The sequence below is a fragment of the Phaenicophaeus curvirostris genome, chromosome 3 (genome assembly GCF_032191515.1).
Source record: "Phaenicophaeus curvirostris isolate KB17595 chromosome 3, BPBGC_Pcur_1.0, whole genome shotgun sequence".
In the NCBI taxonomy this organism is placed as follows: domain Eukaryota; kingdom Metazoa; phylum Chordata; class Aves; order Cuculiformes; family Cuculidae; genus Phaenicophaeus; species Phaenicophaeus curvirostris.
In genome coordinates this window covers 96,832,017-97,408,732 of record NC_091394.1, presented here as the reverse complement: position 1 = coordinate 97,408,732, position 576,716 = coordinate 96,832,017, and the positions used below count along the sequence as shown (strand labels likewise).

The window sequence follows — 576,716 nt, the reverse complement described above, 5'->3', positions numbered from 1 at the left end:
CAGCTATCTGCTCCTGTCTAAAAGGATGAAAAGAACACTTAATTTTCCTTTATTCTTTCCCCCTGTCCGGGGAAACTCTTCCTCGCTCTGTTATGCTCCAGCATTACTAATCCAATGCTAATGCTAGAAAGAGCAGTAGTCTTCTTATCTCACATTTCAGGTCAGTAATGGCTTGTTGACAAAGTCTTTTTGGGCAGAATATGTAGCAGATGCACTACCCTAGGAATCAGCACAAAGCAGTACAATGTATTCATGACTACTCACCCATTCTCCTTTCCCTTCTTCCTGAATATTGATTACATTATAGATTTCCTGCATCCAATTTTACCACCGGTGATGATAAAACCTGCTACTATTCCTTTGGTTATTAGGTAGCGCTAAGTAGAGGCGTGGATACACCTCTGTTAGGAGGTGTCTGCCTATTATACTGCATAAGAGCAATGAAGCTGGTGAAGGGACTGGAGAACGAGTCTTATGAGGAGCAGCTGAAGGAGCTGGAGTTGTTTAGCCTGGAGAAGAGAAGGCTGAGGGGAGACCTTATTGCTCTCTCCAACTACCTGAAAGAAGGTTGTGGAGAGAAAGGAGCTGGTCCCTTCTCCCAGGTGACAAGGGACAGGACAAGAAGGAATGGCCTCAAGCTTTGCCCAGGGAGGTTCAGGCTTGACATCAGGAAAAAATTTTTCACATAAATGGTCATTGGGCACTTGAACAGGCTGCCCAGGGAGGTGGTTGAGTCACCATCCCTGGAGATGTTTAAAGGACGGGTGGATGAGGTGCTGAGGGGGATGGTTTAGTGATTGATAGGAATGGTTAGACTCAATGATCCAGTGGGTCCTTTCCAACCTAGTGATTCTATGATTCTAGGATTCTACAACCTATGCACAGATTGCTAAAATAAGATATGATAAGAAAGGCAGTCGAGCAAAGGACATTTGCTAGACTGCATTGGATTAGACCTCAATCCATCCAAACCAAGGTGTCACTGGAAGCCAATGTTATTTTAGACATCCTTTCCTTAAGCATGGGAAGTGCTTATATTTAAGTGCCTGAAATCAAGAAGGAGATTCTGCTGCCATATGTGCTTTGCTTTCCTTCTTTAGCAAATATAGATAATAAGTTCTCAGAGTCTTCACTCAGACCCCCACAGACCTAGAAATAAAGGAAAAGGGCAGATTTTTTATTCCTTCTCTCTCTTCTCTTAGAAGAGGTGTACAAGCTGCAAAAACAAACTTCTTCAAAATGTGGAGCCAGATTTGTGAGTTATACAGCAACACGCCAGCTAGATCTGCAGTTGTTTCAGATAAACAATTTGGAATGGAAAACTAGATCCATAAGTGAGAAAAAAATTATAGCTCCTACTTTATAGTGGTTTTTAGGAAATTGCAGAATGGTTGCCACTTTCTCTATTGACTGTCAGTATGTAACCTTGGAAAAATCATGTAATAGACCTGCATATTTCTTGCCCATCCTTTCTTTATGCCCTCTCTCTCTCTTCTCTTCCTTATTTGCAAATGCTTGGGCATACTGATAGCCTTTGGTAATGCCTATGGACAATGTTTAACATAAGTCCCTTTTTTATTTTCCCTAGTTCTAGTTGCTATTTAATTTTATGATGGTCAATTGCAGCACTGCAGTGATTTCCACTGAAGATTTGAGTCAACACAAAGGAATGTGACCACTCCTATGACATCGAACAAGGGTTGTTCTCACTCAAAAGCAATTTTTACAGTGGAAAAAATCAATATGACGTAGAAATGTATGCCTACAGGAATGATGGAGAGGGGCTCTTTGTCAGGGAGTGCAGTAGTAGGATGAAGATAAAGGTTTTCAGCTGAAAGTGGGAGATTTAGATCAGGTATTTGGAAGAAGTTCTTTCCTGTGAGAGTGGTGAGGCACTAGACCAGGTTGCCCAGAGAAGGCATGGATGCTCCATCCCTGGAGGGGTTCAAGACGAGATTGGATGGGGCTTTGAGCAACCTGACCCAGTGGAAGGTGTCCCTGTCCATGACAGGGGTGTTGGAACTGGATGGTATTTAAAGTCCCTTCCAACCCAAACGATTCTATGTTTCTATGAAGGTCTGTCTCCTTGTCAGACACAAGTGACACTTGGGCAGATGGTTATTTGTATGACTACATGCATACACAAAATTATTGCCTAAGTTTGTTTCCTGAGGAAAGCAGACTAGAAAAGAATTTCTTGATGCCTCACATAGCTTTGAACCATCAGTCTTAAGACTTCAGGAGACAGGACTTTCACTGGAGAATCACAAAGATTCTTTAATGTTACCTAAAGTTCATTATTGGGGATTTATTTTTCATTGACCAGGTGGTAGAAAGAGCTCATCTATATACTAGTATTAATGGTGAAGATTAGATATAAGCTAAAGTTAAAAGAAGAAAAGGGTGCGTTGAAAGAAACCTCTGCTGGAAATTAAATATCCTATCATCTCTGGAAATGATATCCATTAAATCCCTGGGCAAGATAGTGGACAGAACAATAAAAATACCAATCTTTACATTCTTGCGGGCTTGATGCAATCAGGAAATCCATCAGAGGATCTGCTTTCTCATCTCCTGCTGTCTTTTTGCACATAAAAGGTCGTATTTCTCCTGGCTGGTGTTACATCATGCCCAGCATCCCTGTGCCTGAAGATCATGAAATGAAACCTCGGAGTGTTTTTCCTTCTTGCTGGCTAATACACTGCAGTTTTGCTAATTGGTCTTGTTTGTTGGTAGTAGGCTGGTTTGTTTAAAGGTTTTGTCGGATGTGTCCTTTTAAGTAATTAATTGCCAGGTTTTTGGATGAGATTATATGTTTGGTTGATTTTTTGTTGATGTTTATCAGGCTGCTGCATTTCCTTCTCACGTGGCCTTACTGTCTGTCATCAGTTAACTTTCTCATGAGATATTTTCACTTAAATTGCTTAGGAAAGCTAGGACTAGGGGATACATAATTAGGAAAACACACAAAAAAAATCAGAGTTTGACATGAATAAACATAGCTCAGCAGCTATACTAGTTGAGAGAAATAAATTATCACAGAATCACAGAATAACCAGGTTGGAAGAGACCCACCGGATCATCGAGTCCAACCGTTCCTATCAAACACTAAACCATATCCCTCAGCACCTCGTCCACCCGTGCCTTAAACACCTCCAGGGAAGGTGACTCAACCACCTCCCTGGGCAGCCTGTTCCAGTGCCCAATGACCCTTTCTGTGAAGAATTTTTTCCTAATGTCCAGCCTAAACCTCCCCTGGCGGAGCTTGAGGCCATTCCCTCTTGTCCTGTCCCCTGTCACTTGGGAGAAGAGGCCAGCACCCTCTGCTCTACAACCTCCTTTCAGGTAGTTGTAGAGAGCAATGAGGTCACCCCTGAGCCTCCTCTTCTCCAGGCTAAACAACCCCAGCTCTCTTAACCGCTCCTCATAAGGCCTGTTCTCCAGCCCCTTCACCAGCTTGGTTGCTCTTCTCTGGACTCGCTCCAGAGCCTCAACATCCTTCATTATGAGCACACCTGCTACCTCAATTGAGATGCAGGAAAAATTTCACACTGTGAGTAAGGAAACTCACAAAGAAGTTGCAAAGAGGTTGGTTTGACATATGATCTGGGAGGCCACCAACTCCACCACTGACAGAAACAAGCTATTAGGTTGAAAAGGCTGATTATCTTCTTCCTGGCATCTCTGTATTGGAAGGACAACACTCAAGTAATCAAGTGTTGAAATAAATAAGCAAGCAGCTTTTGCATGCAGATTGCTGGAATCCAGACAGAAGATAGTGTATTACTGCCTTCTCTTGATATGTGATTGCATTTCTTTCTAGCATCTAATCTAAATTTACCCTCTTTCTTTTTCTTCATCTATTTTATTTTTTCTTTTTATAGTGGACTAAGCAAAACATTAGAGAGAAGGAGGGATGATACCTCAACCCCCACATGCATCTGGTGCTCTGAGCAGCCACTAGACTCCTCTCTTAGGTCCTTTGAATATTCCCTAACAACTCTGTTAGCTGAGCATGGTGAAACAACAAAACAGCTCACACAAAACTGCTCCCAAGTTCAAGTCAACCCTTGGATGGCCAGAAAATGTGAACAGACACTGTCATAGATAACCCTCATCACTGGGTCCTGATCTTTGGTAGAAATCCACAAGCACTGTCGAATCTAATCACTTCAGAAGATTTAGTAGTTTAGTTTATGTGAGCTGCACAGTGCTGCTCTTTAGTGAACACTCTTGTGAGTCTTATTTTGTAAAAACTGAGGGTTTGAATGCTTCATTACACTGATTCTGCCTCCAGCAGTATGGGCAAACCTCACAAGTTAGGATGCTTCACTGACATTGCTTAAACTGCATGGACAACTCATGTCTACCATGCCAGTGTCCATGTATAGGATGAATGCAACTTCCAAATCACATTTTTGTTCCTCCTACTGAAAAGACCATAGGAATTCAAGCTTTACTGTGCTGCCTTTGGCTTCCATAGATCAAGAAATCAAGAAATAAATATTACAAATGTGAAAAACTGCATTATACTCCTGAGTAAAAATGAAACAAGGAGACTGTAGACATGTAGGTAACTTAATTGTGAACAAGATCCCACTTTTACTCTGGAATCACCAGAGTTATGTGCCTTTAACAGGAATAAATCACCATCATAATTTTTCGCCTATAATATTCGCTTGTAGGCAGCAAAATACAGGGCATCAAAGGGCTGAATATGCCATGAAAGCCCCAGTATTGTCTCCTACTGAGGAATAACATAACCAGAAGGAGAAGGGAGCAGAGAGGTCAGTTCTGGTTTACTTTGCTGCTCCCCATCTTGAGTCAGGACAGATTCATTCCAGATGGGATCCATCCAAGAGTACTGAGGGAGCTGGTGGATGTGCTTGCAAAACCCTTTTCCATAATCTTCCAGCAGTCCTGGATGACTGAGGAAGTTTCAGTTGACTGGAGGCTGGCTGATGATGTGCCCATCTACAAGGAGGATCAGAGGGAGGACCCTGGAAGCTACAGGCCTGTCAGTCTGACCTCAGTGTTGGGAAAAGTCATGGAACAGGTGATCTTGAGTGCTATCATGGAGCACATGCAAAAGAACCAGGTTATCAGACACAGTCAACAAGGTTTCATGAAAGGCAGGTCCTGCCAAACAACCCTGATCACCTTCTATGACAAAGTGACTCACCTACTGGACAAGGGAAAGGCTGTGGATGTGGTCTTCCTGGACTTCAGTAAAGCCTTTGACAGAGTTAAAGCTGTTTGGGGGGTGGTGGATCATGCAGATAGAGGTACAGCAAGATGGTACGTCATCAGGATATCAAACTAAAGATGCAGAGGTAAAGGAATTGGAAAGAACACAAATCTTCTTGCTGTGACATATAAAGACCTAACTGTTGGCCCTCAGGAAAACACTATCATTAGGAAAGGATACATTGTTAAGAATGATTTATTTCCATTTAGTCCTTTCATTTTCAGCTCAGAAATCTGGACCCAGACACCACAGAGAGAAAGAGGACATGGATGTCTGGATGGAATAAATTCACTAATTCCTGGGCTCCTATTTCATGACAACTTTTCATTTCACCGCCAGCCCAGGAGGGCTGCAAATTGATGCCAGAGGAAACTGTTTCTGTTTGCCACCTCTTGAAACCAATATAGAATGCTGATAATAAGAATCATCATTTGATGGTGCTGAGTATCTGTCAGCTATTTCCCTCCAAGGAAGAAGAGCAGATTGAGACATACTATGAATTTTATGCCATAGTCTCCACACTGATGTTTAGTGTGGCACAGACCACTGAGGGGACAGTCTGGTTGCTGATGATGCAATTTTGTCTTTCACCGTGAACTCCAGATGTGTAAGAGGATGACATTTTCCTTTCTTAGGCTCACTCCACTTCCTCTCATTCCTGATATGTTTCCAATCAGCTTTAAAAACTTCTGGAGTTCATCAAAAGACACCTGCCTCTGATGTATTCTCCAGGAGAAGAAATGCTCAGGTGGTTATATTGACATTTAAGAGAGGGAACAATCTCTCAGTACCCTACCCATGGTGCTTCAGTTCACATTTGAGCATTCCCAGGAGTGGATTGATACAGAAAAATGCGCTCATAGGAAACATTTTCATACAGGAGGGGTCAAAGCCTACTGCTGTAGCCCTCAGCCTTGGTGAGCAGTATGACCGAATGTGTTCTGCCTGGAGATGTAGAGGCTGAGAGGAAGATTATGTCTGGAAATTGTTCTGCACCAGAGGGAATGAATCATTCTGTATAAGTTTAAGACTTGGTAGATCTTTGTACTCAATTCCAGAGGATTATTTACCTCACCAGATCATTACAGACTTTCTTCAGAGTGACTTTAAAATATCTCTGGGGACATTGTTTTACTGTGTCTCCAGAGAGAATCCTTTTGGCTGACTGTTAAAAGGTTCTTGATACTACCCAGATATGGGAACTTTGCACGGATAAAACCAGTACTTCAGTCATTTTTTAAGAATCCAAGATATAAGCCCTGTAATAATTGTGTGATAGCTGCACTTTTTGTGCATATCAACATGTGCTATCAGTGCACGTGAGTCCTGTCGGCAGTTTGGCACTGCAGACATGAGCCCCTTTGTGCCCCTCTTCCAGTTCTAGCTAGGGTATGTATCCTTGAGGAGCAAAGATTAAGGAGAGAAAGGGATAGCTTAATATGAAAAAGATTTGTCCAATACCTAGGTAAATATCTTGAGATTTAAACCAGTCAAGCTCTATTTCTTTCCAGAAGCAATTTCTCTAAGTTGAAGTCAAGAATCTATTAATTAGAGGTTCAGCATAAAATTCTGAAATATTGATCAGACACCTTTTCTACAACTACAGTGAGCTGAAGTGGCTGGCATGAGTACTAAGCAAGGCCTGACTTCACATGTTGGTCAACATGGAGCTGACCTTCTTGTTTGATTCATAACCTTACCTCGTCTTTACTCAGCCACATAGATCAAAACTTCTTTTGACTATCCTTGGGGCAACAGATGAGTTAACTATGTGCTTCAAGTGAGAAATAAAGCATTGAAAAGGGTTTGGGACTTTTTCAGGCAGTGATAAAGCTACAAACATGGTGACTATCAGTAGAAATCTCATCTGGAATGACAAGATGGTCAGCTTTATGAATTAACCTATTCAACTGACGGACACTTCATACAACATCACTCTTTGAAAAGCCTACATGTGAGTGTCAAAAGGCTTTTGCAAGTCTCTTCTAAAACTGATCCAAAGACATTTCTGTAGAAGGCAACGAAATCTTCCAAAAGTCAATGTTTTCAGAGTCAAATTTTGTCCCATGGACCTATTAGACTACTGGAAGTCTTCCAGTGACTAAAACGCAAGCAAGCTACTTCAGAGTTAAATACTTTGATATGAATCAAAGCCTAAAAAACAGCGTTCCTACCTTGCTAAAGCATACTTACCAAGTCATTCCACAGGCTACTGGCACTGGATGACAAACAAAACAAAGGCAGATAAAGAATGCACTGGCTGTAATAAAATGGATCACTGACACTGGAAAAGCTTACAGACTTAGTAATATCTTTGCTCAGCTACTGAAAAACGGGAAAACACAAGCAGATAAGCCACTAGCAGTTAGTTAAGTTTTTTTCCTAGACGGAAGACCAAGGCTGGGTAAACAGCAACAGAAGGTTTACTCTTAAGGACCAATGGATTATGACCCCATCTCTCAATAGGATGTAACAGTGAAAAGATTATCAGGTGCACTAATGAAGTATGAAAGCCTACAGTGTATTTCTCTGGTCAGGAACTGGCATTCAGCATATACATCTGTTTCGTTAGTCTCAATATTAATTTTGGCCAGTACTGGTGCAATAACAATTCATGCAGGTTTAATAGACACACCTCATTATTTTTGCATTGTGAGCTGTCATGAAGTGGAACTGCTTCCGAGAAACTTCAGGCTTCAGCTTGTAAAGAACCACAGGCTCATAATAATGACCCATCGCAGGGCTTGGGTTTAGGTCTGCTCTTCTTAGTTCTTCACAATTTACTTTCTCAATTCTTGCTTTCAAGTATAAGTCAAATGCAGGTGATGGGCACAGGGGTCAAGTGCACTGCTTTGCTAAATAATTCAGGTTAACAATGATGTTCATTAGCATAGGACTAGTCATTCAGCACTTTTGGAAGGAAAAAATGAGAAGAAGAAATATAAGGCTGAATTCTCAACCTTAATTTCCCACCCCTGTTCCCGAAAGAGCTGCTTGAGCACCCAATCTGCTAAGGGTGGACTAGCTGTTTGCAAACAAATGTTAGTAATGTTTGTTTCTGAGTTTCTGAAAGATACTGCAGGCACACCAGCTGACCCTCAAGACTGCTTTGCTTGGGAAAGTCCTATACATTGTAGGTGTTGAAGGATAGCTTTAATCTGAAGAGTCTTTACAGGAGCTACATGTTTTCCTCAGGGTATCTTAAGTAACAATCCAGTATGGTTTCATTAGGACTCCTACATAAGAAAACAGAACAAGAGAAGGAGATTCCAGAGGAAGTCTTTCCAAGTAAACGTGTAATGGTAAAATGACTGTACATTTCTCTAATTGATTGTATGACCATCATGATTGGACCTGTTGAAACAGGTCAAGACAAAGGTCACAAAAATTATTAAAGGTCTGGCACATATCCACTGTGAAGAGAAGCTGAGACATTGGGAATTGTGCATCTTGGACAAGACTCTGAGGAGACCCTATTGTGGCCTTTCAGTACTTAAAGAGGGCTTATGAATGGGGAAAAAACTTTTTAGCAGGGCTTGTGGAAACAGGACAAGATGTAATGTTTTTAAATTAAAACAAGAAAAGTTTAGATATTAGGAAGAAATTTTTCCCACTGAGGGTGGTAAAACTCTGGCACAGGTTGCCCAGAGAGGTGGTAGATGCCCCATCCCTGGGAACATTTCAGGTAAGGTTGGATGGGTGTCTGAGAAACCTGATCAAGTTGGAGATGTCCCACCTCACTGCAGGGGAGTTGGACTAGATGGTCTTCACGGCTCCTTCCAATCCAAACCTTTCAATGATTCTATGATGCTAAAAAACCAAAGTACAATGGTGTATTAAAAAGACCTGGATCAATATGACACTGTTTGAGGCAGTTAATTTCTGCTGAATGCATCTGTCACATATAAAAGAGAAATCCTGAACATAGATTAGATAGAGCTACCCAGAGACTGAGTTTTTATCTTAACACCCAAGGAGGTGTTTTTCAGACACTTTTACGCAAGCAACATTTTGACTTGCAAGCAACTTGGTAAGTTTGTGAAGTGGCACAGGATGAATCCAAATGACATCATGGATATATGGCTGAAAGTTGATGCCAGCAACATGTCTTCTCAGATTTTATTTCCTAGGTTATCTGAGGGCAATGCCCCAGTGTTCTTTCCTTTGCTGTTACAGACATTTATCAATTGTGGTCAAAAATCATTGGGATAAGGAGGCTGTTTCCCTCCTGGATGTCCAAAAAATCCTCATTTTGTTACTGAAAGGTTAAATACTTTAATTCATTTGACTGCCTGTATGAATATAATTGTTCACTGTATGTGTGCGTATACAGAATATCTGGAAGGATATATGGAAGCATGCAATATAATATACAGTAGGACCCAGGGGAGTGAAAGAAAACTGCCAGAAATTAAAAACATGTTCACTTGAATAATTTTCTACTAAAACTACTTAAATAATTTTCTACTAAAACTACTTATGAAGTTAAGTCCTCATTCAATCAATACATTACTTGACTTCACGTTAAATGATGACACCTTTTTTTCCATGTGGTGCTAAGTCTAATTAAAAGGAATTAATCATGAGAGTGACAAATATTAAGTTAACTGCAGAATTACTTAATTTGGCATTTGTTAGATAACTCAGACATGGCAAGAGTTTTAAGCAAACTGGCAAATTCAGCGGAAGTAATGTCTTGGCTTCAAAATTCTTTCTTAAAATTAAGTCATTTGTTACTAGGGGCATTCTTTTCTTTTTCTCAAATAGCTTCTTTTTCTGTACTTTCTGTTATAAAGGAATTGTATAATAATGAGTAATAAAATCTGTCATTCTTGTGAGTAATGCATTGTAATTAGAAGAAGTAAAAGTAAAGTAAGTACAATGGTGTGTGGTGTGCAGGGCTGGGGGTGTATTGTTGCATTCAAAGGTTTTTATATTAATAACAACGCTCAGCTTTGAACTTGTGAAGGTACTGCTTCAATTAGCATCAAAAGATGCAGAGGTTTATCTGTACTCTCAATTCCACATGCTGCCACAGCTGTATGAATCTTTCACACAGGGAGCGTCGCAATGAACCCAAATCTCCCATCACTAACACTGCAAACATGAGAGCTTTGTGAAGAAAACGCTATCAGCTGCTAAACCTCTGACTGCCTTTGTATTCCAGACGCTAGATGGCTGAGTTCCTCTCTCAAACGTTCATGTATGCTGGGTCACACTCTGCAACAGGCACCAGTGGGATTTGCTGTTTCCCTCTTCAGGACTGGCAGTTCCCTGGAATCAACCTTGCTGCTCCTATTGTGCTTCTTTTGCTGCAGAAGCCCATGAAGATAACAGCTCATTGGTCTGGAGAGATTTTGTTTGAAATATTTCAGGTCCCATGAACTTTGATCAAACCCAAGGATATATTTCAAGGAGTGGCAAACAGTGTGTCTTAATAGAATCATAGAATCATAGATTCACCAGGTTGGAAGAGACCCACCGGATCAGCGAGTCCAATCATTCCCATCAAACACTAAACCATGCCCCTTAGCACCTCGTGCACCCCTGCCTTAAACACCTCCAGGGAAGGTGACCCAACCACCTCCCTGGGCACCCTGTTCCAGTGCCCAATGACCCTTTCTGTGAAGAATTTTTTCCTAATGTCCAGCCCAAATCTCCCCTGGCAGAGCTTGAGGCTATTCCCTCTCGTCCTGTCCCCTGTCACTTGGGAGAAGAGGCCAGCACCCTCCTCTCCACAACCTCCTTTCAGGTAGTCGTAGAGAGCAATGAGGTCTCCCCTCAGCCTCCTCTTCTCCAGGCTAAACAACCCCAGCTCTCTCAGCCGCTCCTCGTAAGACCTGCTCTCCAGCCCCCTCACCAGCTTTGTTGCTCTTCTTTGGACTCGCTCCAGAGCCTCAACATCCTTCTTGTGGTGAGGGGCCCAGAACTGAACACAGGATTCGAGGAGCAGTCTCACCAGTGCTGAGTACAGAGGGAGAAGAACCTCCCTGGACCTGCTGGTCACGCCGTTTCTGATCCAAGCCAAGATGCCATTGGCCTTCTTGGCCACCTGGGCACACTGCTGGCTCATGTTCAGTCGCTGTCAACCAACACCCCCAGGTCCCTCTCCTCCAGGCAGCTTTCTAGACAGACTTCTCCTAGTCTGTAGCACTGCATAGGGTTGTTGTGCCCCAAGTGCAGGACCCGGCATTTGGTCTTGTTAAACCTCATGCCATTGGTCTCAGCCCATGGTCCAGCCTGCTCAGATCCCTTTGCAGAGCCTCCCGACCCTCCAGCAGATCAACACTTCCACCCAGCTTAGTGTCGTCCGCAAACTTGCTAAGGGTGCACTCGATGCCTTCATCCAGATCATTGATGAAGACATTGAACAGGGCTGGACCCAGCACTGAGCCCTGGGGAACCCCACTTGTCACTGGCCTCCAGCTGGATTTCACACCATTTCCCACCACTCTCTGGGCCCGGCCATCCAACCAGTTTTCCACCCAGGAGAGTGTGCGCCTGTCCAGCCCAGAGGCTGACAGTTTCCGAAGCAGAATGCTGTGAGAAACTGTGTCAAAGGATTTACTCAAGTCCAGGAAGATACATCCACAGCCTTTCCCTCATCCAGCAGCCGAGTCACTTCGTCATAGAAGGCGATCAGGTTAGTCTGGCAAGACCTGCCTTTTGTGAACCCATGTTGACTGGGCCTGATCACCCAGTTCTCTTGCATGTGCTTCATGATAGCACTCAAGATCACCTGCTCCATGACTTTCCCTGGCACTGAGGTCAGACTGACAGGCCTGTAGTTCCCTGGGTCCTCCCTGCAACCCTTCCTGTAGATGGGCACAACATCAGCCAGCCTCCAGTCCAGTGGGACTTCCCCAGTCTTCCAGGACTGTTGGAAGATGATGGAAAGGGGTTTGGCCATCATATCCGCCAGCTCCTTCAATACCCTTGGATGAATCCCATCCGACCCCATAGACTTGTGAGTGTCTAGTCGGGCTAGCAAGACTCTGACCACCTCCTCTTGGATCACAGGAGCCTCATTATGCTCCTCTAGCTCCTGGGTTTGTACACAGACGGAACGACTTTCTTTACAATTAAAGACTGAGGCAAAGAAGGCATTAAGTACCTCAGCCTTTTCCTCATCCCCTGGCACTGTTGTTCCTTCTGTGTCCAATAGGGACTGTATGGTCTCCCTAGCCCTCCTTTTATTATTTATATATTTATAGAAGGATTTTTTGTTATCTTTCACAGACTTGGCCAATCTGATTTCTAGCTGAGCCTTAGCCCTTCTGATTTTTTCTCTACACAATCTCACTTCCCTCCTGTAGTCCACCCAAGAGGCCTGTCCCCTCTTCCAGAGCCCATAAATGTTTCTCTTCTTCTTGTTTCTTCTTCTTCTGAGCCATGGACACTTTCTTTTACATTACGTGAGTCTTTGGCTGGGTTTATCCAGACTCAGGCATTTTAGCTCTTGTACCTTCTCTGGCTCTGAAGCAGATGGCTATGATGGGGCTGCCTCAGAGCTGGGAATTTTGGAAGATGGATATTTCCCAGCCTTGGGCAGTGAGTTGGAGGATCTGTCCCAGAGCTGGGTGTGCTGGGAGACACCTGCAGCTGCTCACTTAAATTAGCATTCTCATTAACTAGCATTTAATGGGCTTGCTAATTGCTAGCTAGTAATGAAATGCACAAGAGTGTCAAGTTTGTTGAGCAGCTTCTGGGATTTTGGAACTTCCAGTTCCACGGAAATGTAGATGCTTTTGCTTTCTTCCACATTTAAACGAAGAACATCTCTTTCAAATAGACCAATAAATACTAAATCCTTATTTTCAACTGACTGTCCTGTTTATTCCTGCCTTAGAAATTCCAGGGAACATTGCATCTGCCACCTCCACCTTTAAATTATCCTGAAACGTAATCCTGTCTGACTTTAGGGCTAAATTCAACTAACTTCAATTTCCAGGTTTTTGATTCAGGAATACTTCTGTTTTACAAGACTCAAACCTACCAAAGTTGCCCTTCTTAATGTAGTGCAGTGATAGGACAAGGAGTAATGGCTTCAAGCTAAAAGAGGGGAAATTCAGATTAGACATGAAGAAATATTTTACTGTGAGTGTGGTGAGGCACAGGCTGCTCAGAGAAGTCATGGATGCCTGACCCCTGGAGGTTTTCAAGGCCAGGTTGGATGGGGCTTTGAGCAACCTGATGCAGTGGGAGTTGCCCCTCCCAAAGGAAGAGGGTTGGAACTGGATGACATTTAAGGTCTCCTCCAACCCAAACCATTCTATGACTTTTCTAAGAATTTGGGGTATATCTGTCTGAATGATTTCTAAGACCTATTCAGCTTCCTAACCATTTCATTTTCCCTGATGTTTCAGCTAGCTGTCTTCAGTGTATTTTTGCTACTCATTGTGGTGTTTTATACCTTTGTAACTTGTCCTCTTTACTATCTGTCCCAGAATCATTCTTACATTGTATGCCGGCTTTCACTAAACAAATAAATCAACAAAAAGTAGCATTTATATATCAGTGATAAAAACCATTAAATTATGTTTGCTGAAAATCTATTTTTAGGTTCATTGCAGCAAAAAATGCAATTCACTGAAAATCCTTCCCTCCACATTGGAAATAACATTTTACATACTGAGACAGTTTTTAATTTATGTAGGACGTGTCTTTTTGTTTCTTTATATGGGAGCAGCTTCAAGGCAGAAGGAACATGGTTACAATCTAGTGAAACCAAAGTAGGTTATATCATCGTGACATTCTTTATCAACCAGACATGAAACCTCCTCAAAAAAATAACAGTTTTCTTTGACAAGACCTACTTTCCAGGGAACAATGTCATCTAGTGCTGTAGTGATATTTTTAACTTGGATTTTTTTTTGATTAACTTCAGAGTTAACAGTAATTTTGTTTGCTAAGGATCAGTCTTTACAGCACAGCATTTAACTCCAGTGACCACAAGCATTCTAGTCCTTTCAGAGGTCTCTAGTTTTCCAAGATGTGTTAAAATTAAGGCAATCTATCCCAGAACAGTTTCCAACACTCAGTAGATTTTCTAAGAAGCTGAAGTATCAACTTGCATGCAGCAGTAGTTGTCAAGCATTTCATTGCAACATCTGTGGTCTCAGTAGAATGGACAGCGGGATTTAGGGCGCCCTCAGCAAATTTGCCAAAGACACCAAGTTGTGTAGTGCTGTCAACATGCTGGAGGGAAGAAAAGCCATCCAGAGGGATCTTGATAGGCTTGAGAGGTTGATGTGAACCTCATGGAGTTCAACAGGGCCAAGTGTAAGGCCCTACACCTGAGTGAGAGCAATTCTAAGCACAAATACAGGCTGGACAGAGAATGGATTGAGAGCAGCCCCAAAGAGAAGGACTTGGGGGTGCTGGTGGATGAGAAGTTCAACATGAGTTGGCAATGTGTGCTTGCAGCCCAGAAAACTAGCCATATCCTAGGCTGCATCAGAAGAATTGTGACAAGCAAGGCAAGGGAGAGGATTCTGCCCACCTACGCTGCTTTCATGAGATCTCACTTGGAGTCTTGTGATGATTTTAGGAGCACAGGAAGGACATGATTCCATTGGGGCAATTTTAGAGGAGGCCACGATGATGATCAGAGAGCTGGAGCACCTCCCATGTGAGGACAGGCTGAGAGTGTTGGCCTCATTTAGCAAAGAGAAGGCTGTGGGAGGATCTTAGAGCAGCTTTCCAGTACTTAAAGGGTGCCTCCAGGAAAGCGGTGGAGGGCCTTTTTATCAGGGACTGCAGTGATTAGATTAGGGGCAAAGTTTTTAAGCTGAAAAAGAGGAGATGTAGATTAAATATTAGGAAGAAACTTTTTCCTGTGAGGGTGGTGAGGCACTGGAGAAGTCATGGATGCCCCATTCCTGAACGCGTTCAAAGCCAGGATGAATAATCACAGAATCACAGAATCACCAGGTTGGAAGAAACCCACCAGATCATCGAGTCCAACCATTCCTATCAAACACTAAACCATATCCCTCAGCACCTCGTCCACCCGTGCCTTAAACATCTCCAGGGAAGGTGACTCAACCACCTCCCTGGGCAGCCTGTTCCAGTGACCAATGACCCTTTCTGTAAAGAATTTTTTCCTAACGTCCAGCCTAAACCTCCCCTGGTGGAGCTTGAGGCCATTCCCTCTTGTCCTGTCCCCTGTCACTTGGGAGAAGAGGCCAGCACCCTCCTCTCCACAACCTCCTTTCAGGTAGTTATAGAGAGCAATGAGGTCTCCCATCAGCCTCCTCTTCTCCAGGCTAAACAATGCCCCGGTCAAATTGATCTAGTAGAAGGTTTCCCTGCCCATGGCAGTGAAGTTGGAACAGCTGGATGATCTTTAAGGTCTCTAACAACCCAAACAATTCTATGACTCTGTGATTTTTTGAGATGTTTATAGGTCAGCTTAGATCTATTGGGATATTTACTATCATGATGGGACACGTTAATATGGGTGCATTGGGAGTTTTGCAAAACTCACTGTGTGCACAGATGATATATTTTGGCTGTAGGCCTGAGGATCACAAACAATGGGAGACTTTTGCTGTATTACTTTGCTGTGTTATAGCCCTTCTTCATCTACATAGAGGAATTTATGGCTGCATTTTGTCAGACCGAGTGTGTGTCCAGGTATTATTCTGTCTCAGACCCACACATCATGGCTAGTAAAATGTAAAAGTTAAAAATATGCTGTTATTTCCATGATGTGCTCTCTGTAGAGGGTGAAGAAATGCTGCAGCAAGAATACTTGGAAGGACTCTGCAAAATCCAAAGAGCACAGTTATTTTCTGCTCCAGCATGCCCAGGATCCAGAAGACCGAGTGAAGCTTTACTCTTGTGCCCCCTTCCACCTCTGTTGCTTTGGCATGTGCAGAGAGAGATGAAATGTTCTTATTGGCACACTGGACCTCTGAATTCCTTAATTTGTTTGCCCTTTCTGCAGCAGTACCTCCACTTGGTAAATAATCTGGGAAGGGGAGAAATGAAAGGAGTGAGGTAAAGCAAAGTTATTATGAACCTGTTGCAATGTATGAAGGAACTAAAATGTGAGATGGGAGAAGAAAAAGAATGTTCCAGGGGTATATTTTGTGGGTGTCAGGTTGAATAAGTCACAAATAATCTGTTATCTTAAGAGCTACCAGACACTGATTCAAACAGAAACTTAAAAAAACAGCTCTCCAGGTATTATAGGCAGCAGCTTTTGGTGTTTTACTGCATCTGTAGTACTGAAAATTGAGTTGAGCCCATGCATTGGCAGTGAATTTGCTGCTAGACATTTAATATTTTGTTTTATTTATATTATTATTGGACTTCAGAGTTCTCTGTTCTGACTATGCTAGCATAGACTGGCTTGGACAGATTTACGTAAGAATGTTGCCGCTAAACATGAGGCCTAGGAAGGCCACATTAACACATACCAGCTTGTGGTGAACATCTACACTCTTTACACATAGATAAATATGGATTTAGTCCAAGATCTGAAGAGAAATCTTTCAATACTTAAAGGAGGCTGATAAGAAAGATGGGGAAAAAATTTTTAGCAGGGCTTGTAGCAACAGTACAACGGCTAGTGGTTTTAAACTAAAAGAGGAGAGGTTTAGACTAGACATTAGGAAGAAGACCTGATCTAGTTGAAGACATCCCTGCTCACTGCAGGGGTGTTGGATTAGAGGACCTTCAAGGTCCCTTCCAAGCCAAACCATTCTATGATTCTATGACTGGATTTTTAGCCTGGAGAAGAGGAGGCTGAGGGGGGACCTCATTGCTCTCTATAACTACCTGAAAGGAGGTTGTAGAGAGGAGGGTGCTGGCCTCTTCTCCCAAGTGACAGGGGACAGGACAAGAGGGAATGGCCTCAAGCTCCACCAGGGGAGGTTTAGGCTGGACATTAGGAAAAAAATCTTCACAGAAAGGGTCATTGGGCACTGGAACAGGCTGCCCAGGGAGGTGGTTGAGTCACCTTCCCTGGAGGTGTTTAAGGCACAGGTGGACGAGGTGCTAAGGGGCATGGTTTAGTGTTTGATAGGAATGGTTGGACTCGATGATCCGGTGGGTCTCTTCCAACCTGGTTATTCTATGATTCTATGACTGCATGTTGCAGGAGTCTGTATTGTTCCTTATGAGCCCTATTTTACACTTCTCACTTTATGCCTACCACTGGCTATTTCCATGACATTTTCTTCTCTAATGACACCATTTTCTACTTTGGTGACAGATTTCCAGCCATCAGCAAAAGTTTCTACTAAGTATGCATGTCAACACAGACACAGACATAAATCAGATTTAACCTCAAGCTTTTAAATGTAGTCCTTTCTCCACTCCCCTCAGTATTTGGCCAGGGCTGAACTTCATTTTCACTTGCTCAGGAGCTCAGAGCTGGGTATGTTCCCATACCTTATGCACTAACACCTAACACTAAAGACTTTGGTTGTTTAGGAAAACCCTTGCTCAAGTTTGGGAACATGATTTGACAACCTGAAGTAAGATGTAGAGGGATTGTGGCATTCATAGTCCCGAGGTCCTTTTCATTGAATGTAGAATTATTGAACCCTGAAGCAGGGAAAACAGAACAGATGGGTTTATTTTCAGATCTATAATGCCATGGTTCATACTGCATATTTCATCTAGGTCTCCGGGGTGGTTATATTTGCTAATAAAATGTAGGTTTGGGTGGATGAAGAATAGCTTGTACACTTGCTAGCACAAAGGAAGATTATTCTTTTTGACTGTGGTAGGTACCACAAGACGCCACGGGTCTACCCTGCAGCAAGAAAGACATTTGGGAAAAAGCTTCCTAATGCTGTGAAATGGTGAAATAGTTTCCCCAGGAACTGCAGGCTCAGTCATTGAAAGCCTTTGAGAGCTGGTTAGACTGACATCTTTCAGGAATGAGGAAGGCCATGTGAACAAGCAAGAAGAGATAAGTAGCTTCATAATTTTTTACTTTCAGTTTTAGCCCGCCTTCATATGAAAACTGATCTGCAAAATAGACTTGCATCTCTGTTGTCATATATTAGGGCTGAACAAAGAGATTAGATCATCACCAATTAAATCCTTCAAGGTTAAGTTGAATGTGTAAGGTGCCGTTGAGTACAAAAAGGTTTTGAGTTTTCTATAGTTTTGTAACACACGAGAGGCACAAATTTTGTTTTCTGTTTTGCAGTACAACACAGAGGTAACACTTTTGGATATAAAAACCTTCTACCCAAGTTAGGGGAAGAAAAAATTTCTTCCCCTCCAAAATAAGTACTTTCAGGCTCGTGAAGACCAAACAACTCCATCCACAGACAGTCCTCAAGAATCCATTTTCCATTAATGAATCCTGTTCTTGGCTATATTCAAATAAATTTTAATATGCAAACAAACCCCTTCCCACCTTCTCAGATGAGATTCTGACATTACCTAGTTCGTCTGTGAAATGTGGATATGTTTTTCTCCCTCGCGTGGTGTATGTATAGCGAGTACTCTGCTTAGAAAGGAAGCAGAAATAGAGGTGTGCATGCATGCCTGTAAATCTACTTTTAGAAGGCAGAAATCCCAGTTCTTTTAAGCACCTCCAAGTCCACTCCATAAATCTCTGCTGGGAATTTTATCTCCTCAGAACACAACTTTTGAAATTATGCATGTATTGAGGAACTTGCTGAAAATGTGGGGCAACCCAGCATTATTTTAAAATGTCTTCTTCGTACCTTACTGACTTGCCATCATATTTTCTGCAGCTTTCACATCATGCTAGCTGACCAGACATTTATTAAGGACTGTGTGGAGAATACTGAAAAGAACCTCTAACCACTCTGAATATAGATGCTTGAGGAAGCAATAGGCTTGTGGATCATTTCAGAAGGGGGATACTTCATCAGAGTGTGTATAAAACATAAACTCCATTCAGATCCTGTGTCTCCTTTTCTGATAAACACATATTGCAACACAGATATTAACACCCTTAAAGTGAAAGCTGTGTGGAAAATGGATTTTTTATTTTTCTTGATGTTTGCAAAATTTTTGGGGAAAAAAAGCCAGCCCAATAGCATATTTTAGAGAAAGTCTGATCAAACAATGGTTTTCTCTGGTAAACTGAAAAGTAGGTAATGATTTCACTCAAAAGGAATGTTCCACTTCAGTGATCAGATTTTGATTGCTGTTAAAAAATACTTCTGATGGAAAAATATCATTTCCAATCAGAAAATCAGAATATTTTAATTTTAAATGACATGCCTTATCTCTTACAGATTTTGTACTTTCTGTTAAGATTTTTTTGTTCATCTGTCTGGGACCAAATAATTTGTGAGACTAACGCAAATTCAGGAATAATAGTGAATTTATCAAGCAGGCACTTTTCATTTGTTCTCAGCACAACTATTTAGTCTTAACGGAATCTTTTAGTGGGAAGAGTGCCCCTGGGCTGCATCCTTACACTAAGTGCTCTTTAGAGCTGTGACCTCCACATCAATCTGTCTGGTATATCGTATTGGGACTTTAGGATATTCTATGTTAGAAATAAAAAGAAGAAAAAAAGTCTCTACTAATTGCCATTAAAGTATGCCTTAGTTAAATTTCTTAAGATGTTAAATTGAACTGTAGAATGAATATCTATACTCTGCCCTTAGTTAGCTGGTGAATGAGAAGATCAACATGAGCTGGAAATGTAGGCATGAAACCCAGAAAGCCAACCATATCCTGGGCTGCATCAGAAGTGGGACCAACAGAATGAGGGAAGTGATTCTGCTCTTCTACTTTGCTTCCGTGAAACATCACCTGGAGCCATGTGTTCAGTTCTGAAGTCCTCAGCACAGGAAAGACATAGATCTATTAGAACAGGTCCAGAGGAGGGACACAACAATAATCACAGAACTGGAGCATCTCCTCTATAAGGACAGGCTGATAGAGTTCATGGAATCAGAGAATCATAGAATAGTTAGGGGTGAAAGAGACCTTAAAGATCATCTAATTCCAAACCCTCTGCCATGGACAGGGACATCCTACTATATCAGGCTGCCCAAAGCTCCATACAGCCTGGATTTGAATACCTCCAGGGACGGGGCATCCAGAACCACCCCGGGCAACCTGTTCCAGCGTTTCACCACTCTCATGGTGAAGAAACGCTTCCTTATATCAAGCCTAAATCTGCCCCTCTCCAGTTTATACCTTTTCCCCGTAGTCCTGTCACTCCAAGCTTTTGTGAATTGTCCCTCTCCAACTTTCTTGTAGGCTCCTTTCAGGTACTGGAAGGTCTCTATAAGGTCTCCTTGGAGCCTTTTCTTCTCCAGGCTGAACAAGCCAAATTCTCTCAGCCTGTCCTCATATGGAAGGTTCTCTAGGCCTCTGAACATCTTTGTAACCCATCTCTGTACCTGTTCCAACAGTTCCGTATCCTTCTTCTGTTGGGGATTCCAGAACTGGACACAGTACTCCAGATGAGATCTCACAAAAGAGGAATAGAGGGACAGAATCACTTCCCTTGACCTACTGGCCACGTTTCTTTTGGTGCAGCCCAGGATATGGTTGGCCTTCTGGGCTGCAAGCACACATTGCCAGCTCATGTCGAGCTTCTCATTGAGCAGCACCCGCAAGTCCTTCTCCACAGGGCAGCTCTCCACCATGTCATCCCCCATCGTGTACTGAAAATGGGGATTGCCCCAACCCAGGTGTAGGACCTTGCCCTTGGCTTTGTTGAACCTCCTGAAGTTCTCAGAGGCCCGTTCTTCAGCCTGTCCAGGTCATCCAGAGGGACCAGTGTGGCAACAACACCACTCAGATGCCACTGTGGCAACTACGCCACTCAGCTTGGTGTCATCTGCAAAGTTGCTGAGGGTGCACTCAATCTCACTGTCAATATCGTTGATGAATAACATATTAAACAGCAATGGTCCCAGTACAGACCCCTGAGGGACACCACTAGTCATGGATCTCCATCTGGAGAGCCATTGACCAGTACTCTTTAAACGCGACCATCCAAACAGTTTGTTATCCACCATGTCATCTACCCATCAAATCTATATCTCCCCAATTTAGAGAGCAGGATGTTGTGGGGGACCGTGTCAAAGGCTTTATGGAAGTCTAGATAGATCACATCCGTTGGTTTGCCTATGTCCACTGCTGTGGTTTCCCCATCATGGAAAGCCACTAAGTTGGTCACACAGGATTTGCCCCTGGTGAAGTCGTGCTGGCTGCCATTAATCACCTCCATGCCCTCCGTGTGCTTTAGCAGAGCTTCTAGGAGGATCTGTTCCATGATCTTTCCAGGCACAGAGGTGAGGGTGACAGGTCGGTAGTTCCCAGGGTTGTCTTTTCCACCCTTTTTAAAAATAGGCACAGCATTTCCCTTCTTCCAGTCAGGGACTTCTCCAGGGACTCTCTTCCAGGGACTTCTCCTTTTCAAATATCATGGGGAGTTGCTTGGCAACCACATCTGCCAGTTCCCTCAGGACTCTGGGATGCATCTCATCAAGTCCCATAGACTTATAAATATTCAGGTTCCTCAGGTGATCACAAACTTGATCCTTCTCTACAGTGGGAGGGGCTTTAGCCCTGGTCACCATCTTGCTGTCCCATGACCCAGGAGAGATAAGGAGAGCAGTTATCAGTGAAGACTGAGGCAAAAAAAATGTTAAGTAACCCAGCCTTCTCCTTGGCTGTTGATACGAGGTCACCATTCCCAACCATCAGTAGGGATACGTTCTCTTTAACATTCCTCTTTTGATTGATGTACCTGTAGAAGCCCTTCTGGTTAGTCTTTACTTCCCTTGCCAAGTTCAGCTCCAGTTGTGCCTTGGCCTTCCTGACTTCATCCCTACACAGCCGGGCAGAGTTGGGGTTGGTCGGCCTGAAGAAGACAAAGCTCTGGGGAGACCTTAGAACAGTCTTCCAGTATTTAAAAGGGGCTACAGGAAAGCTGGGAAGGGACTCTTTGTCTGGGAGTGCAGAGATAGGATAAAGGAGAATGGTTTTAAGTTGAAAGAGGGGAGATTTAGATGAGATATTAGGAAGAAATTTTTTCCTGTGAGGGTAGAGAGACATTGGCACAGTTTACTCAGAGAAGTCACAGATGCCTCATCCCTGAATGTGTCCAAGGCCAAGTTGGATGATGCATTGAGCACCCTGACCCAGTGGAAGGTGTCCCTGCCCATGGCAGGGGGTTGGAAACTGGATGGTCTTTAAGGTCCCTGCTAACCCAGCCCATTCTGTGATTCTATGATTCTATAAACCACAGGGGGGAGATATGGAAACATAGCTAGGACTGTGTTTTGTGCTTAGAAGATGTCTCAAGGATAATGTATACTCAAACCATAGTCCAAAGGTACACTATGGCTCCTGAAGGTCTCTCTGACTCAGATTTAAGCCAGGAGGTTCAATTCATGGTAGCAGGAAGGCTACCTTGTCATGAACTCCAGCATTAGGACCCTGAATAAACAGTCTCTACTCCCATTTGCTGCAGCTAAAATCTGCAGTGAAACCTAGTTCTTGCAGCTGCTTGTCTTTCATACATTGACTTTCTATTTAAACGTGTCCTTAGCTCTATCTGAATCAAATGAGGTAATGCCAAATAAAGGTTATTTGGATTTTCTCCTAAATGCAAATCATCTTCTATTTCGGTTTTAATAAAGACCCTGTAATCTGAATTAGAGGCTGATTGAATTAAACCCTCATAACAAGCAGAAAGGGCACATCAAGTTGAAGAAACAGCTTTCAAATTGCCTTGCTGAAACCCTTGGAGCTCTCTTTTTTTCAACCCCACGAAAAAAATATGCCCATGAGAGAAATAATGACTATTGCTCTTTCTTGCTAGATTTGTAGGACCTCTTCTGGACAAAGAGGACTTCTCCAGAAGCAGACTGTCTCCCGTGATTTTAGTGTCCGCAAATGTGTCTGGACTTTAACAGGTCAGCTTATATCACCTGATTTCTGTCCTGGAAAAGGGAAGGAAGTCAGTCATGGCAATTATTTGCTGGCACCTGCCTGGCATGAGCTTTGATTGCTGAACATCTGTAAGTGAAGGTAGTGGTGAAGATGTCTCCAGATCACTAATTCCTAGGAGAAGAGGTACATTGAAAACACTCTTCAGCTGTCTACATGAAATCATCCAACTAGATGGTGTTTATCATGTGTTGATAATCTGAATTCCCTCTTCAGTTAGCAGAAAGGTGTGGCTCTGTGGGGTGATCAACACTTCCCTAGCTATGAAGTCTATTTGCATGTTCTAGGTGCCAGTCCTCTCCCATCAAAAGCAATAGCTCACTGGTTAAAGCACCCACGGGACCTTTGTTGCCCGAAATGGAGGAGTTGCTAGATTTTTGGTTATTTCCAGAAAAAACTTAGACTTAGACCCCCCTTATCACTCACAAGAACTTGTCCATCTTGAATGGGCTAATTCATGCCATGACTTTAATTTCTTTGTGCCTCGGGATTCCCAACAACTAGATAAGGGAGTGGTTCTTGGGAAGGTACGTGATGCTCATTACAGACTCACTAGCCTGTGGGGGAAAAGATATCTAGAAGAGGATAGGACTTGGGTGAAGTAGGCAGATAGGAAAGACCTAGTACCAAAGCTGAAGATGGGTCTTGAACTGCAATCAGCCAAGATATGCCTCCTTTTTTTTCAGGAGTGTTATGACCAATAAATCCTGAAAGCTTCTCATTCGGTAATGAACTCTTATTTGGCTTTATGGCTGTGTGTACTACAGTTCAGTATCTGGGCTCAACTGACTGTGGCAGATAATAGAAAAGAAGATGCATAGGTGCAGATGGTCATGTTAGGCATTTGCATGTCCTTAGTTTTATAGCCGGCTATCAAACAGACAACAATGGTGGGACATTGCAGGCATTACCCTCTGGTCAAGAGTTTCAAGTACTTCAGACTTGGCAGTAGTTTATGACATCCAGCTGGAACTTCTCAGGCCAGGGAGGGTTTCACTCCAGTCCTGCCTTAGTTTGAGTCCAGCCTATACAGCAAAATGGTCTGGTGTTGTGAAATAAATGGGGAGTGTGGACACTTTTCTGTCTTTAGGAAGGACCATGACTTCTCTGTTTTCTTGGTTCTTTGTATCAGTCATACTCTTGGACAGAAGAAACTCAAGTAATTGCAATTAGTAAATTACAGACAGTTGGGTTGGGAATCACTAAGTTGGAAAAGACTTCCAGGATCATCAAGTCCAACCTCATCTCACCTTAGAGAACTCTACCTGATTTGGTTAAATTCAGTTCCCTTTATAATAGAATTCTCAAAACATAGAATGATTTGGGCTGGAAGGGACCATCAAAGGTCATCCAGTCCAATCCTCCTGCAATAAGCAGGGACACCTTCCACCAGATCAGGATGCTCAGAGCTCTGTCCAACCTGGCCTTGAATGTTCCCAGGGGTGGCAGGAAAGGGGCATCTATAATGTCTCTGTGAAACCTCTTCCAGAGTTTTAATACCCTTATCATAATCATCTTCCTTATAGCTAGTCTGAATCTCCTGTTTTTTAGTTTAAAACAATCTCTATCACTGCAGACCCTGCTAAAAAGTTCATGGCTTTCTTCCCAGCTCCCTTAAGTTCTGAAAGGCTGCAATAAGGTCTCCCCAGAGCTTTCTCTTCTCCAGGCTAAACAAATCCAGCACTCTTAGCCTTTCCACACAGGACAGGTGTTCCAGCCCTCTGAAGGAATCAGATCAGAGAAATTTTGAGGGTGTGATTCCTGTAACCTACATCAGGTACCTGCTGCAGGAAATGATAAATTCTGCCCTTAGCACCATGGCATCTCTCCCCACCAGTAACTGAGCAAGGAGCTGACAATGACTAACACAGGTGGAAATCCACTTTGGGTAAGAGCAGAGCTGAGATTGCTCTGCTTGGAGTTATCTTAGAATTGGGGATATGGGAGAGTATGGTCCAGAATTACTCAAGAGTGGTGTACCTGAGTTAGCTTGGTCAAGGATGCGTTCATCCTATGGCTACTGCTTTAGGAGAGCTCAAATGTCTCAAAGAGCTCTATCTCAGAGGCCAGCTAATGGAACTACAAACTGGGAAGGTGAGTCTACAGTCTTGTACTGCGCCGGATGCATTTACCAGCCAGGTCTCCAGACCTGGGCTCTCGTCCTCCAGACGAGAGGTCTGTTTCACCACTAGGGTTTAACCAAATTAACCTGTGGGATTCCTGTTGCATTAGTGCCTTTCTAAATGCACCAGTGAAAGTGTTAACCGATGGAAAAGATATCTCCCATTGTAATGCAGGCAGCTGGCATGCTGGGAATCATAGAGTCATAGAATGGGCACTTCTAGGGAGGGGTCATCCATGTCCCTGGGCAACCTGGGCCAGTGCCTCACCATCCTCATCATGAAGAATTTCTTCCTAATGTCTAATCAAAGTCTTCCCCCTTCTGATTTAAAAACATTCCCCTTTGTCCTATCATTACAGGTCCTTGAAACCCCCCCACTCCCCACCTCCAGCTTTCTTGCAGGCCCCCTTTAGATACTGGAATCATAACCTTCTCTGTATTTTGACACTGCAATGTTCTTGCCCCAGAATGAGCTGAAGAAATAGTTTAGGTGGGAACTGGAAGAAATCCTTGCTCCAGTTTCTTTCCCAGCTCTCAGTTCTACAGACTCCTCTCTTGTTTCTTGTCCTAACGCACGGGGTATAATTAGACAACCCCAGAGCTAACAGTGTCTGCTAGACTTGCTGCAGATGCCGAGGGAAACACTTGTCAATCAGCCACCAGGAAGGCTGCCCTTGCAAAGCAGAGTGGTGTGCCATGACCTACATCGTATGCACCCACCTACACTGTGTGTGGGCTGCGTCTTCTCCTGGGGGAAGCCCAGCAGCTGTGTGTGGGTATTATTCCAATTAGTTTTCACATTGTCAGTGTGAGTGCGATACAGAGACATGCTGGCATGTCCTGCATGACAGCATTCTGCCAATAAAAGAGACTCCCCCTACTACAGGGAAAATATCACCTATCTGCAAATCTGTCCACAGCTTTGTGTCATTCCATGAAAAGAGTAATTTTTTATTTTAGAAATACATATCAGCTTCTAAACGTGTATCTATATCCCTCTTTCCATACAATACTTGGCTGGCATTTTTCAAACCCAGCCACTCTAGCTACAGAGGAGTTTTTATTTTTTAATGCCTATGTGTCATTAGCTAACAGCCTGTATCCTTATATCTTAGGGAGGAAAAAGCTCCTAGATGAAACTTCAGTCCCTTTCTCACAGACTTAGTCAGCAGAAGATTATTTCTGTGTTGCTGGAAGGCAAGTGAAGCAGAAGAGTGGACTCGCACTTCCCACCTCACCCAGAAGGAATGGTGAATGCTCCACTGAGTTCACAGCATCATCCCATGGTGTGGTGGGTCATACTCAGAACTGCAGGACCAACACCTGTGTGAGGATGTGGCCTGAAACCCCAAAGTAAGTTGTTCAGAGTTTGTGGGTTTCACCCTTAAGCTTCACCATCCAGGGGAGATGCTGGTGCCCGTCCATGTGGACTCACAAGTCTTCTGGCCTTAGTGTCCTAATGTACACAACTAGAATCATAGAATGGTTTGCATTGGAAGGAACCTTACAGATCATCCAGTTCCAATCCTGCTACCGTGGGCAGGGACACCTCCCACTAGATCAGACTGCTCAAGACAACATTCAAACTGACCTTGAATACATCCATGTAGGGGGCATCCACAACTTGCCTGGGCAACCTGTTCCGATGTCTTACCACCCTCATCATGAAAAATTTCTTCCTAATGTCTGATCTAATCTTCCCCTCCTCCAATTTAAAGCCATTTCCCCTTGTCCTGTCACTCTACACCCTTGTAAAAAGTTCCTCCACAGCTTTCCTGTAGCCCCTTCAGGTACTGGAAGGATGGAATAAGGTCTCACTGAAGCCTTCTCCTCTCCAGGCTAAGCAACCTCATCTCTCTCAGCCTGTCCTCATGGTAGAGGTGCTCCAGCCCTCAGATCATCTTCATTACCCTCCTCTGGACCCATTTGAACACTTCAACAACCCCCTGCTACTCACTTTCAGTTGCATTAGGATGGTAGGAATTAGGGGGTTTGTGCATTCTGGAGAGATGTTTAAAAGGAAAAAAAAAAAAAAAAACAACAGAAAAAGCTGACTAAATCCAACCAGGCTATATATTTGCAGGCAACATTCTGCAATTAGATGGGGACTGGTACTAAAGATTGTGAGAACAGAGTGAAATACAGCAGCAAAAGGAGTTAGTGCTACGGAGAGGAGCAGATGGGGGAAGACTCAGCAAACATAGTTTGTGAGTTTTGGGAGGTGATCATTCTTCCCTCTGTCCTTTTAGCCATCAGGAGTTGGGGGGGGCGGTGTGGTGGTGGTGGAACTGGATGAGTTTTAAGGTCCCTTCCAACACAATCCATTCTATGATTCCATGAAATAACAAAGAAATCCTTTGCTTCATAGCCTTAAACTTAGATTCCTCTTCTCAGGTGTGGGAATCCTCAGCACAGACATTTTCCTGTTTCTTTGGGGATGAGGTGAGGCTCTGAATTCCCATGAGATACAAACACACCTTTTATCACCAGCACCAGGGCATTTCAATAAGGACAGCTCTCAGTCAGACCCATGGGTATTAAAGTAGGCATGAAATAAGTCAGGGAGCAAGGCGAAAGACAAAGATTATTCACTGATTTAGCTATGGCTATTTGCTTAGTAGCTCTCAGAGATACTGGGCTGTGGTTAAAACCCTGGTGTCTCCCCCTCACATTGCTCTTGGGTTAACTACTGATCATGAAATAATTGCTGTGTAGGAAAAAGCTGTTGATGTGTCAGGAGGTCTGACCAGTCTCCTGCAAACCTCAGGTGGCTCAGATATTCAGCATCCCCAAAAGGACTCAAGATTAGACTTCCCAGAGCTATAGGTAGGTTGATGGGGGCTTCTCCCCCACATTTCACCCCTCCAAAAATGCTGTACCCTGCTAGGTTAAAATACCTTTTGAATGTCAGATGAGTAGAAGCTGGCGGGTGGCTTTACTTCACTTCTCTGGGACATTTCTGACTCCTCAGTGTCTCCTGACTCACAGGCAGTGCCTAGGGGGACTATACCACCCACCTCCTCAGTGGGAGAAGGCAGGTGGGCAAGGCAGAGCCCCAACCCTGCGGGGAGAGAGATGCTTTTTGCCATGACTCATCTGTGTGCTGCCTTTGGAAGGAGAGGCAGCAGCTTCAGTGAGTGGGAGTAACTCTGCTATTTTCTGTTTACAGGTTTTTCTCACTGTCTTTTCCCACCTGGGGGACAACGGTTTGGAAAGCCAGAGTGCAGTGATTTTGCTGCTAAAACATTTTTTTCCTGATGAAGATTGAAAGTTTGGTGCCTGCCTGGGAAACTGGAGAAGGAGAAAAGGGGATTGAAAACCTTATTTTTGGATGGGTGGGGTATGCATAGGATACTCTTATTTTACATCCTAGCATCCAGCCTGTCCAAAAGGTTTATTGCCACTTGAGAAATATGGGGTGAAGGGGAAGCGAACAAGGTTTCTTTGCCCTCAGGTCTTGGATGGATGTTTGATCCCAAACACCACAGCCAGCATCAGTCCTGCCACATAGGACACACATAAGCTACCATGCATATGTTTGGGTCAATTCCTCTCCCCCTCAAACCTGTCAATCTTCCCATCAAACTCAGTTGTCACTATGGTCCATTTCACGCTGGATGCATTAGCAATGGTGAATCAATTGCAAGGCTTGGGGCTAGGTTATTAGTGCCATTATCTTGTTTACTGCTTTTGGATTTCCCTGGCTTTAAAGCAATGCCCTTCTAACACCCTAGTAAAAGAGAACTTTAATTATTCCCATGTCTCATATGTCAAAATGGTGATGGGGAGATGGATCCACTAAGGGTGTTCCTTCTGCCAGGCTTATGCTGTCTGTGGGGCTTGATCTTGTTTGTGTTCTCAGGGAATACCCTCAAATCTTTGCTTCTGAGCTGAGGGAAGCCAAGTAAAGCCAGAAGGTCATAGAATGGTTTACATTGGAAGGGACCTTAAATATCATCCAGTTCCAACTGCTCTGCAAAGAACAGGGACACCTGCCACTCGATCAGGTGTCCATAGCCTGGTTGCTCATAGCCTCATCAGGTTGCTCATAGCCTCATCCAACATAGTCTTGAACACTACCAGGGATTGGGCACCCACGACTTCTTTGAGAAACCTGTTCCAGTGCCTCACCATCCTCACAGTCAAAAATTTCTCCCTACTGTCTCATCTAAATCTCCCCTCTTCCGGCTTAAAACCATTCCCCCTTGTCCTATCTTTGCTCTCCCTGATAAAGAGCCCCTCCCTAGCTTTCCTCTAGGCCCCTTTAAGTACTGGAAGGCTACTATAAGGTCTTCCCAGAGCCTTCTCTTCTCTTGGCTGAAGAAGCCCAACTCCATCAGCCCATCCTCATATGAGAGGTGGCCCAGATCCAGTAAAGGGTGTCAACCCTTGATGACATTCATTGCCTGAATTCTCAAATCCATCCTCTCTTTACATGCAGCAGGTAGCTTTTTCCAAATGCCTTGAATGAGAGCCCTCTCCACGTGTCCTCTGAAACAGCCCTTGCGCAAGGGCCACTCATGGAGCTGGAGCTGGTTTAATGAGCATTAGCATAATGAAAAAACAGACACCTCGTTCTTTCCACATTTGGGGACTGTGATTAAAAGTTAAGTTGTTAAGCAATAACATTTAGATTAGGGAACAGATCTTATTTTGTCCCCAATCTTTACATGTAAGCAGAGATATACCCTCCAATCAATTCCAGCCGCCTTTCTACTTAAGACAATTGAAGATAAAGAAAATTATGTGTGACTAGGTGCATACTGTGAAGCAAAACTTTTATTTATTTAAGAGACAGTGATGAGCTACATCTGTTATACAATCATATAGAAGATAGCAAGATTGCTGTACTTTGGAATAAAAAAGTGTCAGCATTTGGAGAGATGAGGGATTATTGGAGGTAATTTATGTAGTTTAGAGTGATTTAAGTCTACTTAAACAATTGTACATCAAAGTACCATATATGGCGTAATAGTCCAAGAACACTGAAAAGTTTTCGATTCTGTTTTCAATGCCAGCTTCCCAGCTGGTGTTCCACCAGAGAAACCCAGGGGAGATTTGTTATTTGTGGAGAGAGGTTGCTCCTGGCCTGAGTTTTTTGTGACGTCTGCTCTCTCTTCTTCTGTTGTGTGGTCAGTCACTCACCCTGTGATGTTTCCTCCAGGGGTCTGAGTGGGCTTTGCACAATCAGATGAGTCATTGGACCAGCTGGTTTCACCAATCATCCCAGCTCAGCTCCTTCACATGTCTGCTCAGCAGTCTTTATTTTTAGTCCTTCATTGCCTAAAGTTTTTCCTGTGGGGTGGAAGTCAGGGCAGACTGCATTTAACAGGGTAGAGGTAAGGGGAGCTGGGAAGAGATGTTCAGGAAGACACGCTGCTGTTTCAAGGCATCCATGCCTATTAGCCCGAGGGTGACCTGACTGTTCGAGGTGCTTTGGAAGATGAAGGGTAGCTAAAGAGCTACTTCTCAAACTGAGTGCTTCTCAGGTATGAGTGCTTTCTAGACTCAAATGTTTGAGGGCTTTCACCTGCTAGAGCAGAGAATTCTTTTACTGATGGGGGAACTGAGGCACAGGGGAAATGATGGTTTTTGTTTTTCTTGTACTAGTTTCACTGAGCTGCTACTCAGCAACTCTGGGAAAAATGCAGCAAATAACAACCTAGCTCCATAAAACATTTTTACTTAGTTTAATCATCTGGAACATCACAGATTTCTATTGAAGGGGCAGGAGTTTCCCTCCCAAAAGTCTGCATCCAGAAAGAGAGAGAGAATTGTTACACTGAAGCTTTGATTTTGAAACAGTCCCTTCTCTACATGCAGATTCATTTCAGGTAGGGCATAGAAGTTAAGGTATGGAAGCAGAGTGGAAAGGATGAAGTAAGGAGTGAGTAGGCTGTGAGCCGAAGAGCCTCAAAATGTGCAAGTTCAAGCAAGTGTCAGCAGGATCTCCCAAGGAATGGGGAGGGGGCTGAACAGCTTCAGGTTAGGGGAGAGGGTTACAGAGAAATCAGACTCTAATGACCCTGCTGAGAGTGACTAATGTTGTGATTGCAGCAGAAGCAGGTGACACCTGCTAGTATCATCCTGCCTGAAAGGCAGTGAGGGTTCAGGGGAATTAAAAGGAGATACTGACTTACAAATGATGTCCCTGACACAGATTCCTCCTTTCTTCTAGCAGAGGTTCTTGAAGGAACTTAACTTCAGACGTGGTTGTTGTTTGTTATATTGGAACTTTTTGGAGACACAGGGTTAAACAGCCAGCTTTTTGGGCAGAAAGAAGAGCATGTTTCCTCTGCTTCAAACTCCAGTAATGATCCCAGCATCTGATAAAAACAAACAAGCAAACAAAAACCCCAGCTCTCTACCCTCCACTTGTCTTGTGGAGTCCCATTCACAGCACCATACATTCACCTTCTCCGCCCAAGCTTGTTCATACAGTAAGGTCTGTGGACAGCATGTAGATAGAAGGTGCTTAGTTCACCTTCCTCAGCACCACACAGCTCCCAGGCTGGAGGAAAGAGCTAGAGGAAAGTACTCATCGAGGAAAATTCTGACTGCAGGCTACCTATGTGACAATAAAGACCCTTGAACTGTCCTCTTCACATAACCATCCTGCACCCTCACTTCCATGGTCAATATGGCACAGGTGGTTTGGTTTTAGGGGTTTGAATACTCCTGGATTCACTACAAAGCAAAGCGCTAAAGATAAAAAGGGCCTAGCAAGCTTAAGTGAGAGCTAGACCTGCCTTCCCATGATTCTCACACAACTTATTGTCACTCTTCCATGGCATGCTGTGGATCAGACTTTTATTGCCCAACTCCTCAAGGTGCTTCTCCAAAGCCCTGAACATCATGGCTTGGATCCACAGACTTCCCAGCCACAATACTGCTCCAGATGAACTCCTTTCTGGTTGCTGGAACTTTTGGGGTCAACGTAAGGGATGTGAAAATAGAAGTCCCTGTAAATCCCCTGAGCTCAGAGGGCAATTACTGGTGACCAGCCACTTGTGCAGACAGTGTTCAAAGTTTTGTGTAGGAATGAGTTCAGCTGCAGAGTCATCATTAACAGCAGATATTAGCTCCTTGCAGGAATTAATGATGCGAGCCTGCTTAATTGCAAGTTTCTCCCCTTTAACCTAAATGTTAATCCCTTCTTCAACCATGAAATTGCACTTTGTTTTTGTGGACTGCCATCTTGGCTCTAATGGTGTCGTTTCAACTCAGGGAGATACTGAAAGTAGAATTAGATTCTCCCATATCTTCATTTGTTCCCCCTCCCTAAGAACAGCAGAAACAATGCTTCAGCACTGCATAACATAGTCTGCTTCAGTGGTTTTTGATACTTATAAGTACTCCCAGCCCTTGTGAGACTTTTCATAGAATCATAGAATAGTTTGGGTTGGAAAGGAACTTAAAGACCATTCAGTTCCACTCCCCATGCTAAGGGCAGGGGCACCTTCCACTGGATCAGGTTGCTCAAAGCCTCATCCAACCTGGCCTTGAACACCTCCAGGGATGGAGCATCTATGATTTCTCCAGGAAATCTCTTCCAGTGCCTCACCACCCTCACAATGAAAAATTTCCTCCTAATATCTAGTCTAAATCTCCTCCCTCGTCCTATCACTACATGCCCTTGGGAAAAGTCCGTTCACAGCTTTCCTGGAACCCCTTTGAGTACTGGAAGGCTCCCCGGAGCCTTCTGTTTTCCAGGCTGAACAGCCCTAACTCTCTCAGCCTGTCTTCATATGGGAGGTTCTCCAGCCCTTGGATCATCCTTGTTGCCTCCTCTGGACTCACTCTAACAGATCTGAGTTAGCAAGAATCATCATACCAGCAAGAAATGAAAAAGAAACTTGGAAGTGTCTTTTCAGCATCAGAGAAACTGAAATAAGGAAAGTCTGTCTGAGATATCTTAAAGTTTGTGATTCATCGATGGCAGAGCTGAGATGAAATCTGAGAAAGACCAAGACCTTGCTTTAACTCCTGTTAACACACACAGGCAAAATGATGGCAGCAGGGTTGTTGCTGTGAGTTTGACTGTTGTGAGCTGTAGGTGCCACGAAGATAACATAGTCAGGAAACAAAATAATCTCTTGAGACTAGGGCAGATTTCAGAGCTCATTCCTGCCTACTCTCGTGTTAATTTATGATGCAATGTGACTGCAGGGGGGTGCCATGTGGGACCTTTGGTCAGGCACTGCTTTTATGATGCTGTCGCATATTTTGCAGAGCCACAATTTGATTCCAGATGCTGCTGAGCTACACTAGAGTGTGGAGGTAGCAACACAGAGAGCCTGTCTCACCTCTCATTTGCAAAATGTGTAGCTAAGCAGAAAACCCAGAGAGTCCTGGTCCCTCCCTGAGAGCCCTTCATTCCCTCTTGTTTTATGCTTGGCTAAAAATCTGTGATAATTTCCTCTCCTAATAGACTCTGAGCATCAAGAAGGTAAAAAACAATGTTTCAGGGATTGCTGAGAGTGGATTTAAGCTGGAAATTGAATGATTTTCCCAGGGTGGTCTGATGCATGTGGCTTAGACATTGGGGAAAAGGGAATAGACTGACGGAGAGATGGTCGTAAAGCCGCAGAAAAGAGAGACTTACATCAGAGCTACTGATTTCCATCTCTACGTCACCTAGCAACACTCCAATTAAGGGCTTAACTTCCGAGAAATTGATTCCCTGGGAATTTTCCCATTAGGTGGCACCACTGGCATTGAGAAGGCTTTCCTGCACTCTGACTCCTTCATACCAGACAGACCTAAATACTAATGCATACCTCCCCCCTGCAAGAAAAAAAAAACTAAAATACTCAGGAAGAGCTGAAATGTGAATGGGATTTATGCAGACCTGGAAGTGACAGGGGCTATTAGTTTTAATTAAATTTGCAGACCCACTTTTGATAGGACCCAGCCTATCTTTGCAAAGAGTAGAGCACAGATTCTGGAAAATCCTACATAAACTGGCATTTCTGGGCAGAAGAGTGTTATGGCTTCATTAAAACTGTGTAAAAGATGAGCTGGTCCTTGGGACAGGCTGAAAGAGTTGGGTTTGTTCAGCCTGGAGAACAGAAGGCTCTAGGGAGACTTTAAAGCAGCCTTCTAGTACCTAAAGGTAGCCTACAGGAATGATGAGCAGTGGCTCTTTATTAAGGAGTTCAGTAATAGGGCAAAGGGTAGTGGTTTTAAGCTGAAAGAGTGGAAATTTAGATGAGCTACTAGGAAGAAATTTTTCACTGTGAGGGTGGTGAGGCACTGGAAAAGATTGCCCAGAGAAGTCGTGGATGTCCCATCCCTGGAGGTGTTGAAGGCCAGATGGGATGAGGCTTTGAGCAACCTGAGGCAGTGGAAGGTGTCCCTGTCCATGACAGTGTGGTCGTAACTGGATCCTTAAAGCCCTTTTCAACCCCAGCCCTTGTGTGATTCTATTATTCTATGTCCTCACCTAGCCTTCCAGGAATTTGGTAATCATCATCAGTACTGGCTATGTTGAATAGCTCACAGGTCTTAAGGGAAGAGCAGAACAGTGCTCTTTCAACACAATTAAAGGCACCAATGTTTCAAAATAGATGGAGATTTAAAGAAAAAATAAACCTGTAGTTGAAACTCCAGATATCAGCAAGCCTTCAAAGCAAAGTTTTACGTGCAAGCAAACACTTATGATGGACTCTGCAATAATCATCTAACAAATCAGCTGGCTACACAATACTTTTTCTCACTTCCTTCAGCATACAAATGAGGAAAAATATACCAGAAAGAGTTTTCTGTTCCTGCAGGCTGTGTCTGTAACATCCTTAGTCACTGAGCTCAAGAAATTGCTCATGTAAGCATCTTCTCTAGGTAAACATAACCAGACCTGCACCAAACATACAGCGTTGTTTGCGGATGACTGGGGAGGGGAAAGAGATGCAGATTCCTGTTATCTTAAAGATTTTCTCCTTATCCTCTTTCATGAACAATTTGATGGACATACTGAAGCTGATCCCCAAATACCTTCCCCTTGTTATGGATCCTGAAGTCCAGGTAGAGGTTAGAGAGAGCCAATAGATTAGATAATAGAGATGGACAATTTCCACTTCAGGGCTGAGACCCAATCACTCTTCTGTGGCTCCAAATCCTTCATCAGTACTGTAGGTTCTTCTTATATCAGCATCTCTACCAGAAACAACTTGTGACAGAAGAATCATTTTTTAGGCTGGGTTGCTTTGTGGCCATGGTCTTTAGTGATGCCCTGCTTCTATTACATGAACCATAGAGACACCATGGAGATCTCAAGGGCTGGGTCCAGCATGTTTCTAAGAGACAATTTGTAAGTGGAAATGCACAAGAAGCAGATACTCTGTAGCAGGGCTAAGCTGTCCAAAAGGTCCTCACTTCATAAACACAGAGATGCTGAGGCCCTCAGCCATGCATCACCATTGGGATCCAGGAGTGGAAGTGGTTTTGCAGAAAGGAAACACATGTAGGGTACAACCCTTATGGCTGGAAATAGCTTAATGTGAAAGCCTTAGATATCAGCAACAGTTATCTAACAAACCTCCGTGAGGAAATATCAGCTGCTGTCGAGCTGAACGTTCAAATCCAGATTAAATGTATTTTTGACACGTTTCGCTACCAATTTTTTAACAGTCATGGAAAACTTACTGTGCCTTTCAGATATGTATTTTGGGGAGATGTGAATTTGGAGCTGGTGAAATATGGTAGATGGTCTGTACTGGGAGAGAAAGTTTTCTGTTTGCAGAATAAGCTGGTGGGCTGGGCAAACATCTCCCATATCACTGCATGAAATTGCCTGGCTCCCATTCCCTAGCTGGAGAGAGACAGATTGATGTGAAAACAGTAGCCAAGTTCCACGAATAACTCCAGATCCTTCAGTGGGCTCTGAAAGGATATTAAAAATGTCTGTTCTGTGTTAATGCTCTTGAATGGTCCTTGAATCAAGGTTGCTGTTTAATACCAGATTTTAGCTGGGTTTTATGATAACAGACCTAGGTCTTCAGGTACAGCAAAGTTCCCCACTTACCTTATGTCTTATGAACACACTCGATCCTCTCCCTGCGGAGAAGGGGTTGAGATGTCACAGTCCTTGCTTTGGTATTTTGGATATGTCAGACCAATTTGGAAATGCCATCACCACAGTCTCTTTGATGCTATTGTTTGGTTTATTGACAAGGAAGCAGACACCTCTGTGTTCCACCCAGTTCTTATCTCTACTCTGCAATTAACAGCATGTGCTGTGGAGCAAGGAACATCTGTGGCAACCCAGACAAATCTAACCCTGTGGAAGAAAAAAGCATTAGGCAACACAGCCAGCATCCAAGCCTGACACCATAAACAGCACTAAAAAGAAAGAGGGTTTGAGGTATGGTAGAAAATTACCTCTTCAATATCAGAAGCACAGAGTGAGCAGCCTGTGTTTGTCCCTTTTATTCTTGTTCCATTCACAGACATCTTATCACATCAATCTGTCTTTCTTTTCATCCTCCATCACCGTTGTCACTTCATATTCACCTTTCTCACCTGTAGCTGTGTATCTCTAAAGATCCAGCTCCATCTCTTAATTTTACTTTCAAGGATTTATGAGTGACAGATCCATTCTCTAATCTTAGGGCAACTGTATGCGCCTCTCAGCCCTTCAGGAACACTTGTCTTGTTTCCCTGCTCCACTTCTCTGCTTCCAGAGAGTGAGGAACAAAGCTGATGAAGAGACTGCATAACAAATCTAATGAGAATCAGCTGAGGGAGCTGGGATTGTTCAGCCTAGAGAAAAGGAGACTGAGAGGAGAGCTCTTCACTGTCTATAACTATCTGAAAGGAGGTTGTAGAGAGGTGGTGTTGATCACAAATGATAGGAGATAGGAGTAGAGGGAATGGTTTCAAACTGCACCATGGGAGGTTCAGATTGGACATCAGGAAAAATTTCTTCATCAAAAAAGTTATGGGGCACTTGAACAGGCTGCCCAGGGGGGTGGTTGAGTCCCCATCCCCAGAGGTATTTAAAAGATGGGTAGATGAAGTGCTTAAGGACATGGTTTAGTAGTGGTAGTAGTGAACAGGTATGGTTGAGCTTGATGATCTCAAAGGTCTTTTCCAACCTAGTGATTCTATGATCCTTCAAAGTCATGCTATTAGTAAAGTCATACACATATATAGAGGTGGTGTACACTAGCAAGGAGCCTGTACTGGTGCAGATCATTAGACTATTGCTTTTGAGCCTAGACTGTCTGTGTCCTATTCCTAGAGACAACTTCTTTGACTTACAAGTCAACTAACTTTGTCTGAAAAGGCTGAAAGGTAATCACGTTGCACTTCATGAAAAAAAGCACTCCAGCAGGGCTGAAGTAGCTCAGCTGGGAGAGCGTTAGACTGAAGATCTAAAGGTCCCTGGTTCAATCCCGGGCTTCAGCAGTGTTTTCCTGTGGGTTTTTTTGTGCCTCGTGCTGGACTTTCCAGTACAAGAGAGATATGGACATACAGAAGAGATTTCAGATGAAGACTGGGAAGATGAGGAAGGAACTAGAAAATCCATTGTGTGAAGAGAGCATGAGAAACCTGGGACAGGTTTCCCTGAGAGGCTGTGGAGTCTCCACTGTTAAAATATTCAAAAGCCACCTGGAAGTGTTCCTGGGCGACTGGCTGCAGGTGGCCCTGCTGGAATGGTGGTTGGTCCAGGTGACCTCCAGAGGTTCCTTCCAACCATTCTGTGTGTAGAGGAGAAAGACACAGCTTTATGTCTACAGCAGGGAAAAGCAAGGCTAATGGCATCCTCACGTCTTTCCATTAGCGGTTGCCGCCTGGCCAAATAGTCAACAAACAACTGTGATTAAGATTAAAGTATCAGAAGAACCAGACCTACATAGATATAAAAGCAGGTTTCTGCATTCCTATGCTTACAGAACCATTAATTGAGTTATACTTTTTTTTTTTCTGTTATCTTTCAGACAAGCTAATAGCTCCATGGACAGAAACCGCTTCAAAATTATCTCATCATCTGCTCTGAAATCCTGGTGTCTATCATCAGTTGCAAGATCTGCAAAGCTACGTCACGCGCAAAGCCCCCAAATAAACTTCCGTTCTCATTTAAGACACCATCTGTGTCCCATTTCTGCAGTGCTTGGCAGAGATCTCTTCCCTTCTATGGTATTTTTTCCCCCTCGCTGAGCTGCATCTTTCTTTGGAGGTGGGAAAGGCAGCGGGTGGAATGGATGCCAGCTCTGTGCAAGCAGAGATCACTTTGCTGTGACAGTGCCCTTGGATTGCAGTGTGCTTTTCTTGTTCAGCCTTGGTCAAGTGGTCCTGTAGCAGACTCATGGGCAGCCTCACAGAAGAGCTAGGGCCAACACTAGGTCACGGTTGGCTACAAGAAAGGGAAGAGTCTTCACTGGGATGTTGCCTGTTAATGAGGGCAAGAACAATGAGGTGAAGAAAAGCCAAACTGGGGACATCATGGACAAGACTAAAAGCTACTGGAGGGTGTCCAGAGGAGGCCACAAAGCTGATGAAGGGTTAAGAGGGGAAGCCATATGAAGAATGGCTAAAAATGACTTTGTTCAGCCTGGAGACTGAAGGGAGACCTCATTGACGTCTACTGCTTCCGCACAGGGGAAAGAGGAGGAGCAGACACTGGTCTCTTCTCTCTGGTGATCAATGATACGACCAAGAGAATGGCATGAATATGTGCGAGGCGATTGTTACAATGGAAATTAGGAAAACTTTCTTCACTTAGAGGGTGGTGGATCACTAGAACAGGTCCCCAGGGAAGTAGTTATGGTCCCAAATCTGACAACATTCAAGAAGTTTTTGGTTAATGCCCTCAGACATATCGTATGAATGTTGGGATTGTCCTATAGAGGGACAGGAATTGGACCTGATGATCCTTGTAGGTCCCTTCAAGCTAAAGACATTCTATGATTCTAAGTTCAAATGCACTGTGAAACCTAATTGCTCTGAGTCCCTTTACTGGGTAATTTATGGAGTTCATAGCCTTGTCTTCCTACTATGCAATTAAATAAAGCTTTATTGCATAATTCATACATCTGTGACCCACAACGAAGCATAAATAATCTTAGTCTTAGCCACCTTCCATAAATAAATTGTGAAGCCTGTCATGCCACTATCAATAGGCTTAAGTTCAGCTGAATGATCTGTGCCAGATGCAATGCCTCAGTTTCCCTAGCTGTAGCAGCAACACCTGCCTTCCCTCCCTTTCCCTTCCCTTCCCTAACTGTGCTAAGAGTTAATTTTCAGGTGACAGTACTCTGTGTTCTCAGCTTGTTTTTGTGTGTTATCCCAGCACGTGTCCCCGCGGATGATGCTGTATTACTCATACACCTCTCAAGTCCTCATCTTCTCTAATTCCTTTTATTTGCAAGAACTACAAACAGTCATGCTATCCAGGAAAACACAAGTTTCATAATGTTGGCATCAACGTCACTGAGCTGTGCTCAGGAGAATGTTCCTTAGGAAGTTCCTATGACTTTCAAGTGAATTTACTTCAGGCTGGAACGGAAAGGGGGAGGAGGGAGAGACAGGGAAGTAGAGGACAGCTCATCTCAGAACAACAGTGAAAGATGATGTAAATAATGTGGAATTAGTGTAGGAAAGTGATTGATGAACTGGAGATAATGTAAGAGACTACAATAGCCTGGGTCACCATTCATAGAGTCATGGGATGATTTGGGTTGGAAGGGACATTAAAGATCATCCAGTTCCAACACCCCTGCCATGGGCAGGGACACCTTCCACTATACCAGGCTACTCAAGGCCCTATCCAACCTGTCCTTGAACACTTCCAGGGAGGGGGCATCCACAACTTCCCTGGGCAACCAGTGCCACTGCCTCACTTCCTTCACCATGAAAAATTTCTTCCTAATGTCTAATTTAACTCTTCTCTCTTCCAATGTAAAGCCACTCCCCTTCATTCCATCACTACATGCACTTGTGAAAAGTCCCTTCCCAGCTTTCTCATAAACCCCCTTTAGGTATAGGAAGGCTGCTATAAGGTCTCCTCAGAGCCTTCTCTTCTCCAGGCAGAACAACACCAACTCTCTCAGCCTGTCCTTAGAGTAGAGGTGCTCCAGCTCTCTGATCATCTTTATAGCCCTCCTCTGGGCCTCTTCTAACAGTTCCATATTCTTCCTCTGTTGTGGATTCCAGAACTGGACACAATAATCAAGGTGGGGTCTCTAAAGAGCAAAGTAGAGGGGGAGAATCACCTCTCTCGACCTGCTGGCCACTCTTCTTTTGATGCAGCCCTGGATATAATTAGCAATAATGAAGGATCTGGGGAACTAGAGGAGGTTGGAAGATAGACTAACATGGGGTGTTACTGTCTATGAGTTTTTTCATCCTAGAAAAGACTATCATGCTGACTCACTGACATCAGCTCACGACCATGGCAGATAGTGACTGGGGATAGAGGTGTGGGTTACATCAAGGGATCTGCTGTGGCCAGCAAAAGCAGGGAAGTGATTGTGGTCCTGTACTTGGCACTGGCGAGGCTGCACCTTGAATATCATATTCAGTTTTGGGTCCCTCATTAACAAGAAGGACACTGAGTTGCTGGAGCATGTCCAGAGGAGGGAAATGAAGCTGGTGAAGGGTCTAGAGCACAAGTCTTATGAGAAATGGCTGAAGGAACTGGATTATTTAGCCTGGAGAAGAGGAGGGTTGTAGGAATCAGTGATAGCAAGGTAGGCCTGTTGGATACTTTTGACTTGGGGTCCTTGAACTGACCTTGGCTTGTAAGAGCAGGAAGCTGAACAAAGAGGTGAACCTCAGAGATGCAAGTCAGGGTGGAGACAGCATTTAGGGGCAGCGTGTGGGGTTTTGGAGGTTAACCAACCAAATGTTGCTGCTGGTGAATGCAAGCACGTGGACAATAGGCCTGGGCCAGTCAGCTTGCTATGAGAAGTACGTGGACAGATGAGAAAAGGTATATAAACCTGTAAGTTCCAACAATAAAGGTCTCCGCTTTTACATCTATCTGGAGTCTTTCTCGTCGTTTCATTCCCACAGAGGGTGAGGGGTGATATTATCACCCTCTACAGCAGCCTGAATCGAGGTTGTAGTGAGGTGGGTATTGGTCTCTTCTTCCAAGTAACAAGTGATAGGATGAGAGGAAATGGCTCCAGAAGAGGTTTAGCTTGGTTATTGGGTCACAAAGAGAGAAGGTTGGCAGTGTTGGGTAAGGCCACAAGTCCACCAAACCCTGAGTCAGTCAGAAGAGGGTGGTTTGAGAAATCCTCTAATAGGGAACAAAGGAATCTTTCCTTTGGTTATCCCAGCTCTCAATGTTGAGATGCTGGGACATCTTCAGCTGCCAGTTGCCTTGATGGTTCTATTTTAAATAGCCCTGATGCATCTGACCATGAGGGTTTTATCTAAAGCACTTAAAACTCTGTTGTGATAATTTGGATAATTGTTGGCTGGTGGGATCTGTTACTGCTTGCAGATACTTCTGATGCCCTTGCTCATTTTGGTGAAAGAAGAGGCCATCACACAGAAGCAGAGGCAACATAGAGGTGGCCCCAATCCAATCTCCAGCAAGCTGAATTGATTTACAGCCTGCTTTTTTCCTTTCCTGTATGCACACAGCAACCTACATTCACTCAAAACCTAGTTATGTGCATGGTCACTGGACAAGCTGTGCATGTGCAGTTGGTCCCATTTCAGACCAGCTTGAGGAAAGGTTCCTTAAAGGTGAGCAGTTTTGTGAAAAGACATGGCAGGAAGGCAAAAGATCACTAATCTCATTTCCAGCTTTTCTTCAACTATAAATTGGATTGTCCCCCATACCTTCCCAACTCTTCTTCTGTCCATCACAATAGTTACAGCAAATTTCAGGCTGAATGGAGAATGGATTAAGAGTAGCCCTGAAGAGAACAACTTGGGGTGTTGGTGAATGACACTCTCAACATGAGCCAGCAATCCATACTTGCAGCCCAGAAAGCCAATTGTATCCTGGGCTGTATCAGAACGAGTATAACCAGGAGGATGAGGGAAGGGATTCTCCCCTTCTAATCTGTTCTCATGAGGCCTCACCTGAACTCGTGCATTCAGTTCTGGATTCCCCAGCACAGGAAGGACATAGACCTTTTAGAGCAAGTCCAGAAGAGGTCACAAAGATGATCCGAGGGCTGGAGCACCTCCCATACAAGGACAGGCTAACAGAGTTAGGCTTGTTCAGCCTAGAGAAGAGGGAGCTCCTGGGACATCCTCTAGTAGCCCTCCAGTACTTAGAGGGGGGCTACAGAAAAGTTAGGGAGGGGCTCTTGGTCAGGCAGTGCAATGACAGGACAAAGGGGAACAGTTTTAAGCTGTAAGAGAGGAGATTTAGATTAGGTATTAGGAAGTATTTTTTTCTTGTGAGAGTAGTGAGGCACTGGACCAGGTTGCCAAGAGATGTTATGGATGCTCCATCCCTGGAGGTGTTCAAGACCAGGTTGAATGAGGCTTTGAGCAACCAGGTCCAGCGGAAAGTGTCCCCGCCTATGGCAGGAGGGTTGGAACTGGATGATCTTTCAGGTCCCTTAGAACACGAACAATTCTGTTATTCTATGAACAATAAGATGGGCTGGCAGAAGTGGCTACCACGGAGTGGGTGGACATGAGAGGGAAGTAATGGTCTGAAGGAGTGACAGCAGAAACCCTCCAGCAAGGAACAGGAATAACTAGTAACACATTTCAGAGCACTGACTTGCTCTCTGCCTGTGCAGTCCACTCCCTCAGATCTTCTGGATCTGCCAGCTCTAGGCTGAGTACACCCACCTGTGGACAGGAGCCAGCCTGAAAGGCAGTGAGGGAAAAGTTCACCTGGAGGGGAAAGCAAGCTCTCCTCAGAGGAGGTGAGAAGATGTTGGGAGATCCTGCAAAATACCATGACTACATTTTAAGAAGAACCTGATCTGAGAGTACGTAAGAGAGGAGGAGAAGGGGGACAGGGAAGGGTCAAAGAGGTGTGTTGACATCCTTGATCATGTGGTATAGAGGGGAATGGAACATCCAGAAAATTTAGCTCATTTAGATTAATGAATCTTTTGCATATTCCTCAGGAAATCTTTCTTCCACATATGCAAACACTGCTTGACTTGGTTACATTGTGTAAGTCCATCTATTTATCTAGACAGCTTCCAGCTCTGGAACGGGATAAATATGCAGTACTGCCAGGGGATTAACGCTATAGATGGCTATGGGCATATTTGCAGGTGTTGAGATGCTTGCGGTGTTTTGCCTCCTTCTCCTGATGTCTCCTGTCTCATTTTTTTGTCTTATGTATATTTGAACTGCTCCAAAAGGATACATTTGATCCACCTGGGGAAGTCATGGCTCACCTCTTGGCTGAGGTTCTCATTGGCCATTTCAAGGGTCATATAATAAAATCGTAGAATCATGGAATAGTTTGAGTTGGAAGGGACCTTAAAGATCATGCAATTCCAACCCCCTGCCATGGGCAGGGACACCTTCCGCTAGTTCAGGCTGCTCAAGGCTCCATGAAACCTGGCTTTGAACACTGAGTCTGGCGCTTGATTTCCACATGTGTTGACTGGATTCCTTAACAGCACACGCACACTTTGTTTCTAGAGGTACAGTCTCTTGTTGTCTGATACCACTTCCCAGGAAAAACATCTTTGGGAGGGTCCTAGCATGAGCTCTAGGCTCCTGCTGTACTGTGTCACTCTGTTTCCCTTGTTGGACACCAACTCAGGAACCTTTACAAGGCTGCCAGGAAGGAAGATTTTTTATATTGCCACTTCTCAGGTAGCCACAACCAAGAAGACTTGAGGAAAGAAAATGTCCCTTGTCTTCTTGGGTGACCATGTACTATCCATGAATTTAGTAAGGATTTGGTCCTAAGCTAGAAATAAATTCTTTCTCTGCACTGTTGCTGACTCAATGTCTGGTGCTGGTCAGGATCAAGGGAGATGAAAGCTTAGTTTTTGAAGTTCAGGTCCTGCAGTGATTTAAATTCCAGAGAGGTATCAGAGGCTCAGGGTTTATATTTCCTAGATGCCAAGACTCTTACCTAAAGGTGCTGTAGGTACAATTATGCAGATTTTACAAGCCAAGTGCACAGAGATTTGAGCTGAGCCGCAAGAGCTGTGTGTCTGTGAACTGTGGTCTGTAACAAATACAAGGTAATTTGTGTTGTCTACATTGTGTGTGGGTACCTCACATGTGCTCCAGAAATGCCAAGCAGCTGAGAGGTGTTAATCTACTTGGTGGAGAATGCCAACTGCCTCTCCAAACCCTAAGCTAACAGATATTTCCCCGGGGAAGAGCACTGAAACTGCAAAGGAGTTAATTTTTATGTCTACTGACTATACTGAGAGGTTGAGGAAAAAAAGGGAGCTCTTAATTTAGAAATTTCAGTTAAGTGTTTAAAGCTAGAGGTGACAATCTAAGACCAAAAACCTCCTGGGCTGAAAGAAATTTGCACCCTTAGTGGCTTTGCAAGCCTCCTAGTCTCAGTTTTACTTACATATAGCGTTTTATTTTTTTTCATTGGTTCCAACATAGGGAGCTTGTGTGGCAAATCTGTAGCCAAGGTAATGTCTCAACTCTGCTTTTGCAATCTATCACTGTAGCTGTAAAACTAACCTCCCTCAAGCAACAGGCAATCCAGCACATCTGTGGCCACCCATCACGATCTTTGATGGGGTGGCTTTAAAATCAGCAGGCAACTGTACTGCCTCTCATGCAGTCCGAGTAAAGAAAAGCTGCTGCCGTTTTCTATGCTAATTTTATGGTTTTCAAAAGCCCATTTCACTTCTCCTCCTCCTTCGTATACTTCTCTCTCTCTCTCGCTCCTCCTGTGGAGGTGCCAAAGCCTCCTCTGTCAATTTGAGAGAACTTCTGCTTGAAAACTAGAGCAGAGAATCACCCACGTAACCAGGCTGGCATGAAAATATCGGAGGCAGAGACACTGACTCAAAACGACTCAAGGAGTTTCCCCGTGTCAGGGGGAACGAAATGGAAGCTAGGAATTGACTCCACCAAAACCCATGGGGGATAAAAGACCTGACCAGCATCTTCTGACTATGGCCAGTGAAATTTCTTGTTAGGAAGGAATTTTTACATCTGTTTCTGCTGTTGGTTCATTTTAAATTTTATGTGTTTTTTTCTTGCCTGTGACTTGCAGTGCTCCCAGCTCTGCTTTTTTTGGGGGGTGGGGTTTTTTTTTCCCCTGAAAAAACCTCATCAGAGCAGGCTTTCTTCTAGACATTTCCATGATGGATTATAGGATGTAGTTGAATTTCTGCAAAGCAAAGTAAAAGAGAAGTTTCCAACCCATGTGGTGTAAGTCAAGTAGCTTAAAAAGATGATCTAAGTGTAGTTTAAAGCCTTACATACTATCTAGTAATTAAAATCACTCCTGTACTGGATTATCATCCATTTTACATTAACTACATTCCCGAACCTACAGTGCTGAGGATGTTTTCTGTACTACAGATGTTTTTTGGGAACCGAGCTGAAATCCACCCACCCTTCTGCATGGACTATACAGCTTTCCCCAGTCTGTTACCTTCTGCATGCTGCCAAAGCCTAACAGAAGACTATTTACTCTTGCACCACACTGGTGTGGCCAGAAGGAGCAGGAAGGCAACTATGCTCCTGTACTTGGTGCTGCTGAGGACATGCCTTGAGTAGTGGGTTCACTTTGGGGCCCATCACTTCAAAAAAGACATTGAGCTCCTTAAGCATGTCCAGAGCAGGACAGCAAGCCTGGTGAAGAGGCTGGAGAACAAGCCTTAAGAGGAGTGGCTGAGGAAACTGGGATTGTTTAGCCTGGAGAAAAGGAGTCTGAGGGGAGACCACCTTAGTGTCTACAACTTCCTGAGAGAAGGTTGTGGCCAGGTGTTTGCTGACCTCTTCTCCAAAGTAACAAGTGATAGGATGAGAGGAAATGGTTTCCAGTGGTGCCAGGGGAGGTTTAGGTTGGGTATTAGGAAAAGTTTATTTTCTGAAAGAGCGTTGAAGCATTAGAAGAAGCTGCCCAGGGAAGTGGTGGAGTCACTATCCGCAGAAATGTTTGAAAACTGCGTAGATGTGGCACTTCAGGACATGGCTTAGTAGACACAGCAATATTGTGTTGATGGTTGTACTTTATGATCTTGGAGATCTTTTCCAACATCAACGATTCTGATCCTATGAATTGCACCCTAGGCAGGGAACTGAAAATCTCTATATCTCATAAACAGCAGCAGGAGCTTCACATTCCTTTTTCTCTGGGCTTTTCTGAACACAATTTGCATATTTAAATAGCCTACTTCCACCTGGAATGAGCAGTGCCTCACGTTCTCTCCTTTTCCTCCAATAGCACTCTGCAGCTATTCAAATAAAGGATAGCCAGTTGCCCCAAAAGTTAAAAGCCCAAATAACAACCTAAGTTGCATTTAATTAATTGGCTATGGATACTAAAGCCAAGACCCTCAAAGCTATTTTTTCTGTCTATTTACTTTAGTACCTCTGAGGAACTGAGCTGGATCCAAACAGAATTTTCTTATTCTCCAGTTTTAGCATTCAGTGTTCAGAACAGTCCCTGAGCAGTTGCTGTGTTTGAAAGAGGATTTTTTTGCCTTTTTCCTTTTTTATTTTTTTATATATTTTTTATGACTCATGACCAAGCCCCATTATAGGACACTGTTCACACAAAATCTCTAAAATTTTCCAGAAGTTTGTAGGACGACCTGAATTGGAGCATAGCCCTAGTCCTCATATCAGCCACTTAAAGACCAACACTGTGTAAGTCAAATGTACCGTCATGTTCACCAGGTGAACCAGGACCCTGTGCCTTTCAGAATCCAAGCAGGTCTCACTGCTTAAGGCAGGCAGGGATGGATTTTCAGATTGCATCTGGATCAGGGAAATCCCAAGCACAATTACAGTCAGGTCAGAGTAGCACTAAAGAGAAGGACTTGAGGGTGCTGGTGGACGAGAAACTCAATATGAGCCAGCAACATGTACTCGTAGCCCAGAAAGCCAACCATATCCTGGGCTGCATCAAAAGAAATGTGACAGAAGGTCAAGGGAGGGGATTCTCTCCCATGCTCTCATGAGACCACCTGGAGTACTGCATTAATTTCTAGAGTCTTCATCACAGAAAAGACATAGACTTGTTGGAGTGAATCCAGAAGAGGCTGCAAAGATGATCCAAGGCCTGGATCACCTCTTCTATGAGGACAGGCTGAGAAAGTTGGGCTTGTTCAGCCTGGAGAAGAGAAGGATCTGGGAAAATCTTCTAGTAGTCTTCCAGTACTTAAAGGAGGCCTATAGGAAAGCTAAGGAGGGGCACAGTATTCAGGGAGTGTAGGGGTAGGATAAGGGGTAATGATTTTAATTTTAAAGAGGGTATATTAAGTTTAGATATTAGGAAGAAATCATTTACTCTGGAGGAGCTGAGGCACTGCACCAAGCTGCCCAGAGAAGTTGTGGAAGCCTTACCCCTGTAGATGGTCAAGGCCAGGCTAGATGAGACTATGAGCAACCTGGGAAGGTGTCCCTGCTGATGGCAGAGGAGTTGGAACTGCAGGATCCTTACAGTCTCTTCCAACACAAATTATTCTATGATTCTATTATTTAAACTCAGTTTTTGGAAAAACTGACTCTTCAGCTGAGCTCTTAGGAACAGCTGGGCTCGCCTATGGATGGTGAAGGGTGATGTCTCAGGTCATGGACTGCTGACTAAGGCTCCTTGGGGCAGAACTTCTCCTCAGCAATAAAGCTCGTGGTTACCCTAGACTCCCCCTGAAGTCAAAGGGGATAGCTGGTGCCTTAGAGCATGTTTCAGACTTCATCTGCCAAGACATTAGAGGCCAACCTCATTGATTCACATGTGATGAGAAAAAGCAGGGCTGAATATGTGCAGAATAATCTGCTGTCAGAGGGTCCAGATGACAGCTGCTATCAGTCACTGATTCAAAGCCTGCAGGATGCATCTCTTACTGCAGGAATTGGTGGTCTTCATCACAGTCTGGACTAGACAGGTGCATAGAAGTGTGTGTTACCTTTACGACCACACACAATGTGTTTGTTCATGGCACAGTGCTGCTACACCTCCAGGAGTTCTGCACTGCAGCATAAACCCAGCCTTAATGTCTTTATGCCTGGAGTAATAATCACAGGATTATTGCTCCCATGGCATGCAAATAATAATCCTTTCTTTTCCTCAACTTGTAGCTGCCATGTAATTTAGAAAATTAATCTTCAGGGCTGACATTTTCTTTTATTGCCTGTATGCGCTGTATGTCTTTATCTGTAGGGCTGTCTTTCTCTGTCAGATATGGGAGGACTTTGAGTACTTTGGCCAATTTTCTGATAGGTGAAACAGAGGCAAGAATAAAAGTAGTGCTCTCTCTTCAAGCTATCCATTGGCAGAGCAAGGCATGAAGTAGAAATGCAGTCTTATGAGCCTATATGTTACAGTAGGTCCTACAAGAACGTAAAAAGAAAGCAATAGCAGAAGCACTCCATGGGGATGCAAACTATCACAAAACCAACAAGTAAATTAGAGAAGGCGATGCTGGGAATGTGCACTCCTCATGACCTTTTCATCAGGACACGATACTGGCACTGCAGCAATGATTCACAGTGACTGCAAATCAGAGGTCTGAGGGTCTCCTGTCTGACCCCATAAACCAAAACCAAGCAAGCATTGCTTGGATTAAATTAAATTAAATTGGAGAGAGAAATATTTAAATTAGACATTAGGAAGAAATTCTTCATGATGAGGGTGGTGAGGCACTGGAACAGATTGCCCAGGGAAGTTGTGGATGCCCCATCCCTGGAAGTGTTCAGGGCCAGGCTGGATGGTGCTTTGAGGAGCCTGGTCCAGTGGGAGGTGTCCCTGCCCATGGCAGAGGGGTCAAAACTGGATGATCTTTGATGTCCTTTCCAAACCAAACCGTTCTATGACTCTGTGATTCCAAGCACAGCACATGCAGTAACACCTGGTGTGATTGCACTCAGTAGTTTCTGTGGGAACTTTCCCAGGTGTAGGAACAGCCCCAGTCAAGCTCCTACAGTGACTACATGCCTTGCAGTCCATCCCCATCTCCAGCCCCTTCCCCACAAGGAAAAGGACCTCTTGCTGAGTATTTCCTAAAAACTTAGCTGGCTGATTATTCATTGCAGCGTTCCCACATCTCAGCAGCAGTGATAGAGTTCTGGTGCTGTGTGGTCAGGATGGGTGGATGGGTGCAGACCAACCCATGCCAGTGCTTTCAGTGGGCAAGGTGTCACAAGGATGGGGGAGAAGAGGAGCAGCAGCAAATCAGGACTGAAGATGTTAAGAGGCAGAAATCACTAGAAAAAGCAGAAAATCAAAGATAAAGGGCACTGACAGAGCTGTGAGCTTTTGTAGGGGAGAGCTGTGGTTTGGAATTGTGCTGTGCAGGGGCTTGAGAAGAGGCAATTATCAGGGTCCAGCATGTGCTGATTTATCAATGTGGGGGCCCCAGTGCCAGAGGGACATGAGCTGCGGTGAGAGGAGGGAGCTGCATGTGTGTGGGCTGGTTGAAGGTGCTGGCAGGGCAGCCGCCCCTGCACTGCCTGCCACCCACCAGCGTTATTCATCCTGCACCTTCCTTCATTATTCATCCTGCACTCCCGTGAGCAAGCACCACCGAGCACAGGGCTGCTTTTAACCCTTCTTTGAGCCAAGCACAGGGAAAATTAGAAACTTTGAGCACTGAGGCTTGAGTCAAAGCTTTTTAATCCAGGAGGGGACTAGGCCAACAGGAGAAGCAGGCATATGAGCTGCTGTCATCGCTTCTGGCAGCTCTGCGCTATGGTCTCTAGAGATTTCTTGACGTCCTGCAGTGTGAACAGGAGGCCCTTGTTGTTAGCACCAGTACAAGCCTTTTCTTTGCCTTCCACAGCTCTGGATCAGGCTGCAAAGCAATTTCATTGTAGCTATCTTCTTCTGCTGGGCTGTAGTTGTGTTAGGGGAGAGCAAGCCCAGTAGCACCTCTACAACTGTGTCAGGTCAGACCACACATCCTCCTATGCTACCCATGAGCAGATACCCAGTGAGGAGTGAGAACAGGGCAAATGCACAGGATCATAGAATCAAAGAAGTATAGAATCATAAAATGTTTTGGATTGAAATGGGTAGTAAAGATCATCCAGTTCGAGCCCTCTTCAATGGGCAGGGACACCTCCCACTGGATCAGGTTACTCAAAACCCCATCCAAACCCATCCTTGTGCACTTCCAGGAGCGGGGCACCCATGGCTTCTCTGGGTCAATAGATCCATTATTTTCAAACTACCTCTTGGGAATGGTTCTCATCCTCTGCTACCTCCTGAGCTATGACTTGGCAATGCCTGGGAAGATATGAGTTGCCACATTCATGCACTGCGGAGCAGCACTGGGCAGTGCTGAGGCCCAAGCACTGGCCTTATTTAGATTTCCCACACACTTATTAAACTACAAATCTAGCACTAGGTCAAAATATTGTTTAGCAGGGCTGCTTGAACACTAAGCCTGTGCCATCTCACTGCTCTTTGAGTCATTATCTGGTCATCTGATGTCTGATTTTCTTCTGCCCTTAGGGCTCAAGGCTGCATTTCTCTGGTGCGGTAGATGAGGTCAGAGCAGTTCTGCACAGACATAAAGTGTTCTTAAATTTGAGGACAATGCCTGGGATGCACACACACAACTGCTTGAGGTCTGTTTTCATAACAAAATAAGGCCCGTAGGCCCAATCTGATATAATTTAATCCTGCACATGGACCATACAAGGAACTCTGGCCTACTCTCATCCAGGCTGGGGACCAGGAATCTCTTGCCTAATTTATATTCAGAGAGAAGTAGAAGGCCATTTTCTACCTGGTGTATCCTTGAGCCAGAAGATCCTTTCTGAGTGCATCAGGGAGACTACAGAAAAGATGGGGAGAGCGTTTTTCTTAGGGAGTGTAGTGATAGGTTGAGGGTTAATGGTTTTAAGCTGAAGAAGGGGACATTTAGATTAGATATAGTAGAGAGGTTGGAATTGGATGTTCTTTAAGGTCCCTTCCAGCCCAAACCATTCTATGATTCGATGATTCGACGACACTAAGCTGGGTGGAAGTGTCGATCTGCGGGAGGGTAGGGAGGCTCTGCAAAGGGATCTGAACTGGCTGGACCATGGGCTGAGACCAATGGCATGAGGTTTAACAAGGCCAAATGCCGGGTCCTGCACTTGGGGCACAACAACCCTATGCAGTGCTACAGACTAGGAGAAGTCTGTCTAGAAAGCTGCCTGGAGGAGAGGGACCTGGGGGTGTTGGTTGACAGCGACTGAACATGAGCCAGCAGTGGCCCAGGTGGCCAAGAAGGCCAATGGCATCTTGGCTTGTATCAGAAACGGCGTGACCAGCAGGTCCAGGGAGGTTATTCTCCCTCTGTACTCGGCACTGGTGAGACCGCTCCTTGAATCCTGTGTTCAGTTCTGGGCCCCTCACTACAAGAAGGATGTTGAGGCTCTGGAACGAGTCCAGAGAAGAGCAACAAAGCTGGTGAAAGGGCTGGAGAACAGGCCTTATGAGGAGCGGCTGAGAGAGCTGGGGTTGTTTAGCCTGGAGAAGAGGAGGCTGATGGGAGACCTCATTGCTCTCTACAACTACCTGAAAGGACGTTGTAGAGAGGAGGGTGCTGACCTCTTCTCCCAAGTGACACGGGACAGGACAAGAGGGAATGGCCTCAGGCTCCACCAGCGGAGATTTAGGCTAGATGTTAGGAAAAAATTCTTTACAGAAAGGGTCATTGGGCACTGGAACAGGCTGCCCAGGGAGGTGGTTGAGTCACATTCCCTGGAGGTGTTTAAGGCATGGGTGGATGAGGTGCTAAGGGGCATGGTTTAGTGTTTGATAGGAATGTTTGGACTCAATGATCTGGTGGGTCTCTTCCAACCTGGTTATTCTATGATTCTATGATTCTATAATTCTAAGTCTGCCAAGGACTATACTGGGTGAGTGGCTGTTACACTTGTTAAGCTAAGCAGGAAGGCAATGCATGTTCTGGGCCTGTCTGCTAATGGGTAGCGGCTGTTGATGGAGGTATTTGCCCAGGGGAACCTGTGGTATCTCTTCAAGACACAGAGAAGATCACGTTGTCATTGAATTACGAACAAGTTGTTATCCATGTCCTGATCAAAGAAGTCATGTTCTGGAAGCGCTGTAGGATCTGATAGGGTTATGTTCTTAAAGAACACCACCAAAAAGACAGGGAGGTAGAAGAGGTCTCTGTCTTGTTAGGGAGACTGGATGAGTCTTGGGGTTGATTTTTCAGGTATGGATAGTTAAAGGTTCACTGTTTTAATTTGTTTTTTGAAGAACTACTTATTCAGGTCTTGCCTCTGTTGTTTGCCTGAAGGTCCACAGATCAGGAATTAGTCAGAAACTAATAGATGGAGGACAAAAGAGAAAACACAAGTAAGTTGTAAAACTCTTCAGGGTGCCTTCCCATTGGATACTATTGTCTTAAAAAGGCCAGTGCAGGAGTAGAAAAGGTTCAGAAAATAACAGAAAAGCTTATAAGAGATCAGGAGTGGTTTCCGTATGAGCAACAAGTGACATACTGGAACTGTTCAGCCGGGAAAAATATGAATTTTAAGGAGAGTTGCTTAAAGGCCAGTTGTGATTCAGACTAAAATTACTCTTTTTGATAGGGTATTTTTCCCTTCCCAAATCACAGTTTTGATTTCCTGTGTGGCCTCATAAACCAGTGGGTCAACACTTCTGCTTTTTTATGGGGCACTCCGTGATGCAGGAACAGGTAGCTCAAGACTGAGGTGGCCAAACCCCTCCTTATATCACTGTTTCTGCTGCAGCCCTTGAATTGTAAATCTCTGTCCCTGTTTAATAGACTCTGAATGGCTGAAGTTGGAAGGGACCTCTGGAGGTCATCTGGACCAGCTCCTTGCTCAAGCCAGGCTGCCTACAGCCAGTTGCCCAGGACCATGCCCGTGCAGCTTTTGAATATCTACAAAGATTAAGACTCCACAGCCTTTCTGGTTGTGTGCCAGTGCTCAGTCACTTGCACAGTAAAAAGCATTTCCTGATTTTCAAAGCGAAGTTCCTGTGCTGTGTTTTGTGCCCATTACCTCTTGTCCTGTCATTGGGAACCACTGAAAAGGGACTGGCTACCTCCTCTTTTGCACCTTTCCTTCAGGTATTAATGTACATTGATATTCTCCAGTCTTTCCTCATAGGATAGATGCTTCAATCCCTTCGCCATCTTCAAGGCCGCTCGCTGGACTCTCTTCTGTGTGTCCATGACTGTCTTGTACTGAGGAACCCTCTACTGGGCACAGAAAAACAGGAAAACACTGCTGAAGCCCGGGATTGAACCAGGGACCTTTAGATCTTCAGTCTAACGCTCTCCCAGCTGAGCTACTTCAGCCCTGCTGTAGCATGCAGTTCCACAAAACATTTTGGAATATAATTATCTTTTAGACTTTCACCACTCAAACTGTGGACATTGATGGACACTTGACTTTTGTCCTGACAGTGGGCACCACTGAAAAGAGCTTAACTCTGTCTTCTTTAAACCCTTCCTTCTGGTCTCTGTATGCATTGATGAGATCACTCTGAGCCTTCTCTTCACCAGGTTTTCCATGGGATGCCACTCAAATCTGCTCTTCTGTGATCCCACCTTGAGACCTGTGTCCACTTCTAGAATCCACAACATAAGAAGTATATGGATTTGTTGGGATGGGTCCAGAGGAGGGCTACAAAGATGACCTGAGGGCTTGAGCACCGCCCATACAAGGACAGGCTAGGAGAGTTGGGGTTGGTCAGCGTAGAGGAGAGAAGGCTCTAGGGAGATTTATAGCAGCCTTCCAGGACCTGAAGGGGGCTATAGGAAAGCTGGGGAGGGACTGTTTACAAGGACATATAGTAATAGGACGAGGGGGAATAGCTTTAAACTGGAAGGGGGAAGATTCAGGCTAGACATCAGGATGAAATTCTTTCTGATGAGGGTGGTGAGGCAGTGGTACAGGTTGCCCAGTTACACCTTCTTTCACCAAGCCTGGCCCAGTTCAGCCTAGTTTGGCCTATTTTGTCCCAGTTAGGCCCATTTTAGCCCATTTTAGCCCACTTTGGCTCACTTTGGCCCAGTTCAACACCCAGTTATGCCCACTTTGGCCCTTTTTGGACAAGTTCAGCCCACTTTGGCCCTGTTTGGCCCAGTTTAGCTCACTGTGGTCCTGTTTGGCTCACTTTTCCCCTGCTTGGCCCATTTTGGCCCAGTTTAAAACATTTCAGCCCAGCTTAGCCCATTTTGGCCCAGCTGAACCTAGTTCAGCCTACTTTGGCTAAGTTTAACCCACTTTGCCCCACTTCAGCCCTGTTTGGTCCAGTTTGGAACAGTTTTGCCCATATTGGCCCAGTGTGATCCACTTTGGCCCCATTTAGTCCAGTTTCACCTAGATAGGCCCACTTTGGCCCAGTTCAGCCCAGTTTGGCCTGCTTTGGCCCCATTTGGCCCAGTTTTGCCCACTTTTGCCCAGTTTAGCCTTGGTCGCCCCACTTTGGTCCACTTTGGTCCAGTTTGGCTACCCCAGATGACCCACCATGCCTACTCCAGAGGACTGTAGACTTTTTCTGCACCCTATCTCACATCTTTCAGCCCTGTGAGGATCACTTGAATGCTCTTGGGCTTCTTAAAAAGCACCAGGCACTTGGGGAAGCAAAACATGCCTTTCTAGGTCAGATCAGTGGTCTGTCTAGTGCAGTTTTCTGTCTTTGAAAACGGCATAGGGATTTGCTCCCTATGAGATCGTGTGAGCATGGCTACAGTTCATTCCCCTCGTGCCATATTCAAGGAGCTGGAATGAACACCTCCAACTGGCCATTCAGCATCCATGCCCGGATCCATCACTAATGTTTAAGCTTGGTCCAAGCATCAACTATCAGAGACCAATAAGGTCAATACTTTGCAAAAATCTCCAAACAACAATGACTGTGCTGCATAAACACACAAAATAGGAATAGTCTTACAGACAGATTTTCACTACTTAAAGCCTTCCAAACAGGTTTTCTTGGAGGCTGGACTAAGATGTCACTCCATAGAGCTCATCATACATGCCCTGATGGCTCGAAGTGCATCACAGAATCATAGAATCATAGAATAACCAGGTTGGAAGAGACCCACCGGATCATCGAGTCCAACCATTCCTATCAAACACTAAACCATGCCCCTTAGCACCTCGTCCACCCGTGCCTTAAACACCTCCAGGGAAGGTGACTCAACCACCTGTTGAGTCTGGAACCTGGGCACTGGAACCGCCTGTTCCAGTGCCCAATGACCCTTTCTGTGAAGAATTTTTTCCTGATGTCCAGCCTAAATCTCCCCTGGCGAAGCTTGAGGCCATTCCCTCTTGTCCCGTGCGTGACAAGCGTGAATACGTGACAAGCAGCCATCTGCAGGTTTCTGCCTAGGAAAGGGAGACCTGCCAGGCCAGCTTGTGTGGAAGCCTGGCTTGCTTGTGGCTTAGCTTTGCCTTTCCAGCTGTCCCATTTTTGTTTCACCAGCTTTTTCCTTGTCAAGGAAAGTGATTGTAGAAACCAAAGCAGTTCTGTTTCTCACCAGCTTTCCTAAGACAGGAAGAAATGATCCCCACATGAGAACTGTGGTATTTTACAACCCACTCTGCCTTGCTGGAAATACTTGAGCTTCATCTGGGTACAAAATTCCTAGTGAAAGATGAGCTACATTACCACTTTGCAAATGCTAGCAGAACTGGTAGAAAAGGGTGAAGCGAAGGGCCTGATAAAGAACAAGCTTTGAAGGAAGTGCTACATTGCAGCTAAATTAAATATCTGAGAAGTTGACTTGCTGGGAAGTTGGCAAAACATCATAACCGAAAGTCTATGAGCAAAGTCATCAGAAGGAAGACTTGTGTTGCCAGTTTAGCATGTCACATGGAAGAAGTTGGAAGTTTATTCTTTCCCTCGTGGAAAGAAAGAAATTGAACCTGTCCTTCTGGCTCACTTTAGACTCAGGGCTGGAGTCCCATCAACAGCTCTTCTATGGGGAGTGAATGAATTGGAAGAAGTGAAGTTGGGGTGACTACTCTGGCTGCCTTGTGAGCAAAACTGCAGCTTTTAGCAGATGCTGCATTTTGGCCAGAGGTCTGGACACCTCTCCATACCACGCACATCTGTCTCACTGCTGAAAATTTGTGAAACCTCCTCCGACAGCCTATCTACTGTCATGAAAAAGACAGCCACCATGATCTCTTGCTGGGAAAAATATCCTGTCCCCATTACACTTATTTTCTTCAATGAAACTTTCCCCATTTCCATCTCTGTTCCCATTTTGCCCCTCTATGTCAGAAAAATTCTAACGTGTAGCCTTGTACTTCAACTTCTGGTGTTTTCCTTAGGTCACTTGCATGTCCTTTGCACCAAGGTGGTCTATAGAGTGAGAGGTTTCCTGCTGTCCTCTCTCACCCATTCTCATTCCTGCTGAGAAAACTCCTATTTCATTCACATCTTGAACACTGTCTGTTTTGTTTTGGTGACCCCTTCCCACAAAGGATGTGGAAAAAAACAAAGCAGTTGAAAGAAGTAACAAAGTCACTTCTGCACAGGGAATGGCTGTTTAAATCACGTTTATTTGATCTGAAAAAAAAATGAAGGGTGAAAGAAGGATATTGTAGGATGTAGATAGATGTTATTAGAGGTTGATTGGTTATTGTCTCTTCTGTTGCATGACCTAAAGGTTATTGGTTGAAATGAGCAAGTGCCAAGCTCAGAACAAATTAAAAGGAGACATTTCTTCACACAATAACTTGTTTTCTGTGCAACTCCCTGCTGTACAGTATTATAGACCCCAAAACATACAGATATTCAAAAGATGTCTGGGCAGATTAATAGAAGGGAAAAAACCTCCATGAAGAGCATGTAAATATGAAACTACCGGCTTTTGTTCATGCAGTGCCTGAGCCCCAAATCTCTTTAGATTAGGGGAGAATCTAGTGATATAACACTATATTCCTATTCTGTTATTATGCTCTCCTATAAGCATTAACTCATGGACAATGTTTTAGACTGGCTTTTGAACTAGATGTTCTTCTATACACCTTCTCTGGCACCTCCCTACACTCATACTCTGGCTTCTTGAGATATCAGGAAAGTGTCAGCCTGTTAAACCCCTTTGGCATAGTGGGCAGAGGTGTGCTGGAGGTATCATTTCGTGCCATCAAACAACTGTTTGATCTACCACTCCCACACAGGTATTTGAGGCTTCGGCCACGTCAAACATATGACAAGAGATACTTCTATTTTCACTTTCCCTCTTCCCATTATTCCTGTTTTCTTGTCACTCAAGCCTGATCTGCCAGTGCTTTTTATAATATACATCTGACATAAACCAGATGCAGCTTTCTGAAGTTTTTGCATTATATCCATGTAGAAAGCTACCACTGATTGCTTATCTTTATAGCAAATGTGTCTGGCCATGTCAAGAAGCATGAAACTGGCCTTTGTGAACCAGTGTGGGCGCATCACCCCTTGCTGAGTGCGTTTTTTTTTTAATACAGGTCAATGCATCAACCAGATGGAGGTGCAGAGACGTGACCTTTTCTACGCAATTCAGCATGTCACATTTGTCATAAAACTTAGTTTTCATTGCAAACTGGCTCCAAACTATGCTACTGATGGGATTTTGGCCTATTTCTCCACTCTTAATCCAGCATTCTGCATCAAGGGGGTGACAGACAACCGCAGGGTCGAGATGCTCTTTCTTGTCACATAATGACTTGGCTCTGATGTGTCAAATAAAGCACATATTCCTCCTTTTGGTTTCTTGAAATTTTTCTGTCTCATTACACTGAGTGGGCTTCTGGTTTCCTTGAGAAGCATTTTTAGTGATTATCTCTGTTTTGCTGTAGCTATTTTCTCTTCTTTCTGTATTATTTTTTTCCAGACTTTTCTGAAAATGATCTCATTAAAAACACGGAACTCCTGTTTCTGAAAAAGGTTCTTTGGGGTTTGCAAAGGTCTCCCAGCAGGATGGTTGCTTGTCTCTGTTTTCCCTGCAGTTCCACAGACCCCCAAGTGAGCCCATTAGTGAAAATTGGCTGCTTAAAAAAATTTTACGAAATATGCAAGAACAGCAACTATAGCTCTGAAATGTAAGGCTCCAGTAGGCAACAAACTATGTTTGCAACTTCATCTTTGATAGCAGTTTAATGTGGTAGGGAAAGAATGAGGTAATGATACAAAGGGGACTGTGGATGCTTGCTACCTACAGCAATAGCCAAGAGGGGATGTACTAAAGAGGATGGAATATGGGACCTGAGATAACTCAATTGTTATTCTGGAGAAATAAATGCGTTTTGAAAAACAGAGTTAATGAAGCCTGGATGCCAAACTATGCCTGTTACATAGCCCTTTCCTTCTCCCTCCTTAAGTCTGATGCCTAAAAATTGTTGAGATTGTTATCTCATCTTTTGCTGGGGGGGCCACTAGGAGCAGCTCCCATATGAAGACAGGCTGAGAGAGTTGGGCTTGCTTAGTGTAGACAAGAGAAGGCTCTGGGACTTGTAGACAAGAGAAGCCTTCCAGGACTTAAAGGGGGCCTACAAGAAAGCTGAGGAGGGGGAGTACAGGGATAAGATGAGGGATATTAGTTTTAAACTGAAAGAGGGGGAATTAGATTAGGTATCAGGAAGAGCTTTATACCATGAGGATCGGGAGGCCGTGGCCCAGGTCACCCAGAGAAGTTGTGGCTGCCTCAACCCTGGAGGTGTTCAAGGCCAGGTTGGATGAGGCTTTGAGCAACCTGTCTAGTGGAAGGTGTCCCTGCACATGGCAGGGGACTGGAACTGGATGATCTGTAAGGTCTCTTCCAATGCAAACCAGTCTATGATTCTTTAAAATTTTCATTTATGGTTCAGCTCTTAGGAATCCAGGCTGTGAATAGCAGTGCTGCTATCCTTATGTACAGTATCCCCGTACTCAAAGGGGGTGCAGCTTGTGGTCCTGCTGCTACCTAAGAGAAATTATGTGGATATAGGTGAAGATCTGCAGTCTTCCTTATAGTGAAATAACCACACGCAAGAACTTATATACCCAGACCTAGTATTTAAATTCTCTCCAAGTCTGAATCACTCTTTTCTGGGGAAACTCTTTTAGTATTTGCTCTAGTTACTCTGTTACACAAAGAGAGAAACCTGTGAGATCTTGAATGTATTACAGAGTAATCAGACAATTTGGAAAAGTAGAGGTCTGTATTCATCAAGTTTTTGTTTCCAGTCAGACAAAGAGAGGTATTTGAGGCTGAAATTTCTGAGCTTTGTGAGGGTAGCTCAGCTTCTCTGCAGAAAAAAGAGGCAATGATCACATCCTTGGTTGTGTCCTACATGGAGATTTCCACCTAAAATAATTTTGTGCGGATTACTGAATATTTCAATCCTGCAGTTATGCTCAGCATAGAAATCCTGTTGTTTTTCCCAGTCTTAATAACATCTGAAGATCCCTCTCTGCCTCCACAAACTCACAGCACACCATGCTTTCCTCAGATCTTGCTTTCAAGAGGGATCACCCACTGCCACTTCAACCCATCAAAATTCCATTTTCAAAAGGATAAAACAAATGCATTTGGGAGTCACTTCTTCAATAATTGTCAACAGGTCAGAGCAATAAAATGGGTATAGAGGAGGCAGGAAAATAGTACCAAGAAAACCCTTGTGAAAATGACAGGTGGGTGAAAATGTGTGGGGGTGTGTAGGTATATTCGTAAGATAATAATACACAAACCAGGTGTCATACTATCTTATTAGCAATCCAGTTGTTGTTGGCAAATAGACTTTGGTGAGATTCCCTAAGAGATTTCCCAGAAACTCATAAAATTAGTAGTAAACAAACTTTCTTGGTGGTCGGGAAATATTTTCTGACACTGCCTATCATCCCAGCCGCCTTCTGAAGTTTTTCTCTCTTTTGTGAATCACAGAATCATAGAATCGTTTGGTTGGAAAAGACCTTTGAGACCATTGAGTCCAACCATATCTATCCAATACTAAACCATATCCCTGAGCACCTCATCTACCCATCTTTTAAATACCTCCAGAGATGGTGACTCAACCACTTCCCTGGGCAGCCTCATCCAATGCTTGACAACCATTTCAGTGAAGAAATTTTTCCTGATGCAATATAATCCTGGTGTAACTTGAGGCCATTTCCTCTCATCCCATCATTTGTTACCTGGGAGAAAAGACCAGCATCCACCTTGCTACGATCAATTTTCAAGGAGTTGTAGAGGATGATAAGGTCTCCTCTCAGCCTCCTTTTCTCCAGGGTGAACAATCCCAGTTCCCTAAGCTGCTCCTCATAAGATTTGTGCTCCAGGAAAGCATACAGAAGTTATTGAGAGGAAATTTAGGGAACAAAGGATCAATAATAAAATGAGCATGGGCAGAATGAACAGTCATCGTCTTCACTTTGAAAAACATAAGAATGATTGCTTGGACAGTGATGGCATCTTTATGAATAAATGGGTTTGTTACTTAACGCTGGTGAATCATGCTGTCAGGCAAAAGGATGAGACAGCTGCCAAATTTGATGCTGGGAAGGAATTTTCTCTCCCAGAAGAGATTGGCAGGGAATTTACAAAGCTGACGGGTCAATAATAAGGGCTGGTTATTATTCTGATGAATATGTGGACAGGCAGGGGGAACATCTCAGAGCAGAGTAGGGATATCATGTTCCTAACTCGTGGTACCAAGCATGCTCCAAATACCAGCGCACAATTCTTTAGTTATCTTTTTCTCACACAGATCCTGTAGACCTGTAGTCCACAAAGAGATGACTTTGATGGACTAGGTCAATAAAACTACTCTCCTGTTTCCTATGGATAAACACTAGGAAAATGGGTCTTCATATATTCTTTCATATCATCTAAATTACAGGTTGAGCAGAGAATGGGTTGAGAGTAGCCTTGAAGAAAGGGACTTGAGGGTAGTGGTGGAAAAGCAGCTCAATGTGCGCCAAAAATGTGCACTTGCAGCCCAGAAAGCTAATTGTATCCTGGGCTGCATCAAAAGAAGTGTGACCAGCAGGCTGAGGGAGGGGATTCTGCCCCTCTACCCTGCTCTGGTGAGACCTCATGTGGAGTCCTGCATTCAGTTCTGGAGTCCTCAGCACAGGAAGGACCTCCAGAGGAGGTCCACAAAGTTGATCTGAGGGCTGAAGCACCTCCCATCTGAGGATAGGCTGAGAGTTGGCATTGTTCAGCCTAGAAAAGAGAAAGCCGCTGGGAGATGTTAGATCAGCCTTCTAATACTTAAAGGGAAAGTGTCCCTGTCCATGTCAGGGGGGTTGGAACTGGATGATCTTTAAGGTCCCTTCCAATCCAACCTATTCTATGGTTCTGCAATCTATTTCGTGCGTGATTCTAAATAAAACCTAACTGAAGCTGCATGAGTGTTAGCTGCTGGGTGGTGTTTGGGTTAGAGTTTTTATTCTTATGTTTTTAAAGAATGTCTAAAGAACATGTTCCAGCTGCCTGGAAGGAAAGAGCCAGAAAGAGAAAAAGAACAAAGGAAAACAGTGCAGATATTTAATGGAGATAATTTTAGCTGTTCTAAATGCCACAGGCAGTCTGCACAAATATTTGGAGAGAGGAGATGAAGAAGAAAGAAGGAAAAAGTTCTGTGCTAGTCATTTAATCCCCAAATCAAGGGGATGAAGTTGTCTTTTTAGAAACTGCACAGCCCCATTCCTGGAACTCTTGAGTCTCTGACAGACTTCTTAGTTCTCCTCTAGCAGGACACAATGCAAATTCATCCAGACCTAGCAGGTTCTGATGGGGAAACCCTCTGTTTATGTGGCAGAGCAGACATAAGGCATTCTCAGGGTGAGTGAACATGGGTGGCCGGCCTCGTTGATGTGCATCCAGATCCCTTTTTGCTCTGGACCCTTGTATCCTAGTTGAACACCTGAGAAGGCACTTTATGGTCAGGAGAAGGCTTGGTCATTTCTTGTGGGATCCTTATGCTTTGCATGCGGCTTTAGCACTGACATAGTGTTACTTTTCTTCTGAGATATGGGGTGCATGGCCTGGGGTGTATATTTTGAGCTATACCTTGGATGGATGTTTGATCAGTTATCCAGAATGGTAAAGCTGCTGCAGAAGATGCTGAGCTAGTTAGCTGTGTGGAGGCTGGAACTCTTCAGATGTGAAGAAATCGCAGTTCATGTCCTAGTTAAAAGAAAGATGTTGTGAACATGATTGTCTGCAACTCTTGGGAAGGGCATCCTATCTCATGACTATTCTGGATAATGATGGCCTCCTTGTTAATCATGTAAGTGATAAACACGCTTTTAAGTTCCCCGGAGTCTCTAACTAAAGCTGCGGGTGGAGGTTGGTGCTCAGTTACCTTCCTGCATAACACCTGGCAGAAACATTTGTGAGATTGAGTTGCCCTCAAAAGATTTGACACAGCAGAAACATGGTGCAGAACCATGATATACAGAATTTGGAGACAGAGTTGGAGGATTTTGGAGAGCAAGTGGTGCATGAAGAAGCAGGGGTCTGTATGTGTTTACTGTGGGGATCATATAACTCTGAATCTCAGGAGTTTCCCCTCCTTCACAAACTCCCTGAGCGCTAGAATGATGGAATGGTTTGGGAAGGGACCTTAGAGATCATCCAGTTCCAAACTCTTGCCATGGGCAGGGACACCTTCCACTGGATTCAGTTGCTCAAAGCCTCATCCAAACTGGCCTTGAGCACTTCCAGGGATCATAGAATCATAGAATCATAGAATAACCAGGTTGGAAGAGACCCACCGGATCATCGAGTCCAACCATTCCTATCAAACACTAAACCATGCCCCTTAGCACCTCATCCACCCGTGCCTTAAACACCTCCAGGGAAGGTGACTCAACCACCTCCCTGGGCAGCCTGTTCCAGTGCTCAATGACCCTTTCTGTGAAGAATTCTTTCCTAATGTCCAGCCTAAACCTCCCCTGGCGGAGCTTGAGGCCATTCCCTCTTGTCCTGTCCCCTGTCACTTGGGAGAAGAGGCCAGCACCCTCCTCTCTACAACCTCCTTTCAGGTAGTTATAGAGAGCAATGAGGTCTCCCCTCACTGGGATGTGGCATCGACTACTTCTCTGGGCAACCTGTGCCAGTGCCTCACCATCCCCACAGTAAATCACAATATTCTGTGATTCTGTAAGACATTTCTTCCTAATATCTCATCTCAGTCTCCTCTCTTTCACCTTAAAACCTTTAACTCTTGTCCTATAGCTGCACTCCTTAATTAAGAGCCCCTCTCCAACTTTTCTGTACCCTCCTCTCAGTACTGGAAAGCTTCTCTAAGGTCTCCCTGGAGCCTTCTGTTCTTTAGGCTGAACAACCCCAACTCTCTCACTAACATCACTGATTCTGAGAAAAAAAGCACTGCAGTTCCTGGGGAGGAGGAAAGATGACTGCAAGCCTGCCATGGGCAGGCATGGGGAGCCATGCCTACAGCATCCCTGTTTTAGCAACACCCCGGGGGTGCTACCCTCGCCCATTTTCACCCCTGCAAAGCCCACCTGACATGCTGTCTCCATTCCCTGTTTGCAGGCAGGTGATGGGAAGGTAGCAGCCTGCAGCAGCTCTGATCTCTGGCACACATGCTGCTCATCCCTTTTGTCTTCCCCTCTCCCACTCATCCCTTCTCCCCCACACACCCACCCACGTCGCTGTCTCACTCTGGGATGGCTCAGGATGCTTCAGATAGCCGCGGGGATGGATACTAACCTCTACCAGGTTTCTTGTTAAGGAACCCGTTAATATGGAGCTGTTGCCTTTCCCTCCCCTTCCTCCTCACAGCCAACCCTGACTGCTGCAAAACAGAAAATGGGGGTGTGACGTGAGAAATCCAGGGCACCGCATCCTCCCCCGCAGTGTGGGCTGGGGTTTCTTTGAGAGGGTCGATGGAGAGGCCACCATCTGTGTCAAGCAGAGAGAAACAGCTGCAACAGGCAGAGAAGCATTAGCTCGATTGGCTGGAAGCCCCTGCATCTACCCTCTGATCCTTCTCTCCCTCTGTTGCCACATTCCTGTGAGGACCCATGGAAACCTAAAGCCCATTATACTAGGAGGGAACTGCCACTGCCTCCCCAGCATCCTCTGTTTGGCAGCACTGCCTATCCCATCCCCATAGCCCTACAGCAGGGCTGCCTCTCCCCAGGTCATAGCTGAGGGAAATTAAAACATCCTTAGGGACCTTTCACTAAAATAAGTCTGGCTACAGTGGCTACAATTGCAGCAACTGAATATCTTTTCCCCTTTCTTAATTGCACTCCATCCCACTCCCCCTATTCTCAGTCTTGGACTTGCTAGTATTAGACAGAACCATGAGGAAAAATCTTTCCTTTTCAGCAGTTTTCTATCTAAATGGGATGAGCCTTCCTGAGAGACAATCACCACAAAGGGAAAGTAGATTGAATTCTCACAATCACATGGGGAGACACTAACAAGGAAAAGACTTGTCTCAGAAGCATGCCTTTTATTCCTCTGTCCTTAAAGGCTGCCTCCTTCTCTGTCCTTGTCCTCCTCATCCTGTCTCAGAGCAAGCTGCAACTCATATGGGACCTGCAGCCCCTGCCCCATGGACCTTCTAGATCTCCAGCTCTGAATAGGAACTGCACAGACACGTTCTCCTATTTGTTGCATCAAATACCCATCTTTCTCAATGCAGAAATGTAAAGCCTTTGCAGTGAGTATTTTGCTCCCATGGACCCGGGGATCTTCAGCCTGAGACCACCAAGCAGTTGTGTTCAGTGTGGGGATTGAGCTGTGCCATTGTTATTTTTGGGAAGGAAATGCTGTCCTGGACAGTTTTACACAGCAGCTCACTCCCCAGCTCCTGCTAACCCTGATCTAATATGTCTTTCAGTGATGTTTGGGGGCTCATTCATTTGGAAAGAACTCAGTACAGCCTGGTCTTCCCACTTTCCTCTGTTTCCCCTGAGTTTCCCTACAGTCCCTTATTATCCATCTCTCATTTAAAGGGACTTAAATAATAGAAATGTAAAAGCTGGTAGAATTAGACTGGGATGTGCATGCACTGAATGAGGTCTCTTCCCTTCAGAAGTGACCTAACATTACCCTTTCTGTTATTAGTGATGCAGGCTCCCTGCTACCACACGAGGCAGCTGCTCTGTTGTTGTCTTGAGCCAGACACAAGTCCTGCACTGACTCTAGCTGTGGCTCCCCGCAGCTAAGAAAGATTAGCAATAGAAAACAAGGATGCTTAGGGGAAATCCTTTGTTAACAGCAATGCCCAGAAGAGAAGAAAATAAGAGAAATAGCTTAAGAGAAGGAGAGGCAAATGGAAAAAATGGGGAAAAAGTAAATCAAGTAACTATTGAATGGTACAAATGCTAAAAACAAGTGAGTGTTGGCCTAGCTATGGTTTCACGGTGATGATGGATGAGAGCTGGCTGAGCTAGCTGAGAACTGACAGATGTCAGTGTAGAGAGCTCTAGAGACATGGATTTGGCTAGCAGCCACAGACTCATGTCCCATTATAACCATGGAAAAGCCCTGTGTCCATGCGGTGCCCTTTGCAATGCCTTAGCAGAGCCCACTGCAAGGAGACAGATACACCTTCCTGTTAAGAGGGAGGTAGAAAATCCTGCTCCCCACCACTGAAGGTGGATGTTCATGATCCATGGGAAGGAAACCCCTGTCTAAACACTACAAGAAAGAAGCAAATAAACAAAAAATATCAACTAAATGAGTTACAATAATGCATTTAGTGTTTCCTTTACTTTTAGAAATGTCTCAGCACAGAGAAGACCTGGATTAAAATACTAGTGCCAAGTTAGGCAGATGATGGCATTGAACCTGCCTGGGGTGTTATCTAAAACCACTTATATAGCCAAATCCTAGACAGGCTGGGTTAAGCTAGTTTGAAAATACTTTGGGATTTCAATCTGAATGAGGGCAAATAAAGCATTTAGGCAGTGTTCTTCAAGCGTGTGCTTGAAGAAAGAAAAACTACCCAACTATGGTAGCGTGGAGAAGAGAAGGCTCTTGGGAGACCTTAAAGCAGCCTTCCAGTACTTAAATGGAACCTAGAGGAAAGCTGCGGAGGCGCTCTTTATCAGGGACTGCAGTGACAGGACAAGGGCCAATGGTTTTAAGGAGGAAGAGAGGAGATTTAGATTAGACGGTAGTGAGGCATTGGACCAGGATGCCCAGAGAAGTTGTGGGTGCCCCATCCCTGCAGGTGTTCAAGACCAGGTTGAATGAGCCCATGAGCAACCAGATCAAGTGGAAAGTATTCCTGCCCATGGCAGGGGAGCTGGAACTGGATGATCTCTAAGGTCCCTTCCAAGTCAAACCATTCTGATTATGAATCTGGAGTTCTTAAGCCAGGTTAGGGGCATCAGCCAGACTGAAGCTAACGGGGAATTTGAGAGGTTAGCCTGAAGAGGTCTAAACAAACACAGCTTTTGTTGCTATTGCACATCTTGGTGGACACCTACAATACAATGTAGAAAGAGGTATCTGGACCTTCTTTGAGCACTCCTTAGCTTCTTCTGCTTTTCCCCTCAAGGGGATAGAGCAGGTGGCACTCAGAGGAGGGGTAGGGCTATGCAATTTGGTGGAGATAAGGGGCTGCTATTGATTCTCTGTTGAACTAGATCTGGCTGCTAACAACATCATCAAGATAGCATTTTCTGTTATGGCAACAGGAACCTCCCAAAAGCCATTCTGGCTTCAATAATGGAAAACCAGGCTCCTAGTTCCCTTAGTCACCTTCCCATATGCTCTAGTCCAGAAGGAAAAAAAAAACACAAAGCCTTGTAGGTGCTGAGAAAGCCTTAACACATGGCATCATCCATGGCAACATGATATCTCTGAGGAGTAGAGGTAAGACAAGGGGCAATCTGAGCCACTCTCTCCTCATCGTGTGAGTAGCTGATACTCCCAAAGTCACGTGGCTGCACAGCTTCCCCTGAATCACCACATGATCAAGGGTATGGTTTGATGGCTTGGCAATCCACCAAAAGAAAGGACAATGTCCCATTTTCACTGTGAGGCTGTGATCTCCCAGTATTCCTCTAACATCCCCATTGCACCTCGTCTCACCAGGGAGGTATTAACATGAAACCCAGACAGAACTGGTAAAGCAGAAGCAGGGCTGGAGGGAAGGGTGGGAATGGCTCCATGGACCACAAGTAAACCTTAAATCAGCATGGGCACATCATCCTGGCAGACAGCAAGGAGCACAGCTCTCCTGGACCAGTACGACTCTGCTATCCAAGTCACACCAGGAGCTGTGCACTTCACAGCCACTCCACCGCTTTCCTTTATTTAGCAGACCTGTGATTTTCAGTGTTTACTGCTGAGGATGAGTAAAAAAAAAACCAAAATGCATAAACTTGTACTAGAATATTTAGGGGGCACCCTAGATGGAGGCAGATGGGGGAAGAGTCAAGTGTGTGGCCAAATATGGGCCAGATTCAGCTCTCAGCAGTGTGTGGCATAAAGGCAGAAATAATTTCATGAGCCTGGCAGAAATTGGATCCTTTGACATGGGGCTTGCTTGTTTTTCTAGCAACAATTACACTCTGCCAGCTTCTCAGTGATGTTCATGGGAGGAAAATGAAGTTCATTTGGAGATGTCTTTCTATTTGCGTGGGCTTCATGTAGGTCATAACTCCCAACACCAGAGTTCAGGTTATTGCTGTGAAAAATGCTGATATTTCCTTTGACTTTCTTGATCTAGCCCCAGGCAGGCTTGAGGAAGCAAATGCAGCACAAGAAGGCATTTGTTAACATTTCCTCTGCCCAATGAGGATGAGAAAATAACAAACATCCCATTAAATAAAGAGAGAAAAAGAACCTACAAAGTAGAGAAGATATTTTTAGTCTGAAAACAAAGCACTCTATCTTCCCAACACAGTAGGGCTTTTCAGATGAAAAGAAAAGAGAATTTGCAGGCTCCTCCGCACAAGGAGTGACATTAATAATAATAATTATAGTTATTATTATTAGGATTATTGTTAATATTGATAGCAAGCCACTCTCAACGTCCTGCCTGCTTCCCCACCCTCCCAGCACGTGATGTGTGGGCCCCAGCCGTGGAGGACAATAGGTGGCCAGGGACAATGCAGCCATTGACGTTGAACCATGTTTTTAATGTGAAACTCTGCATTGTGAGTGCTAGCTTCAATGAAATAAACTGTTCCGGTGCTGGAGATGGATGAATAGAGACGTATGGTGTAAATTAAAAGTGTTATTCTTTTCCTTCCCCCCTTTTCTTTAATGTAACAAAAACCCCAGTACCTTGGTTTCTCTTAATTTTATTCCCTTCTTAAGGGTTTTGCTAACAACCAAATGACTGGTCAGCTTTGCCTGGTAACCTACAGGAGAACTGATAGGGATCGAACAGGGCATGGAGGCAGAGGGAAAGAACCACAGTTTATTTTTTTTTCTCTCTCTTTTCTTTTTTCTTGTAGAAGGAGGAGTCAATTCTGCAAGTGATAATTCTAGAACAACAAATATAGGATAAGACAGAAAAACCCTTGTTCACCTGTAGAAAAAAAATTAATTCTTGCTAGAGTATGGGATTAATTTTAAACCAGCTTTCAGACTTCTAACTTAAAACATTTCCTAGAGTCCTTGGTGAAAGACTGGGTCCTCCAGGCAGTGATTCAGAGAAGGAACACAATGCACATCACAATGTGTAACTGGGGAGGGACCCTGATGTCGCAGTAGGGTAATACAGCATCTAGCAGAGCTCTTCTGAGCGTAAGTTACTATAAGACAGAAGAACTAGGCTGCACCATAAACCTTCCTAAGCCCTAGAATCTCCCCTTTCTTGCTTACCTATCAGGTTCATCTGGCTCACAGCTTTGGCCCCTCTCTGGGAAGTGGCATGTCTTGCCATAAGGTAGACCAAAAATCTCATCCAGATGAGGTGGCAAAAGTATGTCATCTGAAAAAAAAGCCTGAAACCCCATTAAGTTTGCTTTAAGATGAAGTGCAGAGAAAGCCTTCATCCTGAATGGCTGCAAGGGGTGAGTGCCACCAGGCTCTGGGTACATCGTGTCTCCGGCAAAGCACTGTTGTGACAACACTGGGGAAGGTGCCAGTGCTGGCTGTGACTCAACGTCCCTTTCATTGGGTCCCTTTCCCAACAGTAGGGTTTTCTGTTGCTGCTTGCTGCCACGCACTCCTTTTGCCTGCCTGTAATTAGTCTGTTGACTTTTCTATTTCTTCCTCCTCTTTTTTTTTTTTGACTCTGATCTTAATCTGCTGTGGTTTACAACAGTTCAGGAAGCTGTAGAGAGACACCATCCCTGCTGAGCTATGAGATGTGACTTATGCTGTTTTCTCTCCCATCCCATTTTCTCTTGCTCAGCTGTTTCTGAGGAAAATACCCCTGGTCACTGTTCACCCTTTTTCTTCCCCTTGCATACTCATTTATTGTCTTACTTTCTTCTCTTCTTTCCTCTTTCTTGTCTTTCTCATATGGTCACCCAGAGGACCAAACACCCTACAGTCTCCTCTGTCCATTCTGTTGCCAGATCCCCTGAGGCTGGGCAGATGATTTCCACTGGACTGTCTCTGGCTGTCTCTGTGTGAAGCCCTGGGATGAAGATGCTGTGGCAATCAGAGCTTCCTCCTTAGCCTGACCCAGTCCATAACCTCTGCCCTTCCATGCCCGTCTGTCTCTCTGTGCTTGGAAACTGTCTGTCTGCCTAAAATTGCCTTTCCCTGTCAGCTCCCAGCACTCTGTCTCCCTCCTTCCTTTGCTTCCGGCTCCCCTCTCTCCTCCTCCTCTACCCACACACCTTACTTTAATTAGAAATACAATGAAAATGCTTATCACTGTGTCTTAATCAGTAAGTCATTCCCCAGCAGGTCCAGAAGGAAAACCCCCATTCCTCCTTGCCTCTTCTCTCTCCCCGACCACCTCCACAGAAGAACAGTGCATAGATTAGGAGGAGGGCTCAGTGGAAATGTTGCTGAATGAGGTGAACGAAGAGATCTGGATGAGCTGGGGGAAAGGGACAATAGAAATCCTATGATCTTCAGCAAGGACAAATGTTGTGCCTGGGAAGAAAGAGTTCCTGGCAGCAACTGACTGCTCAGGGCTTAGAAATGGATCTGGGATTGGTGGGGGACAGCAGGTTGAGCAAGATCCAGTGGTGTGTTTTGGCACCAAAAAAGGCATTCTAGGCTGTGAGAGCATGGGTAAAGCCAGGAGATCAATAGAAGTGATTATCCCCCTCAACTCAGGACATATTAGACCTTATTTATCTGCTGTAATCAAGTTTGTGCCCTTCAGAACAAGACATTGATCAGCTGGAAAGAATTCATCATGGGCCACTGAGATGGTCAGGGTTACAGCACTTTCCTGGTGCCTGGTGTGGGACCAGAGATTGTCCATCCTGGAGAAGTGATGGCTTCAGGAGGACATAACAGCAGTTTTCGTGGGGAGGTTATCAAGGAAACAGAGCCAGGCTGGCTGGTAAGAGGACAAGAGATCAGTCATAACTTAAAAAAAGATGCTCAGTCTGGGTATAAGGAAAAAGGTTTTCCGTCTGATCAGTCATGCAGTGGAGCAGGTCGACCGAAGAGGGTTGTGCAGTCCTGGGGTTTTAAATACCTGAAACCTGACCCAGCTTGTCTGACCCAGTAGCTGACCCAATTTAAAGTAGGTGGATGAGCTAGAAACCTTCTGTGGTCCCTTCTAGCCTTAATAATCCTGAGTTCCTATGACCAGACCTTAGTACTAAATGTGGTCATTCAGATTCCAACGAATCCCTACACACTGAAAAGTAAGGAAGGAGGAAAGAGAAGTAGCATGGGCTGGAAAGAGACTGGTGGATAAGGTTTTACAGCTAGCTCATCCCATACTCTAGTACTTGATGGGACAAGGTGAGGTTGAAATCAGGTGACCTTGTAAAGTTAAATCCAGTTTATAACCTGTCCCTATCCACTGGTAATCTCTTATGGGCCAGTTCTGGGGATCCTGGATGAAAACCTTTCAAGAGAATATCTTTGTGCTGATACATAGATACATAGATTTCTGTGTCTCTCTCAATTAATGGGATCTCTTACTGGCAACATCAGTGAGGTGAAATCTCTGCAGCACAGAGATTGCAACATAAAAGGCTCCAAATCTTTCCCAAACTCTCAGATGATTGGCATTTGACCCTTTCCAAACACAAACACAGATGTACAAAAATCTCATGCTCAGGAAAGCTAGGTGAAAGTGGATAAGTAAGGCAGGCAGAGGGAATCGGTCTCTGCCAGTTGTATCACAATAATGATATGTGTATGGGATAAGGTGGCATTGGGTGGGTCTGCTGGATTAGGAAGCCTGCATTTAAACCCTCAAGCTTTGGTCCCCTTCTCCACTGACTGGCATGCCCCACTTTCATCCAAACCATGCAGCCCTTCTATGTCAGCTGGCTGCTGCCCGAAATAACCCTCCTATTTCTCCTGGGAGCCATGTCTTTGCCAAAATTCCATCACTTCTTAGGGAGGAGATGTGTGCCTTCCTGCAGCACATGGAAATGGTGGGGAAAGGGAGACCTGACCCCTGTCCCTAACACCCTTCAGCTTAACCACTGCTGGTTTTCTCCAAAGTGACTCTGTCTTCATCAAATGCATGAAGTCACTGAGACCTTTCAGCAGGACCTTACTGAAAGACCAGCTGACTCCTCTGGATTTTGCTCTAACCAGGCTGGCTACAGTCCCACCAGAAAACACTTGGCCAGAAGCCACGGTCATACAAGAAGCAAGCACTCATTATAAGCCTCCCTTGCACACTGCCCACCACCCTGAGCGGAGGCAAGGAACCTCCCCGCTAGCAACAGGCATAACCCCCCCTTTTTAGATGATATTCATGAATCAGCATCCCACTACCTCCGGCTGTTGTCACTGGAAGGGGATGAGAAGCCCCGGATGTCCTCAGCACCTCTCTGAGGGTGTTCCGGCGGGGAACTCTCTAGGATTAGGGAATCCTTTTTCTCTAGCTTATGTAAGACCCGGGGACTCCTTTTATGGTTGGCTTTTCCTGCTTTGTTCAGAGCAAAGAACAAATGTAGCTTCATCTGCACTTGTGGGCTGGCTAAACTGATTAAGCATCTGATTCAAGCTAAGTACGGAACAGGCTTTTGACGGGCGGATTTAATTTGGTGTAAAACCCAGGATGCCATCCCCCTCCCTTTCCGAATATTCCCAAGATAGCGGTTGGTCTGGTGCAATGAAGCTGTGGGGGTGACTCCAACTCACCAATACTTCAGAATGTCCAGAGTGTTCCAGTTTGCACTAAAGTGGCTACTTTGAGAGCTTTCCCTTCTCCTTCTCCCCTTCTCTTTTATTCTCATTTTTCTCTCCCTTTTTATTTTCCCTCCTGATTTGCAACCGTTTCCAAGCATTTATATTAGGAGTGAGCTCACTGTGTGTGTGTGTGCGTGTGCGTCTGGGTGTGCAAGCATGTGAGGGTGTGCGGGGGGCGTGTGGGTGTCTGTCTTGGTGTGACACAGTGAATTTCTCCTCATTTCCCCCTCGCTAAGTCCTGCCAGGGGAAGCATGCTAATGATGACCTTGCTGAGTAAATAGTTGTGGAATGAATAAGTGTTTTTCCTGCAAGCTGAAAGGCGGAAGGTGCGATTACTCATCCATCTACCCAACTGTCTCCAGCACCTTTCAAGTGCTTCTCGCGTCGAGTCTGGGGGCGTACGCGAGGGGGTGGGAAGCGAGGGGAGGCTGCCAAGATCTGGGTTGCCACAGACACCGGCCTCGCTTTTCCTCCAATGAAAGCTGAGCTGAGAGTGCGAGAGGAGGCAGGGCACCACCCACATGTTGAGCTGTGTGGAGTATAAGTAGATGGAAGAGCCTGGACTAGTGGCAGTTCAGACAGGGAAGAGAAGCAGCTCTTTGCATCTCTAGTGAAAACCGTTTTGACTGGCCAAGTTTACCAGAGAAGAAATCACCAGGATTTTTGCAGCAGCTTCCAGCTTCTGTGTGCATCTCTGTGTTTCTTCAGTGGAGACTTTCTGCAGTTCGAGATCCTCAGCTTCGGATGAGCCGATATCTGGCACGTGTGCGGGGCTGGACATCTTAGCCAACTCCTTCTCCTTGCTCCTGGATGATCCTGCTTCTCTCTGGGACACACTGAGCACGTGAGACCAACATTTCCAGCCGGGAACCAGGAGAAACTTGCCTACAACTCTCTCTGGGATCCACAGGGACCGAACAGCTCACTCTGCGGTGATATCTGATTTGGTTGTGTTTGTGTTGAAAAGTCTTTTGAGGGGAGGGGTAGAAGTTTCTGTGTGTCTTTTGAGAAGTGTTGTAGTGGGGTTTTTGAGAGCCAGCTCTAGCACCAGGGCTTACAACTCGGTTTTCTGTAGTTGACACTTACACGGTCGGAGTCATGCAGTTGGACAATGTCACCAATGCTGGCATCCACTCCTACCAGGGGCACCGTGGAGTTGTCAACAAGCCCAATGTGATCTTGCAGATAGGGAAATGTAGGGCAGAAATGTTGGAGCATGTCAGGAGGACCCACCGGCACCTCCTGTCTGAAGTCTCCAAGCAGGTGGAGCGCGAGCTGAAAGGCTTGCAGAAATCAGTGGGGAAGTTAGAGAATAACTTAGAGGACCATGTCCCAACTGATAACCAGAGATGGAAGAAGTCTATCAAGGCCTGCCTGGCCAGGTGCCAGGAGACCATTGCCCATCTGGAGAGGTGGGTCAAGAGAGAGATGAATGTTTGGAAGGAGGTCTTTTTCCGCCTGGAGAAGTGGGCAGACCGTCTGGAGTCCATGGGAGGAAAATATTGCCCTGGGGACCATGGGAAGCAGACTGTGTCCGTTGGGGTGGGAGGCCCAGAGATCAGGCCAAGTGAGGGGGAGATTTATGACTATGCTCTTGATATGAGCCAAATGTATGCTCTGACCCCTCCGCCTGGGGAGGTGCCCAGCATCCCCCAGGCCCATGATTCCTACCAGTGGGTCTCTGTGTCAGAGGATGCTCCAGCCTCCCCAGTGGAGACCCAGGTCTTTGAGGATCCCCGGGAGTTCTTGAGCCACTTGGAGGAATACTTAAAGCAGGTGGGTGGAACAGAGGAGTACTGGCTCTCTCAGATCCAAAACCACATGAACGGCCCAGCTAAAAAGTGGTGGGAATATAAGCAGGACTCTGTCAAGAACTGGGTTGAGTTCAAGAAGGAGTTCCTGCAGTACAGTGAGGGGACTCTGACTAGGGACGCTATCAAAAGGGAGCTGGATTTGCCCCAGAAAGAGGGGGAGCCCCTGGATCAATTCCTTTGGCGCAAGAGAGACTTGTACCAGACCCTCTATGTTGATGCAGATGAGGAGGAAATTATCCAGTATGTGGTAGGCACCCTCCAGCCCAAACTGAAGCGCTTCTTGAGTTACCCTTTGCCCAAGACCTTAGAGCAGCTGATCCAAAGAGGGAAGGAAGTCCAAGGTAACATGGACCACTCTGAGGATCCCAGCCCACAGAGGACCCCTGAGATTCAGTCAGGGGATTCTGTGGAGACTGTGCCTCCCTCAAGCACTGTCAGTCCTGTGCCGAGCAACGGGACTCAACCTGAGCCCCCCAGCCCACCAGCGACTGTCATATGAGCCAGGCCAAAGGAGGCAGCAGTCTGGGTTATTTGAAAGGGAGAAGGGGGCATATTTAGGAAGCTTCTCCTTGGAGAGAGGTTCTGGCTGAGACGAGGCATGAGGTGTGCTCAGTCCAACAGCCCATAGCAGAGGAATTAACTTTGCTTGTGGGGGGAGGGAGGTGATGGGGGAGAGGCACCTTAAGATGTTGTTGCCCACCTCACCTGACCCTTGCAGTACGGTGGTGCTTGAGATCCTTCTTGCACCACTGTGGGGAATGGACAATTTTATGAGATCCCTGACAAGAAACTAAAGACAATTCCCAACTTCAGAGGCAGCCGTTTAACACTGGCGGCTTTCAAGGACTTGAGTGCAGCAATTGGCTGAGGGTTCCTACCCATCTGGATCTCTCCTTCTCTCTTATCTGAAGAGGTGCCTCTGTCCTGAGGAGACATCTTTCTTTTGACCCTTGCCCATTTCTGATTTACCACTGGGTTTCTGTTCAGTTGGCAATCTCCTGTTTGTGCTTGCTCCAAAGGATTAAATATTTTTTTAATGTTTCTTTTTTTGAAGAAATCCTATGACTTCAGGAACCTAAATCTTTAAGAAACTGGATTATTTTTAGTGTTTTTCATTTTACTGCACCCAACACCTGCTTTAATGTTTTTCCTCTAAAGAGGCTTTTACTGGTTTATTTCTTGTCTTAGTTTCTGCTCTTTACAATCAAGGCCACTGCAGTGCAGAGGCAAATTTCACCCTTTCTCTGCACATTATGCTGTGCATTTACCAGGAAACAGAGTTTCAAATTATATTATATTCTGAGCTCGTTTAATAAAGGGGCAGTCTGCTTCCTTTCAGAGAGGAATCACCAGAGCTAATTTGAGAGGGTCGGGGGAGGTAAGGGAAATAAATTCTTGTTCTTTGAATGAAACAAACAAACACAGCCTAAATCCAGAGCAAAATATCCCCAGAGCAGCAAATCGAGTCCATGCTGATGTGTGGAGACAATAGAAGCTTTTGCCATGTAAAAGCAAAAAGAAGTGAAGAGCTGTGTGTCCCAGCACAGTTTCAGCCTGCACATTACAACAAAGAATTTCTGCTCACACAGACAGACTTAAAATGCTCTTGGAAAGCCTGACACCCCTGTCCTGGAGCACCTGAGGACAGAGTGCTGTCTATTCACAAGGAACTTTCTTCTTGCTATGGATGGAGATGGACTTGGACTCTGTGACATTTTCCATGTTAGGACAGTAATGCTCAGAGATCACCGTGCTTTTGCTAACATCTGATGATAGGGCTTTGAGATGAAACTGCTGTAAAACATATGCAGGAAGTTTGGCTCTTCAAAGCTTCTTGAGGCTGGACACATCTTGAGCATCATCTGCATTCACCAAGAGACCAAATGAACAAAACTTCTGCAAGAGATGCAGCAACAAGAATGCCCCTTGGATGCTCCTGGCACTACTACAGCAGTGACAGTTGGCACCGATGGCTTAGAAGAGCTTTGGCGTGCCTCCTTCCGAGAAGCTGAAGGTAAGGCAACTCTCTGATATTGTCCTGCCTGCACTCCTCAGACCTAAGTTAACCATAGGCCATCCAGTAACAAACTTGCACTGGGGAAAAAGAAATCAGAAATGGGACATGAAGCATTTTGAGTGACAGATTAAGGTTAGGAGAAAAGGGAAGGGAGAGTCAGACAAAAGGAAATAAAGGAGAGTGAGTGGGAAAAGCTGATTAATTTGAGGAGGAAATGGGAAGTTTCTTCAATAGCCCAGCCCAAGCACCTGCCTTGTGAATCTCTGGGCTTGTGTCTCCAGCTGTGATAACACAGCACGAGACCATACACAGTGCAAAGGAGATTCATAGCTGCTCTGCACCCTGGCTAGAAATGAGTCAGTCTCAGGAATGGTGGGGGCTCTCCTCTCGCTTGTTCAGAGTGAGTTAGTTTGGCAGTGGTTGTAGAGAGAACGGAGCATTTCTCACTAATGACCTGGAATGAGTGGTGGGGGAGTGGGTGTCATAGCTGAGGATGAGCTGGCCATGCATTACAAGCATTATCTTCTCTTGCTTACAGTGACTCACTCAGATCCTCCTCTGAGAAGGAATCACTTTGCTGTGCTCAGGAATTGGAAGGAAAGCCAAAGGGAAAAATCTTCAAAAATAAGGATTCAAAATCAGACCTACTGTCAGGATCCCCAGCCACCAACTGCTGGATCCACTGTGTGAAGGAAAGACTGGTACAGGTAATTACCTCTCATCTTGCCCTTGTGGGCCATTCTCAGCCTCCCCAATGTCTTGGCCAAAGATATTGAACAACCCAGGTGGATGTAGCTGCTGGTCTTGAGACCTCAGCCACAATGGTTGCAAGAGTCTGGCACCACCAGATAGGTGGGATTTCAGCTTCTTAACGTTGGAACCCAAGCACCAGCCCCAAAGATTAATGTTGCTGGTGACAGTGAGCATCATGCCTTGCTTTCTGCTGGACCATTGGCAAATATGTAGACACCAAAAACTAGTGTGGCCCCCAAGCTGAAGACACCTAGCAGGCACAGCTTAAAATAACCCCATCTCCTAAGACATCCCAAGTACTCCCCACTTTGGATATAGAACCATAGAATGGTTTGGATTGGAAGGGCCTTTTAATGATCCTTGAGCTCCAATCCCCTGCCATGGACAGGGACACCTTCCACTAGGCCAGGTTGCTGAAAGCCTCATCCAGCCTGGCACCCAACACCTCCAGCCATGGGGCAGCCATGAGGTCTCTGGGCAAACTGATTCAATGTCTCACCACCCACACAGTAAAAAATTTCTTCCTAATATCTAAACTGAATCTCCTATCTTTCAGCTTAAAACTGTTCCCCTTCACCCCATCCCTGCACTTCCTGATATACAGCCCCTCCCTGTCTTTCCTGTAGGCCTCCTTTAAGAACTGGAAGAAAATATCTATAACCTGAATGCTACACTTTTTTTTCTTGTACAGATCTCTTTCCTGCTGTTGCTGAATTTCCTGCTTTGTGTCCAAAAGTCCTGCTTTCCAAGGGGAGAAACAAGTGTTGCAGGGAAGACAGAGGGCAAATCGCACACCAAAGAGCCTCTCAAGCAGTACAAGTCTGTTTTCAAGGTGCTGAGAACCAGAATGAAAGAAGGAAGTCACTTCCAACTGGATGAAGAAAAATTTAAAGTGGTCTAGGTGCTCCAAGCACAGAAGAAAGTATGGAGAATGGAAACAAACCAAGAGACAGGACAGAAGAACCAAGTCTGGGCTTTGGGGACAGCAAGGATGCCAGGCTTGTATTGACTGTCTGTTGAGATGATACCATACCTCTGCAGTCTGGGGCCACTGGGACTCACCTAAAGACATCTTCACTAGATTATCAGTACAAAAACTTCCTTGATTAACTTTTCCAAATGACTGACCCTATCTAGGCTATGAACCCTCCATGCTGTTGATGCTGTAACTCATTTCTCCTGAGTTGGGGGTAGCTTCATTTCATGCGGGTATCAGTTTTCAAACCTCAAAGGGCTCTGGAGGTTCGGAGAAGCATCCTGCGGTCCAGATGCTTGTCTGAACTGCTTGAGCCTGCACAACTGGGCCAGCTGTCTTGCCAGAAAGGAGAGTCTTGTGAGACAGCAGGCGCTTCCTGGATCTGCATGGGCCAGAGTTACTGCAAGAACTGCAGTCCTTGTTCTGGCTTTGGCGTGACTGTTTCCATCCAGACCCAGGGAGCACAAAAGACAAAAAGACAAGAACTCAAGTGAGTTGAACAAGACAGTTTTGGTTCACATCTCAGCTGAAGAGGTCCTTTTGGTTCCTCTTTCTTCCAGAGCCAACTGTCCCGGGTATGCGAGTTTGTGTGTCAGCGCGCGTGGATGTTTGTTGAGCAATCAAATCCACTTAATCAAATTCTGTGCTGTATTTTTTTTTGTACTTGAACTAAATGAATGGGACCTAATGTGCATTTCAGCAACATTCAACAAAAATGTCCAGGACTGGAAGATTATGTAGAACCATGTAAAGGCAGAATTCACAGGAATAATTTCAAAATTAAAATGATGTTTGATTTTGAGGTGCTTAATTTCCACAGTCCCTTTCAAGGGACATGACTGCCTCAATGGGCATTTTATTTTGCCATAGACTTTCCTGCCTCTTTAATGAATTTTAATGAATTTGGTCCTGAGATTTGTACATTTTAAGCTGACTTTTTGGAGTGTGCAGAACTGAATCTCCTGGATTGATTTTATTTCAATTATCACTCCTAGCAAAATGGAGCTTTACTTGTAGCACCCTGGTTTATATTAGCAACCTCTCCAGGAGTGACTGGTAGTTTATTTTCCTGGGGCAGTGTCACATGAATGAAGAAGTGTGTATGTGTTGTGTCTGTGAAACTTTAGCAGATTTCAACCACTGGATTTTTTTCCTTAGGCAATTTTACATTTGACTCTAACAAAACTACTTTAGAGTTTTTATTTTTACTAGAGATATAATTAATTCAAACAACCTTGTACAAAAGGCAAATGCATTGAATCACTACAGGTTATAGGGGCTGAAGCCAAAAGGTCTTTGTAAACTGACATCAGTTGCTCTAGGTCTGACTGTATCAGGCAGTTTATTCCTCATGTGTCATGTTGGATTTACAAGATCACACCAAGCCACTAGAACCTGTCAACAGAATAGTTCTAGATTTTATTTGCTATTGTAGCAAAGTATTTTGTAGATTTATACAATAAAACTTTGACATTTCTGCTTCAATTACTTTGTGCTTTTCTTTCTGGTCTTCCTTGGTTCTTGGGAAACTAAAGTAGCCATTAACATTTGTAGATAAGGTCTTAACAGCCATTTGGGCTTATTTGACTCATGAAATTTTCCTTCTCGGAAAAAGCAGATGATTGACATGAAAAAGAAATGTACTGGGCCTTTGGAGAAGGAGAGGGGTGGTGATACAGAAAACCTGGAGGTGTTTTAAGGGGGCTATTCAGCATCTGAGATTGAGCCAAATGTGGTCTATGAGGCTAGGAGAAATGGTCCCTTGTGGAACTGAGAATTGTGCAGGGGTCTTGTTGAGTACAAATGAGGAAAAGTCCACTAAAACAGAAGACAATCACATTCCCACCAATCCTTGAGAAGTAATAAGCCTTTTAGAGCTGAGGCAAGTCATGGGAAGGTGAAGAAATCGTTAATCCTGAATCAGCTCTACTTGATATCCAAAGACATAAGGCAGAACCATAGAATCATTAAAACTGGAAAAGACCTCAAAGATCATCCAGTCCAACCATCAGCCCAATACCACTGTGCTCGCTAAACCACGGCCTGAAGTGCCACATCTCCACGTGATGAAGAAGAGGCAACACTCAGCAGCACAGAGACCCAAGAGCTACTATAAAGCTGGTGCTTCACTACCTGATACACTCCCTTACAGCAGGGTTATTCTCCATTCCTTGGGTTCATCACCTCTTGGGTTCATAAAACACCTCTGGGTCATCGGGGCTGGAGGAGAGGGTATTGAGTTTTCAATTGAAATCAGCAGTTTTGCAATAGGCTGGACTCAAAGATCTGCCCCCAAAGACCTTCAGTCTATGGGGACAGAGGGCTCTTCTCTGTTGCTTCTGCAAATCCCTCTTTTTCTGAAAAAGTTTTGCATTCAGGTGAGTTTAGCTCCTATTCCTCTCTCTGTGCCTCATCTCTCCTCAACAAGGAAGTTATTAGGACTAACAATCTGGGGTGCGATTCAGCGGGTATTTTGCACTTGTGTTGGTCACTAGGAGATATAAACAGCCTCATATCTTCCACAGCAGGCACTACATGTGCATTGCCAAATGGGTCACTCAGATTTCCCTTTCAAGCTTAGGTTGGAAATGCAGAACTTGGTCTGATGGTCAAAGACATCTAAAGGACAGCTGGTAACCCTTGTGTCATCACCTCTTTACAGATCATTCAACCACAAGCTCTTATCAAGAGAGAGAGGAACCCTGAAGATGCAATTTGGGTCCATAGTTGAGCCCTGTCTTTGTGTCCCCAACTACTGTCATCAGTAAAGAGGTGAAAAAGAAGCATGAGGGGCCAGACCAGCAAAAAAGATGTAGCAGACATCATCCCATCCAGGGGCAGTACGAGAGAAACTGGGCAGGAGAGCAGGGTTAATCTTTGCATGGTCTGTGGTTATGGCTGAAGGTCTCAGTCTCCAGCAAGGACCAACCCAGTGCCTTGCAGAGTGAAAACCAAGAGCTGCTCAGCTGGAGGTGCTGAGCTCTTCCAGTAGAGGGGGGCAGAACTCCACTGTATGCTGTGGGAATTAAAATTAAAATATACTCTCAAGAGAAAAATCTGTCCTTGTCATTATCCATCCCACACAGCCCAGTCCTACAGCTTCTGTGATACGAGATCAGTGGTTTCTCCAGTGGAGGAGGTCGGAGAGCAAGGAGAAAATAGGCAAATGAGAGGTCAATGTGGAGAGATGAGGAGGACTGATGATCAAGTTAAAGTAGAGGGTGTTGGACAGGATGGAGATGACCTTCTGAGGGAAGTGGGAAATATAAATGAGGCTGGAAAACGCCTGACTGTGATGGATAAACTCAGAAGATTTCCTGTTTTGTTCCAGAGCCTTCTGGATCTGAATCTAACAATTGTTATTTACTTTCTTTCTGACAATTCCAACAGAGTCAATGGGCCTGCAACTTCACTTGATAAAGAAATGTCTTTTTGCTCCTCCTGGCTCTATCAGTAGGGAGTCACCTGGGATAGATAGAATCCATATAATGGATCAACTGCCTCAAACTAGTTGAAACACCTTCCAAAATCAAAGTGGGAACAACCTCTGTGTTTGCTGGGGTATGATCCAAAATACAAAGATATTCACAAGCATCCTTTGTCTAGTGGGGAAAGCAGGTGGGCTCAAGCACTAAGAGAATTGAGGAAAAAAAACATTAATTCACATTTAACTTGATAATTTGCTTATTCAGGACAGCTTGAAAGAAGCTCTAAATGATAAGATGGACCTATACAGTATTGCACTCATGCATGAAATAGTTGTTCTCTTTTTTTCCACCCTCCTGTCTATCTCCCCTTTTTTTAATCAAAGTGATTGCACCGGTCAGTCATGTAAATCATATTTATTGACTTTTCAGGCAGGCATGTGTTTGTGCACAGTCTAACTGCTCCCTTGGAGCCACTTCTTCCAGCAAAGCAACGTGTAATTAGGGAGGTTGTGAAACTTTCATTATTGACACAATCAGTTGTAATAGCTCCACTTATCCTGTCAATATGATGCTCTGGAGAGTTCTGGGTGCTCACTCTACTCATGGAGCATGATATTATCTTAGACTTGTTCCCACAGATCCTAACTCATACCAAGTATGAATTGCAGGCAGATTTTACAGTTAAAGGGATCATGCAATGTCAACGTGTTTTTCCATCTCCCCCACATTGAATATTTATTAACCTTTAACCTGTTAACTTGTCTCATGCAAGAAAAGAGAATCCCGAAGTCTGATATGGAGTGGTGGAATAGAGGACAGTTTTTTCATCACTCCTACATAGGGTCAGACTGAATGTGCTCGAACAATACTAGATAAAAGAATTGAAACGCAAGCCATAAGTACCTAGAAAATCAGACCATTTAATCCTGAAGTTTACAGAAACACTTACTGTATAAAATTTCTTTTTTTTCCTAAGGGAATAGAAGCCTGACATTTCCAAACTAAACTTTTTGACTTTTTTGTTTCTAAAAACCATCTCTTAAAAACTAACTTCAACTTTAAAAAAACACACAAAAAAAAAAAGAAGAGAAAGGTTATAAAACTCAAAAGAAAAAATGGAGTGAACTATTTCAGGAGTCAGAAACATGTTGAGTTGATGCAAGAAGAAATCTCTCTTTTCAGCTTTGATTTAATTCTTGTAGATATTAGATGACTTTATTTTCTAACTTGATCTTGCCCCATATTATCCTCTCCTGATTGGATTATTCAACTAAATTAACCCCATTGTTTCCCTCCTTGTAAAAAATACACCCTTTTGCTACTATGCTGCACAATTATCGAATCATAGAATGGTTAAGGTTGGAAGGGACCTTAAAAATCATCCAGTTCCAACCTCCCTACCATGGGCAGGGACGCCTCTGACTGCATCAGGTTGCTCAATGCCTAGTCACTTCTGTTACAGAGTATCTTATTGTCATTGAAATGCTGTGAATCCCTTCTTTAATGAAAATGAAGTTATTTTCCCAGCAGGGCTGAGGAGTAATTCTTCTTTGTAAGCAGGATTACAGAGTCTATGTCGCACACTGGAAAAAAATACAAATCTGCTCATTGGAGGTCCCAAATTCTCTGCCAATTTTGACACCAGCAGAAGTCAAACTTAAGGTTAGCAACTTAAAAGCTGCCCTCAGCTTAGGCAGCAATATTATTATGGTACTTGAGGCAGTCTATGCTGATGTTCAGTTATAGCCTGCCCTGGAGTTCAGGGTCTGCTTGTGTTTTCTTCATCTCAAAGTAGAAACAAAGGGAACAAGAAAAATGGGAGATTCAAAGAGGCCCTGGACCCAGTCAACATGGGTTCACAAAAGGCAGGTCTTGCCAAACTAACCTGATTGCCTTCTATGACAAAGTGACTCGGCTGCTGGATGAGGGAAAGGCTGTGGATGTGGTCTTCCTGGACTTCAGTAAAGCCTTTGACACAGTTTCTCACAGCATTCTGCTTCGGAAACTGTCAGCCTCTGGTCTGGACAGGCGCACACTCTCCTGGGTGGAAAACTGGTTGGATGGCCGGGCCCAGAGAGTGGTGGTAAATGGTGTGAAATCCAGCTGGAGGCCAGTGACAAGTGGGGTTCCCAGGGCTCAGTGCTGGGTCCAGCCCTGTTCAATGTCTTTATCAATGACCTGGATGAAGGCATCGAGTGCACCCTGAGCAAGTTTGCAGACAACACTAAGCTGGGTGGAAGTGTCGATCTGCTGGAGGGTGGGGAGGCTCTGCAAAGGGATCTAAAAAGGCTGGACCGCTGGGCTGAGTCCAATGGCATGAGGTTTAACAAGGCCAAATGCCGGGTCCTGCACTTGGGGCATAACAACCCTATGCATTGCTACAGACTAGGAGAAGTCTGTCTAGAAAGCTGCCTGGAGGAGAGGGACCTGGGGGTGTTGGTTGACAGCGACTGAACATGAGCCAGCAGTGTGCCCAGGTGGCCAAGAAGGCCAATGGCATCTTGGCTTGTATCTGAAACGGTGTGACCAGCAGGTCCAGGGAGGTTATCCTCCCTCTGTACTCGGCACTGGTGAGACGGCTCCTCGAATCCTGTGTTCAGTTCTGGGCCCCTCACCACAAGAAGGATGTTGAGGCTCTGGAGCGAGTCCAGAGAAGAGCAACAAAGCTGGTGAGGGGGCTGGAGAACAGGTCTTACGAGGAATGGCTGAGAGAGCTGGGGTGGTTTAGCCTGGAGAAGAGGAGGCTGAGGGGTGACCTCATTGCTCTCTATAACTACCTGAAAGGAGGTTGTAGAGAGGAGGGTGCTGGCCTCTTCTCCCAAGTGACAGGGGACAGGACAAGAGGGAATGGCCTCAAGCTCCGCCAGGGGAGGTTTAGGCTGGACATTAGGAAAAAATTCTTCACAGAAAGGGTCATTGGGCGCTGGAACGTGCTACCCAGGGAGGTGGTTGATTCACCTTCCCTGGAGGTGTTTAAGGCACGGGTGGATGAGGTGCTGGGGGGCATGGTTTAGTGTTTGATAGGAATGGTTGGACTCGGTGATCCGGTGGGTCTCTTCCAACCTGGTTATTCTATGATTCTATGATTCCATGAAAAGTGTTGAGCTATGCTGGCTAAAAACATGCAGAGTGAAATGGGGCCTAGAAGCAATAAAAAGAATCATGAAGAGTCTGTTTGGTAATATTATTTTTTTTTTTACCCAGTCAGCTCACTCAGAGATGTCTCTTCTGCTATAGGACATACTTAGTGCCTAATGGCCAAAACCAGCATCAAGCAGAAGTCATGAGACCAGAATTCAGGTCCATTCCCCACCCGATAAATGAGTGACTTCACTCAATGGACCCAATTAATCTCCAGCCCTGCAATATATTCAGGGTACAGAAAAAAACCAAGTTGTTTGGCCCTTTCCACACTATCATGGCTTATTTCTACTTATTTCTACTTTTATGGAATATCCTTCCATAACTTCCCACAGCTCATGAAGTCATTGCTTAAGGCAGGTTCCCTCCCAATTCTGATTATCAGAAGCAATGTAGCACTTGTTTTTCCTTCCTACTCAGCCTTTTCTCCAACAATCAGAGTGCAAAGTAGCCATTTGTCTGCAATTTTACCTGGTTGCTGAAAACAAGGTGTGATCACAGACTACGAAGCTGTCAAGCCAGCACTGTTTCCAAGGCATGAGAAAAGCTTGGGGGAAAAAAAAAAAAAGAAAAATTCTATTTTTTAAAATAAATAGATTAAGGAAACCCTGAAAAGCTCAGCCCACTGCTACGAGGGACTTTAATAAACATTCAGAGCTTGTTTCTATGACGCTGAGGCTCCATGGCTCAGAAGGTACAAACTGTCAATCAGGATTTTTCGCTGCTGGAAGCAGGGACCCAAGTCTCTATGGAAACGAGACGGAGGTGATGGTGCCTATGAAGAGGTTTTCTGCATAGATTCCTATCCTGGCAGTTAACATTTGCTGAAAATATTAATACAACAGTGGCTCTGGAATAAATAAAAAATGTTTTAGCTTCCCCAAACCGCAGACCCCGACCATGTTGCCTCCTCTCCCTCCTCCTCTCCCCTCTAGCCTCAGTCAATGAACTACACTTTTCACTGGTTTTACTGACTTATCACCATATTGTAAATTATAACATTATCGATGTAGGCAAAAAAAAATAATCCAATGAGCTTCCCTCCACAGAATATGTCAGGATAAAACAAGGGTTCGCAGCCCTTCAGAGTGGGTTTAAACAGAGATGTCCAAGCAGAGGGGATGCTTTGGGAATAGATAGGATCCCCCAGTGCAGCATATGTATTTGTGGGGGAACATGATAAAGAAGTCTTCCTACTACAAGGAATATCACATCCTGACTGTATCCAACACTGACATCTTTGAAACAAAGCCTCAAATTTAGGCAAGTGATCTCAGGACCCTCCAGCATCTCATCTTGAGCATCCTCCAGAGCATTCCTCTCACAGCTCCTTTGTTGCTGCTTTGCTTTCCTTGCCGCCAGCCAGCCAGGAAACAAAGCAGCCAGAGCTGCTCTGTGGGTGGGTGGTTTCCCTTTCTCTTTTGTTGCTCAGTTGCTTGTTCTTGGGCTAGAGAAAAATAGAAATTGGTGGGTTATTCAACGTCTTGACTGGATCTGAGGAGCTGAAGGGAATTTTCCACTGCAAGAAGTTCATGAGTTGTTCTGTGCCTGCCATTCTGGAGTCTGGGATCTGATATGGAGTTTGGCTGCCCATGGGGTTGAAAATTAGAGACAAATCTTCTTTGAAGATTAAAAAGCTCTGATGCAGTAAATATGTTTAGGGCATGAATGTGGAGCGCTAAGGGGGCACAAGCAGGAGATAGTGAAGGGTCAAACGTCAGACTTAATACGTTTAATAGATATAAAAAGCAGTGTGACGTGGCTGTGACTACCATGTGGTGAAGCTGGAGACGAGTATCCAGTAGGACCTTGGCTCTGCTCCTCACAGATACAGTAAGTCCCTACCAAAACTGACTGCTGGGGTAGTGGTTTAATAAATGTCACTGCAGGAGACGCTGAGAATGGTGTCAACTATGAATCCTGCTGAATTTTTATCCTGAAACACAATGAGTCATAGCCTGTCTCCTGCTAAAACCTGGCAAAGATTTTCCTGTAGCTTTCTCCATGCTATGAAAAGGGAAGTGGCCACTTACCGATTTGCTGTGTTATCTTCTGTAAGATTGCCAGATGTTTTGCTCTACTGTGTCCAGTGGCATTGTGGAGAGAATTCTGGGAAATCTGCTTTACCTGTTGGGGGATCATGCAGTCACAAAGAGCAGCTGAATTGTATTGTCTACCTACTTCACAGAATCATTGAATTGTTTGCTTTAAAAAGGACATTAAAAATCATCCAGTTCCAATCCCCTTGCCATGGGCAGGGGCACATTCCACGAGACCACATTGCGGAAAGCCTCATCCAACCTGGCCTTCTTTGACATGCTGCAACTCACAGACGATGTTCTACACCATTTTTCAAACTCTTCTAGTGGTGGAGACTTGACAATTTCTCCAACAAATTTAGCTCAGGGCTTTTTTACCAAGGGCTGGAGAGAAAGGGACAGACCTTTACTTTTTGCAGAAGCCTTTTCTGTACTGAAAGGCTCTTACCAGATAGGGTCATGCTGCTGAGAGGGTTGGGGTTGTTCAAATCAAAGAAGACAATGCTCCAAGGAGACCTTACTGCAGCCTTTCAACATTTAAAGGGAGCTGATAAGAAAAAAGGGAAAATAATTTTTCTTAGGGCCTGTTCCAATAGGACAAGGGGTAATGGTTTTAAACTAATAGAGGATGGATTCAGACTAGATATAAGGAAGATTTTTTATGATGAGGATGGTGAAACACTGTCCCAGGTTGCCCAGAGAGACCTCGTTGAAGACATCCCTGCTTACTGCAGAGATATTTGACTAGATAACCTTTAAAACTGACTACCAAACCAAACAATACTATGATTCTATGTCACCCCTCTGGGTGTAGTTTCAGAATACAGGAAATTTTGTGCTAGGATTGGTACAAAAACTCTCCACATTCCATCCCATGACAGACACTCTCTCTTTCAGACCCAGGAAGCTCACTTTGACTGCTTCCCTATTCATTCATACAATTGTCCCTGGCACTATGTTTTAAGTAGGGTTCATGCTGTGAAATATTTTCTTCATACAGATTTTATTTATTCATTAACCATACTTTCTGCACCGGGACATTGCACGCCTTTCTTGTCTAGTCTGTCCTCCCACTCATCAGTCTTCTTTTACACCCAGTAATGTCCTCCTCTGAATTACATAAATGTCTCAACTCCACTGAGACCTGCTCTAGGTCTTCTCAACAGGTCATTAGCCAGAGAGAGCAGCTGCTGTGGGATTGTAGCTTTTTGCTAGTATATCTGGCAGCATCAGCCAAATTTTTGAAGAGTATTCAACTCTACCCTACAATCAGATCCCTCTGTTGTACTAGTTAGCACCACTCTTGAAATAAAATGGACCTCTGAGAGTAAGCTTCTCCCTTTCTAAGGCTGAATTTGAATCATACAATGAATCATAGAATTGGAAGACAGTTTGGGTTGCAAGGGACCTTAAAGATCATCCAGTTCTAACTCCCCTGCTATGGGCAGGGGCACTTCCCACTAGATCAGGGTGCTTAAGGCCCCATCCAGCCTGGCATTGAACACTTCTAGGGAGGGGACATCCACAGTTTCCCTGGGCAACCTGTTCCTGTGTTTCACCACCCTCATAGTGAAGATTTTATTCCTAATGTCTAACCTAAATCTCCCCTTCCAATTTAAAGGCATTCCTCCTCATCCTATCACTCCATGCTCTTGGAAAAAGTCCCTTCCCAGCTTTCCTGTAGCCCCTCTTCAGGAACTGGAAAGCTGCTATAAGGTCTGTCCATAGCTTTGTCTTCTGGCTGAACAATCCTAACTCTCTCAGTCCAACCTCATAGCAGAGGTACTCCAGCCCTCTGACAATCTTTGTAGCCTTCCTCTGGACCCATTCCAGTAGTCCCATATCCTTCTTATGCTGGGGATTCCAGAACTGGACATAATATCCCAGGTGAGGTCTCAAGAGAATGGAGTAAAGGGGCAGAATCCCCTCCCTTGCCCTGCTGGCAATGCTTCTTTTGATGCAGCCCAGGATATGGTTGGCCTTCTTGGCTGTGAGCTTGCTTTGCTGTCTCATGCCATTTCACAGGAGGAATCAGGCTACTGCAGAGGATCTACACTGAAGAAACTTTCCCAGCTTCCACCTGTTTCTGTTCTTTGCATAATTCAAGCATATTCTCCTTTCTGGACACTAAAACTGGGTTTTCTACAGGTGAATTTTTTAATAACAATGCTAGAAGTTTTCTCATAGAGGCAAGCTCAAACGTTTGCTAGGGAATTATATATACCCCAAGGCATTCAAAATAACACAGAGGCCGACTTATCCCTCAGGCAGGACACTGCTGGAAGTGTAAGGGACATGAATGGGTTGAAGATCTAATCAGTTCTGAGTGCTTCTATAGCTGTTGTTGCTAAGGAGACTGCATCCTTAGCATCTGCATGATGAGTACTCCCCTACCATTAACTTTTTTAGAAATCAGGCTCCCAGGTACTAAGTGATGGGAAGAAAGAAAGACCAAACCAGAACTCTAAAAGGGGAAATACCTTTATGTACTCCAAAAAGCAAACAAACCCAGTCTTTTCACATGCTTTTGATATAAGCAGGCATTTCCACACCAGTGTGATTGTCATGTGATGGAATCTCTGAGTCATGATACAGGGTGAGGATGATGAAGAGGGATGCTGGATCACTTTCTTCTACCTGCAATCAATATATAGGTCAGTAGCAGAGCCTCTCATCCTCCAGCTGGAGTTCATGTCTTTTCTGCTCTTCTCAGTAATAGATCTCAGCCCTGATCTATTCAGGGAGCTAAGGAGGAGGAAACGTCTCTAAACATTTACCCTCCACCCCAAGGCCACAAACACATCAACAGAAAGATTCGTGCTGTGTGAAACAGCATTTGAATCAAGGCTCTGCTCTTTCATACCCCTAAAGAAGATATGATAACCCCTGTGCTATGCATATGTGATTGACTATACCAGCTCAGGACTCAGTAGAGATGGAAAACAGGTATGGCTGTGCCAGATGTAGGAGATAAAGCAACATGACTCTAGAGAAGTTGTTGAGGAATTCAAACCTGAAATGGCACCTTAAGATGCTTTCAGATCTTGGAGAACCCATTTCTGTCAGAAGTCTTCCCAAAAGGGTCCCAGCCCTGGAGTCCAACTGATTTTCTTTTCCTGCTCTACTGTTTTTACTAAACTTTATGTCAGCTTAGGAATCTTCTAGAAAAACAGCTATCCTGTTTAATAGTTTATTCCCCAGATTGTTTTCCACTTAGCTGGAATGATGTGCTGAGCGTTTTAAAATGTCTCTAAATGAGTGAGTCCAAAGTTGCCCTTGGAAAAGAGCACTTTGGACTCTAATGTGTGTATTTATCTTTTCTTTGCTTTTGGATTTTTCAAAGGAAAACAATTCATTGTTTTGCAGCTTCAGCCTGCCTGGGTTCCTAGTTCTAATCAAACACATCCATTCTTTCATCTCTAATTCTCAGCAATACTGGTCTAATTTGCATTTTGCCCTTTCTCTGTAATGACAGAGTAAAACCATTTTCTCCTTATTTCCCTGACTTTATCCCCTATTATTAGAGCTGTCATGATGACTCAGTTCTAGATAAGGATTTTTATCTGAGAAACCCAGGTTGCCCACCAGTCCCTGAACTGCTGAGTGGCCTGTTTGATCTGATGTGAGATTCTGCTTTGACGACCTGTTAATCACACACCTTTCCCAATGGGGATCCACTGGGATAGTTTTCAGATTGGGAAAATGATGCTGAGAAGACTCCACACACACTGACTGCTCATGTACTGTTCACAGTGATGCTGAAAATATTTGTTTGTGTTCAAATTGCAAGCACCCAGGCTGGCAACCTGTTGTCCACTTCAAACCCTCCTCACCCTCAACCTGCTCTTTTCTAAATGAGGTGCTCTGGGAAGTTAGAATACCCTAGAAGTGACTGGTTTATTCTGGTTTTACCACAAAACTGAAATCAACCTATTTGACTTTCACTATGGTAGCAGCCAAAAAAAGCAAAGAGTACTAAAATAGGGGTGGCAGGATGGGTTAGGATTTGGCCATGATGATAATTTGCTGTGTTTGAATTTGTTTTGATTGCTCTCATTAGCAAAGCTTAATCCTGTTTATGACACTAGAATGTTTTTATCTCCTAAGATAAACATGTCTTCAGCAGCTTACATGGGGGTTGAGTACCAGACAGCATCTCCCTTTAGCTGAGATCCTTAATATATTGACTGCAAGCACCTGGTGGAAAGGGAATCTTCATGGATAGGTTATTGATAGGTGACTGCAACAATCCCAGCAGTAAAAGGGAGTGAGATGGGCAGGCTGCTGTGGGCTGCATGGCTCTGAAAAGCCATGTTCAGAAGCTTCTGATGGTTCACTTCATCCCACAACTATTTAAATTATTCAGCTGCCCCAGGCCAACTCTACTGTCAGCATGGAAACTTAAAGCTAAAAGGTGGACTTGCGATGAAGCCACAGTGGAACAACTTGGGAGGAACTGCGTGTAGCAAGAGGACCATTGGTTTCTCCCCTCTCACCCTGCATAGAAGGAAAGGGGAAAGAATAGTTTGAAAACTCATAGAAAGAGGCTGAAATTTTTCTAGACATTAATCAGTTAATGCAAATTAGAAATCTTGGTTTTCTCTCTGGACAACAGAAAGAGAAAGGCATAACCCAAGGGCTTTTTTTTTTTTTTACTTCATGTCTTCACTTAAGGATGCAGTGCATTTTGAAAGGTATCAAATTCTCTAAACCTGGCTGAGAGAAATCCCTTGCTTAGAGTTACAAATCCCTCTCTTTCTTTTCCTACCTTCGTGTATTCAGACTGAGATCTCCTCTCTCTCTCTATATATATATATATGTATCTTGAATGTGATAGCTTTCCTGTAACAAACAATACTCTATTTCATGTACTTTCGATGAATACAGGACAGTCACCGGACTGACTTCTCAGACGCTGGATAAGATAAGGTCAACTGGTGGCACTTGGGCACCCAAAACAGGAGAGTCTTTGTGATGTTGCACCACAAATACCTAATATCCACTCCCAGACGTGTGGAACTGTGGAATGGAAGGTGACTGCAAGCAAATCACTCTCACTCTGTATGTCTGCTTCTCCAGTGTAAATGGATGTATTCCTTGCCCGGCAAAACCAATACAGCTGAGGCTGCAACATGACAACTGCCTGGTGGAGAGAAGGCTCTGGGGAGATCTTACAGCTGCTTCCCAGTATTTAGAGAGGGCTACAGGGAAAATGGGGAAGGGCTCTTCATCAGTGGGTGCAGGGATAGGATTAGGGGTAATAGTCTTAAGCTGAAAGGGAGGAGATTTAGGTGAGATATTGGGAAGAAATGTTTTCCTGTGAGGGTGGTAAGGCACTGGACCAAGGTTGCCCAGAGAAGTCGTGGTTGTCCCATCCCTGGAGGTGTTCGAGACCATGTTGGATGAGGCTCTGAGCAACCCGATCCAGTGGGAGGTGTCCCTGCCCATGGCAGGGGTCTTGGAACTGAATGATCTTTATGGTTTCTTCCAACCCAAGCTTTTCCATGACTCTCTGATTCTGTGGCAAACACCTACTTTTGACAGTGATTAAGAATTGCCTAGTATAGTCTAAAACTTTCCTCCTTATTCCCTTAAAACAGCCCAACCCAACTACCCTGCTCGGACTTTTATGTCCTATTAATAAAATCTTCCTGAATAATATTGCAGGCTGTAGGCCTCCCGTTTTGTCTCTGAGGCATTCTTTGCTGCAGGGGGCTTTTATTTGTCTGTTCCTCTGAAGCTCACCGTCTGCTGCCTGTTCCCATCTCACTCTGCTCTCTCTGCTTGACATATGTGAAGTTTGAATACTTTCCCCCACAGAAACTTCCTGCTTTCTGCAGTCTTTAAAAATAAATCATGCCAGGCAAGAGTCATGATTAATGGCCTCATGCAAAGACAGAGCATCAGCCAGTAATCTGTTACCCAGCTTGTCTGCTCCTTACAGTTCTTCTTTTCTCTGTGTGTGTATTGCCTTTTTCTGGTTTCTTTCTCAGATGGCTTCAGCAGTCTAGTGTTATACTCTGAAGCTATTCTTGCCCTCCCCCTGGGACAGATGGAGCTTATCACAATGATAAAGAAGAAAACAGGTGACATTAGTTTAGCTCAGTTAATGAAAAAAACTTCTCTGGACTTAATTGGGTGGCATGTGGAACATACCCGGCAGGGAAAAAAAGGAAAGAGGCCAGGATGCTCTTTCTAGTGGGGGGAAAGGGTCTCTTACACCAGTCTTAGAAACTCTAACTACTGTCTCTGTTCCCTTCAGAGCTGTTCACCAAAAAAAGGTAGATGCCAAAACCAGGCAGGGGGAGCCCCGTGAATTCTGTCATGTTGGGAACTCCCTAGCAAAAAGCATCAGAGCAGTAACCACAGATATTAAACAATGTCATCTGACAGCCTTGGACATCATCGGGCCAAGACCCAACATTTCTTGTTTGTCTCCCAGTTTTGCCTTGTTCTCAGTGAGGCAGGAGAAAGAGCAGTGTAGGAGCAGATGGAGCTGCAGAGGCAACAGGCAAATCTTCTCTGAGCATGAGGCCACATATGGGCCACCACAGCAAGAGCTGAACAGAGTTCCTGAAGAGGTTGTCTCCTTCCCTAGCTCTGTTGCCATGGTGCTCTGAGACCTTGGGGAAACTGCTTTCTTCCCCAGGTCTCCATTTCCTCCCTGTAGAGCAGAGAGGGTCTTTGCCACCCAATCCAGCAAAACCTTGATTTTTTACTGAGCTGTGAGATAGTCCTGTAACACCAAGAGAAGCAACGCTCTCCCTCTCCATAAGTGGAAGGACAGTCACAGACAGCAAAAGTGGTTAATTTCTATGATAAGGAAAAGTAAAGAAAATTCCTGGCTGTAGAAAACAACAAGAAGAAGGAGTTTTGCTGTCCTTGAGTGTGACCCAGAACCATTCAACTTCATGTCTAGCACTGGCTTTTTTAGTGCAGCTTTATCCACCAGTGCCTTGTTCAAAGGAATAATTGCTATCTGAGGATAATCAGGGAAAGTGTAAAGTCCTTGGCTGGCCATGTATTTGTTCTGGTGTTTCTCTCCAACAAAGAAAACCAGTATGAAAAGGGAAAAAGGCAAAGAAAAAAAAAACCCAACCCAACAAAAATAGACTTGGACCTCATTAGAAATGTTACCTAAAAGCAGAGAAGTGACTTGCCGGTGAGCAGAAAGCCAGTGAGAAGACAGCCAGTGAGCAAGCAGAAAGCAAGCAGAGCTCAGTATGCAATACCTGAAGAGCTCCCATTGTTTTTAATGTGATTTTGGTAGAAAGGAAAAGAAAGATAAGGAAAAATCTCCTATCTTGTCTCTCATGCTTACTTATCCCCTCTGCAGAAAAATAAAATTGCAACACAAGTCCATGCCACAGCCTAGATGTACCTGATTCTGACTGCAGACATGTATTGAATCAGAAGGCAATTTAACATGTGTATATATATATATAACCCTGTTCAGCCATGGTTGCCAGGTTCAGCTGGATATTGGTATGGATAACACAACATCAAAGGGATCATGTTTTGAAAACATATTTTAATCTAATGGGTGGGTAAAAAAAGGACAGTGGAGCTCTGAATTTAAACAGTGGCCATGAGGTGCAAACTCACAGAATCATAAACTGGTTTTGATTGGAAGGGACTTTAAAGATCACCCAGTTCCAATCCCCCTGACATGGGCAGGGACACCTTCCACTGGATCAGGTTGCTCAAAGCCTCCTCCACCCTGACCCTGAACAACTCCAGGGATGGGGGAGCCATGACTTCTCTGAGTGACCTGGGCCAGGGCCTCACCACCCTCATGGTGGAAAGGCTCTTCACAATATCTAATCTAAACCTCCTCTGTTTTGCCTTAAAACCCTTTCCCCTCATCTTATCCTTGCACTACCTGATAAAAAGCCCCTCTGCAGCTTTCCTGTAAGCCCCTTTATGTACTAGAAGGCTTCTCTAGGATCTCCTTGATGTCTTTTCTTCTCCAGGCTGAACAATCCCATTTCTCCCAGCCTGTCCTCATATGGGAGGTTTTCCGATCCTCTGGTTATTTTTGTTGCCTTCTCTGGATCCAAGAGATCCACATCCTTCCTGTGATGAGGATTCCAGAACTGAATGCAGGGCTCCGAGTGGGGTCTCATGAGAGCAGAGTAGCAAGGCTGAATCCTCTCCCTCAACCTGCTGGTCACGCTGCTTTGGATGCAGTCTAGCACAGAGTTGTTGGTCAGAATGTTCTTTTTGGGTTGAATCCTAAATCAAAATTGACCTAGCTGTTGTTGCTTTCTGAGTGTTTTTTCTTAGTTTTCCTCAATCTCATAGATATATATCCTCTTTCAGCTACATTCCAGAAAGTGCATAGTGAAAAGACACTTGATATTGAATCAAATTGTGTTGAATGCAATTGATATTCATACTTTTGAAACTGGTTTTGGTTTCTGTAAATTGTAGGAAAATGTGCTTAAGGGTAAGGTTTTTATTCAAGGAAATGAAGAGTGAGAATCTGGACCTGGAATTCTGTAGTGCAGGGTTTTCTTGAGGAGGAAGCACAGTCAACATTTAAGTGAACTGATGAGATAAATACGAACAGGAATAGTACGCTCTGTTCCAGTCTGGATATAGAAATTCTTGAGGAAAGAAAAATACATGTTGTGCTAATAATTTGTATGTCAGTACCCAACACACACTTCCAGCTGGCATCTTATGCATATGGAGAGATAGGAATCGTTTGGTAGAAGAATAGTTGGTAAAGTAAATTGTTATTATTGTGGACTTCTTAAATATGTCAGATCTCAGAAAAAAAAGAGGGTTTATAAAAAAATTGCACAATATTTCCAGCCTGAAGTTCAAATTTTTTCTGATTATTTTTCTTGAGCGTGTAATGCTCCATCATTTTATGCCTATTTTAACTAGCAAGCTTGCTATAAATTCATTTATAAAAGCAGGTTTTATTTTACATTAGGCATGTCATTGTCATTAGATCTTCATATGGTATTTTTTGCTTCAAATGGAGGAATGAATGTGAGCTCAGCTGCCAGTTACACAGGAGTCCCTGATCCATGGCTTTCCTTGCAAAAATATCCTGTGCTGACTCTAGTGAGTCAATTCAGTTGCTACCTATAACCTTCTTGACTGGTAAATGCAAAACAACACAAAATCCTTGGTATTTTAAATGGTATTCGACAGCTGAATCAACTATTTTTTCTCCACTGACTGTAATGGAACATTTGTGAAAATATACAGACAGAGTTTACTGCAGCTGTAAAAACAACAAAAAAATACCTAATGAACCAATCAACCAAAAAAACCCCACAAAACAACTCAAACCAAAACAAGAGTTTACTTTCATTTTTGAATCATAGAATCATAGATTGGTTTGGATTGGAAGAGACCTCAAAGATCATTCAGTTCCAAATCTCCTGCCATGGATCAGGTTTCTCACCTTGAACACTTCCAGGGATGGGGTATCCATGACTTCTCTTGGCAACCTGTGCCAGTGCCTCACCACCCTCACAATGAAAAAATTTCTTCCTTGTATTTAATCTAAATCTCCCCCCTTTCAGCTTAAAACCATTAACCCTCATACTATATGTGCTCTCCCCAATAAAGAGCCTCTCCTCAGCTTTCCTATAGACTCCCTTTAAGTATTGGAAGGCTTCTCTAAGACCTCCCTGGAGCCTTCTCTTCTCCAGGCTGAACAATCCCAAATCTCTCAAACTGTCCTCATTTGGGAGGCACTCCAGCCCTCTGATCAACTTCATGGCCTCATCTGGATTTGTTCTAACCATATATTTCCTGTGTTGAGGACTCCAGAACTGAATGCAGGACTCCATGTAAGGTCTCAAATTGTTCAGAGTTTTGGGAATAAAGAGGTTGATTTGACTCATCTGCGTTAGCAGAGAACTTGGCAAAGTGTAGGGTGATTTTGAAGTGGTTTATTCAAAAGACTATTGCAGATCAGGGGCTTTGTATATGAACAATTTTTATCCAGCTTAAGGGAAGTGCAAAGCTGAAAAGTTTTGCTGACTTCATAACAGCCTTTCCTAACTTTTGCAAACTTTGTCCTGACCTACTTCATGATACAGGTTATTAAATCCTCCCAAAAGTTCCTATATCTACCCAACAGAGAGTGCTTCTTTTATTAATTATCTTTGGAAATACACCCAGCCTTTTCAGAAAGACATAGCTGATAGAAAAGATATTCTATTCCCATGGTTATTTATCCTAATAACTTATGCTCATACCATATTTTTAGTCTGCTTATTTCTATCCCTGGCTTCCAGGCCCTGGATTTGGATCCATCTTTATATCACAAACGAAAGACCTCCTCACCCCACTGAGCCCTACGAGCTCCCTCTGTTCCTCTTGCAACCTGTCTTACTTAAGATCAGTTTAGCCTTACCTTATTGAAAATCAACCCTCCTTTCAACACCTCCTAAGGCAAAATAGAGTGCAAAGTTTTTGGGGAAACCTACTGGCTGCATATCTAACTTAAATCTAATTAGAAGTTGTAGGAGTTGTACTTGGATACCTCAGCTTGTGCATCCTGTTTCGAATGGAGGAATGCTGATGAGTAAAAGACGATGTCACTGATGAGCTGTATCCCTCCCAGAATAAATGAGATGTGAAGGAAGCTCTCCTGGTTGCTTCACAGACCAAGTGCTGCACGGCTTGACTCTTTCTGAACTTTGTTTTTTAATTGCATTATGTGATCACTGTCAGCTCTGGGCATCCCAGGTGTGCTCAGCTGAAAGATAGCTCTTCCCTAGAGCTGCTCGCCTCTGTAATAGCTGTGCCACCTCTCATTAGCGCCTTCCCAAAGGTAATCCAAACAGACACTGCCATCCTGGTGCAGCCCAACATGGGTCATTTCCATAAAACACCAGAATTCATTATGAATGAGCACTGGAGAAATCCATAGCAGGAGTAAGATAGAGAAGTAAGTGGAGAGAGACTTTAAAGCACACCTCATGCATCTATAATACAATTGCTTGCCAAAGGGAATGACAACTTTGATATGATTTTTCTTTTTTATTTCCTTGCTTTGGTCTGTCCCAGACCCTAAGCCTAGTAGAGTACCTTCCATAGGCTCTGAAATGAAGGTGAAAGTAAATTGTAACTCAGTCATGGGGCTGCAAAGATGTAGGGCTTGGCAGCTGAGACGGCACCATGCTTTGACATTCCTCTGGACTTTCCAGACTGAAAACATGAATTTTAAAAGGGAGAAAGGGACAGTTAGCCATAGCTGCTTGTGGAGGGGGTAATTTTCTTTCCAGTTGTAGCCAAGTCTGAGTGCAAATTGCCTGTGATGCTATTAAGAAGTGATAAAGAGAAAATTATATCTGTATATAATCTAAGAGATCTTGTGGATACTTCTGTATTCTTTAAACTTAAATACTGGACAATTCCAAGGAAACCTCTTCTGCTCTGGAGAGGCAAAACTAGCTAAGCACCTCCCCTGTGAGGAAAGGCTGAGAGAGCTAGGGTTGTTGAGCCCAGAGAAGAGAAGGTCCAGGGAGACCTTCTAGCAGCCTTCCTGTACTTGAAAGGAGCTACAGGAAAGCTGGAGAAGGTCACTTTATCAGGGAGGGCAGGTATAGGATGAGGGGTAACAGTTTAAAGCTGAAAGAGGGGAGATTCAGATTTAGGTGAGATATTTGGAGTTTTACTGTGAGGGTGGTGATGCACTGGAACAGAGTGCCCAGAGAAGTTGTGGATGCCCCATCCCTGGAGGTATTTGAAACCAGGTTGGATGAGGCTAAGAGCAGCGTGAACCAGTGGGAGGTGTCCCTGCTCATGGTAGGGGGGTTGGAACTGGATGGGCTTCAGGGTCCCTTTCAACTCAAACTATTTTATGATTCTAGGATTGTAAGAAAATTATATCTGTATGCAATCTAATAGATCCTGTGGATAATTCTGTATTCTTCAGACTTACTTTTGGAGAATTTCAAGGAAGTCTGCCTACTCTGGGTTTGTGAGGATCCAAAACTAATCAGGTCAACCCAATAAATAAAGATGTAAAATTTTAAGTTTTACTAGGGTCACATCGTATCACAGGGTCTTCTGACACAGATTTATCCCCAGGTGAGATTCCCTTGCACTACATTAGATAAATTTGTAACTGTTTTGCTGTGTAATTTGGCTCTGGATTCAATGATGTTAAATGTGTACAGGGTGTAGGCTTTCCTTAGCTTGCAGAACAGTAGTGGAGTTATTCTTATGCAGCAAGTGAGTGTCTGGGGATATTTTAAAGTTTCTGTTTGGCCTAAAAATGGACCTATTTACCAAGCAGCTCTGAAAGGAACTTATCAGGAAGGAACATCCCAAGCAATTAACATAGCTATGTCTCATTAAAATGTGCCTCTTGAATGCAATAAAAAGGAGCCTCAGCCTTACCAGCCAGGCAAGGGGATTGTTCAGGTGTTAGCAGTACTTACTGCCCACACCAAGCTCATGCTCAAAGCTCCAGCAATCATTACAAAATTCCCTCTTCCAGTCATCCTTCCCAAGTCTAGTGCCTGTTTGTTATTCCTGACTTGCCCATTGGGAAACCAATATTCAGAGCAATTTCTCTGTCTTTGTGCCAAGAAGATTGAAAAAAGTCTCTAAGAAGAGCAATGAAGCTGGTGAAGGGGCTGGAGATCAAGTCTTAGGAGGAACGGCTGAGGCAACTCGGGTTGTTTAGCCTAGAGAAAAGGAGGCTGAGGGGAAACTTTATCACTGTCTACAGACATAGAATCATGGAATAGTTTGGGTTGGAAGGGACCTTAAAGATTATCTAGTTCCAACCTCCCTGCCATAGGCAGGGACACGTCCCACTAGATCAGGCTGCCCAAGGCCCCATCCAACCTGGCCTTGAACACCTCCAGAGATGGGTGATCCACAACTTCCCTGGGCAACTTTTTCCAGTGTCTCACCACTTGAAAGGCGAAGAATTTCTTCCTAATGTCTAGTCTAAATCTGCCCCTCTCCAGTTTATACCCATTGTCCCTAGTCCTATTACTACAAGCCTTTGTGAACAGTCCTTCCTCTGCTTTCCTGCAGGCTCCCTTCAGGTACTGGAAGGTCACTATAAGACCTCCTTGGAGCCTTCTCTTCTCCAGGCTGAACAACTCCAATTCTCTCAGCCTATCCTCTTATAGAAGGTGCTCCAGATCTCTGATCATCTTTGTAGCCCTCCTCTGGACCCATTCCAACAATCACACACAGGACTCCAGATGAGGTCTCACAAAAGAGGAATAGAGGGACAGAATCACCTCCTTCAACCTGCTGGCCATGGTTCTTTTGATGCAGCCCAGGATGCTGTTGGCCTTCTGGACTACGAGCACACATTGCTGGCTCATGTTGAGCTTCTCATTGACAAGCACCCCCAAGTCTTTCTCTGCAGGGCAGCTCTCAATCACATCATCCCCCAACCTATATCGATATAGGGGATTGCCCCTACCCAGGTGTAGGACCTTGCACTTGGCCTTGTTGAGCCTCATGAGGTTCTCAGAGGCCCATTTCTCCAGCCTGTCCAGGTCCCTCTGGATGACATCCCATCCTTTCAGTGTGGCAACTGCACCACTCAGCTTGGTGTCATCGGCAAAGTTGCTGAGGGTGCACTCAATCTCGTTGTTAATATAATTGATGAAGATATTAAACAGCACTGGTCCCAGTATGGATCATCTACATGGAGGTCATAGAGAAATGGGTGTTGGTCTCTTCTCCCAGGTAACAATTTATGAAGGGGAATGGCCTCAAGTTGCACCAGGGGAGGCTCAGCCTGGACATTAGGAAAAATTTCTTCACTGAAAGGGTTCTCAGACACTAGAACAGTCTACCCAGGGAGGTGGTTGATTCCCCATCCCTAAAGGTGTGTAGATGAAGTGTTTAGGGATTTGATTTAGTAGTGGACAGGTATGGTGGGGCTGGATGATGTCCATGGTCTTTTCCAACCTAGTTATTCTATGATTCTATTCTATGATTCTAAGTGCCTACCCCAAAGGAACATAATTTTTCCACGTTTAGGGACTTCTTTGTTTCACCTGAGTGGAAAATATTTACTGGGAAGAAGAAAGGCAGCCTTGGATGGATTTCACACCTTGGGAACAGGCAGCAAAACAGTCATCTGTCACTTAGTAACTATGTGGACTACAGCAAATGGTGTCACACTCAGGTTCAGCACCAGTGAAAGGAGAAGAATATTTGATTCCTCTCTAATACATGTAAAGAAATGCACTATAGACCTCTACTGCTCAGCTAGCCCCCTTAACAGAAGAAGAAACCCAGGCATTGAAAGATGTGATTCATCTCTTGTTGTTTAGCTGGCTACTTTAGGATAAGAGGAATTGCCCTCTAGAAGTGCCTGTTGATTGCAAAGGGAGTGCAGGGTGACTGTCACAGATGGCTCCGTTTGTCTGACAAATCTCTCTAAAACTGCTTCATTCCATGTGTACGCGGAGCCCAGCACAACAGGGGCTCAGTCAGTGCTAAATGTTACTGTAATATCTATAATAATAAAGAGAAGCTGCTGTGGGTTGCAAGCTGCGTATTTGGCTTCCCTGTGTCTCTGTTATCTCAATGATATGGCTGTTCCTGTTTGCATTCCCCTCATTTACCACTGAAGCAGCCTTCACAGAAAGCTTGGGAGAATGCACAACGTGAACTGCACACAAAAGAAGGGCATGGTTTAGAGCCTGCATTGGACAAGTTCATGAGGGCTTTGTAGGACTTCTTCAGAGCAGGTGGGCATTACCATACTCTCTTTCCAAAGGTTTTTGTCCATAGCAGACATCAGCATGAAACATGTTTCTGGATACAGAGATCTTATCCATGGATAATATATTGGATTCACTACTCAATGCTGCTGAGGAGCCAAGCTTGTCTGGAGTGCTGCGTTCACTTCTGGAGTCCTGTGTTCAGTTCTGGAGTCCTCAGCACAGGAAAGACATGGATCTGTTAGAGATAGTCCAGAGGACGCAAAGATGATCAGGGTCCTGGAGCACCTCCCACACAAGGACATGAGAGACAGAAAAGAATACGAGACAGCTGGACTTTTTAACCTAGAGAAGAGAAGTCTCTAGGAAGATCTTATAGCAGCCTCCCACTACCTAAAGGGGGCCTACAGGAGCTGGGAGGTGCTCCATATTGGGGAGTGCAGGGACAGGATGACAGAGAACATTTTTAAGCTGAATGAAGGGAGATTCAGATGAGATATTAACAAGATTTTTTTTACTGTGAGAGTGGTGAGGCACTTGCCCAGGTTGCCTAGAGAAGTCCTGGATGACCCATCCCTGGAGGTGTTCAAGGCCAGGCTGGATGAGTCTTTGAGCAACCTGATCCAGTGGAAGGTGTCCCTGTCCATGGCAGGGGTGTTGGGACTAGATGGTATTTAAGGTCCCTTCCAACACAAGTCATTCTATTCTTCTATAATGAGTTTTTGCACCTCGGCTTTGAATGATTAGAAGAGTTCTTGATGATTCTGCCCTAAATCTTTGCATTGAATTGGTGTGGTGCATTTTTCTGTAGGGTCCTATCTGGAAGTCTTCACTTTAAAGAGCATCCCTGAGTAAGCACTTCTGCCTAACCTATACAATTGTTTTAGTTCAAGGTAAATTAGAGTCAGTTTTATGACTAACTCTCTTGCTGTAAGTAACTTCATTCTCTGAAAAATAACTCCATGGTTTTTAGAGACAGTGTTCTTCTCTAAAATGACAACACAGGGCATTGGTATGCCAAAAGGACAATGCTTATACTTAACCAAGGCCATCTTCAAGCTAGTGGAAAAAGAGCCACACCTGTGAGGAGGGGTGAATGGGGCAGGTGACCCTAAACTGACCAACAGAATATTCCATCCTATATACATCTCACTCAGTATAAACCTGAAAGATCACAGAGTTCTCGCTCTCTTCTGGGATGGATGATGTCCAGTGTGGACCTCGTTTTCTTGGTTACTCCTGATCTCTGATCCGTGTGTCCCTGAATCCAGTTCCCGAGTCCAGCTCCCTCCTAGCCATAGACCTATCCCCTCATGTCTGCTTTACAGCATTTGTAGTGACATATAGTCACCGAGGGATGGGGTGGAGGTGCAATCTTATATATCTGTTTATATTTTATTAATTTCTAATTATTTTTCATTGTTATCATTATAATTTCATTAAAGCTGTAGTTCTAGTTTCCAACCCATAAATATTTTTCCTCTCCTTTCCCTGCAGGATTGGGAGGGGGAAGGGATTTTGGTGGCTCAGATGCATGGATTTAACTGCCAAGTTTGGCCAGGTGGGGCTAAACCATGGCAACCAATAACAGGTATTGCCAGACCAAAACTCCTCTCTTTTGCTGGCTTGTGCCTTTGAAAGCCCTTCTTGGAATATTGTTTATTTACATGCAACTGTGCAGTTTAACTGTGGCACTGCCATTACCTCTCTGCTGTGCTAGGGGATTCACTTCATGGCATAGAGCAGGTTCTCTGTGCCAAGTTACCTCATTTCAGCTCTCCCTCTGCTCCCTGATCATGTGTGTGATCTGAACTTTATTGAACGAGTCTTTCTGCACCTATTATCACCGCTCCCAACACACTCCTTATGAATATGCATATGCTCAGTGACTGCTCACAAACTATAAAGCAAGACTACAATGCTAGCCAGCAGCTGCTGCTGAGCTGTATCACAGCCTTCATCTATAATTACACCTATAGATGGGTTGTGTCAGAAGCAACTCTCACGCAAATTAAGCCATTTCTGATTTTTCACTTGTAAATTGAGATTTTGCTTACCGTTGCAACAGTATTTCGGCCTTAATATTACTCTCCTTAAAAAAGTGATGAATAACAAGTTGCCTGTTGCAACCTACACATCACAGCAATAATACCACAAAATATAAACAATGCAGCAAGGCATGGGGCAGCCGTCTGCAATGAAATGATGTCCTAAGTCTGCAGCTGCAATACTGCTGGGCTAAATCAGTAATCAATTAATTTGCTAACCTTCTGCACTCAGAAATGATAAGATTAGAAAGCAAATGAAAGAAATATTGACTCCAGCTTTCATTTGTTAAGACTGAATGGTTCAAAACAAGGTCTGTATCCCAAGCCTAGACTGCCTTCTAAAAATCAAAGATTCACTGAATCATAGAATGTTTTTGGTTGGAAGGGACCTTAAAGCCCATACAGTTCCAACACCTGCCCATGGCAGGAACACCTTCAACTGGATCAGGTTGCTCAAGGCCACATCCAACCTGGCCCTGAACACCTCCAGGGATGGGGCATCCATGACTTCCCTTGGCAACCTGTGTTAGTGCCTCACTACTCTCACAGTAAAAAAAATTCTTCCTAATATCTAATCTATATCTCCCTTCCTTCAGCTTAAAACTATTCCCCCTTGTCCTGTCCCTGCACTCCTTGAATAAGAACACCTTCCCAGCTTTCCTGCATGCCCTCTTTAAGTACTGTCTGGCTGCTGCTTCTTGACATTTTCTCTTCTTTAGGCTAGACCGCCCTAACTGTCTCAGTCTGTCCTCATATGGGAGGTGCTCCAGAACTCGGATTATCTTTGTATCCCTCCTCTGGACTCTCTCTAACAGATCCATATTGTTCTTGTGTTGAGGACTCCAGAACTGAATGCAGGGCTCTAGGCAAAGTCTCACAAGAGTGGAGCATAGGGTTAGAATCGCCTCTCTCAATCTGCTGGTTACACTTTGGATGAAGCCCAGGGTACAGTAGGCTCTTTCAGCTGCAAGGGCACATTGCTGGTTTATGTTGAGCTTATCTACCCACATCCCCAAGTCCTTCTCTTCAAGGCTACTCTTGATCTTTCAACCAATTTGTTATCATTCACTGACTATGTGAAATAACATGCTAGGAAAGGACATAGAGAGTGTTACATCGACTGCCTTGGATGTCACGGTATAAAGAACAACTCTCCAAACACCTGTCTGACTGAGAATTAGCTTTGTGTCCAGGGGCAGTGTAGTAGACTTTGCGTTCCTGCACTAATACATGAAAATCTTCACCTCTATTCTGTTATTTACTCAATTGAACTACTTGCTTGTACTCCAGCTTGTTTTGTTTATTTGCTTCTTTTTTTTTTTTTTTTCTGAATTCTCAAGGTATAAGAAAGGCTTTTAAAATAAAAGGAAAAGTTAAAAGACTTAAAACAATTTCATGCCTGGTTTGACAGTGAGTCATCAGGTGCTCCACCATAACTTAACAGTCCAAATTTGACTGCACTCAGGTATAAACTCTATTTGTGCTTGAATCAGATCCAGGTATGCAATAAAATAAAATAACTTAAACTATCTTCAAGGTGTTTCAGTTTAAATGAACCTCACAAAACCATCCATGCCAGCCCAGCTGACAGATGGCAATTCAACAGTACATTGGATGACATCCCACTAGTACTAATTTTAATGCCTGAGAGGCAAAGAATGTTATCACAGAATCACAGAATAACCAAATCCTTTATCACTGATATTCACCTTGAAGATATATTTCTGATCTCATCATATCTGTCTGCTACTCTCCCTCCAGTTCCTTCCCCTTTCCTCAGTCCTTCACTTTTCAGGAAAAGGAGTATTATCCTCGCTGACTCCCTGGTTCTGCTGCTAACGTTACCCTCTCCTTGACGCGCACTCCACTTGCTGTTCATTTTCAGTTACTGTCCTCATCCGCCCTCTCAAGCCTTTGACCCTCATTAGCCCAGGAAATCACATCAGTACATTTATTAGGGTTTCATCTCTTCTCCCTGCCTGCATCTTCAAAAAATAAGAGATGGAAGAAAAAAAGGGTTTTCAAATGGGTATTTCTCACTATGTGGGCTGAGGTCTGTTACTTCAAGCATCCAAGATTAGTTTATTGCTTAATGAGGTACCTAACGAAATGTAGATTCCTTTTTTAGCTCTTTGAGTCTCTCTCATTTGATTTCTTTTCCATGTTTTTTTTCTTTAGCATTTTCTTGATTATAAATGCAGCAACAGATACATGAAATAGAGTGGGAAAGGGCATTTGTGTGCATTGCCTTTAGTCTGAGGGGATTTAATGTTAGGATAAATGCTATAGACACCCTCTGTCATCCATGCAGACAGGGCAGAAGCACTCTTGTTCTAAGCTGAGTGTTCCTGATAGTGAGTCGAATAGCTCTCTCACAGTACATTCCTCTCATCATTGACAATGGAAAGACCATGGATGATTTCTGTAGACCAGTCACTGAATCTGTAGATTAAGGAAATAACGTATGGTAGCTAATAGGAAATTAGATTTACTTTATCTCACAGATCTGGATGTCTAGCCACAGGCTAACGTCAAAAATGAAAACCCAAGAGATAGCATAGATATTCCTGCTGGAACACTACATTTATAAATAAGCAATGCCATCATATGCAGTAAGTTTATTTTCTAGGCCTTCACATCCTAAAACAATCTGTAACACCTAAGAAAACCTCATAAAATCAATCATAGAATCATAGAATCACAAGGTTGGAAAAGACCTTTGAGATCATCAGACCCAACCCAACCCGTCCAATACCAAATCATATCTCTAAGCACTTTATCTACCTGTCTTTTAAATACCTCCAGGGATGGTGACTCAACAACTTCCCTGGGCAGCCTCTGCCAGTGCCTGAGAACCCTTTCAGGTAAGAAATTTTTCCTAATGTTCAATCTGAACCTTCCCTGGCACAACTTGGGGCCGCTCCCTCTTGTCCTATCACCTATCACTTGGGAGAAGAGATCAAAACCCACCTCACTACAACCTCCTTTCAGTAATAAGGTCTCCTCTCAGCCTTCTCCCAGTTCCCTCAGCCACTCATCATAAGACTTGTTCTCCAGCCCCTTCACCAGCAGTGTTGCCCTCCCTTGGACATGCTCCAGGACCTCAATACCTTTCTTGTAATGAGGGCCCAAACCGAACATAGTATTCAAGGTGTGACTTCTAGAAGAACATTGCCCTTGGTGGCTCAGGACAACATTTTATCTTCCAGTGTACCTGTCACAGCCTTCAAAGAAGGCAGATCACAACTGCAGCCAACCACAACAGCTGTTATGATAGTCCATTTCTGACTTACCTAGGAGTATAAACATAAGTCCTTGGCCACGCAACCATTTAATTAGTGCAAAGCGTATGCGCTGTCTCATGCTGCACATGGTGAAAGGCTCTTTTTGCCTTTTGCCCGTATGAACACTTCTGCTCTGTGTACCCTGCACTAGTAGAGAATGTTTCTTGTGAAGCATCTCCCAACCCTGACTTGTTTCCTTTTACAGCCTTTTCCAGTCCTTACAGCCCTCCCTTTGAGCACCTCTCCTTTCTGGTTATGAAATGCCTGCTATTGTCTTCTATACCTTGAAAAACAACTCAAGACCTGAGGGGTCTCTTGGCACCCAGTGCTGTTAGAAAAGCATTTCTAAATGCAAATTTAGACCCATCTTGGGTCTCTCCCTGCTGGAAAAAGCAGTCAGATCTCAGTATTCCTCTTCTATCCATGACAAACCCCCGAGCATTTTTCACGTCTTTGATGTTGGGGAATGAGAACTGGGAAGAGGGGATGGGGATAAGATTTTCCCCATCCCCACAGTTTTATTTATGAACTGGCAAAGCTTCTTTCTTACTGGCCAGAAGATATGCAACTGGGAACCATGGATATCTTGAAGGAATTAATCAGATCATGTCTTTTCCCATCCTAGATCTGCTCTTGCTGCATCTTCCTTTGACCTCCCAGATCCTCCCTGTTTAGTTGGGGTTACACTTGGCCTTTCTCTGCTCCCTGTAGTGACACTGATGGAAAGCAGGACTGAGCTGTGTGTTTTGTTTTCAGCTTTTCCTGGAAAGAATATGAAATACTGAGTTTCAGCTCAGCAGTTATGTCCAGACTTACCTTTCTTTCTCCGTTCATGTCTACAGCTTTACGTTGATAGAGGGTTGGTGTCTCTAGACTGTCCTTGACAGCAAGAGATATAGTCTATTTGGCTGAAGAACCACATAGGACAAGGCCTGAGCGTGGGAAAAGCTTCTTTGATCATGAAAATTCTTGGACAATTGATAAAATGAGAATGATCATCTCTCTGGACCTCAGAGCATTTTGGGAAGATCAAAGTGTCCTTTTCCCTTGCTTCTTCCCTCCTCATCTGAAGTGATGACCTTATTAATCCTCATTTAACTTGAGAGGAAACTAAGGCAGTTATTAATTAAAGGGCAAGATAAAAAATAACACATAACACATACCTGTCTAAAGACCCAAGTAAGAAGAATTTAGACATCTATATTCAAGAATCTTTTCTAAAAAGGCTTATTTAACTTGTCTGCAAGCTTGAAATGTCTTGATACTTAGGTTCTAGTGTTTACAGTTCATTATTCACCTAATCCTGGGTTAATGAGAAGTGAAAGCAGCAACCATATTAGATGGGACCCAGATGAAATGGCCTTGTAGTGCTAATCACTTTAAGTTTCATGAGGCATTTGAGCCTTCTGAGGGATGGCACTGAGGAGCAGCAGTGACTGCACAGTCATATTTCATGTGACCAGCTGATAGAGACAAAAATTAAGTGACTCCCCTTCTGGTTTTCCCAAGACCTTTGTTTTCACAGAAATTCTGCTGTCTGGTGGGAAAAAAAACCAACTTCTTTCAGGATCATTTGTACCCGAAGGGAGTTCAAACTGACAAACTTTAGTCTCGATTTGTAATGCTTGTTTTATTTATCTTAGTTGCAAAAAACAAAATGGAAAGAAAATGTCATTTCTGAGTGAAAGGCTTCTTTTTCCTCTTGTGGCATTAAAAGGTCATAACCTAACTCAGCCTTATACACATAGCAACCAAAACAGCTCTCTAAAACCATTTGCCTAACTAAAAAGGGAGTTTTCAGATGGATTAGAGTCATAGGTTCACCTGCTTGGAGACAGACAGTCCCACAGCCCTGCTGGCAAGCAAGAAGTCTTAGGCAAAAGCCTCTACCTCATTGCTCTGGGAACTGTTGGAGTGTCTGACACACACCAGTCTGTTGCCAACTCTTCCATTTCTCCTTTTTCCACATATTTTCAGTTGCCACCACATAGAGACCGCTTGTGAAAAGGTTGGCAGGTAGGTGACAGTTAACTGCAGGAATTAGGTCATCTTATGCTGTAAGCAAGAAACCAGGAGAAAAACTTACATGTTTTTACAGGCAAGAAGAGTATAACTTGAAATACATACAGGAAAAGCCTGTGAGAACTGTCAGAGCTAAGAGCTTCTTTTAATAGAAAAGACTAGAAGAGCCTGGCTGGAACTGAAAGCTGAGTAGGAGTATGCCTGGTCTACAGACTCTTCCTCTAGACAAGCAGCAGGGAGGAGGAAGAGTTATTTTAGCTGCAGGATAAAGCTGGCACCAGGACAAAGAGCTAAAAACTAGTTTCAAATGAAAGTTGGCTGGAAATGCAAACATTTCTAAGCATTAAAGCCAAAAGAGGTTTTGGAATAGCCTGCCAAAGCACCCAGCAGGTTTGGCATGGTATGTGATCCACATTTGAGAAGGACTATGAAAAAGCCATGGAGTTCAAGGAGCAGAAGACTATGTCTAGTCATACATCTGTCTGAGTAAGACGTCCAAGCCAAATCTCTCTGGAAACGCACTGGAGGAATCAAGGATTTGGGAATTCTCTCTGATATTGTTCTACTCTCTTCTTTTTCAGGCTCCTGTTCCACAATGACATGAATCCTTCCTCAGAGTGGCTGCATTTCATGTTGGGAGGGTATATGTGAAAGCTAAGAATTTCCTTTGCAATATGTCCAGGAGATGGGAAAATACGAATAGGGCATTATCTTCAACGTATAAACATTGGGAGTCCACCATTTCCCCATTCATAAGCTCATTTGTGTTTACAGGAAATAAATTTTGCAGAAGTGTTTTCACCCTTTCTTATTAGGATTTTTATCATGTGGCTTTTTCATCTTTTCTTTTTTAAATGCAATATAAAGTCCATTCATAAATTTTAAGAATGTTATCAGCAATGACAGCAATAAACCCCTTTTATTTATGTAAGGCCTAGGTAAACATTTTCCTGCTGCTCAGAAGCACAGCGGGTATTTCTCTTTGGGGAGTATCAAGTAGGTCTCAGCACAGTTTCTAATCTAACTAGCAAACTTGAACCAATTCTGCAAACAGAACAGTTTTAAAGATCCCTCAATGTAAAAAAAAAAAAAAAAAAGAAAAAAGGAAAATAGAGGTTGTAGAGAGGTGGGTGTTGTTCTTTTCTCCCAAGTAACAAGTGATAGGACAAGAAGAAATTGCCTCAAGTTGTGTCAGGGGAGATTTAGATTAGATATTATGAAAAAAGTCTTTACTGAAAGAGTGGTGAAGCACTGGAAGAGGCTACCCAAGGGAGTGGTAGAGTCTCCATTTCTGGAGGTGTTCAAAAATGTGTAGACATGGTACTTTGAGACATGGTTTAGTAGGCATGTTGGTGTTGTGTGGATGGTTGGACTTGATGATCTTGGAGGTCTTTTCAAACTTTAACGATTCTGTTATTCTAAAAGTGACTCTGCATGCTGGACCTGCATCACCCCAGAAACCAATAGTCCACTCTGAGGAAGGTGGAGATGGCCTGTTTCCATAGGTAAATTGGCTTTTTAATCACGGTGATGAATTTTTCAATTCATCAGATTGGTTGTGTAAGGCTCTGCAGGAGCTGAAAAAGCAAAATCTGGGCTGCTAAAAGATAGGGTGGAAGGAGGGAGAGTCGCTGTGTGAAAAACCTGAATAATTTGGTTGTCAGTGTCTCTTGTACAAAGGCTGCATCTGCTACTGTTATTCAAAAAGATGTCTAGAGGGGAGGAAGAAAATTTATAATCCTAAATCTACTTGCTTTTTATTGAGGGAAAAACAAAACTTATGGATAGGGTCTTTCATCACCCAAAGTTTTGTGTTCATTATCATGAAACAGGGGAAGGAAAAAGGCAAATAAATGCTTTGTTTGTTCTTTCTATTTGCCCAGAGAGGTGATAGATGCCCCAATCCTGGAAATGTTCAAGGTCAGGTTGGATAGAGCTCTGAGCAACCTGATCTAGTTGAAGATGTCACTGTTTACTGCTAGATGATTGGACTAGATGACCTGTAATGGTCCCTTCCAATACAAATAATAACATTGTGTATTTGTGAAACTAAAATCTAAATGACAAGCATTAATAGGAACAAAATAGTAAAGAAAACAAAATCAGTGTTACTTCCACTCTCTGTTTATATAGATCCCTGAGATCTAGAATAGAAATCTGTGTTAACCCTTGCTGTAAATTTAAGTACAGAGCATTGAACATGAATGAAGACTTAGATACAATTCACTCTATGCACAATGACAAGTCTCTGTGGTAAGCTATTCATGCTAAGCAAAACCAGCCTCAACATAAATGCACTACCAATGCAATGACACCCTACATATTCCCTCTGCCTTGCCTCACAGGACTTGCACCAATTGCTAATTCAAAAGATTGTCTAGAAATAGGTTCAATTCAGAAGTCTCATTAGTATTTAAAAAGATGTCTGTCATCTCTGACAAGGTCGAAGTGCATAAATCACATGGAAGGTCAGCCTTTCCACATGGAAGCTTTAAATATTGAGTGCGCCGACATGCAAATACACACACAAGACAGTGCATGTGCACATAGGAGAAGATATCTAGTGGAAATTGTCCCTGCCCATGGCAGAGGCTTGGAACTAGATGCTCATTAACACCCCTTCCAATCCAAACCATTCTATGGTTCTATGATTTCTAACCCTCCAAAATTGCTTTTGGGGAGATTCTCATATTCACAAAGATGTTCAGATATTCTTCCCCACACACAGACGTAAACATACCTGGAGCTGTATGAAAGCACCATCATCACTGACATGTACAAAGACATGTTTTCATGAAACCATAGGCAGGAAAACCCCTGTGTGCATCTACACACATACACACATGCTAACAACTGCGCAGATCCACAAGATGGACTTCATTCCATGCTACTCCAGCACCAACATGCTCTACAAAATCCAAGGACTAGCTTTTCTCTCAATTGTACAAGTGAGGAACCACACTGGAACAACCAATGCTGCTACATGGAGAACTGTTTAGCAAGCTCAAGTGGGGAATTGGGGTCCTGATGACCACATCATTAAAATTCCCTAGGACCAGCACCAAGAAAAACTCAAGTATTTTATCGTAACAGAGACTACAGGAAAAAGCAATGCTGAATGGAAAATGGTCACAACATTTCTTTATTGTTTTCATAGAACTTTTTAGGGTTTCTTCAGAACTGGAACCTTTTCCAGATGAAACATAAATCTTCGAGGACTTTTGTAGAAGAATGAAAAATGTCAAGTGATGGTTTGGGATTGGAGTGAAGGGGAAAGAGGGCTGTTTGTTTTGTTTATTAAAAAAGACAAATCCCCTGAAAGGAGACATTTCTCATAGAAATACCACTTTTTTTTCAAAACCAGACAAAGAAGTAATTTTTTTTTTCTGAGATAAATTTTAAGATCAACCTGAAACTGGGTTTGAACTGCAAGTGCAAGACATACCTGAGCCCTTGGAGGTTCACTGACCCACCTAGGAGAAACTTTAACACCACAGACTGAAGTTATGCTTTGCTTAGTCTGTTGGCTTTTGCACAGCTCACCCTGACTCATAAGCCAGCATTGCTGCTGTCCAGCTGTGCAACCCATGAGCCCCTTACAACTGCTGTAGCCCCATAAGCCCCATAAAACTGCCCACTAGAGGAGAGAAGGCAACAGTTTCTGTATGTGCAAGCTCTTCTCCTGCAATATGATGCCAACCTGATACACAGCCTCTCCTGTCTATGGCTGCAGCACACAGGATGCTCTTGTGATTTTAAAAATGCGTATGGTTTTATACTTAAAACTTTGCTCTGCTTCTAGAAATGGGGAAAGATTCTTTCCCTCCTGGGGGTTATCCCCATCTCCTCATCTCTGTGTCTCCACAGCTCCTTCATGTTTACCTTCTTCTAGAGGACGGGAGCGCAGAACCACATGCTTTAACACTGGCCTGATAACACGTGGCTTCCACTGCCAGTTTACTGGATATAGCAGTCTCTGATATAAGAGAGGAACTTGCCATTCAAACTGTGAGCCTCAGAGATCCTACTCAACCTTCTCCTCAGAGCAGAAACCAGCCTGACCTGCTCTGAGATGTTTATTTCACAGAATCAGAGAATTGTTTAGGTTGGAAAAGACCTTATAGATCATCAAGCCCAAATCATGAGACGAGAGACTGAAGTTAAAAGTTGGTGCAGCTTATTGATTTCTAATGTGACCAATGTGGAGTTTACTCAGTTTTACTTAGCTGGAACATCAGAAATGGACATTATTCTCTTTTCATCACAAAAAAGACCCATTTTATAAATGGTTGTCACTATCCTTCCTGATTTGCTTTGAAACCAAACCTTTCTATGACTCTATAAATACAATTGGATGCAATGCAGATTGTTACAAAGCGATATAACCTCGCATATTATATTATTATATATTTATTTATAATTATATATTATTATAAGATGCAATACACAGTATAATATCTATTTCTGTTTAAACTTAATGAAAATGACACGTTTCCCAGTTCCTACATTGTGTTGCTGGAATTTCCCTTACTTGTATAAGAAGAAATAGCAACGTTAAAAAGTACTTCAAGGCTATGGAAAATAGCTCATGGGGACCTATGAAATTGATGACCATTGAATTATAGAATCATTGAATGGTTTTGGTTGGAAGGGTCCTTAAAGATCATCCAGTTCCAACCGCCCTGACATGGGCGGGGGCACCTCCCACTAGACCAGACTGATCAAGACCCCATCTAGCGTGGCCTTGAACACTTCCAGGGAGGGGGCATCCACAACTTCCCTGGGCAACCTATGCCAATATCTCACCACCCTCATTGTAAGGAAATACCACTTTACTAATGTGCAGCTCTGGATGTGACTGTCTTCCAGGCATCACACAGATTCTTTGATGTGCTGTCAACACCCTCCACTTCTTGATCATATGGAAGATGATTTAGGTACCTCCATGCCCCCTTAACTCTGAAAATGCAAAGGATATCCAGAAAAGTTGACAGGGTATATTTGCTTAGGATAAAATGTCAGAGAGAAAGGTATATAAAATAAATAGCAGAAATTACGGAGGAAGACACATCTTGTAAGGACAGGAACGGATTTGTCTTCTGGCTCCTAATTAGTATTTGAAAAATCTCTGTTTTAATGAAGTGCAGTCAACTTGAAATGTCGCCTGTGAACATTGCCATTTAAGACACAATCTTTCTGGTGAGAATTATTATGGGACATTAATGTGAAGTGTCTAAAATCACAATGGAACTGAAATTGTCTAATTGAAAACTGAAGAGAGAGAAGGAGTTTTCTGAATGTTGAAAGTATTAAAAACATGTTGAATACCTAAGCAAGATACAAAGAGGAAAAATAAGGAAGAAGCAATTAGAATTGAGTTTAGATTTAACAGGTAGCATGAATGATCATAAAAAAAAATAAAATTCTGAATTCCTTTGAACGCCCAGTCCACATTGTCAAAAATTATCTGGAGATGAGACATGAGCAAATTCCCCAGCCTGCAACAAATGTTCTACAGGCTATGTTAGCTGCTTACCCACCACCATTTGTAGTTCAAAACCTTACAAACATCCCCGCCAGTATTTAAGTAAAGGAGGACACTCAGGTGTGCCATCAGTGGGGAGACATAATAAAAGTAGGAGTTGATAATAGAGTCATTATATAAAAGCCTTTTGTTGGGACAAATGGTACAGTCCAGATTGCAGGTCCATAGGTGATACTCAGGAAATAAGAGACTTTGCATCCAAGGAGATAAGGTTGGAAGTTATCACAGTCTTTTCATCAGGAAGGCTAATGAAGCAAAGGAATTGATTGCTGAAAGGGTAAGAAGTGCAAAACACATCCTACACAAGCAGAACAGTATGGACCCAAGTGGAGATAACCACACCTAAAGACAAAGACTTCAAAAACTGATGTAAGGAAATCCTTCATTTCTGTAAATTTTATTGTCAAGTTCTGGCTTCACTTTTCCTTGGACTTCAATTACTCTCACTCTTCCAAAATAATTTTCCATGCCGTGCCACTAAGAAAGTTGAGAGATTGAATTCCCTCTTTCCCAGTGAAGAGCTGATAGGTGCAGAATGTCATACTGACACACTCATCAAATGTGATTTTTTTTTATAGACTCATAGAACCATTGAGGTTGGAAAAGACCTCTAAGACGATCAAGTCCAGCTGTCAGTCCAACACCACCATGCTTGCTAAATCATGTCCCAAAGTGTCATGTCTACAAGCTTTTTGAACATCACCAGGGAAGGAGACTCTGCCACTTTCCTAGGCAGCCTGTTCCAATGCTTCACCACTTTTATAGTAAAGAAATTCTCCCTAATATCCAATCAAAACCTCCCCCAGGCCAACTTGACTACATTTCTTCTCATCCTATTACTTGTTACGTGGGAGAAGAGACCAACACTCACCTCACTACAACCTTCTTTTCTTTATCCAGGGGCTTTGGATTATGCATTTTCTCCTCAGGCTATTCTTGTTCACGCAGACAAAACCAGTCCAAAGTCACTGTGTGCGTGTACAACACATGTGAAAGCAGACCAATCAGAGGGGTATAGCACAGCTAAAATGCTATTTTTGGCTCTCTCAGCCTAAGAAATAAATAATCTGTATTTGGAAAATATTAAGAAGGTGGCGTTCTATTAAAGAATGATAAGTGCTTGTTGTAGATAAAATATTTTAGGTTGGCTTGTCCACCATCAGCAAGATTTCTATCGCCTGCTCTGTTTCACTGTCAAGGGTGTTAGCATTTCCTATATATTTGTACTTAAAAATTTTTGACAGTTGGGGCTAACTGCCTTCAGATCACTCTGAAATTCTCCTTTGATGGTAACTAGAAAAAAACACAATGTTTTTAAGCAACAATTATTTTGCATTTCTCACTTTCTTGAAATCTGGCATATCTTTCTGTAAGGTGTTGAGAAGAAACTTATTTATGTTTTGGTGTTCTTTTTTTTAATAACAGTGGAAAAAAGCATCATGGTTCAGAGAATGTAATTTCTTGTATATTGAGTTTGTTCCAAAGAATCATTTAACCTGAATTTTTCAGCTTGTATGCACATCTATTTGTATCCTTCTGTTCCATTTTGGAGTCTACTGGGAGAAATCTGTGCTAATACTGATTGCACCATGGCAATTTCCTATTCTGGGAATTCACTGAAATGACTTGTAATGCTGTAATAGTACTAAACGTGTTGCTCTTATCCCACAAAACAAGAGAAACACCTGCAAGCAGGTGGGATTCCCTGTTTACCATAGTGTTTATTAGCTGGCACATTTCCTAGACTGTCTATGTTTAATTCAAGCTGTTCTGCTTCGATTCGCTGGCATAAAAAGCATGACCATAAAACATTAAGCCACTAACAGAAAAATAGATGTTCCTTTTCCATAAGCCATCACTCTTGTACACACATCTTTGGGTGCACCAAGTGCTGTGAGATCAACCAAATACATGCAGAGTTGGTAAACCAAGAGGTCTTGAGGTACAGTGGTTACCATGGGCATATGTTTTACCCTGCTGTACAGACAGCCAGAATTGCCACTCGGTGATAGCACCCCAACAGTGTCAACAGTATACAAAGAAGAAGAAACAGAACTGGAATCACTAAAAGCAGCAACCTTCTGTAAACACTGGATTTCTTTTCTTTGTAGGAAGGACACAGCAAGTCTCTGAAGGTACCATCCTTCTTAGTCTTTTGTGCAAAACAACTAGTTGGATCTTTTGGTTTGTTGTCATAGACCAATGAAGGAGTAAAAAGAAGCTTGACTAGAAACCCTGCTGCTTATTTTGACAGGGGACATGGTTAGAGACATGCAAAACTATGAAGGCATAAGAAACAAATACTTCTGTGGAGATGCTATATCTTGTTACCTGTTGTGGGAATTAGTTTTGGATATGGCCTTTCATTCTCAAAATAATGTACTGTTAGACTTTTAAAATCCTGATTTTTCTTTCTTGAATTTAGAAGATGCTACAAGCTTAGCAAATGTAGCTCTTTGAACACTATTTGTGCAGCTCCACAGATAATTTTGTGTGTCTTCAATATAGGGAGGTGCATGTGAAGGCAGATGCTGACCTTTGATCATTGTCCTAGAAAACAGCTCCTTTTCTTTTAACATCAGTTCAGCAGTTTTCAGTATTTTTGTATTGCAACAAAGCTGCATTTGAGAGGCCTTAGGAGAATCCTCTTTCCTTCCACTGGAACAGGTTCCTCAGAGAAGTTGTGAATGGCTCATCCTTAGAGGTGTTAAAGACAAGGTTGGATGAGGTTATGAGCAGCCTGATCTGGTGGTAGGTGTCCCTGACCATGGCAGGAGTGTTGGAACTGGATGATCATTAAAGCCTCTTCTAACTCAGACCATTTCTGCTTGTTCTTGACTTTTCCACCTGGACAGGTCTCTCTTGTTTTTCCTGGTTCCAGTGTACAGATGGAAGTAGAAGGCTCCTTTAACAGAGTGTTCAGCAGAATTTTAGTCAAAGAAACTGGTATTCTTGCAGCTCCTCTGCCAAAAACTTTCTAGGAAGCATAAGCACTGCAAACAAAGAAACACAAGAACTGCTCTTTCACACCAGGGACTCACAACAACTCTTAAAATAACAGCCAACTAATTTTTCAGAACAAATTTTGCATAGTGTCGCAAAACCTAAAAATGAGTCTCAGTTGTAACTATCCACATACTGGTTTATATACCCACTGTTTTGACTTCTTCACTGTTATGTAGATGGAGTACCAGCCTTTCTCCTCAATGATGGGTTTTCTTGCAACAATTTCCCAAGTACCATTTAACGATTTAGCAGAATACCTGATGGTTGACACAATACAGATGGGACAACAGTGATCTACCAAATATCCAGAGCTATAAACCCCCTACTGCTACATTTATAAACGTGCATTATCTTCAATATGCAGTTATGCCTCTTCTAGGACTTCTAAAAAGAAACTAGAGTCTTGTTTTCATCTTAGGAACCTGTCTATAGAAGAAAATATGGTTCTTAGTCATCCATTAAATAGAACCAAGATTAGTGGTCAGAACTTTTCACTCTTATCCTTTGACTGGCAGATGATAAAAAAGGACTTGTTATCCTTATTAGAAGAGTTAAATGATCTTACTCACATTTTTGTTAGTTATTAAGGAGGAAAAGGGAGTGGTATCATGAATATTGGAGTTAATGAAGCTTATTTCTCTACAGACTTGAGAGTCTGAAGCATGTGGAAACAAAACTTCTCAGAACCTTTGAGATCTCTGCTTTTTTTACCAGATTGGTTTTATTTCAGTTTAAGGAAGCAAAAGGGTCTCTCCTTTGCTTCTCCCATTTACAAATGTTGTAGATTTTCTGCTTTCACAAAATATCTTGCCCAGTTACTGCACTTACAGAACTTCTATCAAGGACCATTAACACCTTTGGCTTAGAAAGTCCCTGAACTTAAGATTGTTGGATACTGGTCATTCCTGGTTTTGCCCAGTGCTCATGTTTCTACCTGGAAATCTGTATTTACTCACTTGAGACAGGATACTGCACCTCAATTAACCCAGTATTATGACTTTTTTTTGTTCTGTAGTACCCAGACCCTGGATGGCATGTTTGAGAGACATATGCGATAATATATGATACTATTATCATATATAATAACAATGATGCAAGGTGCATGTATAATATTCACATGTAAACCTACAAGCACATTCAGTTTAAGTCCTGAGACATTTCCCAACAGGCAGTAAAAGACAACTCACTTTCTCATGCTCTAATTTATTCTGATGCCTTACTCCTTTTCACCTCCATTCATCAAGGCTTGAATGGGATACCAGCTTTAATAGATGCTAATTACCAATATAAACCATCCACCATGCAAATCAATAGCAGAATAATACTACAAAAAAACCTGTCATAATAACAGTTGGGTCCGATGATTGAAAGGGGGGAAATGCAGTTGGGATCTTAATACTGGAGTGCAATTAACAAAGAAAGGAGGAATGATTATTTTCCTCATGTGAATTATAAGCAATTAAGCAGGGCATATAATAAACCTTGGAACTGAAATCACTTTGGCTTTCTCGTATAAGCTCCTTTGCTCCACACTGTGTTTCAAGGGTTGCATTAGCTGGAACACAGTTGGGTGTATTTATTGTCAGCACTTGCTTAATTATGTGCTTGAATAGGAAAGCCCAGCCCTGACAAGCACAGATTTACTACAAGGAGAACTGGAAATAGGAGACACATTCTGTATTCAACTCATGGCCATCATTTCAGTGGGTGCAGATGTCTTGCTTTTGCTTGGAGGATTGGTATGTGGTAATTGGACAAGGAATGGCAATTAGGACATGCAGGAAGTGATTCGTTTGGATAGCACCATGGCCTGCCAAGGGAAAAGGTCTCAAGGCAGAGAGGCTTGAGCAGACCATATGAATTGGCTGGCAAATTGATTCAAACAGCACTGTAAACACTTAAAATTTATAACACTTTCTCCCTCCCATATACTTCCTGCTCGTGAGACTGGAAGTAGTGCCATGCATTTGAAAAATGTGGAATTATTCCAATTAACAAGTAATAGGGTAAGAGGAAATGGCCTCAAGTTGCACCAGGAGAGTTTTACATTGGATATTGAGAAAAATTCCTTTCTTGGAAGAGTAGTGAAGTGTTGGAACCGGCTGCCTAGGGATGTGATGGAGTCTCTTTCCCTGTTGTTAGAACAACATGTAGAACTCCAACAATAAACTCCTTCCCTACATGTTAGAAAAATATGTAGACATGACACTCCATGACATGATTTAGTAGGCATGGGGGTGCTGGGCTGATAGTTGGACTGGATGATCTTAGAGGTCCACCCTCTAACGACAGCATGGTTGTGTGACTTCCCAGGAAGAAAAGGATTCCATCTGAAGATCCTATGAGATTACACCAGCGTATGACCATATGATGCAATAGCATATGTGTAGCCTTTCCTCTGACCAGATATATATGCACAACATGAGGAAAACAACTGCCTTTTGTTTTGAGGTGATGTGTATGTTTGGTGGTGGTGGGATGGTGGAGTAGTTTGAGTTGCTCCTACCACAGGCTGATGCAGAGAGTGATGTAAATCAAACCTGGCCTCAATCTAAGTCCCATTCCATGGCTGGGGAAGACTGCTGGGAAAATGGCAGGGAACATGCTATAGCAGAGATTAATTTTTCATAAAGTTGGACTGGGCTCAAAGGGAAGAGGTTGGCAAAGCCTGTCTCAGAGCAGAGGACTGAGAAAACAGAAGCATTTGCAGTCCTGGGATTTTCTGTAGAGTCAACAGGAATGGAACTGAAAAGTTGGAGAAAACGTTGTTTAGGAGCCAGGTTCATCTTGAAATGTTTCACAATAGCTGTGTTTGTGTATAGGAGTGATTACACACTCTCAGCATCAGATGCATTTAACTGCTTCCTGGATGACCATCATTTGGGAAGAGTACTGTTAACTCCTCTGTGGTTTAAAGAGGTTTTCACTGTCTTCAGGGAAGCACGACAAGATCTGGCAACTACAAGCATCTGACTATCTGAGGAACACCTTCTCGGGTATTACCTCAATCATAGATTCATAGTATGGTTTGGATTGGAATGATCCTGAAAGATCATCCAGTTTCAACCCTCCTGTCATGGGCTGGGACACCTCCCACTGGATCAAGTTGCTCATGGTCTCATGCAACCTGGTCTTGAACATCTCCAGTGACAGGGGCATCCACAACTTCTCTAAACAACCTATTCCAATGTTTTCATTTTAAGGTGAGCATGTTCATATGTATGTTAAATACATAATTTTAAGTAAGAAAACCAGACCATTAATTGAACTTAAACTGGACACAAAGCTGTCTGGAAGTCTTTTGGTCAAGAGGGGATACTTTTTTTAGTGTACATTGACTTCAAAGTGCTGGCCATGCTGCATAAATCAACTGCCGACTTCCTTCTGTCTTCTGGAATACCAGAAAACTCTCATGAATCCAAACATTAAAGCAAATCAGAAAAGGAACAACTTTTTCTGTGGACTATTTCAAGGTGGTGTCCATTTAAAGTACGTTGGAACAAGTCCATGCTTCAGTCAGTCTGTCTACTGATTGATCTACTTATGCAGCTATTTTTCCTCCAGAAAGCCTTCTGGAACATTTTGCATCCGCTTAGGAGGAGGGAGCCTCACACCTCATATCAGCATAAAAGAAATATCCTTCCTCTTACACAGTCTTCTGCAACCAAGATTTGGCAAGTATATATTCATTTCCTATAAAAGTCCCTGTGAAAAGCATCAGTTCCCTAGGCATGTGTGTGTGTGAATATGAATATATATATGTGCATCTACATGTGTATATACATACAAACACAGAGACACATATATATATATCTCTCTCACAAGAAAGACATTGAGGTCCTGGAGCGTGTCCAGAGATGGGCAACAAAACTGGTGAAGGGATTGGAGAACAAGTCTTAATGAGGAGCATCAGAGGGAACTGGGGTTGTTTAGCCCAGAGAAGAGGAGGCTGAGGGAAGAATTTATCCCTACCTGAAAGGAGGTTGTAGGGAGGTGGGTGTTGGTCTCATTGCCCAAGTGATAGGTGATAGGACAAGAAGGAAAGTCTCAAGCTGCACCAGTGGAGGTTCAGATTGGACATTAGGGAAAAACTTCTTCACTGAAAGGGTTATCAAGCACTAGCAGAGGCTGCCCAGATAGGTAATTGAATCCCCATCCCTGGAGGTATTTAAAAGACTGGTAGGTACAGTGCTCAGGGATATGATTTAGTAGTAAACAGGTACAATAGGACTCAATGATCTCAAACCTAGGGATTCCATGATTCTATGATTCTATTAATGTTGCTCTTGGGAGCTCAGCCAATTTTTTATCTGCCATTAACTCCCTGACATTTATCCTTCATCATCCTGGTTTTGAGGCGTCTCTTAAACAGATTCAGTGTGTCCAAAAGAGCTCTTGGAATCCTCCTGCATTCCAGGAACCCAGGCATGAGAGTGGGTTCTTGACACATGCCTTTTACTATATCATTCTTTTTATTAAAAACAAGTCTACAGATGGCATTGCTTTCCAAGGCAGCCACTGAAAGCCAGAACTATATTTTTTTATCATCTATTTTTTAAAAATATGATGAATTATGATCAGATATTCTGAAAAAAAAAACCCAAAACCTAGATGTTTCTGGAAGAGACCAGAGTTCTCCACAAAAAAAGAAAGTGTTTAAAAAGACCGTTATATAATATGAACGTCTACAGTGGAATACATTAAACTCTAAAGCAATTCATGCTATACTTCCTTTCACTTCCCACTGCTCCTAATAATACTCTTTGTTCCACTCTAAACCAATTTTTCTCATTCTTTGTTGCTTTTACATTTTGCAAATGCTTGTAGACAGTTCTGGTCCCATTAGTCATAGATTAGACAAATTATGCATATTGTTTCCTTTTAATCTTGTCTCCCTTTTGACTTTTAAAATACTTCTAGTTGTTCTACACCATCCCCTGCAGTTTACCAGTATTTGCCTGGTATTTTGATGCACAGAATTAGCACGATTACACAGTGGGAGTCAGGTGACACTGCTACACTCAGTCCTTTCTGTTCAGCAGCAGTTTTGGGAGAAGAACCTCATTGTTGGTTGCACCAGAACATATGATTTTGAGAAAGCTGTTGAAAATAGATCTCTTAATTAGAGGAAAGGCTTGGGACATAAGTGATTCCTGGCAAAAGGTCGATGTTTGAGTGCAGACGTGTGCAATGGAGGGATCAATGGATTGAACTGGCTTCTCTTGGAAACCAGGTAGGTGCAGTGTTTCATCAGATAAGAAAGCAGGGACAATTACAATATTCCTGGGGTACTGAGATATCGAGACAGCACATTTTTGTACTGCAGTTGAGCTTGGGCTCTTGCAAATAGCCAATAGTCTTTCCTTCCACAAAGTAATGTCTTTGGTTCAAAGGAAGAATCAATCAATCAATCAATCAATATCTCTCTCTCTCTCTATCTATCTATCTATCAATCTAAACTCCTGATATCAGCTCTGTATTCTTTTTTTCCTCTCTTCACCTCTGCAGAAAAAGTCCTTTGGTAATGCTGTCCAGTGGGAGGTACACATCTGAGACTACACAAAGTGCTGCTGCTTTGTATTTATTAAGGAAGTAAAAATGGGATGAGTCATCTGATCCAGATTCCTTTCCTTTCTACACAAATTGGTTTCCAGCAGCAGTGAGTACCTTTGCCTGCTGGACTTCTCCCTTTGTCTGGCAGGCACAGTGATCTCAAGAACTTGCTACTGTTTTTTACCATGAATGGTGAAAGAAATCCAGGACTTGGGGTTTGATTGTAATGGTGATAAGCTGTGGTCAAAAAAAGGGGCTTGTGAACTAGTCTAAAAGCCATTACTTTTCACCTGAGATATAGCAGCTGGCCAAGTGAACACTGGTCATCTTTTAAATGGGAAAGAAAAACCTTCAGTGTAGTTTAAACCACCTACTTGTACTTCTCTTTCTAACAGACTGAGTGTACACATGGCCACCTTTCATATTTAGCCGAGCCAGGTAAATGTATTGTCCAAAATGTGGATTTGTTACCTGGTGTGCAATACGCCGATAACTACATCACCAACAGAGACATTGTTTTATTCAGGTTTGTGCAAATCCTGGGTGCTTGAAGGTTTTCCTCAAATAAAGCACACATTAGGGGGTTTGTTGCATTCATTTATCACGTGATCACATATTTACATGTAATTATAATAAATACCAAGTCATTCCTTGCACCTTCTTCACATGCTACAAGTGGGTTTTTAGGGGTGTCTGGTGGTTGGCACCCCAGAAATTATCTGCCAAATTCATCTATCAGCCACCTGTTTTCAACCTCCTCCCAAATTTTTGCTTGGTATTTCAAAATCACTGGCTTGAAACTTCTTATTTTATTCAAGTTCCCAGCTCCTTGCTCAAAAGCCACGTTGATAAATTGCATTATTTTTTCCAAAAGCTTACAGCTGAGTAAATTTCAACTAAAAGTACATATTCCCATCACACAAAAATTCCAAAAGACAGTCATTAACCAGGACCTATTTTGTGTAAACTTTCTGCCTGTCTGATGATCCTAACATATTCTTAAGATAGTTCTACCAACAAATGGCTTTAATGTTTCCATTGCTCTGATCGTACCTAGACAAAGTGAAGTGACTCATCTCACTCATCTAGCAGAAAAACATTAAATTGTTTTAATACTCTGGTTTTTTTCTGGCAGTTAAGTGAGCTAAATCAGATCACCAAGGAGACCAGAGAGCACCGTTGCTGGTTCAAAAGAGCCCAAAAGAGCAAAAGAAGGAAGCGGAGGGATGTAGAAGGTTGCAGGACGTTCTTTTGGGCACCAAGACCTGATAAATTATCTCAAATCACCTCATCTAACAGAACCCAAAGGGAAGTGGCAGTTGCCAGAGAGTTACTCCCTGAGATAGGAGCATAACATTTACGTAATAGCAAAACACTAACACCATGGTGCTGTATGAAAGTTTATCAATAAAAGACATAATTCAAAAGAATTTGCAGCATAAAAGTTATGAACTCAAAGGTACATTAAAAAAAATAATTTAAAAAGACTGTTTTGAGTTTCATTGTTGGACTTGCCACATTTTTGCCTTGCCTTGTTTAGGTTTGAAGAGGATTTCTTCCTGGGTGCTTCATTCTCCTGCGTATCATAAAATCATAGAATGGTTTGAGTTGGAAGGGGCCTTAAAGACCACCCAGTTCCAACAACCCTGCCATGGGCAGGGGCGCTTCCCACTGGATCAGGTTGCTCTAAGCCTCATCCAACCTGGTCTTGACCACCTCCAGGGATAGGGCATCCACAACTTCTCTGGCAGTGCCTCACCACCCTCACAATGAATAATTTCTTCCTAGTATCTAATCTAAATCTCCCCTCTTTCAGTCTAAAACCATTACCCTTCATCCTGTCCCTGCACTCCCTGATAAAGAGCCATTCCCCAGCTTTCCTGTAGCCCCTTTAAGTACTGGAAGGCGGCTTTAAGGTCTTCCTGAAGCTTTCTCTTATCTAGGTTGAACAAGCCCAAATCTCTTTCAGCCTTTCTTCGTTCTCCTGCATATCACTAGGTGTGATATGAGGCTAGCAAGTTGTCTTCCACTGACTCTGTCCTTCAAGTGTGTGAAGCACTTCCTTGGGCAGACAGAGCTCTCCTCAGCAGTTCATCTGGTTAGCAAAGAACAGTTATGAATTGGCTGTATGAACTGAGTGATCAAGCCCGTGGTGAGAGCTTTGCAAGACTGGCATAAGGCTGGCAGTTCTCTGCTCACTTACCCATCAGTAAGTGGCACAATAGAGTAACAATTAAGTTAGCATGGGCTTAACCAGTGCGATACTACAAACAGAGAGAATGAAGGGGGAAAAATAAAGAGAGTCACACACAAAAAAAAAAAAAAGAGATGCAATCATTTCTGGCATTTTCTCTTACCTCTGCCACCTCTTTTTCTTTTTCTTTTTCTTTTTCTTTTTCTTTTTCTTTTTCTTTTTCTTTTTCTTTTTCTTTTTCTTTTTCTTTTTCTTTTTCTTTTTCTTTTTCTTTTTCTTTTTCTTTTTCTTTTTCTTTTTCTTTTTCTTTTTCTTTTTCTTTTTCTTTCTTTTTCTTTTTCTTTTTCTTCTTCTTCTTCTTTTTCTTTTTCTTTTTCTTTTTCTTTTTCTTTTTCTTTTTCTTTTTCTTTTTCTTTTTCTTTTTCTTTTTCTTTTTCTTCTTCTTTTTCTTCTTCTTTTTCTTTTTCTTCTTCTTTTTCTTCTTCTTTTTCTTTTTCTTCTTCTTTTTCTTCTTCTTTTTCTTTTTCTTCTTCTTTTTCTTTTTCTTTTTTTCTTTTTCTTCTTCTTTTTCTTCTTCTTCTTCTTCTTCTTTTTTTCTTTTTCTTCTTCTTCTTCTTTTTCATTTTCCTTTTCTTTTTCTTGCCCCCAAAATGTATCTCACTGAGAAAAAGACATGTAAAACAATTTCTCCCCTTTATGCATCATGTTTCAAGGGTATTCAGTGGTGACAAGCTATGGCATGGTCCGAGTTACTGGTGAGGATCTTCATGAGCTGGTGCAAGGAGAGCTAATATTTAGACAAAGGAAACCAAGGCAGAGGGTAAGAGGGCTACTAAGTAACTACAGCCGCACTGACGATCTCAGCCCAAATGCAGAGGCCCATGAGAGCCAAAAAAAAAATGACTTGATGTTCTAAGGAGTTCTAGGGGTGTGGCTAAAGGTTTGGAGGAAGACCTTATGTCCTGATATAGCCTGGGGCCTTTCTCATCTCTCACCTGATGAGTTTTATACAGATAAATTAAATGTAAACACACACCCCCCCATTCTAGATGAACTATAGTTATGCTATTATAAATACCATTACAGAGGAACATTTCAGCATCTTTATGCTACTAAATGTTTCCCTCGTCCTTCCAAACTAGTAAAAACCTGTTCAGGGTGTCACTGAATCACAGAATCACAGAATTGTTTAGATTGGAAAAGACCTTGAAGACTGAGCCTGACCAAATACTTCACATGGACGAGATTCTGCCCGTGTTCCTGCCTGAATAAAAGCTGTTACAGATTTGCAGTTCATGTGGTCCTGAACCCTGGCTAATAGGCCATGTTGAGAGACTGAGATTTGATGAAGATCAGCACTGCAAGTGCACAACCTCATGCTTTTGATAGATCCAAAGAACTGTTTTGTCACTGTCCATCACCAGGACATGGCCTTAGTGGCATAATCCATTTTTATGAGAGACAAACAGAATGGAATTGAGTACCAACCTACAACCAAACTGATGTTTTTCCTGCCTTTTATTAGCTTAAAGACAGAGATGAAGGAAAAGAGCAAGAGGGCAAGTCAGGGGCCCTGGATGTTGACTTGAAAGGTATGCCGGTCAACCTCTATGCGTTTTTTGAGGACTGGTGGCATCTGGATGTGGGTGGACACTGCTGACTAAGAAAGGTGTTTCGCAGAACTCCTACTGGTGAGGAATGAGCTGCACGAGTCTCACAGTAGCAAATACAATGCCAAGGAGTTTCCATTGGGTAATCTCTCTACATTTGAATTGCTTTGTGTAACAATAAACAGCCGGCATAAAACAACCTGCCAACTTCCCATCAACGCTGTGTCCTTTTAAAGCATTACTCCTTTCTTTTTTTTTAGCAGATTCACAAGCTCCCAGGCAGGATCGTGTAGCAGGTTTGAAATCAATAAGGCATTTGCCATTTCTCTCTCACCTTGCCCGCCTTTGGATTGGCATAGATCCACAGCTCAGGTTTTACGCCTACGAATTTCTCTTGCTCAATCGCAGAAAGTAAATGCTACTTCGGCTCATCCTAGGAGTAAAGTTCCAAACTCAGAAGGAGACTTTAGAGGTTAGGGGCAGCCACCATCCACCAAGAGAAAGAGCAGAGCCATATTACAAGGTCAGCCACTGTGGAGGAGAGATGCTTCACGAAGGGCACTGATTCAAAAGGACATCTCCAGTGTCATATATACCACATTAACCAGCATAAGAATTAGGACATGTTCTCATCCTGTGTCCAGCAAGAGGGATCTTACAGCATGAGATGCCATAGACCTCATCTTCCATATGAGATCCACGGTGACTGAAGCTCATCAGGAGGCAGAAGCTGACTAGGGTTCTCTTTTGATGACTGGGACTTTGCAAATCTAAGGGCATCTCAGTGCAACATGTGCCTGTTGTTCCCTGTCTTCTGCATGTGACTCCTTGGGAAAAGAGAGCCTCCAGCCTTTTTGTAGCTGCCCGTTATGTACTGGAACACTGAAGAGCTCCTCCCCGAGCCTCCTCCAGAGTGATGAGACCTAATTCCTTCAGTCTTTTCTTATACGGCAAGTTCTCCGGCTCTTTGATCATCTTCATGGCCCTCCTTTGGACTCTCTCAAGACTGTCCATGTTTTTCCTGAATTGTGGGGACCATAACTGGGCACAGTACACGAGGTTCAGCCTGACAAGAGCTGAGTAGAGTGTTCATATCTGTCTTTGCTTGTTACATCCCTGCAGATGCAGCCTTTGTTGCTGCAGCAACTTACTGCTGACTACTGTTCAGCTCTCTAGGACCTCCATGTCCCTTTTAGGAAGGCTGCTCATCAGCCACACAGACCCCAGCCTGTTCTGGACTCTTTGTTTATGTCATCCCAGATACAGGACCTTGAACTTGTTCATTAAACTTCATGAAGTTCTAGCTTGCTCGCTCTTCTAACTTATCCAGGTCTCTCTGTAAGCTGGCTCTCCCTTCTGACATATCCACATTCAACTCATACTCCATCTGCTAGGCAGTGATATGTGACTCTGATTAGTTAATGCTTATTAACAGAGGGACTTTCTTTCAGAATGTTCCCCTATTTTTTCATTCATTATTTGGGGGTGGGGAAGTGTGTGTGTGTGTGTGTTTGTGTATTTATTTAATTTTATAAGGCATGGAGGGCTTTAAGTGTTTGCCAGGAGATGCAATTAAGTCAAAGGCACTTGCTCATAGGCCTCCAAAGTCTTATCTGTGGGGGAGGACAGGTGAGAAGTTAGTTGGGCACAGCCTGTTGTGTTGGACAGGATCTTTAAATCACAGCCTTGTGCAAACAACTGTGGAAGAGAAGCTTCCCTTTGCAATAAAGAGCTTTTTTAACTACATGTCTCTACCAGAGATAGAAGCACCAGCGGTACCTGTCTACACTGCAGCCCATCCAGACATGACCAGGGTGCTGTGCTGCTGCTGCAACACACCCAGAAAAGGAGCAGGGGACAGCACTGTGACTGGCTTGTCTGTCTGCAAGCGTTGCTGCCCTCTCCTGGCTCCAAAGCAGATAAAACCAGAGTAAATTGACTCAGGAAGGACGAGGACAGCAGCAGGGTGTGCAGGGGTGCAGGGCCGGTGGGAGATGCACAGCCCCTAATGGGCTGCCTGCTGATGCTCACCCAAAATCATAGAAGCCGCTGGGCTCCTGTCAACCAGCTCGTGCTTCCTGGTAGTTTTGCCACTCTTCAAGGATGTCAGGATCTCTCTGTAGAGGTGTCCCAGGCTCTTCGAGATGGGGCAACATGAGCCACTGATGATTCCTCATAAAGATTTTGCACAGCTGTCAAGCTGTGAGTCTTCCTAATGACTTCACAAGCATGTAGAAAGACATTTAAAGGCTTGCTTCTTTAGGCAATCACTCTCTGCCTTAGGACATGTCTGTTCTCCTCTCTGGGCTTCTCTTCCTCTGTTGGTGAATCTCTAAAACTTCAGGCCAAGGTCTGTAAGACTAAGCAAAACAAACTGGCATCTGTTCCCTGACCTTGAAGCAAAGTGTCTTAACAGGAATTTTGTCCATATGGGCAAACTCTCACCCTCCTTTTCACTCTCAAACAAGGGGTTCACATCCTTAGCACCTCCTGAGACTTGTTTTAAGTCACAAACTAGGCCAGAACATAATTAGAGAGTGGTTGGCAGGGAAAAACCTTCACAAAACATCCTAAGGGATTTGCTTCCAGAGACGGAAGAAGAAATGTGGAAGTCTTATTTGAGTCTGACAAGTTGTTGGCTCAGAAAAATCATCCATTTTCTGAACAGTTAACGTGAGTCTGTAGGTGCTTGCTCTCCAACTCACGTGGCATCATGTGTGGAAGAGGATCTTTCCAGCCAAGTGACCTTGTCTAAGGGAACAAAGTTACCTGGTGCATTGTTGTGCAGCAATACAGTGTAAGGAAGAGGGGGTGAAAACATCCCCTCAATTGTGACAGGTTATCCCTGGGCAGTGTGCCCCTCATGTCAGTGTAGTGATGTCCAAATCTTCATAAAGTTGACTTTCACATTAACAAAACTCACCTACATGGAAGGCAACTTGATTAACTCCATCTTGGAAACCCCTCTGATGAAAACTAAAGAGCAGAAAACCTCTCTCTTTCTCTTTATAAGGAAAGAAATAAAACTAACAATTGGAAATAAACAACCAGCTACACTAAAAATCATTTTATCTTAAGTCAGGCAACTAATGCAAAGTAGCCTACACACACTTGACCCACCTGAGAGAAGATCAGTAGGAAGAGAAGACAGCTATTTAAAAAAGAAGACAGGCAAGTGGATAAGTGATAGCTAATCATACAAAGAATAAAAGAAAAATGAAAGGACGGTTCTTAAAAAATAAGAAAAGCATCCAAAACCTAAAGAATGCTTAGACTCTGAAGACCTTTGCAGATGAAACTGTTTAGAACCTGCAACTCTTGATCTGAGTATGAATCACATCCCTAGCCTGCAGACTTAATAAATTTTCTCTCTGAGTCAAGTGTGCCTTTCCAAGAAGGTTTCTTCACCAAACCCAAGAATGTTTTTTCTTCCATCACACTTTCTTCTTCAAGCAACTTGTAAATGAGAGGAGCAAATTTCTTCCTGCAGCATAGAGAAGGGATGTAGATCTGTCCACATATAACAGTGGGTCGGTTGAAGCCAAATCCACCTCTCTTGGGGTTTGCTCAACACCAACACACAGAAAATGCCAAGTTCTTCTGTTCCTGGCAGCACAGCCAACAATCGTGATTCCTTAGAGCTCAAAATAGGCCGATCCTGGCAGCAGCTGATGCTTTTGCTCACAGTTCCCAACTGAGTGGGCTACCTACCGAAAGCAGATGGCCAGGGAGGAACTCCAGCAATTCTCTGCAAAACTGCTAAAAGTCCCATTCTCCCAATGCACTGAGAGCTCATGATTTCATGACACCTAGTGGGCAAACCAGGCAAAGTGATCTGTGTGGAAACCCATCCTTTAAAACACACCAAATAATCTGGACCCAAAGAAAAGCAGACATGGGTTTAAAAGGGTATTTCCATACAGATGACCCTCCCCACAAAAAAAGATTTTTCGCTCTTGAAGAATTTACAGCCTTATTAGTCAGCCCAGGTGGAGACAGGTAATGATTTTGATATTATGGAGAGGGTAGGTGATTTGAGAAAGAACACAATACTCAGCCCAAGCCTTCAACACTCTGCCCTGCCCCTTGGTTTGAAGAAAAACTGAGCACTCTGAACATTGGTCATGGATCTGTTAGATGTTTGAGACATATTAGATGTTAGATCTATTAGGTATTCAGGACATAGATCTGATAGACCAAGTCAAGAGGAGGGCCACAAGGGTGATCTGAGGGCTGAAGCACCTCCCATACGAGGACAGGCTGAAGACATGAGGTTGTTCAGCCTAGAGAAGAGAAGGCTCAAGGGAGACCTTAGAGCAGCTTTCCTGTACTTAAAGAGGACCTTAAGCAAGCTGGGGAGGGAGTCTTATCAGAGAGTGCAGGGATAGGATGAGAGGGAATGTTTTTAAGCTGAAAGCAGGGACATTTAGATAACATATTAGGAAGAATTCTTTTCCTATGAGGGTGGTGAGGCACTAGATCAGGTTGCCCAGAGAAGCTGTGGATGACCCATCCCTGGAGGTGTTCAAGGCCAAGTTGTATAAGGCTTTGAACAACTTGATCCAGTGGGAGGTGTCCCTGCCTATGGCAGGGGGTTTAGAACTGGGTGATCTTTAAGGTCTCTTGCAAACCATTCTATGATTCTACAATTCTATGGTTCTATGATTCTATGAACAAGACCATCACCCACAAATGCAAAAGAAAGTAGGAACTTTCCTAAGAAGGACTTATGGACTAACTGGAGAGAAAAAACCAAGATTGTTAACTTACAGGCAAAAGGGGACACTGGAACACGCCACCAAAATGTGGAATGTCCCTACACCCTACATACAGCCAGGGGAGGTTCAGGCTGAAAATTAAGAAAAAAAAAAACATGGAAAGGGTCATTGGGCACTGGAACAGGCTGCCCAGGGAGGTGGTTGAGTCACCTTCCCTGGAGGTGTTTAAGGGACTGGTTGATGAGGTGCTGAGGGGCATGGTTTAGTGTTTGGTAGGAATGGTTGGACTCGATGGTCCAGTGGGTCTTTTCCAACCTGGTGATTCTATGATTCTATGATACATCTGGTTTTAGAAGTAGGCAACAATGAATTCATTTCATTTGCCCACTCATGGGGCTGTAAATCCTTTTAGATTTATCTGCCCGCCCTAGCTTAGAGAATTTCCTTAGTATGGAGTACCTTGTTTCCTAAAAGTGCCTAATTCTTGCAGTTTCCTTAAAAAAACCCACAAATCAACATCTAGTCATTCAAGACCAGGTTGGATGGAGCTTTGAGCAACCTGATCTAGTGGGGCGTGTCCCTGCCCAAGACAGGGTGTTGGAACTGGATGACCTTTAAGGTCCTTTCCAACCCAAACCATTCTATGATTCTGTGATTTATTTGGATACCCATGTCAACATCTGGGTAGGTGAAATCTGTATCAATGGACCAGAGCACCCAGACCTACCTGTTTAAGATCTCTGCAAGATTTAGAGTAGGCCCATGCTATCTTTTATTGCTTACTGAAATCACTAGATGGTAAAGAAGATAATTAAATGCAAGGTGAATCTTGGTGGGCTGTAATCCTCGGGTGCTTTGCAGTGGGGTGGAATGGGAGAGCCCAACCCTGATGTTGCTGATTGAGTCTTATTTTCAGCAGAGTAAATCAGCAGTTTTGAAGACTTCTGAAGACATGAAGGATGAAAGCAATAAGAAAGTAATGCAACAACACAAGAAATATCCAGTTTCATTCTTCAAGGAACCCACTGTGAGAGCATCACATCCTGGTCTTTCTCTTTTCTGTCTTCTTTTATCTCTCTGAGTATCCCTAAATACCCTCTCTCCCTTTCCAGTGGCTTTAATATACAAACACCCTCTTTGCTTTCCTGCTCAGAGAATTAGTTACTTACCCATACTTTCTACCCATCGTCAAAGATTTTCAGCAAACCACTAATTGAAAGAGTCCCAGGAGCTCTTGTTTGCTTTCTGAGATCACCTCATTGATTGCTTCTGTGTTGCCTTGCTTTCTGAATCTGGCTGTGCTTTCCCAGAGCCTGTCCTGTTGCAGGTTTCCTGAGTTGTGGATGACAAGCAAAAGAATTAAAAAATAACTTTCTCCCATGAACCAAACACAAATTAGGCAGCTGAGCAAACAGAAATGCTCACTGGTCCAGTGGAGAGTGGATTTGTAGTCTAAATTACTGTAGAATAAAATCATCATCCCCATACTGTTCTCTAATTTAAACATTATCCCATGTTCTTTTTCCCTTTCTTGTTTGACTAATTCAGTTGCCTTTGGTCTAAGGGCAAGGAAATCTCATTTGCATATTTTAGATGACATTGATTACAAGTCCTTGTGCTTCAAGCCTTGATACACCTGCACTGCCTAGGAGTCTCCATCTGGCTGCAGTCCTGATTCCTCAGAGGGTCGTTAATTATTGAGCCTATTGAACTATACCTGAAAATGATGAGCTCGGGAGTGAGCAATGTCTCCCTAGGGGTACAGCTGGTAGGAGTGGAAGCGTAACAGGAAGGGGATGAACGACACTGCAGCAACCTCAGTTTAGGAGAAGATGTGACTGTAACAGGGACAGAGCAAGTGTCCTAATAGATTACTAGGGCCTATTGAAGTGCCCTAATCTTGTTCCACACTACCTGTTCTACAAAGGCCAGTCACTGGATTTGAGGCTCCAGTTTATGTCTCTTCTTCGCTTTGTGTGCAATCATCATGGTAGAGGGCTGATAAATCCCCTGCGCAACATGCCTTGAGCATTCCCCAGGCCTTCAACACAGGAAATACATGGCTATACTAGAGAGAGTCCAGAGGAGGGACACTAAGATGGTCAGAGGGCTGGAGCATCTCCCATATGTCAACAGGCTGATAGTTGGGGTTGTTCAACCTAGAGAAGAGAAGGCATCAAGAAGACCTTGCAGCAGACTTCCAGTCCTTAAAAGAGGCCTACAGGAAAACTGTGAAGGGACTGTTTATCAGAGAGTGCAGACACAGGATGAAGGGGAATGGTTTTAAGCTGAAAGAAGGCAGATTTAGATTAGATATTAGGGAGAAATTCTTAACTGTGAGGGTGGTGAGGCACTGGCACATGTTGCCCAGAGAAGTCATGGATGCTTCATTCCTGGAGGAGTTCAAGGCCATGCTGGATGAGGCTTTGAGCAACCTAATCAATGGAAGGTGCCCCTGCCCATAGCAGGGAAGATGGAACTGGGTGATCTATAAGTTCCCTTTCTACCCAAACCATTCTATGATACTATGATTCTGCTGAACTGATGGGTGAAATGTAGAATGTTATTTGTCCTATAAATTGGACCAAGGCAAATATTCTGAATCTTTGTAATGCAAGCAGGAAGTGTCCTCAGTAATTTCATATGCGTTGTTGATGGCCTCATGCTCTGTTTCAGATGTGGTGTCCTACATTACAGTGCTGATGACCATTTGCTGACATAATGTATCATGCTCACCCAAATAACAAGTGATATGACAAGAAGAAATGGCCTCAGGCTGCAGGCTGCACCAGGAAGGGTTTAGATTGAATATCAGGAAAAATTTCTTTTCTGAAAGTGTAGCAAAGCATTGGAGAGGCTGCTCAGGGAAGTGGTGGAGTCATCCCTGGAGATGCTGAAAAGCCATATAGATGTGATGCTTCAGGATGTGATTTAGTAGGCATGGTTTTGTTGTGATGATGGTTGAACTTGATGATCTTAGAGGTCTTTTCCAATCTTAAGGATTCTATGAATTTATATTATGTCAGCAATCACCTCTTTTGTTATATCCATCCAAAACTCCTGAAGAATTTGCCCAGTGAGAAACAAACTGTCTTGCTCTTTTTCCTGCAGAGCAGGTTGCTATCCTTAGGTGTGTATTGTCTAGGGTCCACTGTAAAGTTAGGAATGGTCTTGAGAGTGCATTTAAGCCTCACTATAATGTTTTTAATTTTTACCCACATATCTGGGAGTTGACCATGAAGTTCCTCAGGTTCAGAAGTTACATCTGGACTGATTTATTGAAAATTACCAGCTCTGTTCTCCAGTTATAAGGACCACTGGCACAGAATGGCCCTATGTTAAACCTGTTTTCCAAAAAAAAATCAGGGCAGTGCTGTGAAAAATTCCTTCACCTATATCATACCCTGTAATTTTCTAGGAGAATATTAGCTCATAAGGGCAAAAAAACCTTATGAAATAGGCCACCGCAGCAGTATAATAGGGCAGAAAATTGAATTCTACACTTTGGGATGAACACCTGAACTCTGCTTATGAGGCATAGCTTGGGATGAACAAGCTTGCAGTCTGCTCGGCTCTGCTTGTTTCATCCATACCTTATGAAAAACTTGGACACATTTTGTGGTACTGACAAGTATTCAAGCTCTCCCCTTTCTGAGGAGCTCCCTGGCCCTGATTATTAAATGCTCCAGTCAATGCTGGTGCAGAGTGGATGGATCTGGACCTTGGTCTGGACCTGTACCAAACCTGACTCAATGTGTCATTATGGATCTGGTGATGGATTTCCTTTCCTTAGGAAACCATCCTTATCTGCAAAGCTCACTTTCAGAGCCTTGTTCAATGCCATTTGGAAGATAGACCAAGATAGATGGAAGGCATCTTAAGAGGTCATCTGGTCAATCCCCAAGCAACACAGGATCTGTTCTTTCTGTGCCCCACACTCATCATTATTAGAAAGTTTTTTTCTGGAGTTATAGAGCTGGGATTTTGGTGTCAATGACTTCTGCCAAATCTCCTCCAGAAGACAACAGGAGGCAGGACTTGCTCTGCATCAGCCCTTTGACATGGACAGTGAGCTCTGGATGTTATTTATGGAGATGAGTTGTAGCAGTGCAGGGAAGGCTGATGGGCATTTATATGGATGTCTGTGAGTAGCAGTTAAATTTAAAGTTTCTCTGTGTTTTATTTATGGCATATTTCCAGATGCCATGCATAGAAATCATTTTCTTAATAAATAATACAAATAAACAGACATCCAAGTGCCTTGTGCTCGCAGCCTAGACAAACACAATGAGTGACAGCCTGCCAGAAAGCTGGAGGCTTTTAAGTAGTTTGGTTCTTGAGACTTTCCATGAGCCAGTACAGCAATGAGTGGCTAAAGGATAGGCAATACTTCTTTCAGCTGTATCTCTCTCTTTTCAGAGACCCTTCAAGTACCACAGGGGCCAGTGAATGCACATTATTCTCAATGCTAGAAGATGTGGTTCCAGTCTTCAAGTTAACCTTGGGAAAGTTAATCAGGTACAAAACCCTAGGAGTTTTTAATATATATTTCCGTTAAACTCCCAGGGCTTTCTATCATCATTGCAGAAAGGGTCTATTAAGACAGTTAGTTGGCCTGATCATAGGTTCCTGGTGCTATTTTAGGTGACTCAAAGTGTCTGGTGTAGGTTGTAGGAGGGAAAGGGTCTTGATTTCATTAGCTGTCCTATTGACCAGCAATATGTATGTGTATTAAAGATCCTTGTTTGAATAAAATTTCAGTAAATGCTGGTGCCTGGACAAATGAATCACATTCAGTGGATTTTAGACACTTATCTCATCCTAAGTTAGACATACACTCTGTCAGGTGATTTATGCCCCATGCAGTTTGTTGATTTAATTGTTTAACTATAACGGGAATGAGGATCATTAGCCAAATGGAGACAACTAACTTACAGAAACCCAAAGTTCATAGAATTATAGAATCACAGAATGGTTTGGGTTGGAGGGGCCATTAAATATCATCCAATTCCAACCCTTATGCCATGGACTTGGACATCTCCCACTGGATTAGGCTATATAATGTTATAAAGATGAATCTCACTCTTCGTCTGAGCCTCAGTTTCTACCAATAACAAAAGATTTTTAACACTTTCTTATCTTGTAAAATGCCAGGGTATCCAAAGACTTGGAGAATGAGATTGACATGTGATAGCTTTCTCGTGTGATCGCTCCATGGATAGAAATAACTAGTACAGCGAATATCATAAAATCACAGAATTGTTTGGGTTGGAAGGGACCTTAAAGATCATTTTGTTCCAAGATCCATGCCATGGGCAGGGGGAAATATCCTTGGTCTGGTTATAATTTGGCAGACAGACATTTCTTCTTCTTCACATACTTTGGGTGGAGTTTCAGAGGAGAGGTTTTCTTCCCTTCCTTTCCCGTCAGAGAAGACATTGTTTCTCAATCCATATGGATGAAGAAAGAGTCATTATCTTAGAATCATAGAATCCTGGAATGGTTTGTCTTGGAAAGGACCTAAGGTCTTAGGAGCAGAGTGACAACAGCAAATGGATAATAAACATTTTTACATAAGCTGTTCCAGCTATTGTTGTAGAGAAATCATTCCAGGAGACAGCAATAACAAGAGCAAACTAATTTTGTAATTTTCATAAATGCATGTCATAGATCCCTAAATCAAAGCACATGTCAGCACTTGGATGGGGTGAATTTAAATGCTTCTGTGGAGTGGGGAAGGAGTACAGGACAGAATAAGAAGAGATAAATTTCTGAGGAAGCCCTGGAAAAATGAACATCACTGAGAGAGAGGAGTAGAAAGAATGGAGAAATAGAGCATGGGTCTCTTCTTTAATATTTAATGTCTACTGTGTGAGCTTTCTGCCTCCAGTTGAGCTAAAAGTCCCAAATATTGAAGTGCACTTCAGTGCAGCCAGTGGATGTTATGTCCAAAATTCAGTATTCACTGGCTGTAAAGTAAGCTTTTGGTGACTGGTTCAGATGGAGACCTCCACATAAAACTTCAGAATAATTTAGGTTGAACACAACCTTTTGAGGTGTCTGGTCCAAACACCTGTTCCAAACAGGGCCAAGCAGTTCAGGTTACCCAATGATTTTTCCAGTCAAGTTTTGAATGACTCCAAGTACGGAGACTCTATGGTCTCTCTGGACAAACTGCTGCAGTGTTTGACTATCCTGAATGTGAAGCGTTTTTTCCCCCTTCCCAAATCTGAATCTTTCTGGACAGAGCTTCAATTTGATGCCTCATGTTTATTTGCTCTGTGGAGGATCGTTGAGATCCATCTTCTCTCCACCTTCCCCTTAGATAGTTTCAGTTAGAGTAATAGGATCTCCTTTCGCCTTCTGTCTGAACAAGCCTTCCTTTCTCAGTTTCCCATTATAGATCAGAGAATGATAGAATCACAGAATGGTTTGGGTTGGAAAAGGACCTTAAAGACCATCCAGGTCCACCCCCCTGCCATGGGCAGGGGCACCTCCCACTGGACTAGGCTGCTCAAAGCCACATCCAATCTGGCCTTGAACACTTCCAGGCAGGGGGCAGCCACAGCTTCCTTGGGCAACTTGGGCCAGGGCCTCACCACCCTCAGCATGAAGAGTTTCTTCCTAAATCTAAATTTTCCCCTTCTAATTTAAAGCCATTCCCCCTCATCCTATCACCCTATGCCGTTGTAAAAAGTTCCTCCCCAGCTTTCTTGTAACCCCCTTTCAGGTACTGGAAGGTCGCTATAAGATGTCCCTGGAGACTTCTCTTCTTGAGGCTGAACATCCCCAACTGTCTCATCCTGTCCTCATAGCAGAGGTGTCCAGCCCTCTGATCATCTTCATAGCCCTCCTCTGGACCTGTTCCAACAGATCCTGTGGTCCTGCTCCCCCAGTCATCTTGGTGGATGCACACTAGCATGCCAGTGTCTTTTTTGAACTAGAGAGCCCCAGACAGGGCACATTGACGGTGTTTTGCACTCAGTACATAAGTAGCAGTAGGTTAGTAATGTGTCTGATACTTTGCAGAGTTCCTCATATTGACTAAGGACTGCAATAATAGAAATTATGACCAATTACTGGTGTCATCCCTGCCCTTCTGCCACTTCTCTACTGCTTGCCAATGAACAGCAGCTTCTGTTGATAGTGTCACCAGAAAGGCCAAATACCTTTTTAAACATAAGTGTTTATGATAATTAATTTGATGTTGGTGTTGCTAGTCACTTTAATACAAGTTTATTACCACTTGGCCCCTCTGATATAAGTTAAAACCTGGATGAATTGAAACTAATGTATGGTCTAAGTACGATTCATCATCAATCAGCAGAAGCCTCGGGATGTGTCAGAAGCTGTTTTCTTCACACTAAGAAAGAGAGAGAAGAGAAAGTTCATACTTTAAACTTCCACTTCAGTGTACTTAAGAGCTGGATTAGAAAGAAAGAAAGAAGTATTTTCTTTCTCAGCTTGAAGCTTGAATGAAGAACAATATAACTTGATTACCTATTTGAAGGTACAGCCCACTGAGTTATTCAGTAATCAAGAGTCATTTGCTGGTTTTGCTTCACTTTCATATATACATGCTTATAGATGTAGATGTGTGTGTGTGTATGTTGCCTTAAATCAATCTAGTGCTTGAAGGAGTTGTCAAAGCTTTGGCTGTGCTCAGTTTCCAAGCTATCATATTCAAGAGGTAGGAGCCTAACTTCACTAATGTCAATCAACGCTTCTGCAGTGGCTTCAAAGGAGCAGGCGTCTGCTCGAGTATGCACTCAGGGAAGAAGAAATCTGTGTATATTCCCCAGTGGGACAGAAGTGGGCACATTCATGTTGCTCTTTCAAGCCCTCTGAGGTATCCAGGCTGCTTGTTTATCCCAAGCTTGGCTAACTCCCGTCTGAAACAACTGGTCTGGGAGAACCCACTCTGTTTTTCAGACAGCCCCTCTGCCAAACTCCCCTTTTCCAACCAGTGAAGGGTGAAAGCCTTCCTCTCTGGGTGATTAAAAACCACAGAGAATCAAGAAAAATCAGTGACAAAATGAAAGGTGAAGCTGAAGGAAGAAGTTACTGATACTGAGATGTTTCTTCTATTAACTGTTTGTATGCTATCAATCTATGTCTTGAGGGGGAAAATAGTCAAATCAGTCCCTGGGCTTGTCCTTCCTTGATACTGAGATCAGAGCATCTCACCTTCTACTTTTTCCTATGGAATGACCCTAGGGGTGAAGGGAAGACTGCTTTCTCCAATTCAGAGCCACGGTGTCCATGAGACAAGAGCACTTCAACAACTACCCTTTGGGTCAGGCACTGATTGCATGGACAGTGTCTGTGCCAGCCTGCATCTAATCCTGACTCTGATTTAAGCATACTGCAATTTTAGGTGAGAAGCTCAATATAAGCTGGCAAAGCTTGCAGCCCAGAAAGCCAACCACATCCTGGGCTGCATCCAAAAAGCGTGGCCAACAGGTCAAGGGAGGTAATTCTTCTATGTTGTTAAGCCTCTGGAGCAGGAATACAAAACGTTTAATATCCAGCAAGACGTGGGCCTGAGAAGAATAAACATCTCTGGCAGAAACAAGAAGAAATGAAAACCATAACAATGATCACAAAGAGGTTGGAATCAGAAAAACATACCACAGAAGTTTTTATGAGGGACTTGGGGGAGCGACTTTGAATTTTTAGTAAGGTATAAATATGACCTTGTTACAATAAACTAGGTCTTATCTTGAAACAGAAGAGTCCATTCATGTTAATATGCCACACCTTCCAACTCAAATCATTCTGTGATTCTATGAAGATCAGCATGAAACACTTCACAGTTTGTCTATCTAATCCTAAACCAGGTGATAAAATCACCTAGAGCTGTGAGAAACGTATCTCAAGGGTGCTGACATCAGGTCTGCACCCCTGACTTAGATGTGCTGAGGTGGGAAGTCTCATCACTGTGAATAAAGACTTAGTCTGATGGGGCTGAACAGCTTCCAGCACCAGATCACATGGAGACGTATGCTCAGTATTACACTTATGCTCTATGTATCCCATGTAGAACAAAATACTGTATTCCCACTTCTTGGTTTTCCCTCCTAGGTAGACTGAAGTATCTTCACCAAAAGGGTTGTCAGGCACCAGAACAGGCTGCCCAGGGAGGTGGTTGAGTCCCCGTCCCTGGAGGTATTTAAAAGACGGGTAGATTAAGTGCTTATGCATATGGTTTAGTGGACAGGTATTGCTGAACTTGATGATCTCCAAGGTCATTTCCAGCCTAATGTTTCTCTGATTTTATGGTCTTCTGCCAGCAGTTTAGGAAAGTTTTAGAAAACACTCCAAGGGATGAGGTTTGAGTGAGAAAGAGTATCTATGAAGATGAAAGGTCCTGTGTACTAAGGAACCATCACTTTGCTGTAATGCAGTGGAAATAGCTTTTCTTGACACCGTCTGCATTGGCTACCAAGGGTAAAGGCTTGAAATAGAGTCTGGAATTACTTGTGCTTATATATTCAAGCCACACCTATGAAAAATTACTTCTTAGAGACTCATCAAACTGTACTGTTTGTCTTCTCCAACCGGCCAGCTGACTGAGAGCAGTTGTTAGACCTCAGATTCTTCTCAGGCAGCCTCTATAAACATTTTAGTTTTATTTGCTGTTTATAAATTATATCAAAATGCATCAGGCACTTGTGGTTGTGAAATACCGGCAACTGCTACATGTAATAAATAACTGAGCATGGGATGAAAACACATATATACATTTTAAAGTGCACCTGAGGCATATTATAGTCATTGCATAATATGTTCTGACTTAATAAGAAGATGCATTTTGCGTAAAGACAGTGTTTAAACTGGCTTTCACTGACTGATTTATTAAATGTAAATGTTTACACATCCAGTTTATGTCCAGGGGCTAGCATGAATAAAGTCAAAACAACCTTCTAGGGAGGATACATTTCACTGGGTGATGTAAAATCCTCCTCCCACTTCCAGTGATGTAAAGCTGAAACATTTCTCCTGACCGTGCTAGAATTCCAGCAAGTTGTCTTTGATATCAGAATGCAAGCAAAATTGGCGCATGTAAGCTCAAAATGCACAGTTCTTTTTATTTCACAGACAAAATAATTAGATGTTTGAACAGCTACACAGAGAGATGATAGGTTCCCTATCATTTGATTTAGTCAGGATGTAATGACCTAAAACCCCCAAAAATGAAAAAAAAAGAAATGCTATGTGGCTGTAAAATCAGACATTATGGGCATGATTATGATTCTGTAGATATTTAGATGCTTAGGCTAGCAGGTTGAGGAAGTCTGCCCCTCTACCCTCCTCTCATGAGATCCCACCTGGAGCCCTGTGTCCAGTTCTGGAATACCCAACATAGGAAGGACACAGAACTGTTCAAATGGGTCCAGAGGAGGGCTATGAAGATGGTCAGAGGGCTGGGCACCTCTGCGATGAGGACAGGCTGAGAGAGTTGGGGTTGTTCAGCCTCAAGAAGAGAAGCCTCCAGGGACATCTTATAGCGACCTTCCAGTACCTGAAAGGGGGTTACAAGAAAGCTGGGGAGGGACTTTTCACAAGAGCATGGAGTGATAGGATGAGGGGGAATGGTTTTAAATTGGAGGGGGGGAGATTTATATTAGACATCAGAAAGAATTTCTTCACAATGAGGGTGATGAGACATTGGAACAGGTTGCTCAGAGCAGTTGTGGATGTTTCCTCCGTGGAAGCATTCAAGGTCAGATTGGATGGGGCCTTGAGTGACCTGGTCCAGTGGGAGGTGTCCCTACCCATGGCAGGGGGGTTGGAACTGGATGAACTTTAAGGTCCCTTCCAGCCCAAACCATTCTATGATTTATTGTATGATTCTATAGATTATGTGTATATATAGAGAGGAAAACAGAGAGACAATTCTCAGAGGATTAAATGGGATTGTATTAATTATTGTTTCTAACCTTGAAATCTTAGACTCTAGGGTGGACAAAGGACCTAATACTGCCCTGCTTTCATGGCAAAGACTTCTTCTACGTTTAGTTCTTCTATGGGCTTGCAAATGGATGGAGTCCACAGCCCTCTGGAGCAATTTCCACTGATTCTGACAGAGTTTAAACTCAACTCAGTTTCACTAAGTGGGAATTCATAAGATCATAGAAACATAGAATTGTTTGGTTGGAATACACCTTTGAGATCTTCAAGTCCAACCATACCTCTCCACTACTAAACAATATCCCTGAGCACCCTGAGCACTTCATCTGCCCATCTCTTAAATACTTCCAGGGACACTGACTCAACCATCTCCCTGGACAGCCCATTCCAGTGCCTGAGAACCCTTTCAGTTCTTCCTGATATCTAATTTGAACCCTCCTCCCCCACCCCCCAGTGCAAGACCATTGAGACCATTTCCTCTTGTCCTATTACTTGTTAACTGGGAGGAGAGATCAACACCCATTTTACTACAACCTCCTTTCTGGTAGTTGTAGACAGTAATGAGGTCTCCCCTCAGCCTCCTTTTCTCTAGGCTAAACAACCCTAGTTTCCTCAGCCGCTCCTCATAGGACTTGTTCTCCAGCCCTTTCACCAGCTTCATTGCCTTCTCTGAACACACTCTAACACCCCCATGTCCTCCTTTTAGTGAGGGGTAAAAAACTGAACACAGGATTTTAGGTGTGGCCTCACCAATGTTGAGTACAGGGGAAGGATGACTTCCCTGGTCCTGTTGGTCACATTGGTTCTAATACAGGGCAGGAATCCAGAATAAGTTCACTTTGCTTTTCTACTGCTCTCTTTAAATTTATGTGCCAGTCTATGTTTTTTGAACACATACTAGTACTTCCATACTTATATGATGACTTTCACTACTAGATCTCAGATTACTATACAGTTATGAATTAAGGTCTCCTCCGAGGTATCATTAGCTCTGCAGTGTTCCTCATCTTTATCTGTTAAACTGGTACAAATCTCACGTACTTGACAAAATCTGATGTTAAAGATAAACTGGTGGATGTTAATTAGAATCCACATGACCACAAATTCATCGGCCCTTATCCAAATCTCTTTATTTTTAATTATTTCTTTTAATTATTATCTAACACCTAATAATTGTTTTACATTCCTGTGATATTGCTATTATTAGATGAACTGATAAAACAGGCATCTCCATGAAATTTAAATTGCAGAATTGCTTGAGGTAATGATAGAATCATTAATGTTGGAAAAGATAGCTAAGGCCATCAAGTCCAGCTATCAGGCCAACACCACCAGGCCTACTAAACCATGTCCTGAAGCACCACATCTACACATTTTTTGAAGACCTCCTGGGATCAAGACTCCACCACTTCCCTCAGCAGCCTCTTCCAATGCTTTGCTACATTTTCAGTAAAGATATTTTTCCTAATATCCAATCTAAACTTCCCCTGGAGCAGCTTGAGCTCATGTTCTCTTTTCCTTATACTTGTTATTTGGGAGACCAACACTCACCTTGCTACAGCCTCCTTTAAGGGAGCTGTGGAGAGCAGTAAGAGCTCACCTCAGCCTCCTTTTCACCAGGCTAAACAACCCCAATTCCCTCAGACGTTTCTTATGAGACGTGCTCCAGCCCCTTCACCAGCTTTGTTGTGTCTTCTGGACACACTCCAGCACCTACCTACCCTTTCACGTAGGGAAGGGGCCAAAACTGAGCACAGTGTTCAAGGTTGAGCCTCACCAGCACCAAGTACGGGGTCATAATTTCTCCACTGTTTTTCCCTGTTTTCTGGGGGAACGACAATTCCATCATAATTTTTCTTTCTCTGAATGCTCAATTAATTTAAAACTCCTCACTTTGTCACATTATTATTCAAAATTTTTAGGAAAGTTGCATTGTCAGAATTTCCAGCTGGGTAAAAACCATTTAGATACCCCCTTCCCTCTGTGCATGAATCCTATTCTTACCCTGCATAGTGTAGTATATTTCATTGTGGTTTATTATTATTTTACCCTTTTACTATTTTTTAAACATAAAACTCTGATTCATCAGAATTGTGAGGGATATTCAGCAGAAACAGGGATAGCTACTTTAAAGAAATGCCAGGAAAGATCCTAAAGAGAATTGATTTCTTGCTGCATAGGTCTCCAAGGTCACAGCACTGCCTTGAAGAAGAGGCAGACGAGCACTGGATGGAGCAATAGATAAAAGCTTGAGAACTGTCACAGTGCACAAAGATATCAGAGGCAGCTTAAACCAGCCATGCAGCACAAAGCTAACAGTATCTGCAAAATCCCACAAGAAGGATAAATTAGCTCATGCTTCATTCCATCCTGGCTCAGTTAATACTCTGATACTTGAGTTAATGAATTTAAAATAAACTTGAATACATCTTGAATGCTCTGGGATTTGTGGACCTGGTTCCACTTTTTAGCTCTCTGAAAGACAGCCTGTGCAACCAAGCACCTCTCTGTGTTTCAATTTTCCCCCTGTAAATGGGTATACTGGCACTTTTTTCAATAAAGCACTGTGAGAATAAACTGTATATTGGCAGGACACTCGCGTACTCAATAAAGAGCAGATATTGCCTCAAGATAAACAGGAAAGCAAGTAGTTTCATAAATGAATCAGTGACATAGATCAACCAAGCCGTATTGGAGAAACTGATGTTGTACTCAGTTGTTAGCCAGTTCACAAACTGGATATTTGCTCTGTGTTCTTATGAGCTTTCTTAAGCCTTCAGCAATGCCCAAATGTTTGGAAATATCTATGGACTCTGAAAGAGTAGTGACACCCTTCTGTCCTTCTCTCTTACCCCTCCAGTGACTATATGGGGATTAGAAGTGATGAATGGTGCTCACAGGTAGTGGTCAATAGACTGCAAGTATTAAAAAAAACAAAGTGAAACTTCTTGGAAGAGGAGACACGAAGAGGAAAAAAAAACCAACAAGAAATCATTTTAACTCATTTACATTCTTCTACACACATATACATAAGCCACTTGTCCTTAAAAGCTGTTCAGCATGCAAGACACAAAGATGTTTGCATCCAACTGCTCTGCCCATGACAATGCAGAGGTCAAGGGACATAAGTCTTAGCACACAGTTCTCACCTCCTGGGTCCCTCTTAGGTAGATGACCACACGTTGGCTTAAATATGCCTTTTTTGTCCCTCACAGGATGTGAGAGGCATCAGGATCCAGATCATGAAGATTTACTCACTTCCAAAGAAGCTGCAGATTTAACGCCAGGATCTAAAAGATTTAATAACCTAGTTGTCACCAACACTTACCATCCTCATAGCCCCTCTCCTGGTCTTTGCTCTTTCTGTTGCCTCTGCACCTGCTCTTTCCAATCATTCTCTATTCAGATCAGCATCAGCATTTCTATCACAATTCACTATAGAAACACAGCAAGTAATTTTAGTTTTGCTAAAGTCCAATTTGTCCTATCAGAGATACAGGAGGAGAAGAAGAAAGAAGTACATGGATTCTCTTTATAAGCTCTTTTATGTCCTTTTTGAGGTGGCATATGAACAAAAAGTGACAGAAAGAACCCAGTTTCTCTAGGACTCAACCTGCATGATCTCCTTTCTCAAACTAAACTCCCCTTTCTGGGTTGAGAATGGACAACCTTGCTGAGAGATGTGTAACACCACTTTAACCCCATCCCTTTATCTGCTATTCCATTTAGCCCACCCAAGCATTGTTTGAAGATGGGTAAGAGAAGCAAAGGGACAGCAGCCTTTTCATCATGGTGCTGCTGAAGAGATAAAGTTGCGGCATCAGCAGCTGTCACAGACTTAGAGAATGGATGGGGTTGGCAGAGACCTCTGGAGCTTATCTTGTCCAGCTGCCCTGTTCGGACTGGGCCATCCAGGCAGGTTGTCCAGGGCAACGTGCAAATAGCAGTTGAATATCTCCAACACTAGAGTGTTGCACCCAGTCATGACCTGGGCAGGACTACCAGAGAGAAAAGAAAGGAAGCGCAGAGCTTGTAAGGTTTTCTAAATTACCTCTTGGAGAATACTCTTTGACCTGATGTTTCCCTGTTATATCACAGCCTGAGTTGTTTACCCTGCAGAGAGCCATTTTCTCCAACGCCTTTGGTGGAACAACAGACTACGAACTAAATGCTGCCTTCACACTGGGAAAACCTTCATCTTTAAACAAAGGGTTAAGGTTCTGAGCACTGAAATTGGAATTAAGCTCTTATTCCAGGAGCCTTGGCACAGAAGCACAAAACATCAGCATCATATTTAAAGGCAAGCTGTGATGGAGCAGAAGATCCATAGGCAAATGCTTCAAATCAAAACCAAAGGATATGCATGTAACACCAAAAGAACAAAGAGAAACAGAAGCAGTCTGATAACAGAAAATAAAAAAGGACAAAACAGAACAGAACACAAGAAACAACACCTAAGGCATCTGTAGTGTTGCTCTAAGCTGGTATCAAAACATATTTCGTCCCATTAGCCTGTTGACAGAATCCGTACTGACTTGCTGAGACAGATCAGTGTTTGAGTTAACAGTGCCAATTAGCTACTGTTTACAGCCTGCCTGGACACAGATCTGTCTGGAAGGAAAACAGACCTGGTGGGTGCTAGTGACGCAAAGTGCCCTGGTTTTCAAATGCCTGGCATTTGCACAGAGGGAAGCTATCTCAGTTGTGCTCATTTTTGCTGAGACCGCTGTCAATTTACAATTAAAAAGAAGGATTTCATTGAGCTTGCAGTAATTTGAAGCTCCACAGGCAGGACAGCCAAGAAGCCTGAACTACAGAGAACTTTTTCACTTAGACAACAGGAAAGCAGGTACCATCCTCCTCTCCATAACGCCCACCTACATGCTGCATTGTAGACAGACCATGGTGTGTGTCAGATATTTCCAGGAATGAAATGGGACTCTTTGATCTCTGAAAGGCACAACATCTGCAGGAATGATGCTATGTCAATAAGTCATTATCAGCATTACTTCTTCAGGCATCATTCGTTGTCTCAAATGCCCACAGCCCAGCCTGTGTGGTTCTATTTAGACAAAATGTGATAACACAAATCCTGTTAATTTCTTGTATTGGGAGGGTGCCTTGGATTCCCTGTGTCCAATCAACTTGCCATGGAGTGTGCTACGTAGAAGCAAAAAGAGAAGAATCATAGAACAGTTTGGATTGGAAGGGACCATGAAGGTCACTTAGTCCAACCCCCCCTGCAGTGAGCCGGGACATCTTCAACCAGACCAGGTTGCTCAGAGCCCCATCCAACATGACCTTGAATGTTTTCAGAGATGGGGCATCTATCACCTCTCTGGGCAACCTGGGACGGTGTTTCACCACCCTCTAGACCTGCTTCAACAGGTCAATTTCTTTCCTGTTCTGAGGGCTTCAGAGCTGGACATAGTACTCAAGAAGATGGTTGTTGTGTCAGTGGCATGAATTGCCTGCATAGTACCACCCAGTCTCTGGTGTGTCTGAAGTGCCACAGAAAAGGAAAGTAAAAGCAAGAGCCCTCAGCAGATTATATTAGGACACCCAAACCTTTCCCAGTACCTTCTCTGACAGATATGCCAATCTTTTTTTTCCATGTTGTGTCCCTCAAAACCATAATTTGCAAAGTGACCTCGTATCATTCTACACCATCATCATTGGAGTATGGATTTCCCATATGTCATCTCCTGCTTCCATTATAGCAACTGGAGATTCTACAGGGCCACTCTGAGTGTCTCAGGAATCATAGAATCATAGAATCACCAGGTTGGAAAAGACCCATTGGATTATCGAGTCCAACCATCGAGTCCCTCCTTCTCCTCCTGTTTCCCTGTAAGAGACCCGGGGTCCTCTACTCATGCTGGTTCAGGAAATTCTACCCCTGCCCATGCCCCTGTGAGTCTGAATTCAGTTCAAATTCGCTTCAGTACTCCCCTGAGGGCTGGAGTCCAGCTAAAGGCCTGAAAAGAAAGGGAACTCCTGTTTCAACGTACAATGTCTAGTATGAGTCACCTTGCTTCCAGAGGCCTGTTGTGGACACCCTGCAGAGACCTCTTATTTACCAGCTATACAACAAGCAAAGGAATAGTTTGAGAAAAAAGATCTTGGGGAGGAAAGGTCTTGTTCCAGTCTCTCCAGTCTTTATGACAGTAACTAAATAATTTATCTTTCTTAGTTACCCACATTTTTCACCAAGAATGAGAACAAAGATTTAGTCCTGACCTCCAAAATGATGTTCTAGCAGTTCCTTTCAGGCTGCATGAGTGACTTCCCTCTAATTCATTTTTTTCCTGTGTTTTGTGGAAATATGCTGCAAGCCCTTCAGGTTTTGAGTGCATGGATCCATGCCTGTTGTTACTTCTGAATACACAGCCAAACCTCAGAAGAGATTGTCATCTCCTTGAAAGAGGGGCAAGAGCCAGCACCACCTGCCACCCCTATCACACATAGAAAATCAACACTTGCTGAGTTGTGGGTCTTTAGATTAGTGCTGCAGCTCAATCATTCCCCTGTTTTCGCTCTTTCTCTCTCAGGCTTGAATAAATTTGTTTTCATCCACTTCTCCTTGCTTATCTGTAGAGCTGTCTCATGAAACTGCTCAAAGACAAAAATCAAGAGGTTGCGTGCACAGTGAATTGTGCTTCTTAAAGAAATGGAGCGATAACGTAGAAACAGGGAAGGGAAAATTCTTAACAGTTAGGTTTGTTATGGTTTATAAGAGAAAAAATTGCAAACTGAATTTTCTGATACATCGACTGTGTTGGACTATTCATATGCTGCTAGTGAACAATAAAGGGAGGAGACACCATGAGGTGGGTTGGACCTCAACCCAATAATTAAAATTATTTAATAATTACCTTACATAGAATATTATGTTCTGTACTGGAGTCCTCAGCAGAGGAAGGACATAGATATGTTAGACTGAGTCCAGGGGAGGCAAGAGACGATCAGAGCACTGGAGCGCCTCCCATAGGAGGACAAGCTGAGAGATTTGGATTTGTTTAGCCTAGAAGATTGTGGGGAGACCTTTCAGCACCTTTCTAGTACTTAAAGGAGGCCTACAGGAAAGCTGAGGAGGGGCTATTTATCAGGGAGTGCAGGGCTAGGACTAAGGGGTAACAGTTTTAAGCTGAAAGAGGGGAGATGTAGTCTAGATATAAGAAGAAATCTTTTACTGTGAGAGTGGTGAGGCACTAGCACAGGTTGCCCAGAGAAGTTGTGGAAGCCCCATCCCTGGAGGTGCTCAAGGTCAGGCTGGACGAGGCTTTGAGCAACCTGATGCAGTGGGAGGTGTCCCTGCCTATGGCAATTGTTGGAACTGGATGTGCTTTAAGGACCCTTCCAATCCAAACCATTCTATGATCCTATGAATTTTCCACTAACTTCAGGGTTGATCAAGAACTGATAGAGACCAGAAGAAATTCCTGCCTACATTCCCTGCACACAAAGCCACCAAATATCCCATGTCTTCTGCCTTCAGGTAATCAGCTGCTGCCCAACATTAAGCAAAAGAGAGCTAGCCAGAGATTAAAGCGGAAGTAGAAGGCTCTCTCAGGCTCTGGTGATGCTTCTGATTTTCTCAAAAGAGTGAAATCCAAGTATGATGGCCTGGGAACAATTGCATCTGCCAGTAAAGCTGATTCTTGGCTGCCTTTCCTGTTCAGAGATTCCTCCTTCCCAGTTCTCCTGATAATTATGCCCTGCACAAGTATCCCACTGTCAGTGTGTTATTTGTTCGTTTTACACTACCTGCCTATCTCCTTTTGTTTTCCTTTCCCAGTTTCCACTGTATCTCTTCCCCTTGTTTGTCCTCAGCAGCTTGTGTTTGAATTAAATCTCTTTTATTTGCTCTCTGGAGGAGGGAAGCTGTTCAAGCTCCATTTGCCTTACAGCAGAGGCATAACAAGGTGGGATGTGCTAGGCCAGTGGTACTTCATCCATCAGCACTATTAACTTAGAAGCAGAATAATTTATTTTTTTTTTATTCTTCCCATGTTTCCTCCTCATGATACAACTGATTCTTTGAATTTCTGTACATCACCAACTCAACTTTTACATATTGCCCCTCCTTCCACCAATATTTTGCAGCCCCCATAGAAGATATTTTTATTTTAATTATTATTGGGGCCCTAGCATAACTTCTAAGATGACTGAATATCAAAATTATTTTACACACGCTGTTTCCATGAGCAGCTGCGAGCAAGGGCTTATAGGAAAATTCACTAGGAGCCTTGCTTAATCCCAAATCATACAGCCTTTCACATGGTCTCACTTGGAGGGGCACACCTACCAATATATCCACACGTTGGCGTGCAAGCAGGTCCACAAAGCACATGCAAGCAAGGTGATAAACACATGCAGAAGGGGATATGAACGTGCAATGCAATGGCACAAAAAGCCAAGACCCCTTTGTGAAGTATTCAGGCGTAGCTGTGGAGGTGAGAAGTGGGAAAGAGCTGTGATGTGTGCTGAAAAAGCTACTCAGGCAAATCCTAACACTGTACCAGGATGAGAAACCTTTTCTCCTACTCACTGCATTTCCACTAGAGGGCTGGAAAAGCAGACCTCAATCTACACATAGGAACCTCATTTATTCCATGTGCTCCTGCAGTTATGCAAACAAACTCTTCTTTTAATTAGAAAACCTCCAGTATTTTAAGTATCTCCTTCCTTCATTTTCTAAAATGTCAGCCAGAAACCTTTGCTATGTGTGTCCAAGATGGCATTGCAGATAGAATTTAAATGACATGAAGCAGAGGCTCTGGCATATTGGAAAAAGAAAACAAAAAAAAAACCCAAAAAAACCAGTGTCTCATGGGCCAGAAACAAAGTAACATCTTTCTTATTTTAGACACATCTATCATTCTGTCCATCCATGCAGCTATCCACTCATCTATCCATGTCCTTTGATGCTCTTATTCTATCAATTTATGTATTAATATTCCTAATTATTTAAACAAAATTAGTTCCTACCATCTGTTTGTCTGCCTGCTCGTTCCGCTGGGATTTGACTCCAAAGCTGGTGTTGCTGTTGTTCCCCTACCGAGCTTTCTGCATAAAAAACAGCTTTTGGGTACATTTGAAGCTTTTTTTTTTTTTTTTACTATTATGTATTTGAGGAATGTTGCACATAAACAAGTCTTTCTGAGTAGCTTTGGCCACCTCTTTGAATGTAAATGGATTTGAAGTGATGTTTTGGCTCCAGGCTGGTTCTATGTCTAACGTTAACTTTGAAGACAAGGAAGGCTGTTTCTCTCCAAGGGGTTTTGGAGAAGATATCACCAGGAGCTACTCAGAGACTATATTTCTGAGCAGCCAAAGGGAAATGGGAGCAACGAGTGCTCTCATACTGTATTTCCTCATTCAGGGTTAAAAGAGTATCTTTATGAGGGCTACTCTCTTCCCATTAAACTGAGCTGTACTGAGAGAAACCCTGTTTACCAGCAAGAAATAAAGAAGCATTGCTAATGAATTGTTCCTCTATGATTCCTATTCCCTTAAGCCTTGCAGTTAATTATGATATTAACTGTTACTGTTATATTATGCTGACATTTATAGTACTCCAAAATTGGCACAATGAGCAAAATGGGAGAATTAAACACAGAGAAGCAAACTAGTGATGCTTGGGCAAGGAGCGGGGATCAACCTTTGCTGACAAGAGAGGCTGGATGAACTTTTTCTCTATTTGCCTATGATGTACTGCATGTCAGGACTGGCAGGTTTTAAGCAGAACTGATCTCCTAGTGGAAGAAAAGGGTAGAGAAGAAGGAGATGCCATTTACATTTAAAAAAAAAAAAAAGATGTTTTAACTGAGTAAATCTATGAGCAAGCACTAAATATTCCTATTTAGGAATCACACAGCTCAAACTGACCTGTAAGAAATGCAGACTACTTTGCATTTCCCCCCCTTTCTAAGCAATTAATTTGATGAACAGGAACAAAGTGGCAAAGAAAAACCTTTAATAGAGGAAATAGTAATAAAAATCCTCCTGAAGCTTTTGAAATATTATGACATGAATTTCAATTTAGCTGCTCACTTGCAAACTCTCTGCTGGTGAAATGTGCCTGCAAATCCTGGCAGGGGTGCCTGGTTCTCACCTGGTACTGGCAGATGGCAGAGGAATACGGTTTGCCAATTTTGGATGTCAAGGCAGTGTAACCACACCTCTTCCTCACTAACTATGAGGCATGGTCTGTTGGGGAAAGTGGGTACTGTTCAGGTGATGGAAGCAGTACGCAGCTCCAAAACCAACATCCATGGCTATAATTTGCACAGTAGGTAGTTGAAGACTCCCTCTCAACTGATCCCTTCTGCAATAAAAGGCAATTTTCTTGTCCTCATGCAACCATTGCATCCCCCCCAAAGCCTTCTCTATTCACAAACAGCAGGTCCAGGGGGAAAACTTCCCTTGTTGTCTCATTCACAGACTGAGTGAGGAAGATGTCTTCCACACACTCCAGGAACTTTGTAGACTGCTTCCTCTCTGCTGTATTTTACTTCCAGCAGACATCCGGTAAAGTCTCCCACAAGGACAAGAGCTAGCGATCATGATACTTCTTCCAGTTGTTTGTAGAAGAGCTCGTCAGCTTCTTCTTCTTGTCTAGATGGTCTATAACAGACTGACATCACAACATCTGCCTCCTTGTAGGCATCTCTGATTTTTACCCACACTCTATCCTGTCATCATCATAATCAAGCTCAGTGGTATCAAAGCACTCTCTAACATAGAGGGCTACCCCACCACCTCTCCTACCTTTCATGTCCTGTCTGAAGAGTTTACATCCCATCATAGCAGCACTCCAGTTATACGAGTCACACAATCACTAGGTTGGAAAAGGGTCATCGAGTCCAACCACAAGTCATCCCACCACATTTCCATGATGGCACGTATGGTACAAACAGTGAACAGTCTTGCATCAAGCGGGTAGAAAATACTATCTTTGCAAGAGATCATGCATGTGAAAGGAAGATGGAAATCTTGGTTGCAGTATGTGGTTTTGGAAGACTAGCTAAGACAAAGTAATTAATAGATTAACTAAATAATTAACAAAACAGTTAATTAGCTGGCATACAAAAGCAGCCCCATCATCAGGAGATAGATCACCTGTCTAGCTGCTCTCTGAATTAGAGTTGGAGACTTCATCACTGCTGGTCAAGGGTGTCTCTAGAGGATTCAAAGCTCTTTCCACTCTGAGCGCAGGAAGACCCAGCCCCAGAATACAGACAGACAGAGGTCATTGAAGATACATATGTCCCCCATACACCATTTTCCTTGTTTCTAAGGCAGGGAAACAGGTGAAGAAATCAATATACAGCATCTTGGGGGTTGAAAGTTAAAGCTGTGCCTCTGCATCTCTCCTGCCTTTCTTGCCTTTCCTTTCTGTTGTGGTTTTGCCCTTCTGTGGGAAGAAAGTAAGTAAAAGAGAAAAAAGGAAGTTCCATACTTTACATTTTTACCCCTAGTTTTCATTTGTTCAAGGACTGCTCACTTTCCTTTGTCACATTTTCCACCTATGTAAAAAGGAATCTTTGTGTTTCCATCCGTTCCTTCACAGTTCCCTCCTTGATGTGTAAGAGATAAGAAGTTTGATTAATTCTCATTGCTTCCAATGAATTTCTAACTGAGGTCCAAGTCTCACAAAAGCAAATTTGGACGGGGAGACACCTGGGAGAAGTCCACCTCACCTTTTATCCAGTTGCCTGGAACACAATTAAGGATAGTGCTTTTATGTGGATACTCTTAAAGCCTCCATCAACCATGGGAAATTCAGCAGCCCTGTATGACAGCATCCTGAAAGGTGCACCGAAGACAGTGGATGGAGGTGGGTTCAGTCTACTGAAGATACTCAGGGAAGTATTTATAGGGGTTTGATGTAGTAATGTGTGATATATATCACTATATTCCAGCACATCCGTGGTGCTGTTGCCTTCAGCTCCTTATTTATCATAGAATCATCATAGAATGGTTTTAGTTGAAAGGGACCTCAAATATCATTCAGCTCCCTTGCCATGGGAAAGGACACCTTCCACTGGATCGGTTTGCTCAAAGCCTCATCCAGTCTGGCCTTGAACACCACAAGGTACGGGGCATCCACAACTTCCTTGGACAACCTGGGTCAGGGCCTTACCATCTTCACAGCAAAAAAAAATTTCTTCTTAATATCGAATCTAAATCTCCCCTCTTTCAGCTTAAAACAGTTCCCCTGTTGTCTAGCTGCTTCCAGATTGCTGCCTTCTCTGATGACTTCCCTTTAGACTTTTTTTTGCTCTTCTTGCCTCCCTGTCTTTGCTTCAGTGGAAATACTATTCACTATCCCATTAAATTCAATGCAACTTAATTCAGGTCTGTTTTCAGTGGTTCTTCATTCAGCTTGCCCTAATTCAATCTATTCAGACTAACTGAAACACAGTTAACTGCAATTCTGGGAATTTCATTAAAAATAATTTGCTGCAGAGAAAATAAATAGTATTTGCTCAAAACAAACAGTAATCGATGCAATGTGATTTGGTTAAATGCAATTGCATTCAACAGAGGAAATTAAATCAAAGCTATGCAGTATATTGCAATTAAAATTCATCCCTGAAAATCAGGTCAAAGTTCAATTAGTGCCAGAGAGGTTTTATTTAGCTTTCTTGAATATATTTCTGTTTAGGACAAATTAGTAGCCCTGTATATACTTCTCTCTAATACTGCCATTAATTCATCATTTTCCTTACACATATTGCTGTTGAGAGAGTCATTTTACATGTGTTGATCCATGAGGTTACTTCCAGCCCCATGTTCTTATGTTTTATGATGCTTTCTGGCTTGACAGCCTGTTGCCTGAAATTGTTTTCCTGAGCTGCTGTGTACAGGGCAGGACAAAATCAGATTCAGTGGTGATTAGGGCTTGCCAAATCCAGCCTGAATGTTGAGGTCTGTGAAGATCTTGATGCTGCCAGTTTTGCTGGCCAAATATTCAGAGCTGCGCTCCACCACCTCTCTCTACTCCCTCCTCTTGAAGAACCGAGGTGAGTATGAAAGGAATGTTACTTGAGCATTTTGAAAATGAATCTGGGTTGATATTAGTCCCCCATGAGTAAAGCATCCTGCCTCAGAGAGTTTCAGCTCGATCACTGCAAACACAGAGAAATGTCTCTCCTGATGCTTGTGCATGTGAATTCACTTATAGAAAGCATTGCTCATGCCCCTGCTTGCTAGAGAATATAACACATCTGATGTGTACTTGCACTGTTTCAGGTCCCAGCTGGTGCACCTCCGGAGATATTAGCCTGGAGTCTCTTTGTCAGCAGATTTAAGAAAGACTCATTTAACTTACACAGAAGTTTCCTTGTGAATAGTTTGCCTTATCTTAAATTACATACGGAAAATAATACAATGTGAACTGCCTAGAAAAGCTTATTTCTCCCCACTGACTCAGAAGACTAGTTAAGATGTTAGATTAAAGTTGCACAAAATGAATTGTATTCTGAATTCGTATTTCTCTTTATGTTCCCATTTGTGCTGGTTGAAAGGTGAAGTTCTTGTTCTCTCCAAAATTTATATATATACATATGCTTTCTCCTCTAACTGGACCATACTTTGAAAAGTTAATTCAGAAACACAATAATGGCCTGAAAGAAACATCACCGTTCTATAATAAGTGTTTTATGTGATTAATGTAATATTATGTACCACTAAAACAAAATGGGAACATCTGAATACCCCAAAGGAACAACAGTTCCATCTGAAATTGTTTCTTTAAAAAAGTCACTAAAAATCATTGAAAATAAAGTGGTGCTGCAAAACACTTCAATATTGATGAAAGAACAATTTCAGACGGCAATTCCTCAAATCAAATTTTCTTCAAGTAGCTCCACTTACAGTGCATTGGTGGAGCAACAGCACAAAAACATCTTTACTGAGTGTTGTAAGATAGACTATTCTTTTAGAGACATCTGCCTCTCTTCATGGCAATAGGGGAGAAAAGAATCAAGTGAGTGGTGACAGTACTGTGCAAATGCCTTCTTAATTTGCAAGACATTGAAAGAGCCAAAAAGAAGATAAATCATAGAATCATAAAATTGTTTGGTTGGAAAATACCTTTGAAATAGTCACTGAGTCCAACCATACTTGTCCAATATAAAACAATATCCCTGAGCACTTCATCTACCCATCTCTTAAATACCTCCAGGGATGGTGACTCAACCATCTCCTTGGACAGCCCATTCCCGTGCCCGAGAAGCCTTTCAGTGAAGAAATTCTTCCTGATATCTAGTCTGAACCTCCACTGGCACAACTTGAGGGCAATTCCTCTCATCCTATCACTCTTTACTTTGGAGAAGAGACCAACACCCACATCACCACAACCTCCTTTCAAGGAGCTGTAGATTGTGATAAGGTTTACCCTCATACTCCTTTTCTCCAGTTCAAACAGCCTCAGTTCCCTCAGCTGCTCCTCGTAAGACTTGTGCTTCAGACCTTTAACCAGTTTCATTGTCCTTCTCTGGACATGCTCCAGTGCCTCAATGTCCTTAAACACTTACTTGTATTTTTTTCATGCTTAGATGGAATAAACTAAAAGGGCAAAATAGAGTACATAATTAGGAGTGGAACTGATGAGGTTTCATTTCTCTCTGGTTTCTGTGATTCCTACAAGCCGGTTAAACTCTGTCCCATTAGCTCAAGAGATAATCATCTGCACAGAACAGTAGGAAAGAATAGCATGGTGAAAGACAGCTACTCTGTGGTGTGAATTTCACAGCCTTACCCTCAAAATTAAAACAATAATTGCAAGGGTTGGTGATTCTGGAAAGGCAGCACTGTCTTCTTGTTGTCTCTCCCTTCTTCCTGGAGAGACTGTGCACAGTCAGATGATAGTAGATGTCAGACAAGACAATAGTGACCCATAGGAAATATTCTTGCAAGAACAAAGCTGTTGTAACAGGAAGGTTTTTGAGCTGGTTATGAGAAAAGGCTCTGGGGATGTAAACCAACTTGACTACCCTAGCATTAATGGGATTGAGGCAGTTCTAAAGTCCTCAGCACAAGAAGGATATTAGTTTGTTAGTGCGTCCAGAGGAGGCCACAAAGGTGGTCAGAGAGATGGATCAGCTTCCCTATAAGGACAGGCTGCGGGAGCTGGAGTTGTTCAGACTAGAGAAGAGAAGGCTCCATGGAGAACATTTGACAGCCTTCCACTACTGAAAGGGGGCTGCGGGAAAGATGGAGAGGGGCTCTTTATCAGGGATTGCAAGAATAGGAAGATGGGTGATGATTTTATGCCATAAGAGAGGAGATGAAGATGAGATATTAGAAAGACAGTTTTTACTGTGAGTGTAGTGAGACACTGGTACAGGTTGCCCAGAGAAGTCATGGATGCTTCATCCCTGGAGAAGTTCAGCGTCAGGATGGAGGAGGCTTTGAGTGACCTGATTCTGTGGAAGGTTGGAGGTTTGGAACTGAGTGATCTTTAAGGTCCCTGCCAATTCAAACCGCTCTGTGATTCTCTAATTACATTATTCTCCCGTAGGCAAATAGCTCCTTGAACTCCTGGCATATAAAAATGAGACAACCTTTGGAGTAGATAGCTTTAGGGAAAAGCAAACAAAGTGACCACTGAAAGTTACAAAGGCCTGGACATCCCACACTCTCCCCTCACTCCTCTGCATTGCTTTTCTCTCAGCTATTTACTCCTATAGTGAGACACTGGGGAGGCCAAGTGGGACCACTCTGTGGGAAGGTGGGAATCAGCAGGAATAGGCATGGACACAGAAGAAAGGACAGAGTTTGGGGAATATTTTTTCAGGAAGGTGTGGAGGGAGAGTTGTATGCACACAAAAGGGTCTGTTTTCAGTAAAATTTTAAAAGGAAAATTATATAACCAGGGAAAGCTCTAGAAGAAAGTGACTTCAGCTCTGGTTTTGATTAAGAGATGAATTTCGTGATGACTCAGATGGAAAAGAAAATCACAAATTATCCCTGCAGTTTGTTTGTTTCCTTTAGTTTTGCTTCCACTGTGCAGTGATACATGTTCTTTGTTTACTTTCTTCCTCTTTTTTTCCCACTCCTGAATGAAAATTTACAATGCTAGGACTTGGATTAAACTCCATAGTGTGTTTTTCAGAAAATGGAGAGGTAGGAAAATAAAAGGATTTCTTGATACCCTTTTCACAAAGGTTTCAAAAACTTACTTACATTTTTGCAGAATTCTGGAATCCTTTGCATTGCAGGTTTTTAATTGGGCTTTGAGCTTACCACATCTAAATCAAATACTGAAAAAAAGAAATATAAAGAGCTCCAGCTTCCTAGAGTTACTCAGTAAATAGACGCTGTAAAAAGCAGCTCTGGGTCAGACTGTACTCATTAGTTTTGCAAATTAGTGATCTCAGCATTATGCCATCCAAAATGAAATAAGGTTAGAATGTGCTGGTTTAATGAGATTCTCATGTGCTAGGAGAAGTATTTTCCATGGAGAGTTTCAAAACACAATGACAATTAGATAGACTCAGATTTCCTCCAACCAAATTGGGCAAATTAACAGGGTTTTGAAGGTCTGTGTAAAATCTTTTGTCTGAATACTACATTTGTTAAGGCGTGGGGAAATGTTCCTTACTGATGGAGACTCCCCCCACACACACCTTGTGGGATCACATCAACATTGTAAATTGCATTCATTCCTCCTCATCCCTGAATCTCACATTTTGTTTGGCGTGACACACATTATCAATGTAACTCATTTTCTGTTAGAATGCTATTAACATTTGACTGCTTACAATAAGCTGTGCTGTATTGAGTGACGTGTAGGTACAAAAAGGATTAATATGGTAGAGAGACAGCTCTCAGGAAACTTCAACTGGACTTCTGTGTTCAGTTCTGCAGCCTTCAGCTCAGGAAGTACATGGATCTGATAGAGCAAGTCCAGAGGAGGAGACAAAGATGATCAGAGCACCTCCCATAAGAGTACAGGCTGAGGGAGTTGGGATTGTTCAGCATGGAGAACAGAAGGCTCTGTGGAGACCTTGTAGCAGCCCTGCAGTACTGAAAGGGGCTACGAGAGTGTTGGGGAGGGGCTCTTTATTAGGAAGTGCAGGGATAGGATGAGAGGTAATGGCTTTAAGCTGAAAGAGGGGAGATTTAGATTAGATATTTGGAAGAATTTTTTTAGTGTGAGGGTGATGAGGCACTGGCACAGGTTGCCCAGAGTCATGGCTGCCCCATCCCTGGAGGTGTTGAAGGCCAGGGAGAGAAAAAAAATGGGCTGTGAATAATCTAATCTTTCTTTTACATCTGCTTGCACCTCTGTCAGAGCAGGCAGTGCTTAATCATGTCACTGATTGGTTGATGTGGGTGGAAGGAGTAAGCTATGTGTGAAAATGCAGGACTTCATGGATTTTCTCCTTCATAGGTTGCCCAGAGAAGTTGTGGAAGCCCCATCCCTGGAGATAATCAAGGACAGGTTGGATGAGGTTTTGAGGAACCTGATCTGGTGGAAGATCTCCCAGCTCATGGAAGGGAGGTTGGAACTGGGGGATCCTTAAGGTCCCTTCCAACCCAAAGTATTCTATGCTTCTATGACTCACCTAGGTGCAATGCAGCCCCATGATGACTTTTCCAGATAATTTGTCCAAAATCACCTGCAAAGATATTGGATAGTTCAATATTTTCTTTTTAGCTTATTCTTCAATGTGTACAAGACATGATCCTATCCTATTCTATCCAACAGTAAGCAACACATGTGTTTCGTATTTTCTCCTGTCTTAGATTAGAGACAGCTAGTCCTTTGCTTTTTTTTTTTTTTTTTTTTTCTCATGTGAGCTCCTGGCAGAGATTCATCCACTTCCTTTCATTCCTCCTCCTGTATTAATATTTTTATTCCTAGACTTGTTTTTAAACTCTTTCCAGTATCCTAGCTATTGCTTCTTTCCACAAGCTGGATGCCGAAGTCAGCACAGGGATGATTTTCACTGCTTGTTCTTATTTCAGTTATGAAATACAACCATTTTGGAAAACCATTAAACATCCCTAAATCTCTAACTACAGCATAGGCACTTCTAGCATTCTTTTTGTCAACATCCAGCAATGTCAATGAAACTTCAACACCAGAGGAGAGTAATTGTGACCAGCAGGTTGTGGGAGGCAATTCTGCCTCTCTGTTCCACGCTTGTGAGACTCCACCTCGAGTCCTGTGTCCAGATCTGGGATCTCCAGCATAAGAAGGATATAGAGCTGTTTGAATGGGTCCAGAGAAGGGTTACAAAGATGATCAGAGGGCTGGCGCACCTCTGCTGTGGGGTCAGGCTGAGAGAGTTTGGGTTGTTCAGCCTGGAGAAGGCAAGGCTCTGGAGAGACCTTATAGCAACTTTCAAGTACCTGAAGAGGGCCTACAAAAAAGCTGGGGGCGGGGAGGCGTGTAGTAATAGTACGAAGGGGAATGGCTTTAAAGTGGAAGGGAGGAGATTTAGATTAGACATTAAGAAGATGATGAGGGTGGTGAGACATAGGTACAGGTTGCCCAGGGATGTTGTGGATGCCCGCTCCCCAGAAGTGTTCAAGGCCAGGTTGGATGGAGCCTTGAGCAGCCTGGTCAAGTGGGAGGTGTCCCTGCACATGGCATGGAGGTTGGAAGTGGATAATCTTTAAGGTCTCTTCCAACGCATACCATTCTATGATTCCGTGATTCAATGATTCCATGAGTTCATATATGTATTGCATAGTAGCACCACTGTTCTAGGAGTTTGCTCAGTTTACCTCACATGGTCTTCTACGTAAAACCAGCCAGAACTTACTGTCTTTTGAGGACTAGAACTCATGATGAGATCTAGGAGGTAAAATTTTGAGAACAACCTTCTGCTCCAGGTGTACATCATCCATGCAGCATATCCCTCATCCTTGCTCTGGGGTCTGGTGGTTCGCATATCCCAGAATATTTCTCCTTGAGTTCTCATTTCCATTGGATGTACACATAGAGACTACCCTGGATCAGTGCTATAACGACAAACTGCAGGTGCACATCCATAATTTAGTGATTTATCCACTCAACACTGCTAGCAGGAGACTGTTGGATCTAGTTAGACCACTCATCCAAAATCCTTGTGATGAAGTAGCAGGGCCTCACAGGGGCTGGGATGCAAGAGGGGCAGTGGTTTAAAGGGCAACTGTACTGTTAAAATTCTCATTATGTTTTCACCGTCTTTAATATAGAAAAGGCTGTGTCAGAAATGTAATGTCTCTTCAGGCAGCTTGCAGCCTTATGTGGTAGTAAAAAGAGCATCCTCAGGAGGAGAAGGCAATAACATCTTTATCTGTTCATAGAATCACAGAATCACAAAATCATTTAGGTTGGAAAAGACCTTTAAAATCATTGAGTCCAACCATAAACCTAAAACTGCCAAGCTTACCACTAAGTCATGTCTTTTGAATACCTCCATGGATGGTGACTCAACCACTTCTCTAGGCAACCTGTTCCAGTGCTTGACAACCCTTTCAGTGAAGAAATTCTTCTTAATATCTAGTCTAAACTTCCCCTGGTGCAACTTGAGGTCATTTCCTCTGATTCTATCATTTGTTACTTGGGAGAAGAAACCAATACCAACCTCCTTTCAGGGAGTTATGCCTTTCAGGGAGTTATGGAGAGTGATAAGTTTTCCTCTCAGCCTCCTTTTCTCCAAACTAAACAACTCCAGTTCTCACAGCTAGTCATAACACTTGTGCTTCAGTTGCTTCACCAGCTTCACTGCCCCTCTTTGGACACACTGCAGCACCTCAATGTCTTTCTTGTACACATTAAGGGTTACTGCTGAAGGATAAGTAGTGCTAAATAGGAAATTCCTTTCAAGCACATCTTGAGAGAGCAAGTCAACGAATATTTGCTTTCAAACCTGAAAAAGCCTTTCTGAGAATCTTGCCTGACCTACATAGTTCAGAGGATTAAATTTTGCCTCAGCAATATCCAGAAGCTAGCCCAGATATTTCTGCTTAAACTACACAGAAAATTTTTTCCTTTTTTTCTTTTTTTTTTTTTAATAAAGATTATTGGATAATCTTTCCCTAAAGAAGCTAAGTGATGGGAGAAGTTATCACATCCACTGGTCATCTGTTCTGAAGGCTGATTTAACTTAACTATTAAAGATGTGCACCTTGACTTCAGTTCTAATTTTACTGACCTAAATTTCCAGCCACTGGAACTTGATATGCCCTTTTTTTTTTTTTTCTGAACTCATGAGCAAATTTGATAAGTAATTAGAATCTGTAATGTGGTCATTGGCTCAGCTCTGCTTCACTTCCCTAAAGAAATCAAGCTTCTAATTGTCTGTTACTGAAGGGCTTATCTTTAACTTCAGACCAATCACACATCATATCTCTGAGCTATTCCCCACCACACCTTGAAGGGTAGACGCCAAACTCAACAGAGTTCTTAAAAAATAAGTATTTATATCTCATTTGGTAGTACAAAGAGAAATCATGGTCAAACATTTTGCTTTTGGCTTCAGCTTGAGACAAAAGAGGATAAAAGAAAAAGATTCAAATTTTTATGCTGTTGTATAAAGGAAGAAAAATGTATTTTTTTCTACATTCATGATGGGTAGTATCGATTCATAGAATCACAGAATCATAGAATGGTTTTGGTTGGAAGGGACCTTAAAGCCCATCTAGTTCCAACCCTACATGGAGAGCCATGTAGTTAAACTTCAACATGGAAGATTTGAGATAAGAAAATCTTTCTATTCTCAGGGAAGTGAAACCACAGGATGAATTTTCTGGGAAGAGTATCTCCTTCATCTGCAAAATCAAAAGCAGCTCAGACAGATATCTGCTGGGACGGGAGGCCTTGAGCCTATTCTTGTGCTGGTGTATGGAGTAAATCACTACTTCAGCTGATCTACCAATAAAAACATAACATTCCTCTAAAATTATCTCCAAGAGAAGAGAGAAATGACAGTCCTCTAAAAAGATTTCAGCAGGAGACTTCTTGGCATTTGTGGGGAGTGTGTTTCTTGGCAGGGTACACACCAAAGGTTGAGTAAGGGATAAGCCAAAGAAAAAGACACTCAATTACTGGCAGCTTGATTTTTGTGAATCTTCACTCGGAAATAACCAAAGCAAAAATAAACCCTAAAGTAATTGAAACTGCTAATGTTGTGTTTTGGTAATTTACTGATCTGAAGTGACTTTGGGCATCCTAGTATGCTCATTCGGGTGGATGAGGTGGGTGTTTGTCTCTTCTCCCAAGAGAGTAGTGAGAGGAAGAGAGGAAATGGCCCCACGTTGCAGCAGGGGATGTTTAGATTAGATATTAGCTAAAAATTCTTTATAGGAAGAGAGGTGAAGATTTGGAAGATTCTGCTCAGGGAAGTGGTGGAGTCACCATCCCTGGAGGTTTTAAAACAAACCATGTAGACATGTCACCTGGGAACATGGTTTAGTTGGTTGTGTTTGACTGATGCTGGACTTGATGATATCAGAGGTCTTTTCCAACCTTAATGATTCTATGATTCTATGATTCTATGATTCTATGATTCTATGATTCTATGATTCTATGATTCTATGATTCTATGAAGTGCTGTACCCAGTAATGCATGGGTTTGGCTCCTCCAGCCTTTTCACAGTGTGCCAGAGATGTCATAGATGGACTTTTCACAAGCTACATGCCTACTGTCATGTTTGTTAAGCACTGAAACACAAGGCAAGACAGGGGTCTCGCTACAGTGAGAGCTGAAGAAGAGACTGAAAAAGGAGAATTACAAAAAGAAATAGGATGCTGGAGGCAGAGTGTTACTGAAGACAAATTACTGTGGGACAAACCTGCTGCCTAAGGCCTGGCAGTGATCACAGGCTGGTGTGGAAAGGTAGTCCCTAGGAAAATCTTGTTTTCCCTGCACAAATGAATGGTGTGTTTTCACCCCAGCTAAAGGCACATCCTCCAAGATGCTCTGTACAAGCTGGCTTCATGACCAACATACAAAACACAGACTGCCAATTACACTCGAGCTTTGTCCTCTGCCCTTGTTCCCTCATCCATTTGTACAAATTTTACTGTATGGTTTTTTAATATTTTTTTTTCAAGAAAGAGAAGAAAATATAGAATCATAGAATCATAGAACAGTTAGAATTGGAAGGGACCTTAAAGATCATCTAGTTCCAAGCCCCCTTCCATGGGCAGGGACACCTCACTAGATCAGGTTACGCAGGGCCCCATCCAACACCTCCAGGGATGTGGCATCCACAACTTCCCATGGGAACCTGAATATGAGAAGCCCTAGTACTTCATTTTAATACATTTAAATAAAAATGCTCAGTTTCCAGTTTAAAACCATGTCATTGCAAAATCGGATGTAAACGCAGTCAAAGGAAACCAGTCTGTTAAGCCGTTCTAAAAAAAAAACAAATGCCAACAGCTTCTCTATTATTTTTGTTACACTTTGAAGAAGAAATAATAATAAAAAAGGCAGCTATTTATATCTTTTCTCTGGCCATGTTTTCTGTTCTACAAGCTGTCCTGATTTATTTTTAAAGCATCTTAAAATCACCCACCTTTGGTGAAGAAATGGGAGGAGGAAAGAAGGTGGAATAATGCTAATGATAATCTTTGACCTAGAGAAAATCCCTGAGCATAAAGTACTGAGGAATGAGAGGAGCTGGGAGATACCCTCCTAGTCTAAATGCATTTTTTCCCTACTTTCCAGCTTATTTTCTGAGAAGGGTTTATCCTGGTATTTCTTGCTGACCTAATGAACAGCCCTTCACCCTCTCACCTGACTCACTGCCCAAATGTCTGAGGTAGTTCCTGTGTTGTCCAGAAAAGTGCTACTGCTCAAGCTTCCTGAGAAATCTCTCATGTGGATGTGTAAATAACAAGAATTTAACTAAATTGTTTTGCCACTCAGTAATCATCTCCTAATCTCATAGTATAATGACAGAATTCTTTGGCATTTATGCATGTATAAAAACCCAAGTGATTAAATAGAGTTCAGTATTAAATTGCATCTGCATAATTGCTTTTTTCTTCTTTAGGTCTAGCTATATGACGCACTATATAATTTTCAATTTTCTTGCCCAAGTACATTTTCACAGTGTCTGCAACTGTGGATACTGTAGGATGAAATCAAGTCAAACTCAGGCCTCTGAAATCAGTGATTTTTTTCGTGTGAAAGGTTCTTCCTAGGCCTAACTGAGGACTGACATCATGGTGGCAGGAGAGTTTTGTGACTCCAGGCAATAGGAGCTTGAGTTGTATGCTTGGATCAGGATCTTACACTGCCATCAGTATCTTGCTGTTTTCCAAAGCCATTTAGCCATTTGCTGCACTGGTTTCTGGCTACTCAGTGGAGGAGATATGTGGTAACGCGCATCCCACTAGATGCTCCAAGAACCATTGTATTGTAGAATGGTTTGGGTTGGAAGGGACTTCACAGATCATTCAGTTCCAACAAACTTACCATAGGCAAGGACATCTCCCACTGGATTAGGTTGCTCAATGTCTTGTCCAGCCTGGCCTTCAACACCTCCAGGGATGGGGCAGCCGTCACTTCGCTGGGTTACCTGTGCCAACGTCTCACCACTCTCACAATAAAAAAAAAATTCTTCCTAATATCTAAGCTAAATCTCCCTTCTTTCAGCTTAAAAACATCATCACTCCCTGATAAAGAGCTTCTCCCCAGCTTTCCTCTAGGCCCCTTTTGAGTACTGGAACGCTGCTCTAAGGTTCCTCAGATCCTTCTCCTCTCTAGGCTGAACGATCCCATCTCTCTCAGCCTGTTCTCATATGGGAGGTGCTCCAGCCTCCACCACCTTCATGGCCCTCCACTGGTCTCTCTCTAACAGATCCATGTCAGCTGAGCTGTGAGAAAGGATTTGTCACCACCAAGGGGCACCAGGACTAGTGCACTCACATTTCTCAGAGTAAACTTTATCATCAGAAAATATTTAATGAAACCATTTTGGATAAGGGAAGATTTCAAGCAATATAAAGAAGTAAAACATCTTTAGACATATATATTTATCAATAATTACACCATTTATTGATTATTTGATACCTCCAGTATATCATGTATTCCCTGAAGCTGTGTAATTATCTTGCATGACCTATAAGCATGCCCTGTAGATTTCTCAGGTCGACACCTTCCACCTCCCCTTACGGAAGATGATTCTGACAGCAGACTTGCTCCTTTCTTATGCTGAGGTAGCATAACTCCCCCCCACCTAACTTGTCTGTTCACATGACACTTGCACCACATAGGAATGTGGAGGAATTCACACAGTGCCACGTTGGGGAAGATCTCTTTTTGCTTCTCTTTCTCCTTTTTTAATTAGCATTTCTAGCACATAAATTAATTTACACTTTCTCTCCACTTCATTGGCTTCTGCTGTTACAGCTCTCTGACAACAGATTGATAAAACTTAACCTTAATATAATGAAAAATATTAACCACATTTATAGTTTTTCAACTGTTCTCTTTCCTTAATCATCAGATTCAGAATAAAGCTGGTTTAAAAACAGTCAACGCTTCTACTCCAGAGAGGATGAGAAACCTCTATTTCTCCAACAGAAAGATTCAAATGGAATATTAGGGGCAAAAAATCTTTTTTTCCCTAAAGGAAGAAAGCAGCAACAACACCAACAGACCACTCAGGGGTCTTGTAAAATCTTATTTCTTGGAGCTCTAAGGATTTGACTAAACAAAATCATATCTGACCTGAACTCACATTAGCAATAATCCAGCTTCAAGTTGGGGTCTGGATGAGGGTCTTCCAGACATCTTGTCCAGCTAGTACTTTTGTGATGGGGATTTCTATAAGGATCCTACATAATTCAGTGTCAGGCTAGAGCCTTTTGTTAGATATTCAATTATTTATATGTCCTGAAGCCCTAGTTTATCACTGCACAACTTCCACTGTAGGCTTTGCCATGTTTTTTTCTGTTTTACTGTCCATTGAGATTCAGATCCAGTTCACACCACCTCACACCTTGGCTACAAATTAATGACTTGGCCTGTCCTACACACTGTCATCTCCTGTTTTAAATCTCAGCTGCTGCAATGGCATTTTTACCATCACTATCTAAAATTGGCTAAGGGAAATGTCTCCTGTCTAGATACTGAACAGTCCTAGTTTGGGACTCTAGTCTGCCATAGCTAGGTCAAGAAGCAGACAAAGCCAGAGGTAATTCACGGTTATCAAGAAGAGTTTCCATATATATTCATAGGATCGTAGAATCATAAAGGTCTGGAAAAGACTTCTTTGATCATCAAATCCAACCATCAGCCCAACACCACCATGCCTACTAAATCATGTCGCAAAGTGCCATGTCTACATATTTTATGAACCTCAAGGGATAGTGACACCACCACCTCCCTGGGCAGCGTCTTCCAATGCTTTACCACTCATTTAGTAAAGAACTTTTTTCTAACATCCAATCTAAACCTACCTTGGTGCAACTTGAGGTCATTTCCCTTTCTCCAGGCTAAAAAATCCCAGTTCCTAGAGCTTCTCCTCATAACACTTGTTCTTCAGACCCTTCTCCAGATTCTTTGCCCTTCTTTGCATGTGCTCCTTAATGCCTTTCTTATTTTGCCCAAAACTGAACACAGAATTCAAGATGCAGCCTCACCATTGCTGAATACAGGGCCACAGTAACTTCTCTAGTCCTGGCCACACTATTTCTAATACAAGCCAGGGTGCTATTGGCCTTCCTGTCCAACTGGGCACATTCATCTGAAGGATCATCTTCACCTCCACTGGTGATGTATTCTACACAACCAATTTAGAGTTTGTGTATCTATTTCCTCCTGAAAGACATTTCCTTTTAGAACCCAGACCTAGCGTGCAAAACCCTTTCACTGAGAAAGACACCTGAAAATAAAGCCTTGAGCTTGCTGCCAGAGGTAATGTTGGAAAAAACAAGCCACAACCCATGGCAGACACCTTAGAACAAGTTCCTTCTGTAGTCAGATTGCTTGCAGAAGCTTTTCAGGGTGTGGGTTGGGGCTACCCCTTAGCATAAATTCCAGTGTTATGAAGCATTTTGGTCTTCCAGCAGAAGCCATGTAACAGAGGCCATGATAAGGCCTATATCCATTTTGAGTGTCTTTAATGTCCTCCTGGAGATCTAGCTATGATCCCTTGGAATCACCACTTGTACCAGTTTTACAGAACTGAGCCCTGCATTTGCCAGTTGCTATACTATAACCAGTTAATATTTCTCTCTCAGGAGGCATGTGTTTCTCTCATAATAGCATTTGGCAGAGATAAAAATGATCCTTCCACCCCACTCTGTTACCCTGATGTAGTTTTGAACCTGAATTATCAACACACAGATTGCAAGGTGGCAGCCGAAACCATCATTTTCAACTACAAAAATTCGAACTAGCTTGGCTTTTTTCAACCATAATAAATAGGAGAGTTTAGGGCTAATTATAACAGGCCTTCTAATTTCCATCTGGAGTCACAAAATCAATAGAAACTCCTTGCTTCATTAAATAATTGCAGTTGCCAATAGCTGGAGCTGTTCCATCTGCAGGTGTGCTAAAAACCTGTTGATTTAGTGGTTTCTTTGCTCCAAGGCATTTTTTTTCAAGGAGTGCAGCAATATAGCTGCCATCTCCTCCAGCGGAGAGAGAGAACTCATCCAGAAGGAGAAGCATGTTTAACAGAAGCATAATATGGGCTTCAGCTGAACTAAACAGGCTTTTGAGACAGATGCTAGGGAAAGGGACAGCTGATAAAATTTTCTTGAATGGCTTAAAAATGTGAATTCACTGTTGAGTAGTCAATGTGTGTTGAGGTCAGTGCTACTCTACTCCTGACAATGCCTAAATTACATTGTCTCCAAAACTGTAGTGACATGCGTGGTCAGATTCCTCCTCCTTCTACCTCCACACTAGCAATAATGCATGGAGAGATGGAGGAGCTAGCAGTCTTGGTTTAAACCAGGACATGGTTGGCCCTCTTGGCTGCCAGGACTCACTGCTGTCTCATGTTCAACTTATCGTTGACCAAAACCACCACATGCCTTTCTGCAGGGCTGCTCTCCAGCCTCTCGCCCCCCAGTCTATATGTATATCCATGGTTGCCATGTCCCAGGTACAAAATCCAGCACTCAGCCTTGTGCAATTGGTGATTACTCAGCTCTCCAATTAGTCTAGATCCCTCTGCAAGGCCTCTTTGTGCTTGAGTGTCAAGAGCTCCCCGCCCAGTTTTGTGTCATCAGCAGACTTGCATGTTGAAGTATGTGCTACTATGCTCTTGACAATGCCTCAACTGCATAGTCTTCCAAACTCTAGTGACTGCTGTGTGGTCAGAGTCCTCCTCTCTCTACTGCCACATGTACAATATTGAATGGAGAGATGGAGGCACCAGTAGTCTTGGCTTAAACAGGAAAAAACCTTGGTTCATTTGGCCAAATTCATCATGTGGTTAAAAGTGGCACTTGAAAATGGAGTTACAAAGGTTATGCTGGTATGCCTAGTGAAGAGAAGAGATTCCAAGAGTGGTTAAATGATTGAAAACCATGGCATTTTTTTCAGTTATCATTCATCTACTGGAAGCAAGAAAGATGGTTTAGTTAAAACATGTCTTGAAAACCTTCAATTACTCTTTCCTCCACTAATCTTTCTCAGCATTTGTTGTCTTGCTCCTACTGACTTGAGGTGCTCTAAATCTTTCAACCTTCCCTACAATCCAATTGGATTTCTGTGGTTTTGCAGATATTGCCCTTCTGGGATATGGAGGAGATAGTCTAATAAGTGGAGTGGAGCTATCTAAATACCCTACAGAGAGCTGCAACATGCTCTTACCTGAACACAGGGAACAAACTTAAAGCCTGCAGACAGAAAATGAATCATAGAATCATAGAATGTCCTGAATTGGAAGGAACCCACAAGGATTGCCATATCCAACTCCTGTTCCTGTATAGGACAACCCCAGTATTCACATCATGTATCTGAGGGTGCTGACCAAATGCTTCTTGAATATTGACAGGCTTGGTGCCATGACTGCTTCTCTGGGGAGCTGTTCCAGAGCTCCACCACCCTCCAGGTGAAGACACTTATCCTAACATCCAGCCCCTGGTACACTTTCCAGCCATTCCCTTGGGTCTTATAATTCATCCCCAGAGAGAAGAGATCAATGCCTCCCTTTTGAGGAAGCAGTAAACTCTGATGAGGTCTCCCCTCAGTCTCCTCTTCTCCAAACTGAACAGATCAAGTGACCTCAGTTGTTCCTCATATGGCTTCCCCTCTAAACCAACCAACTTTCCCCTTCCCCAACTTTGTGGCCTCCTCTGGACCCTCTCTAGTAGCTAAGTTGGGTAAGTTTGAACTGATTTTGCATCTCTGTCCTCCTAACTCCTCAGAACCATGAGTTCTGGAGGTGAGCATGATTAAAGGGAGTGGCCTGAAGTGAAAGTGATCTATTGGCCCAGGAAAGATGAAATATATTTTTAACATTAAAGAAAAAAGATATTTCTCAGACTGTGATCTATTGTCCTGCTGGCTAGAGGCACTAGTGGTTTGTGCAGTTCATGCTAGTTTTGTGCTCTTATGAAACCAAAAGTATTCATGAAAGCAGCTGTTTACAGAGCTTCTTCAAGTGTCAAAACCCGAGTCTAGCTTTGGTAGTGAACACTGCTTCCTTCCCAGACTAATGCACACATTGCTGGCTCATGTTGACCACCTTCTCCACCAGCACCCCCAAGTTCTTTTCTTCAGGGCTATTCTCAATCCATTCTGTGCCAAGCTTGTATTTGTGTTTGAGATTGCCCTGACCCAGGCGCAGAACCTCGGCCCTTCTTCTGTAGATGTCTGAAAATCTTGATTCCTCCAGGTTTGTACCAAGGCGTCACCTTCCCTGGATGTATTTAAGGCATGGATGGACGAGGTGCTGAGGGGCATGGTTTAGTGTTTGATAGGAATGGTTGGACTCGATGATCCAGTGGGTCTCTTCCAACCTGGTGATTCTATGATTCTATGGCAGACCAATAATTTGCTATGAGCAAGAAATCTGGCAAAGGGCTCTATATGAACAATATGAACACTTCAATTCGACTAACACAATGTCAACAAAGGAGGCTAACTGATATTTTCCAGGATTAGTTGTGATGTAAAGGTGTAACCAAGAAAAGTCAAAGAGTATCATGTTGGAACAAAACAGGTGTCACCTCAACACTAACAGCTTGTAACAGCTAGTAAATATTCCCTCGTTTACGTCTTAAAATTAGCATCACAATTACTCCTATCACAGTGTGCCTTAGGCAGTCTAATAGTGAAGGACATTAAAGCACTTTTTAAAATATGTTTCTCCTCAAATTACTTACCTTTAATGGGACTTTGAATAAAAGGCAACTTGGAACACAGAGAACTATACATCTAAATTCAGCCTCAGAGTTTGATGAAATATATGAATTGGTTCATTCTTGTGGTTCATTCTTCCCCACGAGGAAGGGGAATTTCCAGCAGTACGAGCAGATGATGTGCTTGGAAGAATGTTTCATGGTTCACAACTGACCAATATGGTTGATTTTTATTGTGCTCTCTAGCCATCTACCAGCAACTGTCATCTCTTCTGTCGTGGACTTGGTTTGAAAGGTTTTTGTGGCAAAGGCTTTTGGATCATTCAGTAGCGATTACAATATTCCCTGGTATACTTTTGGTGTGTGACCAATAATCCTGTGTTTAGCCTTGTGACTGAAAGTTTTTACTAGCAGGAAAAGGTGTTTCCAAGGTTTATAGTGTAAAGATGGGGACATCCTGTAAGTCTTGCAATCTCTTAGGTCTTCAGAAAAGGAGTCAGTTGTATTGGTGGATAAGAAGCTCAACACAAGCCACCAATGTGTGCTAGCAGCCCAGAAAGCCAACTGTATCCCAGGCTGCATCAGACGTGTTACCAGCAGCTGAATGGAGTTGATTTTACCCTTTTACTCTACTCTCATGAGACCTCATCTGGAGCCATGTGTTCAGTTCTGGAGTCCTCAGTACAGGAAGAACATGGATCTGTTAGACCAAGTCCAGAGGAGGCCACAAAGGTGATGAGAGGGCTGGAGCACCTTCTATATGAGGAAAGAGAGTGGTGGAAGATGTTAAGAAGTAGAATAGAAGAAAGGGAAGCCTATTCCTGGTAGTGAAAAGGTGAAAGAAAAAGAGACATTCAAAGGAGGTAGAAAGACCACAAATATGTTTTTACAACTGATGAAGGACATCTATTTAAAGATGGCGAGTGCAGTTAGAAATGGAATGGCATATGTCCATCATTTGGAGTGTCTTACTTAAGAAGACAATAGATTGTGTTGGACTAAGGATTGATAGTCATATCTGAAACATGGAGAAAGTCCAGGTGTGCCTCAAACCTTGAAGGGCAGAACCAGGTATACAGTAAGTTTGGGAGCATCTTGGGCATGATATTGTCTTGCTTTTTTCATTTGTAGGAGTGACTGTAGCTCCTGTGTACTCTGAGGTCTGGATACAGACACTGTGTGGTTCCAGATAATTTTAATTACAGCACAGTGAAGTTGCAACTCTTCTCCAACCAGTTTTATCCATTTAAACATGGAGTTATTCTGTCCTCTCACAGCAACTGAGAGGACATAGGAAACTGGGGAATGAATTCTGCAGGGTAAGTAATGGGAATCTGAAGAGAAATGCAAGGACTTTAATTGGTGATTATTGTTATCCAATATAACCAAGAAAAGATAAGGCTTGATTTATGTACATCTGGATCTAGTACTGCTGCCTCGTTTAATAGAGTGGGTCAAATACTGTCCTTTTATGCCCACTTTAGGGATTAGGGGCCAAAGACCCTTTTACAGAGGATGTTAGCTTTGCAGGTTCTCAGGGCTGTTGAGGATGGGCTCTCAGAAGCTCTGTGAAGCTCCAGGCCTACACAAGCTATAGGGCTGTTGTCCTGAACATTTTGACAGGGGAAAGAGGAAAGATACTGAAGCAGGGCTCCAGAAAAAAAAAAAAGTTCTCTACCTCTCAAAAAGGCCTTTGGTTTGATGTCATTTTTTGTTGTTTATGGAATAAATATATAGGATTGTGAAGGGAAAATGAAAATTCCTTGAGTCAACTAAATACACACGCAATCTGTTAAGCCTGTGGAGCGCATTAAGACATAACAAACTGAGCAAAGCCACTGGACCTCTCCTTTTGTCTTTTTATTCTCTGGATAAGGAACAGGATAAAGGCCTGAAATCACATCCCTAAGGTCTTCCTCCGTGAGTATGTGGCAGAAATTCAGGGAGCAACCAGTTCAGCTACACAGTCCTCTGTATCCTGGTTGTTAACCCCAGGTTGTACACCCTTCAAGTCATCTACTTCCAGCCTTGTTAGTCTTACAGGTGTGTCTGGACCAGAACAGATCCTCAAATTGTCCAAGCTGAGCACAAAAACTGACCTGGCACGGCAAGCAAGGAACGAGAGTCATCAGGCTTGCAAGGCACTTGCACAGATGGTGCAATTAGGGAGAGCAGCTATGCTGCAGCTTTCAGTATGGTCACCCTCAGTTCCATATGTGTCCTGTCATCTGAAGTGTGCTGGCAGCCAGCCAGACGTACTTTGTGTTTGTTTTTCCTTGGCACATACCACAGAAATAAGATTAAACAGCTCTCTGCTAGGCCTGCTGGATCCTAAGGGATGGGTCACCTGCAAGACTGGTGATGAGATGAAGACTCTTAACTCCTGAAGACCAGGCAGCCTGAATGTGTGTCCATGTTGGGCTTGATTTGTGTTTATTGCTTTGTGGATACTGAGGATCAGTGTGCATAAAGATGGTGTCCCCCTACTTTTTGAGACCTGAGAGGTAAACTCCCTTGTATCAGGGAAATAATCAATAACGACAATACATTACAAACCAACCATTTCAAGGATAAAGATGAGGTACAGCTGTCGGCAAAGATGAGAGCTTCAGAAACCTTTCTTCCTTCTCTTTCTTTGGCCTGAATGAAAATGAATGAATGGACAAAATCTACAGATACAGCATCTGTGCCAGTTGCTGAACACTCCTACCTTTCTTCCCCAGAAGACAGAGAACAGCTCCTGTATATTTGCTCAGATATTATAAAGAATGAGCTGGTAATTTGCAAACAAATAGGCAAATTCAATCGGGCAGATGGAGTAGCAAAAGTGTGGACAAGGCATAAAACTTTCTGAGGGGGATTGAAATGGATCAAATAGATTTCCTGTGGGACAATGAAACTGTGGGGGGTCAAGCTTTGATTCAAAACTATAAGAAGTTGTGCTTAAATGGCACAGGAACAACTACTGTGAGGACCAACAGCCAGACTGGGCATGTATGGCATCAAAAGTCTCATAAAATAAGTTTTCATTAGATGCTACCATTTGCTGGCTGTTTTCCTCATTTGGTTATGATATGACATATGAGTTGTAAAGACATTACTTGAGGATCCCAGGAGCTTCTGTGCAAAAGATTCTTAGGAGGAGCAGCTGAGGAAACTGGGGTTGTTTAGCCTGGAGAACAGAAGGCTGAAGGCAGACATTATGACTCTACAACTACCTGAAAGGAGGTTGTAGCAAGGTGGGTGCTGTCCTCTTCTCCCAAGTAGCAAGTAATAGGACCAGAGGAAATGGTCTCAAGTTGTGCCAGGGGAGGTTTAGATTGCATAGAAGGAAACGTTTCTTTATAGGAAGAGGCGTGAAGCACTGGAACAGGCTGCCCAGAGAAGTGGTGAAGTCACCATCCCTGGAAGTTTTCAAAAGACACGTAGATGTCTCAGCTAGGAGGGATGAGCTTGCAAAGGATACTGAGAGCACAACTGGATCACTCAAGAGGAGTTGTGAACCAAATGGGAGTCAAGAAGTGGATGGATGTCAAGAGATAATAGGAATGTCAGGATGGTACCACAAAGATCTCATTTCATGCCTGATATATGGTGTGGTGAATAGGGAGCCGTGTGGCTTTCAGGCTCCTCAGTGAATCTCCCTCCTAGCAAAAAGCCCTTTTAACATTAATGCTGTATTATCTCCTCTTATCATCACCTCAAAACCTGGCATAAGCAAGATGATGTAACCACAGATTTTTGTTCATTTGTCTAAATAGCCCTGAGGCATTTCCAAGGCAGAAAACAATTTTTATAGGTAAGGAGAGGCATAAAAAATATATCTGCACATCCTGAAGTTAAAGATGACCCCTCCTCACTGAGATCATTTACTAAATATCTCCTGAGTGACAGACTGCATATTTTTAATCAAAACCAAATTTTGATTGTTGTTGTTATACAAATCAAACTGGATTATCTTACAGAAAAACAACACTAAAATGAAGAATTATAATGAATGCAGTATAGATCACCAGGATTAAACAGATCTATATTTTACGGGATCAGAATCCAGTTTCATCCTGGCATCATTATTCCTCCACCGGGTCAAGTCACAAGCTCATTTTAGCTTTATGGTAGATTTGTATTTTCCCAGGCTGATGCTCCCGAGGAAATACAATATATGTGCCTTTTGCTTATCTTCTTTTGAAGATATCTTCTTTGAGTCCCTCAGTACAGGAAAGACATTTGGCACCTGGAGCATGTCCAGATAAGGGCAATGAAGCTGGTGAAGGTTCTAGAGAGCAAGTATTATGAGGAGCAGCTGAGGCAACTGGGATTGTTTAACCTTGGAGGAGACTGCAGAGAAGCCTTATCACTCTCTACAGCTCCCTAAAAGGAGGTTGGAGCTGGGAGGGTGTTGGTCTCTTTTCCCAAGTAACAAGCGATAGGATGAGAGAAAATGGCCTCTAGTTGCGCCAGGGGAGGTTCAGACTGGTTATTAGGAAGAAATTCTTTACTGAAAGAGTGTTGTAGCTTTGGAAGAGGCTGCCCAGGGAAGCAGTAGAGTCTTCTTCTCTGGAGGTGTTCAAAAACGGCTAGGCATGGCACTTTGGGATCTGGTTTAGTAGGCATGGTGGTGTTGGGTAACAGGTGGATTTGATGATCTTAGAGGTCTTTTCCAACCTTAATGATTCTATGATTCTATGATTCTATGATTCTCTTCTGTGATTCTAGGAAGCTGAATGAACTGAGTATGTGGAGAGTCAGTCCTTGGTTTGTCTATTTAGGCTTTGTGTCTTTTCATGCATTATCCACTAGTAAAACTCCATTTTGATCTAATAAAGCACTGGTCTTGGTAGAAGAAAAACTCATACCATGAGTCTGATTGTATTTTTAATTGCAGTTGGTTGTCTCTATATGAATGTACAGGCCTGGAACTGAGATGCAGATACCCCTCTTCTTCAAGGACTGTAATCCAATATCAATAAAACCTTCCAACAGAAAGAACCTGCTTTATGAAATTAAAAGTTCCTAATGTGAAGAAATGTTTCCTACTGCTCACAGGTTACCTTTCCGCAGATCCTGTCTAACCTAGTAATCACAGAGAAGCTTCTTTAAAGATTAATAGTTTCTGAGAAAAAAGATCTTAGAAGGTAATACAATTACCAAGTGACACTTGCTACTCCATTATTCAGAAATGAGAAATCAGTGGCACCAACTTCATCACAGAACATCTTTTCACTTTATGCTTGTAGGATAAGAACTGAGAGGAACTGCTTTCTGCAACTCAAAGTAGGGAGGAAGGAAGAAACATAGCTACAGAGAGGTGATGATCTGAACTGGGAAATGACCCTTGGTCTCCTTAATCCTGGCCATATGCACTGGCCACTGCTCCATACTTCATTTCTGCACCAGTGGAAATGATGATGATGATAGGTCTGGTGAAAAATACAGATCAGTTCTGTTCTGACAGCATTCATGGAAACACTTTTATGTTTTTCCTCAAATCATCTTGGGAGAAAGCAGAGATTTTACCTAATCAGTTTTTCCTGAGTTTTATTCCCCAGTTTTCTTAATGTTCATAAGAGATGAGGAAATTTACTGCTAAAGAAATATATCTCTCCAAAATCTCAGTGCATTGAGATCCCTTGTACAGGGATTGAAAAGGTGAGTTGGTTTCCTTCAAGTTAGGATCCCACAATCCCCCATAACTCTTGCTTTGATTGCTTTACAGATGCTGCCCTCTTCGAAATTCAGCCTTGAGAGGGCACGTTTTGTTTCCTGAGATACTTAATGATTGCCAATCCCAGATAGCTGTGTTTCTATCTGCTCTAAAGTCTGATTTGAGCAGCCATCAGCAGTATTTGCAATTTAATGCCTTGCCAAAGTGTTGTTTAATTGACAGCAATTTTGTGAACTCAGTGCTGATATACTGCATCATGAGATGGGAGAACGATTTGTGGACAATAAGAAAGTTCTGCAGCCTTTCCCTATTCAGCAGTCATGTCACTTCAAGCTGTCATTCAGAATAGCCCATCATCTCTCTTCGCCTCTACTGACGTTGTTGTGTTCACCTTGGAAAGGCTAATTAGCTCCTTGTCAAATACTGGTTCCATCTGAGAGTTGAAGAGGGGAACTAAAATCAATTTTTCTTTCCAACATCATGCACCAGGAGAGGATAAAGAAGCTGGCAACAGAGTGAATGGCAGGGAATACTTAACTGCCTTAAAATAATTATACTGAGAGCTTAGGCTGGACTTGTGCAAGTTTATGTCAGTCTTTGATCAGGAAAGTTTGGGCTGAATTATTCTATTGAAAAGAGAGAAGAAGTGAGTCATGAAGCAGATCTGCTTATGGCCAGCCATCAGCAGAAACAAGAATTCATGCAAGTTGTCAAAGGTAGCTCTGTGAAAAGTGCTGCCTTCATTAGTTCATCAGGTTGGTCTAAGCTGTAGGTAAGTCCTTGAGCTCAGATAACAAATCTGGACAATAAAGCCCACGAAGCAGTGTTTCCTTCTATAGAGAGCTCAGCATCCCAGAGATCCGCCATGAAATGAAGGTTCCCCACAGAAATCAGATTATTTCCCCAAGAAAACTGTGATTTTTTTTTTGAGGTCGTTATAGAATTGTGAGGCCAGCATTATGGGGCACCAGGTTGTTCGCTTCATCTTGGGGTGTTCTCTGAGCCCAGAGAACTGGCCAGGGTTTGGGGGAAAAAGAAATTCTAGCAGCCCACAGACTGACTGCTTTTTTTAGGCAACACAAGCAAATGACCACTACAAGAAAACCAGAAGTTATATTTCATGGAATGTCATGTATATCAATGTAGGTTCACATTTCTCTAGGTGCTCTGCTACTGTTTTTCTTCTTCATCCTACAAATCTTTCAAGAAAATCTCTTTAAGAAAAGATTGAGATTGACCAGATTACAAATGCTGTTTAATACATCGCTTGCCACAATCTGCCTGTGTTATTGCCAGTAAATTTGAAATGAGTATTAAGTCTGATTTTAGAGACTTTTTCCTACTGGAAGTCGTTATTCTTTAGAAAATATGTTCCAAAAAATGGATGATTTTTTGAGACTTAATTACTTGTTCCTCATTTTACTCACCATGGCATCATTCTCCACAAAGAAAAACAAAGCCCCCTCTTTCCAAAAGTGTTCAAAACAGCCCTTATTTAGAAATGCCCTTTCAATTTGTTATTGGGTTCAGTTATAGCTCAGGGTAACAGAACTGTTTCAGCTTCAGAAAGCAAAAGATTCTCTATTTAGTCCCTCACAGGTAAGGCTTCAAAGCAAAGAGGGGCCTTTGAATTGTTATACACTTTCTGGACCCTGGAGCAAGGTGAGAAGTATCAGCCTGCAGGCAGAACTGCCTTCCCCATCCTGGCCTTTTCTGGTCAGAAACCTGTGGATGCCCTTCAGCTTCCAGGTGATTTGGCTATAGCATCTCAGTTAGTGCAAGGAAGTGACATGGGACCATTTACATCAACCCTTTCCCAGCTTAAGCTTTTCCTGTGCCCTATTTAGATTCTTCTGTGCCCTATTTAGTTACTTCCACAATAGCTTGCAAAGGTGGAAAGGAAGAGACAGAGACGTTCAGCTCATGTAAGATGCATGGCTGCTTTTGCTAACAGGAAAGGTGATTGCCCCACTTATTTCCTCTGGAGAGGTGCAAAGTGCCACATATTCATTTAATCTTACTTTTAACTTTGAGTAGATGCCTACATTGCATTGCCTTCAATGGAAAATGAACAAGTGTTTAAGCATTATTTTCTGAATAGGAAGGAGTCAAGCCCCAAACCTGGTGACTTGGCTTAATCTGAAATGCTTGTGAGCACTGACAAATAAAGAATGGGATTTGTCATTTTCTCTTTTGTTTGCTCTGTGTGTGCTTCTGATGTCATTGGGTATGAAACATGAGATAGATACTCATCTTATATAACGTCTCAAATGTGGACAATCTCCAAGGGCTGTTCGTAGATGGCTGCTGTTTCTGCTTTCATTTGTTGGAGCGACTGAGGACTGATACAAACTCAGACTTGGAACAGCTTAAGCTCATTCAGTCTCCTCCACTGTAGCTTCTATAAGGAGGAAAGCAGCTGCATGTATTCACAGCCCTGCCCTGAATTTAGTCACCCTCTGTCTTGGATGCCCCTGCACACCCTCAAGTTTGCCTTCACCTTTTTGGGTTACATACTCCTTGAGTAGATGGCAGCTCAAGCTGTGCAAGTTCTGAGACCTGTCAGGGTGGAATCCCCATGTAAACATTTAATATCAGGTGTCACCAATACAAATTTCTTCATCCAAGCCAGATGATTGGCTTCCCAGTATGGGCAATGCAGTCAACAGACAGAGCAATTCACTCTGGTCAATTTAAGAGTAGCCATCTGTTTCAGAATAAGTAGAATCATGACCTAAAATCAATCATTTCCCCTCAAGTGCTCTCTGTTGGTTACAAGGAATGATTGCTGTACCAATGTAACCTCTGTGCATGATGAGCACCCTGTTAAAATGAATATACTTCTGCCTTTAAAGTCTTGCTCTTCAGCCTAGTATTAGAGGTACAGACCATGCGTCCCAGCTCTTGGCTATAAGGAGGGGCTGCATGAACATGGTCTATGTATAACTTAAAAAACTTAAGTGAACTGTGCAAGCAGAAGGAACTCAGTGTTCTCAGGTACTGAAGGATATCTATTTATTTTTTAGCAGATTAAACAGCATCCCCCAAACCAGGGACATGGAAAGCTATGAGACACAGGGGCTAGTCCGTAGAATCATAGAACAATAGGATGGTTTGGGTTGGAGGGGACCTTAAAGATTCCAACACCCTGCCATGGGCAGGGACACCTCCCACTTGGCCAGGCTACTCAAAGCCCCATCTAGCCTGGCCTTGAACACTTCCAGGGAGGTGGCATCCACAACTTCCCTGGGCAACTTGTTCCAGTGCCTCACCACCCTCATCATGAAGAATTTCCTCTTAATGTCTAATCAAAATCTTCCCGCCTCCAATTTAAAGCTGTTCCCCCTCATCCAACCACTACATGTCCTTGTAAAAAAAGTCCCAACGAGCTTTTTTGTAGGACCCCTTTAGGGACAGGAAGGCTGCTGTGAGGTCTCTCCGAAGCCTTCTCTTCTCCAGGCTGAACAACCTCAACTCTCCCAGCCTGTCCTCATATGGGGTGTGCTCCAATCTTCGAATCATCTTCGTAGCCCTCCAATGAACTGTTCCAACAGTTCTATATCGTTATTACATTGGGGATTCCAGAACTGGACACAATACTCCAGACTAGCTCTAGCATGGGAACCATAAACCAACCTCTGAGAGCCGTGGCTCATCTCATGTTTCGTATGCAGGGCAGAACGGCAGCTGGATGAAGCAGGAGGCTCAGTCCTGTATGACAGTAATTTATGCTGTGACATATGGGGAAATCTGTGTGATTTATGATCATCTACTGCAGATGTTACTTGCTGAATCAGGACCCCACTTTTTGCAAAGAGAATAATTTGAATGACTTTGTAGATGATGAACTTGTTTTCACAAGTTGTTGTGTTCAGTGCCTATACAATAAAGGTCTATTTTGCTTTCTTTTTGCTCTATTTTGCAATAAAATATGCATTTTGCATGGAACAGAAAAAGCAAATAAACTAAACAACAGCAGCAAGTAATACACACTATCTGCAACAGCTGTTTCATGCTGTGACACAGGCTTCACTCTTCTGAATGATGCCATGATCTCAAAGTCTCCAGATCACTCAGGTTTCATGGCACTACTTAATGATGAATGCCAAAAGTACAGTCATTGTTGGTTTGCAAATGAGTAGTTGATACCTAGAATATAGCATCATCTTGCAGCTCCAGGATTTTGCAATGTTCTGTATTGACAATGCAGAAGATAAAGATACTCCTGTCTCAAAGATATGACCACGAAGCCACTGTCATGTGAATGCAAAGAAACAACAAAACAGTACTGGCAAAGTGGGTCAGCATCTACTGGTGGGTTTCGTAGCCACTTCATAGGAAGATATCTCTACCTTGAAGCCCTCTGTTTCACATCTTAATCTCAAATTGTAGAGAATGATGCATGATGTATCTTTTCTTCGTATATCCAGAAAAACTCCTCCCACTCTTTCCCTTTCACCACTTGGTACAACCAAGCAAACACACTCCAGTCTGAGAGACCTTGTCAAGAGTAGCACAGAGAGGGTCACTGAATTTTGGTTGACAGCAGCTGAACACGAGCCAGCAGTGATCCAGGTGGCCAAAAGGCCAATAGCATCTTTGCCTCTATCAGAGACCAGAGAAATGATTCTGTCCCTGTACTCAGCGCTTGTGAGGCCACACCTTGAGTACTGTGTTCAGTTTTGGGCCCCTCACTGCAAGAGAGACATTGAGGTCCTGGAGGGTGTCCAGAGAAGAGCAACAAAGCTGGTAAAGAGGTTGGAGAACAAGTCTCATGAGGAGCAGCTTAGTATACTGAGGTTCTTTAACCTGGAGAAGAGGAGGTTGAGGGGAGACTTCATCACTGTCTACAACTACCTGAAAGGGGGTTGTGATTGTGTTGGTGTTGGTCCCTTTGCCCAAGTGATAGGCAACAGGACAAGAGGGAATGGCCTCAAGCTGCTCCAGGGCAGGTTCAGATTGACATTAGGAACAATTTCTTCACAGAAAGGGTTCTCAGGCACTGGCACAGGTTGCCCAGGGAAGTGGTTGAGTCATCGTTCCTGGAGGTATTTAAAAGACAGATGAAGTGCTCAAGGATATGATTTAGTAGTGGACAGGTACGGTTGGTCTTGATGATCTCAAAGGTCTTTTCCAACCTAGTGATTCTGTGATTCTGTGAATGTGCTATGTTTGTCATCTCTCTTCCTCCATTCAATGTTCTCTTTCCCCCTTCTGATAATCAACAGAAACCAGGGTGAAAAAGATGACAGAAAAACATGATCATGTTCAGGCCATTTTGGTTCTGTGAGGATGTAAAATTCTATGGTGCTGGAAAAATAGCATAAATGTCGCCCTCCATTCCTCTCTCCCACTTCCAATTCTATGCTAAGAAATGTATTAAAAATCTCTGTCATCCAAAAATTAAGGACTGTTATTTTGCCAGTGATCCCCTTTCCTCAGAGAGTTATCAGCTGCTTTGTTTAAAACTGAATATTCAGAAGCTTTTAGGAGGTTTTATCTTATTTTCTAAAGGTGTATGAATAAATCACCACAAACTGAGGTGGAGCAGGTAGCAGATGGGTACCCGTGAGTAGGAGGTGAACGCCACATGCAGGCTCTCATGCTGTACTCTGCTGTTAGTGCCCCAGGCTCCCATAGCTCATCTCTCAGGCTCCAATTCAGACAAATGCTTCGGTTTGTCATTATTATTGTTTTATTTCCTGGTAATGTTTTGTAAATCACAGTAGCAACATGATAACAGCAAGCTCAGCCCATTCAGCAGTATGTAAATATTTTCCCATGGGAAATGAGATAGAAAATTCATGTCCACAGATTTCAAAAGGTCACTTAAGCATCAGTGTGTAAACACCGGCAATCTGCATCCCAGCTGCCTTCAGTGATAATTCCTGTTTAGGTGCTCACCAGGCATGGAAACCATGGTAAGTCAGATGTGCAAATGTGGCTGACTGGAGATGGAGGGCAGACTGAGATGGAGAGCATGAAAGACCGAGACAACAAAGAACAGAGGCAAGAAAGAGCTGAGCCACAAGAAAAGTGCTTCTTCAGACTCAGAGTTCGGTGGTCTGAAGTAATGCTAAAGGCACTTCCCAAAACATTTATCTGCATATGTTACAGTTGTTTTGCTCCAGGGTATTTTCCAACTTTTATCTACATATTTTCTGTCTGCTTTCTTACCACACCAGATATTGAATCTACTCGGGGGGAATAGATGCAGAAAAGGCACTACAAGCCTTCAGGAAATTCTGCTCATGCACAGTCCGAGGGGGTCATTGCCTTTATTGACCCTCAGGAATTTGTATTGGGACTGCTTAATATTTTCAACAGTGACATAGACAGAAAGATCGAATGTAGCCTCAGCAGGTTCGCAAATGACACCAAGCTGAGTGGAGCCATTAACACGCCAGAAGGCCAGGACATCATCTAGAGGGACCTGGACAAGATGGAGAACTGTGTGAACTTCACAAGGCCAAGTGCAATGTTCTACATCTGGGTCAGGGCAATCCTCAGTTTCAATACAGGCTCAGAGATGATGTGATTGGGAGCAGCTCTGCAGAGAAGGACTTGAGGGTACTGATGGATGAAAAGCTGGGTGTGAGCCAAAAACGGATTCTCACAGCCCAGAAGGCCAACCATATCCTGGGCTGCATCAAAAGAAGTGTGGCCAGCAGGGTGAGGGAGAGGATTCTGCCTCTCTACTCTGCTCTGGTGAGACCTCACCTGGAGTAGTGCATCCAACTCTGGACCCCTCAGCATGATAAGGACATGGAGATGTTGCAGCAGGTCCAGAGGAGGCGAGAAAAATCATCCAAGGTCTGGAGATCCTCTACGACAAGCCTGATTGTCAGAGTTGTTCAGCCTGGACAGAAGAAAGCTCCAGGGAGACCTAATAGAAGCATTCCCGTGTTTAAAAGGGATCTATAGGAAGAATGGGGATAGGCTTTTTAGCAAGGCCTGTTGTGACAGGACAAGGAGCAATCCTTTTAAACAAAGGGAGGGTAGATTTGGACTGGAAGTAAGGAAGAAATTTTTACAGTGAGGGTGGTGAAACTCTGGAACAGGTTGCCCAGGGAGGTAATGGAGACTCCATCCCTGGAAATATTCAAGGTCAGGTTGGATGGGGCTCTGAGAAACCTCTTCTGGTTAAAGATGTCCCTGCTTCTGCTGAGTGGCTGGACTAGAGGACCTGTAAAGGTCCCTTCCAACCCAAAGCGTTCATTAGCTCTACAATTCTATGATTTGCTTTGTGGGCTGACCTTCATGCCATGGTCCGGATTCACTAGAGTGCTTTCTCTCTCTCCCTCTCCTCTCAGCACAAACATGGTCTTCATCAATGTGAATACCACAGAGCGGGTACTTATTTGCCCTCACTGCCTGGCTTTGTTCTTCTCCAATCCCCAGTACAAGAGTTTCCCGATTTACCACTGATCTCCACTTGGTTTTTGGGTACTTACACCATTCTGACCCACACCCTTCTGATCCTTGCCCTTCTCTTGATGGTACTTGGAAAATAGCCCTTCTTTCTCTTTCACTCTCAGTACGGAATAACTCTGCATGTGTTGCGACCTTGCTTTCCAGAACTCACCAGCACCAGTATTCATCTCTGTCTATCATGTTATAAAAGGTCACTTACTACGTGTACCCTTTAGAAAGATATATTTTTGTTGCAATATTTACTTAGGGCCCAATTTGTATCCATCAAGGAAAAACACCTCAGTAGGTCATAAAGGCTACACATTGGCTGGAGTCAAGAGCAATACTGGTTCACATAGAAGGGAAATGAAAGCAGAAGAAACTGTTCAAACTTAGTTGCTGGCTCTGAGGCTATGCAAAACCAACTCACTAAAAATGTGTTCAAGCATGCCCAGTTCCAAAATTGGACCTGCAAGTGGGACAGACAGTGGCGGAAGAAAAGTTCAGCTATCACTATGGATATCATCTCTGTGACTCATAAAAAAGCTGCAGAAAAGTGGTGGTACTTCATCATTTGGAGTTCCAGAAACACAGCCATGGAACTTAACAGGGTAATTAATGTGATGGTCTCAGGACCTTAAGCGCTCAGTAGGTGGGTGGATGATTCCAAGAGATGGTCTCGAATATTTTGTTGTTGTTGTTGTTTATGTAGATTAAATGGTTAAAAATCAGTCATTTTGGTTGGTGTTTTCCATGGAGGAGGAGATTTTGGACTCTACATTCCGAACTTGATTTATTTTAAAAATTCTTCTCTGTTTTGCCAGGCTTCCTTTTGGCTGACACATTTTATTTTCTTCATAGGCTCTGATTTACATTTTCTACTCAAGTGTTGGCCTATAAACTTCTTTATGTTATACATCCTTTCCCTTTGAGGCTATTTATTTACATCTCTAGAGTGTTATTTATTACCATCATTCTTCTAATGCAGATTAAAAATATTAAGAGGATTGATATGACAAATGAAAGTGCTTCTCAAAATGGAAAACCTTTGGCCTTCTTTAGCTGAATGTAGAATGTTGGCTTGCAGAAGGTAAAAGATAAAGTGGCCATGAGTGTGCACACGGTTGGTGGTTATACACTCTCCTGTGTACTTCTTCTCATTGGGGAAGTGTCAATATTTCCCCTTGGATTTGCAGGGAATCAATGTACAAAGAGATATTGACAACTGAACAGTGGTCCTGGGACTGTAGCAGCCAAGAAGATGGGTGGAAAGTGCTGATACACAGACTCAAATACCTGTGTAAGATTAATTTTAAGGTTTTCTTTAAGCAGTTATTGAACCTGAAGTACCTAAGAGAGTGCACTTAAACAATGTGAAAATGTCACAGTGTTTTGGTGGATATCAATCTTTGTCCTTCCATTGAGCCCTCTGGCAAAGCACACTGCAAAAGACAGCAAACCCCACATCGCTCCTGAAAAGTGAGTTATTATTGCAAACATTTCTGAAATGGGAAATGGGAGCTTAGAATTGTTCAAAGTTTTAAGACCATACCAGTAATCAGTATGAGTTTCATGAAACTTGTTTTCCCCTTCCAAATGTCCTGACAAAGAGCTTTCACCTCTTTCCACGTAAGTGGAAATAATGTCAATATCGAAACAATACGCAGGTGTTCTTGCCAGGTTTATCTTTCAGGCTTTTTTCCCCTCTCCCTCCTTTTCTCTCTTTGCAAATTTTCATTGATTTTACCAAAGAAATTTCAGTCATAGAATCATAGAATGCTTTTGGTTGAAAGAGACATTTACTGGTCATCTAATTCAGCCCCTCTGCAGAAGCAGGGACATCTTTACTACATGAGGTTTCTGAGACCCCCATCCAATCTGACCTTGAATCTTCCAGGGATGGGGTTTTCACTACCTGTCTAGCCGTTCTGGTCCAGTGTTTCACCACCCTCATTGTAAAAAAAATTCTTCCTTACTTCCAGTCTAAATCTACTCTTCCTTAGTTTAAAACCCTTGAAAGTAGTGGAAGGCTTCTATAAACTCTTCCTGCAGCCTTCTCTTCTGCAATGGAACTGGTAGAATTTATTTTTAAGAATCAGTGTTTTACTGATGTGAAAGGAGGAAAAAAATAAATGAAAATACTTCCATGACTTTCGGCACTTCTACCTTTTGTAAGGAAGAACAAAATTACGAGTCACCTGCACTGAAGTTGGCAGTGTATATTTACCATACAGATAAAGAATTTCCAGAGGTTCCCTAATATTTTTCTATCACAGAGTTGTGGCAGGCATCGCCCTTTGATAGCAGGTTTTTTCTTGAGAACCTCTTTCCTCTGAATATACTCCAAGTCTCTCCAGTGCTGTTGTACTGATTTGACAGCATATGCCCTTTCCATTGCTATTTCTGTGGAGAATTATATTCCTACCAATTATCCTTGTGTGCATATAGAGTCTCACCATGATTCCTGGCCAGGCAGGTATCTTGGGAATGTAACGCTGGGGAGAAATTTGATACTTAAAAATATACTGTACTTGAATTCTGCCGAGGCAGGGGAGAGATATCAGACAGGGCAAGGCCATCTCTACTCAGCCTGGTCCACCAAGGGCCCAGAGCAGGCAGGTGACTGCAGCTGATTCAAGATATCTACCAGAATCTTTGTAAATCACAGAAGCATAGAATCATGGAATGGTTTGGGTTGGAAAGGACCTTAAAGACCTCCTTATTCCAATGCTTCTGCCATGGGCAGGGACAATTCCCACTAGATCAGGTTGCTCAAAGCCTCACCCAGTCTGGCCTTGAACACCTCCAGGGACGGGGCACCTATGACTTCTTGGGCAACCTGTGCTAGTGCCTCACCACTCTCACAGGAAAAAAACAATCTTCGTAGTGTTTAACCAGAATCTCCACTCTTTTAGCTGAAAATCATTGCCCTTCACCCTACCCCTGCATTCCTTGATTAAAGAGTCCTTCCCCAGCTTTCTTGTAGCCCCTTTAAGCACTGGAAGGCTGCTCCAAGGTGTCTCCAGAGATCTCTCTTCTCCAGGCTGAACAAACCTGACCCTCTCTCAGCCTGTCCGCATATGGGAGGTGCTCCAGCCCTCTGAAGTGATTGATCAAATCCTATTCAAATCAGCAAAGTGACACAGACACTTGCTAATCTCACAAACTTTCCCTTTAACAATTTTGCAGCAGCTGCTGAGAAAATTAGAAATGGCTTTCATCCAATGAATAAAATGCATAGAGAGGAGGTTTATTGTTTTTAGAGCTGACAACCAGGGTTGAAACACCATGCAGGCTGGGTAATGACTGCATTTTCTGACTTCTTGATGAAAATCCTGGCTAATTTCACAGGTACTTATGCATCAGATATGTCTCATAGCTCAGTGTTCAGCTTTATATCTGCATCTACGCTTCTGTACTCCTATATTCTTACAGAACAACTCCTTAAATAGCCCCAATAGTGCTCTAGCTTCTCAGCTACTGAAGGAGAGGACTTTTTCTTATTAGTTGAAGTCAGTATCAGGCTTTTATTCTGATTTATTAAGAATCGGCTACAGGAAGATTATCATCAAGCTGCATTACAATTTAAAAAACACACAAGATATTCATATGGAGAGGATCCATCATTACCTGTGATTCACCACCACTGACTAATGTGTGACACAGCAAACTGTCATGTGCACTGCTAAAGTGAGAAAATGGCTATGCCATCACTCAGGACCATGCACTGCACATTTCTTCCTTATGGCTATCTAAAGTCCCTGTAGAACTCGTTTACTGTATTCCTGCTCCCCTCCTAGTGATAAGCTTTGACCAAAAGAAGCATACAACCGAATAAATGTCTTTTTAAAAAAGATCTTCTTGCAAGATATTTTCCCTTGGGATACATTAATATTTAACAATGAGACAGAGGGGGAAACTTGGTTTACATTCTTTCATTTTAAAACTAATTTTCTCCATGAGAATAAGCAAAAGGACATAATGGAAGAATTAATTTTTCAGACTTCAATGAGATGTGCATCAGTGTCTTATGTGTAGCATCCCTCTCCAGAAAGGGAAAAGAAAAGACAGGGAGAGAACTGTAAAGGCAGCACATGAAAGGAAATGTCAGTAAGAAAATGATGACCTGTATGAGTGCAGGATGCTGGAGGAAGTCTTGCAAGGTCATAGTTTGCTCTCTCTGGGACCAAGCTCTCACAGTAGCCATCAGATGTGAAGTAAAATATATAAAAAAAATATATAAAAAAAGATATTAATAAAAGAACAAAACCAAACAAAAACCCCAGAAAACAAATATGCACACACACACAAACAGAAGAGGGCACCCAGCAAGAAAGCATATGACTATGGTATGGCTACATTACTGTGCTGCCTGAAACACTTCTGCTCTACCGTTGACATGAGTGAGGAAATATTGAAAGCCACTGGCTTAATCCTACAGTGGGATTTGTGCAGATCTGAGGACTGCAGTATTGCTATGTGATAATAAGGCTTTTGGAGTTTGCTAGCATTGATGTTGCTGGGTGAGGATTACTACCTGGTATACAGATGCAGCCACCCAATTGTATTTATTACTGATCCCGGCTGAGTGCAGTCAACCAAATGAAGAGGCCAGGAGACCGGTGATTCTGACCTTCTGCTCTTCTCTTGCAAGGCCTCGACTGGAGAAACGTGTTCAGTTCTGAAGTCCTCAGCACAAGAAGGACATGAATCTGTCCAGAGGAGGCCTCAAAGATGATCATAGGGCTGGAGAACCTCTCATATACAGACAGGCTGAAAGAATTGGGCTTGTTCAACCTAAAGGCGAGAAGTCTCTGAGAAGACCTTACAGGTAACCTTCCAGTACTTAAAGGGGGCCTACTGGAAAGCTGAGAAGAGGCTCTTTATCAGGGACTGAAGGGATAGAATGAAGAGGAATGGATTTAAGATGAAAGAGGGGAGATTTTGATGACACATTGGGAAGAAATTTTTCCTATAAAGGTGGTGAGGCACTGGCACAGGTTGCCCAGAGAAGTCATGGAAACCCCATTCCTGGACATGTCCGAGACAAGATTTTGGATTAGGGTTTGAGCAACCGATCCAGTGGAATGTGTCCCTTCCCGTGGCAGGGGGTGGAGCAAGGAGATCTTTAATGCCACGTGCAACTCAAATCATTCTGTGATCCTATGGTTCTGTATAATGGAAATGTGCAACTAGCCCTTACATAGCATGGATAATGGAAATGAAGGGGAAGGAAGAGCCACCAAAAAAGATGACTGTATGCAGGCAGCTGGCTGGTATCAAACCAGAATACTGAATTTCCACCACTTGTGTAACTTGGTGTTACTTTATTGGCATTTTCCCAGATACACCTGTGGAGGACCTCAGTAAAGTGCAATCTAACCCTAAATTTCTGAGGGGTTCATGCCACATGACCTAGAAGATCCACTTTATATGACACTACATGTATAATAGGGAGCTCTAATTGTTAACTGTTAACTGTTTGCATCTAGTGCTAAACAGCTGGATATTGAATTTAGATATTGAATTTGGATATGTGTGGCCTAGAAAATAGTTTCATGTTTCTAACAATGAAATCATCTATTCACTGGAAAATGTTATGTAGGGAAAAGTCGTTAAGCAGTGCTCAGAATTTTTGTCTAAGCCACTCTTAAAAAATAAGTGTTGTCTCTATTGAGAGGTTGTAGCTCCTTATAAAAACTCATGGACGACCTCAGTGCTCCATGCTAAGCCCTAAAGTTCTTTCAAGTGTGTAATTAACTTTTCATAAGTAATGGACAAAATAATTGAGATGACATTCTTTCTCCAAAGGATTTTGATCTCAAATGCTGTAATTTACTGCAGAAAGGAATTACTGGCAGAAACATTAATTTCTGAAATAAGTGGTTGTAGGATCATCACACCATGGATGTTACAGGTGTTAGGGTTCCTTCAAAGAGATCTCTAGTATTTATTTCTTCAAGAGATGTGGCTGTGTGCTAATCCGTGTTGCTTTTTTTAGTGTAATGATGAAAGAGATCTGAAGTTGAATGCTGTCTCCATTCTTCTGCTCTCCAGAGACACAGTGTTCATCTTTGGGAAAGTACTCCTGCCTTAACAAGCCTGACCTCAGTATAACATGCATCATTCACTTATTACCTCTCATCCTGTTAAAAGAGAATCACAGAATGGTTTCGGTTAGAAAGGACTTTAAAAATTACCTAGTTCCAACCCCCCTGCCACTAGATCAGGTTGCTCAAAGCCTCATTCAACCTGGACTTGAACACCTCCAGGAATGGGGCATCCACAACTTCTCTGAGCAACCTGTGCTAGTGCCTCACCACCCTTGCGTGAAAAAGTTCTTCCTAATATCTACATCTCCCCTCTTTCAGCATAAAACCAAAAGCCTTCATCCTATCCCTGCATTCCCTGATAAAAAGCCCTTCCACAGCTTTCCTATAGGCCCTCTTTAGTACTGAAAGGGTGCTCTAAGCTCTCCCCGGAGCCTTCTCTTCTCCACGATGAACAAGTCAATCCCTCTCAGCATGTCGAATATTTTGAGGTAAGTTATGTTCATAGTTCCACATGATGGTGTTCCAAAAGCAGAGAGATGGCTTGGGAAGGCCCTGGGGTGCTAAATGACAAGCCAAGTACTTGGAGTCTAATTTGCTTTGTTTACAAGGAGGGAAAGCATGGAGAGAGACTGATTTGAATTTGAAAATTTGAGGGTCATTTGATGCTAACCTACCCTCCCTGATAGTAAAACAAAATATTCAATTTGAATTTCAACACCAGATGCCTCCCATTGACTCTCTGTGAATGAAAACCCCTCTTTGCTTCAGTCCTGATACAGGCATGAAAATGTTTTCCAGATGCAACTGATCAAGAAAGACAGGAAAGAACTTGGAACTAAAGATTCCTTTACTTTTTATTCTATGGAAAATTTAAACCTGCTTACTAGCCCGAACACAGTCTGTGATGACATTGCAAACCTGCTTAAGAGCATTAGACAGTATGCCAGCATTTATCCACTCAGCAATGACTCTTAATTCCCGTTACGTTCAAATCCCCATCTTTCGCTGCAGCTTGATTACAACAGTGATTAATTTTAAAGTCAACATATTTACCCAAAATACAACATCATTAAAAAGGCTAAACAGAAAACTGCATATTTACAAATATCTTAACTTGATGTGATTAAAACAAACAGCCTCCTCTGTCGCTGTCTGGATACACACAGATGATCCCAGCTTCTTTTTCACCTTTATGTTTTTATGCCAATAGATGGCACTAGCATTTTCTCAATTTTTCACTACAATGTTAGATTTCCATATGATACCTCCTGCCCTTGCTTGGATTTTCAAAGCATTGAATTGCTCATTTCCGAGGGGATGTTTTATCCTTAGAACATATATAATATCATTCCAGTTTTGCTTTCAGCTAGTAAATTTCTGCATACTTCATAAAACCTCAATGCTATGAGACAGGCTTTTTCCCATTGTGAAAACAAAATGAATTTGAAGTTTTCATTTTCATACTGATGGGAGAGTTCACCATGAAAACGCCTGTAGGGTCTCAGTATAGGGTGCCTTAAAAATTCTATCGTTTTTACTCTGTCATCAATATGAAAATAGAAAGAAGTTGTTCCTTTTCAATTATATTTTTATTTGAAGAACGATCAGTGAGTCGCATGAAAAGAAGAAATATTAAAAACTACGAACAAGATTCTTAGTTTATTTTACTGTACCCATACACTTGGGAAGTAGTAAGGATTCCCTTTTCATACCGTGTATGCCAGTTTAGCTTTTCTAATTCATAGATTCATAGAATCATAGAATGGTTCGGGCTGGAAGGGACCTTAAAGCCCATCCAGTTCCAACCCCTTGGCCGTAGTTAGGAGCACCTTCCACTGGATCAGGTTGCTCTAAGCCTCACCCAACCTGCCTTTAACATCTCCAGGGATGGGGCATCCACAACTTCTCTAGGCAACCTTTGCCCATGCCTCACCACCCTTACAGGAAAGAATTTTTTCCTAATATCCTAATATCTAATCCTTTTTCCTATCCCTGCACTCCTTGATAAAGAGACCCTCTTCAGCTTTCCTGTAGGCCTCTTTTCAGTACTGGAAGGCTTCTGTAAGGTCTCCCCAAAGCCTTCTCTTCTCTAGACTAAACAAACTCACCTCTCTCAGCCTGTCCTCAGAAGGGAGGTTTTCCAGTCCTCTGATCATCTTCATGGCCCTCCTCTGGACTCTCTCTAGCAGATCCATGTCCTTTCTTTGCTAATCAATCCCATTCTTTACAAAAATTTATTTAACATGGTGATAGGTGCTCTTGGTTTCCTGCCAGCAGCGTACAGTCCTCTTGAATTAGAATAACCAGGTTGGAAGAGACCCACCGGATCATCGAGTCCAACCATTCCTATCAAACACTAAACCATGCCCCTTAGCACCTCGTCCACCTGTGCCTTAAACACCTCCAGGGAAGGTGAATCAAACACCTCCCTGGGCAGCCTGTTCCAGTGCCCAATTAAAGTAAAATACAGCTGATCATTGCCATCCCAAACAATTTCTTGTTTCATTTGCCTGTTTTTAGGAAAGAATGCTGTTGTGAATGGCTCCTCTGATGCGAGACAGGATCAATGGATTTGTGGAGAGTGTCAACAGCAAGCAGGGTGTAGATTCAGTTCATTGCCTTGCCAGAGAATCGGCAGTGTCTAAAACCCCTGGAAAGCTTGCTGTCCAAGTTCTCCAGCTGCTAACAAAAGTGACAGTTCTCCAGCTTTTGAGGTTATGGTGAGGATAAAAAAAAATACAGAAAAGCCTTTTCCCTTTTTCAGATTGGCTACATAGTTAAAGAGGATTCAATGGGAAATTAGGTGAATCCATCAACCAGGAGAGACCATGGAGTCTAATTAAAAATCAAGGAAATATTCTTATATATATGTGTTGTTCATGTTCCCTCCACTCCCACCCAGTCTACATGGATCTAGGAAACAGCCATATGATAAATCAGGGACACATCAGAGGTGGGAAGTTCCCCTTGTGTTGTTCTGAGATAACATCAGGTTGTGAACTAATAAGTCATGACATGAACCCAAAGGAACAAGTGACTCCTGGACCCTGTGACATTTATTCTCATCAGATCTCTGTATTTACTGATAGATTTGCTTAAATATGGCAGGTAATTGTCAACTGGTCCAGGGCAGAAGCATTTTGGGTTTGCAGTTTTATGCCTTTAACAATTGTACTGTCTCTGTTTGCTAACACAGAACTAATTAACATGCCAGTTAAGGCACCTGGGCTTTGACATGGGAGCAAGCAGAAGGTGCAGAAATTGAACCACTACAATTAATTATGTTTGTCTCTCAGAGCAAGGCACTGGTGTCCTGGGATTATCTGTCTGTCTTCGTTCACTTCGTTCATCTCCCTCCCTGGTAATAACACAACACTTGTAGAAATTAATTTGTTGGAAATTGATTAAAGGTGGACATTGTTTGCCCATTAAAGTAATTATCTATGATGCCTGATAATGGGAAAGATCTGCACACAGAGATGTGGAAAGGCACATGTTAACCTTCTTCTTTTGAGCTGGAAGTTTTAGGAGTGTTGGGTCGAGAAAGTGAGCTCACTCAGAAAGACTGGAAAGGAAGAGAAATTAAATGAACATTACATGGAAGGAAACTATGTTCAGCAGCAGTATCCAGTGAGAGAGACAATTCCATAAAGGTAAAGAATTACATTGACTGATCCAACTCAGTAAAAAAAAACCAAAACACTCATACTGTGCTTCAGATATGGATCTCATGTCTATGCCTTGAATTCTCTGACATCCTGGCTGTATCAAAAATCTTGTGGCCAGCAGGAGTAAGGAAGTGATTATACCCCTGTACTTGATGCTGGTGAGGTAGCACCTTGAATACTCTGTTCAGTTTTGGGCCCCTTGCTACAAGAAAGACATTGAGGCACTGGAGCCTGTCCAGAGAAGGGCAGCAAAGCTTGTGAAGGGTCTAGAGAACAAATCTTGTGAGATGAGTCTGAGGGAACTTGGATTCTTTAGCCTGGAGGAGGCAGAACAGAGACCTATCTCTCTACAACTACCTGAAAGAAGGGTGCTGGTTTCTTCTCCCAAGGAGCAAGTGATAGGATGAGAGGAAGTGGCCTCAAGTTGTGTTGATGGACGTTTAGAATAGATATTAGACAAAAAATTCTGTACTGAAAGAGTGCTGAAGCATTGGAACACACGGTTGAGGGAAGCCATATAGTCACCATGCCTGAAGGTGTTCACAAAATGCGTAGACCTGGCACTTTGGGACGTGGTTTAGTAACACGATGGTGTTGGGCTGACGGTTGGACTTGAGGATCTTGGAAATCTTTTCCAACCCTAATGATTCTTTGACTCTATGATTCTTGTAATTTTTAGGAGTTTTGACTTTGGCCTTTATTCTTCCTCCAGGCTATGCAGTTAAATCAGCGATGTCAAGGGAACAGGTAAAACAAATCTACTTGAGATTCATCCTGAGCAGGAATAGATTTTTCTTATGATCTTATAGCACTAGAAGATCAGTATGAGAGGACTCACTCTGGCCAAATGATTTTCCTTTTGAGTGTCCCACCTTTGGTATGCCCACAACAGGGGAAGGAGACCTCTGTCATCCTCCATCTAGTTTAAACAGAAGTAGGAGATAAGAACCAGTGTCAGGGTTACATCTGAAACCAGCAATTACCTCTTGCAATTTAAAATCACACCCATGAGCTGTTGCAGATGGTTTTAGCCTCGTGGCCAAGTATTATCAGAGGCTGCTAGTGATTACAACTCCAGCCTTGTACAAAACAGGCTAGTAAGAAAGCTGATTGTAGAAAACCACAGAGGGCAAAAAACACGCAAAAGCTAGAGGCTGATATTATAGATGTGGAGTAAGCAGACCCTATTCAGAATAGATGAGATCCCTGTTGCCTAATAAAACTTGAGCAATTGTTCCATTAGTAGTGGAGTCTGAGATCTTAAATGAAAAAAAAAGCAGAGAAAAAAGCCGAAAGAAGAATTTGGGAGTGCTACAGCTCTGTGAGGAATCTTTAAAAAAAAAATTGTTTCACCTCCCTCTAACATCGTTATAAGTGTATATTCTTTTAATATTCTTTTCATCATCCAGACAAACTAATCTGAAGTATTTTCAGAGTACTATCCGTTTGCATGATAATTTCCCCCAAGTTCTTATAAGGATTGTAGTAATCCCTTCATGTTAACTTTTATTATTTGATTTCCAGCTTCCTCATCTCTGAAGCAACAGCATGAGGGAATATGTGTATTAACAAATAGCAGCTCCCAGCAACTGCTACTGAAAATAATCATTTAAAAAAAACGGATAATTTCACCTACCTCATCCAGACAAGAGTATTCACATAGGTATGTCCCTATAAGCCTGCGCTGGAGTCATGAGAACAATGGAACTGGTTCAGACCAAGAACGGTGACTTGTCTCCAACATCAGTCAAATCTGGACGTCTGGAAAACAGTAGGAACAGAGCAGACAGAGATGAACATAATCAATTTTCTTCCACCATCCAACCGTTTCCATTCCAGAGCCTATTGTGGCTTGTCTATTTATTAATCTGCAACAGGAATCTTTTCTGACTGCTTGTGTAGCCTCAAAGCATGGCCTTTACCCATACTTCCATCTTGCATGCCAGACACCCCTTGAAGAAGTTTTTAAGATCTACAGCTGTACTTCTTTGGGGAGGGATAGAGTTAATTTTCTTCATTAGTAGCTTGCATTGTGTTAAATTTTTTATTCGTGGTGAAACAGTGTTTATATCTCACTGATGTTTTAATAACTGCTGTGCAGGGCTTATACAGCATCAAGGCCTTTTTTTGCTTCTCACACTGGCCTGTCAGCAAGTAGGCTGGGGGTAACACGAGAAGATCGGACGGGACACAGCTGGGTCAGTTGACCCCAAATGTCCAGTGGGATTATCCATGCCAGATGTCATGCTCAGCAACAAAATCTGGGACAAGGAGGAAGGGGGGATATTCAAAGTGATGGCATTTGTCTTCCCAAGTAACTGTGTTGAGTGATGGAGACCCGCTTTCCTGGAAATGGCTAAACACCTGCTTGCTGATGGGAAGCAGTGAATAAACTTCTTTGGCGTTACTTGTGTGTGCATGCTTTTGCTTTAGCTATTAAACTGTCTTTATTTCAAGTCAAGAGTTTTCACACTTTTACGCTTCCTATTCTCTTCTCCGTGCCACTGAGAGGGTTTGAGCGAGTGGCTATGCGGGGCTGAGTTGCTGGCTGGGGTTAAACCGCATCAACAGCTTCCTTTAAGCATCATTTCCTTTTCTTTATTTTGAATCTGGCTTCCATTCATTGTCTTTATTAACCTAGTTGTAGCAGAAGAGGTGGTAATCAGTTAACCTTCATCAACTTCTCTGAACATTCATGATCTTACAGCTGCAAAAAGAGGGACACACATCTCTCATGGAAAAGACTAGAAAGACAAGATATCTGCAGCTGAAGAGTATAAAGGTTGTCACACATAGTACTCAGAATGGTTTAAGCAAGCTATACCATACCTACATCATGCAATATCCCACCTGAATGAGGAGGACATCTGGAGTTTCTACAATATCCAAGACGGTACTTTGCGGTGTAAATTTGTTCTTTTACTCAGAGGGTGGTGGAGCATTGGAACAGCTCCCCAGGGAAGCAGTCATGGTGCCAAGCCTGATGATATTCAAGAAACATTTGGATGATGCACTCAAACACGTGGGTCTCTTCAGACTCAGGACATTCTATGATTCCATGATTCTACGATTCTATGAATATATGCTTCCATGATTCTTATTGCCTGCTTCCCATAGCCTTCACAAAAACTCAAATGACCTTCCAACTATTTATCCCTCCTGTGCAAATGAGGATAATCCTAAATATATGTCAAACCTGAGCTAAGATAAACAAAATGTACCCATTGAACATTATTACAGCATTTGCCTCTGTCACACATGAAATAAAGAACATGGGCCCTGTGCACTACCTGGCTGGACACCAGACTCCCTGTAATATGAATGTTTCCACACTCTGGTAGCTGTACCTATGAAGTTCACTTTCTAATATTGGTTAAAATATTATATGAAGACTTTGCCTTTCAGATTACTTTTTGCTATATATTATAAATTTGCCAGCTCGGCAGAAGAGCAGAACAAGGACTTTGTTCTTTTATTCTAACTGCAAGACAATGTCAATAGATAACTGTGTGTTAAAACTTCAAGATCATATTATTTAGACTTAATCCAATTAAACTTTTTTGTGCTTTTGTTGGCAGTTTTCTATTAAGGTCATTCAGCTGAACCCATACTTAAGAAGAAATAGCTAGATGGAGTCTTGCTACTTAATATATAGGAGTGCTTCAATTGCCAAAGTCCAAGGTCAGTCAAAGGAAATGACTGCTCAGGTAGATAGGAGGACATGCCAGAAAACCACCAATCTCAGCCAAGTTATTTCTGCCAATCCCAAACAAAGGCTCTTCTGTTAGATGATTATTTTATCTATATTATTTCTTTAGTGGTATTCTGGCTACTTGCAGAGAAGGATGAAAATCCACTGATTTCAAGGAATACCAGCAATGTAGCAAGGTGCCAAGAGCACTGAGAATTTTCCCAGAGACAAAATTCATCTTTTATGAACAGGAAATACATTTTTGAATCAGCGTCAAAACCCTCATAATGCACCATGGGAGGAAGGGACCTTTGAAGGTCACCTAGTCCAACCCCCCTGCAAGGAGTAGGTAGATCTCCAAACAGATCAGGTTGCTCAGAGTAACGTTCAAACTGACCTTGAATGTTTCCAGGGATGGGGCATCTAACCGCCTCTCTAGGCAACCTGTTCCAATGTTTCACCACCCTCATCGTAAAAAAAAAAAAAAATCTTCCTTTTTTTCTAGTCTTAATCTCCCCTATTTTAGTTTAAAACCATTATCTCTTGTCCTATCACACTAGACCTTGTTAAAACATTTGTCCCCATCTTTCTTGAAGCCCCCTTTAGGAGCTGAAAAGCTTGTACAACATCCAGTATATGCCCCCTCAGAGCCTACCTTCTCATCCCATCTGAGAAGGCTAATGAGCTTTGAGCTTTGTATTTCTGACATGATGTACCACCTGGAAGACACCACCTGGTCAAGAGAAACAAGCAAGATGAAGGCAACAAATGTGCCTGAGGCCTAAACAGATTTTGAAACAAACTGTAGTCACCTAGGACTCCAGCCTCAGTTTTCTGAACACAAAAAAATAAACAAGCAGAAGTGGTTTGTACAGCTCCATCCAAGAATGAATCTTTCTAACAGAGAATGCCGGCATCATCTAATAGCTGTGTGGGCAGCCATCTCCACCTGAACTTGCACAGGCATTGTGGAAGATGGTACTGTCATGGATGAGCCTCCCAGACCTATTATTGGCACGATTTCTACCACATTAAAAAGCAAAAGAAATGCCATGCTATTTGTGTGGCCAGTGAAGATCATGGCACACAGGTGAACATTTAAATTTAGGTGATGACATAGAGGAGCATCTGTGCAATAATACAGACAGCGAGTCCACGCGCTGGGGCTTAAAAAATCACTGAGGCAAGGAATACATCTACTACAGCAGGGAGAATGTTTCAATACACCATCAGCAAAAACAGGAATCCTTGGCTGTAAGCCCAGGTATATTAACACTATTGCCAAGTGCTGACCTGTCTGTAACAAAGACCTCGGAGTCTGCCAAAAAGTGTAGTTAATTGGATGGAAAGGTCTCCATTGATTTCAGTGGGATCTGCATCAGGACTCTCAATGTGAAGGAGGGGCCACCTCTGCACTGACCGATCAGAGCCAAACATATGGATAATCTTTGCTTTCATTTGCTTCAGGTCTGAAACTTGAGCAAGCAATAAATATCTCCATAAATATCTTCAAATATTAGTGAAAGTCTTCACTTCAGTGAATTTACAATGTTTGTGCCGATAGACCTTTGTGGTGGCTTCGTTGATGTCTCTGCAGAACTATTTCCTGTTTACTCGTGCATTTTTCTATTCCTAAAAAGATTATCTATAATGTTATCTGAAGGGTCGTGTCTACAGGTGTGCCAGAGACCACATTTTGCAGACTTCAATGCTGAGACACTAAGATGTTTTAGCCATCTCCAGGTTCTACACCCTTATTCACAATATGCAACTGCTTTTTCCTGATTTTTATTGAAAAGAAGTCAATCTATGATGATTGCTCCCTCAGTAAGTTTACAGATGACCCCAAACTGGGCAAGAGTATTGATCTGCTTGAAGGCAAGAAGGCTCTGTAGAGGTATCTGGACACATCAGTAGGCTAAAGTCAATTACATGAGATTTAACAGAGCCAAGTGCCAGTCCCTGCACTCGGGTCACAACAACCACATGCAACACTACACACGTAGAGAAGAGTGTCTGGAATGATGCCCATCAGAAAAAGAGCTGGCATTGCTGGTTGACAGCAGCTGATCATGAGCCTGCAGTGTGCCCTGGTGACCAAAGAGGCCAAGAGCATCCAGGCTTGTATCAGAAACAGTGTCACCAGCAGGAGCAGGGAAGGGAGCATCCCCCCCATACTTGGTGCTGGTGAGGCCGCACCTTAAATACTGTGTTCAGTTTTGGGCCTCTCGGTACAAAAAGGACATTGAGTGGCTGGAGTGTGTCCAGAGAAGGGCGACAGAGCTGGGAAAGGTTCTGAAGCATAAGACTTAAGAGGACTGGCTGAGGGAACTGGGATTGTTTCGTCTGGAGAAGTGGAGTCTAAGGGAAGATCTACAACTCTCTACAGCTTCCCGAAAGGAAGTTATAGGGAGGTGGGTGCTGGTCTTTCTTCACATGTAACAAGTGATATGATAGGAGGAAATGGTCTTAAGTCGCATTTGCGGAGTTTAAGATTGGATATCAGGAAAAATTTCTTTACTGAAAGAGTGATGAAGCACTGGAAGAGGCTGCCCTGGAAGTGATTGATTCATCATCCTTCGAGGAGTCAAAAAATGTATAGAGATGGCGCTTTATAGGCTTGTTGGTGACTTGGTGATCTTAGAGGTTTTTTCATATTGTTATGATTCTATGTGATTCTACAAAAGAAAAGCAGAAACTATTACCTAACCAGTAGCCAGTTGTGGACACGTAAAGCTCATGAATGAGCACACAGTCTGGGCTGGGTTTGCTGGCAATGGATGCGTTGTAGGTAACACTGAGATCTCAGTATATTAAAGTACTTTCAGTGCATACATGCACCATCGCAATGCTGCCCCTTCTAGTTTCATCTGAGTCTTGATTAATCTCAAGAAGTAAAAAAATGATCAGAAAGTATATTAAAATTGATGAAGAGATGCTGTTGATACCAGAAAGAGACATTTCAGTATGGGTAAGAAGAGACAGATTAAAGAGTCATAGAACAGTTTGGGTTGAAAGGGACCTCAAAGATCATCCAGTTCAAGCCCCTTGCCATGGGTAAGGACACCTTCCACGGAATGCCCATTGCCTCTAGGATGCAATCTAGAGGCAGATAGTGAATAATAGAATCATAGAAACATAGAATGCTTTGGGTTGCAAGGGACCTTTACAAGTCATTAAATCCAACCCCCCTGCAGGGACATTGTTAACTAGTTCAGGTTGCTCAGAGCCTCATCCAACCTGACTTTGAATGTTTCCAGGGCCTCCACTACCCACCTCCTTGGGCAACATGTTCCACTGTTTCACCGCCTTCATTGTAAAACAATTTGTTCCTTTTATCCAGTTTAGCTCTACCCTCCCTTAGTTTAAAAATATTACTCCTTATTCTGTCACAACATGGCTTCCAAAAAAGTCATTCCCTAGCTTTCCTGTGGGCCCCCTTTAAGTACTGGAATGTTGCTGTAAGGTCTCAGGGGACTCTTCTATGGGTTGAACAAACCCATTTCTCTCAACCTGGCCTAATATGGGAGGTGCTTCAGCTCTGAGATCATTCTTGTGACCCTCCTGTGGACACATGCTAACAGCTTCATGTTGTTCTGGTACTAAGGGGTCCAGAGCTAGATGTAGTATTCCAGGTGAGTACTTTTCCATGGCTGGACCTCCTCAGCAAAGGAGCTTTTTGCCAAATCTGAGGCTCCTAGGGAAAAAAAAAAACCAAAAAAACCCACAAAAAAACCCCAAAAAACAAACAAGCAAACCCAAAGGTGGGATCTAACGCTTAGATCACCACACAGGAACATAGGTTTTCCCTCTAGGTCTCTAAGCATGACCTTCAGCAAGTCACATCATCTTTCTTTTGCAGCAAAAACGAAGGCAGAACACTACATTGAAAAGTGATTGTTTTATGGGTTTCTCTACAAAAATACATGCTATATCCTTCTCTAAGGTTATTATTCTAATTCAGGGACATGAAGACCAGAGTTCTGATTCAATATGGCAAAGCTTACCTTAGTTTGAGAGTGAATATATTTTCTGGGTTTTTTTTTTCCTCATGGAGAGGAGCTGGGTGCACTCACTAACATTCTGTATGATGGAATTTGACAGCAATTCTATCAATGGAATTCCAGTGGTCATGGTGTGGCCAATGAGTATGAAAGTGATGGAAGATCCACCACGTGAATAAGGACTTTGTCAATACATTGACCTACAAAAATACCAGCTCCCTGCATAAAGATAATTCCTGCTCTTTGAAATTCAGAAATGAAAAGATTGCCTTTCCAAGTACAAGTCACACAAGGCAGGGCCAGAAAGGGAAATTCAGGTGTTTCTTCTTTTGAGAATGTTTGCAAGCAGTGCATTTTTTACCTTTCTGTTGCTAGATTTGAGCAGCAAGGACTGAAACAAGAAAGTAGGCTGATTTTGGAGATGGATTAGCATAGTGAATCAATTATTGAGGAATCTGTTATAATGGTAGAGAGTGTTTTTTCCATCCTTAGATTTCAAACCTGCTCAGTGTATGTAAGAGAAAACAGCATTTTAAAAAGCTCACAATAGGGTTTTAAACTGTAGTGCCCTGGACCTATCACTTGATCTTGCAGTTCACATCCCTGTGGCATATCTCCATCATATCCTTGAATAACTTCTACTAATAAGAGAATATTCCTGTTATACTCTTTGATTAATTTTTTATCCCTGAAATGAGCATTGAGGAGCCATGTTTCTCCTTGTTCTGAACTGGTTTTAACCACATTTCAAAGTCAGATCAGGTACAGATATCCTATGATCTTTCCCTGTTTCCAGAGTAACTTCATCTTATATTTCAATCTATGTTTAACAGCATATCACAGATGAACTTGGAAATGTAAAAATAATGTCCTTATACTATAATAATTGTTCTTTTAACATTGATGGGTAGGAGCAATCAAGATGCTAAACTGGCAAACAGATCCAATACAGATCTCAGTCACAAAACACAGACATTAAAAGCAACTCATTTCTCATAACATTCAGTCTTTACACCACACATATGTTAAAGGCTGATGATGCCTAAAATTTACAGAAGATTCAGGATCTGATATCTTCAGCAACATAGTAATGGACCATCCAACTGCCCTAAGTTTATAATAGTCTAGTGATAAGGGCAAAAGTGTGTTAAATAATCAATTTAGAGAGAAATAATCAAATTTTAAACATCTACAAAATGTCATTGATGTACTCTGTGGTAGAGACATGAACTCCTACTTTACATATTCCACACCCAGGAGGACCATATAGCTGCATGTCTTACTTTTTCTGGGAAGTCATTTTATTATCCCTATTTTATGATGAGTTTTATTGTCTTGCATATGTTCCTTGATATTTACCTGGTCTACTTCAGTATAAATCAATGCCATTCATGACAATTTTCTTGGGAAAATCTTTCATTCTTCATTAAATTTTTTTTCTCCTCCTTTACTTTCCTTTAAAGAAGGAGATTGCATGATAGTCCTAAGCTTAGTAGTATTTGTTGTCCGAAGAAGCACATAACTTGACCAAAAGCATCCTGCACCAGATGCTGGCAAGTGTATTTCTCAGAGTCTGTCCTGTACATGACTGGCACTCATCACACAATGGTATCTGACAGACTAAGAGACTTGGGCTTGTTTAGCCTAGGGAAGAGAAGGTTCTGGGGAGAGCTTTCCAGTACTGAAAGGGGCCCACAGGAAAGATGGGGAAGGGGTCTTTGTCAGGGAATGCAGGGACAGCATGAAGGGGAATGGTTTTAAGGTGAAAGAAGGGAGAGTTAGATTAGATACTAGGAAGAAATCTTTTCCTGTGTGGGTGGTGAGGCCTTGGCACAGGTTGCCCAGAGAAGTCATGGATGCCCCATCCCTGGAGATACTGAAGGCCAGGGTGGATGAGGCTTAGAGTAACCTGATCCAGTGGGAGGTGTCCCTACCCATGGCAGGGAGGTTGGAACTGAATTATCTTTTAGGATCCTTCCAACTCAAACCTTTCTATGATTCTATAAGTGAGATCAAGACACCAGGAGACCTGCCAGATCTTTAACATTTTGCATTCATTGGCTTCTCCTACGTATTTTTAGTCTCATCTCATCTCTAACCGATGAAAGAAAAATAGTCTGTCATGTCATTCAGGGAAGGCTGTTGACCCTTTGTCAGACCGTGCAGCTTTGCACATGCTGTACACACCAGGAACATTTGAATGGCAGCTGGCTGAGGAAAGCATATTACTATTCACCATGAGGGATGTACGTCTAATTCAGAAACGGAATCCTAAGACAATATAGACAGGCTGAGGCTTCATAGCCATGTCTTACGTGTTTGCAAATCTTTGATAGGGAAAATAAAAATCTGAGTGGCTTAGTTTAAAATTTACTAAAGAAAAGTATGATGAGCTCTTGCTGCTTGGTTGGCAGAGCAGGCTCAGTTGTAGAACAGCCAAAATCAGTGAGGTGAGACTCCCTTTGAATACACTTGCAAGTCAAGTCATGCATATGAGTTGTCACACTGTTGCCATGTTTACAGCCAATATTGTAAATCCCACTTCTTATAATTGCTTTGCAATATAGCAAGTCAATTGTTTCCTTTCTCAGTTGAAATATTTCCAGCATCTCTCACTTCTCTCTGTTTCTTCAAGCAACCATGTGAATTCAAAGGATTTGGCTGCAGCTTGGAGACCATTTTGTAAGGCCAGAAACTATAAAGTAAATGTTTCAGACTTGGTAGATACACTCCAAACCTTACTATACTTTTTTGAGTCTTCAAGAATAGGAAGACCAGAATGGTTTGGCTGGGAAGAAGAGAAATGAAAGAAAGAGAGGTGCAGAAATATAAATAGGATATGATTAATTATTAAATCCTTTAGGCTGGAAAAATTTTAGAATCATAGAATCTAGAATGGTTGGGAGGGACATTAAAGGTCATCCAGATCCAACCTCCCTGCTATGGGCAGGGACACTCTCCACTGGATCAGATTGCTCACAGCCTTATTCAGCTTGGCCTTAAATACCTCCAGGGACAGAGCATCCATGAGTTCCCTGAGAAACCTGCTCCAGTGCCTCACCACCCTCAGAGTAAAGAATTTCCTCCTAATCTAACCCTTCTGCTCCTTCTAATCTAAATCTTCCCTCTTCCACCTTAAAAACATTACCTTTCTTCCTATCCTTGCACTCCCTGATAAAAACCCCCTCCCCAACTTTCCAGTAGGCCTGCTTTAAGTACTGGGAGACTGCTCTATGTTCTTCACAAAGCCTTCTCTTCTCTAGGCTGAACAAGCCAAACATTCTCAGCCTGTCCATGTATAGGAGGTGCTCCAGCCCTTTGATCATCTCTGTGGCCTCCTCTGGACTCACTTTAACAGATCCACCTCCTTCCTGTGCTGAGGACTCCAAAACTGAATGATGTACTCCAAATGAGGTAATTAATCCCTGATAAAGAGCCCTCCCCAGCTTTCTTGTAATTCCCTAAGTAAAAGAAAAAGAGGTGCAGAAATCAAGGTAGGACATAGTTAGTTATAGAACCATTTGGGTTAGAAAAGACCCTTAAGATCATCAAATCCAATTATTGCACCCAGTAAACAGTCGTAGACCATAGAAAGCCATTCATCATGAAAATGCAAATGTCTTGCTCTGTTTGATCTGAAAGGAAAGCAAAAAAAAAATACACCTAAGGAATTGCCAAAGTTGACAGGAGGAGTATTTAGGCGGACAATCACATCACTCACGACCAGTTTAAAACAGAGACTGTGATTTTTATATTAACTCAACTGTTATGTGAGGAAGAGAGTTACTCTGATGGGGAGAGGGTAAGGAGATGTTAGTTGAAGGGAAGGGGAAGTAGTCTTATTGCTTAAAGTTTGTCCTGCTGCTATAAAAAAGAAGGGATATAGCAACTCTCTTTCTTGGTATGTGATGTTGAGCCTACCTGAGGGACACCCCAAACTCATGACAGTCAAAGACATAATTTCTCAGAGAAGATATGCCAAAACTTATTCATCATGTGCATATCTGCTTTCAAACATGAATATATCTCCTGTAGGAAGGAAGGGAATTTGGAGATATCTGTCTGAAGGCCCACTTTCTTACACAGATAGGAAAATATCTCAAGAGGCCATTCAAGGATAGTAAGGTAAGCAAAAGAATTATTACCCAAATTTTAATTGGGAATTGATCTTTGAATTTCATTGCTGTCACACCTTCTCAAAGTAAGTAAATCATTCAGGATAAGTTCATCACTTCACAGAGAGGCAGCCACAAAACCTGGCCAACATGCAAGTACATTTAGGGAGTTTGCTGAGACCTCGATCCAGAGATGCTTGCCACCACTAGGGAATATAACTAGCATTGATTTGGTGGTGCTGGTTGACAGCTGGCTGAACACAAGCCGGTAGTGTGACCAAGTGGCCAAGGTGGCCAATGGCATCCTGAGCAGTATCAGAAACAGTGTGGCTGGCAGGACCAAGGAAGTCATCCTTCCATTATACTTGGCATTGGTGAGGTCACATCGCAAATCCTGTGTTGAGTTTTGGGCCCCTCACTAAAAGAAGGACATTAGGGGAATGGAGTGTGTCTGGAGAAGGGGAACGGAGGTGGTGGAAGTTCTGGAGCACAAGTGTTATGAGGAGCAGCTGAGGGAACTGGGGTTATTCAGCCTAGAGAAAAGAAGACTGAGATGAAACTTCATCACTCTGTACAACTACCTGAAAGGAGATTATAGCAAGGAGGGTGTTGGTCTGTTCTCCCAAGTTACAAGTCATAGGATGAGAAGATATGGCCTCAAGTTGTGCAAAGAAAGGTCCAGATTAGATGTCAGGCAAAATTTCTTCACAAAAAGGCTGGAACAAGCTGCCCAGAGGTGTGGCTGAGTCACCATTCTTGGAAGTATTTAAAAGGTAGGTAATTCAGCTGCTCAGAGATGTAGTTTAGTAGTGGACAGGTATGTTTAGACTCGATGATCTCAAGAGTCTTTTCCAGCCAAACAATTCTATGATTCTATTACTATCACTTTCACATATTCAGATCAAATTGTAAGAGCTACAAATCTCCACTATTCACACACAAGTCCTATCAGCCTTCACAAATTTGATTGCAATTTTATGGCCAGCTGACACACCCATGAGGATTTTTTGTACCTTCATCTTAACTGAGTCAGAATGACAACTGTCACTCAATTATTCAATCACAGCAGGACCATTTACCTATTCCTACTCTGAAATATTAAAAGAAAACAATGATGAAGAGTGATGATGAATGACAGGAGAAGAAATAAAAGACCTCAGTCACTGGAAAGAAAGCAAATAACTGCAACCATAATATAACTCAAGTGTTTTTTATTTGTTTCATTTCAGTTTGGTTTGGGTTAGATGTCATTTTGCAAAGAGACAGACCATTGCTATTGAGATTGCATATTGCTAGAATGGACCAATCCTGATCATAAAATAGTGTCTTCATCTCAAAGAAACCAACAATCACAATATAAATCAAGGAGAGTTTGGCATCTGGTTTCCTTATGGGTTCCTTAAATCTCTTCCTCGTGTGAGATTAGTTCAGCTGCTTTGCTACTATGATATTTTTTGACTGCAGGGCATCAAGACATGACGCCTCATGGCAGAGGGAACCACCAGTCTTAGTGTCATCTGAAGCTCTCAGATACTCCCAGAAGTATCTGATTTTAGTCTTAAGAGTTACTAACATCTCATCCAAATGAGAAAAGAGAGCTGTGGATCATAGAATCATAGAATCATTAGGATTAGAAGGGTCCTTAAAGATCATCCAGTTCTAACCCCCCCTGCCATGGGCAGGGACATCTCACTCGATCAGCCTGCCCAAGGACCCATCCAACATGGTTTTGAACACCCCTAGGGATGGAGCATCCACAACTTTCCTGGGCAACCTGTTTCAGTGTCTCACCACTGTCACGGTGAAGAAATTCTGCCCCTCTCCAGTTTATTCATGTTCCCCCTTGCCCTGTCACCACAAGCCTTTATGAATAGTCCCTCTCCCTTTCTTGTAGGCTCCTTTCAGGTACTGGAAGGTTGCTAAATGTTCTCTTCATAAGGAAGATAGATTCTTTCCACACTCTATGGATGGATTGAGTTAGGTTGCCATCCCAAGCTGGGTTCTTCTAGGCAGTTTCACAGTCAGTCCTTGGTTTCAGTAGAATTCACATGGTAAATCCAGAGCTACATTTTATTTCTTCTTTGTCAGAAAGATGCATTAGGTATTACAACAGGTCTACTCTTTCATTTCCTTCAGAGAAACCCTGCAGGACTATTTTGGGCAGCGTAAGTGGAGCAAACAGCTCCATAAACTCATTCATGATTGACTTGGCACTGAATGAGCCTGTCAGGAGACATAGTTTACGGTAATCAATAGTTTCTGATAGACTGCTGAGCTTTTCTCAAAATGATTTGAACTCCTCTAGTATTGCCCATTTAGTGGCCTGGATGAGATAAGCATCATCTTTTGATGCTTTTGTGCATTCTCTGAGTAAAACCACACACCAAATGAGCATACTGAACTCTGGGGTTTTTCCTAGCCATGTCTCCAATAAGGCATCACCACTTGCAGATTGCCTTAACACAAGCATTTGTGCTGTGATTTTGCTGTTCTAGTATCAGCTATTTCATTCTGTGGGGTGAGAGGAGACAAGACCAAAACTGCTCAATCTCTGTATACATTTTACTGGTCTTTTCTTTCCTAAAATGTAGGCTTTTGCACTGGTTTATTCACATACTCTACACTCAATTTCATTAGCCTCATGGGACATCTCAGTATGCACATCTCAGCTCAGAGAGGCCAGCATTCATTGACTTATTCAGTTGATCTTTTTCCTTGTGTTCTGGCTCAGTCTTCAATACACATCTTGTTTTTTTCAGGTAGTCTGTATTCTATGAGTGGGCCAAGGAAGATGCATGTAGAATTGCTCCAATTCACCCTTTAATTTTTATTCCTCTCGATGTGTTTGCAAATAGTTCATCATGGGACCTTGGGCAGGGTTCTCAGAGAAGTTGCAGATGTTCCATCCTTGGTGGTGTTCAAGGCTAGGTTGGATGGGGCCTTGGGCAACCTCATCCAGTGGGAGGTGTCCCTGCCCATAGCAGGGAGGTTGGAACTAGATGATCCTTAGGGTCCCTTCCAACCCAAACTATTCTATGATTCTACAATCTTCAAAAAAGATGAATTTAAATATGTCAGTCTCTTCTCCCAAGTAACAAGCAGTAGGACAAAAGGAAATGGCCTCAAGTTGTGCCAGGGAAGGTTTAGACTGGGAATTAGGGAAAAAAAAAATCACTGCAAGCGTTGTCAAGCATTGGAACGGGCTGCCCAGGGAAGTGATGGAGTCACCATCTCTGGAGGTATTTAAAAGATTGGTAGATGTGATGCTTAGGGACTTGGTTTAGTGGTGGACTTGGCACTGTTAGGTGTGGAGGGGGCCATTCGAGAAAGGGGAAGATTTTTTTACCTGCTGTTCTGATTTCAGCATACGGAAGATAAGGGCAGAAATACACACCAACCAAAACTTACAACTTCCAAACAACATCCTGCATCACTTCTACAATGATTTTCTCAGGCTATGACTGAATTTACATCCAAAATTGTGATGTTTATATCAATGCATGAGAACACAAATAAATCATTCTAGTTTTCTAGCATCTTGGAGGTTGTAACAATATCTTTACGAAGCGCCAAAGAATGTGTATGGATACATACATGTTACATATACAGCCTTTCAATACTGTTGCATACGCTGATGAAGTTTTCTGTAGACCTGTTCCTTTGCCTTATTGATATGAATTACAGTTGTATTTGCGTTACTGACCTACACAGACAGAGATATGCACAGAAATACCCACAGCCAGAGCATCTACCTGTTTTTCCAGGACCTCATTACCAAACATTGTGTTGTGTAGGGAACTGGCAGCAGTCAGGAAACATTGCCCAGTACCTGATTTCCCAGATATTAAGCTCAGCATCCCACAGAGTTTAAGATTAGATGGAGCAACAAACTCATCTTATTGGACCTCAGCCAAAAGCCATGAGAAATGGAGTTCTGGAAATCAGTAGGCATCAAATTTGTATCCAAGGACCTCTCAGTATTGAACAAGGAATCACTTGGAGAGTGTTTGTATTGTACCCAGCTCTACAAGTTTTTGAGTCATGAAAGTAAATCATACGCAGTGCTGTGCAGTTTCTCAGCCTCTGTCAGTTGACTTCCTATTATAATTCACTGCATGTTCATAATAAACAAAATGTTCTTGTTGTGAATTAACAACATTGGGTCAATCCATGTCAAGGCAAACATCAGGAGTGTGAAAAATCCAAAGCATCTGGCATGTTTCAGCAGCTCACTGGGTTGCTCAGGTTCTGTCTCTCCTCTTCTCTGTTTTTCTTTTTTTTTTATTTTATTTTATTTAAATTCTTTTTCATTAGAAGAATATAAATAACTTGGAAGAAGAGAACATAATATGCCACTGTTCAGTCAGTTAAAGAGGTTATGTGCTGAGAGAGCTGAAACAAGTGGAATAGATTTGCTCAAAACCAGAAATTTGGTATCACTGGGGTTTAATCAGTCAAACAGCAAGTTTCAAATAGCTTTGGGTCTCACCTTGGAAAAATGAGTAACTTGTGGCTCTCGTATACTCTTCAAATTTTTTGTGGTAATAGGGATTGTCAGAGATCTTTATCCTCCCAAAGAAATGCTTACCATTTTAATAGACTTTGAGAGCCAACAAAGCCACTGGAATCACCTTTATATGTGGACCCATCTTTCCTCCACCCACTGGGGAAACCTCTTTACAACTACCTGAAAGGAGGTTGTAGCAAGGTCGGTGTTGATCTCATCTCCCAAGTAACAAGTGACAGGACAAGAGGAAACAGAGTCAGTTGTGCCAGAGGAGGTTTAAATTAGTTGTAAGAAATATTTCTTTACTGAAGAGTGGTGAAGTACTAGAACAAGCTGCCCAGAGAAGTGGTGGGGTCTTCTTCCTTGGAAGTGTTCAAAAAACACTTAGATGTGGCACTTTGAGACATGTTTTAGTAGACACAGTGGTGTTAGAGTGACAATTGGACTTGATGACCTTAGAGATCTTTTCTAACCTTAGTGATTCTTTGATTCCATGATTCTATGGCCAGTGCTACTCAGCTAGTAATATATTGGTGAAAAACTTCCATCAGTTTTCCTTATGTGTCAAAAAATCTGTATTTCTTCTATGTTTATTCTATTTACAGACTGTCTAGTCCTCACAAGTTTTATAGAAAATGCTTTGCCCAAGAGTCATGGCTTCAGAATGACTGCTTTCATCTGACAGCCTGCATCACATAGGTTCAGTTATTCCTTCAGCAAATGCACAATGCCATGAAATAAAATCTTCATCAAAGGCTTTCAAACAGAGAGACATCATATCTGGCTTGGAAAATACATAGAGGGCAGATTGCCGGAGGCTGGGAGAGTAGAGTGGTGATGCATCAGCTTTTTTACTCTTCTCAAAACATCTGCTACTGCTTACTGCAGGGGACAACATACTGGAGTTGATCGAGCTTTTGGTCTTCCCTGGAGCATCTATAACATCACTCTGAGATGCAGCAAGTATTTTCATGTTTAAATGCAGTTATTTCATAAAGCCTTCCTTCTGTTTGCAATGAAGTCAAAATTGCCACCTCCTCTTGCTGGCCTTTCCAGTAACACAAAGCTGAAAGTTCAGTCTCTCAGTGGAGGACTTGTCAAAACCATTTTTCCTGGAGGTGCCAGTGTGAAGAAAAAAAAAATAAAAAAGAAAAAAAGAAAAATGTGGGAAGTTCACAGTAGCTTTTTGCCAATTTTTCTTTCAGTTAACTGCTGAAGAAGTTGTCCTAGGGTCATAAATCAAACCACAGAATGCCTAAAGAAAGCATTACAGTTCCTGAACTATAATAAGGAATAGCCAGAAAAGTGGTCCCTTTGAGCCAGCTAGATGCTTCTTAGTTAAACAAATATTTCCATATTTCTTCTTCTCAGGAAGAGGAGTTGAGATCAGACCAGATATGCTCACATCATGGGAAAAGGAGGTTCAGAAAGAAGGGTCATCTGGAACACTAAACTGCCACAAAACTTTCAAGAAGCTGGAAGCACTTAGCCTCTTGTTTTCAGACCTATTGAAGGGCACAAGGAGGAGATGCTACTGGTGAACTGCACTTTCCAGGAGTAGATAGAGCTTCACAGATAGCTGCTCCTCTCTCAACAGCTAAGCAAATAGTTCTCCATAGCTCTGCCCTAGGCAAAAATGTGGCAAACCTTCGGCTGCCTTGTTGCTTCTGGGATTTAGCCTTTGCCTGTGCTTAACCCATATGCAAGCTGTTCTACCTGTCCTCCTCTGCCCATTCTCTTGAGGATCTCTTACTTGCTCTGTGTTGAAGGAGAGAACCATTATTTCCATGTGCCCCATACCTTGGTTCATTCACTGGTTTTTATACTCATTTTCCTGGAAGGACCATGTTGTATTTGGATATGAGGTCCTCTTGGTAGACCAGCTAATCTTGCAAAACAAGCAAGGGATTGATCTGCCAATATACATTTTTCTCCATTCCTCATCCGATCAAATATCTTCCTGCAATGCTTTGATCTCAGATTTCATCATTATTAATTGTTCTGTCTAATTAGTTCTCTTATTCTCCCTAGTTCATAACCAGTCATGCCCAAAATAAGATAAAAAAATGCACGTCCCACATCCACTACACAGAATGCAATTTAAATCATTTTCATGATCCATTAATATATTACTGTGGCTGTAATCCACGATGGTGCCAAAAGGATTGCTGATAACTGTTAGGTTCTCTATCCACCAATTATAATGTAAGTCTTAAGTTTTGTTGCAGCACAAAACTTCACAGAGTCTGGCACATCCAGAAAACATAACCAAATTTTGATCAATGTTTGTTGCTTACGTTTTTTTCTATCCACCCAGGATATTAATTGTCTTTCATGGGCATCTTTAGCCCTTCAGCTCAAGATATAACTTTTCATTCTCTTTGTTTTACAGGTATTTCATTCAATCATAGCCTGTTGAGACAAAAGATTTCCACTACACGCCCACAATATAAGCAGAGAAATGGCTGAAGGAGAATGAAATGTTTCAGTTTCAGAGCTTAGTTTTACAGTTGTCACTTCTGAGTATAACAAAGTTCCTGGTCACGGCATTGTTTGGCTCTGTTCAAAAGTTATTGTGTGTGTTTGTTGGAGATTTTCCCATTCATTGCATTTATTGTTTTTCCTGACTTGTTTGCTACCTCCTTCCAAAGAGATATATGAGTCTAAAGGGGTGTATTTTTAAAAGGAAGGAATAAAAGGAGAGAAGTAGTGTAACCATCACCAACCTGCAAGTAATCTTGACGCTCCTTCACATGAGGGAAGGACAGGACTAATGGCTTCAGAAACAGAACCCAGAAAGACACAGAAGAGAAGAACTAACATTTTTTCCCCTTGGCTGAAATTACCTAAGAATCAGTTAAAAATCTTCAGAAGGATGATATTTTTTAAACTTTGGGAGCTATTGCTAGAAAGATGTAATTTCCTAAGAAAATAGACTGCTTCATTTCTATCTGGTATTTCCTAAATAAACAGAGCAAATGCAGGCAAAATGCATATGCTTGGCTGGAAAAGACCTTTGAGTTTGAGTCTGGCCATACTTCTCCACTGCTAAAACACATCTCTGAGTGCTTCATCTATCCACCTTTTAAACAGCTCCAGGAATGCTGACTCAATGAATTCCCTGTGCAGCCTCTGCCAGTGCCTTTCAGTGCCTTTCTTCCTTTCAGTGAAGAATTTTTTCCTAATATCTAATCTAAACTTCCCCTGATGTCACTTGAGGCCACTTCCTCTTATCCTATTGCTTGTTACTTGAGAGAAAAGACTAATGCCCATCTCACTACAACCTCCTTTCAGGTAATTGTAGAGGGCAATAAGGTCTTCCCTCAGCCTCTATTTCTTAAGATTAAACAATCCCAGTTCCCTCAGCTGCTGCTCATAAGACGAGCTTCAGCCTCTTTACCAACTTCGTTGCCCTTCTCTGGACATTCTCTAGTGCCCCAATGACCTTCTTTGAGTATGGCGCCCAAAACTGAACTCAGTATTTGATGTAGAGCCTCACCAATGCTGAGTACAGGGGAAGGATGACTTCCCTGGTCCTACCGATCACGCTATTTCTGATACAAGCCAGGATGCAAGTGCTTGTGTTCACTGTCATACGAGGCCCAACATATGTAGACTGAATATTGTCAAAGAGGGAAGGATGAAGGACTAACAACCTCCATTAGTCCCTCTGGAAAACCTACCCTTACTTAAAAATTCTAGAATCATAGAATAATCATTGCAAAAAGTAAACAACCTTGGTTTTCTTTTTCTTTTCTTTTTTTTTTTTTTTTTTACTTCAAACAAAACCAAACCAAAACAAACCAAAACAAACCAAAACAAACCAAAACAAGAAGAAACAGAAATAAATTAAACTACCTATTCTGTTCAGGATCTGTTTCAGCCACAGGTAATGGTTGCCTGTTTGAGTTTGTTTCTAATCACGTCTCCCAGCCTAAGCTTGGATCTTTTCAAAATTCATATCTAGCCTCGAGGTTGGATTTGTTCTGCGCTTTTCTCTTTCAGTGCAGTACAGTGGACAGCAGGCCAAATACCATGTGCTGATAACCAGCCATCACACAGCAGGGTCCGGCTGGCCAGCAGTCCACATCTGGAGGATTAGGTTCCTTTTAGCATCACACTTTCTCTTACTCCTGCAGTCTCCTGATGTGTGCATTTCAGCCAGCTAATTACCCTCTTCATGCACAAAGCATGCATGAAAATTTCAATCACCAGCACAGCTGCATGTTCACTGGATGTTCTTCACCTATAAATACCATTTTCAAACACCTTTCCTTGTGCCCTGTCCTCTGCACAGTCTCACGGATGTCTCATGCAGGCTTTTGTAAGTCTTCAAAGGCTTATGCACGTCATGCTTTTTAGACCATTATCTTCTGCTTATCAGTCACGCTCTCTAGTCCCTCATTACTATAGTTCCAGTGCTACTAAAATTAGACTTCACAATTTTTCAGACCTTCATAGCAGTGCTTTAGTTTACAAATTGAAGAGTTCTTTCTTGCCAAAATGTTTTCTTTCATTATCAATTACTTTTTTTTTTATTTTTAATTTGCCCAGTGAACCAAAATATCAATTATTTGCAGATCTCTAATTTAGAGAAGAAATTAAGGAATACATTTGTAACACTGTGCTATTAACTATTTAATCTGCTTAACTAATGTTGTGATGGATTCTCCATACTTGTAACTCTTAAATCAAGAATTTTCTTATTTAAAAGTTAAGCTTTAGTATTAGCATGACAATTAGACCTGTAGCAGAAATTAGTATTGAAAGTTCAGTCTCCTGTCTCAGCAGGCAAGAAGCCTGAGTAGGTAAACCAGCACACCCTTCCAAGCAAATAACTTGAAAAGCAGTTTACATCATTTGTGGTGGTGTCAGGTCTCGCCCCATCCCTTGGGCTGTTCAACACCAGGTTGGATGAGGCTTTGAGCAACCTGACCTAGTGGAAGGTCTCCTGACCCATGACAGAGGGGTTGGAATGAGATTATCTTTAAGATCCCTTCAAACTCAAACCATTCTATGATTCTAAGTGTCCCCATATGCTCCAGGTAGCACCAGTGAGTGACCACTAGTCCCTGGAAATCAGGTAATTCCTCCCAAACACCAGTTGCCTTCAAGGTAGAATAGGCAGAAATCAAAAGCATTTTCCCTGATGTGCAACAGGAGACTCACATTACCAAAGGCAGTTCTTGTCTGTGGGTGTATTTCTATGAGGATCCTTAACTCTTGTCTTGTACAGCTTTCTCCTGAATTATGAGCCCTGATTAGCCCTAACATTGCTGCAATTCAGCTGCTGCAGATGACTTACCAGATTTGTTTCCCTTTTCAGATATCTGTTTTAGTAGTGGACACTATGGTTGGACTCAACGATCTCAAAGGCCTTTTCCAGCCAAACGAATCTATGATTTTATTCATGGCACCAGGGCTGGTAGCAAAATTATAAATTCAGCATGAACGTATCATGTTGACATATGAAGGAGAGCTGGAGAACCTCTTGTCTCTTCAGGTAAATATCAAAAATAGGAAAGAGAGCATACGTACTTCTAGGATATGACTGTCTTGTCTATGAGCCCAGATGCAGAAACAGGATCATAGAATGATTCATGTTAATCTCATGTTGAACTTCTCATTCACCAGCACCCCCAAGTCCTTCTCTTCAGGCCTACTCTCAATCCAGAAGTATATAGTCAGAGAGATTCAGACTTCCTCTCTTAATATCTGTGCACAGGAGTATTCAGCAGGGGGTGTGTGGGATTTCTGCTTTTACTTTTTCTAGATTTTTTTTCCAAAATATTAGAAAGAATTAAAGATCAGATTGGTGAAACTGAATTGATTAAGAAAATTTAGATCATATAAAGTACATGTTCCAAATTCTTTATGTGTCGAAATGCTGCAGAAGTCTGAGATTCAGAACTACTATGGCTTCCTTTTGATGTTTTTTACATGCTTTCCACATCTGCAATGAAGCATTTTGTTTAAATACAAAACCTTACAAATGTCTTGTTTATTATTCCATCATGATTGCGCACAGTCAGATCAAAACTGAGGGGAAAACCTATCCTAATCACATGCAGATTCATATACACGTGGTAATATTGTAGTTCCGGCATCCTAGAAAGCTCTCCCATGGATCAACAAGAACTTGGAAAGAGGCCTCCAGGGTTACCATTGACTTTTTAGAGCAATGCATATTTTATCAAGAAAGATTCATCACTGAGATCTCTGGCAAACCATTTGCACCCACAGTGGCATCTCTTCCATATTTCCCAGTCCTCACTGCCAGTTTTGATACTTAGAGAAATTTGTACTACTCTAAACTGGACCAGGATTTTCAGAGAGGATCAGACCCATGTGATAAACAGAAGCTGATGATTTCTGTCATAAACCAGAAACCCCACATTGAGGTCCTGGAGTGTGTCCAGAGAAGAGCAATTGAGATGTTGAAGAACATCTTGGTTGGAGAACAAGTCTTATGAGAAGCAGCTGAGGCAACTGGCATTGTTTAGACTGGAGAAAAGGAGGCTGAGAGGAGACCTTTTCACTGTCTACAACTGTCTGAAAGGAGACAACTTCAAAGAGTTTAACATCTGTTAAGAAACAAATCTTTCCTTCAACAATCCTAAATCTCGGTTTGATCAGGCTCAGTCCATAGTCAGGTTCTGAGTCTGCAGGAATGAACAACTCAAACAGAAGATTCCTACTTCAGAAAGTTCTGGCCACAAGGATTCTTGCTTGCCATCTATAAGGCCTGGTGGGAGTAAACTGATCAAATATCTATCTACCATCCAACCAAGCACAATTAGCAATGAAAAGTCGAGCTTAACCAGTGACTATGCTGGGGATAGTTCTTGCAACTGCTCCTCCCCTGTTGTGGGATTTATAGCTTGCACACAGAACTCTCCAGCCTGCATCACAAGACCAAAACTGAGTTTAAGAGAGTCAATTGTTTAAAATTATCTCTCTTTTTAAAATTTGATGAAAATATTATTTCTTTTTGTTGCCTCTTTTCCTCATCTTTGCTGAAAATGTGATGGGACAACGGAACCTAGAAGAGAAGCTGTGTTTTATTGTACCCAGTATTGATAGTAAGGAGGCTTTGACCAAGGTTAGTGCCTTAAGACACTACTGTCATGTGTTTAATAAATGTTACTAATATCACATCCTTAAAAGCCAGAGAGAGTTGTGCCTTCATTTCATCCTGAATGTGGCTTAAATTTTCGTCCTGAAGTTAGACAAAATTTGACCCAAATTTCACTGTAGGACTCAGCTCGCCCCAGAATTTCCATTCAGCAAGGCCTGAGTTCTACCTCAATAAGAAAACTTTTCTAATTTCATTAAGAAAATATCCCATGTTTCCTCTTTCTCTGTAATTTCACTTGCCTCTGAAATACTGGAATTCACTCATTGCTTGAGGCAAGAAATAGGAAGAAATGGACCACAGTCTAATTGAGTCTAATAAATCCCGTGTTCCTCAATAAAGTATCATGCTTTTAGTCCCCTGTTGTTCTTCTGAAACCATGCTGTGCTTTTGAGACTGGAAAGCATATTGAAAAAACCAAAAGTCCAAGAGGTTCGCATGCACAACAGAAATGTCATGTTTACTGAAATACAGCCTAGCATTTTTCACTCATGAGTCCCAATAATTGACCTTATATACAGTATAAAGTGTAAAATTATTACAAGGTATTCCAGCAATTCACACAACAAAAAATGACATTGTTTTCTCTGTGATTTAGATCTCTGCTTTTGTTGTGTTTTCTGTTCTAGTGGTGGGTTATGTGAAGATTAAATTATATTCTCTCCAGTGGAGTGGGTTTAATTATGTTCTACTTCCATGGCAGATTTGAAACAAGTTTCACAGTGTTTCACAATCCTTTGATGGGTTCATCCTAATCAAACATGCCTGAGCCCAAGGTTTGGAATGTGAGCTCACCTACCTCATTATTAGGATGATTTATGGTAAGACAATGACAGCACCAAAATTTATAGTAATTAGTCCAGTGGGAAATTCACCCTTCAAGGCTGCTGATTAGAAAAATCAGCTCAGACATCATTTCTCACTAAAACCTGCACAGGCCAAGTGAAAAATGATGGTGACACTAAATTACAATGATCCAGATCTTTCTTAAATCACTGCAAAATTAATGCCACAAGAGAGGTGATGCTCATGAGGTTCAATAAGGCCAAATGCAAAGTCCCAAACCTGGGTCGGGGTAATCCAGGATGGGGGATGATATCATAGAGAGCAGTCTTGTGGAGAAGGACTTGCAGGTGCTCATCGATGAGAAGTTCAGCACGAGCCAGCAATGTCTGCTCATAACCCAGAAGGCCAACTGTGTCCAGGGCTGTATAGAAGCATGGCCAGCAGGTCTATGGAGGGGCAAAATTTAGACTAGACATTAGGAAGAAATTCTTCATCATGAAAGTGGTGAGACACTGGTACAGGTTGCCCAGGGAAGCTGTGGATGCCCCATCCCTGGAAGTGTTCGAGGTCAGGTTGGATGGGGCCTTAAGCAGCCTGATCTAGTGAAAGGTGTCCCTGCCCATGGCAGGAGGTTGGAACTGGATGATCTTTAAGGTCCCTTCCAACCCAAATAATTTTATGATTTTATGATATTCATTAGGTTTATGACTCATGTTTGTTGGCACAGTAACATGGCATATCTTTGGCAAATGTTAACAGCATTTTTACCTCTTCCAGAACAGACATTAACAAAAGTGACAGAGGAAAGGGAGCTGGCGTATCTAACTAAATCAGTCCTGCATCACTGCTGTCCTGCAACGAAACATCCCCACTCATGGCAGTGCTAAGCCAGGCTGCTCTGTCTAAAACTCCCTTAGCCCTGACCAACTGCCAGCAGATGTCATACAAGCTAATGAAATATCTCACCAAGGGCACAAATATCCAGCAGTGAATTTTCCTTCCTGCAAGAGAAGCAGGCTTGTGTATTATACCTTTCTGTTCTCCTTCACTGGGATGAAGCTCAGGAACAAGTATCTTTCCTGGCTCCTAGGAAAACATCATAGGATCTTTGTTCCTATTTGTAACCTCTCTGAAAGAGAATGGGTGAGTAGACTTTTTTGTTACGCTGAATACAAAAGCAGGTCAGAACAAAGTGCTATCAAGTGTAGAGGAATGGGAGACTAAATATAAAACAAGACATTAATGAGTAATGGAGATGGAGAGGTAAACATCAGGAAAAAATATTGTTAATTCAGCCTCCAGGCTGACTTTCTACCTTACTTATCTTCAGAGGAGAAGCTGGATGGTAAACAACAGTATACAAAACCCAGTGAATTTCCCTAGCTTGGATTTCCAAGGTGTAGATATCCATAAACATCCCACGAATGTTACACAGTGTTATGTATCTCCTAAAGCACAGACCAGAACACTTCTTTCAGCACAGCCAAGGAAGAAGTGAGAGTTGCTGAGGTTATCGGAGTGGCTCAACTGAAACAACTGGATCCATCACCTCTGTCAATAATGACTGTGAGTTGCACTTAGTGTACTTGCTGTAATCTACACCAAAAACTTGCCTACAAGGTCCTTCATCCTCCAGATGCCTCAAATTCTCTGAGCCCTTGGAAAATGAGATGACATTGTCATGCTTCAACAAATCATATTGAAATCACAGCTACCCATGCTAAGATAAGTAGGTAAGGGACAACTTCAGTAATAGGCACAGACCTCGTGTTCAAAACCAGCTCTCTACCTTTTACTGGAGATTCAGCACAGTGTAAGTGAGGCCAGTCTTCTTCTGTACCCAGCTCTTAGCAAAGACAAAGTGAGAATTTATGGTGATGGAAGATCTTATACTACCTCAGGGACAATTGCATAGGCACAGAGGCCTACTGAGACCACACCACCAGAGAAAATAAGCAGCTTAACTGGATGCTCAGTGCAGACGTATCACAAATGGCTCAGCAGAATCAGCTTGGATTGTCCACATTTATCAGTTTCTCTTCATCTCCAGCTAAGTCCAATGCTATCAGGGATGTTTTGCAAAAGTAGTTCACATTTATACTTATCAAATCCTGCTGCAGCCCTTAATAGACTTTCCTCTTTCCTGCTGCTGAGGGAAACTTCTGTGTTTGTTTTATACAGTGGTGCCAAAAGACATAATTTTCACAATGTCAGATTTTACAGAGAGAAGGAGAAAAACCTCACTCCCCTACAACATCTTACTATTTAATTTCAGGCAGACTTAATGCTAATAACGAGTTCTTTGGAATCTAAGCTTCCAAAAATAGTGTGTTTATACACTGACAAGTGAAAAGATGAAGTTAATGAACCTGAAGTGAAGTTTTGATCCATCATACTAGTATCAGCATCATCATTCTTCACATTTGTCAAATGCCTCCATTACTGTAACATCTCACAGTCATTAGTGTGTTCAGCTCAACTGCCCTAGGAAAAATAGCTTCTGTTTTATCTATTAATATTTAAGGGACAAGGAAGTTGAAGGACCTGTCAAAATCAAGCCAGGGCGTCTGTGCCGTAGCTGGGAGCTAAAGTCAGAAATCCTGGTTCTCAGGTTAACACTTTAAGCATGGTAAAAGTCTGTTCACTTTCAGTCAACTCACAAAAAAATACAATCAGAAAATATGAAGATGCTGTTGTGTTGTTCATTCTAAGACATTACTGGGGTACTAAGAAGACCAGATAGGAAGTGTGTGTCCTTGGGAAAGTGTCTATTCCTTAGTATCCAAGAAGTGCTGAGAGACAGGAACAAAAGTGTTGTTTAAATATTTCTCTATAAACTTTTTAAAGTTATAAGAGAGGAAACACAGATGGCATTTTGAAGACATGTTCAGTGGGATTCAGCTCTGGGACAAGCCATGATTATTTGGGATTCTGTATGTTGTCATCAATATATGTATAATGTGTCCAGGTTCCAGTAACAGAATCATAGAACCATGGAACGATTTGGTTAGAAGGGACCTTAAAGATTGCCTAATGGCAAACCCCCTGCCACGGGCAGGGACACCTTCCACTGTATCAGGTTGCTCAAAGCATCACCCAACTTGGCCTTGAACACCTCCAGGGATAGAGCATCCAGGACTTCTATGGACAACCTGTTCCAGCACCTCACCACCCTCACAGGAAAAAAATTCTCCCTGACATCTAATCTAAATCTCCCCTCTTTCAGCTTAAAACTGCTACCTCTTCTTCTATCCCTAAACTCACCGATAAAGATCCTCTCCCCAACTTTCCTGTAGTTGAATACAGCCAACAGAGACCTAATTAACATAGTCAGAGGATCCTAGACAACAGTTCACTTCACCCTGCAATAGGCATCATTGATAAGACCCAGTTGCCTAAACATAGATATTTAATGGTATTTGTGGCATACCTGGATGTCTCTGAAAGTCAAATCAAGCTGCTGACTTTATTGATTAGCTCTTCATTCTATTGTGAGCACAGATACCAATGCACGTATAGAAAGCCACTTGCTGACACCTGCATTTAAGTAATTCTGCCTTGACCTGAATACCAGTTTCTTCGATGCCTTTCATTTCAATTAATGAAATTCTAAAAATCAGCAATTGAAATAAATAGGCCATAAATATGTTAGTGAAATCCTTCATGGAACTGCTTTTGCCTCTTTACTGTAAGGAAAGAAAATAATTGCACAGGCTACAGCAAACTCCCTGAAGTCCATCAGATGCTGAGATGACTTCTTGCATTTGTAAATTGAGGATTGCCTATTTCTGCCCAATTTGCAATGGCAAATATCAGGCCATTCTTAATTTCTCATTCAGAGGCGCTATCTAATGGTCATCTTAGGAAATCTGCAATGAAGCTTGAATTTATACAGCCGGATCAACAGTAAGAAACAAAAGCTCATGCTGTCATCAACGCAGGTGAATCATATGTCTGTTGTCCCTTGCACTTCTGAAGTGGCCAGAAAATGATAGGCATAACTTCTGACCATTTCCTGCCTCCCCTAACTCATGAATCTCTGAAATAGAATTGAAATAATTGCCCAAAGCTGTATTGTTTTTTTCTGAAATGTCAGCAATAGGCTGTCAGTGTCACCAATTACCTGTTGGTCAAGACATTGACTGACACACAAGCACTTGCATAGCCTGGCCACCTCAGTCCACCCACAGTACTTCTCAGCTGCTGCTCTCTGTACCCTCATATTCCCAGGTCTCTTCCACTAGCCAGACATCACTGAAGACAATAGAAATTAATTTTGCTGTGGCTAAGACTGAGGTGGGTATTTGGAAACTTTTGAAAACAGTTTTTGGTTTTTTGGTTTTATTTTCAAGTATCTGTTCAGGAGAACAGAGCAGATTCATTGTTGTGTGTTCTTTTTTTTAATACTACTTTTTCTGCCACTCAAAAATATTGGCAGCTGCTTGAACTCCACTTATGAGGGCTAAAATGCTTGCTTATTCTCCCTGCAGTTTTATTCTCCCAAAACACATTCTAATATTGCTCAAATATAACTTCAAGGAAACTATGCTTCTTCCTGTTCTCCATTCTGACAGACTGAACTTAAAGGAGTAGGACAGAAGCCAAAGAGATCTATTTCCCCTTCAGCATAATTTGGAATAATAAATGATAATGAGTGATATTTGCAGCTCGCCTTTGAGCCTTTTGATCACAAAATAAGGGAGAGTACTTAGCCTCTGCCACACAGGTTTTGAATCCAGCTGTTCACACAAGTGACTGTTTCAAAAGGCTTTTGCCTGAAGCAAGAGTACAAAGCCACTTCCCTCTTAGACACTTTGAGCACAAGCAAAAGTTCTGTGCATGGTGATCATTAGCTTCAAATCAAACCATTCGATGTACGAGTGCATTATTACAGAGGAAGAGGGAAAAGAGAACCTTGAGACTCAAGAGTTTTTATACATAATTTTTTTACTCCCAAGAGTTTTGTTGGAGGCACAATATGGAATGGGACATTGCTAAAAGGGACATAAGTGACATAGGACATGAAATCCTGATCCACAATGCTCTAAAAAGGTGAATCTCACTGAAAGCAGTTTCTCCTCCTTTGCAGGGGCAAAGAAACCAAACTTAATCAGTTATTTCCCCATCCATGGAGATGATGGTCACTGAAAGATGGTCCCTGAACTGTTTGGAAAGCAGATTTGCTGAATATATATATATTAATTTTTTTTCTTGGCATATCAGCCACGTTTCTTCTGTTATTACTTCCTCCAATCTTTCTTGCCTCAATTAACACACAGGCACAGGCGACAAACCTCTTTGTACTGCATTTCCCAAAGCCTCCTAGTAAAGTTAAATTATGCATTTAATAATTACAGCTACATCTGATTAAGCTAAGATACATAAAAATTAACCCAGTGACAGTGCACAACTGTTAAGCTCAGTGTTGAACATCAGTGTCCTGAAACCACTTGTTGGGAACTCCAAATGTTTCAGCTCTGCAACTAGAGACATCAAGATGAGCGGAACAGTCAAAGATAGGACAATACTGGACCTCTCAAAGGCACACTCACAAAGCTGAGGGCATTCAAGTCCTACAAGCAGAAGTCTTTGCTAAGCAGGGGATCTCATATTGACAAGTGAACCACGCTTAGCTGAAATTGCCCAAGAACAAAGATCAACATCCTAAACATATTGAGCCAGGGACTAAACAGAGTCAGCCAATTATAGTTAAATATCAGCTCAATAATTGCCCTTTCCAGAGAAAGAGTTATCTGGAAGGGCATGCATGTTTGCTGATTTCCTGGTTATTTGGCACCAAGGGTTCTAAATCTGCATTACAAGATTGTTCTGATTAGCTAGGGAGAGGTAGTAGCCTTCATTTGCTGATCAAGAATTGATTTCCTTGTAGACCTAAGCAGAAATGTTGGCATCTCTCCATTTCAGTGGGATTCCCAGAGCACCCAGGAGATCTGAGTGGCTTGTGCGGGGGAAAAGGCACTGGATCCCAACCCAGAAGTGCTTGGCAGAACAAGCAGTAAAATGTCCTTAACTTGACATAAAAGGGGTATTTTGAATAGAGGTAAAACATACACCCATTGCCAGAAATAATAGAAACTCCTAACCAGTTTGTAGCCCTACCTCTGTATGGAAGATTCCAGCTAAGCGTAGGGCCTGAGGGATGATTTCATCTCCTAATGTACCTTGTGTGAAAAATAAATGAAGTGTGTGATGCACCATGCTTGAAATTTTGCTGTATTAGATGAAAACTGACACTTCCATAGGGTATAAAGCACTGATCCAATGACCATTGTTTTTGCAGTTCATAATGCTGCTTATATTAGGGTTGTATTTTGGAGAATAGAAGGGATCATCTCTCTCTGACACCTTAGTTTCATGCTGGGTCTGATACTGTCTTCCCAAAGCTAGCATAAAGCCATCATAACCTCCATGCTACCATGTGGTCATCCAAATGAGATGTGTCCTCAAATGTGATCCAAGAATATGTCAATCCAGAATTAACAGTTACATCTTGATACATCACTACTGAGTCCAGTTCTGCTGTCAACATCTTTAAACAAAATCCTGAATAAACCCAGAATGTGTACAGAAAGAAATGCAAAAACTATTTGACGGCTGGAAAAAATGCTATATTGTGGGGAAAGCTTAAAAAAGAAGCCAAAGAACTCAACCTGTTTAGCTTAGTAAAAAGAACATTCACTAGAGTGCATGAAAGCTTCCAACGAGAGAAAATACTGGATAAGAAAAGGTTGTTTAATCTGGCAGAGAAAGGCAGAACCAGAACTGATTGCTTGAAGCTGAATTCAGACAGACTGCAATCAGAAATAAAGTCAAGGCCTTCAAATGAGTGGGGAGGAGAGATCACTGCTAAATCTGATGGTGCAGTGTAGGAGGTGAATCTTTGAGTTGATCTAGAATTGATCGAGAAAACAAGACAAAGGGGTTTGCATGAGCAGTATTTACACAGCACTGACTCCTTGTCTGAGGTTTAATCCCATGCCAGAGTCAATAGTGTCAGGCACTGAGAAGGGAACTAAATCATACAATCATAGAATCATAGAATAGTTTAGACTGGAAGGGACCTTTAGAGGTCATCCAGTCCGACCCCGCTGCAGTAAGTAGGGACATCTTCAATCAGACCAGATTGCTCAGAGCCCCATCCAGCCTGACCTTGAATGTTTCCAGGGATGGGACACCTACCACCTCTCTGGGTAACCTGTGCCAGTGTTTCACCACCCTCAGCAAAAAAAAAACAAAAGAAAAAAATAAAAAATTCTTCAGAATATCTCATCTAATCTTCTCTTTTAGTGTAAAAGCATTACCCCCTTGTCCTATTGATACAGACCCTGTTAAAACGTTCTGCCTCATCTTTCTTATAAGCCTCCTTTAAGTATTGAAAGGCCACAGTAACTTCCCCTTGGAGTCTTCTCTCCTCCAAACTGAAAAACTCCAAACCTCTCAGCCTCCCTTTGGAAGGCAGATGTTCCAGGAACTGATGATTTTTGTGATCCACCTCTGGACCTGCTTCAACAGTCCATGTCTTTCCTTTGCTGAGGGCTCCAGAGATGGACGCAGTATTGAATATGGTCTCACCAGAGCAGAGTAGAGGGGCAGAATCAGCTCCCTCGTTGATGTCTTTGTCTTCAGGACATTTACAGTCCAGTAAGGACTGTATAGTATAGGACAGGGAGGACTCCACTGATAAGCACATGGAATAGAACAAAAAGCTGGCATTGCAATGGTCTGTATCTTGGCAATTCCAATCATCTGTTTTCATAGTTAAGCCATGGTACATATCTACTATGCACTCACTAATTACTGTGTGCCTTTCCAATTCCCCTGTCTCTAACAGAACAGAATAAAATTGGAAAAGTTATAGAAAAAGGTGACAAGGATTATCACAGAAGTGGAACAATCTCCTTGCAAAGAATGACTAAATAAATTAAGTTTCATCATCCCAGAAAATTAGACCTTTGAGAACTGACAGAGGTCTGTAAAGTAGTAAATGGTTTCAGAAAGGGAAAAACTATTTATTCACCATCATCCTTTTATGAAAAAAAACACATACCTAACCAAACCCAAGCACAATCACAGGCTGGGAAGAAGATGGATTGAAATTAGCCCTGATGAGAATGACTTTGGGGTGCTGGTGGATGAAAAGCTCAAGAGCAGAAAACGCAGGCTTGCAGCCTAGAAAGCCAACAAAACCCTGAGCTGCATCAAAAGAATTGGGACCAGCAGGTTAAGAGAAGCGATTCTGACCCTCTGCTCTCATGAGACATCATCTGGAGCCCTGCATTGTGTTCTGGAGCCCTCAGCACAGAAAAGACATGGATCTGTTAGAGTGAATCCAGAGGGGCCCATGAAGATCATCCAAGGGCTGGACCATCTTTGCTATAAGGACAGAGTTAGAGGATTGGGGTTGTTAGCCTGGCAAAGAGAAGGTGCCAGGGAGACCTTACAGCAGCCTTCCAGTATTTAAAGGAGGCCTACAGGAAAGCTGTGGAGGGGCTCTTTATAAGGGAGTGCAGGGACAGGACAAGGGGGAATGATTTTAAGCTGAAAGAAGGGAGATCTCTATGAAATACTAGTAAGAAATTCTTTCCTGTGAGGGTGGTGAAGGACTGGCATACATTGCCCAGGGAAGTCATGACTGACGCATCCCTGGAGGTGTTCAAGGCCAGGTTGGATGAGGCTTTGAGCAACTTGATCCAGTGGAGGGTGTCCCTGTCCATGGCAGGGGGGGTGGAGCTGGATGATCTTAAGTTCCCTTCCAACCCCAAACTTTCTATGATTCTATGATAAACCAAATCAATCCAAGAATTATTGGGAGTTCTGAAATGGAAGGAGCAGGTGGCAGGATCAAATTGAACAAAAGAAAATACTTCACACAGAAAAAACTTAAGCTGCAGGACATGTCAGCATAGGATATCAAAGTTGCTAAACATTTACATATCTTCAAAAATTGATTAGACAAACTAATAAAAAAAATGTCAAGCCATCCCAAAATTAGCACAACTCAGGCTTGCTAATGCAATTCTACTTAGAAACAAGTGTGAATGATGCACAGCCCGCATGGTGACACCACAGCAATACCTCACAATTCATGAGGGATCAAACATGTCAGAAAAATAGGAGAGAACTTCAGACACAGGTTGTTTTATGCCTAAACTATAAGACATTATTAAAAAATGTTTATCTTCCCAATCTATAAGAAAAAAAAATAAAAAGACTCCATAAGTAAATGAAGGACATAAAGAAGTGAAAGGGAGGATAAAAGTATGCATCTTTTTATAAAGTCTAGGCATATTCCCATAAACAGAAGTGATTCAAAGTATAAACTCTTTTCAATAAAAAGCTTAGAAATCACAAGACATCACTTCCCTCTAATTATAATCACATTGCTTTGTCTTGTCAACCAACAATTATGGCCTATCTACTAAGCTTTTAGATTACAGGTTGCTTCACATCACTAAAGAGTGGCAAGCTGTACAACATTTTGAAAACGAGCATATAAATACCGGTTGTTATTATTTTTAAAAACAAAAGTGTGTATTACAACACTGTAATTCTGTTTTTTTAAATTAAACTGAACCGCAGCTGACAGCTCTTAGAAATTAATCTATTTCTAAGGATGCACTCCAAAGACCTGGAAGATATACTACTACCCTCAAATAATCCTAAATCACAACTCTTTCCTCCCAGATAATACATTTTGCTTCCCATTATCAATGACTTGTTAAGGAGTTGTTTGTGTCATTTGTATTCTCACAGAGTGTATTATAGATGGGTTATTAAACAGTTATATAAGTCATCAATGTCAGATTACAGTTATGCATCATTTTCTTTGCTCATTTCATTATAACTGAGCAGCTTCTGTTAAGGAAGATATTTACACTCTAAAAGCAGAACCCCAGGTCTGAAACACTGTATCCTTTAAAGACAGAATCATAGAATGCTTTGCATTGGAAGGATCTTTTATAGGTCATCCAATCCAACTCCACTACAGAAGCAGCAACATCTTTACCCAGATCAGGCTGCTCAGAGCCCCATCGAACCTGATCTTGGATGTTTCTAGGGATGAGGCCTCCACTCCTTCCCTGAGCAACCTGTTCCAATGTTTCACCACCCTCACTGAAAAAAAAAATCTTCCTTATATCCAATCTAAATCAACCCTTCTTCTCTATCTAGATAATGATAGGAGATGATTAAAGTAGGTGAATGTCTACCTACTTTACCTCTGTAAAATGCCTTCTGCAAGTGAAGCCAGAGTTAACTTCTTATCGCTGAGGACATCTGTCTGAGATGCTGACAGGTTTAGGTCTTTGCTAGCTGTCAGTAGAAAATGCTGGGACATTATGATCCCCAATGAAAAAGATGCTTTTGTCAGACTCCCAACTTCTTCAGGACTTAGCTAGTCCATTATGAATTGTCTTCTATAGCTTCTGACTCCAGGCATCCACTCAGCAAAATGGTCTCATGTCTGAGTCATTAAAGAGATCGTGATGATCATGTAGGAATGTTCTCTTTTCTGCAAAGTATCTATGGGATACTAGCTTTCACTCCTCTCCCATGTGAAGAAAAGCCATGAAGTATTGCCCTCGTGGGCACTGGTAAATCACCTCTCCTATTAAAAAGAAGTAATTTTTCTTTGTGCAACTTGCTGGTTGTTGCTTGGTTTATAGTTTGAAGCCTGTAGAAATATTTCCTTTCTCAATAGTGAGTTCTAATTAACCTCACTTACTTCCCGCACTGTGTTAAAGTATCCTGAAGGCTCTTTGTGCCCATCACTAGTAAGAAAACTGTATTGTGAATTGCAGCAATGCAGCTAAATGATTTTGTTCATCAGAACACATCTAGGTACAAACACTGATTCCTGCTGGGACCCCATAACCTGTCTTCCTTTCCAACAGCCCAGTAGCAGATTTGTGTTGATTCTTTGAAGCCAGGCTTCCTTCCAAGAGAGGAAGCTATGACAAGGACTTTCTTCAATAATGAGACTGGTTGGGAAAGAGAGGGTTTGTGCTGTTTAAATACAGGTTGCTCATAATTATAACCATCAAATTAAGTGGCACATGTGCTGGAGTCAGCAGAAAAAAAACCCCAAACAAACACAAAACCAAACCAAAAAACAACAAACCATTTTCATATCCTCTGTCAACAGCTTTTATGTTGGACTTCAGTAAAGTCTTTTTGGACTTCAGTAAAGCCTTTGACACAGTTTCTTGTCTTTTCCATTGTCATTGGGAATCATAATGTCCCAGCATTATCTACTGACATCTAGCAAAGACCTAAACCTGTCAGCAATGAAGCTGCTGAAGAGCCTGGAGCACAGGGATTATGAGGAGATGCTGAGGGAACTGGAGTCATTTAGTCTGGAGAAGAGGAGGCTGAGGGGAGACCTTATCACCCTCTATAACTACCTGAAAGGAGATTGTAACAAGGTGATCTCTTCTCCCAAGAAACAACTGAGAAAATGAGAAGAAATGCTCTTAAGCTGCACCAGGGGAAGTTTAGATTGGATATAAGGAAATATTTCTCTTTCATCACTGAAAAAGTGATGAAGCATTGGAAGAGATTGTCCAGGGAAGTGATGGAGCCACCATCCCTGGAGGTGATCAAAAAAAAAATGTAGATGTGACACTTTGGGACATAGCTTGGTAAGCATGTTGGTGTTGGGCTGTGGGTTGGACTTGATCTTAGAGGTCTTTTCCAAACTTAATGATTCTATGAATATTTCCTCTAAAGGAACCTCTCTTAATACATCTTCATCCTTGTTGAACTGCTGTATTTGGGAACCTGTATGCAATGTTTAGGATAAAGTAAACTGGCAAATTTCTCCTTGGCTGCTATGTAATAGCACATCTAGTCATGAAGAATGGCCCAAAGTTTTCTAAATGAGAGACAGATCAGATGCATAGAGATTTTTTTTTATTTCTACTGAAGTAAATTGGAGTTAGACACCTTTATGATTCTGGATATGGTCTCCATAGTTTGAGAGATTATTTTTAAAGGCATTTGCTCACATTTTTTGCAAGTTCTTTTGAAAGTTTATCAAGCTGTGCACTGACACAAGAAAGATCCACCAAATCATTAGCCATTTTTAAAAACTATCAGTCCTCTTCAGGATGGCCATGATGACACTACTCACTGGGCATCTTTGGTGTGAGAAATAAATCAAAATCTAATATATCTAACTAAGATGAAGGTAGGTGCTTAAAAGGTTTTGAGGAGGAAAAAGTATTTAAAAGTGTTCAACATTTTGGTGTAAAAAATTAACAGCAGTGTATGGAGTTCTTAAATCCAACTAAGAACTCAATAATTTGGACATCCATTAGAATTTGGAGACAGGATGTAATGCAGTGAAAGGATTGCTTTGCAATGAAGTATTGCAGCAGATTTGATGACACATGGCTCAGGCTTTTTCATAGTTAATGAGCAATAATCAATGCCACCATTTTCGGTAGTGAGTTGCTCTCTGCTCTCGCTCTACTTGACATCCACGGATAGACTATTTCTTCCATGCTTTGTTGTTTTACATATTTACAAAAAAGATTAGGCTCCATCTGCAGCTTGTGTGGCTGTGAAAGGCAAACAATTCCCCTCAGATTGAGAGCAATAATAGGTTGTTCTCCATGCAAATTGGGCAAAGCAAATTCTGGGTAATTGGCTAAAAATGAGACTCCGATGATCTCTGTTCCAAGCTGCCATTTAAGACAAACATATGTATTTGTATGTGAGGAATGCTGCCAGTGTACAGCTGGAGGAGTCTTAACAGTTGGGCTATCACGTACTGATTCAGGCTGGACGCCACCATGCAGATGTAGGATGGCTGGCATCTTTGTGATCAAATTTAATTTGGTCCATGTTTGTAGGGGAACTGGGGAATAACAGGACAATGCATCCCCCAGGAAGCCCTTGGGAACCAGAGAGTTTTTGTTCTTATAGTTACCTTCAGCAAAGAAGCAATGGCTACCCTGGGTCAGACAAAGATGCATAGAAGGTAGAAGGTTATAGAATCGTATTTCCCTAGATATTTCTTCACTGAGTCTGACTTAGAGACTTTCTTTGCTGTTGAGGGACACATCCTCCAGCCAGACTGATCAAAGCCACATGCTGAGGCCAAGGTAATAAACCTGCTCAGTAATAAGGTTCACATTTTCTTTTTTTTAATGTATTCACATGGGTTTTTTGGATTAGACCATGTTTGCAGGTCACAGGCAAGGAAATCATAGAATCATAGGATGTCCTAAGTTGGAAGGGAACCACAGGGATTATCAAGTCCAACTGTTGTCCCTGAATAGGACAACCCTAAAATTCACACAATATATCTGAGGGTGTTGACCAAGTGCTTCTGGAATATTGTCAGGTTTGGTGCCATCACTGCTTCCCTAGGGAGATGTTCCAGTGCTTCACCATCCTCTGGGTGAAGAAACATTTCCTAATACTCAGGCTAAAACTCCCCTGGCACATCTTCCTGGCATTCCTTCAGGTCCTGTCATTGGTCACCAGAGAGAAGAGACCAGCCCCTACTTCTTCTCCTCCCCTTGTGAGGAAGCTGTAGGCCATGATGAGGTCTCCCCTCAGTCTCCTCTTTTTCAGGCTGAACAGACCAAGTGACTTTAAATGCTTCTTATATGATTTCCCCTCTAAACCCTTCATCAACATTGTGGCCTCCTCTAAACCCTCTCCAGTTGCTTTATATACTTTTTATACCATGACGCCAAAAACTGCACCCAGTACTCAAAACAGGGCTGCACTATCTGCCTTCAACGGGTTTGTAGGTACACCCTGAGAATAATACAATCCTCTTTCTCATTCCCTGACTGCTGTTTGATGACAAACAGCAATGCAAAAGGCTGTCATTGCAGAGTGCTTTGGAGAGCTGGAGATGTTGCTAACCTCAAACAGAAGGAAAAAACTTAGATGGAGCCCTAAGAGGCTGGTCTTCAGCAGAAACCCTTGCCACCTTCTAATCTGAAGGACCATCAAGTGAGTGACTGGTAGAGACAGAGACCAATTGAGTTTGACAATACAGTCCACTGAATCACCCACTCCCCAAATTGTCCCAGTTTCTTCTCAGGAAGGCAGGCTCCAAAAGGAAGCTATTTGAGACAGCGAAGCCTAGTGACAAGCAAATGAGCATCAGATGCAAACAAAGTCCGTTCAGGAATGTATCCTGGCAGTCTTCTAGGAGATGGTGCTATAAGCACAGCAGGACATTCATCATGCCATGGGTAAGCAGGCTGACCCCAATCTTAATTGGATCTAGCCTGAATAACCCTCTGGCAGCTCCTTTGAAACAATAGTATAATAACTTGGGAATGAACACTGAATGTGCTGCTTTGTTATCAGCAGGCAGCTGTTCAGCTGCGATTCATAAATCCTCATCAGACAAGGAAGAGTCGTAGCCCAGACTTGTTTGATCAGTTCAGTTATGAAAACCTACCTCTGGCCAGAGACTGGGCAAACTGCAATCACAGAAATATGGTGCCGTAGATAGAGTTAGATGTTGTAATACAAAGGGTCTGTTTTTCAAAGGTACCCAACTGTTGTTTTCTTTCTACTCTGGAATGCCTAGAAAGACTGTATAAGCAGGTTGAAAGCTTTCAGTTAATGGATTGGTTCTTCTGCCGGAGATCCAGGTTTCAAATATGAATGCTCTACATGATCTTATCTAAAGAAGTTACTGTGGTTCACAAGGCACGAGCAGGGCTAAAATCATCAAATCATAGAATCATTGAATGGTTTGCATTGAAAGAGGCGTTAAAGATCATCCAGTTCCTGGTCATGGCTTGCAGCAGGCTTAGGCCAGCTTTCAAATTCAAGCTGTTTTCATGAACAAATAATTTAGTATTTCTCATTACTAGTGGTAAAAGAAAGAGCTAACATACCATAGAAGCGTCCCTTTCCCCATTGAAAGCTTTTGATTACAACAAGCCTGGAAACAAAATGACATTTCTGAAGGTCTCAGCATTCCCCTGACCCAAAAGCCTGTCTAAGACTCATCACCAAAGACAAAGCTACCCTGAGAGAATCCTGGATGTAGTGGACAATCTCTTTGGCTGCAGTTTGCTGCCTTCTGAAAAGCCTGATGGAAACAATTGTGGGGAAATGTGGCCATGGAAAAACACTTGTTTACCAAGCAATCAAATAGCAGGAAAAACATCAGCATAAAGCTATTTGTTATGTCTGGTTAAAATGAGAAATAAGGCACAACAGTGGGGCACACTATCAGACAAGAGGCCGAAGAATAGCACAAGAATTGTATCACTTATCATGCTGAGCAAACAAGCTGAACCCAACCTCTTGGTGTGTTTAAATCACAATGTTCCCATGTAGAGGCAAGGATTAACTGTTCCCTTGCAGATCTTCAGTACAGCAATAACATAATCCCTCCACAGCCTCGTATTAAAGATCTTCGCTCTTCTACAGCTGAGGGTCAAAAGCTGAGTGAAATTAACTTGCTGGAATATTGTTCTTTTATTTATGGGAGAAGCTGTTGTACTTAAGCTCCAGATGAAGCTGCTGGAGCACATAGCTGCAATCACGTCTGACAGAGCTGTAGGTCTCTTCTTTGTTGTCCCATCTGCAAAGGTAGAGAGGATATTCAAGGAGGGTGAGCAGAACCCCTGTCCTGGATATTGCAATATTACTTCATAAATCAGGACTTTCTCACTAAAAGCACTGAATATGGGCACAAAACCTAGGGCTCTTTAAAAAACAGGAATTGCTGAGCATATTAAGTCCATTGCAGCAGCCCAAATTAATGCAGGACTGAGCAGACCCAGGAGTACAGGATTCAGGATCACAAATATTGCCATGATTCTAAAGCCTTTCTTCAAAAAAATTATTTAATGATGTCAGCAGAGGTCAGCATTTTGGGGGACTGCAACAACCAGCTCTGCTACATGAATGCCCAAAATCGCTACTACACATGTAGGTAGAGGAGGTTAATCATAGGAACATAGAATGGTTTGGGTTGGAAGGGACCTTAGAATCATAGAATCATAGAATAAGCAGGTTGGAAGAGACCCACCGGATCATTGAGTCCAACCATTCCTATCAAACACTAAACCGTGCCCCTCAGCACCTCGTTCACCCGTGCCTTAAACACCTCCAGGGAAGGTGAATCAACCACCTCCCTGGGCAGCCTGTTCCAGTGCCCAATCACCCTTTCTGTGAAAAAATTTTTCCTATTGTCCAGTCTAAACCTCTCCTGGTGGAGCTTGAGGCCATTCCCTCTCATCCTGTCCCCTGTCACTTGGGAGAAGAGGCCAGCACCCTCCTCTCTACAACCTCCTTTCAGGTAGTTGTAGAGAGCAATGAGGTCTCCCCTCAGCCTCCTCTTCTCCAGGCTAAACAACCCCAGCTCTCTCAGCCGCTCCTCATAAGGCTTGTTTTCTTTACTTAAGATCATCCCGTTTCTTTACTTAAAGATCATCCAGTTCCAACCTCCTTGTTATGGGCAGGGACAACCTCAGCTGGATCAGGTTGCTTAAAGCCCCATGCAACCTGGCCTTGAATACTGCCAGGGACACGACAGTCTTCTCCAGGCAACCTGTGCCAATGCCTCACTATCCTCATCCGTTTCTGATCAAAAGCCCTTCTATAAATGTTGACCTCGCTCAAGGTACCTGATGACAAGGTACACTTAACGAGGTGGTGTATGGTTTGAGGACTCCTAAAAACACTGTTCTCACCGTAATTTGAATGAAGTAGCTCAACCAAAGGAGAAAATCACCCTGCTTTACCTTATTTTACAGGTTAGCAAAGACTAAGTTCACAGAGGTGTTTTGTCAAGCAGTCTCCTTTCTGAACCAGAACTTCGCAAATTGACCCAAGTTTTGAGATCCTCACAAAGTTGTTTTCTTCATATCCATGGCTGCTGCAGAGATTATTTCAGTGTTGGCTTTTTTCCATACAATGTGCTACTGCTCTGAAATGGTGTGTCTTCTTTTAGCTCTATGAAAGCCATCGATTTAGCGGCCAATTGTGGCCATGAGTTACCCCCTGCTTTTAACAGCTTCTCATTCAAACGCTACAGGGCTGCAGGTGAAAAAGCATCTGAAAGCTTTCTCTTCTCACCTTGTTTGAGCAGCTAGAAAAATAATGGAGGGACATGGGAACACAAATCCATAAATACTGAGGATTAGAGCCAAGTATTGTCGCATCAAAGACCATGGCTTTTAATTCACCAGCTCCCAGAGGATTATTCCAACTGCTTCTTGTGTGACCCAGCTTTTATTTGTGCAAACGACTCACCCCAAGAGGCCATTTTAGATGACATTTATTATTTACATTTTTATATCCCTTTGGACATTACTTCCCTTTCCACTGTGCCCCCACATCTTTTCCTTCTCTCCCAGCTTTCTCACTGTGCTGTATCATCTTGACTGTGAGAGTCAGAGATGAGGAATGTACTCAATATGAGTGTTCTGAGTACTGGCACAGCTCTGTTGAAATTTTAGTTATAACTGCGTGTACTAAAGTCTGCTCAGTGTTTGTCGGTGAAGCAGCTTGTATTTTCATGTAGAATTTCTTCCCAAAGGTCTTTGTAGTAAAGGTGATTTAGCAGACAGAACTCTTCCCTTATTCAGGCACAACAAAATAATATTTTGCTGGACATAGTGTTTTCATGATAACACAAGACCATGCCATTCCTACTATGCAGACACAGTTTGCTTTTTTTTTGCCATGCATCTCACAGTTCCTTTTGCTTTCTCTCAGGTATGGATAGGAGTGCTAATTTTAGCTCAGAGGTGGTGATTGTGAGAGGTAAGAACATGCAGATGAGAAAGAACATAGGGTTATCTAAGAGTAACTTTCAATTACAACTGAAATCTGTGTTTTCTCACATTATGAAACATGTTAATAGCATATCTACAAATCTCCCTGTCCTTTCCAGGGGAATGCATGCATTTCAACTGTTATTCAGTGAGGAAAAAAAAAAAACCAAACCTCATTTTCTCCACATAATAAAGAAGAATTTTTTTACAATGAGGGTGCTAAAACACTAGAATGAGTTGCCCAGGGAGGTAGTGGGTGCTCTATCCCTGGAAACATTCAAGGTCAGGTTGAACGGGCCTCTGAGAAACCTGATCTGGTTAAAGATGTCATTGCTCCAGTGGGGGGACTGGACTAGATGACCTGTAAAGGTACCTTCCAACTCAAAGCATTCTTTGATTCTGTGATTCTATAATGTACCTGAGGAGTGATGGAGTCGCCAGACAGATGGGAGAAGTAGCCTGAAGTCTTCCCTGATCCAAAGGAGGGATTTTGGCCAAGGTAAACAACATTCAGTGGGTCATTCAGGAGGACCAAGCTAACTTTTCTCCCTTTCTTTTCTTATATAATGCAACACAGTGATGCCATTTGCTGCTGCAAAACACACTTGGCCATCCAAAGTGACAATCATTACATCTTCCATATGAATGTTCTTAGAATCATAGAATGGTTTGAGAATTGTAGAATGGCTTGAGCCCCATCCAACCTGACCTTGAACACTTCCAGGGATTCCTTAATACTCCTGAAAAGCAGTTGCTGAGATACCTTAAATCATACTAGCAAAGATGAATTTAGCCTTTACTGAAGCAACCTAAGTACAGGTCCTGCTCTCACTGATGGATGAGGAAACTCTGCATATTCCATACTTTATTAGCAAATCCTCAGGAAAACATTCATTTCAGTACGTACTTCTTTAACAAAGGAACAGGAGATACTACTTATAAAGAAGCCAACTTTTCACGTGTTAATGTCTGAACAGGCTATTCGTTCCATAATCACTCTCATTTTGGGGAATGGTCTATATCTGGCTATGATATGTAAAGACCAGGCATCCTTTACTGGCAGATGTGAAGATATCCAGCAGCACTCAAACACATTGTTACCCCTGCAGTGCATGTTTGGACAGCAAGAGAGAGAAATTTTCATTTCCAGTTGCAAAAGAAAGCGGAAATTTAAGGTGGAGAATTTATGGCAGATAGATTTGACATCAGATAGATCTTTTCACCCCAGACCATTCCAGAGGAGTATACCAGAGCCAAGGACAGACTCCAGTGGTGAAAGCCTGACTCCTTGACAGCAGTAAAGACTGTGTTATTGGTTTTCATAGAATCATTAAGGTTGGAAAAGACCATTAAAATCATCAACTCCAAACAAATTTTCATCCGAGTCTGCACAGACTACTTCGGATTGCGAGAAAACCCACTCTTTTTTCCGACTCAAATGAATTCCCTGTCTTTGCACTTCCAAAAGCTGTGTCCAGCTGTGCATCTCCATTCCCTGCTAAGATCAAGGCAGGTCTGTCACAGAGGCTATGGAAGGTGGTGTTTGATGCCTTGGGTTTGTAGGTGGTTAATGACCACTAATCTTTCTGAGAAATAGATGTTTCTCGCATAGTAGTGTAGGAACCTAGGGATGAAATATCTGTGCTCTGAGAAAGGGAATGACTTAATGCACTTTTCCCCTTTTCCAATGCACGAGTAGACATTGCAGAATGCAAGATATCTCAAGTTCAGGCATCCATTGTTTCGTGCAACTTTCACAGAATCATAGAATCAGAGTGGTTTGAATTGAAAAGGACCTTAAAGATCATCCAGTTCCAATCCCCTGCCATGGGCAGGAACACCTTCCACTGGACCAGGCTGCTCAAGGCCCCATCCAACCTGGCCTGGAACATTTCCAGAGAGGGGCATCCACAGCTTCCATGGGCAACCTAGAAAGCATGTTCATTTTCCCCTAAGTAACAGTTAACTCCTGGAGGGAACAAATACTGTTTGAAGGTGCCTGAAGGATGAGAGAGGTGTTTCTTTGGCATTGAGATGCATTTTAAGACTGTAATTCTGAACAGCCAGTGAGCATGGACTGTCCCAGCAGGGAAGAAGCTGGGGAGGCATCATATGCATGTGTCTGTTAGACATGCAAAATTGTTTGTGGCTTCACTGGCACTTTCTTAAAAAGAGTAATTTTGCTGGTGTTTGGAATGAAACCAAGAAAAATTGTCAAATCCAAAAATGTTTCAAGTCACTCAGTGCTTTGAACTGTGGAAATGTTTCAGTGAAGCTTTTTTTCTTTTTGTAAAATGAAGAAAATACAGAAAAGAGGGTCTGTTTCAAATGCTAAATATCTGTTTCATACAGGAAAAAATTAGAAAACTATTATCCTGCTTTTAAGTTCCCTCTGCTGAAACTTCAAACACCCTTCAGGCTCTTTGCTCATTCATAAACCCAGGAAACTGTCACTAATTTAAGAAGTAAAATTATCAATGAAGTGTAAGAGGAGCATTCACACATTTGATAATGCAGTATCTCCGAGTCTATTTTCATCTACTAAGATAATATTCTCATTTACCAATATCATCAGGGAAAGTTCAATTGAACAGAAGAGATATGGTAAATACGATTTGGAAGCTATCCAGCCCGGTATGGGATGGAAACACACATCCCCTCACAACTAGTGCTGTCTACTGCAAAGCACCACTGCCTTTCCGATGCCCACAGCCTTGTATGAAAGCGTTTATAGACAGTGCAATAATGGCACTTTGAAAATGGTAAGTGGCACATTAAACTCGGCTCCAGTTCCTTAGCTCCCAGTGATAACAAGCATTCAGCAACAAATATTAGTTATAAAGATGCAGCACAACATGTTCCAGGAAATTATAGACAGAAAAATCAATCTCTTCAAATGATGTGAATGCAACACTAACCCAAGCTCTAAAAGCCACAACTTCTGGTTTTGTACCTGAAATGTCCTGGCACAAGATAAAGATCTTATCACTTGCTGAAATGAAAAGTGCAACTTTTCAAGAACATATTTCTGAATGCATGGAAGGAATGCCAGCATTTATATTTGGATGAAAGAATTCAGTATTCTCTCTTCTGAACCTGAAAACTTATGGACGATGGAAACATTGTGTGTTAAAGCAGATGCAATAATTCACTGATTTGTGACTGGTACATTCAGAGTATTGCTCCTATTGGTAATGTTTGCAAAACCTATACTTAATGCAAGATGAATAAGAGAAAATTTTCAAGCCTTCCTGGACTCTATTGAATGGCTCAGTAACCTCCGTTTGAATTTATAATTTGCTGTCGCTTTTCAATATGCCTCACACAAGAGAGAGGGAGAGAGACTCTGAGGGATAGTTAGCAAGTGGAATGGGTTATTGGGGAAGATGATTGAAGAATCTCATTGTGTTGAAGTTTTACTGACATTTCTTTCTACAGAAGGCAGCCTGCCATCTCAGCATTTCTACTCCTATTCTTGAAGTGTCTTATCTTCTCAGCCATGTGTTCATATGCTGTGTTAATGAGCACGATATATAATACATTTCACATACAGCCAGTGCAAGCCTGATTTAAAAAGGATGGGGTGAAAACCTGCCTTTGCGATGGGATGTGAATCCTAATGTAGCAGAATTATCTGCAAATGCTCTGTAGTTGTAAATAATGGAAGAAGGATAAGAATAGACAAGTCAAGCCAATACCTGAGATGCATCTTAATTACCTCTCTCAGTACAAACAAGTAGCCACACATGTTGCTTCTAGTGAGCTCAGCTGGGCAGATATTTTAATGGGTTTGGTTCAATTTGTATGACCTATAGCAGTTATGAATTATTATTTTAACAATAAATTTGCCCCATCTGAGTTGCTTAATACAAGAAGAACTGTCAGGCCCATCTCACTGGAATCTATTCAGATATAGCCAAAACATTTATTAGACCTTCAGAGCTGGTCGTGGTGTAAGGTCTACAGAAAAGTTTGATGATACTTAGCTGCGCAGGGAAGTGAACACGTGAACACTTTGGAAGGGAGAGCCACACTGCAGGAAAAACCTGGATGGGCTGGAAGAGTGGGCTAACAATCACAGAATCATAGAACTATTAAAATTGGAAATGGCCTCTAAGATCATCCAGTCAAACTGTCAGCCCAACACCACTGTGCTACATCTACAGGTTTTTTTAACACCTCCAGAGAAAGTGGTTGTGGATTCCTTCTTTTGCTCTGCTTCTTCATGCATTTTTTTTCATTTCCCTATGAAACTCTCTTTATCTCCATCCACACCTTTACTAACTTTTGACCTTCAGATTCCTATCCTCATCCTACTGTGAGCAGCGTGAGTGAGCAGCACTGTAGGTCTTACCTGCCTACCGGGCTTAGATAATGACCACCTTTAAAAAAAGAAACATTAGTAGCTTCCAGTTAAAGTTCATGGTTTGGGGAAATTTGACCTTTAAGAAAGGAAAATGCAATACAGAAAAGACATCCTGGTGAATTCAGTACCGGAGTGCTGAGGTTGTTGGAGATGGGGCACTTGCCCCATGTTGAAAAGCTGCAGGACCACCGTTGGTCACCCCTAGAGAAGAGAAAGCTTTGGCTGGCACCTGAACATAGACTCCTGTACCTACAGAGAGGTTTTAAGGAGATAACCAGACTCTTCACAGGGATGCATGGAGGGAGGACGAGGCAGTACCCACAAGTAGAAAAAAAGGAGATTCAAAGTGGATCTCAGGATGAACATTTCCATAACAAGGAACTTCTTACCCAAAGAGGGCTGTGCAGTCTGCATTCTTGGAAGTTTTCAGGACCTGACTGAATACAGAACACAGCAGAAGGGTTGGAAGTAGATGTTCTTAAAGGTGCCTTCCAACCTGAACCATACTGTGATGCCAAGCATGGCATGACCCTGCTTTGGGCAAGCGGTTGGTCTGGAGACATCCTGGATCCTTTCCATCCTGAGTTAAACAGGTATAGACACTATGGTGTCCCAAGTACCTTTCATAGTGCAAGAAAGGGTATTTTCTCTGAGTAGTAGGTTTGAAATCTAATATGAATCACTGTACTAAAGCAAGTTTTCGGGACTCTGGGTCTTTGCTGCTATTTTATCACTGTGGGTAGTCCTTTTTAGAAACAAAACTCTCAGTTTTGTCAGGTTTACTGAAACAGAGATGAAAACAAATGATAGCCATTAAAAGCTGAAATGCTCTGGCTTGCTATGATTCAGTCAGTGTTCCTATGACAAAGTACCTTCTAGATACTCAGCCAACAACCAGGATTTCATTTTTTTCTGAGTATTGTCCTTAGAAACACACAGCCCAAGCTTTTCATCAACGTAAGCCTAAGCTACTCACATAAGACTTCTGTGCTGCAGGATGGCATGGCACTCAGGGAGACACAGGGTGCCCCTTTCAAGGTTACGGAATCAAGTTTCCTAAATATAGAGCACGAAGAGATGTGTCTTGATACTGATGTTTATTAAGCATCCACTGTCCCCCAAAAGTAGCTTTTCTAGGAAGTAAAAACTCAGAATTACACAGAATCAGAGCTCAGTGTCTGAATCAAAGAAGGGAATGAGTGTGCTTCAGCTGTATTGGTGCGAAGCTGATAGTTAAGTTGGTTCAGTTTGGGTTTTACTTTCATGTTTTCTTCACTTGTAATTGAATGTTTATCTTTGCTTTCAAAGCGTTGAAGTATTTCAGAGAAGCCTTTTCAGCTAGAGGCCAAGCGAAAAAAAAAACAAACCCTAAATCATTTCTTTTAGAAAGGAGGAGTGAAAGCATACTTCTTCCCGAGGAATTAGATAAATATTTGCAAAATATTTCAATGGCAAATTCATACTGCACAATGCATAAATTAATTTACTTACTGGCTGAAAGGAATGACCTAATTCAACTAAATTTAAACCATTTAAATAATGACCTTGGAGATCCATTTTTTCTTGAAGTTTGGGTTGTTTGGTTTTTTTTTTAATTTAGTTAGGAAGGGATGAATTTAACCAAAAATATACTCTGTTATAAAGAACTTGCCCAGTCATCTTGTCACTAACCAAAAAAAGCCCAAACAAAATAACCCAGACCTCCCTAAGCATCTTCAAAACCTTGCCTTTGTAGAAATGTAAAAGCTGATTCTTTGCAAGACCCTATGGATCCTTTACACAGGACCAACTTGTGTCTTAGTTTATCAAGGGATAAGATGTAATTAAAAGGAAAAACTCTTGAGCTCCTACCTCAGAAGCTGTGGAAGCCCAGTCCCTGGAGGTGTTCCAGGCCAGACTGGGTGAGGTTTTGAGCAATCTGATCCAGTGGGAGGTGTCCCTGCCCATGGCAGGGTGTTGGAACTGGAGGATCTTTAAGGTCCTTTCCAATCCAAACCATTCGATGATTCTGTGATTCTATGGAAATTCAGTTTCTCCAGCCTATGAAGGCCACTAGAGTTTGTTTTATTATATACTGTCTTCCTCAGTTTATAGAAGATTTTTAATGCAACTTTTTTTTTCATTTGTACGCACATAAAATTTTTTCATTTGTACGCACATAAAATTTTCAGAAAATTCCTTTTCTGAATCATGTTGTGCTACTATAATTTCTTTTGGAGGATGAGAGAGAGCTGGGAAAAGGGAACAGACAAGGGAAGGCTAAACTACAGGGAAGTAATAGGAGAATTCTGCTGTTTTAAAATGACAATTGATAGGGAATAATATGACCTGATGTTTAACCACCGTTTATATTGGTAACTGGAGTGTACCTAGGTCTCTCTTCATCCAGAAGACTCACAATAATTCCACATGGGGCTCAACATGATTTGAAAATGCAGCTTAGAAAGGAATTATATCCTGATGCATTGGGCTTGGACATGTGGGATGAATAAACCACTTTTTCCATTTGCCTGATCTAACATTAACTTCCAATGTTATTTTTTATGCCTTGAACTAAGGATCAGTATATGGACAAGAGCTGGCAGAAGAAATTGCTTCTGATTTAAGGGACCATCTATGTTAGAACCTAGTGTAAAATGCAGCTCTTCTGTGTAGATGGAGCACAGTGTTTGTGACCTGAAATGCAAGATTACCAATTAGTTTTCCACATAATTTATGGGAAAGATATGGGACAATACACTTGCTATAGTAACATGAACTAAACAGCCAAGGATCCAGAGCCTGGGTTTAGCAAAGAGGAAATAAATCAAGCATAGATCATATGTTTTTGCTACCAAAATGTCATGACCCCTTCAGTTAATTGCTTACTGGCATTGGTTCTGAGCAGGAAAGTATGGTCCAGGTAGATCTCTCTTTAAGCATCAGAGCCAGCTGAAGTGCCCTTATTTCATTGGAAAGCATCCCTGGAAGCCATGTATTTGATAAATGAGCACAGAGAGATCGATCAACTTTAGTCAAGTGACTGACGCATCATCCTGAGTCATCAAAAAGCTGAGATGAATATTTCTGTGCTTACAATTTTCATTCAGAAAGCCAGGGGAATGGGTTAAATTTACCATGCAATGAGATTCTTCTCCATTGTCTCTTTCTGGATGCACCATTTTCAAGTCCCTACTGATTAAAACTGCAAGACACAGAGCCAGTCAGATTTGCAGCAGAAAATCAAACCATATAAACTGCTACAACAGATTTGTTTCTTTCTTTTCTCTGCTTTGATGAATCTATTCAGATAACATTACTCTATATCAGGAGCATTGGCAGGAATCAGTACCATCATGAATTATCTTGTAAATCTGTTTCTTAATAAGAGAGCAAATATTGACTCCTTGAGGGAAAAGTCTTGAGTAACAGGCCATTTTTTCTAGAAGAGTTGGACATTCCAAGGCAAAACCCCTCTTTCTCCACCACTCTGTGCCTTCTTCAGTCATTTACAGTCTTCTGAACCAATCTGATCAATATATAGTATCAACCTTCCAGTACCTGAAAGAGGCCTAAAAGAAAGCTGGGGAGGGACTGTTCATAAAGGCTTGTAGTGATAGGACGAGGGGCAATGGGTATAAACTGGAGAGGGACAGATTTAGGCTTGACATAAGGAAGAATTTCGTCACCATGAGAGTTGTGAGGAACTGGAACAGGTTGCCCAGGGAAGTTGTGGATGCCCCATCCCTGGAGGTGTTCAAGGCCAGGTTGGATGGAACCTTGGGCAGCCTGATCTTGTGAGAGGTGGCCCTGCCCGTGTCAGGGGGGTTAGAACTAGATGATCTTTAAGGTGTCCTGCAATCCAAGCTATTCTATGATTCTATGATAGCTACTGAAAAGCACAAATAGTGTTGATCATGGAGAAATTAGAAGACAGAGTTGGGCTAATTTTATCTACATTTAAGGAGCTCCAGTTTGTCTCCCTGCAACCTGGTCACCCCTTTTAAAGTACACAAAGAGAAAAAAGTCCATGTGGTAAGTGATTCACGTCACGTATTTTGAGTGTCTGTGTTAGGATGTGCCAAATTCCATTGCTAAGTTTGACTAGATCTCTGCGGACTAGCAAAAGGATTTGGAGTCATCTACTAAGTGTCAGTGCCTACACTGAGCCCCTTTACAAACAATTTGCCAAAAACCTTGGTGCTGAGATTACGGCACCTCTGTAAAGGTCAAGTTATCCAGAATTTGTGCTCTAAGGACCTGTGTGCTAGCCTAGAATCCTGTCCCACCACCTGGTCTCTACTCTCTAGATCCAACAAGATGCTTTCCATTGCTCTGGAAAATAACAACTGGTTGCATTTGTATTTACAACTCACTTGCTTTTGAATGCTCAGAGGAAGCATTTCTGCCTGTTTTTCATTCACATCAATATTTACAACTCTGTTGATCGAGACTGAGGTGGTTTATTTCAGGGTGAGTAATTATACCGGGGACTTAGTACATGAAAAATTAATGAAAAGAGAAACTGATTCATTTGTTTGGTATTCCTATGGAGGAAGAAAAAAATCCCACCTCCTCTGATAAGGAAAAAAAGGCTTTTTTAAAGCTTGTACTAATGTTGTGAAGGTAGTGCCTTAATCAAGGTCAACACTGTATAGGCAGTTTTGTTCCTTGTTTCTCTGCAGCACCTTCTATTCAGTCCTCTCTAATGGTTTCACCCATTCTCATGTCACAAATAGGTGGTGTCCTCTCCATCGTATGTATACATACAACACAGTGGAAAACCACAACTGGAACTAGCATAGAGTTCCTACCAGTCCCACATCTAATAGAGCCCCAGGAGCTCTATTCATCTCTCTGGCTCCAGCTACTTTACTGAACTCCATTTTTCTGATGAGGAGTTATTTAATACGATTTTTTTAATTGGTTTTCTCTAGGTTTTGCATGGACCAAATTAAACCCATAATGTCTGCAGATAAATGTACCACTACCCTAGGGCTGGTATATCACACAGTGAGATGCTCTTTATTAAACCAATTTTTCTTTTTAAATCACCTCCCTCAGAAGAGAGCTAGGAGAGCAGGGAGATGCTCTTGTGGCCCATAAGCCAGCCTGGAGACATTCTCCCTGCTCTATGCTACTGCCCACAGTGACTAAATATGAATGTACATGACTGCAAGGGGAGTTGCTTATTCTTTAGCCTAAGTTCATCTTTGATCTGTGTGTATAAAAATAAAACTCCTGGAGCAAGACACATCTTCCAGAGCAGCATATGGATGCCAGCAGCCAAACTCCTATTGCAAAACCAAGCATAGCTGGGAGCTGAAGTACATTAACCACTATACCTGTATTTTTTAATAGATAACCCAAATCATACCATTTTGATTGAGCCAGAATAGAGATGTGATCAAGCCCTGGGACATTAGCATTATCTGTACCCTTTAGTGAGCTAGAAAACTAGTTGCTCTGATAGCTTCTTGTGGCCACTGCCATCTACAGCTTCTTCATGTTTGCCCAGGTAGGCTGACTCTTTTAAAAAAAGAGCCTGACACTTGGCATCACTTGGTTTAATAGGAAAAGTCCCTTTTTCAGAAATAAGGGCCACGGATATGGGGTGAGACCCATTTGACAAAGCCAGGGAAGCGTGTCTTTAAAAATAATATTGTCTATGTGGAAAGGATGCGGTTAAACTAGATATTTTGGGGGATGGTGAGGAAACTGTACATAAGGGTATTAAATTCTAGGGAAAAGTAAAAGAAACACCCCTGGAAAGATGGTAATAGGTTAGAAAATCATCCATTTCCCAAGCTTGTGCACAAATGGCTGGCAAACAAGCAGAGGATACAGAGCTTTGCCATGTGATCTCGCTGTGCAATAACAACATCCCTGCAGTAAGAGACATGGTGGGACAGCTTGAAGGACTGAGTCCCTCAATGGACACTACGGGCTCCCCAGGAAAGGCAGGTAGGTTGGACAAGACAACTCCAGCAGTCCTCTCCCACCTGCCTGTTTAACAATCTCCAGTTCTACTTCGGAAATTGCTGGTAGCTAATAATATCATTCAAGACAGATGACTTGTGGAAGATTTCACTCTTCCTGCACTGAATACACAAAGGCTGTTTTGAGCCATGATTTAAGAATATGAGAAAAAACAGTGTGCACAGCCAGCTTGGAATGTAATGTGATTAACCCCTCACAAACATGCTTGATATTGTAGGAAGATGCCTATATCTCTGGAATTCACTTGGGCAGAGGCACAGAACCCTGCAGAAAGCAGCTAGAATACAGACCAGAGCCAAGGGCAGAATAAAGGGCGTTCCCCCTCCTGCCCAGACCACCTCAGGATATTTCTTACTCTCCTTTGTTGAATGAGAGACAGGCACTGTTAGAAGAAGAGCTTATATCAAGGGAAAGTGAGCAGGGAATCAGAAAAGGGTGAAAAGGGAGAAAACCAGGACTTAGACAGGACCAAGAGAAAGTGATTTCCTGATTGCACCAACTTTGTATGCTGGGGGAGGGCAAAAGGCAAAAGGATGAAGCTGGACAATATGAAAAGCAATGGCCCACCATCACCACTGCATCCTGCAATTTAGCTACCACGTGTCTTTCTGGCCACTGTAAGATTAGCTAAGTATCTGACTTCTACTGCATTTCTCCTCCAGAGCTCAAGAAGAGATGCATTGGTAGAGTCATTTCCAAACACAGAGAGAGGGTTGTAACTGAAACAGCACAGGGAAAAAATCCACCTCAACAGTTACTGTCATTTTACACCCGGAGTTTTGCTTGTTTTCTCATTAGGACTTAGAAGGAAGAGGGTGTGTTAGGTGCAGCAGGAAAACAAATAAAAGACACAGTGAGAGAATATGTGAGGAAATATGAGAGGTCAAGAAACAAGGATAAAAGAACGGGACACAAATGTAAAACATAAAGGAAAAAGAAGGAAGACATGCACTGGCTTTGCTAATCAGTGTTACGTGAGAAATAAGTAGGATCTGCACTGCTGGACAGATGTGGAAGACTCCATCAGAGAGCAAGTGTGATTGAGAAAAGAGTGAAGGGAGGCAGAAGAAGGGAGAACAAGGGAGAAATTAAAGCAGCAACAAATGCAAAATAATCAAAGATAAATAAAGTTGACACAAAAAAAACGACTTTCATTTTGTCTTGCAGGCTCTCCAAAGTGAGCTGTATGAGCAGAGACTTTAATTTGCCTCCTTCCCATAGACTCAGCCCTGCTGATTCATTCAGCTCCGCAAGGCTACACTGCTCACTAACCTATAGTACCAATTTATATGCTAATCTCTTTCGTTTGTAAATCAAGTCAGTCTTTTCCAATGCCTATCCCCACCCTAAATTCACTGGTTCGAAATGCTGTCCATCTCTGTATACAGGGCTGGGAATTGTAGACTCTGAGACACAAAAGGCATCAAATCCTAAATAATTGGATCATTGATAGAGTTCATCCCCGTGGATTAAGTTGCTGTTTCATCTCAGCCCCTCTCTGCTCAGCAGGAGTCTTTTTAAAGGGTTCTATAGCTAGTCAAGCTTTTCCTGGGAAAGGGAAAAATAAATTAATAAATCTCTTCTTCTTTTCCACTTTGTCCTTCAATGTTTGCAGATTTTCTCCTTCATGGTTCAAACATCTTTCCTGGAAGGACAAGCTGGGACAAAGAAGTAGCACCACTTGTTTCTTAGACCTCTTTTCACCTTTTGAAAGAGTATGAGTAACTGAAAAGGGCAAATCTGGGAGAATCATATCTGTATCCAGAGGACAGGCAGGAAACCAATTGGAATTATTATGGTCCCAGCTTACTCTCAGTATTCTGCTGGAGGGCTCAGAGGTGCCCAGGAAAATAAAGCATCCTCATCTTCCAAAGGAAATAGGACTTTGGAAAGCTTTGAAAAACAAGAAGTCTGTTTTCTTAACAGAGGTTGGAATTGTGAGTCTCTGTCTCCTACAGCACCACTAGATATTCTACAGAGGGGCAAACATGCTCAGTTACTTTGAAAAAGAAGTCTGTCCTCTTCTTGACAAACTTTCACAACCGCTGGATTTCCACAGACTGGTGAAAACGGAGAAGTTAAGTATGCAAAGGTTGTTACTCGGAGAAATTAATAATAGTCCTTAACACTCCAAGACTCTTAGCCAAGCTTTTAGTAATCAATACCAAAAAAAGGAAGAAAGTTAGTGAGCAGCTATGCACTTTTATCTCCCTCCCTCCCTTCAACAGTCATAAGCAACAGTCACAAGCCTCTTCATATGGTTTAAACTGAATAAAGGAGCCAGTCTCTCTCAGCCTGAATACGTGGTCTTTGTTCCTCTGAGCTTTTGAATAGCCCTTCCCAGTCTGAATCCTTCTTCTCTGACCATGCATAACTGGCTGTGATGGTCACATCACCAAGGAGGCACCAGAAGCTAGGGCAGCCTCAGGACTCATTGGCGCCTCCGTTTACACAATAACAGAATCACAGAATCATAGAATGGTTTCGGTTGGAAGGGACCTTAAAGATCATCCAGTTCCAACACATGCCATGGGCCATGACATCTCACGCTGGATGAGGTTGCTCAAAGCCCTATCCAACCTGGCCTGCACTCTGTGACAGGTCATCCATGACTTTCTTGGGCAAACCCTTCCAGTGTCTCACCACCCTCACAGTAAAGGATTTCTTCCTAATATCTCATCTAAATCTCCACTCTTTCTGTTTAAAACCATTCCCTCTCATCCTATCACAAGACTCCTGAGGATCTCACCAGGTTCTTGCAAAATCTAATCACTTCTTTATTGCTACTAGAAAGATCTATCACGGTGACATATCCCTCTTCCCCCTTGAATCTACTGAAGAAGGCTGCCACTTTGGTGAGTTGTGGGGTGGAAAGGGGTCAGATGGAGGTCTGGTGGCCACTCCATATCAGCAGCCACATCAAAGCCCACCTGTGCAGCAAGGATGAGTGGAGGAGAATGAGCTCACCATTATGTCTCTACCACTCATTTGCCTATCAGGATGAACAAACTGGCCCCTTGAGACCCCCTTCTGCATATAAACACAGATATGCAGAGTTCCACCATAGCCATGGAGCAAAGAATCAGAGGTGATCCTCAAAACAAAAGTGTTAATAAGATCTGTAAATAGAAATCTACATACGTTGTACTTGGATGATTTAGACTACAAGTTTTTTGTGATGGAAACATCCTGATCTACGACACTGGAGTTTTCTGGATTCCTATGCATTGGTAGGGGTTGCACTGACAGGAAGCAATCTACTCTATCCCTTACCATCTGTGCCACTAAGGAAAGGTGAAGTAGATAAGGAGATGGGCTGACTGATACCCCAGATGTTATCATTCCTGAATGGAATATAAAAGAATGAGGGGAGCAAGCCTCAATTGGAGCGCCCTCTCAGCTGGTCCGAGACCCCCACTGACATCATCATAACATCATGGATCCAATCCCTCCAAGAGTGGGAGAATCTGCAAAACTTTGTGTGCAGCAACTTCGTGGAAACATCTAAAAAGACTTTAACACCGAACTCCAGGCAGGTAGTATAGTCCCTCGCCAAGCCTCATAGGATGCTAATACTGGTCTAGACTTAAGCTTATATTCTTGACTTACAATTGTAACATTATAGGTAATAAGCTAAACGTTTAAAAGCAGTTCTGGGTCCTACTCTGTCTTCCTCGAGGTGTGACACATGGTAACTCTCAAGCTTGGGATTTTATTTTTCTCTGATTGATGATTTTCCTGAATGCATCCAAGCCTCTCTACCTTGTCACTTCCATCTGCTGAGCCTCTCAGACTGCAGCAGGAACTCCATCCTTAGCTTAACCATGTGCTTTGTGCTATGAAATGCTATTCTGTTCCTCTCCCTGCTCTCACCAGGCATCTAGTTCTCCTCAGATGATGTCTCAATCTTTCTCTGTATTGACAATGTCCCTCAAAGTTTGGCCTCCAAAACTTCATTGACAAATGCCATTTTGTTTGTTTCTAACAGATATGTTAAATAAGGCTTAACTGAGGAACAGGATTAGAATCATAGAATAACCAGGTTGGAAGAGATCCACCGGATCATCGAGTCCAACCATTCCTAACAAACATTAAACCATGCCCCTTAGCACCTCGTCCATCTGTGCCTTAAACACCTCCAGGGAAGGTGGATCAACCACCTCCCTGGGCAGCCTGTTCCAGTGCCCAATGACCCTTTCTGTGAAGAATCTTTTCCTAATGTCCAGCCTAAATCTCCCCTGGCAGAGCTTGAGGCCATTCCCTCTTGTCCTGTTCCCTGTCATTTGGGAGAAGAGGCCAGCACCCTCCTCTCTACAACGTCCTTTCAGGTAGTTGTAGAGAGCAATGAGGTCACCCCTCAGCCTCGTCTTCTCCAGGCTAAACAACCCCAGCTCTCTCAGCCGCTCCTCATAAGGCCTGTTCTCCAGCCCCTTCACCAGCTTTGTTGCTCTTCTCTGGACTCACTCCAGAGCCTCAACATACTTCTTGTAGTGAGAGGCCCAGAACTGAACACAGGATTCGAGGAGCGGTCTCACCAGTGCTGAGTACATGGGGAGAATAACCTCCCTGGACCTGCTGGTCACGCCGTTTCTGATCCAAGCCAAGATGCCATTGGCCTTCTTGGCCACCTGGGCACACTGCTGGCTCATGTTCAGTCACTGTCAACCAACACACCCAGGTCCCTCTCCTCCAGGCAGCTTTCTAGACAGACTTCTCCTAGTCTGTAGCACTGCATAGGGTTGTTGTGCCCCAAGTGCAGGACCCGGCATTTGGTCTTGTTAAACCTCATGCCATTGGACTCAGCCCAGCGGTCCAGCCTGTTCAGATCCCTTTGCAGAGCCTCCCTACCCTCCAGCAGATCAACACTTCCACCCAGCTTAGTGTCGTCTGCGAACTTGCTAAGGGTGCACTCGATGCCTTCATCCAGATCATTGATAAAGACATTGAACAGGGCTGGACCCAGCACTGAGCCCTGGGGAACCCCACTTGTCACTGGCCTCCAGCTGGATTTCACACCATTTCCCACCACTCTCTGGGCCCGGCCATCCAACCAGTTTTCCACCCAGGAGAGTGTGTGCCTGTCCAGGCCAGAGGGTGACAGTTTCTCAAGCAGAATGCTGTGAGAAACTGTGTCAAAGGCTTTACTGAAGTCCAGGATGACCACATCCACAGCCTTTCCCTTGTCCAGCAGCCGAGTCACTTTGTCACAGAAGGCGATCAGGTTAGTTTGGCAAGACCTGCCTTTTGTGAACCAGTGTTGACTGGGCCTGATCACTCGGTTCTCTTACATGTGCTTCATGATAGCACTCAAGATCACCTGCTCCATGACTTTCCCTGGCACTGAGGTCAGACTGACAGGCCTGTAGTTTCCTGGATCCTCCCTGCGACCCTTCTTGTAGATGGGCACTACATCAGCCAGCCTCCAGTCCAGTGGGACTTCCCCAGTCTTCCAGGACTGTTGGAAGATGATGGAAAGGGGTTTGGCCAGCACATCTGCCAGCTCCTTCAATACCCTTGGGTGAATCCCGTCTGGCCCCATAGACTTGTGGGTGTCTTGTCGGGCTAGCAAGGCTCTGACCACCTCCTCTCGGATCATGGGAGCCTCATTTTGCTTCTCTAGCTCCTGGGTTTGTACACAGACAGAACGACCTTCTTTACAATTAAAGACTGAGGCAAAGAAGGCATTAAGTACCTCATCCTTTTCCTCCCATCATATTCTTTTACCCCCAGCACCTTCCTAATCTACCACTCACATGAATTCTCATTTTCTCCACCAACACAGTGCAACAGTCTGTGAGATGCCTTGCTGAGAATAGACAAATTATTCTGATCACAGATCTAAGCTCAGGGAAACCAGCCGTTTTATTTGAGGGAGGTAATTAGTTACTATTGAAAAGCATTGTTTGACTATGCAGTGTGATCTGTTTTCTATTTCCTTTTATCTTTACTGACTCTCATAATGGGTCCAAAGCCTTGCCTGATACTGAATGGAAGTAAACTTTTGTAAACCAAACTAATTTGTACTGTCCTGGCCCAGCTAGACTGAAAGCACCAATATAATTAAGCTTTTAAATAATTTTCTTTATTTAACAAACAATGGTGCCAGCTCTGACGTACCAACCCTTCCCCAACACAATTCAGATGACTGCTTATTTCATGAGCACCAACTGGGACACCCAGCAATTCCTTCTAAGCCTTTGGGTTCTTCCAGAAAACTCAGCAAAGCTGAATGAGAGGGTTTTATATCTTGAACCATGGTACCACAGCTTGGCCTAAAGGGCATCTGTTGAGGAATCAGATGGTCAGCATTCAGCCTTTCCCTCTACTGCTTGATTTTCTGTGCTCAAGTCAAGACAGACATTGTGGTGTTGAGGCATGTCCAAAGAAGAGCAACAAAAATGGGGAAGGGTCAGGAGCACAAGAGTTATGAGGAGCACCTGAGAGGAATGGGGCTGTTCAATCTAGACAAGAGGAGACTGAGGGGAGACCTTAAAGCTCTCTACAGCCCCCTGAATGGAGGTTGTAGCAAGGTGGGTACTGTTCTCTTCTCCCAAAGATCAAATGGTAGCATGAGAGCAAATGGCCTCAAGTTGTGCCAGGGGAGGTTTAGACTGGATGTTAGGAAATATTACTTCACCAAAATGGTTGTCAAGCAATGGAACAGACTGCCCAGGACAGTGATTGAGTCACCACTCCTGGAAGTATTGAAAACGTGTAGATATGGCAGTTAGGGACACAGTTTAGCAGGGCATTGGGCAGTGTTAGCTTTACAACGATTGGACTCAATGATTTTAGAGGTCTTACCAACCTAAATGATCCTGTGATTCTGTGTCTTTCCTCTGTGCTCCTGTATTTCAAACAGGTTGGCAGTCTTTTGAAGAGGACATAGCCTCTTATTTCCCATGTAATTGCATAACGCCAATAAGTGATGGAACCCTAAGTTGGCCAAGACCTCAAAGCTTGAGTTACAATAGTAGTAATAGGCCCAAACATGAGCTAATGCGAAGAAGCTGCCAATTATTCCAGACAACAATTGATCAAAGCCGAGAAACTCCGGATATACATTAAGCAACCCTTTGATTGTCCATTCCCTGAAAAACCTCAGCCCACACAGACCAGGAGATGACAATTTGCCTTTTCAGGTAATTATATTCCCTGAACAGAAACTCCCCTGCACTTCTCTTCCTTCCTGCAGAATTTTCCTCCTTCTTTCTCTCCCGCTTTCAAATCACTCCCAGCATTTGCATAACTTTCTTCAATCATTACTCCACATCTGGAGAGGTCACTCATCAAAGTATTGCCACAAAGTGTATTTTAATTTTGAATCTTCTTGGCTTTGAAGCTGACATTTTCCATTAGAGGAAAATAACATTGGCTTCAGCCTGCTGTGCACTGCACAGAGCGCAGCTTTGTGCCAGCCACAGCAGCAGGTTGCCTTGCATGGCTTGCAAAACCTGCTGTTTGTGTAGGGAAATGTGACCATGCTGGCTACCACCACCGGTACCAAAAAAACTGAGGAAGCAGAAACATGGGAACGTTAAGTTATTTATGTAATTGTCATACAGGAAAGCCTTTGACAACAGTAGAAACTGAGTCTCTACCTCAGATGTCTTTGCTCAATATCTGCTTAGCAAAATTCCTGTTGTCTCCTGCTACACCCAAACAGGAACCCAAGATGGTTTTTCACCTCCATGACCTGAGCTCTGTGGTTTTCATGCCTGACTTGATGTTTGCAAGAGGATAGCATCTTGCTGAGCTTGGAATTAAGTAGTTCACTCACAGCTGGTCACTCTTGGGAGGCCAAAATGAGCATATGCCATAGGATCAGGTAAGAAATGCTCTTCTGCTTCGCTTTTTCTTTGCTGAAGCTGGACTTTATTACTATTCTGCTTGGTTGAAAAAATCAGTTTCCTTGTCATAAATAGGAAAATAAGAACACAACAACAACAACAAAAACCCAGCCAAACAAAACCGCAAGGAAAAGCTATTACAGATGTACAGATCAGACAAATGCTACTGCAGCTAATTAATTGTTGCAGTCGGCTTAATTCTCATTCTATTTCTTGTGTCCACTGTGGACACACTTCACACATAAATCCTAGCTGCTGTCTGAATGCCTTTTTCAAATCAGTTTGTCATCAGAAATGTGCTATACTTAACTCATCACAATGCATTTTAATGTTTTTTTGTACATTAATGGTTGCTTACCTGTGCGTTTATGATGTAGTTGATGCATGATGGGTATGTGTGTGAATATATCTATGAGTCTGTGGGTGTATGCATGTGTATGTCTTGGAGATTTAGGGTGAGAGTGCTGTTTTACATCACATCTGATATTTTGCCCCACGAGAAAGGTGTAGGGCATGTTAGTAGCCCTCAGTGCAGGTTAATACACATTGAGCTCTCCTTGGTCGTGTGAAAATGCTAAAGCACTCCTAGCCCCATCAGATAAATGTCTTTCAATACTTACTGTGCTCTGGACGTGTTGATTTTGATGGTTGAGCAGGTACTTGCTTTCCTTCAGAGATCTGGATTAATTAACTGAAGCAATACTTTGGAGGTTGTAACTTTTCTGCATGATGCCCTAAACCTTTGAATTTTAAACTCTTCTAATGAACAAGTGTTTAATTCTTGCCCAACGCTGCTGCTAATGGAGCTGCAGGCCTTTACATATCAGAAAATTTGATGGTACTGACTCTCCTTTTTCTCAAATTTGGTGTTTTGCCTGAAGGACTTTAAGATCAATGGGAAGTGATGGTGGTGAAGACTCAGCCCTGGTGTGTCTCTGAAGAGGTGGAGTCATCTAACATAAAGAAGGATGTAGCAGCTGTGAGCAGCACTCTTGCACTTTATTTCTTAAATGAAATCTGCAAGGGGAGAAAGCAAGCAAAGCTTTCAAAAACTTACATAGGATTCTTCCCCACAGGATGAGAGTTCTGTTTGTCCTCTGTTCCCCCCCTAAAGCCATAGAATTACAGAATCGATTAAGTTTGAAAAGATCTTTAAGATATTTGAGTCCAACTATAAACCCAACACAGCTGAGTCCACCACTAAACCATGTCCCTAAGAACCACATCTACATCGCTTTTAAATACCTCCAGGGATGGGGATTCCATCACTTCCCTTGGCAGCCTTTGCCAGCACTGGACAATCCTTTCAAGTAATATATCCAGTCTAACCTCCCCTGGCGCAACTTGAGGCCATTTCTTCCTGTTTTATGACTTGTTACTTGGGAGAAGAGACCAACACCCACCTCATCACAACCTCCTTTCAGGGACTTGTAGAGGATGATAAGGTCTCCCCTCAGCCTCCTTTTCTCCAGGTTAAACAATGCCAGTTCTCAGGCGCTCCTCAGAGCACTCCAGATCCTTTACCAGCCTCTTTGCCTTTCTTTGCAGGAGCAAAATGCACAATAGTAAATAAAATACAACATCTGTCCTTTCTTTCCTGATTTAGAAGTTCAGGGGGCTGTTGCCAGCTCTGCAGGAGCCAAGAGATGTTGCTTTTCAAAGAAGCAAACAGCTGTGAAGCAGCTGGCTGGTGGGAACCTGATCCAGATCTGTGATCTTGGGTCTTCCTCTCTCAAGGCACCACAGCTCTTCCGGCTGTCGTGGTATCTGAGTGTTGTCTTAAGAAGCTACATTTCTCCTCACTAAAGTGCTCAAGCCATGATGTCTCTGAGACACGGGAGGACATGAGCAAGGCCCACCTCCCTCTGGTGTGGCTCCAGAGAAAGTTGTTAGGGTGAAGGAAGGCAGTTCAGGTTGCAAGGTTGACTTCTCTTGAGACGATCAGTGAAGTGACTGAAACCTGGCTTACATCATTCCCCTGGGCCTCTTTTTTTGGCAATGCTGCCATAACAGCTACTCAACTTGCTAATGAGCCAGCATAATGAGTGATGTTCATTACCGAAACATAATGTGCATACAATCATCAGCAAGATTCTCTGTCGGTGCTATTCAGCATCACATCCTAAAAGGAGTCGCAGGTTTTCAAGGCCAGGAAGGAATGAATTTTACCATTCAACATGAAGTCCTGTATGACCCCACTTAGAAACTGTTTATTTTCCATGCTGTCATCTCTAGGTCTTGATAGGAAATTGGACTACCCAAGGGGTTTGGCAGGATAAGGGAGCTTTGAGCCTCAGATACTTAAAAGGATTTTTGGAAAATCATGAATGAGAATAAGTCAGAGTAAATAAGCACATGTAGAGGTCCTCTACAGGAATTCCCTCAGGGATCCTTACTCAGAAGTCTGTTGAAAGCTACTTTGAAGGTGTTTTCTATTTGTTTGAAAGCTGCAAGGCAGACAATTCCCTGGGGAGGCACTGACCTCTACATGGAAGAAGCATGTAGGGAAAAATAGGAAGAAATACACCCAACAGTCATCTTTCTTGTCTTGTCTGTTTAGATCTTGTCACAGTAGAGGCTCAGGAGCAGATATTCAGCTGAGGCCCAGATTCATCCTGCATCATCTTGGACAAATGGTAGCACAGTACGTCCAAACACTCCCTTCAGCCACAAAATAGTCACACTGCAGAGAGCAGCCTGAGCAGCCTCCTGACCCAGTCCCCAATCTTTCAGGAATGGTGTCTTGCTCCATATGATCCTTTTCTTACATGGGCAACCCAAGAAAGATTGTTCACATTTTCTTAAATTTTCAGATTCTTCTCAATGTTCCAGCACAGCCATGTTTTCCCAGCATAGCAATGCAGAGGTATAATTTCTTCTATGTGCAACGTACCATTTACCCATTGCCATCGCGTAACTGTTCTTCCTCCTTACAAGATCTTAGCTTGTGTACAGGTGTTCTCTGTTTGCCCCACGGCTGTAGCAAGGGGAGGCTGCAAAGCAAGATGTCCAGTTGCAGGATGGTTCAGGGGCACCTCAGGAGGCCCTGTCAAAGCTGAACTATCCTGTGACCTTCCCTTGCAGCCACATCATATTATAAGCAGAGTGCAAAACGAATCTACACATATATACATTGATCTCCTGCATCTGCCACCTCTCACAATGCTGTTAATTACAGTCCCATGAACCCAGCAGGGTCAAGTGTTCCCTCCTTACAGCTCCCATCGGTGAGAAGGAGAAGGACTTCCTGATTCATCCCCAGGCTTGCAATCCAAAGTCTGGGCTCTCCTGCCATCCCAGCCCATCATTTCACGTGGTGCCTGGTGGTCAGTATTTCCCTTCTGACAGCTAAAGCTGCAGGATCATGGTATGCAAGATATAGCACAAGAAACACTCTTGTAGAAAGGTTGGAGAAGCCCTGGGACTCACCAGCAGGTGCTGCTGATTGAAGAAGCATTGGATCATGGCTCAGGGGTGGGAGGATCTGAGATAAAATCTTCTGGGCAACCCACGCCTCTGCAATCGTTTCAGATGTTTCCGGACATAAAATTCATTTCAGCCAGGCTAAAAGAAGTCATTACATGTGGAGACCTACTGCAACATGATGGCTTTGGATTAAGGCTCTGGAAAGCAGCAGCCCTGCATACAACTTGCCAGACCTCTAAGCATCCTGCAGTCCTGTCTATAAATCTAAAAACTGTCAGTCAGGTGATGGAGCAGAGTCAGGGAGATAAGGACACATTTTCTTGCTGGAGGCTTTCAGCCACTCAAGGGTAAACGCCAAGGAACAGAATAATCCCTAGCTCAATCCATTATCTGTGAGTGATATCCTTAACTCCATTGCACACTGAGCTGTGCTCCTGCTTCTAGCCCGTCTGGTAATTTAGGAGATCAAAGGAATGTCCAGGTGAGGTTGAGATTGACTTTGCAGGCATGCAGGCAAGGTAGCATCAGCATCACCCTGGTCCCACTGGAAACTACATCCCAGCATTGTTGACTTTTACCAATAATGTAGCTTGATCTATGTTAAATAATGACATCCTCATGTCATATATTGGGAATGAGGATTGGTTCAGATTGGGTACCACGAAAAATTTCTTCACTGAGTTATCAAGCACTGGAACAGGCTGCCCAGGGAGGTGGTTGAATAACCATCTCTGGAGGGATTTAAAAGATGAATAGATGAGGTACTCAGAGATATGTTTTAGTAGTAGATAGGTGCAGTTGGACTCAATGATCTCAAAGGTCTTTTCCAACCTTTAACCTTCTGTGACTCTAAGAGACTTCAAGCCTTGGGTTAGAGATACCTGCAGAAAAGCAGGCTGTGCTGTACTGAAAAGGGAATTCCTCATGCTCTGGAAAAGTGCATCACAAGGGGAGGTAATTTTGAGGGCATCGAGAAACCACAAAACTAAAAGCAAAACATTTTAAACTAAAGGAGAGTAGATTTCCACTGGAAATAAGGAAGAATTTTTTTACAGTGAGGTTGATGAAACACCGATGGCAGCTTGTAGATCCAGGAGAGATGTTTCCCAGCACCCAGGCACGATGCAAACCACACATGGGGCGCGGGCAGGGGCACTTTTAAAAAGCAGACATTGCTAGAGTTTACACCTCTTTTATTAGAAATAAGACACATTCATTTTGTGCTCTGAAAACTGTACAGAAAAAAACCCTGATGAATACAGAGAGGAGGGAGGGGAAGGGATGGTACGGGGCAGGGCAGGGAATGGGAAAACAGAATTAACCGGAGGAGCTGAGCAGAGAAATTCGAATATCAACAGTTATTAAACAAACATTTATCTCTGTAATTACATTACACCGTTAATGTCCTGCAAGTCGGCTGGAGTGAATGGGTGAATGGGAAAGGTTGGAGAGAAGAGGGCAGGCTTGGGTGGGCGAGGGAAAGGAAAAAAAAAAAAGAGAGAAAGGAATTAAAACACAGTAGAAAGATCTCTGTATGCTAAAATTCATCATGTGTAATTATAATAATTACAATATCATACAACCCGTCATCTGAGGGAGGCCTTTGTGCTTTCCTGTTTCATAGAATAATCTAAAATTGAGCAATAATATCACAGTTTTAAGAAGTAATTGGTTTCCCTACTTTTTTAAATTTTTGGATTATTTTTGTTGAAGTTTTTCTTCCCATCCTTCATATTACACAGTCAATGGCAAGGTAAATGCCACTGTCCTTGAAGATCAGTTACCCAGGTGGCCCAAAGGGAAGCTGATGCAGGCATGTTTATGTGTCAAGCAACATCTCTCAGTGTGGGAAGCACAACTGGGCTCAGTGATTGGTTTGCCTCTTCTATTCATTGCTAGCTTCTTCCTAAAAGCATTGCATTGTTTTTTTCCTTTAAAAAAAGAGACCCAACCACACAGTAATAACTCAGACCCTGATCATGTTTTACTGCTGTCCGGTAGCCACTCACAGCCAGAGGTTTGTCACCACCCTTCTGCAATGCTGGGAGAGTTATTCCAAATATTGGACAGACAGTGTTGGGAATGAATAAAAAAAATGAAGACTGCATGCAATGTTAGTGGTATGTTTTTTAATGATGAAAATATTGCACAGATTTTTTGGGGGGTGAGATTTAGATACCTTATTAATTGCAATTTTGAAATTATTTATTTTGAAAAATGAAAAATAAATCATTATTATTAATTTTTTGCATGATGAAATAAAAAAACCCAGTATTTTATGATGAAGAATGCCCTGCTCTCCTGACCAACTCCACCTTCTTGTAGGACCACAAACCTTCTTGCTGCTGCTGGGCAGTGGGGAGGGAGGAGAAGAGACAGTGAGGGGAAAATAACCAAAGCCCAAACTAAATAAAACAAAGCAAAACATTGCAAAAGAGCAGCAAAGGGGCTGTGTTTTCCCACCATCCCAAGTTTTCCACAGAACAACTTGCCTTCCACCTTCAGCAGGTGGCATCCTCACCCCATTCCTGCACATTCCTACAGCACAGAAAGGCATTCGAAATGACAAGAGCCAAAGAAAAGAAAGGTCTCGGGTTTCAAGTTCTCTTTTTATTGAAGAAAAGAAAAGAAGAAGGAAAAATATAGATTATTTTGTTTGTTTGTTTGTTTGTTTCCAAGTGGACGTTATTCATGTTGTCAGTTTGTCTCAATGTCCTAAGGCAACGTCTCTGTATACCAAATATCTCCAGGTACACTGGCGGGTATGTCTTTCCCTCTTTCTCTCTCTGCCTTCTAGGGAGGGGCAGCTTAGAATAAATCTGAGTCCGAAAGCAAGGAAAAGTAACAGAAAAAAAAGAAAGGATGAGGCCAAGAGGACCTTCATAAGGCCCGTGCTGAGTTTATCTATTTAACAGTCAATGAAACGACCTACATTCTTCTTGTTGGTCTGTTTTTCTAACACCTTCGACCTGGAGATGGGGCAAGAAGGTTTTGGAGGTGGTCCTTTCCTCCTGCGCCTGTCCCACTCCTTAGGGGACGCAGAAGCTCCACTGTGGAGGGATGAGAGGAGGAAGCCCCACCTTACCTCTCCACCTAAGCCATGGATGATGCCACTACTTCCCCCTCTGGGCCCTGTGGGGACCCGCTGCGGGGATGCCACTTGCCAGATCACATTGTGGCACATAGGAGTGGGAATCTCTTCTTGGCCACTGCTTGGTGCATCCCGTCTCCTTCCTTCTTGGATGAGCTGGTGAGAGAGAGGTGGGGAGGCAAGGATTGGCAAGGGATGCCACAGACCCTCAAGGTTGGCTTTCTCCCAGGGATGTACAGCCAGACTGCATACCAGCAAGGCTCCCGCAGGATCCCCTCTTGTCGTCCGCAAACAACCCTGATCTTCTTGGCCCTTTTCGGTGGCTGCCGGGCGTCCTTCCACACCTCCCTGTGGCAGAGCAGGATGGCTCCTGGCCTGTGATAGTAGCCTGAAAGCATCTCGGCAGGGCTTGTCCCCTGCAGCCCTTCCCCACCCTCTGCCTCCTCCTCGCTCTCTTCCAGGTTCACTTCTTCTCCAGTCCTACCTGGGAAAGCTCATGTTGTCCTGAACCTACAGCTACTATATTCTATAAAGTAATATTCCCCCTCTCTGCTGAGAACAATAAAAAAGTTACTCTGTCTTACCAAAGGTTTCAAAAGAAACCAAACACTCCTCTTGCTCGGTTCCGATTTAATTTAATCATTTCTTTAAAACGTGGTTTTGTTTTGTTTGTTTGTTTTCATTTGTTTTTTCCAGAAAAAAAAAAGTCCCTTTCTTCCCTTTCCACTCAGACCTCTGTCTGAAGGTCGATAATGTCTTGTCCCACCAGGGGGATGGTGGCCCCTGTTTTCTCCCACTCTACAGTTTTGAGTTCTAGGGGAGACTGTGCCACAGGTTCCATGTCCTTTTTAACCCATGATGGTGGGGACTGGACTTTCCTGATTCCTTCCCAGGGTCTCTTGTTTGGTGTCTGCTGTTTTTCTTGCTGCAAGAGGAGGAAAGTATACAAAAGGAGAGAAAGAAAGAATGAACAAAAGAGAGGTTAGTGCCTGTGCAATGATTTCTTTATCTTCTTATCTTATAAAAACATAATTTTTTTCTGTGATCCAAAACATAATGAGGTTTCAATGGAAATTGCACTTGGTGAGTAAACTATTTTCAGGAAAAAATATAAACTCTTTTTCCCTCATTTTTATGATTATCACCTAATGTCTAGATATTTTATCTTTCAGCTGAAGTTTTTGACATTTGTGTTTCCCCAGAAAAACTAAACATGGTTTTGGAGAACTTAGAGAACTTTTTCTACTTCCACAGAAAATCCCCCCACAGAAATCCAGAGTACGATGAAGTTTTTCTGAACATTCATTGACTGTTATATATAGGTCCAAACCGAATCTTAGAATGGCTTGGGTCGAAGAGGACCTTAACGATCACCCAGTTCGAACCCCTCTGCCATGGGCAGGGACACCTACCACTGCATCAGGTTGCTCAAAGCCTCATCCAGCCTGACCTTGAACACATCAAGGGATGAGGCAGCCACAATGTCTCTGGGCAACCTATGCTTGTGCCTCACCACCCTCACAGTAAAGAATGTCTTACCAGTATCTAATCTATATCTCCCCTCTTTCACTTAAAAGCATTATCCCTCACCCTATCCTGCATTCTCCAATAAAGAGCCCTTCTGCAGCTTTTCTGTAGCCCCCTTTAAATACTGGAAGGTTGCTCTAAGGTCTCTGGGGAGTATTCTCTTCTCTAGGCTGAACAATGACAATTCTCTCAGCCTATCCTCATACGGTATAAGCTCCAGCCTTCTGATCACCTCTGTGGCCTCTCCTGGACTCGCTCTAACAGATCCCTGTGCTGAGGACTCCAGAACACATTCCTCATGCAGCACAGCTATTTATAGGCTACTTAATTGCAGCAAAACATGCTAACTATTTTGCTAGTGAATCCATGCTGTTTGATGGGCTGGATCGTCAGCTCTGAAACTGAAAGCATTTCCATCAACTCCACACCAAGCCTTCGAGGCTTTATTGACTGCTGTTAGCCCAGTCTCCTGCCAGCATTCCAATGTGGATATTAATACAGAGAACATCTTTCAATGTTTCTGCCAATATGCACCAAGATAAGACTCTGGGAAGAGCAGAGGCTCTGTAAAACGGGTGTATTCTTCAGTGCGCTTATGAAGGGGAATTCATGCAAAGACTTTAAATGAGTTGTTCCACTAAACATCTCCCCCCCACCAAGAGTGATGCTTTTCACAGTTAATTATCCCCACAAAACACTACAGCACTGGGCGAGAAAAGGCTTCACTACACGTGACAGGAGCACAGAGCCCTTTTGAGCCATCTGCCAAAGGGAAAGTGGAAATGGTGGGAAGATAGGCAGCTGCATGAAGGACAACAAGGAGACAAGTCCGGGGAGAAGGTAAGGAGACAGATGTGCAGGTGACATGCAGTCTAGGACGTGTCACAGCTTGATGCTGTCACCAGGATGTCTTGATTGAATGGAGATGATGCCACACAAAGGCTGCATTGTCATGATTGCACACCAGGACGCTGCAGACATTCCATAGGTAACAAATACCCATCTGCTACATGTTAATCCACCTGCCCTGGCTGTTGAGTTTTTTCCCTCCCTAAGAGACTATTCTAAGTCTGTGATTTATTCCACCTTCATGCCACAACACCGACAGGAAAGGTACCGCAGCCTTATCCCTACAGGGACAGCTTTCATCACATCACCAAAGCCACAAATTCTCTTTTCCAAATTCACACTCTTAATACAGAAATAAAGCATGTTTGAAGTTGTCCCTGCATCCCTGCTGCTGTTCACAGAGAGAAAGCTCTAGGTGAGGTCATTTAATGGCTAGAGAATAGCAAACATAGGGACCAGGTAAACCTCGTTTTCTTGATGTGAAATGAAAACATTCTGATATTATCTTTATTTTAATTCCATGGGACAAACTAAGAAACATAAGTTTCTAAAAAACTTTGAAAGAGAACTATGTTTTTTTCTTAAATCAAGTTTTGGACAATGCATGTTTTACATTCTTTTCATAAACTCTGTGACACAGAGCTTTTCTTATGTTGTTGCTGTTACTTTGCTGACACTAATACAATATCGCAGAAAACGTGGTAAAATTGTTGATTCGTTCCATTATCTATTTTGTAACTTGTTTAAGAACCACTGCATCTAAAAACCGAAACCTTTTTATCTCTGTGCGTATCTTAATGAGACAAGTTGGAGACTTTCTGAAGTGAAACTTCTACCTGTGGTGTTTTTGTAGGCCATTAGCCTGCCATGAAAAGATGCAGCAAGAAGGTACATATGAAGACTAAAACACATATAGGGCAAAAAATTGAATGAAACTAAAAGTTTCCCAAAAGATGAAGATTAAAAGCTTGGTCAGAACAGCTCTTTTCAATGAAAACATGTTTTGTCCCAGAATCGCTGCAATGCCACAAGTTTTCAAAGTTATTGAAGCCCACGGCTGTATTATTTAGCAGATAGCAGCACAAATGATCATATGTGTGAAGTTCATAAATAATTCCATCTTTTCCCTCAAATGAAAGCCCTTCTTTAATGACATTATTTACAGCCACCTTTAGCATCTGGTCCTTCGATTCCCAACCAATCTCTGTGATAACAGCCCCTCCATTTGCCAGACACCTGACCTTCACAGACTCTCCTTCATGCTGTGAGGATGCACCCAGATCTGATCATGTACACTGAACATAACCAGCAAATCTCAGAGCTGTTCTTGTCATGGGCTGCTTTTGAGTTACTGAGTGAGAGCGGCTACAAATCTATGTAGGGAACAGACATTAGACCAAAAAACCCAAACAATCACGAGTTCCCATCTATAGCAATGGCCTCTAATTGGACCTGTCACTAGGCAACAAGATCTATGGACTACAGTAATTACTCCATAGGGATAAAACCCAGACATTAAATACCGTGTATTATTAAGAAAGGATAAATGTTGGGCATTATTAAGAAGACCGAATGAAAGAGAAAACATCATTATGACAATGCGTAACTCCACTCTGCACCTGCATCTTGACCATCATGTGCACTCCATGGGCTTCCTCATAGATCCCCCAACCAAAGGATATAGGCAATGTGATATGGGTGGCCAGATTACAGCCGTGAACAAATTTATAAAGCAGGAAGATTATACAGACTAAGACTTTTCAGCACGGAAAAGAGATCATGGATGGATGTGAAAGAAGCCAATGAAACTCTTAGTGCCTTGTACACAGTAGGAACAGACTAATGATGTTAGGGATCATCTCTTCCAACAAAAGAACTACAAAGCACAAAGAGATACCAAGCAGTGTCTGGCCCAGAGTGAAGCCCAGGAGCTGGTCCTGCACATGGTGCCCAGCCAGACTTCAGACCAGCTTTCCATAGCTCCCTGTTGGTGCTTAATGCTTCAAAAGTTATAAAAGCCATGTGGAAACATTCACAAAAGCAATATCTATTCAGTACTATGGAGCAAAGTGACAGCATTTTGTGTTAGGGGTCTCTGTGCAAAAATTACTGGAGTCTTGGGGATCTTTTTGAAGTTGCACTACCACATGTTTCCCCTGCTTATTAAATTTTTCAAGCTGCTTTAGTGTCTACCGTGGTGAGGAGGCAGGGCCAGACTGGCCTTGGGTCTAACAATCTATGTTTGTTCTTATTTAGCTTATCAGTGTGATGCGTTATCTTGTTATTACTTAGTGACTCCAAAGACATAACCTTACAGCTAGAGAATGCAAAGGAGCCTCAGGAGATCAGCAAATGGAAACAGGAGGCTTGCTTCTATTTCCCTACTTCTCGTAAAAGAGTTAGACTTCTCTAGTGATGCTGTGAGTGGAAGTGCTATCTGAGGGGTGTGATCCACTTTCTGTCCACCATGGTGCACAAGCAGCTCACAGAGCTGTGCGCACGTCTGTGATCTGAGCATGGCTGAAGATCACGGTTGGATTTCCAAGAAGGTTAATCACAATCAGCCAGGCTGAGCTCTGGCAAGGATACTGTGAGGCAAAAGGAAATCTTATCCTCTTGGCAAGAGGCACCCTGGGAATTGGTAGCAGGCTCCTGGGAACAGCTCCTTTTTTCTTTCCCTCCATATGGAAAAGGTTTTTATTGTGTCTTTGCCACTTGAACAGCATACAGAAACAGCCACTGGGCTCATGCTTCAACGCTGACATTTCCCTCCAGCCCCACTGTGGCGTCTTAGCAATCATTGCAGGCAAGAGGGAAAACCTAACTGTGTGAAAAAAAAACCCAAAACCTGGAGAGTGGTTTGTGTAATAGAGCTGTAAAAGGCACCAATGCTGGCCCAGGACCTGGCACCTTGGAAACAGCCAGGAATGGCCTGATACAGGAGTTGAAAGCAGCAGAGGCTGCTATACCAGTAACAGAGACAAGGCCATTACTCTGGCCTGACACAGACCATGAGCGTCTCGCCACTGGGGAAGAAGAGAAATGTTTATCGGTTCCTGCTTGGTGCCAGGATGGCGGAGAAGACTGCTTTGTCAGAGGCGTGGGGAGGAAGAGAGTGCCTAGACCCAAGACTGAGGCGAAACCTGCAGTGTAGGGCAATCTGGAGGTCTTCATCAGCCTGGTGTCATATGGAGTCTCCTTCATTCACCTGTGGCTTTATTTTGGCTGCATGTCTTTAAGGCAGAGTGAAAAGATTTGGGACAAAAGGCATTTAAGATGCTGTATCAACGTAACCCTCCAAATCCCTAATAAAGACAAAGGCAAAGTGCATTGAGATAATCCACACAGCCCTCTCGTAAAGGCAGTTCTAGCAGACTACAAGAAGTCACCTGGGCTGAGCTCATGGTGTCTACAGAAAGGTGATGGCGATGGAGCGCAGCACCAACATACTCATCTGCCCGTTGGCTCTGTGCTGCCTTCAAGAGGCCAGGCTGGCTTCACCCAAAGTACCTGGATCCTAGCACAACTCATTTCGCTTAGGAGCAGCATCACCATATCACATAAAAAAGGCATGGGAGACTGACTGGCTGTTTTAAGACATAGATTTCATTTCACATTTCAGTCAAGCCAAATTAATTGTGCAAGCTGCTAAGCTGCATCTGCTTGTGCTTGTTTACTTTTAGTGTTTTGAGTTGTTTCTTTTTCTTTTTTTTTAATAACATCTCGTTTTTATAGTTACCCTGAATAACCCGAAGAGGAATTCAGTGCTTTCTATAAAGCACTCTGGCATAACTCCCCTCAAACCAGCTACTCCCATGCTGTTCTCATTGCCTCTAGTGTCAACTTGAAGGATATTTCATGACCCAAATGGTCTCTCCCCATGACACCGATCACTCTAGGACCAGAATGAAGTTATTCAGAGCATATAGCAAGCAATCTGAAAGACAAATGTGGCTCATGCTGGCTAATCCATCTTTGGATCAATGTCAATAGAAAGTGATTAGAAAATGGGAGAGCTGTCTTGTTTTTTTTACAGAATGATAGATTTTTCTTTCCTTGCTTGAAACAAGATGTAGTTCCTTCACTTTATGCCACTGAACTGCAAAAATGATATTTTCTCTTTTTCATTTATGAGAAAAGCAAAATTAAAGAAAGTGGCTGACTTTGTTCAGAATTTCTTTCTTTGTTTTTTTTAAAGTAATAATTTGTTGGTTTTACTGCATTGTTGGAAATCAGTTAGGAAACTTGAGATACCTAGCACTTACTGGATTATAAAAATATCTCTTCTGCTTCTGTAGTCTATGAAGTTTAGATTGTGTAACCTGTAGGGGCTGCTATGAGCCAAAGTCTAGTGAGGCCATGCACTCATGGTGAAGAGGGGCTGAATCAAGGAAGACTTTTATAGACCCTTGAGGCTCTTTACATTGACTCATAAACAGTCCATTATCTGAAGATTGTAGACAAAGCTTGTGGTCCCACCAGCATGAGGAATAGGCTGTTTTCCAGGCTATCCTTGCCACTAGCCCAGCTGGTTAACATGACATTCTGGTTTGGGCAATGTTTATGGTCTACTGAAGAGTCCACTCCACTTGGTAGAGATGGAGAATTGAGTGTTCCTCCAAATGCTGAAATCAGTAGAGGTTGCCCCCATGCCTCACTGGGGCACACAGGGACTCCAGGAAGGGACTAGGACCACACAAAGCACAATTTTTTTTTTAATAGAGTCCTTTTTTAACCAGTCCAAACAATCAGGAGCCTCAGTGTGCTGGTGGCCACTGTATGGTTTTGGAGCATCTGATAGCCAGGTAGCTTCAAAGGGGATGTCAGGAACTAACTGTGGTGCAGCAGATACAGGGGATAAGATGTTTCTCTGAGCAATGAAGAATAACTGATGCTTGATACTTGGGACAGGAGGTATCAAATGATATACAGAAGGAGGTGAACTTCTGATGGATGGTGTATTTAGACACCCAGTAGCTGGCAGATGGTTTATAGCTGAATGAATTAAGGTTTGACGTCATTTTCATAACAGAATTTATTGCAGTAATTATTATACTTTATGTAGCATTCCTTCCCATAAAAGTTACCCTAATTGGTCTTTTAAAATTTCCCAGTTATTAAAGCCTTTAGGAAGTGCACAGAGGATTAAGTATGTGGCACAGAGGACACACCCTACCCATAAATGGAACTTCCCTTGCAAAAAGACACAAAGCCATCAGCAGGAGGAGGACAGCCCCAGTTTTCTTATTCTTCAGTGAGGAATGCACCTGAGTTTGGCATAACCACCACCATATGAGCTCCTCCACCCCCAACGTCACCTGATGCGAAGAGCTTCCCATGGACAGGAGTCAACTGGGAGCAAGGGAATTCATTCTGTCATGCAGCAGAGCATGCTAGGGAGACACACAGCCCTGACTAGAAATGAGCTTCAGTATTGATCAATACTCCTTTTTTCCACATTATTCTGTTGGTTGCCAATGCATGCCCTGGTGGAATGGGTCTACGCTCCAGGTGGCCAAAGAGGAACGCTAAGAAAAATCTCCACCTGAGAAAAGAGTCATAGAATCATAGAATGTGTTGAGTTGGAAGGGACCTACAAAGATCAGTGAGCCCAGCTCCTGTCCCGGCATAGGACAACCTCAAAATTCACAACATGTATCTGACAGCATTGACCAAATGCTTCTTGAATATTTTCAGTCTTGGTGCCATGACTCCTTCTCTTGGGAGCTGTTCCAGTGTTCCACCACCCTCTGGGTGAAGAACTTCTTCCTAATATGCAATCTAAACCTCCTCTGGCACATCTTCCTGCCCTTCCTAAGTAATCAAGGCAGAAACACTGTCTAGGACATATGAAAAAGTCATAGAAAGGCAGAAGAAACGTAGCTTTTTCCACTGGGTTTTGGAGCAAGCCCTTTTTTAGGACCAACAGAAAGATGGGACTGGATTTGAGAGCTCAGTTACAGACTGAGTCCAGATCCTATATGTGAGCCTCAGGACAGTGCTCCAGCCAAAGCAAAAGCCAAAGCTACATGAATGTAGCAATTAGATAATAAACAAGAATGAGCGAATCAGAGAAACTTGGAGAGCTCTGTTCAGCATGGCTTTTGCTGACCTCGACACGAGTAAAGAGCTGTGTTTAAAATGAATGCAAAGCCAGAAGCTGGCAAGGACAGAAGAGTATGCATGCGATTTAAACCTCTCTAATGGAGCTGGATCAAAGGACTACTGCTGAGGGGGAAAGCAGGAGTGTCACTTCCATTGCTTTCAAAACTGGCATTAAGCATAGAAGAAACAAAGCCTTCACTTCCTTTAAGGGCTATAAAGCCTCCAGTTCTGTACCATGCTGTTGCAAAGCTTGTGAACCCTTCCTAATATCCAACCCAAGCACTGGAATTTCTTTAGCAATTAACACACAGGGAGGATCAGTGTTGGGAGATGTTTTATCTTGACAATAGAGATCTGTGCAAGAAAATATTTCCTATGTAGGTCAAAGCATCCTCAAAATAGCCACTGCCCTGCTTTAATATGGTGAGCTTTCAGGTGTAAGAGTTTAGACCTTGGGCAGCATGTGTATTTAGGAAGAAGGAGAGAAAAAATCCTGCCTGTCGGAGCCTACAATCTGCCAGGCAGAGGGCAAACTTTTAAGCGGAAAAACAAACTTGCAGCAAGGTTTCAAACAATTGGATTTGTTTTATAGTAATTAGTAAGTAAAGAACAACTCAAAGTGATAGGAGTGATGAGGAAGAACTCTGCTGTCTGAGTCAATACCAAACTAGTATTTCAATATGCAACTGTTTAGGCAGCAAAATGTACCATAAAGCTGCTAAGAAATACCTATGAGCTCAGTGAAAGCCACTCACTACTTAATGTAATCTTAAAAATGAAGGCTTGGGGCCTGGACACTGAGCAAGTATTTATTTTTAGTCACTTAGGATGTTTGGTCTGAGTGGCTGGGGTTTTTTTGATGAAAATCCTGCAGTGGTTGTCTCCAACCCTTTGGTTCCTTTCATGCTTCCTGGCTGGAAATAAGCTGTCTAGGGGATAAATATTCAGATGTCTCTGATTCTTCAACAAACACAGCTCATTCAGTTTTCTGCTCAGGGTTTACACCAGCTTCCAGTTTGGCCTGGGATAAAATGGAACAGCAACAGCGTGAAACCTCCACACATCAGGCTGGCTGCAAGGCATTTTAGATTGGATATGAGGAACAATTTCTTTACTGAAAGAGTGGTGAAGCATTGGAACAGGCTGCCCAGGGAAGAGATGGAGTCACCATCCCTAGAGATGTTCAAAAACCATGTAGACATGGTACTTTAGTAGGCATTGTGGTGTTGACAGTTGAACTTGATGATCTCAGAGGATTTTTCCAGCCTTAACGATTCTATGATTCTGTTTGGGAGGAGAATGAGTAAAGTAAATCTGGCTGTCCCTGAAATTCTGGGTTTAGATTTAAAATCCCTTCAGGTGGAGAGGGATAATCTATCTCGAAGTCCAGCAAAACAGGAGCAAAGGAGTATAGTGTACCTCTAATCAGGAATATCCAAGCATGCTTCCAAAGGGAGCATTTTTATACTTGAGTTACACAAAGAAGAAAGTGCATGTCACATGGAATAGATTTCATATAGTAAACTCAAAAAAAAAACAAAACCCAAACCATGAAAAATCATAAAATGGTTTAGCTTGGGAGAGACCTTAATGATCATCCAGTTCCAGCTACTATGGGCGGGGACACTTTCCACTCAATCAGGTTGCTCAAAGCCTCATCCAACCTGGCCTTCAACACCTCCAGAGATGAGGCATCCACGACTTCTCTGGGCAACCTGTGCCAGTGCCTCACCATCCTCACAGGAAAAAATTTCTTCCTGATAGCTGATCTCAATCTCCCCTCTTTCAGCTTAAAAACATTATCTCTTGTCCTATCACTACACTCCCTGATAAAAATCCAAGCTTGTAGTCCAAGGAAAGACAATTCTGTACTATTGTGCTCTGAGGCTCAAGTTAGCTTAGCATTAGTTATGTGCTTTGCTTTGTAGCAAAATAACTGCAGCATACATTGGTGCCATGATGGTTCTTGGGAATGCATTAAATATGTTCAAGATTCAGATGTGGTCGGCATTTCAAGCAGAATTCTGGTTCTCCTAATGGCCTACCTCTGACACACCATTCTGGCAGCGTTGCTCATTAGTAAGTTGATGACAGTCAGTTGATGGCATGGAGACACTCTAATCTAAGCAGGATGTGGATTAGTCTCCAGACCTTTTGCAGTTCTGACTTGAAGGGTGATGTGCAATGGCTAGCAGCAATGTTGAGCAGTGCTTTGCATCACATACATGCTTCCACCCTATGCCCTCCAGTGCAAGGGAAAAGAGAGGTCCCAGGGAAGAACTCCTTGGGTTCCAGGTGAGGTGAAACCAGAATTCATCTCTAAACCTGTCTACATATCTGCAGGATGAGAGATGAGCCCAGAGGCATTTGTCAAGGTTGTTTTTGATAGGGACTGGGTTTTTCTTCACATCAGTAATGGCTTTCAGAAACAGACCTTGTAAAGAAGGAAAGATGAACCACTCAAGCTTGCAGTTGTCCTTTTCAGCTCTGCCAGTAACCACTCTGGGATGGTGGGCAAAAGGCAGTCTTCTTTATCTTTAAAATGTAATCTGTGGTAGCACTTATCCAAAGTTTAAATTCGTCAGGATACTTAAGAGGAATATATGTGTTGGTACCAACCTTCAGATCTTTGCTGAAGATACCTTAGAAATCATGTGTTATCACTGAATCTGGAGAAATTCTCAACAGTCAATGCACATGATGGTTGAGTTTTCAACCTCTTGTTTTAAAGAAAGAGAAGACCTGTTTCTCCCTCCCATGCCTCTGACAATGCATTAATTAATCTAAGCGGAACTATGTACTCAGTGTGATGGAGCAATCAGTTTTGGCCAGTGTCCTGAAGAGCAGAGAGGACTGGCATTTACATCAAAACCAACCCCCAAACCAATCCTTAAAGAGTGCCAGCACCATTCCTAGGAATTCTCAAAAGGAAGCCTCTCTTAAGCAGACATTTAGTCCAAGTTTCAGCAGCACTTTCCTGACCTTGGTGTTGAAGGAAGAAAGAGGAAATGTAAGAGGATTAGAAAAAGCATCATATCTTGGAAAGGGCTGATGACAGCAGGACATGCCTCCCTGGCTGGGAAACTGCCAGGGCTGGAGAGACATTTGGTAGCTTGACATTGTGGTAGCTTATTTAAAAGGAAAATCAAAGATACAGCAATACAGGCAGATGGACTTAACTTAACCCATTAAAATCCCTTGTGCTCTATGATGCTAGGTGCGAGAGGGTTCAAGGGTATTCCAGGATCCTTATGACCTTGTTCATGCCCACAAGGCAAGGAGCTTCCTACTGGTGAAGGAATGTGTCTGGATTCATGCGTTATGGAAGGGTTTGGGAGAAGTCTACAATGCTCTTCAATGCAAAATGAAAGCCAGACTTACGCTAACGTTAGTCTTATCACTTCCACCAGAAGAAACACTCCATCGATTTATAACCTAAACATACATAAAAGAGAATAAATTCTTTTGGTGTTACTTTAATCCTTGATATCCACAGTTTGCCTTCTCAGGGCAAGCTGAAGGCGGGCCATGACTTCCAGCGGCATCTCCAGCAGCAAACAGCAGAAAAAGGGGGGGAAGAAAGCTCTTTATTTTATTTTGTACTGCTTTGGATGCTAAAACCCAAGAGCCACTGTGGACTTGACAATACTTATCTCCACAAGCTCGCCCACTTGGGTTACATGCAAGGAAAAATCACAATTTGAAAAAGATTCAGTCAATATGCAAAGGCCGCCTTCACAGCTTCTTTCCCGCAGTTCAAAGCTCTTTAATGCTAACATTGACAACTTTAATTTCGGATAGATGCATCTCTGAAGTGCCCAAAACATCTCAATCTATAAAACCCTTCCGCAAGCATACCATAGATCAGCTTTTACATGGCATTTAGGCATATCTGATTTTACAGCTCTTATACCTAAATAATAGGGGAAAAAAGGAGAGAGATATGAAATTCAGTGAAACGCAGTGAGATTCTGGGCCAATGCAGGCTTCTTTGATCTGAACCTGCCTGCTAGATTCACTATTCGTCTCATCTGTAACACTGGACAGCTTGCCACACACAATAAAAGTAGGACTCACTGGGACTGCATCTCTGGAGCTCAGCACGGCAATGCTGTGAGATCTGAATGCAGACCAAAGCTCTGTAGTGCTCTGCTTCTACAAAGAACCATACTAAACCTCTTGTTCAATCACCCTCTGAGCTCTGGTCTTGTCTCTAAGGGAGTCCCATAAAATAAGCCTTACTAGTGCCTCCTGGGCTATGCTGGTGGTGACTGCATCCTGGATATGACTTTGCCTGCAAATGCCCAAAAATGTTATAAATACCTCTCCTTGTCCCTTTCACAGGACTCACGAGGGCAGGCACAACCTAGACATCATTTCTTATTCCCAGCCTGGCTGTGCCACTTGTTTTTCCCTTCTGCTGGAGCAGACATCATCTCAGCTTTCTCAGTGTGCCCTTGTATGGGAGGTGCTCCAGCCCTCGGACCATCTCCGTGGCCTCCTATGGAATTGCTACAACAGTTCTATGCCTTTCCTCTGTAGAGGGTGTCAGAACTGAATGTAGTCCCTTGCAACACCTCAGCTCTAGCCCAGCAGGCCTAGTGGGCTGAGACATGGGGAAGATGCCATCAGCTTGCCCTTCTTTATTTGTGTTATCCATATCACTTACTACACAGGCTTCTGATATCTGCTTCCAGTAAAAAATCTCTGCCCTTCTGAAAGGCTCCAAGATCCTTCCCTCAGCCTGCCTCCCTCAAGGACTCTTAAGGTTGCTCTTGTCGAGGAAAGCCATGTATATGCTGATCAGCTGCTACAAATACCCTTAAGCTACACTTAATTAGCATGCAGTCCTCAAGAAGTGCTGCCATCATCACAACTCAAATCCCATTGCTGTGGCTTTCCTAAATAAATATGCCTGACACCATTGTCTTGGCTTCCAATCCACATCCTGTCCTCTATCCTTTCCACCTAGATTTCCTCAAGCCTGTTCTGGTTTCCAGTTCCTAACTATAAGTGGATGGACGGGGCACTCAGAGATGACTTGAACAAAGATGCAAAGAACAGACATAGGCAGAGGGAACAGAGGAAAAACAAGACAACACAGACTCCATTAACCATGAACAGACATGAGGACAGACATTCTGCTTCTGGGCTGCTGACCTCTCTGTAGATAAGCTAGCAGTACCTCTGTGACTCTCCATGTCCTGTGTGGTGCACGTGTGCTTGTTGCCATATACATGGACAGAAAATCAAGGTAAAGCATTCAGTAAGAGCTCCTAAGCTTTCCTGCTTCTTCCTGTGCTCCTGCTGGCAGTAGAGAGCTCTAGGGAACGATGGTTCTGCAAGTGTCTAACTAACCTTGCTGTCCGTTGTTGGAGACTCCTTCTCCTTCTCTGCATGTTGGAGTTTTCTGTTCAGGTCTTGGAACATGTCTTGGTGACGTTTTCTTGTGTGCATGATTTTCTGAAGGAAACAAAAGGTCCAGAGGTCAGCAACTGCAGAGAAACAACTTATTTCCCACCCCCAAGAGTTGCATACATTATTAAAACCTGCTTCTGTTTCCCTGTGTGCCTAAACTACCTCCAAACTTCACTAAGGACCCAGTGTAGCACTGCCTTTATCTTCAGGATGAGACAGTAAGTGAAAGTGGAAAAGACTAATTTTTGACCTTATGGTTACCCTAAACCCACAATTTCTAACTTTATACTGCAGAAATTGTGTTTGACTGGCAATGTTCTACCAGCTTAACCTGAGAAGCTTTGCCGTCCTTCTTTAACTGATACCCAACCCTACTCTAATTCTATGGGTATAGCCTCAAGTTGTGTCAGGGGAGGTTAATATTGGACATGGGGAAAAATTTCTTCACTGAAAGGGTTATCAAGCACTGGAACAAGCTGCCCAGGCCGATAGTAAGAGTCACCATCCCTGGACGTGTTTAAAAGATGGACAGATGAAGTGCTTAGGGATCTAGTTTAGTAGTGGATAGGTACGACTGGGCTTGATGATCTTTTTCAACCTAGGGTTTCTATGATTGTATTCTCAGCATGTCTCCTTTGCACATTTGTTTAGAGCTTACCCAAACACATAGAATTTGGGCAGAAGTTCAATCAGAAACTATTCCACAATTTCCTTCTCATACAAACACCTTGTAAAGTACAGACTCTTTCAACCCAGGCTAATTCTGTGAGGTTCATGAATAGATGTGAAAGACTGAGGCTGGTGATGGATTGATGGTGGAGACATATTACCTGCCTTTTTGTTAACCAACACATCTTGTGCGCAAGAGGCAAGACACTTTGGAATGGAATGGAATTGAATGGAATGGAATAGAATATTTCAGTTGGAAGGGACCTACAACCATCAGCTACCTTAACAGCCTGACCAGATCAGGGCTTATCAAGTTAAACTTTCTATTAAAGGCATTGTCCATGTGCTTCTTAAACACCAACAGGTTTGGGGCAGCAACCATATCTCCAGGAAGACCGTTAGTGTTTGACCACCCTGTTGGGAAAGAAATGCTTTCTAATGTCCAAACTAAACCTCCCCTGGTGCCCCTTTGAACAATTCCTACACATTCTATCACTGGATCCCAACAAGAAAGGATCAGCACCTCCTAAGAAAGCTGTGGAGAGCAATGAGGTCACCCCTCAGCCTCCTTTTCTCCAAACTAGATAAACCCAAAGTCCTCAGCCGCTCCTCTAGGGCACACCTTCCAGCCCTTTCACCAGATTTGTTGTCTTCCTCTGGATGCATTCAAGGACTTTCACATCTTTCCTAAATTGTGAGTCTCAGAACCGCACACAGCACTCAAGGTGAGTCCACATCAATGTTAAATGCAGTGGGATAATCACCTCTTTTGACTAGCTGGTTATACAGTGTTTGATGCACCTCAGGATGCAGTCTGGCCTCCTAGCTGCCACTTTAGGCAACCAACTAAATGTGCATGTTCTTCACAAACACGATTGTGGTGCAGTCACCTGTACTGATCCACCAGCTCTCCATCAGCATTTTACTCACAGCGGAGACATTACAGGCCTTTGGCAAACCACCACAGATTCACAAATGTTTTCACAGAAGCTGCAGCTCCATAAACTAAGCAAGAACCAATATAAATCACCCATTTGTTTTACTGCACAGGGTAAGTCTTACTAGGTAGCAGCAAAACTCTTTCAACCCACTATTTTTAGACCCCTGAAGCAGCTCTTTGGCAAAGGCAGCACTCCTGCAAAGGCACCAGAAAGAAAAGAAAGCAGTGTTTCTCTTTCTTATACTACCCCTTGGAAAAAAAAACCCAGAACATTCAGGAAAAGATGTACTCACCTCAAAATCTAGCTCTGCATACCGGGATTTCCGCCTCTGGGTGTTCAAGAGAAAAAGAGATAGGTGGGAGTTAGCAAGGGGTTGACGCTAGGTGGGTCGGCACAAACTCATCCACACAGTAGACAAACCAGGGAGAGATTTTTCTCCTTTTCCTTCTTCCTACAGCTTTAACGTGTTTCTTTAGCTTTTCATGATGGAGTGTGCCAGTCATTTAGAGGCTTCTCTACCAAAAACAAGCCTTGAGGATGGCTGAGCATGGGCTAAGCATGGGAGTTTGGCCAATTAAAGCTTTGTCCTAGTTAAGAGCTTGCATCTCATTCACAGAATAGGAAGCACAGAGGAAGCTGTAGATGAGCCAACTAATCTACTGAAGCTTTTGAGCATCAGTCAGATGAGACTGGGATTTGGACAGCAATGGCCAAGACATGCTCTCTGATAATAGGCAAGAAAAAGGCCAGATGCCCTAGGACAGACCTCAGCATAAATCCAAGGTCTAGGAAGAATTGCTAATAAGTGGAATGAGTTATCACAGGTAGAAGGAGAGGGCTGCATCTATGCAAAACCTGTGAGATCCTTCTGATGCAAAGAGAACTGTAGGTGTCGCAGTTTACCTCTACCCTGGCATGGGACATTTTACACCTATGATCACTAGGGTTTTCTCATCTGCATCATAACTGAAGTCATCTGAATGGGAAATAGAGGCAGAGGATAGAAGGAGAAAAGGTAATGCAAGCCATGTGCCTTGCGTTAAAATGAACAGTCTATGAAAAACTAACATTTGTATTGGGCTTGGCATTGCCTGTAGGGCTAAAGACTGTTCATCCGTTAATGGGATACGTGTAGGTTGTGAGAGATTTTAAACACTACATTACAAAATGGTACCACATGCCAGTGATCCCTCATGATAATATAATATTGGAACTGCATGGTCGGCTTCATTTGGCCTAAGGTGCTTCTCTTGACACACCTGCTTTGGCCAGCACTGAGGGCAAGGCATCATTCTAGGTTAGAACAACGCAGTAATGTATATGCTCACCTCCAAGGAGCTCATGGAAAGGGTAGAGACAGTCTCACTCTTGGACACCACGCCTGAGTTCCCTGAGTCACCCGTGTCACACAGGCTGTTGGGAATCTGTGACTCATTGGAGATATTTTGTGGAGCCAGCTGCTGCTGCTGCTGTACCATGGGAGAACCTTGAACCTCACTGCATGTCATAGTTACAGGTTCCCGTGGAGGACTCTTGACAACAAAGCCTGGATCAGTAGCCATACTGAGGTGGATGAGTCGTGTCTGGGGCATCTGGTCAATATTGATGCTGTATTTGCTTTCATCTTTGGGCGGTTTGGCCCGTAAGGTAGACGTGTTGGTAGGCAGAATGACATAACTGGTGTCCAGCGTTTGCTCTTGCGCCCTGGAGAGTTCTGAGTCCAACTTCTTGAAGATGTCCCCATCACAGATGTAGATGGACTTAGGCGGCTGGTTCTTGTCCTTCTTCAGAGTAAGACTGTGATTGCTGAACTCATTCAGGTTAATGGCCCCCAGGTAGTGCGGTGAGCCCTGAAGATGCATCTTGGAGACATTAGCTGGAAGACTGTTAAAGTTTGATGAACCTTTCTGATGATTGAGTTTCAATTTCTCTTCATCAGGTAGTGATGGACGCTTCAGTGTTCCTGTGATGGTTGAGGTCCTGCAGGTGGTGATGTCTTTATTCAGCACTAGGGAGACAGACAAATATCCTTAGCATCTCACCTAAGTTTTTGTTAATACATCAATACACTTTCCACAGTCACACCATGCTAACATGTTCCCTTGGACCTCTCAGGAAGAGGCTGTGGTAGCAGAACAGTGTTTTATGCTGGGACATTTTTTTCATATCCAAGATGCTGAAAGCAAAGATAAAACTAGAGAGGAAAAAACTTTCTCATTTTGAAAGAATTATTTTTGAAGAAAATTTCCCAACACAATCATGGCCAAAACTCCAAACTGAGCCATCACATATTGTCACTTTGATTATAGTATCTTGAAAAGCAAATCTGTGTCTATATATGTTTAGTACATGTAGTATATGTACATGTATATATAAAATACTTATTAATAGCCCTTAAAATAGCAGATTTAATTTTTTAAATAAGAGGATACTTTCATGATCTTTAAGATCCCTTCCAATCCAAACCTTTCTATGTTTCTATGATTATCAAAGGTTTTCAAATGTAAATATTTTTTTCTGGTTTTAAACTCATCCAAATGCTGCAACACCAATTTTGTTATCAATTTCTAACTGACCTCCAAAAAGCTTACACTCTAGGAATCACGCCAAGCCTTTGTGAGAGCTAATTATTTAGTGTTTCTCAATTTCCCTTGAGGAAAGAAAGGGGTGCCATGGATATTCCTTAATAAGAGAGGAAAACCTTAAACTGAGGATGAGGTGAACATGCCAATTTGGAGGTATATAAAGGACACAGACACTCACTCCCATACAACACTGTCCACAACAAGACATATGATCTTTCTCTGGGCATAAGAATCTATTACTCAGTTGATCTCAGGCTGCAATGAAGTTCTTGGGAAGATAATGACATCAGCCTTGACATCTCCAGGGGATGGAAATCACAGACTGTGGGGCAGGGCTGACGTGGTGCAGGACTGAAGGCTACTTACTCAGTATTTCAGCACAGGAAAGGAGAAATAAATATATGTTACCCTTTCTCCCATCTTAGAAGGGGAAAAAAATGGTTCTTTTACCTATTTTTTTCTCAATGGGCCAGAGACAAGGATCTTTGGAGTAACTTTAGTCTTCAGCTGCTTCACCTGGGACAGAGGCAGGACCTGACATAGGCATCTCACGGGACTGAGAACATGCTACTCTTTCTACCAACTCAAACTGTGAATGATATGTGCTGGAAAAGCAAAGCTTCCCTCAATAAATACAGAGCAGAAAGACAGGATGACAAGGAGATCAAAAAAAATAAAAGAACTTTTAAAAACTTTGAAAGTTAAACACACTGGATGTAACTATGATGGTTGCGGTCTTCTTGACCTTGCTAGAGGACACACTAGGATAAATCAAAGCATTACAGCATATTCATAGCCTACACTGTGGGAAGATGTTACTCAGATTCAACCCTTCACTTGTGAGTGCCAATAAGCCTTATTGATTCAGGCTCTTCTCCATGCTCACACCAGCTGTGGCAAGTCAGTTTGGAGAGGTTTGCACTTGGCAACATCCAAACATGGAGTGGAGTGAGCTTTCAGCATTGAGCCATGGACCCAATCCTACTAGTGAACATGAGTGAGGAGGTTATGAGCAGCAGGCATATCTCCAATTTGTCGTAACATGAGAGCTGGTGCTTCTAGAAGAAATGATGGCCAGAAACCAATAGAGAGCTTTCTTATTTTTATTGTTTCAGTTTTTCATTATTCAATAAGCAGAATGCATAGGATGATTCAGAAAAGTCTCTGAATTGTGGACTATTGTTCACTATTTAGCTTGGCACAGACTAACAGCATTTTATCAAAGAAAGAATATCTTTTCAAGCAGACAGAACAAACAAATTGTACAGCTGTATGCTGGCAAACGAAAGGAAGCCTAGGCTGTTTGCAAGCTGCTGATCCAGGGTCTTCTGCCCTGAAGTCATGCGAACCCAGTCTGCTCCTTCCCTTCCTCCGGGAAGTTTGAGTTGTGAGCAAGAAACTTGGTAGCACACCCAGAAATGCTCCTTTATTGCAGGAGTTCAAGGTCTAACTTGGTTTCCAGTAAAAGGTGGGCTCCTGGTTGTGTAGCTGGTTGTGTGTGCCAATACCCAGCCTGGAGGCATGTTTACTGAGCACGTGTTCCAGTCGGATCCGGACTCACATGCATATTTTCTGCACATGAATTTTTTTGGAACTGATATCTTTGGTGTCAAAAAGGAAGGAGGAAGACAAATGAGGACAGGGAGACAGCTAGAAATTAGATTAGAGAGTGTGAGACAGAGAAACATAAAGAAAAAAAAAAGGATAGACCCTGAAAAGAGACAAATGGACAGAAAGAGACCATGAAATAAGATATCACAGGGATAAGTGAGATAAATATACTGTGACTGTGATAAGCTTAGGGAGAGGGAGTGAGGCAGTGAGAAGGACAGGGAAAGATACATCAGTTATAGATAGATATTAGATAGATAAATGATAGTGACAGTGACAGACAATACACAGAAACACAGTGACAGAGATAAATGCTGACAGAGACAGAAATACATAAATAGCAGGTGCAGTAAGACAGACAGGGATCACAGAATCACAGAATCATTAAGTTGGAAGAGACCTTAGAGATCATCGACTCCAACCATACCTGCCTGCTACTAAATCATGTCCCCAAGCACCTCACGTACCCGCCTTTTAAACACCTCCTGGGATGGGGATTCAACCACCTCCCTGGGCAGCCTGTTCCAGTGCTTGATAACCCTTTCTGTGAAGAAAATTTTCCTAATGTCCAATTTAAACTTCCTCTGATGCAGCCTGACACCATTCCCTCTTGTCCTATCACCTGTCACTTGGGAGAACAGACTAACACCCACCTCTGTGCAACCTCTTTTTAGGTAGTTGTAGAGAGCAATATGGTCTCCCCACAACCTCCTCTTCTCCAGGCTAAACAACCCCAGTTCCCTCAATCGCTCCTTGTAACACTTGTTCTCCAGCCCCTTCACCAGTTTCATCGCTCTCCTCTGGACATGCTCAAGGACCTCAATGTCTTTCTTATAGTGAGGGGCCCAGAACTGAACACAGTATTTGAGGTTTGGCCTCACCAGTGCAGAGAAATGGGTGAGAATCACTTCCCTGGTCCTGCTCGCCACACCATTTCTGATATAAGCCAAGATGCTGTTGGCCTTTTTGGCCACCTGAGCACACTCTGACTCACGTTCAGTCAGCTGCCAACCAACAGACTCAGGTTTTTCTCTACCAGGCAGCTTTCAAACCATTCTTCCCAAGCCTGCAGCACTGCATGGGGCTGTTGTGTCCCAAGTGCAGGACTCTGCACCCGGCCTTGTTAAAACTTATCCCATTGGTCTCAGCCCACTGATCCAGCCTGTTCAGTTCCCTTTGCAGAGCCTCCCTACCCTCCAGCAGATCAACAGTTCCTCCCAGTTTAGTGTCATCCGCCAACTTGCTAAGGGTGCATTCAAGCCCCTCATCCAGGTCGTTGATAAAGACATAGAACAGGAATGGACCCAACACTGAGCCCTGGGGAACATCACTTTTGGCTGGCCTCCAGCTGGCTTCAGCTCCATTTACCACCTCTCTTTGGGCCTGGCCATAATTGGTTGCAAGACAGAGTAAGAGATGAATTATAGATAAATACATTAAAAGCAGATAAATAAATGATAGATTAGATAAAGAAAATGATAAACGAAAGGGACAGGTAGATGTGTATAGAACAAGAGAAAGAGAGAAACAGAAAGAAAGAGGAAAGGGAGAGAAAGTAGGAAAGAAGGGAAGATGCAAAGACAGAAAGAAAGTAAGTAAGAAAGAAAGAGTGAGTAATAAAGAAAGAGATAGATAAATTTTGCCTTGATGGCAAGTAAACACACAGTATGTACTGTCCTTGGCTAGAGAAGATCCTGGTTTGGAAGATATGAATTATATGCAAGTGCCAAGCAAGCTGGTATTACTCTTGCTTTGGAGAGGGGAGAAGTCTGGGAAGCTAAAAGAAAGGCTAAATATCTACAAAGGGTAAGAAAAAGAAACCCCAGCCAAATGGTCAAGCATGCCAGGAGAGGACAAAACCTGCAGAGACAAACAGGTAGCAAAGGAGAATCTTGATGGCACAATCATGTGGAAAGAGAGCAAAGGGAATTATTGGGGAGAGAGGCTACCAACTCATGCAGATCTTCAGTATGAAGATGAATGCATGTGATAGAACACACAGTAGAAAGGTGCAGGCAAAGGAGGAGAGACCTGATCCACCCCCATGTGTACAGGCAGCTTACAGCTGCACTAGAAGTGTGCATGGAGCAATGTGTTGTGGGAAGGCTCTCCAGATCCCAGACCTTCTCAAAGACACCTCTTCTGAGCACAGGTTGGTGTGACCCCTTTGGGCAGGGGTTGCTAAAGCAAAGAAGGATCACAATAGGAAGAGATGGATCCAGTCTCTTCTTCCTTGATACTCTTCTCTGCCACTAAGTTACATGGGACATAGGTAAGAAATAATACCTTGGAGGCAAGGCTTATTTTGGTTAAAAGACCAAGAGAGCTACAGGGAAATAGGATAAGCAAAGCATAGGGGAGAATTAGGGGTGTTGCTTTCTTTTGGCCAGGGTTGAGACAAAGGGCAGCCCACACAAGTACCATGCAAGACACTAAAACACACACAAATAAAACAGAAAGGGAAAAAAAAATGGCCTAGTTCAATCCCCAAACCAGGTCACTTGTTGATTCTCACCTGTGATGTGCTCACCTGATCTACAAGCCATATCCACGTCCTTCTCAAAATCGGTCTGAAAGACAGAGAACACGGAGGATGTGGTCAAAAGGAGGTGAGGGGCAGAGGAAAGCAAGCCATTTGGAAAACACAAACCCCCACTTTAATTAGTGAGGCAGACACAACCATTCCCAGAGAAGAGGTATTTCGCATGGGCTTTAAAACAAGGTAAACAGACCACCTTTTTCCTCATGTGGCTTTCAAGCCTCAAGCAGTGGTAAAGCTGTAACATTGCTTTTCAGCTGGATGCATCTGCTCAACTAATGCCTGGGATGACAGATTTAAATATCTCCCTGGAATATATTTATACACATTCCTTAAAAATGGGGGACAGGTTCCTGGCATGATCTGCCTTGGATATGTGACCCCAACTTAATCTAAGTGGATTCCCTTTCACTCATTAAAAAGATCTGGGGATGCCACTATATGAGAATGCTCTATACTCACCGGGTTTTCTTGTGATCTATCACTAAGTCACATGGAGTGGGAACAAATCTCTACTTCTGAAACTCTTAGTGTATAAAATCAATAGTCCCTGCAGGCACAAAAGCTGAATAACTTTTTCAAGTGGTCTGTACAGCCAAATGAAACTCCTTTCTTCTCCCAGTATGAGTTAATCCTTTTTCTAAAGCTTTTAACAGATAACATTTCAAAGAACGGAGTACACTGAGTCACAGTGGGCCATCAGTTTTCATTGAGTAATAGAAAGGGTGCAGACAAGCAAAAGGTAGAAGAGTTCACTGAGGATTTCTAGTATAATTTCACAAAGAAGAAACTTACTATAATTGTATTAATGTGATTAAAGGCATTCTAGCTTAACATTAAGAAGAGTATGAAAAAAATCCTCATCCCCTTGGGATAAACACTTGAATATTTGCAGGCTGAGATCCAAGAGTTTTGGAAGAGCTGGTTGAGAAATTATCTCAACCTTCTTGATGCTAATTATTTGGGTTATCAAACACATCTGAAAGTAATAGAAGAGAAATAAGACTGAACTAACATTTAAATGGGAAAATGGGATGACATAGACAAATATAATCTCATTTTTGTGATAGAAGTTCCAGAAAAATGTACTCGAGCAGTCTGTACTAGTTCTACTGATAAATAAATAAAAGACAGGTTTATATTTAATACCAGTCAACAAGATTTTGTGGAAAATGGTTCTACTTAGCTGAGCTTCTTTGCACTTGTTGGGCAGATTTGGAGATTACTGGGAAAGGTAATGGCAAAAATACCATCCAGCAAAGCTTTCAATTTCTTTTAGTTACTTTACAACTCGGTCACTCTAAAATAACATTGTGCCCCTCTAAAAATATCAGTGAAGAGTCATCATTCACTGCAGCTTTTTGTGCCTGAATGTGAAGAAACTGATTGTAAACTCTCCACTCCTCAACACATCCATCAACAGTGCAGACGTAAATGTAATATCAGTGCTAAAAACCTCATAGTTGACACAGAACTCTGCAAGGTGGTTGATAATGAATGAAAACAGGGAGTTACACAAGGAGACAAAACCCAGAAACTTCAGAATATAACACTTGAGATGGTGACAATAGAATAACAAATATAGCATCCTCATTTTTAAAGGATGGTAAGAGTCTGAAGGGTATATGGAAAAGGGTTATATAAATAATTTGAAGGCAAATGTCTGACAGACGGAGAATAAAAAAGCTCAGTGTGTTAACTTCTTGAAAGGAAGATTGAGACTGGATGTGATTATGGTGTCTTACTGAAGGAAAGAAAGTATTAGGCATGCAAGGGGCTTTCTAATTACATGTAACAAGGCATAGCAAGAACCTGATTGAAAATGAGAAGACTATGTATTTAAATTAGGAATGAGTCACCTGTTTTTAACAAACACCTATGAGGTATGGTAGAATTATATATCTCTAGATGTCTACTTAAAGATTGTGATGTTTGAAATGAGACCTTGTACCCAAGCACAAGCTAATTAGCTACGCACAGGAGTGACCGCTAAAAGTCACCCTTGGATATAGGTCTAATATTAGCTAGATATCTTTCGAACTTGCTCAAATGGGATTGTCCTTATCCCCTTACCCCAAGCTCAGAAATCAAATGCCTCTTATATCATCTATATCATAACATTGAAGCAGAAGAAAGATGATTCCCCACAGCTTATTTTTCTACGGCCTTATTTAGACTGTAAAGGACATGATTCTATGATTTTACAACTTTCACAACAGGACCAAGACTTATAGTGCTTAACCTCTATTCCCAGTGAAATGATGTAAGCAAGTGTGTTTTCTAGAGAACCAAATCCCTTTGAGACAGCATATTTATACTAATGACCCAACACATTGTGATTAAAGCAGTATTAAACTACTACCTCATAGCCCTAGCTAGGACAAAGCAGCATGATGGGATGAGAAGTTCTGGAAGAACGGGAGGGCTTTTTATCACTGAGTGCAGTGATAGGATGAGGAGCAGCAGTTTTAAGCTGAAAGAGGGGAGATTTAGAGTAGATAGTAAGAAGAAATTCTTCACTGTGAAGGTGGTGAGGCACTGGACCAGGATGCCCGGAGAAGTTGTGGATGCCCCATTCTTGGAGGTGTTCAAGGCCAGGCTGGATAAGACCTGATCTAGTGGAAGGTGTCCCTCCTCATGGCAGGTGGGTTGGAACTGGATGATCTTGAACGTCCCTACCAACCCAACCATTCTATGATTCTATGATCCATGAGTGATTTTGGCTTTATATTTTCTGAGAAAGAAAGGAACTCACCAAGATGTCTGTGAAATTTGGTGTGTAAGTTGGAGATCATTAATATTAAAATGAAAAGGTTTAAAGAAAAAAAGAATGATGATGTAAAATCTATTATAGACAGAGCCCTTTGTTTATCTGTTATGAGTTAAAACCATACATAAATCCCTGTAACAAGATAGATTAGGTGGTAGTTTTCCCTACCATTAGCTGAGCGTGCCCATTCTGAAATGACCCCCCTGAGTCTCCGTTGCCCTCTTCCTGACGATCTACTACTCGGCACTTTACAGCATCCTGGACCTGTGGAAACAAATGGATTTGCAAAAATCAGAGTGAGAAAACAATATCAAACCAAATTAAATTCTACCTTCCTGGTAGATCAAAACAACATGGATTCTACTTTAGTAGCATTCAGGTATTAATTTCTAATGGTTTATATGCTATATACAATATTTATATGCTTCCTATGTCCAGTTCTGGAGTCTTCAGCACAGGAACGATATAGATCTGTTACAGTGAGTCCAGAGGAGGCCACAAAGATGATCAGAGGGCTGGAGCACCCAACATATGAGGACAGGCTGAGGCAGTTAAAGTTGTTCAGCCTAGAGAAGACAAGGCCCCCAAGAGACATTAAAGCAGCCTTCCAGTGATGAAAGGGAGTCTATGGAAAAGCTGGGGAGGGGCTCTTTATCAGGGATTGCAGGGACAGGACAAGGGTAACATTTTTAAACTGAAAGAGAGGAGATTTAAATGAGATTTTAGGAAGACATTTTTTACTATGAGGGTGGTGAGACACCAGCACAGGTTGCCCAGAGAAGTCATAGATACCCCATCCCTGGAGGTGCCCAAGGCTAGGCTGGATTAGGCTTTGAGGAACCAGATCCAGAAGAAGCTGGCTCTGCCCATGGCAGAGGAGTTGGAACTGGATAATCTTTAAGATCCCTTCCAAACTGTTGGCTTTCATCAGAATCTGCATGGCCAGCAGGTCCAGGGAGGTTATTCTGCCTCTGTACTCGGCACTGGTGAGACCGCACCTCTAGTACTGTGTTCACTTCTGGGTCCCTCCCTACAAGAAGGATGTCGAGGCTCTGGAGCAGGTCCAGAGAAGAGCAACTAAGCTGGTGATGGGGCTGGAGAACAAGTCTTACGAGGAGCGGCTGAGGGAACAGGGGTCTTGAGAAGAGGAGGCTGAGGGGAGTCCATATTGCTCTTTATAACTACCTGAAAGGAGGTTGCGGAGAGGAGGGTGCTGGCCTCTTCTCCCAAGTGACAGGGGGCAGGACAAGGGGCAATGGCCTCAAGTTGCGCCAGGGGAGGTTCAGGCTTGACATCAGGAAATAATTTTTCACAGAAAGGGTCATTGGGCACTGGAACAGGATGCCCAGGGAGGTGGTTTAGTCACCATCCCTGGCGGTATTTTACAGACAGGTAGACGAGGTGCTCAGGGACATGGTTTAGTGGCAGATAGGAATGGCTGGACTCGATGATCCAAGAGGTCTTTTCCAACCTGGTGATTCTATGATTCTATGATATCTCACGTAATAACAGGGCAACTCAAAATTTGTTACAGGTATCAGGGGTCACTGTTTATCAGTTTTAGTTGCTTGATTTATATAGTCAAAGATATAAATGTCTTCAATTTTGCAGTATGAAAGACATTTATAATGGATGCTATTGCATAAATCATTATATTGGGGTCTACAATGTCTGATTATTGTCTTATTTCAGCTGTAATATTTATCTGATCCAAACCTCACTGAAATCAGAGGGAAAAATGCCAGTGTCTACAATGGGAGTTAAACACAGGCCTGTATTCATAATGTAATTAGTTGAAGGAGTCTCAGCCAAGCCAGTGGTGTAATTCCACTCATTTCATTGGTCTGACATAAGAAATTAATGTTTTACTTAATTTAAAGGTCCTAAAAGAAGATAAAATGAACTTTGAAAAAAAAACAACCCTTCCTGTCTATGTTATTAATAGTCTATCTACTCAGTAGGATGAAAGGAATAAAAGAAGCATAAAAGATTCGTCCTCTTCTTCCGTGATATAATTTACCATTTTAAATCTCCACAGGGAGGCTGGAGAGAATTTACTCAATTTCCTTGCTTGATTATTGCTAGCTTTACTTTCTAGCTCAAATATCTAGGTGCTAATGCCAACATACAATCATTCTGAAAACCTCAGTGCAAGTTGCCCCTCTTGAAATGAAACAAATGAATTGTTTTTATTAATATTCTGGTTTTAGAGGTGGGGTGTAAACATTCTGGAAATATTAATTTTGATGTTAAACCAGCAAAATCTGACATGTTTGCTAGCTGTCCTCCATATATCGCTCTGCAGTACACTCAGCTTGACAACCACTTACTCATCCCTCCTACCCTTTGACCAATATTGTCATGGTCATTTTTGTAGTCACAGTTTACACAAAGGCAGAAGTTCATAGTATTTGAGAAGCTACCAGGCTGACTGGATATTTTTCAGATGTTTTCTGTGGAAACTGTGTTGGTTATACAAAACAACAACTCATTCATCTCACCTCCCGCCTGAGGATGCAATGGACCATAACGATGACAAAGCCCTCCAATGAGTCAAAGACGGCAAAAAGAATCTGGAAGAGTGCTGACCGTCGATCTGTGATTGCCAAAACTGCAGACATCCAGGTGAGAGCCAGGAGAGGTAGGACCACACAGGAGCTCCAAAGGGATGCCCTGTCAAAGGAGAGGAAAAGGGTATTCAGCTCCACTCCAGCCTTACCTGCTTCCATGCGGGATGCTAATTCAGCCTCCTGATCCCATGGGGCTTCAGAAGACTTTGTCAGCCAATGTATATTCAATTTAGATGTCTTCTGAGCTCCTATCATGGGGAAACAGGAAGATGCTTTGCACACTCACGCTACCAAAACAGGTGACACACATTTCTACGGGAGGGACTACTTTTCAATGGTGCAGTCATGCATAAAACTTGAGGTGGGGAGGAAGGATGTAGATACCTCTCTCCTCCTTTCACACCCTTCCCACTCTATGTCACTAGTCCACAACGATGGCATTTCCCCAGGAGGGCAGACAAAATACAATCATTGTAGGTTGCCAAAGGGAAGGGGAACATTTGCAGCAGAAACTGGTTTGTCATGATGGCTGTCAGTACTTGGGTTACAGACACTTGGACTTCCACAGCACATGGAAGACACCAACACTGAGGATGAGTCACAGTTTCAAGTGACTAAAACAGACAAGCATAGAGCTGACATGGAGACTGATGTTTTGCTGTGGCTCCCTCACTCTGCAGCTGATGATTCCTACGACACTACATAAATTAACATTAGAAGAACTGATACCTGACCCATTTTTTAATGTGAACAGAAGGTTTTCTGCTTTCTTATATGATCTCCTCAGCTGAATGCTTTGAAAAAAAACCCCAACCCCTACAGTTGTTTCTATATTTAGCAGTTATTGTAAGTTTATTCTTGGGCGGACATTCTGGGTTAAAATAACTTAAGATTTAAGCCACTTCTTAATTCACAAGAGAGAAAGCCAGAGTGAACAGGTTTCTGTAATGCAAGTACTGCCCCATGAACTTTATCTATGAATGATGGCTCTCGAAACAGGAAAGCAGCTCTGTTCCCATGGACTATTTAGTCATACAGCTCTCTGGCCAAAAAGAATCCTAAGCCATTTTAACAGCTTACTAGGGAGATTTTAAGCTTTCCTCTATATTTAGCAGCACTGGTGCAACAAGTGTGAGAGGAGAATTTCTCTGTGGGCTTTTATCTAACAAATAAGAGTAGGCCAAATAACAAGTTAAGCTTCAAGATTTTTCTGTGCAGAAAACCTCCACCTATAAACTAACCAAAAAAAATACAGATGACACAATAAACTACAGGACAGACATCACCACACATGTTTTACAGTACTTACATGGGACTTGCTTACCATTTTCTGATATATGATCAAGTTTTTAACAATGTTTACTTCCTGTTATCCAGGTACTACTCTCACAGACCATAGTGAGAGTTTTCCCTGAACAAAGCTGGAGCTTGGACACAGGTTTGGACATAAGGATGTAATACCCTGGTTTTTCAAGGATTGTTACATCAGTTCTGCTATAATGACCATGTATTGAAGTGACATAATGTCATAATGGTACCCTGATTGCAAATATTCCTACAACTTGTCCAGACTCAGATGGGTTCCTTAATCATATTATTAAGCAATGTAATTTAACTAAAGGAGCAAGAAAATGGAATATACTTTTTTTTTTTTCCAGCTAAAACAAGCATTATGTGAGGTAAGGGCCATGATATAATCTCATACCTTGCAATTTTATATAGGATGACAATATTCTTTAATGTCCAATATGATCCATAGTATCAAAGTATTATTTAAAAACAAACAAACAAAACCAGCAGCCAGACATTCCTCAAGCAAACAACTCCTAAGTAGAAGATTTTATTCCTCTTCTCCCTCAGCCCTCTGAAATCTGCCTCATTATACTGAAATCTGTCTTTACTATCACCTACAGTTGTGCATTAATAAAACTGGCTCACCAATAAGTGCAGCAAAAAAGTATCTGAGAGGCAGAAAAGCCCAAACAAAAGATAAGACTTGCTCTATAACATGCCACTCTATATACATCTTCCATGCAAGGATCAGCAAACACAACATGCCATGGCTTGGTTAGATGAAGCGATTCCAGTAGCAAGTTGCAATTCTGATTGCTGGAAACCAGCAAAGTCAATAGTGGCTGCTAGAAAAGGTCTGTACCAAACAGCTCTGTTCCTTGGAACCATTGGGTCTCCCAGCCTACTCTTGATACACATCTAGGTGTATGTTGCACCAGTAATGTGCCAACAAGAAACCTGGCAACCACATCTAAGAATGGAATTCTGTAAGTACAGGTCTGAACTGCCTGTCTAATTTTGGACATGTTTTCCGTTCTTGCAAAGAACTTTATCATCAGATTGACAAGCCAGATCTGGATCCAACATTTAGATATGGATTTGGGGTGTAAGGGATGTTGCTGAGGAGGTAAATTCTCTTTAGCAAGCAGATTTCAGTCCCTTGGCTGTAAAACTTGCTCCAAAAAACATGTAGGTACACTGTTTTAACAAGTGTCTGCTTGAGTCTACTTGCTCTCCAGACCACAGATGTAATGGTCCGTAACTACGGTGTTCGCCCTTCAGAGCTCCTGCTGTTTTCATGCTGAGCTCTGTGAGTCCTCCCTAACCCTCATTCTGTGTGTCTCAATATGGGTAAACTATTTAACTTTCTTCTGAGCTGAGACATCCTGATGGGCTTCATTATATCTCTGAACATAAGTAACCTTAAATCACCACTTAAATCTCTGGCTTTCCACTTAGATGATGGAAAACATCATCTGCCTTTCAAACTCAGATGATGAAAACAGTATTACATCGCATATTCAGCTGGAGTAAATCAGGATTTTCCCAACTGAGTTATGTTGAGTTACATCAACTAAGAGTACGGCCTTTCTGCTGTCTTTGTGATTCATCTCGCAGACGCCTTCTCAACGATATTCATCCCTTAGAATCGTTATGGAAATGTTGCTTGAGACTTAGAGCCTAATCTTTATTCTCAGGCAGCAGATGGCAACGGGTCATAGAAATATAACTTACTCTAATTTCACTTGCAGAGCTCTTCTTAGCTTTTGAAATATTAAATCCAAAAAAAGTTCCATTTAAAAAAAATATATATATCATATCAAGGCTGAAATTTCAGAAGAAAACTCAGGGAAAGATAAGTGGTTTTCCTGTGGCATTGCCCTTAATTCTACTTGCTGTGAGCTGAATTCATAGCAGATCTCATACTTTTGCCACCTTTCCATCTGTCTCTTCTTAGAAAGTACTCTGCGTCCTTAACAGATTCCAGAATAACTTATGGGGCCTAAGAAACTTCACATTATACTGTCACATGGTGATTTGTTATATAATGACATTGTGAATACTTAACGACTCTTAGTTACGGATTATCTCTGATCAATGAATCCAGGATTTTTATTGCTCAAGACAGAGGAATTAACTGGCAGATCCTCTTATTTGTCCCATACTTGACAGCACTCATGATGACTGACAGCAGCATCAAAGGATGATGATTACAGCGCATTGTGGAAGCACGATGCTATTATTTGATGACCATAACGTGACAAGTTGTAGTGTCACACCTCACCACACTACTGCTGCACTGAAGAGGAAAGGATATGGCAAAGAATATGGCAAAGCCACAGCACAATGCAACCAAACATAACCACATGGTAACATTGTCCACAGCTTTGTCTAGCATGGCAAAAGCTTAGATTTATGAAAACACATAGGAGAACCAGCTCTGGCAACAAGCAGATGATGGACTTCAATCAAAAAGTCAAAAACTTTCTGTTTTGTTCTTCAGCTATCTGGTAGCCTTGAGAGTCTTCATCTTTGCAGAAGAAACAGGATGGACTGATGGCACTTACAGGATAGAAATGAAAATAAGAAAAAGAAATGTTTTTGGAAACAAGTTCTAAATTAAGAAAGATTAAGAAGCCCACAGTTTAACAAAAGGCATGCTAGACTTGCCAACAAACATGTAAATGGTTATTATAAGAAGGTAGGGTGATCAATTCTTCTCATTCCTTAACACTGATGGGGTAGCCAGTACCATAAGCTAAAGAAGCAGCAGAAAGAAAAATAACTTGGTAATTCAGAAGCAGCTTCTGGAGAGGAACTCTAGAAAGGGATAAGGTAGGTGGATTCTACACATGGGGCAGCAGATGGCTCCTTCCATGCTGTACAGAGGATATAACTTTGCTATACTGATGAACAGCTATTCCGGCATCACAGCAGTTCTCCTGCAGGACGCCCCACCCAACACCCACCCTAAAGGGATTACTTTATTCATTCTCTTGTGCTTTATCCCTCCTCTAACTTGCATTCATCCTAAAAGCTAGACTGTTGTCCCTATTTTAGGGACAGATTCAGGGAAAATCCCTTTAACTTAATGCCTGTAGAATCAAGATAGGAAATCTGTAACTAGAAAATAGGAGGCACTGTGCATACTCTTTCCGCGCACCAGCAACACAGAAACACACATTATTTCTGTTTGCTCCAAAAGATGATTCTTCTCTCAGCTGCTGCCATCTGAAGAACATGACTAGAAGAACAAGAAATCAAATACCTCTAAATAAGACAGGCAGGCAATGAAGCAGATACGGGCAGATTGCTTGACTATTTGTCCTTATTAAGGGAAATTGTTCTTTGACAGTCCAAGAAATTACCTGGAGGGGCCAAGTACTATCCCCAGGTAAGAATACAATTTCAAATTCCTTGAGCTATGAGGACAACACTCTCCTGAGGGAGATTTGCCTTTATAAAACCAGACATGCATGTAAATATTGACTCATGTTAATCCTGGAACTACAATATAGGCAAAAAAAAATGATTCTTGAGACTTCCCAAAATTACTTTGAGCCAAGAAAAAGAGCAAATCCTTTAGATGGAGATTTGACACATGAGGTTCTGATGACATAACAAAGATGACGCATTGGAAGGGTCATGAGGACTTCCTGACATCGACTCTTGGGTGTGTTGCCTGCAAGAAGAATAAATTGTGCCAGGGTCTTCATCTTGGATTAGTCTCTTCTCCATGGTTAGAATCTGAGAGTGTACCCTCAAGAATTCCTTCCTTCCTTCCTTCCTTCCTTCCTTCCTTCCTTCCTTCCTTCCTTCCTTCCTTCCTTCCTTCCTTCCTTCCTTCCTTCCTTCCAGCAGCAGTCCCTGAGTATCTGCAGTGAATGTCCTCTTTCACTGCAAGTACAAAGAAACTAAAAGCCCTTAAGATACTATTTCCCTATCTCAGATTAAAAAAAAAAAATTCACAGGGAGCAGACAAATGAAATATACAGTAATATTTCACAGTTTGAGGCTATCATACAAGCAGCAATAAAAGGAAGGAAATACAGGAACGGAAGTTTTCAGGTGGCAAAATATGATTGAGATCTTGACCAGAACAACCTCCAGGGCAGGGTCTTTTTAACCCACAGATGTCAAGTCTGGCTTAATCTTAATAGGTCATAAACAGCCAAAGTTTTCCTTTTTATCATGTCCTTTGTCAAGAAATTATATAATTTCCAGGGCATTTTTTTTCTCTTCTGTCTTGATTGCTACCTGCTCTCCCATCAGTGATTTATCATGTTTTCCCTCAGTTACATACCCACTTATATGCCTCCTTCCCTTTTAGACACAGTTATTACTATGAAAAGCTGCTCAAAATGTTTATGATTTCCAAAAGCCAAGAAAAATGGACAAAAGGGTCTCTATCCTTTCATGCCTTGCTATACCAGAAACCTATGGTAGGGGAGCTGGAGAGGGTATGAGGAACCCCAGCAGGAACAAAGCAGGCACATTCTTTGATGTGCTCTCCACCAAACAGCTATGGCCAATTCCAGGTCAGAGAGGAGCCAGGACTCTTCATAGCATCTGATTTATTTTACAGGGCTTCAAAAGTGAATGGCAAAGCTGGCCCAAGGTCTGGGATGAGGGCCAGCAGAATGGTGGCAGTGGCATGAAGCACAGCCAGGGCTTTGCCTTAGTGACAACCTCATTTACAATGGACTTGGAGGAAGAATGTCAGAAACAGTTCAGCTACAGAATGAAGTTGACAACAAGGGCAGATGAGGACTGAGTGAATTAATTTGTATATTACACAGGGGTCTCTTTGCAAGCATAAAAACATCAGACACTTCAGGACAAAAAAAACAAACAAACAAAAAAAAATGCCAGAACTGGAATTTATCATCTAAGGTATTTTGTCTGCTTGGAAACAAAAGATATATCCTCTTACAAGAGCCCTCCAATTTCTATCAAATTGCTTAAATTATAAAAGCAGGATAAGTAGGAGATCTGGATTTCATATCCCTTTTCCTTTCTGGTTTGAAGATGAATCAGAATACATGATTTCTGACAGAACAATGCCAGACAATACGGGAGATGGATTTGACATTACTTTACTTTCTAAATCAACTTACTATTATGAAAGCTTCTCCTATCTAACAGTTTAATTTATGAATAGTAAAGGTTCTGCTGGTTAAGCAATCCTCTGTAGTCTGAGAAAACTGAAATGCAGTGAACTACTAATTCCAGACTTATGATATGCACGTCTGGACTGATGCCATCTCGCCATCTCAGCTGGGCATTGTTGTATAAGGTAAGTAAATGATTTCAGCAGCGAAAAATAAATGAGATTTTCTTTAGTTTTCACATCTCATGCAAATTGCTAGCTCTTAGTAGAGGTGATCACATGTTCTCTTTTTCTAATGACAACCAATTGTTTTTCAGAAATGTACATTTTTTCCCTAAACACTTTCGGGTTTTATATAAACAGCTCAGATTTCAGAAAATAAAAAAAAAAAGAGAATTGTTTGTATTGGAAAGGGTAAGCAGGGACATCTTCAACTAGATCAGGTTGCTCAGGGCCCCATCCAACCTGATCTTGAGTGTTTCCAGGGATGTGGTACCACCTCTCAGCGCAAACTGTTGCAGTGTTTCACCATTCTCAGCAAAAAAAAAATTCTTCCTAATATCTAATCTAAACCTCTTATCTTTTAATTTAAAGCCATTGCCCCTTGATCTTTTTGCTACAGGCCCTGCTATAAAGGTTTTCCCCATCTTTCTAATAAGCCCCCTTTAAGTACTGAAAGGTTGCAATTAAGTTCTCTCCACAGCCTTCTCTTCTCCAAGCTAAACAACCCCCACTTTCTCAGCCCCAAGAAAAGAGAAAACCTTGTGATATGTTTTTCTTTTATAGAATCATAGAATGGTTTGGGTTGGAAGGGACCTTAAAGATCATCCAGTTCTAACCCTCCTGACATGGGCAGGGACACCTCCCACTGGATCAGGTTGCTCAGAGCCTCATCCAACCTTGTTTTGAACATCTCAAAACACAGGGAATCCACGACTTCTCTCAGAAAACTGTGCCAGTGCTTCACCACCCTCACAGTAAAATATTTACATTTCTACATTTTGAGATTTGGCTGCCTATTTTTGTTCAGATTAATTAAAGGTAGGACTTTTCAAATTGCAAATGTCTAGATCTGAGAGTGTTTCTTTCACACCTTTTACCTATATTGCTTTAGACATCAAACCCAAAATTTTGCATCACTTGGAAATGATGTAGATAATAACATTTAAAAAAGGAAGAAAGGCAAACGTTCCCTCATCACTCTCCCTCCTACCTTAACCTTTGGAAAAAAGCCAACTATATAAATAGCAACAATTTCTCCAGCAGAACACATCATTCAATTTTTTTTTTTTAATAACTCCAGCAGCATCTAAGAAGAGACTTAACAGCATTTGACTTTTATAACTCAGAGCTATGAAACACTTTAAGATTTTGAGAACTAACTCCAAGTGCTTTTAGAGGGCCAAAAGAGGCAGTCAATACTTATCAAATCGGAACTACAGCCCTATGAGGTATTAAACTTAACTCTAGCCTCTCATAAGAGAAAAAAAAAAACAACAAACAACACTTAGAAGTCATTCAACAACTCACTTAAATCATACTGACTGCTCTGCAGCCTCTGGAGTAAAAACTCAAGCACATGCTTAAGCGTTTGACAAAGCTGCAGTTTGAGGCCCTCATCTACCATCAAAATTAATGGGAACCACATCTTTAAGTCTCTAAGAAATAGTGGCATTAAACATATACCCAAATTCCAACAAATGAAGAGTCTCTTTGTCTTCCATGGACTGCTCACATGCTTAAATCTTAGCATGTCAGAAAGTGCTTTTCAGGATCCAGCCCATCAGTTTTTGTTCCGGGAATGTTGCAGGAGCCCTACACTGCTCATGGCCCACACAGAATGAGGTCAAGGAGAATTGAGGATGTGGGGAGCTGGGCAGGGACATGAGGAGAGAAAACAAACAAGGGCTGGTGAGTGCAGGGAAATGAAAGAGGGAAATAAAATAAATTAAAATCAAAAAGAAAGTGGAAAGAAAGAAAGAAAAGAAGTTGAAATTAGAGGAACTAACATGGCGTTACTGGTGGCTGTGGCCGAAACTTCAGCAGAAGAAACTACTCCACACTTGGAACATTTGAGCGTCATGCCGTAAAGGGGCACTGCCATCTGACTGCAATTAAAACCAAAAGACTGAAACAAAACAAAACACTTTGCTTATGAACACAAACGTAGCAAGGAAAGGGAAAGAGAAGCCAAAAGAAAGAAAGAACAAAAGGAAGGAAGAAAGAAGAAAGGGAACCAACCAACCATACCCAGTTTGAAAAGAGAAATGAAAGACAGGCAGGAATAAAACTCTCTCATCTGTACCACTCCAGATGCGGGAAATGGGGAAAAAAAATGTACAACTCAGAGACGTGTTGGTGCCGCTGGAGAGGGTGGAACTGTGTTGGTGAATGTTTTGCCAGATTCAGGGTGTTTCTCTCTGGTACCCATGGAAAGAGAAACCAGTACTGGTCTCCCAGTCTCCACCTCCTTCTTTTGGTTTGCTTTTGAGAAATTGCACTTTTTGCTCCAAAATAAAAAAGGTGGCAGGGTTGTACAGTAGAAGGCAAGAAGTAGGGCTGTGGGATCTGTGTCTGCCTACCTTCTTTCCTAAAGCAATGCAAGGGATGAGTCTCACATATTCTCAAACGGCCCTTGTGTGCTAATCCTGGTGGGGCTACCTACATGGCAGATGACAATGCCAGGAGACAGGCCACTCTTTGGTTGCTTAATTTGTGATGAAGGACATGCAAATGGAGTTGTTTATGTCCTGGAAGTTAAGCATGAGCTTGGGTGATTTGTAAGACCATCAACCTGCCCTGAAATGAGACGGACTGGCTGATGACTTTTGAGACATTTCTTCTCTCAGATCTTATTTTGGAGCTGAAAACATCTTTGGGATGAACCCTGAGACTTGTTCACATCAGTTGCTCTCCCTTTTTTTGAATGGGACCAGCGACAGAGCCAAGCCATTGTGGGCTGCTGGTGTAAAGGGTTGCAGGGATCTGCTAAAGGGCATGTCCTCACAATTTTTAGATGCTGACATGTGTGGATACACCTAGCTGACAAGCCAGCTCTTAATCAGGAGTGTGGAAGCCACATTAGCTTGGCATTAGCCCTGTTTCTTCACAGAATTTACTACTTTGTGTGTACATCCTGATTCACGCAGGTACATGATATCCACATCAGATCTGGCGTAGAAAGTGGGCAGGAGTCTGCAGAGCATCCTACAGACCTACATGCAGTGCCTGACATCAGAGAAGGCAGAACATCACTGCCCAAGGACAGTAGGTCTGTCATTCTTGGGTGATAACAGTGCAGCTGGTGAGGGGTAATATCTGCAGTTTCCTAGCATCTGGGCTTTTACAGCCCTACTCTGCCTGAGAGAGAGACGAGGAAATGCAGATTGGTTCTTAACCTTTATGGCTTTGTGTTCAGTCTCACTGCAAAAAGGCCCTCCTCATGAACACCAACACAGCATTATCAGCGGTCCGAGTGGCCCACTTTGAAGTGGCTATTGACTGGTCTTTTCATTAGTTACAGTGACATAAGCCATTACTCCCTTCCAGAATAATGGCTAAGGTATCCCACAGAAACTTTTCAGCCTTCAGACATGGAGAGAATTAGCTCCTATGTCAATAGATACATATCTTCCAGGAAGATTGGTGTAAATCCAGTGAGGACAATGGCTGAACCAAAGATAAAGTGGGTCTTGAGAGGCATTAAGTGCATGACCCTTTAAAAAAAAAAAAAAAAGAAAAAAAAGGACAGCTTATCCCCAGATCTATAAGCCACAAAGAACAGATAAGCAGAGAGACAGAGAGAGGCAGAGATAGGCAGCAAAAAGGAAGCAGATTGATTTGAGGAATTTGATGGAAAACTATACCAGAAAAAACATGAATGACATTGAATCACAAAGAACTGGCCAAAAGACCACTATAACACACAACTGTAAACTGCTGTTGGGTGCATTTATGCAGAAAGTTGTAAGCAGTAGGCACAGATGTGGATACATCTATACTCTAATTTGTCCTCGTTGGGGTCGTGAAGTTGTTAATATATTGAATTTCCATAGCAAGTTTATATTGGTGTCTGTATGTATGAAAGGGTAGCTAATGAAATAATCACACTGAATAATGCATTCATTTCATGTAGCTTTTTCTGCTACCTAAATATCCACAAACAGCTCATAGACTCATCTGGTGTGTTCACTGGAGCCTGGACTTTCCTACCTTTTATTGAACAATGCTTTACAACTCACATGGCCCAAAGAGCACCAAACGCTTCTTCCAACATGAAACATTCCTAGATTAAGGTCAATTCAAATCTGTTCCTATTTTAATGTAGTTATTATCTTTCCAATTACTTTCTTCTCTATGCACTGACAATCCAGCTCTGTTACATCCCACCAGGAGGGTTGCAGAGAGAGTATTTAACACAAAGTATTGGGGCAAACTTTCTCAAGTCCTCTCTATAACCAGTGGAGAGATAAAAGAAGAAAAGGTCCTCTAAGGGGCAAGTTGGAATGAGTCAACAAGGCTCCCGTCTCCCTCCAGTAGTTACAGAGGAAGCCTAGGGAGATTAAACTCAGCAGGCTAAAATTAGCCTTTGTGAATATACTCTATAGTCTCATTCTTCTTCCCTAGCTGTGAAAGCACACAAATGCTCCTGGAATAAATGCTGGTTGAATACATTTAAAATGCATTTTAAAGTCTGTTGTGTCTGATATTAAAACTTTCTGGTTTTAGTAGCACTCCCATCAATAGAGCTCAAATGCTGTCAGTGCAGCTGACTGCGACCGGAGACCATTCTTGCTGGACGATACTTGCATGTTTTTCTTCCGTGCCTGGACAGGAGTTGGAGCAGTTGTGTGCATTTTCCCAGCTCTCCAGGTAATCGCACCCAACTTTCTACACCCTGGTTTTGTGATATATCTATAAAGTCATTGCCATTAGAAAGTCAACATTTTCTGACAGAGGTGACAATAGTAATTACAGCAATTTCTCTGCTAAATATAGGGCAGACCCTATTGTGTCTCTGGTACTATTTCATGGGAACTGTTAGCACTCATTTATTTGTGCCAGTTGATTTTCCATATGTGTGCTGGACACCAGTTAGGATTCAACAGGTCTTTTTTTCCCCTCTTTTTGTTTTGTTTTGGTTTTTTTTTTCCCCCATTGTTTTTGTTTTTGCAACACTGAACCATACTTCTTGCCTCTGCTAAAGGAAACACAACATTTCTTTATACCATCTCCTCAGATCCAAACATCTCCAAGGCTGTTACTCATTCTGATTATCTTCAGATCTACCTTCCAACACGGTTCCCAAGCCCAGGCCAGAAGCGGCCAGCTAAAGGGAAGGGGCACCAGAGCTCTCAAAAGTGCTTCTGCGCTCTCATGAGTGCACTTCGAAAGGAGAACAAAATCACTGAGCACAGAGAAGGCTTAAAAGTGCTGCACACACACACACGGACATGAAAGAGGGGGGGGAAGAAGAGAAAAGAAAGAAAAAAACCAAAGAACATCAGAAAAATGACTTTTTTTTTTTTTGCTTTGTAGGTTTTGTTTTCAAAGTACAGGTATGAATGTGATCAATAACCAGCTGCTATGCATTAAATAAGGTCATTCTGTATGCAGTTTAGATTAGAGAGGGAGAGACTGATAGACAGCACCTCACTGCTCTGCTAATCCAATAAACCATTTATTTCAGTGCTGACTTTCAAGTGCCATTATCTTGCTACAGACTCTGCCTGCAGTTTGTGTATTTTCTTGAGTTCTCTCTTTGTAAAGAAGGCATCATCCAGTATAAAGCACTTGCTTGTTATCAGCTGCTTTAAGCAATGCACCAAGGTCACTTCTTCACATACCTGTTAAACCCAGCAGCAACTGATACTTCTGGTCATCCAAATGTGCTTACGTCTCCTTTTATTATCGTGACCATGGCTCTGCTCAGGCATTGAGATTCCCCTCTTTTCTGCACCAAGGGCAAGTCAACACTGCTGATAAAATACGAACCTTCACTGGTTCCTGTATTTCTCCCCTGGCCGGGTAAGAGCTTGCTTCTGCCCTCAGTTTTGCTGCATCACTCAATTAAAAACTACTTCCACCAGAACTACTTGATAGTGCAGTGACAAGAATATCGAACCTCGTCTGTACTTTCTGCCTCTGCCCTTTGAGATGCAACCTGAAGGCCCTAGGCTTTTACATCACCATGGCAAATAAAGCAGTTCAGCCTCTCCATGAAGCTTGGGCATGTGGCAAACAAGGCGGTAGGTACCCATGCTCCTTCTGCTTTCATAGATAGGGTATATCTTGTGTCTTCTCCACCAGCCCCCTAAGGTTTTCGGTTCTGACTGTAGCCATGGTAGAGAGGCACCAGTACACCTTTTGCTCTCCTTGTCTCTTTGTAAACAACTTCTTCCTTCAAGAACACGATCATTATCTGCAGTAATACATCAAACGTCATCAAAGGATAAATCAGAGTACGCAACCCTGTCTTTCCAAGAAGGAGGTAATGAGAGGTTTCTCATTCGCGTTTCTCTGACTGCAACAGCAAGCCAAGTAAGTACTAACATCAGCAGCCAGGCTAACCTATGCATTGGATTTGCAACAGAGCGTCAGTGTGCCATTTCTGTCCTTCCCTTCAAGCACGGCATAGCTCAGGGATAAACTCTGAGCAGGCTACAGATTCATTTCTAGAAACAAAGATGAAGGGGCCCCTCATCTTGCTGGAGCCAATGACAAAATATCCATTGTCAACAGAGTTTGGAAGGAAGCCAATAGAGAGCCCTGCACGGTAGCTGCCACCCCAGCCAACCCCTATAGAGACCAGAGTGATAAGAACTATGGAGTCAGCTCTTCAATTTATACTACAAAGAAAACTACGTAACATAAGCCCCAGGATTCAGGGATGGCTTGGGGTGGTGGTTGTGGAGAAGACCACAGAATCATCAAATGTTTTGGGTGGGAGAAGACCTTAATGATTATCCAGTTAAAACCATCTTACCATTGGTAGGGAAACCTTCCACTAGGTCAGGTTGCTCAAAGCCATATCCACCCTGTCCTTGAACATCACCAAGGATGGGGCATCCACAGCTTCTCTGGGAAACCTGTGCCAGTGCCTCACCATCCTCAGAGTCAAAAATTTCTTCCTAAAATCTTATCTAAATCTCCTCTCTTTCAGCTTAAAACCATTACCCCTCATACCATCACTACATTCCCTGATAAAGAGCTCCTCCCCATCTTTCCTCTTAAGTACTGGAAGGATGCTATAAGGCCTCCCCAGAGCCACCTTTTCTCCAGGCTGAACAACCCCAACTCTCTCAGACTGTCCTCACAGGGGAGGCATTTTTACTTACCAGTGCTCCTTTTTACACACTCACCTATCCAAAAACTACTAGACCTCCAAAGACCTTTTCTTTCAAAGCATCCTCTGTCTGTCTCTCAGTCACCTGCCAGTGATTAGAAATGAAACCTCTGTCACACAGTCCATGCCATGTGCCACACTCAGCAATGATGAGTCCCTCTCTGATCCACCTACTATCTCCATGGGTTGGTAAGATGAGTCACCTTGATCTTCCTAATCTTTGGGAAGATCAGCCTGGGCTGAAGCCATTTTAATAGGGAGAACCTTCCTCCATTGAAACCCAGGACTCCTTCTTGGGTCTTTTGTCTCTATTGCACTAAATGATAAGGCAAGAAGATCAACCAACCGGGTTTTTTTCTTTCTTTTTTTTATATCTGCTTTTGATTTTTGTTTGCAGCTTCAAACTCTATTTGCATTTTTTGCCTGGTTATTGATCACAACCTTGTTTGCTTTTTTTGTTTTCATTCTTTACTTAGATGTATTGATAAGGCATACCCTGCCCGTTCCTTCAGTTTCTTATCTGTTATTCCATCTTTGGATACAAGTTTGTTAAAAACCAGAATGCCAATAACCATGTTCACCTGTTGAAAGAGAAACAACACACAGTTTTGTTCTCAAGCAAGTCAGGTCAAACTTGGTAGAACAGAAGGGAAAAACCCAACATTTCGCAAGTTAAGTCCTTTCCATTTCTCCCAAAGCCAGGTAGCCCGGTCACACTTCTTCAGGCCACCACCCCTTCTGTCTCCTCTTCATACTGTCCCACCTCCCCTGGTCATGCATCAGTGAGTTCAGGGCAGCAGAATGCAGCTGGCAGCAGATCAGAAAGGTGTCCATGAACCAGGACAAGATCATAAAGCAATCAGATTGCTGCAGGGCTGTTCAAGGCCTGATGCATGCTTGACATCTAGCAAGGAAACTCCAGGCACAACAATAATTTTTCAGGCTAGTACAAAAATAAACTCGCCAATACAGGGAGGAAGAGTGGGTTGACACTGGATAGTTTCAAAAGTGCCTTCTGGAGTCTATACAACCAAAGCGGTGGCATTAACAGGATGGAGCTAGGTGGTGCAGACAGGTTGTCATAGTTCTTGCTCGGTGAACCAGCGCCACTGCTCTCAAAATAAGAGGTGGAGAGGCACTGGAGCAAGTATTACAGAAACATAAGCTACTGTGGTAGAATGTCTTGGGAGATACTGCAAATGGCATAGCACGTAGATTAGCCATCCAGTCATTTCCAAAGAAATTAATGGGCAGGACAACTCAATGCAGTCCTTCAGCCTACTTTGCTAGGGCATGGTTGTTTATATCAATCAGGTATAAAAAATTCACAGTGAAATACAGGCTAAACAGAGCTGGGGTCTTGCAAGGCGATCCTAAACTCCTCACTGTGCCTTTCTGACAGTATCCACTGCTGCCAGCTGCATCTGTTTTACAATCCTCATCCAGACCTCATCAACCCCTGAATGTGAACACATCAGTGACACATGACGACCACCCTCTTCATGGAAGCACAGCATTGATGGGGGAAAAAAGTGACATCTCCTGTTTGGCTGTCAGTGGAACATCTGGTGTTGGTAGAATGATGTGTCGTGCTTTCAAGGGAATGTTTAAGGCCAAATTCAGAGATTTGCAATGTTATGTGTTAGTTGAGAGCCTCGGTCAGTTAAATAGACGCTGAAGAGACTGTCCTAAGAGACACCTACTACAACACATAGCCCAAAGAAAGGGAAATGTTTGCTCATAACAAGCCTCCATCTAATTGGCTAAATCATCCTCAAGAATGAACAATCTTCCTGAATTTGGATTGCTTGTTTCATCAGGACGTGACCCAGATCACTGATGTGGAGTCCACAGCTGGGAATAAATGGAAGATCTCACAAATAGCAGTTATTTTCTTTTTGCATCAGCTGCTGGGTCAGTGGACTACTTTCCACAGATGCAAGCCCATTTCTAGAGCTCACCATGGTATTGTTTTCGAGAAACAACACTGGCAATTCAGACACAGTAACTCAGCCAAGGATCAGCAGGAAATCAAACCCTAGTTATGTGCTTAGAGAGAGAGAGAGCAATTCCAGTTCACTAATCCTTCTTCATTATGTTGGAGGCCTGTGAATGCAAGAGAGACTTTTCCTTAAGACACAGCAACAATGCAGTAGGAAAGATGCGGTTGAAGTGTGGCAGGCTGCATAGCTCCTGGGGCTGGCCACGAAACAGTGTGTATCCTCATTCATCTATAGAAGGGGAGCTGACAAAGTGCAGCTCTATAACTGGATCTCCACAATGGTTTTCATAGGATCACAGAATGGCTTAGGATGGAAGGGACCTTAGAGATCATACAGTTCCAACCCCCCTGCCATGGGCAGGGATACCTCCCACTAGATTGGGATGCTCAAAGCCCCATCCAATCTGGTCTTGAACACTTCTAGGGAAGGTACCTCCACAACTTCCCTTGGCAACATGTTCCAGTGTCTCACTATCCTCATCACGAAGAATTTCTTCCTAATGTCTAGGTAAAATCTTCCCCCGCTCCAATTTAAAGCCAATCCCTCTCATCTCATCACTCCATGCCCTTGTAAAAAGTCCCTCCCTGGCTTTCATGTAGGCCCCCTTCAGGTACTGGAAGGCCGCTATAAGGTCTCCTCAGAGCCTTCTCTTCTTCAGACTGAACAGCCCCAACTCTCTCAGCCTGTCCTCAGAGCAGAGGTTTTCCAGCCCTCTGATCATCTTTGCAACCCTCCTCTGCACCCATTCCAACAGTTCCTTTTCCTTCTTATGTTGATTCCAGAACTGGACACAATATTTCAGGAGGGATCTCATGAGAGCAGAGCAGAGGGGCAGAATCTCCTCCCTCATCGTGCTGGCCACACTGCTTTTGATACAGTCCAGGACATGATTGGACTTCTGGGCTGTGAGCACACATTGTCAGCTCATGTCGGAGCTTGTCATCCAACAGCACCCCTAAGTCCTTCTCTGCAGGGCTGCTCTGAATCACATCATCCCCCAGCCTGTATTGAAACCGAGGAGTGCCCTGACCTTGCACTTGGCCTTGTTGAACCTCATGAGGTTCACAGCTTTATTTCTTATTTAATAAATAAAAGCTATTTTATCCAGTACTTCGATCATCATAATCAACATCTTGCTCTGATCATGGCTCTGTTTCTTTGCAAAGTCAGGGATATCATACGGACGGACTTCTAAACTCAGCCACTCTTCAAAACATACAGCGTAGCTTTACTTCCTTATCTGCAGGATGCTTTGCAGAAGCAAAGACACAAGTCTGAGATTCAGCCCTTGAGATAACCTGTACCTGATGACTGATGACTCTGTCCTGACTTCACCACACCATAAGCCTCTCCCTGCAGTAATCAGTTGCCTTCAACCTGCACACAATTATCACCAGGATGCTTCACTTGAGCTAGGTGAGTAAACTGCTTGCAGCAGCTCTGCATTTCAGGTTGCTCACAGTTTTTAAGATGAAAGGTCAAATCTTTGCAGCTGTTCAGTATGAATGGACTGACTGCAAGCTGAAAATATTGCTGAAGCTGCAGACCAAGCATTTTAAGAATATTATTTTAAGTAAAGATATTCTCCAAGCCAAAGGCTTTTTTTTTCCAGTGTGGAGAATAATAAGGGAGATTACGGAGGAAGAAAGTTGCTACAGGTAATAGAAAAATCTTGTTGATAGGAGAACTGCAGTACAAAGATGCTTGAATGCCTTGGAAGGAATAAGCACAAGTCTAGTCAGGCCAGGGCTAGGGTAGTGGAGCCAAGTCAGCTGTATGCAATGTTCTCTGGGTTTCTATATATCATACTCATCAGAGTTTTGAGTGAGAAAGAGCTTTGAGTGAGAAAGAGCTCAGGCATAGAGTCAAGTACCACTTTGATTTGTGCATTTGTGCACAATGGCAGCTGCATTGTCTCTGGAGTAAATCTGTCCTGAGAGCATCACAGCTCCATATCTCCTGTGCGACCCTTTAAGAGCCTGATTGTCCTCATGTTGAACGAGGTGGAATGTTCCTCCATTACTGACATGCTCAACCTGAAACCAGGACAAAGCACATGGAGAACAGACAGCTGTCCAGTCTTATGGATAGCACACGCATGAGGACTGCATGTTCAACTGCTTGTTGTGTTACAAAGCCATAGTGTGAATTTGGGCAGCTCATTGAGCTTATTGTTTCCCAGGTTCCTATTTATAAAAAGGCTACCAGTGCTGCTTCTTCCTCTCCTTTTGCAAGCTCCTTGGGATATATAGCACCTTGGGCAGCATTCACTCCTCACCTCAGACAGCAACGAGTCTGGTAGGCTAAATTAAGGAATGTAGGCTCCTTCTCTAGTACTTAACAGAAACAGGCACCCTCAGAGATGCTTCACTACTTCCAAAGATCAGCTGTATGAACTACCATTTGCATGTTGACCTTTCTGTAAGGGCATCTCCATTTTTAGCTTTGATGGTGGTGAAAACTGCGATGCCAAATGGAAGCAGGCTCACATATTTTTCCTACACTTTAAAAATGCTAAGGAAATCTGAAGGATTACTGTGTTGGAGCAACAAAAGCAAGAGGGCTTGAGACAGCAGATTGACTCCCCCTTCTGTGGGCACTAGCAAAGCTCCCTCTCTCTTAATCACTGCTGTCGATTGTGCATTCAAGCCACTGAGACAGAGCTATCAGCTGTTATGTTATTGGGGCAAAGAGCGAGTTCATCTGAAAGCACTAAGACACTTCCCATCAGCTACATTACTGAGGGAAATCCAACTATCACATGCTTATGGGGATCTAATGACTGGCTGGCATGAACATCTGTCCATCCCCACTCTTCACTGACTGCTATGTGAAGGCTCAACTATGTGTCACAGCCCTACGCTAAAGAAAGACCCTAAGTGATACAAGGTCTGCTGTAGTATATAAGAGGTACAACTGCTGGCTTGTTCCTTTGTCACCATGATGAAATGATGGCACAAAGGTGGTTTGATGTGCACTGACAGCAGTGAGAACAGAGGCAGCAAGAGCTCCCCTGTAGTTATTCTCCTGTTCTTGTTGTGGGGCAGTTAACCCCCCAGGCACTGCATGAAACAAAAGCCTGATCGGAAAAAGAAATTGCGAGTGTCAACAGCTCCATTCCTGTGGGACCCTCCGGGTCACTTGAGCCTTAAAGAAAATATAGCTCGTTCACTGGATAAAACACTGGGCTGGAGAGAAACTGCAGACAGTCACAAGTAGAGGCTCAAATGTGGCATTAAACTCATCTGAAGTTGCTGCAGGAGGGATTTCCTAGAGGATCAGAAAGTCTCAAATTCTTTGAACCTTGACTGTCAAGATTTCTCATGGCATCTGAGGCTTCCAAAGCAAAAAAGGTATGTCATTTCTTTAGTTATACCTTCAACTCAAGTGAAAACCAGGCAAGACTTGTTTTGGTGCTGTGTTGCAGCCAAGGGTGGAGGGACAGCAGAACAGACTCCCACCATGCATGAAGTGGTGGGATAGAGTTTAGGAATGTTCACATAACCATGCCGTATATTTGAACTAGAAGCAAACATGACATTTTTAGAGTCACAAAGGATCTTTTTGACATTGATTTGAAGGTCTCCATTTTACCTGCAGACAAGGAAGCTGCTGACATGCACTGGCCATCTGGGACAGACCAGGAGTCACAGCCTTATCTGAAAGCAACCAGTAACAGCAGTTTCTGAAGGAGTTAATGTCAGAGTTTTCCACCATCATATGTGCTTCCAACCAGACAGGGCAAAACCAAGATAAAACATTAATCAGATATCATGGGGACCCCAGAGAGGACAGACATGTAAGGTCGAGACATATTCTATTTCAGAATCAAACCTATCCCAGAGTGCTGGCTTCTAACACTTTGCTCTTTATTCCTGAAGGAGAAAGTTATTCAAAATATGAGTGCAAATATAGAAGGGCATTCTTGGGTTGAAAGAACATGGAAAATGCTGTAAGATAAAGAGAAAAAGAAAAAGCTTTCAGCTATGTATAAATACCAAAACGACAGCAGCTGCCGGTCCCACAAAGGCGTAGAGAAGACCTCCCTCTAACGACAGCCAGCAGCTAGAAACGGAAGAGAGAAAAAAGTTACCCAGTGGCTAACATCTTAGAACACAGAACACAGAATCACTTGGTTGGAAAAGATCTTTGAGATCAGCAAGTCCAACTGTACCTGTCCATTTCTAAACCATGTCCCTGAGCACCTCATCTACCCATCTTTTAAACACCTTCAGGGATGGTGACTCAACCACTTTCTTGGGCAGCCTCTTCCAGTGCCTGATAAACCCTTCGGTGAAGAAATTTTTCCTGATGTCCAATATGAACCTCCTCTAGTTCAACTTGAGGCCATTTCCTCTCACCCTATTGCCTGTCACTCGGGAGAAGAGACCAACACCCACCTCACCACAGCCTCCTTTCAGGTTGTTGTAGACAGTGATAAGGTCTCCCCTCAACCTCCTTTTCTCCAGGCTAAACAACTCCAGTTCCCTCAGCCACTCCTCGTAACACTTTTTCTCCAGCCTCTTCACCACCTTTATTGCCCTTCTCTGGACACATTCCAGTGCCTCAATGTCTTTCCTGTAGTGAGGGACCCAAAACTGAACACAGTATTCAAGGTATGGTCTCTCCAATGCCAAGTACAGGGGCACAATCTCTTCCCTGATTCTGCTGGCCACGCTGTTTCCGATACAGGCTAAGATGCCATTGGCCTTCTTGGCCACTTGAGCCACTGCTGCTTGCTACTCATTGCCTCCAGAGTTCATCTTGGGAGTTGAAACCCTATGGCAAAAAATCTCAGCAAGTTTTGCCTTCGATTTCTACTGAACTAGCTTAAAGGCTCATTTGCCTGAGGATCTGCCTGTGGAATTGCATTTCGTTATCAACAGAAGACTGCATGCTCTGTTTTAGACGAGGTCCCAGTTGCATTAGTTTGCTGGCAAGTTAATGCTCTTGTCCTACTCAGTCAGGCAAAAGCACAGAAACAGTGGAAATTGTCCCTTGCTCATTTGCTAACCATTATGCCTACCAGGTCTCAGGTCTGGGAATGCATTATATTTCTTCTCCTGGATCCTTTCTTTGAGCTTGCTGCCATGGGTAGGTTCTACAACACAGCAGAGAGGTGGGAACTCAAAGCACTCCTTAAGTGGATGCCCTTAAGGAATGAACTGAATGTGAGGTGTGTAGTATGTCTTCTGGAAACCAGTTTGTTCCTTCTCCCTCACACCACACAACCTGAGAAGGTCTCCTTTCTCCACTGACCGTATGTGGAATTTAGGCTCCTAAACTGCCTGGTGCCTACACAAACTGAGAGTGCTCTTCTGACTAAGTGGTAATGTCTGCCCTGTTGGTGCCTACCACAGAACCAGACCCACTTGATGACATTTCTAGTCAGCAGAGAAGCAAACAAAAGAGTTCAGGATGAGGCATCTTCATTCAATCAGATGAATCACATCCTGAACTCCAATGACTGCCTGGACCACATCTTCACCATTCAAGTGCATCTAACTCATCTGGAGTCATCACTGGGGAGATGAATCCCATCTCTCATGTAAATAGCATGAATATGCTCCAGTTGTCCCCACAGAGCTCTTACAGTGCCATACATTCACATGCAGATCTCACTGCACACTGGCATCCCCATAGTGATAAACTTGGTATAAAAAAAAAAAAATTGCAGGGGTGATCTCACCCTCACCCATCCTCAGAGCTGAGCATCGCAGGGTGTCTGGATACCCTACAAGGATCTGGTCTTCTCAGGAAGGAAACACCTTTTCACTGTGAGAGTGATTGAGCACTGGCAAAGGATGAGCAGAGGGGTTGTAGAGCCTCCATCCTTGGAGACACACAAAAGCAATCTGGGCATGGTTCTGGGCAGCAAACTCCAGATGGCCCTGCTTGAGCTACAGGGTGGTTGGACCAGGTGGCCTCCAGAGATCCCTTCCCATCTCTGCCAGTCTGTGACTCTGCGACAGTCACGAACCTTTAAAGGGGCACAATAGGAAAGATGGGGAGGGCCTCTTTATCAGGGAGTGCAGAGACAGGATGAGGGGTAATGGTTCTAAGCTGAAAGAGAGGAGATTTAGATTAGATGTTCAGAATAAATTCTTTAGTTTGAGGGTGGTGAGGCACTGGAACAGGGTGTCTAGAGAAATTGTAGCCGTCCCATCCGTGGAGGTGCTCAAGGCCAAGTTGGATGTGGCTTCGAGGAACCCACTCTAGTAGAAGTTGTCCCTGTCCACGGCAAGAGGGTTTGAACTAGATTGTCTTTAAGGTCTCTTCCAACCCAAACAATTCTATGATTCTATGATTTACAGCAGCACTGGAGACGAGATTTCCATGTTGTGGGGAATCCAGCAGTTCAGAGCACAGATGCATAAACAAGGTATATCAGGGGAAGAGAAGATATAAATTTACACAGTGTCAGCAACCCCACAGAAAGTTTGCATGCTTTGACATCACAGTACCTTTGAGAAAAAGTGTGATGAAGTAATCCTGTTCTAGCAGTAAACTGCCACACCTTTACCACAGGATAAATAAGAGCAGGCAACCACAATGGAGCGAGGACTTTCTCAAAGCTTTCGACCTGAGTAACCCTGTAGTAATTCTGTGATGTGCCTCTACTCTCAGCAATATGGATTCATTCTGCATCAGAAGCAATCCTGCCTTTCAGAGTCTCCCAGGAAACAAAGCCTTCCTGGAAATGTTTCAACTTTGTTGATCAGCTTCATATGTTTTCATATGAATTCTGACTTGAAAAAAATGTTATTTTTTTCATCCCAAAACACAGAACATTTGGGACAAGGGGAAAAAAAAAAGGGAGTATTTCAAATTGAAAATTGAAAGCAGGACATTCTGTTTTTCTTTGAGGTCCGCATCTCATTTATTTCTAAATTAAACTTGTAGCGTGTTAATTTAATAAATTCTGATTTCTTCCTGACAGCAAGTTGCTCTGTCACAAACTGTCTGACCAGCTGTAATAATAAAAGAAATAATCATCTGGGGAAGGAGGGAATAAGAATGAAACTTTGGAGGGCTGAAATAACTGGAGGTCTCCCTAAATCCAAGGAGAAGGCAGGTGTAACCAGAAGGGTCCCCAAATCCTTGCCCATATCTTTTTCTCCAATGCTTCATCCTAGTTTTGGGACCATTTTTCCCAGGGTCTTTTTCAACCGACAGTTCAGCTGAAGAAAGGAGCTGACAGTCTTGCACTCCAATTAGTAACGAGGACTTGGCGCAACGAGGCCTCTCGTTCATGTCAGGTCCCTGGCAGCCCCTCTCCCCCTTTAAGCATCAGGCTTTCTGAAGGCAAGTTCACACATCACCAAGCACTGGTCTTTATCCCTTCTGACTGCTAGACCTCCTTGCCACAGCGCATAATTGAAGCATTTCCAAGGCTGTCAGAGGTGGTAGCTGACAGCAAAGGAAGGGAAAGGGTGAAGTGATATCCGAGAAGGGGAAATGACAGCGAACTCCAGCAATATATTTGTCGAGTGGAGATGCTTTTAGCCTTTTGCCTACAAAGTATTGAAATATTTGCATTTCTCTAAAAGGTTCCCCAGTACTTGCCAAGGGATCTCTTCACATATCTCTTACTACTGGAAGAGAATAAGTGAACAGCTTAACAATGCTCAGCAGCTCCATGCTACTATTTCTCAGCAGTGTTTCCCTGACTGACAGCAGCTCTTGTGTTCAACAGCAAAGACCTCTTTGCAAAACATCTGATCTTTTTGTGAATCTGCCACAGCAGAGACCTGAGATGGATGGCTTTTGTCTTGGTCTGGCTAAGAGCTGACTTCCACTGAGAGACTTTCTTGACTACACCACACAGCTCTGCCAGTAACAGGTCTCACCTCGCTCGTGTGTAAAATTAAGCAGCCTCTATGCAACCGCCCACATATTTTTATAACTAAGACTACAGCTGGGAGTCAGGGCTGCCGCACCAGTGTTAATTTAGAGATTAATATAGAAGCTGCTGAGATGCCTGTGGGTGACAGAAGCCCTGATGTGATGACACACAAGGACCCCTGGAAATTTGCTGTGTCCTGCACTGCTTTAAGAAACCTCTTTGTAGACTCCCTTGTGGGGAAGGATATGAGTTCCCAACTACCAGTAGCACAACCTCAGTTACTCAGTACAAGCTTTAGGAGGCAGTTTGTCAAGCTTTAGAGGTCCAGAGCCAGTCCCAGGAGCATCAGCTAAAAGCAGAGTTATTATTCAGTCATTCAGACTAATACAAGGAGGTGAGCAGGGACAAGTCCCCTAGACTTTCCTTATCTCTAAGACTTTCTTTGAGACTGGAAGTACAGCCTGTACTCCACAGCAACAACTCTCCAAACAACTGGAAAATCTCTTTTCAAATGCTGTTCAGATATGAAAAAGGAAAAAAAAAAACAAAAAAACCCAAACCTTGTGTCCCCCTCCCCTCACTGTAGATAAAGAGCTCGTAGCACTCCAGAACAAGTGTCCTGAGCAATAAAGGCCTCTGAGTGAATGTTTGCTTGGGAATTGCCACTCCGAAAACAAAAGAGATGCAGTCCAAATCCTGCAGTACATCTTCAGTTTCTAATTTGATCCTGTCCTGGGTTTGGCTGGAATAGAGTTAATTTTCCTCAGCTTCTCGTACTGGCTTGCCGACAAGATAGAAGGGAATCCATGGGAAGCTGGGAGGGACACAGCTGGAACAGCTGACCCAGGCTGGCCAAGGTGGTATTCAATGTCATACAGAAAGTTGAATTGTTAAGGTTGGAAAAGACCTCTAATATCATAAAGTCCAACCATTAACACTATACCAACACACATACTAAACCACATCCTGAAGCACCACATCTATATGTTTCTTGAACACCTCCAGGGACAGTGACTACACCGCTTCCCTGAGCAGTGCGTTCCATGTGATGCCATGCTCAGTATAAAACCAGGAGAGTTGTCCAGGGCAAGGATTACGGCTCAGGAATGCACTGGGCTTTGGTTTCCACATGGTGAGCAATGGCACTATGCATTACTTGTTTTGTATATTATTTCATTATTATTGTAATTATTTTTCTCTTCCTTTGCAGTTCTACTAAACTGTCTTTATCCCAACCCACGAGTTTTGCCTTTTACTTTCCTATTTCCCTCCCTGTCCCACCAAGTGGGCAAGGTGTAAGCAAGTGGCCATATGGGACTCAGTTACTGGCTGGGGCTAAACTATGACAATCCCTCCCTCTCCCTTCTCATCACACCACTCAGTGGTCCAGTCTGGCCAGCTAAAGGTTAAACATCATCTACAGCCTTCCTACACTTAGCATTGCCTCTGATCTTTCTCCATTACAGCTTGAAGACATTGGCAAACCCTTCAACCGCTACTTTATTTTGACAGGACAGGCCTGCATACTGCTGCTCACTTGTGTTTCTACGTTTAAAGAACAGCTTCATCCTATGTACAAAAAAAGAAAAAAAAAGGCAACAAATTAGAGAATCATGGAATGGTTTGGATTGGAAGGGACCTTAAAGATCTAGTCCCAACACCCCTGCAATGGGCAGGGACACCTCCAACTGCATCAGGTTGTTCAAAACCCCATCCAACCTGGCCCTGAACAACTCGGATGGGGCAGCCAATTCTCTGGGCAACCTGTGCCAGTGTCTCACCACTATCAGAGTAAAAAATGTCTTCCTAACATCTCATTTAAATCTCCCCTCTTTCAGCTTAAAACCATTAGCCCTCATCCTATCTCTGCACTCCCTGAGAAAGAGCCCCTTGCTAGCTTTCCTGTAGTACTGGAAGGCTGCTCAAAGGTTTCCCCAGAGGTTTCCATTATCTAGGCTGAGAGCTAGAGCTGTCTCAGCCTGTCCTTGGATTATCTTCGTAGCCCTTCTCTGGACCCACTCTAACAGATCCATATCCTTCCTGTACTGAGGACAAAGCTGGATGAAATCTTACTTAGGGCCCAGCTAGACCACCCTGTCAGAGGTTCCTCCCTTAACTTGCTCCGCTGTAGTTGGCCACCTTGGTGTACCCTGCAGATTTACAGTTCAAGTCATCCTGACACGGGGACGCATTGCACACACTGTCCTCTGCACCAGGTTTGTACTGGGAGCCTGTGACACCAAAATCAGTGCTGCAATGCCTTCAACAGTTGCAGCTGTCCCCAAAATGCTCTCATGGCCATGTCCCATAGATGGATGTCATGGGGTTTTTTCACCATTATAACTGGGATGAGAAAAGAAATACTGTTGAGTGTCAAATCCTGTGCTCAACTAAGTATCAGAGCTCTGCTTTGTCTTAATGCCCATCTCCACAAGAAAAGCAGCAGGTACTAATGCATTGCTCTTAAGATCCAGAAATTGCAGGGTTGGAAGAAGCTTTGAAAGACACTGTGAAGTGCCTGGTGTTTTATCATGTCAGCTCTTGTCCCCTGCTTCACAGGGAGGGATGTGTTGTGGTTAATGTTTTTCCTTCCTTAAGTAAGATGGAAACATTGTGCCTTGAAAGTCTGCCACTGCCCATCTGAAATGCCCTATGCATGCCCTATACCAACTAGAGACAAAGCTAAAATAGCTCCTGAGTTCTAGCTCCAAACTCTGCAACTAGCTCACATGTTTCTGCACTTGCCAGAAACCAATACATGTCCTGGGACAAGCTTCAATCAAAGTCTACATTCTGTTTATTTGCCTTTAGCACTAGGCAGTGTAAAATCTAGGTCTGAACAACCTCAGGTTTTGGAGTTCAGCTCTGAAATTACTGGTATGGAATTCTGACTTTGCTCTAGAGGAGAAGTAAAACCAAGGGCTTCCTCACATGTAAATGTTAGAGAGCGTTTATGCCTTTTGAGTAGGAAAACAGGGGTAAATGTGAATGCACTACAGTCTGCCAGGGCACCCCTCCTAGCTCAGTTTCATGTATTCAAATGCACCAATGTGCAAATGTAACTCTCCTTACAGTGACGCTCCGCACCACTTTATGCTCAGCATCATGGCTCATGAACCCACCAGGCTATCCACTATCCAGCAGCATATACACACTTGCTCCTCACTGCATGGATTCAGGGCTTGAACTGCTTACCCAGCACCCATGGGGACATTCACACTACTTGGGGCAGAGACGCTGGCTTGAATCATAGACTCATAGAATCATAAAATGGTTTGGGTTGGAAGAGACCTTAAAGATCATCCAGTTCCACACCCCATGCCATGGGCAGGAACACCTCTCCTCCCACCAGACCAGGCTGCTCAAGGTGCCATCCAACCTGGCCTTGAACACTTCCAGGGATGAGGCATCCATGACTCCTCTGGGCAACCTTTGCCAGTGCCTCACCACACTCAGCATGAAGAATTTCTTTCTGATGTCTAATCTAAATCTTCCCCCGTCCAATTTAAAGCCATTGCCCCTCCTCCTATCACTACATGCCCTTGGGAAAAGCTCCTCCTCAGCTTTCTTGTAGGCCATTTCAGGTACCGGAAGGTCTCTCTAAGATCTCCTCGGAGCCTTCTCTTGTCCAGGCTGAACAGCCCCAACTCTCTCAGCCTGTCCTCATAGTAGAGGTACTCCAGCCTTCTGATCATCTTTGTGTCGTTCCTCTGGACCCATTCCCACAGTTCCATATCCTTCTTATGTTGAGGATTCCAGAACTGGACACAATACTCCCTGTGGGGTCTCACAAGAGTGGAGTAGAGGAGCAGAGTCCTCTCCCTCGACCTTCTGACTATGTGCATGACTGCAAGTCAGTTCCATTTAGCTCTGGCTCTTGATAAAGCCAACAGCAGGAAATACAAAAAGATGTAGCATCAGGAATGTTTGATGGGCTCTCTGTGGTTAAGAGGAACTGTTGCTCCTCTCCTGACTTTCCTGGGACTCCCCAGCTTTACCACATACCAGGCTGCAGCATTCATAGGAGGTAAAAGGAGGAGCAAACTTACTCAAGTACTAAAGTTCCCTACTATTTTGGTGACAAGCACACCGACAAGCAGAGCTAGGAAACGATGTCACTTGGGTTGCAGCTCCTGCTGGGAGCACAGGATCCTCTGGCATCCCCCAGGCAGTCAGCCAGCCTGCTGGGCAGGGAGGCAGTCAGCATCCAGCCCTTGGACACAAGGAACAACAGAGTCTTTGGGGTTGAAAGGAGTTAGAGGATTAGCAGTGAAAGGAGAGCTGTTGTGGATAAGCATACTCTGGGGACCATGGAAAGTCACTACAGCCTGTTGGCCACCTCACCACTGTGCCAATCTGAGAGCAAAGCAGGAGTCCAGCAGGTTTTGTCACATGTTGACACCCCTTTAGCTGCAGTCTGGGAGGGCTTTGCTCTGGAGTGGGGAGGTGTTGGCAAGCAGTGATCCAGGGCAGTGAAATAGGCTGTGCTTTCCTGCACGTTCCTCCCTTCCTTGCCCAGGCTCTTTAGCATGCTCATTGTTGACCACAAAACTCTGTGATGGCCCTGAAGCATTAATGGGGAAGGAGCTACAGAGCTTTTTGCACCAATTTAGGATGAGAGGAAACAGCCTCAAGTTTTGCCACGGGAGGTTTAGACTGGATATTAGGAAAAATTACTTCACAGAAAGGGCTGTCAAGAACTGGAAAAGGCTGCCCAGGGAAGTGGTTGAGTCATCATCCCTGGAGAGATTTAATAGATGTGTTGATGTGGTGCTTAGGGACATGGTTTAGTGGTGAACTTGGTAGTGTTAGGTTTATGGTTGGACTTGATGATCTTAAAGCTCTTTTACAACATAAACAATTCTAATTTCCACCAATCTATCAACAGGAAAGGAAAACAATAATACTTAGGACTTACTTCCCATTTCCATAATGCTTGTTCATTGTGAATTGTTCTTATGGACTTGCATGGAGTAAAGAGCCAGAAACAGCAGACCCACAGAAAAGCTAAAGGTTTTCTGGGGTCTCAGCAGCACTTCTGAAGGCCAGGCTGTGTGCTGTCCTGTTCTGCATCGTACAACGTGCACTGGAACCCTCTCCACTAGGACACACTGAGGCCAAGTCACCTGAGCTGGGGCAGGCAAGCCTGGATGGTCAAAGCTTCCTGATGCCAGCACAGGCTGCAGGAATTGTATCTATGGCTTTGCATTTGACAAATCCACCTTCCTGAGCCCTCTGTATTGTATGGTAATTTAGACTGCAGTAATTTTGACTGCAAAGCAAACAGAGAATGCTGCTGTGCTTTTTTAATACTCCTCTGCAATCAAAATGCAAACCCTGGGCCATTTGGTGGTGGGTGTGCAGAATATGGTGGAATTGAGAAAGAGCAGGGATTCCACATGACAATCTCTCAGTGGACCCATCAAACCTTCTTCTGCTGCTGGCCTCATCTCCAGCTTTTTTCTTAAATATTGTTCGTGTGGGATGCAAGCCACTTGCCAGGAAGGCTTTGGGTAATGATGGGTTGCAGTAGAGAAAGGCCAGATTTATTGCTACATAAAATATTATACTTTGGCTGCCACTATGCATAAAATTTTTAAGCTATCTTTTTCACAACACAGTGAAAAAAATAACACTTTCTTTTTATTTTTCTTTTTAAGTTATATTAATGCTCAAGTCTGAGTGATTCCAGCTTTGCCTTAATATACTCCTTACCTTTGCGCAGTCTTATTCTCTTATTTCATAGAATTATAGAATCACAGAATGGAAGCAACCTCATAAGTCCATCTGTTATCAACCCCTTTGCCACAGGCAAGGACATCTCCCACTGGATCAGACTGCTCAAAGCCTTATTCAACCTGGCCCTGAACACCTCCAGGGATGGGGCATCCATGACTTCTCTGGACAACTGGGCCAGGGCCTCACCACCCTCACAGTAAAAAATTTCTTCCTATGATCTCATCTAAATCTCTCCTCTTTCAGCTTAAAACCATTCCCCCTCATCCTATCCCTGCACTCCTTGATAAAAGAGCCCCTCCCCAGCCTTTCTGCAGCTGCCTTTAAGTGCTGGAAGCTGCTCTAAGGTCTCCCCTGAGCCTTTTCCTCTCCAGGCTGAACAACTCCACTCTCCCAGCCTGTCCTTATACAGGAGGTACTCCAGCCCTCAGATCATCTTTGTGGCCTCCTCTGGACTCACTCTAATGGCTCCATGTCCTTCCTTTCTACCTTCCCTTTCTTCCCCATTACATACAAATATAAAAAAGTTTCCTAAATGCAAATCCTAAGGAATCTGGAAAACACGCAAAATAAGATTGCTTTCAAAACCATAGTTTGAAAAACCCAGGCTTATTCTGGTGACTAAAACTGGGCTATTTTGAAGACCAATCAAGCAAAAATCATTACCTGGATAAACATAAAAGCTATTTTTAATTTTTAAACATCCTAAACTTTAAATATTCCAAATCTCCCCTAAAAAAATATATTCAAAAAATCTCTAGTATAAGGTACTTAGATCGAAGTGATGCTACACATGCAACACTGAAATCTAACTACTCCCTATGAACTTCGTTTTAAAGGAATATATAATCCACTTCATATAGCGGATGACTTGAGGAGGCAGGATGGCTCCTTCCTCTCCCATCATCCCTGCTTCCCTCTGCCATGGACAGCACCCTGGAGTTTAGCTCCTACCCTGGCTGCTGCTGGTCAGTGACTGGATTTTGACAAAAAGGACAGAGGGTGAGCAGGAAGAAAAAGGCAGAAGAGCTTCTTTACTCACTAGTTCACGGTGCCGTACCCCTTGGCTTTAGTAAATCCCACAGATATGGCAACCACCAAGGCAGGGAGCCCTACGGAAATGAAACAAGAGAAAATTGGTCATTTAAGCATATGTGCAAGCTCTTCTCCCACTCAACCGCATAATATACCCCATTCTTTCCAGTGTTATTTTAGCACCATCTGTCCCAGCGTGGGTCTTTGGCAGAGATTGAATTAAGGACCTTCGGAGCCAAAAGCACTGAACCCTTGTTACCTCTGCTAATGAAGTAAATGCCATCAGCTGCAATCAGCTCATATCCTGCCATAGTGCGGGGACTCAAAGTACATGCAGATGCATAAAATATATTTATTTTATTCTTAGGTACACAGGCTGGCCAGGAATATATAAGGATATCTCCTGAAGATGGAATATTCAGCCACAACCCAACTCAAAGACGCTAGTGAGGAAGAGACTAAGGGCTATGCCTGCTCTTAACATAACGTGAAAAAACTCAGGTTCAAATTTCACCCTAAATGAGACAGAAGAGAAATGGAAACTGAATTCCCCCTATCCCAAACACGTCCCCTAAATTCTGGGCCATGATCTATAATAGAGCACATCCCTCTGAACAACAACGGAAAAGAGTATCAGAACATCAGATCTTTCTGCAAACCATGATACTACTTCTGTTGCCAGAGTCCTGGTCCCTTTTTGTGTCCAAAAGGCAAACAAACTAAGAGAAACCAGCTGTCCTCAAGAAGAAACTCCTCATCGCAAGTGTGGCAAAGGATGAGCAAGTTAGCCTGTGGCTGGGATATCACAATGCACAAAGCACAAGTTATCTACAGAGCATCATGAGCCAGCACAGGATGTCATTTCAGTTGCCAGTGGGGGTGAAGCTCCAGCCTTGAGCTGTAAAAGCTCCCATAAAATTAGATCGAAGAGTATAAAGAAAACATGCTGATTATTGTGCAATCTGCTGGTTGTTGGCCTAAAACTCATAAAAAGTTCTGAGATCCACAAAATGGTTTGGGTTGGAAGGGACCTTAAAGATCTTCCAAGACCCCTGCCATGGGCAAGGACACATCCTATGGGATCAGGTTGCTCAAAGCCACATCCAGCCTGGCCTTGAACACCTCCAGGGATGGGGCAGCCACAAACTTCTCTGGGCAACCTGTTACAGTGCCTCGCCACCCTCACAGTAAAATATTTCTTCCTATTACCTGATCTAAATCTCCCCTCTTTCAGCTTGAAACCATTACCCTTTATCCTACCACTACACCTCCTGACAAAGAACCCACCCCATCTTTCCTGTAGCTCCTCTCCTCTCCTCTCCTCTCCTCTCCTCTCCTCTCCTCTCCTCTCCTCTCCTCTCCTCTCCTCTCCTCTCCTCTCCTCTCCTCTCCTCTCCTCTCCTCTCCTCTCCTCTCCTCTCCTCTCCTCTCCTCTCCTCTCCTCTCCTCTCCTCTCCTCTCCTCTCCTCTCCTCTCCTCTCCTCTCCTCTCCTCTCCTCTCCTCTCCTCTCCTCTCCTCTCCTCTCCTCTCCTCTCCTCTCCTCTCCTCTCCTCTCCTCTCCTCTCCGGCACAATCAGAACTAGCAAAAGACACTGAATCTTGCTGATAGTCTTCTGATCCTTCTTATCCTTGCTGCAATAAACTGCTCAAGGATCTACAGAGGAGATTGGGTACTTTTCTGGTTCACTGTCCTACCCCAGCTTTCCCCTTTCCCTAAAGAAATGCCTGGATATCGGCTAGTAACATCTGGTTCTTCAGCTACCGAGGTCTCCGTGAGGCTTTTTATAGCCCTCCTTCTTGTGACATGATGAATTAAGCTGTCTCAATGCTAAAGATGGGCAAATCCCATTAAGTATTAGCAGGATCAGTAGCCAGCTAGGATTAGTGCTTCTTGACAAGACCCTAATTCGCATGCTGTAGAGGTCACAGCAGGTGGCTGCAAAAGACACTGTAGATCGAAGGGATGTGCAGACACAGCAACCAAACAATAACCCTGCTGGCAAAGTGGTCTCTCAGCAATAAAAATCATGGCAAGGTTGATTAATAGTGAGGGTCTGCAGCCAGCTGGGAGGTATAAGGCCAAATTGGCTGGAATATACTGTATTTGAGAGCTACATAAAGGGAAGTGTTTCTCTTCCCATATGAGATTTCCAAGCACAGCTCACGTTTGACCAGTACAATCCCAACAGGCAGTGAGTTTAAAAGATGTCTGGGGATTTTTTCTTTACTTATTTTCTTTCTATCCTTTTTTTCTTTTTCTTTTTTTTCTTAATTGACTATTACTTCTCTTGCTGAGCCTCCTTCACACCATATCTAGTTATATTCTGGCTGCTGAATTCACTGTGATGCCGTCAATCTGGCATTCCACGGCAAGCACACCAAGAAACCATGTTTGAAAGGACTTCTTCAGGAGTATCGCTTGATGCGAGAGGCCCTGCGAAAGAGGAAAGTTGGCCAAAAATAGCAACTTGTTCTTCACAAAGTGCTTCACTTAGATGTGATAATTATGCACAAATACACACACAGGCTGTGAACTCATCAGCTTACAGGGACTGGCTCGTACTGAGCCTAGGTACGAGCCCCAGCTTGTGCTGAACATGGATCTGTACAAGCAGCATTTACTGAGAGTGGCAGCTCTGCCATGGTAGCTAAGCCACGGAGCACTGTAATGAGGAGTGCTGTACTCTTCTGCCTTGGGAGAGCTGTTAATGATTTCATCACAGGTAGATGTGATTAGATCGAAAAAAAAAATCAAAACCTTTAATCTAATTTTTCATTATTTCAAAGAAAGTTACTCCTATCTGGTCTGTTCCGTATACTATGCGCGGTTTGTATCACTCAACTTGTGCTACACAGTCACTGGCAAGGTTTTGGAGGCTTTCTACAGAAAGTGAGTTTTAAAGTCACAATTCCAAATACATGCATTAGAAACCTTTTTCAAAGAGTTTTGTATTGCCAGGTCACAGGAGAATTGGGATGTGCGTTCATCATGTCCCACTAGAAAAGGCTGTTTGCTAATAAATACAAAAAGTCATAACTGTTACAAAAACCTGATGGTTGGACTGGATGATCCTAGAGGTCTTTTCCAACCTTAATGATTCAATGAATCGAAAACCTGCACAGAGCCTGAGCTATGACAGCATTAAAAATCCAGTTGTGGAGGCTACGTCATGGTTGTAAAAAAACTTACAAAATCATTTCTTCTTTACCGAAGCTCAACATGATGATTGAATTGTTTCTAGGGAACAGTTCATCTGTTTTTAATAATAATCGCTAAGAAATCTTTCTGGGAAAGGCAAAGGAGAACAAAAAAACCCAAAAAAACCCAGGGAATAAACCTCACTGCTGATGAAAACCACTGCAGCTTCAATGAGCCACAGCTGACAGCAGCAAAGAACTTGGCAAAGATGTCTAGAACAAGGGCTTAGAGAAATGCTAATACACAATGGGGAAAAAGGAGGAGAATCTGTCCACGACAAAGCGAGTTGCGCTAATTATTTCAGATTATGCTCCTTAAACACATACATTTTTGGGCTCTTTCCTCTTAGAAGTGCCATTAATCCCAACTCTACAGCTGAGGTCTAGCAGGATACTAAATATTGAAAACTCCCCTGCTGCCTTAATAGGTGAGAGTGTTCTTCATTTCTTGTCCTAAGCTATTCCGAATGGTTATTATGTATCATTTATCAGCCAGTGCATCCTAGCTCAGAGATGACTATATTTTATTAGCAGTGCAAATTGTGCTTCTACACATGTAGAGTGGCTTTCTTCTTAATCTGTACAGACTACAAATGTGAATGTCACTCATCCAAAATTCCCTTGGCTAACACACCCATCTGCTCCAGCTTTTACAGATCAGAAAAATCCCTTTTTATTACCTAGAAAAGCTATTAATCTGCAGCATTTGATATCCCTGATGTTCTGTGAGTCACAGAATGTTAATGTACGAACACATGCATGAACACACACTGGCACACGCAGCCTGTGGTTTGCATGTATGTGGCGATGCTCCTGCTACACATAACCACCATATTTCAAGAACACTATTTATTTTCCATCGTAAGCAAAAGCCAGGAGTGAAAACTTAAAGGGATGCAGGTGCTGGAATGAGGACGGCTCTTGATGTGCCAGAATAAATCACATCAGGGTGCTTCGTAAGCATCAGAAATATCTTGCCTGGGGTGAAATGCTTGGCTTTAGTAGTTAAACAAGACACTAATACAGCTCAGACACACAATGCTTTCTCTCTCCCTTTCTCTTTTTTGCCAGCTCATTTTTGAGCAACTTTTTGTTTAGTTGCTCCTTTCAAATGCATGCTTGTTATTGCTTTGAAAGCCCAAGTTATGGGTTTGTGTTTGTTTTCTACTACAGAATGCATCATTTAAGGCTAATAAATTAAACATATGGAAGAGGCAGAGGGAGAAAAATTAGTTACAAGCATCTGCACCAGTCTCATAGTTTATTTGTCTACGAAAAGACCTGCTGCCATGGAGACGGGGTTTCAGAGCTTGTCTCATTCCGAGTTGCACACGGAAAGAGACAGCAAGAGAGCGAAAAGGAGAAAGCAAGAATGAGACCTAAACCCAGGAAAAATGACCCCCAGCACACCCTTTGAAAACTCATCCCCTCTCAGCTGATCTATTTGGTGTGACCCTCGGGTTCACTGGGCCACAGGCAGGACTTGTGGCTCCTGCTAATCTTATTTTTAACCATCTCAGTCCTTTCTGACACCTTGAAAAGGGGTTGCAAGCACCCTCTGCCAAGCCTTCTGCAAAACATAAGTGCTTCTTGTAGCCCAGACCCTCTCTGCTCCACATCCCAGGCTGGGGGACTGCGCTTCCCCCCAACCCTGAGGGAACTGCTCCACAAACCCAGGATCCTCACCCCATCCAAGACACAAGAAGCGCTTGCGGATGATGCGGTTCCGTAACCGGCCCGTCACGGCCATGTAGGACTGCCAAGCCTCGGTCAACACCCAGCAGAAAGAGGAGAGGAAGAAGAAGTGCAAGAAAGCCGCCACCAGTGTACATATCACCTGGAGAGAGGAGGAAAGGAGGACACGTGAGAGGAGCAGCAGGTGGAGAGAGCAGCACATAGGAGAGCAGAAGGCACAGGGCGATACTTCCAAACCAGGCTCTGGAAGGCAAGGTCATGGAGATCAGGACATGAAAGACATTTTAGGAAGAGGCAGTCTTCCCCTTTGCTTTGACCTAGCAAAGGACCAAAGCTTTTGCTTCAAATTTAAGCACTGCATGGAAATTGTTCACTCTTAAGCATGAACTCCAAGATAACGCCATGGTTAACAGTTTTAGTGAGCCCACATCCCATTCTGGTGCTTTCTTGACTTCCACAAGATATGTTTATTTTCCAAATAATCAAAACTATTGCCATGACCCTCTCAGGGAAGACGGAGCAATTTGTAAGCCGTGCACTAATCTCAACTCAAGAGGTTTGCAAAGCACCATGTTGTTGGCAGCTGAGCCACAGAAATGTAATCAGAGGAAGGCAATTTAGATCAGTCCCTGCCAGGGAAGAATCAGAGTGAAAGAGTTAAGCCGTGAGAGCAGGGTAAAATCACAACTGCCAGGGGCTGGTAAGGACTGCAAACATGAGAGATATGGGGTTGTCCAGGAGCATATAACTACTAGCAGACAAGAGAAAAGGAAAGGGAAGGAAAAAAAAATAGAAAGTACATTAGAAGGAATTTCATTATGGAGAGCTCTGCTACTCAGTGGGGAAATCTCTCAAGGGAAATGCAAGGAGCTTAAGCCATTTAAAATTAAACTGGGGAAAGTACTAGCAAATGCATTATGAAGAACAATCCTGTAGTGCCAGGGAGATGGACTGGAAAGCTGACAAGCTCCTCTTTGTTTTTAACTCAGCAAGGCCAAATCTTTCACTGGTGTAAATTGGTGCTGCCCTGTTTAACTCTGTCAGAACTGTGCTTAATTTCCACCATCTGCAAGTTTGAAACCGTGAATCAATGTACTCGAGAAGGAAATGATGGGAAGAAACTCCAGTGGCTCCCAAGGAGAAGGGAGAGCAAATAGACTTTAAAAGTGACTCTGGATGAAAAAAAAAAATGGCTTAAGGCATTCAGGGCTGGGGGGACGAGCAGGACGTTTACAGTGAAGAATTGCTCTGCTTTGAGTTATAACAGGACGCATGGATTTTAGGTTTACGGTCAATGAACCTTCCTCTTTTTGCATCCACCAGCATCTTTTAACACAGAGCTCTCATGTGCAGAGTGTCTTTTATCCTGATTTTATCAGATTGCTCTCAATTCATACACTGTCACAAACTGACGTTATCTGAGGTCATGAAAAAAAAGCACAACTGTGTGTTCTTTTAGACAGGAACTGTCTTTTTGTTCTCTATTTGTCTTTGACACCAAACCCCTTGGTATTCTGCCTATAAATGGAATCTGGAAGACAGTTCAGAACAAATAACACAGCTCAACGTGATAATTTCAAGTAAATATCAACTTTAAAAAGTCCTAAATAGGCGGTTGTAATTCATCAGTTTACAGACCTACTTAAAACACAAACACAGGATGCTTTCAGGAATGTATTTTAAGACATTGTTATTTTAGAGCTTTTTTTCTTTGCTGAGAAGAGATACCACACTGTTCATTTTACCACTTTGATTGTGGTCTTCCCAATTTGCTAGCACTTTTTAAATGGAAGAGAAAAACTTTGCTTCACAATTTTAAACTAGAGAGATACATTTTCCAGGTATTATTGCTCAGGCACTCAATTTTGATAGAAAAGAATGGGAAGATTGGAGGATATTAGGAAGAAATTTTTGACTGTGATGGTGGTGAGACACTGGAACAGGTTTCTCAGAGACGTTGTGGATGCCCCATCCCTGGAGGTGTTCAAGACCACATTGGATGAGGCTTTGTGCAACTTGATCCAGTGGAAGGTGTCCCTGCCCATGACAGGGGGGTGGGAACTGCGTGATCTTTACGGTCCCTTCCAATCCAAACAATTCTTACGATCCTGTGAATCACTAGGCACTGATTCCACTAGGCAGTATGGACAAGATCCCTCTGTTTTGAATGGTGAGCTTAAATGAATATTATCTATATCATATCATTTCATCTCAGCTGGGTGATTCCAGAGGGACCTGGCCAGGCTGGAGAAGTGGGTCTGTGAGAATCTCATGAGGTTCAACAAGGCCAAGTGCAAGGTCCTACACCTGGGTCTGGGCAATCCCCAATTTCAGTACACGATGGGGGATGATGTGATTGAGAGCTGCCCTGCAGAGAGGGACTTGGGAGTGCTGGTCGATGTGAAGCTCGACATGAGCTGGCAACGTGCACTTGAAGCCCAGAAGGCCAACCATATCCTGGGCTGCATCAAAAGAAGCGTGGCCAGCAGGTTGAGGGAGGTGATTCTGCCTCTCTGTTCCTCTCTTGTGAGACCTCACCTGGAGTATTGTGCCCAGTTCTGGAATCCTTAACATAAGAAGGATATGGAGCTGTTGGAACAGGTCTAGAGAAGGGCTACAAAGATGATCAGAGGGCTGGAGCACCTTCTACAAGGGGACAGGTTGAGAGAGTTGGACCTGTTCAGCCTGGAGAAGAGAAGGCTCCAAGGAGATCCTATAGTGACCTTCCAGTACCCAAAAGAGGCCTACAAGAAAGCTGGAGAGGGACTATTCATAAAGGCTTGTGGTGATAGGACAAGGGGAAATGGATATAAACTGGAGAAGGGCAGATTTAGACTAGACATAAGGAAGAATGTCTTCACTGTGAGAGTGGTGAGACACTGGAACAGGTTGCCAAGTGAAGTTGTGGATGCCCTATGCCTGGAGGTGTTCCAGGCCAGGTTGGATGGGGCCTTGCACAGCCTGATCTAGTGGGAGGTGTCCCTGCCCATGGCAGTGGGGTTGGAACTAGATGGCCTTTAAGGTTCCTTCCAACCCTAACTATTCTATGGTTCTATGGTTCTATGATTCTATGATTCTATGATTCTATGATTCTATGATTCTATGATTCTATCTTTAAGGTCCTTTCCAACCCAAACCATTCCATGATGCTACAATTCTATGCACATCTCAGATGGGCCAATATAAACCCATTGCCTCAGGCGAAGCCAGGCTGTGAACTTAGCCACCCGATAGGCAGGCACATATTTGCTTCTGCCAGCTCTGCTGCAGGTTTTTCCTTCCTTCTAAAGAAAAAAATCTCCATAAATGCCTAAGCACAAGGATATGATGTCCCAAGCTGCTGCAGAAAGATCTAGCAGAGCCTGTCATTCTGTCAAGGCCATTAGCTCTTGTCTTCCTTTAAGAGGAGAAATCTGTTTCCATGCAGCATGTAGCCGTGCCTTTGAGATATGGCCAGTTCACACAGCATTCATTTCTTTTGTATCACGTTAGTGCTGACTGTAATTTTTTAGCCTTTTCCCAGCCCTTTCATCTTCAAAAAGCTTAGCAAATCCAGGCGTGGAATTTTGCCTTTGAGGTTACATGGATGGAAATCAAGGGAGAATTTGGCATTTCCAGGGAAACTAACATCATGGAGATTCTCCTAGAGTTACTGCAATTATAAATCAATCATCAAGATCTGAAGATGTTCCATTATCAATAATCGAATGTGACTAAAATCCTAATTTACACTCCTTCGTCTCTTTTCTGTATAGTTTTCTTTCTGTGTTCCCTGCCAGAGACTGTTTACTAGATGGCTGAGCGGAAATCCAAGAATAACCTTTCTATTTATGGTGTTTCATGCATATGTATGTGCAAAGAGCTAATCTGTCTCATGCAATCGCAGCCGGGAGCTTTGAATCCTCACTAACAACTCTGACACTGAACACCCTGAGTTCTGTGAGAAAAAAAACATGACAGAGAACTTGGGCTCATAACTGTTCTCTGAAAAGGTTGGGAGAGAGTAATGACTTCCATCTCCTGTTCTGCTGTGAAGAAGAATAGCTGAAGAGGAGGTCCAGCCATGGTTTGTCATGTTGAGCATCTCTCAGTATTTCTTTCTATGGAACGAAGTTCCTAGCACACACCTGGGGTTATAGACAATGCACCCAGGGAAAGTGAGAGTTTTGCTCACTCTTTCTCCATCTCTTGCCCTGAGAAATCAATGTTGGCCATGAAAGACAGCTCTGCTTTGAGAATTTAGTTTCTGAAGCACACTTGTTTAATAGGAGCAGGGCTGGCTGTATGTGTCTCTCCACACTGCTCTACATACATATGCCTCAAGCAGCTGTAAAGCTTCCCCTAAAACATAACTTTGCCCTAACCTAAAGGGTCTTCTATAGAAATGAGTATCTGTGATTCATTAAATCCTGTGGCTTGGCTCCAGAAATGCTTCCAAAAGTGACAGCATGCTCTGGCTGCCAAACTAGAGGCTTGAAAAAACTGTCCGGTCATTGGTTGCTGTTAATTAAAAACTAAATTTTGACTTCTGATTGCAGCTTTGGCAGCAAGAGTAGTGGAGGATGCTTCTTGCCTCATTTTTCTGCTTAGTGGAGTTCATAGAATCATGGAATGACTGGGGTTGGAAGGAGCCTTAAAGATTATCCAGTTCCACCCCTCATCGCCATGGGCAGGGACACCTCCCACTGGATCAAGTTGCTCCACGCCCCATCCAGCCTGGCCTTGAACATCTCCAGGGATGGGGCATCCACGACTTTCCTGGGCAACCTGTGCCAGCGTCTCACCACCCTCACCAGAAATAATTTCTTCCTAATATCTCATCTAAATCTCCCCTTTTTCAGCTTAATACATCAATTACGACGGTTGGAGCACTTGGGAAGATGGGAAAATGTACAAGAGGAAAATACTAATGATGAGACAGGATTTGTTATGCCAGACACCAAAGGGGAAACTGAAAGTCCTTTAGCTGGAGAAAAGTCATAAAGGCAATACACGCCTCTGCAGCTGGGTCTGTAAAGTGGCAAGGTATGTATGTACAACCAGTGCACATGGCTTGAAAATCCACATTACATCTTGCCTTTACTGCTTGAGTCACACTACAGTGAGTCCCTTGTGGCCTCCAGCTCTGCAGCATGCACAGCACATCTGGCAATGCTTCCTACCCCCCAAAAAAGGTGTATTTTATGGCTGTGTTCATTAACATCTGCCAAGCGCTTTAAGCTCAGAGTATAAAAGTTGATAGAGAAATAAATGTAATGCTGAGATATCGGATTTTTGGTTTTTTAAAGCCTTTTCCCAACCTGTCTTTTTTTGTAAATTTTGGAAAATAAAATGACTAAAGCCTTGCAAATAACCATGTTTCTTCACTGTGCCGTGTGCCAGCAACTCTAGGCAGATATTCAAAAATATCACATTGGTTTTAATCAAAGCCCCGAGGATGCTGACAAATTATCAAAGAGAGAGTGAGAGAGAAAATTGAAATCTGCCATTTAGTCGTGTTTTTGACGTGTTGCTAATTAACAGATGGAGGAAAAATGAGGAAGTGCTGCCTGAATGGATCATTTCAGTGCTAAATCAGGGGAAAAGCAAACAAACAAACAAAGCTCAACTGATCTCCTACCTTATTCCGGGTCTGGGTCTGTCCAATCAGGATGAGAGCGTTGGAGGAGATGATGGATAGGCAGAAGTTGATAAGAATGACAGAGCGCTCTGAGCGAATATACCTGCAGCAAGAGAAGAGGGGGAGGGAGATCCAGTCTGTTACAACTTTGTGTTATCTCTGAAAAGCATCAACCAGGTGCAGGTTTCACTGGGCCAGGCTCTACAGAAGGCCATGGCAGGAGATTGCCCATTTTCTGCAGATCTTGTAGGTTAAACAGACAAGAAAGAGGGGAAAAGGGAGGAGGAGAGCTTGGGTCCAGTGCTCAACCCACAGAGCTCCTCATCCTCCCCCATCAATGCTGGGGTTATGAGCATAAGTCAACAAACTAGGGGCCAGCCTGGTCCCTAGTCTGAGACACTCCAAAACCCAGTAGAACGCTGCAAGTCTTCTTTAGCTCTGCTTACTTGAAAGGGGATTTGAAAAGGAGCTTAAAAGAAAACATGCAGGCAACACATGGAAAGATTCCCAAATAGAAGAGCCACAGGCATGCTGGTGATGAAAGCGGATTACAAATGCATGCACCTTCACAACAAAGTGTTTGTGATTCAGCATTCCCCTTTGCTTAACCTAACAATCAGTCCTGAAGGGAGAAGTATTTGCGGCTTTTTATTTTTTTTTTGCCCAGACGGAGAACTTTAACACTTCCAAAAACTAGGCCAAATACATAACCACAGCTGTGGGTCTGCGACATTAAGGATCCAAGTTAGGAAGCTGTTGCCTTCAGCACCTTGCAGGAGCAAGCTATTTGTGATTTCTGATTTGCAACGTGTAGCACAGCAGCAGCTTGCTGCTGAGATATGTGCAGGACAATTAATTCAAACCACTGGCTATGAAGGAAAATGTCTTTAAAGGCACTTTTATTTACCCAATAAAATTAAAAAAGGAACTGGAGAAGTGCAAGTCCTCAAAGATTGACTCAGGACCTGACCATACAAACACTCACACATGTGAACAATCTCAGTGATTTGCCAAATGCCCCTCCTGAATACCAGATGAGTGAAGAGTAGATGCTGATGCTTATAGAAATTAGAACCAGATCTATTAATCAACCAGCTCACCCCTGGAGGCTAATGCAGGATTATTTCCTCTATTCCAGCACATCAACTATTTATATTGGGAATTTAATTTCATTAACTAATTTTAGCAAGAGTGAGTTGGTCGTGCTTAGGTTGCAGAGTTTGAGTTTCTGACTAGATGGGCAGGATGAGTTTACTGCATGCCAAGCGTAAACCTGTGCTTTAGCTCTAATGAAGGGTGCAAAACTTTGATTTCAATTTCCCTCTGAGTTTTATCTTCAGACAAACATGAATGTTGAGGATATGCTCTCTTGGATACAAAAAAGTCACTGATGCAAAGTAGCCTGAATTTATACTTAGTCTGTTGGAAATCTGATTTATAAGTGGTTCTCCCTGAAACTCATCAAACCCCAAAACAGAGTACAAAATTCAAGCTTCCAGCTCAGCTAGAAACTGAGTTGATTTCTTTTCTTTTTACGGTCAACCTGATCCCAAATTTTCCTATTTCATTTGGCTGAATACAATGTTGTTAATCATCTGGATCCTATTCCCTGTGTGGCTGGAGCGTACCAAGCCATCAATCTATCAATGCTTTGATCGTGTGAAGTTAAACATCAAGTCTCCAGTCAGCAGTTTCTAGGGGATAGAAATGGAGACATGGACTCTGCCTTGGTGGGAATGTGATGCAATAAATCTGTGTAGCAACACTATCATCCAACTGATACAAGTGTGCATTTCAAACGTTTCCTCTGGTCAAAAAAGGTAAGAAATGAGTTGACCGTAAGTACGTGAATGGAAGGGAAGATAATCATCTGTCTTCAGACTTTTCCTCCCTTAAACAAGCCTCTCCATTCTCCATGCTTCCCTCCATGCACTGAGAGTCCATTCTGTTCCCCAGACTCCTAAACCTCCAAAGAACGAGATGTAGGTTGGGAACATGTAGAATTACAGAATCAGAATAATTTAGGTTGGGGAAAAAACCTCTCAAGTTCCCAGTCCAATATTCTGCCCAAAAAAGGACCAATTTCAAAGTCTGATCACGTTTCTCAGGGTCTTGTCCATTCAAGTTTTGAAAATAGCCAGGAACAGAAATGCTACCACCTCTCTTGGAGAACTTGTTACAGTGCTCAACTGCTCTCATGGTGAAGGATTACTTTTCTTTATATTCAGCTGGATTTCTTTCCTGCTGCAGCTGGTGCCTCTAGACCTTTCACTGTACACCTCTGCAAATTGTTTGACATCTCTGTGACTCCTCCTTAGTAACTTCCTTCTCTACAAGCTAAACAAGCCTTATTCCCTTTCCTTTTATATCAAGTTCCCCACCTCCCTAAGCATTCATTGGACTTGTCTGCTGACATCTCTTGTATTGGGGCAGACCAATATTGGGCATGTTTTTCCAGATGTTGCCTCAAGAGCGTCAAGCAAAGGAAAATCATCCATTTCGTTAACCTGTTGGCTACATTCTTGCCTATACAGCCCAATATAAAGTCAGTCCTCATAGCCTCATGGGTGCACTGCTGATTCATTTCCAAGTTGTTGCTCACCAGCACATGCGGAGCCTCTCCTGTGGAGGCTTTACAAGGCCAGTCAGTCCGCAGCCCATACTGCTCCATGTGGTTATCCTGCCCTGGGTGCAGGACTGAGCATTTGTCTTTCTTGTACCATATTTCCAGCCTGTATCTCAAGTTTGCCAAGGTCTTTCTGAATGGGAAGCGCTGCTCTTCAGCATGCCAGTCACTCCTCCCATTTGGCATCAATCCACAAACCTGCTGAATGTTCATTTTCACCCACTGAAGGTGCAACTCATCATCCATGTTGTTAAAGAAGACATTAGACAATATTGACCGTAATATCAACCCCTGTCAGATGCAACTAGTAACCAGGTCCTGATTAGGTTTCAAACCCTTGACCACTACCCTTTAAGCCTGCATGGACTCCATCCAGCTATTAAGCCACTTTAGAAGCCACCAATCCATTTCACAGCTCCCTGGTCTGGATACAAAGATGTCACAGGAGACTGTGGTAAAGGTTTGTTAGTGTCACAATATACAACACCTACTTCTCTCCACTGTCCACAGAACCAGTCATCCTATCACAACAGGGAAATAGGTCAGTCAGGAACAATCTGCCTTCAATAAAACTTTACTGTCTATTCACAATCCCTTTCTTGTCGATCATTTTGCCTGGAAATAACCTTTAAAACTACTTGCTCCAAGGGGCTGTGAGTAGGCTGACCAGATAGTTGTTCTCTGGATCCTCTTCCTTACACTTTTTAAAGACGGGTGTAACATTTACCTTCTTCCAGACACCAGAAACCTTTGGATATGATAAAGCGTGGCCCCACAGTCATAATAGCCAGCTCCCTCAACATCTTTGATGCATCTCGTTCAGTTCCATGGATTTGCAAATGCTCAGCTTACTTCAGTGGTCCTCAGCATTCTGTTCCTTTGCAGTGGATAGCATTTTCTTCCCCAGATTCTGCCACTAGGTACAGTAACTTGGATGCCTGGAAGCAAAACCTGCCACTAGAACAAGGTGGCAAAGGCATTGAGTACCTTCACCTTTTGTACTTCCCTCTACCTTAGGGTATGTGCCTCACTCAACACTAGGCTAACACTTCCCTGAATAATCCTTTGGAGCTGACGTACCTACAGAAACTCTTCTTGATGCCTTTCACATCCCTTACCAGTTTCAAATTCAGCTGAAGTCTGACTTCCCTGATTCAATCCTGCATTCCGGGGCAACACTTCTATAGTCCTCCTTGGTAGCCTGACCTAGCTACCAAATATCTTCTTGTTATGTTTCAGCTCAATTAAAAGTTCCCTGTTATGCTAAGAGAGCCTCCTGCCATGCTTGCTTTTTTTCCCCTTCCGTTTTACCTTCTCCAGCACAGGATGCTCTACAGAAAGAAATCACCATTACTATCCAAGCCCTCTAGTCAAAGAACTCAGGAACTATATCAGAGAGGGAAAACCCACAGAACTTGGTGGTTTTTGCCAGAGGAGAGATCTCCAACAAAGACAAAGCTACTCCAAGGTGCTGTCTCACTACCCCTTGACTGATACAAAGATTCTGCCTACTTATCAAAATATGCTGTACTCAGCCACCAAAGCAGAGGAAAACTCTCACTGAAAAGTTATGGAACTTCTGCTCTGGAGCAGGTCCTGCAGGATGTGGGAAAGCCCTGTGGAAACCGAGACAGATGGAGAAGGTGGGAAATCCTGCAGTCTGTCTCTCTGTCCCCATTACACTCCATTCCTCTTCACAAACACTGAGTCACTCTTGCTTTCTCACTGCTTTTACACATATCCTTCTCTGTGCAGTCACTTACTCATTCCTGCTACCTCCCACTAGGGCCACCGAGTGCCTCAGCATCTCCAGCAAAGGCAGAGCTTGTGGGTTTAAAGCAAGTGTTAAAAGCCCCTTGAGAGCTAATTGACAACCACTAAATCAATCCTCAGGCTTCTATGGGCAGGGAGCGAAAGAAGGTTGCACTGATATCTCTAAGCAATTCAGCATTCACCCAGTTGCCTCCAGTGAAAAAGGTCTGCCGTGCCCCACATGCTGATGGGCTGGTGGAAGAGCTGTTCGATAGTGAACATTGATCTCCATGCTATGGAAAGGTCACTGACTCCAGGCAGTTGAACTGCAATGAGTTCAGGGATGGAAAACACGTTCAGGCACTACAGAAATGTTGCTGTGTTAAGCAGTTGCTTGAAAGAAGTGGTACAACCCAAAGCTTAGAGAAACATGATACTAAGTCATTTCACCTGTTCTGGCCCTCAAACAGTTCTTTTTTCTACTCAGCTTTTTATTTTTATGCCAGTTTTCAAGAGGGCAGTTCTTTTGTTTTGAATTCCTCCTTTTTTTCCATATGGGTGGTGGAGCACGTGGTCCACACACATATTGTCTCCAGCTGTGACCCAGGACAGCCACTGCCGAGATGTAACAAGGTCACTCCACTTCTATGGCCCACTGTGTCACTGACCTCTCTGTTGAAGCTGCTAATGAGGCCAGAGATGCACCATCTGCAGCAGAGCTTTTGCAGCCATCTGTCTACTGGGAACTGGAGTGAGTCCACCAACAGGCCACCAACAGCCGTCAAACAGAAACAACGTCCAGTTTTCCATAAGACCGTGCCAAGTTGGCTGTGTCTGAAGTGATCACTTGCATCAAAAAGCTCAGGCCATTCATGCTGATGGCTGTGTAGGTGCCACTTAGAAGAGACCATTATTTGTGAGTTTTGAATGGGAAGCGGAGGGTAAATTCATTTCCTCTCTGATATGCAGCCTAAAGCTGGGATCACCTCAATTTTACTCTGCCCCCTTTTCTTTACCATGTTCCTTTCTTTCTTTGTCTTCTACCCTTTCTTTATGCTTCCCGTGTACAAACAAACCCTAGCTGGGCAAAATTCTGGGAATGTTTCCAGATTGTGAGCCTCAGTGAGCTTATTCAGCAGAAGTGTTTCACACTAAAGCTGAGTCTATGTATGCACAATCCAGATGTCCTTGTCCAGAGGTCTGAATGGGAAATTTCCCAACCAAAGCTCCTCAAAACAGCTGAGCTCTGGCGAGAAGACCAGACAGGCTGGGCATAAGGATTTTGTCCTCTCTATGGTGAGAAAGGACCACTTTGATATGGATCCTGTATTTTAGCAACAACAGCTGGAATAATACTGCTGATCCCACTTCTGAGCATTCCTCCAGCTGCTGTCTATCAGATTATATAACATTGAGGTCAGAATGAAGATAAGAGAAGAAGCCAGGAGATAATGTTGACTTGACTATGATGTTCCTGAGACCACTATTAGGACAGCACATTCATGTCCAGCAGCTATGCCTAAAATAAAAAGGACACATAGAGCGCTCAGGGCTCAGCCATGGGAATGCTATGAAGTTTAGAAAACATGAAAACATGATCTACAGAGAAGAAATGAAACAAACTCAGCCCATCAAAGAGAAATTCTAGATATCACTTGATCATGCTTTACAAATATTTACACAAAGAGACTTAGAATTGAGAGTCCTTTAACCAAGAAATAGCTGGTCTCAGGATCACTTGGAAATGCATGCCCATCCTGGGCTAGCTCAGAAATGCCCATTCAAGCCTCCCATAAACATGTCCCCCCATTCATGTTGATTATTTTGGGCGTAGGCATAATGCAAAAACTGGAATGAGGAATTAAAAAGAGCGTATTTTAAACAGGGTAGGCAATTAACTTTACTGTCCTCAGTAACAGTAAATATTGAGGGGCACACTCCTGGAAGAAAATGTATCATGTTAGTCCAAATGACTCTGGCATGCTCCAAACCGATTCAACCTCATGTCTAAACGTGGTTTTCAGATCCTGAACTTGTTTCTGATAGGAAAGAGAAGGTGAGGCTCAAACACTTGCTCTTTACTCCTCTATCCTAACTTTCCACTTGATCCTGACACCAGTGACACCAGTAAGTCACCTACCAGCGCTGCTCAGTGCTGCCCAGCCTGAGGAAAAGCAGGAGAGGACAAGGACTTGAGCACATCCAATGATACCCCAGGCACGGAAAAACCTGAGTTCTAGATAAATGTTATTATAATCAGTCTTCAGCTCAGAGCACTTGCCATAATTAACCAGCCACTATGCCCTGTCACAGTATCAACAAAACAATGCATTTTTGCTCATTTTTTACTCTATACTTTCTTTCCTCTATCAAAGCGTACAAAAAGTTACCTTGATTCACAACTCTCAGCTGAACTTACCCTTTCCTCCCTACTAAGAAGAACCATTTGACAAAATAAGAGCCTCAGACTGATCCCTTCTCCCCAAAGGGTCACCAATAATTTCCAAACAGTATATTCTCTGTTGCCGCTTCATTTCATTTCACAGTTCTTCACCTGGTTCTGGTTTTCTTTCTTTTCTTTAGCTTACAGTCCTGAAGCTTGCGGCATGTTTGTCATGGGTTTAGGGAAGGCATGGTATCATTTACACATGGGTCTCACAGTGGGTCTCAGATCTTCAATGATACAGTATAGGAAGAAAATCCCCCACACACCTCAGGGCATTCAGCTTATGCAGAAAAACAAAATGTGTCTAACAGGAGCATGAGACGATGTGGACCACTGTTCAATAAAACTTTGCTATTAAACCATTTAAGTTTCTATAAATGATACCATTGAGGTTGCACCTGAACTGCTTATAGATACACAGTAGCTCTCTGCAATGGGATGTACTGAGAAATCCCATATGCATCTGAATCTAAAGGCAAAACATAGCTAAGAGGTTGGAGAGCTATTTAAGCCATGCAGTTTAACATCCTTAAGCTCCTGAAAAGTGCTGTCAGTTCTTCGGGCCAGATGTTTTCATAACGGATCATGGATGCTTTGATGTTATCAAAGACCCAACCAGGAATGCCTTGAAGCCATCTGCCTGCCGGGAGGCAGTGCGAGTCCACCTCTCCGTGAACAAGGTTTCCTGGGGTATACAAAGGCATCTAAAACATCACGCGGCTTTTGAAAACAGAACAATGCAACTACATGGGGTCATGGCACTAATTTTCACTGTACTAATTTCTCTGGCACTAAAAGGAAAGAATAATGCCAACTAAGTCACCACGATGACATTTTTTCAGGACCCACTCCTTACAAAACTTTTCTTCCCCAGGCACCAGACACCCAAACAGGAAACCAAATACCTCCAAGACCCATGTAAGAAAGAAACAGTTACTTTCCCCAACAAGAAGAGAAAAGAACGAAAGCCATACCTCCAAACAGAGACATAAATGATAATCAACAGCAAAAGTGTCAGCGAAGATACTCCGCAGCCTACAATTAACGTGACAGAAGGGACCAGCACCTTTTCCATGTTCTGAAAGAGAGAAAGCAAGACATAAAAATAAAAAAGAAGATGCTCAGCAAATGCTACCAGGTTAATTTCACGGCAAGAACTTTCCTCCTAATTGTCTGTGTGTCAACTCACCTGACCTTCACATCACACTGCACATACAAATAAAGAGGAAAGATGACCAAGATCTATTTCTGGTTGACCCAGTCTTTTTTTTTTTTTTTTTTTTTTTGACCTGATTCTACTCACACACACACAAGAGTGAAGTCTGGGTGACAACTCTGATATCCATGGTGAGGCAGGGGTGTAAAAGGCATGTGTTGCAAGGGGAGAATCGGATCCTTCATACCCAGTGTGAAACTTTGAAGATAATTAATGAGGCAATAGCAAAAGGCAGTGGAAAAATTACAAATGAACTCTTTTGGGAATGGCAATGATGATGGTTTGAGGATGAAAAGAAGGTGAAAATCTTCCATCAACTACAAACACGCATCTGGAAAAGGAGGAAATGAAGCAAGCAAAGGAAAAATAAGATGTATATCCTCCCCAAGGACCCAGCATCCAGTCATACCATCCATCATTTCACTACTCTTGCACAACTATAGAAGGCATTTCTACATATACAGGAGTCCTAATTGGAAAATCTGGTATGGAATGGCTCCCCTTTCTTGTCTGATCACAAAAGATATACTCATCATCAGCTGCAGCAATATCAAGAACAAGCACACATGCCATAACCTCTCCTAATCTAGTTCTCTGCATCACTGGGACTGGTTACCTAGTTAGCATCTGGCAGAGTAGTATCACTAAACTACTCCTGTTCTCAGCTTAGAGTGAGGATCTGGATCCCACTTTGCTATCTCTGCTGCAGGCTTTTTTTCCAGCATGTTTCTCATTTCCACATCAGTGATCTCTGCTGGCATGAAGGCAGAGAAGCAGAGACCCACCGTGTAGCAGACACTCGAGAACCCTCTATTAGAGTGATTAGTCAGGATGCAGAGGTGTGGGAGCACAGTCAAGGTTGTCGTTAGCTTGGCGCAGTACCAACACCTATCAATACAGCCATGGAGATGAGATGGTTTCTGACATAGCAAGGGCTTAGCATAGGGGAGGGAAAAAATGCAATTAGGCATGAATTTGGGAATGGAACAGGCAGTCCTCTAAGGACTTGTCTACACCATTTTCTTGGCAGGTCTGAGGCTGCTCAACCTGAACTTCAATCAGCAGGATGCCATGAAGCTGAAGCTACTGCAGCTCTGTTCCAGGCTACTGAGCCTGCTGCCAAGCAAAATACATTAGGCAAGGCTCAGTGCTATGCTTATATAGAATCATAAAATCATTAAGGTTGGAAAAGACTTCTAAGATCATCCAGTCCCACCATCAGCCCAACACCACCGTGCCTACCATTTCATGAATTGGAGTCTGGCCAGCTCAACACATGGGTAAAAGCAAGTATGTGTCCATTAATTCAGCACAGATTAATTCCACAGAACCCACCATGAAGAAGTCAAACATTTCTGGTATATTGGGATCTGAGCTGAATTTTCCCTGCAGTCTGAAGGGCTTGGGAAAATCCTCCTTACTTGCATGTTTTGACCAAGGGCACCTCTCACATTTTGAATCTCATTGAAGGGAATTAACAAGGAACAAAACTTTCACAATACTGCTGCAGCGAACCTCACAGGACCTATTGGGAAGGTTGGCACAAGAACTTAAGGGATCTGAGACAAAATTTAGTGACACATTCAACGGTTTGAATGCCCAGCTGGTATATATAAGGAGTACAGGCTGACTGAGGGATCTTTACTGGATGCAGACCAGCTACAGACTGCAAGCCAAACTGCACTGCAGTGTGGTGCTATGTCTCTTATGTCCCCTCCCTATAGACCATACTAGCTCTGACACATCACTAGCCCAGCATGCTTGTATCTTTTCCCTGAGTTTGCACTGTGAAACAGGAGGCTTGGGACTCTCAAAACCCACCACCATAGACACGTACAAAGCATTTAGATGCTGAGCCTAATTCTACTTGAAATTACAGAATTGGATTTCAAGCAACACTTTAGTCCTTTTAACTGCAATTGTGCAGAAACTGCAAGAACAACACAGCACTGAGCCTTGCCAAGCTGTCCAGCAAAGTCCTGAATCTCTCCCACCTATGGCTTCCCAAAGCGCTCATGGAAATGCAACGCACATGTAGGTTCTTTCTCTAAACTTCCACAGAGGCTTGGATCACTGCGTTTTTTAACATCAACTCGTGTCTGCAGTCACACAGAATTTACTCCTGCCAAATATTTGTAGAAGGTTAGAAGCAGTTTTTTTGGGATTAGGTAAACAGAAAGTAATTTCAATGACAATATCAACATTTTCATTTGTCTTCCATCAAACAATGTTGAAATTGGACATATTCCAGGCACCACAAGTGCTGAAATATCATAACCTATTCCTTACAAATTCAAATGTGGAAGGGAGTTTCTTCTGGAATCAGAGGACTCGGATTTAGTCAGGTACTGGTGTAGGGTATGTGTAGAGAGAGATGCAATCTCCTTCCTTTGTTCTTCCTTTTCCACCTGTGCTTTGCCTCTCACACTGCAGAGCCCAGGTGGGCAACAGCCCTGCCCCACCTCAGAGACACACGGTCATGTTAAACACAAGCTCCTCAGACATGCATTGCTCCTTGGTCACTCACTCCAAGCTCACTCTCAACCCTTTTTCTCTTTCTGCTCCTCCCTTACGGCGATATGAGTTCACATCGCACAAATGGTGGCCTGGGATGAGCATCGATTGTGACATTTGATTTAAGTAGGTCTCATTTCACTGACTTTTCATGGGTAACTGGATAAAAGCAGGGGAGGAGCTCCATTAAAGCAAAAAAAGACCGACACATAGCTTGCTCCTAAACCACCCAAGAGAAATGGAAGAAATGGAGTTTGGATTTTAAAAGATGAGCAGGTTATGCCCCTATATCTCCAACACAGTAATCATAACTCTCCTCCCCTCCACATTCTCTCTGCCTTCCATCCACATCCGACAACCTCAGTTTTTTTCACCCCCTTTCCCATATCACTTATAATCCTCAACTGGATCCTCCATCAGCTAAGTAAGAGGTTGCACGTACAAGACCATCCCTAGGCCAGATGTTTGCTCATTGCCAAGGCAATATACAAATGGCTGACCAGCCAACTGGAAGCCAGACCAGTGGGTAATAACTGGTGTCTACCTGCAGCCCCTCCCACAAAAAAAAAGACCCTGCTCTGCACCTCCTTTTTTGTCCCTCAGCTAGACTGTCACAAAACTCATGCCCACCAGGACTCATCCCGAGGAGATGCTATGAAGCTTGTCCCTTCTTCCCACAGAGAAGGGAAGGTTGGTTCAGTCCTGGTGAGGCTTCTGTTGGCATCACAAAGGTGCATATCTAGAAAAAAACACTGAGTGCAATAAGAGCAGGAACTCACTCCTTTGGGAATAAAAAACCGTAAGGGCTTAAACCCAAGTAGCTTAAGTTTTTCCTTTCTTTTTTTATTATTAAAGATTTCTCTGTCCTCTCTATCTTCCTTTCACCCTCCCCCACTTCTTTGCTCTGGCAAATGAAGCATCGTTTGTTTTATTTCCTCTGACTAATTAAACCCCCTGACAGAAGGTGGTCGGATGCTGTAGGATCTGAGTCTTGTGAGGGAAATTCCCTTGAAGGCGAACGAGGGGGAAAAGCAAGGTTGTTTAAAGAGAAATAGAGATATCAAGAGAAAAACAGCAAGGCATTCTCAAGGCAAGTGAGAAAGCAGTTTTATGGGAGTTTCCCAGCACCACACTCTAGGAACAAACAAGTTGTCTGCAAAAGATAGGTTAGTCTCCACCTGCTTAGACTGGAGATTGTCCCAGATGTCCTGTACCTCCCCACTTCCCCAAGTCTGCTGAAGGGTGACATCCAGAAGCACCCTGAAATATAAATGAAGCCGTGCCCAGTTGGAGATGGAAAAAAAACCCTTTGCCTCAGCCAAGAAGGAACAGAGCACAGGTCGTTATGAGAGTGAGTCCTGCGATTCTGTCACCAAGCATGACAAGGGAGAAGAGAAGCAATCAATGACATCATCTGGGATGGAAATAACAAGTGCTACTGCCTGGAGCTGCTTACTGTCCTACCACCTCATTGCTCTGCCTAGCAGGGCAGAAGGACACTCCTCCTTTTCTTTACAATTTCACTTTGCTTCCTTCTTCTTTTCTATTTCCTTCTCTTCCTTTCTCCCTAATTTTTTCCTCTCCTTTGTTTTCTTTCCTCCCCTTCTTTGTCATTCTCCATAACATATTATGCCCTTTCTTCTTGCTTTTAATGTTCCTCTTCAGCCCTTCCCCGCCTTTACATTCTCTGCATTTCTCTGTTTCCTTTTCTTACTTTCCGCAGAACACCGTGAAAAGCGACTTCATTTGAGTCATGCTTGTTCCATTACCCTGCTTTGGCTCCAGGGTCAAACAGGCTCCAATTAGAACAAAGTCAAAAATGGTATTTCCTAATGCCATGCAGTTTGCCTGAGACCTTACAAGCAAGCTGTTCTTTTTGCTTTTTTTTGTCCTTGATACCACAAAAGGCTGAACAAAGTCTTTTATACGTACAACATGATACCAATAAAGTCACCAAAAATTAAACCATTTCTTTTGCTCCCAAATTAAACACAGACATATGAGTTTGGAATTTGGGGTGCTGGGCTTCCTTTGTTTTTAGAAATGGTTGCCTTGAGCTTGACTTCCTGCGCATTTGAAATTAAAGACTCATTAAGTCAGAAAATTACAGAAGTATTGGTTGCAAGGGGCATCTAGATCTTCTTAATCCAATTTAACACTTGAAGCAAGACTACCACTAACATCAGGTGAGGTTGGCTATGATTTTGTCGAGATGAGCCTTGTCAATTCTCAAAGGCAGAGAGCTCCCATCCCTCTGGTGACCATTCCAGAGCCACACCACTCTCCCAGTGACAGGGTTTTCCTAAGGTCGCACATGAACCTCCCAAGCTACAGTTTGTGGCTTTTCTCCTTGTTAAATCATCAGGCACAGGCAACAGGAGTTTGGTTTTATAGGTTTTGTAACCATCCCTCTGATACCTGTAGGCTGTGATTAGACTGTTCCTTACATTTGTCTTGTAAAACTAGCTCTCTCTACCTCTCCTCCCAGGTCATGAGCTCAAAGCAATCATAGAATCTGAGAATATCCTGAGTTGGAACAGACCCACAAGGAACCTGTCCCTACATACGACAACCCCAACATTCACACCATATGTGTGAGAGCATTGTCCATATGATTCTTGAGTATTGTCAGGCTTGGTGCCATGACTGGTTCCCTGGGGAGCCTGTTTCAGTGCTCCAAAACCCATTGGATGAAAAACCCTTCTCTAATATCCACCCTAACCCTTCCCTGGCACATCCTCCTGCCATTCCCTCGGGTCCTATCATTGGTCACTAGAGAGAAGAAATCACCACTTGCTCCTTTTCTTTCCCTGCACTACATTCCTCTGACAATAAACTGGTCCATACGTGTGCGATTTACTGCAGGAATTGCTCAGGAACCATTTTACTGTGTCACTGGCCTAAAGGCTGTTCTCAATTCTTGAGAAGTGTTTTAAGCCACGTTGTATTGATTTTGTCACTGGTTGGACAACTCTTGTCAAAGCAGAGAGCTGGTTGTTGAAATTGCAGAAAAATAATGCTTTTACCAGTACTCAGAAAAGTGAACAGCTTTCTAAACAAAGACGTGTATGTCAGTGCTGTAAGAAAACAAGTCAGAAGGGCTGAACGACCAAGAGGTGAACTTGTTCTTGTCATGTGCCAAACCAATCCTGATTGGTTTTTAGTCCCTATTCAGTTAGATTCTGGGTTTAATGTTTAGGATCATGCTGTTTGTATATATACATACACACTGCAGTTGTATGATAAAGCAGCAGCCATGTACTGCAGTACAGCCTCTGGACAGAACAGTAGCTGCCCCGAAGAGACACAATGCACAGCCATACAAGATAACTTTTAGTGACTTGGATAATGAGTGATGCTCTGAGACCTTCACCTGGATGAGAACCAGGCTCTTGACACAACTCAACTGACAATACTGCCACTCATGCCTCTTACGAAGAACAGATGAGGAAAATGAGGCTGTTTAATCTGGAGAAAAGGAGGCTGAGGAGAGACCTTATTGCTTCCTACAGATCCCTTAAAGAAGGTTGTAGTGAGGTAGGTGCTGGTCTCTTCTCCCAAGTAACAAGTGATACGATGAGATGAAATGGCCTCAAGTCATGCCAAGGAAAGTTTAGGTTGGATATTAGGAAAAATTTCTTTATTGAAAAAGTGATGAATCACTGGAACAGGTTGCACAGGGAAGTGGTGGAGTCACTATGCCTGGAGAGGACCAGAAAACATGTAGATGTGGGACTTCGTGACATGGTTTAGTAGGCACAGTGGTGTTGGGCTGAAGGTGGGACTGGATAAGCTTAGAAGTCTTTTCCAACCTAAATGATTCTATGAAGAGATCAGCACCTGCTCCTCCTCCTTCCTTTGTGAGGAAGCAGTAAACTGCATTAAGGTTTCCCCTCAGTCTCCTCTTCTCCAGGCTGAACAGACTAAGTGACCTTAGCCACTCCTCATATGGCTTCCCCTCTAAACCTTTCACCAGCTTTGTGGCTTCCCTTGGAGACTCTCCAGTCACTTTATATTCTTTTTATTTTTTGGTGCCTGAAACTGCACACAGTACTCAGGACTTTGAGATCCCTGCATGAAGATTGTTTAGTGGCATCATTGATAAATAATTACTTCACAGCTTCTTTCCGAAACAACCCGACATCTTTCCCAGCTCAGCCCATGCCATTGCAAGAGAGGTCCAGAGGATTGGTACCTCATTTTGCTTCCTTTGTATCATAACTACAGGCTTCTCATGCCAAAGTTAATATTACCCATTATCGGCAATGCATTTGTGGAGCTGAGGGCCCCTTTTATATAATTTGGCCAGTCTAACAGGCAATTCCATGTAATTACAGTACACAAAAATCACCCACAGAGACATCTTAACGTGCTACTATTTATTAACAATTGCTACCTCTTCACTGGTATTGAGTCTGCTTTCAAGATACAACATGGCAATCTGCGTTTAGTAAACAGCTTTGATGAAGCTCTCAGGACAGGGTCACGCAGCCACTTGTTAATAGGAATTGTCAGGATAATTTCCTTCAGGCTGGCGGGGAATTACAGGAGTTAACAGGATGCATTATCTACCTGCCAGTTGCCAACCCCTCTGTCAGTTTGCTGCCACTCTTTGAATTACCAGCCTGTGCTCTCAGTGCCTCAATTTCCAGTCGTGGTATCAAGGAGGGCTGGATCAGGCTCATATTAACTCTAGGGACCACTCTACTGCTGCCCAGCCAGCTGTTCCCAAACATATGCACCATCATAATTAAAAATACACTGTGCTCTATTCCCTCCCTGCCCCTTTCCCTTTGCACTTGGCTTGGCGAAGCTCCTGAAATCATTGCTTAAGAGGGCTCTGATGAGCAGACGTGATCCACTTTGCATCCCTCTGGGAGCTGTGGTTTGGAAACTGGAGAACTGAGCAAAGAGACCGCAAGCAAGGAGCAGAGGGGGTCTGTTCCCAGCTTGCTCACAGGTCAACTGTGTAAGTGTGGATCCATCGTTTAAGCCAATCTTTTTCCTCTCAGCTGATCTGCTTTAGGTTGCAAACATTGGCCTATTTTGACCCCCTGGAAATGGAAGAGAATAGTATTGCTCTCCAGTGCTCTTTCCAAAGCTTAATTCAGCTTAGATTTCCGGTATGTATAAATGACTCGGGGGGTTCCTAGGGCTATTTCAGGACAACCAAGCACTAGAATCTCATTCTCCACTGTGCAATATCAACATGAGGAGGTACAGAGGAACAAAAAGAGAAGCCTTTTGCCTTAACTGTCTACAAGCTGCCCAGATGGAGTACCTGGGGTTTAAGCCTTTGCTGTTCATGCACATGGTAAGACGTCCTCCGTTGCAGTCTTTCCCTTCAAAGCATGTTGAAGAGAAAATAGAATTATCTTCCACAATAAAGCTGGTAATAATGAAAATGGACTGTTCCTTTATGGGTATGCACTCTTTCCTTCTGAGACAGCAGAGGCAGAATTGAACTTTAACCAGACTGTGCAGTACTATTCTCACAGTCACTGCAGTAAGCAGCAAAACTCTGTCGTGCTATGTCAGTCCTAGAAAATAAAATCGTCTAGGACCCACTTGGTTACACTGAAGTGAACTGATATGGTACAGATAATATTCATACAGACATATCAATCAAAATAGTGGGGGGTCCATACAGACTACTGGAATATTCATAGAATCATAGAACAGTTTGGGTTGGAAGGGACTCTAAAGATCATCCAGTTCCAACCCCCCTGCCACAGGCGGGAATACCTTATATTGGATCAGGTTGCCCAAAGTCCCATCCAACTTGGCCTTGAACACCTCCAGGGATGGAGCAGCCACAATTCCATGACTTCTCTGGGAAAACTGTGCCAGTGCCTCACCACCCATTCTCGCAGTCTGTCCTCACAGGGGAGGTGCTCCAGCCTTCTGATCATCTTCATGGCCTCCTGTGGACTCACTCCAACAGATTTAGGTCCTTCCTGTGCTGATGGCTCCAGAACTGAACACAGTACTCCAGGTGAGGACTCATGAGAGCAGAGTAGAGGGGCGGAATTACACCTTCATGGGCTTTGCCATTCCCTGGACCACATTTGGACTCTGCTAACTGACACACCCAGGGAGTATTATAGTAAACAAGATGGACCATTACACGGCAATCCTAGAGCCTTTGCCATGGAATTAACTATGAATAACTTTATTGCTATCACTAGCATTACTTTATGGTATCGACATTTGCTCTAATTACATTAAAAATGAGCCTTCTTCACTGCTCCTTTCTGCTTGGGATTGCCCCTTCCCTGTTCTACACAAAGGACAATCAGTTCAAAATCTGTAACTGATTTGTAGGCTGGTCCTTGCATTACCCATCTTTCCCTGTTTTCACAAATGTGCTTTCATCTCTAGTAACTTCACAGCAGCAGTGCTAAGCACCTTGCAGGGAAATGTGGTAAGATTTACACACAGTTAAAATAAAATAACTCCACGGCAGACTGGGAATGGAAAATGAGGGTGGAATCCAGACTGTGTTTATCCTGATTTAAACAGTGTTTTGGTTCTATGCCAGGTGACAGCATTTCACCAAACTATTCCAAAACAGCCCGCTGTTTGTTTTTCTCTATCAATGTCATGCTGCTGAGTGATGCCAGACAGGCAGCTCTCTCCACAGCATGGGCAACACACATGTTCGCCATGCCTGCGCATCATGCCCTTTGGAATAGAATCACAGAATCTTTTAGGTTGGAAAAAAATCTTTAAGATCATCGACTCTAACCATAAACCTAACACCACCAAGTCTACCACTAAATTATGTCCCTAAGTATCACTTCTACACAACTTTTATATACCTCCAGGGATGATGACTCAACCGCCTCCCTGGGCAGCATCTTCCAATGCTTGACAACCCTTGGAGTAGTTTGTTTTTGGTTTTGTTTCTGCTTTTCTTCCTAATTTCCAGTTTAAACCTCACCTGGCACAACTTGAGGCCATTTCCTCTCATCACTTGTTACTTGGGAGGAGAGACCAACACCCACTTCACTGCAACCTCCTTTCAAGTAGTTGTAGAGACCAATAAAATCTTCCCTCAGCCTCCTCTTCTCCAGAGTAAAAATCACCTGTTCCCTCAGCTGGTCCTCAAAAGACTCTTGCTTAGACCCAATTGAGGAGAGGGAGAAACATCTGAAGTCATGGTGTCTGGAGGAAGACTTCTGCCAAAGTTGCTCATACCACCTACCACTATGGAGAACAAACACTTGCCTTCCTTTTTCCCTTCTAGCACCGTGTTACACCAAAAACCAGGTGTTAAGGAAAAAGTTCATCCAAAGTTGAATTACGAACACTTGTGCAAAGACTGCACAAGCCCCTGCTAAAATATCTAAAACTCCACCTTCATTCAGTCTCTTTAACTACTACCTGCAGATGCGATTCCTCTCCTGCAGGACCCAGGCTAAGGTTCCCATCTCGTACCGTTCAGCCACTGAAGATCCATGCAGTGGCAATGGTTCCTGACTTCCACTAGGACTCAACGAACAACCCTGAACTAAAAGATATCTCCAACCCACTAACAGTCCTTAGAGGCTTTCAGGGGTTCACTGGCTAAAGCTTGCCTCTGAGAAAGAGACAATGGGATTTAATTCAGATAAATTTAATTTAATGTAGTTCAGTTATGGAGTCCTCAGCACAGGAAGTACATGGAACTGTAAGAGCAAGTACAGAGGAGGCCATGAAGATGATATAACGGCTGGAGAACCTTCCATATAAGGACAGGCTAAGAGAGTTGGGGTTGCTCAGCCTGAAGAACAGAAGGCTCCAGAGAGACCTGATAGCAACCCTCAAGTATTTAAAGTGAGCTACAGGAAAGCTGGGGAGGGACTCTTTATGAAGGAGTGCAGAGACAGGGTGAGGGGTAATGGTTTTAAGCTGAAAGATGGGAAATTTAGATATTAGGAAATAATTCTTTCCTGTGTGGGTGGTAAGGCACTGGCATGGGTTGCCCAGAGAAGCCATGGATGCTCCATCCCTGTAGGTGTTCAAGACTAGGTTGGATAAGGCGTTGAGCAACCTGATCCAATGGAAAGTGACCCTCCCCATCGAGGGGGGGAGAAGGTTGGAACCAGATGATCTTTAAGGACCCTTCCAACCCAAACCATTCCATGATTTTAATTTAGCTGTTATGTTTCATTTTCTGTATGATATCATGCTGACAACAGTTTTATTCCCATTGCAATCTGATATGCCCATGGGATCCATCATTTTTCCACCCACCTAGTGCAATACAGAGCTGGTTACTGGGAGTTACTGGTGATAATTCCCTCTACAGAGGACTTCAAGGAATCAGCTTCTAGACCTGATGCCCACCTCATTCACAGCTGAGCATTTGGGAAGTAAAATAGTAACAGCCCCTGGATTTACAACTGTTTGGAGTTGATATAAACAAGATCAAAACTGGCCCCAGTAGTAGGATATTCCCTATTTGGGGAATGGCTGACATGATTACCATATTTAAAAGAGCAAAAAGAACAGTTTGTCATGAAAAATGAACAAGTTGTCTTGCTTGTGGGAAAAGAGCAGAGTCATTTTGCTTCCATAGATTTATTGAATAGATTCTGTATATCCTTCTGGTTCGTAGAGCAGGCAGCTAGTGAGCACTTGAGCTGCAGACTTACTTTTCAGTGCCTATGATCATGAACAGTGTAATCTCAGTTTTCTTATTAGAGAGCCCTACCACTTAGAACATAGTTTCAAGCTCAAATATTCATGATTTTAAGTCTGACTTTTCTTTTGTGCATATTTCTATATGCATGGAAATATTTCAGTTTTAGGCTGAAACAGGGAAGATTTAGATTACACATTAGGAAAAAAAAATTCACTGTGCGGGTAGTGAGACATTGGAACAGGTTGCCTAGAGAAGTCATGGATGCGCCATCCCTGGAGGTGTTCAAGGCCAGGTTGGATGAAGCTTTGAGCAACCTGATCCAATAGGAGGTATTCCTGCCCAGGGAGGTGGTTGAGTCACATTCCCTGGAGGTGTTTAAGGGACGGGTGGATGAGGCGCTGAGGGTCATGGTTTAGTATTTGATAGGAATGGTTGGACTCAATGATCCAATGAGTCTTTTCCAACCTTATGATTCCATGATTCTATTATACCTGGACAGTAGATTTGTCCATTCAGCTACTCATAGACAGCAAAAGTATGAAGGGCACAAGCCTTTCAGAAACTGATTCACTTTTGGTTTAATTGAGTAAATATTTGTTATAAAAAAAAAATCCAATAACTTAATTTCCACATCTCTCTGCATGGCAATTCAAGGGCAATCCAAACCTTTAGGCAGGGTGCAACTGGGCTCAGTGGTAAAGTAGCTTGCCAAAATTACCTGAAAAGGGCTTTTCCAGCCCAACATACCACAGAGATAAGCGCAGAATGATAGAAGAAAGACAAGGAATGCTCAACAGTTTGACTGACTCTTCAAACACAACATACGCAGTCCTTGAAGTGCTTTGAAAAGGAAGATAATGTCATTTAGCACTAATGCGCTGGCTCCCACTCCTGATGAGCCCAAGAAACCCAGCCTCCACCACCCACCTGTTACCATTTTCAAACGAGCACCTTTGTGATGTCTCCCACGCTGTCCTCTGCCTTGGGGGAACCTCCCCAGAAAACACCTAGAGAGCAAACCAGTGCTCTTCCTTGAAACCTCCTCTGTAAAACCCTGCTTGGTGCAATGCCTATAAAAGAACCCTGACGATGGCAGATGTGCCACGACTTACTGCAGATCCCGATGACTAATGCCCTTGCTCTGTTTACATGCACCCCTATACCCAACTGTATCCAAGCATCTTTAACTGGCAATTTCAGCTCTATTTCACCAACTTCGGTCAGGGTGGCTTTGTGGGTCATTCGACACCGAGCAGATTGAAGTCGTGCTTCACAACTAAGCCTGTGGTGATGTGGTGGTCCAAATAAGACACAGTAATTACAGAATAACAGTAGATTAACAGCTACAGTTGGACATGGAAAGCAGGTAATGTGGTCTCTGATTACTGACAGACACTGTGATTTTTCCACATACGTGCCCTAATCAACCAAAAAACTTCCCCATTTGCCTCCATCCCACACCTCAATTTCCCAGCAACATGCTTCACCTGTACCACATTTCCCTCTTTTGCATAGCAAGAAGTAGACACAAAGGTGATCTAGTTTACAGAATTACAAGCAAGAGGGTGGGAAAAGACCTGACAAGCTCAGATCATCCATTTGACTGCCTCAAAGCCATCTAAACCATCCCCAGCCTGTTCAAGAAAACCTTCAATGACAGAGGCTAGGGTCTTGGTGCTTGACTATTCCTGCAGCAGGAACGTTCTCCCTTGTGTCTAAACTAAAGCTCTCACACTGCAATTTGAGCCCAGGCCGCAGCAGACACAGAAAGCAGATTACACCCCTTCCACAGCCACCTTCTACAGCTATTATCCTCTTTCTGGTCTGTCTTTTCTCCTTCAGAGAAGAGCCAAACCATCTCACAGAGTCCACCTCTACTCACCATCAGCATGGAGGTACCACACCAAACAGTTCTGACACATCATCCTCTCCCATGCACACACTCCCACACACCCACCCTCATGTACCATGCCGATCATCCTGCTTGAACAAGAGAAGAGCATCCTGGAAAGGTACCACTCACCCCTTTTGCTACACTTCTGGCCCTCGGTGGCTCAAATCTGCACACACTCTGAGTCTGAGAGCTGCTTTCCAAGCTCTTAGAAAAGGAGAAAGCATGAATTGGGAAGACTCTGGTTTCCTGGCTTAAATCCACACCTCCTTTGCAGAGCAGTAAGCTGTGGCTGGGTAATAGGGCAGCTGTCACACTTGCTAAGCTGCCTTCATTGCAACAAGCCATTAAGCACTGCAGCTCAAATAAGCACCAAACCTCTCAGGAATGCTTGGACACACAGTACCTCAGACACGCATGGGGAGTCTTTAATTTCAGCTGAAGACAGGGGACTAACCTCAGCCTTGGTCTGCTCCTGGGGTCCCTTGGTTAATGCCAGTGCTGCTGTTGCCTTTACACCAAAGGGTGAATTTGGCTCAATATTACTCACACTGAAGCAATGAATCCCACAACAATTTTAAGCTCCCAGCCACTTGATCATGCTCCTCTCCCACGTCCCCTTCAGATGAAGAGATACAGGGTGATGCAGCATTTGCCTGCAGAAGAGTCACTGCCAGGGCTGTGCGGAGCTTGCTGGCTCCAGCTCGCGGGGGAAGAGCTGCAGACCCACACTGCTGCAATCCCACCGCCTGGAGTTTTGTCATGAGTTAAAGACCTGAGCGAAACCACAAGCGTGGAACAGAAACTCAGCAGAGGAAAGCTGTCAGCTGGGAATATCTACCAAACTACCCGCTGGATCAACAGAAAGCTGAATCTGCAGACAGCCGCGAAGGAGGTGGGATGCTGGATGACTGCTTATTATGCTGAACCAAATCCTCCTATTACTACCTTGTGTGCTACCTGTCTTCTTTTAATGTATTCAAGTGTTGTCGCTCCTAGAAGCACAAGGAGAGGGATTTCCTATTGCCTTTGTCTCTGATTCCTTACCTACATCTGTTCACACACACAATTTGCTGATGGGATCCCTTCCTAGATATTAGTGTACAGCATATAGCAACCATTTGCGTCTCCCACCAAAATAACAAACCCAGGGTTCCTCTGCTCCCTGGCACTTGGAGCGCAGCACAACCTCTATCATCAATCCCCTTCTTCAAAAATCCCAACATAAATCATCTGTACATTGACTCCAGGTCCTCTTTACTTCCTAAAAGTATTACAAGAGAGAGTGGGAGGGGAAAACTGTCTGCCCAGCTGCTTTGTACTCGATCTTCTCCATGCTATCAATGCCTGCTGAAACTCAGAGGGACTATACCGGGTTTAGAGAAAAGAGCATCCCTGCTGAGCAAAGCAAAGATTTGTAGAAGCACAGCCTGCTCTTACAGGCTGCCACAGACCTCAGGGAAAGGCACTTGTGAGAAAACACAGCAGCTCCTGCTGTGGAGCAGGGGATGGGCAGACCTCAGAAATCCCAGTAGCACTTATACCACAACCGTCCCCAATATCAGCACAAACCTCTCGCAAGCTGGGCAGGAGTCCAGCTGGAGTGTCCCTTCATCACTCCCACTTTGGCCTCTCTGTATCCAGGGAGAACCCAGCAGTAACAGCACAAATACCCAGGAAATTCTAGGAAATGTTTCCAGTTCAAGAGCTCCACAGCAAGTGGAACAATCAGCTCCCAAGAGACACTTCACATGCAGCAGCATTGCAGGAAGAGGTGCCAACAGCACAAGCACAGGAGGCTTGTGGAGGATTTGGACCTCAAAAGCACAAATGTTTTCAGCTCAGCCATGTTCACCCTGGCACGGCTCTTGCTAAAGGAGCAAACAGAGGCTCTGTCAGGAAAATGACAGCACTTGGTGCTTTCTGTAGCACCCTTTAGGCTTGAGGCTCCATGCAAATCTGGATGCCCACAGCCTAGGATGTCACCTGCAAGGGTGCTGCAGCTGGAGAAACGGAAGCAGGGAACAATGAAGTGATTAGCCCAAGGTCACAATTTCACTGGTAGGCACAGCAACAGCTCTGGCTGTAGCCTACCCAATACACCCAGATACACTAGCTTAATAAACTCTTCCCTAGAACCCCGTTAAAAATTGGCAGTAGTATGATGCCTTAAGACCTCAAGCTGGGAAAAAACGAGAACCTTCCTTTGGCAGAGAAGTCCAACTTTTGATTCAAAGAGTTAACACTGCAGGAAAAACTGCATCTTTATTAACGAAACCTGAAAACTACTGTAAACCTGAGGACTGGCTCTTCTCAAAGAATGCAAAAGGCTTTATTCTTATCCAGACTCCAAATCTCACATGATAAATGATGGTAGGATATAAATGTTAGCATGTTCATCTCCAAATAAAGTGCTCCAGCCTTATTTAAGTGAAACAATGCTATAATTTTCCATCAGAATGTTGTCAGAACTGCTACATCTTTCCGAAGTATTTTAATTCATTAACATCAACATAGGAAAAGCATACTGCTGGAAAACCTGGATTGATTCCTTGTGCATGCAGAGCCTTACAGTTTTGCAACCTAAAATAACCGACCTTGTGTCTACACACTCTCCATGAAGTACATAGACCTGCCACAGCGCAGGGTGATCTTTTCAGGTGGAAGATCTTCAAGATACAGCAAGATTACACCAGACCGGCACGTCGATTCACTTCCCACAGCCTACTCAGCCAAGATATACACTGGAAGTCTACTCTCCATGATTCATTATTTCCCCAGGGTAAAAAGGATTTCTTCTCCTCTGCTGCACGCCCAACGCTACGATATTTTCAGGAATAAAAAATTGTGTGAGTCGAGAGAGGATCTTGGAAGTTGTTGTCCCTTTGGGTAGGAAGCCTACCAGGAAAACTGCCTTGCATTCATGCAAACTGAAGATAATAATGATCAAAGCCTCTTCCAACAACCTGGGATATCATAGGGTCAGGGCTGCTGTCTGCGTACACTCATCTCCTTTGCCAACACTCTTCCAAGTTAAGTCTGTAGTTTGGTCTGCTACAATGCATCCCAAAAGACACAGGTGCTGTATACCCCTTCCAGTTATCGTATGCATGTCAGTAAGTGTCATTATGGAGATAAGAGGTTAAAAAAATTCAGCACAGGCACAACAGACTCATCATCCATACAAGTTCTTGCCATCAGTACCTTTCAGCCTTCACTAACACCAGAAATGAGAGTAGAGCTCAGATCAGTCTCATCTCTGCAAGCAAGGTTAAAGGAGGGAATAAGAGGGCAGAAAGCCCACATTTGTACAGTCTTACTATGGTCCTAAATGTTCTAAGAACCAAGCTTTAAAGGTCAGTTGCATTTATAAAGGCCAACCATGAGTTGGTGTGGGGACGAGACAACATAAGCCAAACTCCAATATGAGAATCAAAGAGTGAAAGGCTCTCCTGCTCATCCTCAGGCTTCCACTCCTTCCTTCCCATCTCCAACAAATTGCCAAGACAGTCAGGAAATACTGAAAATACAACCCACAAGACTCAGAATCAGACTACCCACGGTCTGTAAAGGTGTAGTTTGAACACTGGGCTCTGCAATTTCCTTTCGCCTTTATTCTCTATTAGCGCTGCTATTAGGCAGGTGTAGCGTTAGAGCATGTTCATACCATTGCCCTACCAAGCTAGGTACAGTATAAAACCAAAACACAGCCCCAAAAATCTCATCTATGTTCCTTAATTTAAGAGGTTTTCATCTTCCATGACTGTCAAGTAGCAATCGTGCCAAACCACTGCAAGAGGCTGCCTCTGTCTAGTCAAAATAGCAGGGTCCAAGGGAAATACAACACCGAGAAAGAGTCAAATTTTGAACTCCAGCTTTTGAGCTGGATTTGAACAGCTCCATCATGATTTAGGGATGTCTGTATCCAAAACCAACTCAAAACACAGCACTTTTAGTTCCTAGCTTCATTGAAATTAAAGGGAACTGCTTCATTTCTCCACCACATGAACAACACTCATGGCCCAGTTGGGGGAAATTCTGTCCTTGGCAAGTTCAAATTGGCTGCCTGGGCAGCAACACTCATCCTCCACAAGCCTTTCCTGGTTCTTTATCACTGCAAAGAAGCTGTGCCTATACCAGGGTTACAAATATTTCAAACTGCCAGGGCCAAAGACTCCAGAAGGGAGATTTAAAGCAATAAATAATATTAATGACACAGGCGGACGGAGCTTCTTGTCCTGAGAGCTTCAAAGGCACATGAAAAACTGCACTATAAATGTCACCACCGCAGACACCAACGGTGATGAGATGCCACCTCTGGGGAAAGAAGGCAGCGTGGGCTTGCTCAGAATGACACTCAGTCAGGAAACGGAGAGTGGTATGGCAAGGATCTGAGTGAACAATGCTCCACACCACCAACAAACCCTGAGTTTTGCTTACTGGAGGGATTCAGGAGGCAGCCAAGCCCCAGCTTTCCTCCTAGCATGGCCAGGAGGCTTACCCTGATGCTCATGAGTTGACTCCGGGGTGGAAAAAATAAAATGAGCCATGCAAATGTAACCCAACCTGCAGCCAGTGGGGCTGGAAAGAGGATGAAGGAAGCAATTTTAGGCCTAAACCCCAAAGGACCAGCTAAGAGGTTAGTTGCAGATATAATAAAACATGCCTGGGGGAAGGAAGCTGCATCCTCCTGCAGCCAAGCCCACTCTCAGATGCAAAAACACTTGCGCTGATGATAAAGGGCTTACACCAAACCTGTGTTATTCAGATAACAATCCCAACACCCAGAGCTGAGGGAGTAGCAGTATCTGGTCATTTCAAATTAATCTTTTCTTTTTTTTCCTCGCTGCTTAGTTAAATAATATCAAGCACTGTGAACATAAGGACTTAGCCCTCTCTTAGAGAAACTTCTGCTTTAGCCAAGAGAATGACTCCTTTCTCTCTTCCCACGCTGCCTGGTCCTCTGCCCACTTCCAGAAGAAGGATCAGCAGAGGACCTTCACCAGCAGCTCAGCTGTACACCTGGGCTGGCTTCATTGCATGCTTTGCCGTAGAAGTATTCCTGCAGCAGAAACCACAATTTATTTTCTCTGACCGTGCAGCCTGCCTAAACTTTGTCAGGACTAGGTTGCTTGCAATGACAGCACAGAGTCCTTCCCGCATGGGATTAATCATTAATCATCCTGGTGGCCATCACTGTCTCTAGAGCCAGACATTAAGCTCCTGTAGCTTGAGCTGAAGAGTGAAGACTCGCTGTGGGCAGGACACAGCCTTGCAGGCTCACAGGGCAGGTACAGAGTAGCAATGTATAGAGCTGCAGGAGATGGGTCCCAGCTGGCCCACCTGAGCTCAGCTTGGCCATCATGAGAAGGCTGGGTACCACTCCTGAAGAGCACTACCTGAGCAAGCTACCTCCCTGCCCGCTCAGCTTCACACAGATCCCAGCCTGCCCACTGGAACACAGGGAAACAACAATCCATGGAAGAAGACGGACGCAGGGATGCCAGCATCACTGTGACCAGCTCCTTCCAAGACCTTCCCAAGTGGGAACCCAGTCCTGGTCCTACCTCCAAGCATCCTTCAACCAGTATATCTCTGCTGAGACCAGAACTTCGCTTCCGCTCTCAAGAGGACCTTGAGAGCAGCTCCACCAGACATTCAGAAGCCCATTTCACAACACTACAGTGGCTGGGCCTGCACGGCACCCGGGCAAACACAACCAACGCTGTGTCTTTAAAACCACTTCAGTGCAGATGTTGTTTCCATGGTAACTAGTGGACCAAATACATTAGTGTTTCTAATAATAAACCAAACCTTCATCTTGGAAAATGTGATCCCCCCCTCCCCTTTACCACCATCACCCTTCCTTTCTTCCTTTCCCCTCCCCTTTAGCTGAATTAAGCCAGCATTTAACAAGCAAGGCATAATTAGTAAATAATTGCAAGGGCCCAGTAACTCCCAGTGCCCAGGCAGAGGAGAACTGCTAGGTGGGGGTGTGTGCTCTGCTTGGTGAACCTGAGAACTGTCCAAAAAGGGATGAACTACTTAAAAATAAATAAAAAAAAAAATTAAAAGCACAAGGTGGATGAAAGGACCCTGCAAAGCCCTTTTGACCACCCTAGTGTTGCCTTTGGTGCCGCTCCTTGACCCAGGGTGCAACCGCCCAGTGATAATTTCTAGGAATCTTGCACTTTTTTTTTTTTTTTTTTGTTCCGGAGGCTCTATCCGAGACACGGAACCGGCTTTGTGTCACCGATAGCGGCTGAAACTTCACAACTCCTCCCCTCCACGGTCTCCTCTTCAGGAGTGGGGAGCCCACTCAGCCACCCCAAAAAGAGCAGGGTAGCAGAGAGACCCTGAGGCAAGGAAGGGGACACGAGTGAGCTATGGATTTGTGGACGGGATGGAGGCAGCGTGGGGCAATTCCCTCCCCGAAAATAAGACACGTGGGAAGATTTCTTGCGTGGGGAGCCCACGGGAGTGATCGAACCCGGCGAGGCTGCTCGTTTAGCGGTTTTCCCATTCAAACGCAGAGCGCAGGGACAGAGGGGTGGGAGGAAAGGGGGAAAGCGGTGCAGCATCAGCTCCAACGTGCGAGTCCCTCCTCAAAGCTGCCGGCAGGGTCGGGGGGAAGGGGAAAGGAAGGGCGGTGGGAAAGGGGGATGCAAAGCCTCCCGGTGCATCGCCACGGTCCCGGAGCCACCGGACTGCAGTAGGGATGGCTCTGTCCCCGGCGCGGCTCCGCGCAGGTACCCGAAAGCCGCTCGCTGAGGATGCTCCGCTGCATCCCAGCTCCATCCCTCGTTATTTCCCTCCCGATTCCCTTCTCCTCCCTCCGCGGAGCCGTTCGGAGGGACTCACCATGTCGGGGCTGAGCTGGGCTAAGATGGCGAAGGCGGAGAGCCGGTCACACAAGCACTTAGTCCGGGAGGCGTCGAGCGGGACCGTTCGGCAGCCGCGCCAGGACCAGGCGCCGGGCGGGGAGGCGGAGGCGGAGGCTCGGCTGGAGGGAGGGAGGGAGGGACGGGGCGGCGGAGCGGGGAGAGAGGGAGAGCGGTCGTCAGAGCGGGCTCCGCGCCCCCCGCTGTCCCCCGCCCCGCCAGACATCCCCCCCACTCTATTCCATACCACCCCCCTGCCACCCCTTCCCCCTCCCATCCTATCCCACCATCACCATCCCATCCTATCTCACTCTTGTCCATCCCATACTATCTCATCCCTGCCCTATCCCATACTAACCCACCCCTTTCCATCCCACTCCCATCCCATCCTATCCCACCCCCCCATCCCATCCTATCTCACCCCTATCCCACCCCATACTATCCCACCCCATTCCATCCAACTCATTCCATCCAATCCCACCCCCACCACCATCCCATCCTATGTCACCCTTATCCCACTCCATTCCATCCCACCTTATTCCATCCCACCCCCATGCCACCTCACCCCTTTGCCACCCCATCCCCTTCCCATCCTATCCCACCATCATCATCCTATCTCACCCCTGTCCCATCCCATACTATCCCAATCCCACCCCATCCTATCCCACACCCACCCCATCCTACCCCGTCCCCACCATCCCATCCTCTCTCACCCCTACCCCATTCCATATTATCCCACCCCATTCCATCCACACTATTCCATCCCACCCCCATGCCACCCCATCTCCCTCCCATCCTATCCCACCATCCCATCCTATCTCCCCCCTATACCACCCCATACTATCCCATCCCACTCATCCCATCCAATCCCACCCCCACCACCATCCCATCCTATCTCAACCGTATCCCACTCCATTCCATCCCACCCTATTCCATCCTACCCCCATGCTACCCCATCCCCTTTCCATCCTATCCCACCATCACCATCCCATCCTATCACATCCCTATCACATCCCATATTATCCCACCCCATTCCATCCCACACCCATCCCATCCTCTCTCACCCCTATCCCATCCTGTATTATCCCACCCTATTCCATGCCATCCCATTCCATCCCACCCCATCCCATCCCACCATCAACACCTGGACCTGGGTCTTCCAGTCCTGGTCCTGGTCTGTCCCCAGCCCCTCCATCCCACTTTAACCTTTGCATCATCTCTCACTCATGTAAATGTCCCCCTGCAAGCTCCAGGCCACCCTGTCTCACTCTCCCCATAGAGACCTCCCTAACCCTATAGCCCACATATTCCTTGTATTCACACATAATCATATAGCTCTGTCCCACACGCCCACTTTGTGGATGCATAACCCTATAGCCATGTCCTACATACCCCATATTTGAATGCATAACCCTATAGCTATTGTCTATATGTCCCATATATGCATGTATAACCCGAAAGCCCTGTCCAACATATCCTAAGTATGGATGCACAACTCTACAGCCCAGTCCCACATATCTTATTTATGGATACCTAACCCTATAACTGTGTCCCATATGACCCATATATGGATGCACAACCCTGTCCCACATATCCCATAAATGATTGCACAACCCTATTGTCCTGACGCACATATTCCATATATGCAGAAATAGTCCTATAATTTTGTCCCACACACCCACTATATGGATGCACAACCTTGTACCCCTGCCCCACATGCCCCATATATGGATCCATAACCCTGTAGCCAGGTACAACATGTCCCAGGTATGAAGGCATAACCCTATAGCCCTGTACCATACATCCCATATATGGATGCATAACTTTATAACTCTGACCCACATATCCCAGATATGTATGCATAACCCTATAGCCCCGTCCCATGTGTCCAGCTGTCCCTTCTCCTTCCCTTCTTCACTCTCCCAACCTCTCTGGGGTCAAGGTCTCCACAGGCTGTGACAGGACCCCTCTCAGACCTCCCATGCAGACCCAGAGCTCCGGGCAGGGCAGAGATACCCCTGCCTCATGGTCAGATGGACCTGAAAAGACTAAAGGGATGGAGTCCCTCAGGGCATCCTTTCAGCTTGAGGAGGAACAACAGAATGAGGAAGGAGTCATAAGTGGGAAAGACTTCATATGAAGTTGGCCTTCATCCCACAGGTGAGATGGTTTCATCAGGAGAAGCTGTTGTAGCCTCATCAGCATGTAAGCACTAAATGCTAAGCCAAGGAAAAGACAAAATCTCATGCTTTTCCTTGCATGCTGGCACTGTCACTGCCCCAAAAGTACACTTGCTCCGAGTGCAAATGCAGGGAGTAAGTGCAGAAATGCAGTGGATGGGCAGAAGGTCAGGATCCATGCAGATAACCTCGGCTTCACTGAAGCCTGGGACAGAATGTGGAGACAAAACAAAAGGGCCATATTCCTTCACTGGAGAAACATGGGTGTAAGTTGCCCCCTCTCCACTCCTGACCAACCTCAGAGGAGGGGACCAAGGCAAGAATGCCAGCAGTGAGCTCAAGGCAGGTCCAGATGGAGGCAAGCTGCTCAGCAGCCTTAGGTGTATCACAGATGGCCTGGACTTCTCCGTACTGCTGACTCCAGCAGACCTCCCTTGAGTTGAAGAGATGTTTTTTGCAGGTCTCCACTCCATGCATGCACTGACACGTTTCTCACGCAGCAAGACAGAGCCTCCCTTTACCTCCCTAACTACTCTGCAGGAAAGCAGAGAAGATGGGCTGTGTACCAACAGGGTACTAGAGTATCAACACATGCTGCTTATTCCGTTTAAATTATCTACTCAGATCCAGTTTAGCACATGACACTGAGCCTTCCTGAATTATCTCTAGTTTAGATTAAAACATTTTTCAGAGTGAAAGGAAAAACAAAAACAAAAAAAAAAAAAGCCAAACTAATTTTACTGTAGAAGTTTTTAGTAGCACACAATCACAGAATGACCTGAGTTGGAAGGGATCCACAAGGATCACCATGTCCAACTGCTATCCCTGCACAGGACAACTCCAAAATTTACACCGTGTGTCTGAACACATTGTCCAAATGCTTCTTGAAGTCCAGAAGAGAGTTGTTGGGTTGTTTTTTTTCCAGTGCCCATCCAGACCTTTCTAAATGTCTGGACCTTCTTACATATTCTTCCAGCTAATGGGACATAAAGAGGTCTTCCCTGGATAATCAGTTCTTCACATGCTCTTTGTTGATCTAAGTCACGTCATCTTTTAGAGAGTTTGAGGATCAGACATTGTTCTCTGATCTCTTCCATGCACCTTCTGCAGTTCACCAACACCCTTCTTGGAAGGGATGGAGAGATTCAAGGTCAATCTCTGAGGGAATATGAATTCTATATTCTCCCCTATATCTAGAATCATAGCATCATAGAATCACAGAATCACTAAGTTGGAAAAGACCTTTGAGATTAAGGCCTACCATACCTGTCCACTACTAAATCATGTCCTGAAGCACTTCATCTACCCATCTTTTAAATGCCTTCAGGGATCACTTCCCTGGGAAGTCTTTGCCAGTGCCTGAGAAACTTTTTGGTGAAGAAATTTTTCCTAATGTCCAATCTGAACCTTCCCTGGTGCAGCTTGAGGCCATTTCCTCTCATCCTATCACCTATCACATGGGAGAAGTGACCAAAACCCACCTCTCTACAACCTCCTTTCAGATAGTTGTAGACTGATAGTTGTAGTTGAAGTTGTAGACTTCAGCCTCTTTTTCTCTAGGCTAAACAACCCCAGTTCCCTCAGCCACTCCTCATAAGACTTGTTCTCCAGCACCTTTAACAGCTTCATTGCTCTTCTCTGGACACACCCCAGGACCTCAATGTCTTTCTTACCTACCACCTACATTTCCAAGAACCGCAGTAGCCAGTCATTCTATTTATTCACTGTCACCAAGACGAACACCTCATTTATGATGTGTACAAATAACGACAAATGCTCAGACTCTACCAACCAGTTATGTCTTCTCATAGAAAGTATTAATTTAGCTTGACAAGATCTATTTTCCATAAGTCAATTGCAATTAATTTCTGTGTTTTAATGAGTATGCTATTATTCAATTATAATCATACTATTACCCACAATCCCTTAATTTTTGGATTCCCTCTCAGATGGAGCATTATTGTACCTAAGACAGATGTGAAGCGTATGGCTCTGGAGCGGAGCTGTTGTGCTTACAGACACATGCTTCCCTCTCCAGATTTTGGGAACACTTCCACCCTTCATTTACTAAAGAGCAATGATCCTCAATTAGCCTTAGCTTGCTCTTTTAAAACTCTTGCATGCAAAATTAATCCGACTTGTTTCTCTTAAAAATGTCTTACTTTATTGGATGATGTATAGTATGTTTTCTAGCTACTGGTGTAATGAAAATTATTTCATTAGCCTGGAATGTGGATTAAGTAACCAGGCTCTCTTCCAATTACAGAATACAGACATTTATTGAAATTTCTGCATTGTTATAAATAAATCTGTCATTTCTAGCCAGTAACAAACCAATACCATTAATATTTATTTTGGTTTTAATATCTAAATTTTGGGGCTTATTAATTTTTACCACCCTGAACCATAAAATTCTTACATCTTTTATTTCTCTTATCTGTTTCAATCTTTTAATTTGTGTTGCTTGCTATCAATTTATCCTTTGTCGTTGTCTCTACAAAAGCTTTTACTTTCTCTCTAAACCAGACTGTTGAGTTTTGTAGACACTGTGGGGTTTTGTGTTGGCATGAGTTTTTCTTTTTTGCTTAGTTACGGTTCTTTTTATTGCTGTGATTCTCTTTTTTGCTTATGGGTTAGTGGATGAAGCAAGACCTTAAAGAAGCCTTCCAGTACCTACAACAGGGCTTACAAGAAAACCGGGGAGGGACTCGGGAGTGCAGGGACAGGATGAGGGGGAACAGTCTTAAGCTGAAAGAGGGAAGATATAGATTGGATATTAGGAAGAAATTTTTGACTGTGAGGGAGGCGAGGCTCTGGAACATATAGAAGTGGTGGCTGACCCATCACTGGAGGTGTTCAAGGCCAGGCTGGATGAGGCTTGGAGCAACCTGATCCAGTGGAGGTTGTCCCTGCCCATGGTAGGTGGGTTTGAACTGGATGATCTTTAAGGCCCCTTCCAACACAAACCATTCTGTGATTCTATGATATCTGGAAAAGTGCTCTTAAAAGAATGGGCTCCTAATTACCCTTCACTTTTTCTGTCTGAGCAGGCTTTCACAACACATACAGACAATGCAAGTTATCATTCTTAAAGCATTAAATATCTTGACACACACATTCACTCACTGCCCCCTAGCAATTTGAACTCTCTTGAAATGTGTGTATACAATTGCCTTAACATCACTTTCGACTCTAAAGCCCAGCTTTATTTATTTACTAGCATTCAGAGTAGACTAGAACAGATATGGGCCATGCATCAACAGAAGTAACCTCATCCAAAAGGTAAAAAAAAGGTAAAAAAAGAAATCACAAAGCCTACCAAACCCGTATCCCTGAGGGAAGGTATCAAAAAACAAATAACACTCCCTAGATGCTGCGCCTGGTCTCACACTCTCACGGCAGAAAAGCTGACAGTGCAGCAGTGAATGCAATATCAGAATAAAGTCTATTCAGGGCCAAAGCAACACTTGGCATGGTCTGATATCCATTTCTAGATGCACATGCAGAAAGAGCACATAGTGATATCTAGGCAAAAAAACCCCACAAACATATATAATATCTGCCCTTTGTTCTTATAAGACCTGGTCTGGTGCCTGCTTATTTATCTTGTTGGATTCAAAGAAATCAATTGGATCAAAGCCATCCAGTTTTTACTTTAAAAGCTGCTATAAATCACATAAAAAAGAGTGCCATGGGATGTGCTGAGTAAGAAACTTGGTGTAAATCATCTCAGAACAAGTTCAACTATGCCAGTTAATAAAAAATGAAAATCTGGCCCTCGTTACTACCAGTGATTATTAATTGCTTATTACCAGTTATTAAACTACTCAGGATATTCAGATGCTGGGTGCTCCAAAGTCCATGTCCATTCTTCTGGTTTAAGCTCCTCAGAAGAATAACTCTTCTCCCATCCTTCCTTTCTTCTCTGCACATCTGCTTAGTTACCTATTCTTTTTGCCCTGCAGTCCTTTTGATATGAAAACATCTGCTCTAGTTTGGGGTTGGAGCTTGGAGCTGGGTTGAGACCTGCAGGTAGGAGGACATGCCAGAAGACTCACTAGCCTCTTTCACTGTTCAAGTGCCACCATGTAGCAAGAGCCCAGCGAAGCCAGAAGGTCAAGGAAGGTGGTTTCCTCCTCTACTCTGCTGTGCCGAGACCCTAACTTGAGCCCTGTGTCCATCTCTGGAGTTCTCAACATAAGACACTCCTCCAGAGGAGGCCACGCAAATGATCAGACACATCTCCTATGAGGAAAGCCTGAGTTGTTCAGCCTGGAGAAGGCTCTGGGGAGAACTTATTGTGGCCTTTCAATACTTAAAGAGGGCTTATAAGAAAAATAGGGACAGAAGTTTTAGCAGGAGCTGTAGTGACAGGACAAGAGGGAATTGTTTTAAAATAAAAGAGAGGAGATTCAGACTAGGTATATAAGGAAGACATTTTTTATAATGAGGGCGATGAGACCCTGTACCAAGCTGCCCAGAGTGGTGGTAGAAGCCCCATCCCTGGTGACATTCAAAGTGAGGTTGGATGAGGCTCTGAGCAACCTGATCTGGTTGAAGATGTCTCTGCTCACTGCTGGGGGGGTTAGACTAGGTGGCCTTTATAACTCAAACCTTTCTGTGATTCTATGATTCTATGATTGATTCAGAGAGCTGAGTAAAAGGCATTACACGATCACAATGGCTAACTGATATGTTATTCAAAGTCATGGTCATTGCTTCTCTCACCTCAATCAAGATGAGGTGCCACCATTACCTTATTCCTGGTGTGGACATATTATGAACTTTCATTCAAGCCTTACTTCTAGATTCAGCCTATGTTTCTTTATTTTAAAATTAACTTTTAGTCCACAAGGTTACTACGAAACTCCAGAAAAAGCAACAAGTTGCAACAGGAAGGCTTCAAAACCATAGCTGTATTGATGTGAAGTCTAGTGAATCATACCAGTCTTGTGTTTTTGGGCGGTCTCACTTGTGGATTGTGAATGTTTGAGCCTCTCCAGTAACATCTGCTGCACATGACCTGATCTAGTGGAAGGTGTCCCTGCCTGTGGCAGGTGGCTGGGAACTGGATGATCTTTAAGATCCCTTCCAAGCCAAACCATTCTGTGATTCTATAACATATTCAATACCACCATGAGAGACCTACTGGAATCTCTCTGTGCACCAGGGGATCACATCTGAGGGAGTCTAAGTCTTGTTGGACATGGATAGCATTCTAGTTAAGCCAACAAGTATTCCCAAAAGTCTTATACCTCAGTCCAGACTTCAAATCCTAAATGATTCAATCACTGAATTTTGCAATATAAAGATTGTTTCACTGGGATCTGCTCAAACTATGAAATAGGAATATTAGAAAAAGGGGAAATTACATATTTGAATGGAAAATACTTTCATCATGGACCTGATTAAAACCTGTAGAAGAAAATGAGATGCTCATGAACAGGTCCATAACGCTCCTGTACATGTGTGTGTTTGTGTGTGAATGCCTGTGTGTACAGGTTTCATCTATAGATCAGTATTGAGACTTTGTCTTCTCAACAAAACATTTGATGCTACAGTAAAGTACACTGGGTATGTGACGGAAAACCTATGCTCACAGTTCAGTGGCAAAGAAAAAGAGCAGTATTTGAGTTATTCACAAATATTGAATACAGCTACACTAACAAGAAGGCTGAATTATTTCCAGGCAGTCTCGAGAGGGGAAGGAAGAAAAGAACAACTACTAAAGGGAAAACATGGGCAGAATATTAGAGAACAGCGTAGTCAGAGTGATTACAAGCCAGTCAAAGAGGAATTGTAGAAATCCCCAAACCAGACTGGCATAAAAAACATTGTACTGGAAGGGTTAGCAAGAAACCTGACAAGTTGGTTCTGTCTCTAATGTCTATGGTCAGATTTATCTCCAGTGTAATTCCAAGAATGTTCCACAAGAAAATGTTTCACCATATGTTACAACACGGCCATGAACATTATTTGAGCACTTGATGGGAAAAAGCAATTAAGCACTGTCTTGTAGATTTAAATAGGAGCTAAGCACATGCTTAAGGACTTCCTTACATAAAAATGCTGTTCTGAATAGGAATTTGCACAAATGGAGAGCCTTTATTGCAGGAAGAAGCATGGATCAGAAAGAGATTTTTAAAATGGGGTATATATTTGAGACTCAAATAATATAAGCAATCTTTAGATGTTTCTTCCAACCTGAATGATTCTCTGGTTCACTTCTTGCTTCACATGGGCCATTCCCTGTTTGCTAACCAGGCAGGTCATGCAAGAGCTTGGCATGGGTCCATCTGGCAGATTGATTATTAATTTGGAGAAAGAAGCAGAGATGAAGTCAAAGTTAATCCTTTTTCTGGGATTCCCAAAAGCAATTTTCATTTCCAGCCAAAGGCTGCCCCAGAGCGCCTTTCAAACACTTTGGCTCTGCACAATAGCTTGAGACAAAAAAAGTGCAATCATTTTGCTGCAGCAAGTGTGTCAGAATCACTGTTTCTGCAAGACCTCAGGGTTGGATTAAAAAATGGAAGGTTCCCAGGAAAAAGGGACATGAAAAGGTTTGCACCTTTTGAAAAATGAAGAGGCTGATTAAAAAAAGAAAATTAAAGTCTTTGATTCACTTCTAAAAGAGCCACAAAGGATCACATGCCAGATAGGTAAACACCGAACTAAATAAAACTCTAATAAAAATAAGGCCTAAAATCAATCTTTAACACTCCAGCTGCCTGAGAAGTTTTGGAAACTGTCAGTGTCAAAGCAGTAATAATGCTGTAGTTAATTTAAACCTTCCTAAAAACTGAACCAAAATCTGTAAAACTTTTTCACAAGGGTCATCCTAGAGGATGTTTCAGAAGGGTTATCCAAGAGGTAATTTTGCCTGTCTGTGATCAATCCACTGATTAAAAGCCAGGCTGAGCTCCCAGTTGTGCTGCTGAAAATCTTGAGAGATACCTCACACATCCAGCAAGTCAGTCAAGTGAGTCAAGACATCTTTGCCAAGGAGAAGCAGCTGATGAGCTCTTCTATAAACAGCTGCGGTTAATCTCTAGATCAATGCCTCTTGTTCTTGTGGGAGACTTCAATCCTCCTGATATCTGCTGGAAGTACAATAGAGCAGAAAGGAAGCAGTCTAGGAGGTTCCTGGAGTGCGTGGAAGACAACTTCTTGCACAGCTGGTGAATGAACCAACAAGGGAGGGTGCCCTCCTGGACCTGCTGTTTGTGAACAGAGAAGGCCTTGTGGGGGATGTGGCAGTAGGTGGACGCCTAGGACAAAGTGATCATGAGATGATAGGGTTTTCTGTTCTAGGTGAAGTGAAGAGGGTGGACAGTAGCATTACATTTCCAGAGGGCAGACTTTGAACTCTTCAGAAGGCTCATGGGAGACAGTCCTTAAGGGCAAGGGAGCCCAGGAGGGCTGGGAGCTCTTCAAAAATGAAATCCTAGCAGCTCCGGAGAAAGCCATCCACATGTTCCGGAAAAAAAGCCGGCAGGGGAGAATACCAGCTTGGTTGAACAGAGAGATCTTGAGTGATATCAAGAAGAGGAGAAATGTTTATGGGCTCTGGAAGAGGGGACAGGCCTCTTGGGTGGACTACAGGAGGGACGTGAGATTGTGTAGAGAAAAAATCAGAAGGGCTAAGGCTCAACTAGAAATCAGATTGGCAAAGTCTGTGAAAGATAACAAAAAATCCTTCTATAAATATATAAATAATAAAAAGGAGGACTAGGGAGACCATACAGTCCCTTTTGGATGCAGAAGGAACAACAGTGCCAGGGGATGAGGAAAAGGCTGAGGTACTTAATGCCTTCTTTGCCTCAGTCTTTAATTGTAAAGAAAGTCATTCCATCTGTGTACAAACCCAGGAGCTAGAGGAGCAAAATGAGGCTCCCATGATCCAAGAGGAGGTGGTCAGAGCCTTGCTAGCCCGACTAGACACCCACAAGTCTATGGGGCCGGATAGGATTCATCCAAGGGTATTGAAGGAGCTGGCAGATATGATGGCCAAACCCCTTTCCATCATCTTCCAACAGTCCTGGAAGACTGGGGAAGTCCCACTGGACTGGAGGCTGGCTGATGTCGTGCCCATCTACAAGAAGGGTCGCAGCGAGGATCCAGGAAACTACAGGCCTGTCAGTCTGACCTCAGTGCCAGGGAAAGTCATGGAGCGGGTGATCTTGAGTGCTATCATGAAGCACATGCAAGAGAACCGGGTGATCAGGCCCAGTCAACATGGGTTCACAAAAGGCAGGTCTTGCCAAACTAACCTGATCGCCTTCTATGACAAAGTGACTCGGCTGCTGGATGAGGGAAAGGCTGTGGATGTGGTCTTCCTGGACTTCAGTAAAGCCTTTGACACAGTTTCTCACAGCATTCTGCTTCGGAAACTGTCAGCCTCTGGCCTGGACAGGCACACACTCTCCTGGGTGGAAAACTGGTTGGATGGCCGGGCCCAGAGAGTGGTGGGAAATGGAGTTAAATCCAGCTGGAGGCCAGTGACAAGTGGGGTTCCCCAGGGCTCAGTGCTGGGTCCAGCCCTGTTCAAGGTCTTTATCAATGACCTGGATGAAGGCACCGAGTGCACCCTTAGCAAGTTTGCGGATGACACTAAGCTGGGTGGAAGTGTTGATCTGCTGGAGGGTAGGGAGGCTCCAAAGGGATCTGAACAGGCTGGACCGCTGGGCAGAGTCCAATGGCATGAGGTTTAACAAGGCCAAATGCCGGGTCCTGCACTTGGGGCACAACAACCCTGTGCAGTGCTACAGACTAGGAGAAGTCTGTCTAGAAAGCTCCCTGGAGGAGAGGGACCTGGGTGTGTTGGTTGACAGTGACTGAACATGAGCCAGCAGTGTGCCCAGGTGGCCAAGAAGGCCAATGGCATCTTGGCTTGTATCAGAAACGGTGTGACCAGCAGGTCCAGGGAGGTTATTCTCCCTCTGTACTTGGCACTGGTGAGACTGCTCCTCGAATCCTGTGTTCAGTTCTGGGCCTCTCACTACAAGAAGTATGTTGAGGCTCTGGAGTGAGTCCAGAGAAGAGCAACAACGCTGGTGAAGGGGCTGGAGAACAGGCCTTATGAGGAGCGGCTGAGAGAGCTGGGGTTGTTTAGCCTGGAGAAGAGGAGGCTGAGGGGAGACCTCATTGCTCTCTACAACGTATATATAAGGTTGTAGAGAGGAGGGTGCTGGCCTCTTCTCCCAAGTGACAGGGGACAGGACAAGAGGGAATGGCCTCAAACTCTGTCAGGGGAGATTTAGGCTGGACATTAGGAAAAAATTCTTTACAGAAAGGGTCGTTGGGCACTGGAACAGGTTGCACAGGGACGTGGTTGATTCACCTTCCCTGGAGGTGTTTAAGGCACGGGTGGACGAGGTGCTAAGGGGCATGGTTTAGTGTTTGTTAGGAATGGTTGGACTCGATGATCCGGTGGGTCTCTTCAAACCTGGCTATTCTATGATTCTATGATCTAGCAAGTCAACCTATCCTCCTATAAAATTATGCACTTCTTCATCTTTGGATTTGAACTGTAGCACCAATTTGGTGACATTCATGTAAACCAATTGGAAAACTGAAGCTCCGGTGCAATAACTGATCGTCCAGCACTTTTCCTACACTCATTTCCAGGAAATCAAGCATCATCATTATTTCACAGCTCAGAAGTCCAACAGTATCCTGGATTGCATCCAAAGGAGCATGGCATCCACTCTCTCTCTCTTCTGCTCTGGTGAGACCTCCGTGAAGCCCTGCATCCTGCTCTGGGTTCCTCCACACAGGAAAGAAATAAACCTGTTGGAGAGCAGCCAGAGAAGGCCACGGAAATGAGCAGAGTGCTGGAACACCTATCTCATGAGGAAAGGCTGAGAGAGAAGAAAAGCCTGGAGAAGAGAAGGGTCTGGGGACAATTGCTTGGAGCCTTGCAGTACTTACAGAAGGCTTATTAGAAAGAGGAGAATGGACTGTTTAGTAAGGCCTATTGCTATAGGACAGGAGTAACGTTTTTAAAGGTTTAGGCTAGACGTTAGTAAAAAATTCTTTACAGAAAAGGTCATTGGGCACTGGAACAGGCTGCCCAGGGAGGTGGTTGAGTCACCTTCCCTGGAGGTGTTTAAGGCACGGGTGGACGAGGTGCTGAGGGATATGGTTTAGTGTTTGATGGGAACGGTTGGACTCGATGATCCGGTGGGTCTCTTCCAACCTGGTTATTCTGTGATTCTGTAAAGGAGGGTAGATTCAGACGATAAATCAGGAAGATTTTTTTTTTTACGTTGATGGTGGTGAAACACTGACCCAGGTTGGTGAGAGAGGTGGTAGAAGCCCCCTTCCTGGAAACATTCAAGGTCAGGTTAGTTGTGGCCTTGATCTGGTTGAAGGTGTCCCTGCTCATTGCAGATGGGTTGAGTTAGATGGCCTTTAAAAGTGCCTTCCAACCTAAATTAGTCTATGAGGAAACAGGTACACAAAGGAGATGTGACTGGATATTGTCACATAAGAGGGCACTAATAGAGCTCTGGTCTTTGGATTAAGCAGTCTCTCCTGAAACTACTGATCAACATGCCTCCCAGTCAATAAAAGCATCCATACATCCTCTGTCCGGGTTCCCTGGTTTCTTCACAAAAAGAAACAAGAGCAGGTCTCTGGAGCTCCTCTAAAACTTTGTGTTCAACTGTTGAGATCACTCTGTCTCCTTACGAGCTTTGCTTGGCACTAATGCCCTTCTTCTCACCTCTACCGCGACAGCACAGACCTGGCACTGAGCAAAACAGTTTTCTGCCAGTGGGAAAGAATCAATAATCAGATTTGCAACTATTATTAAATTAGCTCTTTAGAAAAAAACAATGAAAATGGAAAAAAAAGAAAAAGAAGAAAAGGAAAAAAGCCTACTATAGATCCACTAGCTTGGTGAGAGGAAAATGAAACCAGAGTAGGAATATTGTTTTATTTTTTTTTTAGAGGCCCATAATTCTTGGTGTTTTGGGCTGACTTACTTCAAAACTGACACAAGCAGAATGAAGACATTGGTGATGTAAAAAAAGATTTGGGACCTGTGGGAGACAAGGGGTATTGGGAATGTTCTTCATTATTTTTCTGTTTGTGTGTGAGGGAGAGAGGGAGAGAGAGAGTGAGAAAGAGGTTAAAAGCAAGGGTTTTTTCCAGCTGTGGAATCAGAATCATAGCTAACTGATTTGGAGCATTTTGCAGGGGACAAGATTTCTTACTATCTGCAAATTATCCCCAGAAGAAAATGAAACAGTCCATATGCAGCATCCAGGCTGAAGCCTTAATTAACATAAACAATGTTAAAACGCACAAAGAAATACATATTACCATCGAAATAAAGCATATGGCTGGCTAAATACCCGTAAGATTATCTGGAGATAATCTTTTCAGACACCATAAATACAACTGACGCTAAGCTGTAATGATTCTCATCCGAAGGCCACACTATCCCACCGGAGGGGAAGCTCAGCACTTCCCAACATCTTCAGCCTCTTGGGTTTTGGATTCTGCTGTTTAAAATCCAGAGCATGTTGTTGATAATTAATGAGCACTCTCCCTCTTTACATCCCTGCTCCACAGTTCCATGACCTGAAATAAAGGCATCGTCACTTGTGGATGAAACTTGCATCATGCCTTGGTCTCCAAAGACCTGCCTCAGTGCACAAAGAAGGATGAGATGGGATGGGATAGAAGAACTTCAAGGTGGGATGGGATAGATAGAATTACTACTTCCTCACAAGGGAAACAGGAGGAGCAGGTGGTGATCTTTTCTCTCTGGCAACTAATGACAGGACCTAAGGGAATGGCAGGAAGATGTGCCACGGGAGGGTTAGGCTGGATGTTAGGAAAAAGTTCTTTACCTAGAGAGTGATGGAGCACTGGAACAGCTCCCCACAGAAGCAGACATGGTACCAAGCCTGACAACATTCAAGAAGCATTTGGACAACATCCTCAGGCACACAGTGTGAATGCTGAGGTTATCCTGTTGAGGAAATTTCCATTAGAAGGAAATTCTTCACAGTGAGATTGGTAAGGCCCTGGAACAGGTTTCCCAGGGAAGCAGTGAATGCCCCATCCCTAGAAGTGTCCAAGGCCAGGTTAGATGGGGCCTTGAGCAGCCTGATTTAGTGGGAGGTGTCTCTGCCCATGGCAACGGGGGTGGAAGCAGATGATCTTTAAGGTCCCTTCCAACTCAAACCATTCTATGATTCTATGATTCAATGATTCTATGATCCTTGCAGGTCCCTTCTAACTCAGGAAATTCTATGATTCTATGAACTTGGACCCTGGAACTGCAATTTTCTTGCACTTCTGTGCTGAACTTCCTTTCCAGAGGCAACCACAGGACAGATGTTTCATTAGGGTGGGCCCCAAGAAGTACTGCTTTGCCTTGTGTGTCCTGCCCTGTAAACCACTTAACAATCCTAAAGAAATGCCACAAGTACAAAAGCTTTAGTACAGAAGACCTGATACCGTGAACTACAAGGGGTTGTAGAGCAGAAAGAGATACTGAATACATTGTTAGTTTTCTTGGCCTTTAAAACAGAAACAAATGTGAAAATCCTTGTGAGGTGTCATAATATTCATGTTACAGAAGAAACCAGTTCAATAGGTCCTCCTCATCAAACCCAGAGAAACCTTCCTGACCCTCATTCTAGTCGTTGCTTAATAATAAAAGATCTGATCTCTTCCACAGCATCACAGCTGAACTTACAGACAATGTCATGAATCTGGCTTAAAGTATCATGAGAGTTTCTCTTTTTATATATAGCATATTTGAAGTCTCTTTGTCTTGTAGATTTTCTCCTTTCAAAGGATGACATTTTTCAAGCTACGCAAAACCCTGTGAAACAGGAACAGAAAAGCCTACAGCTCCCTGTAACCCTATGGTATCATAGCTTTAAGAAAAAAGAAAAATCATTCTCAGATTTAGTTACACTGCAAACACTGCTATCATCAGTTTGGCTCACCTGTCAATGACTGCAGAAGATGACCTTGGACTACCTTCCACAATCAATCAATGTTATATCGCTCCAAGACTTTAGCCTCTGCTCTTAAACTCACTCTTGCTATCCAGAGCTAAAAGCATCATTTCAGTATTTCTGGAATCCTTCCAATGCAAGAAGCACAGGCTATACCTCGTAATCTTATTTCTGGACAAAGTTGCCCCCTTGGAGTTTTCCTGCTACACTGGAATATCAGAGCAATAAATAGTCTACTAGGTATCAGGGTTGTCTTGGGAAAAAGGTAAAAGCAAGAGTTATAGTGAAAGTAGTGTAAATAGAGGTTGGGACTTTCTGAAGCTGACTTTTCCGAGTGAAGGGAAGTGTACCACTGGGACAGCAGGCGAATGGAAAGATGAGCAGTAAGATGGCTGGTCTCATTATCATACAGGGCTTCTTTCCAACAAAGGACAAGGTGAAACCAGTGAGTGATATATCTGTCTCCCTCACACCTCTACGTGACATTCACAGCTGCTTATGCAGGCTTTGCTGGACTGTTCTTTCCAGGGGCAGATCCTCAGGTGCCCTTGACTGGAGTGCTTGAATGGAAATGTTTTGGGAGGTCTTGTAAGATAAGAATGGGCCTAGGACTGTGTTGAATGGGCTGTCACCCACTTGTTGTACCATCCTGAAACTGCCTCTTTTAGCAAATGTGTAGAAAGTGTGTATGTTCCAACTGGACACAAGAATGTTCACCATACACTCTCATCTTTCATTTTTGCAGCTTTCCAGATGTAATTTCTCAATTACCATGAGATGCCTGACATGTTAAAGACTTGTGGCTCGTTATGCAGTCATTCCTTCTCATGATAGGAAGACTCAAACTGGATCATGATTCAAAAGATAGGTATTCTGCTTTTCCTTCTGTAAAATGCTGCAGCTCCATGTCAGGCATCAACCTCTATGTGGTCCAGGAAACCCTCTTTCTCTGCCTTGTACAACAGCCAGTCATCCTGCAATCATTTCGGAGAAACTAGGGAAGTTTCCTCGTTACACAGAGAGTGATATTCAGCGCACTGAAGTGATAAGCAGCAGCCTTGTCATACGTACTGAAAACATTTCAGGGAAAATCCTCAGAGGAACCGAGCGCATTAGCAGAGAACACCATATTCTATGCCTGGACATCATGGTCCCATGCTCAATTCTCATGGGAAAGGAGGCTTGGGGAGGATGGAGAAACAAGGTAGTAAATGCTTTTGAGCATACCAGACGCCAAAAGAAATGTAAGACATTGCAGCCAGCAGTTAACAAGCTGCAAACGCTCCTTTTGACTAGTCAAGGATGTACAATGCTCTTGATTTAAAGGCAAGGAGAGCAATACAAACACCTGGTAAGAGACAGTTCACATCCTCTTTATGATACAGTCAGGTTGGCTTAGACATGGCAGCATCCATGTCCTGTTTACTGTTCAGTACTTCTACCTTCTCAGATGACCCCAGTGGAGACTAGGACTCAGAGCTCCCCCTAAGCCCTCAACCAGAGTGCAGGGGAACAGAAGGATGTGTAGCTGGCATAGGGAGATAATCATAGAATCATAGAAACACAGAATGGTTTGAGTTGGAAGGGACCTTAAAGATCATCTAGTTCCAACCCTCCTGCCATGGGCACCAGACCAGGCTTCTCAAGGCCCCATCCGATCTGGCTTTGAACACCTCCAGGGATGGGGCATCTATGATTTCTCTGGACAACCTGTTCCAGTGCCTCACCACCCTCAGCATGAAGAATTTCTTTCTGATGTCTAATCTAAACCTTCTCCCATCCAATTTAAAGTTATTCCCCCTTGTCCTATAACTCCCCAGCTTTCCTGTAGCCCCTTCAGGTACTGGAAGGCTGCTCTAAGGTCTCCTTGGAGCTTTCTCTTCTTCAGGCTGAACAACTCCAACTCTCTCAGCCTGTCCTCAGAGCAGAAGTTCTCCAGCCCTCTGTTCATCTTTGTAGCCCTGCTCTGGATGTGTTCCAACACTTCCATAGCCTTCTTATGTTGGGGATTCCTGATTCCATAATACTCATCATACCATGGCTGCTCACACCAAACCCTGGCAACAACAGGGAAGTAGGCTTGTGTCTGCATGTCCAACTATGGATTTTAAACAGTACTGTGGTGCCTACGACTGAAAGTAAAGAGGACGATGACTGTGTGTTATTAGCCCACAAATCCCAGATCTGGTCCAGATCCCCACTGCTTGTACTGTCTTTTTTTCAGCCTTCCCCTCTCTGAAATGGCCTTGATGCTCTTCCTACCTTTTCATGGCAAAGTTAGGGATGGAGACACAGATTGCCTCTCATCTACCTATAAGCAGCACTTTGCCAAACAGCAGACAAACACTGATGCTGATGTCCCAGCTCTGTCTCATAAAGTACAGGAAGCCCCAGGGCCAGGTTGGGAAGAAGGATGGTGCTCTCACCACAAAAACACTAGCTGCAGGGTACACTGCTTCTCAGAAACCTAAATCAGAAAATTTTAATGGTTGAGTGCAGGGCTAACGGATAAAGAGACAAAGAAAAATAAATCAGGCAGATGACAGAGGGGCTGGGAATAGGCGGAGGTAGCAGACGGTAAAAGAAATTAAATCAAGAAGCCAAATTAAGGTGCTGCAGGCAAAGATGAAGATGCTGGATTAAAGATTAACCGTAACCATGAGGGAGATGCAGTCCTTTAAAGGTACAAATTACTTCAATGCACTTAGCAAAAGCCTCACAATCCTCCTAAGAATAAAGTCCTCACAGATGCAACCAGATCTCAGTAACAGATATATTCAGACCTGGGAACTCTGAATAGCTTTATGCTCCAGTGTTTCCAGCTGAGAAGGGGCATTAAAGGCAGAGCAAAGGCAATCACCCTAAAAAATGGAAAGTCATTAGCTGAGGCAAAGGGGATGAGGAACAATAAATCCTCTAAGAAGGGCTTGGCACCGTACAAATAAATTCTGGCAGCGTTTTGAAATTATTCTAAGTCCAAGGGAGCTTCTGAGCCCTTTGGAGCTTTCCGTTCACTGAGCATTTCCAAGCTATCTCTTGCCAACTAACTCCAAAGTAATGGTAGGTGAGCTTGAAGTAGAAGTGTACCTTTTGCACCTGCTTCTTTATAGCCAAAAGCAAGAGAGCTCAGCAAACATCCCCATCAAACTGCAGGCAGGTGAAGCAGGTCACCCTTCAGCTCAGCCATGGGGCTAGAAGATACTTGTCCCATCACGGCACATTATGTGTTTGCACCATTTCACATCACTGCTCTGGGATTGCCGGGAGAAAGGTCACTTATGCTTTGCCACCTCTTTTTAGCACAATCAGCTCACATTTTGCACTGGAGCATCTAAGACCCAGTTTTCAAAAGGGTATGAAGGGGATGGAAGAACTGGAGGGTGTAGTGGGATTAAAATTTTTCAATTTAATTAAAAGTGGTTTTATCATGTCTTTCAAACAGACTAGTAAGGTTCTCCTGGGCAGTAGAGACTTGGTAGTGGCTGCACAGATAACAGCAGGTTACTTCTGTCTGTGTTATTGTGACTGTTATGGTCTAACCCTGCTCCTTGGACAGACAGACAGAGTTTTGAGCCTTGCTGTTACTTGCACAATTGCTCCATAATCAGAACCTCAGGTAAACACCAAAATCAAAATCAAGACCCACTTCATGTCTACAGTTGGACATCAGTGAGCTCTGAATCAGGCCCAGGCAGTGATTAGGAGCTCAGAGAGCCAGCTGATAGTAGCAAGAAGCAGGTACACAGACATACGTGCACACAGGGATGCTGCTTTCTCGACAAGAAGGTTTAGTCAAGGGTGAGTTCAGCTAGCTGTACTTTTTGCTCTGCCAGTGCTTTCCTGTGTTTTTTCCTTTCCCTTTGGCCTCCTTTTCCTTTGCACTCTGCAAAATGAGTATTTCATGGAAGTGGAGCAGCCAAGAGAAGCAGAGCTGACAGCCCCTTGAATGCTTGGAGTGCCTCCCTTGTTCCCAGTTCAAATTTCGGAAAGCAGCATCTGGCCATTCCTGAAGGTCATTTGGATCCTGGTTCAGGAATGCTGCATCGCTGTTCACCGCCTCCTCATCATTATTCTGCATCTGTAGCCACTATAGATGTCCTCTCATATTACATGCTAGTTTGTCACAGATTTTTGGTGGGATGGTGTAAATAAAATGTAAAGCAAACCACAAAAGCCCACCCTGGTGGGATCAGTGTAATTTCTGACTTGATTTACATTGGTGTATAAAGGAATCTACTAGAGGGTTTGCTTAGGTTTTACATTAGCAGAAGAGGAGGAAGCTTCTGGGAAATAAAGATGATGCTAATGCAGTGAGGGGGCTGGTACACTAGTGGCTAAATAAATGCTGATGTTTTAGATCATCCTGCTCCCTCTTCTTTAACAACCTGTTCCCAGCTCTCCTGGGTGCTGATCAGATGGTTTCTCACTGGGGGTCGATGTAAACAGCTCCCTGGTGGGCAGGACCCGGATCAATCACAGGGAGAGGGTGAGCTCCCTCAGCGGGGCTGCGCTGCTCAGCTGGGAATAGAACAGCAAGCAGAGAGGAGGCTGGATTCATTGATTCCCTTTAAGCCCTAAGCCACGCTGCTGGGAATGGTACCTTGTCGCAATTTGACATGCATGACAGCAGCGAGGATGCAGGGATGCAGAAAACCACTGACAGCAAAGCTCAGGATCGTAGTGAAACTAGAGAGCAGTGGAGCAAACTTCTCTTCTCCAGCCTGCTAAAAGCCTGGCTGGACTGGCAGGAGGTTGAAACACAAATCAATCTCCAGACCTGCAAAGCTGGCTGAGGTTTTGCTGCTGGAAGATTTCCCTGCCATGCAAGCCCAATGGTTTTATGCAGACAGAATTACTGTTGTCAGGTCTGCTCTAATTCCTACTTTCTGTTGCTGATGGATCTGGCTGGGAGAAAAGGCATGCTTGACCCACTGATATATCACCTCAGTATTTGCAAAAATCAGGAATAAAGAGCAGGTGCTGAACAAAGCAACAGAGATCTGCTTGTGCTTTTCTCAGGAAAGCAGGTCACGGGGGAGGAGGGGGTGTCGTTTCCCAGCTTTGCTGCTGAAGATGTATTTAACTAATGCTACGCTGGTAACTAAACACTCCACCAACCCCTGGAACTTTTGCAGAGCGAGGTTGCTATCAAAACCTTTTAAAACCACTTTCTGCTAATGAAAATGGCTTTCAGAGATGCAGGCTGTTGGAAATCACTCTCCTTCCAGCAACATTTCTTCATTAAGCTTTCTCCTCCCTCCTCCACATCCTACCTTATCTCTGTACATCTGGGCAATGCAAAGGACAAAGTGCTCCCCACGGAACCCAGACAGAGGGCTTTATCTCCCACCTCCAGCAACACCCCTGCCCTCAACCAACCAACTTGCCTGAATTGGACAGATGTTGCAGCATCTGTGCAAGCTTGCGCTCAACAGTCTTCTGTGTTTTATGTGCTGAAGTTCAGCTGAGTTGCAGAGACAGGCTTTGGAGAGACTCAAACAGTGTTTACCTAATAGGGACTTTCTGACTTCCCACTTAGTAGGAAGACGTGAAAATGCTCCTCAGCTAATTAAATACCTGTCAGTTATAAGGCAGCACAAACGATGACTGCACTGGCGAAAGCATTTTATACTGAAAAATGTCTGTGCTGTCCTGTCTGGTTTGCAGCATAGGGAATTGCATAAATTGTCGATCACACAGCACAAGGCACAACCGTAAAGGTGGAATGTCCTTTTTCCCCTGTCCCTCTATCCACCCCAATCTGCCCAGCAGTAGCATACACGTACACCTGTGCCAAACACATCTATCATTGCCTTCTCCCTTGGCAGACTGATCACTAAAGCCCTGCTTCTTCTCCTCCTGCAGAACTCTGTGTGTTCTTTGGGCTCTGGTTCCATGCTGCAAAGTCCTTGCAGAGTGTGAACAAGATTCTGCTGCTCAGAAGTACAGGATGGTGATACAGCTTTCCACAGAGCCTGGAGGGAGCAGGACTGGGTTTATAGCTCCCAAGCTGGGACACTTGGAAGTCCCACTGGGACACTCAGAATTCCCTCTGAGCCTTGCTGAGATTTCAGGTATTAACACCTGATAACAACAAAATGCACTGAACCCTCTCTCTCCTAAGGCCCAGGGGAGGCAAGGAAGATGGGAATAAGACAGCTAGTGCCACCACCACAGATGAAATGCAGAATCCTGGCAGAAAGCTTTTATCCTTTGGCTCAGTAGAGCTGCTCATTGCCAGGATTCTGTCTCCAAAAGCCAAGCTGGCAGCAGGAGCCAGGGATCTCAGTAGGAAGACATAAGCCTGGACATGCAGAGGGTGAATCAGGAGGATTCCTGCTGCTGCAGCTCCCTCCACCCCAGCTGAGAAGATGGGGAGAGGAGAACGTCCAGAGGAGAGAAGCAAACGAGCATCAGAAACAGCAATAGGAGATGTTCAGCTTTAGCCTAAGAAGTAAAAAGTAGAGATTTTGCAGAAAAGAAAGTTTTTGGAGCCATCAGGAAGAAAAGAACCAGCTGGGGGGGAGAGGATCTGGAGATCAAAAGGGGTCTAAGTGTGTACATGTGTGTGTAGAAGGGATGAAGTTGATCCAGATATTTAGTTTGACATTCAGTGGTCCTGAAGGAAAAAAAAAAACTTGGAAAGCACAGCGTGAAGGTATGTACTGGTACAGGCTTGCTGTATCCTCTCCAGCTCATCCAAATGTCTCTGCCAGCATTGCTGGCTTGTGAATCAAGGTCTTCCACACACACTGAACAGTGAAGACAGGCAGGTTAGGACCAAAGTGATGAAGCTACTGGTCCCAGCCTTCACCTGCCCAAGACTAACAGAACTGAGCAGGATGTGTACAGTGGATGCGACAGCTCCCCCTCCATCCTCCTGTTTGATCTTTCTTACTCTCCTGAGATGACAAACAGTGTCAGAGTGAAGGAATACTGCTCGCAAGCTGAGGGCTCCCTGGACACCTCTTCTAATAGCTTTCCTGGGAGGGAGGCCAGGAGACCAAAAGTGCTCCTTACAAGTCCCATGTTGGGGGGTCCCAAGAGCAGGTCCCCACATGGTTCCACCTTCAGAGCAGCAGAAAGTGGAGGTACTGTCAGTTTTCCTGCATTTTGAAGCCATCTTAACCATGAAAGCCTGAAAAGTGAAGTGACAGTTGTCATTTGGCCAACAGTGCTTTCTCCTGCCTTGTTTGTTCACCAAAATTCTCCTAAAACAGTAATCTGGGTAAAGGCAAATGTTAAAGAAACTTGAGAACTGTAAGTGACCTAGAAAAGGAGGGTTTTGTTCAGCTCTAGTTGCAGTAACAGCACATTGAAGGCTGTGAAATGCTCAGGCACTACAGTAATAGGAGTCCTGTAAGTCCTGTTTCACAGACTGCGGCAACAGCTCTTTGCTGCTGCTGAAGATGTAACAGGCAGGACAACCTCAGCTGCTTTCCAAATCCCAAGGGGAGTCGGTAGAGCTTGAATTAGCAAAAGCATCTTTTGCACTTGTAAACTGAATGAATTAGGTGGAAATGAACTGGGAAGCAGAGAAATGCCCAGCACTGTGATGCCATTTCAAACACTATTTCTGAGACGTTGACGTCTGAGTGGAGAGAAACACAGCAGCCACCAGAAGAGAGGGAGGAGGTGGGGATTTCTTTTTATAGCTACATGAAAAAGAAAAGAAAACAATTTTTGTCCTATGAACATAATATTCCTGAGAACCCTGGGATAGGATACACTTCCCCATCATATCAGACTTGACATTAGAAAGCATTTCTCTACTGAGAGTGTGATCAGATACTGCAACTGGCTTCCTAGAGAGGTGGTCGATGCCCCATGCTGGTCAGTCTTTAACAGGCATTTAGATAATGTCCTTAATATGTTTTGGCTTTTGGGCAGTTCTGAAGAGGTCAGGCAGTTGGACTAGATGTTTGTTGTAGGTTCCTTCCAGCTGAAACTAATCTATCCTATTCCAGTCTATCCCATTCTACTTCACTCCACTCCACTCCATCCGATTCAGCATCTCCATACCCTTCCTTGTGTGGGCACAGGGACTTCCTGAGTGTCTCATCCATCATGCTGAGCCAATGCCAGTTTGGAGCTGCAGGATGTTTCCTTCCCTGCCCTGTTACAGGACTCTCAGCTAAATCACGTTCAATCTCCCCACATACTCCTCTCACTCTAAACTGGATGGACAGCAGAATCTCTGCTGGCACTAATCAGCACAACTCCAATGACTGCAAAGATGTTAGGGCTGCAGTGCAGTCGCAGCCCTGTGCATTCTACAGTCTTTCTAACCACTCCATTCACACTGGCTCTCCATGTGCTAGCATGTGTAAATTACACCTTAGGCACCAAAAATACTTTCCCCCCAGTAATTTGAAAGCTGAAGGCTGGTCCACCCAGCCAGGACCCAGACCCTGCAGTAATATCAGGCACAATGAGCTTCCTCCTCTCTCCTTGCATTGCCATATATGTGGCAGCTCTGCAGATGCTTTTTTTTCAAAGCTGCCCAGATTTTAGGTATTTGCATTGCAATGTGCTCCCTCTCTCAATGCAGCCAGTGACTAAATAGTCCCTTGGCCCATGATGTTAAATGTCAGCATGGTCTCCAGCAGAGTTTTCACCCATACATGAGACACATCAAATTATAGAATCATAGAATGCTTTGGGTTGGAAAGGACCTTGAAGATCTTCCAATTGCAACCGCCTTGCAATGGGTAGGAACATCTTCTACTCGATCAGATTCCTCAAAACCGATCCATCCTGGCCTTGAACACCTTCAGGAACATCCATGACCTCTCTGGGCAACCTGTTCCAGTGCCTCATCACTCTCACAGTAAAAAACTTCTTACAATATCTCATAAAAATCTCCCGTCTTTCAGCTTAGAAATGTTCCCCCTCGTTCTGTAACTGCACTCTCTGATAAAAAGCCCCTTCCCAGCTTTCCTATTAACCCTCTTTAAGTACTGGAAGGCTAGTCTAAGGTGTCCCCTGAGCCTTCCCTTCTCTAGGCTGAACAATCCAAACTCTCTTAGCCTGTCCTCATATAGGAGGTGTTCCAGCCCTTGGATCATCTTTGTGGCCTCTTCTGGACATGGACTAGAAAAAGTCTTTCTAAACACAACAAACTTCCTATAAGCAGCAGCCCCTGATACTTCACTGCAGTTTTTGTTAGAGCCTGTGTAGAAGATCAAAGCCAAAGATACACCAGCTGACAGCCAAAAGACCTGCAAACAGCTATCGTAGTGTTTGTGGCCCAGCCTCAGATTAAGGCTGAAAAAATTCACATGGATATTGCTGATCCCTGGGCCAAATTCTGTGGAGTGCCCTTGGAGCTGTGAGGAGACTCGTTGAGGTTTAAAGGCTGCTCAGCATTCCTTAAGATTTGACATACGAGCTAAAATGACCATTAAATAAGTAATGTGCACTGCTAAAAAAAGAGTAGTGTCCTTTCTTCTGGATCCTTGCCTCCTCTGGGCTCCTGTTCTCCCAGTACAGGACATCGCTAACTTTTATTCAGAGCCACCAGTACAGCCCTAAGAGAGGACATGGGATCTGAGTTGTGGCTCAGCTCTGCTCCTCCTTGGTGACAATGGTTAAATCACTCCCTCAGTTTCTCATTCCCCACTGGCAAATGACAAGTTAGGTTTTTTAGGACAGCGCATAACTCATCAATGCAATTATGACCCTTTCTGGCTTAGCCCCCTCGTATAGCTGGTGATAGATTAGATACATCACTAAAAGCCAAAGGGAACAGATGTACTTACCATCCACTCCGCTGCCTGCACTTCCTTTCCCATCAGAAAGAAAGGCTGTCCTCAAACCTGCAGAATTCATCCCCCTATGATCTAGGCTTTAGCTGAGTCAGGCTTAGGACCACTCTGCCAGGCACTTGGCTCTGGAGAGGGTGAATTTGTTCCCTGAATCTCCATTAGAGACAGGCAGCAACCCCTATGCCTGACTTACCATTCCACCAACACTGCACATGTACATTAAGCCACCTTGAGATGTAGCTCTGGTCTAAAGCAGAGGGCAACTCAGGGAGATTAATAAATGTCTTCCAAAGAGTCATTACTGTAATTGAATCAAAGTATTTGCAAAGCCCTGGAAAGAGCCTTGACAAGTCTGAAAATCATTATAGTTCATGTAATGGGACTTTCTGGCCTTGCTGTGTCAGTTATTTTTCTTTCTGCAGCTCCTGACTGAGGGTTAATGTCGATCCAAATACATCCAATGGTCAAAGGAAAGAGGATTTGTCCTCTCCAGAAGGAAAGTTCTGACCATTACCTTCATGAGGGCTCGGAATTGCGTGTCCTGAGTCTCCTTGCCCCTTCTCATCCCACTGAGGCAGCAGGTTGGCTGCAAGACACCAGTTCTCCCTGCAATGGGAGAAGCTGCCATGGTCTGGATTGAACCTGCTGTCAGAGCTGGCTGGATTCTAATCCACTCTCTCACGTGGCTGATAGGCTGCTGTTAGCCCAGGGAGACACTGGGATGGGTGGGCTGGTGCCCTGCACCCTCAGCTCTCAGCAATTGCCCTCAGCCTCCCTACTCCCATTCCGCTTCATGAAGACTAAAATTCATGTTGCGGTACTTGCTCACGCGACCGAGGCTTGATGGGCAAAGCTGACATGATGTAAGCTCATCTCGCATGGATGACCAATTCAATCATAAAGCTTCCATTTAGATAATCACTTCTCAGTAATAAATAATAATACTTATTTTTCCTACTCACTATCACTTCATGGAGCTCCTTGCTCCTACATTTCATGACATTTAGAAGAGCTGTCTGATGTTATTTGCACAGTAGACTCAGGGAAAACTGAGGCACAAAGCTTACATTGATTTGTCCAGACACACAGAAAGTTCATCATTAGATGAGAGCTGTATCCCAGGCACTGTGTCCTCTTTTTGCTGGTATGTTTTAGCAGAACATTTCATCTCGAGCAGTCAGGTGAAAATGAAAACAAGTCCTTTTCTGCTCTTTAAAAATAGGGGAAAACTTTCTCCATCCTTTTTCACTGTGTGTCAGTTCTCAGCACTCTTCTCCCACATCCATCAGTCCTACGCACCCTTGAGCAATGGCATGGACTCATAAACCTGTCTCTGCACCCTGACCATTTCCCATGGGCACTCATCACATGAGTGAATGCTCTGCGAGGTATCTGGGACTGGAAGAATCACAGAATCACAGAATAACCAGGTTGGAAGAGACCCACCGGATCATCGAGTCCAACCGTTCCTATCAAACACTAAACCATATCCCTCAGCACCTCGTCCACCCGTGCCTTAAACACCTCCAGGGAAGGTGAATCAACCACCTCCCTGGGCAGCCTGTTCCAGTGCCCAGTGACCCTTTCTGTAAAGAATTTTTTCCTAACGTCTAGCCTAAATCTCCCCTGGCAGAGCTTGAGGCCATTCCCTCTTGTCCTGTCCCCTGTCACTTGGGAGAAGAGGCCAGCACCCTCCTCTCTACAACCTCCTTTCAGGTAGTTGTAGAGAGCAATGAGGTCACCCCTCAGCCTCCTCTTCTCCAGGCTAAACAACCCCAGCTCTCTCAGCCGCTCCTCATAAGGCCTGTTCTCCAGCCCTTTCACCAGCTTTGTTGCTCTTCTCTGGACTCTCTCCAGAGCCTCAACATCCTTCTTATGGTGAGGGGCCCAGAACTGAACACAGTATTCGAGGAGCGGTCTCACCAGTGCCGAGTACAGAGGGAGGATAACCTCCCTGGACCTGCTGGTCACACCGTTTCTGATACAAGCCAAGATGCCATTGGCCTTCTTGGCCACCTGGGCACACTGCTGGCTCATATTCAGTCGGCTGTCAACCAACACCCCCAGGTCCCTCTCCTCCAGGCAGCTTTCTAGACAGACTTCTCCCAGTCTGTAGCACTGCACAGGGTTGTTGTGCCCCAAGTGCAGGACCCGGCATTTGGCCTTGTTAAACCTCATGCCATTGGACTCAGCCCAGCGGTCCAGCCTGTTCAGATCCCTTTGCAGAGCCTCCCGACCCTCCAGCAGATCGACACTTCCACCCAGCTTAGTGTCGTCCGCAAACTTGCTAAGGGTACACTCGATGCCTTCATCCAGATCATTGATGAAGACATTGAACAGGGCTGGACCCAGCACTGAGCCCTGGGGAACCCCACTTGTCACTGGCCTCCAGCTGGATTTCACACCATTTACCAGCACTCTCTGGGCCCGGCCATCCAACCAGTTTTCCACCCAAAACAATATTGCCCCCCAGTTAGGATCATCACTGAGGGACAATCCATTGCTTTGTCTACAGAATACATGGTAGTGCCTTTTTAAGGTGGATTCACAAAGCAGAAAAGGAATAATGTTAAAATACCAACTCAGGAGGATTTTCTTTAGCCCAGTTGATAAAGAACAAGCTGTTACATGGTTGTTAAGAGATTTTGAGAAATACTGAGCCCCCCAAATTTTAGCAATCTGAAATTTATGTGCTGTGTTGTGTTTCTGGTTTGTGTGCCAGTGCAGTTTGTGGATTATTTAAAATATGAGGTATTTCATAGAATCATAGAATGGTTTGGTTTGGAAGGGACTTTAAAGATCATTCAGTTCCAATGCCCCTGCCATAGTCAGGGACACCTTCCTCTGGATCAGGTTTCTCAAAGCCTCATCCAATCTGGCCTTGAACACCCCTAGGGAGGAGGCATCCACAACTTCTCTGGGCAGCCTTGGCCAGGGTCTCACCACCCTCATAGTAAAAAACTTCTTCATAATCTCTCATCTAAATATACACTCTTTCAGCTTAAAACCATTCCTCCTTTTCCTATCTCTGTCCTCCCTGATAAGGAACACCTCACCAGCTATCCTCTATCCCCCTTTAAGCTCTAAAGGCTGCTATAAGGTAACCTTGTAGCCTTCTCTCCTCTGGTCTGAACAATCCCAACTCTCTCAGTTGGTGCTCCAGCCCACTGATCATCTTCATGACCATTTCAACAAGTTCTTCTGAATTTGCCACAGTCTTGCAAGAAAGTTGAGCAAGGAAGCCTTACAGGGAAACTTTCTTACGTTCTTAACAGAGACACAGAGGACATAACCTGCTTGAACATCTACCTAGTGCTGATGATTTGTGCTTTAGACAGCCCTGGCCCTTTGATACTTCTGGTCAAGACACATCTTCAACACACCATGCACAGGCTGCTCTGCAGCCTCCAGCTTCCAGCAAAGCCAAACAACCCTCCAGAGGATACACACCTGATAACCTCAGGGCAGTGAAAGGATCTGTAAGTTTAGAGACAGAACCATTTGGATCTGGATCCAGACAGGCTTTCTTGTGCTCATAAAGGCAGAATAAAATCCGTACATAGAGGTACAGCAACTCTACTCTGAATTTTACATGTAAAAGTTGCTGAGCATCCCATAGTGCAGGTCTTTGTTTGCCTTTCCTCCATGAGTTTAAGCTGCCTTAAAGTAGCTTCAAAGCTGCACGCTGTTGGCTATTGAATCACTGGAGTTAGAGTGCACAAAGAATGAGCTTCAGGTTTACCCAGCCTCCTTTTTTTCCCCTTAATTAAAGGCCTCGAGCTGTGAATCAGAGCTCTCCACCAGCATATACAGACATCTGTACTATTTTATTACATTCTCAGTACATGCAAGGTATCACACATCAAGCACCAAATGAAATGCAGCAGAAACCCGCCAAGGGAGTGGGCTTGGAGTCCCTTCATGCAATCTGGGAAGTCAAGATGGACTTCCACCATGTGAAAGCCCTCAGCAGCCTAGCATTTCTATGGCAGATGGCCACAGAAGGGCACATGGCTGTTAAACTTACCCCCTCCCGTCTGCAAAGGGAATGCAAATAAAGGGCATTGTGGCTTCAGAGCTGTAAATAAAGAGAGCAGACAGGGATGCAGGCAAACATGCAACCCCAGCATGGCTTGCATAGCATGCTGTGCAGAGGTTTGTGGGTGCACGAGCCCCTGCACACAGACACACACGCTTTATAGCTCCTGCACGCATTTAAACATACCTTGTGCCCATGTAGCTGCATGCATGCACATATACCTGGAAACTCATTGCACAAATGAAGGATGGCTTCTGTTAACAACCTTATCCTAGTAGTTGTGTACATTTGTACACCTGCACATACCTGTACCTTTGCGCTGCCTGTGCACAAACACAGATGTACAAATCCTGCATTGTACTTGCAGGTACCTGTCCATTGTGTGCTTACATTCACACTGACACCACCGACATCCTGCAGCCTGATTGTGCACAGAAACAGGCTCACATGTGTCCGTACTCCCACTCAGACACCAGTACTCATTTGTTCCCACACATTTACTCTTTTCTATTGTTGCACGTCTTGCACATGTACCTTTATATGAACACATAATACAGGCATGTGTGGCTCTCAGCACACACTCAGCACTGAACTGAGGTTAGGAATCAAACCACTGAACCCAAAGCCTCTTCCCAACGGAAGGATCATTCAGGTCTCAGTGTCTAGTTTCTTCCAGTTCTGCAAAGGGAACTAATTTATTCTATCTATATTCCTGAGCACTTTACTAGGGAAGCAAGGGAAAAGCTGGATTCAGAGCCTCTGAGACCGCTCTCCTCTCCCTCTTTCCCTTCTGTCAAAAGCCATTAAACCATGCTCTGTTGGCAGGCAGCAGAAGCCCTGTATTGTGCTGCTCAGCTTCTGCATCCTGTGCTGTGAAAGGCACCAGAGAATGAGCCAGCTCCAGCTTTTCCAGTCCCGCAGACAATGCTGACTGCTGGGCAGCAACTCAGCAAAGGCCAAAGAAGTGTCTCCTGAATGAGGATGGGCACAGCCCTGTGGTCTGCTGGTACCTTGTGCCTGCTACTTTGCCTTAACAAAAAAAAGGCAAGACCACCTCTTTCCTGCAAGACCTGAGAGTCCCGGTGACAAAATGTTTCTGGGAAAAGGTCGCCTCGGTGTAAGGCAGATGCCTGGAAGCAGTTCTGATTGGTATTTCAGCAGCCCCAGTTGCAGGGAATTTTAATCCTCAGACTCTAAAGGTGTGACTGGGTCTCACTGAATTAGCCCTATTTTGTCTATTCTTGTTCAGGGCTAAAAAAAAGCTCTCGGGATCATAATTCAATCTGCCTGGTTGCACATTGCAAGTGCAGTCAGACAGGCTGAATTAGGGGGTACTTTTAACTGGGTTTAACACAGGGGAACTAATAGAAATATTCAGATTAATCTCCCTACCTGCCCCTGCATAGACATGCTTTGCAAGCACAATGCTGCCTTCTTTCACAGACACTCCTTGAATACCTGCCCAGGAGCACTCAGGAAAGGCAGCATTTGCAGCTGGAACTAAAACTGCAGATGTTAGTTAAGGGCAATGGAGCTGGAAAAAGGGTAGTGGGAAAGCCCAGCACAGACACCCTGCATGGGATCACATGAAGGACACGTTCCTGGCAATGTTCCTCCACAGCTGGCTGGAGTGTTGCAGTAGAAAAAGTATAATAAATAATGTCATGCATAGGTTCAAGACGGATAGAAGTGTGCTGATTTCTTGTGGAGCGTTGGGGTTGTAACAGAGTTTTCTCCTTATCTGTATCTAGGGGGACTCATCCATCTTTGTCAGCACAGACAAGCTGTGTTATGGCTTGATCCACAGCTCTGGCAGGGCCAGTACTGCGCTAGCTGATGGAAAGAAGAAAAGGGAAGCTGCTTCCAGACTCTAGAATTTCTTCCTTCAAAAGATAGGCAATGGGAGATGGATCAACTGGTGTGATGAACAAAATACGTCCATAGGATGCTATAGATATGACAGCTCCTCTGTGACACTTTTCTGGTGGTTAGTACAAAAAGAAATGGACCTAATGTAAATGTCCTCTAAAGGAAACCGGGGCATAACCACCAAGACTGAAACTGTACTGCAGTCCTAGAAAGTCCCAGAAAGCACAGAAAAGGAGATTTGCTGCTTTTCTCTCTATCTAGTGCATCAGAGGCTTTCAAAATGTAGGGTGAAGCCCATGGAGCCCAAAGAGCAGTGTCCTGCTCCTCACGTTGCCTTGCACCATGCATTCCTGTAATCATGTAGGACATGCAGTCAGGAATTCAGACAGCTTGGGACTCTGCAGATTAGATGCTGGACATTCTGTCCTGAAAAGAGAGATTTCAGATAAAGCAGCTGCACTGTAAGACTCAGAGGATGGTGGGACCACAAACAGCCCAGAGAGCTCAATGGGAAAACTATCACAGAATCACAGAATGTCCTAAGTCAGAAGGAACCTGCAAGGATCATCAAGTCCAACTGTCCCTGCATAAGACAACCCCAACATTCACATCATGTATCTGAGGATGCTGTCCAAATGCTTCTTAAATATTGTCAGGCTTGATGCCATGACTGCTTCTGTGGGGAGCTGTTCCAGTGCTCTCTGACTCTCTCAGTGAAGAAGCTTTCCCTAATATCCAGTCTAACCCTCCCCTGGCATATCTTCCTTGCATTCCCTCAGGTCCTATCATTGGTCACCAGAGAGAAGAGATCAGCATCTGCTCTTCCTCCTTCCTTTGTGAGGAAGCAGTAAACTGTGATGAGGTCACCCCTCAGTCTCCTCTTCTCTAGGCTGAATAGATGAAGTGTCTTCAGCTGCTCCTCATACAGCTTCCCCTCTAAACCCTTCACCAGCTTTGTGGCCCTCTTCTGGACATTCTCCATAGCTTTATAGCCTTTTTGTACCGTGGTGCCCAAAACTGCACCCAATAACCAAGGTGGGGCCACAACAAGTGTGGAGCAGAGCAGGACAATCACCTCCCTTGATCACCTAGCAAGGTCACGCTCAATGCACCCCAGGACATGGTTGGCCCTCATGGCTGCCAGGTATGTTGGCCCATGTTCAGTTATGGTAACTGGCAGACAATACCCCCTTCTAGGATGGTGACCCCATGTAAAAAGTGAGTATCTATCTTCTTGGTAGATACCTTTTATGTACTGGTACCTGGTAATAAGGTCTCCTGTAAGCCTTCTTCTCTCAAGGCTGAACAACAGCAGCTCTCTCAGCCTTACTCCGTATGGTAGATTTCCTAGTCCTCTAATCCTCTTAGTGGCCCCTCTACAACCTGTGTCTTTTTTATACAGCAAGGATGAAAACTGAAGGCAGTACTCTGGGTGTGGTCTGACAGTGCTGATCATTTCATCTGATCCCATACTGAAAGAACACCAAAATCCAACTTTAGAGTCCGAGTACACAGAATCACCAGCTCTCTGTAACACTAACCAGTCCCTCACCTTCTGCTGCCGCTATGAAGCAATGTTGTCGCTGTTAACAGCAAATTTTGGCAACTATCTCCCTGCTTCCCTTGCCACATGTCATCCCTGTTGTGCACTAGGGCAAAGCAGGCAAGAAATAAAAATCTGCTGATGCACAAGAACATGAAAGCTCATAAGATGACTGCATCCATCAACCATCTCGATCCTGTCCCAACAGGAGAAAGAGGGAGCAAGAGACCAGATCTTGCCTGGGTTTTATCTTCAGCAGGGCTATCCAGCTAGTAATTACTCCAGACGAATACCCTTGGAGGAGAGCCAGAGAATCCCAAATCATTCTCCGATTTCAACTTTCAATTTACCCAGCCAGTGCTAAGCACATTAATCATGCTTGCAGCACCAAACACAACAGAAATTAGTCCCTGATCTTCTCCCCTCTTATTTTATGACATGAGGAGTTGGGGGCAAGAGGAAGAGAAAAGAGATGGAGAGGTGCCACCCACGAACCTAACAGTCACTCAAAGGGGCTGGAATTAATAAATCAGAAAACCATTATTAATATTACAAGCTTAAATACCTATCTAAATGCAAATGAATGAACACTTGGGGGTTCTTCATCATCATCTTTTTTTTTTTTAAGTGCTCTATTCAACATCTCTCTCTTGGAGGAAGCACATGCCCACATGGTAATTGTCTGCTCTAATTGCAATTTTACAGTTCAATTCCTCAAGGTCCATGGATTTTAAGTGGTCTTTTAAGGTCTGTGGCATGTTTTTTTTTTATGGAATTGAAAGCTCAGGTGTCTGTAATAACAGGCAGGAGCTCTCGTGAAGATTATTTGAATGTCCTGCCTGTGTTCCTGTTAAGTCACATTGATTGCAAGGGGCTAAATCCAGAGGCTGATCCACTAGAATCAGGTGGAATTTGGATCCCTACAATTTGCAGCCTCAGACAGATGACTGTGAACAAAGGGTAGGTCCTCCTGGCTGGTCAGGATTGGAGCAGGACTATGGAAAACATGCAAGAGTAAGCTTAAAGGACTGCAGTGTCTCCTGAGTAAGCAACACCATGGCAGGTTGGCTTGGGCTGTACAGGGGATATGTTAGGGAACAGTTCTGTTTAATATGACCAGTGTTGTTTAATATCTTCATAAAGGATATAGAGAGTGAAATTGAGTGCACCCTCAGCAAGTCTGCAGATGACACTAAGCTGAGAGGTACAGTTGCAACACCAGGACAATGGGATGTCATCCAGAGGCACCTGGACAAGCTGCAGAAGTGGGCCTGTGAGAATCTCATGAGGTTCAACAAGGCCAAGTGCAAGGTCCTACACCTGGGTCTGGGCAGTTCTCGGTTTCAATACAGGATGGGGGATGATGTGATTCAGAGCAGCCCCAAGAAGAAGGACTTGGGGGTGCTGATTGATGAGAAGCTCAACTTGAGCTAGCAATGTGCACTCACAACCTTGAAGGTCAACCATATCCTGGGCTGCATCAAAAGAAACATGGTCAGCAGGTCGAGGAAAGTGATTCTGCCCCTCTGTTCCTCTCTTGTGAGATCTCATCTGGAGTAGTGTGTCCTTCTCTGGAATCCTCAACATGGGAAGGATATGGAGCTGTTGGAATGGGTCCAGAGGAGGGCTACAAGGATGATCTGAGGGCCGGAGCACCTTCCATAAGAGGACAGGCTGAGAGAGTTAGGCTTACTCAGCCTGGAGAAGAGAAGGCTCCAAGGAGACATTACAGTGACCTTCCAGTACCTGAAAGGGGCTGACAAGAAAGCTGGGGAGGGACTATTCAGAAAGGCTTGTGGTGATAGGACTAGGGGGAATGGCTATAAACTGGAGAGGGGCAGATTTAGTCTAGACAAAAGAAGTAATTTCTTCACGATGAGAGTGGTGAAGCAGTGGAACAAGTTTCCCAGGGAAGTTGTGGATGCGCCATGCCTGGAAGTGTTCAAGGCCAGGTTGGATGGGGCCTTGCACAGCCTGATCTACTGGGATTTGTCCCTGCCCCTAGCAGAGGAGTTGGAACTAGATGATCTTTAAGGTCCCTTCCAACCCAAACTATTCTATGATTCTATGATTCTGTGATTCTATGATTCTGTGATTCTGTGATTCTATGACATAACAGACAAAGCAATTAAGTTGTAAAGACATCGTATTGGTCAGAGCTGGGAAATGGGATGTCCTGAGATTCACCCACTTGCACAACCTTTTATGAGATTGATCAGTGGGAAAATTTGAATTTTAAGACAGGGTGGCAGGAAGGAAAAGGTGGGAGCAAAGAGAGGAACCCACATAAATCACAGAATCACAGAATCACAGAATAACCAGGTTGGAAGAGACCCACCGGATCACCGAGTCCAACCGTTCCTACCAAACACTAAACCATATCCAAATGTGGCTGAACTTCAAGGTTTCCTGGCTTAGAGTCACCAGTCGTGATCTCTGCCATGTACCTGGCAAAGAGGTCCAGGGTGTAACCTAAAGATCCTTGCTCAAAACAGGAAACAGTTGTTCAAAACTGTGAAGTAAATTCCTTCAGAATTCCAGAGCACTCTTCAAGTTTGAGGTGAGCATTCAGGCTTGGAGAACAGGGTTTGCATAATTTGCCTTTCACTAGACTTTCCCAGGAGGAAGCAGTGGTAGCAAATGGGCTTTCAAATGCTGTGCAAACAGCTTTGCAGCTCTTGTTGCCAGAGCTCACCGGATCGGATCTAGTTTTGGAACATCCCCTAGCAAAATCTGCTGACATCAGCATTTTGGACCTTTTTAACCACTTCAGACTGCAAATGTTGGTTGAAAACACTTGCAGACGTGCACACACACACCAACACACACCCAAAGCAAAGTCTTAGTGGCAACATTTGTGCAACCAATCTGCTGAGTTTTAGAAACCATCCTTGACAACTGAATGACAGCATCTGTGCCAAGAAAACGTCTGCTCAACTCCTAGCTACAAACCCATCCTTGGATGCCATGGAGTTGCAAGGATTAAAGGCAGAAAGCATTCCTAACACCCCACACTTTCAGAGAGACGAGAGGCAGCTGAACAAGCTGCCAAGCCTTGGGAGTAAGTATATGGAGCAGCCAGACCTCCCAGGACAAGGCAAAAATGGTGACGCTGAAATGGACACTGTTTTGTCTCCAGATCAGAAAAGGAATTCAAGCTTCTCAAGGCATGTTCAGCACTGGTCAGCCCTTCATCTTTCTCTCACCAGGAACCTTTCAGCACCAGCTCACATATGTACCCAACCCGAATGCCACCACTCTCCCTCAGATCCAAGAGTGTGCAAACTGGATTTTGCTCTTTTCTTGCTCATGCTACCATTAATTGAATCCAGCTCTGAGCATAAAAGGGAAACATCTCCATCCTTCTGGACATAATCCTCTCTCCAAGCCAAGAACAACAAGATGGTGTGCAGACTAAAAGCAACATTGGTTCCAACTTCTGCCTTTACTTGCCAAAAAATTGATTTCTACACAAGTGCTTTAATCCCATTCCAGCATGGAGCGACAACAAATTTAGCAGAATAGGACAGATCCCATCCAAGCTTCCTGCTGAGTCTGCCCACCTATACAGAACCATCTGCTCTGGGCTGACCTACAGACTCAGTCTTCTCTCTGGCACATAGGTAATATAATAAAATCCCATTTTACCAATTTCTTGAAGGTTCACTTACATGCTGCCATGTGAGGTCAGCATAGCACAAAAGGGGCTCCTACATCCCAATGGCCTTCTAATGTTGAAGCAATTTTCACCACAACCCAGAGGCACCAGTTCTGCCCTGGTCTATAAGACGGGCGTGATTTCACAAGCAGGGAGTCCCTCTGGGTTTTTCAGCTTTGCTTTAGATCCCCTCATACATGCCATATTAATCATAGACCAACAAGAAAGGAAAGCTGACTGCAAATATGTTACCCATCTATGTGTGTATGTGCTACTTAATGGAGCAGAAAAAGAGAATAATAGAATCATTTTTCAAACACTGCAGGTAGTAATAATAAATATTAATAATAAATGCAGAGGTATGTGCCAAATACATGAGATCTCAAGGAGAGAAACTGATTGTAAGCAGGAAAGAAGTCAGGTTGGTCCTCCAACTGAGATACAAAAGTCAATGGAGTAAAAACACTACTAAATCAAACATTTTGTATCCTTGTCAAACTCACTCAGGATTTAAGACCACAGTTTCAGAGCATACTTTATTTATTTCTTATTAAGGTGCACACTCTCTGACAATTACTTCTTATGCGGGCTTAATGGTCCTGCCTCTTAGTGGTAACTTTGAATTTTGTTTTTCCCTGCTGACCACAATCACATCACTCAACACCTTCTAATCAGCACCAGACATTGCAGGAATCCTAGCAGAAATCTTTTCACTATTACAGCAGCACAACACCTAGTTCAGCACTGCAGGCTCTATTTGCAACAGTGGGCTCTGATTTTGCATTATTCTCCTTACCGTGAGCAATTTGGGACAAGAACTGAGGAGGTATAATCACTACTATGTTAAGCTCAATTTAGGGCAGTCGTTGAATGACTCCATCGTCATAGAATCATAGAATAATTTGGGTAGGAAGGGATTTCAAAGATCATCCAGTTCCAACCCTCCTGCCACGGGCAGGAACACCTCCCACTGGATCAGGTTGCTCAAAGCCCCATCCAGCCTGGCCTTGAACACCTCTAAGGATGGAGCATCCATGACTTCTCTGGGCAACCTGTGCCAGGGTCTCACTACCCTCACAATAAAAAGTTCTTTCTAATATCTCATCTAAATCTCGCTTCTTTCAGCTTAAAACCATTACCCCTTTTCCTACCACTACACACCCTGACAAAGAGCCCTCCTCATCTTTCCATACACTCCTCATGCAGGAAAATCCAAAACTAGAAGAGTCAAAATAAGAGGCCACGTTTGCAAAATGAGGGTGAGGTACAGAACATCAAAAAAAAAAAAAGCAAACACTTCTCGCTCAGAGCAAAAGTACACATGAACATCCCTGCTTGGACACTGAGAGTTGTTTCCCTGGCACAGGAACACAACAGTCCTGGCACACAGGACCCTTCACAGGCTACATTGGCAACATCTTATTGCAGATACTCAAATATAAGACTTGGTTCAAATGGCGCTAAAATAAAACACAGTAAGAAGGGATGCATCTGTGTAAAGGAAGGAGCAGTCTCCACCAAGGAGGACTTTATCAGCCAGGAAAGCCGACTTGACACTAAGTACAGAAAGACAGTAGCTGTGACAAACTTCCACATCACTGCTAAATTTGTAATGATTTCACCCCAAGAAGCAAATGGACCTGTCAGAGTAAAGAGAAATCCACAGAACTTACCCATCAGTCTCATCCCACAGGATGCAAGTCTGGTTGGTGGTTCCCTGCCAGAAGAGAAGAAAGGGAAAAATGAAGAAAATCAGCACTGTGCTGTTTTGAGGACATTTGGAGCATCTACAATGAAATATGCAGGTCCTCTAGAACAACTTCCACTATGCTAAGCATGGTGAGTCTCTCATACTCAAGATAAGCAATCACAGATCTGAGCCCTTGGTTTAACTTCTTTCACCCTTGTCTTGAAAGGCATGAATATGATGGGCCTCAGTTTGTTGTGCACCGACACAACTACAGGATTTTACTCTGCATCTTTCCTGACACAGCCTACTGTTGCTTCTCTTTTTTCCTCCTGACACACAGAATCCTTTTGCTGCTTCCTTCTGGAACGTGGACCAAATACAGGATATGCTTTGGTGGGACACCGTACTCAGAAGAGCCCCAGACCTGCAGGAGGTAGCCAGAGTGTTTAAAGTCCCCGGAAGAGATTCACCACTGACTCCAGCTACAGCTATCTTAGACCACTTTGGAAAAATCCTTCCTGGAAAGTTCAAAGCAGAGACAGAATGGATCTCATATTCATGTTGCAAAGCCTCATGAGAACATCTGAAGCCCACAACAAGAACAAGCCTCAGGGTGTGTAAATGTCCATTACACGTATCTGCTTAGGTTTGAGCAGGGGAACCTGGAGGGAATCTTCAACTGCCTTTTAAAGCACTGATCACAGCAGTAATATGCATGTTTCCAGGAGTATCTGAGGATCGTAAAGAATATTGCAAGCATTAATTGAAACAGCCTTTCCCTTCCCTCTCTCCCTCCTCAAGGCAGATCACTGTTACAAACCAGTTTTTAAGGTAAAGCATGCACAGTTCTCCCATGATCATTCCCACAATGAAATAGTGTGACTTCAGGACAGTTATGCCCACGTTCCCTATGGAAGAAGTGCTGTTAGCCTCCTCCTGCATTAACATTATCGGAGCAAGGAGCACAAAGCTGGAGAACAGGCCTTATGAGGAACGGCTGAGAGAGCTGGGGTTGTTTAGCCTGGAGAAGAGGAGGCTGAGGGGAGACTTCATTGCTCTCTACAACTACCTGAAAGGAGGTTGTAGAGAGGAGGGTGCTGGCCTCTTCTCCTAAGTGACAGGGGACAGGACAAGAGGAAATGGCCTCAAGCTCCGCCAGGGGAGGTTTAGGCTGGACATTAGGAAAAAATTTTTCACAGAAAGGGTCATTGGTCACTGGAACAGGCTGCCCAGGGAGGTGGTTGATTCACCTTCCCTGGAGGTGTTTAAGGCATGGGTGGACGAGGTGCTAAGGGGCATGGTTTAGTGTTTGATAAGAATGGTTGGACTCGATGATCCAAGAGGTCTCTTCCAACCTGGTTATTCTATGATTCTATGATCTGCCCCATACAAGGTTTGCAAATCTGCTCAGCAGTGAGCAACAAAAGAACACCAACACCAGCCCAATCTCAGCCCAATCAAGTCAAGTGTCTCAGCAGCCCGCGTTAAGGGAGATGAAGGGTCCTGCATTGGCAAAAAAACCTCAAAAGCCCAACAAAACTAGCTTTTCCATTGCGCTCACGCATTCCCTCTCTGCAGAATCAAACACGGGCAGGATGGGGCAGACTCCCAGGAAAGACTTACGTTGTATAGGTGGGAGAATTCAATTTCCAAGGGGGTGAGGAGAGACCGGGGAAATGGCTTCACAGTCACAGAGATGACTTTGGAGTTTAGAACAGTGCCGTTCCTGGGGAAAGGAAAAAAAAAAAAGAGGAAGGAGATGTATCCCACTGCATTCACCACTGGTGATACAAGGTTTAGCGTACACAGTGCAGGAGTTGACCTCCTTACTTTAAAATACAATTGAGGACATTTGGTGCTGCTGAACCTCATCCTCTGCCCTTTGATCTCCCTTCACAGACTCTTGACTTTTATTCCTCCAAGTATCAAACTATTTTATGAACCACACAGGCCCCTAAAGCTATTGGACTGTATCTATCCCAATAATAAAATGTTCCTGGACCCCTTTTATGGCCCTGACATGTGGAAAAAAGGTCATCTCAAGTCCTTTCAAAAAAACTCCTCCTGCTTTCTCTCTCTAAATCTGGATTAATCTGCAAAGTAAGCATGCAGGAAGTGTTCAGCAAGGACATGGTGGCCTTTAACAGTGTAACAATGGGGCGGCACATGATGCTGTCTAGTTCACTACCAGAGGCACTGGTGTGTATCTCCACCTTCTGAGGTTCAAAACAAATGGAAAGAGCCCAAACCTTTCATGTGTATGCCTAAATGTCTGTGCCCAGACAAATTCTCTAAGAAAGTGGGCAGCCCCAAGAGATTTGACTTGACAGGAGAGACAATAAGGGAGGAGATATCTCCCATACCTGTACTCCTACTCCCTGGAAAGCCAAACCCTTTGTAGGCAATTTGGTGGGCACTGGTTATCTAAATACACAGGGATTCCTGGTGTTTCTATAGCAGGAAAAGATTTGGGTGTTTAAATAAGCAAAAGTTGTTTAAATAAACAAATGTTCCAACCGTCAGTTAAAAACACAGCCCTAAGTTTACCATGAAGGAATTGATATATAATTGAGTGGTAGCCCAGCATCAATGTGCTCCCAGCCTTTTCTGCATCCATAGCCAGTGGAAATCTTCCCCCATTCAAATCTTCAACAGATTTACAGGCATGGGCAAAAAATTTCACCTTTCTTTCTGGGTCTTATTTTCCTTTTATAAAATAATTACATGGAAAATATTTGCATTTCCTTAATAGCAAAAATCTCCAAAACAACAAAAAAACCAACTTGGAATCATCCACAGACATGTAAGCCAGTGTTCAGAAAGCATTCCATCAGCATCAGGGGGCACAACGTTGTTTTAGCAGGTTAAAGAGAAAAACAGAATAATATTTCCCTAAAATAAAGAAAGAAGGAAAAGAAACAATAAACCACAATTATTAGTCTACAAAAGAGGGGTTAAGGGGAAAGCCAATGGGAGTAAATATCAACTCAAAGCATTGAAATGCAGACAGTTGTAGATAAGCTAAAACCAGGAGCTGCTGAAAGGTCAGCATCGATGCATGTCTTCATTAGTAGCTGGGTCTGTAAGGGTCAGTAGTGTTAAATTCTAGCTGACACAGAAACATCCTTTTGGAGGGTGTAGATCATGTAAAAGTCCATGCAGTAAACAAAAGCAGGAGAAGCATTTGATCTTTCAGGAGAGCAAGTTCTTAACACACAGATGTTATTTGCATTGCAGACTGTGAAGTCCAAGTGGTCATGGCCTGACCAGAAGTTATAACGGTGCATCCAAGAATTAGGAAACGCATCATAACTTGGAGAGCACAAGTCCTGCATGAAGAGCTACAGGCTCTGGGGAGCAGTTACACAAAATGTACCAGGGGAGATGGACTTCAGTGCAAAGAGTTGTGACATAAAAGGACAGAAGTGGTCCTGTGTGGGAACAAGGAGATGAATTGGTGGATAAGAAACTGGTTGGATGGTTGTATTCAAAGAGTAGTGGTCAATGGCTCAAAGTCCAGATGGAGACCCATGACAAGTGGTGTCCCTCAGGGGTCTGTACTGGGACCGGTGCTGTTTAATATCTTCATCAATGATACTGACAGTGAGATTGAGTGCACCCTCAGCAAGTTTGCAGATGACACCAAGCTGAGTGGTGTAGTTGCCACACCAGAAGGATGTGATGTCATCCAGAGAGACCTGGACAAGTTGGAGAAGTGGGACTCTGAGAACATCATGAGGTTCAACAGGGCCAGGTGCAAAGTCCTGCACCTGGGTCGGTGCAATCCCCAGTTTCAGTACACAATGGGGAATGATGTGGTTGAGAGCTTCCCTGCAGAGAAGGACTTGGGGGTGCTGGTCAATGAGAAGCTCAACATGAGCCGGCAACGTGTGCTAGCAGCCCAGAAGCCCAACCATGTCCTGGGCTGCATCAAAAGAAGCATGGCCAGCAGGTCAAGGGAAGTGATTCTGTCCCTCTATTCCTCTCTTGTGAGACCTCATCTGGAGTCCTGTGTCCTTCTCTGGAATCCTCAACATGGGAAGGATATGGAGCTGTTGGAAAGGGTCCAGAGGAGGGCTACAAGGATGATCTGAGGGCTGGAGCACCTCCCATATGAGGACAGGCTTAGAGAGTTGGTCTTGTTCAGCCTGGAGAAGAGAAGGCTTCAAGGAGATCTTATAGCGACCTTCCAGTACTTGAAAGGAGCCTACAAGAAAGCTGGAGAGAGACTATTTTTAAAGGCTTGTGGTGACAGGACAAAGGGGAATGGCTATAAACTGGAAAGGGGCAGATTTAGACTAGACATAGGGTAGAATTTCTTCACCATGAGAGTCATGAGACACTGGAATATGTTGCCAAGGGAAGCTGTGGCTGCCCCATCCCTGAAGGTGTTTAAGGCCAGGTTGGATTGGGGCTTGGGTAACCTGATCTGGTGGGATGACCCCGCCCATGGCACAGGGTAGGGGTGGCACGGGGAGTGGTGTTGGAACTAGATGATCTTTAAGGTCCCTTCCAACCCAAACTATTATATGATTTTATGATTCTATGAAACCATCATCTGTGATGGATGAGAAGACCAGTATGAGCCAACAATGTGTGCTTGCATCCTAGAAAGCCAACTATATCCAGGACTGCAAGTGTGACCAGCCTGTCAAGGGAGGTAATTCCCCCCATCTACTCTGCTCTTGTGAGACCTCACCTGGAGTGCTGCGTTCTGTTCTGGAGTCGTCAGCACAGGAAGAACATGAAGCTGTTGGAGTGAGTCCAGAGGAGGCCACAATTATGATCCCAGGGCTGGAGCACCTCCCCTGTGAGGACAGGCTGAGACAGTTGAGGTTTCTCAGCCTGGAGAAGAGAAGGCTCCAGGGAGACCTTAAAGGAGCCTTCCAGCACTTAAAGGGGGCTTACAGGAAAGCTGGGGAGGAGCTCTTTATGAGGGAGTGTAGAGATTGGATGAGGGGTAATGGTTTTAAGCTGAAAGAGGAGAGTTTAGATGAGATAATCTTTCTGCACCCCTCCTTGTTGGGATGCCACTGTACTGTTGGGTTCAGTTCCACTTTAAGGTGGGGAAATAGTGGAAGTGGAGAGAGTTCAAAGAAGAGACACAAAATTGATCCAGGTGCTAGGAAACCAGAGAAAATATTTTCTGCCTGATAGTTTGTTGCTTGTGGGGTATTTTTCAGTCGCCCACCTAAAGGCCCAGTGCCTGGAAGTGAAAGTCAGACAAATTCAACCTTAATCTACGAAACAATCTCCCAGCAGAGAAGTTAATTAAGCATCCGAGCAGCTTGCGGGAGGAGGTGAGGGACTCAGCATCACGAGGAATCTTTTCAAGAAGAGGATGAGTTGTCTTTTTTAAAAACATGTTGCAACTGAGCTTCTGGGAAGAATGCAAAACACATCAAGGCTTGGCTTGGACAGAAGGTCAGATGAGCTCAGAGGGTTCCTGCATGGCTGTAAAGAGTGTGCTAACAGCTGTGAACATGCTGTTTTGAACACAGGGCTGTCAGGTGCCAGGTTGTTGACTCTCCAACTGCTGCACACATCCTCTGCAGCACAGCCCAGCCGGCACCAAGCACCGCTCACCTCCCTGGCTTGAAAAATCAGCCATCATGTGTCTTCCATCTCAGTTGTCACAGCTGCCAAGAACCACAAGGCTCTCTGGATCCGAGGGGACAGAGCAATATGTGGCTCAGATAAGGGACTGCTGCCCAGGGGAGGTAAACTGGGACAATTGGGAACAGCTCGGATGGTGCTGTTTGCGGAGTGAAATCAACATTATTTTTTTGTTAGGGAAAATGACTCTACATTGAGTTAATGCATTCAAACCCAGGATCTGGGTCCATATTGCTCATGTGTACCCAGGAATAGCTGCTCTCCTTTGTAGTCAGAAATATTTTTCCCATAAGCAGTTGCTATACAGCTACATGGTTATTTAAAGACATTCCCGTTCTGCTGTGCTAATTCACACAGCAGTGAAGTAAGAGGTACTGTACTGCTGCATCTTTTACCTCTTTTTTTATCCTTTGAATCTCCACAGGTGATTCAGGACTCTGATTTTTTTTTTTTTTTTAAAGAGGGACTGTCCTTTAATTAAGGAACGTCTTAAATCAGATCTCCCGCGGGAGCACTGTTCCGAGGCTGTGGCTGCTGCAGCTGCTGGTTATCAGAGCTCATTCACTGTTTGGCCAGAGAAAGCTGAAATACCACTGGATCATTTGAGCCAATGATGTTTATTGCCCTTCTGATCTAATTCCCAGTGCTGTAATGGAAGATATTACAGAATACAGTTGGCTAGCTTGCTGATTCCTCTCTGCACTCACTTGGAGTTCTTTTGCCATTGCCAGTGCTAAATCTGTAGGTATTTAAATGATTATCGGTGAGATGCCCTGGTGTTTATGGTAAACGGGCTCACGCTAATCAGTGCAGAACAGATTTAGAAGGTGCCTTAGGATGTTTAATTTACTGCCTCAGTACCAGCCTCAGAAAAAAAGAATGAGATAGCGAGAGAAAAAGGGAAAGGATAAAAGAAAAGGAAAGGGAGTGCTGAACACAAAAGCTTCGGTGCCTGAGGCAGTTTGCAATGGCCAGGAACATGGTAGACATGTGCAGCCAGGCGTGCTGCTACTCTTCTCTCTTCTCCCTGAGACTGTCTTCTGCCATGATGCTCTCAGAGGACTCAGTGTGGCTGGCAGCTTCCCAGTAGCTTGGGAGGATCAAGGCAGCTGAGCATCCCCCATCTGTCAAGCCCCCCCTCCAAAATCCCTTGTGACGAGCAGGGCAGCATGAAAATCCACTCTTGGAAGATGAAGGGTGGAAGGCAGCTGGCAGGCAGGAATGTGGCAATAGAAACAGCACTGTGCTTCCCCTCATATCTGGAGAGCACGGCACTGCATATGGGTTGAGAAAACTTTCCTGCCCTTCCAGCAAGTGATATCTGCAATGCATGAGCCTTTCCCCATCTGAACATGCAGAACCAGATAATGGGGGCCAAAAGGTTTGCACTGCAAGTCAAAGTTTGTCTTGTCACATCCAGTGACTTTGGGTTTTTTGGTTTGTTTTTTTTTTCCCTGGAAAACCAGAACTCTGCAGCCAGAGGGATCAGCAGGAAAGTCTGGTGATTGCCCAGCTGCTCATCCTCCTTAGGCAGCCCTTCTTACCTCTGGAGGGAGAGAATGTTGCCCACATTTCGGTACAGCACAGTCCCCACCACGAAGACAGAGGAGTCATCCGTCTCTGTAGAACACCAAAGGAAAGGGGAAAAGTCAACAGCACTGAGATAATTGGGATGTCAGCTGTCCCCATGGGACACCCAGATGCAGGTTTAGAACTTGCATGGGGACAGCCAATGCCAGTATCACTGTGGTGGGATGCAGTGCCTGCTATCACCACACCACGTCTCCATCAGTTCCAAGGAAGGTTTCAGAGCCTTCGGGATGACTCAGTTCCCCAGGCATCTGCCTTCACACAAGGCTCATTCATCCCAACTGGCCAGCTTGGTTCTCCACCATTCAGAAATCCCTCTGATCCCCCTGACAGCACCTCAGTGGACAAATCTGCAGGGTGAAATGTCTCTTGCAGCCACCCAAAGGCACTTGCTCCTGTCCACAGCTATTGAGCCATCAGAAAGCAGAGCTGCACTAGAACTGACAAGGGCAGCCAAGAAAGGGTGATGTCCCACTGTGCCTGGTCTGAACCCACCACTTGTGCACTGCTTTGGCAGTCTGCAGGGCTCACAGTGCCACATGAACCTCTGAATCATGTGTGCAACCTCTGACCAAGTCACTTGACATTCTATTCGTTGTCCATGGCCTCACGGTGCCCAGTTACAAAAGCCAAGAACTTCCCTGGAAAAAGACAATCAGCAGAGGCAGCCCTGTGGCCACATTTTCAGAGGGAAATGGGTGAGTGAAAACTAATGCTGGGGAAGCACCCTGAGCTGAGGCTTCTCTGTTGCCTTGTACTGAGGTTGAACTTGAAATGCATCTGCTCCGTCAGTGCAGACAACTCTTCATGTCTTCTTCTTTGTCAGATTGGGCTCAAGTGGGATAGCTGGTGAAAACATAACTAGGAGAGACTGACAGACAGACTTGCAAAGCAATTGCATAAGCCTTGCTTCTTTAGGAAAGATGGCACAGCCTTTTGCCCTTTCCCGTGAATCCCTGTGTAAACAAGGATCCTGCTGGTTCCAAAGAGAGTTTTACTTCTTTGTGCTCAGAGGATGCACAGAAGTGATGTGTGCTCCTATGAGACTGTGAGCAAGCAACACTTAAGGCCCACAGGCTGGGTTATCGCAGCACTCTCCCAAGAAGGCAAAGGTTCCTGGTGGTAAAAGAGATGGAGGCCTGTTTCATTTAGTGTGGGGCAGATAATGCATCTGCTCACTGATCCTAGTATACAAAAAAATGAAATCCTTTGATGTGCTACCCAGCAGAAACATCACTGCATTTTGGTCATGTCACATCTCCCCAGCACTGGCACAGCCTGTGTGCCTTGAGGTGCATCACACAACTACATAAAATAGTGTTGTCCCACTGAAATCATCTGCACAAAATCAGCTCCCAGCAGTGACTGGGGGTGTGGTTTGGTCTCACTAAGTTGCCTGTCTGATCACCTTGCCCAGAATAGTTGCCACTATGCCCTGCAGCTGAAGGACAGTGAGGATCAAAACCAATAGAGATGCATCTCCACTGTTAATCCCTGAGTAAACCTTATGAGATACCACCAGCACAGGATACTGAACAAAGCAGAGGCTGTAGAGCCCTGAGCAGGACTCAGGAAACCACGGAGAGGTGAAGACTGAAAGGAAGTTGGTTCTTCAGGGTAGATGTCACTTTTTGTTTCCACAGTGACTGAGGCTCAAAGGCCCTACAGCAGCTCTGTGTAAGCATGCTTCTAGTAAAAATCTGGAAAACGCAATCATGAGGAAGCAAATGAGGACCCTAGGACAGCCCTCAACCCCAGAGCAGGGTAAGTTCCACCTGTGTTTGGTGCCAGCAGTTTGTGTAACAAGTGATTAAAGGTTTTGAAAGATGAAGGCTCAACAGTCTCCTCAAATAAGATGTAATAACCTTCTCAACACGCTCCAACTTCTTCCAGGAAGATAACGTTGTCTCCAATGCACAACAAAATACAAGGAGTGCTGCACGTGACCCTTGCTCTGCCAGTGACTCACTGTTTACCCTTGGGGGTATCACTTAAATGCTCTTGGCCTCAGGTTCCCTGAGTAGAAATGATGGTTTTGTTGTTTCCATCCCCAGTAGGGAAGCCCGTGACAAGAGGTCCTGGTTTGACAAGAAGAGGCCAAAGGTCTTCTGACAGTAACAACTCACACTCTCTGGATTCTGCCCCAAGGAACAGCCTGGTGAAGCAGCCAGCAGCCTGCTCTCTGAAAACCACTAGTGTCATACACGGCATCAGGGCATCTAGAAGGAAAACTCACCATTTCCCAGCAACAGGACAAACTTAGGGTCCTGCTTTTGAAAACTCAGGCCCAATACTGCCAAATGCTAAGGCTCTCCACCAGAAGATGAACACCTTAATTGTATTGGTTCCTGGGACTCGCATCCAGGTAAAGGCTGGATGCTTCAGCAAAACATCCCAGAACCCTGGTTTCCTTTCAGATTTGGCAGTGAGACAAGCTCGGCTGATGCACTCAGTGCTTCCCACGTCCAGACTGTGCCTCACATCCATGCCCTGGTGTGGAGCCAGTGACTTCAGTGATAAATGCCTATGCAATTTCATTTCTGAGGGCAGGAAATTTCACACAACTGCCATAACACCACAATTTAGAAAAGCTTGTCCATGCAGAGCTCCTAGATCCACCGGTTGCTTAGCCTGACATTCTGACCCCCAGCTGCTTACCCTGAGATGGCCCTATCAAGGCTGTATTGAGACTTGGAGGGCATCTACAGCAGTGTTTGTCTACATGGCCATGGTAATAGGTGGCAGAACAATGCCCTTACTGCACTTGCCTTTCTCACGTTGACAAACCATTCTTATACGTTAGCCACAGAGGCAATGACCATTCACTACCCCTAATGGAAACCCAATACACTCAGGGTAGCATGAGAAACTCATTGCAGTACCCAACATGACCTGCAGAAGATTGCAGATTCAGCTCAGCACCCACATGCATCAATGACAGAGTGACCCAGCAAGCAAGGGATGTTTCTATTCCTTCCCAGGTTCAGAAGCCTTGGAAGAAGAAATCATCAGCGCAGTGTTTCACTGACTTCTTGTGTCATGTCCTGCTCTTTTCTAAATATGTTGTTTATTTAAGAAGAAGACATACATCTACATCCAGGCACTAAGCCTGCCTCTGAACTTTTGCAAGTAGTTTAGGTTTGACTCTTGGTCAGACCATATCTGAAAGCCTCATTTGCACTCAGCACTGCTTTTGGTGAGCAAATCCAGTTGAGCTGGAAGGAGATTTTGAATACCAGCCAAATGGAAGGAATCTCTCCTATAAAAAGAAGAAGAAATATTATTTGGGAGTGCTGGGCTGCCTACCTGTCAGTCCTGAAGACAGGATGCTCTTGGAGACAGTAACCTTGTCCTCCGAGTTCTTGGCCCAGTCCACCATGCCCCTCCAGCCTTTCATGGGAAAGGTGATGTCAGTTGCTGCATTAGCAGGCAGTTTGTGAATGCCGAGGACTAAAGGGAAGCAAGAAATAAAGCCAGTAAGCAAAAGCAGCCTCAATAAATTCCCATGTGCTAAAAAAACCCTTGGTGGGAATAGTGGGAAATCAGATAGCAGAACAAGTGAGGCTGGACCTTGATAGGCATAGGAGTGATGCTCTCTGCAGGTAATATCTATGCATGAAGGAAGATGACACTGACTGTTAGGACTCATGCTTCTGTTCATTGAAAAGGACTTGCCTGCGCTAAACCTGGAAGAAGAGAGGTCAGCCTGCTCCTGTCACCAAGAGTGGCCAGTAGCCGCTTCTAAGAAGAAGTGTGAAAAAGAACCGAGCAAGACATATCTTTGTCTGTCCTCCCAGCTTCCGACAGTCAGCAGGGCTTCCTCGACTAGTAGCTATGTCCAGATCATCAGCTTTAACAACCACCAATGGACCTCTCCTTTGTGCATTTTCCTAATCCCGTCAGGAACCCATCTGTACTTTTTGGCTTCTGCAACATCCTCTGGCAACAAGTTCCACACTGTGATTGTGCATACAGCATAAATCAAACACTGCCTGCTGTTTGCGTGCTGCCTGTTCACTTCATTGGCTACTGTGCAGCTCTTGTGTTAAAAAAAAATAAAAGGAAGCAACTATTTCTGCCCAATTTGTCATCTGTTCTCCATTCATGGTTCTATAGATATCTCTCAGATCTCACCATGGACATCTCTTCTTCACAATTAAGTCCTAACTTATTTGGAGAAAAGCCACCCCATATTTATGACCATCGCTTTCCCCAAACCTTTTAATGTTCCACCACGTTATGCCTTCCCTCCTTCCATCCTCACAGCCCAGATTACACATATTGTACAGTAATTACAGTTTTCTGAGGTCTCTACCCAACAAGAGGAGTGCCAATCAACTCACCCAGATTGTCCGTCACTTGGTAGGAATCCCGGAAATCCTTCATGCGAAAGGCAATGACATCAATGAAATCCTCCATGAGCCTAAACAGCTCCTTGGCATTTGGCCCTATCTGCAGAGAGGAGGAGAATATGTAGTAGCACGGATACTAAAGAACACAGCATGAGTTTGTCTGAGGGCAAAGGTATCTGTTCTCACATGCATACTGCAAGTGTACACTGGATATAATAGAAAATTATAGAGCTGTGAAGAATGAGGACTGAAAAATCCTAAAAGAAATCCTGTAAAAATAAAAAGAACAGGGCAAAATATAATCCGGCATTCAGATCTATAAAACTTAGCATGGAGAACAATATCTCAAAGCAAACGACTCCCTGGAGCAGAAGATAATTTATCCATCTCTTTCCTTCTCTAGGATTACCTCTATTACTAACCCCAACTCATCAGCCATGATTTAATGGAGTTCCACTTTCTTTCAAAGTCTATTGCCTAGAGTATTTGGCCCAACCTAGCTGTCAACAAACCAGAAGATTTTGCAATTGCACATCCAGAGATGTTGTGCCAGACAGCGAAGATGTGTTCATGTTGGTATGTTGAAGCTTTGCACCTTGTCAAATTCTAAGAGTCATTCCCAAACCTCAGAATTCCCTGTTACTCAGGTGCTATGATACTTGGCCTGAAAACACATATTTGGGTTCAAGTTGCATTAAGGGAGGTTTAGATTGGATGTTAGGAAGAAATTCTTTACTCCAAGAGTGATGAAGCACTGGAAAATGCTGCCCAGGGAAGTGGTGGAGTCACCATCCCTGGAAGTGTTAAATAAATGTGTAGACATGGCACTTCAGGATATAGATTATTAGACATGGTAGTGTTGGGTTGATGGATGGTTGATGGACAGTTAATTTTGCTATTATGCCACTGAAGCAGCCACATCAAAGGACTCCCATGGTCAAATGTCAAATCTTAGATACCAGATCACATAAACATATCCAGAAAATCATCACGGTCTGGGTTTGTGCTTTTCTGTTTTGTTGGCAGGATCTCACTCTTCGGTAAACAAGTTACTGCTTGTTGGATACACGCTCTCTTGGAGTGTCTTTTGTCTCTTTTGTGTTTTCTGGTGTTTCCTTGATGATAAAGATAATGGCAATAATTCTTCACCTGTATTTTGCCAGGCTGTTAAACAATAACTACTATTCCAGTGACAGACTTCATAAAAGATAATCCATCTGAAATGTGCTGTGCTGACTACCTGTCGTTTCCTCAAAGTACATTTGCCTACAGGGGTTTAACAAATATCACGAAAGGCTGAAGAAAAGCAATTCAGCTGCTTACATCTCTTCTTATCCTTTTCCACCACTTTCACAGCATTTTGGGTTCCTCATCACAATCCACACATCCTGAGGTGGCTGAGCAGAGCTGAAGAGATAGCTGGGGACAAGCAGGACAGGATGGGATGGAAGCAGAAAGAAGGCTGAACTGGAGAGTGTATGGGCAACAAGCACAGGGGTGGCCATGTGTGTGTGTCTCTGTCTATCTGAAAGAAACTTGGTAAGACCAAAACTCTATCAGGATCAGATTAAAAAGATTTTCCAGATCAGCAAGTGTTCATGAAAGGAAGAGAAGTGAGTAAGGAAGCTGTTTTTGACAGTATACTTTCATAATCTATTACCAATTGAAATCACAAGGTCAAACTAACCCCATTCTACATTGGCCGTGGTCTTTCAGGCTTTTATCATATAATTGCCAACACAATCTGCTCAAAGAAACATGGTAGCCCTTCTCTGAATACTATTCTGTGTTGCTTTGGGTTTTATTTTCCTTGGAAAATGTCTCTGTCTGGGGAGTCACAGGGCACTGGGATGTGAAGCTGCAGTGAAGTTGGGTTTACCTCTAATCTGCCAAAGACCACGTTTTATAAGAACTGGTTAATCTTGCAAAATGCAGAGTGTAGGTTTGGTTCAGCAGCTTTGAGGGAGAAGGAGAGAGACAGTTGAAACCTCTGTTGTCCTCCAGTTCATAAAGATTTCTGTGTCCTAAAGTCATGATGTTAGGCTGACAGCTCAGTTCCCACTGAAATATGTCCCAGTCAATCTTTCTCCCCATGTTGTACTCACCCCTCATGCAGGTTAGGGGGAATCTGGAACCAGGCTGAGCTTTATCTGTCTATAGGTAAAAAGTGTAGATTGTACAGGGAAAGCCTGTGGGAATGAATTGTCACAGAGAGTAAGCTGCAGCTGTTTTTAAGGGGATCAACAGGGTTTCCCTGTTGTCATGACAATTTGATAGCCTCCTCTGCTACGTGCTGAGATATGCACACACCTGTGGTCTTGAAACTGAGTGTTTGGTCACAGATTTAAGAGTCACTGAATGGTTGAGTTTGGAAGGGATCTTGGAGGTCATCTGATCCATCCTGCTGGCTCAAGCAGGGCCATTTAGAGCCAATTGCCCAGGACCATGCCCAGATGGTCCTTTATCTTGTCTGGAGCCAGACTGTGTCATCCTCTTCCAAATGCAATGGGCAACCAGCAATTCTCAGGGAGAAAAGAGGAGAAGAACAGGCTCATAGGGCTGCTAGGCTTGTGGTGTAGTTTCTGTTGCATGAAGGAGCTGCATTCAGGTCCCTGTCTCACGTACTGGACTACCAATAATTGTGCCAGCTTTAACTGGTAAGACTTTTTTCCCAGAGTACTTCCCTGGTTGGTGTGAGTCTAACTGGACTCTGGGTTGCTTTTTGTACTGGGTCATTTTTTCTTGATTGGTATTTCCAGATCTCTCCAAGGAATTTTGTAGCAGAAGCTCATGGTTAAAAAGGGGCTGCCATGTTCTGATCCACACCTCTGGTTATCTTCCACAGGACCAATCTTTCACAAAGGCCAAGTTATAGTTCTTGTTCAGGTTGTTTTTCAAGCTGAGACCAACATGAGCTGGTGTTTCAAAATGCAATAATGAGGATTGAACATGGAAGGAAGAAGCATTAACATGGGGCTTTCCACCAGAGCTGTTGGTCTGAGGCAGATCACTTAGGTGTGATACCTGAATGCTGTAGTGAGATGACAGCATCAAGCAGCCCAAAGGCTCACCAAGAAAATAGGAAAGGAGCAAGGAACAAGCCTTACACAAGCCCAAACAGAGAGTTCAACTGAGGCAAAAGAGGCAAGGGACAAAATAAGACAGAGATGGAAAAACAAACAATGCTTTCCTCTGAAACACAAGAGTTACCCACAGAATTATCCATCAGGATCCCCAACACTGAGAGGAGAGAAGTAACAAAATATTATTGAACCCTAGTTCAGCTTATGCTGAGAAGAACCAGAAGCTCTGGTTCTGGCCCAGCTCTGAAGGATGAAAATCCTGCCTGTCCTGCATCTTTTTAGCCAGGAACTCAAACACATGTAATTCCACTTCTTTGTCTTGGTCAGAGAAGAAATGGGGAATTATGACAAGCCAAGACAGATATCAAATTTAAGCCCAGCCTGACCTTTAAGAGCTGTCCAAAATTTCCTATTTGCCCTCATTTTTTTTGTTGTTCTCCATGCAGAGATTCTGGTTTACTGCTGAGATCCTGTGGTTCACTGAGCTATTCCCTAAACACGGCTCAGCCTGACACTGAGCTCACCCACATGACCATTCGCATGAACCAGTTGAGTGATAGCCAGTGCTGAAGCTGATCATGTCTGGATAGTCTGCCTTTTTCATCATAGGGATTTATCCAAGAAGAGAAGCATTGGTGGATGGACGTATTTTGTGGTCTGTGGTTGTAACAGGCACATGTTGCACACAGTTTGCTGCTTCCTCACAAGTGAACGAGGAGGAGCAGGCACTGATCTCTTCTGTCTGATGACCAATGATAGGACCCAAGGGAATGGCAGGAAGATACACCAGGGGCGTATTAGGCTGGATATTAGGAAAAGTTTCTTTTACCCGGAGAGTGGTGGCACACTGGAATTGGCTCCCCAGGGAAGCAGTCATGCAACCAAGCCTGACAATATTCAAGAAGCATTTGGTCAACACCCTCAGGCACATGGTGTGACTGTTGGGGTGGTCCTATGCAGGGACAGGAGTTAAGGCTCGGTGATCCTTGTGGGTCCTTTCCAACTCAGGATATTTTATGATTCTACAACAATGTATCATGAGCAAGAAGAGGTAGGAGGTCATGTAGATATTTGGAAACTGCCCTTATCATGGCTTAAGCCTATGCTGAAAGCCTGCCTGCTTTCAGGGAAAGTTCTGAAGGTCCGTACCAGTTGAGCTTCTTCCCATTTTTCCCGGTTTTCCTCCGATAAAAGATTACTGATGATCTGGACAAAGTTCTGGGGAAGAGAGACAAAAGAAGAAAAAAGAGTTGGTTAACCAAATGTAGCACAGGCCAGGAAGGACACAGGGATGCACGAGGTGCATGTGAGAATCTATCATGCTCCAAGAGGGTTCTCATGGTCCCATTCCCAGTGTCCCACAACATTTCCCATGCCTCTGCCCCCAAGGATGTTAATGGCAAAACAGATTGTAGTAAGGCCTTTTTCTGAAGATCTTGACTTTGACTGCTGTATCTGATACGGCATTGGACTGGGAATATGTCTTGTACTCATTACTGAAAGTTCACGTGTGTAAACTAGGCAGATGTCTGTCAGAAACTGGTTAAAAACAGGTGGTCTTGCCTTGTATAAATGCTTTTCTATCCTATTTTCAACTATTTCTGCTATTTCCAGCACAGGGAACACTTACTATCCTCTATAGCCTGCAACCAGGCAAGGAAAGCAGTGACTGATCACGAGGGTGCTATGTATGGCAATATCTTTGCAGCAGACTATCAGAAGGAAGGAGAAAAGATATTCCAAGACTATTGATTTCTTTCTCTAGTTTTACCACCCATTGAAGATCTTGTAGGATCAGTTTGATGTTTCAGGTGATGGGGTGGTCAGCCATCCCAAGGGCATATCTTGTAGCCACTCTGCACACTACTGCTAAAAGTAAAACCCTGGGAAGAGAAGGCATCAAGATGTTCTCCTAAGTCAACATCCAGGTACTCAATACCACAGGATCATCTTACCTCTTGTCATTAGACTGCAATCCTTTCCAAATAATGTTCCTATATAAATTAGACTCCATAGTAAAATGCTATCAGGTTGAAACATTTCAAAGTGACTTTGATTTTCAAGTTCCCCCTTTATAAACCAGGGAGAACCACTCAGAAAAGAGAGCTGTTAGCACAAAAAAGTCACTTCACTTGGGCAGAAAATACCCCAGGTTTTAATCACCGTTGCATCAGCTACAAAGGAGAGAATAAAACCCTGAGCATGCACACCTACTTGTAACCTAACCTTGGTCTCCAGGATATGAATCTCAGCTCACCTGCACATCCCCGGAAGTCGGGCTATAATAAGCCCTACGGAAGATCTCTGTCATGTTCCTGAGTACATCGATGGTGGAGAGCAAGTCGCCACTGTAGCTGGTTCCATCCTGGGAGATTTCCACAAGGTTTTGGAGTACTTCTGACAGACCATCTCCCATCAACCCACGCTGAGCTTTGGAAAGATGTTCCCTGGTCTGAGAAAGAAATGTGACAAATGCTTTAGGGACAGTCAAAATCAAGTTAATGAGCTCAGTGAAGAAATTGCTGGGGGAAGGCTTTTTGACCTTCCTCATAATGCACAGTGCAGATTGGATGATTCTGGCCTGAGAGACTGTGATATTTTTAAAATGGTAGGCGAGCAGAAGTGAATTTTTCTGTATGTCAACAAAGGAAAGGTTGTGTGTAGGTTCAGAAGAAAATATTCTACTTCACAGATGCTATTCTGTTCATAACCCAAGGCCAGCTAATAGAAGATTTTTGTCCAAAAACCTTGTTTTCTTATAACAAATTTGGAACTATTTATGGAATCATAGAATCACAGAATGGTTTGGGTCATAAGCGGTCTTAAAGATCATCCAATTCAACACCCTCTGCCACTAGATTAGGTTTCTTAGATTTCAGGACAGGCTGTAGCTTGTCCTGAACAAGAGAAGATGGTTGTCATAAAGGCAAAGCCATTTTAAGGCAAGCCACAGCAGACCAGCAGAAATTCATCCCAACAATGTATTTAAAACTAATGAAAAATAAGTGGCTAATTTAAAATTGACACATTCACAGCTATTCTTACTGATAATGTGATATGAAAGACATGGTAGGACCTGGATTCTGCCAGACTAGATACTAAAATACCCAGTGAGGAACCATCCCCTGTTCATGGCTTGCTCGTGCATCAGAAGTTAAGCAGACAAAAACAGTAAGAGGAAAAGCAGGTCAGAGCTGGCATCTTGCTTTCACATGGAAATGCTATTGTCCTTTTTCAAAACTATAGTAATATAATAGGTATTTGATGGGATCTCAGACCTGCTGAGTGGAGAAGCCAGTCTGTCTTACCATCATCTGTATGTTCCTGTAATCAATAGAAACACATTTGATGTATGTTGGAGGCTCCCAATAAGCTATCCCTTCTTCATCTAAAATGCATCTTCGAAGGATCAGCCCTGGGGGAGGAAAGAAATCAATATGAGAGTGAGGATGGCAGGATGAAAAGCCAAGCACCTTCCTGGAGGCCACTCAGAACTGGTCGATATGCTCATGTAGGCATGTCTACCAGCACAAAGGGCAGCAGGTGCATCTCCAGATGCCTGAATAACACGTGCAAGGAGGTAGGAGAGAGAATTTTTATTTCCTTCTCCTGTATTTTTTGTTGAGGGACAGGACAGCAAAGGGAGCTGGGAAAGAAAACGAAACCTAGGGAACTGGACATGGCTAGTGAAGGGAAAAGGTTTCTTCTTCCCTGGAGGGTAGCTTTCTTCTTGGCTCAGGAAGCCCCACGAGCCTCCCCAAGTGGCATGGTCTGGTTCCTGCAACTAAAGAAGCCGCAGTGGCTCGTGCTGCCTACACAGACTCAAGTGGAATAAATATCCGACAGTACCATCTTTGCATCTGCTGAAAACTCTGAAAGCTGCTTGCAGTCCTCCCCCGGACCTTCCTTTAGCTTCAGCCTACAGAGGGTTTTGCGGTGGTAATCACACGCCTTTGCGATGCAGAGGAACACACATATCAGCAAGGAGAAATAGGAGGATTGCCTTGCCCAAGCAGTTGTGCTGCCGTTTGGAAAGGCTCTGAGGAGTAGGTTTTCTTAGGTCCATAATCCCATTGCTATTGCTAAGTATTTCAGTGACCTTTCTATGGATGCAGCCCTTCTTCTAGGTATAATACTGACTGTCCCAGGCTGTGTGAGTTAGAGAGCTGCAGGGTTTGTCTGTACCCAGCCACCTCACTCAAACAACACAAAAACTTTATGTTCATTATTGACACTGATGCCCCCATTTCTCTTCCTGCCTGGGAGTGAGGAACATCCAGCTGAGGACAAGCTCCACCACCAGCATGCCTCCTGGAGCCTTCTCTGCACTATTTCCCACTCATTGGGAACACATAGCCAAGATCACAACAAATAAGACTTGGATTCCCAGATTGATCACTTCACACCACCATGATCAGAACGTCAACATGCGCACTTGATACGTTTAGAGAGCTACTCTGGTTTCTAAGAAGGAGAGGAGAGCATCTAAGTGTGAGTGGACAATACAATTCTGATGTCCTGCTTTCAGATCATAGAATCATAGAATCATAGAATCACCAGGTTGGAAGAGACCCATCGGATCATCGAGTCCAACCATTTCTATCAAATACTAAACCATGCCCCTCAGCACCTCATCCACCCATGCCTTAAACACCTCCAGGGAAGGTGAATCAATCACCTCCCTGGGCAGCCTGTTCCAGTGCCCAATCACCCTTTCTGTGAAATTTTTTTTCCTAATGTTCAGCCTAAATCTCCCCTGGTGGAGCTTGAGGCCATTCCCTCTCGTCCTGTCCCCCATCACTTGGGAGAAGAGGCTAGCTCCCTCCTCTCTACAACCTCCTTTCAGGTAGTTGTAGAGAGCGATGAGGTCTCCCCTCAGCCTCCTCTTCTCCAGGCTAAACAACCCCAGCTCTCTCAGCTGCTCCTCATAAGGCGTGTTCTCCAGCCCCTTCACCAGCTTTGTTGCTCTTCTCTGGACTCGTTCCAGAGCCTCAACATCCTTCTTGTGGTGAGGGGCCCAGAACTGAACACAGGATTCGAGAAGCGGTCTCACCAGTGCTGAGTACAGAGGGAGAATAACCTCCCTGGACCTGCTGGTCACACCGTTTCTGATATAAGCCAAGATGCCATTGGGCACACTGCTGGCTCATGTTCAGATACTCTCTTTTAAGAACAGTGGAGAGAAATACAGCACCCAAGTCTAGAAGGCTCTCATAAAGACCTATCTGCTGCTGCAGAGCTATTTGTAGATAATAGGAAGAATGTAACATAGCAATCTTTAATTGGAAAGCTGTCCCAGGACTGGGTGGATGGGAGACCACCTCAAATTCTCCAGTGTCAAATAAGAAATTGTTTGTAAACAGTGAAGGACCACAAGCATCAAAGAAAGTTATTTTAGTTCTGAGTGAACGAAGGGAAGTCCATTTGCTTGTCCTGTCCTCCCACAACCATGTTCTCCACATCTAGAAGGCAAAGGATGAAGGATACCCTGAGGCTACAGCTCCCTGGCCAAGGCATGCAGTCATACTCACCAGTGGCATTGCGAGGACACCGGACGGCTGCAGCATCCCCAGCAGGTGTTTCTTTCCAAACCACAGAGGCAAGACTTTCCTCATCACAGATTTCGTGGGGTTCTTCAAGAAAGAAAAATCTCTCAGGAGGGACATGGAAAAGGGAATGGGAAGAGGAAAGATGCGAGTGTGGTGTGAAGTGAACAGCACTGTGATGTGAGCCAGGAGGCATGGAGGTGAACTCCCAACTCCACAGCAGCTTGGTGCATGGCTTCTGACAAAGCCACTTAACCTCTCTAGAATTTGCTTTGCCTGTCTGAAAACTGGGCATCCATCCATCCATCCCAGGGATTAACTCGCTAATATGCATGCAACAACGTGGGAAACTCCACATGCTTGCTTTGCCATGTGGCAGCTCTTTACAATAAAACCGATGTTGCTACACCTACTAAAGTTTTCTTTTCTTATTTAATGGGCAAACATCCACCTTTTGCAGGTGAACTCCACGGGGCCAGACTCTGCTCTTTCCATTCTTCACAGCCACCTCCTTAAGGGCTGGATCTGTCTAAATTCAGGCTCAGAATAAATAAGTTGGACTAAGAATGAAGGGAAGAACAACAAGTGGATGAAAAACCAAGATGGACATATCCCCTGGGTGGACTTCATTCAGGCTCTCTGCCTGCTGCCGTCTCATGTGAGGACACAGGGAAAAGATTTGAGGACCAATAGGCTGGATTTGCACCAGCAGCTCATTTCCAAGCACTGCTGCAGAGTCTGGGAGACCAAAGAATTGTGTTTTGAGGCTTCACAGGAAAAGCTTTTTGGAAGGAAGTTTTCTGATGCCTTTGTATGAGGGTGGAGCTGAGTTGGCCCCAGAGCTGGTGGGACCTCGGAAAAAAACAGTCACTGCAGGAGAGCTTTGTGCTGAGAAACTCATTACTTGCAGCATGTGAAACAGAGGGAGCTTAAGGATGGTGTTATTTATCACTCCTGAGAGTGGGAAAGAGAAAAAATTATATTTAATGTTTTTTGATTATGGCTTTTATTTATTGTGCATGTAAAACTACCAATAAAAAGGAAGCTGACTGCATGCCTGTAAGTGGTGAGGAAAAGCAACAGCAAAGCCAAAGCTAACCAGCCGTGGAGCCTGGCAGCTGCCTGCTGAGCTTCTGTGAAGGAGTGTCTTGCCTATATTGGGATCCATTGCTGCCAGTAAAGACATAGGAAGGTTTGGGGAGTGCAATAAAAAAAGAGGGAGGTCTTGAATTTTCATAGAATTGTAGAATCATAGAATGGTTTGGTTTGGAACAGACCTTAAAGATCATCCACTTTCAGCCATGCTGCCATGAAAGGAATCACCTCCCACTAGACCAGGCTACTCAACCTGGCCTTGAACACCTCCAGGACTGGGGCATCCACAAATTCCCTGGGCAACCTGTTGCAGTGCTTCACCACCCTCACCGTGAAGAATTTCTTCCGAATGTCTAATCTATACCTTCTCCCCTTCCAATTTAAACCCATTCCCCCTTGTCCTATCACTACATGGTTTGCTGTAGGCCTCCTTCAGGTACCGCTTCTCTCAAAACAGCCATGGGACAGTGACAACCCTGAAGGCTTCCTTCTACAAAGGATTGTGCAATGGATGCGCAAACATAGACCATTTCATGGAGCAAATACCCAGTGATGGACATAGCCTGTTGATGCTCTTGATTTACCCAGGGCACCAATCTGGCTGTGGAGAACACTCACACTTTATTATGGGCATGTTAATTCCTTCTTCTTTGAAGGACTCGTATAAGACCCAAGAAGCTGCCTACACATCTCTTAGAATCAATCTCCAAGACTGTGTGACTTCATCTGAAGTTCAAAGACAGATTTCTCCCCAGTAAACACTGATAATGAATAACGTACAGTCTCTGCTTGGAAACAGATGCTCCTTCTCCTTTTTTAAAATTCCCTTGTGAGTAATCACTATTGTAATAAAATTATAGAGGGCAAACAGGATCCCTGCTGTGCTCTGCATGTAAACAGAAATAGTCCCTAGGCCAACAGCTTATGACTTCTGTAGATAAGGCAAACATGGGTGGAAAAGAAGCAGTTTTATTTCAAATCTGTTGACACAGAGCTATTGGACAGTGAGATTAAGTCACCCAGTTGTGACCAGCATGTGGTCACTGAGAAAACCCATGGCAGAGTAGGGAGCTGAATACAAACTCCTGCCACCTGGACCAGTGCTTTGACATTATTCTCCTCATCAAACTGTAGTTCAAAGGAGGGTTTGAAGTATGGGGTGGGGAACTTCTAGCACCCTCGACTACAAAACAACAGAGCACATTGAAAAGCGGAGGAGTATGTTTGCATCTCACCTCCCCTTTCTCCTCCTCTGACCCATCAGACCTTCCTGGTCTCATCACCCCTGCAGTCTCCCTGGGGACCGCTGAGGGATGCTGTGGATCAGAGATGCTCTTTAGAAATACACTGATTGTCTGGCGTTGTCTTGTCAGTGAGTGCCGAAGCAATTCCCAAACCAGGAGAGAATAATTTAACCCTCTTTTTTTTTCTTTTTCTTTATTTTTTTTTCCCCCTTTTTGACATTGCTTCAAAACAAACCCCATTTTACCAGAGAAACCTATTTGCACTGGGAGATTTTAACAACTAACCCAATTAAGCTCAATTCTTGTGTTCAAATCAAATCATGCCGGCAATTGATACTTTCTCGAGAACAAATTGAGCGGGCTTATTTTTAGCCTCTGATGAACCCCCACCTTCCTCCTTCCCCTGCAAATTAACAGCTGCAACAAGACCCTTCTGGTTTTGAAACATAGCAGGGCTTAGTCCCCGAGACATGCCTGTTCCTTTTGAGCACTGTGCAGGATTCAGCCCCTGCAGGAAGAGAAGAAAAGATTGGGCTTGTTCTTCCAGGGCCCCAGCTGGCACACACTGAAGCTGAACTAAATCTGCAGTGCTCCATGGACACCACCAGACAACCCAGTGCTAAGATTTTCTATGGCTAGGGAGAGCTTTGTGGCTGAGTTAAAGGGGACTCTCACACACCACTGCTAATTGAGAGGCACAGCTTGTAAGGAGAGGTGATATCTTTTATTAGAGCATAGCTGGAAAGAGTGAATGTGCTGTTTCAGGCACACCGCCTCTTTATCTGTTATCTTTGAGCAAAATGGGCTGAAACTTCCATGCTGAAGTGCTTTGGCTTTTATCTTTATCTTCAGCAGTTTGCAAGGAAGCCTGAGGGTTAATTGTCCTCCAAATGACAGACCCATCCCCAGAAATATCTGCACCGGAATGACTCCTGCTGTGCCAAGCTCCAGTCTAATTTTTAGGGAGAGATCCCTTTTCACTAGGACCACCGAGATGTTTCCATGGGAATCTCTCCTGTCTCTCACTGAGCTGCTCTGACAATTAATTACCCTTATGGTCAAAAATCAAGGCCTATTACGATCAATGCAGTCTGACTGCCAACATCACATAGGCCATTGATTACCCACCAGCAATTTCACCAGGCGCTTCATCTGAGTCTGAGAAAGAAATTAAAAGTGGTGCACATGCCTTTTTTCTGGCCTCTTTATGCTGTGTGAGAAACAGACAGAAACTTTCCCACTTGCAAGTATTTGCTCCTGCTTATTTTTCCCATTAAATCTCAGGATGCCCCCTGTCCTATCACTCACTTTTCCTCCATTCAGGCTTTTGTACCCCATTTCTCCATTAGATGCTGTCCCCATGGCTGCAGCTGGAGGAAAATGAGGCAGGGTAAGACTCTGACAGATGTAGACGTATCTGTCTTTTTTAAAACTTAAGGGGTGTGTAGGTCTCCTATAGGCTGGGTAAAGAGTGGAAAACCATGGCAGCATCCTCAATACACAACTACTTCATGGACTCAAGGCTCCGGTGTCTGTTCTTGATATGATTAACTTTTTCCTCTTATGCCTCTAGCAATGAAAAACATTAAGGGTAGAACGATGGGACTTAACAAATGTTCACTGAAATCAGCATGGTTACACCGGCTGGGCTTGGGCAAGAATTAAGTCAAGCCCTTGACCTATCTTGTGCCTGAGGTCTAGGCAAGATTCATCTGGATCAAACTCCTTGTTGCATTCACATAGAACAGTCTTTCCGAGGTCCCCCCATGCAAAGGAAAGTGTGAGAGGTCTTGGGTACATACCAGGACACTTTCTGTCATTACATTGCTTGTACTCTTCCTTGGCACCCTGGCAAGTCTGTCCACCAAAGAAGGGCCCATAGCACACACGGTCACGTCTCTGAGTCCCACCTCCACAAGTGGCGGTGCAGCTGCCCCACACTCCCCATGCCTGCCATTTCCCATCCACTGGAGGCAAAAAAAAAAAAGAGAGAGAAACATCCTGTCATGTTCCAAATATTGTCTGCAACAGAAGGAGGAAAGATCTCAAGGTGAGCACTGGAACATAGGATTGAGTAGAGCATGGCTTGGTGGGAAGGGGGGTCTCCAGCCCTGGATCTTTGTCTGATCCTGAAGAGACATGAAATAAATGTGTACTCCTTTCCATTGCAGCAGCTCTTTATTTGAAGTATGTTCTTGTGTTTCTCCTCAGTATCTTCATCCGCTGCAAAAATAAAAAGCCCTATCTCTTTTCTTGTGCACAGATATCTTCAGGTAGGCAAAAATTCAACCTGCCTGGCAGCCACATTTGCTAGCCAAAGTCCATAGCTTCAATTTGTTTGGGCTGTACAATGTCTCTACAAAAACAGATCTTCCCAGAGAAGGCCTGGTCCAGGGAGACCAGTCGAGCCTATGGGCAAGAAACCATAAAGAAACATCAAATAAATCTCCTCCCAGCTGTTTCCATTGTGCTATTGTTTCATGTGCCTTAGAAAGAGATTTGTCTTATTCTATTGTATCTTCTCTCAGCATCTCTACAGATTCAATGGAAATGCTACTTCTCCATTAGCAATGGCATTTATCAAAATGATACTCTTTTACATTAACAATGGCATTTATCAAAGCACTATAAAAATGTTAATTAGCCCTCACAACAAGCCTGCAAGGTAGGAAAACATCCTCCTCTGCTGCACCACAGATGAGAAACAACAACTCAGTGACAGAACTAGAACGAAGACGTAAATCTCCTGATTTATATTTGGGTTTTAATTAGGAGTTAACACATCATCTTAGGTGGCTTTTGGGAGAGTGTGGGATCCCTCTCTTCATCTCCAAGAAGTAAGAGAAAATTATCATAGAAAGGAGACACTGATACTTGCTTGGGTGACAACATATGAAGTGAAAGCCATGACCAACATTGCTTTGAGAACTTACTCTGAAATCAGTGGGATGAGGTTGCCTAAAAGAATGAAGCTCTTTTTGTCTTTGAGTATCTTCATAAGTGGCAAAGAAGGAGTGAGATACCTAAACACCAAAACCTACTAGAGACCATGTAGGGAAGTCCACTGCCTATGCTTATGCTCGGCTGCAGATGGTGATGCTAACAGAGAGGATAAGGATTCCCTGAGATAACAGTTATACTAGGCTGAAAAGCTACTGGCTTCTATGCTTGTGGAGTGGAGAGAAGAAATAGAAGAGTAGAAATGTTGAAGCATTGCGGAGGCATAGAAATGTTTTATTGATATTTTGCTTGGGGTTTTTTAACTACAAGCTGAGAACACGTATCTGAGGTTAGAAAGATATTCCCTGTGGGTAACCACTCATGTCTTTGGGGTCTCCTGGAGCATTTGCTAGATATGAATTTTTGGCTTGTGTGGTCCCTTGGTATGATTCACAGCCTCCTTCCTACTGCATTAATGGTGAAAACTGAGCAACTCTTCCCAAAGAAAAAAATTACAAAAGCCTGCATGGGACTGGAGAGAAGGATGACCCACGAGAAAGAAAAAGTCATTGGTCACTCACCTGGGCATTGGCGTAGGAAGCAGTCCCTGGTCTCCACCCAGTGTCCCTGACATTCAGCTCCCCCATAGGAGGGTCCATTGCACTCCCTTGTCCGCTGCTGGGTACCGTTGGAGCAGGAGGCAGAGCAGGAGCTCCAGCTCGACCACTCATTCCAGTTGCCGTCCACTGAGTGGCCCAAAGAAAGAAAACAGAGCGGAATGTGAAAATCGCTCCCACTGGAAGGGGGGATGTGCAAGAGAATGTCTGGCCTGTGCCTGCAAGAGTCCGAGGCAGAGGATGACAAACCAGAATCATGGAGCGAGAGAGAAGGCAAGAACCATGAAGAAAATGTACAGACAACTGTGGCAACTGCAATTTGTTGAGACCCTCTGCAACTTCTGTGCTATGGCCCAGCAGGATGCAAGTGCAATAACATTTAAATTTTTATGCCCATACTCTCCATAAAATCATAAAAGTTGAAATTATTGATGTTACAGGTTCCAGTGTAGAAGTCAAAACTAATAATATTGCCGATCACAACATAATATCAAAATAGAGAGCATGGATCATGTTTTTACTGCAATTTTTGAAGGAAACAATATATTATCATGACATTTCCCATTTGGGGCAATCAGCACTTTTTAAGGAACCCATTTTTTACCAAGACAGTGTACAAATCCGCAAGGAAGGAACTTTCGCAAGTGCCCAAATGCTCTGATTTTCATTAAAGGACATGCAGAAACTTGAATTACAGTCTTATTTACAGGGATTCACTCTGCCAGCTGGGAAATGCTTAGAGCAAAGGCGCGCTCCAGCAGGAGACCATGAGCAGAGTGTGTGTGCAGTCAACGTACTTCTGTCATGGCTGAATTGGCACTGCCAGGCTTGATATATTTCTACACAGCAGTGTCGTTAGTAATTAATAGGGAGGGACAAGAGAGCTTTTGATACAGACGAAGTTGGAGAGAAACTTGAATATGTTTTATTAGTGCAGTGTGAGGCATTCCAAAGTATGGCAGTTATATCCTAGTTGATCCTTGATCAACAGATTCATCACCCAGTTTGCTGTGATTTGAGTACTTTTTTTCTCTTAGCAGTGGTCATCATGCTCTGTTTAGCTCTTGCTAGCTGAGAGCTCTCACCCAGAAAAACAACCCAAATCTCTCAGAAGTCTGAATTCTGACTTAAATCACATTGCTGTGTATTGTAGCTCATTTTCTTTAGCTTTGTTTATCAGTCCAAGAAAAATACATGATCCTTTGTGTGATCTGCAAGGTCTCAAACAGCCTCAAATAATCTCCACTGCAGTCAAGCAGCTTTTTGTTTGCAAGCAGGTAAAAAAATGTCAAAAACATCCAAATGAGCAACTGTTAACTCCAATGGGGTCACATGAGCTCAGAGGGTGTGAAAAATCAGGCAGTTTTCTTGTAATGAGGGGCCCAAATCTGAACACATTATACAAGGTGCGACCTCACCAGTGCTTAATATAAGGTCACGGTCACTTAGAGATAAGAGATTATTAATTCATGGACTGTGATTTCATAAACTTCTGAAACAAAGGAGAAACAGAGATGGCCGTGTTTTACTTCCAGCCATGTTTGATGATGTAAAGATATTTCTCAGGCAAGATGCTGAGGGGTCTCCATCACCACCACAGCAAATACTGCTCAGCACCATTGTCACAGCACAGGGTGAGTCTATCAAAAGAGTTCATTGGAGTCTGGTTGGTGTAGTCTATACAAAGAATGCCATTGTCTTTCCCCTTCTCTCTCTCTCTCTCTGAAGGACATTGGGCTCAGCCTGTGTTATCTACTTCTATGTCCCTGCAGCTGAGCATTTTTATCAATTGTAGTAATAAATCCTCAGAGCAGGGCAGTGATAAGCAATATGACTGTCTGGTGTGTCAAGTACTGAGCAGAGCCCATTGTTGTGCTTCAACGAGTCCCCCAGTGGCGCACTCATTTAGGACTGCAAAGCCACTGATTGCTTTTGTGGCATTAATTAGAGCTGAAGCCTTGCAGTTGGGCTGCCTGCCTTTTCCACCACTCTTTTGTTGGCCGCAGTGTATCCACATATTTGTTTGTATTTGAATTAATTATGGATCAGTGTTAACTCAGGATATGCTTTATTGCCCAAGCAATGCCAGGTCTGACATCTTCCATTTGTCTTTTTATGGCAGAGTCAATTTGGTGTCTGGGAGGTTCTCATTCTTAGTAGAGTTTTCTGGACAGCAGACAAAAATCCAAGGATAGTTACTTGAGGTGAAAACTGGGTGGGAAATGCCAGGAGGCTTCTCACAAATGTTTTGACAAAGTTCTCATCACTCCCACAATTCCTGTCATCCTCCGGGGACATAATAATGTCTACTAATGATTCTCATTAAACTGGAAAAATGTCAGTTGACATTAACCTAGGCGAGGGAGAGGGTGTTGGGGAGCTCCCTTGTGTTCAGATCATGGTTACCAGGATGCTCTTAGTTAAATTAATGGAGACTCTGTGGTAAACCCAGAGCCTGTGTCCTTCAAGAGAAGGAAGCCACAGGAGCTCAAGTGAATTTCCAGTGTTACAAGCCATTTCATCACAAGGTTTTTTTCTGTTGTTTCAAAGCAAAACTTGGAGAGATGCATTTAGAAGTGATATCTAGAGGTAGGAAAAAGATACATAAAAGTATTGAAATATGTCATTGAGGGGTTTTGGAAGGAGTCTCTTAGTCCATCTCACCACCCAAAGCAGGATCACGTACAGAGAAAACCTGCATACATAGCCAACTAATGCATATATATTGGCAGCAAGTAAAACAATTAATTCCAGTGCAATAAAAAGCCTAGTCAGGCAAAATAACTTTAAAACATTCATGCCATGCTTAGGCATCTTCAGAGATGGGGAGACCTGCTGGAGAGAAGCCTTTGAATCTCTAACTGCCTTACCTGGGCAAAGTGCAATGTTGCAGAACTTTGTTTGCTTCTCCGGGCCCTCACAAGGGTTCCCACCAAATTGTGGGGGCTTGCATGTGCGGGTCCGATCTCTGTACCCTCTCCCACATGTGGAAGAGCACAAGCTCCATGGAGACCACTCGTCCCAGGTGCCGTGCACTGCAATCAAAGCAGAAGAAGTAAGTTTCCTTTCCAAAGGAGGCCTGGACAAATGAGTGATACCACAGAACACAGCATCTTTCCATCCAGAATGAGCAGCATGTGAGAAGTGAGTGTGGGAAGGCTAAGAACAAACCAACCCAAAATGTACAAGAGGAGCACCACGTAATTCGTTAGGCTTTGGTATGAACAGCAAGTGTCTATTACTTTCCAGTTTTTCAGAATAAATAACAAAGCACTTTTAATTGACCCTAATTTTTCAGATTTTTGAGCCAAGAAAAGGCATTTTTTTGAGTGAAAGATGCAATTAGCTAGAGAGGAACAAAAGCCCTCCACCTTTTCGGAAGCAGCATCACTATCACTTTGTCACTTATTACCCTTATTTACCTCAACAATTTTTTTTTTTTGCATTGGATCCTCAAAATCCACAGCATTTTCAAGTCTCAGACAACCTGTAGTCTGGCTACTAATCACTATCATACTTCTGTGACATCTCTAGGGAGACTTTAAATAACAAAATGACATTGGCAACACACTCCAACACTGCTCGTGCCATCACTTGGTAACACCTGAAATTAGACACGTAAAGCCTTCAAATCTAAATTGATCTAATCTTCTCCAACCTAATCTAATCTAATCTGGCCAGGTTTTTATGGAATTTTAGTCCCTCCAATCTCTAGAGGAAAAATATCACAAGAATTTATTGATCTCTCTTATGGGACTTCATCCCTTCCAGCATTACCAGAGAAGCTAACGCAAAATCAATAATGCTTCAGGAGGCAAACAATAATAAAACTAAATATTTTTCAGTCCTTCATCAGTTGCTAACAGTCACTGATCCACCAGTATCAGGGAATGGGATTAAAACCTAATGTTTTATAATTGTCATCGATTATCTCCCATGACAAAAGATAAGTAGAGGAGGAAATGCAGGAAAGAGCACAAGAAAACAGCTTGGTGGTTTTAACATTGTAAGACTGGTTCTGAGCAATGATATTGTCCATCAAGAGTTGTGAATAACACATCTAGTTTAATAACATTGTTCTTCAATATCACATCCAGGCTCCCTAGACTGTACTGTTACATCAAAATTGTGGAAGAAGGAGTATGAAAACAGAGATGATGGCTGGCTCAATTCATAAACATAACCAGCAGCCTGGGTTTTTCAAACTGGCTTTGCAATGCCCAGTGCTGGCATCTGAGCAACTGGAAGTATCATCTGGTGCTTCTCTTTCCCAGTCTGCCCAATGCTTGGAAACACCCAAAAGGGCACATGCCTTTTAGATGTACTGTATTCATCGCCTTTAGTTAGCATCAAACTATCCATACCACGCAAAACTAGTGCCCATCTAATGGTGCTGGGTCTAGCAAGAATCTCCGTATGAGCCTCTAGATTAAGAAAAGAAGGAAGAAGAAACAAGAAGTGCCTCCTTCTAAGCAGATATCACAGTGGAGAAATCACAGCCCTCTGTGCATCTCCCTTCCCCTCCTGCCCTTGCATGCATGGAGAGCTCAGCCCACCTGGGCACACGGCAGAGTTGTTGCACTGTCTCTGCTCCCGGAGAGGGCCGCTGCACTGAGTGCTGTAGGAAGACGACACACAGAACCTTGTCCTGGTTTGCCAGCCCTCCCCGCAGGTGGTCGAACACACACTCCATGGGGACCACTCCTCTGCCGCGGGGTCACCTGTTGGGGTTGGAGCAGACGGTGAGGACATGGTATCCTAGGTCCCTGGATCTCCAGGGTGGTGCTTTTCAAATCGCACTTCACCAGTTGCTGGAGATCTATGTGAAACTATGCAATGTGTCTCATGTGTGGTGAGACAGCAAGAATTCAAGGGGATTGGTGAGAAAGTGTGATGGTTTACAGTGGGGTAAAGATTTTTCAGGTCTACTGCACAAAGCTGCAACGCACATACACACACAAAATAAAATGTGAAGGACACTGTGGAAGCATCAGGGCACTGGGCAGGGCAGGCTCCACCACAGATAACAAGGTGGTGTAGCCACTGCAGGAAAGCATGAGCTGGCATATGGATCTTATGCCCTGAGATAGTACTAAGTAATAGTGATAGACAAGGATAGCAAATGCATTTTATAAACTGAGCAGATGTAAGGATTCAACTCTTTTCCCTGCCTACTCACAGCCTCTGCCAATGCAGACTGAGAGCAGAGGAGCAGGCAAAATAGAAGGTCACAGTGCCTAAGAGAGACATTGGCTGAAGGAATGCCACAGAGCTTTCTCTTGTCATCTCCTTCACCTGTGGAGAAGATCTGCTTTGAGAACAAGAGTGACTGTTCCCAAACACCATACAGTCCTTATAAACTGCTTACAGCATGGGGTAGTACTGGAGTAGCAGCTAAAAGCATCCCATTGAACAGGAGGTGAGAATGGAAAGCAATGAGATATATTTCCTTTGTAATTAATATCCCTGCAGACAGATGGTCATGTGGTCATGCCAGGGGTGTTTCAGCCAGGTCACAGCCTCCAGGTAGGTCACCAGAAATGTGACATAGGCAGAGAATGGACAGTTTCCCATTAGTATTCATAAACATTAGTCTATCCTTGTGAATATGCCTTTCTCCTCCAGATGAAAACTAAAGCTTGCTCTCTTTCTTTTGACTGAGCTCTGAATGGTTCGAATTTTCAGAATTTTAATGGATTGCTAATAATTACACATGATAAACCTAGAACATACCATTTGGTATGTATAGTACACAGGCATATGGCACAAATAAACAGCAGCACATCTTTGAGGATGCATGATAGAGGGACATACCCTTCTAGTAACAAGCTCTTCAGAGCACCTGATGCACTATCACATCCTAACCATGTGTATCTGGCAGACTACAGATGATATAAGAAGGCTTACTGCACTGGGTACAGCAGGTAAGCATGACTTTAAACATCATACAACATGGCACAACCTGAGTTACACCCAGCACTTGTATGGGTTTTCCCACACCACCATCCCATTCCCAAAGAAAGCTGAGCATCAGATGTTGCATTAGACTGACCAGCTACAACACGAAGCATGAAAGAGACTCTAGCAGTGGGCTGCTAGATCGCTTGACATCTCAGCCTGCTCGTAGGGCAGGAGGGTTATAAATGTGTCAGTCAGTGTCAGTAGAGGAACTGTGATGGGGACTTTAAAGGTTGGAGATCATCAAAATGCCCAATACTGTCAAAAGATGTGCATATCTGACTTTTTCTTCAAGGTGGTATGTTTAGTTACTAGTGTCTTAAGGGGAGTTTTCTGTATGCAATGAAGTTTTATGCAGGATTTCAACTCTTCGTAGTTCTCATCAATTGGTATCCTTGTTATTTTTGATAGTAATCTATGTTATTTGTTATGTTTTCTGCTTTTCAGCACATCTGCTCTGAATGTCTCCAGTCATTAATGCAGTTCATGGTTAAAAATATGCACACTAATTGGAGATCTGCTGAAGGTGGAAAGTGTGGAAGAAAACCTGTCCTTGATATAACGCGGATAGGGTTTCATTCGTTCATTTGCTGGCTGGACTTAGAAAGGCTGAGGTAAGGATGAGCACTTCTCCACCTCATCTATACCACTACAAAGACTATCATGAGATATAACTGCTTTTGTTCAATAAGCCAAAGTTGCTCAATACTGTTTCCCTTTGCTTTTGCATTTTCTTTCATTAATCTACCCAACTGGTTCCAGTTAACTAAATATTACGGACTGTTGATATTTCTCTGGGATGTGTAGGAGACGATCTGTGTTTTGAAGCCTCGGAGCTTCAAGAAAACATCGCTCCTATATCCTATTTTTCAAGTATTACAACTGCTGGCACACAGAGATCTGCATTTCCATGGTATTGTTGCTGCCTTTCCAATAAGGAACTCAACTGGCTTGGAGAACCTCCCATTCCACCACCTCCTCACTCAGACTTGGTGTGGTCTTGCAGCCTCCTTATTCAGGCAAGAGATACTGTATCACTAGATGAACAAATGGCATCGTGGAACCAAATTCCATCTCTTCTACCTCCTTCCCTTTTTTTAATACTTTTGGCTTTTGCCCTTTCACAGTAGTTATAACTATGATTAGGGGCAAATCTCCTCAATTATCATCTTTCCCATTGCACCAGTCCCTGGTTCTTAAATCTATAGTACAGTTTATTTTCCAAGTGCTTGTTACTCCTTTGGATTAGTGTCAAACATAGATAGAGATACACTCAGGCATCAAGACAAGCTCTCTCATCCTCCACCAAAAAGAAGCAGAATATTGCCCATCACCGAAACTATGGATGAAAAGACTTTCTGCATCTCTGTTAGACTGCAGCAAATACAAATTACTGGATGCATTATCTTCCAATTATTTATCCCAGAAGTGGATCATGGCTCTACTTTTTGATATAAGGACAAGTGTCTGTGATGCTCATCAAGTCAGAAAGCTTCATTTCAGCGTACAGCTCCATACTGTCATACAATTAGACCTGTCAGAGATGCACTTGACCAAATTGGTCTTCACCTCCAAGAGAACAAGGGCCATGCACTGCCCTTCATCATAACTGGTGCCTGTAGATGGATATCTCTACAGGATTGACCTTGAATTAGTCCTGTGATGCTCCAGTCTAGTTTAGGGGTTAACAGGAGTGTCCCCAAAGGAGTTAGTAGGGTTGAGGACCCTACTGCAGATGGGAAATGGCCCTTTCCATCACTTGCTGCTCCCACAGAGGTAGTAGCAGCACCTCTTCTGCAGCTGGAGAGTGTCCAGCAGGTGATGAAGAAGGAGACACACTGGGCATCATTCCACAGGGATGTAGCACTGCAATCCAGGATCCACTCCAGTGCCTGGCCAGGCTTGAGAGTAACTGAGCTGACCTTACAGAGAGCTCATCTGGCGGCAGAGTCCCCATCAATGCCTCTATCTTCTCCATGATGCATCCTCACTCAGCACTAATGGAGCAGCACATCGCTGTCATCCCTCTGCCAGGATTCCTCTTTTTTGGCATTGTTTGTCAATCTGACATCTTGCCACACACAGCCACTTCTTTGTTCACATCCTGATGCTGGCAAAGACATCCTGGAAGCAATCTGCAGGCTGAGCCAGGAGGGAAGCCGTGCCAGGGACCTGCTGGGCTGCATTTCACTGTTGCTACTGCTGGGAGGGACACACAGGCAGTCAGCAGCATCGCAGCTGAGAGCACAACTGTGCCAAAGCCTGTGGGCCAACAGGAACTGGACAGCAGGGCTGCTGAGGACATGCAGGAGCAAACACTGGCCTTCAGCTTGACAAGGCCATCCTCTCATCCGTAGTCCTTATAGCTGGCATCAGCTATTTCTTGTATTTCATATTTTTCTAGGTCCTCAGTGGATGTGAAATGGCACACATTCCCTCTAAATCCCTTCCCTGGTCTGTACCCTTTGCCTGGTCTGTATGTCTCCTCCACCCTGATCTCCTTGAACAATCTGGCTGCAATTGGTGCTCTTGGGACAGCAGCAGGAGAGTTGCAAGCTCACGGTAGAGCTGCACACGTCTTCCCATTTGGCTCTTCCAGCTCATTCTGTGCTCAGAGATGCCACAGCCCAAGTCAGTCATGCTACAGCAGTGGCTATGAAGGTAGGGAGTTAATGGAGATGTCACTGAGCCCAAATGCAGTACCCAGCTGCACAGCAGGAAGAATTGCCAAGCTATAAACCTGATAGCTGAGCCACAAGCTGAAACAAAGCATTGAGGAAGCACCTGGGACAAGGCAGAGCAGGAACAGCAGGAGACATCATGGAATCTGCCTTGGAATGGCTGGCTTCTTTTCCCCCCTCATTTGGACACACACGACTGAGAGTCTGAGCTCAGCTTCACCAGTTTACAGCATTGTAAATGCCTTCCCTCTCCCACAGCCTTTTGCCCGCCACCAGTGATCCTGCAGGCAGAAGAGCTGCTCCCACCAGAGCGAATGGATTCAGTACAGGGTGGCAAGGAAATTCAGAGTGTTTCCTGCCTAGTGATGAAAGCCACGAACCCAACCACTGCCCAGTCACTCCTGAAGCTTCCACACCACAGTGCTGCTTCCTGACACTGTTCACTGTTGTACAGTGGCAAAGTCCTGCTAGGCTGTAAGGACGACAGCTAATTTACACCAGAATATGACCCACACTCCCTTGTAATCTATTTCACAACTCTAGCTGTTTAAATCACCTGTCTGAAGCCTTTCTAGAGCACAAACTGTTTGCAAGGTCACTGTGCAATGATTTTAACACTGCTTTGCCCAAGAGCCACGATGTGTTGAGCTCCTACCAGAAAAGACAGTTGTGAAGGGAGAGCACAAAACCTCTCCAGATTGGACCTGACATAGACAGAGGTCCGATTAATTCCTGTCTTCCCAGATCACACCCTTTGATATTACGACATATTATTTCTCTCCTATTGCAGAAGGGTGGAAGGTCCTCCTGCAGGACCTACCAAATGTAAATCCTTGCACAGCATGAAAGACCCAATGACAGAGAAAAACAGCTTTGCTCTCTCCCCACCATACCCTTCACACCTCCTTCTACAGTCAATGAGAAGGCATGATATGGATATCAGCAAAGAGGCTGCATTGCAGTAAGGTCAGCTTTGGCTTAATGAACCATGACTCTTTAGATAGTTCAGACAAAGTAGTGACTTTGAAGTAGGCAGGGTGATGAAAAACAGTCTCTGAGAAGTGTGGAATAGTTAGGATTTTGCATTAACCCTTTTTGCCATCTCTGGCTAATAGCAACAACACAAAACCCTGTAGGGCAATGGGATGGGAACATAGTGGGGGATGAACATTTGTTCAGTGTGTGACTTGTTGGATAAGCCCACACTACCCTGGGAGGAAAAGAGGTGGTTAGCTAGGTCATTGAAACAGCAAAGTGAGTCAATTCAGTCAGCCCAGCCCAGCTGGGAGGTGCAGTGAGCAGGCAGTGTGCCAGCTCCAGAGGCTGTTGTGTTAGGTCAGAGCTTACCTATTTGAGGTGCAGGGTACCCGTAGTGCTGCAGTTCATCAGTGTCCTCTCGTTTTCTGTTATCTGTGGACCTCAGCGATTGGCTTCTGGAATTATAGCGTCCATTGGCTATGGCAAGGTAATGGGTCATGTAAATACACCTTGGTTCACTCTGCAAGATCTTTCACTACAAAGGTTACACGTATAAACAACAGCGATCTGTTTGGTTGACATGACCACCTGCTTTCCAACCCCAGCACCCCTCTCCACCAGCAGTCCCTGAAGCTTTAGTACCAAGTCAGCCTGTGAGACTCAGAATGGCTGGCAGTTCAACCCCTCTTTTTTTCGGCGAGATTTGGGACCATGCAGAATATGATCCCTTACACCAGGTCATTACTCAATGGCAATGAATTCCGAGAGTATTTGCAATTTTTGCTGTACTTGTGGAGGATCTGGCCTTTTCAGATGTGCTGGTAATGAATCCCACCATCCCTAGTAGTGTTTTGAGGTCTGTGGTGATGACTGGTAATATTTTTTGGTGGAGAACTCTGCCTTCCAATCAATAATTATCTAGCAGTATTCTACAGTGTAACCAGAAAATGCTGAATAGAGCAGGCAGGTAAGGGCACGTGAAAAGGAAAGGGATATCTCAGGCTGTTTACTTCACAGACTCTATCACCAGCAGCAAGGAGAGGTGGAGGTCTGACATAAATAAAGTGACTTATATATCAACAGAAACATGGCTGGGCACCTTTCCAACTCAGGTTAAAGAGCAAGGCTCCTGACCCTAGCGTCATAACTGAAAATCTTCCACTGAAGACCATGGTGTTGAGATAATGCATCAACTGTAAAATAAAGGCACCTAACTCCTGATGGACAGCATACAGCTCTGTTCTTCCCAAACCCACACTTCTGACAGCTTTGCATTTGCATCTGATGTGGATCAGCCCTGAATCTGCTACAGGGGAAACTAAAATTTCCCTTCTCCATGTTATTGAGCATGTTGCAACCTTGACACATGTCCTTCCTAGTAAACACAGAAACAACCAAATCCTGAAGAGCTAAGCCCAAGTAATCTGTGATCTGGCAACCAATTTGTTTCCAAACAGCAAGTACCAAACTGGAGATCTTTTTCCCCAAGGAGGTAAAAGAGTCAGACATCTTTTCAAGAAGTACAAGCTGCCAAGAAATGAAATGGTGACAAATTTGATCCCGGAACCCTGAGACAATTAATAAAGGTTAATGAAGCTTCAGTGTGGTGGCAGAAGTCTTTATTTCCATCCAAAAAGGGAAAGCAGAGGAGGGAGACGAATGAATCAGAGGGTCCCTGCCAGGAGCCAGACTTCATATTCAACAGCTTGGCTCATGGAAGAGGCCCATCTAGTTTGTGAAATTATATCACTCCCCATTGCTGTTGCCTGAAACACTTAAGGAGTGTAGAAACTGGTCACATCAACTCCTCCAAACTTTCCCTGCCTTGCAGGCTGCTGGCTGGAGGGGATGGGATGGGGCAATCACCCGCTTGCCATCATCAAGGGATAGACACTGATAGCCAGACATCAGGACTGTAAACATCCCAGTATTTACATAGACTTTGTTTTTCTCTGGCTCTATGCTGGAATAGAAAAGGCTCAAATCCTATATTTTAAATAGCTACAAAGTCACAAGACTGTCCTGTGTAAGACTGGATTTTAAAAAGGATGCCAACCTCTAACTAGCCTTCTAATATCCAGTGTCTTGAGTTTGCTTAGGAGAAAAGTCTAATTAGTCCCATATTTGGGACACATTGCAAACCCTGCTCCATTCCCATCACCCATTGCTGGCTATACCTACTCACTTTTATCATCTCTTATTTATGGCCTCTTCATGAAGGCATATAAACCACAAGAACATACAACATCTCCACCTGCAGTAAATTCCAAAACCTTCCCAAAGATTTGTTTAGGTCAGGAGAAGAAACAGGGGCTGGGCAACAAGTGGTAGATGTGGAGCTTGGACAGCTTTGTCAGCTGCCCAGAGTGAGGAAGGTGACAAGGAAAACCCGAGATTCAACATCCCAGAAGCAACCAGAGAGCATGGATGGATGGACAGAGAGACAGGAATCGAGTCAGAGGGATGGAAAGATAAAAGAGTAAAATAAAACCTTTAAATGCAGCCTTGGCACCCTGGACCTCCGCTTACCAGTTATTTGGGTCCCATGTTATTGATATCTCCTAATGACTAATCCTGGTCTCAAAGGAGCTGCACAAATTCTTTTACTTCCTGACAGATATGACAAGCTTGTGCTGCTATAGCTCATCCTACAAGCAATCAGGTCTAGTGGTTGAATGTCTTAGGCTTCCCGCTTGCCCCAGTCCTCCCTCAGCAAAACTTGCCTCCAGACCCATGCTGGGGTTGCTCTGCTGCAGCAGACAGGCTGCTTCCCTTATGGAAAGGGTGTTGGAGTGAAGCAGAACTGTCACCATCTAACACAGAACATGGCTTAGTTTTAACCTGGACAGTTGCCTTGCATGCATGCAAAAATCAACCGTGATTCTGAACAAAGCAGGAAGAAGCTAGGTCCCTTATGCACAAGGCAAAGTTGGTACAAGTGATGCTTTGCTGTGGGTTTTATGCACCTGAACCTTATGAGGTGGAAGTCACAAAATAAAGGCACTGCAAAACTGGTCAGACAGCCTGCTCCCCACAACAAGTTCGGTGGAGAGGAGTAATACCAGAATCCTAGGAAAATCGAGACTTAATTCACATCCCAGCTGCATAAATGTCATGAGGATGGCATATTGTTGCAATGCGTAGCACACTGGATAAGCAAGCATGAGGGCAAGAGAAGTAATACCCTTGGAGGGAACAGAGACGTTTCAATGGCAAGCAAAGGCAAGTACATGTGATTTTGGAAGAGTACAGCTCAAATATACATGGGGATGATGATCTTGCAATGCTGGCAGTGGAGGGGAGAAGAAGCAGGTGACCGAGGCTTCTAATGATAACATGTAACGTGACAGACAGTACCTTGCAACACAACCAGGGAGGAAAAAACTTGAATGTAGCAACTTTGCAGTGTTGTTTTGCAAGATTTAAAAATCCAAGTATGTCTCACCAGAGCTACACATTTTTCTTCTTAAGAGGCCTATAGGAAAGCTGGGGAGGGATTGTTTGTCAGGGAATATGGGAACAGGATGGGAGGGAAAAGTTTTAAGCTGAAAGAGGGGAGAATTAGATTAGATATTAGCAAGATTTTTTTTTTTTTTACTTTGAGGTTGGTGAGGCACTGGAATATGTTGTGCAAAGACATCATGGCTGCTCCATCCCTGGAGGTGTTAAAGACCAGGCTAGATGGGTCTTTGAGCAACCTGATCCAGTGGGAGGTGTCCCAGCCCATTGCAGTCAGGTTGGAAGGGAATGATCTTTAAGGTCCCTTTCAAGTCAAACCATTCTATGAATGTATGATTCTATGATTCCCTCTATACTCATCCCCCAAACAGCAGAGACAATGAAAATAGGAGGATAATTAACATTATTCAGACAAATTGGAGTGGTGGAAATGAAAGGATGGACCAGAGCAAACAGTGCAGTAAAACTCAAGGAGAAGGTGTTGGCTGTGGAGTTTCTGGGGCACCTAGCAGCTGCTAAAGAGTAAAATTGAAAAGGGCAGAATCACTAACAACCCGTAACAACCAAGATCTAAGCATACATAGAAAAAGGTCATTTTGGAGTCCACTGGATAGACGACAATTGCAGCAGGCAAGGAGATGACCCAAAACATTTTGGGTTGAACATTACAGAAAGCATCGCTGGGTGAGATGTGTGACTCCCAGATACTAAATATCCAAACCACTATTAGAAGTGGGGACAGGGTGAAGTCTCTGCAAGCAGAAGCAGATACATATAGGAAAAGGTACTCTATCAATGAGTTCTGGCCTGCCTTTGGGGAGCAAAGATACTCTCACACATGCACAGGATATTTCAGCTCAGCAGTTGCAGTAAAAGGGCTATTTTAAAATGAAAATCAGGAGTGGCAGAGAATGAGATTGAAGCTTGGTCTTCTGAATGTGTTGTGGAACACACATTTCTTCACACCACTAATGGTTTTACAGCTGAAAGGCCAGATCTTCAATCCATTTCATGCTGGAAATCCAACATGGATCATGCATTGGTGCCACACTTCTCCACCTGAGGGCAGGATGCAGCCACCTCTTTCCCAGCCTAAGGTAGATCTATCTGCCCGATCTGCATATTCACAAATGTCAAAGATGGTTTTTTATTGCCTCTGCCAGACAGGATGGCAGGATTTCAGTTATCCTTTACTGATATTCATTCCACAGAAATAAATGCAGGCCGCTTGCATCTCTGGTTGTTCTTGTATTTCCACAGCACTGATGAATTCCAGTGCCAGCGTAACGCCCGTGACATCCCTCCTCTGGTTTGCATGCTGTCCTGACAAGTTGCCCGTCCATGCTCCCTGTCAGCGCCCTCCGTATGCCAGGTTGTGATTAACCACACATTCTAACACCACTCAGACAAGAGGGGCCACCAGCGCACAGCGGGTGTTCCCTTCCATCCAAAGAGGGTGGATCTGGAAAGCTCCTCTGCAAACACTTGCCACCACACTCGGGTTGGCTTTTTCTCCTCCCTCTGTAAAACAGCAGCTCTTGGCCAAATCCAACAGATGGAAGGAAATCTCCCCTGTCTGTGCTGGAGATGAGGATATCACCAGGTACTTTGCCTCTAGCAAGGAAAAATCAGAGTTACAACAAACACTGAATGTTGTCCTTCAGATTATGTCTCTTGAGCTGAACATCTGCCATGAAAAAAAGGCTCTGCCTAAGCCAAGCTGCTGTTACCAGACCAAGTTTCATTTCCAGTTTGGGATGAGCCTTCGCCACAGTTTTTCTTCAGTATTTTACAGCTCTGGGTTATGCCCGTGGACATAACTTTCCTAGCTCACTTGCCATTAGGCTTGGGTATGTATCCCTGGGGAAATTTAACCAGATGGAGATCATCAAGCAAGAGATTCCATTACATGAAACAGCAGAGACGGTGGCCCAAGCAAGTAGAAAAACATAATGACCACATACAAATGGCACCTGTGGAGTCATTCAGCTGCCCCTGAGCAGTGATTTCAAACAACTACATGGCCTCCATACAACATGTTCAGACACTTCTCTGGGAGCTATGTGGCTATGCTTATATTTCAGTGACCAAGCTGCCACAAGTCACACTTCTTGGAAAGGCTGGGAACCACAATTTCCAATACTGTGTACTGAGACCTGATGAAAGTCCACCTGAGACAGCTCTAGAAGAGGAAGGACGGCAAGACCTAGAGAAGGTCCATCTGGGGGGATGATCTGCATGATGAGAAAGGTTCGATCCCTCTAGTGCATTTGCCATGGCCAGGCAAAATAAAACAACCTCACAGATCCTCTGGAAAACCTCATCTCAGCAGCTTTATGGAGCTACGTGGTAGCACCCCAAGTTATTCTCACTGAGAACCTATCCCAGACGGAGTATCAGACTACGACCTCTCCCTGCTGCTGGAGATCCAAATAAACAGTTAGCACACTCTTGCTAATCACCCATCAGCTTATAAGCCATTTTAACAGAAGGAAGGAAGGAGAAGCTAAAGAAGAGAGTGCTGATGATTTCTGTGTTATTCTAACCTATCTTGCTTGGCCAACAACTGATTTTACTTTTCAGTGGTCGTGCTAATTTCCTTGGACAAGTTCCAATGTACCTCCATAACAAAGAGTGCTCATCCTCGTTTTGTTGTGCAGTTTTATCAGGACTATAGATGACCCTTTCTGTGAAAAATTTTTTCCTAATGTCCAGCCTAAATCACCCCTGGTGGAGCTTGAGGCCATTCCCTCTTGTCCTGTCCCCTGTCATTTGGGAGAAGAGGCTAGCTCCCTCCTCTCCACAACCTCCTTTCAGGTAGTTACAGAGAGCAATGAGGTCTCCCCTCAGCCTCCTCTTCTCCAGGCTAAACAACCCCAGTTCTCTCAGCCGTTCCTCATAAGGCCTGTTCTCCAGCCCCTTCACCAGCTTCGTTGCTCTTCTCTGGACTTGCTCCAGAGCCTCAACATCCTTCTTGTGGTGAGGGGCCCAGAAGTGAACACAGGATTCAAGAAGCGGTCTCACCAGTGCTGAGTACAGAGGGAGAAGAACCTCCCTGGACCTGCTGGTCACGCCGTTTCAGATACAAGCCAAGATGCCATTGGCCTTCTTGGCCACCTGGGCACACTGCTGGCTCATGTTCAGTCGGCTGTCAACCAACACGCCCAGGTCCCTCTCCTCCATGCAGCTTTCTAGACAGACTTCTCCTAGTCAGTGCACTGCAGAGGGTTGTTGTGCCCCAAGTGCAGGACCCAGCATTTGGCCTTGTTAAACCTCATGCCATTGGACTCAGCCCATCAGTCCAGCCTGTTCAGATCCCTTTGCAGAGCCTCCCTACCCTCCAGCAGATCAACACTTCCACCCAGCTTAGTGTCATCTGCAAACTTGCCAAGGTTGCACTCAATGACTTCATCCATTGATAAGTCATTCCCTTGATGAAGACATTGAACAGGGCTGGACCCAGCACTGAGACCTGGGGAACCCCACTTGTCACTGGCCTCCAGCTGGATTTCACACCATTTCCCACCACTCTCTGGGCCCAGCCATCCAACCAGTTTTCCACCCAGGAGAGTGTGCGCCTGTCCAGGCCAGAGGTGACAGTTTCCGAAGCAGAATGCTGTGAGAAACTGTGTCAAAGGCTTTACTGAAGTCCAGGAAGACCATATCCACAGCCTTTCCCTCATCCAGCAGCCGAGTCACTTTGTCATAGAAGGCGATCAGGTTAGTTTGGCAAGACCTGCCTTTTGTGAACCCGTGTTGACTGGGCCTGATCACCCGGTTCTCTTGCATGTGCTTCATGATAGCACTCAAGATCACCTGCTCCATGACTTTCCCTGGCACTGAGTTCAGACTGACAGGTCTGTAGTTCCCTGGATCCTCCCTGCGACCCTTCTTGTAGATGGGCACAACATCAGCCAGCCTCCAGTCCAATGGGACTTCCCCAGTCTTCCAGGACTGTTGGAAGATGATGGAAAGGGGTTTGGCCATCATATCTGCCAGCTCCTGCAATACCCTTGGATGAATCCCATCCGGCCCCACAGACTTGTGAGTGTCTTGTCAGGTTAGCAAGGCTCTGACCACCTCCTCTTGAATCATGGGAGCCTCATTTCGCTCCTCTAGCTCCTGGGTTTGTACACAGATGGAATGACTTTCTTTACAATTAAAGACTGAGGCAAAGAAGGCATTAAATACCTCAGCCTTTTCCTCATCCCTTGTAGCATTATCTCCAATACATAATAAACACTTACTTAGGAAAATAACAGCTAAAGTGGAATAATGAACAACCTACTCAACAAATCCATGAGCAAAAGTCATATGATAATAACAATGGCACAATTAAACCAGAAAGATTTCTTTAAGTCTTCTTGGGTATTGGAAGAGATTACAGTGAAGAGAAGGAAAGGACATTTGCAAACAAATTAAAAACCTTTCCTGGGCCAAAAGTGCACCTCTCGGGCACAACTACAATGACAACAAGGGACAGATTCACTAAGCAGTGAGTTCAGAGCCAAACAGAACTTTGAGAGATGTGAAGGTACAGGTTTATCTTGAGGTAGAACACAAACCTCAAGATCCGCATAGGTAAATCTTGAAAGATTAATTGTTCATATCTTCCCTCAAATCCTTCCTGGATTGCCAGAGGGAAAGCATCACAGTGGGACTCAGCAACTCATCTTTAAATAGGCCCTTAGTAAAATTAATCAGATTTAATTTTATTTTAAAGAGATAAATCAACGTGTCTGTTCCACTCTGTGAGTGTACTTTCCAAACTAAGACCTTCCACTTAGCTCAAGATCCTTTATTCCCTAAAAAAAGCTAAGCTGAACTAACTTCACTGCAGTTTGGAGCAGGATGTTATTGAATATGTAATGAGAAGAGGACAGGAAGACAAGTGAAATTATTTACTGAATCATAGCCTGTGCTGGGCACAAATCAGGTTTTCCTGCACATAGGACCAGCTTTGCTAAATGCTGTAAATAGCCACTCATCATTCACCACTGTCCACTGTGCAATGAGAAGAGCTGGAAACTCAAACCAAGGCTTCCAAGCTCCATGACTACCAATCATCCCACATCATCCCTCCTCACCTCAGCCACCTCAGGATATCTACAACGAAGAGCAAAGTTTTGCCTCTGGGAAAGACCAAGGGTAGATGTTGTGCCCTTTGCTCAGCAATGGTGAGGCTGAACCTGGAAAGCTATGTCTAGTCTGATGTCTCTCAGCTCAAGATGGATGTGAAGGAATCAAACAGGTCTCATGGAGGTCTTTGAAAATGGTTCAGGATGCGGTTGGATGTCCTGCAAAGGTAGTCTTAGGAATTGCGCCTCCATCTGCTTTGTCCAGCACAGGAGGGACACTCTAAAGGAGGTTTTCCATATGCCCTCATGTTCGAAGAATGGCCAGACTTGCAGAACCCCCTCTACCCACCCACACCTTCTAACCCATCACAACATCTTCTACCAAGACTGTTGTGGCCTTTCCTGCAGGTCCATCCAGGCACACTCAACTCCCATAGCTGGAAGTCCTTTCACACCTGGCTTCCAGGTCCTTGCATTCTTATCATCACCGTCTGAAGACTGAGCTGCACTGTGACTTCAAAGTCACCAACAAGCACGGGGGACATAGATTGCCTACACCCCTAGTGTAGGCAAACCTCAGAAGGAAATCAGCAACTGTGAGTCAAGGAGATTAAATTCAATATACAAGAAGGTTTCATTAAAAAAAAAATTTAAAAAAAAGAAAGAAAAAAGGAAAAGAAGAAGCCTAATTGCAAAATGATTTAAATTTATGGAAGTTGTAAAAAATGTATGAAATCATTTTAGCCCTTATTAGAGGAATATGTTTATGTTCCTCTGTTTGAACTTCCCCTCTATCAGGAGATACTTCCCTGCCTTTGAAGGCATTTGAACTTTTCCTAGCTATTTGTCTAGTTGGAGGAGTTATTCAAATATTATCTATGATGAATTTGAAATAAAAAGAAGGGAATAATTATAATAAGCCATTTACTTGCAGTTGCTGGGCTGAGCTGCATCTGCGGTTGCTTTTCCCCTTCCATCCCCCTCTCAACTCAGCTCAGTACAAGAAGGACATTGAGCTGATGGAGCATGTCCAGAGGAGAACAATAAGGCTGAGGAAGGGTCTGGAGAACAGGTCTTATGAGGAGTGGTTAAGGGAATTGATGGGTTTTTTTTAGCCTGCAGAACAGGAGGCTGCGGGGCAACCTTATTGCTCTCTACAACTACTAGAAAAGAGGTTGCAGCAAGATGGATTCTATTTACTCCTCCCAAGTAACAAGTGAGATGAAGGATGAGAGGAAGTGGTCTCAAGTTGTGCCAGAGGAGGTTTAGATTAGATAGTAGGAAAAATTTGTTTATGGAAAGAATGATGAAGCATTGGAAGAGGCTGCCCAGGGAATTGGTGGAGTCACCATCCCTGAAGGTATCCAAAAAATATGTGGATATGGCACTTTGTGACATGGTTTAGTAGGCATGGTGGTGCTGTGTTGATGGCTGGACTTGATGATGTTAGACATCTTTTCCAACCTTAATGATCTGTGATGCTACAACTTTAATATGAAAGATGAACCGGGGATGAAAGTGCAGGGAGTTGCACGGGAGATGAGGTTCACCTGCTCAACCCACTGATATCTGATCACTGACTGGCTTTGACAGTTTGTTCCCTGATCTCTGGAGAAGAGAACCTGAAAAGAGTCTGCATTACAGGAAGAGAGTGGAGCATCTGCCAAACACTTTGCCTTGCTCAAGCCCTGCATTTTGTCTGTCTAACGACCAAGTTCTTTCCACATCTTAGGACTGGAGGCTTCATTTTGTAAAAGAAAGGGACTACAACACTGCACTTGACTGAGAAAGTGAACTAAAGCCAAAGGAAATCAAAATTAGCATCTTTTTTTTAATTGCATGTTTTTTTTATTTGTGAGAGAGGCTTCAACTGTCAAAGAAATTACTTTAAGGGTTCATATTTTGCCATCAGTGGCAGGTTTATTACCAATATTTGAATCCCTAACATAAGCCTGCTTATAGATTGCTATATTAACCCATATTCTTTGGGGTAAAGGTCTAGATCTGCAGGTGTATGTGTTGGAAGACGCTTGTCAGCACATGCGTGTGTGCATGCGTGACTGTGAGACAGACAAGGAAGGGCAGGGCCATGCACAGCCGAAGTCACATGCTCCCCTGGGCTTGCTGCTCCAACACGGCACTTCAGCAGTTTTGCTGCACCTCTAGAGCATCCTTCAATATTTATGGTGATGAGGCCACCTCCTCCTGGGAAGAGCAACCCACTCGCGCGTGAGCAAGGGAACATGCCTCCACTTACTATTGCATGCCTTCCTATTGCACAGTCGTCCTTCCTCCAGGACTCCCTCGCAGACAAGACCTTCGTTGGGAAGGGGCTTGCAGGTGCGCATGCGGGTCTGCAGGCCTCCCCCGCAGTCCTTGGTGCAGTCGCCCCAAGCCGACCATGGGTTCCAACCACCTGGGCAAAATCCAGAAAAGCCCTGTCAGGTTCAGTGAGAGCCCAGCACCCAGGAAGCAGAGGCAGCATTGGCCTGGAGGACCCTACAATTTACCCACTGCCAAGCCCCAAAAGTGGGAAGTCTTTGAATGTGGTAGGACTAAACACCATAGGGTAGCCCAAAAAGTCATGACCTAGGAAGGAGAGAGAAAAGTATTGTATTTTCCTTGGTTTATTTTATTATTCCTTACCTCTAAACAGGGACTTTGCCTTCTTGGAAGCCCTGCCCCATTTCTAACTACTCCAGTTCTACCAGTGCTAGCTGCGGCAAAGAGGTTTCTTTCTCTGAGAAGACTCTTTGCCCACTTTATGGTCTGTCAGCTCCTAACCCCACAAGGCACTTGCGAAACACATTACAAGATACACAACCAACATCGATGAGGTGTTTCTTCTTCCTCTTCCCTCATGTAAATACACATGCCTATGTGCAGACAGCACAAGGGTGCTAGAAAGAGGTGGTCGCACTACTCATTCCCACTTAAAAAAGACACTTCCCCACACTGCAGATAGCTCCAGCCACAAAGATACATGGCTCTCAAGGACAGCTTTGGTGGGGAATGATATTGCCCTCCACCACCTTTCCAGAACCCATGGGGAGCAATCTGTGGGGAGCAATCTATGGGGAGCAATCTGTGGGGAGCACCATAAGATGAAGGTGCTTTTTTGGCTTCTCTTTCTAGCCATGCCTAGCACTGGTGTTAGCAATACTCAGTTTTTCCACTTGTACCACCAGCTACAGCCCCACAATTTGATGGAGCCAGCAAGCCCCTTGCTGCATGGATGAACCTCCCTCCCACTTGCAGAAGGAAAATGCTAACCTTCTGCAGCCTTCTCCATCCTATATATTTCCAGCTTGCTGCCAAGAACAGCTGGCCCTGGTGGGATGTCCATAAACCGTGATGGTGGGATGGACCATGAGAGCCGTTTATATCTGGCTTATCTCCCACAGCCCAAAGCCTTACAGCAGGGTGCCTGCAGGGAGCCCAGCAAGGCTTGGGTTTGTGTTGTACAAAGACAGCAGGGAATCATCTAGGTCCTTCAAGTGATGGATAAGCTGTCATATCCCTCAGTGGTCAGTTCACTCCTCATTGGCCATATGCAGCAACCTAAAAATCTGCTTTATAATAGGCCTCTGCTTCTAACAGCTCAGGACTGCTTCTATTGCACCATTTGCCCACCTCATGGGAAGGGCAGAGGTGGCCCTTCACCCCAGAGGTGGCCACTCTCAGATGACTGCTTTTCCTGCTGTGCATTCTCTCATTACCCACAGCTACCTTTGGAGATGCTTCAGGTCCAAGAAATTCAGCTCTGTGCCGCGCTCAGGCACAGATAAAGATAATGAGCTAAAGATGTATCTTTTTTGAAGAGAGGAAACATTGGGAGAAAAGCAAATCTTGCTTTTTAAAATAAAAATGAAATAAAGACCCTTTTCTTTTTCCCCACCAACATCCAGAGATTTTAAAGCTGTAAGTAATTCCTTTCAGCTGACCCAATCTCCTTGAATCTTATGAGGCAGTGGAAATCACGGCTCCTCTGAGCCTCTGGTTTCCACTGCTCCTCACACACCATAGGCAGGACAACAGTCAGGAAAAATAAGAGCCCTCAACAGCCCAGCTAGGTGCCAGATTAGAATACAAGGATGTTACCAGCACCCCCCTGCAAAAAGATGGGCAGATACTCATCTGCTTCCACAGCATAAAGCTGCAAGTTCTCTACCACCACCATTCTAGCTGTGCTCTAACTTTTACTCCCAAGAAAGAGTGAAAATAAGCACATGCTGAGCAGCATTCACACTACCAAAGGCAGAGGAAGTTTCTTAGATACTTAATAATAAGAATAATATGGAGAAATAGCTCAGAATGGAAATGTAGGCTAGTGAATTTGCTGGCAAGGTGCTCAGAGATCCTGGCAGCAGTACGGAGGATGGAGTTGTTATTGGCGCACAATAAATATTTGACCTTGAAGAAGACTGTGTTTCCCTAGAAAGTCACTTTCTCTGCTGTTTCCTTTTCTAAACTGCATAGGGAAACAGGCTCGTCTCTCCTGTTTCATGATGGGAGACAGATTGTGTTTCAGTTACAAGAAAGGGCATTGGCATAATGGCAGGTATCCTGATGCCTTGCTTGAGCTGGTCGATAGGACATCTGTAACCAGACACATTTAGGAGCTAATCAACTCTTTGCTTGCCCTTTTAAGGATGTATTTCTTTACTCTCACTCCCTTGCAGATTTAGAGTAGGTCTGGGGAAGGGAGAAAGCGGCTCCACACAAGCTTTGCCAGGCTTGTGATTTATTTGCGTGGGATGCGTTTTAAGTCAAAATGCATAACTTCTCCAGTATCTTAAAATGTTATTTTTTTAATTGTGTTTGTAAGCAAAATACAGACTGGTTACCCAGACTGATTGCCTGTCATAGTGGCAACAGTTTGATGTTGAGATATTCGAATAGGTCTGCACTGGGGCCAAGGCCAGGTTGGATGGAGCCTTGGGTGGCCTAATCTAGTGGGAGGTGTCCCTGCCCATGGCAGAGGGGTTGGAACTGGATGATCTTTAAGGTCCCTTCCAACCCAAACCATTCTGAGTCTATGATTCTATGGTTTCAGGATATAACTTGTTATAATGACATCAACTCCCTAAAATACGTAGAAATAAGATGCTTCCCTGCCTGGTCTCACTACAGGAATGAGTAGGGGATAATGTAGGTTCCAGTCTTTGATGACTTCTTTCTCTGCTTATCCTCTGCGATGAGAGAACCAGTCAAAATCAGATAAAAACCATCGTGTTCTCAAACCCTTAACTGGAATGAAATTTCTTCATGAGACTGAGCACAGATAGCTTCTTTCCTCTCCTTATTCCTCAGTTTCCATTCCACTTGTGAGTGCTAAAAAGAAGCTAGGGAAGTACTAGAGCACTTATTAAATCAACACAGGCATTTATAGCCAAGACAAAGTTATTCCCCACTTTATGGAGTAGTCCTTTTTTATCATCAGGATGTCCCGTGGTCCTCACAAATGAAATACTGCATGTTATTTATTCAGTTTATTGGCTGTCAGATAAACCTTTTGAAACCTCCTTTCTTTTCCTGGGTATAGTCATTCATTGTTTCAAGTGATTTGTCTTTTTTAGTGGCATTGTAAACAAGTGGTTAAGGATCTGTTGTATGAAGTTATACCCATCCCACCTTTAAGGCAGGAAAAAAATCAGTACCATGAGTAAAACTCTTGGCCCTTCTGCTCACTACTTGAAAGCATCTGGCTGGTGGAAAGGAGTGGCTGAGTAACAGCACGTGAATGAGCTACCGTGGCTGTGGAGCAGCTGAGCTGTGGCAACTCACGGATGCTTTTAGCCCAATGCAGATACTGTAGAAAAGACACTAATGGGATTTTGTCACTGAAGAGACACATATTGCATCACGCAATTCATCAGGAGTGACTTGTTGAGCTGCAACAACCCACGGACTCCCCATCTTATAGAAAATGTTCATTCCCCCACATATGCTGCACAATTCTCTGCTCTGCCCATTTTTACATTGCAAACATAGGGTTGGAGGACACCTTTCTGATGCTGAGAAGTGAGTAACTCATGCAAAATATGATGCAGAATCCCACTAAGGTTAATGGAGCTCTTTGCAGATAGCCCCTTTTGCCCCTGGAGTCCTGTTTCATCAGCTCTCAACAAACTGCTGCACCCTGCTGATCGATGCGGGTTGAGTTGCCATCTGTCCTTAATCCAGAAATAATGAGTCTGCTGCAACTGCATTATGAAGGATTTTGCTTTTCAAAGGCACTGACTCCTATGAAGGTTACATACCCAACCCATTCTCATTTAGTAAAATTTTGCTCAGCTACAGCTGTGAAGACCTGCAGGTTTTCTCACTTTGTTTTTAGTCCCTTTAACTGGACTATCTGCGGCTCATGTGTCCATCTCCAGAGGTTCCCATCACAAGCTGCTATCACCTCAATGACGTAGCAAGGTTTAGCTTGTATTTTTTATTTCTGAGAACAGTCCTAGCTCCTAGCATGAGTTTTGCAAAGGTGGCTGTTGTACATGAGGCTGCTGCTCATGGAATTGTCTTGAGTGCCATGGAGACTGTCATTTGGGGGAGGCCTTTAATCCAGTTTCAAAAGGGCTTTTTGATCCTCTTCAGTTGATTCTTAACATATACTAAAACTAATTACTTTCTGTGCTAGGCTGACCCAATGCATTCTAATTCTCCACAGTTAAATGGAAAAGATGGTCAGAATCAACTGGCAAGCTCATATTTGGCATTTCTTGTTCTGAATCTTAAGCGGAGATGCCAAAAGAATAGGTCTTTCCTACCACAAATTAACTGAGAGAGCTCCACTTAAGATGCCTAGTCTAAACACCCTTGATCTTTGGGAAGATTTGCATCCCAATCCAGAGTTTATCTTTGCAGCTGACAGCTGTGATGTGTTTCAGATGCCAGTCAGTCAATCATGCCTTTCAATTTAATAGCAATGCCTTAAATTAGATGACAGTGACAACAGCAAAAAGCTAAGGAATCAACACAAAACAATCAATACAGCACAGCAAAAGGGTCTTTGCTGACACACTACATCCATCTCCGATTTTGAGTTTTTTTGGATTTAGCCTTTCACTGACCCCAGTTGCAGACACTTCTTGTTGGCAGCTCTCAAACTCGGCAGGCCAGGACAACTTGTGTCTGAAATACATGCTGAGATTATACAAAGCCATCACAGTTCCGTGTGCTGCCACTGGAAATACTTGTATTGGACCTTATATCACAGTATCTGAAGGCCTGAGAATCATCACAGTTTGGAAATGAGTGAAAAAAAAAAGTTATTTCTTTCTCAAATAGGGGTAAGGATGCTGAAAGGAGAATAAGAGTGAGATTGTCTTATACTATCTGAAAGTGAAATTTGTTATACAATGGGGAAAGCCAAAGAGCTGCTCCACAAGGTTTTATCACTCTCCTTTCTTAATATTTTGGGAAAGAGCAATTCCAGAAGGGACTATTTTGAAGATGGCCTTCTATTACACAAAACACTGATTTTTCCCCATAGAGCCATGCATTCAGTTTGCCACTTCTGAGAAAGAAAGGAAAGAATTCTTTCAGGAAGATGTCCCTTCCTTATGTCCCATGTGATGAAAGCCTGTGGCAGCACAAGTGAATTGCTCCAGGGGTTCATTCTCTGCCCTTTCAAAAATAAATCCCATAACATTTTGCTGTTTTGCAGACTGTGCATGCTAATCATGGAATTGTAGAATGATAGAATGGTTTGGTTTGGAAGGGACCTTAAAGATCATCCAGTTCCAAACCCTCTGCCACGGGCAGGGACACCTCCCACTGGACCAGGCTGCTCAAGGGCTCATTCAACCTGGCCTTGAGCACCTCCATGGAGTGGGCATGCACAGCTTCCCTGGGTGACCTGTACCAGTGTCTCACCACCCTCATCATGAAGAATTTCATTCTAATGTCTAAACTAAATATTCCCCTTTCCAATTTAAAGCCACTCCATGCCCTTGTAAAGCGTCCCTCCTCAGCTTGCTTGTAGGCCCCCTTCAGGTACTGGAAGCTGCTCTAAGGTCTCCTTGGAGCCTTCTCTTCTCCAGGCTGAACAACCCCAACGCTCTCTACCTGTCCTTATAGGTGAGGTGCTCCAGATCTCTGATCATATTTGTGGTCTCCTCTGAACCTGTTCCAACAGTTCCATATGCTTCTTATGTTGAGGATTCCAGACCTGGACACAGTACTCCAAGTGGGACCCCATAAGAGCTGAGTAGAGGGGCTGAATCATCACTCTCACCCTGCTGGCCACATTTCTTCTGATGCAACCCAGGATGTGTTTGGCCTTCTGGACTGCAAGAGTACATTGCTGGCTCACATCAAACCTTACCCCAAGCTCCATAAAAAAAAAAAAAAAAAAGAAAAATCATATATTCCAGCCCTTCTCTACAACTTTCTTCCATCAGATGCCAAAGGTTTTGATGAACAACATATGAACATGACACCATTATTGATTATTGAGAAAACAAAATGAAGAGGCTGGGGGTAAGTATGCTTTTCTGCCCACTGCCCATATTGAGTGTCATAGAATCATAGAATTATAGAATCAAAGAATCATGGAATCATTGAATCATAGAAAAATAGACTAGTTTGGGTTGGGGAGGACCTTAAAGATCATCTAGTTCCAACCCCCCTGCGATGGGCAGGGACACGTCCAACTAGACCAGACTGCCCAAGTCCCCATCCAACCTGGACTTGAACACCTCCAGGGATGGGGCATCCACAACTTCCCTGGGCAACCTGTTCCTGTGCCTCACCACTCTTATAATGAAGAAATTCCTCCATTTTCTAGTCTAAATTTGCCCCTCTCCAATTTACAGCCATTTCCTCTAGTCCTATCGAGAGACACGAGCTCTCTTATGTTATCTGGCTAACAACAAAATTAGTTAAACACAAAGACCCAGAGATGATCAAAGTAACACAACAGGCAGAGGCATCTTGGTAATAAAATGGAATTTCATACCCCTGGTATGAAAACCACTATGGTGAATCATCATAAAAGAGACTCTTGGGAATGCAATGCAAACCAAGAGGCTTACAACCCCTAAAAGGCTGTAGGGGTTGTTGTCTTATAGAGGAAAGAGGATTTGTAGGAGGGAGTTTGGGGATTGCACAAAAGTTTTTATGGGATTCTCAGAGATGAGGTAAAGGGAAGGTTGATCCACTAGGAAACTTCAAGGTAGACTAGCCAGCAGGTAGGATAAGGAAGACCCAGGACAGGGGCATCCATTGCCCCTTATTGCTCTCTGCAACTACCCAAAAAGAGGTTGTAGTGAGGTGGGTGCTGGTCTCTTCTCCCAAGTAACAAGTGAAAGATTGAGAGGAAATGGCCTCAGGTTGTGTCAGAAGGGGTTTAGATTGGATATCAGAAAAAAAAATATTCTTTACAAAAGAATGGTCAAGAATTGGAACAGACTGACCATGGAAGTGGTGGAGTCTCCTTCACTGGAGGTGTTAAAAAAAAGTGTAGATATGGCACTTCATGACATCATATAGTAGGTACAGTGGTCTTAGGCTGAGTTTGGACTTGATGATCTTAGAAGTCTTTCCAAACCTGATGGGTTCTATGATCCATCTGTGCGACCAGCATTATTCTTCTATGCTGTGTATTTACGTCTGACAAACTCTTTAATAACAATAGACACAACTATACATTAGGACGCTCCTCTATGGAAAGAAGATGGGTGGAGGCAGATAAATGATAAAGTAGCAACAAAAACACATGAGTGACCAGAGAAAATTAACCAAGGAATGGCTGTTCATTGTCTTTTCCAGCATTAGAATTAAGAGGTGTCAGATGAAACCACCAGGAGGTAGGCACAAAACCCATGAAGGGCATAATCCACAGACACAAAGCACTGTCAAGCTGTGCAATGCTTGTTACAGCGTGTGAAAAGTACCAAAATTTCTGTGAGTACAAAATGTAGCTGGGAAAATGCATGAAAGTCGCTAAATACTATTAGATATATATCCACTATATATTAGATATAAATAACTAATCTAAATACATATTATATATATATAATACAAATATAGATATTAGATGCAAGGACAGTGGCTCTTGCTCAGAAGATCTCTAGGCTGCAAGTTGTGGAAAGCTGCAAGGATGTTGTATGCTTGTCTTGTTCTTCTATATCCCCTTGGCAGTCACTGCTAATGAGAGGATATTGGACTGAAAGACCCTTGATCTGGCCAACAAGAGGGTTTCTGGTGTTTTCCCGGTTGCTTGGCCTCTTCCTACTTAACTTCATTGCTATGACTGTCTTTGACAGAGACGTGCTCAGAACACAGACAGCTCAAGGTCAGGCCAATATTCCCTACCATCATTCTAAAAAGCTGCTCAGATCACTCAGTTCTGGGTACCCAAATAAACGATGTGATTTTTCAAAGCTGCTGAGTGGCCAAAGCTGTCATTGATTTCTGTGACATTCACAGGTCCTTGCAAATGAAGGTAACAAGGTCTGATTTGGACAAACATTTAGGACCAGCTTCAATCTCGTCGTGTTCTGTAAATCACTTAAGGAGGATGGAAATGAGGCCACAGTGCTCAGCTTTCAAGGAAACCCAGCATAAAGCTGTACTTATTACATGAATCCCTGCAAATGAAACACTAGGGATAAAGGGGGATTATTTACGTGGAAATAGTGGGCGAGATGGGCAGGGAAATGAGAAAGGGAATGTTTTGTCTGGAGTGGGAGATCAAATAAGACTGTGGAAACGTTCTCCCCTAAGGAAGCCGCAGAGGCCTAATCACTTAACTTATTTCAAAGCAAAGCAGGCAAAATATCTTGTGAAGAAAAATCCAGTATGCATCACTAGGGAGGAATGAAATGCTTTCCCGCCCTGAACCTCTCTGATACTGTATAAATCACATCAGAGTGGAGTTCACACGCTATTTGCTTCTTCAAGTTATTGCAGACCTCACTGGAAAGCACAGAGGGGATGTATTAGCATAGACACATGCGTGCCTCTGTACAGTGATAAATACATGAACACATTAAAGTCTAAACATGCAGCCCAAGTTGACTGAAACCTTTCCTGATATGAGTGTCACTATCTATTTTCATAAAAGCTTGTTCATCAAAGAAGAGTCCAGAGGAGGGCCACAAACATGATCTGAGGGCTTGAGTACCTCTGCTCTGAGGGCAGGCTGAGAGAATTGGGATTGTTCTGCCTAGAGAAAAGAAGGCTCCAGAGAGACTTTATAGCAGATTTCCAGTACTTAAAAGGGGCCTACGGGAAAGCTGGGGAGGAGCTTTTAATCAGGGAGGGTAGGGACAGGATGAGGGGACATGGTTTTAAGCTGAAAAAGGGGAGATTTAGATGAGATATTAGCAAGAATTTTTTTTTGCTGTGAGGGCGGTGAGGCACTGAAACAGATTGCTCAGAGAAGATGTGGATGTCTCATCCCTGGAGGTGTTCAAGACCAGGTTGGACGAGGCTTTGAACAACCTGATCCAGTGGGAGGCATCCCTGCCCATGATGGAGGGGTAGAACTGCATGATCTTTAAAGTCCCTTCCCACCCAAACCATTGTATGATTCTATGATCTTTGAAATTCCCTTTCATGTTCCATCTGCCATGGCTTGAAGTGCCTCAGTTTTCACCAAAGTAATTTTCGCTTTTCTATATAAAGCACTTGCAGAACACTGCATAAACCCATAAATACAGTGATATGTTGTAACACCCAGAGCTCTGCAAGTCTCATGGAATTTCATCTTGTTTTCTGAATAATATTTCCAGCTGAAGGATTTCTAAGTTCTCCAAGATCACAGTTTCTCAATCCTCCACAAGATACAGCACATTTCCCTTCACAGAAGCCCTGCAAGGCAGGGTTGTATTATTATTGCATCTGCAAGATGAACCAGGGAGGGGCTGAAATGCTAAAAGACTCACCTTCAATATCACAGGGCATCTGCTATACAGCACAGACAGAAATTAAATTTTCTTACAGTCAGCATCTTGCAGGAGGATGCAGAGTAAATCATACAGGAGGACATCCCAAGAGTCATAGAATCATAGAATCATAGAATAACCAGGTTGGAAGAGACCCACAGGATCATCAAGTCCAACCATTCCTATCAAACACTAAACCATGTCCCTTAGCACCTCGTCCACCCATGCCTTAAACACCTCCAGGGAAGATGAATCAACCATCTCCCTGGGCAACCTGTTCCAGTGCCCAATGATCCTTTCTGTGAAAATTTTTTTCCTAATGTCCAGCCTAAATCTCCCCTGGTGGAGTTTGAGGCCATTCCCTCTTGTCCTGTCCCCTGTCACTTGGGAGAAGAGGCCAGCACCCTCCTCTCTACAACCTCCTCTCAGCGAGTTGTAGAGAGCAATGAGGTCTCCCATCAGCCTCCTCTTCTCCAGGCTAAACAACCCCAGCTCTCTCAGCCGTTCCTCATAAGGCCTGTTCTCCAGGCCCTTCACCAGCTTTGTTGCTCTTCTCTGGACTCGTTCCAGAGCCTCAACATCCTTCTTGTGGTGAGGGGCCCAGAACTGAACACAGGATTCGAGGAGCAGTCTCACCAGTGCCAAGTACAGAGGGAGAAGAACCTCCCTGGACCTGCTGGTCACGCCGTTTCCGATACAAGCCAAAATGCCATTGGCCTTCTTGGCCACCTGGGCACACTGCTGGCTCATGTTCAGTCGCTGTCAACCAACACCCCCAGGTCCTTCTCCTCCAGGCAGCTTTCTAGACTTCTCCTAGTCTGTAGCACTGCATAGGGTTGTTGTGCCCCAAGTGCAGGACTCAGCATTAGGCCTTGTTAAACCTCATGCCATTGGACTCAGCCCAGCAGTCCAGCCTGTTCAGATCCCTTTGGAGCCTCCCTAACCTCCAGCAGATCGACACTTCCACCCAGCTTAGTGTCATCCGCAAACTTGCTAAGGGTGCACTCAATGACTTCATCCAGGTCATTGATAAAGACATTGAACAGGGCTGGACCCAGCACTGAGCCCTGGGGAACTCCACTTGTCACTGGCCTCCAGCTGGATTTCACACCATTTCCCACCACTCTCTGGGCCCGGCCATCCAACCAGTTTTCCACCCAGGAGAGTGTGCGCCTGTCCAGGCCAGAGGCTGACAGTTTCCGAAGCAGAATGCTGTGAGAAACTGTGTCAAAGGCTTTACTGAAGTCCAGGAAGACCACATCCACAGCCTTTCCCTCATCCAGCAGCCGAGTCACTTTGTCATAGAAGGCAATCAGGTTAGTTTGGCAAGACCTGCCTTTTGTGAACCCATGTTGACTGGGCCTGATCACCCGGTTCTCTTGCACGTGCTTCATGATAGCACTCAAGATCACCTGTTCCATGACTTTCCCTGGCACTGAGGTCAGACTGACAGGCCTGTAGTTTCCTGGATCCTCCCTGCGACCCTTCTTGTAGATGGGCACAACATCAGCCAGCCTCCAGTCCAGTGGGACTTCCCCAGTCTTCCAGGACTGTTGGAAGATGATGGAAAGGGGTTTGGCCATCATATCTGCCAGCTCCTTCAATACCCTTGGATGAATCCTATCCGGCCCCATAGACTTGTGCGTGTCTAGTTGGGCTAGCAAGGCTCTAACCACCTCCTCTTGAATCATGGGAGCCTCATTTTGCTCCTCTAGCTCCTAGGTTTGTACACAGATGGAATGACTTTCTTTACAATTAAAGACTGAGGCAAAGAAGGCATTAAGTACCTCAGCCTTTTCCTCATCCCCTGGCACTGTTGTTCCTTCTGCGTCCAAAAGGGACTGTGTGGTCTCCCTAGTCCTCCTTTTATAATTCATATATTTATAGAAAAATTTTTTGTTATCTTTCACAGACTTTGCCAATCTGATTTCTAGCTGAGCCTCAGCCCTTCTGATTTTTCCTCTACACAATCTCACTTGCCTCCTGTAGTCCTCCCAGGAGGCCTGTCCCCTCTTCCAGAGCCCATAAACATTTCTCTTCTTCTTGATATCACTCAAGATCTCTCTGTTCAACCAAGCTGGTTTTTTTCCCCTGCCGGCCTTTTTTCCGGAACATGTGGATGGCTTTCTCCTGAGCTGCTAGGATTTCCTTTTTGAAGAGCTCCCTGCCCTCATGGTGTCCTTCTCTCAGAGCAGTTTTTCCAAGGAGATGCCACTCTGCAGACACTATTTGTGTCTCACAGCGCTCCTGGCTCCACTAACTGCTCCCATGACAGAGCCAGAAATGTGAACTCCAGAGCAATGCTGAGGCAGCAGCCTTGGCAGTTATTAAACCAAATATTTAATGATGTTTTGATACGCACAGTCAGACCCTCTTCACACAGATATGTTAATAATAGAGATTTTTGTCTGGAAGGGGAATGGAGGCTGTTGAAAACCACATGAAAGTACTTGGGGTGTGTGCATCTCTGAGGAAGGCTGTTGAACAAGTAAGTTGTCAGCAAGCATTTCTCTCTTCGGTGTCCTCTCCTTCACAGAGCTGTCGGATACATTCATCCTGCAGTCGGAAGATGCTAATTCTAGCTGCCTTGCAGGACAAAGGCTGACTTTGCCAGCTGCAGAAGGGACCAGACATTAGGCCTATCTCTGTATGTATCTTCTGTCTCTTATTAAGTCCCCTTGTTAAGAGGGAGACAGGCAGGATGGTCAGGTCATGTACCAGTTAGGCAAGGTGAGTGAACAAATCTGGGGGAATTAAATGATGACATGTGTTTATGGGGTTAGGATAGGATGTAGTGCAGGGAGGAGCTTATCTGCAAGTCAAAGTTGGGGGTCAATAAGGGCCGTATGCCCCATGACCTCAGGAGGTTACATTGATAAGAAAAGATACCCAGCTATGTCCAAAGACAGTTAAAACATCCCTTGGGAAAGATGCTGTCTGAACTGCATCACAAATTGCATTGTACTGGTAAGTATCTGAGGTCTATTCTTGGGCTGATCATTCCCAGTGGGGTCAGCAATGACATTATGGATTAGTCAGGACCAGTCTCAGCATTGAAAGATTCAGTCTGAGCCTTGACAACAATGGTAGGAAATCATAGACTCAGAGAATAGCTTACGTTGGAAAAGACCTGTAAGATCATTGAGTCCAACCGTAAGCCTAACTGCCAAGTCCAGCACTAAAGCAGGTCCCTAAGCACCACACCTACACATCTTCTAAACACCTCCAGGGATGGTGACTCAACCAGTTCCCTGGGCAGCCTCTGCCAGTGCTTGATAACCCTTTCAGTGAAGCTGTTTTTCCTAATACCCAATCTAAATCTTCCCTGATGCAACTTCAGGTCCTCCTTTTGTCCTATCAAAAGGTTTTGGGAGAAGACACTAACATCCACCTCAGTACAACCTCCTACCAGGTAGTTGTAAAGAGAAATGAGGTCTCACTCAGTCTCTTTTTTTGTCAGACTAAACAACCCCGATTCCATCAACTGCTCTGCATTTAGATGCTCTGTCTTATGTAGATGTAAAGCTATGTCTGTGCTTGAAGTTTCCAGAGTAAGTGACAGGCTTCCTGCACTAGGGCAAGTCATGAAGATGATGAATCCATATGCCTGTTACCCTTGCCTACCAGACCCTGTGCTGCCAAGGGAGCAAAACAGAGTGACAAAATGGTCAGTGAGATGCAGCATCTTCCTCTTCTTCAATGATTTGGGGTCTTTGATTGGGCTGTAGTGGGAAGAGGAGAAGTTTTCCACTTCAAACATCACTGTGTTGGGAAGGGATTTCCTTACTGCACATGGTGCTCCCATAGGTGTTAGTAAAAAAGGAAATCTTTAAAAGCCTTCATTACCTCAATAATGGAAAAGATCGGATTAAGTTGAAACCCTGAAACTTCTATTGAATGCAGACTTGACCTGAGCAGAATTTGCTCCGAGTTTGTACATGACTGGTAAATATTAGCAGTGATAAATGATGTGCTCATAGTTTAGAGGCACTGAGAATCGTACAGGGTCAATTTTTGCCCTGTATGTAATTGTGAACTGCAGGGAAATGCAGGCTCTCACCTTCATACAGGTCTCTGACAGCCATCTGAGTTATGCTATGAGCCTTTAAAACATCTCATATGCCATTGGCAATCAATTTCCACAAAACCTATCTCCCTTTCTTTGGGATATCAATTGCAATGGGCCATCTGGTAGGAGATCAGGTTCTTGGCATCACAAATCTTGAAGTCAGCCATGAAGACTTTCATTCCTTGGTCTTCGTAGGGTCTTTTATTAATCTAATACTGAACAGTTAATATTGCCATCCTGCAGGCTCTCAGTCTATACTCTTCTGACCAATAACTGAGCATTATTGGATATTGAAATTTATTATAGCATTTTGGAAATGGACGAACACTTTTCTTTGAATCTGCGAGTGTTTAAGATAGGAAACAGGAATCGGAGATAGGAACAGGTCCACCTTGGGAAATCAAGATGATTGAAGGAGTTTTCTGATATAGCAAACACCTGCAGTCAGTGACAATTGTTTCATCAAGGTGTTCCATGGGCAAATGGGACCACAATGGGCAGTCCAAGAAGAAGGCAGAGATACGTGCAAAGCATTGGAGGTACCCAAATGAAAAGCTACCGCTAGGTTGCTTCATGATAGTTTAAGGAGTCAGCAGCAGTTCTGCATCTGGGATAATTGCCACGTGTCTCCAGCATGCCTTAGCCTCAAGGGAAAGAAACCAATATCATTAACCTTGATCAACATTATAATTAAGAGGTTAGTATTGATCTTTTGACATTAAAGCTAAGGTGTGATGTGTGTTTGATTCATTAGCAACTTTGCTGGCAACCCGAAGTTGGGGCACTGTAAAACAGACTGCAGGCACAGCAATTCACTCACAGATCCCTTAGAGACATGGGAATATGATGATTAAAGCAATTCTCAGTCTGATTCATAAACAACTGTTCCCAAAGTCATCACCTTTTCTGTTAATGGTGAGAAGGGATTACTCACATATGCCTGTTACGTCCCTTCAAAGTCCCACAGTGACACAAGGAAATGAAACTCCATCTGCTTCTGCAGGCAGCAGGCTTGTGATCTCATCCTGTGGGTTTGGGTTTTTTTCCTGAAACCTAGATAAGAGTTGAACTCTTGTTCTTCATAATGGCTTAATGCAGAATGGCCTTTTTGGCCATGCTACCTTGCTACAGGTGAGGTGACCTTCTGATTTCTCCTGTTACGACTGCTAAAATGAAGCCTTTTCACTAAGGAACTTCCCAAGCATCTTCCTAAGCATTTTCTAACACTGATTCTGCTGAGTCAATGATATGATACCCATAATCTTCAGCCATCAGAGATCCAGGTCTGTCCTTCTTAATATCATTCTTTCCTACAGAGAAATCTGGCTTGAAATTCCTTTGGTCTGATGAAAGAAATTGAACATTGAGAGGTTATACCAGCACAGATGATGAGGAGATGGCCAAAAGGCTCAGCATTTATACAGGCATTTATAAATTATTTTCTCTGTCATTCATATTTGTCATTTATATTCTAAGAACTGTTAAGAGGCCTTGAGTAAGACAAGAGCAGTCCTGGGATTGGCACTTTATGAACAAAACAGTTGTGGACAGTCCTTGACCCTAAGAGCTTGCATTAGGCAGCGCCTAAATATTGCTGTGATTGGAACTACAGAGAAAAGGAGGTGAGTGTGCATGGAAAGGAAGAGGGAAAGATATATTAACAGATATACAGAGATTCAGGCTACTTTACACATCATTGACTATACTTAAATGTTAATCACTGTGTGCACTAGCTATTTTGTCTATGAGAAAAGGCAGACAAACATGCCTGAGCTATGAGATTGTCTGTAGAAACGGTGGATTCTGAGCAGGTCAAGGACCAAGGAAAGTAATGCATATGAGAATAGAGGACAGGGACTGACAGCAGAAGATTTGTCTGAGTCCTTTTTTCCTTTTGTCACCATTGGTGAATCAGGAATGGTTGGGTTATCATTGATTGCCAGGACTATTCAGGATGGAGAGTCAATACACGGGGTGATTAATTTTCTTCTAATACTAAAAACTAAAATGTGGCTAACACTATCTGGATGACAACATCTATACAACCCCAGAACTTCAGCTCTCTCTCCACTCCTGTCTCCATAACTTACACCTGGAGCCATCAGATACACATGGCACAATAGGACCATGGTGTTCAACTCCAAGTGAGAGCTGGAGCCCCCACAGTCCTCAGACCAATACCTGCTTGACTTCAGCTCCTTTTAACATGGTTTAGTACCATCATTTCTCTCTTTGCATCTGTCCACACTGCCTTTCTAATAAGTACAATCCAACGCCTCCCCTGGAAATACTGATTGTTTGCCCAGCAATTCTCACTTTGCACAAAACAAACAACAGCTTAGAATTTTATCTGCTAATTACAACTGACTGCTGTCTGAGGAGGTGTGTCATATTTTATTTTTCTCTGTGGTCATCTGGGATGGCCTGTCATGGCCAAAAAGCAGAAAGCTGGGTAATAGACAGATCTGCACTGCATGGCTTCAGAGGGTTCCCAAATGTCTCAGGTTGGATACATCTTTTTTGAGCACATCAGTATGAACCAAGAGCAACATCTACTGGCCAAGCTGTTTAGTAAGACCAAGGGTAGATCTGGCACAACCCACGGATTTTACAGACTACAACACGTCTGTGACGTATTTTTAGTAAGCACCCAAACACAAGGGTTAGCACCAGCACTTCCCAACTGTGGAAGTTGTCATCAAAGCAAGTACATCAACCCTGCACACCTGGACCTAGATCATATCCATGCTTAATCTGAAATTTGCTGTTCAAGTCCACTGTGTCCCAGGCAGTGCATCTTGGTAGACAGTAGGTATCTATGTATCCCTGTTTCTTAATCGCACAGTATTTTCTGCACTTCCCAAAAAGTGTTCATGGTCTGAAGCAGTCTGAAGGGGCATTGCAGTCCATCTATTGCCACCAAAGCTGCAAGAAACTTACAGTGGGGGATATTCAAGTGGTCCAAGTTTAGACATCAAAAATAAAGGATCCAAATTTGGAGGCTAGGCATGTTGGTGTGTTTGCTGCTGTGGAGGGTGAAAATTAAGAGCACGTGGATATACATTTCAAGGTGGGGCTCAGCATATAAAATTATGCCAGTAAAGCTGGATTATGAGAGAAGACAGGAGGAATGGGCTTCAGTCTCGAGAAGAGTTTGTCCAGATGTGTTAAATTCACTGTTGTTATCAGCCGTTGTTGTCCCTTAGCCTCAGCCTCTCCCTTCATCATCCTTCTCAAATGGGAGTGTGGGAATGTGTGGGAGTTAAAAAGAAATCAGTGAAGCTACACCCAAAAAATGGATGCAAAAAAAACCCCTGCAAGTTCATCTTATTACAAAGACTGACTCTAAAACTCATTAATAACAAGCATAACTCATGCCTTCATCACCATGGCCAGGAGGACGGGGTCATTTGAGCACTGATGGGTGAACAGAGCTCTAAGGAACTCCAAGTCAATTACACATAAAATAAAATTTCTTGCCCTCAAGAGAGCCACTTATCCCTGCAGAGCAAATTTTAATGGGAAGTAAGAGCGAAACAACTTGATCATCGTTCTGAGCTTACTGCAAGACCGCATACAATCCTCCAAAGCATTTGCAGAGTGGGCAACATCTCAGTTAATCTGAGAGGTCTGCTGTACAGATGTGTGTGTCTGAGCACACAAAGGAGAAAAATAAGCATTTTTGGAGTGTAGGCTATCTGTTTCACTACATTTTAGAGTGACCCCTTTAGACATCAAGGATGCCATTTGGTCACAGGGATTCTTCTCTCATAGCATGGGGAGCTGAGAGATGGCAGAGAACTGTAAGTAGTTAAAAGGAGCAGGAACTTCAATCCAAAACTGTGTAAAATGAGAAGGAAGAAGCCTGCCTGCTGCAGGCAGATTGCAAACTTGTAATATGTAGGTGTCTTGCCTGCTGACTCCCAGCCACATACAATTGTCCATTTGATGGTCTCGTTTCAGGACATGATGTCTAGGCATTCCTGATTGAAACCAGGATGACTGAGGTCTGCAAAGAGTTGTTCCCTTTGGAAGGGTAGGGATCAGCAGCATCACAGGACTCAAGATTTCTGGTCAGGCTTCCAAGAAGCCTGGTGCATGATCTTAGGAGTGTCTTCTTCCCTCTGTTGATGTTTTCTAAGCTAGCAAGTGTCTCTCATCATGACGGAGAATATGATGACATAGGAGGGTGCTGAAACTAGAAGACAAAAGGCAAATTTTGCTCTTTTTCACCATGATTTATAAACATAATCCAAGCTGGAAGGAGTTCTATGTGTGTTTTACCATGTCTGATATATCTCAAAATCCATCAGACTACTCAGTTTCATCCAGAAAGTGAACATAAGAAAAAACACCTCTTTGGACAAGTATGGTACCTGTTGACATAAGCAGATAAGACAGGTAAGGTAGTTAAAAGTATGTAAGGCAGATTTGTCTTCTGCTTGATTCTGGTCCAAAAATGATGGCATAATTGAGTATATGCTGGGCCCTTTTAGGATCCTAGCATCTTACAGGGAGAACACACAGGTTCTCACAGGGAAATGGATCACCTAGCTCCTCCATACTTCCTCCTGGCCTTATCTAACACTTTGTGGGCAATACCACAGCTTCTGCTTGATTTCACATTCAAATTTACAGACATGATTTCAGTGCAGCACCCTTGCAAAAACAGGGAAAGGCTACAGACTGGTTGAGTCCTCCTTCTCTCTCTACCAGACTGTCATCTCCTGGTTACAGCAAAGAACACAGGGAAGGCTTTAAGGGAAACGGTCTCCTTGTGCATGGAAAGAAGGATCTCCCTTTACGTCTAACAAAAAAGATTACCCCCCTTGGTTACATAAGCACTGAGGTCTGGTTTCAGCCTCATGCTTCACAGGTGGCCACTATTTCTAGATAACAGGTTGAATCAAAATGCTGTATTTAAGCAGATGGGACGGTTGAGGTTTTCTGATCCCTGGCTGAGTAGGCACATGAGGATGCACGCAGGTAATGCGTGAGCCAAGGCCAAGTAAAGAACTGAACATAAACCCAAGGCAGAAGGGGCACTAACCTACAGGGAAAGGTTGAGCTCTTGTGTCTCCTTGAATAATGCAAAGAGCAAAATATTCTGTTACCAGCCTAGGGAGCAGACAATTAAAACACTACTTGAAGCAAATGTCTCTTGACTCTGGCTCAGAATTTCAATTAGTCTGCAAAGTCTTATTGCACTTAAGTGCAGGTTAGTGACATTTCAGGAAGGAGAGATTGATTGGGAGCTGGGTTACAGCTCAGCCAGCGGTGATCATGTCTAGGGGCCTGTCCTTAAAAACAATGTGTGATCTCTGCATGGCATTTTCCTTGTTTAGCTCTTTTATGTTTCCTATGAGTACGAATAATCCCAGTAGCCAGAGCTGTATCCCTCCCCCTCTTTCAAACATTGCCTTATTTTCTTTCTTGTTTTCCTCTAATCTTTTATTCCCTATTGCCTTTTGCAGTGTTCTTTGAGCATCCTTAAGTGTCCAGAAAGTATTTCCTGTGCCTCTTCTCTTGCTCCTAAAATATTTTCTTGTCTCAAGATTAGAGTCTGACTTCAGGGAAACTATTTTCATGCTAGTTGACCAGCTTTGTAGAGCCAGAGAAATCAGAAAAGTCTCTGCACCTTTTGCCCTTGATGGGTAGTGCCTTCTGGATTGCTTAATTTCACAAATTTGGCAAAAAAAAGAGAGGGGACACACTGCAACAGTATCACAGCATTACCTGACAAATTACAGCAGTGGGTACAAACAGCCTCTCTCCATTTATACTGGCTGTGAAGCATAATGGGAAAACACCCTCAACCAGTTCATCCAGTTACACTTCCCCTGCCACGGGCAAAGACACCTCTTACTAAGCTACATCCAGCCCGGTCTTGAACAACTCCAGGGAGAGGGCATCCATAACTTCACTGGGCAACCTGTTTCAGTTTCTCACCACTCTCACGGGAAAAAATTTCTTCCTAATATCTCATCTAAATCTTCCATCTTTCAGCCTAAAACCAGTGCCTCTCACCCTGTCCCTGCACTCCCTGATAAAGAGCCCCTCCCTAGATTTCCTGGAGACCCCTTTAAGTACTGGAAGGCTAATATAAGGTCTCCCTGGAGCCTCCTCTTCTCTCAGCTGAACACCAAGCCTCAAAGCCTCTCCTCATATAGGAGGTGCTCCAGCCCTCTGATCATCTTCATGGCCTCCTCTGGACTTGCTCCAACAGATCTATGTCCTTCCTGTGCTGAGAACTCCAGAACTGAACACAATATTCCAGGTGTGGTCTCACTAGAGCAGAGTAGAGGGGCAGAATCACCTCCCTTTCCCTGCTGGTCACACTTCTTTTTGATGTGGCTCAGGATACAGTTGACTTTCAGGACTGTGAGGTCACAGTGCTGGCTTATGTTGATCTTCTCATCCATCAGCACTGATTTGAAGACACCAAGTGTGCACCAGAGAGAGCAACAGCAGATAAGCCTAGGCAGGACCAGACCCCAGATCTTTTTCACAGAATCGCTAGGTTGGAAAAGACTCACTGGCTCATCAAGTCCAGCCATTCCTATCAACCACTAAACCATGCCCCTCAGCACCTCATCCATTGGTCCTTTAAACGCCTCCAGGGAAGGTGACTCAACCATCTCCCTGGGCAGCCTGTTCCAGTGCCTAATGACCCATTCTGTGATATTTTTTCCTGATGCCAAGCCTGAACCTCCCCTGGTGGAGCCTGAGGCTGTTCCCTCTTGTCCTGTTCCCTGTCACTTGGTAGAAGAGCCCAGCTCCCTCTGACTGGCCTGAAGACAGAGTGCAAAACCAAAGCTTTTGCAAAGACTGCTTCAAAAGCATCCCTTCCATGAGCCACTATGGAGACTGTACCAGCATTTGCTGGATCTGCGGGGGCAGAAGGGCTGCTGCTCCAAAGGCTCTGCATGTCCCTAGGTGGGCAGAAGTAATAACTGCGTGTGAACAAGTCCTATAACCAAGAGAGATGCACAGGATCACTACTGATGCTCTTTGCTTTCTATAACCTCAACTAACTCTACAGCCTCCAAAGATGCTTTTGTACATAAATATCTTTATACAGACGTGTATCAGGAACATATAATCTACTGTGAAGACATTTTTCCTCACTCATTTTTTCCTCCCTATATGGTCCAACCCTCCAGTTTCTCAGTATGGTCATCTCTGAAGTATAGGCTTGCATTGGTGAAAGCATTAGGTAGCAGCTCTTCTCTCACAAAGAAAACTGTCTACAGGAAGGCCAGCTCTCATCCTGGTTTTTTTTCCATTCTGGTCCCAAGCATTGCTTAGCTGGGGTTTCCAGGTCCCTCCCACCCCTCATCCATGCAGGAGGGAGCCACATGTGTATCTCTAATTTCAGACACAGCCAGCCTGCATGCAACAGACCTAGTAAAAGCCTTTCCAGAAAGCTACCCTTTGTCTTTGAGAACAAACTTAATTGTTCTGAAAGGCAAATATTTACCAAAGAAGGTCTTACTGGGTCCTTCAGTGATATCTGCATATACAGGTTAAATTACTGGTGTACTCTGCCTCAAAGCACAAATAGCATTTTCTTCTCCCCTGGTCATCTACGGGAAAGGTTTCATTATCAGAGGAAATTCCATTTTGTGGCATCACTAATACTTTCCCATGGGGTCAGTCATGGCCCACATGAATCATAGCCACTCAGAAACCATCCCAGACCCTTGAAAGCATCCTGGGGGTTTTCAAACACCCCTTCAACATATGGTTCATCTTTATATCTGTGGAGTAAGATGAATCGATGGGAGACCCAGGAGGGTTTTTTTGTCCATGAATTATTTACATCCACTGGGTAATATTTCATTTTAGACTGGCCTTGTTTTATGCTTGTAATTTTTAATTTTTATAATACCACATCCAACAAGAAGAGGCTCCTGAGAGCACTAGATTATATCTCAGTGGGCACACTCTCGAATACATAAATAACCTCTGCTCTGATGACAGCACATGGGAGATGGGCTGCGCTTTCAGTGAGGTTAAGTTTTTCCCCCCCTCTTTCTCTTAAAAGAATTTTTATCTCTGTGCAGCTACTCTGTAACATGCTTCTATTTGCTAGCAAAAGTGCTATTTAAGTGCAAATGTTGACTTTTTGCCAGGGACTGGAGGGAAAATACTTGTCTAATGATGTCCTTCCAAAACTACAATTGGTGCTGCTTTTTAAAGGTACTGCATCAGAAGGAGTTGGGGCTTTGGTTTCTTGCACTGCTAACCACCTCTGTCGGTGGTGTCTTCTACACCTTGAAGTTATGCCTACCTTTGCAAATTAAAAAAAAATAAAAATTATATATATACATGTATATACATACACAAACACAGAGGTTAAACTAAAAGCTAAGCAGTCTTTCATAGAATCATAGAATCATAGAATAACTAGGTTGGAAGAGACCCACCGGATCATCGAGTCCAACCCTTTGGATCAGATTCCTTCTTCCTCTGCTGAGCTTGTCTACGAGAGAGGAAATGGAGCCACTGCACACCTACTCTGGTTCAACAGGTTTAAGTTTTCTTTTCCCCTCTGTCTTGGGACAGGTCTTCCAGATTTTAAATGTCTAGGTGACAGGGACAGTAAGGTGGCTGTTTGGCTGGGGGTTCAATGACAGGGAAAGGTTTTGGCTGGCAGGAAAAGGAAGGAAAAGAAAAATTAGACTCAGGAGGTAGGTGAGAAGAAAAGGAGATCTGAGGGGAGTAGGAACGGGAAAGGATGCCTGGAGCAGGGTAATTCATTTTAAAACCAATTTCTTACTGTTTCGTATCACTTTCCTTTGTCAAAATACTGATTCTAATTTAAAGTCAAAATTGGGCAGACCTTCTAGAGCTATTTACAAAGGTAAATAGTGGTGATCAAAGCAGATCAAAGTCAGGCAAAACAGAAGGATGGAATAAAATCCAAATAACCAGCCAATGTCCCTACAGAAGTGTCCTCAACCACAGCCACAGGGCTAGCAGCAAACATATACCCTGGGTTTAATTGTGGTCCATGTCCACTGCTCCCCATAATAAAGTTTTGTGTTGAAGCAGAAAGGTCTCAAAGAGATTGGAGACAAGGCTTGTCTTCCCCCAAGATGTGTGGACTTCATCAGGAATGGATGGGGCAGAGAAAGTGCATGGAGACACCACAGATCTCCTCAAAAAGAGAGTGTTGGGAAGGGATGGATGTGTTGCAAGACCTGTCCTACATGGGAGCTGTAGCACAAGCTGGAACCTGGGACAAAACATGTGGCACTGGAAGTAGTAGCTGTGGCTGTGTGATGCATCTCACCAGCCAGACCAAAGCTTCCCACATCCTTCCCACTCCTTCCCATCTCTTTGCTTGGGCTTTACAGGCTAATGGGTTTCAGTCCAATTTTTATCTGATGTGGTTCAGTTACCAAGGAGACAACAATCTTAAAGGGTGGACCTTTGCAGCATCCGGTGGGAGGAAAGCTGATGCACACCACGCAGGGGTTGAGAATGGCCCTAGGCTGAGAGCTCAGGAGCAGGGGAGCATTTGCCCTGGCCCATATGGGATGTCCCAGGCAGGTTGCAGTCTAGAGGACCTCCAAAGTGCCATTTCAAATTAAATCAGTCTATCTGTCAGATATGGAAGGTTCAGTGTACCCTTAGCATCTACCTTAATAAAATTAGAAATCCTTTATTTGACTTCCCTAGCAGGCTATGAAATGTTAGAGGTCAGGTCCAATGGTTCATCAAAGTAAGTGGCAGTCTGTGGTAACAGATCCATTGCTATGTCAGAACAACATTGGCACTAGGACTCATGTTGTTCCTGCTGTTCTTCTGCTGTCTGCCTCCTGTCTCACCTTTCAAGGACCCGCACAAAATAATGAAACCCTTAACATTACTTGGACCAATCATCTGGGACACAGGAGATGATAAATGGTTACCTTGTCTAACGACACCTTATTGCCCAATGAACCTGTTGGAGAAATAAGTGTTATGGTGCCTGCAACCTCACTAAAGCTCCTTCAGTTGAACAGAGCTAGACAATCAAGGCTTCAAGGCAATAGTTCTCCTTAAATCAGAGATAATATTTTTGAGTGGGATAGAAAGGTTTGGCAACCTACTGCCAGGGTCCAGGCTTTGCTTTTCCCTTACCCTCCATGGACCAAGTGACTATCACTCTGCCCAGACACTTACCGAAGCTCAGAGGTGAGAGGTGCAGCAGAAAGGGGAAGCTGCATTGCTTTGGAGGTCAGACGAAACACATCTCATTGGGAAAGGAAAGAAAAGCAAAGACTGTAAAGTATAAAAACAACCTTGGCTGAAGCACTACAGCTCTTCGTATTCCTAGATTTTTCTCTTTAGCTATCTCTTGCTGTGATGCATGGGAAAGTACTAAGCCAGCACAATATTTCCTTCCTTTGCGGGTGTAAGGCTGAGACTCAGAAAGACTCCTTCCAACAGGCAGAGTTGCCAGCAGACTGGGTGTTTCCAATTCCCACCTGATGATCAAATCATGAACTTGAAAGATGAGCACCAGGTGACTTTACTAAATAGTGAGAGGGATTGTTTAGCAAGTATCTGCAAAAGTGGGTTAAAACCCAGTAACTCAGGAATATCTTTTCCCAGCAGGTGGGAAAGAGGGAAACATCTTCCAGTTTGGTATATTCTCCTCACCTGGAGAAGGCTCTATAGCTGAGATGTCAGGTTTAATCTCTTCCCAATGTCTAGAATCATAGAATTATAGAGTGGTTTGGGTTGGAAGCAACCTTAAAGATCATCCAGTTCCAATCCTCCTGCCATGGGCAGGGACACCTCCACTAGATCAGGCTGCTAGGGCCCCATTCAACTTGGCCTTGGATGCTTCCAGGAAGGGGGCAACCTGTGCCAGTGTCTCACCACCCTCTGCATGAAGAATTTCTTCCTAATATCTAGTCTAAATCTTACCCCATCCAATTTAAAGCCATTACCCCACATTCTATCACTACGTGCCCTTGTAAAATGTCCCTCTTCAGCTTTCCTTTAGCCCCCTTTGGTTACTGGAAAGCTACTATAAGATCTCCCCAGAGCTTTCTCTTCTCCATGCTGAAAAAATCAAACTCTCTCTTCCTGTCCTTATAGCAGAGCTGCTCCAGCCCTCTGATCATCTCTGAAACCCTCCTTTGGACCCCTTCTGATCATTCCATACCCTTCTCATGTTGAGAACTCCAGAACTGGGCACATTACTCCAGGTGGGGTCTCACAGGAGCAGAGTAGAGGAGCAGAATCACCTCCCTTGACAGGGAATAAATTCCTCCAGGAAACAAAATAACTCCTTTTTTCCTTTTTCGACTGCAAAACCCAAGGTGGTTCTGATTCTTGAGTCTTGATATATCAAATGAAAAAGACTGGTCCCAAAGTTACACCAGGTTGGCCTGGAGAAAGACTTGTCCACTCAGATTTTTGCATCCCCATCCTGTCTGGGGGACCATGGGAGCTGAGTTTGGAGGGGGAGGAGATAACATGGAAAGCAGATGTGCAGGTTGTTATGACAGGAATTTTTAGCAATGGTGCATATTTTCAGAAGTCATCAGTGCTATTTGTAAGTGCATCGGTTTACAGGAACAGCACACAGTTTGGCAACGAGTGGGAGTAAATTATTCTCTGTCTAGCAATCCCTCAGACAGCCTGAAACACCCACAGTTCCTACCCAGGGTACCCCAGGTTCCATCTGGACTGTGCTTTCCAGGTAGAAGTTGTGAACCTTATCCCAAAATCTCAGCTATCCTGAAACAATATTGTAGGTGAGAATTAAAGATCAGCATACAGGAGAGCTGCCAAGATCTTAAAAGATAAACAGGAGTTTCATAAGTAATGATTCAAATTGTAGGTTTGTTGTTTTTTGGTTTTTTTATTATTATTTCCATGACACTTCTATCCATGGCTCACAGAACAGCGACACAACACAGCTGCACTGAAAGAACTATAGACTTTATTCTACCCAGCACCAAAATGTAGCTGATACAGATGTGGAACACACCATTTGCTGACTGCACAGTGGTGTGAGAAAAGCCATGCTATAGCAGTCAAAGAATCATAGAATGGTTTGGGTTGGAAGGGACCTTAAAGATCATTTAGTTCCAAATCCCCTGCCTTTCACCAGGTCAGGTTGCCCTACCCAGCCTGGCCTTGAACACTACCAGGATGGGAGATCCACAGCTTCTCTGGGCAACCTGTGCCAGGACCTCACCGCCCTCACAGGAGAAAATTTATTCCTAATATGTCACCTAAATCTCCCCTATTTCAGCTTAAAACTATTCCCCCTCATCCTATCACTACATGCCCTTGTAAAAAGTCCCTCCCCAGCTTTCCCGCAGCCCTCCTCAGGCACTGGAAGGCTGCTCTAAGGTCTCCTCAGAGCCTTCTCCAGGCTGAACAACCCCAACCCTCTCAGCCTGTCCTCATATGGAATGTGCTCCAGCCCTCTGATCATCTTTGTGGTTCTCATCTGGACTTGCTCTAACAGGTCCATGTTCTCCCTATGCTGAGGGCTCCAAAACTGATCACAGGACTACAGGTGAGGTCTCATGAGAGCAGAGGGACAGAATCACCACCCTCAACCTGATGGTTACACTTCTTCTGATGCAGCCCAGGATATGGTTGGCTTTCAGGGCTGCAAGTGCACATTGCCAGCTCACGTTGAGCTTCCACCACTGCATCCAGGGCATCCACCTTCCAGGGCATCCACCAGTGCCCCAAGTTATTGCCTGAGAAAGAAAAAAATTGCTTTTTCCCACTAAACCCTATATGAAAGTCTAAAGAGTGGCAAAATCCTTTATTCAAGCAGGGAGATTGAGGCACATTGAGGTTGCATTTCTTGCCCAAAGAGACACCGGGCATCTGTGAGCCTAAAACCAAAAGCATCTTTCTCCTGTTGTGATTGCAGTGGGGCCAGGGATGGTCACAGTAGGAGATTAATTCCAGGCAGTCCTCTGCAGGGGGATGGATGCCAGGTCCCATCAGCAGTGACTGTGGAGCGGCTGCATTTACAAAGCTCTGGCTCAAATGCTTAGTTCCCAGTTGCCTGTGTCTCCCAGAGCAAAAGTAGCGTCTGCTTGGAGGAGTACGACACAGCCAAGCAGAAAAAAGGTCAACTGCTTCCCCCATTACCCTCCAGGTTGGAAGCAAGAAGAACTCTCCCCTGCACTGAATGGCACCGCAGAGCTTTCTTGGGCTCATCAGCCCCCCTGATAATTATTCCACCAGGCCACATGAGGACACAAAGGCAAAGTCCCCTTCAGGCCAACAAGTAGCTCAGGAAAGCAAAGGGGAGAACAAGCCACACGCTCCCATTCACCCTGTCTCCTGGAGAAAAAGAAATTCAACCAGCCAGTCCCTTCCCCATGACCTGAGTTCACCCCCTGGTCCAGGAAACCTTATGGGCTGTGACACAGGACTAGGCTTGCAAAAGGGAGGATGTGGTTTCTCAGGATGCTGAGACCTGGAGGGGACACTGCATAGGTTCAGTGTCATTTCAGGGGTCTGGGATTTTTTCCTGCTGTGTTGATTCAATGTGACAAACTCATTCCTTTTGCAGCCTAGCTGTATTTAACCAAATGGCAACCTCTGTCCTAAGCTGAGATCTGGCATTTGGGAGGGCAGAGCTGTCTCTCCTACTGAGATCCCAAACCAATTGACCTAAACTAGTCATGGTAGATGTTTGGTGCCTTTCTGTTGTGCTCAAGCTTCATGGGGTGATTCCAAAGATGAACACACAGCCTCAGACCTGGCTTTAACCCTCTGGCTCAGCACCCTAGCCCATTTTTATCTCCTTGGTTCCATGCACACACTGCAGACCACCAGCTCACTATAAGCTGTCTCTGCAGTGGTGTCTTATGTATTGCCTGCCCTTTTCCTGTGTCCCCATGCTTTAGGGAGCTGCCCTCATCCTCTGGAGCCCTTACAATGATAGAAAGTCAGTGCTACATCTCTAAACAGCCTCCAAATCCCAGCCACTTCCAGGTGACCAGGAGGTGATCTTCTAGTTGGTCACATTCTGAGTGGCCAGCTGCCAAGTTCATCTCCTTGAAGTCCAAGCAGGTTTAGGGCCAGGCCACTCAAGGTTCATGTGAAATATATGCTGAGCCTCAGAAGAGCGTCTCAGACTAACTCCCCATGCCATCCGCCCCCATAGCCCCTGCTTCATTGATCAGCACAGAGGAGCAAGATCTCCACTTTAATGTCCTTATGGTGGCCAACACTGGCGTGCCAGGGACAGATTTGAGGCCTGCAGGGAAGAAAATATCACTTTACACCTTAAGCTTTGCTTTCAGCAGAGCATATGACATCTGTTCCCGTTGCCCACAGATCCCATCATGCTGCGCAGCCGCGTCACCACTCTGCTAAGCACAAGGCGTTAGCTACAAGCTCCAGCAAGGCAACACTTAACCCCCCTCTGTTCTGAACAGTATGCTGCTGCCAGGGCAAAACCAGACAGAGATATACCCTGATGACCATCACAGCTGACTTGGCATAACAAAGGGCTGGCAGCTCCAAGTGGGCACCCAGTGAAGTTGCTTGCAGCCTCCCCAGGGAATTTTACATCCAAGCAGGACAATCCGCAGGATGCATGCGGGACTAAGTCACATGCAAGTCTGCAAAGCAAAGGGAAGACTGCCAGGTTTGGCTCACTGCTTCTGGCCTTGGCTGATCCCGTTGTCACCAGGAAATCCCTTGCACATCCACAGAAGGCAGACTTCAGCAGCAAAAGAGCACAGAAGCTCCTTTGGGACTGAAACCAAGGGAGAGACCTGGAGTGAAAAGGACGGAGGAAAACCTGTTTCCTATGCTTCCTCCTCCAGCTGAAACCTGCTTTGTTCAGAGAGGGTTCCTGTCTCCCTGCTTAATGATCCACTCTTCATTTCCATTTAATTAGAGGAATGAAAGAGCCAATTAACAACATCTACACTAACTGCAAACAAAAGGGATCAGATCGCTGGTGATTCACATGCAGGGGAAGAGCCAAGAGGTGGGGCTTTCCAGGCTGCTTAACCAGACCTTAAGGCAGGCTGCGGCTACAAGGCATGGTATTGTGTGACCCTTTCTGACAGCTGGGTAGTTGCACCATGATTCAGGCCATCTCATAGATCTTAATTAAAAATCACCCTGTTTTTCTTTCCTGGAGTCGGCTTCCAGCTGAACTGATGAACAGAGTCACTCACTACCTGTTGCAATATCAATGGTGCTGACGTGGTGGGGATGAGGATGGCAAGACTGCTCAAGGAGAGGAGGGGAGGCCAAAGCATCCCTCTCAGGGACAGTCCAGGATGAGTTTGAGTCAGTCACATCTCAGGAATGCACCAAAGGATACAGTTCCACATGCATAGCTGCTGTAGGGGCTCTAATTTCTAGCCCTGGCCATTCATCCCACATCACCCCACCACCCCTCCTGTGATTGCATGGCTGCCTTTGGGTCCACACAGTGAATCAGCCTATGTGAGTGATTCAAAAAACTTATTTTTTCCTTTCTTTTTAAGCTGGGCTGTCTCCCCATCCAGTTTTGCAGGTGGTTGCACATGCAGCTCTGCCAGCACTGCTGAGAAAGGAAGGGGAGGCTTAGCCATACAGAAGGAAGGCTCAAAAAACAGTGAGAGGCAGCACCTAAGAAGCTCAAAGCACATAGACTGTCATCACGCTACCTCCAGCCTTGGTCTCAGGGCAGTCTCTCTGCCAAGGGTGCCGGTCATATGGCATTAGAGGCACATGCCCACACCATGCTCAGAATTAGATTTCTACAAAATGAGCACTGCATGGTGGTTTCTACTCCTCCCAGTGTAATGCGAAGGAAGGAGTAAAAGACCATGACATCTCACACTCCAGATTTTCCATCTGCATGGCTGGATGAGAGAGGCAGGCTGGTGGGTAGGGCTGTGTGAGCTGGTCCCAGCCATTCCTGCAGCGTACAAATCATGTGCAGTGAGGGTAAACAGGCTTCCAAAGCTAGTCCAAGGCAAGTGTGAACAAAGACAAGTGTGTCAGCCCAAGCTTCGTCCTTGTCTCAGGGTTGTATCTCATTAACCCCAAATGAAGAGACATCTCAGCTGTTCTCCTGTGAGCCAGAACTCAGCACGAACTCAGCTTGAAATTAAGGTAAGCAAAGTGGGGGAGTGGGCAAGGACAACTTCTTGTGGCACCCTGCTAGCAAATAAGGGAGTAATTAAAGGATGGGGAAGGCAACTTCCAGGAAGGGGTTGAAGGTGATTGTCAAGATGGGGCAGGCAGAAGAATAATCTGAAGACTTGCTGAGCAGAGTGTAACAGCAGACCTCAGCAACCATGAAATGGGAAACCTCCCAAAGGTTTACAGAATCACAGAATCACTAGGTTGGAAAAGACATCCAAGATCATTGAGTCCAACCATTCCTATCAACGACTAAACCATGTCCCCAAGCACCTCATCCACCCATCTTTTAAATACCTCCAGGGATGGTGACTCAACCACCTCCCTGGGTAGCCTGTTCCAGTGCCCAATGACCCTTTCTGTGAATTTTTCTTTTTCTGATGTCAAGCCTCTCCTGGTGGAGCTTGAGGCCGTTCCCTCTTGTCCTGTCACCTGTTCCATGACTTTCCCTGGCATGAGGTCATACTGACAGGCCTGTAGTTTCCTGGATCATCCCTTCGACCCTGCTTGTAGATGGGTATAACATCAGCCAGCCTCCAGTCAAGTGGAACTTCCCCAGTCAGCCAGGACTGCTGGAAGATGATGGAAAGCGGTTTGGCAAGCAAGTCTGCCAGCTCCCTCAATACTCTTGGGTGGATCCCATCCGGACCCATAGACTCGTGAGTGTCTAATCGGGCAAGCAAGTCTCTAACCATCTCCTCTTGGAACATGGGAGCTTTGTTCTGCTCCTCTAGTTCCTGGGTACGTACACACAGGGAACAACTTTCCTTGCTATTGAAGGCTGAGGCAAAGAAGGCATTAAGTACCTCAGCCTTGTACTTACTGAAAGCCTCTTTTTAATTTTAATTCCAATTAGTGATTTATTTGTTTCTTTTAATGCCAGGAAAAGAGACAGTTTGATCAAAAGTAATACTCCGGAATGCACAGGCTTTATTAGCACCTTCCCTGTTGTCCTCTTGTGCTCCAGCCCTTAGAGATGGTTCACACAGAAAAACCTCTCCTGGAAAGAGGATGAAGAGAAGCCAGTAAAGTCAGGTGGCTTTTACCAGGGATGGGCTCATATCAGGGTTAACCTTGGTACTCTGTTTCAGCCCAAAGAAAATCACTTCAAGTATAGCCACTGCAAGGCTGCACTGGACCTGAGATGTCACCTGTAACTGTACCCATCTTCAAAATCAACTATGTAGTCCCTTTGCTAAAGATCTGACTCCTTCCCTCTAATGTCTGTTTTGGGATAGGATGAAGCCTGCCCTCATACCCACCACCCACCTCAAGCAGCTCTTTGTTGCCTAAGAAGGGAGCTCAGGATGACTTACCAAAATGTGAATGTTTCCACTGGGGACAGCTGGAGTTAGTCGCTACAACACCAAGAGCTAGCTAGTTGTCTGTCAGCCAGCCAGCCAGCTTAAAACAGATCTAAGAGGCACAGCTGATGGCTCAAGGAGATCAGCAAATCATTTACTGAAGTGAATGTCCCAGATATAATAATGAGAGTAATGATCAAGCTGAATTTCCTCTCAGAGTGCTGTAAGTAAAGTTTTGCAAGCACTGAACAAGAATTTTCCACTTTGGACTCACTCCTTTTACCAGTTCCCCAGCTGCTTCATTGACTTTAGACTTTGTAAAATCACCTCTAGCTCTGCAGACGCACGGGGTAGTGGTTCCTTCATCAGATAACAACCTTGACTTTGGTCACCAGTAGCTCACACTAAGAGAAGCAGCAGATGCCCCAGCATTACCTGGTAGCATGGATGCCCTGGCCATTACCAGGTAGCATACAAGCAAGAAGAGTCCAATATTTTCACTGCCATAAATGATGCCTAACAGAGGTGACAGCACCTTTAGAAGGTAGAATGGAGTCTTCTCCACTGGACAATCTGTTACTAAGACCAGCATACCAGTGTGCTTGTTTATCCTGGTGTAAATCCAGAGAACTTCACCTCAACTCATCAGCGTGACCCATCTTTGCACCTTGGCAGCTAATGGTGAACTCTGGCTCTTTCTTGACTTAGGATGAAAAACCACAGTATGAGGCAGATAGCAGATAGAGTAATCAATGTGATAGATAGAGAGATCCTCAGGGCACAGTATAGTTTATCACTGAAGCACTGAAACCTGCATTGGGTGATTAAAAGATATTTTCTCTGTGCAACCCACCCGCCTCATTTAATGCTGGACAATCACTCTCTTCCTAGCTAGCAAACAGCCTCAGCACAAGGGTGTCAGCCTGCAAGACACAATACTTTTCCTAAAAAAGAAGCAACACCATCACCAAACTTTATCCATAGTGACCAGTGGAGTATTCATTAATTATTATGATTACTTGCATCCAGTCTTACTAAGAGCTACAATCACAGCTCAGGGAGTGGCAGTGCTAGGCACTATGCATCTGTTTTCTAAGAAAATGCCAACAGCTCTGAAGATCTGAGTCAGAATACAGAAAGAAAAGAATAGGAGGATAAAAACAAGTGCATCATGTGCACAGACAGCCTTGATTTCTTCAAGGTTATAAGCAGATACAGGAATACAGGCCTCCCTATGAGGTTCTGGTCCAGCATCCTTAGGACCACCCCCAGCAGAAAACCACAGCTAAACTGGGTGCAGAGGCCCATGTTACACAGCACAGATGACGCACTTGGAATGTAAAATTAATTTCAGCATGCTGCACCATAAGAAAACACCCACATAGAATGAAGTTTCATCTAACATGACTTTAATCTTTTTTTTTTTTTTGGCAAAAATGTATAACTGGCAATACCAGATGTTTCACAAATTCATGCATTCTATTGAATTGTTTTTCCTCAATAAAAGCAAAATCTATTACAGAATATACAGTCAATATTTGGGTTTTTCAACCCAGAAATATTGGGGAAGGGGACTGCTACAAACTTACACTCTATTTTATTTTATCAAAACCATCATCCAAACTAAAACCCACATATTCATTTTGCAGAAAAGGACTAAACATTGCTTTCAGCCCCAAACACTCACAGCTCTTGTCCTTTCCTCACAGAATCATAGAATAATTTGGTCAGAAAAGACCTTTGAGATCATAGATTCCAACCATACCTTTCCACTACTAAACCATATCCCTGAGCACCTCATCTCCCCGTCTTTTAAATACCTTCAGGGATGGTGACTCCACCACCTCCTTGGGCAGCCTCTGCCAGTGCCTAAGAACCCTCTCAGTGAAGGCATTTTTCCTGATGTCTAATCTGAACCTGCCCTGGTACAACTTGAGGCCATTTCCTCAGATTCTATCACTTCTTGCTTGGGAGCAAAGACCAACATCCACCTAGCTACAACCTCCTTTCAGGTATTTGTAGACAGTGAGAAGGTCTCCCCTCGGCCTCTTTTTCTCCAGGCTAAACAATTCCAGCTCCCTTGGCTGCTCCTCATAAGACTTGTTCTCCAGTCCTTTCATCAGCTTTGTTGCCCTTCCCTGGAAGTGCTCCATGACCTCAATGTCCTTCTTGTAGTGAGGGGCTCAAAACTGAACACAGGATTTGATGTGCGGTCTCACCAGTGCAGAGTACAAGGGTGCAATCACTTCCCTGGTCCTGCTGGCCACACCTTTTCTGATGCAGGCCAAGATGCCATTGGCCTTCTTGGCCACCTGGGCCAGTGCTGGCTCACGTTCAGCCTCTGTCAACCAACACCCTTCTCTGCCAGGCAGCTTTCCAGCTACACTTCCCCAATCCTGTGGTGTTGTAGGTTGCTGCAGGTCCGCTTCCATCTCCAGCTGTACATCCTCTGGATGAAAACCACTGCCCTGCTATGCTTATAGCAGAGAATTGTGCTTGTCTGGAGGAACCAGTCCCTGTAAAAGGCGCATGGATTTACACTGTGCTCCACACTTCTGGATACACACTGCAATACTCAGCAATACTCAGGAGCACATGGCTTATGAAGGACCCACTAGCTAAATGACCCACGGCTGTCATATCTGTGTATCTTTCAAATGTTTGTTGAGGAAACATATTAGGCTTTTTACTTCTTAGTCCCCTTTCAAGAACAAACAAAAAATGTGTTGTGCCTCAGGCAGTCTTTTTTATTATCTTACACAGAGTTCATGCAATAAAGTCCATTAATTAAAACATGAATATTTAAAATGGCTTTCAAGAATGGCAGCCTTATCTCACCAGAGGGAAGAAGAAAGAAGAGGGGAAAAGAAGGGGAAAAAAGTGGTAAAACACAAGAAAAGCAGGAGATAGTTCATTTTGCCAGAGGAGCACTCAATTATTTAATTGCTGAGTGAATGCATTTTCCCCAGCTGACATTAGATGTTCATTTGCAGTGAGAGAGTGAGTGTAGAGAAATGTATGGAAGGAAAGAATGGGATGAAGGTGAATAGCTATAGTTTTAATTAAAATATGAGGTAGACAATGCTGTCAGTTTTGTCGGTGTGGCTTTTCCTCAATGCAATAGTCCTGCAAAAGCAGAAAAACTACAATTGTTCACTGTGCTGAGGCTGCTCTAACACCACAAAAGGATTGGACAGTGAGATGAAGCTCAGCATTCTAACATCTGCTTTAGAGCAACTTCCCTCCTCAAAAGCATATCAAAGAGTCTTGTGTAATGAGAAACAGCCCCCAAAATGGAAAGACAGAACGGGCAGAAGTACATGTCTGCATGTACAAACCGCCATGGAAGCAGAGGTATGTGAATGGGTCTTGATGTGCTGCATGTGGCTTATGCATAGGTACCCACACCTACACTAGGATGTGGGGGAAGAAGGAGCCGAGATGTTGAGGAGCAGCTAACCGTCTCCAAAGTCACAAGCCTCCCATAAAACTCTCCCAAAAACCAGTGTGTATGCTGTAGGTATAGGTGCTGCAAGCCCTTCTGTTGATAAGCCACAGAAGCACACATTTATGGAATGGTCAGGGATGGAAGGGACCTCTGGCAATAATCTAGTCCAAACCCCCTGCTAAAGCAGTTCCAACTACAGTGGTTGTACAGGAACATATCCAGATGGGTTTTGAATATCTCCAGAGAAGGAGACTCCACAACTTCTCTGGGCAGAAAGAGCTTTAAGGAAGAACCTGTGGTCACTAGGATTTCCCTGGTTCATCCCATCAGTCAACCATTGTAACCTGAAAGGAGATCAGAAGTATTTTACAGAGCAGGAAAAGACTGTCACATATGCTGCACTGCTATGCTGTGGGAGGGCAAGGCGAAGCATGTCCCTCCAGCAGTAGTCTGGAGACAGCTTTGACTAAATGCAGTCTCAAAACAAGTCCTTTCTTTGTCCCCTGTGAGTGCTGAGCCATGCAGGTTGTCCATTCCCACCAAGCCATCAAGCCACACCAGGGAATCCATTAGCTTGATTTGGCTCTTGGGGGATTAACAGAAGTTGTACTTTTCATGGGGAGGGCCCCATAAGTATAAACAAAACCAGTTTCTTCGACAATGTACCGTGAGGTGCTCCATTTCCAGATAAGCCTCATGGTGCATTTTGAAAGAAACATAGAAAGGATTAAAGATGAGTCAGCCTCTTTTTCCTGAAGCGAGTTTACGCACTGCAGGTCTCAATGGACAGACGCCCTCTCTTGAGTGGGTAGTGGCATGTTCCTTGTCTCTCTGTGCATCTGGTTATGGGGATCCCCACAGGAGTCTCAGCTCCTGGATATGCTCATAGGTATGTGATGCCTCTTCCATGGCTGTGGCGGTGCGCAAGGATGTGGACGTGCGGTAGCTGTACATGCGTGCACCTTTGTAGACTCATTTGTATGAGTGTGTGTCCAACTCAGAGCACATACATCTCTCTGCTCAGCACTATATGTGTGTTTATTGTCATATTTGCATATGCATGCAGGTACATTCATGCCCATTTGCATGTGGTTTTACACCGCAGTGTGCAGGCAGATCATAAAATCATAGAATCTTAGACCGCTTTGAATTGGAAGGGACCTTAAAGATCACCCAGTTCTAACACCCCTGCCATGGGTAGGGACACTTTCTGCTAGACCAGGCTGCTCAAGGCTCCATCCAGCCTGGCCTTGGACGCTTCCAGGGAGGGGGCATCCACAATTTCCCTGGGCAACCTGTGCCAGTGCCTCACCACCCATCATCAAGAAGAATTTCTTCCTAATGTCTAGTCTAAATCTTCCCCCTTCCAATTTAAAGCCATTTCTTCTCATCCCATCACTACATGCCCTTATAAAAAGTCCCTCCCCAAGTACTGGAATGCTGTCATAAGGTTTCCACAGAGCCATCTCTTCTCTGGGCTAAACAACCCCAACTCTTTCAGCCTGTCCTCAGAGCAGAGATGCTCCAGCCTTCTGATTATCTTTGCAGCTCTCCTCTGGACCCATTTCAACAGTTCCATATCCTTCTTATATTGGGGATTCCAGAACTGGACACAATACTCCAGGTGAGGTCTCACAAGAGGAGATTAGAGGGGCAGAATCCCCTCCCTAAACCTGCTGGCCACGCTTGTGGTGCAGCCCAGGATACGGTTGGCCTTCTGGGCTGTGAGTACACATTAATACATGCACATTTGGGCATCCATGCATATACACATGAGCCTCTGCCTGTATATATACACATATATCCCTGTGTAACTACATTTATGCACCAAATCAAGCCTGAGTGTACATGCATCTGACTCTCTGGACATGCATGAACAAAGACGCATGCTGATGCAGCTGCGTGCCTATCCAAGCATCTCTGCACAGGACCTGCTGGTATATGGACAGATTTGTGTATTTCAGCCTGCTGAGGGGCAGGGTAGAGCAGGAGGTGAGGGGAGAGTTCGCCTATCTGGTGATGAATGTGGCTCTTACATCAGGTCAGTGGACACAGTTGGGTGACAGCAGGGACAGGCTGTCAGGTCTGGACAAGCCGCAGAGGGTTACACTTTTGACAAGGGATAGAGGTTTGCTGGCTGTTCCCTCCTCCCACCCTGTTGATGCATGCTCTCAGTCAAGCAAGGAAAACCTAGCTATACTATTCATATTTTATAACTGCTGCTTCTGGCTCTCCGCTGTCACCTTTTTATTTCTTTCCTACTGAAGTATTAAAACTTGTTTCTTTAAGTGCATAGTGCCTGCTCTTCTCCAGCCATTTCTCAACAAGAGGAACTATTTTCTGAACCTGAGAGAAAAGGTGCAAGACAAATACACCTCCACAAGCCTTTGAAGCCTTCAGCATTATGTATGGCATCCCTCCTCCTCAGCCTTAGCCTCCCAGCCCTGCTCCAGAAAGTGAGATCCACCCTTCCTGTGTGACCTAGATGCTTCCCCAGGGCTGTGACCCAGACACCAGCTGCTTCTAGCACTGCATAGCAGAGAAGGTGCTGCAGAGCAGCCCTGCAGTTATGGGAAAGGCTGTGCATGGTAGGCTTGTACTCAAAAGATCTTCCCCTCACAGAGATGCTTCTGTCCCACAGACACCCACCATCAAATGTCCCATCGCACTATCTGAGATCCTACCCCTGCCTTGGGAGCAAGAGCAGTTGGTGATTTGAAACAAGTCTGACCCCAAAGGTTTCTGATGAACATGAGGTCAACCTAAATGATCACACTCACCAGAAAAATACATAGCACAGCAGTTATCTGGGTTATTTGGCACACTATCCAGGCCAGTGATGCCCCAGACATGTCAACCCCTGTCCAGCAAATGACATGGGCATCCAAGAAAGTGCTGGTAGCAAGACAGACCTGGAGGTATTGGTGGAAGATGAGGATCAGGAGGGATCTGTATATGAACAACAGTGGGAGGAGCTGGGATTGTTACAGTAGGGGAATACAGGACTTCACATAGTAGGAAATCAGGCTTCATTCTTTCCCCTATTCACAAAGCCCTATTTTTAAGAGTAGACAGGACAGCATGACACCTCATCCTCCCTGCTGGCAGGTTTGGGGACAATTCATCAGGCTCAGGAGTGGAGAAGAAGGTAGGTGATCGTGTTTAAAGGCTTGGAAAAGTTTTTAACTACTCCTTTCCTCTGCTTTGCAGCAACAGGCACAAAACTATGCCAAACCAAAACTCCCATCAAACTTGTCACTGTCTCCCAAGACAATAGGCTAAAAACATGGCACTGCTGAGCTGCCCATGGGGCAGAGATACCAGGCTAGTAGGAGGGAAGGGACTGCAAAGAGTGGCACATTGCATGCAAGAGCTGCTGAGTGAGGAAAGCCATCCCCGCCCTGACAGCTGGTGGGATCCATCGTGATTCTCTCATGAGGTCTGTTGTTCTCCTTGATGATTCCTCAGTTGCAATGGGTCCAGAGACGCAGGTGGCTGATCTCCCCGAAGGGGCCTCTTGAACTCCTCCATGTCCCAAAAGCACAGAAGCATGAAAAACAATCTCTCTAAATACCTCTCTATAGCCACCTGAGGACTGTTCTGGTCCCTCCATCTTTTCCTCTTCAGCAAGTACCACCCTGGCTAGCCAGCTGTCTTTATGAGCAGCTCCTCTGCTGCTCATTGGCTGTCCTCCTGTTATAAATATTATTGATATCAAGCCACACTACCCCCCACTGATCTTGACTGACCCTAATGCACACTAGCTAGCTAAAATTCAAGCCAATTAAAGAAGGTGTGCCCTAAATTTAAAACCTGAACATGGTGCAGGAGAGTTTAGAGAAGCAAATAAGGCTGAGCATCTCATTTCTGTGAGGAAGATGGTCAGTCAGGTTTAGATTCTGTGTTACTGAGTAATGATGAAAACATCATGAACACCTCCAGGCTGAATCACCCCAGCAGGTCCATTCTGACTCTTGGTTGCAGCGTCCAAAGACTGGGTACATGGCTACATATCAAGCACAGCCTCATGGGGCTGCTCCTACGTTAAGAGTCACTCCAAACCCAGCAGAAGTCCCTGAAACATGTGCTGTCCAGTGCTGAGTGAAGTGTACAGCACAGCAGGAAGCTTTGTAATTCAGCATATAGAATCATAGAATCCTTTAGGTTGGAAAAGACCTTTAAGAACATCCAGTCCAACACTTAACCTAGCACTGCCAACTCCACCACTAAGCCATGTCCCCATGTGTCGCATCTACACATCTTTGAAACAGAACAAAAAGAGGATGGGGTAGGAGGAAGATAGGAGTTTGTGGGCAGAAACTGTCATCACTCACGTTTATTGATGTTCCTTTGAAAAACAAATATCCAGGCTGGCAGAGACCAGGCATCCTCCTTTTCATCTAGGCAAGGTGACAAAAACAGGGACCTGCACCACTAATTATGTTCCTGCCACAGGACATGGGGAGGGATCAGACTCCCTTCTATTTGGGCTATAAGTAATATAATGGCTTTAAATTGGAGTGGGAAAAATTTAGACTAGACATAAGGAGGAAATTCTTCACAATCAAAGTGGTGAGGCCCTGGAACAGGTTGCCCAAGCAAATTGTGGCTGCCCCATCCCTGGAGGTATTCAAGGCCAGGTTGGATGAGGCCTTGAGCAACTCGGTCTAGTGGGAAGTGTCCCTTCCCATGGCAGGGGGGTTGGAACTGAATGATCTTTAAGATCCTTCCAACTCAAACCATTCTGTGATTCTATGATTCAATTATTCTATTTGATGGTAATTTCATCCCTGTGCTTTAGGATCCTACCAAACTTCTTGTAGACACGTGTCCATTGCCATATCATCTCCATGAACACAAACTCTTACAGCACTTACAGGGATCAACGTCAGTCTCTCTGTGCCCGTCCCTCATTACCAGTGTTTGTGCACAGCAAAGCCCATGCACTGTGGAGAGAACATAGCTCAAACTTCCCCGGGAACGATGGGACAAAGCAGCCGCTATGCAAGGGAAGCCCAGTCTCATCAAGAGGCTGGAGTTGCAGCTTTCATCCCTCCAAATCCCTTCACTTCCTTACTCCTTCCAATCACTGCAAATATCCCAGGCTGGTAACTGTTTGTTTAATGGCATAGACCACTCAAGACCTATTGAGAGCATTCAGCTTAATGAGGTATGTGGCAATTATTGCTCTATTAAAACCAGAGCCAGGGAACAAAAAGAGATATATTTAAACTCGATAGATCTGCAATTCTGATGATGTGCTAAAGGACGTCCTTTCCCAGCCTGGTTGTCTCACCCCTGTTGGAAGGCTGAAACATAGGATATCAGTATCAGATTGCTGTCTGCAGTGACTGCAAGAACTGAATGTACTACAGGGAGTGTCGACAACTGGAGGTGACATTGGCAGAGCTACCGTAGGGAGACAGAATTTCTGAGTCCTCCCCAGGCTGAAATGCCACAGAGTAGTATGAAAGGATATCTGCTAAGAATCCTAAGTTTGCTTCAGTACTGCCATGGAGAGGATGCGGGGGTTGGGGGTAGGGGTGAAGTGACCACAATGGACAGAGTCAGCATCCATAGATGTTGCGAGATTTCATTGATTATCAGAATAAGATACGGAAAATATGGGAGAAGAGATGAGCTGTAGAGGTGATAATGATGCTCTGGAAGAGGCATGAAATATTCTGCTCTGCCCAACATGGAAAGAGACTGCTGTGGTCTAGAGCACCCATATACATTCTCAGAATACTCATGGACACTCTCTCAACATTGCTAAGCTTCGGTTCCCAGCCTGTTAGGCCTTTCTGTCCTCCTGGATCTGTGGTCCACTATGTCTTCAAGGTAGCTGGACCAAGATCATCTTCTGCTAAGTCTGACTTCACCTGTCTTTGGGAGTTGCATCTTGATTAGAGAACACCAGCCTTGAAAATACGTGAATGATGAATTTCAAGGAAACCTGGGAGAAAACCCATATCTTTATCCACCATGAGAGATAGGGTCCACCAGGTCAGAGAGTTCAGCACCAAGGAAGTCCACAGAGGTCAGGAACCTTAAAGGTGAATTAGGTACTTGAAAAACTCCAGTTTCCCTTGGAAAGACAACCTATTCCATTTTTCAGCCTGTTCCCATCACCTTAACACATCAAATAGTCAGGGTTGGTGGTGAAAGGGGCCAGGAGTGTCTCTATCCACCCTCCCTTCCGAGACATTAGCATCCTCACTCTCCTGTTCACTGATTACAGTTGTAAAACTACACTGCAGATGTGCTGATTTTGAATCTGGTGTCTGTGTTTCCATGCATCTAAATTTCACTCTTTATTCCCATACAAAGCATTTTGTGGCATCTGCTGTGGGTCCTGTATAAGACAAGATGTTAAACAATGACAAATTAAAAGGAAAAAAAAAAAAGGAAAGCATCACTGAAAAGCTGAGCCTTTCACTAGGCTGCCACTCGTTAAATTACCCGTAAAAGTCCCCTCATAGCAATGATGGGAGTAGTTGCCTGTGAAACTCCCTCAGCAACTGGATGTAAATTCCACCTTTAGTCTCTCTGCTCCAACAACAGCACATTCAGATGGTAATTGCTGATGTTTCTGCATTGTGATCATGTCCACAAGCTGTTGTGTTCACAATGGAACTGATGCTTTATTTTTCTCCCCACCCTATCTCCCAAAGAGAACATGTCCATATAGACACAGGCACAAATGGATTTAGTGCTGAAACAGCAGCATCGGCAGATGAAGTCTCTGCTCCTCCATTGAAAGGACTCAGGTATTTTCAAACTCCTGCATAATTGAACATCATCCAGCAGTGTGCTCAGGTGGCCAAGAAGGCCAATAGCACCCTGACTTGTATCAGAAATGGTGTGGCCAGCAGGAGCAGGGAAGCAATTGTCCCCCCTGTACTCTGCACTGATAAAGATGAACTTTGAATTCTGTGTTCAGTTTTAGGCCTCTCAGTACAGGAAAGACTTTGAGTTGCTGGAGTGTGTCCAGAGGAAGGCAATGAAGCTGGTGAAGGGTCTAGAGCACAAGTCTTATGACAAGTATCTGAGGGAAATGGGGTTGTTTAGCCTGGAGTAGAAGAGGCTGAGTGAAGACTATTGTTGTCTACAGCTCCATGAAAGGAAGTTGTATCCAGGTGGGTGTTGATCTCTTCTCCCAAGCAACAAGTGATAGGACGAGAGGCCTCAAGTGGTGCCAGGGGAGTTATAGATTGGATATTAAGAAAAATGTCTTTACTGAAAGAGTGGTGAAGCATTGGAACAGGATGTCCAGGGAAGTGGTGGAGTGTCCATCCTTGGATGGGTTCAAAACATTTGTAGATGTGGCACTTTGTGACATGCTTTAGTAGGTATGGTGATGTATTGGTGGTGGTTGGACTTGATGATCTTAAAGTCTTTTCCAGCCTTAATGATTTTATGATTCTAACTGCACGGTCTTTAATGACCCCAGAGGAAAGCAGTAGGACAGGGAGAGCTTGTACAGATCACAGAGCTGTGAGTGCTGAAACTGAGTAAGGAATCCTTTTTTCAGTACCCAGGAAGGAGTTACCCACGCTTGCCTCATCCATGAAACACCCCACTAATGGCATTCTAGAGGGACAGACCTATCAGGAACTGCCTGTATGGGTCCAGTGAGGATCCATTGCAGGAAACACAGTAGTGAAGGTCCCTGTTTGCCATGCGCCATGCTCTGTTCAACTTTCTACTTCGGGAGCTGTGAAGGGATATCAGCTCTTGTTCACAGTTGCTGAGGTTTGGAGTTTAACTGGGAAGACATCAGGTAAAATCACAAAGCCTTTAGCAGAGTTCCACAGGAAAATACCACATGAGCAGAAACCAGCCCTTCCTTAGCCAATGTTTTGCTGGTGATCTGCTACCGCATCCTAGCTCTGCTCTCAAGGATGTACAGATCATACAGCAGAAGCAAACACAAGTTGCAGCAAAGAACTGGAAAGCAGCACACTTTTCCCAAGCACTTTCAGCAACTCCATGCCAGGAGGAAGGAGAAGAAACAAAAGTGCACCAATCCAACTCCCTGTGCCATTTGGCTGGCAAACTTCAGGCAGATCCAAAGCCAAACAATTCTCTCTGCAAGCTCAACTGTAGTTTGGGCCTCAGGAACCCTTGCAGGAGCAATAGAGACTGTGTGGTAAGAAGGAGCTGAAGAGGTCAAAGAGAGCTTTGAGGGCCTGCCCCCAGGCAATTAGAGCTTTTTATTAATTCCTGAGCTTTCATGGTCACTAAAGCTCACAACAAACACAAGAAATTATTTATCAAATTATTTTGGCCCTAGGGGAGGTTCAAGGGAAGAAGAGCTCTGCCACACAACATGATTCCTGCAGCAAAGAGGAAGACAGATGATTTATTTGTCCTGTGTCTCTGGCCCCTCTTCCACACCATGGACTGGTTCAGCAAGGCACTCAGCTTCAAGTCCAGGCAGAATATCAGCCCTGCTGAGGACACATCACACTTTGAGCAGCAGAGCTGGCCAAGCATGAACCAGAGCTTCCCAACAACCACCAAGGTGTGGAGGATGTGTCCTGCAGTGAGAGATGTATGGAGTTCAACCCACTAATGCAGCAGGGTTTAAGAAGTAATTTGTTCATGAGTCTATAAATGACTCTCCAAACAACAGAGAATGGATACTAGATGACTCCTTCATCTGGCAAACAGAGGCAGAAAAACATCTAAGGGCTTGAAGGTGAAACATCAACAACAAATTTGAAGTGGTATGCATGTGTGAATCAGGAGGGTCTGTGTTGGTTCAGAGCAATGGGGACAGCAAAAGAATGGAAAAGTTTATCAGAAAGGCAGGAAAATCCCCAGCACGTCAGACTAGCAATATTTTGAATTTTTTTTTTTTTTGAAAACTAAGAAACTCCATTTCAATCTCAGTTTCAAGCTCTTTGTTGGAATTAATTTGTGAAATTCTCTGGCCAAGACATTGAACCAATCAGACTCGCTCATTATAAAAATTCCTCCAGCCCTGGAGCCATCAGCTTTACCAGGGAGCACATAATATTTTTCAGGGGCACACATTTAACACTGTTTTACAGTCAGCATCCTGGATCACTCTGAGATGAGGCTACAAAGAGCAGAAGAACCAGAGCATACTGGTTATCTCTTTGAGCCACAAAAAAGTGACAACACTGCAATGGCCTTCCAGGAACAGATTAAGTGGAGACAAGACTAATTAGACATTTATTAAGTGCCTAACTCAGCACAGCACTTAAGCACACATTTAACCTTCTCTCATTACAGTGTCACATCAGCATCCCTTTTACAGCTCCAGCTCTGATTACTGTGAAGCCAGTTCACATTTGGGAGTGTCACCAGAATTTTCAGACCTTGAAGTCCCAATGCCCAGTGCTTCAGGAGGCTTTCCCATCTTCAGCCCCTGGTCTCCTACCCAAGACCTGTGTGTGAGCCTATTACAGGAATGCCTAATTGCATTCTTAAAAGACCGTTCACCTTAAACATCAAGACCTACAACTGGTCTCTGTCTTCTTCCCATATTTCCTGAGTCAGCTAAGGGGGATCTGATGCTGTTCCAAAATATTTTCCCTGTTGAATTATCTCCTCCTAAAAAAAAATAATAAAAATCTCCTGTTCAAGCCTTCCTGGAGCAGCAGCTTGAGGCGTCTGCAGCAAGGAGGGGAGGTGTAAGGGGAGGGCTGCTGCTACCAATACATTAACAAGCACTTCTTGCTGATCACCAGGACAAGCTCCATGTGCACCAAGTCACTGAAATATCTCCTGCCACCTCTGCACCCTGACAGATTCTTCCCACCCCCACCACTGCCCGCTGTCACCTCTGTAATGTCTGCGTGGGATAGCAAGTGCAAAAAAGGATGTCTCATTAAACCTGGGCAGTGCATTTGGAGTGGTCTCTCCTACCTCCGGACATTGAAGAATAGATGTTGTGGACAAGGCGATGCCCTTTCAGCAGAGTGACTTTGTGAAGGCCCATCATAAATGTCCACAGACCTCCCTATGCACCTAAGCTGAGCATAAACTCCTTGGTCATGAGTGAAATCAGGCTTACTTAGGTTTCTTGAATGTTCCGTTAGCTCTGAAGTAAGGATCAGTAGTCTTACTTCTCAGCTGTGGCCATGCGATCTGTTGCCTGGGTTGGCAGCAGAAGCTCATCTCCCAGCTCTGCTCTTTGGCCACCAAAGCCAACATACAATCCAACAGATCTATTGGACTACTCTTGAGTGACTTCAGAGACCAGAGAGGAGACACTGGCTAGTGCAGCACACAGCCATGTACGTGCATTCTCCATTCTTTTGTAAACCAGTGCCCAGGGATGGGGAGGGAAGCTTTTCAAAAGGTTCTCACCCACAGACTGTGAGCCAAAGCACGGCTGCTTCCAAGGCCTTTATAGATTTGCACTCACTCATTTGCTTTGGAAATATTCCAGGTATAGAAGAGGCATATCAAGAAAAGTCAAGTTCCACAGTTTTGGGGTGGTATCTGGGTATCTGTAAATTCCTTAGATGCCTTGAAAGTCATTAGACTGGATGTGTACAACACTCATGCATCCCTGTTCAAAGATGAAAACATCAACACAGGCTCAAAAAACAATGACTTGGGAAGCAGGAAGGGGAGGAAAAAAAAGCTTATAGAAAAATAATGCTACAAATACAATCAGGACAACAATGACAGCAATAATGAACATCACCACTCAGAAACTGGGAACCCTATCAAAATATTCCACCCACAAAATGCTGTTAAGGGATGGCTGGCTCTCTGTCCAAATTGGATCTCGCCTCCATCTTCCTGATCAAGCTTTTGCAAAAATCAAAACAGACAAACAGACATGGTGACAGACAGAGCAGCACATGGAGGCCAGGCTCCCTGCACGCATTGTTTCTATGTAGATGCCATCCCGCTACTGCAGATGATAATTCTGCGTCTTCAACATGGAGCAGATGTGAACAGCAAGTAAAAAAAAACCAAACCAACTTATGCTCTCTACAAATATTTGACACCCAAAAAGGATTTTGATTCAGCCACCTTTGAGTCTCTTTTATATTTATTTTCTGGAAACATTCAAGCACTCAAGCTGGACTAGGAGAGATCTTTACAAAAACCAATATTAAGCTTGAATGCTTCAGGATTTGCTGAAAATCTTATTTCAAATTTCACCTTTGGTTGTGATGAAAAAGGTCACGCTGCTTGGGTTGAATGCATAAATCATCCAATCACCAAATGCAAGGCATGACACATGACTTAACGAAGCTCGCATCACTCCTAAGAGGCAGCCAACATGGTACTCCTCACAAGCTGTTCACACAGGAGAAAAGGGCATTGCAAAGAAATCTGGGGAGCGAACATTGCCTTGTACTCAAAGCCAGGGAGGGAGGCATGGCCGAAGAACTAATTTGCAGGATTTATGGCTCAGCTTTGTGCCTTCACGTATTGGTTCACAGATCAGTGAGAAACAAAATCCCCCCCAAAATACACTGACGAAAGCACTAATACCTGATCATACAGTAATCTCTCAGTTAACGCCAGACTGTGGTCTGTAAGAAAATCACACTGCACAGTTTGGACATGTGCCTGGTAACCACCTTCCTAGTGCAAGCAAATTTAGCTTCCTCCCCTCTGATTTGAGAAATTTTCCCCTGATTAAGGGTGGCTACAAAAGCCAAGCAAGAACCCCAAACCTCAGACCCAGGTGGATGCCTATGTTTTCACAGTGGTAGAGGACATTCAATCTAGTACCTGAAGAGACCCTGGGAGTCAGGCATGGGTCAGAACCTCGCTGAATTGGAGGCTCCCCTTTCCACTGTGCACATTCCCATTTAGCATCACACCTGCACTTTACATAACCTCCCTGCTGGCAGGTGGTACGGGAGCTGAGAATAAACATATCAGAGTGGATCTGACACAGGCACTGAAATAGAGGATTCACTTTTGGATCCCTTGATTCTGTTCTGCTTTGCATGGCATCATGGCACCAGCAGAGACCACATCAAGGAGCATTTCCCTCCCTTTAATCCATGTCCATCAGACCTCAGGAGCATCTCACCTGTATTCACAGCCATTTTTGCCACATCCCTTCCACCTCCCTAGTCCCTTTCCAGTCCATATCATACTCAAGTTCATCATAAAAACATTCCTGAGATATCTGAGGAATGAGCCCCAGCAAAGGCACCAAGTTACCCCTCAGAAGCAGCACAGTGAGTTTTCTTTCTGAGAACCTCTGGAAGGAAAATGAGGCTGAGGACAGAATAAGTGTGAATTCTGTGGCCGTTCCCTCGAACCAGACCCAAGAATTAAGTTTATTCCCAATAATTAAAATGGTTGATAGAGTTGCTGAGTGTAGCCCACCTCAGGAAATAGCTTGGATCCTGCCTTTTCTAGGACATCTGTAATTACATTGGAAAGCTGCTTGCCCGTGGGTAAGATTCTCCCCTTGGCAACTCTGAGGCTGCAGAAGTAAAACAAGCAAGGCATAAGCCCCGGGAATGAATTAAACTATTTGGGGTATATTTAGGAAAAGCTGCTTCACAATTCCAGTCACAGGCTAGTGAAGAGCCCACCAGGGGTTACTAGACCTGCCTGTCAATTAGCAACTAAGTTTTTCATACCAAGCATCTGCAGATTCAGACACAGAGGGACAGAGTGAGAACTGTGAAAAGAGTCCAACCAGCCCTCCCTCCCAAGCACCCCCCCACTGCCCCTCACTTACCCAGGAACTCCACTCCGCTGCTGTCCTTGGGGCTGCTCATGCAGTTCTCCAAGTAAATCCCATCCTTATAGCAATCTTCCTTCTTCTTTGTGAACCCCACGACCTCGCTGGCCTGATCTAGGACCTCCCCTCCCAAGCAAGAGCACGGGGTCTGCATAATGCCGCATGGGTGGGAGCTGCTGCTGATGGCCAAGCACGCATCCAGCCACTTGCAGAGCATCTGGCAAGCAGCTTTGCTAGGGTTCCTGTTGCCCACCACCAGGTACTCCACCGAGAAGTCCCTCTCTTGAGCCTTTGTGGGCTTCCACCTCACAGGCCAGCTCTCCATCTCCGGTGGTGCAGTCTGCTTCATCTGGAGGAACTGCTTGTTGGACTGGAGGAAGGCATAGCGGGTGGACCCATCACAGAGCTTCAACACATCATCAAAGCTCTCCATGCCCAGGTAGGTGCGGGTGGACTCCAGGAAGGAGTCAAACTGGTAGGTGCGGATGTGCTGGTGGTCACATACGCTGGTGGGTTTTAGGATCTTCATGTACAAGGTGTACCTCCGAGGGTCAGGGTTCTGGATAATCCAAGAGCAAATAGAGGAGTTCAATGGGAAGACGGCAAAGGAGGAGAAATACCCAAAGAATTTCCCTTGGACCAAAGTGGTGCAGGGAGTTTGTGCCAGGTCCAGAGCAACCACGGTCCACACAAAGTAGAGTGGCGATACCAAAAGCAGGTTCAGGGCAGATCCAATGCTCCTCATCCTAGGTCTCTGGTCCTCTGGAACTCAAAGTAAATGTCAAGCAGGCGCCAGATCCTGGACATAACAGGGACCAGCTTAGAGGAAAATTGAGAGTTTAAGAGGCTCTGGATCCGAAATCAAGCCGATCCTCCCATGTCTGGATTTGAGCTCCCTCCTGTGGCCATAAACACCACCTGGAAAAAAAAAAAGGAAGGGAAGGAGGTGGGGAGAAAAAGAAAAGATTTGCATGTTTTTGTGGTGCTTTGGCTTGTTTTGTTTTTTTTTTTTTATTAACCCTTTGCAAGGCTGAGAATCCACATACCGTCTCCAGTCCCAGCACATCTCTCACTGGGGGGAAATGCAACCCCCTATCATAACCTCCATGCTAGATTTGGGGGTCTCCTCATCCTTGGGATGTCCTAATCCCCAGGAGGGGCCTAGCTGTGACTCACACTGGTGGGCAACACAGCTGTGACCCCACTTTCCCATTTCCTTCTGCCTGTGCAGTGCCCCTCTGCTGAGCTGAGCATCTGCAGTGATTTCCAGCCCTTCCAGCCCACTCCCTGAAGAAAACACAATTGATCACCACAGACACTGTTTTAGGGAGTCTCCAGCTGTCTCCATCCCAATGGAACCAGGGTGCTGATTCCGGGCTGCATGCATGTGGGGAAGATGGAATAAAGGCAGGCATCTGGCCCCTCTTTCTCCTGCCAATCCTTTTTTTTTTTTTTTCTTTCTGTCTGTCTTTTTCTCTTTCCTCCCTTCTCTTCCACCAAACCAGTGCAGAAGAAGGGAGTTGTTCAGTACCCCAACCCTGGTCTAACCCTGAGACTGCACAGGAGAGCAGGACTGGAAGTAGCCATGGACCCAACACAGGAGGAAAAAAGGGAGATAGATGTAAATGTGAGGTCTTCTCACATCAGATAGCCATCCTGCCTTTCACCCTGTGTGCAGGACACCCCAAAGTCCTACTGCAGCTGGGCACAGAGAACCTTCAAAGAGTGAGAGTCTCTCCTGCCACTATCAAGACGTCCTTCAGCCCCCAAAGACCCTTCAGTAAATGTAATATCCCTCTTATATTGCCCTATGGGACCCGTCCCCTACAATCTTTTGTAGCCCAGGTACCCTCTTAAGTTCAAGTGTCCAGTCCCCTGTGCCCCTCTCCATGCCAAAGCAATTCCTGTGCCCTTCTAAGTTTCCTTCCAAGAAGACAAGAAGACAGTCCTGCGCTCCCTCCCCTTCATCTCCCCTCTTTCCAGGGGAGGAGAAAGAAGGAGAAACGATGTTAGTGGCTGGACTCTCTTCCTTTTGCACCTCTTCCTCATGCAGTGTACACCCTCACATGGGGAGGGTGTCTATTGACCGATGCAGGAGTGGCAGACCCTCAGTGCAAAAGACAGAGCTGAACCCACTGCTGGGGATGCAGACACAACTCCTGTTCTTCTGACCTTTTCTTTTCTGCCCTCTTGGCTCACCCCAGGTAGAGGAGAACAAGAGTTTTCTTTTAGCTGAGGTTTGCCCTGGCCCTGCAGCATCTGCTGCCTCCAAAACAAGGCTGCTGCCCAATTTCAAAATGACAGATCTGACTCCTGGGAGGAAGACTTCCCCCACCAGTCAGACTATTGCCTTGATTTCAAGAGCACCATGGTCCACAGGTTAGTGAAAAGTAGGTGCTCAGGGTCTCTTCATTGAAATCTGTGTGTGAGCATCCTGAGATGTTAACATTGTCCTGGGCTGCAACCCCAGAATAATGTAGATCATTTGGGATGTTTCTCGCTGTGATCAGAGACCATGCTGGCACCTGGACTTTCACCAAAGTGAAAGTCTATGAAGAGGCGTACCTGCTGCAAGAGGTGAGGGAAAAGACATCTCCATTGCAGCCATTGACCTTTATCACAGCCCCATGGTGTCCTCAGCACTCATTCCTAGTCCTGCCATCTCCCATGCTGCTACCAGGCTCTGCCTTCCCAGACTGCAAACAGAGGAAGCTTTCACAGCAACCATACAAATTCCCAGCAAATCTGCAATTCAGGCAGCCAAATTCAATCCCAGGAGAGACTGACAAATAAAAGATGAAGCCCATAGACCATCCTGTGCATCTGGGAAGAGATGAGAAGCCAAATGCATCTCCACATTCATCCCTTGGTTTCTTTCCTCTTTATATATCAAAGTTTTGTCTCTGCATCTCCCCTCTTCATCAAAAGCCTTTTTTTTTTTTATCTGGGGAGGAAAGGGTTAGGTAACTCAAAAGTCAGATCCCCTGTTTTCAAACTGTGTTTCATCTGAGCTTCAAATCACTGCAGCCTCTGCCAGTAGCTTCCTGAGTGTCTGTTAGACCTGACACTAATCAGCATGGAGTCCAAATACATTTGCACTTAAATTTTTTACAAGTCAGGTCCCCACTCTTGACAGTGGTTTGCAGCCTGCAAAGCTCTGCAGTGCAAATCTCCCTGTGCCAGACTCCTGCCTGCCTCGGGGGCCAGATTTCAGGAACACAGCCTGCTGAGCAGATTCAAAACAGTGCTTCCTTGCAACAAAAACCACAGGCATTAACCAAACATCCTATAAATTTCCAGAGAGGTCATCCTGATTAGCAGGAGGGCTAGCCTGGAAAAAACTGTGACTGCCTTAAATATAAGCTTTAATGAGTGAAAGGTGCTTGCTTAGCTGAGATTCTGAAAGAAGAGAGGAGGGGACCACTGGTTCACCTCTCTCTTGCTGTAGGGCAGTGTCTGAGCAGTTCGCGCTGTTTGCAAGCAGGCGCAGCCTTTGCAAAGACAAAGTCTATCTTACCTTCAGACCTATGCTTCAGCCACACATCATCATAACCTCTGGTCCAGTCCGTGAAAAAAACTGCCTCTCCTGGTTGGAAGCAAGAGCCAGCAGTGCCTCCATAGCAACAAAATGATTAGGAGACAGGGCTTGCGCCGAGATCCAGTCCCTAACAGTGACTTCAGTGCATGGGATTTAGCCCAAACCTCCCACTCTCCACAAACCCTTTTTTTTCTCATGCTGGCCACAACCCTGCTACTGAATGAGGATGCAGAGAGAACAAAATGCATCTCCCCTCTCTGCCCCTCTCTGGGAAAAGCACAGTTAAAGCCAACAAACTTTAACTAAATGGACCCATTAATGGGACGCTGTGTTACGGTTGTTAGGTCTCAGAATTGATTTCCCCTGACTGCAGTCCCATCTGGGAGGTTTCACCATAAGGAACATTTTTTTTTTCTCCTTCAACTAATCCTTGCTGAAGTGGGAATCTTAACTTAGAGCAGAAGTGGATGGACAGAAGCCTCTCCACACCTAGATCTTTGACTGAAGACATGTTGAATCTGGCAGGGAGGGTAGATGCAATGGACAGTTTCCTGGATGCTGCATTTCAATAGACACTTTAACCCCCCAAAAATCACAAGAGTGACATGCACCGGAGGTCACAGGCTGCATCTGGATTTGTGATATTAAATTAATGAAAAAACAGGTTATTCCAGTGTTGGAGATCACATTCCTGTGGCACGCAAGCTAATTTGCACATATTTCCATGGTAGCTGCTGCAGGTAATGCCTATACAGCCTGATTATTTCTGTAATTTCGTGTGATGTGAGATGCCTGGTCCCATCTCTTGGCTCCGACTTGGAGAATGTGCCACACCTCCTGCCATTTTCTTCCAGCCCTGTGCCTTGAAAAATGCATCTGGCAAAGAAGTCTTTTCTGGAGTAACACTTGGGGACAGCAGGTGACTGTAAATTACCTTCATAGAATCATAGAACGGTTTGGGTTGGGAGAAACCTGAAAGATCATCCAGTTCCAACCCCCTTGCCATGGGCAGGGACAACTTCCATTGGATAAGGTTGCTCACAGCCTCATCCATTCTGGGCTGTCCCTCGCCTGCATTTCTTAAGGACAAAAGAAATGGCAAAAATATTGTCTTCTGTGTGTGTGTGACTCCAGCAGAATACAGGTGTTGGTCTCAAGTAACCCACAGAAAAAGACTAGAAAAGCTTGGTCCAAATGGCCCTTGAGTTCTCTGTGCGTGTATTAGAGATGATTAAGCAGAGGGTTATGAAGAGATGATGAAGCAGAGTGTTATGAATAGATGTGATCTATCAGAATGACCCCTGCACCCTCGCACCACTGCCCAGAGCCCTGGTATTTTTTTCTCTCTCCTTGATGAGTATTTCTCATCCCACTCTGGTGGTCACTGGACTATGCATGATTCAGAAACACAACCTGACACAGAGCTCCACAGCTTAAACAAACCCAGGCAGGGACCGAACCATTTTAATCCTGGTATCTGGGATACCCAAGGCATCCAACTTGCATTGGTCCAAGTGAATTTGGGAGCCTGAAAAGCCATGGCAAGGTGGTGGTGTAGCCTATCTTCCTGTAGTAACGGTAAACCCTCTGGGTTTGAGGCTGGAGTTTTCCACCACCCTCATGCTCCTGCTTGATTTCTGCTCACATCCATGTGCTTGAAGCACACCCTCTGTCTGTCCCAGGGACACTGCCAGCATCCCATGCTGCAGGCAGCGTGGGAGGTGTGTGAGCAGGGAGGGATCAGATCTTTCCTAGATTCTACCTACAACAGCCTCCAGCCCGTGCCTGAATAGCCCCAAGTGATGATTCATCCTGTCCCACTAGCACTTTCCAGATGGACACCTCTGTATGGCTGTGTCCGACTTTGTGACCATGCCCCAGCACAGAGATTTCAGCTCTGCATGAGCAGGAGGAGCCTGTGAAGTGCAGGCAGTTGCTGCAATGTGCCCTGCTTTGCAGGATCTGTGCATTGGAAAGAGTCCTCCCACGTGGGAAGGGCAACCTCTCCAGTTGTGCATCCACCACCTTCCTCAGTTGTGTTGGTGACACAAGAGTCTCGTTGCAGCAGCATGGATCTGGCCAATGGAGGGCACTCTTAGATATACACACAAACACACACGCACACAAACATTCCACCGAAAAAAAAAAGGGAGAAAAAATATCGAAACAATGACTGCAGAAGGGGCATCCTTCCCCACTGCTCTCCCAACACTCTCAGCCTCATCTGGCCCCACTAGATCAGTCATTCCCCAGCTCCCCTCTCTCTGCCCACTGGTTCAGATGTGCCATTGTTCAAGATTTACCTCTCTCTGCTTTTCCTTCTGACTTCGGCACAGGGCTGACATCCCAGCAGGGTGAAAGCCACTCTCATCAAGCTAATCCTCCTTTCCTGGGGCTTCCCATTTCCTTGTAAGAAATCGCCAGGTATCAAACAAAATATCCCTGGTCCTGAAAAAGCTCAATCACTTGCAACTCTAAAAAAACATGGGAAACAGGTATGCTCTGTCCTTATTCACAAGGAATTGCTAGCAGGAAAAAAAAAAAAAAAAGAAAGAAAAAGCTGCTTGGAAATTTTCTTTTTGCTACCGAGGTAAATGAGCCAAGAGTGGTGGAAATGCCTGGAGAAACACCGGAGCATCTGTGAACCAAGAGAAGACAGAGAAGTCAAGGAGGCAATAGGACAAGGAATAATGATTTTAAACTAAAAGAGGAGATCTGTAGACTAGATATTCAGAAAAGAAGTTTTACTGTGAGGGTGATGAAACTCTGGAACAGGTTCCCCAGAGAGGTGGTAGATGCCCCCTGCCTGGAGGAGTTCAAGGTCAGGTTGGTTGGGGCTCTGAGTAACCTGATAAGGTTGAAGATGTCCCTGCTCAGTGCAGAGGAGTTGAACTAGGTGACCTTCATGGTCATTTCCAATCCAAACCATTCTATGATTCCATGATTCTATGACCTGGCTGTCCTTCGGCTGCAGTGGATCTGCTGCAAGGAGATGAGCTAGCCCTGGTCAGCAGCTAGAGAGAAACAGGGCTTGGTTCAGTCTTGGAGCAGTACATTTTTCATAAAATCAGCACTTAGAATCAGGGTTTTGCTTAGTATTATTTTTAATGATCCATTTTCCTTCTGTTCTGTTTTTGATGACAATTTACTTCACTCCAGGTGTTCCCAGCAACAGTTTATCTACAGAAATTCATGCTTGTTTTCTGACAAAGCAGAATCTAGTGAAAACTAGGACCTGAAAGAGCAAAAGGATGACTTGATGGGTATTCTAGGACTGGGGAATCCTGTAAGTCTCATGCTGATTCAGTGCACAGCCACTTCCTGAATGCAGAGACAGACTGATTCTCACCTGCCTGCTATGTTAATAGCTGATATTTATTCACACTAGCATTCCTCACCCCAAGTTTCTCTCAGCTCTAACCTGGAAAGGCAGCCTCTTTGGGGGATGGACTCCAGGAAACATGTAACAACCTGTAGGAACAGCATGAATAGGATGGGAAATATCAGATCCTATGATGGGAATTGGCTTGTGGGGAAAGAATTGCAGTCCCATTTGGACTTTCAATGGCTGGAAGAAGTGATTTGGGGAAAGGGAGGGCTGAGAGCCTTTATATACAAACAGATGATACTGGGATGACCTAGAAGGCTTTCAGTCACATTGAGGAAACTCCAGAGCCCCCGAGCCTCATTTGAACCATCACATTTCTGATCCCCTTCACCCTTGGCCAAATGAGGAGATGCTATTTGGGGAGATCCAGAGACCAGATTTTAATCCTGGCTCCAGGAGTAGTGCTTGCTCCCAATTAAGCATCTGTGTCAATTCAAGCCTCAGTTTTCCCTCCTGTAAAGATGGATGCAAGAAGTATCCTCTGCTTTTCTCCAGTGCTTTGTGACCTGAAAAGTTTCAGAAAAGTGATGAAGATGGTGATTCATTTCCAGCACAGTAGGACTTCACCCTGAGAATAACAGGCTTAATGATTAAGGTTTCTGTTCCAGATCACATTGGTTGAAGAGGGGCCAATATCCAAAACTCTCAGGCAGGGAGGTAGGCAAGTCAGGATCAGTTCCTAGCACTGCATGGTTTCTTTCAGTAAGTGGGATCAGAAGACATCTGAGCAGCAAGATTGGACTCTCAAATTTAGGACCCAGAAAACTTTCTGTGGAGAAAAGCCAGGCAGACAAGGAGGGCCAGATGTGCTCCATCGGGTCCCAGATGTGGCTGCCCAAGGGAAACGGGCCTAGGGCTCTGGAGCACCTGCTGTTGGATCTAACACAGCTTCACATATATGCTGTATGTGTATTTGGTGTCTTTTATACATGACCTCACCTTCAGCTGTTGTGTTTGTCCTTGGCTTTCCTTCATATGCATATAATATTACAGGTGTGGCCTGTTGGGAATACCACCAGGACTGGGAGTTTCTCAAGGACTGCATGATGCAAGGATAAGTTAGATGCAACTGCACAGCAAACTCAAGAAGACAACAAGTTTCTTAGCAGAAGAAAGCTGGTGGAGGTTACCACATTACTACATCTTTCTCTGCCTCAGTTTCCCATTAGCAAAGAAGACTTAAATCTCAGTTAACTAACACTGGTAAGGTGTAGCTTGCTGCAGGTTTAGGCTGGCCATTGTTCCATACTGCTCCCAGTCATTTCCTCACCCCCAAGTGAAGACACAACTCTTCTGATGTTGGTGAGATCAGCCTTTCCTCCATGCCAGCATCACCCGTCACTTCTAATTGTCCTAGCACTGGTCCATCCCCATCAGTGGTACTACTTGAGGTGCCACATGCACTGCCAGAAAAACTCTGCATTCTACACCAGCAAACTCTAGAAACTCTCACTTGCCCTGTTGCCTTACTTCTGTCCATTTATGCTCCACAACCAACCCTTTGGGCTCTTTTTCTGTACTCTCCCACCCCACTCCTGGGTGTGAGGGTTACACAAGAGGGCCTCTGAGGACAAGGTCATCCTCATGAGTGGCAGAAATCAGGCAGGGTCCAGACTGCTTCCATCGTTGTCATTTGTGCTGGGGACCAGGATGCGATTGATTGGAAAGTCAGCTGGAGGTTAAAAGCACTGGCGTTAGCTGGGGAGCTAAGTGGGAGCCCCCAGGGAGCAGAGCTGTTTAGGGAGGGGTTGTGTGTGCATGCTGAAGCTCAAACTTGTGTGGGCAGAGCAGCGGTTGGCAAACAGAAAATGAAGCTTTGGAATTCACTGGGTTGTACACACACAAGCCAGAGCTCAGTAGGTGTCCCGATGCTGCTTACTTGTGCGTCCTGCGTAAATCATATGCATCAGGGCTCATTTTCTGGCCCCTGAGGCCAAGATCCTTCACATAGTTCGTGTCCATGTGGCCAAATTGCCTATTCCCCAAAGTAGAACAGTCTTACTCCAGTGCCTGGTGCTCAATCCTGAGCTGTGCTCAGGCATGGTTGGGGGTGGTGTTTGTTGGCTGGAGCCAAAACCTTGCCAGAAAGTGACCCAAGATGTATATACAGTGATAGAACAGTGTTTCAGGCCATATTTTTGCCTTCTGGAGTTACTGGTACGGAGATGGCCATAGAGGATATGGGAAATGTTGGTGTCTTTCTGTTCCAATGCTCTTTGCTCGCCCCATGCATCCTGGAGCTGGATTGGACAAACTGAAGGACACAAAGGTAATGAACACTCAAATACCTGTTTTTGCAGCCAGCTCCAGTCTAGGATCTACACTAGCTCAAGTCCTAGTGCTTCTTCCAGCATAAGGCAAGTGTATTTCTATTTCAGTGTCATCCAGATTCTTACACAGTTGGGTACCATCAGCAACAGAGAATGACCACAACCAGAAGCCTTCAACTAGCTCTGGATGTACAAAAGACTTAATGTGTGCTCTTCTGTTGTCTCGTTCCACAGCTCTGTACTCTGTCTCAATGACTGTTCCTCAGTTTCCCTAATCTGGCAAACAGTATTGACACTACCCCAATGATGTGGACAGATTTCCCTGGCAGCAGCTGGGAAAAGAAGGAAAGATTACATCAGAGTCCAATTTTACAGCAGCCCTGAAGGGCTCAATTTTTGAATGCTGCAGTCTCAGCACAGTCAAAACTGGATTGGGAATGTTTCCCTTTCTGACAACATTCATCTCATAATTTTAGGCACTGTTTCCAATGCCCAGTGACGATGTCTTCTAAAATGCACACAGAAGGACCATAAGATGATGTTGCTCAGAACTGCAATTTTTGTGTACCTCTCAGCAGAAGGAATACAACTTTCTGGCTGTACCTACAAGAGACACCTAAAATACAGGTCCTCTGAGTAACTGTGACCATCCCTTGCCTTACTTTCAATCTCCATAGAGTGAGCAGCACAAGAGAGCTTGAGCTATAGGATTGCACTAGCAATGGGAGAAATTCCAGTTACTTCTACAAAGTGAAATGAGGGGCTTTGAAGTGCTATAGTAATGTAAGAAAACAGGAACTTCCCAGTGATTTAGAGAGGGTAGAAATATCTGAGATAAATAACAGTGTGGGACCTTTCCATCAAGCTGATCACAGACCCCGAAGGTTGAGAGCATCAGAAAAACAATTGATTCCCTTTAAAGCCCCAGTTTTCCTTGGGTTTGGATCCAACCACGACCTTGAAAAAAATAGAAGTCTGCAACCCAAACTTACAAAACATAAGAATGGTAAATATGTGCATTTCAACAGCACCTTCTCTCCAAGGTTCTTGAGAGACATGGGGAGCGGCATTGAATTAAGACTCATGACGCAGAAAGCTATCCTCACGGACCCCAAAGTCTGAACACAAACAAAAGGAAGTACTTTTTCATACAGCTCGTAATTCAATTGGGGACCTCGTTGCCACAGGATTCTGTGGAGTCTAAAGGTATAAAAGAGTGCCAAAATGGATTAGGGAATTTGTAGAGGACAACTCCATCATTCGCTGTTAAACACAATGGTCTGGATGCAACTGGCACTCTCAGAAGCGTCTATGCTTCTTTGTAGGAGATGAGAAGGTACAGCTAGAGGAAAAGACTTACTTTCAGTCTTTCATTGTGCATCCAGATGGACTTGGAATTACATCAGGGAAATCCCCAATATCAGTAAAGACTAGGGGGTGAATGGATTGAGAGCAGCCATATGGAGAAGGACTTGGGGATTCTGAAAGATTGACATGAGCCAGAAATATGCACTTGCAGCCCAGAAAGCCAATCATTTCCTGGGCTGCATCGAAAGAAGCATGGCCAGCATTTTGAGGGATGATTTTCTGTCTCTGTACTCCACTCTCGTGAGACCCCACCTGGAATATGATATCCATCTCTAGAGTGCCCAACACAAGAAGGATGTGGAGATGGTCGAGCAGGTCCAGAGGGGTCTACAAAAATGGTCAGAGTATCGGAATGCTTCTCCTATGAAGACAGGCTGAGAGAGTTGAGGTTATTCAGCCTGGAGAAGAGAGGGCTCTGGGGAGACTTAACTGCAGACTTTCAATATATATAAGGAACGTCTGAAAAATATAGAGGCTTTGTACAAAGACCTATAGGGATAGGACAAGGGGTAGTGGTTTTAAATTGAAAGAGTGTATAATTAATTTTGATATGAGGAAAAAAATTTTAATGAGGGTAATGAAACACTGCAAGAGATTGCCCAGAGAAGTTGTGGATGTCCCATCATTGACAGTGTTTAAGGTCAGGTTGGATGGCATTTTGAGCAACCTGATCTAATGAAAGATGTCCCTATTCATGGAGGAAGGGGGTAGAGTAGATGATCTTTAAAGGTTCTTTCCAAACCAAACCACCCTTTGATTCAATGTTCTATGATTCTATGAACTTTTCTTCTTCCTTAAATAACCACCCTTGTATTTCTTATAGAGATGTGCAGGAATATTGGTAACCACCCCTAAGCCACAAGAAATATGTCCATGCCGCGAAACAAACCATGGCCACAGCCTGAAACTAAATGGAATGTCACAAGTCTCATCCATGTCACTTAACTCCCCTACCAAAATGGATTAGCCTGGTCCACATACTCCTGCCCACACTGTAGCCCAGTGCTGTGTCCTGCATGGTGCCATCACAGTGCTTGTGGGAGTGGTCATTGGAATGGTCATCTACCGTGGCCCAAGCTTTTCTGCAGTGTCACACCCACACCCATGCAATGCCATCCCTGAGCATGCAGAGCAAGGTGTGCCTGCTCACCTTGGAGACTCTTGTTTTCATTGCATGCTCCTCAGGACAGAGACTGCCTTATAGGCTTCCCTGTAGCAAATCTTAGGAGGTTTGAATGTAGACAGGCAGGCAGGGGGATGCAATCATATCGTAGGCACTAACAAACTGGATTATTCCTTGCATCTCATCCATCAGCCTCGTGACAAGCTGTTCAGGATTTGCATAAATGAGACAGATATACACTTATCCCCTTTCCAGTCTTTCTCTCCAGGACACCTTGAGCAAGGTGGGATGGGAGAGAAGATATCTTACTGGTAAGGGGCAATCCTAGGGGTTATTGGGAAGCAAAGGAAATCTCTCTTCTCACATTCCTGGGCTCTGCTTAATCACCAGAGATGATGGAAGGTGTTATGGAGTGATTTGTGAAATGCTCAGAGTGTGCTGGTTTGGGGCTGGGGTTAGTTAGCTGTCTGTGTGCAGCCTTGATGAAGATGAAGGACTGAAGGAGTATTGTTTATATTTGTTCAGAGAAGGGCTTGGGTGATGCTTTATCACAGGGATGACAGCGGAGTCTGTGATTTTGACATGCTTCTTCATTTGTAAGGATTTTCCCTTCTGGCTCAGATGACAGGCAGACAGGGCTGGAGTGAGGACCTGAAGAGGAGCTGGAGGTCTGCAGACAACAAGGCTGGACTTAGATTTAGGTTTCTACATGAGATCTAGGAGATCTAGGAGGGGACCTCAGCTACAAAGCCACATGCACACAATTCTTCTGCTTCCCACTTCCTCCACAAAAAGACTTTGAGGCTGTTTTCCTGGTTCCTGCCCAGAACTGTTTAAAGAAACCCCACTGTAATGTAGCAGAGTGCACAGACCCAAGCGTTCCCAAGCAGTCCTGCAATGACAAATGCATGTGTGCAGCCCAAAAATCAGCCTCAGTAAGCTGGGAAATGCAGAAGATACGAGCATTCTTTCTAGGAAGGTGCCAGGAGATGAGGATTTTTGCCTTTGTCTGACCAGAGGGTAGGTTGACCCAACACAGTGGGGCACAGTGAATACCCTCAGGACACTACCTGGAGGGGCTGCCACATCTCCACATTCCATGGTGCTGTGGAATCCAGCAGAGGCTGGTTGTGTACGAAAGTCCCCACCTCCTGTGAGACACAATGAGCAGATGGCTCTCCTTTTGTTCCTAAAGAACATAAATTCACATGTCAACTAAATACTAATTTGCCCTTTTGCTGTCTGTCTCCACAGGCTATGTCTATACTACTGAACAAAACGAAGCAGGGGTTGTTCTTTGGCTCTGGGGCCAAGTACAACACAGTTTGCAGCCACACACCTCTTCCCCTGTGAAACAGGCTTGCCTCATCCCACAAACCTGTGGGAGACAGTCCCTTGGCTCAGCCATCCACCAGACTGTGTCCTGGCACTGTCTTGGGCCAAAACTGCACCAGGGAGCATATGAGTAATCAGACAGTCGGGGTGATCACGGGACCACGCTCGTGCCTGCATTTAGACTCTCATTTATTTACAACAATAGATATAGAATCAGAGGGAGTGAATGGACGTCAACAGCAAACAGTTTGTTATCTTGGGTTTCAGTGGAAGAACTGAGAGGTGGTAAAGATCTCTCTATGGGGAACAGATCTAGGTGCCACCTTTGTTTGTTCAGGTGGATCTTTACATTGGAGCCATGTCAGTGGGGAATTTTGTCGATGTCTTACGAGGCTCCACAAATAAATTGGGAACTTTGGTCTTGAGAGAAGACTGTGAACCCTGCCAGCCCCACCACAGCTGATTAGGGTACTTCTTTCATCACTCAACACACCTGACCCCAGCCAGATGAGAGAAAAGTATTAATCCAGCTCATCATTTTTGTCAGAGCTACCCACTGGAATCTCACAAAGAACCAATAAACATGGATAGGACGGATTTATCATAGTTAAGTGAGCAGAAGCATAGTGTTTGCTGCCAATGCTTTTCATAAGAACTAGATTGCTGCTTTTTCTCTCTCCCTCTCCCTCCTTCTCCTTTGCCTTTGCAAAGTGCGACAGTGTGGGGATGAATCGCCTGATTGTGTGCTCCTCTTTCCCCCACCACGCCGCACCAACAGCAGGGTTGGGGGATGGAAAAGGAGCCCAGCTGCTTCTTGTGGGCTGTTCTCTCTCCACCCACCAGGCACTTTAAATCAGACACAAATTAACACCGACTCCTGGCATCCTTTATTAATCAGGTTGGCTCAGTGTTAGTTTGCTTTACTTCTATCTTCTATTTTAATGTTTCTTTCATTTTTTTTCCCCCAAACCCACCTTCCTGAAGAGCATACCTAACAATAACAGCAATGGGCTGGAGAGCAGGGATGGCTCTTGAGCTCTTACAGGTAGTAGTCATCTCTGGTTTCTCAAGCTTTAAAAAATGTACCATGCCCCAGTAGGGAACAACAGTCCTTTGAATGTCTCATATCTAAGTGGTATTTTCCACGCATACTGTTCCCTAAGCATTGCTCAAGAAGAAACTCCATGCACACAGTCACAAATGTGAAGAAATGCAGTCACCTTTAGGGTAGAGTGCATCTGTCATTTATCATCTGATAAGAAAGTTATGTAAGATCTCTTCTTGTAGCATATGAAATTGAGGTAGCTAAAATTTGACTGACTCACGGGAGACATAGTGGAGATAAAAACCTGACTCCTCTGTAGCTACAGGTGACCACTGTCTCCAGAGGCTGCATGGTGACTTAAACACAGGTGTTTCCTCATCCTTGGAAAGCTGGTACTAACAGAGCTACTGAGCCTCATTATTAATGGGCACCATGACCAGAATCTGAAGAAGACCTATCATTAATTATAGAATCATAGAATTATTAAGGTTAGAAAAAATCTCTAAGATCATCCAGTCCAACTGTCAGCCCAATATCACCATGCCTGCTAAACCATAACGTGGAGGCAATCACACAATTTCATTATTTGTCCTTCGAGATCCAAGAAAAAAAGTACTAAGAAAGGGCTGCCATGACTGGAGCTTCTTCATGAGCAAAGATGAGAAGGATTGTAATCACTCACTAACCTCCTTTTCTGTTCCCAGCTTTGAGAGACAGGAACTCCACAACATAAGTCCATCAAAGCCTGGTAACCACTAGGTCATCCCAGCTTTACAAATCCTCTGCTCTTTTTGTGCCCTGCCCCTCTTATACTTCTGGCTTGTCTGTTTCCATCAGAGATATCCATAATGGAGGCAAGATGTAAGGAGAAACTTTATGGATTTCCTACTGGAAGGACCATGTTTAGCTCGGGAATTTGGTGACTCCTCTCTGTTATCTGTATGACCATGTTTGCCAAGCCGCTCCATCCAGCATGCACTGTTTGGCAACTGTCGAACCTTTTGTGGATTTCCGTCTCTGCAATATTCGTTTCTTAGCAACTCTGTTTGCTTTTAGCAAAAACAAAATGTCTCTGCCTGTGGCATGCTATTTTGAGCAGAAACGGTGCTGTTTCTGGTCCGTGCTAGTCAGAGGGACCCTGGTGAAAATGGTCCTGTCTGCCCACTCACTCCTAATAGCACTGGGTGAAATTCTGATTTGTTTTCTTGCTGTTTCACCTGCCGCAGGGAAAGCATAGTGATCCTAGACAAGGACTGTGGCAAACAGCTAATACTGCTACATTGCTTTTCTACAGTCCTTGCCATTCTGGGGATCTTGAAATGTATTGTATAACTCAGGTAATAAAGGTACAAGTCAGCAGCAAATTTTACAGCTGAACAAAGTTTCAGCAAGAAAATACAGTTACTTGAACCCTGTGTACTTTATTGGAAACGTCTCTGGTCTTGAAAACTTTGATTGAATCCAGCTCTACAAGAAGCTTTCCCAGCACATCCAGCTTGACAGAAAGATAACTGAACCAGGAGGTCCAACCACAGACCCTGTCAACCTTGTAAAAATATTCCAGCAGCAGTCATTTCTACAACAGAAGAAAAAGGACTGGAAGGATCATGAGGATCACTGTATCATTGCAGGATCCATATTTTTCATCTTTATTTCTTTTCAGTGATAGTACTGTTGGTTTCATTCCCACGGAAATGATGCAAAGCCAGTCTGTGCCTAGAAGAAATGGGAATGACTGGTCAGCTCTACTCACAACCCCACTGTAAGGTAAATCTTTATCTTCCTTCTTGAGTTGATTATCCTCCTCCTTGAGTACAGTTGGGCTTGAAGATCTCAAAAGTCTTTTCCAGCTCAGTTATTCTATGATTCTATGAGTCACTGTAAGGCTAAGGACACATGAACTCATGTTAAAGAGCACCAACAGCTCTTGAGATTATTATTTAAAAGTTCTAACTGACTGGAAACTAATACCAATTAAAAACTAACGAGGTGCCTCACTTTCCAGGCTCAGGAAGGAGCTGTATGAAATGAGAGCCTACAAAAGGATGGGAAAAGCATCCAGCCTCTCACTAAAGACATGTAGCATCACAGAAGGAGAGATGGATGAATGGGAAGTCGTTCTTTTACAAGGTGAAGATCAGCTGTGCTTGAAACATGGTACTGACTTCAACTCTCCCATCCATCATGGGGAACTCTTTTCTCTACATTGTATTCACGGTTTGAGTTTAGCTACACACATCACTCTGATCGGAATATTTAGGATAGAGATCTCGCCTCAAAAACTCAACCTACCCTTGGCAGAAGGCTCCTTTACTTTTCCTCTCCATGTCTCCATGCCCATGGGAACAGCTGGTCCCCTGGAGTATCCTTTATCCACTTTGCAAGTAGTTTGAATAATAATGATATTCTATATGAATCCAGAAATGTCAAAAAGCTGGTCAAAACCCAAGGAAGATGAAGAAGGAAAAAAAAATAGACTTGATTTTTAAAGATCTGCAACTGTCAAAACTAAAGATGCAGGAAGTAAAAACAGGAAAGGAGATGGCGTAAGCTGCTCAGTAACTCCAGAATTAATATCTTGAGTTCATCATGTCTCAGGAGGCCTCTGGTAATCAGTGGAGACTGAATTCAAGCAGTATGAGAACTTACTTGGCTATTTTATAGCCATTTTCTTAGGAGATAAATACCATTCGCCTTTGATTATAGATTCAAACTTATTCACTGAATTTAAGAAGCCTCACTGACATCAATGGGGCCAGGAATCCATCTCTTTATTCCTGAATTCAATGCCTACGTATTGTTTTCATGCAGCTGTAAAGGCTTCTTTTATGCATCTTCTTGATTTTTCTCTCTCTCATTCATCCTGATTCATCCTCCTCTGCTTGGAGCTCCTTGAATATCCTGTAAGAAGCCCACACACTCAGACATATTCTTGCCCAAGCCTACATTACAGTATATTTGTCCAACTAATTTTATTGAAATAAAGTTCCTGCGTTGCAAAATTGCCAGGAGCAATTGTTTTGGTGAATCATAAATACTGCAGAAAGTTAACATTGGTTCAACTTGTTTGTTTCTGCCTTTGGCGGATCAAGCTGTAAGAGTACATGCATTCCTCCAGAAATCTGAGATTTTAATTCACTAAACAAGTGAAAATGGCAATGGCTTTTCACTAGGAAACCTCTACATTTTCACCTGAGAGAAGCCCACATAACTGGAAACCTGTCTGCTAGTGTGTTCAGGAAAGGCTACTCCAATCTTAGCTTCTTTGGCATTGGTTCGGTGAAGCACTTCAAGAGCTGCATAGATCAAAGAGTCTTGGCTCCACTGGCCAGTAACCAGATCTTGGACAGTGAACCTTCTTTGGGACAGCAGCATCTCCAGCTCAGTCTCCCCTGCCTGAGATGAAGGACTAAAGGATTCATCTGATATAAAGTGGAGTGCTTCAGCATGTACTCTGGGAGGTGGCTCTGCAGTGTATCATGACCTTGCCCTTGACAGGGATCACCATAGCTGTAGAAGGGGTGGTGGAGTAGGCGTGGGCTTGAATCCTTGTCTCTCTGCTCAACATACTGGCCCCAGCATCAAACCAGCCTCTCCAAGCTGATGAATGACCCAGGGCAGGATGCAGGAAGATCCCATAAACAGAAAGAGAAGATAAAATAGAGTGTCACTATAACTTGCATTTTAATTGAAGGCTTTTCAAGGATACTTGCACCAGTCTCCCCAGGACTTGAGAAAATGAGGATATTCAGTTTACCTGAAAAGTGATATAATGCTCCTACCACTAGGTTTAGATATTGAAGATGTAGGCAGGAACACCTGGAAGGTACTCAGTATAGGTTAGACTGAACTATCTTTAGATGACTAAATGACAAAGGTATAAGTCTGAGCTGACCCATCAAGGCTTCTTGAGCTGCCCATGGAATTTTGTCCAAGCCACTGTGACTGAAAATCTTAGTATTTTGGTTATTCCTGCACCAGCAGACAAGCTTTCATGGGTATATTTTTAAACGACTACTATCCCCATAAATTTTGAAGGACACATAAGTCTCCATGATCAAGTTTACCAGCAGCTCTGCTTAGTGAAAACAATTGATAGGAAGATGGAAACTGGACCCTAAAACTGAGATCCAGACCCCACATCAGAACCATGCACCAAAAATCTTGTTGTTAAGCCAAAATGCTTTACTAAAGCAAAGTCTAGGTCTGTTCCCTAGTACCACAGGCAGATCACTATCTTCTTAAGCAGATAGCAGTTAAAAGGCCCACTAAGCTGTGCTTTAATACAAATAATGTGTAAAGATGACACTGTCATGTTTCATAATATGGTGACTGTAATTCCACTCATATTAAAGAGCAACTGCAGTGTAATTATGATAAGTATGTTCCCTGACACACTTTAATACCACAAATACAAATGTAATGTAATTATACTCCATTAAAATATATATTAGTACTGCAATATAGTTTTACAATAATGTAATAAAGTAATTGGTAATTATAGGACTTACTACATGTATTAGTATTTTACATATGTGCCCACACACACACATGTGCTCCTCCCCTCCTTTCCTGCAAATGAAGTGACCGAATGCTTCACGATGTGGCTGAGAATAATACTGTAAATATCACTGCAATGCTGCATATTCAGTTCAGGTAACATAAAGACACCAGAGAGCTTACACAAACCGTTCACTCATGCAGTTAATGTTCTTATTATATCAACAGAAATAATTATTGATTCAGCAAAAAAAAACCCACAGTGTAATTACATTTTAATTGCAATATAATTCTACTGTAATTACACTTTTTTCCTATTATTTGGCTTGGCCAATAACAATCAAATTAGTGAGACATTGTTCTCATCACTTTAAAGATTGTACTATTGTGTAATATTGCACAGCCTCCCAAGAGAAGAGGATACATCACTGATCAATTATTTCAACCTAATCCTGGATTAGTGTTGGAAAATTAACTATAAAGAGCAACATTGCTTTTTAGCCCTCCTGAACTCTCCATTTCTCTGGTATCTCCAACTCACTAGCACTCAAAAATATCTGAAAAAAATAGTGAATAGAAAGATGTGGAGCCAAAAGATGAATCCTTACTGTCAATAATAGAAATTTAGACTAGATACTAGGAAGAATTTTTTCAGGCTGACAGTGGTGAAACACTGAAACAGGTTTCCCAGAGAGGTGGTAGATGTCCCATCCCTGGAAACATTCAAAGTCAGGTTGGCCGGGGCTCTGGTTCAAGATGTCTGTGCCCACTGCAGGAGGAGTTGGACTAGATGACCTATAAAGTCCCTTCCAACCCAAACCATTCTATGATTCTGCCAGTTCTAAGGAGGCCTCTTTCATTGCTATTTCAAAATGTTCTAGGGTTTATAATGGAAAAGGAATATTATTCTATATAATTCTTTGTTACCTCCCCAAAATCCCACTCGATGCATGAGTGTTGCATAATCAAAAAGCATGAGAAAGTTTATTCATGCTTATCCCACTTTACAAGATGCAGTGCTATGAGCAGCCCTGGATCCCTCTGAAGTCAGTAATAACAGAAGATGTTGCTCCACAGAAGCTCTGAAGAGAGTTAGATAATTTGTCTTAGAGACAAGAAAGGGTTGGGAGACCTCCTAGATGACTACAATTGTCCTCAGCCTCAAAATATTTTTGAGTTTAAAGCATTCTGATGAAGAATTAGTATCCTCTTTTCTTCCATTTCCCCTCTTATTTCCTATTAATTTAAAAATAATAAAACCCAACTCAATGAAAAAGTTGGAAGGGAATGAAATTCTGTGTGCCTCCTGGATCCTCTGGATGATATGGTAGCCATGGCAACAAGCAGTTCAAGAGAACTCCTTTACCTTTGATTTTTCCATTTTTGTCTTAATGTTTACATGATAATGTTTTTTTTCTGTCTCCAGTCCATCTCCTGTAAAGGGCAGTGATTACTGGTCAAAACTCTTTGTCCAGTTTATCACGTACTGTTCTCCGTATTGTTCTTTACTTACTTGAGGGCACGACCTAGTCCCAGCTGAAATCAGGTTGACTGTGAAGTTTTCACCACCCATTATTAAAAACCTCCAAAAAAACAACAGGAGAGGAATCTGGAAGATGTGTTGAAGGCACATCCTGAACTGATGGAACAGCACATCTCACTTAAACACTGTGACTCATTGCCACGATATGCCCTAGAAACTAAATGTTCTGGTGGGCTTCAGGAGGGATTACACAGATTCATAGGGGCACAATCCATCCATAGTTACAGAACATGTTTGTTCAGACACAGTTTCCAGCTCAGAAAAAAATAATACTCCTTAATTCAGTGACTGCTGAAAGGGAAGTGTGCGCCAAAGATGGGGTTTCTCTCTGAGGGTGGTGAGGCACTGAAACAGGTTGCCCAGAGAAGTCGTTGATAGTCCATCCCTGGAGGTGTTCAAGGCCAGGCTGAATGAGGCTATGAGCAACCTGATCCAGTGGGAGGTGTTCCTGCCCATGGCAGGGGAGTTGGAACTGGATAATCTTAAAGAACCCTTCCAACCCAAACCATTCTATGATTCTCTGATTACTTTAGGCTTACATTTTCTTGTTTTATTTTTTCTCATTGGCATCTGCTATTTGCACTAGCTTCACAGACCATTGATCTCCCCCATAATGGTTGTTAAGGAGTTTTTGTGTTCAAAGTCACACCCAGCCTTCAAAGTTCCCATCTGTCCTGGTGAATAATGGTGTTGCAAAGTAAGGAGTGATAACAACAGAGGGATGCCTATATCAGCATTTGGCAAAGACTCCAGCCTGCTCCCTGTGTTCAAGAAATATCTCTGGTGAGATTCCATGATAGTTAAATACAGGGCATGCTCTGGCCAAGTTGTGGAGTAAACACAATTCTGCTTAGGAAACTGTCAGCCTCTGGCCTGGACAGGCACACACTCTCCTGGGTGGAAAATTGGTTGGATGGCCGGGCCCAGAGAGTGGTGGGAAATGGAGTTAACTCCAGCTGGAGGCCAGTGACAAGTGGGGTTCCCCAGGGCTCAGTGCTGGGTCCAGCCCTGTTCAATGTCTTCATCAATGACCTGGATGAAGGCATCGAGTGCACCCTTAGCAAGTTTGCGGACGACACTAAGCTGGGTGGAAGTGTCGATCTGCTGGAGGGTAGGGAGGCTCTGCAAAGGGATCTGAACAGGCTGGACCACCGGGCTGAGTCCAATGGCATGAGGTTTAACAAGGCCAAATGCCGGGTCCTGCACTTGGGGCACAACAACCCTGTGCAGTGCTACAGACTAGGAGAAGTCTGTCTAGAAAGCTGCCTGGAGGAGAAGGACCTGGGCATGTTGGTTGACAGCCGACTGAATATGAGCCAGCAGTGTGCCCAGGTGGCCAAGAAGGCCAATGGCATCTTGGCTTGGATCAGAAACGGCATGACCAGCAGGTCCAGGGAGGTTATTCTCCCTCTGTACTCAGCACTGGTGAGACTGCTCCTCGAGTCCTGTGTTCAGTTCTGGGCCCCTCACCACAAGAAGGATGTTGAGGCTCTGGAGCGAGTCCAGAGAAGAGCAACAAAGCTGGTGAAGGGGCTGGAGAACAGGTCTTATGAGGAGCAGCTGAGAGAGCTGGGGTTGTTTAGCCTGGAGAAGAGGAGGCTGAGGGGAGACCTCATTGCTTTCTATAACTACCTGACAGGAGGTTGTAGAGAAGAGGGTGCTGGCCTCTTCTCCCAAGTGACAGGGGACAGGACAAGGGGAAGTGGCCTCAAGCTTTGCCAAGGGAGGTTCAGTCTGGACATCAGAAAAAAAAAAATCACAGAAAGGGTCACTGGGCACTGGAAGAGGCTGCCCAGACTTGTGGTTGAGTCACCTTCCCTGGAAGTATTTGCAAGAATCATAGAATCATAGAATCACTAGGTTGGAAAAGACCCACAGGATCATTGAGTCCAACCATTCCTATCAATCACTAAACCATGCCCCTCAGCACCTCATCCACCCGTCCCTTAAACACCTTTTCCAACCTAGTGATTCTATGATTCTGTAAACCATACCGCTATGGAGATGATGGACTGCTCATTTTGGCATCACTGCTTGAGTCTCCAGAGCTAGGAATGTTCATGACTTTCCAGGGAAACCTGAGACAAACATAATAACATAGGCAATGAGCTCAGAGACATGGCCGAATGCCTGTCACTGCAGAGGTACTCAAGCCCAGTGCCTTGCTTGGATTTCTTTTTGAAAAATGAGCAGAGTTCAGGCCAGGACTCAAAGGAAAATTACAGGGTGATGAGACCATATCCCCACAGGCATCAGATACACCCAGCTCCTCCAGAAAAAGAGGGTAACTCACAACTGCAAGGAATAAGTCCAGAAAAAAAAAATGCTTTAGCTTGTGGGTTGTTTGGGGATTTTTCTTTGGCCAACAAATCCCACAGGAGACGCTGACAGGGAGCCTGGTTTCTGCTGCTTTGACTTTTGCTCTTTTCTCATCTTGCCCAGCAGACACAAAGCAGAAAACCCCTTAACCTGCCTTAAGGCTCCAGCTCTGCCTTCTCTCCTGAAGCATGCAGGCAGACTGCAGCAGCTACTATACAGGGGCCAAGTGTTTTCATTCTTCTCCCCAGAGCCAGGAGACTGTGGCAGAGTTGGACTCTGTGCTAGGGCTTGGGCTTGCAACCAGCACTGACACTGCATTGCAGCAGTAGAAAAAGTGAGGAGGGAGAAAATCCAACGTGCACCTTGCAGGGAAAACAGCACAGGCAGGATCCTTCAGCCCATCTCTGATGGGAATCCTTGTCAAAGAGTGCTGTGGTCTTGTAGCACTTGTCACGAAGAGCACAGGGAGAAGCCTAGCATTGACATGTAAAAAGAAAAATCCACAAAAACCTCACAAAAGTGCATAAAGCATAAGCCTAGCTGAGCTGGCAATTCTGTTCCCTTCCACAGTCACCGTGCTACCAGTCTAACTCATTACTTTATTGACTGCTCTGGGATATTCAGAGAGTGAGACTGCACTCTTAGAAAATACGCCACTGTCCTACAGTCAATTCCGTTGTTGTTCAATAGAAAGCAGATCAAGCTATTAAAAAGAAAACCCTGCCAGAACCAATAACTGTACAAGGCATGGTGTTATGCTAAGATACCACTTCAATAAATTATCAGCTAAGAAGAGCCTGGATCCTTCAATACTCCAGGGATTCGTCGCTGCACAAACCTACGTGTGTATACAGATAAATGCAGTTAAACAGATATACTACATGTTCTTGTCGAAGGATTCTCTGTGTAACAAGGAATAACACATTAAAACTCCAGGTTAAAAGTGGTACTTACTGATCCATCTTTAGAGATTAAAAATGTCACATTTTAGGAACTTGGTAGATGAAGTAGGGGGAATCCTACGTGTCAATGCCCCTAAAACTGCATTTATATAAAGGAAGATCTGTAAAGGATGATCTTTGCTGTGGAACCTCGGGACTCATTTATGTTGTCAGATCATGGTACATGCTGAGGGCAGCCTTAAGAATAGGAAATAAAAGACTGGCTGGTGAGAGGAAGGAGATTTAGCAGGACTGCAGACAGAAACTAGAGAAAAAATTGTGAGGAAACTTTCATCTCTGTAAGGAAAAGTCATTCAGTTGAAGCCACATGAAGAAGAACTGGAAAAAGGAATGCAGAATAGGTCTGCTAAGAAGTCCAGTGGAACTTCTTTCCCCTCAGCACAAGGTCTCAATGCCATCAGCCTTTCTGAAGGCCTTGAGGAGTCCCTCTGCAAGGAGTGAAGTTTTTTTCCAAGAGTGTGGATAGTTGTTTACAGAAATCATAGCAGAGTTGATTCTCAAAGAAAAGACCTCAGCTTTTCCTAATGGCCAGACCCTTCTGAGTGTCCTGAGCTGGGCCATCTTGTGAGTTGAGGCTTATGTTATTGAGATATCCCTGAATCCCTGGTGACATTAAAAAGGGTCCAGTGGGGATCTATGAGATAAGTTCCTCCTAATTTAAAGGGATCCAACTTCCATCTCAGAACTGGGGCAAGGAATCAATTGAAAACTTTCTCTACGACCTCAGGAGTATTGCAATTGGCTGCAGCATCCATCATAGTGTTTACCCATCCCTCAGCTTATCTTCAGCTTTTTGAAATGTCCAGCATATCTGTAGTGAACTAAGCTGTCAAGACCATGTATTTTACAGTTACATCTGCAAAAATTCAACCAAGGAAGGCTAGGAAATGAGAAAAAGAGAAGGTACCTATGAACAACTGACTGAATATTAAGTTGAAGAAAAAGAACATCACCTGCCCCAGCATCAGCCCGACTTTTCTTCCTTCCTTAGTGGAATCTCAGCTGAACTACCGATCAGCCTCGACTCATTGCCTAGCTGATGAACTCTGAAAGATTGCAGCCTCGAGCAGTTATCTTTCAGGGAGTATCCTTGCATTTTTCTGCACAGCTTGTAATCAGATACGAAGCTTTTTGGGGATGTATTAGCACAAATGATGCTCTGCAGAAAGGAATTGTGTTGCAGCGTCTGCTGCATGCAGACATAAGTCCTCCATCTCTTCTTAGTTGTTGTTACTACTATTATTACAGATTTCATAAAACCATGACTTGGAGGGTCACAATTTTTCTGAGAGACACAAACTCTAAAAATGATGTATTCTTCCTTTCCATGTCTCCCTTGCCAGTAGTAGGATGTTGACATGATTGAATTCCTGGGGAGGAAAGGCAGGGAGTGGGGAGAGGCATTGAGTCCAACGTGACAGCGGAATTGAATTCCCATATCTTGAGCTGGAATAGAATTTACCGTTAATAGTGTTTGTAAAATAAAACGGTGCTGGCACTTTTGTTTAATATTGCAGCTTGCATGAATTCTGTTTATTTTTACTTGTTGGCTTGCTTCTTCCTGAGAAGCCAGCTTTAGCAAAAGTGAAGGAAGTTGCTTTTGCAGTGTTGGAAAGATGGAGGTTTTTTTTTCTGGAAGAGCCTGTTTACTTTCCTGGGAAAGTCGAGATAGTACAGCTTAACACCTCTGTATCCTGGAAAAGAGCCATGATGGGAAGCTGGCTCGGGAGAAGTTGGAATGAAAAATGGGGAGTTTCATTTCTAGAGGACTGGCTTGATTCCTGTTTGGACCAATAAAAAAAAACAGGAGGTTTCTGGTCAGATTGGTTATGAGAATAGGAATTCTCCTTTTCATGGCTCCCTGATGGATTTTATGGTCCTTCCTCAATCTCTGGCTAACCTGATGGTCACACTCCAGAAACTCCAAGGCAAACAAATGCTAACAATCCCATTGACGATATTCTTCAGTGAGACTGGGAGACTTCTGTGCCACCTGAGATCTGGTCTGAGAGACACTGTTGAGGTAGGATGGATGGAGTCCAGCTTCTTTTCGCTTGTTCTGTGTGTTTTAATCTCCACGGCTTCCAGTCCCACACCTTTAGCAGGCATGAAAATAAGCTTCCAACCAAAGATCTTCTGCTGGCATAAACCAGGAAAACTAACACATCAAGCAAGCAGCAGCATTTCAAACTAACTCATTTATTTTTAACAGGGTGCCTGAGAGAGAAAGTTTCTTTTCTCACAGTGAGACGATACCTCTCTTTGGCTATTTGAGGAAGGAACAATAAAACATGCCCCAGCATCCTAGATAGTTCTTGAGCCCTGCAAAATAAACAGCCTGGCTTGGTGCTCATATACCATCAATGAACCAAGCAAACAGTGCTCTGGAGAGTCCTGCCTCACAGCCTCTGGGATTTAACAGCAGTGACTGCTCAGTGCAATAATCCTAAAAAAAGAGCTGGTCATTTTCCAACAGCTAATGACAAGTTTGTTAGTTAATGGCCCAGATCAAAGCCAAGGGCGATTAATGATCTAACAAACCAGTCGATGAACTGGTGATGAAGACCAATTATAATCCGTATCAACAGCCACTACTAAAGAATCACCTTGATTGGTCTTTTTTTCTCTCTGTAGGGTCCCGGACAAGCAAGGGGCTATTTGAGGAAACTGTTGTCTCCCTGGAAATCAATAACCCATCAACACCTGGAGTTTATTCTGAAAAAAATGCATATGCCAGAAAACAAACCTTCTAAGAAACTTTCTGCCTAGAAAATAAATGAATCCAGCACATAATGTGGTTTGCCTTAGACTCAGCTTTCCAAAAACTTTTTCAAGGGACTTGTCTATTTCTTTAAAACTCTTGCCAAAAAAAATGTACAAAGCTGGGGGAAAGCACATATAAGTGGAAACGCATTTCCTGAAGTATGATACTGACTGAATGACCAAAGTGAGATTTTTTGCTGTGACAGCAAAAAAACTTGTCTGGAAGGAGCATGTATAACATTAGGATGTTATTTTAGGAACTAAAGAAATCACTACAAACTTCTCAGGTCCTTAAACAACTCAGGATTGGAAAAACAACATTGACATTATACATAGGGGGAGACTTACTCCACCTCCCTGCCTCTAGAGGCGTTTCACCTTGCAGAAAGCATTCCTGTGCAATGACCTTCCTGTCTGCTTTTAGAATCCTCCCAATAATAACAGCCCTGTGTGTCATTACCCATCTATGTAGTAAAAGCTCTGCCATGTCTAATTTAGACATCTTGCAATCTAAACCAATTAGGTTTTGTCTTGTAGATTCAGAGACCTACCTTATTTTCTTTCTTTATCGCAAATCCTCCTGCACCCCCATGTTGGGCAAACTAGTCTCATATCTCCATTTATTGTACTTTTTTGTAGACTGAAAAAAAATCCTATCTTTCTGTCTGTCTGTCTGTCTGTCTGTCTATCTATCTATCTATCTATCTATTCTTCAACATCAGTAGTGTCCTAATGTAAACTTTGAACTCACCAGCTTGTAATAGTGCTCATAAGTAAAAATGCCCTACCAGAAAAGCCAAATACTCTGTTTCCAGCAGTGCTGATAGAAGATGCTATTTTGGGATAACATATGCTTTTGGCTCATCTCTCCTATTCAGAATTAAGAGTTGCTGATTCTGAGGCAGTAGAGGAGACTCTGCCAGGCATCCCTTTCAGTATCTACCCAGTTTCATCATCAACCAGTTTCTTTAGAGGACGCCATTGGATATCATACTGCTGCTGTCTGCACTGATGTATTCAGCTCAAGAGAGAATGTCAAAATATCACTGTGGAGCTTTGGGAACTGCTGGAGTCAAGGAGCAGATCTCCTCTATCCCCTTTACCTATTCATCCAGTTAGGTGTCACTTAGTTAAAGTATATTTTCCCCATTGTTCCTTCTTTCCAGAAATGAATACTGTAGTGGGTACAAACTCCTTCCCAATATGGGAAAATGGAGATGAGAATACAGACAAAGGGAACTGGATGAAAGAAAGGTAGTATGAGTAAGTGATAGTTTAGAGGCCAGCAGACAGGATTAAAAAGCTGTTGAAATGTGTGTGTGCAGTGGGAGTGAGCTAAAATAAACTCTGCTTCTCTAGGAAAACATGTGCAACCGATGTCCTCTTTCCTAGGATGAGACACCTGAATTCTGCTATGGTTTATATGTGAGACCTCTGCTAAAAGTATGAAGGGCTTTAAATCCAAAAGTCAGCACATACACAAAATTTACAATTGGTTTTGTTAGTAACTATATTGGAGGGACAAAGACAGGAGGAGTGGTACAAGAACGCAAACAGTCAAAAGAGAATGACAGCGATCTCTTAAAAATGATTTAGCACCCCAAAACCTATATCACCTTGGCATTATGAGCAAACAATGATGATGATTTCAAGGTTTAGTATTGATTTCACACCCTGTTCTGCCACCAGCCTCCGTCTTTGGGGGCAGCAGTGGATACAGTGCATTGGTGCAGTCTGCATTGATGGCATCAGCCCAACCTAGCTCTGACTGCTTGAACTGCACTGGTGTAAATCATCTCTCATCCCCCCACGACAACGTGAGTCACTGATCCTGGCACTTGGCTGTCTTGGCAGGTCTCCCAGAATTCGTTGCATGGCTCTCAGCAGTCAGGGGATGCTTTCAATGGGATTTGTGGGTAGAGGTATATTGACTTCTCTATGCCTTGGTTTCCTCATCTGCAGAACAAAGCTAATAACCCTTACCTGCTCTTTAAAATAAGAAAGGAAAACCTTCATCAAAAAACTTAGCCAACTGTGGTTTATGTACTGCTTTGTGATCCTGTGGAGGAGAGGAATCCAGGAGAGAAAGTCAAGTTATTATGAGTAGTCTGAAAAGTCTCTCCTCCACATACAGTCAATTGGTTCACGCTGAATCAATCTCTCAACTCTGCAGAGCATCTGCTTGCCCAGAATTAGCCCTGGGGATGGGAAGCCCAATTCACATTCCACTTGCAGGCTGCAAGGTGAGGCACTGATCTTATTCACCAGCTGGGGCTGGTTAGAGGGTATTGTCTTATTTCCTTTTTTAAGGATTGAGCTCTCCTGCTGAGATTGTTCCTACTTGTCTTATGCCTTTGTTCCCTGACAATCAATTTGACTTCCTCTTCTTCTTCCACTGATATACAAAACTTTATAATACAGCAGCCAACTACTACTGCTGCCAAAGTTTTTTAATATCCAGTTCCCCTCCACCACCACTCCATCTAATCTTTATCAATTAACTAGTTAATAAGCTCCAATTATCTTGTAAAAAATGACTGGCTGAGCTGCCTCAGAGTAGTTTTTTCATCCTGCCAAGCGGCATGGTACCAAATTTGCCAATTCACCGTCTTTGCAACTTTAATTTTAATAGAAAAAAAAAATGTACCTAGGGATGAGCTTTTTGCTACTGCCCAAGAACTACCCATTCTGAGTGCTTTGATAACAATGGAGCAATATTATGATTGCTGTTACTCTTCTGAGCTTCAGGAGGTTCAAGATATCACAACACAGGTACCTGCCTGCACAGGCAGCTTTCTAACACCACAGCTTTTAGAACAGACCTGCAGAAGTGCTATGATCCATGCTGAGCCCAAATTTGGGGTGGGATACCATCAGCTTTTCTATTTTGAACACAAGTAGACCCAATGGACTAAAGTCTTTTCTTGTCCCTGCCAGCAGAAACAGAGTGACGAAAGAAACAGCAATGGGATGGGTAGTTCTCTTCAAAACAAGATAACAGAGTGCAAACAATGTTGAAAGGCAGAAGATCAAAGCCTGTTCTTGTTTCCCAAGTGTGTGACTTCCTGGGTGTTCTTTGGCAAGTCACTTAATTCTACACCTTGGCTGATCCATCTATTAAAAAACACACTGGTAAAGTCTTCCTTAGAGTATCTCAAGCAATGCTTTAAAGTCTCAAATGAAAAGCTCTGCAGGAGGGAGCAGACATTACTAGCAGGATCACACCAGTGAATGTGAGTGGGTCTGCAAAGTCACAACTTTCTCTGTTATGTGCCCTCTCAATCACAATGCTACAGTGCCCTCCTGCTCTGCTACATAAGCGACCAGCCTGAAGGTCCCCAGTGCTAAGATGATCAGGCTCAATACACTCAGTGCAGGCAAGGAGTGGTGCAACTATACAAATGAAATTGTAGAGATAAAGAAGACTCAAGGGGAGTTAATTGTTATCATGACTCCAGATGAGCCAGCATTTCATCCTCTTTACTGAGACTTGGGTCATTCTTTTGTACACATGGTTGAGGCTCTACCTGTTCTGCAGAGAGAGGAGATACTCCTCAATTTCAGTTTTGGACAGTGTTCCTTGTGACTTGCTTGTAAAGTGATTATTGCTATCAGTATCAGAAGATAGCACGGCAAGCTGTAGGCAATCCAGGAGACTCCTGGAGTGCATTGAGGACAACTTCTCAGTCCAACTGATAGAGACCTTCACCCGAGGAGGTGCAACACTGGACAATGTGGTCACAAATACAAGTGAACTCATCAGTGACATTAGGAGTGAAGGCAGCCTGGGCTGCAGTGATTATGCACTGGTGGAGTTCAAGGTCCAGGGGGATATGGAACAGGCGAGGAGTATAGTCAGGACACTAAATTTCAGGAAAACAGACTTCCAGCTCTTCAAGGAATTACTCAGTAGGACCTCCTGGGATGTGGTCCTCCGAGACAAAGGAGTGGAACAGAGCTGGAAAATATTCAAGGATGCTTTCCATAAAGCGCAAGAGTGCTCAGTCCCTGTATGTAGAAAATCAGGCAGGGAAGGGAAGAGACCGGCATGACAGAGTCGAGACCTGCTGGTTAAACTAAAGAAGAAGGAACTGCACAGGCAGTGCAAGCAGGGATGGGTAACCTGGGATGTGTATAGGGATGCTGCCCGGTTGTGTAGGGATGAAATCAGGAAGGCCAAGGCGCAGCTTGAGCTGAACTTGGCAATGGAAGTAAAGACTAACAAGAAGGGCTTCTACAGATATGTCAATCAAATGAGGAAGGTCAAAGTGAATGTATCCCCACCCATTGGTGGTTGGAGATGGTGACCACATATCAACAGATGAGGAGAAGTCTGAGGTACTTAACAAATTTTTTGTCTCAGTCTTCACTGATAACTGCTCTCCTCACCCCTCCTGGTTCATAGGACAGCAAGATGGTGACCAGGGATGTAAACCCCCTCCCACTGTAGAGGAGGATCAGGTTTGTGAACACCTGAGGAACCTGAACATTTGTAAGTCTATGGGACCTAATGAGATGCATCTCAGAGTCCTGAGAGAATTGGCATACGTGGTTGCCAAGCCATTCTCCATGATATTTAAAAAGTCATGGCAATTGGCAGAAGTCCCTGGTGACTGGAAGAAGGGTAACATTCCCATTTCTAAAAAGGGTAGAAAAGATGACCCTGGAAACTACCAACCTGTCAGCCTCATCTCTGTGCCTGGGAAGATCATGGAGTAGATCCTCCTAGAAGCTCTGCTAAAGCACATGGAGAACATGGTGGTCATTAATGGAAGCCAGCACGGCTTCACCAGGGGCAAATCCTGTATGACCAACTTAGTGGCTTTCTGTGATGGGTTAACTGCAGCAGTGGACATGGGTAAACTGACAGATGTGATCTATCTAGAATTCTGTAAAGCCTTTGACACAACAACCTTCTCTCTAAATTGGAGAGGTATGGATTTCATGGGTGGATGGTACGGTGGATAAGAAACTGGTTGGATGGTAATATTCAAAGAGTAGTCAATGTCTCGAAGTCCAGATGAAGATCCGTGACAAGTGGTGCCCCTCAGGGGTCTGTACTGGAACCGGTGCTGTTTAATATCTTCATCAATGATATTGACAGTGAGATTGAGTGCACCCTCAGCAAGTTTGCGGATGACACCAAGCTGAGTGGTGTAGTTGCCACACCGGAAGAATGGAATGTCATCCGGAGGGACCTGGACAGACTGGAGAAGTGGGACTCTGAGAAATTCATGAGGTTCAACGAGGCCAAGTGCAAGGTCCTACACCTGGGTCGGGCCAATCCCCTTTTTCAGTACACCATGGGGGATGACATGATTGGGAGCTGTCCTGAAGAGAAGGACTTGGACGTGCTGGTCAATGAGAAGCTCAACATGAGCCAGCAATGTACACTTGCAGCCCAGAAGGCCAACCGTGTCCTCGTCTGCATCAGAAGAAGCGTGGCCAACAAGTCGAGGGAGGTGATTCTGCCCCTCTGTTCCTCTCTTGTGAGACCTCATCTGCAGTACTGTGTCCAGTTCTGGAATCCTCAACATAGGAAAGATATGGAACTATTGGAACTGGTGCACAGAAGGCCTACGAGAATGATCAGAAGTCTGGAGCACCTTCCATATGTCAACAGATTGAGAGAGTTGGGCCTTACAGAAGGTCTTATAGCAACCTTCCAGTACCTGAAAGGGGCCTACAAAAAACCCAGAGAGGAGCTGTTCAATAAAGGCTTGTGGTGATAGAACAAGGGGGAATGGGTATAAACTGGAGAGGGACAGAATTAGACTAGACATTAGGAAGAATTTCTTCAATATGAGAGTGGTGAGACCCTAGAACAGATTGCCCAAGGGAAGTTATGGATGCCCCATCTCTGGAGGTGTTCAAGGACACGCTGGATGGGGCCTTGGGTAACCTGATCTTGTGGAATGTCCCTGCCCGTGGCAGGTGGGTTGGAACTAGATGATCTTTAAGGTCCCTTCCAACCCTAACTGTTCTATGATTCTATAAGTCCTGTTCTGTCCTGGTCTCAGTCCTCCCCAAGAAGACCCTGATAATTAATAGCAAAATTCTCTCTGATTTTAGGAAAAAACACATCATAGCCTTAATTTCTCACTTTCCCTCTCCAGAAGGGACCATTTACTTCTCTCTCTCTCTCTGGAATAGTTGAAGAATTTTTTTCACCACCGCACTGATGGAAGAAATGTCTCTGCTTAATAGAAGCAGATGGAAAAAATATGAGGTCATTTGGTCACAAATGAAAAACTTGCCTACTCTAGTAGTTTAATGCCGTTTTGCCTGGCCCCCTCTATGATTAGATTATTACTTATTCACTTATTCATCTATTTAATCATATCAAGGGAGGGTGCCCTACATGACCCTTCTGGGTACTTGCTGATTCCTTTGTTCTTTTATTCTACTTTTAACTGAGATTATTTCCATACAGGTTCCTTTCATAATGAGCCTTGAATTATTTTACTTTACCATCCATAAGGTGCTCTATGGTTTGCTGCTGTGTTCCTATCTATCCGAGCTATTCCTGCAGGACACATTACTCTCAAGTGACTTAGAAATCAGCCACTTGCAGAGTCCTGGATTTTAAGGCTAGTTGAATCCTTCTCCTTCTTAACTCCTGAATGGTGATTGCCTGAGACATTGCATTCATATGGAACTTCTGGCTCTTAGTGCGTGTCTTTTAGAACTAATATAAATTAAATCATGGGGTGCAAAACTTGTTAGGGCATTAAGCCCCAGGATACCTAGGCTCTCCTCATAGCTCTGATGGTTTTTTTTTCCCCATGGACTCTAATTTCCAACGTCCTTTTTTTAATATAACTTTAGCTTCCCTTCCTATGAACTGGGGATTTCTCTGTTGATTGTGGGGTTTTTATCTAAAGATGAAACTAGTTGTGCAAGAGAGAATTGTCATGGCAATATGAAAGCCTGCATAGGACACATTCTTTATTGATTTCTTGTGAAGTTATCCCTGCAAACAGCTATTATATGTTTAAAGATTGTCAACATGTTTCCTGGATGCACCTGTCTAGTTTAACTAGAAGCTATTACTTACTGTGAGGCTTCCTCTGTCACAATAAACCTGCACAACATATCCAAGAGATACTAATATTAGCATTGTCATACTTTAAACAATACATTGGGAACCAGGCGACTTGTAGCAGAGGTAGAAGGAAAGTTGTAGAATAATAAAGTCATTAAGGTTGGAAAAGACCTCTAGGATTAATCAAGTCCAGCTGTCAGCCCAGCATCACCATGCTTACTAAACCACATGACCAGATTTATGGTTGAATCATTAGACCACATCTTTGCATTATGGTTTCTTGTAGTGTTGCTTAGCTTTCCTTAGTGATGGGACTGCATCGGATAAATTCTTGTGCTCTTTCTTAGCCTCATGTATAATGCATCAAGATGGACACTTAACTGTTCTTATAAAATCAGAGGATCTTTTCAGGACAGCAAACAAATGCTAAAGATGAATATTAAATCTGCAGTAGCACAAATAAATCTCTAATAAAAGATGTAGTTATCAAAACTCAGCTCAACTTCAACTAACCAGTCACTAACACTCAGTTTATCCAAGTACAACAAAAGACAAAGCTCAGAAATGTGATTTAGATCCTAAGCCAAGGAAAATATGAAAAGTTACATGTTCAACTTTGGACCAGAACACGAAAGTTTTGACTAATATTCTTTTATATGTCTGGAAGCTGAAAGTTGTGCCCTGAGATGAGAGCCTGGGAAGAAAGCATGCTCAAAGAAATTCCAGGAAAGCAATGAAGCAGCTGAAATGCAGTTGTTCTGCTTCATCTCACAAGCCAAAGGTCACTACCATTAAGATTTCATCCAACACAGGAACTGTGATCTGCAGCAATCTGCATAGCCTTGGAAAGGATAATACTGGCTATAGGAGAAAAGAGTTGGGAAAACATGCCAGGTGCCTTATTGGCATTCATGGCACTAAAATGCAGCAGGATTGGCCCTGGGAAAAGTATATTAATAATTGCTAGAGCTCTTTCTCATAGATCTGTTGCTTGTATAGTATTGCATTAGCAATGTGAATCTCAAAAGACCAAGACATTCTAATGTAAGAGCACCAGAGGCATGGAGTGATGTTGGCACATAGTGAGTCAACACATTAGGTGTGTATGTAGCCATGTTTTCAATTCCTCCATCCACAGCGATCCCACCAACCTATGCCAAAACAATTTCTGGGCCCAGTCTCCAGACTTATCTGGAAGAGAAGTTTCAGGCCTTTCTTAGTTCTTTTAGGTACTAGGATGGATCATGCTTTCCTAGCAGGTATTCACTTACTCAGGACCTTACAAATATGGTGTACATTCTGAAGCTTAGACTAAGGTTCAGCTAACAGCCAGAAAGCTTCTCTGCTCTTCATCTTACAGCTAATGATTCTGCACCATGTTATACATTCTAATATTGGGAAAATTGCTGATTTTGAGTCTTATTATATCAAAAGCTGGGCATGTATGAGAGCTATAGAGCTTTTTCAGACCTCACTTCCCAGTATCACGGTCTGAAAATAATGGATGTAGACAGTAAGTACCCTATTTCCCAACTTTATCTGTTTTCAAGGTAGGTACCTTCATAAAAGCAAGTCTGTAGGCTTCCCATATCACCAGTAGTAGTCTAGAAAATGGAGTCGATGAAAAGTTGTGCATGATTCATGAGATGAAAGGCAGAATCAGAGAATCACAGAATCATGGAATGGTTTGAGTTTGAAGGGATCTTAAAGATCAGGTTGCTCAAAGCCTCATCCAGTCTGGCCTCAAACACCTCCAGGGCTGGAGTTTCCATGACTTCTCTGAGAAACCTGTTCCAGTGCCTCACCATCCTCACAGGAGAAAAAATTCTTCCTGAGATCTAATCTAAATCTCCCCTCTTTCAGCCTGAAACTGTTACCCCTCATCCTATCACTGCACTCCCTGATAAAAAAATCCCATCTTTCCTGGAAGTACTGGAAGGCTGCTAGAAGCTCTCCCTGGAGCCTTCTGTTCTCTAGCCTGAACAACCCCAACTCTCTCAGCCTGTCCTTACATAGGCAGTTCTCCAGCCCCCTGATCACATCCATGGCCTCCTCTGGACTTGCTCTAACAGATTCATGTCCTTCCTCTGCTGAGGACTCCAGAATTAAATGTGAGGCTCCAGGTGAGGTCTCATGAAAGTAAAGGGGCAGAATCACCTTCTTTTTTCCTGCTTATCACACTTCTTTTAATGCTGAGATGCTCATTAGAGTTTGTTCTGCAGTGAACAAAAACTCCAAGGATGAAACTAGTGAGGAGGTGGAAGAGACGTCTTAGATTACAAAAAGAGTCTCCAAATGTAGCTAAAAGTAGAAGGAACAGGTGCCACCCACTGATAGGTACCATGTAGGTAGAAAAAATCCCTAAGACGGACACCCTTCACAGTAGTGAGGTCCACTGTTTTATGGGCTAGACCCACTGTGTGCTAGGAGATATGACCATTTTTCTCCCAAACAACTTCAATTTTAATTCCTTCAGCAGTGTGAGGAATGAACATGCCTCTTCGCATTATGTTCATTCATAAAACAGGATAAGAAACACAAATAATATTCACGTTGTGCTGCATTTCTATTAAAGTCAGTAGGTTTCAGACAGACTAGGAGCCAAGCAGTAGTTAGGCAGAAGCTGATCAGAAGTCTGAGCAGTGATTAAAGAGCAAATTTGTAAAGGAAATTGGCAAATGATGAAAGGAAATTGTCAGGTGAAGGCAGTCAGGAAAGACAAACAAATAAAAACAAATTCAGGGAACAGTGATTTATGTCTGAAGGTAGAAGAATCAACATATCTAAGAGGAAAGTTTGGGGGGGTGTTGAGACAAAAGAGAGGAGACGAGATTGCATATTTCCATTTTGAGGAGAGAAAAACAAGTTGCAGACCAGACAGTCCAATGAGATACTTTATTACTTCAGCTTTCTGGCAATTTATTGCTGTCTATTTATCTTCTTATTTTACTAAAGTACTTCACTGTGTAAAGTGTCCATTATATAGAGTCAAAAATAGCTTCCCAAGGTCAATATGATCTGGATTGCAGCAGGAGCAATAGGTCAGAGGGAAATCTGCTGCTTCTGTTTCCGAAAACCAATCATGTGAATGTGTTAATCTGGACTTAAAAACATTAGAGCATTCAGTGACGGGGATCCTAGAAGAAAACAGGGCCAGAAACTTAACCTTTCTAGACATTGAAGCCTAATATTATGCCTCTTACCAAGATGGGCGACCAGATTATGTTATCACAGTGTATACTCTGCTGATGCAAGAAGGTGGGAACAGCTTTCTGATATTGCCCTACACCCTGATATCATCCCAGCTCACCAGGACATCACGTACTCAATGGTGTTTTAAATCTTGTTATTGTGGGATATTCCAATCATCTCATCTCAGGTTTCACTTGTTGGACAGTAGGAGGTGCAAAAAAGAAAGATCTTATTGTACAGGGTTATACTGATGATGTAGCTTCAAAAATGATGGGAAATTGCCTGGTGGAGAATGGGCTTTAATTTTTAAGCTTCTGACTATAGCCACACTAACCTTGTCTAATCTTCATTGCACTGGATTATTCTTACAACAGGGAATGCCCGGTGAGATGGAGTCAAGATGATGAAGCCTTTCTCTGTTCTATAAGATTCATTGGCTGCTGTTCCTCAGGTGAAAAGTGAATACCTCTTACATGTCCATCTCAGCTCTGAATGAGCTGTTGCAAGTCAAAAATAGCTTCTGACCACCTCTTCAAGAATGAAACAAAACTATTCCTGTAGCAGAGTTGTGGATTCCCCATCCCCGGAGGTTTTCAAGACCAGCTTGGATGAGGCTATGAGCAACTTGACCTAGAAGGTTTCCCTTCCCAAGGAAGAGGATTTGGATGGGCTTTAAGGTCCCTTCCAGCCCAAAGCATTCTATGATTCTATGATTTCCCACATGTTTCAGACTGGGGTTAGAAGCATAGAAGTAGGAAGCAAGCTTTTCAGGGTCACACAAGAATCCTGAAAATAGGTTGTAGTTTTCTGTTGTCTAAGCCTACTATCTCCCTAGAAGCCCTCTCCAGCCCCTCTTTGGAGGATATTCTCTCCTTGCAAACTCAAAGAGCAAAACATTTTGAATGGAAATGTCTGGGAATACAGGCATAGAGCTCCAGGCTTTTTTTGCACTGAAAATACTCAAGTGCCTGTCAACTGTGGGTACCTAACCAATTACTGCAACAACCAAAGAAATTAAATACATTATCTTGGCTTAGGAAAAAAAAAAAGGAAAAGCTAAAAACTGTCACTTCAAGGAAGAAAAAAATAATAATGCAGGAACACATTTCTTAGACTCCTGTAGGGCCCACATTTGTAGCAGCTATCCAAGGCATAAAAAAAGAAACCTTTCCTGCCCTGGGTAGAAGGACATATCAGCCCTCCAGCTTTACTATTACGTCATTTAATGCCTATTGCCTGGATTAATAGGCATCTCAATTGAAAATACTTTTTGGAGCAGAACTTGGCTGCAGCTGCTTTCCTTTCTGGGGATCCCCTATGGTGCTCTATAAAGCAGCAGATTAAATACTGATGGAGCAGTGCTGGGAAACAGCACTTGTAGCCGTGGTGATTGTTCAGACTTATGCCCAGACATTAGATCTTGGCATGTGAGTGAGGGAATATTAGTTGAGATGCTGGGGTCATGATTTGTATACCAGGACTCATATTTAGAAGGTATATATACAGCAGCAAACACCTTCACAGTGCTAAAACCACATCAGTTATACTTTCTGTGACAGTCTGTAGTCTTGGTGGAGATACATACACTGGTGATACATCGTAGCCTTGAAAATCCAGGTGTTCATGGGATTTATTAATGGTGGGATGGTTTCTTTCCAAATACAACCATTTTAGGAGGTTCAGTACATAAAAAGGCTTTGGATCAGACCTACTTCTCTTCAGTTCCCTGCATATAACTAGCAAACTCTTACTTGTTTATAGAGACAGTCCAGGATGAGAAGGTTTTAGAGGAAAAAAAAAAAAAAAGCCAGCCAGTCTTTCTTCCCTTGATCCCCTTCCAAAGCCTCTGGGAATTGGAGCTTTTCAAGTTTGGGCAGCATTGGTTCATCACTGATTTTTGTGAAGCATGAAAAGCCCAGCTGGCAGTAACTTGACGATAGGCAGGCTGCTTGCTGTGGCTACCCATGCCCTCCCATCCCAGGAATGGAGTCCAATTCTGTGTGACCCATAGGATGATGGAAAGTAGCATCTCTCTCTTGTGATGCCAAAGCTGAAGTCAGCAAGAGCCTTCTGCATTGCGGGATGCTGCCCAGCAGGAGTTATGCTGCTGGCCCTCCTCTGAGGTTCTGCACTGATGTATACCATGGTCTGCCTTTCAGAGAAGACAGGATCACTGTGCCTAGGATTGCTTTGCCAGCTGGGTCTGACTGAGCAGCCTTCTGTGCTCTCCTTTGCTGCATCTACCCTCGAACAAGCATGTTCAATTCTTCACTGCTTACCTGTGATGTATCTGGTACCTGGTTACCAATTATTAGCACCATCAGACTGAACTAGCATGAGGTAATCTTGATGTGATCAACACATTATCGTTTCAACAGGAGTTTCCAGCCATCCTCACTGCCTTGGTCTAGCAAGTCCTTCCTACTGCCAGCTCTGTGCACAATCACAGCCCAGAATACTGCTCTAAAGGCACACTCCAGTAAAGATACTGAGATAAAATTGTCTGACACAAGCTACCCTTATTTTCTTGCAACTGGCATTACAGAGTGGTTCTTAAAATACTGCTTCCTGAGCTTGGATAGTAACCTTAAACTCCCTGGGAACAGAAGCGTAGTAAGAAGACACAGCCCCATGTGTTTCCCTCAGCTGAGAGGGTTGAGAACATGTTCTCTGCTTCTTCCAAACCACCATCACCTCTTGCATAGGAAGGTCACAAGTCCCTACCTACTGCCATCCTAGAAACAAGCACTTTGAGACCAAATAGCTATTGAGGAGAGGAATGTGATAGCTTGTGCAAATCTGAGAGCAGATCTAGTGCTAAACTCAGTCTTTCTAATGCCTTATAAATGTCAGCCTTGTCTGCTTTCAAGGAAGTAGGGGGAATAGAGCAAAGTCTACTTGTACTCTCTGGTACTTCAATCTGACTAAAAAAGCCAGAGCCAGGTCTGGTGAACTGCTGTTGAAAATGTAACTCAACAGGTCTCCAACATCGTTATACATCTCTCTTTGTTTCCCTAGAGGAAACCAGGACCTGGAACCCATAGGGATGATGTGAACTGGCAGCGGAGGCATCCCGGAGGGACATGCAGCCAGAGGCTCATAAGTGAAAGAAGCAGAGAAAAAATGTGATGCTAGGTGGAAAGGTAATTCTCATGGGTGTAACAAGCTTGACTAAACAGCTTTTTTACCCTGTCTCTGCTCACTCAGTTGAGGCAAGCCCCTTGCTTCTCCACAAAAACCAGGAGTTCCCCTGGTCATCCTGCTTCAGTCCTGGAGAAGCTGGCAAGGAGATGTCAGTTTTAAAGTGCATCCTCGGGATAATAGCACGATTGCTGTTTTACTTCTAAATTATTTATCATACCCTCAGCACGCAATCCCAGCAGGTGTCTGTCTTGAAGCTGTACAAGGACACTGGCAGCTCCACGCTTGTTGTCAACCTGGAGCAGTTTAAGAGGAGATGGTCCCACCTCTCTTGGTGCTTTCAGTCATTTTAAAAATGAAGTTAGATAGGTCAGCAAATTGAGAACCATCACTCGATGGTTTTCAGGAAAAGGAGAAGTAGGGACCAGGGCTGAGAACCCCTCAGTTGAGGGGAGGTGACCTCAAGGTGACATCAGCAGGGGACGATTGGCAGGGGTGGTGAGGAGGAATTTTTTTAAACCACTCAAAGCAGTCTTATCAATTGTGTCTCAAGCCATGTCTGACTGACTTTTGAGTCAAAAGAGGGGATTTTTTTGCACAAATAGCTTTACTGAGTCTCTGTTGGGCTGTGGTCTCTCTCTGCCAGGATTATATTGGCTTTTTTGCAGCATAATCAATAAAAGCCTTTCCAGTTTAATTTATATTTTTAAGTCAGATGAGAAAGTGGGGAGGTCTATAAAGAAGCTGAGCAGTGAAGAAGAAGAGTCACACTGCTTTTATCCTGGCTCACTGATGTCCATTTTTCATGCAGATTATGACCCGTGGTGGCTTACACAGCAGGACTGCACTGGTTCAAAGCATGACGTGACTTACCATGTGCCTCACTAGGAAAAAGGACTTCCTTTGTGGTGCATTCACAGTGCTGGCATGAACTGTGCCCCATAAGTAGTGTAGACAGGGCTGAAGCTGAACTCATCTCCAGGGAGGGATGCAGAACTGTAGAAGGGAGTTTAGCAAAACTCTTTTAATATACATGATGAATGCCTCACCTGAGGGGACGGACAGCAGCCAGTGACCTTTCTGACATCAGACCTCCTTCACCACAGCTTGAAGTATTCTGTGATCCCTGCAGAAAGGACCCTGGGATCTGTTATTATAGATTCAAAATAGCCATTAAAGCCATCTGCCCCGAGCCTGACCTGGTTTGCTTTCTGATGCCAAATAGGTGCCATGATCATTTGTGGAAGATGGGGAGCACTGCCCTTACATACACAGGCATGCACAAAATCTCTTTCTAAACGTCTAACCCACATTCATTTTCTCCTTGGACTCTACTTTGAGGTGATCTTTCCAAAACGCTGACCCAGTGACCCTATTCCCTTCCCTACCCTCCCCACACCCCCCCAGCCCTGCCCCCTGTAGTCCTCCAATTAAATCCAAAATTGCCTCTGTACAAAAGCAGCTCTGTCAGCTCCATTCAGAGAGGAACAAGTAGCCTGAATAGCTTCGGGTGCATTGGAAACTGAGAAACAGTGTGGTCTTGTGTTAAAGTTGAATGGTGGCAAGGGGGGTGGTTGGAGGTTGAGGGGGACTGTTGAATCAGTTGAAGTAATTATTGAGTCATTCGGGAGGCTGGGGAGGGAGGAGGATTCTTCCTAAACAAAGCCCTGCAATAGACACGTTAGACATTTCACCCCCTAAGGAGGTCTTGGGCAGAAAGGGGAAGTATCAGGTATAAAGCAGCAATTTGTAGAAGTCAGAGCTATTGTGATGCTCTGGCTTCTTTTTCCTCTTTTGAGATGGCTGATCTTGGACCTAGGCTTTCTTCACTTCTCAGTTCAATTCAGAGAGTCCAAAGGTCTGGTTCACTTCTGGTACATGGGGTACAGCTGAGCATGTTTGTATATATCATGTAGACAGGGGATTTGATTGCTTTGTATATCCTGGAGTCTTATAGATGGTGAATGCAGAGAAGTGCTGTCAGGATCATTATGGAAAGACCTCTATCATTTGTCTGACACTTAATACTAATCTGACAGCCTCCTAAGCCAAGTACTTTGAGTGTCACCCAAGCCCTAAAACTGTCACCCATCAACCGAGCGGGAAGACCACAACCATGTATGTGTCAGTGCTGTCCATCAGAAACTAACTCACAGCGAGAGAAATAGAAAAGACAATTTAAAAGGTCAGGAGAGAAACTTTCCAGGAGTGAGGTGAGGCAGCTGTCCAAAACAACAGTGGCTTTCTACAGAGGTTCCTCTGCTGCTGCAGGGAATATGCATCTCTCTGAGATCAAGCTGCCATTCAGGTGCAGAAAAATAGGCTCTGTTGCACTGTCACAAAGAGTAGTATCCTGGCAGCATTACTACAGCAAATTTGCCATTCCTATCTTAAAGAAGAGCTCAAGTCAGAAGATTTTTGGACAACACCTTGTGAAATATCTCCTGTTGATGCCCTACCAAGACCAAGGCATGTCTAAGACTAAGAAGGTAAGATTTGTAGAAAGAGTTAATTTTGCCTACTCATTCCAGGCTGGGAAAGACTGTCCAAGTGTTCATTTTCCAGTGTTTTCCCTGTCCACACCGAAATGTGAGTCCCAAGGCAGAAGTTAGTAAGTAGTCAACTTCAAGTAATGATCCAATACGATCTGTATCATTCCCTTCTGAGAGATTAGGATTTCAGCATGTTTATTAGTTATTTTCATTTATTCAATTATTTGTTCCTTGGTGACTGCACTTTGTTCTTTTAATGCAAATAATTACAAATAGGAAGAAGAGCTATTTGAGATGCCAGGCTGGTTACTGATATCAGTCAGAGCAGTAACAGATTGCTGCTGCTGTTCCTTGTTGGGCAGTGTACTACAGTCCTGCTGTCAGAAACACTCTTGTGTGAGGGTAAAAATCAGTACATGTTAATTTTCTTCCCTTGCAGGATCTATTCTTCCTGCCAGTGAAATAATCACTGTGTTTATTACTATTTATTGTTACCACAGCAGTTTTCTAAGGCCTGGGTCACTTGACAGGAACTGTGAATCTCCTATGCGCTGTGCATATCTAGCATGTGAGAGGTTAGTAACAGTCTAAAACGCTAGGATAATCAGAGGGCTGCTGAGTATTTTTTTTTTAAATATGAGTATATATTCATACAAGACCTTAGATTTTGAAGGTTTTGACAAGATTACCTCTCCTCACAGCTTCTGCGCAAGGAAATACATTAAATAACAAATACATCTTTTTCCCTTTAATGACCAGAGTTAATGATAACCCCACTAAATTCCAGTGGAAGATACATCCAGTATTTTCATGCACACATCCCATAGCAGAGAACTGGCTAAGCTCAGAAACAGTTTAGCCTTATAGTCAATCTATATTTGCTTGGATAAGCTGTGCCAACATGTCCAACATGCTCCCAAAGCGTGAGTTGATCTGTACAGGACTTAATGGGCTATCTTTACTTTTCTGTTCTCTGCTAATGCACAAAAACTCTTAGGTACTTCTGAAATTGTGAATTTTAACTCCTAAATATTCCCTCTTGCTCCTCAGCACAACATTGGGGTCCTTCTCATGCTTGATATTTTCTTCCTCGCATGGCATTTGCTCTGCTCCTCAGACTCATCTCTACAGCTTGGAGTTGATGCCTTCTCTCACAACAACACAACACGCCACTACAACCTGCTGAGTCATTGTTTGGCAGTCAAAGACAGTGTCATCTCCTAGCAACGGTGAGAGATACTCATGGGCTTCTTGCACGTGCAGAGCTGCAATGGCAAGCATGTGCAAAGGCTGCCAGAGCAGGTTTCACATCTGGATCTCATGCAATACCTTGCTCACCAGAGGCAGAGGTCATGGCAAGATGATGTTTTTAAGCAGAGCTTCTCCTGGTCCATCCAGTAACCAAAATTGCCATGAATGACAATACCAAGACCGCAGATAAATCCTGGCTAAATGCACCACCATGAGAAACCAGCAACAAGGCTCAAACTGAGTTCTGTCTCAAAGGGAAGTTGCTTTATGCCTGTCAATTAGTCATAGGCTGTTAATGACTTGGCTGGCCTTTGTGGGAACTACTCCCAGGTGGAATCGGAATCACTGGAGCCTGACTCATAGATGCTGTCCTGACAGAAATATTTTGTATCTCAAGGCTGGAAAAGGCCCATTACCCTTAAGCTCAGTCTGCATTCATTGCAGCTTTTGAACCACATGCTTACTGCTATAGTGGGATCTTGCAGGTGCTCAAGTAGCTGTGAAAGAAGTACTGCATACTGGTTAGGCTACCAAGCTGGAATAAGAAAGATCTGAGTGTTTTCTGCCCTACAAATCCTGTGATCACATTGCTCATTGCTTGTCTTTGGCAAAGCAGAGGCAATTAGGGTTTGTGTCTCATTAGCACTATGATTTCAGTGAGAGCTTGGTGCTCTAAGGAAGTCATGGAGACTGCCCTATGTATTTGTCAAGTGCCAATTGAAACGGGACACAGATTTAGCCACAGCTTCTAAGTACTTCCATGATACTTCATAAAGCCCTTCCTTTTACAGCCCTTTCCTACATCATCTACAGAGAAGGGCAGGTTTACAGTAGTCATTGAAGTTAATAGGTTGGAAGTAGGGAAGAAGAGTAGGTACTTCCAGTGATGCAAGAATTAAGGAGTGAAGTCTTTCAGCAGATCATTCAGGACATAGCTAAGTCACAATCCTTTAACCCATCCTAGAGTAGTTACCTTAGCTTTTTCCCAGATTCACCTCTACTCCTGCTTGACTCCATGTCCATTTCCCTCCAGCCTGTTCCTCTCCTCCTATAAGCTTTATCCTTCTTTCCAATTCAAGATGATAAAGTGTGGCTTTAGCCTAAGAAGATGGAAAAAATACAGCCGCTGCCTTTTTTCCCTTTTCTCTCCATCTCTAGTCTTATTTCATGATTTTATGAAAGAGTCATATATGAGGCACAGAGGAAGCATGAAAAGTGGGCAGGTCTTGTCAGGATAAATGAAATGCATTATGCCTCTACAAGGTACCAGCTGACTGTATCATTATCAGCAATGGTAATAAAAAATGCAGCTCTCTCACCTTAAGGCTATTTGAGTCACTGACATTTTAATTAACAAGGTTCCCGTCTCCCAGCATCAAGTCTGCATTCTGCACAAACTTCTCCTTGCTGTAATGGATGCAGATCAGATGTTCTTAGCCCTTCATGACAACAATACCATGTGGAGATGATAGATCCTATTGTGTATTGCACTGGGGACTGGTCTCAAAGCAAAATGAGCAGGGGGGACACCCAGCAGTTTACATTTTTTCTCTTTTTAGGGCCAAAAAAACCCCAAAACCAAAAAAAACCCAGAGGAAGCAGTGGGCAGAAAGCAGGCTGCTGGCATCCAGTCCACAACAGTCACAAAGAATAGGCACAAAACCCTTGAGCAGTTCATCAAAATATATAAAACTAGCAATAAGTGGGTGGATGGGCTGCTTTAAAGAGGGAAAACTGAGGGTAGAGCCTGGAACAAAGGTCTAGCAAAGCTCATCTAAACCACTGAATCTCTTCTTTGGGGATTGTGGATGACTCTACAATATGTCCAGAAAGCTATATGAAGTCTTTTCTGCACAGCCCCATAGACCATGAAACAGGCTGACCAATATGTCCTGGCTACCACACAGGTGAATCACATAGTACTCCTTTTTCTTCCCTGACGTTGCTTTGTGGAGATAAAAAATGGCACCAAAAATGAATGAAACTCACTGCATTTTTTTTTTTTCTGCCCAAGACAAGGAATAGTGGGTCTATGGTGCAAGGATGAACTGGAGATAGCTGAAAGGAGCCCAAGAAGAGAAAGGATGAAGGTGGTTTTGTTTCTAAACAAAAGCCTTGAAATAAAGAAAAGAGATAGCACAGGTATTTCAAGCACCCCTGCAGGCTGAGCAGAAAGGTATATGTGATATTTGTCTAGATAATACCCAGAATCAGATCATAGCCCACCTCTCTATCAGTCAGGTTGACACAACATCTAACAACTAAGATCTTCACCTACCCTTTCCATCAGTGCTACATTGATAAAACAGAATCATACAATCATAGAATGGTTTGGGTTGGAAGGGACCTTAAAGTCCATCCAGTTCCAAACCCCCACCATGGGAAGGGACACCTCCCACTGGACCAGGCTGCTCAAGGAAACTTCCAACCTGGCCTTGAACAATTCCAGGGATGGGGCATCCACAACTTCCCTGTGCAACCTGTTCCAGTGCCTCACCAACCTCATCATGAAGATTTTCCTCTATAAGTCTAGTCTAAATCTTCCCCTCTCCAATTTAAAGCCATTCCTTCTTATTCTATCACTATATGCCTTTGCAAAAATTCCCTCCCCAACTTTCTTGTACGCCCCCTTCAGGTACTGGAAGGACGCTATAGGGTGTCCTTGGAGCCTTCTCTTCTCCAGGCTGAACAAGCCCAACTCTCTCAGCCTGTCCTCACATGGGAGGTGCTCCAGCCCTCTGGTTGTCTTTGTAGTTCTCCTCTGGACATGTCCCAACAGTTATTTATCCTTCTTATGTTGAGGATTCCAGAACTGGACACAATACTCCAGGTGGGAATATAAAATCACAGAATCACAGAATCACAGAATAACCAGGTTGGAAGAGACCCACCGGATCATCGAGTCCAACCGTTCCCATCAAACACTAAACCATATCCCTCAGCACCTCATCCACCCGTGCCTTAAACACCTCCAGGGAAGGTGACTCAACCACCTCCCTGGGCAGCCTGTTCCAGTGCCCAATGACCCTTTCTGTAAAGAATTTTTTCCTAACGTCTAGCCTAAACCTCCCCTGTCGGAGCTTGAGGCCATTCCCTCTTGTCCTGTCCCCTGGCACTTGGGAAAAGAGGCCAGCACCCTCCTCTCTACAACGTCCTTTCAGGTAGTTGTAGAGAGCAATGAGGTCACCCCTCAGCCTCCTCTTCTCCAGGCTAAACAACCCCAGCTCTCTCAGCCGCTCCTCATAAGGCCTGTTCTCCAGCCCTTTCACCAGCTTTGTTGCTCTTCTCTGGACTCTCTCCAGAGCCTCAACATCCTTCTTGTGGTGAGGGGCCATCAAATGTGTCATCAGCTCATGATGTGGAGCACAAATAGGAATTTAGAATGGAAATTCAATGTCTTTGTGTGTGTTTGTGTGTGTGTGTCTTCTAAACTTTGGTAACTAATCACAGAAGAGACAGCAGCTTCTCTGGCACTGGGAATATTAAGCTGAGAATGGATCTAAATCTGTGGCTCAGCCTGAGTTAGGGGATGCTTTCAGAAACTGCTGAGTGAAGCTCTCTGGTCTACTCCTCACAGATGGCAGATCATCATAATCCCTTCTGGCTTTGAAATGGTGTTGTATAGTGAAGCCTGGGGGGTCCTCTATTCTCTGTACTGCCCAGCAGCAAGGATTTCCCTTCATTTAGATGTAAGCAGAAAATAAACTAGTACATGAAAGGAAGACATATTATTTCAGTTTTTCACAAAATGAGGGTTAGATATATAAAAGTAGCTATCTCCTAGTCCAAGTAGCGCCTGAACACCAAGAGCCATGTATGGATCTGGCACTAGAGAACAACAAAATGAGTTTCTAAAGTAAGGAATTATCTATTGTTGTTAAAAGCCTTGGGAGAAGAAAATAGAGCACAAAACATAGAATCATAAAATCAAAGAATGGTTTGGGTTGGAAAGGACCTCGAATATCATCCAGTTCCAACCACCCTGCCATGGGACACCTTCCACTGGATTAGGTTCCTTAAAACCCCATTGTATCTGGTCTTGAACCCCTCCGGGGATGGGACATCCACGGCTTTTCTTTATGATCTGTTCCAGTGCCCTACCACCCTCACAGGAAAGAGTTTCTTCCTAATATCTCATCTAATCTCCCTTCTTTCAGTTTAAAAACATTACCCCTCATCCTATCCTTGCAATCCCTGATAAAGAACCACTCCCAAACTTTCCTGTAGGTCTCCTTTAAATACTCACAGGTTGCTATGAGGTCTTCCCAGAGCTTTCTCTTCTCCAGTCAGAACAACCCCACCTCTCTCCGGCTGTCCTCATAGGGGAGGTGCTCCAGCCTTCTGACAATTTTTAAGGCCCTCCTTTGGACTTACCCTAACAGACTCATGTCTTTCCTGTGCTGAGGATTCAAAAACTGAATGTAGTACTCTGGGTGAGGTCTTACCAGGTCCATTGCCTTCCTCCATGCAGATAGACATGATCAAAGAACCTGGCCATGTTCAGGTAAAGTTTACAGTTGGATACTATCCATTACCAAATATCCTCTGCCTACACATAGATCCAACCCATTGGCCACAAAGTGACAGCCCTGAGACTGAAGTCTATTGAAAAATCCCTAGCGTGTATCACAAAGAAGCTAAGACTATACAGAAGGTGAAACAAAACAATTTTGACTGTGTCCTTCCCAATAATATAAATGTGTGAAGGACAACACACCCAGGCGGAGATCAGAGAGAAATGGAGAGTCTCATTTCCCAAATATTCTTTTAGCTGCTACCTGGGTCCTCATGTAAATAGAAAAAAGATGTGCACTGTTGGCTTTAAAGAATATGGAATAAGGCAAAAAGTAGTGAAAGTAAATATGGTGATAAAACACTTTCATGAGTACTTCAGATACTCGGGCTCTCTTGTATTTCTGGCACTGACCATGGAGTCACTTTCCTGGTCTCTGACATCAGACAATTTTTCAATGCACAGTCCCTATGAAACTAGAGGTAAAAGTCAAAAGAATGATAGGGAAAGCTGTCTGTCATCTAAAAGAGATGCAGAAGTGATGTCACAGTGGCTTCCAGAATACTTATTATGCCCCCAAATTTGGTGACAGTTCTCAGGATCTGGTGTCACAATGTGAATGGAAACTTAGATGAAGAAACAGGGCCCATGCACTGGGATGGGGACCTGATGAATATGTCACTAACAGAAAAATCTGCTGGGAATTCTCTCCTTCCTGTATAAAACCATTCAGAGACTGAGGGTAGATTTGTAATTCCACAGGATGATCATATCTAATGCCTGCATCATCCAGTGATTTCTGTATTGAATCAAATAACTTGTTAAGCTAGAGCCTGCCTTTCAAAAAATGAGGCAGCTCTGACTTAGAGCTTTCAAGCAATAGAAAATCTACCACTTCCCTTGGGAAGCTGCTGTAGCAGTTAATTAATTTTGCTGTTAAAAAATGTTTGCCATAGTTCCAGCTTGAATTTGTCTGTGTTGCTCGAAGGAAGGATCTTCATCAAGACTATTAGCAATTGCTGGTACTTACACTCTACCTTCATAAGATCTTCTTCAAACACTTGATAAATGTTAGAGAAGCCTCACAACATCCCTGTGAGACATAAAAATGTAATTATCTTAGCACGTTACATGGATAATAACAAAGGGAGACAGGAATTAAAATTCTACTCAGGCAAAGCTAAGACGTGAATCAAGTGGGATTCCCAGAAAGAAAACCTGGCACCTCGATTCCCTGCTCCGTATCACTGTGTCCTGCATCCATGCTTCAGAAACAGTCAAGGTTATGTGTCCTTCACAGCTCAGAGATAACAACAAGGGGATGTTCTAGGCAATGCTGAGCACCCTCATATTCAAGAATAACTGAAGGCATTGAAAAGCAGGTAGATCAGTCCTTCTTTGCTTGCAGATTGTACTGATCCATGTAGGAGTATCTTTCCCCCTACTTTGTGATTTGATAACACAAGATGCTTAGTGGAGAGTTAGGTCTCCCTTTCCCAAACACAGGAAGGAATCTAGAAGTTACTTCATAAATACTGGAAACTTCCAAGACATTTCAGTCAGGTATATAAGTCCTCCAAGTTCCTTAATATAACCCTCACCCCTATTCTCTGTAAACTGGTCAGTGACCGGTACTTTGTGTCTCCAGAAGCATTTTGTCCACTGCTTACCCTTCAATGTCACCAGCTCTTCTCAAATTGGATTATATGACATGGTTGGCTTGATATCCTAGAAGGTCCCTTCCAGCCGTATGTTGTAGTAGAATATTAATGACTCTGCTAATTCAGAGCTGTCTGACCTCCACTCTGTACAGCCACAAGCAAGACGATCTCTCTCTCGTTATAGCTGTCGTGTTCTCAAATAACCTCTTCATGCAAAATGTATACACAGTTTTCATCTTCTCCTTGCAACACAAGGATTTCTCTCTAACCAAAAAAAAGCCAGTCACTGTTCAGATTATTTTCTCTGTAACCACCTGGTAGACATTTTTGAGGACATTTCTTTTTTATTGCAAGCAACCAGAGTAGGTATATATCTATGAAATAAAGAGAGTTCGCAGTCTGAAATTATTGGACTTAAAATCTGGAAGGAATCTCATGTGCTGCATTCATCTTGTGCATCCTCCCAACCCAACTAATGCAAATAGATGGTTGACAAGTTAAGTCAGTGAAGTTGGTGTTCTCTCAAATACTGATGGCTCCTACATGCCCTCAAGACTACACCTGCCCACTTTGACATCTTGGAAGCTCATAAACTCAGCCAAATAAACCTTTTAGGTGATACCTGTGTGCCCTCATGCGGCAGAAACATCAACAAATCACCTTAGAGTCTCCCGCCAGCACTCAAATGAGTGCCCATGAGGGTGGAAGTGGGTAAGGTGTGCAACACACTCTATTAATGCTGGTCCAGTGCCACTCCTCCAGAGCAATGCAGACACACCAAGACTTTTTCATTCACTTAGAGAAGCTTGGAGCAGACCCACAAATTCTCTGCCCCTAAATAGACCCCTTAGGGTAATCTAAGTGATGGAGCAAGCCTATATCATGCATTGTACAGTCATCTAAAAAGTCTTCACTTTATCTAATCTAATCACATATCTTAGATGGTATTTAAGGTCCTTAGATGATCTTTAAGGTTCCCTCCAACCCAAATCATCCTATGATTCTATTGCCCCTGCCCACGGCAGAGGAGTTGGAACTACATGATATTTAAGGTCCCTTACAACCTAAACCATTCTATGATTCATTCTATGATTCTAAAGGTCTTGTAGGAAATGCATACACAGAGTAATGATATACAGGTGGTAATAATGATAATAAGAGAAATTTTTTTCAGACGTCTCAGTAGATTTTAGGAATATAAATAATTCCCTGTAGATTTAGGCCTTTAGCCAAGTTAGGACAGAAAGAGATATCGGGGAAAAGGAATCACAGACATATGTGAGCGTCACTGGAAAAAATTGCCACCTTTACCACACAGCAGTATCAGATTGATTTATATTTCAAAATAGGCTGAAAGTTAAATTTAGTCTGACCAAGGACAACAACTGTTTGCAATGATACAACATACTGTAAATCTTATGTCAAAGACTGGACAATAGGCAATTTCTTCCCTGGAGCAATGTTTTGCTGGCACTGGGCTCACGTTCATGCTGAGGTTCCCACTTGCAGGTAAAATAACACCCTCGCTTCCTTGCAAGTTAATAGCTGAAGCTTGGGAAAGATTTACCCCTACAAGGCTGGCCATCTGTTATCCTTCATCAGCCTCTTCAGCTTCTAAAGATATCAGTAATTTTCCTCCCTGTCTGTCAATTTTATAGAAATAATAGTGTCTTTGCATTTCGCGCATGAAATATTTCTATGACATTATTTTACTTTCTTTGCTGCATTTCATGATTAATATTCTGATTAAAACTTCTTTTACAGGCTGTTCTTTGGCATATTCTGATTTTCTGGAGCTCATTCCTTAAACGTCTCTAGTTCCAAGCACATGTCTAGTCAACATCTGCCACTTGCCAGTAGCCTACAACTCGTAAAGTCTTAGACACACCCAGCAATCTTGCAGCTCACAGGGAAATCTGGAAGGAAACCCAACAGAGGAACCACATGTCCTGATAAAGGAGTACTCTACAATGTATATAAATTGCCCTCCCATCCCAGGATGCAAGTATTTTCTAAAGAGGAGAAAGACAGACTTAAAACAAAATAAGAATATAAAAAAAATTCAGAATATATATACATATAAAAGAAATACTTGAGGAGGTTGTTCCCTGTTTTCTTGGAATTGTGGAAGGCTGAGCCCTTTCTGTGCCAAGGAAGTTAGACCAAGGTTGGACAGGGGAGAATAGTCTGCAGGGACCGATTGGACTAATAGAGATGAATGAGTTGGCTAAGTGAAAGGTCTTTTCCGTTTCTTACCAATCATAATTGGAGGAACAAAAGTCACTGATGAACAGGGATCCCTCTTAGGGAAAAATTCCCTTATCAACAGGGAAGTATCGAGTGCAATATTTTGTTTTAATGAAATATTTGGCATGTCCTGCAGTGATCAATGCCAGAGCTTTGGAGAGAATGATAGCAATAGACTATAATTAGCTCCAATAACTCCTTACAATAACAAGTATATTCTGGTTTGAATTATTCATGAGCTACTGTGTTATTTATGACACTCCAGCCTTTATGTTCCTTTAGTAATATGGGATATTTAGGTTTTGTCTATTGCTTTCTTTCATTTGGCAGGACGCAAAATTTTAATTACTAGGCACATGAATAAATAAATAAATAAATAAATAATCTTCTGGAAAAAGTGGAGAAAAGAGGAAGTTTTCAGCAAGAATCAAGTTTTCCCTCACAGTGGGGGATGGGGAGGGACCAACAGGATGTGAATTTTTTTGTTCTCTATCAAGTATGTCTTTCAGACAATGCAGTATTTGGACTACCTAATTGGAAGCAAGAAAGGAGTGCTTCTTTGGGAAGGACCAGGCTTCTCAGCTTTTTGAGCACGATTCCTCACCAAGCAGATGGAGGGTTTCAGTTTTCCCCTAGTGTTTCCTACATGAAGTACCTGAGGAAGTGATTGGCCAATGCCCTGTGTCTGACTGATGACTCTTCTCACAGCAAACTGACCACATGTCTGGGATTTTTGTCTGTTTATCTCATGACATGTACTATTTAGTTATGTTCTAGCTAGCAAAAGTGATGGGGAAGGTATTATGCATTACAAATTAATTTATATTGACAGCCCAAAATAATGAAGTCTTCTATTCACAGAACAAGTACAGCCAAGCACTTACTGGGCTGCTGCTTCTGTTTACTGTTGCTCCACTTTCCATACTTTCCTAGAATCATAGAATCATTTGGGTTGGAAGGGACCTGAAAGATCATCCAACCACCCTGTCATGGTTGGAGACAACTTCCATTGGATCTGGTTGCTCATAGCCTCATCCAACCTCATCTTGAATACCTCCAGAGACTGAGCATCCATGACTTCTTCAGGCAACTTGTTCCAGCGCCTCACCACCCTCACAGGAAAAAGTTTCTTCCTAAAGGCTAATCTAAATCTCTCCTCTTTCAGCTGGAAATCACTATTCTTTGTATGATCCCTACACTCTCTGATAAAGAGCCCTACCCCAGCTTTCCTGCAGGTCCCCTTTCAGTACTGGAAGGCAGCTTGCTATAAGGTTTCCCTGGTGCCTTCTCTTCTCCAGGCTAAGCAATCCCAACTCTTTCAGACTGCCCTTGAATGGGAGATGCTCCAGCCCTCTGGTCATTTTCATGGCCTTCTCTGGACTTTCTCTAACAGATCCATGTCTTTCCTGTGCTGAGGACTCCAGAACTGAATGCAATACTTCAGGTAAGGTCTCATGAGAGCAGAGTAGAAGGGTATAATCACATCCCTTGCCTTGTGGGTTAAGCTTCTATAACCAAAGACTATTAAGAGACTATTTACTGGGAAAAGATGTGGTCTCTTCCTTCCTGCAAGGAGTACTACTTGCCTTTTGGCTATAAAAGTACCAGTCCTCTGGGAGAAAAGGCTCTGATCCAGCAAATCAGAGGAATAACTTCACTCTCCTTTAGAATCAGTGGATTACGTTTATAATCACAACAAAGCAGCCTGCACACCTGCTCTGAAGCAGATTAATGCTTGTTCATAGCATAACCTCCTTCTTCCTATCTAATCACCGTAATCATTTTGGGGAATCTGAGACCAAGAACTACATAAATTTATTTCTTCAGATAGCCTTCAGTCAAGAAAAAAACCTTCACTTCTTATCAACACAAGGTCATTTTCATGCAAGATGTTGGACCTCTATTTTGAAAGTTTTCAGTACCCAGATTTTGCAAACCACTTGCCTGTCACAGTAGTTTCCACACAGAACTGTGCTGAACTGAAATGCTTGTTTTCCAAGAGATGAAGCAATCCTCAGCTTGGATAAAAGTTGGAAATGTTACTTCCTATCTCATTCTTCCTGAAAGAAAACTGCCACATATCTCCCAAATAGGAATGCAAATAATCTAACTGTCATACAGTGTGTTAATACATAGCTTGTTAAGAGACAGTCTGAGAGAGTTGGGGTTGTTCAGCCTAGAGAAGAGAAGGCTCTAGGGAGACCTCAGAGTAGCCTTCCAGTACTTAAAGGGGGCTACAGGATAGTTGGGCAGGGGCTCTTTAACAGCGAGTGCAGGGATAGCATGAGGGGTAATGCTTTTAAGTTGAAAGAACGTAGATTTAGATTAGATATTAGAAAGAAATTTTTTGCTGTGAGAGTAGTGAGGCACTGGCACAGGTTGCCCAGAGAAGTCATGGATTCCCCATCCCTGTAGGTGTTCAAGGCCAGGTTGGATGGGGCTTTGAGCATCTTCATCTTGTAGAAGCTGTCCCTGCCAATGGCACGGAGATTGGACCTAGATGAGCTTGAATGTCCCTACTGACCCAAATCATTCTACAATTCTATGATTCTACAAGACAGCCAAAACACTTGATACCTCAGCTACTGATACATGGCATAAAAGTATATTGCACAAAAGCCAATATGGTCACACACCTATACATACACACATACATGCACACACTTTATGTGCATTACTCTGTACTCAGAATGGAGGCAGGGCAGTGATGTTAAAACTGAAACCACAAGGGGATTATTGAGTATTGGATTTAGAACCATAGAATCATAGAATAGTATGGGTTGGAAGGGACCTTAAAAATCATCTAGTTCCACCCCCCCTGCCATGGGCAGGGACATGTCCCACTAGATCAGGCTGCCCAAAGCCCCATCCAATCCGACCTTGAACACCTCCAGGGATGGGTCATCCATAACTTCCCTGGGCAACCTGTTCTAGTGCCTCATCACTCTCATGGTGTAGAAATTCTTCCTCATGTCTAGTCTAAATCTGCCCCTCTCCAGCTTATAGCCATTATCCTAGAATTTTACAAACCTTTGTAAAAAGTCCCTCCACAGCTTTCTTGTAGGCCCCCTTCAGGTACTGGAAGGATTTCTGGACACTTCAGAGTCATGTAATACCAAAAAACACTTGGTATCTAAAGACCTTTTACAAGCTTGGCTTTGAGGTCTGACAGCTTCATAGATGATCTCTTTGTGTGCCCTAGAGATTGGGAGAGAACAGACATCGTGTTCTACTAACAATAACTGTACCTTGACTTTATGATCCATTAGAAAAACAGCTTTATGATTGCATAATACTGTCCTGAGACCTGTCACCTTTGGTGGAAAAAAACATCCCTCAAGGGATCCTTCCAGAATGGGATGTCTTAACTTTGATGAACAGTTGCTTGACTCCTAAATGAGACAGAAAGGTGAAATTCTGGGGGAGCGAAAGGAGGAGTAAATCACAAGGCCACATATTTAAGAGAGATCCCTGTTCTCATCCAGGCAAAGGATGTGTGAATCACTGCTGAAGGATCTGCTGAGCTGACTGTGCATCTTTCACCCCGACTGCTGCTGCACTTCTCCATCAGCAACAACTGGGGCAGAGGACACATTCAATAGCTACTGAATATCATTAAGTCTAATTGCAAAGTTAATTGTTGAGGAGGAGGGGGCTGAGAAAAACAAACAGTGTGAAACTAAGTGAGGATATCAGAGCTCAGCAATCTGAGATGCTCAGATAAAGCTGAAATTTAGCTTCTCTGCCCCATACTAACTGCATCCCCTCATGTACGTTATGTGTCTATCCCTGCATCCTCTTCTGACTGGACATCAATGACTCTAACACTCTCTCTCACAAGGAAAGGACTTAGCCCTGCTAGCTGCTAAATCAGCAGTTTGGAAATACCTTATCAGAATTCACCTGAAAAACTGTTCAGGCTGGGACACAAGGAGAATAAGGGCATCTTGGTACTAAGGAAATTATGTGACCGTATCACAACTCTGACTGTTTGTGGGCTATATTCCCAGCTGATATTCTTTGCTGTAGTTTTTTTTACTAGGACAGAGCTATTCTGCTGCTACAGCTGCTAAGATACCTCTTAGATGCTGCTTCATTCAGAAATCAAGCTTGAAGGCCTCCAAACCTGACCTAATATGACATTTCAAGACCTCCAGTCTGAAGGAAAGTCCCTGGAGACACTTGTTAAAAGTAGCATGGAGTGGTTTTGGAGATGTATGAAGGAATCCAAAAATTCAAGTGTACTATCACTACTGATTGGCACAGCGAAGGGACATCCATCCTTGTGCTTCAGTGCTGAAGTTCAGCATGTAACTTTCAGAGACTGGGGTGCACTCTGTTGTCTTTCTGCAAAGGGAGAGATTGTGGTCACTGTCAGAGGTGGGATGCCAGTCCTCCTGGACCTTCACAGGGGCTCAGCCTGGGCTTTGAGAGCTGGAGGACTACAATGCAGGCAGCTCACTTTAGTAGTGAGCAGAACCTGGGAGCACTGTGCAACCCTGAAAGGAGCTGTGCCAGGCAGAGGATGCTGGGAATAAAGGAGTCTGTGATATGACAGCACAGATTGAAAGATTGTACTACACAAACATCCCCAGATAGTTACTCTTCTCTGATGCAACATTAAACATCAATTTGCAATTTGAGTGAATTTCCTGTTTATTGGAAGGAAATCCTTCTCCATTTGATGTTCCATGCAATTTTGGTGTTTCCCAATGCAATCAGACACAAAGGGAGGGGAGAGAAAAAAACCATACTTAACCAAACCAAACCACATCAGCCATATCTTTTTAAAAAAAAAGATATAAAGGGCCAGATCTGTCTTGGAAAGATGCACATCACTCAGATTCTTCCTGTGTTTAAAGCATACATTCAGGCAACACCTCACCTGTGTTACCTGATGCCAAGCAGCCCTGCATGTGTCTGTGTGTACATGTATGATGCTAATAACTGATGCAACGCCCATGTGAGAAAGAGCTCTGCTTACCTGTCTTCTGGATTGTCACAGAAGAAGCAGAACCACTAAGACCTCTCCTAGAGACATCACTACACACATGCACACCCTAAAACTCAGCTCTTCCCAAGTACCCCTCTTTGCATGGGGCAACCGCAACGGGTCCCAAAAAGGCATAGTCATCTCCAAATACATTCTTTGACCACAGCTCTGTCACTCAGCTCAAAAAGCACAGAATAAGAAGTTCACAGCAAGGTCTTCCCCACTAGGGGAAAGCAAACCAACCCCTTTTTTTTGCTTAGCATATACAGGCAACAATCACAAGATTGTTGTACAAACAACAGGGATATCAGTACTTCTTGTTGGGAAACATGCTGAAAAAACCCAAGCGGTTTAGTTGGGGAAGAGGGTTCTTTTTTTTTTTTTTCTCCCCCTAGCTGTTATTTTTCTGTCATTTTAGTTTAATCTTAAGTGAAGCAGAGGGGAGATGAAGGAAATACAGCTGTTGCCATGGCAGCCTCTAGCTGGCCATCTCCCACACTGTTCCAGTTGCACAGTGCTGTTTCCTTCCAGCACCAGCTCCTAGTTTCAGAGCAAAGGAGTTTTCCTACTGGGGAGAACAGAGTGTGTGTCTGTGTACAAAGCAGATGAAGACAAGGGACCAGCAGTCATCATAGAGTGGGAAGAAATGGCTTAGGACAGGGAAGAATTGCATGAGAGTAGTTGAGGACAGACCATCAGGAGTGAGCGCAAAAGCAGCGATGGATGGAAGCAGAGCATTTAGAGGCAGAATAACAATTAGCTTCATGGAGACCTTGGACAAAGACAAAAGTATGCTCATCACCTAGAAACTAGTCTGCCACTGCCCAAAACTGGTGTGTTGACACCTTCCCCAAACTGGGGGAGCTTCTCTTGACAAAAAGTTCCCAAAAAAAATACTCCATTACTTTTCCCTTAAACCCACCTCTGCTTCTGCCACAAATAGTATCATTGCTCTCTGAGTTCAGGCTCTAAGTTTAGATCCTGTCACGTTTAGATCTTAATGTAGCCCAGACGTTAAAAAATTCATTTTCTGGCAGTTCCCATTTTCACAAGGGCCTGTTTGAACTAATGACGTTGCCTTTGCAAACACTTCATAAGTTAATCATATGCTACCACTTCTCACTTCCCTGAAGATGGAACCAGAGAAGCCTTGCTCACAAAGTTTTAACATTCATATCTCTGTGTGAAGACAAAGTTTCCTGCCTCCACTGGATTTAACCAGCTACCTGCTGAACTCGTCGGGTAGCAAATGTGAGGATGTCATTGGAACCTTCCTGGGGACCAAGTGACCAAGGCTAGCAAGGACGTTTCTAGTGCCCTTAGTTCTAAAGGAAAAACACATTCGAACATCTAGAGAGTTAAAATTCATGTCCTCTCCTACAGGTGGCATTGTGCAGCTATGGAGGACCACGAAGAATTTGCCTCATTGACCACAGGAAGCTCTCAAAACCTCAGCCTTTCTTTGAAGAACACTGCCACAACCTACAATACTACAACACACTACACTAAGAATGCCAGAGGAATGATGTTTAAAAGTCTTAGGGCTGGGCGACAACAATGATTATTTTTTTTTTTTCAGCTGAAAAGGCCTAGATGGCCTTAAAGGGATCACATTTAACACAACTAAGGAAAACTTGACTTGATGGGTAGAGTTTGCCTAAACAAGGGCAAGACTGACCAAGCAGGCACCCGGAAAGCCTTCTGATACCACTTAGAGAATCAGCAGCCCAGCCTATAATCAACATCCAAAGCTCCAGTTCATTCATTTTTTAGCTACAGTGGCAGCTTTTGAACATAGTGATGGAGACAATCACTTAAAGACTGAATAGACATGAACCCAGGGAAAGATGAGCAATCAGTAAAGGGCTTCCTTTTGTGCAGGGTACATAACAGGAAGGGAATGTGTTAGTCCAATAGTCAGGAACACCAAAGTTGGAAACAGCTTGCAGGTCCCATTTAATATGTGCTTCCAGTACAGGGAAAGATTTATTTCATCCTGTCAAAACAATTCAGGTAATGGACCAACCTTAAAAAGCCCATTGTTTCCTCCCTTATTTCTCACTGTCAGCAACACAACTCCTTCAAACAGCTAATGAAGCTTGCAGATCCATCATGTCCTTGGACATTAGAAACCCTTTCCCTCAACTATTTTGTCTTTACTCTTGCTTCCCAGTCATAGCATGTTTTCTCTTCACAGTCACAGCTTTGTTCAGGTTCTGGCGTCCAGTGGCCCCGGTATAAAGATTGTGTATTCTGTTCTCAAGCTACAGCTGAGATTAGGGGCATCAGATAGTCTAAGCAGGTTACAGAGGTTCCTCACACCCAGGACGGAGCAGGGTTTTATTTATCTTTCCCCAGATATCAAGAAAATGAAATGGTACCTCCTCTTTCCCACCCCTATTCAAGCTCCAAATGAACCCTTGTATCCCTTGCTACTCTCTCCCCTCCTCCTCCACCTTGCATTGCCACTTTCCAACAAACTTTATGCATGGTATTTTATAGTTATTTTTCACCTAATACCAAAGCTACAGATCTTGCTGCACTGGGAACCTTTGATATTGCCATTCTAATCCCTGTATCTCTTTACTCCTCCAAGGCATCATCCAGCCACCTCTCCTTTTTTCTAAAGTGCATCTCTTTCTGCAGAGAGCAGCAACTTGCAGTATTTTCACTCAGCTGGAAGTCTTCATCATAGGAAATTAGCACCACCAATTATTCTAATACCCCTAAACCCCTCTAATCCCACTGATGCTCTATTTCAGCCTTCTCAAGCTGAAGGCAATCCACAGATTGTTTCTTCAGCTCAGCAATGAGCACAGGGCTTAGGAGGAATAGAGCAGCTTGTTTCTGTCTTCCTGTGCTTGTTATCACATATCTTTTGTCTTCGCAGTCACGAAAGGCCACTGATGAGTGTAATCACAGGGAAAAGCTGAGATCAAAAAAGAGTCCACAGTCAGAGTGCGAAGGAGAGGGTCAGAGGTGCATTTGAATCAATGGTCACATAGAGTAATTGCATAAATCTCAAACTTTTCTGACATGAGGATGTGTGGTATGATTCTAGAGGTAAAATTAAACATTTGCAGTGATAAAAGTGGATAGCTATGCTATGCAATGAAAGGTGTTTATGGATGACTATTCAGGAATAAGACATTTCTCTAAATACAGTAATGTCATCTTTTTCTTTACACCAATTGTTTAAAGCCTTGGAACAACTCCACAGCCTGCATTAGGACAGGAGAGAAGGTCAGTATTGTTTCTGCACTTCTCTGAGCATGAAGTAGAGCCCAGTTAAACACCCAGCTCTTTCTAAAGTAACTGGGAAGGACTAAACAAATAAATAAAATGCAGATAAATAGCATTTAGCATGCACGTGTTGGGCAGGAAGGTCCAAGACAGATAGTCAGCATGAAAGGGGATTAATCTTGGGAAGGATAAACTCTTCAGACTTCAGTGCAGAGCAACCCAGTGACCCCCAGGAGAGGACAACAGGACACTACCTGGCCTGGCAGCACTAGGAATTCCAGCTCACCGTGATGTTTGTCCTCTCCTTGCCCTTTGGCAGCAGGTGCAGTCGCAGCCTCTCTCTCTTGGGACAGTTATGTGCTGGTATGTCCTCTGCTGTGCCAGAGGAGGTCAAGATCTGTAATTTTCCATTATTGCTGCTTATCAAATATCAGCATTCTGGTGACCTTCAAGACCATTTGTTCCCCTTGTCTCCACTGGAACCTAAAAAAACTCTCTTCCTCATTCCCTGCTCAGAATGTACATGAGAGACTAAAACCTTGAGAGAGTTGTAGGCAAAAAGGAAAGTATCAAACCACTTGCCTGTGTCACCTCTTGTTCTCCAATTAGTCTGGTACTTTTTTCTATTCTTTATCCAGGAGATATCCTTTTTTTTTTTTTGCTAGTGTCCAATACTGAAGAAATTGCTTTTAATGTTTTGAAGTATCTTCAGCATCCTTGGAGGTATTGAAGTACAAAAATCACTGTGGCAGCAAACACAAGAGATTTGGAGTTGCTATCAGAGATCAAGGCTCAAAAGGGGCCTCCTCTCTGCAGAGAGAATGAGGAGACTTAGTATATCCTAAAGAGGTGAATTGTGGATTCCCTAATGGTAGACAAACCCAATGACACAACCTTGATGGCTTCTATATTGGGAAATTCCTGGTTGGCTTTAGGCTGCAGGGTTTCCAAGGCATCTACATACTTACGAGGCTTTTGGGGAGTAGCTGTGGCTAAGTGCTCACCAGTGCTTAAGTTGGATGTCTATAGAGTGTATAGGGAGCTACATTAAAGGCAAGTTTAGATAAGAGGCAATTAGTTGGTAACTCCATGGAGAGACCGTATTAGTCCACTTTCACATAACAGGTGAATGAAGTATGGCCTATGCTTCTCCCAGGATTTCCTGAACACTTAAACAACTGACTCCACCAACATTAACAGCAATCCGGGAACACTGGAACTCCAGCTGTGGCTTTTATACCTGCTTTTGGCCACCTGTAAGGAAATTATTAGGTGACAGCAGAAGTGCCAAGGGATGCAATGGACAATATTAAGTTGTTATAAATTCCCAAGTCACCTCTTCTCATCAACCTTTTAGCTAAAGGTCAATACTGTTCATAAAGAGAAACAAACAGGGAAGACCAGAGTTGGCCAGTGACAACTCTGAGTCGGCTTATCAGATGACTTGGGTCCATGGAGCATCTTGGCTTGTGCAAGAGGAAAGAATTTACTGATCAAAACTTGGTTCTTGAAGTTCCTGGCTCAGCCGTGACGACAGCTATAAGACACCTTTCACAAGTGTGGGAGTTGGAAGATTTGGAGCAAGAGCTCATTATCATCTGATGAAAGATGAGGTAACTAATCTCCATTTGGAATTTTTCCTGACCACAGATGCTTTATATGGAACTCTTGTGATTTTGCTTATGTGGGGTGTGGAAATCTTTATTTAGGGGAGAAAGAAAGTAAAGGTACCTTATCATCCAAGTGAACAAGATTAAAATCTAACAAGATTTTTCGTATGTATCTTTCTTTTTTTTTTTTTCTAACCCAGCATTCAAATGCTAAATATCACAAGTGCTAAATATCACAAACACACACCGAGTAGAAAAGGATCACACAGAAATTCAATCTCTCTGCCTGATACTCCAGGAAACGAGAAGGGTGGTTATTTAAGATGGATAGAAGGAGCATCCTTTGTTAGAGCAAGAAGCCAGTGGGATTGACTAGTATAGGTCATGGGAGGAACAGATACAAAGCTATTCTCACACTGTGACTGGCCATTAATGATGAATAATAATGAGTAATGTAAGTAACCTTTAAGCAGTGCTTTTAATCTTCACATACTCAGCTTTAGCAGTAAGGCTGTTTAGGACAGCAGTAGTGCTATTTATATTAAAAACGTTTACTTCTTAATCTGTGAACTTTAGGTAATAGAAAAGTCACTATTGGGAATGTGAATCTGCTTTTCCAGGTAAAGGAAAAGTCAAAAATACAGTGATTTGCGTGGCAAATGCTGTTGCCATTCCATCAGCTTTGCGGCTTGTGCATTTTTACATTTTCTTCTTTCTTTTTTGTTTTTTAATCCATTAGGTTTTTCTCATATCCCGTTTTTAGAAATTGATTCTCATACAGCTTTCAACAACATGCTCAGGAAATCTTCCAAATTCTTTATTATCCCAGCCAACCTCTGACCATCAACTGATATTTCTTCTCATCAATCTCTTCTAACAGATGGAGAATCTCCAGATTTCATAAATGTAGTGAGTCTGGGTTGGGGGTAGGGGGAGGACTAGGCAATGAGTTTGCCGCTCTAGGAGAAATACATTGTCTCTTATTTTCATTCTTTATTGCTAGGAGCTTATATTGTGCTAAGTCCTGCATCTGGCTTGGGACAGTCCTTTGTACAGTTACAGGCTGGGCAGAGAATGGATTGAGAGCAGCCTTGAAGAGATGGACTTTGGGGTGTTGGTGGATGAGAAGCCAAACATTTGCCAGCAATGTGCACTTGCAGCCCAGAAAGCCAACCTTGTCCTGGTCTGCATCCGAAGAATTGTGACCAGCAGGGCAAGGGAGGGGATTATTCCCCTCTACTCTACTCTTATGAGACTTCACCTTCAGTCCTGCATGCAATTCTGGAATCCTCAGCACAGGAAGGATATGGGCCTGTTAGAGTGAGTTCAGAGGAGGACACAAAGGTGATCCAAGGGCTGGAGCCTTTTGTCCCCCTTCTGGGGACAGGCTGAGAGAGTTGGGATTGTTCAGCCTAGAGAAGAGAAGGCTTTAGGGAGACCTTAGGGCAGCCTTCCAGTACTTAAAGGGGGCCTACAAGAAAGCTGGGGAAGGGCTCTTTGGCAGAGAGTGCAGTGGCAGGATGAGGGAGAATGGTTTTAAGCTGAAAGATTTAGATGAGATATTAGGAAGAAATTTTTTTCCTGTGAGGGTGGTGAGACACTGGACCAGGTTGCCCAGAGAAATCACAGATGCCCCCTCCCTGGAGGTGTTTGAAGCCAGGTTGGATGAGGCTTTGAGCAACCTGAGCCAGTGGCATGCGTCCCTGCCCATGGCAGGGTGGTTGGAACTGGATGATCCTTATGGTCCCTTCCAACCCCAATCATATATCAATTGATGATTACTTATAAATACTTTGATGATTAGTAAACATTTTTTTTTAAAATGTTCATAATGAAAAGATCTGTAGGTCATCTATTTCATTTTATAAGACATCCGTTTGCCTCACTCTGGTCACAAAGACTTGGATAAAGGCTGAGGGAAGGTCATGTTGGTGGAGCAAGTCTTTCAGAAACAGCACTTCATGATTTAGCTCTCCATAGAGAGCTTCTCCAGGACTACTAGGCCTGCAATTATGTGAAAAAAATACCTTATTTGTTATTAATTCTTCAGTACTTGTTGCTTTCCTGTTCTAATTAGCTATTCCCAAAAGGTACAGAATTAAATGAATGTGTAAGTGTATAGCACATAGGTGAAAAAAGACAGAAACATGCATGCAACCAAAGCTGAAATAAGACTTCAGAAATCCCATCACCCCTATCTGGAAGAGTAAGTAAAGTTATTTTTTAAAGAGTTTGTTTGTCTTATTTTTCATTTTGGAAAACTGCCTTTGCATGTTATATATGGAGTTGCTTAAACCTCTCTATGGATGAAATGACCATGATTTGTGATCTACATTTAATCAAATATGGTTTAATATAGAATTCAACTGAACAGATCGTGAATATCTATCAGCCAAAAAGGTTTTGCTAACAATCACTTGCTAAAAGTTGGTTCTGAGATATGGAGTGAACAAAATTGTTCACAGAAATTCAAAACCTTTTCCCAATGTACTTCAGAAAAAGGAAGGAAGAAAGAAAGGAGACTAACCTGTGTTTTGTGGGTTTTTTTCTCATTATTATTATTTATTAGTGATTTTCACTGCCCTTATCTGTCATTTTTCCTCAGTCAAGCTGGAGAGCATCTACGTTGAAAAGATTTGAATTTTGTCTCTGGAACAAGTTAGATTTGCTATTGTTTCCAAATGCCTCTTGTTTCTCTTTTTCAGCAGAAGAGCTCAGGGGTTAAGAGAGCTGTCTTAAGCTGAGTAACAATTTGCAGCCTTGGATCTGAAGTGGTTGCCTAGCAGTAAAAGGCTCCTTGCATACCACTCCTAGCTGGAGGTGTTCCCTATTTCATATATATAGTTAGCTATAAAGATCACATGTAGGAATATATCAGAAGATATATTAATAGGAGCTCCTTCTTAAAATCAGAATATTGAGTATAACTGGAAAAAGCCAAACCCTTCCAAAAGCAGTGGAGCATCACCCAAGTCAGAGGCACCTGCTCAGCCCAACAAGTCACTGTTGAATACATAGCAACAGATGTAAGTTGCAGATGAGATTGTATGAAGTACCAGTCTCATGTTTTTCAGGATCATTTCCTCAGCTTGTGGGAAACACTGGGATGGGATTAAGTCTAGGTCATTCTTCATAAAACATCTTGCATATTTTTTTAACGTACATTTAGATTTAGCCCAGAAACCCCCATTTAGCACAAACCCCAGAATTACACCTTACTTGTTTATTTTCTGACAGCTCCGTGAGCCATTCAGCAGTGGTGACTAGCAACAACATCTTGGATGCTGTTTTTCCTATAAAAAAACAGTAGTGATGAGCCTTGAAGAAGGAAGAATCTATTTATTCAGAAGGCAGAATCAGCTTCCTTTTCCCTCACCCATCCTGTGAGTTTGCAAAGGCACCAGCTACCACTTAAACTCTGTGATGTAGACAATCAGGAAGGCTATTAATGATCTTCTCTTTCTGGTCAATAGATCATAGGCAGAAGTTGGCTGGCTTTTATTCAGAAGTGGAACAGGCTTTCCGTAAACTTTGGGTCTCTTTGGCACTATTCAGGTCAGGAGCTAATATCCCTTATCACAAGCAAGGGGTCATATCCTGCTGTTTCAAGTCAGCACACGCCAAGTGGGCTGCCAGGGTGAGCAGCCTCTCTCATCCAATTAAAGTTGGGCTGAATTGAGACCTGTGCCTAAGCACAGCAGAGTGAACAATACCGCAATATGCTGCCAAATACTCACAGTGCATCTTGAATGAGTTTTGCACAGAGGGCTTTTCTGGTTTAAGACACAAGATAAAGAAATGGTGCTAAATCCTCTTTTTTTTTTCCTTTCTTTTTTTTTTTTTTTTCCTCCCAGAAAACAGACTTCACTGTTCCAGTCTATCAGGCTTGGTTTGCAGAAAATTAATAGGTCATAAGGAGCTGACCCCGTCTGCAATAGTTTTGACCTCACCACTCAATCCAGAGAGATCCTTCTCCAAGCAGATCAAAGAAGTTCATGTCCTCTCTTGGATCACAAGTGGAGTGAGTTTAGGGGTCTCAAGACCCCTACAGAGCCTTCTGCTCAGATCAAATGAATTGGCCTGACCCTCTCTCTATGACTGCCATGTCCCAGACCACTTTGGAGAGCAAAAGTGCAGAAATGACCAGAGGAACTGTGTTCTTCTTTTCTCCTCCCCTAGTCTAGCCTCCACAGTCCACCACGCATACCAGAACCAGGAGAATGGTTTCTGCCCTGAACATCACAAGATGACCTCTCTAGCCAAACTATGGCTCCCAGCTGAGTTTGTCCAGCTATTCTTTTTTGCCTCTAGGTGCGTTTAGGGAAAAACAAAGCAAAACAAAACAAAAAATCCTGATCTAGTTGCACTGACCTCTTTCTGCAGGCAGGATAACACAACCACCTGGTAAAACCCCTCAGGACACAAGGAAGCTACTCTCCCTGGACATCAGAGCACCTTCTCCTCTCCCTCCATCTCTGAGCAGCCAGCACCTTCTTATCAAGATCTGAGAGGAGACCAGAAACCACCAGAACAAGGGAATGAAGAGACAAGGATGGGTGTTGGCAATGGCTGCCCTGGAGGTACCAGGGTTAACCTTGGTCCTGAACAAAAACCTTGCCAAGGGTGTTACACCATCCTCCCCCTTCCTCTAGCCCATCCTCACTCCTGTCCCAGCAAAGCAAACAAGGCAAAGGGCTCTGTTGTTTCAGACCCCCGGGGGAAAAGAAGAAGGAAAAAGCAGCCCATCCTCCCTGGCTAGCATGTGACGAGCCACAGAAGAGCAGCGGTGCTGCCAAGGCTAGTGACTAAAGCCAAAGAGAGAGGAGATAGAGGAACACAAGGGTCTGCTTGTTTGGGTTTTGTTTGGGGAGTTATTTGAAATTCAGCAGCGACTGGCATTGGAGAACAGAGTCCACTCAGAGCCTCTCTCTTCCCATTCATCCCCAGCCTGGCAAAGGGAGCGGGGGGGGTGGGGGGTGGGTTATAAGGCTGAGGAGCAGGAAAAACAACCAGTATCCTTATAATAATGCCCGCCTGGTAGAGGCAGCCTTTGCCCACAGGGAGGCATTTGAACTTAGACTTCATCAGCATCAGAGCGCAGTCACAGCAGGACAAAGCCTTGATATCCACAGCACCCTCACACTGAAAGAGCATCTCTCCTTAGCTGGGCTTTTGGCAAGGCTTGCAACCTGCTTTGTGAAGACCAAGTCACTTTTTTGCCTCTGCCTCAGTTTCCCCAGGTGTAACATGAGGGTGCTACTGTCTCATTTAGATAATGGGGACATTCTTAATCTAAAAGTTGTACAAGTAACTCCTATGTTACAGAAAACAAGCAGCAGGAGAAGATGAGTGTTGAGTACAAACAAACAACACAGCTGTGACAAAGACAACAACCTGAGAGAGCTGAGAGAGCTGGGGATGTTTAGCCTGGAGAAGAGGAGGCTGAGGGGTGACCTCATTGCTCTCTACAACTACCTGAAAGGACGTTGTAGAGAGGAGGGTGCTGGCCTCTTCTCCCAAGTGACAGGGGACAGGACAAGAGGGAATGGCCTCAAGCTCCGCCAGGGGAGGTTTAGGCTAGACGTTAGGAAAAAATTCTTTACAGAAAGGGTCATTGGGCAGTGGAACAGGCTGCCCAGGGAGGTGGTTGAGTCACCTTCCCTGGAGGTGTTTAAGGCACGGGTGGACGAGGTGCTGAGGGATATGGTTTAGTGTTTGGTAGGAACGGTTGGACTCGGTGATCCGGTGGGTCTCTTCCAACCTGGTTATTCGGTGATTCTGTGAACCTAGGATACATTGAGAGAGAGTTCCAGATTACAAAATGTAAGGAAGACACTGCCTTCAGCCATAACTAAAATATTATATCCATATTTTGTACTCAGATTCAAGAAAGATGAAGTCACAGTGAGACATGGCTGCAGAGAAATACCACCAAGATGCCCAGGAGAATAGAAGACTTGTCAGAAGATACTGGCATATTTGACCTTGCAAAAGGAAGATGAACAGAGACTGAAATATCGTACTTTAACGCTGAGAAGGAAACACCAGGGAAAGAAAGACTCTTTAAACTAAAGGGCAGTGATGACATGAGAATAAACAGGCTTGATTTGGCAAAAAATATTCCCCAGCTGAGGTTTCCAGCAACCAGAAAAAAAATATTATCCCGAACAGTCAATCATATATGACTAACAAGGAAATCTTCCTGCTACCACTGAACTGAGGAGGGCAGCTGGATTTGGGAAGTGTCCTTCTAGTTTTGTCCTCCTTCAATTAATGTAGAGGCATAGAAACATCTTTACACCTTTGTAGCTTCCATCTATAGAGCTCAGCACAGCAGGTAGCCTTTGCATCAGTGTATTTCTGTATCCTCTGACATGCCTCCTTGCTGTGTTCTCTCAGGTGTTCAGTGAGTCATCAGCAACAAGGTGAAGGTTTCCTGGTCTAACCTTACACTAAAGTCTCCAATAGCTCAAGGACTCTTGTGACAGCTTACAGACCTGACAGCTACCTTCTGCAGGTACTCCTTCCACTTATGTACTCATTTTTATTTCAAGGATAAGTATCTTCAAGGATCTCTAGCGCCTCATTCTCAAGAGTACAGGTGTTTTAGGGGTCCAGGGCAAATTCTAGAGAGCAACTTCATGCTGATAAGATATAGCATGATCTTAACAAGATAGGTAACTTTGAAACCACTAGATCCAAGCCCAGAAGCCCTACTCTACCCTTACTTAGCTATCTTAGAGTCCTTCTTCTGTGAGCCATAGATTCCTGGTAAACCTCCAAGGGTTTTTGAGCACCAGGATACTGAGGGCAGAAACCTCTTCTTCACACATTTATTTCCCTCCTGCCTTACTTTTCTCTTGATGCCAAGGTGAAGGTAGCCAGGAGAGATGAAAAAAAAAAACATCTCCTACCCCCTTTTAACACGGCAGGATACTCTACACGTCAACAAATCTGAATTTGCGGAAATAGTTGCTCTAAATAGAGTGACCCTTAATCTTTTCCTGTCCATATTATCCCATAATGCTTTTTACCCTCAATCACACCTTCACACACCTCCTGTAGTCATTATCGTCTCCAGCAGGAGTACCACATGCATATTTGCAGCAGAGGTGCAAGGCTCTTCAATCTTTCTCCACAGAGATGTGACTCTCAACAACTACTCCTTGTTTAAATCTCACCTTCAAGTCGAAAGTTCTTGTTGGTGCATTTCCATTGTCTAAATTTAGGTAAATTTAAGTTTAAGCTTCTAAAAATAAGACTCTCAATCTACACACACACAATGGACATAAAAGACATGTCCTTTCTGGCCAGGATGCTGACAAATGTGGTTACAGTGCAGGGAGACCTTCATTCCCTGTGAACTGCTCCTTTCAGTTTCTAAGATGCTGCTGTTAGACAGACAGAGCTCCTTGGAGACCGAAAGAAAAGATGCAGAGGCAAATGTTTCACTCCCCATGGAGATTCCAGTCTGTCCTTGTTACTGTTTGGTAATCTTCTGGTCATTTCGGACATACCTCTGGCCTTAGATTCTGACACCTCTGTGGCAGCTCTTGTAATGCCTGGTATTCTTCTGTGAAATCAGAATTCCTTGAGTTATGCAATTGAAAAAAAAAAAAACCCAAAACCCGGATAACATTAAAAAATAAATACAGGCAGCAATAAAAAAATCCCAGCTGTCATTGCTGAAATAAGATAGAGAGGCCGAGCAGAGTTCAAATTCAGGATAAAAATACCCAAGATTTTTAAGCAATTCATGATTTGAAGGGATCCAGTTTCACAATTTTTTTTTTTTCGTTTTTGTCATTTTTCGTAACTAGGTGAGCAAAAATGAACAGCACAGAATCTTCTCATTCAGGCCCATGCATTACTCAAACAAGATTATGCGATTCATGGAATCACAGCATCATGTAGTTGGAAAAGATCTTTGAAATGATTGAATCCACCTGTGCACTACTACAACATATCCCTGGGCACCTCATCTCCCTGTCTTTTAAATACCTCCAGTGACGGTGACTCAACCACTTCCCTGGGCAGCCTCTGCCAGTGCCCAAGAACCCTTTGGGTGAAGTAATTTTTTCTAACATCTAATCTAAACCTCCCCTGGTGCAACTTAAGGCCATTTCCTCTTGTCCTACCATGTTACTTGGGAGAAGAGACCAACAAACAGCTCACTACAACCTCCTTTCAGGTAGTTGTAGAGCACAATAAGGTCTCCCCTCAACCTCCTCTTCTCCAGACTAAATAACCCCAGTTTCTCCAGCTGCTCCAGATCCCTCATCAGCTTCATTGCCCTTCTCTGGATGTGCTCCACTGCCTCAATGTCCTTGTAGTGAGGGTCTGAACTCAGCCTGAATAGCGCTTTTGAAGAAGAATGCCTCCAGTCTACAAGAAGGACAGCAGCCATTGCCACACTGTGACCCTCTTCAAGGAATATGCAGTCCCTCCTCAGCCCTGCCTGGCACCATGCTTGTTGCTCATCACTGCCTGCTATTTTGGTCCAAGTGTCCCTTAACACCTTGTTCACGCTGCTATTTTAGACTGGGTGTCCTGTACTCCTGTACTCTCTTGTTCTCACCGTATTAAAGTGAAAAAAATAACAAACAAAAAACACAATCAAAAAACTCCAACAATAAAACCCCCTTAATTAATATAAATGGAGGCTGAAAATATGGATATTTCACTGAAGTCCTGAACAAATGGCATCTTCTCTGGAGATTACCGAAGTGGACAGAGGCGCGTGCATTTTATTTATAGCTCTAGTTTTACTGCAGTCACTCAGTCAAGCATGGCCAAGACTATAGGCAAATGCAGTTCGCTTCTCCCCTCCTCGGTTTTAAAGGGCAACTAACAGCTTGTCTAGAGTGTTTGCTTCGAATTTTATGAGCACAAATTAATCACAAAGACAGAAAGCAGTTGCTTGAGAAACACAGCTGCAAGAGAGGGAGGAAGATTCTCCCCTTCACTGCCCTCCTGGTGGCTGGACTGATACAGAGATGCTCCAAGAAGTAGTCAGGCTCCCTACTCCGTTCAGAGCCCTACCTCTATCACCCCTACTTGTATAACATGTTCCATTCATCATGACTTGGAAGCCTCTAAATCAAGGTAGGGTGTCTCTAACAAATTTACTTGATTCTTACCACAAGTCACAGGATCCATGCAATCATGAGATGAACCCACCACCCTGACCACAGCAGCTCCAACACAACATTATAATTCCTTCGTGCCCCACATATTCCACCTTTCCTTGTCCCCCACTCTTTGATGTACATTGTTCTGCAAATAAGAACATTGTTCAATCAAATAAGGCCAAGGTGTGGCTACAGCATCAGCTGTAGGGATGCTGTAAGTTATGACCAGATGATAAATCTGGTCTACTTCACCTTGCTGCTACCCTATTCCCTCTCTTCCCTGCAATGGTCTCTTTCCAACCCTCATTCTCACCGCTGTTAAAGCTCTTAGAAATTTTTAAAAGCTTTCCTGGAAGAAATAAATTAATGATTCTTCTCCTTGACCTCCTCTGGACTTTATTTCTCTTGCTTGAAATTTGCTATTCAATTTAGAGGCTGTGTCTAAGCCCAATTACTATGGAAGGACCCTCACAAAGTAACCTGTTGACACATTGCAATCACTTTGACCTGTACTTTCCCCTGAAGAATGTGTCCCTGTCCTCATACCTTGTATTGCAGTAGGTTGATAGAAATCAGATTCATTCCCAGTTACCCAGGAATAGATCTGGGCCAGCCTCATCCCCTATAAAATTGCATTTTGCCACCACAGATGTCATCCCTGACACTTAGATCTACCTCAGTCTATCTGTTGGCTTGAAGCAAACAGGAGGGTAATCAGAATCCTCCTGACACAGCAAATCTAGGGAGTAGAAAAGGGGAATCAATTTTTATAATAAGAGTTTGGCACTACATAATAGATATAACTCTAAATGCAAGCCATAAAGTTGGAGAGGCTTATAAATTAAATCCATTCTGTCCCTTTTAACTAAAAAGTGACCTTACTATAGAATTAAATGTGTTTTTTATCCAGTGATCTATGGAGCTGTAAAATTGTTGCAGTGCAGTGTTATAATACAGAGAGGAGCCCCCGGAAAGGCATCTCCACACAGCTCAGCCCACATGCTGCTGCTTGGTTTCCAATTAACATGGGGCCACAGTGCAGCTGAGGATTCCACCTCTTTCCATACCAGAAGAGGGTGACCATACCCCTGCTGGGAAGAGTTCCTGGCCAAACTGTGGCAAGGCTTGGGATGGGAGAGTGTTGCCTGAGTAGGGCTGAAAACACATTGGGTTGTGTCCTAAATATCAAATTGTACAAATGCAAGGTAGATTTTGGGTCTGTGTCTTATCCTTCTTTAGTTTACTGGGCCCTACAGGAGGAGAGGATTAGAAAGTACCCTGGTGTTTTGCAAAATGCCATTGTGGTAGAGAAAAGCAGAGTGGATGGTCCCCCATTGTTCATGCAGTGAGTCCATCCCCCTGCTCCAATAATCATACAGGAGAGTCTGAGATACAAAAGACTTGACATTGGAATCCAGCCCAAAGGACGCAATTTAGGATGTTCCTGAATGCTTCTGAATGACCAGAAATTATCAAGCTTTGTCTCACAAGAAAATATGGTTTCAAAGACTCTGCTGGGTTACAGGTTGGCATCCATGCAGATAGGCTCTCAGAGCCTGCAGGAGACTCAATGCTCCAAGGAACATAATCAACACAGGACTGAATGCTCTTTGACTTCCAATCTGTACAGCAGTGAAGAAAATAACTTTCCCCATGCCATGGATGAAACAGATGCGCAGGGTACTCAGTGGTGTGTTTCCTCATCACTACTGAGAAGTGGTGCAAAGGAGGAGCCAAGATCCTCCCCAGCTATCGGAAGCCACTGAAGCTTGGACAAAAACATGCTGCAAATCTGTCTGACTCCTCTAAGTGTGCAGTGGATTGGTGTTACTCTGTAAGCCACAAGCCTCCATCAAAAAGCAAGAGTGGATGCAGGGGTGCAGCCCAGACAGGCCAACATTTTGTTGGAAGATCATCTGAGATGCCACACTCCACTGCACAACACATTGACCTTAACTAGTTATGGGCCAAGCTACCAAATGCAAATTCACACCACTAGCTAGGTTACTCTTTGGCACATCCCAGGCTATGGACGAAGTGTTGTCCTGATGTATGGTCTGAGTACCACCTCCCTGTAAGCCTGGAGAGTGATGTAAATGGCTCCCTTCTCATTTTGGTCTTTCTTTTTCTCCGAATACCTATTATTTATTATTATTTGGCTTCGTAGAGACATTTTTGTCTGCAATTATGCTGTTGAACCACACAAGGACATAGCCTGGGCTCAAGAACTGTCTGACAGCTGTCCATACTATGTAATTGTTACCACGGTAATGCCAGGTATTATCCAAGGGACATCATCAGCCAGGAACTACTACTACTAAACCTTGTGATCAAGAGCGAGACACAGGAGGGGAGAACAGGGAACTTAGTGCTGTGGCAAGAAGCTGCACTTTGCAATTTAGTCAATGAACAAATCCTGGCTTGTATTGTTGATTAACATTTGATCTGATATTTCATTGATTGAAGACCTGCAGGGATTCAGACTCCTGCACATGCTAGGGATGCTGGCACAGCAAAGTAATTGCAAGGATTAAGAAGATAAAGAAATTCTGATGGTGCCCAGGTGAAACCCACCTCCACTCCTAAAATAAGAAGTAAAAAGATCTTGAAAATATCAATTTTACAGAGACAACAATGATCAGCCTCAGTCAGAGCCTCTACTACCCACTGTGGTGCTAACAAGAGCATCATATTTGCCCAGCCTTCCCATCACATTTATCAAGGGTTCCTTGCTTTTCCCTCACCTTGAATACTTAACAATATTAGAGCTTTTCTTTTTCAAGGGGAAGAATAGTTAATATTTTACTAAGCCTCAACCACTTTTGGAATCTGTGCTATGGATAGGATGAAATAAAGGGAAACAACCACTAATCAGCAGCTGGTGCACTGGGCTGGTCAGGGTTAATATCCTCCACCTGCCAGTTCTACCTGCCTATCACACCAGTGCAAAAGTGCCAGGCTTTGCACTGTTACTATTTCAACTTTATTTATGTCTAATGATTGGCAAGACGCAAATGCTGCAGCCTCCTAGGACCTACAGTCAATCAAGTCAAGCACATCTGGAAAACAAGACTCACCAGCAAGAGCCTTTGTGTCCAAAGAAAGAAAAAAAAAAGAAAAAAACCCAAACAATTAAAAGCTTTGAAACTGCAGTTGATTTTCACAAAGAAAATTCAGACTAGAGATCTCCCACAGTTCCCTGTTTCTGTCACAGCAATACCAGGAGGCACCAACTAAGAGTCAGACCCCACTGCAGCACAAAAGATCAACTTCTCTAGCCTCATGAACCGACATCTCACATTTTCCTGAGTACACAGGAAAGGGTGAAAAGAAATTCAAAGTCAAGAGATGGCAACAGTTCTCCAGGAGCTTAACTGAGGGATAGGGCTGAGCTGGATAGGGCTGAAGAAGATCCAAAGATCACCTGATGTTGACCTCTTCCCTGCCAATGGTTCACTTTCCACCTAATTCAATCCATACACCAACCGGCTGCCTTTGTGCTTACATTGGCCATGCTCATATTCAGTGCTGTAGAACTCATGGTCAAGTGATACGAGTCTAAAAGAGCTCATCAAGAAGAGCTGAGAGACAGAAGACAGTACCGGCCAATAATTGGAGAAGGAATAAAGCACAGTGACAATGATTCACAGTGTTGATGACCCAGGAAACAGCCAGGCTAGCTGTCACAAGAACAGAGCAACAAAGGGTGTAGGCAGAGCCCTAGCTGCAAGTATTTGATGAGGGCTTGGCAGCTGGACAGAACAAATGTCTCTCTGGAAGGAAATGGGAAACCTGGTTACCCGGGATATGGAGAAGGCCAAGGTATTCAATCAATTTTTTGCCTCAGTCTTCACCAACAAGTGCTCTAGCTACACCACCCAAGTCACAGAAGGCAAAGGCAGGGGCTGGGACAATGAAGAACCATCCACTGTAGGAGAGAATCAAGTCTGAGATCATCTAAAGAACTTGAAGGCATCCAAGTGCATGGAACCTGATGAGATGTATCCATGGGTCCCAAAGCAACTGCTGGATGAAGTTGCCAACCCACTGTCCATCACATTTGAGAATTCATGTTAGTTTGGTGAAGTTTCCATTTACTGGAAAAGGGGAATCATAACCCCATATTTATAACTGGATAAAAGGAAAACCTGGGAAGCTACAGGCGAGTCTCACCTCTGTGCCTGCCGAGATCATGAAGCAGATCCTCCTGGAAACTATCTTAAGGCACATGAAAAATAAGGAGGTAACTGGTGACAGCCGGCATGGCTTCACTAATAGCAAAATATGCCTGGCAGATCTGATGGCTCTCTGTGATGGGGTTATGTGATTGTTGAATAAGGGAAGAGCAACTGATGTATTCTACCTGGACTTGTGCAAAGCCTTTTGCACTGTCCTGCATAATATTTTTGTCTCTCAATTGGAGAGACATGGATTTGACAGGCGGAGCACTCAGTGCGTAAGACACCAGCTGCATGTCGTACTCAAAGAGTTGTGGTCAGCATCCAAAGGGAGAGACCAGGAATGAGTGACATTCTTCAGGGGTCAGTATTGGGACCACTGTTAACATCTTTGTTGGATATGGACAGTGGGATTGAGTGCACCTTCAGCAAATTTGCCAAAGATACCAAGCTGTGACACACTAGTGGGATGCCATCCAGAGGGACTTTGGCTGCCTTGAGGGGCTGGCTTGTCCAAACCTCATGAAGTTCAAAAAGACCAAGTGTAAGGTCATGCACATGGGTCAGGGCAATCCCCTGACTGTCTAAGGAGTTGTAGCTATCAGACCGACACTTGCATAAAAGGATGTCTGAGTGGCAGAATAGGCCACTGACTGGAAACTATGGCTGAGCAGCATCATTAATTCTCCACCCCATTTCTGGCATGTGCATTAGGGTGATTGATTTCTTCTCCCCCCTCCACGCTCCTCCTCAGCTACAAATAACTTCCACAGGGAGATTATGCTGTCTGCTCTGTAATCAACAGCAACTTCAAACGGGCTTAGCTCTAAAAGAAAACCTCAGAGGGACAGCATTAAGTGGGAAACAAACACAGCATTTGGGTTGTAATTTGAGGTGGGAGGCTGGGGTTTTAATAATCACATCACTATGGCATGCTGTGCACTTTGTGCTTCATAACTGCATTTATGAGTACAGGAAGTTACAGGCAAACTTTCCAGTCCATGTCAACGCAGGCATGCCTGGTGTGGAGCATCCGAAATACTTGGTTGTGCATGGTAGTTGTATTTAGCACTAGCTTCCCTATCACTCCTCAGCACTGTCACCTGCACACAAGCAAAGTCTGGTGACCCAGCTCCAGAGCTGGGAAGAGTCATGTCCTATTTAGATCCAACTACCCTTTTGGGGAGGGAAAGGAGGTGAGAAAAATCGCTGCTTTGTCCTACATTCCCCTCACCACACAAAACTGAAACCATTGTGGGAAGCTTCTCTGTAAGAACATTCAAGACCTATTCAAGACAGGAAAGAGAAAGGTGTTTCAGTTTCTTTAACCTTTTAAGTCAAGCACCAACCCACGAAATTTCCCTTGCGCATGCTGGGAGCTGCTAGGAATCAAAACCAGCTTTACTAGCCATCTTCTTCATCACCAGCACTACATCCCACATCATACCTGACGCAGTTAGTACAAAGGTGCTGTCCTCTCGGGCACTCTAGGTTGATCTTAGAGGTGCTTTTGTGAAGATCTGTTCTATTAATCAGAAGTCAAAAACCAGTCCAAGGAAGAGAAGGACTTACCAGCCACCAGCCCCACTGAATCAGGAAGAAGGAGTTATTGTGGTAGAGGATCCCCTGTTTCTACACCCCAGACATGTCTCCTCAGTTCCAGAGCAAGCCTCAATGTTCAGCTTTTCCCAGGATAACAGAGAAGGCTATTCACAACAAGGCAATCACTTGTTTCAGTGAGGAGAGTAAAGCAAGCTAAGTATCACATGTTAGAGCAACGTGTGTTCCCATTTCTGATCCAAGACGATGTAGCATTGCCACTGGCCAGGACCCAGCCAAAAAAAATCAGTATAAGGCTCTAGAGAGAAGAAGGGGTATGAGTTAACCAAGAAGGTCCTTACCTAGAGAAGTGGGGTAATGTCAACAAGGCATCAATCCAGTGCAGGGCAAGGACAGTCTCTGCTTCTCAAGGAGCAGTAAGGCTGTCTCACACAGTAGCACAAGGTTTTGCTCTCCCTTAAGATACCTCAGCACCCTTAGATTTCAACCCACAGACCTCAGTCCCCATCAGATTTCCTCCCTTCTGTGATATCAAGCCCAACATGTTCTGTGATACAGTCTTACTCTGGAGTTTGTCCTGCAATGCAGTCTCAAGTGCTTTTCCCAGGATACCTTTAAATATCCTGCAGGGATTCTGCTCATCATATAGAGGACAAAGAGCAGCTCCTGAGCACATCTATGTCCAGTGGGGGCATCAACATCAAAGCCTGCAGCATTTGTGTCCCATCTTCACAGAATCACAGATGCTTGAGGATGGAAGAGAACTCTGGAAATCACCTCCTCCAGCCAATGCTATCATCTTCCTTGGTCTTTGTAGAGGGTCAGGCTCTGGACTGAGATTACTCATCTGGGGGCTTGCTTCTGAAACCTCCCCTTCCAGTAGAATTTCCATGCCTGTAGGTACTGCTCACATACAATTAGTCATCCATTCCTTGAGGGATGCCTTGGGTGGACCTACAGGTATGAAAACTCTCACAGCAGAGGACACGTACCTGTATTTCCATACATCTTACTAAACTAAATCCCACAGCTGACTGGCATTTTGCTGGGATCTCTCCTGGCTTCCCCCTTGCCCTCTCAGTCTTGCTGCATTTCTGACTGTCACCATCTCTCCTGCTGCTAGCAGAATTGTCTCCATCTGGAGAATCTGGAAGTCCCCCCAGCATTGCTATCCCTATTAACATATCTAAAAAGCCCAAGTTGGCAGGAGCCAGCAAGTCATACAGGACAGACTCTATTTTACATTGTTCATGTTGGGATTTTAAGCATTCAGATTATGCAGCAAATGTGCATTCACTATTAACTTATTCATTCACTTGCCCTCATGGCTGACCTGCAAGTGCTAAGATGGGTGATTGGAAGAGCATTACTGTGTCTCATCTGCTGCCTCTAATGGGATGTGGGCAGCTCAGAGAGCAGGCTTGTTTTCCCATAAGCACCGGTGTGTTTGTCTGCTCACATGCTCTATGGACAAATTCCACATGGTCCTTATTGTAACGTCTTACACTTCTTTTCCGGCTGGCTTCACCCACCAGAGCAGAGCAGGCACTAAATGTCCTTTGTCACGTACTCTTTCTAAAACTAAACCCATCCCTAGCTCCATCAGATTTTCCCTAGAAAGATGCTGTGCCTCAGGGAATACTTGCAAGGCGGGCAGCATGTCAGACCATCGACTAACCATATCACTGCCAAGCTCCATCCAAAGAGTAAGTGCCAAGACCGTTCAGCCCTGCTTACAGCAGAAAGGTTCACTGCCATTTACACATTTAGTATCACCGACAACCTAACAGACAGCAGCTATACAGGCTGCTAGGTTACAGAGATTTTTCTCCTCTCCTCCCATCCCTGATTTCTGCCACAAAAATCACAGTCTCTGCTGTAATTTTACCTTCAGAGTTATCCTTGGGGCACATACAAGAACCGAATTCTCCTGCCATTGCCTGCACCTGGCAATCTCACCCTAAGCTTCAAAAAGCAAGGTGCTCACCTTGCCCCTTTCTTTGTATGCACAAAGGTGAAGAGCTTTTTGTCAGCAATTAACCCTTGCTTCAGCTCAATAGGGGCGATCAGATTGTAGAACAACATCTGAGAAGTGGAGATAAGCAGGCCAAACTCTTCAGTACTTAAGGATTCAGTGCAGCCATTCAAAATCAGATTTCCCTTTTCAAGCAGTTCTTTCCAAATTCCAGATGCTTAATTCAGGTGACAGAGAAAAATCCTTTTTTTTTTTTTTTTTCCATCTTGGGTATGACAACAGCGTGTATCTTAAGCATAGTCAGAACAAAAAATCATACCCAGAAAACGCGTAAGTGTGTGTGTATTCCTAGGCAAGTGCATTAATGCATGGCTTTGGCAGAGCCACCCAGAGCACAAACATGCAAAGGCTTTAGTAGCATGGATCAAGAAAGGGGAAAATGCTCTCAAAGCAGGAGCCAAGTCCAGAAATAGATTGCAAGAGGATCAATTTCTGCTGCATACTGATTTATTCAAACCTTCTACAGTGGCAAAGCCCTCTATAACAAAATATCTGATTACAGGACTATGACCATAAATTCCACACACCCTCAAGCAATGGCCAATGAATAACTGGCTTGTTAAGGGAACGAGTCTGCACAATGAATAAATCTACCAACAGGGCTTTCAATACAAAAGACCCTATCGGGACAAATTTCCTTCTGAAGGTGTATTGACTTTCATTTGCAGGAACCAGCAGATATTTGTTTTGAGAAGATAGCAATTGTTAGATTGCTGCTAAACAACATATCATATAAACCAGACTCCTACCTTAGGCTTCACTTGCTTGCATATCAAAGTGGGCTGGACTATACAAAGGACCATTATGCAGAATGAAGTATTATACATGGTCTCCTGAAAAACCATGACTTTAATCCACAGGAAACCCAAGGAGGGTATTGGAGACTTACAAACTTCCAGATCTCTCAGTTGTAGAAAGACTTCAAGAAAATAAGGGCAAGAAAACATGACTGAGGAGGAAAGGTTAAAGGTGGACATTCTTCCACTGTCAAAACACAAGAAGAATAATTCATGCCTCGTGCTTCAGTGGTGTCCATCATCTCATAATGGTTTAGTGGCAGATAGGAATGGTTGGACTTGATGATCCAAGAGGTCTTTTCCAACCTGATGATTCTATGATTCTATGATAATCCCAGAAGTGTTTGACCAAGTCCATTTGATCAGCTGGCACAGAGCCCCTTTGGGAAGGAGGAAGCCAGACATCCCCATTTTACAGATGAAAACACCAAAGTGAAGAAAGACCAATGTCTACATTAACAGTGACCTGAACCCCTGGCCTGAGACATGTGGTTTGGCAGTAGGTGAGATCAGTCCTACATCATCCTTGGACCTCAGTGTGGATTGCACTACAGCACCTTTTAAAATTAGTCATGTTCTTTTGTGTTGGGTAGACCAAGGTTTCGATGGCTTGTGAAGCTTAAAGTATCATCTGAGAGGTACAACAGCACAGAGAGGACAGGAATTAAGTGTTTCAGCTTTGGATCTGTTCTAGTGTGGAAATCATGATGATCCCTATCCTGAAAGTATTTAGAGAGAGAGCTGTGGTAACTTGCAATGAAAATGGAACAGATAGGTCTGCCAGGAATGGAATAGTCTTGGTATCTCACAAAAGGAACAAAGAATAGAGCCATTTTGAAAAGAGCAAGGAATTTGTTATGGGCCAACTGATCTCAAAAACTGAGGAAACACCTCCCATCTAGCAAAGCCAGCTTGATAACAGGAAGGAGACAAAGGTGAGCATGCAGGTGAGAGTGCTGAAATCACAGGATGAGGTGTCACAAGGCCTGCCTCTGACTGACTAAAACTAGATGTTCAGAAAAAGAACTCAGCAGTAATATATATATTGGTGCATGCCTATAGTATGCACAAAATGGTGTCCTGAAAATATGCAGGATTCCTCGGTCCATCTCTCAGGCCAAATCAAGTCAGTAAGCAGCAGTTCTACCTGGAGTAAACCACCTGATTAAAGATATGATGCTCACTGGAAGGAGGATTTTTCACGCTGTATATATTTCACACATGCACTTCAGACTAGCATAGAGTGCACCTTATAATATCAGAGTCATCTGCTTCAATTTTTACCCCAGAATATTCAAAACTCATAGAAACTCTAGGTTTCTTTACAAGGTTTCTGTCCATTCTTCCTCCAGATGCCATTTACTGTCTCTGATCCCTGTTGTCCCAGGGATGAGACATGCCACCAAACACATCAGAGCTCACAGTTTCAACAGCTCATTTATCATCAGCTGGTCACTTCGTGATTAATGTTTTATAAAAGGCTATTTCAGAAAAAAATGCAAAGAGAGTAGGAGAAGGAAAATAGAAAACCATCCCTAGTTTAATTTTGATAACATTGGCAGGGGGTAATTCACTCTAGCAAATTAAAATCAGCAAATCTTCTCTCATTTTCTCTGACAGAGGTAACCAATTTAAATTTTCATAAAGGGGGCAGTGATGTGTGTCTCTGTGAGACAGAGTCACCAATCTAGCAATCCTATGATTTAAAATATTATCTTTCTTTTCTTTTTTTCTTTTTTTTTCTTTCCCTGAATGCTTCTTGGAGCAACATGACAGATTATCTCAGCATAATCAGACTAATACAAAACCCTTGCTCCAAGAGTCACCGCAAGGAATTTCTGAGCCCAAGATGTGACAATGAATGGACATTTTGAAGGGACTAAATTTACTACTCACTTTCCTTTTTTTTTTTTAACGCGTACTGATCTGTTTTGTAACAATATTAAAGAGCCAACCACCACATGGAGTGCAGGTGAGACAAAGGGATGTACGCTCCCCACATTGACTGACCTGCCAGATTGCCAGAGTGAAGTTCGGATGGCAGCTGGTCTTTTCTTGTGTTGGAACATAATGGAATGTCAGGAAGATGTGTCAGGGGAGGATATTAGGAAAAATTTCTTCATCCAGAGGGTTGTGGAGCTCCCCAGCAGCCATGGCACCAAGCCTGACAATATTCAGGAAGCATTTGGACAATGCCCTCAGACACATGGTGTGAATGTTAGGATTCATAGGGACAAGTCTTATTCAGGGACAGGAGTCGGACTTGATCCTTGTGAGTCTCTTCCAACTCAGGACATTGTATGTTTCTATGATTCTATGAACAAAATACCACCAGAATTGGTTTGGGGTAGTGTGGTACTGTGGGAGAACTGCCTTTTGGGCAGTAGGAGCATTAAGAAGGGTTATGAAACAGATGGGACCTCCAGTACTGGGATGCTGGAGGATGATAAAGACAAAGATGACATCTGTGGTGGCCCTAACCTGAACTGTTGCCACGGTTCCCTGTCATAAGGATTTGGGACTTAGAGGGCTGGTCTCCTGTGGATTTTGGGACCTGAGGGGGTGTACATGAATCTGAAGAAAAAGCATGCATCTCAAGTCAAAGGGGCTTCTGCTTCTCCAGTGCAGATGAGACGCTGAAATGCTGTTTTCCTTGGCAGAGATGTGGTTCAAAGCAACTGAGATGCGGTTCAAAGCAACAGAGATGCAAAGAAGGAGATCCCTATCCTCACCTTGGCTGAGAGAACTCTGCCCTAGCCCCTTTATTCTCATGCTCCAGAGCCCCAAATGCCCATCACGCCCAAATATATGGATGGGCATCAACCCTGATCAGCAAGTTACCTATGCCTTAGTACAGCTCCATCCAAACACAAACATCCCTTTCCTGCCCTCTTTCATCCCAGCACCTTCTGAAAACCCCAAGCAATTGCAGAGTCCAGGGAATTTGAGAAAGGAGCCACAAGAACAACATGGGAGAATCCTGTGCACAGTGAGTGCTGGGATGTGCCAGGGACCTTCGCGCTTTGCTGGCAGCCACATCGAGCCATTCTGATATGTGCTGCGACACTGAGAAACACATACTTCTGCAAACCTCCAGGCCAGGTGCCAGCTCCCTTTTCCTTTGAAGGCTCGACTGGGGATGTGCATTTTCTCCAAGGGGAGGAAGCAAGCTAGTTACAGAGACAGCCTGTCATCCATCTTGAAGAAAATACTCCTCTCTCTTTACATCTCTCCTAGAAAGGTGGTGATCAGTATGCTGCTAGCCCAGGATCAGGCCCAGAGAAAAGCTTTGACTCATTTGTTTACCAGTGCATGTTTCCTGGAGCTAATTAATGAGCCAAGCTGATATGCTGCAACAGGTATCGATGACAAGGGTTTTCCTGCATACTACACTTGAGCTACAGGAAAAAGTGAATTTGGATCTATGATAAGACTGTTTCCTCCATCTCCCTCCCCCAAAAAGGGGGAAAAGAAAAGCCATCTGCAGCCACACAGACACCATGGGTCGCCCCTCCATCATCTCACCCCCAACCCCAGGAGAAATGAAGGGGGTGATCCTTGCTGGACAATACATTGGGCTGACTCCCAGGAGCAGAGCACTTAGAAATCCCATTCTCCACTTTCAGGGAGCTTGTAAGCAGCCCCCAAGCAAACCCTTGGGTCTGGGGGATCATAGAATCATAGGATCACTAGTTTGGAAAAGACCTTTGAGGTCATCAAGCCTGATCATACATGTCCCCTACTAAATCATATCTCTAAGCACTTCATCTACCCATATTTTAAATACTTCCAGGCATGCTGACTCCACCACCTCCCTGGGCAGGCTGTTCCAGTGCTTGAGAACCCTTTTGGTGAAGAAATTTTTCCTAATGTCCGATCTGAACCTCCCCCGGTGCAACTTGAAGCCTTTCCCCCTCCTCCTGAGCATGGAGGCAACCAGAGCAGCACATTGCTGCTTGCCCTCCCAGCGAGAGGCCAAATAGCCTCTGCTTTCACAGGGATGCTGAAATCAGGGAGAAGCAGAGCGATAAAACATGCGGAGGAGTATGGTAAAAAAAAAACATGGGTGAGGGGACACAAAAAGCCCTTGGGAAGCTGATGCTCGCAGAGTGGCAAACAAGCCCCGTGGGGAGGCATGTTTTGGTGAGAGGCAGGTTTTATTACGATCTACAGTCCTGCAGGGAATTTTTTTTTTTTTTTTTTTTTTTTTTTGTGGAGAGAAGGAATGGAGGGGGGGGAAGTAAAGGGAGGGGGCAGCACTGCACGGGGCTGTGCGGAGCATCCTTGCGCTCCGGGGGCGGCGGGCGGCGATAGCCGGGCTGAGAGCGCCACCTCCCCGCCGCTCGCTGCAAGCCCTGGACGCCCCCTCCCTCCCACCCAGTTGCCGAAAGCCGGGGAGGTTGGTAAAGGGACCCTGACCCCAGTTTGAGATGCCCCCTCCACCCTCTCAGCCTCCACCGGCCGAGGATGCAGCGAGAAGGATGCTGGTGCCATAGGGATAAAAGGGGAGAGGGGTTGTTGCTGAGTTTGGGGGGCTGTGTGTGTGTGCGTATGTGTGTGTGTGTGTCTCCCAGACCACCTCTGAGTGCCTGTGGGGTAGAGGGTATTACAGCTCGCCTTGGGGTGACAGAGCAGTGGGATGGTGTGGTGCTCCTGCCACCACAAACCTGCCTTTGGATGCTCGTTTGGGTTGTGAATGGAGTATGACCTGCTACACATGCACTTCTTAGCCTAGATACAGGGTCTGGAATACCCCTGCCTCAGTTTCCCCCAAGTAAAAGGGGAAATGGGGTACAGACCTTTCATTAATGGAAAAACCACACCCCCACTTTGCAGCCAGTCCTTCTCTGAACATACCCACCTTAGCTGACCAATTATGGGGGCTTCCAAGCCTCCATCCCTGCACTCAAGGCTCTGCAACACCATCCCAGGTGCCATGAAAAGGAACAGGAGTTCTACTCCTTCCCTGTCTCTGCCTTGCTCCTTCCCTGCCTATGCCTTGGCCCTTTGCAGTTTCTGCCTGGTCTTTCCCGTTGCCCTCCACAGCAGAGAGGCTGCTGAACCCTGACCCCACTATAGGGTGTGGAGTGGAGCATGGGGATCCCCAAGCTTCACCCCCACCCCAGCATGCCTGCTGTCCCCATGCCACTCTCCTGCAGCTGAGACCCACCAGGCAGGATGTTCTGCCTGCTCATCCTCCTGCCTGGCCACTGGCCTCTGCCTGGCTCAGCCCCGTAGCCACCGTGTCCCCTGGCAGCGCAGCTTGGCTGAGAGCTGGTGCAATTCCTTATCACCCTCTGAGGGCAAAAACCAACTCCACTTTGCTCTGCGACCCCCCTCTTCTTCCTCAGTGAGGTCTTGGGCACAGTAATGACTGTGGGACCCAGGTTAATGAGTCATTAATTAATTAGGGACCCGCTTAATATGCAAGGGGAGTTGTTTGTTTCCTTTAGCAGCTCAGGCTTTGGATGAGATCCCAGCTCTGTGAAGCCTCCAGCCTCGTCTCCCAGCTGATAATAGATAATACAGATATTTCAGCACCAGCCAAAGCAGAGTCATCATCATTAATACACAGTCCTCCCTGCTCTGTGGCGGAGGTCGCCAGTCAGCTCTGAGGAGTGCCCGGACCTCATCCCTCCTGGCTTTCCTTAGGGTTTGCGTGGTCAGGTGAGAGCAAACCTATCGCTAATCAACAGGTAAAGGGGCTGAGGAGGTTCACTCTGCACCCGGACCACCCCTGGCACCCTCCCAGGCAGCACTGGCTTTCGAAGCACTGCAATTTTCACTCTTCCGCACAGGCAGGTTTTGGCATCTGTCAAAGTAGCTTCACTCTTCCTTCCCCCCCCCATCCCCCCCTCCTCTCTCAGCCATCAGCTGTCAGCTGGCCCTGGCGCTCACCAGACCCAGTGCTGGAGCTGGATTGAGCCTTGGAAAGCCCCAGCTCCAAAAGGATGGGGTGGCCAGGGATGGAGGGAAGGGGGTTCTTTCTGTCCTTCATCCTTTTGACCTTGCCTTAATGTACCTTTCCCCACCACCTCCTCTCTGGGAAACTGATTCACAGGGTTTTTTTCCCTTGGCCAGGGCAGGATCAGGGACACGAGTGTGAGTCACAGCCAGAGGTACCTTGCAGAGTTGATCTGCAAACCATGCCTTCAATTGCTGGGGATTGATACCTTCTCTCAGCAAGGACCAGAGTACAACCAGACTGAAAAGTCCCTTTGAAACCCCTGCCTGCACCCCTTCACCTCGTTTTTTCCTTCCAGCCTTGGCAGAGCCATGGCTGAACTACCTCTCTCTGAAAGTCTGAAGATGCATCAACAGCCACCCTCCATCAGCGAATGTCAGGCCATGAAAGGGAAGGGGGCGGTGGGGGAAGAGGGAGAGACAAATTTTGCGATTCATTCCCACACAGGGTGATTCAGAACAAGATGCTTTGTAATTACGCATAGCTGATGGAGACTTCTCTCTCTACCCCCTTAAAGAAAGGCTAAGCCATGCCTGTGTGCCAGCATCCCCCAGAAGCCCAGCTCCAGGAGCAGTATGTGTGCCTCTGTGCCATACTCTGATATCTACATAGGCTAAAGACTAATTTTCTCCTACAGTGAAGTGCTGTTAAACGGCATTGAGGGGGGAGGACGTTTGGAGCTCATTGCATCCCCAGTCACCATTGCCTCCAGCCCTGGGAAGGTGCCACCCGAGCAGCAGAGCAAGCAAGGCTCACGCTCTCCCTCCCTCCCCAAAAGTATCCAAGGAAAAGCAGGAAGGCAAGGAGCTGGGATGTGGGGCAGAGAGCTGCCTATCCCTCTGAGAGTTTGTTTGCCAACATTTCAGGCTGAGGAGCCCGGGACCCCAGGGCTGTCCATGAACGCACCGTGGCTTCCCAGCACTTTGCAGCTGAGCTCCGGCTGGCTCTGCAGTTCTCCCGCCACAATCCTCCGCTCCCCTTCCTTCGCCTGGCTGCCTTCTCCCCAGGAACAACCCAGTCCCCAGCTCCTTTCCCTAGGACACGAATGCATTTCACCCTCTGCATCCTACAAACATCGATATTTTCCACCACAGCTTGATGTTTGCTGACAGGACTTGCATGCAGGAAAGTTAAAACTTCCTATGACAGGGAGTGATTATGCTCTATTAGTCCAAATTGCAGAGTGAAGGGGGCAAAAACATCCTCCAGGAGCTGTTTCTATAGGCAGAAAAGAAAGGAGCAGGTGTCCATCTCTGCCCCTATGCTTGTCTCCCTTGGGGATGGAGAGAGACCCCCCTGCACTCAAGGCAAAGTGCAGCACAGAAAAGTCAGCTCCCCTCTTTCCCTCCCCTCCAAGGAAGAAGGAAGGGTGGCCAGGAGCCCCTTACCTTGCAGAGCTCCCCAGGTTTTATATCCTCCTTCTTCCCTTTGTCAAATTCCAAATGGAAACCAGCAACATATCCAGGGGTAACCAGCCCAACATTGGGCAGCGCGTGAAGTCCAAAAGGATGGCAGAGCTCTCTCTTCCTCTGCTTCCTCCACTCTTGCCTCTACATATATATATACATACACATATATATATATAAAAGGAAAAACAAACAAAAAAACCAAATCCTAAAAGAAATAGATGTGGGGAGGGAGAGGAAGGGAGAACCTTTGGTGTCTCTGCAGACAGGCAGGTGGAAGAGAAAAGCTGAAAATAATTAAGCCGTTCTTTGAGGAATCCTTAGGAGAGGGGAAAAACGCAGTTGAAAGCCAGTAAATCATTAGATCCAAGCAGACAATCAAGTCTTCTCCTTTAAAAAAAAAATATACAGCAGGATTCAGAGTAGCTTTCCCGGCAGCGAAGAGTGAGAATGATCTTCTTCAGAAAGATATGTTTGTTTAAAATCCACTCATCTGCTTTTCCTTCTTTCTCTCTCTTCTCCCCCCACTTTTTTTTTTTTTTTTTTTAATTCTGCTTCTGAATCTCTCTCTGTGAAACTAGATCCAGTCTTTGTAGCCAGGGGCTGCATTAAGGATTACATCAGGCTTTTATAAGCTTTCCAGATCACACATTAGAGTGAGAGAGAGAGAGAGAGAGAGAGAGGGAGGGAGGGAGGGATAGGAGGGAGGGATAAAATGCACACACACATACACACGCACACGCACGGATCGGAGCTTTGTAAAACAGGCAGCTATAGGCAAGGACCCTAACTACCACGGTATCCCACCGGGCATGCTCTGCTAGCCTATAGGAGAAGAGGATGGATGGATGGATGGATGATGGATGGATGGATGGATGGATGGAGCAGAGGATCGAGCGAGAGCCAGAGTGCGTTGGGAGCCAGGCAGCACAGCCTCCCTGGGACAGCTTAGTCCTAAGCGGGGAGCCAGGAGGTGAAGAGGGAGCTGGGAATGTGGTG

The 576,716-nt window shown here is 43.7% G+C and overlaps 2 protein-coding genes and 2 non-coding genes across 15 annotated transcripts; 2 read left to right on the top strand and 2 right to left on the bottom strand.

The window, feature by feature from the left end:
- The first annotated feature begins 37,627 nt into the window (after positions 1 to 37,627).
- Positions 37,628 to 37,700, top strand: TRNAF-GAA (transfer RNA phenylalanine (anticodon GAA)). Its single transcript has one exon. It is a non-coding gene; the product is annotated as a tRNA-Phe (tRNA).
- A 15,901-nt stretch (positions 37,701 to 53,601) lies between these two features.
- TRNAF-GAA (transfer RNA phenylalanine (anticodon GAA)) lies at positions 53,602 to 53,674 on the bottom strand. The gene has a single exon. It is a non-coding gene; the product is annotated as a tRNA-Phe (tRNA).
- A 19,503-nt stretch (positions 53,675 to 73,177) lies between these two features.
- ARC (activity regulated cytoskeleton associated protein) lies at positions 73,178 to 78,612 on the top strand. The gene is made up of 3 exons (XM_069854740.1): positions 73,178 to 76,418; positions 76,960 to 77,128; positions 77,866 to 78,612. Exon 1 carries the CDS (start codon positions 73,689 to 73,691, stop codon positions 74,901 to 74,903), a length of 1,215 nt encoding a protein of 404 aa, XP_069710841.1. The 5' UTR covers positions 73,178 to 73,688; the 3' UTR covers positions 74,904 to 76,418; positions 76,960 to 77,128; positions 77,866 to 78,612.
- Positions 78,613 to 260,214: 181,602 nt separating this feature from the next.
- ADGRB1 (adhesion G protein-coupled receptor B1) lies at positions 260,215 to 576,468 on the bottom strand. 12 transcript variants are annotated; one of them, XM_069854743.1, is made up of 34 exons: positions 575,700 to 576,468; positions 489,101 to 490,021; positions 441,803 to 441,961; positions 431,378 to 431,485; positions 425,948 to 426,112; positions 424,263 to 424,426; positions 421,356 to 421,530; positions 419,637 to 419,801; positions 415,481 to 415,582; positions 413,258 to 413,364; positions 412,207 to 412,401; positions 411,099 to 411,167; positions 406,858 to 406,966; positions 405,821 to 405,964; positions 402,469 to 402,544; positions 396,932 to 397,034; positions 395,292 to 395,335; positions 357,560 to 357,701; positions 337,423 to 337,526; positions 336,143 to 336,238; positions 329,625 to 329,727; positions 323,996 to 324,146; positions 319,118 to 319,187; positions 308,492 to 308,558; positions 302,986 to 303,071; positions 297,155 to 297,253; positions 288,674 to 288,845; positions 286,341 to 286,436; positions 283,394 to 283,433; positions 277,996 to 278,675; positions 276,960 to 276,995; positions 274,998 to 275,102; positions 273,021 to 273,074; positions 260,215 to 262,083 (listed from the first exon to the last, which is right to left on the bottom strand). In XM_069854743.1, the coding sequence occupies exons 2-34, from the start codon at positions 489,846 to 489,848 to the stop codon at positions 261,886 to 261,888; spliced, it is 4,932 nt and encodes a 1,643-aa protein (XP_069710844.1). In that variant the 5' UTR covers positions 489,849 to 490,021; positions 575,700 to 576,468; the 3' UTR covers positions 260,215 to 261,885. The 12 variants fall into 12 exon arrangements, with proteins under 12 accessions (XP_069710844.1, XP_069710843.1, XP_069710842.1 ...); XM_069854742.1 differs by having other exon boundaries at positions 283,379 to 283,433; positions 421,356 to 421,520; positions 424,262 to 424,426; positions 575,700 to 576,467; XM_069854741.1 differs by having other exon boundaries at positions 283,379 to 283,433; positions 575,700 to 576,467.
- Between the last annotated feature and the right edge of the window lie 248 nt (positions 576,469 to 576,716).

Excerpts from the sequence above, each read along its gene's own strand:
- ADGRB1 (XM_069854741.1), bottom strand. The coding sequence starts at position 489,848 with ATGAGGAGCATTGGATCTGCCCTGAACCTGCTTTTGGTATCGCCACTC. Across the intron at positions 357,702-395,291 it reads CTGTGGGATGAGACTGATGG|CCGAGCCTCCGCCTCCGCCT; the intron begins GTAAGTTCTGTG and ends CCCTCCCTCCAG. Across the intron at positions 262,084-273,020 it reads GTGATAAGACTAACGTTAGC|CAAGAAAAACAGCAGACACC; the intron begins GTAAGTCTGGCT and ends CTCCTCTTGCAG.
- ARC (XM_069854740.1), top strand. The coding sequence starts at position 73,689 with ATGCAGTTGGACAATGTCACCAATGCTGGCATCCACTCCTACCAGGGG.